General features: G+C 37.3%; 30 protein-coding genes, 2 long non-coding RNA genes and 1 pseudogene across 53 annotated transcripts; 16 read left to right on the top strand and 17 right to left on the bottom strand.

The window, feature by feature from the left end:
* The window catches only part of LOC135744774 (sterile alpha motif domain-containing protein 9-like), a 14,111-nt pseudogene extending 5,686 nt beyond the window's left edge, over window positions 1-8,425 (bottom strand).
* A 93-nt stretch (window positions 8,426-8,518) lies between these two features.
* On the top strand, window positions 8,519-9,979 carry LOC135744954 (uncharacterized). The gene is made up of 2 exons (XR_010530893.1): window positions 8,519-8,780; window positions 9,242-9,979. It is a non-coding gene; the product is annotated as an uncharacterized lncRNA (long non-coding RNA).
* A 1,610-nt stretch (window positions 9,980-11,589) lies between these two features.
* LOC135744787 (kynurenine--oxoglutarate transaminase 3) lies at window positions 11,590-19,103 on the bottom strand. 2 transcript variants are annotated; one of them, XM_065263123.1, is made up of 14 exons: window positions 18,932-19,103; window positions 18,365-18,447; window positions 18,189-18,253; window positions 17,965-18,109; window positions 17,699-17,848; window positions 17,516-17,602; window positions 17,297-17,422; window positions 17,102-17,222; window positions 16,936-17,012; window positions 14,982-15,071; window positions 14,705-14,891; window positions 14,502-14,575; window positions 14,334-14,420; window positions 11,590-14,169 (listed from the first exon to the last, which is right to left on the bottom strand). In XM_065263123.1, the coding sequence occupies exons 1-14, from the start codon at window positions 19,086-19,088 to the stop codon at window positions 14,113-14,115; spliced, it is 1,506 nt and encodes a 501-aa protein (XP_065119195.1). In that variant the 5' UTR covers window positions 19,089-19,103; the 3' UTR covers window positions 11,590-14,112. The 2 variants fall into 2 exon arrangements, with proteins under 2 accessions (XP_065119195.1, XP_065119196.1); XM_065263124.2 differs by having other exon boundaries at window positions 18,999-19,072.
* Window positions 19,104-19,108: 5 nt separating this feature from the next.
* LOC135744788 (uncharacterized) lies at window positions 19,109-21,601 on the top strand. 2 transcript variants are annotated; one of them, XM_065263125.2, is made up of 4 exons: window positions 19,109-19,777; window positions 19,868-19,998; window positions 20,199-20,280; window positions 20,390-21,601. In XM_065263125.2, exons 1-4 carry the CDS (start codon window positions 19,522-19,524, stop codon window positions 21,238-21,240), a joined length of 1,320 nt encoding a protein of 439 aa, XP_065119197.1. In that variant the 5' UTR covers window positions 19,109-19,521; the 3' UTR covers window positions 21,241-21,601. The 2 variants fall into 2 exon arrangements, with proteins under 2 accessions (XP_065119197.1, XP_065119198.1); XM_065263126.2 differs by having other exon boundaries at window positions 19,871-19,998; window positions 20,390-21,600.
* A 3,478-nt stretch (window positions 21,602-25,079) lies between these two features.
* LOC135744953 (uncharacterized) lies at window positions 25,080-27,878 on the top strand. Its single transcript, XM_065263333.2, has 4 exons — window positions 25,080-25,514; window positions 25,611-25,738; window positions 25,929-26,010; window positions 26,112-27,878. Exons 1-4 carry the CDS (start codon window positions 25,259-25,261, stop codon window positions 26,969-26,971), a joined length of 1,326 nt encoding a protein of 441 aa, XP_065119405.1. The 5' UTR covers window positions 25,080-25,258; the 3' UTR covers window positions 26,972-27,878.
* A 1,436-nt stretch (window positions 27,879-29,314) lies between these two features.
* LOC135775118 (uncharacterized) lies at window positions 29,315-49,212 on the bottom strand. Its single transcript, XM_065285170.2, has 8 exons — window positions 48,779-49,212; window positions 46,018-46,148; window positions 45,813-45,927; window positions 45,132-45,718; window positions 32,723-32,993; window positions 30,701-30,825; window positions 30,518-30,629; window positions 29,315-30,440 (listed from the first exon to the last, which is right to left on the bottom strand). The coding sequence occupies exons 1-8, from the start codon at window positions 49,044-49,046 to the stop codon at window positions 29,872-29,874; spliced, it is 2,178 nt and encodes a 725-aa protein (XP_065141242.2). The 5' UTR covers window positions 49,047-49,212; the 3' UTR covers window positions 29,315-29,871.
* Window positions 35,300-45,116, bottom strand: LOC135727372 (uncharacterized). Of its 3 annotated transcripts, XM_065245208.2 has the most exons (9): window positions 43,930-45,115; window positions 43,706-43,836; window positions 43,518-43,626; window positions 41,745-41,939; window positions 40,074-41,107; window positions 36,711-36,780; window positions 36,466-36,640; window positions 35,670-35,832; window positions 35,300-35,526 (listed from the first exon to the last, which is right to left on the bottom strand). In XM_065245208.2, exons 1-8 carry the CDS (start codon window positions 44,186-44,188, stop codon window positions 35,670-35,672), a joined length of 2,136 nt encoding a protein of 711 aa, XP_065101280.2. In that variant the 5' UTR covers window positions 44,189-45,115; the 3' UTR covers window positions 35,300-35,526. The 3 variants fall into 3 exon arrangements, with proteins under 3 accessions (XP_065101280.2, XP_073670141.1, XP_073670140.1); XM_073814040.1 differs by having other exon boundaries at window positions 35,654-35,832; window positions 43,706-45,116; XM_073814039.1 differs by having other exon boundaries at window positions 43,706-45,116.
* Window positions 49,213-49,635: 423 nt separating the features above from the next.
* Window positions 49,636-55,396, bottom strand: LOC135745011 (uncharacterized). The gene is made up of 4 exons (XM_065263385.2): window positions 54,974-55,396; window positions 53,765-53,895; window positions 52,035-52,134; window positions 49,636-51,930 (listed from the first exon to the last, which is right to left on the bottom strand). Exons 1-4 carry the CDS (start codon window positions 55,239-55,241, stop codon window positions 51,344-51,346), a joined length of 1,086 nt encoding a protein of 361 aa, XP_065119457.1. The 5' UTR covers window positions 55,242-55,396; the 3' UTR covers window positions 49,636-51,343.
* A 971-nt stretch (window positions 55,397-56,367) lies between these two features.
* On the bottom strand, window positions 56,368-65,555 carry LOC135745014 (uncharacterized). Its single transcript, XM_065263390.1, has 3 exons — window positions 65,134-65,555; window positions 58,042-58,212; window positions 56,368-57,929 (listed from the first exon to the last, which is right to left on the bottom strand). Exons 1-3 carry the CDS (start codon window positions 65,390-65,392, stop codon window positions 57,391-57,393), a joined length of 969 nt encoding a protein of 322 aa, XP_065119462.1. The 5' UTR covers window positions 65,393-65,555; the 3' UTR covers window positions 56,368-57,390.
* A 446-nt stretch (window positions 65,556-66,001) lies between these two features.
* Window positions 66,002-84,887, bottom strand: LOC135745013 (uncharacterized). Of its 2 annotated transcripts, none has more exons than XM_065263387.2 (5): window positions 84,860-84,887; window positions 84,442-84,770; window positions 67,743-67,870; window positions 67,532-67,646; window positions 66,002-67,445 (listed from the first exon to the last, which is right to left on the bottom strand). In XM_065263387.2, exons 2-5 carry the CDS (start codon window positions 84,701-84,703, stop codon window positions 66,937-66,939), a joined length of 1,014 nt encoding a protein of 337 aa, XP_065119459.1. In that variant the 5' UTR covers window positions 84,704-84,770; window positions 84,860-84,887; the 3' UTR covers window positions 66,002-66,936. The 2 variants fall into 2 exon arrangements, with proteins under 2 accessions (XP_065119459.1, XP_065119461.1); XM_065263389.2 differs by lacking the exon at window positions 84,860-84,887 and having other exon boundaries at window positions 66,004-66,403; window positions 67,026-67,445; window positions 84,442-84,845.
* Window positions 82,438-84,241, bottom strand: LOC135744975 (uncharacterized). The gene is made up of 3 exons (XR_010530903.1): window positions 84,121-84,241; window positions 83,565-83,701; window positions 82,438-83,299 (listed from the first exon to the last, which is right to left on the bottom strand). It is a non-coding gene; the product is annotated as an uncharacterized lncRNA (long non-coding RNA).
* Window positions 84,888-87,791: 2,904 nt separating the features above from the next.
* Window positions 87,792-94,185, bottom strand: LOC135744922 (uncharacterized). Its single transcript, XM_073814041.1, has 4 exons — window positions 93,681-94,185; window positions 89,070-89,197; window positions 88,859-88,973; window positions 87,792-88,780 (listed from the first exon to the last, which is right to left on the bottom strand). The coding sequence occupies exons 1-4, from the start codon at window positions 93,940-93,942 to the stop codon at window positions 88,347-88,349; spliced, it is 939 nt and encodes a 312-aa protein (XP_073670142.1). The 5' UTR covers window positions 93,943-94,185; the 3' UTR covers window positions 87,792-88,346.
* Window positions 94,186-98,734: 4,549 nt separating this feature from the next.
* LOC135744886 (uncharacterized) lies at window positions 98,735-103,060 on the bottom strand. The gene is made up of 4 exons (XM_065263268.2): window positions 102,632-103,060; window positions 101,619-101,740; window positions 101,099-101,213; window positions 98,735-100,798 (listed from the first exon to the last, which is right to left on the bottom strand). Exons 1-4 carry the CDS (start codon window positions 102,897-102,899, stop codon window positions 100,632-100,634), a joined length of 672 nt encoding a protein of 223 aa, XP_065119340.1. The 5' UTR covers window positions 102,900-103,060; the 3' UTR covers window positions 98,735-100,631.
* Window positions 103,061-104,898: 1,838 nt separating this feature from the next.
* LOC135744884 (uncharacterized) lies at window positions 104,899-106,483 on the bottom strand. Its single transcript, XM_065263264.2, has 3 exons — window positions 105,991-106,483; window positions 105,809-105,914; window positions 104,899-105,679 (listed from the first exon to the last, which is right to left on the bottom strand). The coding sequence occupies exons 1-3, from the start codon at window positions 106,288-106,290 to the stop codon at window positions 105,069-105,071; spliced, it is 1,017 nt and encodes a 338-aa protein (XP_065119336.1). The 5' UTR covers window positions 106,291-106,483; the 3' UTR covers window positions 104,899-105,068.
* On the top strand, window positions 106,141-112,242 carry pgls (6-phosphogluconolactonase). Of its 3 annotated transcripts, none has more exons than XM_065263266.2 (6): window positions 106,141-106,271; window positions 108,597-108,869; window positions 110,243-110,350; window positions 110,434-110,535; window positions 110,833-110,973; window positions 111,246-112,242. In XM_065263266.2, the coding sequence occupies exons 2-6, from the start codon at window positions 108,603-108,605 to the stop codon at window positions 111,390-111,392; spliced, it is 765 nt and encodes a 254-aa protein (XP_065119338.1). In that variant the 5' UTR covers window positions 106,141-106,271; window positions 108,597-108,602; the 3' UTR covers window positions 111,393-112,242. The 3 variants fall into 3 exon arrangements, with proteins under 3 accessions (XP_065119338.1, XP_065119337.1, XP_065119339.1); XM_065263265.2 differs by lacking the exon at window positions 106,141-106,271 and adding an exon at window positions 106,966-107,067 and having other exon boundaries at window positions 111,246-112,241; XM_065263267.2 differs by lacking the exon at window positions 106,141-106,271 and adding an exon at window positions 107,465-107,772.
* Window positions 112,243-112,987: 745 nt separating this feature from the next.
* colgalt1a (collagen beta(1-O)galactosyltransferase 1a) lies at window positions 112,988-125,887 on the top strand. Its single transcript, XM_065263232.2, has 12 exons — window positions 112,988-113,391; window positions 115,145-115,255; window positions 115,528-115,645; window positions 117,074-117,208; window positions 117,283-117,487; window positions 117,606-117,725; window positions 117,817-117,893; window positions 117,969-118,075; window positions 118,165-118,297; window positions 118,558-118,685; window positions 118,766-118,972; window positions 120,511-125,887. The coding sequence occupies exons 1-12, from the start codon at window positions 113,180-113,182 to the stop codon at window positions 120,776-120,778; spliced, it is 1,821 nt and encodes a 606-aa protein (XP_065119304.1). The 5' UTR covers window positions 112,988-113,179; the 3' UTR covers window positions 120,779-125,887.
* Window positions 125,888-128,349: 2,462 nt separating this feature from the next.
* gmip (GEM interacting protein) lies at window positions 128,350-157,454 on the top strand. Its single transcript, XM_065263182.2, has 21 exons — window positions 128,350-128,653; window positions 137,070-137,157; window positions 137,251-137,338; window positions 137,423-137,486; window positions 143,392-143,517; window positions 145,393-145,457; window positions 145,568-145,675; window positions 145,757-145,837; window positions 145,916-146,077; window positions 146,156-146,293; window positions 147,306-147,496; window positions 148,479-148,582; window positions 148,678-148,740; window positions 148,904-148,993; window positions 149,094-149,254; window positions 149,341-149,517; window positions 152,660-152,797; window positions 152,926-153,128; window positions 153,199-153,526; window positions 156,288-156,390; window positions 156,691-157,454. The coding sequence occupies exons 1-21, from the start codon at window positions 128,605-128,607 to the stop codon at window positions 157,206-157,208; spliced, it is 3,045 nt and encodes a 1,014-aa protein (XP_065119254.1). The 5' UTR covers window positions 128,350-128,604; the 3' UTR covers window positions 157,209-157,454.
* Window positions 157,455-157,606: 152 nt separating this feature from the next.
* LOC135728603 (coiled-coil-helix-coiled-coil-helix domain-containing protein 5) lies at window positions 157,607-188,830 on the bottom strand. Of its 4 annotated transcripts, none has more exons than XM_065246553.2 (5): window positions 188,699-188,830; window positions 188,174-188,314; window positions 187,884-188,035; window positions 187,654-187,725; window positions 157,607-158,162 (listed from the first exon to the last, which is right to left on the bottom strand). In XM_065246553.2, coding segments are annotated over exons 1-4 (321 nt in total). In that variant the 5' UTR covers window positions 188,701-188,830; the 3' UTR covers window positions 157,607-158,162; window positions 187,654-187,699. The 4 variants fall into 4 exon arrangements, 3 of the variants coding, with proteins under 3 accessions (XP_065102625.2, XP_073670139.1, XP_065102615.2); XR_012336375.1 differs by lacking the exon at window positions 157,607-158,162 and adding an exon at window positions 183,812-186,269 and having other exon boundaries at window positions 186,354-187,725; XM_073814038.1 differs by lacking the exon at window positions 157,607-158,162 and having other exon boundaries at window positions 183,812-187,725; window positions 187,872-188,035.
* lmx1al (LIM homeobox transcription factor 1, alpha-like) lies at window positions 159,591-183,667 on the top strand. The gene is made up of 9 exons (XM_065263220.2): window positions 159,591-159,883; window positions 161,617-161,702; window positions 162,039-162,222; window positions 177,023-177,255; window positions 179,616-179,779; window positions 179,864-179,941; window positions 181,300-181,417; window positions 181,498-181,653; window positions 181,759-183,667. Exons 1-9 carry the CDS (start codon window positions 159,840-159,842, stop codon window positions 181,914-181,916), a joined length of 1,221 nt encoding a protein of 406 aa, XP_065119292.1. The 5' UTR covers window positions 159,591-159,839; the 3' UTR covers window positions 181,917-183,667.
* Window positions 188,831-189,223: 393 nt separating the features above from the next.
* On the top strand, window positions 189,224-208,548 carry atp13a1 (ATPase 13A1). Its single transcript, XM_065263152.2, has 25 exons — window positions 189,224-189,700; window positions 190,349-190,438; window positions 193,438-193,701; window positions 193,993-194,148; window positions 195,785-195,854; window positions 196,411-196,517; window positions 196,588-196,717; window positions 197,322-197,377; window positions 197,458-197,584; window positions 199,119-199,256; window positions 199,338-199,458; window positions 199,541-199,698; window positions 199,779-199,954; window positions 201,926-202,036; window positions 202,116-202,241; window positions 202,355-202,463; window positions 202,545-202,738; window positions 203,003-203,099; window positions 203,860-204,044; window positions 204,157-204,271; window positions 204,362-204,558; window positions 204,636-204,778; window positions 204,859-204,970; window positions 207,061-207,204; window positions 207,999-208,548. The coding sequence occupies exons 1-25, from the start codon at window positions 189,380-189,382 to the stop codon at window positions 208,107-208,109; spliced, it is 3,558 nt and encodes a 1,185-aa protein (XP_065119224.1). The 5' UTR covers window positions 189,224-189,379; the 3' UTR covers window positions 208,110-208,548.
* Window positions 208,549-223,078: 14,530 nt separating this feature from the next.
* dsn1 (DSN1 component of MIS12 kinetochore complex) lies at window positions 223,079-228,203 on the top strand. Its single transcript, XM_065263231.2, has 11 exons — window positions 223,079-223,180; window positions 223,493-223,520; window positions 223,768-224,041; window positions 224,148-224,221; window positions 224,303-224,375; window positions 225,581-225,662; window positions 225,738-225,788; window positions 226,206-226,277; window positions 226,368-226,515; window positions 227,536-227,623; window positions 227,766-228,203. The coding sequence occupies exons 1-11, from the start codon at window positions 223,149-223,151 to the stop codon at window positions 227,852-227,854; spliced, it is 1,011 nt and encodes a 336-aa protein (XP_065119303.1). The 5' UTR covers window positions 223,079-223,148; the 3' UTR covers window positions 227,855-228,203.
* A 3,084-nt stretch (window positions 228,204-231,287) lies between these two features.
* pbx4 (pre-B-cell leukemia transcription factor 4) lies at window positions 231,288-283,773 on the top strand. 3 transcript variants are annotated; one of them, XM_065246676.2, is made up of 9 exons: window positions 231,288-232,564; window positions 236,536-236,637; window positions 240,486-240,559; window positions 260,351-260,595; window positions 266,449-266,639; window positions 266,922-267,057; window positions 271,232-271,280; window positions 279,699-279,785; window positions 281,132-283,773. In XM_065246676.2, the coding sequence occupies exons 1-8, from the start codon at window positions 232,380-232,382 to the stop codon at window positions 279,740-279,742; spliced, it is 1,026 nt and encodes a 341-aa protein (XP_065102748.1). In that variant the 5' UTR covers window positions 231,288-232,379; the 3' UTR covers window positions 279,743-279,785; window positions 281,132-283,773. The 3 variants fall into 3 exon arrangements, with proteins under 3 accessions (XP_065102748.1, XP_065102647.1, XP_065102671.1); XM_065246575.2 differs by having other exon boundaries at window positions 231,291-232,564; window positions 271,232-271,388; XM_065246599.2 differs by lacking the exon at window positions 236,536-236,637 and having other exon boundaries at window positions 231,292-232,564; window positions 271,232-271,388.
* Window positions 283,774-287,885: 4,112 nt separating this feature from the next.
* lpar2a (lysophosphatidic acid receptor 2a) lies at window positions 287,886-292,590 on the bottom strand. Its single transcript, XM_065246801.2, has 3 exons — window positions 292,418-292,590; window positions 291,110-292,028; window positions 287,886-288,314 (listed from the first exon to the last, which is right to left on the bottom strand). Exons 2-3 carry the CDS (start codon window positions 291,849-291,851, stop codon window positions 287,980-287,982), a joined length of 1,077 nt encoding a protein of 358 aa, XP_065102873.2. The 5' UTR covers window positions 291,852-292,028; window positions 292,418-292,590; the 3' UTR covers window positions 287,886-287,979.
* A 2,272-nt stretch (window positions 292,591-294,862) lies between these two features.
* Window positions 294,863-299,958, bottom strand: LOC135729323 (epoxide hydrolase 4). The gene is made up of 7 exons (XM_065246918.2): window positions 299,618-299,958; window positions 298,276-298,361; window positions 298,002-298,159; window positions 297,793-297,921; window positions 297,568-297,671; window positions 295,824-295,972; window positions 294,863-295,517 (listed from the first exon to the last, which is right to left on the bottom strand). The coding sequence occupies exons 1-7, from the start codon at window positions 299,858-299,860 to the stop codon at window positions 295,259-295,261; spliced, it is 1,128 nt and encodes a 375-aa protein (XP_065102990.2). The 5' UTR covers window positions 299,861-299,958; the 3' UTR covers window positions 294,863-295,258.
* A 1,924-nt stretch (window positions 299,959-301,882) lies between these two features.
* Window positions 301,883-372,940, top strand: brd4 (bromodomain containing 4). Of its 4 annotated transcripts, XM_073814037.1 has the most exons (21): window positions 301,883-301,988; window positions 320,221-320,366; window positions 331,550-331,664; window positions 358,401-358,770; window positions 362,256-362,393; window positions 362,501-362,636; window positions 362,755-363,101; window positions 363,187-363,552; window positions 363,638-363,766; window positions 365,295-365,516; window positions 365,633-365,844; window positions 365,969-366,345; window positions 366,487-366,597; window positions 366,683-367,066; window positions 367,205-367,960; window positions 368,132-368,226; window positions 368,301-368,457; window positions 368,933-369,069; window positions 369,171-369,379; window positions 370,225-370,483; window positions 370,564-372,940. In XM_073814037.1, the coding sequence occupies exons 4-21, from the start codon at window positions 358,531-358,533 to the stop codon at window positions 370,630-370,632; spliced, it is 4,344 nt and encodes a 1,447-aa protein (XP_073670138.1). In that variant the 5' UTR covers window positions 301,883-301,988; window positions 320,221-320,366; window positions 331,550-331,664; window positions 358,401-358,530; the 3' UTR covers window positions 370,633-372,940. The 4 variants fall into 4 exon arrangements, with proteins under 4 accessions (XP_073670138.1, XP_065103283.2, XP_065103204.2 ...); XM_065247211.2 differs by lacking the exon at window positions 331,550-331,664; XM_065247132.2 differs by lacking the exons at window positions 301,883-301,988; window positions 320,221-320,366; window positions 331,550-331,664 and adding an exon at window positions 334,137-334,777 and having other exon boundaries at window positions 368,933-369,063.
* Window positions 372,941-375,528: 2,588 nt separating this feature from the next.
* pet100 (PET100 cytochrome c oxidase chaperone) lies at window positions 375,529-377,061 on the top strand. The gene is made up of 4 exons (XM_065254967.2): window positions 375,529-375,640; window positions 375,878-375,964; window positions 376,322-376,354; window positions 376,645-377,061. The coding sequence occupies exons 1-4, from the start codon at window positions 375,614-375,616 to the stop codon at window positions 376,732-376,734; spliced, it is 237 nt and encodes a 78-aa protein (XP_065111039.1). The 5' UTR covers window positions 375,529-375,613; the 3' UTR covers window positions 376,735-377,061.
* A 2,488-nt stretch (window positions 377,062-379,549) lies between these two features.
* stxbp2 (syntaxin binding protein 2) lies at window positions 379,550-392,298 on the top strand. The gene is made up of 19 exons (XM_065263177.2): window positions 379,550-379,655; window positions 380,485-380,534; window positions 380,616-380,697; window positions 380,998-381,074; window positions 381,164-381,239; window positions 383,996-384,099; window positions 384,180-384,334; window positions 384,437-384,521; window positions 384,993-385,123; window positions 385,217-385,324; window positions 385,405-385,462; window positions 385,833-385,898; window positions 385,985-386,065; window positions 386,780-386,921; window positions 387,002-387,108; window positions 390,748-390,846; window positions 390,927-391,012; window positions 391,296-391,456; window positions 391,541-392,298. The coding sequence occupies exons 1-19, from the start codon at window positions 379,619-379,621 to the stop codon at window positions 391,612-391,614; spliced, it is 1,779 nt and encodes a 592-aa protein (XP_065119249.1). The 5' UTR covers window positions 379,550-379,618; the 3' UTR covers window positions 391,615-392,298.
* Window positions 392,299-394,523: 2,225 nt separating this feature from the next.
* On the top strand, window positions 394,524-399,478 carry LOC135744879 (uncharacterized). The gene is made up of 11 exons (XM_065263259.2): window positions 394,524-394,683; window positions 394,781-394,904; window positions 395,033-395,208; window positions 395,324-395,506; window positions 396,207-396,327; window positions 396,430-396,575; window positions 396,864-397,007; window positions 398,201-398,339; window positions 398,529-398,737; window positions 398,844-398,882; window positions 398,978-399,478. The coding sequence occupies exons 1-11, from the start codon at window positions 394,591-394,593 to the stop codon at window positions 399,338-399,340; spliced, it is 1,737 nt and encodes a 578-aa protein (XP_065119331.1). The 5' UTR covers window positions 394,524-394,590; the 3' UTR covers window positions 399,341-399,478.
* Window positions 399,479-400,148: 670 nt separating this feature from the next.
* xab2 (XPA binding protein 2) lies at window positions 400,149-409,823 on the top strand. The gene is made up of 19 exons (XM_065247435.2): window positions 400,149-400,299; window positions 400,801-400,949; window positions 401,030-401,153; window positions 401,234-401,431; window positions 401,516-401,650; window positions 404,661-404,825; window positions 404,916-405,060; window positions 405,143-405,294; window positions 405,373-405,492; window positions 405,579-405,710; window positions 405,790-405,921; window positions 406,011-406,124; window positions 406,637-406,799; window positions 407,355-407,545; window positions 407,669-407,791; window positions 407,879-408,050; window positions 409,058-409,184; window positions 409,342-409,448; window positions 409,522-409,823. Exons 1-19 carry the CDS (start codon window positions 400,264-400,266, stop codon window positions 409,581-409,583), a joined length of 2,547 nt encoding a protein of 848 aa, XP_065103507.1. The 5' UTR covers window positions 400,149-400,263; the 3' UTR covers window positions 409,584-409,823.
* A 1,027-nt stretch (window positions 409,824-410,850) lies between these two features.
* On the top strand, window positions 410,851-452,676 carry camsap3 (calmodulin regulated spectrin-associated protein family, member 3). Of its 6 annotated transcripts, none has more exons than XM_065263103.2 (18): window positions 410,851-411,336; window positions 425,085-425,350; window positions 437,714-437,854; window positions 440,152-440,238; window positions 440,425-440,457; window positions 444,646-444,784; window positions 444,870-445,009; window positions 445,312-445,405; window positions 446,711-446,747; window positions 446,904-446,959; window positions 447,125-447,197; window positions 447,278-449,294; window positions 449,379-449,500; window positions 449,682-449,950; window positions 450,034-450,133; window positions 450,216-450,328; window positions 450,484-450,602; window positions 450,740-452,676. In XM_065263103.2, exons 1-18 carry the CDS (start codon window positions 411,204-411,206, stop codon window positions 451,040-451,042), a joined length of 4,242 nt encoding a protein of 1,413 aa, XP_065119175.1. In that variant the 5' UTR covers window positions 410,851-411,203; the 3' UTR covers window positions 451,043-452,676. The 6 variants fall into 6 exon arrangements, with proteins under 6 accessions (XP_065119175.1, XP_065119178.1, XP_065119173.1 ...); XM_065263106.2 differs by having other exon boundaries at window positions 410,852-411,336; window positions 447,161-447,197; window positions 449,376-449,500; window positions 449,679-449,950; XM_065263101.2 differs by having other exon boundaries at window positions 410,852-411,336; window positions 449,679-449,950.
* Window positions 452,677-454,522: 1,846 nt separating this feature from the next.
* Window positions 454,523-463,378, bottom strand: nr5a5 (nuclear receptor subfamily 5, group A, member 5). The gene is made up of 7 exons (XM_065263145.2): window positions 462,624-463,378; window positions 460,238-460,353; window positions 460,021-460,162; window positions 458,449-459,170; window positions 458,259-458,378; window positions 458,011-458,158; window positions 454,523-456,252 (listed from the first exon to the last, which is right to left on the bottom strand). The coding sequence occupies exons 1-7, from the start codon at window positions 462,721-462,723 to the stop codon at window positions 456,005-456,007; spliced, it is 1,596 nt and encodes a 531-aa protein (XP_065119217.1). The 5' UTR covers window positions 462,724-463,378; the 3' UTR covers window positions 454,523-456,004.
* A 2,346-nt stretch (window positions 463,379-465,724) lies between these two features.
* On the bottom strand, window positions 465,725-471,607 carry soul5 (heme-binding protein soul5). 2 transcript variants are annotated; one of them, XM_065263144.2, is made up of 8 exons: window positions 471,510-471,607; window positions 471,291-471,350; window positions 469,476-469,560; window positions 469,214-469,334; window positions 467,563-467,702; window positions 466,613-466,776; window positions 466,410-466,520; window positions 465,725-466,321 (listed from the first exon to the last, which is right to left on the bottom strand). In XM_065263144.2, coding segments are annotated over exons 1-7 (651 nt in total). In that variant the 5' UTR covers window positions 471,512-471,607; the 3' UTR covers window positions 465,725-466,321; window positions 466,410-466,441. The 2 variants fall into 2 exon arrangements, with proteins under 2 accessions (XP_065119216.1, XP_073670137.1); XM_073814036.1 differs by having other exon boundaries at window positions 465,725-466,310.
* A 3,803-nt stretch (window positions 471,608-475,410) lies between these two features.
* shfl (shiftless antiviral inhibitor of ribosomal frameshifting) lies at window positions 475,411-490,377 on the bottom strand. Its single transcript, XM_065263262.1, has 10 exons — window positions 490,242-490,377; window positions 489,851-489,992; window positions 489,707-489,756; window positions 483,756-483,794; window positions 483,301-483,348; window positions 483,162-483,209; window positions 482,912-483,067; window positions 482,704-482,807; window positions 482,465-482,622; window positions 475,411-475,936 (listed from the first exon to the last, which is right to left on the bottom strand). Exons 1-10 carry the CDS (start codon window positions 490,266-490,268, stop codon window positions 475,725-475,727), a joined length of 984 nt encoding a protein of 327 aa, XP_065119334.1. The 5' UTR covers window positions 490,269-490,377; the 3' UTR covers window positions 475,411-475,724.
* Between the last annotated feature and the right edge of the window lie 6,298 nt (window positions 490,378-496,675).

The following is a 496,675-nucleotide window of genomic DNA, read 5'->3' as shown; positions in this document are numbered from 1 at the left end:
GATGTTCAACAGGAATGTAACCCTCAGTAAAACCATGATAAGGTTTACTTTTCAATACAATGTAAACACACACACACACACACACACACACACACACACTATATATATATATATATATATATATATATATATATATATATATATATATATATATATATATATATATATATATATTTCTATTGAAATATTTTCTATAAATTTCACAATTATAAGTTACCTTTTAAAAACCATAGTAGCCTAATCATGGTAAAGGTACTGTTTGGCCATCATAAAGTGAACACAGGGTTTGTGTTTGGTTGGCCAGCGAGAGGTTTACTTTTGTGCAGTAAAAAGCTCAAAAGAACAACTGCCTATCGTTGTCTGGACTCCTATTTGTGTTTTTGTAATCATTATAGTAGAAACACAACAAGGGACACGCGTGGTAAACTTATCAATGTTTGTTTACAGCCGCCGCCATTACCTCACGTGTTGATCATGAAAGCAGTGAATGTGTGCACATGCGAGTGATCCTGTGTTTAATAAACTTGCTGTGCGGAGATATGCGCTTAGACGCAACTAAATAAGGATTGTACTGTTTGCAATCGCGTATTTTATAAGAATACCAAAAAGCGCGTCAAGTTTCCTCACTCGCGTGTTTGTGTATGTGCGTTCCCGTCGCCTCAGCTGTTTGACGGAAGACAAAGAAAACACTCGCGTCTGGAGATACTGACACACATCCGCAAGTAAATAAGGATTTATATGTCGGACATCGATCCCGTCACACTGACGAAGCACACACACTCGCGTCTGTCTGGAGATTTAGGCGCGAGTAAACAAGTATGTGATGTGTGTAATCGCATCTTTTATAATGATACCACAAAGCGCTTCAAATATGAGGCATTGTGTGTTTGTGTGTGCGTTTGCACGTCGATCGAGTCACACTCGCGTCTGGAGATAACTTTAGTTACAGTCACGAGTAAACAAGTATATGTCATGTTTCCAGCACTCGGATTAAAACTCATTCACAGCAGTGAATGGCTGCAGAGACGGAATGGAATGTCCATTGACTGTGGGGTTGCCTAATGAATATGGATGATCTCTGCTCTTTTCTTCAATGGAGCGGGGCGTGGCTCATTATAGATAATGAAGCAACAGAAGAAAGACGGTACATCTCTCTCTTCTAATACAGTTAACAACGAATTACAATATTTGTTTTCGATTTCACTTACATCTTCCAAAAGCAGACATTCCAAGCATTATGTAGACATTTATCTTTTGTTTATATGACAAATATTCGATAAGTTAGAGTTAATTTTTCTGACGTGTTTCTGAAAGGACTTCACTGAGGGAGAGAGAACAAAACGCGCATCATGTTTATTTTCTTAATTTTGCGAAAAGCACAACATGCTGTTTTTATTGGGAGTGGACAGAAAAAAACAAGACAATTTAACGTTTTAAATGATGTATAAATCATTTCTGTATGTCAAAAATCAGCAGAGTTATCTAAGTCTCTTTGGGGAATGATCGAAAAATAAAGAGTTTGCGGCGCCCGCGCCGCAGCCGACCCCAGAGTGTTAACCAATCGCTCACCATCGACTCAGTCCATGTTTCAATTATAGTATCCTCTGGCTTTTCTGTAAGCAAGAAAATAGGTGAGAAATATTTATTACCAATTAGATCATTATTTAAAAATATTGTTAAGTACTTAAAAGAAACATTATACTTGCCCATTTTTTAATGGCTTCTAACAATCATAGAAGTTTATATTCTCCACCTGAAAAACAGAAATTACAATGTTTCAGTAAACGTCTTGCATACGTCTGTAACTTTTGTTCCCTGATGATACTTTGTGTCGATGACATGACAGTATGGGTTTGACCTTGGGAGACTAATTGCTCTGTTACTCTATGAAAAGGGCCAATGAGAATTGGCAAATTAAATTTGCATACCTTAACTCCTCCCCAGGGTTCTGTGTATAAAAGGAGGCCGGTAGGCACCATTTATTCAAATTTAGTGCTAAGCAGCGGAGATAAGTTCGACCGAGCAACATTAAGTTAGTGAAGTGGCAGGAGGGACAGAATGTAACAGAGATTGTCCCTTTCTGTCACTCACTCGACATTGTGTCAATGACGTCCCTCTAGAAAGTGCCACAGAAAATGAGTTAAGAACCTTCAGTAAGCGAAACCAGTACGCAAAGCATACCAGAGAGCTTGCCAAGGTTAAGAAGTCAAGCATACCAGAGGGATGTAAAAACCGGCCTCTACCAGGCATAGTAAGTGCTAGCCAGGCCCTGGAAAGTCTCAGAATAGACAGAAATAAAGTGGAAAATCTGAACAATCAGAGAGAGAAAAAACAAGAGGAGGAAGCTGAAAAGGGAGCCAAACTCAACACAAGGGCAAGAGTATATAAACCAGCTTAGGGGAAGACCCAAGGTTTGCAAAAAGGAAAACAGAGGGTTTTGAAATATTTCAAGGGTGGCTACATGAAAGAGGTAGCCAGGTGATGGGACCTAGAAAAGTTCAAAAAGAACAAGTTTTGCCAAAGTGGGAATTCAGCAGGGGAAAATGTGCCTTGAAGGATAAAAGGAGCACAGTCCAGGCCTGCAGACGTCAACCGAGTTAGGTGTCTGGAGCCAATACCACCCTGGGCAAACTGCATGAACCTCCAGGTTTTAAAACCTGGCAAAGGTGTTTGGTGTAGCCCAGCCGGCAGCTCTACAGATGTCTGATAAGGAGGCACCATTGGCCAGCCCCCAGGAAGAGGTAACATCAGTAGTACAAGGTGTGTGAGGAGGGAATGGCCATCTTGGCCTGGCAGCTGTTCTGACCTGCAGTCAGCTCAGGTTGACATGTGAAATGATATTATATGAATGAATGACGGACCTCTTAAAATCTACAAATCAGGCAATCGCTGTGAGAAAATGCCACCACATGACCTAACAGCGGCAACCTACTGCCTTTGCGGCTTTATCTAACAAATATGCAGCGCAAAGGAGAAGCAGAGAGAGAAATCACAGAAATATTTGCCAAGAAGGGAACAGGTCAGTCAAGTTACCAGTAAAAGCATGCAAATATATAGCTGATTAAGCCACCTGTGTATTTGTCTGTGGTATGGTAGTATACATTGTGTATTCCTAGTAAGTTTTTGAGGTTCACCTACAGCAGGGGTCTCCAACGTGGTGCCAACGCGGTGTGTCTCGTTTATGTCCCCACCCACCTTGTCTCCTCGTTAATAATTTATTATTGGTTAACTCCCTTCACCTGACCTTCCCTCGTTATCGTTTCCTATTTAAGGCCCCAGTGTGTTCTGTCCTGTGCTGAATCATTTTGTATTTTTGGTTGTTTGCCTCGTGTGACAACTCCCTCTGTAAACAAAAAAACTAGTTAGTCTTGTTACAGTGTAGTGTGTGTAGTGTAGCCAAGGTAGCCTGCTCAGCCCCAGCCAGGGCAGCCTGCTCAACCGGCTGCAGCTGCCTGTTAGTGATGGGCAGTCCGGCTCTTTCCATTGGTTCGGCTCTTTTGGCTCAAGCTCCGGCTCTACATTTTAGTGATGGCAGTCCGGCTCTTTTCATAGATTCGGCTCTTCTGGCTCGGCTCCCTTAGAAGAGCCGGCTCCCCTGCATGCATCTGAAGATTCGGCTCTGCTCGTTCGCTACAAAGAATCAGCTCTTAGAGCCGGTTGTTCGCGAACGACCCATCACTACTGCCTGTACATAATCAAGGGCTGGGCGATATATATCAAGAGATTCTAATGCGTGTTTCATCAGTAAAGCTGGTTCCTTGATTAGAAGTAAATCGCCATCAGCTGCTTATAGATGGAGCAGCATTTACTAGACAGAGCCATAGTTTGCTGACAATCGGGGCAATTTCGCATGAATTATCGAGGACTTATCGCCTGCGATAATTAATGCAATATGGCCCAGCTTGTCAGTGAACTGTGGCTCTGTGTAGTAATTGTAGAACAGGCTTTATTGATGAAACACGCATGAGAATCCCCTGATAACACTCGCCTAAAGGATTATTAGGAACACCAAACTTATACTGTGTTTGACCCCCTTTCGCCTTCAAAACTGCCTTAATTCTACGTGGCATTGATTCAACAAGGTGCTGAGAGCATTCTTTAGAAATGTTGTCCCATATTGATAGGATAGCATCTTGCAGTCGATGGAGATTTGTGGGATGCACATCCAGGGCACGAAGCTCCTGTTTCACCCATAGACTGTAAAAAAAGATGGACGACGCCTGTTCGCTCTCTTCCATTGGTGAAAAGTGAAGCCGCCAGTGTGCCGATATGGCGCTGACATCTTGGGTCTTGAGTCTGCGCAATAGCGATTTCGGGACCAGTCATGCGCAGTAGTGAGCCGGAAGGGAAGCCGCGAAGTCAAAACCCCGCCCTCGCTCTCGTAGAATGCGCATATCACACGATATCACAGCTGTCAATCATGACGTGACACCACCGTTTTTATATCATTAAATAAATAACTAAACACAAACCTATTTTAAAAACAAACATTTGAATTTACATCAGCGTGATAAAAACTACAGTAAATGACAGAAATCAGTTTCGGAAAAAAGATAATTGAAGTGTAATTAATTTTTTTAGTTGGTCTCAAGTCCCATTGAATAACATGGGGAGGCGGGGTTTATGACCTATACTGGGACCAGTCACTGGGGGGCGATCGAGAAATTTTGGCTTCACTTTTCAGGGCTTGTGCGGCACGCTTGGTTTCACCACACCCCAAAGATGCTCTATTGGGTTGAGATCTGGTGACTGTGGGGGCCATTTTAGTACAATGAACTCATTATCATGTTCAAGAAACCAATATGAAATGATTTGAGCTTTGTGACATGGCGCATTATCCTGCTGGAAGTAGTCATCAGAGCATGGGTACATGATGGTCATAAAGGGATGGACATGGTCAGAAACAATGCTCAGGTAGGCCGTGGCATTTAAACAATGCTCAATTGGCACTAAGGGGCCTAAAGTGTGCCAAGAAAACATCCCCCACACCATTACACCACCAGCCTCCACAGAGGTAACAAAGCATGATGGATACATGTTTTCATTCTGTTTACGCCAAACTGACTCTACCATCTGAATGTCTCAACAGAAATCGAGACTCATCAGACCAGGCAACATTTTTCCAGTCTTCAACTGTCCAATTTTGGTGAGCTCATGCAAATTTTTCTTCTTGTTGCCTCTTTTTCCTATTTGTAGTGGAGATAAGTGGTACCCGGTGGGGTCTTCTACTGTTGTAGCCCATCCGCCTCAAGGTTGTGCGTGTTGTGGCTTCACAAATGCTTTGCTGCATACCTCGGTTGTAATGAGTGGTTATTTTAGTCAAAGTTGCTCTTCTATCAGCTTGAATCAGTTGGCCCATTCTCCTCTGACTTCTAGCATCAACAAGGCATTTTCGCCCACAGGACTGCTGCGTACTGGATGTTTTTTCCTTTTCACACCATTCTTCGTAAACCCTAGAAATGGTTGTGCATGAAAATCCCAGTAACTGAGCAGATTGTGAAATACTCAGACCGGCCCGTCTGGCACCAACAACCATGCCACTCAAAATTGCTTAAATTCCCATTCTGACATTTAGTTTGGAATTCAGGAGATTGTCTTGACCAGGACCACACCCCTAAATGCACTGAAGCAACTGCCATGTGATTGGTTGTTTAGATAATAGTATTAATGAGAAATTGAACAGGTGTTCCTAATAATCCTTTAGGTGAGTGTATATCGCCCAGCCCTAACATTATCCCTTACTTATCAGGCCTGTTTTATTTGAGTGCTTTTTGGTGGGGCCAGTGATCATTTCTGCAGGGCAAGTAAAGATCTGAACCACCCTGACTGGGATCTAGGTGGAGATGTCTACTACACTAACAAGGACTTTGTGTTGTTTATAGAGTGTGTACATTGTTCACATACTATATATATATATATATATATATATATATATATATATATATATATATATATATATATATATATATATATATATATATATATATAATTCTTCTGTATGTATGTACATGAATTTACCTCCCGGAATTATGTGCAGGCAGTATTGCCGCTCCCTATATGTAGAGTATGCACTTTGCATAGGGCACCAACTCACAGGCAGACACCATCCCTGTTGCTCAAAAAAAGAAAAACTATTATTATGTATGCATATTAACAACACAACATTAATATATAAAAATAGTGTTACACAACATTTTGAAAATGTAAATGCAGTAAGCACATGCAACCCCCCATCCCGACATCTCTCGCACTCCCACCTCATGTTTGCACTTGACTGTAGATTATCATTGTTGTGTTTGTGTTAAAGCAGCGCTGTGCCGATCGAACCGTGTACCACAAGAGCGTAGCTTAGCATTATCCATTGAATCTGATTAGACCATTAGCATCCCACTCAAAAATAACCAAAGAGATTCACAATTTTTCCTATTTAAAACCTGACTCTTGACATTGTTTACTAAGACAGACGGAAAATTAAAAGTCACAATTTTCTAGGCTGATATGGCTAGAAACTATACTCTCATTCCGGCGTAATAATCAAAGATATTGCCGCCGTACCATGGCTGCAGCAGGCTAAATGATATTACGCGGTGCCTAAAAATAGTCCCCAGCTATTGAAAGTTATCAAAGGGACTATTTTTGGGCACAGCGGAATTATGCTAAGCTATTCTAAAAGTGGTACTGCCAGATCCGAGATCACCTAAATGGATTCCAAAACAGTAAAACTCAAATGTTTAACTCTAGGGGAGTTTGAAAATGAACCTATTTTCAAAAAAGTGGAGTGTCCTTTTTAGTAAAATATGTATAAATTTATGTCGTATAATTTAAATTATTAAATCATTTAATGTGCTCTGTTACGTTTTGAAGCACAATAACGATATTTGTGCTCGAGACATTTGTTTACATCTGCTATGTGGTGTATGTTAAAGGAACAGTATGTAGGATTGTGGCCAAAACTGGTATTGCAATCACAAAACGTGTGGCTAAAACTGGTACTGCAATCACACAGCTGGTGGCCAATATACCAAACGACAACATAAACATCAGTTGAGGGCTGCAACTCCACTTTTTAAATGACAATATCTTGGCCAGACCGCTGTTGTGAGTGATATAAGTATTTGAAATATAAATTATTTCTTAATGTCTAGTGACATTTCAGGGCCATTTAATGATTAATTGATATAAATTTCTTACATACTGTTCCTTTAAGGTCTGCCATTCTGTGTAAATTATTAATTGAAGTAACATCATCTGCTTAACTTAATTCTTAGGTGTTACTTCAATTAAACAACTTCATGAATAAGTAAATAAACAGTAGGGCCCATATCAAGTTGCGGCAGTGGCAGCTAGTGGTGGCACTTCCGGCAGCTGCCTTATTTTTCAGAGACAGGATAGCAGGCTGAGGTCTATCAGCAATACAGGTAGCCTACACGGAAGCAGACTTCATGCTGCACTTTATTCTGGTTTTTGCTGCATTACATCTCTAAAGTATTGCCCACCCTGTCAGAACCATGAAAAATACAGATTATCTTTAATAATATTTTTTACTTTTAATAATTCTTCAATAATTATCTTAATGTTACCCCAGATAAAACCAGTTTCCCTCCAAGACATCGCCTACATGCTAGTTGAATATTTTAAATTACTAGCATGGTAATATCTTGAAGGAAAACACTGTAGTTCGCATTATGAATTGTGAAAAACTTACAAATTTTACATCTAACACAAAACATTTACTGATCTGAAGTTAATGTAAACATACAAGATAAAGTTTATCTTCAATAAACACTTTTCAAACAAATTAAAAATAAAATATAGGATGCTTATTTCGACCTGCTGCGACGGTTTTTTTTTTTTTTTTTTTTGAGAAAAAAATCACAAATGTCAGCTCTGAAAAAGTTGCAAAAAACTACTTTGCATGCAGGATCTCTTTAGGATGGGCGTGATCGGTCTAAAAGCAATAAGATGTTTTTAGATAAAATATCCTCCTATTCTGCAGTGACATATTTTTAATACCAAATTCATACCACATTCCCCATTTTATTTCGAAATAAAAATACTCACTATTTGACTGTCTCCTCTTCTAATTAGTTTTCCATCACCGCCATGCTAAAAGACAAACATGTTCTGAAAAAAGGGGGGAAACACACATCAGAGCTAGTCACATATAATATAAATAACTGTTAGATTTAGTAACATCTCACCCCAATTACAAAATAAATGAAGATATTTTAGTCACAATTGTGAGCAGTTTCTAGAACGCACTTAAAGTGCTGCTGCTGCATGAAGACTTAACTTTCGTTTTCACGAAGATTAGTTTTTTTCAGGGCGTGACGCCAGGGGCGGTTCTAGGCCCTCTTCAAAAGCCCAAAATAAACGTCTGTTGCTAGAAGGGATACAGATATTGAAATCTCGCCATATGATCAATGTTTTTATCCTAATCCTACACACAGACCTAAGCCTAAACCAAAAACATCTCGCGAGATTTGGCCGTAGACGTGTCCCCTCTCAAAGATATGTATTCACCTTATTTTTCACGACAACAAGGGCGGCGCCATTTCGCTCATTTTGTCAACGTTCTTCCGGCCGCAGAGACGATGAGCAGCTGAGGCAGTGACTGAAGGCGACGTGTTAAGCTTAAAAAGCTCACTCGAGCGCCTTTATGTTTCTTTCTTACCAATTTTAAGCCAACTGAGGAACACCCTTATCCCAAGTAATGGTTCGACTACGATGTTCCGGTAACTTTAAACCACGCCTGGTGTTGAAAAGGTGGCCAGTTTCATGTAAGCTATCTTAGCTAACTTTGTGCTCGTTCGCCTAAAGTTAGATTTGTGATGTCCGTTCTACAAATACACTTAAGATCAGTAATGTTAGTTTATAAAATGCAACTATTTGAATGGTTTTAATTGTCCACCTATATTTTTATATTTACGATAGTACAACGAGATATTATAGTACATTGCATTCTTACAGTAGCCCACGTGATTCCTACAAGTTACTGAGATTTCAGATGCTAGAATGTCAGTTCATTTCTCATTCAGATATTGATAATGACATATTAAACAACGTTATTTAACACTGAAGTTAAAGGTTGTGTGTATAATGTTTCTGTCTCTTTTTAATGCATCTGTCTCTTACACACTGTTCTGTTTAAGTATGGGTGCCATTTATATATTAATTCTCATGATGCAAGTTTATTTTAAATACTAACATAAAAATGTTTATGGTTATATTGTTTTCACAGATGCATTGATGTTTAGTGATGCAGTGGACAACTGTGAGGATGATACAATCAACATGTTCCTAAACTGTGATGCAGAAACACAATGAGAGGATCAATCCGTCTCTGAACACAACTACACTTTAAAATCACAACTCAACCTGAAGCAACCTACATCTGATATGGGAAAACAATGGTGCGGTTTCCCGGACAGGGCTTATCCTGGTCCCAGGCTAAAATGCATATTTGAGCTACAATAATTTAAAAACACCTTTTACTGACATACCTCAACATATATTAGTGCCATTGTTTTGTCACAAGATGCGCACCAGTCTTGTTTTTTTGTAGGATTTGTTTGTAAAAACTAAAATGTCCTAATATAATTAAGGCCTAGTCCTGTAAACCCTGTCCGAGAAACTGCTTCAATGCTTCTGCTTCGTGTGTTGAGCTGGCACAAATGTACATATCTCTGCTGAGAAACAACCATCTTTGGTTCAGCTTTACACAGGGTTGATATTGCATGCATTACACAGTCGCCAAGCACTTTACCAGTACATACACCAACAGCTTCCAGATATACGCTTAGGATCAGCTCCTGATGACTCCGATAAAGCTGTGTCTTAATTTATTGCAGGGTGGTCTTGCTTTACCGGTTGTAAAGTTACATTAAACCTTCATATGTGATCAGATGTCATGCAGTGATATTAAACATTTACAGTGTGATCAGATGTTGTGCATTTATATTAAACATTTACAATGTGATCAGATGTTGTGCATTTCTATTAAATCTTTACAATGTGATCAGATGTTGTGCATTTCTATTAAATCTTTACAATGTGATCATGTTGTGCATTTATATTAAATCTTTACAATGTGATCATGTTGTGCATTTATATTAAATCTTTACAATGTGATCAGATGTTACCTGTCATGCAGTTATATTAAACATTTACTATGTGATCAGATGTAACCTGCCATGCAGTTATATAAACCTTTACAGTGTGATCAGTTATTATCTGTAAGGAATTTCTTAAACCATATGTGAGCTTTGTAGATTCCACTTAAAAGGATTTTAGTCTCATGATTTGAAGGAATAAGTGTTGGCAAGTTTGCAAATGAATTCTATCATGGTACCACATAAAAACGAAATAGTTATTGGACTGGCTAAGGTGCACATTTGCTATAAAAAAAGACGAAATCACTGTGTAAATATTGGTAGACATACTTTTAATAATTTTCAATGCTGCTCCATCAACTCCTGACAGGACGAGGTAATTAAATATGCCAGGTTACTTGTCGCGGCCGCTTCATATCGTCTAACCACGAGACGATTGATGGGACAATATAAGACTATCCGAGCGTCGTATGAAGTTTTAACCGTGCTCCTAATTTAAAACATTTACAGCAGTAGCGATATTTGTCATTTCACTAAAGTTATAGTGAACTACAAACAATCTTCTAACCACCGAATGCACTGTGCCATATTAGCAGCGGAAGTCGGTTGACAAAATGCGGAAGAGCGAAGAATTAAAAAGAGGCGTGGCGGAATAAGGTGAATATAAAGGCTAGATGGCTCAAGGCGGAGTCAGCTGTGTCGTCACTTGGCGGCCATCTTAGGTCAGTGCTGCCATAGTGCTGCTCCCTGCTGCTGTGGACGGAAGGTGAGTGACATACGCCAACTAAAATGCTCGTAACTTGCTGAATTCTTGACGGATTACAAACGGTTTGGTTTTTTACAAACGTAACGTGGCTATAATTCTGGATGCTTTAACATGTTTCATGAATTTTTTATTTATTTTTAGTATACGTATTCAGTGTCATAGGTACATCTTTGACGTTTATAACAAACCAATCCGTTTGAAAATCGGTAAAAAATTAAGCAAGTTATGGTCATTTAAAAGTACCTGCATCATTAAAACTCAATGCTACGAGTGAGCGAGCGCCCTGTCCTAAGATGGCCGCCAAAATGCGGACGTTCCACTCAATTGGCCATCAGCGCGGACGAGCCATCTAGCCTTTATATACATATCTATGTCCCCTCTAGCCAGAACAAGCCAACCTCGGACGGTACGCGTACAACAGCGCATGCGTGAAGAAATGTGGAGACGAGAACTCTCCACTATAAACAACATGTTTTTTTTCCCGTCTTTTAATGTATCTATTAAAAGAAAGCTAAGGAGCACACTGTGTTTGATTCATGTTCTTTGCTTTCTTGTTGTTTGTTCTAAACTTGCAATTTATTACAATTTATAATTATTATGTAACTATATATTATACTTTTAAAGCTTTAAGTTTTCATCATGACTATTCAACAGTTCATTATATAACATTGAAGGAGGTAAATCAATATGAATCAAATACAAAACTGCCAGTTCAGTATATCAAACTACTTTATTGTCCATTTATTACACTTTTAACACTAAAATAATTAACAACATTTAATGCAGGTAATGACTACAACAATTTAACATAACACTTAAAATAGCAAAAAAAAAAAGAAGTCAAACTCTTAAAATACTCAGGACTCAAAAACAACACCAACATTGCTCATTGTTCTGGAGATGGTCTTAATTCTGATCATTTAATCTTTGCTTTACAGTTTTATGAAGAACTGCCAAAGCATCCACAGCCAAGCTCATTAAATGTCTATGCATGTTTGCTTTGATTCATCGCTGTGCTGTATGTTAACTTGCACTGTAGTTTTCCATTTTATAAAAACAAAACTGGGAATAAATCACAAAGTGTTTACAAATGTTTCCAGTAACAGTTGTAAGGGACTCCTGTTTATAATCTTTATCGTTGTAATTTTAAAAGTCTGCCTATTTTCAGTAAAGATTATATGAAATATGATATTAACTTATGTGAAGAAATTCGTAATTAAAAGATTTGAAACAGGACTAGTCAAGTGTAATGTGTGGAAACAGTGAGCAGGTCATAATGATATTTCCTTATATGAAACACAATAGAAAAGAATGCCTTTTATTTAAAAGGTTTAAACTGATCAGTTTGCTCTTATAAAAGTGACAATCAACCAAAAGTATTTATGTCAAGAGTTTAAATGTATAAAGATGTATTTCAAGCATGCAATTATTTTCCCATATTATCATCCCACATGGGCAAACCTATGTGACCCACATAGTGAAACTCACATGGGACCCACATATATTGCCCATGTTAAGCCCATGACCAAATGGAACCCATGCTGCCTAGATAGTACCCACGTGGGGCCCACATATCAATATTGGCTGGGTTTTTTCGTGAATGGCCTGTAAATTACGCGAATCAGTGCTGCACTGATGGCCTAGTAGAGTAATCATTTGAACTGCGCAGCCATTTTAAAAAGTGATCAGGAGTTCGGGACCACCGATGACCAAATACAGGCACACACATTACAGCAAAATGACCTGCGACATAATTAATAGACCCAAATATACGCGCTGTTGCATATTCACAATACTGTAATCAGTGGTATATTGGTCCTACAGCTGATCTCGGTTGCACCAAGTACACTCGATCGTAAGAGTAGTTTGCACGTATGCTCTCAAGACTAATAGGCTTGTTTGAGATGAGCAAATTCTTTGTGGGTTCTCCTTATAAACATCTTTATGTAAATGCATTTATTGGTATTTCAGTTGCATCTCTTTAATCCGCGATCATGGATCACCGCTATGTGAAGGGAGGTTTGGCAGCCGGTTTGTAGTTAACATTGTATAAATTATAGTACACATTAACGTTAGCTAAGTGTAGTTTTTGATTCACTTTAGCTATGATTTAAACTAAGGTTATGTACTTGTTGTTTATTTTGTTTGTTATCAGAAATAAACTACTTTAAAACGACTTTATTGTTATTGATTCTTTGCAGAGTTTATTTGCCTTCAGTGAATTATTATTACAGTACCTTTTGTGCAAACAGCAAAGGCTTTCACTCAGCTAATGTGCAAGGCTGAGCCTTTTATGTATATATATATGTATATATATGTATATAAAATTATCCTTTCAGAAAAGGCTCAAAGTTCCCTGTCCTGAACCTAGGGCTGGGAGACATATCGGATAGGATTTTCATGCGCGTCTCATCAGTAAAGCCAGTTCCGTAATTAGTAGTAAATTGCCATCACCTGCTTTCAGATGGAGCGGCATTTACTACACAGAGCCACAGTTCACCAACAACCCAGGCAATATCACATTCATAATCGTCTGTGCCATCTGATATATATCGCAGTCCTACCTGAACCATATAGAAAATGACTACAATGAAGAGTAGAGAGCAGCAACATTTGGAGGGTCTGGATATATTTTTAGATGGAGGAATAATCTAAGATCACTTGCCATGAATTCTTCAACCTCATCATGCATTATAATCCAAGAATACATGAAAATTAAGGTAGTAAAGAGTATTGAAAGGGTGCCAATAATTGTGTCCAGTTTATGTTAGAGAAAATAATTCATTTCATAATGTTATTTCCCCCTCACTTTCAACCCAGACAGCAGACGACTCCGGGCCGGGTCTGCGACAAAGTCGGCTGCTCCAGTTCGGATCCGGCCCGCAGTCATCTGCTGTTTTACTTCTGAAAGGATTTTATTTATACAAGTAACATCCATGAATAAATGTAAGACAATTAGTGACAAAATACTAATGTCAAAATGCACAAAGAACCTAAAGACCGTAAAAGTTATACCTCAATTACAAACCCAAAATTCAAGACACCCACAGTATTGGTCACAGTAATAGGATGTATGAACACCAAATTTTAAACAAATTAATAAAAGTGTAAATCTGAACATACATGTTGCTTACAGTATTAAGGCAGGGTGAATCTGCACTGTATGTAATTATGCACACTTTTAAGTCAGTAAGCTTTAAATACTACATCACTGCATGATCAGGCATTCAGGAGTCAACCCTTGTTCCAGTTCTTTAAAATGGCTTCTGCTGCATCCAATGTGCTCTCTTGCTGTAATGATAAAAAAGACATATTTTTCATTGCAGGGCACTCTCAGAGACATTCACACTTGCACTCACACCCAATTTCAAACTCATGCTGACACAAAAAGATTCATTGGTTAAATCACCTTTATTATATTTCCTGTAAAAACCTGTAGTCAACTCATTCCTTACCTTGATAAAGCACAAACGAATGTACTTCTCAAACTGCTTTATTGACGCTTCCCCCACAAAGGCTGTCACAGGAATCGCAGCCAGTTTCTACAAAAATTAAATTTTTAAGGTAAAATGTCTAAAACCCTTTAACCACGATTTCCATAAAAAAGTATGTTTTTAGAGTACCTTCTCTTTGATCATCCATTTGACAAACTTGTAGTCATATGCTTCATCATCTCCTATATGTGACAAGTCCTTATCTATATTCAACAGGCAAGACAGACACATTTTAGCATGGGAATTATCATGTATCAGTTTGAGTGATCTCATCTGTAAAGGGTTCTGTAAATAATTTTATTAACATACACTACTTCACAGAAGCCACTTACTGAGTGCTGTGACATCCACAACCATAAAGTATCCTCCTTCAGGAACCACCGGAGTCATGCCTGCCTGTTTTAACATAGATGCCATTCGATCTCTTTTCCCTTCCAACTCTGATGCTAAAGAGGAAAAGTAGCAGTCCGGCTTACCCATCAGCTCACAATCCCGAAGAAGACCCTGACCAACCGCCTCCTGTTGGGCGATATACCCAATTATATCATAAGCGTGACAGGAGACGAGCAATATAGAATACAACCATGCAATGACACAGACAAAACTTGCCTGTAACGGGGTTGGACACGTATACAGAGTGCTTTGCATAACGGTCTGTAGGTGTTTGATCAAGTGTTCAGGTCCGATTGACCAACCCAGCTGAAAAAAATCATGTATCTCGATTAATCAAAGGAATCTGCTTTATATTTTACTTGAGTGTTATGGACTTCACCTAAAATAAAAATTGTCATGATGTTGTTATTTTCCATTGAACACAAAATATTTTTCCATAGCTATTTTCTATTCAATAACTGAAAGAAACACAAAAAAATCTACACAATTTTGTCGGTCAATCAAGCGGCAGTTTGCATGGGCTCTCCATAGAGAGGCAGCACAAGCCAGTAAATTTTTCGTCAGTTTCAAGCAACGATTATTTAAACTAAATGAATAAATTAAGATATGAACAAAAACTACACGTTTTGGGGACACACACACATGTTTATGCATGTTGAGCATCTGTTAAGCACCGTCATCACAAACACTTGGGAGCAGACGTGAATGAATTTGTGTCTCACAGTATTGCTTAAAGAGTAACTAAACCCTAAACCAACTTTTTTTAGTTAATGATCTGTAAGAATGATGCTTTATTAGTGCTGTTCATTGATTTTAGTAAGTTTTTTGACATTTGGATATAAAGTGTTTCAATACTACAATATATGGTGTAGAAACGTCTGAGTGCTGCCCTCTTCAGGTTGAACGGTGGCTACTGCAGTTGAATTTTCCTATTGGATGTTGGGTCCAAGAAATGACTCGTGACGTAAGCAGGTTCAAGCTCACCACGCCCTTGTTACGATCTCACCACACACTTAGTTCGTCCCCTCTATCTCCGTTGGGATCTGCCCACATTTCTTGCATTTTTCAAATATTGCAGTGGGTGGAGTCAGGCTCTGACCAGGGGTTTAGTTACTCTTTAAATTGGTTGATGCTGGACAGGGGTTTTCAAGCCGGGACACTGGCACTGCTAAACAGTAATTAAAAAATTATGTTTAAAAATAACTGTTGGAAATATTTTTCAAGATTAATCATTAGAGGGACATTCCACTTTTTTTAAAATATGCTCATTTTCCAGCTCCCCTAGAGTTAAACATTTGATTTTTACCGTTTTGGAATCCATTCAGTTGATCTCCGGGTCTGGCGCTAGCACTTTTAGCATATCTTAGCATAATCCATTGAATCTGATTAGACCATTAGCATCACCCTCAAAAATGACCAAAGAGTTTCGATTTTTTTCCTATTTAAAACGTGACTCTTCTGTAGTTACATCGTGTACTAAGACTGACCGAAAATTAAAAGTTGAGATTTTTAAGGCCGATATGGCTAGGAACTATGCTCTCATTCTGGCATAATAATCAAGGACTTTGCTGCTGTAACATGGCTGCAGCAGGTGTAGTGATATTACGCACTGCCCGAAAATAGTCCCCTTGGTTAGTTTCAATAGCAGGGGACTATTTTCAGGTGCTGCGTAATATCATTGCGCCTACTGCTACTTTAATTTTCTGTCGTTCTTAGTACACAATGTAACTAACAGAAGAGTCAAGTTTTAAATAGGAAAAATATAAAAACTCTATTTTTGAGAGCGATGCTAATAGTCTTATCAGATTCATTGGATTATGCTAAGCTATGCTAAAAGTGGTATGCTATGCAGACCTGGCGATCAGCTGAATGGATTCCAAAACGGTAAAAATCTAATGTTTGACGCTAGGGGAGCTGGAAAATGAGCATATTTTCCAAAAATGTGGAGTGTCCCTTTAAACCGGTAATCGTTACATCTCTACAAAAACTATCAATTGGGAATAAATTGCCTTGTTCAAAGGCACCACAATCAAAACCCCTGCAGTTGTTTTTGGACTAAAGCATATTTTCTCATTTGATTAAACTATTGTTTAGTGACATTAAAGAAGTTATTTCCTGTTATGCTGCAGATATAGAAAGATTTTTGAGGATAAAGTATAATGTTGAATACCTTCCATCCAGTCACACTGAATGTTTTCCCTGCACTGCCAATAGTGATCGTTCTGTCCCACATTCCAGGAAGAGTTGCTGTTCGGAGAAAAAAAACACAAAATTATCAGTAAACCTAAAATCTTTTTCCTGAAAATAAGATGCACTGCTGGAGATACATCACGTACCTATCTTAACATGCTCGTGGCCTTTATATATGAGCCACTCATATACCTCATCACTGAAGCACAGGGTGTCGTGTTTGATACATAGATCAGCAATAGCTTGCAACTCACTCTTACTGAATACCTATGAATTAAAACATTTTATTTTAGTATGTTTAAGTTACATTGAAAAACTACATTTATCAAAAGTGATATTACTTTTCCAATCGGGTTATTGGGCGTGTTGATGATGATGGCTTTGGTTTTAGAGTTGAATTTACTGGCAAGTTCTTCCTGGTCCAGAACCCAGTCTCCACTGCTTATACTGGACGTGGCTGTCGGTTTCTACAGAACGAGCCAATTAAGAGCGATGTTTATTGAAATATGGATATGACTTTGCTAATGAACATATCATACAAAAGTAAACCTATAACCTACCAATCGCAAAGGTATTAAAACTGGTTTAGCCCCTGCCATTTTTACCATGGGAACATAGCAATCAAAGAAAGGTTCGATAATAATAACCTGGATGGAAAAAGAGATATAATGTATGCAAGTTAAGACGTAAAGCAATCGCGTAGTGTACTAACTAAGGTATTACATGCAATTACTCTCTTTTACCTCATCGCCCTCCTCAACCAGAGCCTGCATAGTGCTAAATAAAGACCCGTATCCACCCACTGTCACCAGGATCTCTTTAAACGGGTCGAGCTGACGGTCATACACTTTTCCATATACTTTTGCCAGAGCTTTAACCAGTGTTGGGTGGCCCTGAAACAGATATTAAATGTTAGCACTCTCTCAACTAATTCAGAAGCGATTATGGATGCGCATTGTCTGTGAAGCAAAAAAAGACTTTATTTAGTCAGTGTGTGTATATGACATACAAAGCCACGTGTGTACTGGTTCAGCCTGTCTACCATTGCAGCCTGAGCGAGACCCTCTTTCACATAGGAAGGGGGAGGAATGTCTGGATAACCCTGACCAAGATTAACAATGGAAGGATCTGCTGCAACTGATGTGAAGGCCACCCTAAATAAAACAATGAGACTATGTTAAGATTGTTTCAATTTTTGTCAACGTGAAAAGTGGTACAAAGCCAGCAGCTTACCATACATTCTTGTCCAGACCTTCTATTCTTTTCGTGTTCTTGTGTTTCGTGGATGCCATCTTATACTAAAATGAAAAACAATAACCTAATGGTATGATAAAACAAAAAAGACGAATACAAGACTCAAAACTAATGTTATGCCTATATGAGGTCACGACCATCACGCTAGCACTTACATGACAGGAGGTGAAAGATTTCAATAAACCGGTTTGTAATATGCGAGGGGCAGATCTGCAGATACGAAACGTTGCATTCATGCCTGTAAAAAAGAAAAAAACATGAACATTTATAACAAAAACAATTACTTGTTCATTGCTCACTTTAAAACAGTGTGGTAAGTCTGTGACAGGTCTCAAAGTCGCTGCAGCTCATTGGTTGCAGTATTTTGTGTAAATGTATTTTGTGTTTTGAAGTAGCAGATTCTGCTTGACGCTAAAGGTCTTCTCGGGTCCAAAGAAATGTATCCGACGCGAAATGACCCGAATCACTTTATACCCGAACCCGACGTGCATAAATATTTTTTTAAAGAAAGACATGACCCGAGACAAATCCAAGAAAATTAGACCCGATGGACCCGTGAAGACCTCTACTTGACGCAGACAGCCCGCGCCTCCAAAACAAACCAATGAACGGTACAGTAAAAAAAAAACGACTGTCCTTAAAGTTTTGAGTTCTAGATGCAGATTGTAGTAAATAAAAATGAAATGAGGCCCGTTATAAGCCATATTAATATGATACTTTACGTTTAAAAGATTGGCAGCAAGTATTTTTCGGGAGAAAACAAAAGCTTTGCGAGACGAGTGTGCATACATGAATGTCTGAGTTCCACTCCACCAAAGAGCGTATAACCAAAGAAACTCTGCTTTTCTGGAAACGTTCACTAGGTGGCGCGGTCACCATGTTGGAGTGAAAATGCCAACTGGACGTCAGCACAGATACACAGAATGACAACGAAAGAGAAGTCAAAGTAAAATACAGGAACACAATGTTCGACTATTCACTGCAAAATCTATCAGTGTTAACGTACAAATCAGTACCGGAAACTATGTACTACGGTTTACGGGAATGCGGGAGTTGCTTTTCACTTCTTGTCAGTATACGTTCTTTGGCCGAGCTATTTTCTCACACTCCAATCCAATAGATGGCGGAAAATGCACTATTTACGTTTGGTTAAATTCATCGAAGAAGAAGTTATCTCCGACTTTTGGGTCCGGTGTTTATTTTTTATTGAAGTAAGGATCTGTAAACTTTTCCATCATGGTCGTAAGTTGTGCTGTATGAAGTACTTTTTTTAGTCGAAGCGAAGGCGTTTAAGTTGCATGCTAACTTAAAAATGTCTAAGTCTCTATCGTTTCGGTTTCAGTTGAGCTCCATAATGGAGATAATGACTAAAACAGCTATAGAAGAAATATGTAAAATTGTAGAAAGCGATTTCACGTTACTACGACAAGAACTCTCATTCGTCATGAGTGAAAACAGAGTCCTCAAAGACAAAATGCTTTACGCGGAAAATAAAGGAGAAAGCACGCGCATCACAAAAGAAGTAACAGCTTCCAAAACATATCAGTCGACTTGTGTTCAAACAGAAGGTGAATATTAACTCTAATAATAATAACCTGGTCGGATAATGTTTTACATGTGCACTGTAATTGTAATGTACTGAATGTGCATGCTTCTAGCAGAAGTGAAGCCTTCCGTCCATGGGATATTTGGGAAGGAATGGTGCACCAGTTTGTGGGATCAGAAGATCCAGTCAACAGAAGATGAGCTGACCGATGCTGTTGACACGTGTCCTGAGTCACAATATAAGGTTCCCATTAATTTTCTTCAATTAATGGTTCTTTAAAAAAAATTCACCATGAAACACAAAAGCCATCATAACCGTGAGGAACAAACCTGTGTATTCAAACTTGCAACCTTTTTATGTTAAAATGTATATCTAAAATCTCAGTTAATTGAAATGTAATTAACATAAGTAGCTTTTTATGTAAATTTGCCTAAATATTACAGCACATTGAACCAAACGGCTCCATCCATCCCCTGATTAAAGAGGAGAACAGATCTGAAGAGGACACATATCCAAACTATGAAGGTAAGATGTTATTTTGCATAGATCTGCAAGTAGTTATGGGGTGTAATGTAATGTAATTATGTAGGTTTTTGGTATTAAGAAATTGTTTTTCTTTTCAATACTTCAACAGGTAATGTATCAGAAGGACTTTTAAACTCTTCTGTGTGTGAACCTTCGGCAGACACCAAAAAATATAACCAGCCCTTTGAATCTGATGAAATCCAGGGAACAGCTTTTGATTCTTCAGATGTACACAGCATAAAAAACACAGTTATTGATAACACTGTCGAAAAGTTAATGGCACCCATCGAAGACCCGTTGATATTTGATGATCCCTGTTTACTCGACACATTTTCTGTGGAGCAAAATGTCCCATGTCCATCTGAGACCCAGAAAGATGAAACATTACAGGAACAAATTACATGTGCAGATACTGCAACCACTCCAGAAAATGATAAAGGCAGATTTAAACTACACAACCTGGAAAAAAAGACTGTGAAACCTAAATTAAGTTGCTATGAAGGAAAGATGTTTCTTCGCCCAAATGCCACTAAACACAAAGTTACAAAACACAAGCAGCAGCCTCCAGTTAAGCTTTCAAAGTCGCAACCAAATGAAAGGTATCATTGTGAGATTTGTGGGAGAGGATTCATTAGCAAAACTATCTTAAAAAATCACTCTGTGGTACACACAGGGGAAAGGCCCTATAAATGCAGTTTTTGTGGGAAAGGGTTCTCACAGGGAGGAAATTTACAAATTCATGAACGCGTTCACACAGGAGAAAGACCTTTTAAGTGTGACACCTGTGGAAAAAGTTTCACCAAGAAGTTCTGCCTACAGAATCATGAACGCATCCATAGCGGAGAAAGACCGTTTTCTTGTGACACCTGTGGAATGACCTTCACTCAGAAAACCACCCTGAAAAAACATTTAATCGTCCATAATAAAGCAACAAAGATGAAACAAAATAAATCTAAATAAATCTGTAGCAACACCTTTCTTTTTGTTATTTCCAATTTAAAATTCAGTTGCATATTGTTTTTAATTACAAGTATTTTAGTTTCTTATTCATTCACACTCAAGACAGAAAGCAACCATTGAGACAATATGTAAACATCATCTTTGTAAACATGGTCTTAAGTGTTAAAATTTACGAATGCAGTTTTATTTAGATTAAAACTACATTTGTTAGATACAACTGACCTAGTGGTCTTTATTGGTGGACACATAAAAACTTTTCACACACATTGATGTGTGCCTAGTTTTGTATTGTACTTTTATTTATTTTAATTTTATCTTTTGTGTTATTTGCATGACCATGGAGGCTTCTTGGAAAAATTATTTTTTAGTGGCAAATCAATGAGTGACATAAACTTAATTTTTTTGTTAAATTGACCTGTCAGTTTTATTAATACAGTTATACTAGACAACATTTACTTTAAAAAGTCCATGTGACACCTGAAGATTTATGAACCATTCCCATGCATCCCTTTATTCACATATTATCTGTCCTAAATTGTATTTAAAATTTAAATTTGTACGTCCCAACTTGTAGTATGTAAAAATGAGCATCCATAAAGTTCCCGGGTGTGTGGATCCAACACTCAAATGGCTGATATTACACCCGCCCAAATCTCACCGCAAGAGGGCAGAATTTTGTTGTGATACACTTAATTAACAAATTAAATAGATGATGCATCACTGAATCAGTATATTAAACTGAACTGTAAATATTAAACTAAAAATACTTAAATGCATAAGTGAGTTTTATTTTGAAGTTTGTGATCTGTCGTCCAGGCAACAGTTGTCACTTCTATTTCGCGTAAAGCCACGGTCACACTAGACTAGACTTTGAGCATGCGAGTATTAGTCAGACATTAGGCTTGTTTGAGATGCAGCTTGCCTCGCCTGAAATACAGGCGAGAACAGCCGGCTGCAGTGAGGGGAGGAGTGAAAAAAGTGCAGGCAAGCCGGACGCTTCTTAAATCTCGTTGTGGACTGCAAACGTCAGCAATGGAAGAGATCACGTTCGCGTGATACAAATTCGCAAGTCAGAGTTCACCAAACTTGAACTTTGCTACGGTGCGACCTGATGACTGCATCTAAAAGCTTAGTCAGCTGACTTGTTGCCTCGCTGCCTCATGAGGCAATGGCCGTTTCTCAATGTCAAGGAAGGATCCTCGAAAGCCAGAATAGAGGATGCTACGTCATCGACGTCCGTCGAAGGACTGTTCCAATGTCAAGGATCCTCGGAAATTCAGCCAAGGACTAAGTCCTTCATTCGAGAAATATCCCATATACAGAACAGGGTGCATATGTGTATCCTTCGCGCTCTTCGCGCGCTGAAATCACCCACAATCCTATGCGCGCAGCACCGAAAGCACACCTTTCATTGACTCAATGACGTGCACTTGCTAGCCTGGGGTGCGTTTCCCAAACAGCGACGTAACTCGTTGCTGAACGACCATAGTACGATGCATCGTTGGAGAAACGAACTACCTTGTCACGACTGTTTCCCAAAAGCATAGTAACTTTGTCGCACATTCGTCGTTTGAATGATCTTGGTTTAACAACATAGTTGATGATGTCATGTGGGAGGTGAAGTACTAATTCATCTGTGCAAATCGATTTAATGGCAGATTATTGGTGTAAATAACATATATTGCATCGGAAGACTGATTTTGTTATCGTGATTTAGTTATCTGTTGTTTATTTTCAAGAAATTTAATTCACGCGCAAGTTCCCTCTTACGTCACTCCTCCCAGGGTCTTAAAGCTCGTAGGTCTGTTCACATGCGCAGTTTTCAAATGCAGCGCTTTCATTCTGTTTACAAATTTAAATACGTAAAATACAATATTAATATATTTAGAATGATGGATATAGACTGTACTACATGTTTTTTTGCTTATTTTGTTCATAAGCATGATCAACGTAAGTCTACATATGATAATAACAAGGAACGATGCTTCTAACGACAGGTCAAGAGCTGTCGTTCCAACTACACAAGTTAGCGATGTAGTTTGCGAATGTTCGTTTGAACGATGGTTTCAGGAAACACCAAATCGTTTAACGATGTTAGTAACGATGGAACTTACGATGTTCGTTGGCTAACGATGCATTTGGGAAATGCACCCCTGTTCCATTTAACGTGTTCTCCGAATGCTTAAGAGGAGCCTCGCCCAGCCTCTGAAGGAAGTGACTTGTAAGGACTAGTCCTGCCAAGAAAGTATCCTTGACATTGAAAAACGGCCAGCGACTAGCAACATGTCTCCAGGTCACACATTCAGACAGACTTCATAGATAGCGTAACGGTTTTCTGTTTGAAATATAAACATCCTACTGAAAAGTCCAGCTAAGACCAGCATAAGCTGGTAGCTGGTTTAAGGTGGCAGTAGCTGGTTTAAGCTGGTCCTCCCAGCCTGGCAAAGCTGGTGGGTTAGCTGGCCTTCCAGCCTGACCAGCTAAGTCAAGCTAGACCAGCTTAAAAAGTGACCGAAACACAGCTAGACCAGCTTGCTACACCAGCAAATTCAGCTAAAACCAAGCTGGGAGACCAGCTAAAACCAGCTCACCAGCTTATGCTGGTCTTAGCTGGATTTTTAAGTAGGGCAGAGAGCGCCTTTGTGATAAGTTATCGCATAACTGAAAAAAAGTGTAAAAAGTGAAAATATAACTTCATTTCAAACTTGAGCAGGCTCGACCAATCACATTACCCGCGCACAGAATTGTAGGACAAGACGATGAAGGTATCTCAGAAGACGGGTAGTAAACCAAACATTGGATTCGGATGTGCCTTAAAGCCTTCCTGCCTTTGCTTTCGAATGCAGCCATTGTCACACGAGCCTACGTTTCCGGTCTGACGCATTCTCATGCGTGTGAATGGAAGTCAATGGGATGAAAAGTCTAGTGTGACCACATCTTTAGTAGGCCTATGTCTGTGCATACTCTAGTCTGCACACAAAAGTATCCATTTTCCCAACCCAAAAACAGTGCATACTATATTAGCGCAGTATATAAGTAGGTGAATTGGGACACAGCATTGAAGTGATGACACAAATTACTCATCGAATCACCGCTGGAACAGAGTCCCCGTTTAAAATGAACCGTTCGAAAGAATTAATTCACTTAAATCAATTAAACCGGAAGTTAAACACAAAATTGATTTATTTTATTGCAATATTAACAAATACAAAATACACTGACAGATAAACAGTCTTCCAAATGACATGGTTCAATAATTTACATAAGATATATAAGAAACCATCATAGGCTAAAAACCATTTGGAATTCAAATGGAAATAAAATTCAGATCCTAAGAAAGAAAGCAATAAAAGAACAAAAAAAAGGGGATGGTGGGCATTAAATAAGATTGCAAGCATATTAAAGATATCACAAATTTTAATAATTTTTATAGGTTTTTTATTATCAGAAATTAAATTGTATAAAGGGCACTCTAAAAAAATATTTGGTTGTTTTTAACCCAGGACTGGGTAACTATTAGGACAGAACACATTTCTGGGTTAAAATGACCCAAATAATGGATATTGTTTTAACCCAACTGCTGGGGTTATTGTTAATCAACCATGTTAAAACAACCCAGCAGTTTGGTTAAAACAACCCATTATTTGCGTCATTTTAACCCAGAAATGTGTTCTGTCCTATAGTTACCCAGCCCTGGGTTAAAAACAACCGAATATTTATGAAAGTTAATGCTTTGCCTCAGAAAAGCCGAGCCTTACTTTATTTCCGACATTTTCTTATTGCGCACCACACCAGTAGGTGGCAGAATGCGCCATTTAAGTTTGGTTTGCCAACCGCATTAAATAATACTAGAAAAAGAACGAGATGTTCTCTCCGACTTTTGGGTGTTTATAATTTTTTTAATAACAGGGGTCCGTGTTCTTTTGCATTATAGTCGTAAGCTTCACTATATGAAGTAATTTCTTAATGAGTATCCTATGTGTATTTTAGTCAAAGCCGTGTGCATGCTAACTTAAAAATGTCTAAGTCTCTATCGTTTCGGTTTCAGTTGAGCTCCATAATGGAGATAATGACTAAAACAGCAATAGAAGAAATATGTAAAATTGTAGAAAGCGATTTCACGTTACTACGACAAGAACTGTCATTCGTCATGAGTGAAAACAGAGTCCTCAAAGACAAAATGCTTTACGCGGAAAATAAAGGAGAAAGCACGCGCATCACAAAAGAAGAAACAGCTTCCAAAACATATCAGTCGACTTGTGTTCAAACAGAAGGTGAATATTAACTCTAATAATAATAACCTGGTCGGATAATGTTTTACATGTGCACTACTGTAAGTGTAACGTACTGAATGTGCATACTTCTAACAGGAGTGCAGCCCTCCGTCCATGGGATATTTGGGAAGGAATGGTGCACCAGTTTGTGGGATCAGAAGATCCAGTCAACAGAAGATGAGCTGCCCGATGCTGTTGACACGTGTCCTGAGTCACAATATAAGGTTCCCATTAATTTTCTTCAATTAATGGTTCTATAAATGTTTTTCCATGTGAAACACAAAAACCATCATAACCGTGAGGAACAAACCTGTGTATTTAAACTTGCAATCTTTTTATGTTAAAATGTATATCTAAAATCTTAGTTAATTGAAATGTAATTAGCTTTTATGTAAATTTGCCTAAATATTACAGGACATTGAACCATACGGCTCCATCCATCCCCTGATTAAAGAGGAGAACAGATCTGTAGAGGACACATATCCAAACTATGAAGGTAAGATGTTATTTTGCATAGATCTGCAAGTAGTTATGGGGTGTAATGTAATGTAACTTCTTGGTATTAAGAAATTGTTTTTCTTTTCAATATTTCCACAGGTAATGTATCAGAAGGACTCTTAAACTTTTCTGTGTGTGAACCTTCGGCAGACCCCAAAAAATATAACCAGCCCTTTGAATCTGATGAAATCCAGAGAACAGCTTTTGATTCTTCAGATGGACACAGCATAAAAAACACAGTTATTGATAACGCTGTCGAAAAGTTAATGGCACCCATCGAAGACCCTTTGATATTTGATGATCCCTGTTTACTCGACACATTTTCAGTGGAGCAAAATGTCCCATGTCCATCTGAGACCCAGAAAGATGAACCATTACAGGAACAAATTACATGTGCAGATACTGCAACCACTCCAGAAAATGATAAAGGCAGATTTAAACTACACAACCTGGAAAAAGAGACTGTGAAACCTAAATTAAGTTGCTATGAAAGAAAGATGTGTCTTCGGCCGAATGCCACTAAACACAAAGTAACAAAACACAAGCAGCAGCCTCCAGTTAAGCTTTCAAAGTCGCAACCAAATAAAATGTATCATTGTGAGATTTGTGGGAGAAGATTCACTTGCAAAGCTAACTTAAAAGTTCACTTTGTGGTACACACAGGGGAAAGGCCCCATAAATGCAGTTTTTGTGGAAAAGGATTCACACAGATAGGAGCTTTACACATTCATGAACGCATTCACACAGGAGAAAGACCTTTTAAGTGTGACACCTGTGGAAGATGTTTTACCCAGAAGTTCTGCCTACAGAATCATGAACGCATCCATAGCGGAGAAAGACCTTTTACTTGTGACACCTGTGGAATGACCTTCGCCCAGAAAGTCACCATGGACAAACATTTCATCGTCCATAACAAACCAACAAAAAAGAAACAAAGGAAATTAAAGAAAAATAAGTAAACTTATATCAACATTCTTTATTTACACGATTCAAAATTCACCTGTAGCTGTACGAAATACATTTTTTACAAGATTAACGGTAACAAAAGTCTCTGCGTGCATTTTTAAAGCATTTTGACTGTTTGGCTTTTGCCTGAAAATCCATACTTATAGAAAAGGGTTTCACGGTGCACATTTTAGGAAACAACAGCATTATCGTTTCCATGTAAAAAAAGCAAATTCGTGAAAATGCTTACGTCATGCGCTTGTGTTCAGTCTATAGGCATGTGCAAGCATAGACATTAAATACGTAGACGCCTCATGACGTCCAGCATCGCCGCCATATTGGATGGGTCTCCTTAATCTACGCTAGAACCAATCGGAGTCAATGGAGAGAAAGCAAATATGCCTGTATATTATGCTGCTTACGGTTGCAATAACCGGCGCAATATTGTTACCAAATCCCATGGGATTACTTTTCACAAGTAAGAGTGAATTTTTTTGTCAATTCACCATTTAGAATATTATGTCATAGTCACCAACGTTACTTAAATGTGAAAATCCGGTAAAAATTCGGGGGGTTATGATTATTGTTGCTGCGAATACACCTTTCTCAATAGAAATAAATACAGGGGGGCGCATTGGGGACCCATCCAAGATGACGCCACGCTGATGCGTCAATAGGTAGCATCAGTCTATAAAGCTGCATTCAGACTAGCTGTAGCAGAGCGATGCAATCTCATTGATTTCAATGGAAGCTTGGAGATAAGAGTGACAGTTACTGTTGGCGACTGGATGGGGCATGTCCAGTCGTGCAACAAAATAGCGAAATCTTTAACTTCAAGGTACATTCACAATATAAGTGACTTTGTCGCTCGTCTCTTTTGAAAGAGGTGTTTCTATATCTGGTTGTCATAAACAAATTAGTAACGTCCACTCCAGTAACTGACGAGATGCGGATGACGTGAACTCCACTGCTTTGTTCTCATTGGTAGTCGCTCTCGAAAGTCCCTCATAATTTGCATAAAGTTAAAAATGTCTCAACTTTGCCGCCCCATCAAGTTGCCAAAGTTCACTGTCGCTCGTGTCGCCAATAGTTGGCAAGCTTCCATTGAAATCAATGAGATCGTGTCGCTTAGCTACTGCTAGTCGCTGCTAGTCTGAATGCAGTTTCATGCAAATTATGAGAGACTTTCAGGAGCGACTACCAATGAGAACGAAGCAGTGGAGTTTACGTCATCCATCTCTTGACAGTTACTGGAGTGGACGTTACTCATTTGTTTATGACAACCAGATTTAGAAAACGCCTATTTTGAAAGAGACCAAACAAAGTCGCTTATAATGTGAATGTACCTTTAAAGCAACACTATGTAGTTTCCATGTAAAAATGACTTACAGCTCCCTCTTGTGGTTGAAAAGCGCAACAGTGCCTGGTATCAGACACTCTTCTGCAGGCAGGGGGAGGGGCGGGGCTGTGTTTCCTACCCTCCACCGCCACTTTCAGAGTGTGCTTGTAGCAGCTAGGAGGCTGATCAGGTTGCAGCAACAATACAATTTGTCCAGTTAAAAGTTGTTCTATCACTGAAATAATTTTAGAGGCATTATTTAAAGGGAAAAAAACATAGTGTTGTTTTAACATGCATATCTGATTGCTGCAGGTAATCTGCAACTGTTCAGCTGCGCACATGCGATTTATAGATTTCACTTTTCACATTTTCTAAGCGTAGATTCGTTTTATGAATCACATTTTGAGAAATGATCGTAAGATTAAATTTAAGAAGTTTTCCACCCAGCGTTTAATAAATAAGGCCCATTCCCAAACAAAATGTATACATCTTGATTGTATTTTTCACTCTGCATAATACATAATGTGCAATTTTTCATCCCCGCCGGTGTTGTAAATCTGTCTGACGCACTCCCCGCTAGCTTAGCTTAGCACAAAGACTGGAAGTAAATGGCTCCAGCTAGCATACTGCTCCCATTAAGTGACAAAATAACACAAACATTTTCCTATTTATATGTTGTTATTTGTATAGTCACACCGTGTACAAATAACAAGGTCATAAGAGACACAGCCATCTTTTAGCCGTATACATATTCTCAGAAGACGAAGCACTGCTACTTGGGTGGAGTGATTTGCTCGCAGCACCCAAGAAACCCAGTGGTGAGGAGCAGAGAGTTCGCTCCGCCCATGTAGCAGTGCTTCGCCTTACAATTAAAAGATGGCTGTGTCTCATATGACCTTATTATTTGTACACGATGTGACTACACAAATCACAACATATAAATAGGAAAATTTGGGCATTATATTGTCACTTATAGGGAGCAGTATGCTAGCTGGAGCCATTTACTTCCAGTCTTTGTGCTAAGCTAAACTAGCGGTGGGTGGGTGCGTGACGTGCGTCAGACAGAGTTACGGCATGCATGGGGATGAAAAGGTATGTATGGACTTATCTAACTCTGGGGGGTACGGTGAATATGCTAAATTTCCAAAATGTGCGCGTGTTCCTTTAAATTATTTGTAACCCGCATTACCACCTTGGGTGTGCATTATTTTCAATTAATTCAACGGCCCGTCATCAATTATTCCTTACATAAAACATCCAGTAACACAATAAAAACACAACAATACAGAAAGTGGAAAAACATTTAATTTTTGGCTATAGTTTCTACTCCAGTTTGTACAACACTTGTGCAGATGCTGTCTGCTGGGTTATATTTAGCTTATTTCATGTTCAGTAAAGGTTTAAAAACATCTTAAGATGTTCAAATGTGTGTTTAAATTAATAAAAACATTTAAATATATAGTTAATACCAGATGCTTCTGTATAAAACATTTCCTAAAGACAAAGATTCTTCTGAACCCACATAGTTTCAAGGGGCGGCATAATACACACTATGTCTTAAAAGTAAACTTGAATTCAGTAATCGGTCACATCAGCATGTACGAGTCTAGCACACTGGTGTGTATTAAAACCCTGTTTGTACGTGTAGCTTTTACCACATTCGACACAACTATAAGGCTTTTCTCCGGTGTGGCTTCGGAGGTGCACGTTAAGCGAGCTCTTTTGAGCAAAACCTTTTCCGCAGTCCATGCACGTGTACGGCCTCTCACCAGAATGAGTCCGCTGGTGTATTCTCAGATATGTTTTTTGGGCAAACCGTTTGCCGCAAACCGTACAAACGAAAGGTTTTTCTCCGGAGTGTGTCCGCATGTGTGCCTTTAGGTAGGTTAGTTTGTTGAAGGTTCTTCCGCAGAATACACAATCAAATCTTTTCTCTTCTGCAATACTTGTTTGGTTTGGGTTAGTGTCGAAAGGTGGCTGTGTTGTACAGTCTCCATGTGTAGTGAGTCTTGCGTTAGGCGTTTGTTTATCGGGTTGTCTCTGCTGTACGTTTGATTTCACTTGGTCATCTGTAGGTATTGTGTATGTGAAGAAATCTGCAGAACTCTGAGGCTCACATCTCTCATTGCTGTCCGCTGCAGGTCCTGTAAATGAAATGGCATAAATAACATGCGTGAATCAGAATATAATCAATACTAGCTGTTCTCAAACTCTCTCATACCTCTCAAAGTGTTTCCTCGCTCTTCTTCGGATTTACTTTTCCCTGAGCAATCTTCAAATGTTTCCTCCTTGATCAGGATCATGTCTGGGGCTTCATCCAGCAGATTTGCTGACTTTCAAAACATTAAAGTTACCTAGTAAGCTTTATTCTTTAATGAGTAACTTGCAATTTGTTAAAACCAACCTCTTCTGTGTTGACTATGGAGTCTAGATGTGAATTGTCATGTTGAATGATGTGTGATTCCTGTCTCCATGTATTCATAGACCATTCTTTACCAAAGACACTGTCTACTGGATGATGTCCAGTGTCTGTAAAACATGTATGCATTGGATATTATTAGAATCATAAATTCTGTTATCATTTACAAAATTATACATATATTAAACCCCTGGCAAGCTTTATTTTATCTTTTCTACTATTCTTTTCCAAATTACTATTATAGATTTAAATGAAAAACGTTTTTTAAAGCCAGATTAGCAACAAAGCTGTTTTCATGACAAAAACATAGTAGAACAAAAAATCAGAAATTGATTTTAATCTTATTGGCTGTGAAAATTATTTAAATGTAAATTTTTTAATACTGACAAGTGATGAGTTCCTATAACTTACAGAAACAAGTTAAAATTGCTTAACCCTCCTGTAATGTTCGAATTTTAGCAACACACTTTTAGTTAAATACAGTATATGCTAAATAACTTAAAATACAATTGTAGGGGGAAAAAATATATACCTAAATTGGTTATTTAATAGATTCATTTCTATGAAAACGTATCTTTAGTAGCACATAATTTTAGTCAGGGTTCCCACACCTTAGTTAACTTCAAAGTCAAGGACCTTTCAAGGACTTTCCAGGTCCAATACCCTCAAATTAAAGGACTAAATGTGGGGACACATTTCAAGTGAGAGCAAGGTTACATCGTGTTACCTTTTAAGATACATTGTTACAGTTCCTCTTTGAGGGAACTCGCACTGCGTCACTGCGGGGACACTTTTGGGACGCATCCAGGGGTAAGTGCGTCTGAATGTGTATATAAAATTCAACCAATGGTGAGGCTTAACGACAAAGACAGGGTGACGCGGGAGCCAGGAAGTATATCGCTATCTGAAATATTACAGGGACGCAGGAGGTATGGCAAGGGAGACGCAGCGTCTCGTTCCCTTTTTCAAGGAACAACAGTTATATACGTAACCCGAGACGTTTTCTTGTGTCAAACACAACTATACAAAAAAGCATTTTGGTATGAATCAACATTTGCATACAGATTACAGTTTAGCACGTGTGCTTAAAAAGTCTAGATTTTTTATGATATCATCCTACACAAAACAGGGAATAACATGGATTTTTTTCCAGAAAACTTCTTGCAAAAAATAGATTCAAGCACTTTCAATGACCTGTATCTATGTATGTATCTTTTCAAAAACTTCCCAGGGCCTTGAATTTTTTTCACCCAGATTCACAAAATTTTAAGGACGCGTGGGAACCCTGTTTAGTGTATATTTAGTAAAAAAAGAAAAGTAGTAAAGAAAATAATATATAACATGTATTTTTTGAGAAGATTTTTATCAGTTTTTCACATTAACAAACAGTCATTAGCATATTTTTCAGAGATGTCAAAGTGAAAAATTAATTTTCTTTAATTTCCCTTAAATCAAGCCAGTTAAGACCCCCGTGGTTATGTTTTGTCTCTATTTATTTAGCTAACACTTACTGCTTTCATCAAAATACACCGTGAACTGTTTTATAGTGCTCTACACTACACTATTAAGGGTTAATGTTCTGCTTAAGGGTACAATTTTGGCCGTTTCTCAATCCGAAGGATGCAGCCTTAGGAGGTCACATTTCTAACTGCATACGTTATCAAGACTTACAGCTTATAAAGTTGACTATTATTCTAAGTTAGTCATAAATTGTTATAATATGCTTATGACTTGTGAATATAATGCTCAGTTAACAGAAATAAACCAGACTTGATGACGTATGCACCCTGCATATGCGACCTCCGGAGGCTGCAGCCTTCGGATTGAGAAACGGCCAGACCGATCGCCTAGAGATATACAACACTTCTTCCTGAAAAGATCCCCGGCTACACAAAACACACGAATTATAATCGTACTGTATGAGCATTAAGCGTTCAGGAAGATACCTGCTTGCATCCTTCCTGCATTAGATCAATAAAGTGAAATATATAAAGTTTAATAAATCACCGGTCACTGCTGAATGGCTGAATGAAGCTCCTGTCCGGTTCATCTTTCCAGCGGTTTTCCGGGCGGATTGAAGTTCACTCTCCAAAAAACGACACTTCTGTAGCAGCGATTCATTTTCACGGGTACATCGCGTTATCTCTAATCGTAGAAACAAACTATTTTCCTCGACAAGCTTCCCTATTTCAACTACAGCGGATTTCGTCAACGTTTCCATTATGGATGTTAACTGTGTCTGAAAATCAACAGTGTTCATAACGTCCATCAACGGGAGCTTTTAACAATCCTGTGTATTAAACGCGCGTGTCCTCAATATAATCTCTATTGTAGGTATTTTAGTTTCCCACTGTGTGCAGTTTATTTATAAGGACTGAATCAGAGCATTATTTACTAGCATTTTGCACAAGAGGATCATGGGATAAAAAATTACCGTAAAGCACCGAATAGAAAGAATGCAGTGAAACGTTTAACTAAATCCCCATCAAAGCGGACAGGTTTAAAACGTCATTTTACATAAATGACCTAAAATATTATCGGAAAACATTTTGATGAATCCCAAAAACACGTAGCTTATGTAATGTACTGCCACAGTGCCTTCTGCATATGGTTTCTATGTTTGCTTTGGTGTTATAAATAGCTTTAATGTGTTTGTTGATTGCTACAGTGTTTGCAGGGTATTTCTAGGTGTTCTGAATTTTCAGGGATATTTCTGGGTGGTTGTTATGTGGTTGCTACGGTGTTCTGAATTTTCAGGGGCATTTCTGTGTGGTTGTTATGTGGTTGCTATGGTTTTCTGAATTTGCAGGGTATTTCTGGGTGGTTGTACTTTGGTTGCTATGGTGTTCTGAATTTGTAGGGGTATTTCTGGGTTGTTGCTATGGTGTTCTGAATTTGCATGAATATTTCTGGGTGGTTGTTATGTAGATGCTATGCTTTTCTGAATTTGCAGGTTTTTTCTGGGTGGCTTTTTCTTTGGTTGCTATGGTGTTCTGAATTTGCATGGATATTTCTGGGTGGTTGTTATGTAGATGCTATGATTTTCTGAATTTGCAGGGTTTTTCTGGGTGGCTGTACTGTGGTTGCTATGGTGTTCTTAATTTTTAGGGGTACTTCTGGGTGGTTGCTATGGTGTTCTGAATTTGCAGGGGTAATCCTGGGTGGTTGCTGTGGTGTTCTGAAATTGCAGGGGTAATCCTGAGTGGTTGCTATGGTGTTCTGAATTTGCAAGGGTATTTCTAGGTTGTTGCTATGGTGTTCTGAAGTTGCATGGATATTTCTGGGTTGTTATGTGGTTGCTAGGGTGTTCTGATTTTGCATGTTATTTCTCTGTGGTTGTACTTTGGTTGCTATGATGTTCTGAAGTTGCATGGATATTTCTGGGTCGTTGTTATGTGGTTGCTAGGGTGTTCTGATTTTGCATGGTATTTCTCTGTGGTTGTACTTTGGTTGCTATGATGTTCTGAAGTTGCATGGATATTTCTGGTTTGTTGTTATGTGGTTGTTAGGGTGTTCTGATTTTGCATGGTATTTCTACTGTGGTTGCTGTGGTTTTCTGAAGTTGCATGGATATTTCTGGGTCGTTGTTATGTGGTTGAAAGGGTGTTCTGATTTTGCATGGTATTTCTGTGTTGTTGTACTTTGGTTGCTATGGTGTTCTGAAGTTGCATGGATATTTCTGGGTCGTTGTTATGTGGTTGCTAGGGCGTTCTGATTCTGCATGGTATTTCTGTGTGGTTGTACTTTTGTTGCTATGATGTTCTGAATTTGCAGGGGTATTTCTGGGTGGTTGCTATGATGTTGCAAAGGTGTCCTGAATTTTCAGGGGCATTTCTGGGTGGTTGCTATGGTGTTGCAAGGGTGTTCTGAATTTTCAGGGGCATTTCTGGATGTGCTAAAAGCATGTGCTAGTGTATTCTGAATTTGTGGTTTCTGGGTGGTTGTTATGTGGTTGCTAAGGTCTTCTGAATTTTCAGAGGCATTTCTAGGTGGTTGCCATGGTGTTCTGATTTTGCAGGGGTATTTTTAGGTTGTTCCTATGGTGTTCTGAAGTTGCATGGGTATTTCTAGGTGGTTGTGTGGTTGCAACAGTGTTCTGAATTGGCAGGGGTATTTCTGGGTGGTTGCTAGGGTGTTCTAAATTTGCAGAGGCATTTCTGGGTGGTTGCTAGGGTATTGGAATTTGCAGGTGTATTTCTGGGTGGTTGTTATGTGGTTGCTAGGTGTTCTAAGCGGTTACAACCAGATTCTTGATTATAATACCCTTCTAATGTTGATTAAAACCAGGTTCTTGTCCCTAAATTGCTCCTTCCACCTAATTTGATCAACAAAAGTTCATGATTGTAACAAACCCCCTGTAAATATTTCATGCAACAAGGAAAGTGATATTGTAAATGTTTGCATATCAGCACGGTTGTGGTGTGGACTTGTATACATAGCCTTGTAGACTATGCTTACTGTTGGCTGCTCCAAGGACAAAATGTTAAATGCCCTTTCATTTACTTTGGATAAAAGCATGTGCTAAATGAATAAATGTCCCTGCCCTTCATCAGCACTGTAGAAACCAATATTAAAAACACTATATTTAACAGTTTATATACTTTCTTTATTGCTGCAAGGATGACTTGTTTGAACATATTTTAATAAATCATAGTAAAAGAGTAATACAAACATTCCAGCAACATTCCAGTAGAGCAGAACAAGGAAAACAAAGTAAAAAGTCAAGTTACCAAAGTAAAATAAAAATCACAGAAGTAATAGTTCACTGTGGTAGTAGCAGTAGTCCGTGCATGGCTAGGATGAAGAGAACACTGAAACAATAGAGAGAACAGAATATTTGATTATTAATTGTGTTATATGAAGACACATCTCACTCATATCTCCTTATAGTCCACTTTTAATTACATACAATAACATGGAACAAAGTCTTTTCCATACCAAATTTTTTACATACTTAATTCGACGTCTTCCACTCAAATTCGGAAAGTCTCTGCATAAATGTAGCCACACGAGGATGAAAATTTTGGGATTTTCTCTGGACGGCTGACCCGGTTTTTCGACTCGTGCCTGACTTAGATGTACACTTAGTGCCCTCTGTATTAATCCGTACGAAGAACCTAAAGAACAGCATTTTTATTTTTAGACAAAACATTTATTGTACAAAGCCTACTATTGCTTACACGGTGGCTTGTTATTATACTATCTTACTCAGGTTGCAAAAAAACTTAAAGCCCCTTTCAGACTGCCAGTGTCTAGCAAAGGCAGAGCGACATGTTTTCATTCATTTCAATGGAGGCTTGGAGACTTCCAAGCCTCCGTCCCAAATGGCACCCCAACCTCTCACAGTATTTATAGAGAATGGTTATTAATATTAACATAAGCATAACTGTTATAGACAATGTGTAGTTAAATTCAATATTAATAAATATTACAGTAAACCATTTTATATTTTAAAAATGTCAAAACGTATCTATTTTATCCAGCGCACTGACTAGTGGGGGATAAAAGCAAAGTGTCTAAAGAGTGGCGTATAACTTATCAAAAAGAAGTAAAAACGATAATAACATCTTAAAATGCATTAAAGTAAATGTAGTAGAGAGAGATCTGAGGAGGGTCTTTAGTGACTTTATATTTCCTACTGCAGTAATGAACTACAGACAGTGGCCAAATGCCCTAACAGTACTCTGTAAGGCAATAAAGAAATAACATTTTAAAAAAAACTATGCTTGTACATGAAAATAATAAGTCACCTCTGAATGAGCTCAAGGGTGGCGATGGCCGACTCTTCGTACTCTATATTGAAAACATAGAAGCACCCGAAGAACACAGCCAACGCTGCCGCGAAGTCAAGCTGGCTGTCTATTGAATGTGACACTCTGCCTTCAATGCTGATGAACCACTTGGATGAAGTCAGTAAGGAATTACCTAAAATATGAAGAGTGACTGTAAATATATAACCAAGCACAGAGTAAATGACACTTTAACAATCTCTCACCAAGCATGATGAGTCTTGGTGTTGCTGGTAAGGTCATTTCTTTTTCAATGGACATCTTGGTAGAAGTTGCCTTAAAAACAAACAATATCATGTAATAACAATAACAAGACGTTAATACTACAACATGCATGTGATGAAAACCCAGCTACTGTTTCTACAACAAATGTGAAGTGAATCTTTTCAAAAATCGCCAAAAAAACCCCAAACAAACAAAAAAAAAACAAATGGGAATTAGGTGCGTTTCCATCTAGTTGTTTGAGGGAATGACGGTGGTATTGGTAGCCTAGTAACCAAATAAAGTAAATAAAACAAGGCATGCTTATAAAATGTAGACAGGAATGCATAGTTACGATTGGGCAAGTTATAAATTAACTAGAAGTGCAGCTTTTAATTGCCAAACTGAATGCTGTGCAAAGAAGAAAGAATGCAGCATGTTTAAGGCTGGCAGTAGCAGCAAGGGTATTAAGACGAAGGTGAGCCCCACACATGGTAAAGACAACTTTAGGGGAAACAGCTAGACGTTCGGTCACGTGGGTTTAAAGGTCCCGTTCTTTCTGTGTTTTTGAAGCTATGATTGTGTTCATGTGTTCACTGTCCTCAAAACAGGCTGATGTCTTCCTTGTTCTATGAAGTCCCTCCTTCAGAAATACGTAATGAGTTCTGATTGTGTAGTTTGTTAAGTGTGTTGTGATTCGACAGCAGCTTAGCTTGCCGTTAGCTTAGCTGGCGACTGACGTATTCCTGTGGGAGGAATTAAGTCAAAAAACTCAGGGTTTCCCGCAGCATATTTCAGTTAAGGCAGCCCGCCTAAGCTTGGAAACCCTACCGCCTTAACTAGGTCGTCCAAAAAAAAAATTTGCTGCACAAAAGGCTGTCAAGTGCATCTCGGAGAATGGCGCGTACGCGCATCACACTGCGAGCGGGGACGTGCATCACACGGCCGAAATGAGAGAGATGTGGTCAAGACCGTCACTGTCTGGAGGATAACTAGCCAGTTGATAAAACATCTCGGAGAATAGCGCAGATGCGCTTCACACCGCGAGCGTGCACGCGCACCACACGGCCGAAATGAGATAAGACGTGGTCCGTCATGTCTGGAGGATAGTCAGTTGATAAAACACGTGTCTGTGAGAATTGTAAGTGGACTTATGTTTTGGGTTAATTTAAGCCAGCCTGTTATTGTATTAGTCTATAGTTTTTGGCAATTTAAATTAAAGTTAGCTGGTGATTTTGTTGTTTGAGCAACCTGCTAGCTAGGTTTCATGTGCCTGTTGATTAGATATAATTGTTGAGCGCTCTTGCTCACTTCATTCATGTGCATTATTTACATGCTACAGTTGTTACACTCCTTTAAGATAATGTAATTAATAGTGGGAAATAATCAGTGTTTACAATTTTTTGCGCTATCTATCATCGTTCGCCAGACGTTCTACAACATCTGCTTTAGTTTGTGTTTATTAACCCTTTAGTTTCATTTCATCACGCAGCTATTCCCGTTAGAGGTAAAAACATTTAATTCATTAATAATCTAGTATGTGTTCATTTTTTGTCATAGTTTCTTCCAAATTAAGTTTTATTTGAGTGTTTTAAAAATAAATATTTTATTTATTTATTTTATTAAATCATTTTAATTTTCCCTTTGATTGCCACGCCCTCGGCCCCTACCACCTTAAATAACAAATTTTCTGCGGGAAACCCTGAAACTGTTCTACTGACATCATTAAAGCAGGAAATAGAGGGCTGTAGTCCAAACCGGCCATTCGCTGTAGGCTTTGAAAGGCGAATTATGTTAAAAAAAATATATCGACTGACAGTGAACTTTGAGCTTTATTATTTTACAGGTATTATTTATGCTATTATATCAACATTGCACACTAACTAGGGTTTAAAAAATGCGATCAGAAAGAATGTGACCTTTAAAAGGTGACATAGAATGATTGAACGGGGTATTTATCCTTGTTCTGTGATGTGACATGTAGACAAAACATTTTTTGTTTGGGTCTGTAATGCCTTAGAAGCTTCCTAAAAACCTCTCTCAGATAGCTCTATTAGGGTGGGGGATTTTAAACAAGTGGTTTTGCACCTATTTGGCTCCCCCTACTGGCTTAACTTGCAATCTCATTACTGATTGGCTGACTTTGCTGCCACTCAAAAAATGTAGCCAATTATTTTAAAGTGGAGGGGCAGGGAGATGCCTGTGATGTCATAAGCATCAGTTTTCCAGATTGGGCCGTTTTCTGCCTGACATTTCTAAAAGAGGAATTTCTATGAGACTGAGATGTTTAGCATGTCTAGCACTTTTTGTATGTTCATGAATGCGGGTAGACTACCATTATTCAACAAAGACAAGGTAAAAATGTTTTTTCATTCTCTGTCCCCTTTAATGTTCGCTACGTCAGAATGTATTAACTCTTTCACCGCCAGCGTTTTTAAAAAAAGTTGCCAGCCAGCGCCAGCGTTTTTCATGATTTTCATCAAAGTTTAATGCCTTCCAGAAAATGTTCTTTTTTAAATAAATAAACATACAATATACCAAATGAAAGAACAGACCCTCTGCTTTCAAAAAAAAAAAACGTTTCATCCTACCTTTAGTGGTTCTTTTGCAATCAGCTTTTGAATATGGGTAGGTTTTTGCAAAAACTCCATATTTTGAGCAAAAAGCAAAAATATTTCCATATTTGTGACGGACTTTTCATAGAGATCCCATTCAGAGCGATCTTTAAAACAGACACGGACATGCAGCAGCTTGCCATAGGGCAATACTTCCGGTTTTAAAAAGTTGCGGAAGCCACCTGGTGGATAATAGCGGTATTGCGGAAAGACGGAAAATCTCGTCATTGGCGGGGAAGCGTTTTCTCTTAATTGACGAGATATCTCGTCAATGGCGGGGAAAGAGTTAAGCAAATGCGTTTCCATCTCCCATTATTCAACTTTTATGTTTTTCGCAAAAGCCACCTCAAGCGAGCGTAAAAACTTTTTTGTGAATTAAGAGATTAATATTCGAAATTTGATGTTTCCATCAGTCGATACTTCAAAATGCACATTAAATCCTGGCGATGGAAACATGGCTAATGTGGTTCGAACAACGCACGTGCAACAAAGTTACTATGTTTTCAGGAAACTGTCTAGTTAGTTATGCAACGATGCTTCGTACTATGGTAGTTAAGCAGAGCGTTATGTCGTTGTTCAGGAAACATACCCCTGATAGAGAAGTAAAAAATTATGCTATTTCTGGCCAAAGTGTCATTTTAAAACTGTTGAAACAATCCTTATGCATTCAGATATGCGATATTTAGCTTGCTGTCTACAATTTGAAGACCATCCCATAAATAGCACCCCACTCTTACAGCACATCATACTTACATCTGCTGAGATGAAAATAGATGTTTCCTTTTCCTTGAAGTACTTCATCATTAACAGAATGGCAGATATGGCAGTTTTGTTATTATCTGTCCCATCGCTGTCGCTATCGATTTCACTCAGGAGACTCTGGATCTCTTCGTTCCACCTCAGCCTCTGACTATTGAAGTAGTTCAAAATTCTCTTGGCTTTCGCATTAAGCGTTTCGCCGAAGCGACTTTTGATGTCAATCCCAGTAAGGGTTTTGAAGTGCCTGCAGAGTCCTCTTTCTGTGAACAGGAACGGCCAGCTAAGCTCGATTTCGCTAATGGACGGAGGGGGGCACGAGTTGATCATGTGTCGTTGGTACACGTACGTCTGCTGCATCAGGTCGTCTACGTTGGTCAGCTCGACAGCCCTCGGGCCCGCCGACTGGAAGATCTCGGCCGCAACCTTTCTCTTCATTTCAAGCGAGTTTGGAGTCTCTCCCTCCGGGATGGAGGAAGGTTGCCAGTTAACGCAACCGTAACTGTCCGCTTTACAGTTTCTGAATTTCTTCCCCACGTAACTTTCCTCATCCGCGCCTCTCTTTGTTGCCAGTCCTTTTCTGGGTCGACGAATCCGGTGTTCCATAATGTCTCTGTTCACATGTTCGACCCTAGTCTTCAGTTGTCTTTGTAAGCAACTGTAGCCGTTTCCGAGCTGTTCCCCTTCCTCAGTAATGTCTCCAAATGTCAGGGGATAGGTAGACACGATCCAGCGTGCCACTTCCCTGCATGCAGCTAGGTTTGGGTTTGGGCAAATTGCTTGCATGGCTGCCACAACGATTCTAACAAACTCCCGTCTTGCTCCAGGTCGAGCCCTTTGCCCAGTGGCCGTCGCCTGAGTGAGAGCCGGAGGCATGCGGTCCCACGGGATCTGAAATCTTTGGAGCCATTCAGAATTTGCAGGACAATAAGGGAAAAAGGGCTGTTCAGGAATGGATTCAATGGATGATAATGGAGTGAGCGTGATTTCAGTAGGAGTTTCATCTTGTTCATTGGATTCTTGGAAAAAATCTTGGAAAAAGTGAAATGGAGATAGAGTAATATATTAAAAATATTAATAATGTACATTCTTCAGATACTACGCTCACATTTATTTACAGTATCAATAAATCTGTTATAATTCATTTAGAAATATTATATTTCTTAAAATATTAAGGGAAACTACCATATTTTATTCTATTTAAATTAATTGACAAGTCAATTTATCGAAATAACATTTAAATTTGATTGAAATTATATTTTAAGACTTCTAAGACCTTTCACATGGGAGATTTTGGAAAATACATGAATAATGTATCCTGGTTTATTCACACTGCCAGTGATTATGACATCAGGACGTGTTATGTTATTGTAATCCCAACACCGAAATCTGTCCTGGGATCAATTAGCGTTCACTCTGACAATTTTATCGATATTTTCTGGATCGACAAGCTGTATAAAACTGGTTCTGGACACTTCTGGTGACAAAACTGTCCATCAAAACCATTGACGTAAAAAAAAGATAAAAACTACTAAGAAAATATTTTTTTTTCTTTAGGGTGAAACCGATCAGAATGGTCCAACACGCAAAGTTAAAAGTTGGCTACAAGGGGCACAATATTTGTTGTTTCTAGGATTTTCTTTTTTAGGTGTCACTATTGTGTCTTACCTTTTTGTTTTAATGTTTTGACTAGTTTTCGACATTGTATTGGTTCCAGGAAGTCCTTAAGATCTGTCACCTCCACAAAGGTAAGGTCATCTATCTTCTCCACACCCACCACATAAACAAGATGATTGACCACATTTTGAAGTTTTTTCAAATCCAATTCTGGGAGAATTTCTTTTACTTGCTTTTGGATCGCACCTGTATTGGATGAAAAAAGTGCACAGAGTAATGTTAGCACGAAACAGAGATGTCTGCCGTCTTAAATACTGAAAGTGCAATAACCAAATAGATGTCTGCATTAACATCATACTCCAATCATAAACAAAAATGAACAGAAGTGCAGTAAACATGAGATAAGAATTGGTGTTCCCTTCACAAATATACAGCCAGAGCTGTTAATAATCTTCTAACAGGTAGCAACATTGACCAAGATCAAGATGTGATGTGACGAGTCTATACTAAACTTGACTAATTCTAAACACTTTTTAACTTTCTCATTGCTAACGATTTATTCTGTTGTAAAGCTGCTGTAGAACTGTTTTTACCTAGGCATAGATGAATAATAAGAGCTCTGTACATGGTAATGACATATCGTGAGCTTCAAACACTTTTGTGCATGCAAAAGACTGCTGAAAAACATAACACTGACTGTGACGGTACAGGCAAGATGTATGCCCCCAACATTAAATTTATTACAATATTGTTACAATGCTAAAACAAAGTTGTGACTGCTGAGTTAGCGCTACATGCTATATGCTAACGTTTAAGATGAAGTTCTACTATCTCCGCTGTCATTTAAAAGCGAGCGGGAGTAATAAGAGTTTATATGGACGCAAACTAATATTATGTCGGAGTCTGTGCTTGTGTTGTAAGTAAACATGCTGCACAGTGTTTTGTACATGTATATGTTGGAGCTTCTCTGAATTTTCTGTGTAATTGATGAAATAGGATTGCGCAACTTTCACACGCTTGCAAAATGAAACTGCAGACGGAGATCAGACGCTTTAGTTTTATCAATGAAAGGCTAAAAATAGCCTAAAAAAGTTTCGGGTTCAATCCAAGGGAAGGCATCCTCAAAAAACTGAAAAAAAAATCTAGATTGAATGCACTATAGATTCAAGTCCCTGTGGATTAAAGTGCACCTATTCATTGCTAAAAAATCTTTATTTTGTGAATTTGATCAAATACAATGTGTTTGCTTGGTTTATGGTTCAAAAAACACATCATTTTCAACATACTGTCCATTTTTGTAGCTCCAGATTTCCCTGTCTCCCTGAAACGCATGGATTTGAAAAGATCTATGTCCCTGATTGGCCAACTAATCTTTACTGATTATTGTGACTGGCCTAAATAACGTTCCTTACCATGTTTGAAAGTTTCGCTCGCAATGCAGGAGTTAACTTACAGCCTGAGTGCAAAGCGAGAGGAATTATGATAATGTCCGTCTTGTCTACATCACCAATCCCAGGAAGTAAACTGTTGCATACAATCCGTGTGTTTGTTATAGTCCAAGAAAAAAGATTTATATTGGAGACGATAACTCGCATCATCGTTTAGTTTGGGGTTTATACATTTTGCAAATTGTTAACATGTACAAATACAAACCAAAGAAAATGTAAAATCGTGACTTGGACCATAGGTTTAGACACAGCATCTTGAAAAGTGGCACTCAACATCCAAAATCTTCCTAAAAATGTGCTTCTGTATGCACCTGCACTATTTAAACGGTTTTTGAATAATAAACCATTAATAAGACATATTGTAGGGCTCATATACCTCTTAATCTCTTATTTTGGTCTTCCTCTGTTTTATCTGAAGAGCACTTCTCAAACGCCTCCTCCTTAATCATGATCATGTCTGGTTCTTCTTCCAGCAAATTTACAGGCTGAAAAAGCAAACCAGAACAGATAAATAAAAATAAAAGTAAACAAATATTTCTGTACATCAGCAGCTGTGAGACCAACCTCTACTGTAACACCTGAAGAGCTCAGATTGGTGTCCTCATTTGGAGCAGCATTTGACTCCTCGTGTCTCCATAAGTTCAAGCACCAGTCCTTACCAAACACATTGTCAATTGCAGGACGATGTGCAGTGTCTGGAAAGCATGCATGCAGTGTATTAGTTATATAAAGCTTACAGTTACCAGTATCTAACCTCGTGGGGGTACAGATATCTACACATATACAACCTGTCGACCCGTGGCTCAATGAAGCTTCTGTCCGGTTTATCTTTCCAGCGGTTTTCCGGGCGGCTTGAAGTTCACTCTCCAACAAGCGACATTTCTGTTGCAAAGATTCATTTTCACGGGTACATCGCGTTATCTCTAATTTGAGGAAAGAGGAATTTTCTTCGAAAAGTTTGCCTATTTCAACTACAGCTGTTTTCGCCAGCGTTTCCATGATGGATGTTAACTGTGTCCGAAAATCAACAGCGTGCATGATCTCCATTATTGAGCCTTCAATAACGTTGCAGATAGTAAATATTCGTCACCAAACTCCTTGATCTGTTTATTTTATTCAGAACCATCAATGTAACTAATTGTATTTTAGTAGAAACAAAGCATAGCGTTTGACAAAAAAGATCATGGGGTGAACTACCGTAAACCGCGGTATACACGAGCGTCTGAAAAACAATTTTCGGCAGGCAAGAGACTGCACTACCTAAACCCTTAGCAACCAGAGGACCCCAAAAAATACTTTGCACAAAAACACTTATAAATATGTCATAACAATAATGAAAAAATACTTTTTTATTTTTTTATTGTTTTATGTGTGTGTACCACTAAAAATGCAAAACGAAGTATAAGTTAAAACTGTAAAATTGTATTCGAATAAACACTTAAGTTCGAAATACTAACAGTGTAAACATTTCTTTAAGAAACAAAACAAAAGGTGACAATATATAAACGGTTATTTATCCAGGTAAAACTATGCCTATACCCCCATCAAAAAAAGTATAATTTTTTAGTATCTATTTCTTGGTAATAATGACTATATTCATTGACTAATAAATAATTACGTATTTTTGTGTTTTGTATGTGTCCTCTTAATCTCATCATTTGCTTGTCATTTCTTTTCTTTTTCTAATTAAAACGATCACTTTCACTAACAGGCTATTTTACATGGTTAATCGTCTGAAAAAAGTGCTAACACAATGCAAAAACTAGGCGGACAGATGCTTTGGTCAACAACCAACCATATAATGTATACTGTATGATCACTTATTTAGTTTGGTCAGTGACTTTTTTTAAAGGTTTCCCTTTATGGGGCAGAATAACCACCACAATGGCCATCAGAATAACCCAACACTGCTGTTGTAACAGAAATGTTTCGACTTGGAAAAAAATAGATGTTCAATATTAAATAATTTACTTTCATATATTCTAGTTTAAGTATTGCACTGGTGTGTATTAAATCCACGTTTGTACACAAAGCTTTGACCACATTCGACACAACTATAAGGCTTTTCTCCAGTATGGCTTCGGAGATGCACAGTAAGAGAACAATTTTGGGAAAAACTCTTCCCACAGTCCATGCACGTGTACGGCCTCTCACCAGAATGAATCCGGTGGTGTACTCCTAGGTATGTTTTTTTAGCAAATCGTTTGCCACAAATTGTACAAGCAAAAGGTTTTTCTCCAGAGTGTGTCCGCAAATGTACTTTCAGGTTGCTTAAATGGTTGAACGTTTTTCCACAAAGTAGACATTTAATCTTTTTATCTTCTGAAGCACTTTTCTGGTTTTGTGTACTGCGGAATTTAACACTACTGGTAAAAGTTGAAACAAGCTCATCAGTTTTTAAATGTGGCTGCGTTGGACTGTTTTCATGTGTAGAAAGTCTTGCTTTAGGAATTTTTTTCTTTTTAGGGCGTCTCCGCTGTAGGTTTGATTGCACTTGGTCATACGTAGGTATTGTGTATGTGATAAAATCTGCTGAGGTCTCAGCCTCACATCTCTCATTGCTGCCCACTGCAGGTCCTGTTATGATATCAAAACACACACAGATCAAAAAAACATGAAACTGATGTAGAAATAATGAAAATAATACAATTGAGAATACAATTTCTCATACCTGTACTTCTCAAACTGTTGCTTTTATCTTCAGATTTATTTTTACTTGGGCAATCCTCAAACGTCTCATCCTTAATCAGGTTTTGATCTGGTTTGTTATCCAACAAATTTACTGTCTAAGAAACAAAAAATGTAAGAGGGATTAAGAGATTTTTAAGAAAAATTGAGAAACATCAACAGCAGTACTGTATCTTTTTAAGACCAACCTCTACTGTGTTAACTGAAGAGCTCAGATTTGTGTCTTCATTTTGACCAATGTTTGACTCCTCGTGTCTCCACAAGTCCATGCACCAGTCCTTACCAAACACATTGTCAATTGCAGGACGATGTCCAGTGTCTGTTAAAAAAACAAGTATTAGTTATGTAATAAAAACTGCAATTTTTACTTAAAACACCTGGAAATTAAAAATAAAGTAAGAATAAAATTAATATTATTATTAATTTAAAAAAGCTAAACTTAAATAATTAATCAAAAATCCTAAAGTGTTTTTTACTGTGACATTTTTATTTGGTAAATGGGAAAATTCTCAATCAATCAATCAATCAATCAATCAATCAATCAATTGATCTTTATTTTTATTCTCGTAGAAAATTATTTGAAACCTAAAGCTTGAGTTCCAACATCTGACTGGAAATGACACAAAAAGTGGAAAAAGACTGTAAGACATTGTGTCAAGATATTTTCATGAAAAATATTAGCTATTTTTTATTTTATTTTTTTATTTTGACAAAACGTCCCATATCTAAAATTATTTATACCTTATTCTCAGAAAGTGCAATTTTCAGCCACTGTTAACCTTTAGTAAACATTCCAATCAACTATAAATTCAGAACAGCTGATACACCTGTTTGCTAGTCAGTTTTGGTCAATTGCAAGTAATGGGTAAAACCAAAGAGCTTAAGCCCGGGAATACACTGCAGAATTTTTGCACTCCTATAAGATCTTTACCCTTATCACACTGTGGGACATGGATTGTTTAAACTTGGGTAAGACAAGCATGTAGACTGTACGATGATGACACGGAGGCTTCGACAGCTGCGTCACACGCTATCGCAACGTTACCAGCATGCACTATTACAAATACCGGTACGCACATTGTAGCACCAAACACACTGTGGGTAGATCATGCTGAATTTCTGACACTGTCAGAAAACTATCGTGGGCCGTCTTTGGACGCAAAACCGGCAGTCTTTGAACCTTTCTCACTGGACCACCGTGGAAGAGCCACGATCACAGAAATCGCGACGATTGTTTTACGATGGCAAACATTCGTCTGGGACAGCCAAAAACCTTTGGTTGCACATGGATGCTCACAAGAAAGGGTAAAAAGATATTTCCTAGGGGTGTGGTCCTGGTCAAGACAATCTCTTGAACTCCAAACTGAATGTCAGAATGGGAAAGAAAGGCGATTTAAGCAATTTTGAGCGTTTCATGGTTGTTGGTGCCAGACGGGCCGGTCTGAGTATTTCACAATCTGCTCAGTTACTGGGATTTTCAAGCACAACCATGTCTAGGTTTTACAAAGAATGTTGTGAAAAGAGAAAAACATCCAGTATGCGGCAGTCCTGTGGGCGAAAATACCTTGTTGCTAGAGGTCAGAGGAGAATGGGCCGACAGATTTAAGCTGATAGAAGAGCAACTTTGACTGAAATAACCACTCGTTACAACGGAGGTATGCAGCAAAGCATTTGTGAAGCCACAACACGCACAACCTTGAGGCGGATGGGCTACAACAGCAGAAGACCCCACCAGGTACCACTCATCTCCACTACAAATTGGAAAAAGAGGCTACAATTTGCACGAGCTCACCAAAATTGGACAGTTGAAGACTGAAAAAATGTTGCCTGGTCTGATGAGTCTCGATTTCTGTTGAGACATTCAGATGGTAGAATCAGAATTTGGTGTGAGAAGAAATAGATAATGGATCCTTGTTACCACTGTGCAGGCTGGTGTTGGTGGTGTAATGGTGTGGGTGATGTTTTCTTGGCACAGTTTAGGCCCCTTAGTGCCAATTGGGCATCGTTTAAATGCCACGGCCTACCTGAGCATTGTTTCTGACCATGTCCATCTCTTTATGACCACCATGTACCATCCTCTGTTGGCTACTTCCAGCAGGATAATGCACCATGTCACAAAGCTTGAAATACTTCATATTGGTTTCTTCAACAAGACAATGAGTTCACTGTACTAAAATGGCCCACACACAGTCACCAGATCTCAACCCAAAAGAGCATGTTTGGGGTGTGGTGGAACGGGAGCTTCGTGCCCTGGATGTGCATCCCACAAATCTACATCAACTGCAAGATGCTATCCTATCAATATGGGCAAACATTTCTAAAGAATGCTTTTAGCACCTTGTTGAATCAATGCCACGTAGAATTAAGGCAGTTCTGAAGGCGAAAGGTGGTCAAACACAGTATTAGTATGGTGTTCCTAGTAATCCTTTAGGTGAGTGTGTCTGTATAAAAATAAAAACCACTTGAAAGTTGTGATTATTGAAAAAGGGTATGAATAATTTTAGACATTTGTCAAAATGAAAATAAAAGAAATAGCTAATTTTTTTCATTAATATCTCTAACACAATGTCTACACTCTTTGCACACATTCTTGTGTGATTTATAGCTAGAAGATGCCTATTTGTCAAAATTATTATTAAATAATTAATATTTTGGCCTGGGTATGGTTGATTTTGAGCACAATTATATGCATAGATTTTCCTCACTATACCAGCTTGTTTTTAACATATAACCTGATGTATTTATAGTGTCATTATCAGTGCCTGAACTGTCACTAAAAACAGATGCGCGTGCAGAAAAGATGATTTGCCATAACGTTCACCAGTGATTGGCTTAATATTAGTTAACTTATATCTAAGTATGAAGTACCAGGAATGCTGGTGGAGTTGAAAAAGTCAAAAATCATCTTATTTTAAAGTGTGTGGGACATGTCCCAATGTTATAAATAACCTGTCGGTCCGTCGCTGACGCTGAATGAAGCTTCAGTCTCGTTCATTCTGCTGGCGTTTCTCCGGGCAGCCTGAAGTTCAGTCTCCAGAAACAGACATTTCTTTCTCAGTGAGTCGTTTTCGTTTGTACATCGCGATATCTCTAATCCCAACATAGAATAATTATCCTCAAAAAGTTTGCCTATTTCAACAACAGCTGCTTTCGCCAACACTTCCATTATGGAGGTTAACTGTGTGTGAAAATCAAAAGTGTTCATGATGTCCATCATTTACCGGAGCTCTTAATAACGTTAGAAATGCTCAAATTTGTTTCGCAGTCGTAATCTTTGAATAATGATGCTTTGCCTGGACTCGACAATAAGAAAACCTTTATGCACAAACCATTACGATATTGAGAGACAGACCACCAATGGAAAATATAAACAGGGTCCGAGAGAAAAGCATCATGGGAGGAATTACCGTAATGCACCGTATAGAAAGACCGATATACTCCCGCACATATCAATAGTGTCCAGCTGCATTGTCCACCGCAGCTTCAAATCAGACCTGCAGCCACTGAACGTAGTTACTACTTAACAGAGTAGCGCCACCTATGGTTTTAAAGTGTAATTAGCTTTTATTACACATAATCTATGTCATCCTTGTGTTATAATGATATATATTACATTAAAGTACAGCACAATAAGCGTTTTAAAGTATTGATCTTGTTAAAAATGTTGAAAAATAATGCTTGAAAAACTTATGGACACTTTATATAAAATATACTTTAATCACAAGACTCGAAAAGAACATTTACTTTAAAGATGCATTTTCTATTTAAATAAAAAAAGAATATGTTAATTTGAAAAGAAACAACCAAAAAAATACAACAAATAATTAAATTGAAATAAATCAATCAATCAATCAAACAATTCACTCAGGATGATTTCACTTAGGAACCTTCAACTGGAATGTTTAAAGTGTGATGATCAGTGTTTTCTTTAGTTGGGCGGTTTGACTAATTGCTTTTTAGTTGGTGGTCTTTGTAACAATATTTATTAAAAAAAACATTTGTTGAAAACAAAGGATGTTAAAACATCTAAATCTACAGCTTGTTTAAGTTGTCCTGCCTTAAATCAGCTTGCCCTGAAATATCTTAAAGAGCCCCTATGATGTTCTTATAAGGGAGTGTTATTTGGTGTATTTGGTGCAATGTGTTTACGGGGTTTATGGTAAAAAAAAAATCACATATTGTTGTTTCTCTATCTCTGAAACGCGCCGATTGGTACAAAGCTCATCGTTCTGAAAAGTGTGGTGCTCTAATTGGCCAGCTATCCAGTGCATTGTAATTGGTCGAATACCTCAAGCATGTGACGGAAATGTTACGCTTCTTACCATATTTGGAATATCAGCTCCCAAAGCAACACTGACAGGTGGTAATGTTGTTAATACCTTATATATTCGAGCCCGAAATCTGATCAAGAAAATGCAGATGACCAAGCTGATCGATCAACTTTGCCAGCACGGCTTGAAAAGAACGTAACAGATTTGTGATCGTAGAAACGACAAACAACAAGTGCTACTCTACACTGATCGCGTTTAAATCATGGTTTGAATATTCAATAGTTAATTCTTTAAAGGCTTAACAATTTGCAAACACACTCGAGACAGTATGACCTTGTTCACACTGTCAGTCCAAATCCGATGTTGGTGCATATCCGATTGGAATCCAATCACATTTAGAATGTGTGAACGGCCAAAAACCACATGAAATTCCTTTTTTTCCGTTTCAGGCTACAACCAAATTTATTTAAATAAACACTGAAGTGAAAAATACCAACACTGTAAACATTTCTTTAAGAAACAAAACTGTTTTAGGAAGACAATAGGTGACAATAAAACATAAGTGTAACATATCCAGGTAAAAATGCCCCATAGGTAACCTCCCAAAAATACTGTGTTATTGTTATTATACAGTAGTTAGATGTTGCTTGTTATCAATGAATATTAATTGACCGTAATGTAATGGAGTAACTAAATATTTCCCAAACCGTTTGAGGACCCCATTGACTTCCATAGTAGGAAAAAACGTTTCTGTTTTTAAAAGTTTATTGGGCAGGATAACCACCAGAATAACTCAACACTGCTGTTGTGTCAGAAACATTTTGACTTGAACGTTTTCAGACTCAAGGGGATCGCACACCGTTCTAAAAAAAAAAAAAAATCGAACACATTGTTTTCTATGAGTATACGCACACCGGCGCCACTAGGTGGCGCCTGTCCGCACCCAGCTGTGACTCAGGAAGTTGCTCAAATCCCTGTCGTGCCACACAGCGCCACTCATATAGTTTAACATTAAATAACATCCTATTTGTCCCAAATCATTAACGATTAACATTGGCTGCTAACGTATATTTTGCATTTTTAAGTATACGTTATCTGACGAAGCTTGCGCTATTTAATGTGCACTTCCGGTTTACAATACCTCCGAGTTGTCCTAGACGCGACTCGACGCGGCGCCACGCTGAGCTGCGCGGCCGGTGTGCGATCCCCTTAAGGCTAAAAATGGGCTTTTATATATTTTAGTTTAACTAATACACTGGTGTTTCTTAAAACTACGCTTGTCTGTGTAGCTTTTACCACATTTGACACAACTATGAGGTTTTTCTCCAGTGTGCCATCGGAGATGTGCATTAAGGGAACACTTCTGGGAAAATCTCTTGCCACAGTCCATGCACTTGTACGGCCTCTCACCAGAATGAGTTCGCTGGTGTACTGTCAGGTATGTTTTATGAGCAAATCTTTTGCCACAAACCATGCAGACAAAAGGTTTTTCTCCAGTGTGTATTCGCATGTGTAGTTTCAGGTAGGATTGTTTGTAGAAAGTTCTTCCACAGAGTACACAATCAGTCTTATCTTCTGAAGCACTTGTCTGGTTTTGTGTACTGCTGAATTTAACGCTACTGGTAAAAGTTGAAACAAGCTCATCAGTTTTCAAATCTGGCTGTGTTGGACTGTTTCCATGAGTAGTACGTCTTGCTTTAGGAGTTTTTTTCTTTTTAGGGCGTCTCCGCTGGACGTTTGATTTCACTTGGTCATATGTAGGCAGTGTGTATGTGATAAAATCTGCCGAACTCTCAGCCTCACATATCTCATTCCTGCCCACTGCAGGTCCTGTAATGTAATGACATAAAACACACACAGATAAGATAATAAAAATAAAATAAATGATGTAAAACCAATGAAAATAATACAAATGAGAATACAATTTCTCATACCTGTATTTTTCAAACTGTTGCTTTTATCTTCATGGCACTCCTCAAACGTCTCAACCTTAATCAGGATCCTGTCTGCTTCTTCATTCAACAAATTAACTGTCTAAGAAACAAAAGATGTAAGTGGTAAAAAAATAAGTTTTTAAGAGAACTTGAGGAACATCCACAGCAGTAGACAGCTTCATCGGACGCACACAATTTGTCGGAATCTGTTGTTATTGAATCTACCAGAATGTTAGTATGGACCATGAAAGCTGTTTGTTTATGTTGTCAGGGGGCGTGCACACCAAAGCTTTTACATCGGCGGATGTTTTCAATTGTTTCCATTGGAAGCGCTGTTTTTCAAAAAAGCCAGCAGCTGACATTTTTTCCCGCACTAAGGGGGCGTGCACACCAAAGCTTTTATGACCGCGGCCGGCACATGTTTTCATTTGTTTCCAATGGAAGCTCAACGTTTTTCAAAAAAGCAAGCAGCTAGCGGTTTTCTTCTGCGGTTAAAACCGGCGCTCTGCGGTTTTTCCGCACTCTGCGCTAAGGCCTAGAGTTGAAAAATATTCAACTTTAGGTGAAAAGCTCTGCTTGTCAATGTCAGTTCTTACACAGCCGTCCAGTCACAGTGGAGGAGGGGCGGGACATTACCACAGCAACCAACCGGCTCACAGCTGAAGTATCACTGCTACTTGAAGAAAGCTGATGCTCAGCTGAAAAAAAGCTGGCATTTGGAGTCCTCCAGGCGTTTTCAGCCACGTTTAAAAGTTTTGGTGTGCACAACCCCTTAAAGCTGGCTCTAGACTGATCGCCAGGAGTTGAAAAATATTTAACTTTGGGTAAAAAGCTCAGCTCAATGTCACACAAGGCCATCCAATTACAGTGGAGGAGGGACAGGACAAATATCACAACACCCAACCCCGGTGCATCCATAGACAGTAAAAGAAATGGACACAGCGACCCCGTTGGATTCAAAGGAGACAAGTGAAGCCAATTAGAAGCTCACACTTCCGGGGGGTCGAACGTACTGTGCAGACTCAAACTGAGCTTGGTGACGTAAGCAACCTGTCTGACAATTGTAAGTCTTCTAATAGCTGTGCCAAGAGAAATCTGAATCACCCGCCGAATCTTGCAGAAACGGCAAGCGTGAACAGGAGTACATTTTGTATTAAGTATATTTAGTATTCTGATTAATTACTTTGTCATTTTGTATAGTATTTATTTATTTTAAAGTTTAACACCAGTACTCCATATTCTACATGTGCTTCTCCCCCTGTCCATATGGTAATTTCTCTACTGTGCGACAGAGAGTCGCGTGGTAATGACGCAATCGTTAGCATAGTTTTACTAAAACTGCTTCTACTGGGCCATAATGTAAGATACAAGGTAATGGAGCCTTTTATACATTTTCGTGTTTCTTTAGAAATAATTGATGCACAAATTAAGTCTTTAAACGCCTCAGATGTAAAGTTATTCACTGTCAAAGTGACGCCAAAATGAATGGGAGTCAATGGAATGCTAAGAGCAGGTGGGGGTCCGCTAGCTAATGGCGGTGCCCAGCGCTGCTTCAATAAAATATGAAACCCTGCCCCCCTGGGCGCATCGTACAACGACTGATAAACAAAACAGAAGTATCACAGCACTCAGCTGAAAAAAACTGGCAGTCGGCAGAAAAAAGCTGGGCGTTTTCAGTCGCGTTTGGTGTGCACACCCCCTTACTGCTGAAGCTGCTATGTAAGACCAACCTCTACTGTGTTAAATGAAGAGCTCAGATTTGTGTCCTCATTTTGACCAATGTTTGACTCCTCGTGTCTCCACAAGTCCATGCACCAGTCCTTACCAAACACGTTGTCGATTGCAGGACGATGTCCAGTATCTGTTAAAAATACAAGCATTAATTGAGTAACACTACAACATGTACATAACACAAACACACACGCAAAACTCTGCTGATACCACAGATAAACAAACTATATCTATTTTTTCCATGACGCATTGACTTGAAAAGCTGAACAAGGCTTTGTTCTCCTTACTTCCAAAAACACACTTCTTTTTTTATGCCATTGTTAAGTCTTGATATAAAACAAAGTTGTCACATGCAGTGATGCCTGTGACTTCCTCTCAAAGGAACAATGCGTCCTCGACATTCTCACTCTTAAGTCCAATTTATGGTCGTGCCTAAGGTCTACGCTGTTGGTTATCTGTAGCCTCTGTGTAGCCTCTGCGTAGCCTGACGTGCACCTTGCCAAATTTTAAACAGCACATCAGTTCTACGCAGGCCGCAAGAGCTGTGATTGGTCCACTAGAACTCTTTCCATCAGGTAAAAAAACCTGCGTCATAGGTATTTCAGTTTGCGTTGTAGACGCAGAAGTATATATGAAAATGAATGCGTATCCTATGCCGTCGCAGCTACGCCGTAGGACGTACGCACAACTATAATGAGCCCTTTACTCTGATTGGCGTGTGGCCGTGCTCTTTCGGGGAAGTGCCCATAAAAGGAATATGGGGTCACTGATACGTAATGGGTACCCATGTTCAAAAAAAACTTCCCAAAACTTGTACGAAAAAGGAGGTGTGAGTTACTCTGTCACAAGCTCAACTGCTTTTTTTGACACTTTGCATTTGTTTAGCATGAGGATTACAACTCTTAAACTGTGTTAATAAGTCAAAATGCATGAAATAGCTTTAACTACCCCTTTAACAAAACGTAAATCTTTTATTTTAAAAACAGTAATAAGTCATGGCGCCAAAAATATCATCTTTTACATAAGCATGAGATTAACGTTACTCAATCGTACGTACGAGCGCAGCCTTGTGGGTTGAACCTAAAAACAGTTTAGCTCAAATAACCCTAACAACCCATTTGTGCATCTAAATTGGACAAAACTTCATTCTTAACAAACCACATATGGTTATAACACACACTGTGCATAATAATACAGAATGTAATAACCTGTCAGTACGTCGCTGACGCTGAATGAAGCTTCAGTCTCGTTCATCCTGCTGGTGTTTCTCCGGGCAGCCTGAAGTTCAGTCTCCAGAAACAGACATTTCTTTCTGAGAGAGTCGTTTTCGTTTGTACATCGTGATATCTCTAATCCCAAATAAGAATAGTTATCCTCGAAAACTTTGCCTATTTCAACAACAGCTGCTTTCGCCAACACTTCCATTATGGATGTTAGCTGTGTGTGAAAATCAAGAGTGTTCATGATGTCCATCATTTACCGGAGCTCATAGAAATGACCAGTTTCGTTTTGCAGTCGTAATCTTTTAATAAAGATCCTTTGCCTTTAGGCTACTCGACAACAATAAAAACCTTCAAACCATTCCGAGAGACAGACCACCAATGCAAACCATAAACAGCGAGCGTCCAACAGAAAAGCATCATGGGAGGAATTACCGTAAAGCACCGTATAGAAAGACCCATTGATATATATCTATGAGAAAGACCGACATAAAACACCCACAAACAAAGTCCCTGAACCGATCAATTGAACCAATTGCTTCGAAAATTCAGTTTGATTCAGTTTTTCGAAGCGTTCGAAACACCACACACGCTGGCGACACCAGCTGGTCAAAATTATGTAAAAGCAAATCTGTCCAAACATTTTACACTTTTTTTTTACACAAGATTTGTATTAAAATATATTTGTTTAAAATTATTTAACTTAATTAAGATATAATTTAAAGTGTATTATGTGTTTCTAGTTTTATTTAGGGCAAACAAATCATTAAAACTAACTCCTTAATTGACTCTACTGAAAAATCCAGCAAAGACCAGAATAAACTGGTAACTGGTTTTAACTGGTTTAAGGTGGCAGTAGCTGGTTTAGGTTGGTCCTCCCATCCTGCTAAAGCTGGTCAAGCTGGTGGGTCAGCTGGTCTTCCAGTCTGACCAGCTATATTTTAAAAAGTGACAAACACAGCTAGACTAGCTTAAAAAGTGACCAAAACACAGCTAGACCAGCTTGCTACACCACCAATACCAGCTAAAACCAGCTTATGTAGGTCTTAGCTAGATTTTTCAGTAGGGCTATGAACCACCCTTTAACCCTGCACAAAAAATCCTGAACACAGAACTGAGGGAAAACGTTTAAGGGTGTAACTCCACAATTCAGTACTATAGTTTACAATAAACTTCCAACATTAAAGGAATACTCCACTTTCTTTAAAAAATTCCAGATATTTACTCACCCCTATGTCATTCAAAATGTTTATGTCTTTCTTTTTCAAGAAGAAAGTTTAAAGTAAAAAAATTCAGGATTTATTTTTACATTTAATAAACTTTATTGGAGTTCAGCTGTTTACAGTTTAAAATAGCATTTTCAACAAAGCTTCAAAGGGCTCTAAACAATCTCGACCGAGGCACAAGGGTCTTATCTAGCAAAACGATTGTCATTTTCGGCAAGAAAAATAAAAAACTATGCACTTTTAAACCACAACTTCTCTTCTCACACCAGCCGTGCGATGTGCCAGCGCGACCTTACGTAATGCATAAGAACGTCGAAATTAAAAAGCAAAATACTGGAAACAAGAAGTGTGCATCTTTTTTTAAAAATGCATGTTTTTTTTAAATATGACCTATAACAAAAAGTAACAAAAACAAAATAAGATACAACATATATAATAATAATATTAATACTTTATAGGTAAAAATATATAAAAGGTAAAAATAGGGGTAAACGTTTGGCACGCATATTTACAATTTTAAAATCTGGTCCTAAAAGAAGAGTAGTTGAAGACTCCTGTTATACAGTATTGTTTTTGTTCGTACAGTAAAATGTGTCAACGATAGCGTGTATTTTAAGGTTTTAAACAGTGGTTAAACTAACATTTGATTCAGCAATAATAACACACACAATTTTGACGTTGCTATACTTATAAAAATCCATAGAATGTAAGTCTTCTTTACTTTATAACTTATTCAGATAAATAACACTGACCGTGTATGCTCTTTATGTCATAAAACTTTATTTACACCAGTGTCATAACAACAAAATGCAGCAAACATTTTCTATGAATCTCTTATCCTGCCTGCTTAAAACATAAACATTGCAAATAACAATAGAAGTAAACATTTATTTATGTACACATATTCAAAAAAATTATCTTGTGTGACTGATACGCTGTAAACCGGGTGAATTTAGATCAAGATTTTGAATGGAAAAAAATACCCCCTTGCCGGTTGAGAATACCAAGATGGCCGCTAGAACTCTGCAGTGACTTCACTTCTCGCTATTACGTTAAGCGTTCCATGCGCAATCCAGTCACTTATATAGAGCAGTAGTTGTCATACAGAATTTAGCTGCCTTCATTCAGCTATGTAAGAAAAAGACAACTTTTTTGTGATCCAAAATATTATTTATTAATTCAGTCATTCATTGAGTCATTTATTGATGGACTCATGCCACCATTTGCTTGGTCTATGCAGTCAGAATAAAGGTGATGACTTGCAGTAATGTCTTCCCTACATTTTGTGTGTTTCCTCTCCAGATGTTTTCTTAAATTTTTTCTGTGAATGGTAATTTGGCAATAAGGGCATTTTGTCTTGACAACAGCTTTTTTCCGTAGCTGCGTTCTCACACAGGGCATACTGGGACTTAAGGGTGGCATATCAAAAATGTTGCTTGATGTATTGGCGGTTGATGTAGTAGCAGTTGATGTAGTGGCAGTCAAGGGTGGCACATCAAAAACGGTGGTTGATGTAGCGGTGGTCGATGTAGTGGAGGTCAAGGGTGGCACATCAGGAATGATGGTTGATGTGGTGGTGGTAAAGGAAGCATTGCGGATCTTACATCCTTTGAGATGGGCCTCAAAGTTGTCACGTCGGTATACAATGGAAGAACAATACACACAATGGTAGTGTAATTTTGTCTTACAACTTAGACCACACCGGTGTATAGTATAATCTGAAGAAAAAAAACAGACAATTACTCTGTTACTTACATTTCTATATTTCATGTGATCAGAAAGATAATACACAGCACAACAAAGTTACACAAAATTCACAAATTACATTACCGTCATGAATGACTGCCCTTGAAAAGTGAAGCTGAAGATGAGACTGCAATTTACTTTTTTTTGAGGGTTTGTAAAACACAGTAGAACAGAATGGACAATGGTACAGGGAACAGCAGGATGTGCATTTTTCGAGTGTTGGAAATTCGCGACCTCTCTGAATTGAGGTAATTTCTGCAACAGAACAGTGAAAAAGATTTACATTAGATGGAGAATGTCACTGAACACTTAAACGTGAACATATGAGTTTCTTAATCTGTGATTTGTAAAATAGGATTTGTGCAGCTGCACTGGTGTAAAGGTGTAACTATTGTGTTTTATCTGCAGCATCCCCTACTCTTCAAGGGCCGTTTTTTAATCCGAAGGCTGCATCCTCCGGATGTCGCATTTGCAAGGTGCATACGTCATCAAGTCTGGTTTATTTAAGTTATTTTTTATTTAACTGAGCATTACATACGCAAGTTTTACGCATATTACAACAATTTACGATTAACTAAGAATAATAGTCAACTTTATGATTGTTAATATTTTGAAATAAGACGTATGCAGCATGCAAATGCGACTTCCGGAGGCTGCAGCCTTCGAATTGAGAAACGGTGTTGTGTGAAATTCTGTCCCCGTGAAAAACTGTCCCAATGGGCGGGGCATACATGCATATTCATAGGTTCGCTCCGCTTTGGAACCAGCGATTGGATTGCAAATTCTTGTGTGTGTTTCCAGCTCTTTTTTATATTTATATAAGGTAATAATGCCGAATGATCATATGCCTTGTTTAGATGCACAATTGTTTACATTCTTCACATAATAGGCTAAAATGCTTTGCATGTGCGTTTTGTAAGAACACTTTTTCATGGCTATACAATATCATTTTGCTATTTAGCCTACGTTTATAATGCTAAACAGCAAACTAAAGCACGGAACGAGCACGCATTTCTCCTCATTGTTTTTTGTTGTTGCGATAGTTCATCTCTTGTTTTGTAGTGTATTTTGCTGCATTATTTGCATGCACTGCAATAAATCATATATGTAGCTAACTGCATGTTCAAATAAAGATTATTATTATTATTATTATATTTATTTATTACATTTTTATAGAATGTTTCCTGTTGTGGTTTTGCCTCTTGCCAGTTTTTAACCCCAGTTGGAATTTATAGAGCCTTAACGAAAAAGCCTTGTAATAATTGAAAATGACATTTCTTGTTTATTCAGATTTGCAAAAACATATTTTCTTACTGTTAAAGTAAAGACAAGAAACTCACTCACGAAGGCCAGATTAATCACATATCATGATAAAGTTAGTTATCTTTATTGACAGACTCGAAGTCGCACACACACAATAAACAAACATCCATAAGATATAAAAGGCTCACACAACATACAAACATCCATAAACAACCACAATCAAACATAACATAAACTACACATAGCACGATGTGCTCACTGGTTAAAGCATACTCATATTTTCTTATACATCCCTTGTGAAAAATTAGCGTACTTAAGTGTATTGAAAGCATACTTTTTGTGTGCTTAAAATAATAAAAGTATACTTTTTGAGAAGTGCACTTGCTGATAATATAATATAATATAAATTAAAGACCACTTAAGCGTAATTAAATGGAATACACTTTAATGACACTATTTATTAACACACTTAAGTGCACTTTTTACAACTGCACTTTGTAAGAATATGTATTTAATTTTAACTTATATTAAGTTACACTTTCATCATAATATTTATAAACACACTTAAGTGCACTTTTAAAAATGTACTTTGTAGTAATATCTAATTAATTTGAACTTATAGTAAGTACACTTTCATTATAATATTTATAAACACACTTCAGTGCACTTTTAAAAATGCACTTTGTAATAATATCTAATTAATTTGAACTTATAGTAAGTACACTTTCATTATAATATTTATAAACACACTTCAGTGCACTTTTAAAAATGCACTTTGTAATAATATCTAATTAATTTCAACTTTTAGTAAGTACACTTTCATAATAATATTTCACTAACACACTTAAGGACACTTTTTAAAAATGCACTTTGTAATAATATCTAATTAATTTTAAATTATAGTAAGTACACTTTCATTATAATATTTATAAACACACTTAAGTGCACTTTTAAAAATGCACTTTGTAATAATATCTAATTAATTTCAACTTTTAGTAAGTACACTTTCATAATAATATTTCACTAACACACTTAAGGACACTTTTTAAAAATGCACTTTGTAATAATATCTAATTAATTTTAAATTATAGTAAGTACACTTTCAACATAATATTTATAAACACACTTAAGTGGACTTTTAAAAATGCACTTTTTAATACTGTCTAATTAAGCTTAACTTATAGTAAGTACACTTTCATCACAATATTTCTTAACATACCTAATTACACTTTTTAAAAATGCACTTTGTCTAATTTAGTTTTACTTAAATGTAACCCTGGTTAAATAATTAAATATTATTATTTTAAAAGTGTGCTTAAATATAATAGAGACTATTCATACATCTACATTTATTTTATAAATGAGGAAATACATGTGAATAATTCAATCTGAATTATAAATCTGAAATGAGTAAACCAATCGGAGTGTTTAATTGTAAGCTCCGCCCCTTTTTTGCTTTCGGATCGCGTCTCAGTTCAGAGGAGAGATGCAGAGCGACAGAGACACTCGATCTAACGCGAGAGTGTTTAATTTGATTAAATATGACTCTTAAGTTCATATAAACTGAAGAGATCAGAATTTAACTGGCATATATTCAATGATACAGCGTGATTGTGTGGATTGAGCACTTTTTGAGCTTTCATTTTGACCTGGTGAGTTTGTTATAATTACCAATGTTATAATTAGCCATAAAAACGAATGTCAACACTTTAAATGTCATATCATTTTATTTGTTTAATCCATACGAGACAAAATAGTGTTATATTGTGATGTTATATGGGTTGGATTGTTCATTGCAGTGTGATTATGTAAAACCACATGGTGCGTTGTGTTCACTGCTGTTCGCTGACGCCATTTTGGTTGCACGTGCCTGTGAAAGACAAAAAGAGAGAGAAACACGTGAATTGACAGGTATTTGTCTAAATTGTCATTTATTATGATGATGGCACTTATGTATGTATTTAATTTGTTTCCTGTATTATGTATAATTTTAATCATTATTGATACACAATATTGAATGTTATTTCCTTTCGTATGAACATTCCTTGAGCTGGATTTTCCTAATTGATGGCGAGCCTCCCATTTCGACCTGATTGGATCACGAATCTAGAGGAAAGGACAATTTTCTATTTTAAATATTTTTCTTCAGACAAGTAAGAGGATACATTTCAGAAACTGTTTCCTTATTTTGTTTGTTTACTTTATTGAACTGAAACATTTCAGAAGCACAATTCTGATAATTTAAGACTGATCAATACTCCAATTGATAAGAACTTTGAACTTGAATACTGATTTTAGTGTGTTACATATATAATTTGTACCATCTTTGTACATTGATTGTGACTGTGATTTCTGTAAATGAGAAGTAATTTAGAGCGTGCACCCATAGTATATATAGTTAATTGTATTTTCATTGTTGTTACTATTTTTTGTGATTAAGGAAAGAAATAGAAAGGTTTCTCAATACTCAAAGTAAAATAATGTATTAATCAACTTACCTTCTGTCTCTGCTTGTTGCTCACTATCACTGCTACCTCCTCCTTCGTACCGTGCACCCTTCTGATCTTATAATTATGCCTGGTCCATAAGTAAGTGAGTTAATACCCGCTACATAAAGAAAGTACACTTTCATGGCAATATTTCTAAACACATTTAATAAATTATCATTAGACTGATGTGACCTACCAAAGACTTGTTAATTTAAAGTTCATGCAGTTCTTTTTTAGTTGTCTGTTAAAATGTAAAAAAATTATAACTTTGAGTTTATTTTTTTCTAAGGGATGTAATTATTCAATATTGATAGTTGTTTGTTTGATTCCAATTTAACAATATTAAAATGAGTTTTTTTTTTGTTTGGACATATACAACTCATAATTAATTTATTAAATGTACTTTTGCAAAACAAAAAATCTGATTCATAATTTGACTACCAAACTGTTTTATTGTCAGTGTAAGCATTGTGGTTTTTGTTTGCTTGCAATGCATTAAACTGAAATGAATACATATTTAATTAACTAGATTTGTTTTTCAGTATTTTGAGAAGTACATAAATATATTTCACATACAATAGAAGTAGTTAAAGTACATACTGTAGAAAGATGCAATGAAATCACTTCACTGCACTGAAATCCCAGTTCAACTGATTGCATTTAATTTTATATATTGGAATTTATTTGGCAAACTTGTATTTGAAACATTACATTTAATGAGTAATTAAATGTACTGTTAATATACATTAACTTATTTTTAATTTCACATTAATTGCTTGACAGTAGATTGAACAGTGCACTTTAAGTATATTCTAAAAACACTAGAAGCAATTATGAAAGTAGATATAAAGTTGTAATAAAGTACCAATTAAGTTGTTCCAAAAAATCACTCTTAATGGCAACTTATTACATTTTATTTCAACTTAATATATGATATATGTGAAATTAATTACACTTAATGTGCATTCAGTGCGCCGAAAAGATTGCATTTAATTCACACTTAAGAGTATTGTTAACAGACATTAAATTGCATTTTAAATCACATTAATTTCATGTCATTATATTGTGTAGTGCACTTTAAGTATATTTTAAAAACACTAGAAGCAATTATGAAAGTAGATATAAAGTTGTAATAAAGTACCAATAAAGTTGTTCCAAAAAATCACTCTTAATGGCAACTTATTACATTTTATTTCAACTTAATATATGATATATGTTAAATTAATTACACTTAATGTGCATTCAGTGCGCCGAAAAGATTGCATTTAATTCACACTTAAGTGTATATACTTAAAGTGTATTATTTATGTAATAAGTACACTTTATAAAAGTACACTTAAGCACACTTTTTTTTCACAAGGGATTATACACATGTATGTGAACATTACCCTATTTACAGGATTTCTGTAAATAAAAATGGTCTAACATATTTGAAAAGCTATTTACCTAAATACAAGCCTTGCCTAATGCAAAATGTGGTTGTTTCCCTGTGTGCTAAGAGGCTAATTTGGACCAAGACAAAAAGGTAATTTTGATTTGAATCTAGGCCATAAAAAAGCTGTAGTCACTTGAAAACACACACAACACACATGAAGACTCAACTTTTCTCATTGTAATTATTGGACAAATACATTAAGAATTACATTCCATATGTAATATGTTCTTTGTTTATGCACATACACAAGATGTTACAAAATCAACATAAACGATTAAAGTAACACAGATGTACTATCCAACTTTTGTACATATAGGCTACTGCCAAAACTGGGTGATGCAACCACTCCTCCTGTCTGAGCTGTCACCATCGAGCGTCCTCTCTAGACAAATCTGTATGTATTGCAATCTGTATGTATTGTAATATGGGCCAGATAAAAATGTGGCATAATCTGCACGTAAATTGACCCACACAGAGTATTTACATGTGATGTTTAATGCCTTACACTTGGGGAAAGTGTTAAAAGTGAGGTAAGTTAGGTGATGCAACCCATTCATATTTATACATCTAAACATTGCACTTGTTTTTTTTTAATCAATTGCTTTCTATGTGTAAATCAATCCTCTGTTTAGATAGAAGGGTGAATAAAACGTATCAATGCATTATCTGGTAAGTCTGACATTACTTACTGAAAAATCCTTTCAGCCATTGAACCTCTGGAGGGGCAGTGCCATTTTAATGAAAAGGCTTTAAGAAATGCTGAATTCTTGAAATGGATATTTTATGTTAGCAATGAATAAGTGAAATAAACTCTTGTTACATGTATCTGTACTGCTGCTGGATCCAGGGGAGTATGATGTGCTGATTGGGTCAAATAATGAGAACAACCACTTGACACTCATGTTCAGTTTCTTTTCATTCTCATCTTCTCTTTATCACTCTGTTTAAAAATATGTCATTATCTCATTCGGGAAGAAAATTAAAATGTTGTTTTTATATTTTGGTCTCTCTTCCATTTTTGCCTTTTAGTAACACAGGAAAACCCTCATAAACATATTTAAGCTGGTCTGAACAATGTTGGTCTTGCAATTAGGTAAATAACCTTTAAAAATTTTTTAGGCCATTTTTATTTACAGGAATCCTGCTTTAATAGAGTAATCATGCATCATGTCGTTTGAATGATTGCAATGCTCTTTTCGTTAAGGCTCTATAAAGTCCAACTCAAAAAGGAAACAAAATAACACCAGAGAACATTTAAATTTTTTTATTTATAGATGCAGTTAGCCATATCCCTGCCGAAAAAAAACAATAGAAACCATTACAGAAATTATAAGGGTTTCCATTACAAAACCATTACAAACCATTAAACATTAAAACTTTAAAAACCATTACAGATTGCGTAATGGTCTCTATTGTTTGTTCAGCAGGGATTTGAGTTGTATTGCAGTGCATGCAATAAATGCAGCAAAATACACTACAAAACAAAACATTAACTATGGACAAGATACAACAAAAACAACGAGGAGAAATATGTGCTCGATTCGTGCTGTAGTGTTTAGCATTATAAATGTAGCAAAACCGATATTGTTTAGCCATGAAAAAGTGTTCTTACAAAACGCACATACAAAGCATAATGTAAACAATTGTACATATGAACAAGGCATATGATCATTCGGCGTTATTACCTTATATAAATATAAAAAAGAGCTGGAAAACACACAAGAATTTGCAATCCAATCGCTGGTTCCAAAGCGGAGCGAACCTATGAATATGCATGTATGCCCCGCCCATTGGGACAGTTTTTCACGGGGACAGAATTTCACACAACACCGGCCAAGGGTAGGAGATCAGCCTTTGCGGGGGTTGAACCTAAAACAGCGCTTACAACCAATTTGTGAAGAAAAAAATGTCAACAAGCCACGTGCATTATTTAATACACACACTTGCATTATAATACAGAACAATGTAAAGTTATAAAAATTAAATCACCTGTCGGTCCGTCGCTGACGCTGAATGAAGCTTCAGTCTCGTTCATCCTGCTGGCGTTTCCCCGGGCAGCCTGAAGTTCAGTCTCCAGAAACAAACATTTCTTTCTCAGAGAGTCGTTTTCGTTTGTACATCGCTTTATCTCTAATCCCAACAAAGAATAAGTCTCCTCGAAAAGTTTGCCTATTTCAACAACAGCTGTTTTGGCCAACACTTCCATAATGGATGTTAGCTGTGTGTGAAAATCAACAGTGTCCATCATTTACCGGAGCTCTTAATAACGTTAGCAATGCTCGAATTCGTTTCGCAGTCTTAATCTTTAACAAATATGTTTTGCCTGGACTCGATAACGAGAAAACCTCGGTTCAAATCATTACGATATTGAGACACACACCACCAATGCAAACCATAAACAGCGTCCGACCGAAAAGCATCATGGGAGGAATTACCGTAAAACACCTTATAGAATGACTGACCAGAAACATAAGCACACAAGGTAGTTTTTTATAATTTAATATTTTAAGTTTTAATTTAAGTTTATTACGCACTTAACAATACAAAGATGTTTAACTTTAAACAACACCGGCAGACTATTATTTGCTAAAGTCATGATGTTAAGCTATAAATGTTCCTACTTAATGAGAATTAAAAATTTTTTAAAAAAACGGAGTTATCTCGTTTTGAAACTCTTTATATATATAAAACACAAACTTAGATTTTGGTGGTTTTAATTGCCCTTGATTTTAATATAACATTTTAATATAAAATTGTAATGTTATATTAAAATGTTTTTATAGATACATGGTTTCTAAGAAAAATAGATTATTAAAATGCAAGATCTAGCTCTCATTTCAAAAAGTATTAATTCGTTTTTATTTATATAAAATAATAAGCCCACATTATGATTCAATCACAAAATATAAAAATATTTATTTTAAGAGAAGAAAAACAAAAGTATATTTATTCAGTGACAGGGAAATATTTGTAAAAAAAAGTTTGCAAGCACTCATCACTCATACCAGTAACATTCATGATGAGAATAGTACGTAAATATTACATAACTAGACCATCCTTGGTTATCTTGCAATGTTAGGAGATAGTAAAGGTGATGTGAATTAGTACTTCACTTTAACGTTAATGAAATTGCATGCCTGGGACATTACAGTTACGTTGCCAGTGAATAAGATCAAAAATGACAAATAACTTGTGTAACTGGTTCATCATGTGTTGGCTGGGAGGGATGTGTAGGTACAAATATCTTCAGACTTAGAACCTGTCAACCCAAAAGTATAAATGAGCGGAAAAAAAAAATACTATGATGTATACATGCTTTTTACTTAGTGATCGGATCACAGATATAATAATAATAACACTTAGAAATGTGCCATAACAATAATTTTAAAAATATATTTATTGAATTATTTTTAGTTACTTTTTTATTATATTTCTGATATATATTTGTGATATACAGGCTACTGTATAACTGTATAACTGTAACATTTTCTTCAAATAAAAACTTTAGTGAAAAATAACAACAGTGTAAACTTATATTTAAGAAACAAAACAAAATGTTTCTTATCCTGGTAGGCCTATAAAAAGCCTCATAGGTAGTCAACACTGCTGTTGTAACAGAAACATACTGACAGGAAGTTTTCAAACTAAAGCTAAAAATAGATGTTCATTATTAGATTATTTACTTTCATATTTTTTAGCACTGGTGTATATCAAAAGCCCATTTGTTTGTGTAACTTTTACCACATTTGACACAACTATAAGGATTTACTCTGGTATGGCTTTGGAGATGCTTTAGCTGGTATGGGTTTGGAGATGCTTAGTAAGATAAGACTTTTGGACAAAACTCTTCCCACAGACCATGCACGCATACGGCCTCTCACCCGTATGGATCCTGTGGTGTATTGGCAGGTATCTTTTTTTAGAAAATCGTTTGCCACAGATTGTACAGCCAAAACGCTTTGGTCCAGTGTGTGTCTTCATGTGTAAGTTCAGACATCTTCGAAGGTTAAAGGTTTTTCCACAGAATATACATTCAATCTTTTTAATTCCTGAAGCGCTTGTCTGGTTTTGTGTACTGCTGAATTTAGCGCTACTGGTAAAGGTTGAAACAACCTCATCAGTCATCAAATGAGGCTGTGTTGGACTGTTTCCATGTGTAGAAAGTCTTGTATTAGGAGTTGGTTTATCAGTTTGTCTCTGCGGTGCGTTTGATTGCACTTGGTCACATGTAGGTATTGTGTATGTGATCAAATCTGCTGAACTCTCAGCATCACATCTCTCATTGCTGCCCACTGCAGGTCCTGTAATGACATCACACACAAAGATCAGAAAAATATGAAAATTATGTAAAAATAATTAATACAATTGAGAATACAACTTCTCATACCTGTACTACTTAAACTGTTGCTTTTATCTTCAGTTTTATTTTGACTTGGGCAATCCTCAAACGTCTCAACCTTAATCAGGATCCCTTCTGCTTCTTCATTCAACAAATCAACTGTCTAAGAAACAAAAGATGAAAGAGATCAAAAATAAGGGACCTTAAGAGGTACTTTTTTTAAGAGAGCATCAACAGTGGTACTGTATGTAAGACCAACCTCTACTGTGTTAGCTGAAGAGCTCAGATTCGTCTCCTCATTTTGACAAATGTTTGACTCCTCGTCTCTCCACAAGTCCATGCACCACTTCTTACCAAACACATTGTCAATTGCAGGATGTCCTGTGTCTGTTAAAAATACAAGCATTAATTGGGGAACATTACCACATTTGTACCTTCCGCGATGCTCGCAGACTCTGAGCTTGCAGCTACAGTCCCGCACCCAGAGTCCCGCATTCTCAGACCCCATGTTTTTCAAACTTATGCCAAAACGTGAGTATCGTCAATTTTATTTAGCGAATCATACTCATTCGATTTCTTTATACTTCATTTCTACTTCTTTATAGCTCATTGATACACCAACATATGAATAGTTCATTTAATATTTGTAAAGATAGTTTGTAACAAAATTTGAGCCGTTAATGTATGTTTTTTCTAGTGCTGGGCAAAGATTAATCGCGAATAAATCGCATACAAAAAAGTGATTTTTGATAATATATGAGTGTGTGCAGTATGTAATTATTATGTATAAATAACTACATACACATTCATGTATGTATTTAAGAAACATTTACATGTTTATATATATATTAATTTATATTTGTATATATTCTATATTAAATATAAATAAAAAAAAATATATATGTATATATACATACAAATTCTGAAATGAATATATAAATGTGTGTGTGGTTAAATATACATAATAATTACACACATTACATACACATACATTGTGCAAAAAATGGCTTTTATTTTGTATGCGATTAATCGTGATTAATCTTTGCCCAGCACTAGTTTTTTCGTCTATTTCCATCACAATATTTTGATAGCTAACATTGGCCTTTAACCTTGGACATTTTGTAGACAAGCCATTTGTAAAAATTTTATTAAAATTAGTTGACATTAAAGTAGACCAATTAAATACATTGTGTGTTAATGTCAAAGAAAGTCATTAATTAATTAATCAGATTTACCGTTTGACATTTTTTTTTTAATTACTGGACCTTTTCTCCTAAAACTATAAATTGAATTAATAATGCTGGTATTTGGAGTGACAGATAATTGCCTAATAAATTGTGACGATTATGACGATTAGTTGCCTATTTTAGGGCTTTGACGTTTCATTCTCATAGATTTTTTGTTTGTTCATGAAATAATTTTCACACATTGTTGTGATTATTTAAATTAAATCTTTTGCCAGTAAATATTAATACACATAACACATATTTAAAAGTAATTCTTTAATGAATATATATTTTCAAAACAGAAAAAAATCCCTAAATTTGAAATTGCTCTTTTGGAAATGTATGTTTTACTTGGCAATTCACATTCCTTTGAAAGTTTTGGAGCATTTCTTTTAGGGCTGGACCAGAATTTTCGAATATTTGAATATTCGTTCCGTGGGTTGACATTCTATTTTCAGTTTTGAGATTCGAATATATATATATATATATATATATATATATATATATATATATATATATATTTATATATATATATATTTATATATTTATATATATATATATATATATATATATATATATATATATATATATATATATATATATATATATATATATATATATATATATATATGTGTGTGTGTGTATATATGTGTATATGTACAGTCTTGTTCAAAATAATAGCAGTACAATGTGACTAACCAGAACAATCAAGGTTTTTAGTATATTTTTTATTGCTACGTGGCAAACAAGTTACCAGTAGGTTCAGTAGATTCTCAAAAAACAAACAAGACCCAGCATTCGTGACATGCACGCTCTTAAGGCTGTGCAATTGGGCAATTAGTTGAAAGGGGTGTGTCCAAAAAAATAGCAGTGTCTACCTTTTGACTGTACAAACTCAAAACTATTTTGTACAAACATTTTTTTTCTGGGATTTAGCAATCCTGTGAATCACTAAACTAATATTTAGTTGTATGACCACAGTTTTTTAAAACTGCTTGACATCTGTGTGGCATGGAGTCAACCAACTTGTGGCACCTCTCAGCTGTTATTCCACTCCATGATTCTTTAACAATTCATTCACATTTCTTGGTTTTGCTTCAGAAACAGCATTTTTCATATCACCCCACAAGTTCTCGATTGGATTAAGGTCTGGAGATTGGGCTGGCCACTCCATAACATTAATTTTGTTGGTTTGGAACCAAGACTTTGCCCGTTTACTAGTGTGTTTTGGGTCATTGTCTTGTTGAAACAACCATTTCAAGGGTATGTCCTATTCAGCATTAGGGGTGGCACGGTTAACAAAACCCTCGGTTCGGTTCGTATCACGGTTCTATGGTCACGGTTCTCGGTTCAGTACGGTTCTTGTTGTTATTTTTTCTTGTTAATGTATTAATTATCTATAATTTAGGATACAGTATTAAAAAAAGTTATATCATGTAATCATGCACAAACTGAATTTGACTTTAAGCACATTATTGGGACCATCCCTGAGGAAAGCCAGATGAGGTTTTGATAGAGCAAGAGGGAAGACATTGATGATTTCAACATGCTTTTCATTTATTTGGCAAGAAAGAGAATGTGTATTGCCATCTAAATTAACTTTATGTGCATTTTTAGCACACAAAGATAACTTGCATTTATTAAAATGCCAACTTCAGTGTAGCTCTTAGGTTTATCACTGAGAGGCTGCTTTAATACTGAGAGTATATGTGGACGAGAGAGAAACATAACCTTTACACCTGTAATATTTACATCCGTCTCTTTTGTCCACTTCTGTCCTGAGTACTTTGAGGGCAATTTCTAAAATAAGATCGCGCAACTTTCACACGCTAGCAAAATGAAACTACGCGGAAATCAGCTGCTTTAATTTTATCAATGAAAGGCTAAAAATAGCACTGAATACGAAAAGACGTAAAACATTGTGTTCAGTACCTCAGATAAATGGTCGGAGAGAAGGCGGTCTCCTGTGGCTGTTCGAGCATATTCAACCCATAGACTGCAGTTCAATCTATTGTTTTATTTCCGCTGTCATCATGGGTAACATGAAATAAAAATATGTTTCCACACACCAAACTTATACGACGCTGGCGCATCCTCCAACTGCGGGCAGACTTCCTTTTCTCTCCCACTTGACATTTCTACACGCAACATAACCTGCAGTATTTATACTCCAAACCAGTCACCTCTTCTTTCGCGCGAAAGGGAAACACGCAATCTGAGGTCACATACAGGGCATGAGACTACATTGCGCATGCCATGAACCGTTGAACCGTGCGGTACACACGCGCTCCGAACCGAGACAAGCGAACCGAACGGTTCGGATTTTTTTCATGGACCGTGCCACCCCTATTCAGCATAGGGCAACATGACCTCTTCAAGTATTTTAACATATGCAAACTGATCCATGATCCCTGGTATGCGATAAATAGGCCCAACACCATCGTAGGAGAAACATGCCCATATCATGCTCCACGCATCACTGTCTTCACTGTGTACTGTGGCTTGAATTCAGAGTTTGGGGGTCGTCTTACAAACTGCCTGTGGCCCTTGGACCCAAAAAGAAAAATTTTACATCAGTCCACAAAATGTTCCTCCATTTCTCTTTAGGCCAGTTGATGTGTTCTTTTGCAAATTGTAACCTCTTCTGCACATGCCTTTTTTTTAACAGAGGGACTTTGCGGGGGATTCTTGAAAATAGATTAGCTTCACACAGACGTCTTCTAAATGTCACAGTACTTACAGGTAACTCCAGACTGTCTTTGATCATCCTGGAGGTGATCATTGGCTGAGCCTTTGCCATTCTGGTTATTCTTCTATCCATTTTGATGGTTGTCTTCCGTTTTCTTCCACGTCTCTCTGGTTTTGCTCTCCATTTTAAGGCATTGGAGATCATTTTAGCTGAACAGCCTATCATTTTTTGTACCTCTTTATAGGTTTTCCCCTCTCCAATCAAACTTTTTAATCAAAGTACGCTGTTCTTCTGAACAATGTCTTGAACGACCCATTTTCCTCAGCTTTCAAATGCATGTTCAACAAGTGTTGGCTTCATCCTTAAATAGGGGCCACCTGATTCACACCTGTTTCTTCACAAAATTGATGACCTCAGTGATTGAATGCCACACTGCTATTTTTTTGAACACACCCCTTTCAACTAATTGCCCAATTGCACAGCCTTAAGAGCGTGCATATCATGAATGCTGGGTCTCATTTGTTTTCTGAGAATCTACTGAACCTACTGGTAACTTGTTTGCCACGTAGCAATAAAAAAATATACTAAAAACCTTGATTATTCTGGTTAGTCACATTGTACTGCTATTATTTTGAACAAGACTCTGTGTGTGTGTGTGTGTGTGTGTGTGTGCGTGTGTGTGTGTGTGTGTGTGTGTGTGTGTGTATATATTACAGCGTTAATGCAGAGCTTTTGCCAGTCAGGAAGTGCGCTCCATGCTCCCGCTCTATAGGTGGCGCAGAGAAACCAACATCCATAGCCAACAGCCACCAAATGCCACCAGAAGTGATGGTAGAAACGAAGTTTTTCGAAGCTTTGAATCAATTGAACCAATTGCTTCGAAAATTGATTCAGTTTTTCGAAGCTGTTCGAAACCCACACACATTGGCGCCCCCTGCTGGTCAAAAAAGTGTATAAGCAGATGTGTCCAAACATTTTACACTTTTTTTACAAAATAATAGCAAGATTTTTATTAAAATGGTAAAAAAAAAATATTTAACTTAATTAAGACATAGTTAAAGGTGTATTATGTGTTTTTAGTTTTATTTAGGGCAAACAAATGAATAAAACTAACTACCCTTTTAATTATGCACATTTTTGTCATTAAATCTGTCTATAAACAAAAAGTAGACAACATGGCAGTGTTATTAGTCAGAAGGATGAATGTTTTATGAACTTTCATAATAAAACTGACCCGAGTTCACCTAAACTTATTAGACACTGGTCATGTGATCAATTCCCCCTAGTGGTGAACCATCGGATTTTCGAAACGTTCCGAAACAGTTATGACGTAATGAAGCCTCGTTTGCTAAAATCACGTGACTTTGGCCAGTTTGAAACAAGCTCCGAACCACTGATTCGAAAAAAAAAGATTCGTAAATGTTTCGAAGCCTCATGAAGCAGTGCTTCGAAAACGACCATCACTAGCCACCAGTGGAAGACATCGCCTCAAATGGAAAGCGCGCTTCCTGCATTGGCTAAATTCACGCTAATAGTGTTGTAAAAACTTTCAGTTTCTTGCAAAAACTGATGCATTTGCTTCACAAGTTAGGCTTGCCGGAATAGTTGGTGAAACGGTGATAACCAGTGCTTCAGCCTCTCACCTGTGTATCACTTGCCCACTGCGACACCGTCTTTCACCGTCGTTTTGATATTTTCGTGTAATTAAATAATTTAGTTTCGTTAGAGAGAGCAAACACTTACAACTGAATGTGTCTGTTGTCTGAATTCAGCGGAGCTAAACGCGCGTCACGTCACAGAGCAGCCGGTGTCAGATTTCATTTATTTCTGTTTGCAAGGCGAGCTGACTGACCAGATGATGACAGAAGCCGCGTGCGTACTCGTTTTTGTTATAATATACATATATGATGTTTAATATACCCTTTACGTTGTCAGTAATTAATGTGCTGCTAATTTCTAATATGGGAATGTTTGTTTGTTAGAAAAATGTTAGGCTACCTTATTAAAAGTATTGCTCTTGTTTTGATCGTGTTTTGTTTCACAGAGACCGCCTTCTCTCCGCCCATTTATCTAATCTGAGGTATTAAACACAAGTTTTACGTCTTTTCTGACTTCTGGCGTGAACATACGGTGAACAGCGCTATTTTTAGCCTTTCATTGATAAAACTAAAGCGGAGGATCTCCGTAGTTTCGTTTTGAAAGTGTGTGAAAGTTGCGCGATCCTATTTCATCAATTGCGCTGAAAATTCAAAGAAAGCTCTTACATACACACGTACAAAACTCTGTGCAGCATGTTTACTTGCTAAAAAAGCAGTGGACTCCGACATAATATTAGTTTGTGTTCATATAAACTCATAATTACTCCCGCTCGGGTTTGAATGACAGCAGAGAGACTCGCCCACCGTCTCACATACCACCCCCTCACAGTATTCAGGACAGATGCGGTCGAAAGTGGACAAAAGAGACGGATTTAAATACCAGGTGTAAACGTAATCCTGGCGATGAGGTCAAACAATCGCAATGAGACGATTATTGAATCATTGTGACAGCCCTAGCTGATATACTGACATGCACAGACATATACAGAGCCATTTTTAGGTTCTTCTATTAATTTAGACATGCAGTTTCTATGTTCCTTTAGACATTTCTAGCTTTTGTTCTACTATACAATTAGCTTTGTTCAGTTTAGGCAATTTCGCTGCAACACCAGAGATCGAATTTTTAGTTTTTAAATAATCAGACAAAATGTTGGAACGCAGGGCTCGAAATTTAATCTGTGCGACCTTAAAATATATTTGGGAGCATTTTTGCCACTGCCTATTTTGTTGTGGTGTGACTTGATTTAGATTGTGTATGCTGTGTGCTGTTCCAGGTTCAGCATTCTCTCCAACATTACATAACCAATTCACCTTTAAGTTCTTGAGTTTAATGAAGAGCGCAGATTGGCTAATATGAATGTCAATCATTCCTTGTTGCCGTGCTACGTTGGTACGCAAAGCGTGAAAATGTGAAAAAACGAACCGCGAGCATGAAGAGATTGAGAACTAGGCGACAACAGCCAATGTTACTACTGTATTAATTCATAACAACGGTCCGGATTTAAATGCAACCTCACCACCGGAAAATAAGGCTTAACGTTAAACCTTTCGGAAAGAGGCTTAAAGATTATGAGTGGCTCCGCTATGAAAATGACTCGATGTTACTGTGTTTACTGTAAATCCTGTGAAACGGAGGTTGCAGGTAAAACGGCGTTGGTGGCAGAATCCATACATTTAAGCGCGAGACCTTGCTTAAACATGGCAAAAGTGCCAAAAACACAAGAATTGTCGTGACAAATGTGTTCATTATTGATGGAGACACCGACCTGTCTATCAAATAGTGTTTGATGATGTATGTGCGCATCCTGCTTCAGGGACATCCGACAAACATCCTTGTATTCCATGTTGAGGTGGAACACGACAATGCTGATGGTATGTTGTTAAAAACATTGCCTATTTAGTTGAAATATCATCCTGGTAATGCAGTTATCAATACCAATATATATTAGCCTTCTATATTAGGGTCACTTTTGTAATGTCACCTTCAATCAGTGTTTTACGTGTTTGCTAGATTTTCTATTGTAATCATATTTGTGTTTCCTGTAATTGTTAAATTATTATTGCTGCTATATTATTTAAACAGCATTTGGGTATTATTTTAGTAATCTATGCAGCAAAAAGACCAAATTTCAAATCTTGGCCTTGGATGTGTAAAGCCCAGTTGTGGTGTTTAATTTTTTATAAAATAAATCTATTCACTTTATAATACATTGTAGTTGTGGTGCTTCATAATTTTTGGATGAGTGCGCCTAAATTTTTGCTGGTGCTCCTAACTCTTTAAAGTTGGGAGCACCAGTGCTACCAAATAAAAAAGTTAATTTTGAGCCCTGGAACGAAAACAGTAAAAACTGATATACGTACCAATAGGCTTGAGTATACCAGCTCTGCTCCATCCAAACTGAGTCCAGCAAAAGTTAAACTACTAGCTATGATCACAACGATGCTCGATGCCAAGCACACGCATGTGCTTTTTAACGTCATGCGAGACGAGGCTGGCTGGCTGCCAACGCAACGAAAAGACATCCGCAGTGGATCTGATCCGATGCAGAAAATGCAAATACGTTTAGGATACTGAAAGCAAAGACCCTCTTCAGGGAAGCCTGCAACATTAGCATAGCAACGCTGCTATATACAGAGAAGGAGACCAGAAGCCGTTTTTAATGAACAGATTAAAATGTAATCTTAAATTATGGCAAGAAACTGTCAAATGTAAACTGTAACTGACTGTCGTTACACCCTGAATGCCCGCAACATATATCACTGATCATCATTATTGACTGGCTGAGGCGCTGCGTGTTTTCTAATGGAAGGTTGCCATCTCCGTAATATAAGCATCTTTGCTGAAAGTACGTCTAAGCTGAGGTGACGACGAGAAAAGTGCCCTTTGTGTGCTTCTTGGATATAATTACAAACAGTGTATCAACGACTCGGAAAGCGAGGTAAACAACTTGATAAATAACACTTGATGATAATAAAACTGTTATTTTGACATGGACTTTCATGCGTCTGTTGCAGAGTACCAATGTGAGGCGGAGTTATACACTGTGTCTATTAGTCATTATATTTCATTACGAGATAAGTTTAAATTGATGATTTTATCAAAACAACAACTAGATTAACTTATTTTACAATCCCACTAGCATGTTATTTAGACAAAATAAAATCTTTTAATTCGCGTGAGGAAGCTGTCGTTTTTATGCACACTTTTATGTCATTGGCTATATGCCACTGCAGTGAAGGCTTATTGCACTATTACTGTTAACGATTATTCGATTGATTGATCGTTAATTTAAATGATCATCGAATATGGGAAATTGCATAAATTGGCATCCCTAATATATTAGGGATGGGCAATATAAACGATATGCAATATAAACGATAGAAAATTGGCATACGATAGAGATTTTAAATCTATTGCACTATCGCGATAATGCGTGTTAATGACACAATCTACCCGCGAACTTTAGAGCCACAAGATGCAGCCGAATAAACATGGATGAAAGCGTCAGCGAAACAGAGGAGCTTGTGAAAAAGACTGATGCAACATCTATTGTTTGGACTTAAGCCATAAGTTACATAAGTTAACTTAATATATATATATATATATATATATATATATATATATATATATATATATATATATATATATATATATATATATATATATATATATATATATATATACAGTATAGTCCCCACAAGCATTTAAAGTGTTTAGTGTTATAAAAATAATTAACTGTGTTTTTTAGCAGATAGATCTTGTCGGCTTTATCATTTTAAAAGTAGATCACCACACAAAAAAGTCTGGACACCCCTGCTGTAGAGTGTGTCAGGCAAAAGTTCCAGCTAAGAGAGGTAACAAGACTAATCTGGCCATAACGGTTTACTTTTACTTACTTTTTTAGCAGTTTGGCTTTTGTAAGGGTCTATATAACCTGTTCTGAAACGAGTCTATTGAAATCATTATATCGCAATACATATCGCTATCGCAAGAGGCTGCAATGTATAACGCAATATGGATTTTAGGCCATATCGCCCATCCCTATAATATATACACACCCGCTGTGAGGGCTGCGGGTTTGAGAAGCGCAGGCACGAGAAAGGAGGGGGAGAATGGAGCGCTTGTGACAACTGACAGAAACTGTACAGTCTAAAACAATAAAACTTTTTGACAGCAATAAACATGACAGACAGTCGCGTGACAAAAAACACACACGTAGGAAAAAACAACACGTTGATTGACACATCGTAAAACACACACAGTCCGGACACTCTCTGTCTAAGGGGCTGTTTACACTTGGTATTAAGATGTGTTTTCATCGATCGGATCACAAGTGGACGAGAGAGACACATTGCGTTTACACCTGGTATTTAAATCCGTCTCTTTAGTCCACATTCGACCGCATCTGTCCTGAATACTGTGAGGGGGTGGTCTGTGAGACGGTGGGCGAGTCTCTCTGCTGTCATTCAAACGCGAGCGGGAGTAATAATGAGTTAATATGGACGCAAACTTATATTATGTCGGAGCCCGCTGCTTGTTTAGCAAGTATACATGCTGCACAGTGTTTTGTACGTTTATTTGTTGGAGCTTTCTTTGAATTTTCAGCGCAATTGATGAAATAGGATCGCGCAACTTTCACGCTTTCAAAACGAAACTACGGAGAACACCCCGTAGTAGTTTTATCAATGAAAGGCTAAAAATAGCGCTGTTCACCGTATGTTCACGGCAGAAGTCAAAAAAGACGTAAAATTAGTGTTTAATACCTCAGATTAGATAAATGGGCGGAGAGAAGGCGGTCGCATGTGGCTGTTCGAACGCATTCAACCACATTGCGTTCCGCAACTCAAAAGCGATCCGATCGAAAGTGGTTTCGACTACCTCTGAATGTGGTTGAAAGTGGTCGAAAGTGGACGCGTTCAAAACGTTTTGAACACCGTTTACACCTGGCATTAACGTCGTCCACTTGTGATCCGATCGACGAAAACGCATGTTAATGCCAAGTGTAAACAGCCTCTAAAACGCCCATAAAATATACGACTGGCCTTAGGGTTGTACAGCTGGTCGGGTACCACCTGTCAAAACACCACCTGTCAAGGGGGTCATAAATCATTACTTTGACGAATGGTGTAACTACTGGTGTATGGTCATCCCTCGTATCTGATATCACTTGAACAGATGTCAACCTGTGCTGTGTTAAAGTTTATGTGTTAATAAAGTGTGTGGGGGGGGGGTAGTAATTATCACGTTGTAGGGACCAAAAGACCGTGCCATGGGGTTCGTGAAGCGGAACAGCCCAGCTCAGATGAGGAGCTATTCTTTAAACAATTTTAAACACTCTAAAAATGGCTGGGTTATTTTTTTTAACCCATAATGGGTAATTATTGGACAGAACACATACTGGGTTAAAAATTGACCCAATGCTGGGTTATTTTAACCCAACTGCTGGGTTATTATACCCCATAGTTGCATAACAACAACCCAACATTGGGTCATTTTAAACCATTTTTAAAATCCAACGACGCAGACGTGTGCTTGCCACCAAATTATTGCAAAACTGATCCCGAACGTGTAAACAACCTCAAGGAAAAAACAGCGTGAAAAGTATGGATAAATCTTGGGATAAGATGGTTCAGATGGCTGTTAATGCCGGCGAAGCGATCAATGTATTCATTATGATGGAAAGGACGTGTTGTAATCAGGGACATACGGACTACCGGCACTTCCAGGAACTTGACTGTAAAGTTCGTCACCGCCCCTTTTTGGGGGAAAACAAACTAGACTTCTCATAGACTTCCATACAAAATAGCGGAACAAAGCAACATTCGTACACTGCCGGCAGTCCACGTAAATAACTTATAAAATCACTCTGATTAAACATGTTGAGTAATTAGCTGTCCACCCTACCTGCCATAGAGCGCGAAAGATACATTAACATATTTAATTTGGTCAATATAAAAACATATCTCTTTCATTCTCCCAGCGTCAAATTTGTGTAACAACGCCATCCAGTGATTTCTGGAAATATCGCTAAGCCAGTTAGTTGTATGGCTGGACGGAGAAGTGCACTCAGTACTCTAAAGACATAATTGTAAATACGAAGTAACTTTCAAATACGAAGTAAAATCATTCACTGTCTTCCCTGTTGGCCAATGGGAAGACAGTGAATACACAAATGTGACTCTGTGAGAATGAAAGAGACATGTTTTTATATTGACCAAATTAAATGTGTTAAAGGCACACAAGGCAAGTCTGAGTATAATTTCTCTACTAGCTCCCCCTAGTGTCTGGGAGTAATTGCTTTCTATATCTGAGACTTTACAGACCGAAGGACACCGGGTCGGATACAGCGAACTTGCAAGTGGGGTATTCTTCCTACAGACGGTAGGGGCGGGCGAGAGAGTCTTCGTTCGTCATGTAATGAGTCATTTAACAAAATACCGACTTACGAAGATGATTTATTAACATAAAAATGCTGCCTTGTGTCCCTTTAATGTATCTTTCGCGGTCTATGGCAGGCAGGGTGGACAGATAATTACTCGACATGTTTAATCTGAGTGATTTCTTAAGTTATTTACGCGTGCCGGGTGTGTACGAACGTTGCTTTGTTCAGCTATTTTGTATGGAAGTCAATGGGAGGTCTAGTTTGTTTTCCCCCAAAAGTGGGCGTGAACCTGTGCAGAGACATTTTATGATGTTGCGCCGGTTGTGCGTATGTGTGAGGACAGGTCATAAAACCCTAAACCACAGCCACTCGAGACCCCATGCTGATCTGGAAGGAATGGGGGCTGTGGGGGAGAGAGGACACACACACACACACACACACACACACACACACACACAGCCATAAAAATGACAGGCCAAAAAAATCTCTGTACAACTTTAAACTCACACTAACCTCCAAAGTCCAAACTTTTTGATTGACACATTATAAAAATGACAAACGATTGCATGACAACTAACGGACACAAAAAAGAATGCCACGCTTTGATTGACACAGACGGCTAAAACGTCACTCAAAACTGTGACGCATGCAATTTTTGATTGATAGGTGTGGGGCCCGTTGACAGGGGGCCATAAATCATATTTTGTCAGGAAGTCACTATAAACTACTCTGACGTGGCAAAGCCTAGGATTGAGAAAAGGAGAAAAAGTCAGTTTAGAAATTAATAATAGATAAAATGTAAAATAATAATTTTGCAGTAGAATTATCCCCAAAAAATCCTTTCCAGTCATTTCAATCATATTTTGACAGAAAGCACCCTATAGACCAGTTCAAATGATGTAAACAACACTGGTCCAGAAACACTTCCTGTTACAGTTTGTGACAGTTATTTTTTTTTTATTTCACATGTATTATTATCTTTAAGATGTTTGTTTAACTTCAGTTAATTCAGGTTTATATGTTCTGTTGGTTTATTTTATCCCAACGTTTATCTAGTGTTAAAAAACGGAAGCAGGAAGTGCTTCTGGACCAGTGTTGTTTAAGTTACATACATCTTGTGAAATGGTCTATAATACTACTCCAGTGGATTCATGTTTTGGTGGGGCACTGCCGCGCCGATGCGCTAAACACAGTTAAAATCTATTAACTAATGTGACTAGTTTCAATATCCTGTGCATTATAACTAAGCAAAAATAACACCTTTTTAATAATAACCCAAGAATAATCCTAGTACACAAACTGAGGGTAAGAGCTCAGTAGGGGTGGCACGGTCCACAAAACCCTCGGTTCGGTTCGTATCACGGTTCTATGGTCACGGTTCACGGTTCAGTACGGTTCTTGTTGTTATTTTTTCATTTTTAACACTCCAGAAATGTTTTATCTTTTTAATGTATTAATTATCCATAATTTAGGATACAGTATTAAAAAAAAAAAGTTATATCATGTAATCATGCACAAACTGAATTTGACTAAGCACATTATTGGGACCATCCCTGAGGAAAGCCAGATGAGATTTTGATAGAGCAAGAGGGAAGACATTGATGATTTTAACATGCTTTTCATTTATTTGGCAAAAAAGAGAATGTGTATTCCCATCTACATGAACTTTATGTGCATTTTTAGCACACAAAGATAACTTGCATTTATTAAAATGCCAACTTCAGTGTAGCTCTTAAGTTTATCACTGAGAGGCTGCTTAAATACTGCAGAGAGTTTATGTGGACGAGAGAGAAACATAACCTTTGCACCTGTAATATTTAAATCTCTTAAAGTCTCTTTTGTCCACTTTTGACCACTTCTGTCCTGATTACTTTGAGGGGAAATTTCTGAAATAAGATCGCGCAACTTTCACACGCTAGCAAAATGAAACTACGCGGAAATCAGCCGCTTTAATTGTATCAATGACAGGCTAAAAATAGCGCTGAATACGAAAAGACGTAAAACTTTCAGTACCTCAGATTAGACAAATGGTCGTAGAGAAGGCGATCTCCTGTCGCTGGCGCATCCTCCAACTGCGGGCAGACTTCCTTTTCTCTCCCACTTGCCATTTCTACACGTAACATAACCTGCAGTACTTATACTCCAAACCAGTCACCTCTTCTTTCACGCGAAAGGGAAACACGCTATCTGAGGTCACATACAGGGCATGAGACTACATTGCGCATGCCATGAACCGTTGAACCGTGCGGTACACACGCGCTCCGAACCGAGACAAGCGAACCGAACGGTTCGGATTTTTTTCATGGACCGTGCCACCCCTAGAGCTCAGTCTTTGTGGGGGTTAGCTCACATAAACCACAGCCCATCTAACATTAAGTTAAATTTGCAAGAAGTCCTCGCTGCAGCCTGCAGCGCGATGACGTAGTGGATTAATCCAGTACGTAGTGGATGTTCAAACACGCATGCCCAGTAAATATAAATCCAAATCCAGTACGTACTACGTAGTGAATGCTGTAATACACTTGCTCGGTTGTGTGTATTTGAACACAAACATTAACACATTCGCCGTGATAATGCCGATAAACGTATTTGCTGTGGTCCTAGCTTAGTTAAGAAGTCATAAGCTTACGTGGATACCCACGTGCAAAATAATACCATGTTTTCGCGTGTTCAGTGCAGTTATTATCACATAATTCATCCCTAAAAGCTGATCGTATTGAATGAGTAGGCTACTGTAAACTCATATTACATTTTTAGCATTGTGTAATGTATTATCTTAACATGTGGCGTACCCAGCCGTTATTAAACAATCATCTTTAAACAAGATAAGGTATATTAGCAATGATATGCAACGTTTTAATTAATAATTTATTTGAGTGTTGTATTGGAGTTATTAAAAAAATTATATATATGTATATATATATATATATATATATATATATTTAAGTTATATACTGTTAAATCGAAACAAAAATAACTTGTCATTTATTTAAGTTGTTTATTTATTTAACTTTTACCCCACAGCTTATTCAATTCACTGATGATCGGTGACTGCAAATATCAAAACTCATCCTACTTAATGTAAACAACATCCTGTAAAAATATAACCTTGATATCTTTAATATTGAATCAGAATCTGCTTTATTGCCAAGGATGTTTATGTCACATTCAAGGAATTTCTCTTGGTGACATGTTACGGACATACATAGAATAACTAAGTAAAATTAAAGACAATAACACACTAGTCATATAAAAACAAAAATAATTTAAATAAGCAGTATGGTACAATAAGTATATGTATATATATTTTCTCCTCTTTTACAATTGTGTGTAGTGATGCATGTATGGATGTTCAGATGCTGTTATTGTACAGATAGATAATAGGTGATATTTACAGTTTAGAATAGTATTTACAGATGTACAGTATGTGGTGATTATAAACAATATACATTTATGACAGGTGTGGAAGTTATGGGTGCTTTAATTGTTTAGGTTTTAGCCTGAGGAACAAACTGTTGTTGTGTCTAGTATTTAGTGCTCTAGCACCAAAGGGCAAAAGTTCAAAGAAAGTGTTGTCTGGGTGTGTGGGGTTGACTGAGTAAAATCATGTCAAATATCAAAATCAATGTGAGATTAATGAAAATAACACTTTGATGCTCATTATATCATAATTACATTTCAAGACTTATCCTGTTTTTTCACAGGCAGGTTCACATATAACTGACTGCAGTCAGGTCAGGTAAAGCTTTTGTCACAGTTTGATCTTAAATAGTTTAAGGTCAGTGCCACGCCACCACTGCTTTACTGATGCAGAATAGATAAACAATTCGTCCCTGGGACACCCTTCCTCCAACTCGACCAGGTGGACAGTCTCTAAATAAATCTTTACACCATGGAGAATGTGTTCCAGTTGACAAAACCTATTTTAAGAAAGAGAAGTAAATATTAAAAATTAACTTAAATGTAAAGTCTAAATCTAGGGATACTTTATATGAATAAAAAAACACTGTTACTACAGTATAAGCATACACATCCATTTACATTTACACGTTTGGCAGATGCTTTTATCCAAAGTGACTTACAGTAACATGCTTTATTTAGTATGTGTGTTCCCTGATGATATTTGCTAGTAATGTAATGCTCTACCAATTGAGCTATGGGAAAATGTTTAAATTAATAACTCACTGTCAAGCCAGACAACATGAGCCTTTTCTCTGAAAGATGCTTCACTAACAACATGGTGAAAAAGCTGGCATGTCTGAGGAAAGCCACATCTCCATCTTCTTTAATGAGCAAGGGCATCTTGCCAAATCCAGTCAAATCTAAAAAAAAAATCTCATTAAGTTGACCTTTTCAAATAAAAATGCAAAGGATTGTTAACATACAAGTACTAAGTCTCTTTTATAAAAAATACAATCCAGATGTATTAATTTAAGATTAAGTGATGGTTACAGTATGTGCACCTTAAATTACTGGGCAAATGTCATTTTAAAAGGCATTCCTCTAGAACAATGCAATAGCAAAAAAATCATTAGTTAGCCTAGCAAAATCAGGTTAGTTTTACATTAGACCTGCAGTCTGTCCACGGTTGGCATATATGTTCTGAAGTAATGTTATAAGATTTAAATGAGAATCGCTGTGAGCATATTAAGTCAATCTTATACCGCTTCGGACACCTAACACTAACGTTACACAATACATGTTGAAACAACAAATCAGTAAATAAAGATTAATTACCTACCTTTATACAATCACTGTTGTTAAATAATCCATCGTTTTTCGGCAGATTCTTCTTGAAATACCAAAGCACGTGCGATTGTTAACCAACAACAACAACAACAACACACCACCGCGCATGCGCGTAACATTATATTCACTGCGCATGCGTGTTTGAACATCCACTACGTATTGGATTAATCCACCACGTCATCGCGCTGCAGGCTGCAGCGAGGGGTGTCTCTAAATTTGACACAATGTCTTCGTTCTCAACAAGCCACGTGCCTTTAATACACACACTTGCAATATAAAACAGAACAAAGTAAAGTTATATAAATTAAATAACCTGTCGGTCCGTCGCTGAATGAAGCTTCAGTCTCGTTCATCCTGCTGGTGTTTCTCCGTGCAGCCTGAAGTTCAGTCTCCAGAAACACACATTTCTTTCTCAGAGAGTCGTTTTCGTTTGTACATCGCTTTATCTCTAATCCCAACAGAGCGTAATGATCTTCGAAAAGTTTGCCTATTTCAACAACAGCTGCATTCGCCAACACTTCCATTATGGATGTTAGCTGTGTGTGAAAACCAACAGTGTTCATGATGTCCATCATTTACCGGAGCTCTTAGAAATGGTCAGATTCGTTTTGCAGTCGTAATCTTTTAATAAAGATGCTTTGCCTGTAATCGACAAAAAGAGAAAACCTATATGTTAAACCATTACGAGAGACAGACCACCAATGCATTGCAAACCATAAACAGCGACGTACGGTTCGAGGACAGAAAAGCAGCGTGTAGTGAATTACCGTAAAGCACCGTATAGACAGACCCACATAAACACTGCAACTCGCACGCGACTTTCTAACTTTTAAAGTTTATTATGCACCAAACACTACAAAGATGTTTAACATAAAGCGTAAACAATTTGGTTTGCTATGGGGGTCTGAAAAATTGCGATTTCCCTTATCAATTCTCATATCCCTAAGTTAGAAACAAAACATGTAGTAAAACCATGCATAACTGTGTAGATTAGATAAGCAAAGTGTATGCGCGTTGTGCACGCTATACATTATGGTCAAGCATGCGCCCTTAAAATAGCATAATGAACAACGCGCAAGGCGCCACTGACTTTAAACTTTTTTTTTCTGGTCAGTGGCGCAATTGTTTTTTGAAACTGCAAAATAGCATCAGGGATGGTTTGCGCCGGAACACGCCTCTTTTTTTGCGCTGAACCACCCAGGGAGCGCAAGTTCATTCCCTAGTTTGCCGACGTGCTTCTGTGACGGGAAAAACCCGCTGTGCGCCGGGGCAAAATACGAATGATACATGCGTCACGGACAAAGTCAATTGCGCTGGGTGCAAGATAGAGCCCTATATGTTTCAAGTCGGCCTCGCCATATTTTGATGTCATCTGCATGTTGGTCGCCGAACGTGAGACGTCAAAATTACGTTTAGTCGCATAACACCGGTCCATTTCCGAGCATGCAAGTGATTACTTGGTTTCATCAGAATGATAGACTGTTAAAAAAAAAAAGGACGACGCGACGTTGCTTCCTTCTATTGTAATGAATTGAATGCAAAATGTTCGTCCATGGGCGTTGCCATGTTAGGCAAAAACGTCAGTTTGGAGCCAGGACATGCACAGAAGGAATCGTTTGTGGAGCCGCGTTATCAAACCTCCGCCCAACTCATTTTTGTCGGTGTGAAATAACTCAGAAATAGAAAATTAATAGTTATATCTTCAATCTTCCCTCGAAGTTCCGAGAATCTGCTCAGAGAGGCTGTCAATCACAAATGTCAATCATAACGACACACCCCATTTCTATAGCATCAATTTACTAGCTAAATGAACCTTATCATAAAATTAACAATTGACCATATCAGCGTGATAACAACTAACTACCCTACAGGACCAAAACCATCTTTCAGAAAATTTTATTGGAAGGGTAATTTGGTTTTTTATTTTGACCCGAGTCCCCCTCGTTTGCATGAAGGGGTTTATGACTTGTAATGCAGCCAGCCACCAGGGGGCGATCAAAGAGCCAGCGGTATGGAGCGAATTTTGTGCCAGAATTATACAAAACAAATTCAACATTTTGCAAACAAACTCAATCTGCTTTGTAAAGGGAAAACTCCACTCGCAAACAAACAGAAAATGCTTTGCAAATAATAAAGGCAATTTGAGAGAAAATGCAGAGGTGTTACAAATATGTACTGTGATTTTCCCATGATTTGACCATGATTTTCTCACAAATGTGACCATGATTTTCTCACAAATGTGACCCCGAGTTTCTCACAAATGTAACCATGCAATCCAAAACAGCAGATGGTGCTGTTTCAACTTTTTCAGGCATTTTCAACTAGTCTCCCTGAAAAGCCCTGAGTTTTAACCTACATATCACCCCTGACAGTGCCAGCAACTGAATAAACACAAGGTAGTTTTTTATTATAATTTAACAACTTTAAAGTTTATTAGGCACTTAACAATACAAAGATGTTTAACTTTAAACAACTAAGTTTCCTATGAAAAAAAATTGATAAGTCAAATGCCGGCAGAATATTATTTGCTAGAGTCATGATATTAAGCTATAAATGTTCCTACTCAATGAGAATTAAAAAAAATGTTAAAAACGGAGTTATCTCATTTTGAAACTCTTTATATATATATACGACATACACACATATAAAAACTTAGATTTTGGTGGGCTTAATTGCCCTTGATTTTAATATAACATTATATATATAAAATTGTAATGTTATATTAAAATCAAGGGCAATTAAGCCCACCAAAATCTAAGTTTGTGTTTTTATAGATATTGACATGGTTTCTAAGAAAAATAGTTTATTAAAATGCAAGATTTAGCTCTCATTTGAAAAAGTATTAATTAGTTTACATATATATATATATATATACAATTAATAAGCCCACATCATGATTCAATCACAAAATATAAAAATATTTATTTTAAGAGAAGAAAAACAAAAGTATATTTATTCAGTGGAAGGGAAATATTTGTAAAAAAAAAAAGTTTGCAGGCACTCATCTCATCACTCATACCAGTAACATTCATGATGAGAATAGTACGTAATACATAACTAGACCATCCCTGGTTATCTTGCAATGTTAGGAGATAGTAAAGGTGATGTTGTGAATAAGTACTTCACTTTAATGTTAATGAAATTGCATGCCTGGGACATTACAGTTACGTGGCCAGTTAATAAGACCAAAAATGACAAATAACTTGTGTAACTGGTTCATCATGTGTTAGCTGGGATGTGTAGGTAGGTACAAATATCTTCAGACTTACATCCTGTCGACCCTTCACTCAATTGCTATGTTTACATGCACCTATTTTTTTGTCAATCTGACTGACTTTAATTGCAGATTGATTCAGATGTTCTTTGCATCTACATTCTGTATGTGAACCAAAGTTTTGCACAAGCACACAGCCAGGGTGGTCAAAGTTTGATTGGAGAAAGTTCTTCAGCTTTAGATATGTGCAATGAAAACATTTTTGAAACACTTTTTTGCTTTATAATGTTATGAAAGAACACATGAACCCTGCAGAATGTACAGCTTGTGGCCCATCCCATTAATAATGTGCATTGACAATGTTATGCTATTGCATGTTTTTGTGACAAGTATCGGGTGATATTTAAATTAGAGGTGAAGTAAACATGAGCTAAATAAAAAAAATGCTATGATGTATACATACTTTTTACTTAGTGATCGGATCACAGATATTATAATGATAACAATTAGTAATAATATACTTTTAAAAACATTTAGATATTATATTATTATTATTATTATTATAATAAACAGATATTATATTTGTGATATATATTTGTGATATACAGTCTACAACTGTAACATTTTCTTCAAATAAAAACTTAAGTGAAAAATAAAAACAGTGTAAACTTGTATTTAAGAAACAAAACAAAATGTTTCTTATCCGGGTAGGCCTATAAAAAGCCTCATAGTTAGTCAGCACTGCTGTTGTAATAGAAACATACTGACAGGAAGTTTTCAAACTAAAGCTACAAATAGATGTTCATTATTAGATGATTTACTTTCATATTTTTTAGCACTGGTGTATATCAAAATCCCATTTGTTTGTGTAACTTTACCACATTTGACACAACTATAAGGCTTTACTCTGGTATGGCTTTGGAGATGCTTTAGCTGGTATGGGTTTGGAGATGCTTAGTAAGATAAGACTTTTAGACAAAACTCTTCCCACTGTCCATGCACGTTTACGGCCTCTCATCCATATGGATCCGGTGGTGTTTTGACAGGGCTCTCTTTGTAGCAAATAGTTTGCCACAGATTGTACAGCCAAAACCTTTTTCAGTAGAGTGTGTCTTCATGTGTAAGTTCAGACATCTTCGAAGGTTAAAGGTTTTTCCACAGTGTATACATTCAATCTTTTTAATTCCTGAAGCGCTCGTCTGGTTTTGTGTACTGCTGAATTTAGCGCTACTGGTAAAGGTTGAAACAACCTCATCAGTCATCAAATGAGGCTGTGTTGGACTGTTTCCATGTGTAGAAAGTCTTGCATTAGGAGTTGGTTTATCGGTTTGTCTCTGCGGTGCGTTTGATTGCACTTGGTCACATGTAGGTATTGTGTATGTGATCAAATCTGCTGAACTCTCAGCATCACATCTCTCAATGCTGCCCACTGCAGGTCCTGTAATGACATCACACACAAAGATCAGAAAAATTATGTAAAAATAATTAATACAATTGAGAATACAACTTCTCATACCTGTACTACTTAAACTGTTGCTTTTATATTCAGTTTTATTTTGACTTGGCCAATCCTCAAACGTCTCAACCTTAATCAGGATCCCGTCTGCTTCTTCATTCAAGAAATCAACTGTCTAAGAAACAAAAGATGAAAGAGATCAAAAATAAGGGACCTTAAGAGGTACTTTTTTTAAGAGAGCATCAACAGTGGTACTGTATGTAAGACCAACCTCTACTGTGTTAGCTGAAGAGCTCAGATTCGTCTCCTCATTTTGACAAATGTTTGACTCCTCGTCTCTCCACAAGTCCATGCACCACTTCTTACCAAACACATTGTCAATTGCAGGAAGCCCTGTGTCTGTTAAAAATACAAACATTAATTGGGGAACATTACCACATTTGTACCTTCCGCGATGCTCGCAGACTCTGAGCTTGCAGCTACAGTCCCGCACCCAGAGTCCCGCATTCTCAGACCCCTTGTTTTTCGAGCTTATGCCAAAACGTGAGTATCGTCAATTTTATTTAGCGAATCATACTCATTCGATTTCTTTATACTTCATTTCTACTACTTTATAGCTCATCGATACACCAACATATGAATAGTTCATTTAATATTTGTAAAGATAGTTTGTAACAAAATTTGAGCCTTAGTGCTGGGCAAAGATTAATCGTGATTAATCGCATACAAAATAAAAATGATTTTTGGCATAATATATGAGTGTGTGCAGTAGGGGTGGGCGATAAACCGGTAGACAAAATTAACCGGTAGAAATTTGTCAACCGGTAGAGATTTTGGACTATCGTTTCTATCGAGGTTACGTGCCCACGTCACGCTCCTGTGCGTGTGGTCGCGAAAACGTAACGTTTGTACACGTATTTAAGCACTGCAGTTTTAAAACAAGTTATTTTAAGCCATTGAAACACAGACAACAGATCTGTATGCGTGCGTTCTTTCTGTGTGTCAGGAGCGGACAAGTCGCGCAACCGCTGCTCTTTCTGTCTGTGAGGAGCGCGCAAGTCGCGCGACCTCTGCTTATTAAGCTCGTGAGCATTTTTCCCGCTTTATTGGCCTTAAATACACATATGCGTCAAAATTCCCGTCTTTGCAAGCATCATCATAAACACGACCAGTAAGGTCTTAAGAGAAAGTAAACAGCTAAAAGAGAAAGCGCATGTGTAACAGTGTATTGGATCCGGACTTTGGTCTTAAAGGGGAAGTTACCTAATTTTGCTCCTGTCTGTCACTCGTGTTAATCAAACAGCATTGAGAAAAAAATCTCTCACTGCTCCTGATTAAATCACTTTTCTACCTTAAATAAAAATATATATAGGCCTATACATACATGCATAATTATTTATTATCATTCTTATTGACTGTGTATCTTCAGAGAGCTTGAGTTTTGTTTGTTTTTATCTTCTTTCTATGCTTGTATATGTTTTTTGTGAGAATTATGAAAATTTCTATGGTATTAAAGATTTAAACCTTATTAAAACATAAAAAACTCTACCGTGATACATATCGTTATCATGATATAAAATTAATCCTATCGTGATAGAAGATTTTGGTCATATCGCCCACCCCTAGTGTGCAGTGTGTAATTATTATGTATAAATAAATACATACACATTCATGTATGTATTTAAAAACATTTACATGTTTATATATATTTATTTCTATTTTTATATATTCTATATTAAATATAAATAAATAAAATTATATATAAATAAAAATTCTGAAATGAATATATAAATGTGTGGTTTACACACATTACATACACATATATTATGCAGAAAATGACCACTAGTTTTTTCATCTATTTTCCATGACAATATTTTGATAGCTAACGTTGACCTTTAACCTTGGACATTTTGTTGACAAGCCATTTGTAAAAATTTGATTAAAATTAGTTGACATTAAAGTAGACCAATTAAATACATTAAGGGGCGGTTTCCCGGACAGGGATTAGACTAGTCCTAGACTTAAACACTTTTAAGAGCTCTCCAAACTGAAAATAACTTGCACTGACACATCTTAAAATACATCAGTGCCCTTTGTTTTACCTCAAAATGCACACAGGTAATGTTTTTAGTAAGGCATGTTTGTTAAAACTAGTTATATTTCCTAATTAAACTAAGGCCTAGTCCTGGATTAAGCTAATCCTGGTCCGGGAAACCGCCCCTAAGTGTGCTAATATCAAAGAAAGTCATTAATTATTTAATCAGATTTTCTGGTTGACATTTTTTTTTTTATTACTGGACCTTTTCTCCTAAAACTTGAATTAATGATGCTGGTATTTGGAGTGACAGTTGATTGCCTAATAAATTGTGACGATTATGACGATTAGTTGCCTATTTTAGGGCTTTGACGTTTCATTCTCATACTGTAGATTTTTTGTTTGTTCATGAAATAACTTTCACACATTGTTGTGATTATTTAAATTAAATCTTTTGCCAGTAAATATTAATACACATAACACATATTTAAACGAAGGGATGCACGATATATCGCCCGACATATCGTTTTGGCCGATAACTGCTTATTATTAATATTATCGGTTATCGGTCTGATAGCAAAATTAGGCCGATAAATGAAAGCCGATAAATGATGGATTATTTCAGTTTGTTGAACCACTTCACTTGCTCATTGCTGGCCATGTGGAGTTTTGATTGGTGCTTTCTGTGACATAGCACAAAGATGACACGTGTTGCGGGCTCAAGAAGAGTATGCTAGTCTAGCGCAAAGACAAGATGTCCGCGGTCTGGGAGTTTTTCATTGTGAAATATATATATGTTATCGCCCCCCAAATATAAAGAGTTATCGGCTATCGGCCAAAATTTCCATATCGGGGCATCCCTATTTAAAAGTAATTCTTTAATGAATATATATTTTCAAAAATTGAAAAAAATCCCTAAATTTTAAATTGCTGTTTTGGAAATGTATGTTTTACTTGGCAATTCATATTCCTTTTAAAGTTTTGTAGCATTTCTTTAAATGCTGTTTTTCCATTGTATTAAATGGCTTTGCAATGTATCACATTACACTTTCAGTCAAGGAGCGCCATTAGATATTGTCTCGTTTATACAGGCGCTGCAGCTCCCCCTTGTGTTTTTTAGAGAGAAATGCTATCATTGCGGTGATCTGAAATCATCGCGATGAGGTCAAACAATCGCGATGAGACGATTATTTAATCATTGTGACAGCCCTAGCCAAGGCCGCCTTAATGCACGGGCTTACCTGGGCTGAAGCCCAGGGGCCTCCCAAGTTCACATTCATATTGTTTTGTAACTTAACGCTAACGTCAAATTTGTGTAACGCTATCCAGTGACTGGTGGAAAATCACAAAGGCTAGTTGTATGGCTGAACGGAAAAGTGCACTCAGTACTCTAAAGACATAATATATAAATACGAAGTAACTTTCAAATACGAAGTAAAATCATTCACTGTCTTCCCTGTTGGCCAATGGGAAGCGTTGTTACACAAATTTGACTCTGTGAGAATGAAAGAGACATGTTTTTATATTGGCCAAATTAAATGTGTTAATGTGTCTTTCGCGGTCTATGGCAGGCAGGGTGGACAGATAATTACTCGACATGTTTAATCAGAGTGATTTCTTAAGTTATTTACGCGTGCCGGGTGTTTACGAACGTTGCTTTTTTTCGCTATTTTGTATGGAAGTCAATGGGAGGTCTAGTTTGTTTTCCCCCAAAAGTGGGCGTGAACCTGTGCAGAGACATTTTATGATGTTGCGCCGGTTGTGCGTATGTGTGAGGACAGGTCATAAAACCCTAAACCACAGCCACTCGAGACCCCATGCTGATCTGGAAGGAATGGGGGCTGTGGGGGAGAGAGGACACACACACACACACACACACACACACACACACAGCCATAAAAATGACAGGCCAAAAAAATCTCTGTACAACTTTAAACTCACACTAACCTCCAAAGTCCAAACTTTTTGATTGACACATTATAAAAATGACAAACGATTGCATGACAACTAACGGACACAAAAAAGAATGCCACGCTTTGATTGACACAGACGGCTAAAACGTCACTCAAAACTGTGACGCATGCAATTTTTGATTGATAGGTGTGGGGCCCGTTGACAGGGGGCCATAAATCATATTTTGTCAGGAAGTCACTATAAACTACTCTGACGTGGCAAAGCCTAGGATTGAGAAAAGGAGAAAAAGTCAGTTTAGAAATTAATAATAGATAAAATGTAAAATAATAATTTCGCAGTAGAATTATCCCCAAAAAATCCTTTCCAGTCATTTCAATCATATTTTGACAGAAAGCACCCTATAGACCAGTTCAAATGATGTAAACAACACTGGTCCAGAAACACTTCCTGTTACAGTTTGTGACAGTTATTTTTTTTTATTTCACATGTATTATTATCTTTAAGATGTTTGTTTAACTTCAGTTAATTCAGGTTTATATGTTTTTATTTATTTATTTATTTAAACCTTTATTTAATATACTACTATAATACTACTCCAGTGGATTCATGTTTTGGTGGGGCACTGCCGCGCCGATGCGCTAAACACATTTAAAATCTATTCACTAATGTGACTAGTTTCAATATTCTGTGCATTATAACTAAGCAATGGCCACAAAAATAACACCTTTTAAATAATAACCCAATAATACTCCTAGTACACAAACTGAGGGTACGAGCTCAGATCTTTGTGGGGGTTAGCTCACATAAACCACAGCCCATCTAACATTAAGTTAAATTTGACACAATATCTTCGTTCTCAACAAGCCACGTGCCTTTAATACACACACTTGCAATATAAAACAGAACAATGTAAAGTTATATAAATTAAATCACCTGTCGGTCCGTCGCTGAATGAAGCTTTAGTCTCGTTCATCCTGCTGGTGTTTCTCCGGGCAGCCTGAAGTTCAGTCTCCAGAAACACACATTTCTTTCTCAGAGAGTCGTTTTCGTTTGTACATCGCTTTATCTCTAATCCCAACAGAGCGTAATGATCTTCGAAAAGTTTGCCTATTTCAACAACAGCTGCATTCGCCAACACTTCCATTATGGATGTTAGCTGTGTGTGAAAACCAACAGTGTTCATGATGTCCATCATTTACCGGAGCTCTTAGAAATGGTCAGATTCGTTTTGCAGCCGTAATCTTTTAATAAAGATGCTTTGCCTGTAATCGACAAAAAGAGAAAACCTATATGTTAAACCATTACGAGAGACAGACCACCAATGCAAACCATAAACAGCGACGTACGGTTCGAGGACAGAAAAGCAGCGTGTAGTGAATTACCGTAAAGCACCGTATAGACAGACCCACATAAACACGGCAACTCGCACGCGATTTTCTAACTTTTAAAGTTTATTATGCACCAAAGATGTTTAACATAAAGCGTAAACAATTTGGTTTGCTATGGGGGTCTGAAAAATTGCGATTTCCCTTACCAATTCCCATATCCCTAAGTTAAAAACAAAACATGTAGTAAACCATGCATAACCAGGTTTGAAAACCATGGTTTTCAAAAACCCTAGTTAAATCATGAACAGTTTTGCTAATAGTAATCAACACACACACACACACACGCACGCACGCACGCACGCGCACACACACACGCGCACACACACACACACACATAAAAACATACTACACTTTTACCACAAAAACATGGTTAGTTTTCGTTAGGGTCTTATACAATCTTAAAGTAAAGATATGTTCTGCTTTACATTGTTCAATGCGTATACTAATTTAAAAACATAAGAAAAATGTCTATCACCCTTATTAATTAACACACATGAAAAAAGACACAGTATTATACATTGGCGTAGCGTCTGGGCATGCATGGTATGCACATGGGCCCGGGCCAATATTTTAATTAAAAATTTTAATACATTTTTTTTTTCAATTTAATTTTTATTTGTGGCCGCAATAAATATATTTTTGTATGCATATCATGTGTAGTGATTTCTTATTTCTCCATAATGTCTAATTTCTCCGTCATTTCTTGTTTGCGTTTATAATTTTTTTGCACTCCGTGGCTGCCGTAGACTACTACGCCATAAATTTTTACATGACGCATTGCGGCGCCAAAAAAAAGAAAACACAGTGTGAGAGGTTACTATAGCAGCTATCTACATGAGCAGTAAGGATGGACAAATATAAACATAAAAGTGGGGCCTTAAAGAGAAAAGAGAAGGCTGAGAAGTTAGTCACGAGTCAAAAACTACCCAAAACATTTAGTTTTTCTTTATTTAAATCTACCCTTTAAAGTAAAAATGTTTGCCTTATTAAAAGTATATATTGTTAACAGACCTGCGCGCCACAGTTAACAGTGCCAACGGGCAAGGTTGGGGGGGTTTTGGCTTAAGGGGGCCCGTACATTTTTTTGCATATGGGCCCGCGACTGACTTGCTACGCCACTGCTATTATTGTATATAATTTACTATAGTAAACTGTGGTAAAATAATTATTCTGTATCAATATCCATGATATTTGTATTGATACATACAGGACTGTTGCACTATAGTTGTTGCACTATAACAACATTGCTTATGCTTAATATGTTGCACTTAACAAAAACTTTTACACTTAAATATATTAATATATAAATTGTCATTTTTGTGTGTTTTAATTTCAATTTTTACACCAGTGGGGCCCATTTTCATGGTCTTGCCTAGGACCCCATAAGACGATGGGCCGGCCCGACTAAGAGATAACATTTTCATGCCAATGACGCTTTCCTGATGAGTTTTTACGGTAATCTGTTAATCTGTAATTTTGCTATTATCACTAGATCACCCAATTTATAAAAAACTGAAGCAAAAACAATTTTTAACAAAATTCCTTTACAAAAATGCAATTATTTTAGCTTTTTGAACATTTTCCTGGAAGGCATTTTGTAAAACTTTTGTGAAAATTAAAAAAAGTGTCGGGCAACATAAAATAAAGGCTCGCGGGGAATGAGTTAAATATGGCATAGTATGTTTGGAGGACAAGCCAAAAGAGGTGTGTTTGACTTCATGTGGCATCACAAGAACGTCAAGCGCATGATATCAATACAGCGAGCGAGATTCGGGAGTCGACTACTCTATTTGTTTCGAATCGGCCTCGCCGTATTTTGATGTCATCTGCATGTTGGTCGCCGAACGTGAGACGTCAAAATTATGTTTAGTCGCATAAAATCAGTCCATTTCCTAGCATGCAAGTGATTACTTTGTTTCATCAGAACGATACACTGTTAAAAAAGATGAACGACAAGACGTTGCTTCCTTCTATTGTAATGAATTGAAGGCAAAATGTTCGTCCATGGGCACTGCCATGTTATGCAAAAACGTCAGTTTGGAATCAGGACATGCGCAGAAGGAATCGTTCGTGGAGCCGCGTTATCAAACCCCGCCCAACTCATTTTTGTCGGTGTGAAATAACACAGAAATAGAAAATTAATAGTTATATCTTCAATCTTCCCTCGAAGCTCGAGAATCCGCTCAGAGAAGCTGTCAATCACAAATGTCAATTAACGACACACCCCATTTCTATAGCATCAATTTACTAGCTAAATGAACCTCATCATAAAATTAACAATTGAACATATCAGCATGATAACAACTAACTACCCTACAGGACCAAAACCATCTTTCGGGAAAATTTTATTGGGTAATTTTTTTATTCTGACCCGAGTCCTGCTCGTTTGCATGAAGAGGGCGGGGTTTATGACTTGTAATGCAGCCAGCCACCAGGGGGAGATCAAAGAGCCAGCGGTATGGAGCGAATTTTGCGCCAGAAATATACAAACAAATCCAGCATTTTGCAAACAAACTCAATCTGCTTTGCAAAGGGAAAACTCCACTCGCAAACAAACAGAAAATGCTTTGCAAATAATAAAGGCAATTTAAGAGAAAATGCAGAGGTGTTACAAATATGTACTGTGTTTTGTAATTGTGACCATGATTTTCTCACAAATGTGACCCCGAGTTTCTCACAAATGTGACCATGCAATCCAAAACAGCAGATGGTGCTGTTTCAACTTTTTCAGGCATTTTCAACTAGTCTCCCTGAAAAGCCCTGAATTTTAACCTTCATATCACTCCTGACAGTGCCAGCAACTGAATAAAGACAAATTTAATTTGCCGGGCTCATTCTGTTAATCTCATTGGATTTATTGAAAGTGTTAATAATAATAAATGTTTGTTAATAGGAAAAAACTCTGTGTGTCAAGACATTGAATTCAACTTACAATGCAGGATAATAAATTAAACTCTTTGGAGCAAGAGTGTGGTAGGGACCGTTTTGTAATTCCTGTTGAATTATCATCTGAAACCTTTCTCAAAGAATTCACATCTACCCCCCAAGACAACTAGGGTGGATTCACTACAGTGGTTCAGTCTAGGAATGCTGAAATGATTGAGAAATGATCACAGCACGATGGTGTAAAACTGTTTATTTCTGGTCAATTATCACCCCTCTGCAACTTATACCAACGATGGAAATAAGCGCAGTAATAATAGCAAAATATTTGGGAGAGCATTGCTTGAATATATTAACACTAAATCAAAACTAAAACAACAGATTGGTAAATGAAAAGGTTTAATAACAGTACTGACTTAAAGTTGCAATTGAAATGGTTACACTATAATTGCATGAAATGGTAAATAATACGTAGCACAATTAACTGATTCCAATGTATGTTGAGATATTACCTTATAGTATAGAGAACAGAGAAAGAAAGAAAGTTTAGAAGAAAGAGATTCACATTTAAGAACTGGAATCTTGGCCTAAACCCAAGAACTCAGGTGAAGAAGCAAAGGGAAAAAGGTAAATGCCAAAAGCCAGGAGCTCATGAAAACCAAGACCTTCATTCTTTATCCCTTGACCATGTGACTAAACCTAACATGATACATTCAAACTGACCAAATCAGAAGATCATCTTTGTAAAGAATTCGAATGTCCATGTAGGGACGTAGCAGAATGCCCTTAAAGGTATATGAGCACAATTACATGAGCACATTATATGACAACCTTTAACGCCCACTGTCCTGGATAAACAGCTGTGACAAGAGTCTTTGATCACTATCAGCACAGGAATGCAAATGGTACAGGATGGAAAAGGGGGTTGTGACAAGTTGTGACAAAGTAATAAATTCCTATATGTTTAATCTTACACCAACATTGGCTGTCTGGACAGAGTGGCAGTTCAAGCAACAGTAACCAACCAACCAGGATCATAGTCACAGCACTCTGAAGATAAACTTCTACAAAATGTTAATCCTTTTAAAGTTGGTCTTAGCTTGTCAGGCAAGAAGGACCAGCATAAACCAGCTACTTTCACCCCAGCCAAGCTGGCAAAGCTTCCACCTAGTCAAGCTGGTTTTGGCTGGTGTGATCAGCTGGTCTTTCAGCCTGACCAGCTATAAAAGCAAAAATCCTTCTAAAACTAGCTTAAGCTCCAACCAGACTGGAACACCATCTTAAACCAGTCAACCAGCATATGCTGGTAATAGCTGTTATTTTTCTGCAGGGAATATAATACATTTTATTTATAATGCACTTTCTAGAACTCAAAGCACCATAATATAAGAGATTCTCAGGAACATACACATACAACAGTAAACAAGTTAGTAATAATCAATCAGCAATAGTAAGCTAATTTAAAAGGATAAGTTTTTAAGGATCACTTAAAACAGTCCAGTGATGGTGAGTTTCTTATCACCAAAAGAATCGAATTTCAGAGACAGAGAATGAGACGGTGTATAGGGATTGACGATTGCAAATGTATAGAATTCAAGTTGAACACAGAATTTGTTTACTATTAACAGACATTTATTAATATCAACACTTTCAATAAATCCAGTGAGATTAACAGAATGAAGCCCAGCAAATTAAATTTGTCTTTATTCAGTTGCTGGCACTGTCAGGGGTGATATGCAAGTAAAAATTCAGGGCTTTTCAGGGAGACTAGTTGAAAATGCCTGAAAAAGTTTAAAAAGCGCCATCTGCACATTTGTGAGAAAATCATGGTCACATCTACAAAACACAGTACATATTTGCAAAGCCTCTGCATTTTTTCTCAAATTGCTTTTATTATTTGCAAAGCAGATTGAGTTTGTTTGCAAAACGCTGGATTTGTTTGTATAATTCTGGCACAAAATTCGCTCCATACAGCGGCTTCACTTTTCAAGATGTATAAAGCACACCCGATCAGAACACAGAATCTTGTTCCTCAGTGTGTCAAGAGATCCCCCTAAAAGTTACACAATGCACCTTTAATTGTAAAAAAGTGCCAAACAAAGTGTACAACTGAAACATTTTATTCACTTAAACACTTACATAAAAACTAACAACAGTATAAACATTTCTTCAAGAAACAACTGTTTTCGGAAGACAAAAGGGAAAAATATTAAAATGATAATCCAGGTAAAAGATACCCCAGAGGTACCCACCCTACCCAAAAAAGTGGTATGGTTCATGTAGTTATATATTGCTTGTTATCAATGACTATTCCCTTTAATTTCATCACTTGCTTGTCATTTCTGTTTCATGTGTTACTTCATTAAATGATCAGCCAATCAGAGCGATCGCTTATTCTAATGCTCTCTGCCACCAATTGAATGTGGTTAATCCCCTGAAAGAAAGACAAACAATAATTGGGTTCCCTTCCCATCCACACGTGAAGCGAATCTTTTCAAAATTTGCAAAAAAAGAAACAAACAAATGCGAATTAAGTGCATTTCCATCAATTTGTTTAAGCGAATGATGGTGCAGTAACCAACAGTAAACAAAACAAGGCACGGATCAGGACTTGATGTAGTCACGATAGGGCAAGTTATTCATTTATTAGCAGTGCAGCTTGTAATTGCCAAACTGAATGCTGTGCACAGAAGAAGGAATGCAACATTTTTGATGCAGGCACTAGCAGCAAGGGCATTGCGATGATGTCAAGCACCATATATGGTAAAGACGATGACGGAGAAAAAGCTAGACGGTCAGTCATGTGGGTTTAATGTTCGTTTGTTCAGAATTAATTAGGCAAATGCATTTCCATCTCCCATTATTCGCGTTCTCTTTTTCACATAAATCAAAAACCACCTCAAGCGAGCGTAAATTAAGAGATTTTACTCAAAGTTTGGCGTTTCCGTCACTTGTTTTTGATGCAATAAAATGCGTATAAAATCACAGTGATGGAAACATGTCTTGCTAGTGCTTTGGTCAACAACTGAGCGTCATCTAGATGTGTCACACCCTAAGATGCATATAATGTACACTGTATGATCATGTATTTAGGTCCATCAGTAACTTTTCTGAAAGGTTTCTCTTTTATGGTTTATGGGACAGAATAACCATCAGAATATTTGTAACAGAAACATTTTTAGACTAAAGTGAAAAATAGATGTTTAACTAATGCACTGGTGTGTATTAAAACCATGTTTGTATGTGTAGCTTTTACCACATTCGACACAACTATAAGGCTTTTCTCCGGTGTGGCTTCGGAGATGCACAGTAAGAGAACACTTTTGGGAAAAACTCTTCCCACAGTCCATGCACGTGTACGGCCTCTCACCAGAATGAGTTCGCTGGTGTATTGTCAGGTAGGTTTTTTGGGCAAACCGTTTGCCACAAATTGTACAGCCAAAAGGTTTTTCTCCAGTGTGTGTCCGCATGTGTACCTTTAGATAGCTTAAATAGCTAAAAGCTTTTCCACAGAGTACGCATTCAATCTTTTTATCTTCTGAAGCACTTGTTTGGTTTTGCATACTGCTGAATTTAACGCTACTTGTAAAAGTTGAAACAAGCTCATCAGTTTTCAGATGTGGCTGTGTTGGACTGTTTCCATTTGTAGAAAGTCTAGCATTAAGAGTTTGTATTTCTGCTGTAGGTTTGATTTCACTTGGTCACATGTAGGTATTGTGTATGTGATAAAATCTGCTGAACTCTCAGCATCAAATCTCTCATTGCTGCCCACTGAAGGTCCTGTAATGACATAAATAACACACATAAATCAGAGATAATGAAGATAATATGAGGAGCTCCGATGCAAAAGCCTCTAAACGCCACCTCCGATAATATATAATACATGATATAAACCAAATTCTCTCGGCCTTTATTATACGTTTATCAAATACGTTTGCTTTAAATCTGCTTAATCCTAGGCCTCGGGTCATTCAGAAATACGTTTTTATATACTTTTTAAATAACACCCTGAGCCCCCATAAATATTTAAACCTAAAATCACCCCTGGATAATACAGAGATAATACAATAGTTTTCATACCTGTATTTCTCAAACTGTTGCTTTTATCTTCAGTTTTATTTTTACTTGGGCAATCCTCAAATGTCTCATCTTTAATCAGGATCGTGTCTGGTTCTTCATCCAACAAATCAACTGTCTAAGAAACAAAAAAAAAAATAAAGTACTTGAAGAGTTGTGGTCAGCCAAAGAGTTTCTTTTAATACCCGACACTGATACCGATATTGAAAAGGCAATGTGGCCGATTGGCCAATATGAGGAAAAATATAACACAAATGTAATTGAGTGACAAAGAGAACATTGCTGAAACTAAATAAACATTTATTGTGTATAATATGTATAAATATATCAAATAAGTACTTGAAAAAACAGTCTGTCAGACACTTGCCTTACATCTGAGTGTCTGAGTCGTTAGAAAAAACTATTCTAAGGAACAGAAAGATTTTTTGGCCAATGCCACAAATTGGAAAATCTCAGATATCGAAAATCCCAGATACCGATATCAAGACAATAAACAGCAGTACTGTATATAATATTAACCAACCTCGACTGAAGAGCTCAGATTTGTGTCCTCATTTTGACCGATGTTTGACTCCTCGTGTCTCCACAGGTTCATGCACCAGTCCTTACCAAACACATTGTCAATTGCAGGACGATGTCCAGTATCTGTTAAAAATACAAGCATTAGTTATTTAACACTACCACATGTACAAGGTTCTTTTGCAGGAAATGGACATTTTTACCTAAAATAAAATTTAACAGAAATAGGAAAAAAAGGGAAAAAAAATACAGCCTTAAAAAGTACTAACTATTAAAATAAAAGGCATAACAGTGTTTTAGATATTATATAGGAATTTTTTAAAAATTATATTCTTTGTAAGATATTTTTTATATTTATATTGTAATTGAATTATTTTAAATAAAATATACATTTATAATAAAATATAACAGTCACAAAAAAAGTAAAAGCTTTAATTTTAAAAGAATTTTGGAAATATTTTAAGTATTTAAATTTTTGGTCATTATACAAACTGTACAAATATTTCCTAACTTCCATAGCTCTAGAATCTAAAATATGCAACCATATTTTTTGCACTAACTAGAAGTAAACAGGAAATTATCTGTAATGATTGGTAATAAACATATTTATGCCAACAACTATTTATTGCACCAAGGCCATCGGTCTCAAATGTAAGTCTAGACAGAGCCCTGCATATGATTCATGTGCCACAACTCCCATATATCCCAGTGTAATTTCCATGGAAAGTTTCCCTAATTTTATCCTGTGCATTATTATAGTAATAAGTCATGTGGACAAAACATCAACGAGAAGCCTGCCTGTACACTTCTTAATATAAACACAAGCTGGGATTGGTCAAGGGTACGAGCTCAGTTGTGGGGGTTGAACCTTAAAACAGCTTAGAGCTCAAATAACCGTAAATTCGTGCATCATATTTAGTCTAAATTTGATCAAATTTCTTAATTCAACAAGCTACGTGTATATAACACACAACCCGTGCATTATAATACAGAACAATGTAAAATTATATAAATAACCTGTCAGTTCGTCGCGGGCGCTGAATGAAGCTTCAGTCTCGTTCATCCTGCTGGCGTTTCTCCGGGCAGCCTGAAGTTCAGTCTCCAGAAACCGACATTTCTTTCTCAGAGAGTCGTTTTCTTTTGTACATCGCGATATCTCTAATCCCAACAACGAATAATTCTCATCGAAAAGTTTGCCTATTTCAACAACAGCTGCTTTCGCCATCACTTCCATTATGGATGTTAACTGTGTGTGAAAATCAAGAGTGTTCATGATGTCCATCATTTACCGGAGCTCTTAGTAAAATGGTCAGATTTTTCGCAGTCGTAATCTTTTAATAAAGATGCTTTGCCTGTACTCGACAAAAAGAGAAAACCTTTATGCTCAAACCATTACGATATTTAGATACAGACCACCAATGCAAACCATAAACAGCGTCTGACAGAAAAGCATCATGGGAGGAATTACCGTAAAGCGCCGTATAGAAAGACCGACATAATGCAAATCCCCACATAACGCCTCTCAGTTTCGTCTTATCTTACAGCAGTGTATTTATAATATATATATAAAGACATTTAATAATAAGACAATTAAGAGTTGTATTAAGACATTTAGTTGACCCAAAAATGAACATTCTGTCATCATTTACATACTCTTATGTTGTTACAAACCTGTATTTCTTGGTTCTTCTGAATGGTTAACAAAGAGGAAGATTAGGAATGTATGAAACCAAACCGCTCAGAGACCCAATTGACTTCCATTGACTAGCATTCTTTTCCTACTATGGAAGTCAATTGGGGCCTCTGATCGGTTTGGTTTCAAACATTCCTCAAAATATCTTCCTTGTTTTTTATACAGGCTTGTAAACTATCCCGTTAAGTAGTTTTTACAAACAAACCTTACAAAAAACAATTCTGGTATGTATCTTGAGACAAAACAATGACACTGATATATGTAAAGATGTGTCAGTGCAAGGTGTTTTTTTTAATTAAGGAAGCGCAAACTCGCATTTTAGTCTGGGACTAGCACAAGTCCTGCCCAGGAAATCGCCTTATAGGGGTGGTCTTAGTCCCAGACTAAAATGCATGTTTGAGCTGCCTTAAGTTTAAAACAACTTGCACTGACACACATATATCAGTGTTATTGTTTTGTCTCAAAATGCACATCAGTAATGTTTTTGTTTTTTTTGTAAGGTTTCTTTGTAAAAACTACCTAAATGTCCTAATATAACTAAGGACTAGTCCTGGATTAAACTGCCTGGGTAGGACAGGGTTTATCCTAGTCCCAGACTAAAATGCATTTTTGAGCAACATGTTTTGAAACTGCCCCTATAAACATATTTAACATAAAGCATAAAACAACTGAGTTTGCTATAGGGGTTCAGGGACATCATGGACAAAATTGTAATTTCCCTGTGAAATTTGAAATGGGAAAAATTAAATAACATGAGTTGCAAAACCATGTCTGTTTTTTACTTTGTCACAGATATTACAGCAAATATTACCAGGCTCTTCATCAGACCATGTGTGCTCAAAACGTCACTTTGATGCCATGCATTAGTTTTTAATAATAAATATTTTTGGAGCTTTGGTGTTGCCGACTTTGCATTACTACACTACTACGTTTTTTGTTGAACACCCAATTTAGATTGATGTGCGTGCTTTTGCCTGTTTTCCTAATATTACCAGAGTGGAAAAACAATCTTTCATGTTTCATGAAAAAATAGCAATGTACATAACTGTTACCCTACCTTGTTAACAGTTTGATGGTAACATAATAAATTTTGGACGACACTTTTTACAGAACCGGCAATATAATCACCTGTGTGTTTAAGTAAAACATATATGCATCTTTCTTAATATTCCTTTGGAAAACTGATAAAGCTCCAAAAACCAAATACACTGAGAAGCATCTCTATACTTGCATTGTGGAAAATATAAATACGTGTAGACTGTTGTGCATTGTAAAAAATACAAGTCTAATAATAAACAAAACTGTATATGGTATTTTCTTCACATATACAGTATATTTTTAGAGAATAGATTTAAAATAATATTTTCAATGACTGTATGAGTATGACTTTTGGTTAATCGTTAACCTCCTAAGACCCGAGCTTTGGTTTGTCTTTTTTCAGATTTTTTAAAGATAATTAAGATAAGTTGGAAACCACTGATGAGTTCATTTGTTAAACACTGTAGAAAAATGGGAGCTAATATTGAGATTTGTAGATGCTCTGCAGCCAACTGGGCTTTGTTGTCTTGGTCAATAAAGTATGATTTTTGGCACCTGGAAGTCCTAAAAAATATTTATTTTTTAAAGAGAGAAACAAACAGTTTGCATGTAATGCAGAGTATGATGCACCGTATTGGCAGATCCAATATTCACATGATATCTCTGAACATAAAAAGTGCACAAATGTTAAAGGCCATCATATTTTTTATGCATTGCCATTGATCAGCCATTGCAAGACTGACAAGACAGGTGTTTATTAAGGTTACATTTTTTCGTGAAGCCTTTGCCGCAGTTTGTACAGCTGAATGGTTTTTCTCCAGTGTGACTTCGCAGATGCATATCCAGAGTACATTTCTGAATGAAGCCCTTTCCACAGAGCAGACAGCGATACGGTTTCTCTCCAGTGTGTGTGCGCTGATGGGTGTACAGGTGTCCTTTCTGCGTGTACCTCTTACCGCAAAGCGTGCACCTGTAGGGCTTCTCACCCGTGTGACTCCTCTGATGTACCTCGAGTTGACTGAAACACCTGAACCTCTTTGAACAGTAGGTGCAAACAAAACGCTTGTCCACTGAAAAAGCATCACTGTGCGTTCTTATGGACTTTGGCACGGTCAAACTCTGTGGTCGGCCAAATGGAGAATGGTCTGGTTCCGATGCACGCTTTTGAGATGATAACCGCAATACCTGGTTTATTGTCATTTTTTGAGGCGAAATGTCTCTTTTTGATTGGAGTGAGATTGATTTTGCTGTTTCATGTTCTTGGCTTCCTTTGTCAACAACAGGAACCTCATCTACAGCATCCTTGATGGGCAATAGATTTACATCTGGGGTTCCTGATATTAAGTGAAAGTGGGGGTTATGTCTGAGAATATATATTTATGTTCAGTTTAGTTATATTGTACGTATCTCAGAAAAATCATTCATTGCTCAATCGTATATATAATATATTTGGTATAACTCACCCTCTTCACTGTTGTCCCATTCTTTGATTTCCACATCATGTACCTCCTTCTTTATCATATTAACGGGCTGGTTTATCTCACTTTCCATTGATACTCTGTATTCACCCTGTCAATGACACAAAAATATCATTTTCAGCAGCTCACAGGCATGTTTGCCCATTGAGATAATGAAGAGAACTTACCTGATTTCTTTGATTTATTTTAGGGGTGCAATTTATTGATTCGCTAACTGTCTGTCCGTTTGTCCTCGTGTCATCGTTTATCTCTCTGTGCCTGTGTGGAAGTGCAGTCCATTGCTGGAGCTCCATCAACTTTAATCTCTTCCTCAAATCGGCGATTTCACTGCGACTGCGCGTCACCTCCGACTGCCAAACTTCACACTCTATGTCGACAAGTTTGCTTATCTCCAATACCGCTGTTTTCATCAGGGTTTCCATGACGGAGGCTAACTGAGTCTGAAAGGGTGAGAGAGTAGACACCATCTCCTACTATTTCAACTAGCTGTCAAATGAGAACTCAAACTTTTCACAGATACACGTAGTTATCTGTTATCCTGAAAAAAACCCCCAATACTACTAATATTTGTTTAACGCTAACGTAAGACGGATGTATACTAATGTTTACTATAATGTGCATACTACTAACACATTCAGGTTTGTTTTCTACTATTGCTTCTGTGTGCGCAGATAATGATTGGGTTATGAATACAAAGCTCACTGGCGCCATCTATTGAAATGGAGCGATTTTAGTAAAAATATAATTTTTTTATTTAAAAAAAACGTAAATGTTAAACAAAAATATTGATTTAATTTATTTATACCATATAGGTGCATATCATTATATGTGTATATTTTTATTTAACAAATGTATATTTATTATATATATATATATATATATATATATATATATATATATATATATATATATATATATATATATATATATATATATATATATATATATATATATATATATATATATATATATATATATTTCCTTTTTTTCATATTAAAATATGATTGCGATTTTCTTCCCATATGACTACGAAATTTACCAAATATTTAGTAACACACAAATGATTTAAAGAAAATAAGCTTAAACGTTTAGGGAAAATATCTCTTAAGTAGTTACGTACTACGTTACCCATAATGCACCACATTCCATTCGCTACGATGATTGGATGAAGTCTGATCGCATGAGAAACACTTGAGGGTGGAAGTGAATGCAAACTCACGCACTACATTTTGAAACATTTGATGGTGAGCTATAGATTTGCTGTGTTTTTTTTAAGCTGGCATGATTTGTGTATTTTGATCGACATTGTTTATTGGTAGCCCGACTTTGTAGTTCTCTAATACTACGGTTTATATTGTGATCAGTGCTTCATTCATTTGATTTCATTATCCCTGAACAGTGTCCAAGTTCTGCACATTAAACAGGAATTTATTCACACAATTTCTTATTTTATAAGGACAATTAACCGATGCTGAACGTTTCTGTATAAGAAATCACATATTTGCTCTTATTTGTTGAAGTTTTGCAGTGTCAGTGTATGACTTCACTTTAGCATTCTCATGCTTACTATGCAACAGTTATTGAGAATGAGGAGATGTCGTCACGACACAGTGCCCCACCCCCAGAGACCGCGTTATCCTCCCCTTTCCACCATTTTGGGTGGTAACCCGCCAAACTCGTTCATTGTTTGTATTGGTAGTAGAGGAGGTTGTCGCGCTATTTTAGAATGCCTGGAAAACACTGCTGTGTAAAAAAAATGCTCCAGTGTCTCCCACGATTGTCGTGGAAAGTCTAGGAACCATTTGTTACTGTTTTTTCGTTTCCCTAAATGGAAAAAGTTTCAAGGAGTAAGGAGAGCATGTCTCCGATGTGACAAGAAGACGTCGGATTTCTTGGGTGGCTGCAGTTAGAAGGACATTACTTTTGACCGCATCTCCGAGTCGATGAGAGTGTGTTAAAATTCATTAACATACAAAATAATATTCACCTTATGTTCAATAAACATGCATTGACACTATTTTTGTACTCTTTTACAAAGACATACAATGTACATCACTGCATGTAATACATTAATACTATATATATAGGCACTATTTCATTTGAACTTAACTGAGCTGGATGATACATCACTGTTTGATCCACAGAAGCAAACTTTGTTATTTTCCTGTTATTACTGTTAAGCTGCTTTGATACAATCTTGATTGTAAAAAGCACTATATAAATAAAAGTGACTTGACTAAAGGTGAAGCAACTTACCTTTGCCAGTACAATGTTTTTTTTCACAAGGCTTGTAACGTTAGATGACCAAGTTGTGCACCCAGCCGCAGCAGAATGTTTTGTAGCTTTCCAATGACTTCAGGCTTTTAAATTCTTGCATAGTGTAATAAATGATGCCGAAAACCAAGTAATTAACAGCTGCAGGCACCTCGTATGGATCGACGTTTTTAATATCCGCAAGCTTCTCTAAATACCTCTGTTTGGCATTGGTTGTAAGTTTCTCCCTGTAAGGACCCTTTTGCCGCATTCTTCTCCATTTCTGCTCAATTTTACTCGAAATTTATATTACAATTTCTGCCCTTTCCCGCTCTGTCTTTGAATTGCTCATACACTGTTGCTCCTGGCAACCGTTAGCGTGCCCTCCCAAAATGGTGGACGGGCTCAATTTGTCACGTGACAGCAAGCTACCGTGACGCATGTCCTCATTCTCAATAGCATTGGTTGCCTGAATCTGAAGTGACTGTCATAATCAAAGTCTTCATCTTTTGTGTTTCAGTGAGTGATGTCTGGACGAAGAGTAGTGGTTTTCTCCTCTGCAGAAGAGCTTGGGATGACTCTGGCCCAGCTGGTGTCCTCTCGAGCAGAGAAAGCTCTCAGCACAGGTGCAAGTTGCTTCTCTCTGGGCCTTTCTGGAGGGAGTCTGGTGAACATACTTGGTAAAGACTTACCTGCTGTTCCAAACCTAGACTGCAGCAAATGGCTCATAGGGTTCTGTGATGAGAGACTTGTGCCATTCAATGATGCTGAGAGCACTTACGGTTTATACAAGGTAGGAAAGAGCGCTCACAAACATGAAACAAAATTCTCCTATAATTTTGTCATCCTCATGCCATTCCAGATTTATGTAACTTAATTTCTTCAGCTGAACAGAGAAATATTTTTATATAAGAATGTTGTCGTTTTGTCTTCTTAATTGGAAGTCAACAAGGTGAAGCTCAAAAAAAGCACAAACATCTATCATTAAAGTAATCCAAATTACTCCAGTGGAGACAAATTGCTTCACTGTTTTCCTATGGATAAAAGCGACTGCCTAAATGTAAATGTCTTCTGAAGCAAAATTATATGTTTGTAAGGAAAAACTATAGATTGTTAGAGCTTATTTAGTGAGAATTAATTAAATTAAAGGTCACCTAATATGGGAAATTCACTTGTATATGTTGTTTGAACATAATTGTGTGTTGCCTGTGAGTGTACATAACTACCCTGTAATGATAAAAATCTGCCCACTTTTTAAAAACCTTTTCACGGTACAAGTTTTTGGCATTTTCTGAGCAAACTGACATCACTTTGCACAGGCCCCACCCACAACTGTCCAAAGACCACAGTTAGGTCATAATTTCTATTTAAAAACCTCTTTACATAATTCACTACTCAGTCCTTCCAGAAAAAAGTTTTTTAGTGATTGTTGCGGGAAAAAATCCTTGATCTTGCGGCACGCTTTCTTAAAAAATTGCAATGGAATATGCTGGATATTTATGCAATTATATGCGATGAAATTGCGGGAACTTGCAACAACTATTTGCAGCTTTTGCATGATGTTCACGTCACTTGATAACGTTCAAATGGCAACAGGGTACATGGCTGCGCTTGTGTGAAGAAAATGCAACATTTTTCAACTTTCTGCTAAGATATATGTGATTTTTTGCTACGAAAATTGCGGGGATTATGAAATCATGCAAGCCCCACATATTTTGCGCACGAAAAATATGCAAATTATGCTGCAAAAGAGCGGGGTATTTGAAAAATGCGGCCCCCACATAAATATGTGGACTTTGGCTGATTATGCGTTGAATCATGCGATTGCATAATCACGTTTTTCTGGAGGGACTGATTACCGCACGTACATTATGAACAATGTTGTAAGGTGATTGTCTTATTAAAAATGTTGTATGTTTTTTGTATAGCAAACGGGGAGAAAAGAAAAAGCTCATTTGCATTTAAATAGACAAACACAAAAAACTTTCACCAAAAATTGGCTTTTTCAAGATAGTATACAGCAATAAATCATCTATAGATTATATGGACCTGACACTTCACAGGAACATGGGTTCACCTGCAACAAAAATAACATCTTGTAAAATGTCCATATTAGTTATTCCATATAACAAATTGATTACTCTGATTGTTTTTTGTCTCTTATAGAATCACTTATTTAGTAAAATCAACATTCCAGAAAGTAGGATTTTGGCAATAGATCCCTCTTTACCTGTGGAAGAATGTGCAAATGATTATGCTGGCAAACTACGTAAGGTGAGATTTCCTTTAGAAATAAAACCTCAGATGCTCTGTTCTGCATTTTGACTATAATCCTGACTGGATTTTTGTTCTTGTAGGCCTTTAGCACAGATCAAATTCCAGTTTTTGACATGCTGTTGCTGGGCATGGGACCAGATGGACACACCTGCTCTCTTTTTCCAGACCATCCTTTATTACAGGTTTCAAACAATCTTATAATAATGTGGCTTTAGAGTTGACTATCGGGAGATTAGTGTAATAATAACACATTTGTTTTATGATATCACTGGTATAAAATACTTCTTTTAGCACTTAAGAGTCAAATATTGCGAATTTCACTTATTATGTAAATGCCCACTAAAACTATTTCTTTGATATGTTTCAATTATATTTTTAGTTTTTATTGGTTTCTGAAAAGACAACAGACATTAGAAAGAAGTCCTTACGTACTTACCTTAGTTAGTATTACACAGTGCTACTGTATCATTTTTGAATAGGAAACCCAGAGGACTGTGGCGCCCATCAGTGATTCTCCTAAACCACCCCCTCAGCGTGTTACCTTGACGTTGCCAGTGGTCAATGCTGCTCGATGTGTTGTTTTTGTTTCAACTGGGGGCAGCAAAGCTCCAGTGCTGAAGGTAAGGGAGTTGTCCAAGCACATTTTAGGTGAGAAGGTTCCGCTTCATACCACCTATGGGAGTGTGTGGATTATATAATGCAAAAGAATGTTTATATATTGTAATCATGGTGGGATAATCTGGATCATCAGGTCATTTCAGTAAAAGCCAGACCAAATTCTTACATTTATTTTTGACCATGCTTATTTACAATGTTGAATGTTATGTTTTACCTAAAATAAAAATGTTAACTGTTTTTAAGTTTTGTAATTCTTGTATTATTTTAACTGTAGCAAGTATTTGAGGGTGGTGAAGGCCCTGCACTTCCAGCAGCACTTGTCACACCTACACATGGGGAGCTTTTCTGGTTATTAGATGAGCCAGCTGCTTCCTCCCTCACTTCTCAGGTGGAGAGGCCAGGACCTGGGGCTAAACTCTAAATTCAGAAGACCAAACTTGTAGGAACACTGTAAAGTATTCAGATGAAGTCCTTAAGAGCTCTTGTATCTTGAAAAAAATTTAGCTGTAGTTTTTACCAAAATACCATAATTACTACAGTTGTCACTACTATAAATCCATTCATTAATAAATACTGAATTTTTCAAATAATTTAAGATTTCGGTATATTTTGTGTCATTTAGACCTGTCATTTAGACCTCATAGTAAAGTTTTATGATAAAGATTGATATCCATTTTGCAATGTTTTATTTTGATTTTGATTTTGTGTTTAGTGCATTGTGTGATGCAGTAATTGTGAGTGAAAGAAATTAAATATACAGTACCTCCAGCCAATAACTTTTAACATTCCTGGATTGAATGCACACAAAAATTGTAAAACCTATAGGTCACCCTTACAAAAAATCCTGCAGGAATCCTGTAGGATTTTGGTTCTATGTGCAGGATCCTGCAGGACAGAACAAAAATCCTGCAGGACAGGGCACATTCTGAAAGAGTCGTGCATGGTTCCTGTAGGAGTCGTGTATGGTTCCTGTAGTATTCCTGCATGGTTCCTGTAGTATTCCTGCATGGTTCCTGAAGGAGTCCTCCATGGTTCCTGAAGGATTCCTGTAGGAGTCCTGCATGTTTCGTGTATAGGAGTCCTACAGGAAAATTATCACAAATCCTGTGGGATCCAGTAGGAATGTGCAGGTGTGTAGGTCCTGCAGGATTTTTTTGTAAGGGAATTAACTATCGCAAAAAGTAATGTTTGGTACAAATGGAAAATGTGGAAATATTAAATTATATTTAAATAAATATACAATTGGCCATTTATTTAGGTGAATTTTTTTAAGTGTGATATTAATGGGTCTTTAAAATAAATATTAAATACAAATGTATATTTGTCTTTACAAAAACTTTGTAAATATTTAAATAAATGAAGACTTAAGAACTTAAAAATACAAAGGAGTTCAAAATAGTATTTTTTCCTTTAAAAATATTTTGAAACTCACAAATTAACTTAAGGTTATTAAAGATTAAATGTTATTTATTAAAATAGTAAATAATAATGTTAATAAAATGTATTATAACTGAAATTGATTACAAATTCCTTAAAATTATTAACATATATATATATATATATATATTAGGGCTGTCAAAAGATTAATCGTGATTAATCACATCTAAAATAAAAGTTTGTGTTTACATAACATATGTGTGTGTAGTGTGTATAATTAATATTTATATATAAAAACACACACAGTCATGTATATATTTAAGAAAAATTGGTTATATTTATATATAAAATATTTATATTTCTATATAATATAAATTATATAAATGTTTATACAGTTTATAAATGCAAATATTTCTTAAATATACACATGAATGTGTGTGTATTTATATATACATAATAATTATACACATTACACACACATATGTTATGTAAACACAAACTTTTATTTTAGATGTGATTAATCACGATTAATCTTTTGACAGCCCTAATATATATATAGTACAGTAAATGTTTAGATACATAAAAAATGTACTTGAGTACAAAAAAATACTTGGCTTCTTTACACCTCTTCACGCAGCGGTCACTCCCCTTTAAAGGTCTGCGTAACTTCCCCTTTAATGCCATCAGTACGGGTTGATTTCGGTCGGCAGAATGAATTCAACTAAAGTTACCGCTTTTTAACTTTCTGCCAACTCACATTAAAAGGCGTAACTTCGTCTTGTAGATGTACGCGTGCTTATCGCTGATGTTTTAAAGTGTTTGTGTACAGTAATGTTGTGGTTAGTGTGCTGCTTGTTGTCGGGTGTGATGAACACTGGACCAGCTGAAGGATATTTCCATGAGGAGCGCTGGAGCCCGGAGTCTGCTGAACTCGCTCCCCGAATAATGATCTCGCTCATCTGCCGTAACGCTCAGCACTCGCTGCCTCATGTACTGGGTGCTATCGAGCGTCTAAATTATCCAAAAGATCGTATTGCCCTCTGGTGAGTGTCCTACAGGGCTTATATATCTACCTGTGATCCTTATATTAACACCCTAACGTTATTAACGCATCATAAGTTACTTCTTTATGATACGTAACACTGCTTATCTCTGTTCTTTTCCTCATATGCATAGTTTACCACCGTTTTTTTACTATAGCTGAATTATCTGGTATTTGTATTAAAACCACTGTAACCACAAATTTACCATAGTTTTACCACGATAATGGAAGTAAAAATATGGTGATGCAAATATCAGCCAAAAGCTGATAATGATTAATGCACTTATAGCAAAACCTTGGTTAAACTACTGTAGTAAAACATTGATTAATATTTGTAAGGGTCTTTCCAGATTGTCTTTGCTTTTGAATGATAACCATTTAGGTGAATTTACCATGATTTTATTATAGTAAAACTCCAGTAACTTCACTTTGATGAATGTTTGTATTACTATAGTTTAAAAACAGATATAATCAGTACAGTAATGTTACTTTAGTGAAAGTATGGAAAATTTGTGGTTACTGTGGTTTTTGCACAAACATAGTTAAACTATGTTAGTATGTTTACTGTACTAAAATCCTGATTAATATTTGTAAGGGAGAAGATTGTATTTTGCAACAGTTAAGAAAATAAACTCCTATAAAGTGATTCATGAAAGAACATCTGTATACCAGCATCACTGGAGGAGCAAACTGAGAGAGGGGTGGGGTTTGGGCTTCTCCGTCCTCATTGCCAGCTCACATTTGTATCTTTGTCTTATACAAGGATTAAACATTTCCTCTAAAGCTGTCATTGTTATGAGAACTCTCTTGTGAAGGTGTCAGTTACCAAGATCACTTTGATGCTTTGTTGAAAGTCTTGCCCTAGAAATGGCACCAGATCATACCAACCCAAAGGGAAATGTAATGCGTATAAGAATAGATAAGGAGAACAAAGAAATATATGGGTGATTAACATAAATCATTGGTTTATAAAATCATGTCCCCAAGTTTTTTCTATGGATTTTGTTATGGATTGCCATGGATCACAGCATAACTTCAACCTTTTTATTTGTATAGCACATTTCAACACAATTTCAATTGCCTCACAATTTTAAACCCAATACAAAGTTTAAACAAATAGCATTTGACAGCTAAGCAAAATTAATTAAAAAAAGAGAAAAGACAGACAAAAGAAAAAAAGAAGGTTATGTATTTATATAAATTCAAGATTCTATCTCTAAGCAAGGTCTATTCTTTACAAAAGTTTGTGTGAAAAGATAGGGTTTTAACTGAGACTTGAAACCTTCGAAAGATGAAGCCTGCCGAATATATAAAGGGAGGCTGTTCAACAATTTTGGGGCGACAACCATAAATCTATCGCCCTTAGATTTTTTTGTGGAGGGCGGAACTGCCAGCAATTATTTGTGTACTGATCTCAATGTCCTGACTGGGGTATACTTCTCTAGATTGGTGATATAACTTGGGGACATGTTGTAAAGTGCTTAAAAAACCTTCAATAAAATATATGATGTAAAACAAAATAGATAAAACACGTAGACACGCCGCTAAGGCCCACCCCCGGGCCAGTGCGTGTTAAGAAGTTTACATTTACGCTTTTATTTTAAAACCTACTGTGCATTTAAGTCCCTGGTAATCAATCTCATGATCTTTACCAATTGGGCTACAAGAAGCATCATTTGTATAAGACCTAGTAGTACTACTGTATCTTAATATATGCATTACAGCGATATTTTCTATTTTTTTTTCATTCGCAGGGTGGCAACTGATCACAGTATTGACAACACTACATATATGCTGCGAGACTGGCTTATCAATGTACAGAAGCTATACCATAATGTGGAGTGGAGGCCGAAGGAGGAACCAAGGTTTGCAGTGTTTCTTCATATCGAAATGGGTGATTTTTGTGTTTTTCTTTATTACTAGAAGGCCCAGACCTAAACTATGGATTTTTTTAAAGTTTTAAGTTGATGAAGCATTAAGTGTTAATAAACAAACACACAAGGAGTGGAAAAGTGGATGATGATCTGTTCTAGTTCTGTGGAAGTCTGGAGTTTTCTGCATAATCCTGCATGTGCAGATTCATAGTAGGCCTGATAAGTTATTAAATTTAAGCATTGGATTTTTGTTCTGTATTTAGAGCATATTTTGATGAGCAAGGACCCAAGGATTGGACGAATGAGCGGTACGCCTACGTAATGAGACTGCGTCAAGCAGCGCTCGAATCTGCACGAGAAATGTGGGCAGACTATCTCATGGTGAGGATGCTGCACACACTAATTGTTTTAATAGCTGTTTCCCAATTCGATAGCTAGATCCTACAGAGGATTTATAGGAGCGTCACCTGCTGTTTCCACCCACCGCACCTGTCAGCTTGACACAGCACAGCAGAGTCGTTTCTAACTTGTTAAAATATATGGAACCAGAAAAAATTACGACACATATGATAGAAATTATGACATGTTGATGTGGATTAACCAAAATATCCAACCTCAAAACTCAACCTATACAGTATTGCAGAAATAGCATTAATACTGTCAATCGATTAAAATATTTAATCTAGATTAATCGCATGATTGTCATAAGTTAACTGATGATTAATCACAACTTAATCGCACATTTTTAACTGTTCTTCTATATTTACCTTAATTTAACACTTTTCAAGTTTTTAATACTCTTATCAACATGGACATGGACATGGATGCTTTATGCAAATGTATTTTTATTATTAGCGAAAGAGTCAGCTAATTTAATTTTGAGAAAAATACAGGTAAAGATTTTTTTAAGGTTCAAAAACAAAATCACTGCATCCATACCTTAAAATCACTGGTAAAACTAATAGATTTGGTACACAGAAAGTCAAAAACAACATCCGTATTTGTTCAACTTTTATTATTTGGTTGCCACTGAGACACAGACAGTTTTAAGATCTACTATAATACAAGGATCGAATATAATGTTACAAACCATATATTTTTCCCCAATAGTTAATCAAACATTTACTTACAACATAACATTTTATATCTGCGTGAATTCTTGTCAAAACTGATATTTTTAAAACACTAATTCAGTCTATATGTGGATATATCGTGGTCGCGTGGCTCTTAAGAACTATTTTAACATCCTGCACTTTATTTTCAAATCCCTGCACGTTTAAAAACCGAAATCAAAATCTCAGACGCGCAAAGTTTGTAACTTAGTTAAGCATTAAGGACGGTTGTTACACCTTTCAACAAACATACAAATAAAGATAATTTTAGACATTTAATGACTATTTCCAACAACGGGCTAGGCCAAGGGTCAAACAGAAGTTGCGCGTTGCATTAATTAATCGCGTTAATAAAATAAGTGTCGTTAAAATGAATTCACGTTAATGCGTTAATAACGCGTTACTTTTGACAGCTGTAATTAATACAAAACATAATTTATAATACTGAAAAACAGTAACAAGGAAGTTGTTCTGCAAAATACCCACAATTATTTAACTAAAATGTTATAGGCGTGCAATGAATCTTGGGATATCCTTGCCTGTGATGGATTAATTAGTTTCTATGCTTTGCGACTCGAGTAAGTGATGCAGCCTTCGGAAGACACAGCCTTTGAATTGGGACGCAGCTTTGTTTATAATGTCACGGCAGAAGATTGAAATCATGCCATAATTTATGTTCCTATATAAAAATTTTCAGATGATTGACTGTGACAATCTCCTGACCAATCGTGATGTCTTATGGAAGTTAATAAAGGAGAACAAGACAATTGTGGCTCCGATGCTGGAGTCTCGTGCGGCCTATTCCAACTTTTGGTGTGGAATGACATCCCAGGTACTTACTATAAGATTGGATTTGGGTCATAAAAGCGTCTTGGGAAATATAAGTTTATCTTTAAACTTCTCTAGGGCTACTATAAACGAACACCCGCATACATTCCCATACGCAAACAAGTGAGAAGGGGCTGTTTTGCCGTTCCCATGGTGCACTCGACGTTCCTGGTGGATCTACGGAAAGAAGCCTCCAGACTGCTGGCTTTTCACCCACCGCATCCAGACTACACGTGGGCCTTCGATGACATCATAATCTTCGCCTTTTCAGCCCGTATGGCAGGTGTGTGCCACGACTGACACCCACAGTGCCATTTTTTTCTTAACGTGGTGGTGTTATATTTAATTTCACCGTATTTAAATATTTCACATACTTTTATTTGCTTTCTTTGTTTCTGCAGATGTCCAGATGTTTGTTTGTAATAAGGAGACATTCGGATTTCTCCCAGTCCCTCTTCGCATCCACAGCACGTTGCAGGATGAGGCAGACAGCTTTATTCATACTGTACTAGAGGTCAATGGTAATACTGATACAGATTCTTGATTTTGAATATTGAAGTGTCTGTTTATGGTTTCATGCAATGTTATAATGACTCCTTCATTCATTTACAGTACGAAATCCCCCAGTTGAACCTTCTAGACACCTTCCCAAACCTGTGAAGACGCCTGACAAAATGGGATTTGATGAGGTAACTTGGAGATCGATTCATTTTTTAAGGGACTTTCTCAAAAAGGCGTGCGTCTCAATCAATCATGCATTGTAGGTATTTATGATCAACCTGAAGCAACGAGCTGATCGACGCGAGCGCATGCTGAGGGCACTGCGAGAGCAAGACATTACCTGCAAGATTATTGCCGCTGTTGATGGCAAGTAAGTTCTCATTTGTTTCCTTCGCACAATAAATGAATCTTTACAGAACTATACTAAAGGTATAGTCATAATCTTCCTGTTTTTTCCAGAGCATTGAATGTCAGTGACATCCATGCAATGGGAATCCACATGCTGCCCGGCTATAGTGACCCCTATCATGGAAGACCGCTGACAAGAGGAGAGATGGGCTGTTTCCTTTCCCACTACAACATCTGGAAAGAGGTCTGTCTGGCACCAATCCAAAATAGCTCCAAAACCCATCGAGAAATGTTTTGCCTTCGCAGCTGTCGTACAAATTCCTAAACAAAATGGATCTGCTTGGAATTCTTATGTTAACAGCTGCATAAAAACATGGGAGACTTTACTGAACTCAGTACAATACATTCTGATATAAGCTCACATTGTAATTCTTTAGAAAGCATAATTTGGTTTGTGTGTGAAGAAGGAAAAGACTCTCAAGCTTTGATGTATATGTGAAACAGATTGTAGACAGAGGTTTGAAGACCTCATTGGTCCTTGAAGATGATTTGCGCTTTGAGATCTTCTTCAAACGCCGCCTGCAGAATCTGATGCACGAGGTTGAGAGTAAAGGTCTGGATTGGGATCTCATGTGAGTTGATCTTTCTCACTGTTTGCGTATTAATAGAAGGTTAGTTAATCGATTTAAAGATTTTGTTAAATATGTTTTAGTTATATTGGGAGGAAGAGGATGCAGGTGGACCATCCTGAGAAAGCAGTACCAAAAATTCGCAACCTAGTGGAGGCGGACTACTCCTACTGGACCCTGGCTTACATGATGTCTTTACAGGGAGCCAGAAAACTCCTCAAAGCAGAACCACTCAGCAAAATGTTACCTGTGGATGAGTTTCTGCCTGTTATGTTTAATAAGCATCCTGTGTAAGTCCTTCAAATGTACACAATATATTTGAATTACTTTATTAATAGTTGTAGTAGTAATATTCAAGTAGTTAAGGATTTAAAAAAACAACGACTTTGAAATCTTCCCCATTTGTTTTTTTACCACAGGCAAGACTTAAAATGTTGCTGACAATTTTTTTTTTCAAACAATTTCATAAAGCCACCCCCTCCCCGCTTCGCCCCTGTGTAAATGGGATTTTTTGACTGAGGGAAGTCACAACACTAGGCGGCCATCTTTGCAGGGCCTCCGGGCATTTATTTTTAGTCATGCAAGACTAAAGGGTGATTCACGTATTGTGTCTTTTGCGCACTCAAGTTTGTTATTTCAAATGTAGGGGTGCGGTATGCACGCTCATAATGCAAGTGACGCGGTTGTGACACGCACGCGGTGCAACACATTATTTTTTCCAGGCGCTTCCGCATGGCATCGAGTTAAAAACATTTGAACTTTTCAGAATGCCGCAAGTGCACCGCAGGTCATGTCACAAGAACCTACTCGCTTTTAGGCGTGATATGTGAACGGCCCTTAAGGAGATGTGTATACCAAGGCATTTACGCCTGCGGCTGTCATATGTTTTCAGTTGTTTCCAATGGAAGCGCCGTGTTTTTCAAAAGCACTTGCGGTTGGTGGGTTTTTTCAGCTTTTTCTTGAAACATTTTTAACTGTGGGTGAAACGCTCAGCTCGTCAGTGTCACTTTAACTTAGCCGTCCAATCACAGTGGAGTAGGCGCAGGAGAAATACTTAAGCAAACTTAAAGGGGACAGAGAATGAAAAACCATTTTTACCTTGTCTTTGTTGAATAATTCTAGTCTACCCGCATTCACGACCATACAAAAAGTGCTAAACAGCTCAGTCTCATAGAAATTCCTCTTTTAGAAATGTCAGCCAGAAAACGGCCCAATCTGAAAAACTGATGCTTATGACATCACAGGCATCTCACTGCCCCTCCACTTTAAAATAATTGGCTACATTTTTTGAGGTGGCAGCAAAGTCAGCCAATCAGGAATGATATTGCAAGTTAAGCCAGTAGGGGGAGCCAAATAAGTGCAAAATCCCCCACCCTAATAGAGCTATCTGAGAGAGGTTTTTAGGAAGCTTCCAAGGCATTACAGACCCAAACAAGAAAAATTGTGTCTACATGTCACATCACAGAACAAGGATAAATACCCTGTTCAATCATTCTATGACACCTTTAAGCAAAAACACCTTTTTCAAGGTCGTTTTAGCTTTTGTGCATGTGCACAGGTTGCCATGCACCTCACGTGACTGTACAGACCCCCTCCCTTGGGTAATCATCAGTCCTTATTAATTGATGATTGGTTCTTTTAACTGGTAGGCGGGACTTTTGTTGCCAGATATTGAGCGTTGAATTGTCCCCTAATTATAGTAATAGCAATGCATAATCTTGTTATTTCCAATATCTCTGCTGAAGCTGAGATGCAACCACCTAGAAACCATTCAGATTTCTTTTATTTATTTTTTGCCTTGTCTAATATTTTATCTCATTCTTCTCAGATCGGATTACATGGAGCATTTCGAGACAAGGGATCTAAAAGCATTTTCAGCTGAGCCTTTGCTGGTGTTTCCTACACACTACACGGGTGAACCTGGGTACATCAGTGATACAGAAACATCCACGGTGTGGGACAATGACAAGGTGCGTACAGATTGGGACAGGAAGCGGTCGGGTAAGACTAAAGAACAGGCTGAGATCAGCACAAAGGCACAAAACACGAATGTGCTCCACTCTCCGCTGGACAGAACGGCTCGAGATGAGCTATGAGAGACAGACCGATTGACCCATGACATTACTGAGATTGTATCAGTTTTTCTTCATCCTCTCTATCTGTGGACATTGTCAAACGTGTTTCCTGTAAGTGTGCTGTTTGACTGATCAGAAGAAGGCTTGAAAATGTTTCTTATTTGTTTGTTTCTCTTAACAGTTTTGTTTTTAAGCTTGAATCTTTAGATAAACCGACTACCTATTACCGGCTGCCTCACCCGTTCACCATTGTGTCCCGGGACCCTTTGGAATTCAAAGCAGAGAATCAAGTGTGGGTTCAGGTTAAGGGCCATTCACATGTTGACGATAACCATAACTTTAAAGTGATACCCCATCCGCATATAAAAATTTTGCCATAATTTACTCTCTCTCAAGCAATCCGAGATACACGTCTATCATCTTTCAGACAAACACATTTGTAGATATTTTATTAAATGTTCTTGCTTTTCCAAGCCTTATTATGGAAGAAAACAAGGATCAGGGAACAATTTCTGACTTTTAAGTCCAAAAAAGTGCATTCATTCTTCACTCCCTACGCAACTTACTCATGGCAACCAACGTTCATTACGCTAAAACTGTCTCCAGAATTGCTTGAGTCCAAGATGGCGTTGTTACCAGAAACTAGTTTATACCAGTTTATAAAGTTTGAAATATATATAAGTTTCTTACAAAATCGCGTTGATTACCAACAGAAGACCTTTATTTACACCTTGGAGCCTTGTGGATTACTTCTTTGAAGGATGAATGCACTTTTTTGGGTTTTAAAGTCAGAAGCTGTGTCCTGATCCCTGTTTTTTAAATCGTAGAAAAGCAAGGACATTTACTTAAACAACTCCAAATGTGTTCGTCTGAAAGATGATGGACATGTGTATCTCAGATTGTCTGAGGGTGAGTAAATCATGGGGTAATTTTGATATTTGGCTGGACTATCCCTTTACCGGTACTTGCTAATCACTCACAAGCTGCAGTACTCACGCTAATTATTTATTGGCATTACCTAATATTGTAGTTTTTCTGTAGTAAAATTGTTTATACATCATTATACATGTAAATATGCTGCTCTTGTTGCAATTACAGTGGCTATAAAGAGCATGCAACTTTGCGCATCTATAAATAGTGAATCATCTTATCTACTGGCATAGTCGATAGAATAAAAACATTACGTAGTGCAACTACAGCAGCGTTGGATACCTGAGGTAATTTTATGTTATGGCCTTCAGTAAAGAACTTCTCAACAGTGTCGTCTGCCATTTCAAATACTCTTGCACTTTAAATTCAAATAGAGAGCTGTCAATGGTTTATCGTTCATCATATGGAAAAAATCATACCAAAAGTGAGCCAAACTATATCGTTTATTGTGTCTTTATCGTTATAGTTGTGCTATTTCAACGCTATCTCATGGCAATTCGTATGTGTTTTACAAGGTGGCTAATTCGTACGATCACATTCGTACAGTTTTGTCAGTGGGGTTAGGAGTGGAGTTTCATTATTGTTTTATTTTATATTGTGAACCCGTGCTGGCAAAATGAGTCAGAATGCACTCGGTCTAATTTTGAGCTATAGGTGAAAGAAAGTATAAATATCGAAATTAAGGTTTTTATAAAAATAAGTACATTAAAGATGCAATTTGCCGCTGGATGGCGCCAGATTAAATCAATAACAATGCCGTAGATTAATGATGCTCTGAAGCAGCGTGGACTGATGGGATTTGTTGTCTTTAACTCAAACGCTGATGGCCATCAATCAGACGGGAACGAGAAATCATGTTACACATGAAGTAAAGTAATCAAGTTTTATAAATGTGTTTTTTTTCATTATGTAAGGTTTCAGGTAATGTTAGTCATATATGTTACATTATTAGTCCAATACGATGGTTTGTTAACACAGCACAGAATTAAGTGTTCAGATGAACAAACTTACCATAAAAAAGCGAGTGGCCCGACAGACGCGATTACTTCTGCATTTGTCCACGACACTGTTGTCATGTGGTTTTTACGTCAGTAAAGGCGGTAACAAAGGGTAACGTAGATATTAACATCATTTACAGGCGACTGCACTGCCCCGTGTCACTGTTTAGGGCAGCAATTTTCTCATAATTTATAAGTAGTTGAAAACATATAGATATTGTTAGTAATCAGCTGGACAAAATATGTAACACCGGACTAGTGGTTTTTGGATATTTTACTACAAATATCTTATAAATTGTACCTTTAAGTGAATGTTTGGTTAACTCAGGGTTCCCGCACTCAGGGTTCCCACGGGGTCTTAAAAAGTCTAAAATTCAGAATGTTAAATTTAAGGCCTTAAAAAGTCTTAAAAACGCCCAGATTTTTATCCTAGGTCTTAAATTTAATTTACCCAAGTCTTAAATTTCTTACCTCCGTTCATTCCCGAAAAGCATTGTCCGCAGAAAATAAAATAGTCATTTAAAACGCTAAAGAACTAATCAGTGGCGGAAACTGGGTCTCTAAAAAAAGAAACCGGTGTCCGCACTTTGTCATAATCCACGCAAATCGGCCATTAGCTATATTACAGGTATTGTTGTCTGACTGTATACTGTGGGCTGAGCAAGAAACAAACCTTAAACTTAGTTTTGTGTAAGCAAAAATCTTTTCTGGGTTAATTTACCAACTAGCCCGTGGCTTATCTGAGTATTGGCCAGGGTCTGAAACATAGAGGACCCAGAAGCGGAAAAAAATCATCTTTATTGAAAATCAACCTAAACAGTCGGGCTGTCGAGTCACGAGCCACCAACAGCGAGTCAACTTTAGTGTTACACAGTTTTCACTTTGGAGGATTTTGTTTACCTCACTGCTCAAAGCGCGTTTACTTCTTTGACTTTAATATTGCTCTCTGCTGCAATGCACTCGAACCTAACGCGCTTCCCCTTCAGCTCTCAACAAACAGCAGCGATTGGCGGACGGAAAGCAAGAAAGTACCGTAATAAACCATATATTGCCAAAAAGCGCAATTGTCTTCTTTTAGGAACAATTCAAACTTTTTCATAGCGCAAATGCTTCAGGAGTTACAGTTAAATGAATAGGGGTAGAATCAGAGCGTTTCTTAATCTGAAGGCTGTATCCGGAGGTCGAATAGGAAGGCTGCTGCATACATTATCAAGCCTGGTTTATAAGTTAAGTTAACTGAGCATTACATTCGCAAGTCAAAAGAAGCATATTACATTAATTTACGATTAACAAAAAATAATAATCATTATTTTTAAAGTTAATTTTAATGTTAATATTCTGAAATTAGACCTAGAAATGCGACCACTGGCTATAGCCTTCAGATTGAGAAACGATGTTCGTGGATAACGTTAGCAACACATAATAAAGCACGAACAGCCTTTTAATGGTCAATTTCGTTTCCTTAATGCAGTTAAACATGCATAAACATTATGGGGTGGTTTCCTGGACAGCTTAAGCCAGGATTAGGCCTTATAGTTTAAGTGATCTCTTATTAGTGGATTTTATTTGTCAAAAAACATTGTTGATAGAATTTTATAAAAAAATACTACTTGCACACATTAGTGTGATATATAAATATTGTAAATCATTGCATTTCTTGATTATTAATTAAGAAAAATCATCTCTTTGCCTCTAACTCAATGTATTTCAATGGCTCACTGTGAGCTTCCAGGAACTAACTGAAGTCTCCATGAATCACCTGACGGCCGAGCTTTTCGGACTTTAATTGTCAGTCTCTTCCTAAATGGCAATGGATAGAATTTGTCGGCGCAAACACTCGTGGTCTAATAGGGTTAAGCATAATGTATTTCTGTGTATTTTGAGTATTTGTTTTAATAGTGTGTTTATTTAATATTTTTCTATAACTGAATCAATAAAAATAGAACGTTTTGAGAATTTCTGAGATCATTCGAATGCTTCTAGTAATGTGTCGTGTTGGTCTTAAATTTTACTCATAATGGTATTAAAAGGTCTTAAAAAGGTCTTAAATTTAACTTGCTGAAACCTGCAAGAACCCTGTAACTGTTGAGGAAAAATATCTGATGTGTAACATTATATTAGATCTGCATTACAGTAGATCTTACAGCTTTCTGTCTCAACGTCAATCAAACAATAAAAGAAAGAAAAAGTTGAACAATTATTTTTCCTATAGCTTTGGTTTTGACTTTGTCTCTGCTAAATCTATTAGTTTTACCAGTGATTTTAAAGTATGGATGCGTGATTTTGTTTCTAAACCTTCAAAAATCTTAACATACATTTTTTCAAAAATTCTAACAGGTCATTTTTGTCAGATTCCAACAAATCATACATCGTTTCAAAGTTTTTTAATAGATAATGTCATTTTTTTAAAAAATTTGCTCATTCCAAATCAATTTGCCAGCACAGGTCACGTATATTTTTGTACCATTCACTTCATACGAATTAGCCAACTCGTAAAATATGTACGAATTCCCTTGAGATCAGGCTGGCTAATCTCTTTCATTTTTTCAAACTATATTTCAATAGTTATCACCCATAGTGTGAACGGCCCTTTACAGCAGAGTCGGGTTACATAAGCAGGACTAGAACTGAATGTTTCAGGTGTATGTTTTCATTTTGAAATCATATTACACATCTCTGATGTGACCATTCGAAGAAAAAGCACACGCATATCCGTGTATTATTTTTACATCAGATGATAAAGATCTTGGGTGGAGCTGAATCTTTATCGACAGAGCTACGAGTTAAAGATATTAAAGTAAAAGAATCGAGCTTGCATCTAAGCATTTAGTCAGCGGGTGGGCATTATGCAAATGTGTTATATGTTCAATGTAAATTCAGAAACGTATAATAGGTGCTCTTTAATGTTCACATTCCACAGTCGAGTTTTATAGTGCTTTTATTCACAAAATGCACAAGTGATATATTTTTTTCAGTAAGTGCATTAGATAGGAATCATATCTATCAGTTGACTAACATGAATGCCCTTCAAAGCTCTTTTTTTTGTGTTTAATGAAAGACTCATGAAGTATTTAGGCTTTTTTATACAATTACTCCCATTTGGAAAAGTTTCAGACTGTCACTTTCTTTCAGCAGTGCACGCCTTACTATGTGGTTTTACTGTCATATCATCAAGACGACAATAAAAGGTCTACACACATTCCTCACAGAGATATTACAGATTTTTGTTTTTCTCTACTTTGCTTTTTTGACACAGGACAGTGATGGGTTTAGAAATGTACTTTGAATTCAGTTTTATAGCTTGTTTTGTTCGGACTGGACACACTGTCATACTGTATACATACTGGAAGTAAAACTAAAACTCTATTTCGTCAACTGTGCCTTAAATATATAAAGAATACGCAAAACGCATTTCACTGAAAAGAATATGATTGCAATATAAATGGCATGACATTACATTTATGCATTTGTCACTTTTATCGAGCGTATACAACAACGTCACTTTTCCACGTGACCATAACAAAATGGCTGGTTTTCATATAGCGGCTGCTGCGAAAACGGCAGTAAAACTGACTATTATCAGCTTAAATTGAATTAAGTTGGCCTTAAAAGTGACCCTAACAACTTGCCAAACAACCAATAGTCTGTGGACATTGCCAGACATTGCTTTTCCTGACACATAGGTTTGTCTTGCTTAACACTATTAAACCATCCCACCTTTGTAGAACACAAGGCTCATCATAATGGATGTTTTTTTTATTGAAGACTCACTGACAAAACTTTGCAATTACACAGAATAAGAATATTCATTGGTGGTTTTTTTTATCGCAAAATTGTACATATGGCTATACTGCTACTGATTTACTTCTTCTTTGAGTGTTTTTTGCAGTCTGAAAAAAAGACCCCTCCAAATTTTTGTTGAATCTGTTAGCACAATCATCACACAACTAGGGCTACTTTTCCCATTTTAAACACGTTTTCCACATTATGCTAATGCTGTCGCTCAGACTTTTTGGGCATAACCGCAGTCACATTCACCGATGGTGACGTCACGTGCGTACCCTCTATACAAAGCAACTTACAAAGCATTCAAACTATACATTTTTTCATTATGTGTGATCTTCTCTGAGGATCGAACCGCTGTTAGCACAAAACGCCAGTGTTATTGATTTGTCTCAAGATACACATCTTTTCCTAAGGCATGTTTATAAAAACATCTTTATTTAACTAAGGCTTAGTCCTGGCTTTAACTAAGCCTTGTCTGTGAAACCAAGTCTGTAAGACTTTAAGTGAACTCAAACATTTTGGCTTTGATATCAACATCCTGCATCTCACTTCCAGGTTTAATTATATCGGGTCTGCATGACCACAAGGCAAAAAGGATGTTGCTGACGCAAGGCAACAAGCCATTATCCTGATTTAGTCATCTGACTTCTTCTTTCACAGGAGCTATCAGTTTAGTGGTGGGTATATGTAAAGCATCAGATAGCTAAAAATATATGCCTGCTGTCCTGCCTAACCCATAGACTTACATTGAAAGATAGACCACAATATCAGACACCTTTTTAAATGTATTCTCCACCCAAAAACCACCAACAACAACTCTGCAACTGCACCTTAAAGGGGCCATGGCATGAAAATCTGACTTTTTTCATGTTTAAGTGCTATAATTGGGTCCGCAGATCTTCTGTCAACCTAGAAAATGTGATCAACCCAGTAACTTAGTTTTGGTAAACCATTCGCTGCAAGCACATGAAAAAAATAGGTCGTTGAAATTTGGCTCTCCTTATGATGTCATAAGGAGCTCTTATTATAAAGTATATAGTATTGACCCCCTCAATATTTTTCTTACTCAGGGTGGATGCCATATTTAATTTTATTTGCATAAAATACAGAATATTTTATGCATAATTGGTTGCATAAGTTGTGTACCTTGCACTTTTAGAAAATAAAGTACAAAAGCTGTCACTGAGACGCTACCCCTTTAAAAAGTACACCTTTGTACCTAAAGAGGGTGTATATTGGTACTTCAAAGGTGCATATGTGTACCTAAATGGAACATATTAAAACCTTTTTAAAGGGTACTATCCCAGTGACAGCTTTTGTACCTTATTTTTTATATTCCATGGGTTGTACAATAATGAAACGAGGACATTTGTACCCTGACATTTAGCACGAACGTCAGATTCATTTATGTGGAAGTGAGATGTTTGTTCGTGAGAGAGCTTGAGTCAGCCATCAGTGAGTTGTGTCAGGTCAGGCCTTGATGTATTTCCTGTCTCAAACTCTTATCGGCCAGTAGGTGGCACCACAATAAGTTAAATGTCATTGGCTGAATGCAACAGCTAAGATTTCAGCAACATTTATCAATTGTTCAAGAGCGTTTATTGCATAAAAATTCATATTAGGGGCGCTGTTATCCGCTGAATGTGAAATATACTCTAGGGCCACGTGAAACGGGCATCTTTTAAAATGAGAGAAATTATAGTCTCAAAACAAAAATAAAGTTGTTGCAATGCTCTTATGATTTTAAGATCATTATAATTGAGATTAAGTTCTCACTCTCACTAGCTAAAAATTGCAAAAATACGATAGTGGCAAATTGCGAGCAATCTTTCAGGGTTTTAGCAGAAGTTGTGGGTGTTAGGTGTGCCTGAGAGTGATAGTGAGACACACTTCCTCCTCATATGATCGTGAAAGAGCATTGGCCAAGCAGCGCTTTAGAGGAAGAGAAGTTGGTGCTGCGAGAGAAGAGTTATCGAACACCACAGCGTCTTCATGTCCACGTTTGACGAGAGGTGAGGGCTGACCCGGTTGCGCTGGGCCTCGGGCAAGAATCACCTTTATTAGTGGGTTGGATGGAGTGACTGCTGGATCGACAAGCTCCTTGTGTGCCGCTGGTTCTTGACAGGGGACTAAATGGAGGAGAGACTGGAGACTGCACAGTTGAGGCCACAAAAATCTCAGGGTGAGTTACAACAAACACTGAGAGAAACTTTTCCAGATTTGCATATAATTTGGCAATCATTGGTTTTTATGCTGTTTGTGTAATTCTGTAGGATTTGTTCCTGTTCTTTGTGTGTTTGTGTAGCATGCCAATAGTCTCAAGATGAGATGATCGCAGCACTTCCTGTCTTACTCATTTAACCTTTGCACAAAAAAATTGCAACTGAAAGAAATTTCCTTTGTGCTGCAATTTGACAAATGTACAAATCCAGTATATCTGAAGGTGTCTTTACATGTGTCAAACAATAACACAAATGGTCATTTAAAATATTGAGGACTGCAGTGTTTGCTATTATTTTTGCACTGTCATTATATTAATTTTTTTTTAAACATATCATGCATGTGTCGTAGGGCCCTCACCACCTTTATTGTTTTAGGAAAGCAATTTATTTAATACATTTTTCGCTCTCTTTATTAAAATACAAAGAGAAAAGACAGGAAATGTGCACACAATTTTCAGAACAAAATGGCATCTTCAGGTAAAAGTCAGTATTTAGTTTGACCTCACTTGGCACTAAACACATTTTGAACTCTTTTGAGAAGACTGAAGTCATTAGATAAGAATTAGAAATAATGATACGTTTAAAAGAAACAACAGTAGCTTTGTCAAGCCAACATAATTAGTATGTCATTTCATTTAGGTTAAGGATAGTTCGCACGTTCCTGCCATATTGCTCAAGTGTAAGGGGAGAACTGTAAATAAATTGCTGTAGTTATGCAGCTGTTTGCCATACTGTAAAAACAAATCCGTAGAAATTACAGTCTTATTGCAGCTGGGTTGCCGGTAACTTACCGTAGATTCAAATTTATGTTATTTATTTATTTATTGCAACATTTTGTTCAAAGTTAAATGAACATTAAACATTTACAAGTCTTTGTCTTTACAGAGTAAAACTAAAAAAACAGCATCAAGCAAAACATTCTGGGAAACCAAATCTGAAGCAAAATTCTGGTTCCCAGAATGCTTTGCATGAGGCTGTTATTGTATAGTTTTATTCTGTAAAGATAAAGACTTGTTAATATTTAAAATGAATTTAACTTTGAACAAACTCTTGCCAGTAAATAACATAAATTTAAATCTACGGTAAGTTACCGGCAACCCAGCTGCAATAACACTGTAATTTCTATGGATTTTTTTACAGTGCAGTAACTTACTGTAGATTAAAATTTTTGTTATTTACTGGCAATAGTTTGAAGATTAACTTTAAACATGAATGAATGCTTTGCATGAAGCTTTTATTTTAGTTTTATGTTGTAAAAATAAAGATTGAATGTTTAACATTTTAATTAAACTTTGAACAAACCGTTGCCAGAAAATACATACATTTAAACCTACAGTAAGTTACTGGCAAACAGCTGCTAGTAATACGGTAATTTCTACAGACATTTTTAACAGTATTTGCCTTTTTAATACTCAACTTTATTTATAGAGCACTTTCAACATCACAAGTGGGACCAAAGTGCTGTACAGAGAAGGATAAAAGAGAACATTTTAGTAATGTTTTGAATTTTAAAGGGTCCATATTTCGTCGCTAAAAAGCACATACATTTCTTTATTTGGTGTAATACAATGTGTTTGCGTCAAAAAACTCATTATTTTCCACATATCGTAAAACATTTTTAGTACCTCTTTAGCACTGCCCATCTGCAAGAGGTCGTTAAGTTCATCGTTCTAAGAAAGCATGGTGTGAATCTATTGGCCAGCTATCCAATGCGTTGTGATTGGCCAAATAACCTTATTTACGTAAACAGAAATGTGACGCTCCTTACCATGTTTGAAAGATGAGCTCCCAAAGCAACAGTGAAAGCCAGGAGATAATATTGTCTTTAATACGAGCCTGAATCTGACCCAGAAAACACAGATGATTAAGCTGATCGATCAACTTTATCAGCGCGATGTGAGTAGAACTTAAAGGAACAGTATGTAGGATTGTGGTCAAAACTGGTACTGCAATCACACAACTGGTGGCCAGTACACAAAATGACAACATAAACATCAGTTGAGGGCTGCAACTCAAGTATTTGAAATGAAAATGATTTCTTAATGTCTATATCAGGGCAATTTTATGATTAATTGATATACATTTCTTACATACTGTTCCTTTAACAGATTGGTAAGGATACTAAAACATAAAACCATGTCTGCATTTGTGATCGTAGAAACGACAAACAAGCTTTACTCTACACAGCACAAAACATCGTGTTGGAATCGTCTGTTGGAAATTCATTAAATATGAGAACGCAGGCACGTCACAGCTCCAAACTCGCGTTTGAATCGTCAGTAGAAATTTATTAAATAGGAAAACGCAGGCACGTCACAGCTGAAAAGTCGTGTTTGAATCGTCAGTAGAAATTGTATTAAATATGAAAACGCAGGCGTAGGGGTGGGCGATAAACCGGTAGACAAAATTAACCGGTAGAAATTTGTCAACCGGTAGAGATTTTGGACTATCGTTTCTATCGAGGTTACGTGCCCACGTCACGCTCCTGTGCGTGTGGTCGCGAAAACGTAACGTTTGTACACGTATTTAAGCACTGCAGTTTTAAAACAAGTTATTTTAAGCCATTGAAACACAGACAACAGATCTGTATGCGTGCGTTCTTTCTGTGCGTCAGGAGCGGACAAGTCGCGCAACCGCTGCTCTTTCTGTCTGTGAGGAGCGCGCAAGTCGCGCGACCTCTGCTTATTAAGCTCGTGAGCATTTTTCCCGCTTTATTGGCCTTAAATACACATATGCGTCAAAATTCCCGTCTTTGCAAGCATCATCATAAACACGACCAGTAAGGTCTTAAGAGAAAGTAAACAGCTAAAAGAGAAAGCGCATGTGTAACAGTGTATTGGATCCGGACTTTGGTCTTAAAGGGGAAGTTACCTAATTTTGCTCCTGTCTGTCACTCGTGTTAATCAAACAGCATTGAGAAAAAAATCTCTCACTGCTCCTGATTAAATCACTTTTCTACCTTAAATAAAAATATATATAGGCCTATACATACATGCATAATTATTTATTATCATTCTTATTGACTGTGTATCTTCAGAGAGCTTGAGTTTTGTTTGTTTTTATCTTCTTTCTATGCTTGTATATGTTTTTTGTGAGAATTATGAACATTTCTATGGTATTAAAGATTTAAACCTTATTAAAACATAAAAAACTCTACCGTGATACATATCGTTATCATGATATAAAATTAATCCTATCGTGATAGAAGATTTTGGTCATATCGCCCACCCCTACGCAGGCGTGTTACAGCTGAAAAGTCGCGTTTGAATCGTCAGTAGGAAATTTTTTAAATATGAAAACACAGGTGCGTCACAGTTCAAAACTCACATTTGAATCGTCAGAAATTCATTACATTTGAGAACATCGGCTGAACCAGAGTTTAGTTGCAAAGTTGGAATTGCTCCACTTTTTAGATGAAGCCTTTGTGTACATCCAGCCTTGTAACTCCTCCGTTGCCTTTCAGGAACATTTTCTTTTCATAAATATATAAACACACAAATATATCAAATGAAAGAACAGACCCTCTGCTTTTATACAAACAAACAAAATGGGGAAAAAAAACATTTTATCCTATCTATATATTTTTTCTATTTATAAACTCTTAAATATGGGTATTTTTTTTTCAAAAATACAAAATGGAATAATTGCATTTTTGTGAAGGAATTTTGTAAGAGATCAGATTCAGAACGATTATCAAAACATACACGCAGTGTAAAATTATTAAATAATTTTTTGCTTAAATTTTTTTATAAATTGGGTAAATTTATAATATTTTGGAAATATCCATCTAGTTGATAATCGCGGTATTACAGATAACCCTGAAAACTCATCAGGAACACGTTTTTCATGCAAATGTTTTACTCCATTGGAAGACCAAACAAAGTAGTAGCCTTTCGCAATGAAACACACAGCGTCTGCACGACGTGGAGGAAACAATAGCGTCTGGGCTTGCAGGGTATGCACGTGCAAATGGGCCCGGGCCAGTAGGGGGCCCAGCCCTAGGCCCGCCCCAGTTTTTAATAAATAATTTTTTTCAATTTAATTTTTATTTGTGGCCGCAATAAATATATTTTTGTATGCATATCATGTGTAGTGATATCTTATTTCTCCATAAAGTCTAATTTCTCCGTCATTTCTTGTTTGCGTTTATTATTTTTTTGCACTCCGCGGCCGCCGTAGACTACTACGCCATAATTTTTTTACAAACACAGTGTGAGAGGTTACTATAGCGGCTATCTACATGAACATTAAGGATGGACAAATATAAACATAAAAGTGGGGCCTTAAAGAGAAAAGAGAAGGCGGAGAAGTTAGTCACGAGTCAAAAACTACCCAAAACATTTAGTTTTTATTTATTTAAATCTACCCTTTAAAGTAAAAAAGTAAAGTAAAAATATTTGACTACCTTACTAAAAGTATATGTTGTTAACAGACCTGCGCACCACAGTTGGGGGGGGGGCTTTGGCTTAAGGGGGCCCGTAATTTTTTTTGCATATGGGCCCGCGACTGACTTGTTACGCCACTGATAATACTACAGCGCGATTGAAACTTATACCCTCTATCTGTGCTTGTACATAAGGGCTGTGTTATGAAAATGTTCAAACCAGTATGACGTCTAACTGCATGGGCATGTTGAACGAGTCGTTTTAGGTAGGCGTGGATGAGGCTTCACTTTTAAAAAGATCTTTCTATTTGAAAATTTTTAATTTTTGCAACTTTACAGATCTTTTATGTGCACAGACATCATTTAACACTCTAAAAACAAAGCAAAACATGAAATTGGGTCATATCACTCCTTTAATAACGAGACTGGCACAGTGCTGTATATGCATACGTGGTTTAATTCTCTAAAATGTTTTAAATAAAAATGGCAATACTGTAAATACATGCAACCAAAGATGTAACTTGATTAATATACTTTATGAATGCCGTTTTGCTTCTCATTTAAACCGTATTACAAAATCAAGTCATTCAACAGTATCGTTTTGCAGTAAGTATTGTTAGGGCATTTAAAACATCCTACATAACAACTAACAGCAGGTCAGTCAGTTCTTGAGATATGAGTTTGAGTTCTGCAGGAAATTTTCAGAAAGTGAAATTGAGAAATCTGCCTGCGTCTCCTGTGTCATTCACACAGTCATGACCGCTTCTTTTAATCATAAACAGGTCCGCATTGTCCCTGTAGCAGAGCATGTTACAAAACCGATACAGGATGCGGTTGACCTAAATGAAGCATGTGTCACACAGAAAAAGAGAAAGAGGGAGACCGACATTGGCACGTTTTTTGTAAAGTGCCACTTTGTGCATTCAGAACTGAATGTAAAACAGTACATATTTGGATAATTTACTGCACCTGACACATATGGGGCTTCATACAAGACATGCTATAACAACTGAATGCTATTATTAGGTCATACATCTAAAATTGCATTAATTTTCCCTTTCTAGTATTTTTGCATAATTATGCTTGTGCATGCTAATAAAATTCCTCTTGTTGTTTGTTTGTTTGTTTGTTTCCTTCACGTACTGTGGCATTAATCATGTGACTTCCTGTTCTGATATCAAATGCACATGGTGTTATTAGTTGTTTTGACACTTTTTTTAGTGTATGACTATGCCCTGCCCCTATGAAGATTAAGATGGAAACCACAAAACACTACGATTATTGGTAATACTATAAAGTCAAAAGTTACAATATGGGATTTCTCTTTCAGACAGTGTAAAAAGCATTTAGACTATATCTGTCATTTTGTTCAACTTTTTTAAGAGTCAAGGGTTCGAACCAATATAAAAAATTAGCTGTAGTTATGCAGCGGTTTTCCACTACCTTACTGTAGATTTAAATGTATGTGATGGCAACAGTTTGTTCAAAGTTAAATGAACATGAAACATTAACAAGAATTTATCTTTACAGAATAAAACCACAAAATAACAGCCTTATGCAAAGCATTCTGGAAACCAGAAATTCTCATCAAATTTTTTTCTGTTTTTTTTTTTTCTTCAGATTTTGGTTCCCAGAATGCTTTGCATGAGACTGTTATTTTAGTTTTATTCTGTTAAGATAAAGACTTGTTAATGTTTAATGTTCATTTAACCCTTGTGCATTGTTCAAATTGACTACCCTTTCGTGTTGTTCGTGGATGAGAAAACATCCACTAAATTAAACAGTTGTAGAAATGTATCAGATTTATTGTAATTATTATTATTTTTTGCATAAATCTGTTAATCCACCTCAGTACTGATCAGAACTACCAAATCTTTATAAAAACTCCATGATTTTAACTCTTTAATTACCAAGTTAATAAGTGATGTCACTGATTTGTAGGAAAAAAACACATAAAGCGGTTACTATATATGCATAACGTTAGCGGGATTTTATAAAATAAAACACAAATAAGCTGAAATTATATTAGTACAAATATTACTCTTCCGCCAAACAAAGTAGTTCCTCAGAATGTGACTGAAACAGAGTGCAGTTCCCAAGCATCAAAGACGCAGCAAAGACACAATGAAAATATGATTTAAGACTGTGGTGTTTACTTTTATAAATCAACATTCATCTAAATTATACATTAACATTTATATTGTGCAACTGTTGAAGTGATGATCAAATATGCTTGGAAGCATGCTGAACTCTTTCCCCATCAGCGTTTTTTTTTAAGTTGCCCCCCAGTTTTAGTTTAATGCCTTACAAAAAAAATTTCTTTTTTAAATAAACATAAAATATCAATTGAAAGAACAGACCATCCGTTTTCAAACAACAACAAAAAAACGTTTTATAAAAAGCCATTTTATCATGGCTTAGTACGCGTTTCAACCAATCAGAATGAAGAACCAGAATTGCCCGTTTTATAACATGCATTTTTGATTGTTGGTGGTTTTTACTTTTTCAAAGAGGTAAAATTAGTCATTTTTACTGTTGATCACCATGTGGCGCACACAAACCCACAAGAAATTAAGCTCTGTTTTTGCACAGGCCTACTAAAGGGTTAATGGTGCCACATGGTGATCAACAGTAAAAATTCCACATTTTACTTCTTTGCAAAAGGAAAAACCACCAACAATCAAGAATGCATGATTGATAATAAGGTGTCATGGCTCTGCATTCAGAAAATGTGGTTATAATGGAAGTCAATGGTGCAAAAAAGCCACTAACAATAAATGAGGGAGAAACAAAAATCTGATGCTGCACACAAACTAAAAATGCATCAAAGCCAATGTTTTTACTAATCTTTGACATGCCCTAGACTGTGAAAAAGGTAAAAACTGCAACTGAACTGGGCAATTAAAGAGTTAAAATCATGGAATTTTTGTAAATATTTGGTAGTTTTGAAAAGTACTTAAGTTGATTAACAGATTTATGCCAAAAATTTGAAAAAATATTTATTAGATAAATTTTTAGAGCCGTTTAATTTAGTGGATGCTTTTATCAGCGAACAACACAAAAGGGTAGTAAATTTGCCCATGGTGTATTGTTGAGTTTGTAAAAATAATTCAAAGCATTTTCTCAAAATATTTGTCAATATAAGATTTGTCACCAAAAATCATTCCATTTGCTGAAACACAGAGAAAGTTGTGGCCAAATTAAGACAAAAAAAAAAATCGTAGTGGATGAAAACATCCGTAAGTGTTAACTTTGATCAAATTGTTGCCTGTAAATAACATACATTTAAATCTACAGTAAGATACTGGCAAACAGCTGGCAGTAGTACTTTAATTTATACAGATTTTTTATTTATTTAATTTTTATACAGTGTCGCTTTTTTATTGTTGCATTGTTTTAAAACCGCTTTACATTACAGTAATAAAGAAAATAGGGAAATTGTTTACACTGTAAAAAAATTGCTGTAATTATGCAGCTGGTTGCCAGTAACTTACTGTAAAAGATAAAGACTGAAAATGTTTTATGTTAATTTAACTTTGAATAAACTGTTGTCCGTAAATAACATAAATGTAAAATCGACAGTAAGTTACTGGCAGCTAGTTGCCAGTAATGCTGTAATTTCTACAGATTTTTTTAACAGTTACGTATAGAATATAATACATGGTAGTGTTGTTAATATTATTGTCCACATAAAAAAGATTGTCTACTAAAGACTTTGGGTTGAAACAACCTGCATTATAGGTCGCATTACAGCCCTATGGGTTGGGTTCGTCTCTTTTTGACTCAATGCTGGGTGGTGTAGAGTATTTGACTGATATTTTTATGAACCAATTTATTGTTAAATCATTTAGTCATCTAACCAAAGTCATTTTAAAAGGCACATGCATGTTGCTTATTAGTATCATGTTATAGTATTGTAACATAAACAGTTTATAAAAATTGATCTGAACTAAATTCAAAATCAAATGCTTTTCAATCACCTCTCGTTTCAGATGGCTGTGCCCGATCTTCAGAAACAAAGCGCTACAGTGAGATAATACGTGATTTTGACGCCAGCGTGAACATGTCACTAGCATGCTCGTATGTCAACTCGGTCACTCTGAAAATATTTTAATCAGCTGTTGTTGTTATGAAAGCCATTTTAATATCATTGCATGTGTTTTTATTCATAAGGACTGTGGATGAGCTCGACCCGGACTCTTTGTCTTTAACAGACATCTCCGCAGATACCACGCTGAATGCAGACCTGGATGATATTACAGTAAGAAATAATTTGATGAATTATATTTCTCATCGTTCTTGATACCGTTTATGGTGTAAAATGTAAAAACTGTGTTTTTCCCAGGGTGAAGATGAGTGCACCGTAAAGATTTGCCGTGAAGACGAAGAGAAGAATGAAGGGACAAATGGTAACTGTCTACAAGAAACTTGTCTATGTGTATGGCTGTGCACGCCGGCCACTAATAGATGAAAAATGGGTCATGGGGTAATAAGTGAAAAAAATGAAAATAGCATCAGTGAGGTTCATAATGGTGGAGATTTAAAGAGGTCATGGTGCATCTCATACTTTTACAATTGATGCTAGTCAATCAGAATGCCTGTTATATTTGGATATACTGTAGATGATGTGAGATAAACAGATGAAAAAAACAAAAATGAGTGAACCATAATACCACGACATTAAATCTCTCCTCTTCAACCTGCACTGTTTCTGTGTTATTAACCACATGGACTAATTGCTTCTAACTAACAAGATTAACGCTGGACAGGAGGGCAGATTAAACTCGCGGACACCTGCTGTTTGTCCCAGTGCTCTGTCTCTTAGATATCTCAAAAAAGAGATATGTTAGAAATACTGAAGGTGCTTGTATTTCAAATTGTTTTGGGTATAGACGGTTTCAGCAGGAACAACGTAAACCAGCGCCTTTTGTGGTCAACACGTGACTTCCGGTAAACTCCGCTAAGAATAAATAACAACAATGTCCTTTTAAAGTAGTTTATTTATACACTGTCAAAAATAAAGGTACAAAAGCTGTCACTGGGGCAGTACCCTTTAAAAAGGTCCTAATATGTACCATTAAATGCGCTTTTTAGGTACCAGTTTGGGATCTCTGAAATACCAATGTGTACCTTTGAAGTACTAATATGTACTCTTTGGGTACAAATTTGTACCGTTTTGAAAGGGTACTGTCGCAGTGACAGCTTTTGTACCTTTATTTCTGAAAGTGTATAACAAGTAAAATAAACAACACGTAGATAACCTAGATAACCATAACATTTCTTATTTTGACAAGGTAAAAAAACTGAAACCGGAAGTAAAAATCTGACCAGACGCGTAATCACGTCACCCCATGTGCGTCCGATGAAACCGTCTATAGAGAGAGATGAATAAACCGAGAAAGCAATTTTCAAATTTTAATCTTTAATAAAAATACGAGAAACTTAAACAGAGTTGTCGAAAAATATGTGATCTTTTTTCTTAAAAAAAAAAAAAGGTGATCTATACTATGGTGATCATCTTATGTGCTGTGTCTGTCTGTCATCTGTCTGAACTGTTTACTTGCTGTGATTAAGGATTAAACTAACACTCAAAGTTCAACTAAAGCATCCTCACAGTTACCTTTTTAACTATCACTTGCTATTAAAACACACCGCATTTATTTCCTCTGATTTCCTTAAAGGAATATTCCATTTTCTTAAAAGAAAAATCCAGATAATTTACTCACCACCATGTCATCCAAAATGTTGATGTCTTTCTTTGTTCAGTCGAGAAGAAATTATGTTTTTTGAGGAAAACATTGCAGGATTTTTCTCATTGTAATGGACTTTAATAGAGCCCAACATTTAATACTTAACTCAACACTTAACAGTTTTTTTCAACGGAGTTTCAAAGGACTATAAACGATCCCAAACGAGGCACAATGGTCTTATCTAGCAAAACGATTGTCATTTTTGACAAGAGAAATAAAAAATATGCACTTTTAAACCACAACTTCTTGTCTAGGTCTGGTCCAGCGTGACCTAACGTAAATGCGTAGTGACGTAGGGAGGTCACGTGTTACATATATAAAACACACATTTGTGGACCACTGTAAACAATAAACTGACATAAAGACATTAATTAGTATCAGTTGACATACAACAACGTAGGAACGGTCCTCTTTCAAGATGCTTGTAAACACGGGCGGAGTTTCGCGTTCGTCCTCTGTCACCTCTTGACGTCACGATCTATTACGTGAGGTCACGCTGGCGCATCACGACCGGATCTAGACGAGAAGTTGTGGTTTAAAAGTGTATATTTGTTATTTTTATTGTCAAAAATGACAATCGTTTCACTAGATAAGACCCTTATGCCTCGTTTGGGATCATTTAGAGTCTTTTGAAACTCCGTTGAAAAAAACTGTTAAGTGTTGAGTTAAGTATTAAATGTTGGGCTCTATTAAAGTCCATTAAAATGAGAAAAATACTGCAATGTTTTCCTCAAAAAACATAATTTCTTCTCGACTGAACAAAGGAAGACATCAATATTTTGGATGACATGGTGGTGAGTAAATTATCTGGATTTTTTTTTAGAAAATTGACTATTCCTTTAAGTATCGTCACTTTATTTGTATGGCATTTATAATCTCCCTTCTTAGCCCTGTTTTTAAGCCTCACTCTGTGCAGTCTGGGTATAATTCACCAAATGGACTGATTAAAGACACACATGTCATAAGTTTACTGAAGAAGTCAGGATTTTTTCTAAGAATGGTCAGGATTATATTCCAGCAAACAATTTATTGTTCCCAAACAAAATTGAAACCAAAATGTACCAAACGTCCTAATATGTACCATTTAGGTAGATATGTGGTAACACTTTACAATAAGGTCTCATTTGTTAACATTAGTTAATGTATTGTCTAACATGAACTAAGGATATAACTAACTGTGTTGGTTAATATTTGTTAACGTTAGTTCATGGTTTGTTTATGTTAGTTCACAGTGCATTAACTAATGTTAACATGATTTGAATAATGTATTAGTAAATGTTTCAATTAACATTAACAAAGAAAAAAAAATGCTTTATAACTTCTTTAACTCTGTGGACCCTGTACCGGGTCCAGAATTATCTTATTTTGACTTAATATAAAATATTCCTTTAATTTTTAATGGTCTGTCATGGACCCAGTACCACATATGAGATACTGTTTGAAAGCTTAGACTCTCTACTTTCTGCAGATATGCATCACTTTGACATATCTTTTTCTGTAAGAAAGTAATTTACAATTAATTTACACCATCACCCCCCCGATATTTTTTAATATCTTTTAATATTCATATATTTCATGTTTTTCAAGTATGACAAACATGGGCAAGTCTTATATCAAATGAAAGCTCTCAGTCTCAGGAATAAGTCTGCAGTGTTATTTTTGTCCTATTATCATCACCTATCTAACAATCATCGAATGAATAATGAGGTAAAAAATTGTCTTTTGTAAACATATGGGAAACTTGAGTGTGGACTGCCTCAGATAGCACATATAGCCACAAATGATACACCATCTTTTCTTTTAGGTCCTACTCTAAACAATGAGTCCATTCACAGCATTTTCTTTGGTTGTGTGCATAATTAATCCCTTGCTATTTATTATATGTGCAAAACAAAAAATTAATATTTATATGAAAAATGTATTTTCGCACACTTCAGTAAAATGAGAATAACTTTTGAATGCGACATGCTAAAGAGTTCATTCTTTTTTTGGGTGTTTACTGTCTGCTGCTGGTAACAACCAGAACTGTCTGCAGTCTGCTAGATCACCCAGAACCAGAGTTATACACTATCAAAGATAGGATTTACAACATAAAAAAAGAAAATTTGGTGTTTTAGCATATGAAAAACCACATAAATAACACTATTTGTCACAAACAGCAGCTTTTTATGTAACTTCAAAGGGATTTTTGCAAAATGATATAAATATATTGCATTTATTCCACTGTATGTGGTTATGGGAGCACTTCAAATGTTTTTAGGCAGAAATTGTATACAAAAAGCGTATTAGTCCTAATGTCCCAGTAAATAACTTTTGCATTTATTATGATAGAGAAAAAAATCATTTTTCCTCTGTAAGCTGGCAATTGCTGGAATCAAACAAAACTGTCTGGAGGTTTCGTTACCACTCAGGGCCAGAGTTATACACTTTTAAATACAGACTTTAGAAAAAAAAACATCAAAAAGCGCCTATTTATTTTTGTGCTTATTAGAGAACTGACAACACATACAACCATGTTTAGCACTTTTAACAGTGTTTTATGTAATTTCAAAGGGTTTCCTGTAAAATGATACCAAACTTTTGTATGTGCACCTCTGCATGTGGGTATGGGAAGCTTTTGAAATTGGGTAGGCCAAATCCAGGCGAAAATCCCCAAAATAGCCTCAGAGTGTAAGAAGATAAGTGCAGTTCATTATTAGTTCATCTTAACTACTGTAGTAAACTAATGTTAACTAATGAACCTTATTGTAAAGTGTTACCAGATATGTATACATTTGGTACCATAAGTACCTCTGCTTTCCAATCCTGGTCCTCACAGAGAGTTTTAGATGTAACTTTATTTAACACACCTGATTTAACTCATCAGCCTCCTTCCCGAATGGTTAACATGTCTCCCTAACAAGCTGATGAGTTAAATAAGGAGACATCTAAAACATTTTGGGAGGGGGTATTCGAGGACCAGAATTGGGAAACACTGATCTACTCTTTAGGTGTAAAAGAGTATGGGTAGCGCCGTGGTGATGTCTAGGGACCATTTTTTCATCTATCTCATGCAAGGAAATGTTAAAATCAGAAGAAAATTATTTAAAGTTACATTTTGCAATAGACTATTTTAAGATTGGTTGCATTATGGAATGTAGCTTAATCCCCCTCACCAAAAAAATTATTTTTCCCATAAATGTAATTTTGAACAAAAATCGTATTACTGTATTCAATAATAATTTTTTTTTTTACTATAATTATTTATTTGATGAGATTCAGATATTGTGTGTACAATGGTGTTAAGAAAATCAATAAAAGTGACATTCGTGTAGTCATGAGGTCAGCTGAGTTTATCCACACCGCTATACACGGGCAATATACGGCCCGGGGCCAGATCCGGCCCGCATAGTGCTTCAATCCGGCCCCCGTAATGCGCTCGCAATTCTGATAAAACTGTCATGGTTGGTTGTCAATACAAAATAAAATATAACATAAAATAAAAAAGAAATAATAATAATAAATCATCTTCTCATGTCTTGTGTGTTCGTATGGTGTGTGTGTGTTATAATTGTTTGCACGTTGGCATATTGCTGTAGTATTAATGACAGTTGAACAATAGGAAATAATTCCTTGAAGGTAAATCCAGTTATTGTAATGTTAGAGTAGCCTAGGTCAGACAGGCCTAACAAAAATAAATATCAGGCCTTGAAATAGGCTGACAAAGTCAAAGTAACTGTAGATTAACCATATACATATTTGCATTGAATTAATTTTTACAATTTAATCATGTAACTTGCGATTTTCCCAAGTGTGGCCCCCGCTTACTTTGCCAAAGTAACTGTGGCCCTCCCCTGCTTTATGTATTATCAGATTTAATCATACATTTGTATATTGACTATAGTATAGTATATGCATTTAAGATAATATAGTGTTTAAATGAGCAATATAATGAGTAATACATCAGATGGGGTTTTCCCTCTCAGGATCCTCTAAATTAATGTATGTATCCTCCCCAAGAACACACACGGGGAATAGAAGTGCCGGACAACCTGAAAGAATGATACAGAAAATGCTTGTGTGAGTTGGGATTGAATCATATATTGAAAAGGGAGGAGTCAGTTGGAGGGAGGGTGAAGCGTCTCATCCTCTGTGATCCACACACAGTCACTGCTAACCCCTTAAGCCTTACGGGCACTATTGAACAGCTCCTTAAACTGCGTGGATATTAAATTACCAATCTGGAATATCATAACAGGATTCCCTTTGACCACCTGATGGACACACAAGATGCCCTGATGGACTCGTTTCTGTCACCTTTACAAAATGCAGTGAAGTTTTTCCACATTTAATGATTTTCTTTCACCTGTCGGAAATACGGAGTCCGTATTGTAATGGAAATTTGGGCATTTGCTGACTTAGTTTTTTCCATTTGTTCACGCTCTTTAACCTTTACATCCTTTGAGGATAGAGGAGATTTATTAAGTGTGTTTTGGATGGAGGATGAGGCATCTCTCAGCCCTGGGTTTAGTTCAGACAGATGAAGGAATGTAAAGTCAGACGATGCTCATGTATTCACTCTCAGCCCAGGACCCGGATCTTACCCTGTGCCGCTGCGAGGGTGGCGTGGAGCTCGCCCTACAGTACGCCAAAATGTGGTGCCGCTATGCTAAAGACCTGCTGACCTGGATGGACAAAAGAATCAGCCTGGGTGAGTGCTTATGTGTTTCATTGAAGAACTCAATGCAAGTGTATCTTGTATATGGCCTGAGGTCGGTATTTGGCACGAAAGTATTTTATGAAAGTATAAATCGGGGATTATCATTATCAAATTTTTTACAGAGGTGGCGTTTAGTGGCTTTTGCATCTGATCAAAAAAAGTCTTCTCGAGTCTTTTCATTGAGATCTGCTTTAGGTTCAGGTTGGGTTTGTTTTAAAGTATTTATAAATGTTTTCTGCCTGGAGAAGTCAAGAGAGCTCTTCTTGAAAACAGCGGTCTAATATTAGATGTGTGAGAGAATGAATTGTGCTCAACAGCACCTTTAATAGGATAAAGTAACCTTTTACATGAGATCCCTCAAAACTCCCCCTTGTGGAAGGCTACTGCTATCACAAGATTTGACATTAAAGTATTTGGAAGACACTTTTATCCAAAACAAATATTTTATCAGCATGTGTGTTTCATGGATTCAAACCTATGACGTTTGCATTTATAACACAACGCTCTAATAGTTGATCTACTACCGGAACAGGTAAAGGGATAGTTTACCCAAAAATGAAAATTATCATCATTTACACACCCTCATGTTTTTTTTGTTTTTATGTTGATAAAAAAAGGGTTGATGGGAAGCACACAGTTGAGGGTACTAGGGCTGGGTTTCGACTCAAATTTTAAGGATCGATTCGATTCCGATTCTCAAGATCTTGAATCGATTATCATTATTCGATCCGATCTGATCCGATCTTTGAGTGTTTTTGAAAAAGCATTTTTTTCCAGCTGTTACCTGAATTACAAAACTGTTATGCAACATATTGATACTATTTGCATACTATTTGTAGTGTTTATTATTAGTTATTAATTATTAGTTATTATTAGTATTATTTATTATTAGTGTTTGCTCTCTCTAACGAAACTAAATTATTAAATTACAAGATAATATCAAAACGACGGTGAAAGACGGTGTCGGGGTGAGCAAGTGATGTAACCGCGGCAAGCCTAATTCAATGACGCGGCAAGTTTAAGTTATTCATTAATAAATCGATCCTCCGAGTTACGGATCGATCTTTAGAAAATAATATGAAAATCGATTCCGAATCGGTAAATCGATTTTTTTCAACACAGCCCTAGATGGTACCCATTGACTTCCATAATGTTTGGTTTTTTTTACCACTATGGAAGTCAATGTGTACTGTCAACTGTGTAGTCACCATCCTTTATCAAAATATTTTCTTTTTTGTTAACATAATTAAGAATCACATAACTAATACAGGTTAAGAACAACATGAGGGTATGTAAATGATGACACAGTTTTGGGTGAACCATTCCTTTAAAGGTGCAGTGTGTAGATTTTAGCGGCATCTAGTGGTGAGGTTGCGCCCCTCCCTTTCGAAGCACATAGAGAAGCTACGGTAGCCATCACAGGACAAACATGTCATCGTCTGAGACATCGTAGTGACAAACACACACTGCAAAGCAGGTTGTCCATTTAGAGCTACTGTAGAAACATGAAGGTGACTTCCATGTAAGGAAACCCACGATGTATGTAGATAAAAACGGCTCATTCTAAGGCAATAACAACAATCCAGTTCATTATGTAAGGCCTTTATACACCACTGATAATATAGTTAAGTATATTGCATTGCTTTCAAAATATTGTTTTTTAAAATGTACACACTGCACCTTTAAATGCAGTTACATTAACACTCAATGAAAACTATACTGCAGTGCTGAACTTGTACCCAATATTGAGATAAATAAAGGAGTTAGCATAAAAATGAAGACAGCATGCATACATCATCAATATCAAGCATACATTTAATAATTCGGATGCTATATAACTCTGAAAATGTTATTGCTTGTTTACAGAGCAGGAGTTTGCAAAGAGTATTATGAAAACAGCTGATGCAGCCAAGTCTTGCATTGCTCAACAGGTAAAAATGCATGTGTGTTCTGCATATATGATACAACTGTTTTTCTCTGTTGCAATAAGCAATGTGTTGTTTGGAGATTACTAATGCATTTCTCTGGACTCGCTCCAAAGGATATAATGCCTTTGCAGCACATCTACATCCTCGCTATGGAGCACGATCTTAAAAACAGCCAGACGACCAAACAAACAACTGAACTCGTGCAGCAGCGATGCTATCAGGTACTTCATACATCCGACCAGCATTTAAAACAAGTGAAAGAGTTATAAAACATGACTAACGAGGAACGTTCCCTTCGGCAGGCTCTCTCGGCCAAAAAGAACGAAATCGACAAATGGCGGCGGGAATTTAAAGAGCAGTGGGGTAAAGAACAGAAGAGAATGGTCAGTTTTTGGGCTTATTAATATGTGCATTTATGGTGGCCAACACTTTTAGTAATGTGATGATGTGCCGTGCATTAGAACGATGCAGTGTCTGCGCTAAAGAGGGCACGGCAGCAGTACAGACAGCGCTGCGAGGAACTGGAGAAGGCCAAAGCCATGACGGCCAAAGCTGAAGAGGAAACGGGAGGTAACAAGACCCTGGACAAGAGGAGGAAGTCCAGAGACGATGCCCAATCCAAGGTCGAGCACTTAATTCTACATCCATTTCAATATTGCATTACAATGTGATATTTATCTCTCTGCTTTGGTCCTGTTTAGGTCGTAGAGGCTGAGATGCTGTACAGGCAGTGTGTGTGTGAGGCTAACAGCCATCAAGAAGAGCTGGAAAGAGTCAAACAGCGAATCATCGTCCACATTCGAAAGCTCATCTGTCAAGGAGACACGGTGTTAAAAGAGGTTGGTTCATGCATGCCATTAAAATTACAAGAACATCAAGTACTTCTGTTAAGTCAATACAGAAAACATACACATGAAAGATGATCAAAATGATGAAAAACTATAGTAGTATTTACTATAGTAAACTATAGTAATATTTTGCACCAACCATTAGCCATCATCGACCCAGTATGCACTATGCACGAGACATAATGGCGCCCTCCACAGTTTAAAATGAGCATTACATGTGGTTGGTATTTCAGTAGTAGAAGGAAAGAATAAAAATATTTACACTCCAAATCTTAATGCCCATTTCCAGTTTGTTGCCTGAATCCGATTTTTATGACGACATGCTTACATTAGCTTATAAAAGCGACTTGTATTCGATATCAGTGTTTACACTAAACACTTGGCAAAACAATTCAAGATACTGACCCAGAATAGCTTAAACCACAGAGGAAGTAAAACGTTGCGATATGCAATGGACACAAACAAACTTATTATAGAAGATTATAAAACCTTATTTCTGTAACAAGACATAAAACTTCAACATTACTCTACTACGCGGAGCCGTCGTCTTCCATTGAGCTGCTAAGAAGAGTCATGTGATCGCTGGTGGTGTTTACCTGAGTTGACGTCATTTACCAGTGTCGCATTTTCAATGACACACGTCATGTCTTGCACAACGACCGCATACCTACTTTAATAACAGGTGTTCGGCGGCTTTTTACATTAAAAAAAAGCTCACGCTCACTGATCCCCCTATATTTTTGAAAATCCTAGCCATGGTTGGACCTGCCGAATGGGTTGAGCACTTTTATATACTGTGTTGAGCAGAGAGGCTGGACAAAAATCAGAGGCATTGGACCTTTAAAAATAAACTAATAAAATGACAAATTAAAAAAAATAAATTAAAACTACAATGTACTGAAACATAAGACTTTCTGCACCTATTCCACAGAATTGATTTATAGATGTTTTTACAGTTATTATTATACATTCATCCATTGTCTCTTCTTTTTTTCTCTCACAGGCAACAGTAAATATGTTTTACTTCCAGCGGCAACAGACCGAGTCAGTTCCTGTGGATTACCAGAACTTGGAATTGACCTGCAGGCCTTGTGAGCCTGGGGAGCCCTACCTCCTTTATATTACAGGCAAATGTCTACCTGGCCAGCCTCTCCAGAACTTTATATTTCAGGAGTTCATTCCCCCGGGCAAGAGGTGAGGAAAACAAGACTGCTCCAAAGATTTTATTTCGTAATTATGGAGACCGCAAAATGATTACGGTGCAAACTGTGATAGTCAGATAGGATACTTAAAACAATGGTGCCAACGCAAGCCAGTCTTTTAAGATATATTAAGAAATAATATATAAACATATTAGGCTGAAATAATTAAAAAGTATGCGTACACTTACACTAATATACATATATGTGACCCTGGACCAGTTTTCTAATTGAGGGTGGGCCGGGAGGGTTTCGAACCTCCTATTAGCATTGAGGGACCCCCTAAAAGGCTCAAACATATACAATTGTGGGGTACCCTGGTTTTATTAAAATTAAATAGTACATAAAATAAAAATGTTCTTAATTTTGCAATAAACAAATACAAAAGATTTCTGTCTGAAATAAATGTGAACTCTCAAGTGGGCCTTACGCTGTTTTATGAAGTAGTTGACAGATTGTTCAATTTAGATTTAGTATTGGGTTAGGGGCTTTAAATTATTCTCAAACTGTTATTTTACACTTATTTGAGGGGTAAAAAATGCTTATTTTGTACATTTCCTACTGTAAATATATCAAAACTTTATTTTTGTGAGTAAATGCGGCAAAATTGACCAGAAACTCGCCTACCTACATTCACTCATTCCTACCTGTTCTTTAGGGATTTCCAAACTTTGGATGTAAAATCTTACAATTTCCCCATTCAATCCACAAGGTTCAGCATTAAGCCAGTAGAGAGTGCTAAAAAAAGTTTTATTAGTAATATGTGTTGCTAAGGACTTTATTTGGACTTCAGAGACGATTTTTTTAATATTTAGATTTTTTGCACCCTCAGATTTCACATTTTCAAATTGCTGTATCTTGGACAAATATTGTCATATGCTAACAAACCATACATCAATGAAAAGCTTCTTTATAAATCTCAATAAATCTGTAAATATCTTCAATGGAACATCTGTTTATTCCTTTGATTTCCACAGATCCCCACCATCATGTAAGCGTAAACCAAGCAATGCTCCAAGTTTCCAAGATTCATATGCCCTACCAGACGAATTGAAACACAGCAGCAGTTTAGTAGAAGGAAGTATGTCTGTTTTTTAGCAAAAATACCTAAAACAGTTGTTGTTAATGTGTTAGTCGAAACTAGAGAATCTGATCATGTGATCTGTTAATGCACAGGACGTCCCGGTCACAGTGACAGTGACAGCAGAGGAGGAAGTTCGGAATCTCTGTATAGTCCAGGTGAGAGAAACACGTGTGCTGGATTTCTAATGTCTCAGATTTGTGTCATGAAGCATCACACGCTACTAGTCATCTCAAAATGTCAACTATGTTTGATTTTATCAAACATCCCATCTAGATACAGTATATAAATTACTGATATGTCCGCATTGCTTTCTTAAAGCTCATGGGAACCGTAAGCTACCCAAAGCCTCCTCCACGGGAACCATGTCTTCGGATGACCTCGATGAGAAAGATGCTTTACAAGAAGCAGGTATGAGACACTTTTCCTTCAATAATCGCTCCAAAACAGATTATCTTTTCATTTTCTACGATCAGTTTTTTTATGGCTGTAAATGTTCACGTGCGTGTAGACAGCGAGGAAGCTTTACCTGACAGCAACGGAACGTTGTGTAAACCACGAACGGCATCACGTGCCGCTTTGACTCACAGACTGAGAAAAATGAAGAGCAAGATGATCAAGTGCAAGCAATGTGACAACTACATCCTGGTGAATGGGATCGAGTGTGAGGAGGTGAGCGTTGGATAAATGAAAGGTTGTAGTTTCAAACTCATGATTTAAAGGTTAAAGCAGACTGACGGTTGCTCCTTTCCTGTCAGTGTGGCCTTGCGGTCCACAGGAAGTGCCTGGAGGTTTGCCAGATAGAGTGTGAGCACAAGAGAGGCTTTATCTTCGGTATGGACTTCAACCTGCTGCCCAGAGAGAGCCCAGATGCTGTGCCCTTCGTTGTCCTTCGTTGCACTGAAGAGATTGAGAGCCGGGCTCTCGGAGTCCAGGTATGAAACATGGATCTTTTATTAAATATTACAAACAGAACAAAAAGCTTTGCTAAGACGTGCTTGCTAAGCCACATATTACTATCGCGATCAGACTGATGAAATGCTTCTGAAACGCTACGCGGCTGGTGTAAACGCAAGCATTGACAAGCGTGGCCAACATTAGCTCCGGCAGCTGCGTCACAGCCGTAATGGGGTGTACACACCAAACGCAAATTCTTTATGTTGCGCAAGTAGAATCAATGCAAAGACGCGAATTGATGTGAACTCACACTGGGCGTTGCGAATGATATTAATTGGGCGGCATGATTGCTGTGACAACATGCACTATTATCTTAAACGCATGTTCGCACAATTTGAAAATATTTAACTCAAACAAAAAATTAGCATTACATGAAGTTAAATCCCTCAATTAATCTAGAGTGAGGAACGCAATGCTTTGCGTTTGGTGTGTTCACGGCATTATGAGGAATACAGACCAAACGCAAATTCAACGATTTGCCCGAGTAGAGTATAAGTCAATGCAAAAACGTGAATAGAGGCAAACTCACACTGGGCATTGCGAATGACATTAATTGGGCGGCACGATTTCCGTGACAACATGCACTATTATCTTAAACACGTGTTTGCACAATTTGAAAATATTTAACTCAAACAAAAAATTTGCATTACATGAAGTTAAATCCCACAATCTAGAGTGAGGAACGCAATGCTTTGCGTTTGGTGTGTTCACGGCATTATGAGGAATACAGACCAAACGCAAATTCAACGATTTGCGCAAGTAGATTATAAGTCAATGCAAAAACGTGAATAGACGCAAACTCACACTGGGCGTTGCGAATGACATTAATTGGGCGGCACGATTGCCGTGCCAACATGCACTATTATCTTAAACGCGTGTTCGCACAATTTGAAAATATTTAACTCAAACAAAAAATTAGCATTACATGAAGTTAAATCCCGCAATTAATCTAGAGTGAGGAACGCAATGCTTTGCGTTTGGTGTGCTCACGGCATAATGAGGAATACAGACCAAACGCAAATTCAACGAATTTGCGCGAGTAGATTATAAGTCAATGCAAAAACGTGAATAGACGCAAATTCACACTGGGTGTTGCGAATGACAATAATTGGGTGGCACAATTGCCGTGACAACATGAACTATTCGCCTTAAACGCGTCTTTGCGCAAGTTGAAAATATTCAACTCAAACGAAAAATTGGCATGACATGAAGTTAACCTGATAAGGAACACTGTGCCGTACACGGCACACCCCCTCCCTTGCACGTGAGGCTGCATTACGTCATTGTAACTTTGAAGCATTAAATCTTCAAAATATACGGTCATGCGGCACATCGTTGTAAAGCTTAGACTTTCGGGATTCCAATAAGCGCACACAGAAAGCATAATATGATTTTTAGCAGTCATAAAACTGTAATCTAGTTGTTAGTTACCTGAACCGGGCGGCGCCGATTTAGGATATTTACTTACCTTCAAAATCTTTCCTTTATCCGCTTCGGTAAAATTGTCCAAAACAAATTGTTCATAAATCCCCAAAAGTCCAAGGAAATGGAATATCCAAGCCTTTTAATCCAAAACGATTTGTTCATCTCACAATCTTGAAGTTTCTGACCGAATTACGATATAAATAGTGTATACAATAAGTTCACTAACAGACATTCGTTCGAATCTCACTTTTCATTCACGATTTATAATGAATATATTCGGATGTCATGTTTATTGTGCAACGTCTGAGGAACAAATGCGCCCCCTTGTGGATTTTCAGCCGTTCCATAAGAGGCTACATCCCGCAAGTAATCTAGAGTGAGGAACACACTATGCTTCGCTTTTGGTGTGTTCGCAGCATAATGGGGCGTTTACACCAAGCGCGAATTCAACGATTTATGCAATTAGATTACGTACAAAGTCAATGCAAAGACGCAAACTTTGATTTGGGTGGGCGATTGCAGCAAAAATGCACAAGTAAAATTTTTTGCACAAGTAAAAAATATTCAACTCAATAAAAATTTGCATGACACGAAGTTTAATCACGCTAGTTATCGTGTGAGGACAAGCGTGCTGCACAAGCCCTGAAAAGTGAAGCCAAAACATCTCGATCGCCTCCCCCAACTGGTCCTAGTATAGGTCATAAACCCCGCCTCCCCCATGTTATTCAATGGGGCTTGAGACCAACTAAACAATTTAATTACACTTCAATCATCTTTTTTTCCAAAGCTGGTTTCTGTCATTTACTGTAGTTTTTATTACACTGATGTGAATTCAAGTGTTTGTTTTTAAAATAAGTTTGTTTTTAGTTAGTTATTTAATGCTATAAAAACGGTGGTTTGACGTCATGATTGACAACTGTGAGATGTGCATTCTGCGAGGATGGGGCCTTGATTTTGCATCTTTACTTCCTGCTCACTACTGTGCAGGACTGGTCCCGAAATAGCTACTGCGCAGACTCAAGACCCGAGATATCAGGACACTGGCTGCTTCACTTTTCACAAATGGAAGATAGCAAACGGGTGTCGTTTAATAGGGCATACACACCTAACGCAAATTCACCGATTTGGGCATAGATTACATACAAAGTCAGTGCAAAAACGCGAAAAGATGTAAACTCACGCAGGGCAATGCGAATGACGCAAATTGGGTGGCGTGCTATTTTCTCCTTAAACGCGTATTCGCGTTGAAATTTCAACTCAAGCCAAAAATTTGTAGCATAATGCCCACAGACGCATGCAGTAATGCTGCGTACACACTAAACGTGAAGCAACGCGTTCCTTGCTCTAGATTAATCGCAGAATTTAACTTTTTGCTTGAGTTCAATATTTTTAACTTGCGTGGAGACGTGTTTGAAGTGAATAGCGTGTGGGGTCACCTATTTGCATCATTCGCAACATCCCCCAGGAGTTTGCGTCTATTCACATCTTTGCATTGACTAAGTAATCTACTTGCGCAAATCGTGTTTGGTGTGTATGCCCCAAAAATAATCTGTAACAGTCCAGAACATCTTAGTAACCAAGCAAGACTCTGGAAACTCCTGGCAATACCTTTCCATGTTCATGAATTTGGCACCAAGCAAAGCAAAACTTCAGAAAGTGTCTAGTTGTGTTTAATCTCTTGTTGTTTTCTCTCAGGGCGTGTACAGAATCAGTGGCTCCAAACCTCGGATACTTAAATTATGTCAGGCCTTTGAGATCCAGAAAGACCAAGTTGACCTTAGTGACCTCTCACCCCATGACATCACTTCTGTTCTCAAGCATTTTTTCAAGGAGGTAAAACGAGATAATTGTTTTTTTTACAATTGATCCAAAATGTAATAGACAGATGTGCTTTTATTAATAGTACAATATCGTAATTAAAAATCCTCAGAGTGACAACAAACCATTTTTCATTTTATCAGCTTCCAGAGCCGTTACTCACCTTTGACCTTTACAATGACTTCATCGGCGTGGGTAAAGAGATTCAGAGACTTAGTGAAAAGGACAATGCCGCCGAGACTGTTGGGATTGTGGATAGTATTGTTTTCAAACTCAAGGAACTTACAGGACGGTTACCACTGTGCAACTACATCACAGTGCAACATATGATGGCCCACTTGAACAGGTACTGTGTGAAGTCAACCTTATACATCATGTACTAAATTAGCTCCTACTTATCCACATTTCCTCTTTAGAGTTGCTGAACAATACGAAGATAACAAAATGTCCCCTGGAAACCTGGGCATCGTGTTCGGTCCCACTCTCTTGCGCCCCCTGGTGTCGGGGGACGTGTCCATGATTGCACTTTTGGAGACCAGCTACCAGGCGCTTCTCGTGGAGTTCATGATCTCCCACTATGAGGAGGTCTTTGGTCCAATGGTGAGATCCAGCACACCCCCTCCACCCGCTCCCACGGCACCTCTTCCAGAAACCCCATCGAAAGCATTGTGTCCCCTTTCCCCTGCCGAAAGTTCCTCTCAGGACCCCGGAGCATCGTCTAAAGAACGTCCACGGTCACTGGAGGTAGGCATTGTGATCTCAAGTACCTCCATGCTGCCAAATGTTAGCTCTTTAAGCTGGCTGTTGTCATGACGACGGTACAAATAAGACCTATGGTGTTCATCTTGATCGGCTTGAGCTTTTCTTGCGCTGCTTGCGTGCTTTAATTGTCCTATCATGCCCATGGATAAGCCTGTAAGGATTAAATGCTTATTCTGTGAAGATTACCATGCTTGCTTGTGTGCATGTGCTTTTAAGAGTCTCACCCCTGGGATGTATTTAGGCCAGCGCTGGGCTTCTCTCCAGGTTATTTACTTGGTTAAAATGTGAGACTGAATTTACTTTAATCAGAAAGGACAGTGAAAAGTGACTGGAGACTTTTTTTAGAAGTGGAGATTTTTATGCATGTACTTAGAGGGTTTTGCTGCAAAAAATGGCTAAAGCAATATTTGTAAAAAATAAGACATTTCAATTACTGTCTAATAACCCTTTTGTTGCAATTAAAGGAAAATAACTGAATATAAACATAAGAGCATGATAAAAAGTGCTCATTTACAAGAAAACATGTCAGATGCACTTATTCGCAGAAAATCATAGCAGTGCAAATCATAATAATTGTTACCAACAATGGCTAGAAGTGTTCATATAAATCCTTACTGTGGGTTCACAGCAGTCACAAGTTCAACGTATTGTGCGAGTAGATTACATACAAAGTCAATTCAAAGACACAATCAGACACACATCCTCACGTGGGGCGATGCAAATGACGCGATATGGCGACGCGTTTGCCGCAAAAACATGCGCGATTCGCCTCAAACGCGTCTTCCCCATAGACTGTAAAAAAATATGGATGTAGTGTCCGTGACGTCACCTATTGGTTTGCGAATATCGTTTTTGAAGCTTAAAGTAGGCGTTGCCTGCCGTCGCCATCTTGGCCGCGCGTCACCGCGAATCACTTTAGGAAAAAACGAAAATGGGTAAAGAGGCGGGACATGGGTGAAGCTGAGGTGAAACCATGCCCGCCTATCGCGAGTCTAGTGACAGCAGTGGCTGTTCACCCGTCACTCAAGCGGCCACGCCCTTAACTCTTTCGCCGCCATTGACGAGATATTTCGTCAATTAAGAGAAAACGCTTCCCTGCCAATGACGAGATTTTCCGTCTTTCCGCAATACCGCTATTATCTTCAGCAACTTTTTAAACCCGGAAGTATTGCCCTATGGCAAGCGGCTGCATGTCCGTGTCTGTTTTAAAGATCGCTCTGAATGGGATCTCTATGAAAAGTCCGTCACAAAAATTGAATTATCTCTGCTTTTTGCTCAAAATGTGGTGTTTCTGCAGAAACCTACCCATATTCAAAAGCAGATTACAAAAGAACTGTTGAAGGTAGGATGAAACGTTTTTGTTTTTTTTTTTGAAAGCAGAGGGTCTGTTCTTTCATTTGGTATATTGTATGTTTATATATTTAAAGAAGAACATTTTCTGGAAGGCATTAAACTTTGGTGATAATCATGAAAAACGCTGGCGCTGGCTGGCAACTTTTTTTTAAAATGCTGGTGGTGAAAGAGTTAATTATGCAGAAGTTTAAGGCTTAATATAATTTAAACGAATGAGTTACAAAAAATTCACCCCCTCACAGTTGTCATGAAGGGCAAAATTAGCTATTCAGACCATAAACACTTTTTGTACCAGGCTGTAAACACTCTACTGTAAAGTTGGGCATTTTTGACATGGGAGTCTATGGGAATTGACTCCCTTTTGGAGCCAGCCTCTAGTGGCCAGTCGATGAATTGCAGTTTAAGTAACTTCTGTTTGGGTTCATTAGAGCGATCGGAAGGTTGCCCCTCGGTCTTCCCCCAAGCTGAAAATATTCAACTCAAGCGAAAAATTCACATGACGAAGTTAAATCCTGCAAGTAATCTAGAGCGAGTAACGCGATGCCACGCGTTTGGTGTGTACGTAGCATTATGCGAGCAATGAGGCGTTTAGCACGGCGCAATAGACACTAATTGACGCGCAAATGACGAGAATTGAGCGTTGCTGCGGGAAACGCGCGAGTTGAAAAATCTTAACTTTGGCGGAAAATCACGCCATGTTAACCAATCAGGAGCTTGCTCTAGTAGGGACGTGATTACAGGAAGCGAGCGGAGTCGCAAAAGCCCCTCCCATAATGCGAATTTCCGCATGAATCTCTTGAATGACTAGAATTTCACACGCGGCTGTCACGCGCGAATGAAGCGAGTAAACTCAAAATGTTCAAGCGTCCAATTACGTGCGAATAGCGCGTCTTTGCCTCCTCTACCGCATTTGGTGTAAATCCAGCATTACCTCTTAACTGCCGCATGGCGAGCTTCGTGTTGTGTTTGTCCACAATCCGTATTTTGTTGCTTTCACTTCTGTGGCAAACGCTGACAGTCGCGCAGTTGCTCGCGACCAGCACAAAATGGCGACTTCCATGTAAGGGGACCCGTGGTGAACGTAGGTAAAACGCCTCATTCTAAGGTTATAAAAACAATACAGTTTATTATGTGCGGTCTTTATACACCACGATAATATAGTTATGTATATTATATTGCATTTCTGTTCTAACTAAAAGTTACACAATGCACCTTTAATGTCTATAGTGGTTATGTTCCTGTGATATAACCCTTACATAATAAATCTAAATTCATTGACGCTTATTTACAATATAATACTATTAAAATATATAACTTACTAAATTCTCATTACCTCTGTCGTATTGGCTCTCTAGTCATCTTATATTCAGAAATTTTATCATTTTAACAGAATCGCACTATCAAGAGAGATTCAAGCGAGGGTTATATTTCTGACAAATCATCATCCAATGAGGCAATGGACCAGCTGAGCCCAGAAGCCAATGACAGAGCAGGTAGGCGGGCTTTGATAGACATTGATCTCTTGTTAAGTACACTTCAATAACTGCACAGTCTGCTTGCGCAAACGTTTTGCTCTGGTTTTTTTTTTGGCACTGGCAAGCAACCAATCACAATTTTCCTTAAAAAAATTGCAAAGCTTTTTCATCAAGATTTTTATGCATTGCTGAAATTAATCACACTTTGAATATTTATTTTAGGTAAAATCAGAATAATACATTTTTAACAATACATGAAGTTTTTTTGTTTAAAAATGAAATATTTTTGTGAATTAATCAATGCCTATTTTTTTCTAGTCCTGGCTTTGAGGGCTACAGCATCTCCTCATGGGCATTCGGAGCTGGTTACAGAAACTCAGTTGCAAACCCAATCGAGGGCTTACTTCAGCAGGCAGCCGGTAAAATACCACAGACAGGGCTCTTCAGGAGCACAAATATTTAAAACAGGATCTCAATCGATGGATGAGGAGAACCCTGGAAGCAGGGAAGGACTTTTATCAGAAAGCGCCGACAGCAGCTGTTGCTCGTCACCTGAGATCACCATGAAACCTAATTCTTTTCTGCACGGTACAGACCCGCACTGCCTTCAGTTAAAGACCCCTCAGAGTCAGACTGTACATTCGGATGAGGTGGACCAAGTAGACAAACGAAATACCAACCAATCCAACAACAACTTATTGGGCAGAGACCGGCAGCTCTTGATCCGATCTCTAAGGAGGCGTCCCACAGAGCAGAGAGGCGCTCAGAAGGTCCTGTCTGGACTGAAGCTCAGACGCAGTGATTCGGGAAAGGGCGAGCAACTCCAGTTTGTTTGACAGTCACGGAAGTGGAACTAAAACATTTTGCTGACAGCGTGCTTTAATTTACTGAAAGTATTTGTTTTTTCTGGATATTTTTAGCTTTTCTGCTTTGTGGGGCATCTCAGACAGTTAACACTGTGGAAATGTAAGACACAGATTTTACTGTGTTGGTACACAGCCCAGAAATCTTCCTTAGCCGGCTTGTATGGTTGTTTGAACGTGACTCTTTTGAGATAAATACGGAAAATATAACAACACAAACAGTCTTTATTAATTTCTTTGTATTTATACTGATAAATCTTTTAATTCCACTCGCTGTATATCTTGCAACACAACCAATGGGTAATGTTACAGGTTACACTACCAGTCAAAAGTTTAGGGTCATTTGACTGAAATGTGTTTCATGATCTTTAAAAATCTTTTCATCCGAAGGTATATTAAATGCTTGAGAAGTGTTTAATTAGATTTTTTTATAAAAATGTTTTTTTTTAAAGCATGTGCAATGTACAAATAATAATAAAACGACAAAGTGACCATAAACTTTTGAACGGTAGTGTGTTCACAGTGGCCTCCTTTTCAAAATATGTGTTCAGGGTGTTGTGTGTGGCTCGTCGTGTCAAAATATGTGCATCGCGTGTCATGTCAAAATATGTGCCTGGTGCATACGCGTCAAAAATGATCATGATAAAAGAGATTAGATTAAGCTAGTATCTAGCAAATGCGAGCGTCTCTTTTATCATAAACCGTTATGAAGCATCTGTATCAGGCACATATTTTGACATGACGCGTAATGCACATGGGTTCACGTGATGCATGCAATACACATTTTGACATGACGATCCACACACATGATGATGTTTTGATGAGTTTCACATTCGTGCCTCCTTGAAAAAGAAGTCACGAGCAGCCACTGGGGGATCAAACCAATAACCTTGTGGTTGCCAGCACCATCCTTTATCAGCTGAGCTCCTGAAACACAAATAACAAATAATACATTTATTGTAGGGCTTTTAAAACCTTATAAAATACTTTTGTTAACATTTTACAATAAGGTTGTATTGTTAAAGGGGTCATATTATGCATTTTTGTTAAAGATGTAAAATAAGTGGTTGGTGGTCTTTGGTGGTCACAGAGTGCGTAAGTGAAGTTTTATCTCAAAATACCCCATAGATAATTAATTATAGCCTGAGAAATTTTTGGAGTTGTCCTTTAAAATGCAAATAAGCGAGTAAAATGCAAACACTGATCACAATGATGTTGGTTTGTTGCAATTGAAACTTAACTGTGCTGTCAATTATCTTTTCTCTTTTTCTTTCTCTTTGCACTAAATGGCAGTGCTGTGGTTGGATAGTGGCCTTGCTACCTACCACACAAAAATAGGCGAAATCTGTTACTGGGTTGATCTTTTTCATATTTTCTGGGTTGACAGAAGCATTGGGGACACAATTATAGCACTTAAAACATGAAAAAGTCAGATTTTCACCCGTTGACCACTTTAACATTAGTTGCCTACATATTAATGCACAATGAACTTACATGAGCGATTGTATTGGCATTAACCAACATTAACAAAAATTTTAAAATGGTTAAAAACTATATTGCTTATTTCAGTTTACTGTATGTTAGCTAATGCATTTAGTAATGTTCACAAATACAACCTTATTGTAAAGTGTTACCATAATTGTATTTCTTTATTCTGTATGAAATATATTGTTTCTGACTTAAATCTGCCTTTAGCAATTTCGATAAAAAAATCTTTAGAGCCATCGGACCAAATAGAGACCATTAAACTGATACCACTATTCGTATCAATCCGTCTATTATTGCATTTCTATCAATATGACGTAACACACTGCTATCACTGTTTGGCCACTAGATGGCAGAAGTGATGCACACGGACCTGTATTGAATTTAGTCTCTTTTTGGTTTTAGAAGAGAGTTACATGGTCGTATTAATCACATAAAAAATGATTATAATTTTGATTTCGCTATTTTTTTGTCACGAGACAAAGCAAGAATCATCCAACTATACATCTAGATAGGTTAGGCTGTCTATGTAAATTGATATATATTTCGCAAAACATAATGTTATTTAAAAAAAAAAAAAACATTTAGCCACATGCATATCATCTCAAGTCTGAACTGTCGGTAGTCCTACCATAAAGTGACAATAAATCCACAACTTACTTTGTTTTTAACGTATAAAAGGCCAATATTAGGCAATTTATAAAAAATGTTGTCAATTATTTTTTTTTCTTATTATTTATTAAATGTTTATTTGTAGTTCAAGGAAACATGATTACGATTAACTATAAAAAAAATCAACTGTTTCTCCAAAACATGAAGAGAGAGAGTGTGTATGTGCAAACAGTAAGAGAGAGAGAGAGAGAAAGAGAGAGAGACGTTGCTTTGATACAATAGGCTACATCTACTTTGTAAGTGCTCGTCTTTTTCTTCTCCCTCCCTCATCTTCTCGTCATCTCTAGCAGTCATTGTGTGCGCGAGCCTTCACTCCATCATCACAGCGGCTGAAGATCAGCGCTCAGTCCCGCTATGCGCCTGCGCCACTACCTGATTTCTGGAATATAACACTAAAGTTTAGGTTTTGGAAGATTTCTGCCCGTTTTCTTTTTTAAAGGTATTTTGATGTTACCAACAGAAATCTCAGGAGGAGTGTGTTTTAGCACAAGGTAAGTGCGAGGATGAGAAAGTCGCATCACCTGCTCTTATCCAATACATACAGGTCTACTCTGTAAATATGCGGACATTATCTCTCTTTTTTTTTTGCTTGACATTTAGTAGCTACTTTAACGAACACTTTCATATAGGCTATAACGTTTATATAGACATGCATAGCCTATATTTTGACTGTACAGGAGTTAATGAACCAATTGAGCTTGCGATCATATATAAGACTGTCTGTTAAGAATTCAGACTAATATTTTTTACTTACAAAAGCATACATATATTTCGGAAAAATTAAGGGGTGTTGTTTTTATTTTTAATTAAATGCTGAATGCGGATAGTCTCTAATTTCGTTGAATTAAGAAATGTTTCTCCCATCTTAACCATATGATCATTTTATTGAAAACAAATGCTGTAGCCTAGTAAAATATTAAACATTTGTAAGTTAGCAGAAACTAAACAGAGAGCGATAACGTGTTAATATAAATATTAAATAGGCTATAAAAAGCGTGTGAATATAAACGTTTTGTATGTATTTACACTTATGTTTAAAAACCAAAATAAAATAATTTTAATTCATAAACAAAAAAAATCAGTTGTACCAGTAGCCTATGTGGTAAAGCTGCATTTATGCATTATCATGAATATTAGGCTATTATTTTTATGCTTATGACCTAAATATTTGTTTTCCTAAACTTTGGAGCTTGCGCATTATTATGACAAGACCAACATCTCAAATTAATTAATGTTTTTAAATATAATGATTAAGAAATAGATTAGGTATGCAGCATGCAAAAAACTAAATGCGACATTACATTTTCAGTCAAGCTGAAAGTTTTTAATAGCCTAACCTAAAGTAAACTTAACAAAAAGGACATGTTATTATGATTATTATTATTAAAATATATAAAAAACAAACAATAACTCTGTTACAATGAAGTATTTTGAAATCAATTTAAGATAATAATACTTATACATCATAACTTAGAATAAATTTTCTTTTAATACATTAGTTAGTCAAATATAAATATAGGCTATTTTAATGTTATTCTGAAACAAAGCACTGATCATGCGTGTTACCTTATATATGGCTTTTTGTTTCACATTTTTATTTTATCAAACCTTAATTTTTTTTCAAAGATGGTCCTAAAAAAATATTTTGGAAAAAATAGCCCACAATAATTTGCTTTGAATCTTGATAGACTCTATTTCTGTTTTTAATTCCACGACTGGGATTTTTTGTAATTTACTAAATTATTATAATTTTAATAGCTATATAAAACGTGAGTCTACAGAAGGTTAAAGAAAGCCGCACACTTTGTTACGGACAACTGCATACTGTGTGTGATGAACACAAGCTTTAAAAGAGATAAACTTTGAGCGCAACATTCAAAACTATTTAAACACATTAAAATAATGTAAAATAGGTATGACTAATTTATTAAAATGACAAAACTGTGCTGCTAGAGAGAGAGAAACAGAAAGAAGAACACGGAGAAACGGGCCGCATTGGATTTGGCTTTTGCCCCGCTGGCCCGTGGATAGACTTGAATACTCATAAGTGATGTTTAAAATCATTTTAAATAGTTTCATGACATTATGTGTTTATTTAAATTATATAAAAACAATAGCAATGTGTGCACACATTAAAATGAATGCTTGCGTTTCATATGCGCGCGCACAGATTTATTTATCTGATGAGTTTCTGTAAATGTATCTCTGTTGGTTTTTTATTCAGTCAGCACTCCAAAGAAAGAAGAAACGGAATGAAAACAGAGGAAAATCCATCATGTCTTCAGCAGGCTCCATCTGCCACACCTTACGGTATAAAACCTTAAAACATACTGAAGAGCAAACTCTCTTAAAAAATAAAAGTCCCTTTACCTGAAGGTCAAGCTGAAAAAACCTTTAACATCCACTAAACCTTTCCGTTGCATAAAATATTCAATAACTATTTTTATTTATTTATTCAATTAATGCACGGCAAAGCTGACATGTAAAAATAAATTTTTATTGTTTTTAATATAAATATGTAGGCCTAATAATAAACAAAAAAATATTTGTTGTTTTATAAGTGTATTTAATAATTGAATTTAAATCCCTCGTTGAGCATTTCACATTGCTCCTCAGCTGACACCTGCTCTTGTTTTGTCCCATCAGAGCACGTGGGAGGAGGAGAAGTGTGCGCAGGGTGCGAGTCTCCGATTGCAGACCGCTTCCTCCTGCGCGTGAATGAACTGTCGTGGCACGAGACGTGCGTCAAGTGCGCGGTGTGTCGCAGCGCGCTGAGCGGAACCTGCTACAGTCGCGACCGTCTGCTTTACTGCAAACACGATTACGAGAAGTAAGACAGATTCATGTGCGTCCTGTGCCTCTACATGCATGAACACTGAATCAAATATATCTAAACATCTAGAGAAAATACACATCAGTTTTATATAAATGCTCTTTGATTCTCTTAACCATTTTAGAATTGGCCTAATACATTTCCTTTTTTTATTTTTTATTTAGAGGAATAGTTCACCAAAAGTTATATAGTTATGTTTATTCTGGATCTGTTCTGATTTTTCTTCTATGATTTTTCTTCACTATATGTTCATTTTCATTTATTGGAAAAGCATCCTGTCCAATATCTGCTATTGTCAAGAAAATCATACAGGTCTGGAGAAAGTTAATAAATCAGGACATAATATGAGACCCTGTCTGTGAAATCCAGGCTCATATAATCTAATTTTGATATTAGGAGCATCAGAGTTTGAGTTCACATTGATTTTCTTAGACATGACCTTAGGCAATATTAAAGAAATCAAGGTTATATTTTCACAGAATGTGTAGAAAACATTAAATCACAAAATGTTCACAGGCATAGAACTTTTATTTTTTTGGATTAACTACCTCTTAATTGTGATGATTTTAGAGTATAATTGATGAATTGGACCATGCATAAGGAGCTCTTATGTGCAGGCATTGCTGTTTGTACGCTAGTAAATCCCTGGGTCAGTTCAGTTGTGGTCAGAGGGAGATTCCAGGCAACCATAATTCCCCTGTGATATCATAGGGTGTGTAGACAGTTGAAGGACGCTTTTGAGGGCTGATATTGCACTGTTGTGAGAAGTGTTAGACACTGTCGAGCAGTGTGGACACTCCTACTGTAGATCTGGAAAGGAGACCGCAGTAATACAGAATAAAATGGAGAGAGAAGCATTTTTTTACTTTAATTTTAAGAAAATAATTGTATTTATGATTTTAAACCAATAAATCTTTTGAAAATTATATAATCCAGTGGTCTTTAACTGGGGCCCAATAATCATTGTGTGATTTCCAAAAAAAACTCCAAATATGAGGTTAACAATAACCTAATATCCTGGCATTGAATAGTTGCCGTATATTTGAAGCCCATCCATCATCAAGGACTCCAGTGGGTCAAGTCTTTCAAAGTGAAACAAATTTTAAGCTTGATAAGACTTCAGTGTACTAAGGTTTGCTAAGGGATCGTTCACCCAAAAATGACAATAAGAAGTTGCATTTTAATGTAAACAGCACTGTAAGTTCTGGATGATCCACAATGGCACCACACCAGCTCCACGTTGGTATGTACAGTAAGACGATCATTGGCTCGTGCGGATCTCGTGACTGCATGTTTCGTCTAGACATACGTGATGACTAGTCACGAGAACCAATGATCATTTTACGTACGGACGTGGAGCCGTCGTGCTGCCATTTTAGATCATACAGAACTCAGTGTTGTTTACATTTACAGTAAATACAACTTATTTTCATTTTTGGGTCAACTATTCCTTCAAATTTAGCAAATGAATACACTTAAACTTAATACACTGAAGTTTTACATTATAATGCATTAATTAGCATTACAAAGTAATGCACACTAAATTATGACTCTATACATCAGAAATATTTTTATAGCTTTGTAATGTAAGCTTTATGAAGTTAATGTGGTATACTGTACAGGCAACTGCAAATACCACCAGAAATATCAAACTGTTAATTTGTATCAATTTTCAGTTTTGCATGTAACAATGATGTCATAAGGCTAAAAGTGATCAACCGATACAAAAAATCATTTTATCTAAAAGGATACTGCTCACTATTCAAAAGCATGTTGCTTTGGTATTTTTGTTATATACGTTACCCTGGACCACAAAGCCAGTTATAAGGGTACATTTTTAGAAACAGATTTATACATCACCTGAAAGCATAATAAATAAACTTGGATGTATAGTTTGTAAAGATAGGACAATATTTAGCCAAGATACAACTATTTGAAAATCTGGAATCTAATGGTACAAAAAAAACTAATATTGAGAAAATCACCTTTAAAGTTGTCCAAATTAAGTCCTTGGCAACACATATTACTGATGATAAATACAGTTTTGATATATTTACGGTAGAAAATTTACTAAATATATTCATGAAACATGACCTTAATATCATAATGATTTTGACCATAAGAAAATCGATAATTTTGACTCCTACAATGTATTTTGGCTATTACTACAAATATGCCAGTGCTACTTATTTTTGTGTGGTCCAGGGTCACATATATTAATTTAAGTACGTTCTTTATCCCCTGACATTTCTTATTTTAATTTAGGTCCATCATATATAAGTTTTCCTTTTTTTTTTTTTGCAAAAGTTTTATTATTGGTAGTACTGCGTCTGCACTATGGTATGTTCTGTATTTGTGGAGGAGACCTGGCACAGTCTTGCGCTGGTGACCTTGAGTGAATCAGCAACAATGTCTCCTTGTGTCTTTCGCTGTATATCTATCAGCACCCACCACTTCTGCCCTCTTACCCCTCCTCAATATACTGTACACCAGGTGTGTGCGCTATTCTTGTGGTGTGTCTGCAAAAACTGTAGTTTTTTATTACATTGAGAAAATCCTGTGTGTGATGACATTAACTTATTCTGTCAAAAACGATGGAATTAATTTGACTACATTCAATCATGAAAACTAATTTTTAAGGTTCATTCATTCGGTCTGTGTGAAACTCCATTTTAAAAATTTGAGGTTATCTCTTATATTATAAAATGTTGGTGTTACTGTACATACCAGAATGAAGCGCGGTAGTTGGCAGAGAAGGGTTGAAAAGTAATTTTTGGGGATTATAAAGAACAAACTTCTTTTAAAATAAAGAAGAATGATAGTGCATATATTGTATACCAAATAACAAGGTATGTGCATTAGAAAAGTAAATACATATCTTTTTCTTAACACTGCATTCCTCAGTGCGTGTTGTCCTTAAATATCCATAAAAAATAGTCAAATACTAGCCATCGTCTTTGTCACTACACAGCCAGTAGATAACCATGCTGGTGAAACCAGTCCCAGACCAATAAAAGCTCTCAGCCCCAGGGTACGGTGCCTGGATCCCTGGCAGAAAATTAGACAACTGAGGGTCTCAGCGGCCCATCAGCCCCCTCCTTTACCCCAAGACTCGACTTCCCCAAGACGACACTGAGAAGTGGATATTTAAGATGCCCCATGTTTAATAGATCACTCTGTGGGAAGCATAACCACATGAAATCCTCGATGTAAATGTATGCACTAAAAAGAAAAACAATAAATGATATCTCTTTAATATATATCCTTTGTTTCCTCTAGAAAACAGTGAGTTATATTGTACAATTTAGTACGACTTTTCTATTTTTATATCTCAAAAGGAATTTCATGAGAAACGTCCGAGACGAATTTTTAATGAAACATGAGAATTGGATTAAGTCTCATGAGCAATATAAGAGCAACAAAAATGTTCACCTTTCATTTGTTCTCTCTCTCGCTCCTCGCGAATCTCTCTCTTCTCTACCTCGTCCATCACTGTCTGATTTCTAATAATATTTCTGTTCTAAACTTCATTTCCTACTTGTTGAGATTTATAGCCGCGGTGACACCAATCAGTTTATCTCTCCATTTATCCCACATTTTCACTTAATCATGTGTCTGTGTGTTTGTGGGAGAGGGAGGGGGGCGTTGATTGGGAATGCTGCTAATTATGTTCCTAGACATGACTACAAGCTGTGTTGTGCTTAGAGAGTTGTTGTACTGTCAAAGAGAAATATGACACATGGGCTTTGCTGTGGGATGTTGCCGTACCTCGGATTTGCTACTGAGTCAATAAACTGAAATTGAGCTATATTGAAGTAGCTAAATGGCCAGTCGCACAAAGAAAACATCTCCACCCAAACAACTTACAAATTCTTATTGTGGAACACAAATGGAGATTTTTTTAAAATAAAGTGCTAGAAAAGGTTCTTAATAGCGATGCTATAGAAGATGCATTTTTGGTTCTTCAAAAGACATTCTTGAAAGAACCATTAGTCAAATGGTCCCAAGCTGTCACTGGGGCAATACCCTTTCAAAAGGTCCTAATATGTACCATTTAGGTACAAATATGTAAACATTTGGTATGAGGCACTAATATGAACTCTATAGGTGCAAAGCTAATACTTTAAAAAAGGGCACAGCCCCAGTGACACCTAGGGACCATTTTTTCTGACAAATGCGTACCTTTGGATCATCTAGAGAGCATTTTCACTACAAAGTGTGTTTAAAACAGAAAGATTCTGTGGATGTTAAAGGTTTTTTATGGAACCATTTAGCTAAAAAAAAAATGTCTAAAGCTTAAAAACCTTTCTTTTTAAGAGTGATGGTATCAGACTCAGTCCTTATTTGTTTCATTGTACTGTACAGTATGTAAAGAATATGCGTACACATCAAAATGTCTTTCTGTTTTTCATGAAGGTGTACCTATTCCCATTGTAAATATAGCCAACATAATGGAAAAACATTCATTTTTAGTGAGTTAACCCGTTATTATTATTTCTCAAAACCTAAACCATTTCTGCAATGGACCTCAGTTATTCTTTACATTGTGTGGCTTGTTGTGAAGATGGCTGCGTATACTTTTCAAAGCTTATCGGACTTAGAAATTTCACTTGATGGATGATATAATGGGTAAAACAAATCTCTGTTGTAGACTAAGTCTGTGATGCCATAAAACAAAGGTTCGTAAACTGGGGGGGTGGGTCCCCCTTAAGGGGCGTAAGAGCCCAATGGGGATTCATTTAAAATACATTAATTCATCATAAAGTCTCTGCAATTAAACCTCAAATAAGGCAAGTGACCAACAGCGAAAAGTATGATTTAATTTGTTTTGTTTAATTCAAATTCTAAGTTGGAAATTATTTCATGTTATGAGTTTTCTTTGGGGGGGGGCAAAGGGATGCACCCTACACAAGGTGAGGAAACTTTCAAAGATTACTTTTTATACCCTGCTGAAAAAACCAGCATACCAGCATATGTTGTGTTTTGGTGCAGGTATGCTGGTGACCCATGCTGGTTTGATGCTGTTTTTTCAGCAGGGTAGTCTGAGGGGCGGTTTCCCGGACAGGGAAATCCACACCAGCTGCGTTTGAGGCGTCAAAATCGCGTCTAACGCGCCTAGTTTTCCGCTTGAACAGTTTGAATGCGGAAAAAGCAAGCATTTGACGCATGTAAGAGGCAAAATCCGCTTCTTGTGGGAGGGGCAAGTCCTATGCGGTTGTCTGTTTGCAGGATGACTGATGTTGATTGTGCATTTATCGTGAGAGTTATCGGTTTGTATTTGGTCACCTTACTATAGGGGGAAAATAAACGGCGCGGGTCGATAAACGTCACGTGACTCAAAAGTGAAATGTGTACAATTTACCAGGTTGCCCAATGTCCTCACTGACACTCTTCCAACCGAGGTCCTTTTTATTCCTGTCTTTATAGAAATAAGAATTTATGTCGTATAGCTCCGGGTGACTGCTCACGGACAATATCAAGCCTTCATGTTGAATGAGTGACTCCGGCGGGGCTGCCACCACTGCAGCAAGCAGGCTCCTGATTGGTTAACGTGGTGCGAAAATCCGCCCAAGTTCAAATTTTTCAACTCGGGCATCAGCCGCAAATTTGCGTCAAACGCAAAATGCACAAAATGAACCATTCGTGCGTGCCGCGCCAGTTGCTCAATTCGCGCGGAATTGCGTCTGCCGCGCCATGCTAAACGCCTCATTCGCGGCGTGAGACCTCCAGACGCATGTCAACGCGTCTTCACATTAACTTAACAACTAGGGGTTAAGTGTCTTGCTCAGGGACACAATGGTGTGTCACAGTGGATTCGAACCCGGGTCTCTCACACCAAAGGTGTGTATTATACATTGCACCATCACCACCCCAATATCTTAAAATAAATCAGTGCCCTTTGTTTTGCCTCAAAATGTACACAGGTAATGTTTTTAGAAAGGCATGTTCGTTAAAACTTGTTATATTTCCTAATTAAACTAAGGCCTAGTCTTGTCTGGGAAACCACTCCTGTATCCTTCAAAAATAAGTTGCTTCACGTTGCACAATTTTTGGTTAATGTTTCCATAAAGAACCTTTAAAGTCACCATGAACAACACATCCTCACCCCATGTCGTCAATATTTGACGACACTTGACCATTCGTCAATATGTGACGGGGAGGGTATACCTTTCGCGTCATTTTTTGACGAACTGGGGACTTCAATACTATTACGTCCGTTGCATTCTCTTTCCTATTTTCTTACCATTTTCGCGTCGGTTTAGGGTTAGATTACGCAAAATTAAACAGTGTACGCGAAATTAAACAGTGTACGCGAAATTAAACAGTTGTCACCTGGCGTTGGGGTTAGAAACAGTTGTCACCTGGCGTTGGGGTTAGAGTTAGGTTTGGGTAGGGATGTCATTATGTAAATCTAACCCTAAACCGACGCGAAAATGGTAAGAAAATAGGAAAGAGAATGCAACGGACGTAATAGTATTGAAGTCCCCAGTTCGTCAAAAAATGACGCGAAAGGTATACCCTCCCCGTCACATATTGACGAATGGTCAAGTGTCGTCAAATATTGACGACATGGGGTGAGGATGGGTTGCCATGAAACAGAAGTAGCGATTGTCTTTTTTCCCCCGTGGTGACGTATATCTGGGTGAAACGGCTTATGAAATAAACATTTTTAGGGTTGGACTTGAATTCATCTGCGAACTTTTCCCGGACCCCGTCCACTTACCATACCATATGATTGGAATTAAAGAGAGATCGTTTCGAGGAGGGGAGGAGATTTGCATTTTGATGAAAGATTATACAATATCATAATCGTTTGTAAAAAATACCACAATATTTTGAAAAATTTACATTTTTAATTTCTATTTCATTGCGACTTCCACTGTGTAGATTTTTAGCACCAACTAGTGGTGAGATTGTAAATTGCAGCCAACAGCTCGCTCCACAGCTCACCCCTCCATTTCGAAACGCATAGAAAAGCTATGGTAGCCGCCACGGGACAAACTTGTGATCGATGTAGTGACGAAATGCGCGCTCTATAGAGCAGTTTGTACATTTAATGCTCCTGTAGAAACATGATAGCGACTTCCATGTGGTGACCCGCGTTGTATGTAGATTTAAATGGCTCATTCTATGGTAATAAAAACTATACAGTTCATTATTTATACACCACTGATATTATAGTTATGTATATTATTTTGCATTTCTCTCAAGAGATCCTTTTAAAATGTACACACTGCACCTTTAACTCTTAAAGAACTTTTCTGTTTCACAAAAGGCTCTTTTTTAGTGCTAAAGGGTACTTTAGATAAGGAAATATTTATTTGACTGAATAGTTCTTCTATGACATCGTTGTAAGGAACCTTTTAAGCACCTTTAATAGTGTAGAACCCTTTTCTATTATAAAGAACCTTTTGAAGTTTCCGTGGATGCTAAAGGTTCTTGGAACCATACAGCTTGACTAAAAACTTTTGGAAACCTTTATTTTTAAAAGTATAGAGGATCTCTTGAGATGCATGACTGCGCTTTCACACACTTACTGGCTTCCTTTCCAATGGCAGTGCATGTTTGGTATTACTAACAAGTTGAGAAATGTAAAGTCAAGTTTTAGATGATGTGTTTATTTTTATGTGTTTAGCACAGTCTGTGATTTTGTTTAGAGGTTGCTTCAGCTGGGAACATAAATAGATTGCGGTGCTTCATGCCAGGAACCTCATTAGATATTCGGTTAGATTCACCGCTCCTGGATAACGTGTTTTGTGGCCACATGGTTTTGAGCCTCCGTAGCAGACGTCCAGAGAAATAGGGAAGGAATGGGATGAAGAGAGCGAAGGAGAGCTCAGTGGATGTCAGGGGGTCGTGGAGGTGACAAACAGAGGTGCACAGAGGAAGAGGAGAGATGAGCTCGAGGTGTCTCCTCCTGCGATATTGCCACTGTTTTTGCATAATGTGTGATGAGTCTCCATCATCTCGCCTCCCGCACAACAATTTCATTACAGACGGCTAATAAATGTTTCATGGCAGAACAAGCTGCTCGCCTTGGCTTTATTAAATCTGAGATAATAAAAGAAGAACGACAAAAAATGAGAGTGGGGGGGGGAGATAGGAATAATGCCATAGATATTCTCAAACAGGACCGCCGTATCTTCTGTTTCTGGGGCAACGAATCCCCCGCTCTCCCCCTTCACGTGCTCTTTTTTCGCTGTGCCACGGAGAGACAGGAAATGAGAATCTGGCTGACAGGATATTGCGTTCTGGTGGCCTGGGGATTAGCCGTTTTATCCAAACACACACATACACGCACTCACTCTCACCTCGCACAACTCAACGCATCGATTTTGTCGGTCCGTACACAACTGAGTATCTCGCAGAAAACACAGTTTGGTTATAATGTATGAACGGGTCATGTTGTCATTGACTATGTGACAGTAAGTAAGTTGTGATGTTAAACGTGAATCCGTACTGCATATTCACTGTGTCATCTTTTGAGGACTGCTGCATGTGAGCTGTTGTTTTGTTTTATCATATCATGAAGCCAGTCATGGGATATTTCATCTTAATTGTCAGAATCCATAGTTTTAAATTGAATAAAAACTACTAGCAATAGAAGCAAAAAAGAGGCAAAATAAAAAACGTACAGAGATAAAGAAAGCTGGAAAAATACACACCCTTAAAATAAAAGTATAAAGCGTTCTTCACAGCAATGTCACACAACTATTTTTGGTTCCTCACTTTTTTGGGCTTCAAAATCCATCGACTCGGATGGCTTGAGGGATAATTTTCATTTTTCGCTGTCTTTTTTATCTTTTAAAAAACTAATGACTTAAAAATTTCTCCATTGTGAAAATCCAAAACAGAAAGACTATTTTTTGATCTCAGAATATTTGTTCCATACACTGTCAGCAAATATGTACTCCATATGGGGCGATACCCTGTCAAAAAGTATCTTGCACCTAAAGAGTTACGATATATTCAAACAGAAAGCATTAACGCTTGACAGAAGCCTTGTCTGAAGCGTGGCCAACAGCCAATCACAGTGGCCGCAACACATGCTCCGGTCTTGCATAAACGTAATTGGCTGGCTCGCACTAGGTTATTTGCATGAGGTGATCTTATTGGCTGACGCATGCGTTGGCGCTTTAAAAGTTGAGAAATTTTAAACTTCTGCAGTGATGTGACGTTAACGGATCCACAATTCAGTACGGCAACGCATGACATCACCCATTAAAAGTGAATGGGAAGGGTCAATGCTTACGCCCGGTAACTCAGAGGTACATATTGATACCACAGACAGCAGGGCTCCAGACTGTCACCAAATGGTGGCATTTTGCCACCAAAATTTGAGAGTGTGCCACTGAATTTTACATGCAGTCGCACATGTGCGACCAGTATATTTTACCTTTTTTTTTTTATGTGACACAGAATTTGAAACAGCACATTGTACTTTCTGCATCTATCATCAAAGTATTTATTAGTTATACAGTGGAAATTTGTAGAAATGTGATTATTTGATTAGCATGTTGATTTACAGTGTGTGCCCCTAAATTTTTTGGTTGCGCCCCTAAAATTTTCAGTTGGGGGCCAATGTGCTCCTAGTGAAAAAAGTTAGTCTGGAGCCCTGGACGGCCTCAAAAATACATATCAGCATCAAATCTATACATATCTGTACCTTATGGTCCACATTAGTACCATTTTAAAGGGTAATGCCCCAGTGACCGGTACATATTTGGGGTGGTACCTTCATTTTGGTACCTTTTTGGATTCAATAATATACCCTTTTGTGGACCTATTATGTAACTTTAGGGACAATTTTGTACCAGTAACATTTTAAGGGTACAAAGATACACAAATGATCTTTAAGGTGGATTAAAGTACCCAAAAAGGTACAACATTGGATTGTTTAATGCTGGTTGACCAATATGTTTTTTTACGGCCAATGCAGATATTAAGAAAGCTGTTTTGTCGAAATAACACAAATATTATTACAGTAAATAAGAGACAAAAAACATATGTTATGCATAACATTTATTACGGAGGAGTCTCTAACATCATCACCTGGTGGCCATCTTACCACAGACAGCCCAGCCCGCTCACTCGTAGCGTTGTGTTTAATGGTGCAGGGACTTTTAAATGACCATATCTTGCTTAATTTTCTACCAATTTTCAAACGGTTTGGTTTCTTACAAACGTGTGGCTATAATTCTGGATGCTTTAACATGTTTCATGATTTTTTTGTATTTTTTTAGTATGCAGTGTCATAGGTACATCTTTGACGTTTATAACAAACCAAACCATTTGAAAATCGGTAAAAAATTAAGGAAGTTATGGTCATTTAAAAGTACCTGCAACATTCAAACTCAATGCTACGAGTGAGCGAGCGCCCTGTGGTAAGATGGCCGCCAAAATGCGGACGTTCCACTTAATTGGCCAGCAGCGCGGGCGTGACATCTAGCTTTTATACATATCTATGTGTGACACAACATAACGTCATGTTAAAAGTGAATAATGATTGGTCATTTTACTGTCTGTCAGACTTTGGCTTTACACTGAGTGACACTGAGTGTCTTTTATTACAAACATCAAATTTAAGTAATAAAAAAAATTTACTGGCCGTTTGAAAAGATTTATCGGCAGAATCAATTTCAGATATCGGCTGATATATCGGCATTTACAATATATTGTCCAATCACTAATGTTTAATATAACTGTTAAAGTACAAAACTCACTGTAATAAATTAGCTGTAGTTATACAGCTGTTTGCCAGTAACTTACTGTAGATTTAAATGTATGTTATTTACTGGCAACCATTTGTTCAAGGTTAAATGAACATTTAACATTAACAAGTCTTTGTCTTTACAGAATAAAAGTATAAAATAACAGCCTCATGCAAAGCATTCTGGGAACCAAAAATCCTCATCAACCTTTTTCAGTTTTTTTCCTTTAGGTATTGGTTCCGGTCATGAGGGTGTTTTTTAGTTTTATTCTGTAAAGACTTGTTAATGTTTATTGTTCATTTAACTTTGAACAAACGGTTGCCAGTAAAAAACATAAATAACATTTTACAGTAAGTTACTGGCAAACAGCTGCCAGTAATACTGTAATTTCTACAGAAAGTTTTAACAGTAGAGTACCAATAATGCCACAAAAAAGGTACAGTTTTGTACCTTTATTTCTGACAGTGTACTAAAAAAAAACTTTGTAATAACTTACCATATTGATACATTAACATGATCATTACGTGAAAACCAATAAAAGTCGCAATGTTCAGACACCAGAGAGAGGTAAAAATCCCATTACTGTAAGTTTCAAAGACTCCTGGATGAATAATTATATCAGTGTAATGACACTGTCTGTTGCTTCATTAGCATAGATCCAAACACCCGTGATCAATGCTTAGTTTCAATGCAATAAAACATAATTAGAAAATGAAAGTTTGTATCCAGCCAATAATAATTAGCCGAATAGCTTTGTGTATAACTGTAATACATGTGTGTTGATTCAAGGGCTGCCATAATGTGTGTCAGTACATTAGCTGCTCACCTGTGCTTTCTCTTACGCGGATGAGTGGTCTGATGTACATTTTTATCAGCTACCTGTTGGTTTTCTCATATTTCATGGTCGTGAATATTGGCGTGCGTGCGTGTCGGGGAGGGAGGGCGGTGGGAGCGGGTTGTGGGGAATGCTGGGAGATTTTAATAACGCAGAAGCAGTGCAGTGAGATTTAATAAAAGAAGATGATGTGATTACGAATCCCTGGCTCTGAGCCACCTTTCCTCACAGCAATATCCGCTCTCTCGCTTTCTCTCTCTCTCTCTCTCTCTCTCCTTCACACACACCCGTGCAATTATATGTACATGTATGATTTACATACTGGTTCCCAATATATACAAAAATGCACCAGAGGCTCTGATAAACAGTGTAAGTATGATAGGAAGTGTTTGATTGTGTAAAACGATGTGTTCGTGCATGGGTTTGGCACCCACGTCAGGATTTTTTCTGTAGATTTATGTCAAACTTTATTGAATATTAATATCATCAGCGGTTTGCACATACATACTGCCTGGTTTCCCTCTGTACTCGTAATTACTTTTGTCCAAGCTAGATTCACAGTGTCTGAGATTATATTCGCAGTTAACCTTTAGTAACTCTGGCCCTCAGATCTGTGTTAAAATGTGAAAATCGGTTATTTTTCATGCACCCATTTACAACTTTTTCAGATTTTTTTCTGTGAGAGTTTATACAATAAAGAAAAGAATTTGTACATTTAAGCATTCGGATGAAGTTAAAAGTACAGTCCCATTTTTACGCATACGTTGGGCTACATAGTATATTCTTCTGTACGCATATATGCGTCCTACACGTACAAAGTTTGCCCACCGTCAGTTTTTTTTAACTACTTTGTATGAGCAGGTCGCGCATGCATTTACAATAAAATGTAGTTTGTAGCCCAGGGGATGCAATGCATTTTGTCGCAATGCGTATGTGTCAAACGTCTGCGTTCAAATAAACTATTTGTGCGTTTGACCATGCACGTACGTTCACGTAAAAAAACACCGGGCTTTACAGTGACTTACATTGATTTGATGTATACAATATTATCAGTACGTTTGTTTCCAACTTGATCCTACAGAAATTCGTACTAATTTTATGATTCGAATGAATTTGTACAAAATGAATTATACAAAAACATACTAGAAAAAAAACACGATAAGGATATCCCACCCTTATGCCCGCCCTTAAACTCAGCGTCACCAGGTGAAAGCAAATCAAAAACGTATGAATTTGGTCTTACGAATGAGTCACCTCGTAAAATACGTACAAATTGCAATGAGAATTTTTGATGTTTCCTGGTATTAAACCCAAAGGCTTTTGCGCTGCTAATGCATTGCTCTACCAAGTGAGCCTCAGGACAAATTATATATTGCATAAAGAAACTGAAGCCTGTTCTTAAACCCACAAAGATTTTTGCATTATTTTATTTTATGGCAATAAAGCTCCTCCCATCATCCATACATTTCACTGATAATTCCCAAGATTAATTCTTAATGATGAATTACATTTAAAATAAGAATGATTGACTGTATAGTTGTCATATCAATAATGTTACAACACAAAAATTCAATGTCCTTAAAAACAGCAATTGATTTCTTATTTCTTTTAATTTTAGCGTAAAATATGACCTGGATGAGTTTCTCTCCTGCTGTTGCTTTAAGGATTTGGCTCAGGGATTTTTGGTGTTGATGTTCTTGGATCAGTGTTTAGTAGGTGGTGATTTGGGTAATTTGGCGTTTTTGGCAAACGGATTGAGAGAGATTAACCGTAGCAGCTGCGTTTCGGACAGGATCATCACATCGGTGCAGATTAGAGAGACTATAATGTGGACCTGGCCGTCTCTCACTTCAGCAGATTTCTGATATGACACCTTCATATCGTGCAGTCAGGGTTGTTTAACACACACACACACACACACACAATATGGACACAACACAACTCCTGCCATCCAACCCTAACTTTGTGAACGTTTCTGTTATTTATCTATCATATTTAATTGGCTCCTCTGAAGAAATCAGTTTTATATCTTTTTATAGTGACAGCATCCTTCTTTCTTTGCTGGTCTGTATTTTTTTATAGTCTTCTGTTTGATAAGGCAAACATTATTAATATTACTGATACAAAAGTTTTATCCAAAGCAACTGACAGGTCATTTAAGTACATTTTATCAATACGATAAATGGGATCAAACCCATGACCTTTGCTTCTAACGTAATGGTCTACCAACTGAGCTCCAAGAAAACTATTAACCCTTAAGTATTAAACTTTGCCCTGCACTGTTTGTGCCATTGACTTGAGGTTTGTCAACCTTATCCCACAAGCCTAACTACAGGTCAAAGCCATATCTAGAGTATAAAAGAAAGGGCGCGTCCTATTGATATGGGGCGGTAGGCAACCACCCTAAATATTTGGGAGTGAGTTTCGCACCATTTTTCGTCCAGTTCACTAAAGCTTTCACATTTATTTCCTGTGCATGTTGCTTTGGGTTAATGAAATGTGCACAAGGATTAGACTCTCATAAACACCATATGAGCGTCTACAGGTACATCTGTGGCTACCTGTCAATATTGATGAGAGTACACGTGCACGGCCGTATACGTTCTGGCGAATGTGTGTGTGTGCGCGCGAGTACGGCGTGTTTATTTGAGTGTGTGAAAAAGAAAGGCGAGAGATTAACCCCATGCTACCCTCAATCCCTGGTTATGAGTTTACAGCGTCTGTCTGGGCATCGCACTGTTTAAACAACAATCTAATTAATCCTGTCTTTATTAGTTTCACTGAGCTGGGGAGGGACACTGGGAGGGAGGACAGGGAATTCTGGCAGAAAATATCCAGCGGGTAGGAGGGAAGAGAAGAGGAAAATGAGGAGTTTGATGGGGATTTAAGGGTGATGCTTGATGGGCAATCTAAACGGTAAAGACGTAACAAATGACCTTAATGCATTTGCTCACGTCTGCCAATTCACTTTACTTTGTAGCAGTTGATCATTTAAGGAAATCTTTGGTATGTTTGAGGTTTCCTTTGTTTGCATCTGGTGAGCAATGCGCTAATAACACCAAGGTTATAGGTTCGATTCCTTATGCTGATGATAAAAAATGCAACTTGCCAAATGTAAATACTATGAAATCGTATACATCACACTTCAGTTGCGCTTGTGTGACATCTTTTGTGTTGTCAAATATTGCCACCCAGTGTTACACACGAAACATTGCATAAAAACACTATCATGTCTATTTGTTTCTCTCAGGTTGTTTGTGAGGAAATGCAGCGCGTGTCTACAGGCGATCAGCCGTTCGGAGCTCATCATGCGTGTGCTGGGACAGGTGTATCACCTGGGCTGTTTCAGCTGCTGTGAGTGTGAACGTCGGCTACAGAGAGGTGATGAGTTTGTGTTGAAGGAGGGACAGCTGCTTTGCCGGGGAGACTATGAGAAAGAGAGAGAGATGCTGGCTGCCATCAGCCCGGCCCCTACTGAGTCAGGTACAAGTGAACACTGGATTAATGTCCTATATGTAAGTCAAAACACAATAATGGCTTAAAAGCACATGCCAGCTAACAGAGAAAAGTTCCCCAAAATGTTATGTTAACATAAAGTGTCCAGTTTTTTTATGTTATAAGAACATTTCTTAGTTGTCTGAACGTTAAAAAAAATTAACATTGCCATGTTTTAATGATCACATAATGTTTAAAACATTGTTTTTTATTGACTTTTTGCTTGTTATGTAAATGATAGAGAAACATTGCAGTTTATTATTTTAAAACTGTAATAAAACATTATTTCTGAATGTTCTGTAAAATTATTGCTAGAGAAAACACAATTCACTTATAAGGCTTAGATGTTGATGTTTTGTTTCATTTAAAGGGGTCATGATGTGAAAATCTAACTTTATCCATAGCTATAATTGGGTCCCCAGTGCTTCTATAATCTAGATACTAAACGTGAAAAGAACCACCCAGTAACTTAGTTTTGATAAGCCATTTTTTGCAAACGTGAAACATTTGGTGGTTCAGATTTTGCCTGTTTTGTGAGGTAGGTAGCAATGCTAATTACAATAATACCGCCCCCCTTAATCTGCACTATCCAACCACGGCACTGCAATTTAGTGTAGAGAGAAAGAAAGAGAGAAATAAAGAATTGAAAGTACAATTTCAACAAACCACCATCATTGCAATCAGTGTTTGCATTTCTTCAGCTCATTTGCATTTTAAAGGGCACATTTTTGCACAATGGGAATTTTAACATGCTTTAATAAATTATCTTTGGGTATTTTAAGCTAAAACTTCACATAAGCATTATGGGGACACCAAAGACTTATTTTACAAAAAACTCTCATAATATGACCCCTTTATAGTCACCATTATGGTGATCAGTGTGTGTTTCAGTTTGACTCTTGACCCTTGACTTTTATAGCTTACTAGATTTTCCAAGGCTATAACTTTGAGTGTAAAATCAGGTTTGTTATGGCAAAAAAGCTGGTAATTAAGTATATAGGTTGTGGTTAGTATCTGATGGCAGTACCCAACATCTAGTGATTTGAGTTATTAATTAATTGCTTACTCACTCATCGAAAGTATTTTCCATCAATAATGTGATACTACAGTATAGTACAATTTGTTAATATTGGGGATTTTGAAACACTATGCACATAAAAAATTAACTACTGTGTTATTTAGTCATACAAACTTCAAGAATCAGAGTATGAATCTAATAACAATGGTGACAAATAAATGAAAAACGTCATGCTGCAATGCATGCTGGGTATCAACAAATTACAAATCTCACCCAGGACTTCCAGCACGCACTGTGGCATGGATAAATAATAACTTTTTAAAATTTTCTTTGTCACCATTGTTGAGATTCTTTCTCTGATTCTTGATGTTTGTGCGTTCCAAGTACATGGCGGTTAATTTTTGTTAATTAATTAGATGATGATCTTTACCATTATGTGCCAACCACCACAGAATTGCACTATTAACTTTACATTACCATAACAAATGTGCTTTATACATACAAAGTTAATGCAACCAGGGAAAAGCTAGCAACAAAATGTCAAGAGTCAAACTAAATTAAACACTGATCACCATAATGGTGTCTTTAATTAACTTTAGTAAATTGTTTTCTACAGCAATATTTTTTTACAAAACATTCAAAAATAATGTTTTATAACAGTTTTAAAATAATAAAATGCATTTCTCTATCATTTACATAGCAAGCAAAAAAGTTGATAGAAGTTGTTTTAAACATTGTGTGAACATTAAAACCTAATAATTTGAAAATGATGATGAACTAATGTTCTTAAAAAATTAAAAACTGGACACTTTAAATGTTGGCTTAACGTTTTTGGGAACGTTGGAACAATCAAGGAACATTCTTAAAACGTTTCTTTGTTAGCTGGGATTCCTGCCCTTTTTGTTGAATTTTATATTTATGTAAATGTATTTAATTAAATCTAGGTCCTCATTGCTTTGGTTGAGGAAACAAGGAATGGCCCATTTAGATGCACCACCACTGTGAAAACAACTTTACTGTATGTTCTTTTGGAAAAGCTGCAAATGTCTAATTTGTCCATGTTACAAACACGTGACAAAACACTTGGTCTATCATTGCTCTTTTGATAATGGTGTTAAACTTGTGAATGTGAAGAATAAATATGACAATTCTTCAAAAATGTTAAAAAGTTACGTTTCCAGATAGTACCGGTGTACTCCAACTCGTAAAAACAGGTCTTTAAGAAAATCTTAAATTTCACGGTCGTATTTATGACTGTGGTGCCGTTCATCTCCAAAATGTGTTATATAGCCAATTTGATCATGTCCTAATGCTCATCTTTCTCATGCAGTAAAGAGTGAGGATGAAGATGGTGGTGGCATCTCTGCCGGGGGAAAAGCTGGGGATGATGGGAAAGAGCACAAGAGATCAAAGAGACCACGTACCATCCTGACCACACAACAGCGTCGCGCCTTCAAAGCCTCATTTGAGGTGTCTTCCAAACCCTGCCGAAAGGTTAGTGGTTATAGGCCATTTGTGTATGTAACGTGTGCGTTAAAGACACACAAACAGCCCATGCATGTTGTCTATGCATTGTAGGTGAGAGAAACCCTTGCAGCTGAGACCGGACTGACAGTGAGAGTCGTGCAGGTGTGGTTCCAGAATCAAAGAGCAAAGGTAGACTGTCATCCTCTCTTAATTAATTCGTTTTAACAATGAATCATCTCTTATTTATCTCCAGTCTGAATATCTCAATATCATGCTTTAGCATCATAATTTATGTTTTAGTTGAAAAAAACCAACAACGCTACTTCGCGGCAATGTGGTCGTACAAATTAATACGAATTAGCCACCTCGTAAAATACGTACGACTAGCCTAGAAATCTAGACGCACCCTAGCGGCCGCAAAATATATTTGCTGCCAGGGTTTAGTCTAGGCACTCACAATACACTTAACCGGTCCAAAAACCAAAATTTGGTCAGGCCAATCACATCGTGTGTAGCGTCTGTGGGGCGGGCTTAACATGATGACGACAGAGCTGCAACGGTTCCTACTTGAAAACAGAGAATGGCTGCTGCTGCTGGCGAACAGCTATCTTTTGAAGCGGCTTTGGCCGCGACTCTGGAGGACTTAGACTTATGTTTCTCTTTGAGAGAAGAGAAAATAAACCCTACTGAAGTCCTTTTTAAGCAAGAAAGATGTGTTTGGAGTTTTGCCGACTGGTTACGGTAACTACGTCACCTTCTTCGTTGCTCTGATCCGTCATAGCGCTATCCTATTGCGTGCAGAGGCATTTTGAGGGACAACCTTATATCCCGCCCCTTGCATTGAGCCGTTTGTGTGAAGAGTTGCCAGACCTTACATCTTGATGTAGGTCTGGCTAACCAGGCTAACGTACGACCACATTTTTGTACAATTTGCCTTTGCCCCTGTGACGTTGGGGTTAGCGGTGGGGTTTCAGTATTGTTTTTTTTTTATGAAAATCTTTCGTTTTGCATGATTGACTTTGTACGAATTCATACGAATTTGCCAACTTGTAAAATATGTACGAATCCTCGTGAGATAAAGCTGAAAAAACGTTACCTTCTTACAAGCAAATAACGAAACTCCAAAAAAAACACAAACATCCATCAATAAACACGCATATGAGGACTAGTCACGAGACACATGGGAACCAATGAGATTGGACGTTAACGATTTGTTTATATTTCGATATTTCAATTTAACGCTAAACTGCATTCTCTCACAAATGTATTGTTTCGCTTCAGAAAACATATATTAAGCCAATAAAGTCATTTGGAGTACTGTAATGATCCCTATAGAACTTTAATGTTTTCAGCAATTTGATACGACAGTGACCCAAAGTCTTTTCAGTGTGATTTTGTGATATAAGACTCAACCCAAGAGACAATAACCGATGCAGACGAGCTGTGGATTTAGTTTAAATGCCGACCAATGATTTTAATACAAGAATATGCAACTGTCCAACATGCCAGGTAGACCTGACATCATCGAGTGTTTGTTGTGTGCTCAGATGAAAAAGATCGCTCGCAGACAGCAGCAGCAACAGCAGCAGCAGGAACAGGAGCAGATGGGCGGAGGCAGGAGGGGGCCGAGCAGAGGGGGGCGCCAGAGTAACGATGACAGCGAGGGTAAGACGCGTCCGAATCGACCGGACAACTGTGTGAAGTGGTTTGACTGAAGGTGTGAACCCTATGCCGTCTCTCCACAGATGGCTCCAGCAGTCACGGTCTGGATGGACTGCTCTCGTATTCCTCTCTGCCACGCCAGCAACTGTTGGCTTTGGATCCGAACATATATGCGAGCGAGCAGTTCAGACACGGGCTCACACCGCCACAGCTCGGCCCGGAGCAGATGCACTCTTATGGTAAGCCACAAGTCTTACTATAGTTGTTTCATTGTTTAGTGAGTGCTTAGTCGGCATTTTGCGGCATCATGTTTGTTTTTTTAACCGAATTTACTTCAATTTTAGACTCAGAGACGGTGTTTCACGACTTGGACAGCGATGGAAGCCTCAGTCATCTCGGTGACTGTCTCCTGACGACTGCCGAAGCTGGAGTTCTGGCGGGGCGAATAGGAAATCCCATCGACCGCCTCTACTCAATGCAAAACTCGTACTTTACCTCGTGACCCCTCGAGTAACCGGGTTTCACGCACCAAATAGCAACAAACAAATCGAGTCCCGCTAGAGTACACTGGACACAACTGGATCACACAAACACAATAACCCTATCTTAGCCACCCCCCCAAAAAAAAATTAGCGGAGAAGTGCACAAAACCTTTGAAATTATGCAGGGTCGAGCTATTTAGGATACATTACACAAACATGCGAACATCTTTTTTAACAATAGGGTGTGACAACTAATCGAATATTCAATGTCGTAAGTCGATAATATTCGAGAATGAAAATAATGTCATTATCGATTAGTTTGGTCTGTGACGTCATTTGCGTGGTTATAAAGTCAGAAGCATCTGCTCCAAACAAAGATAAAGTCACTTGAATTAAACTTTTATTAACAAACTTTGCCCCCTAGCTTCGTCCTGTCAATCATCGCGCTGTCTCACATCGTCATCAGGGCTCCAGACTGCCCCCAAATGGTGGCATTTTGCCCCCAAAATTTGAGAGTGTGCCACTGAATTTACCATCCAGTTGCACATGTGCGACCAGTAAATTTGACCTTTTTTTTCCAAAAGTGCACAATAAAATGTGACACTGAATTTGAGACAGCACGTTGTAATCTATCATCAAGTATTTATTAGTAATACAGTGGAAATTAGTAGAAATGTGAATATTTGGTTAGCATGTTAATTTACAGTGTGTGCCCCTAAATTTTCTGTTTGCGCCCCTAAGATTTTCAGTTGGGGGCCACTGTGCTCCTAGTGAAAAAGTTAGTCTGGAGCCCTGGTCATGTAATGCTTTATAAACAAGCTTGCACTGTATGGTGCAGACGTGCATCTGCGCAGCTCACGTTGTTTTGATTATTATTGACTATTATCGAATATTCAGTGAGTTATCTCAGCCCTATTTAACAGTCATATAGTACGCACATGGCAAAAGTTTTGGTGTTACCTCACCCTTACAACCAAGGATATCACACTGACAAGTAAATTCCACATAACATAATGCCTTTCACGAATTGCCTTTGCATTTGCTTTACAAGTACATCTTGCATAGGAATCGGCTCCAAGTACAAACCAAAACGTCTGCCATGAGATGTGCATCAATATTTCGTGTAAAGTTCACAAGTTTATCACGAGAAAATATGTTGACAGTTTATGAAGAAATGCACTGGATGTATCTGGCGTGCACTTATTTATCAATTGAGGCAAACACGCGTGACTGAGGAATATTGTACATTTATTTACGGACTCATTTTAACTATTGGCACTTTCTCAGACACATATTGAAGTATGTAATAGAAATGAAATATTCAGTTCTTTTAGCAAGCCGTATTGACTGTGCATTATATATTTCAAAGACAATACAAAACAAAAGACACATAATCTAAAGCAGAGTAGATTTGAGAGAGTCTTGTTAGGGTTCACAGAACACAGAAGGAACAAACATCACATTCATTGACATTGACTCAGTAGTCAACAGCACATAACACGGGAAATTTCAGCAGCTAAGATATGGTTATATACTAGATTAACTATTAAACTATTGCAGCTTGTTTTGTGGTTACTCAATGTAATACTAATGTCATATACAGTAACAATACTACAAGTGAGATAAAAGTTTTGTTGAATAAAGACTAATGTTTTAATTTAACATTAAGATTAATGATTAGATCTCAGGTAAGTTTAAATAATATCAAACTGTATAATATCTGGGAACAGGGTATAGAGTAAAAATATGAAATGTTAAAAGCAGCAAAGCCCCTGTATTAATTTTTACGGCACACTTTAAAAAAAAATCCTGGGTTATTTTATACCCAGTGTTGGATTAGTGAGGGGAAAACTCAGCTGTTTTGATTAAATTAACCCCATTTTTTTATTTTGACCCAACAATTAATTAAAACAACGAGTGTAGTGTCTCTTCAAATTGATTCGAATAAAGAGGTTCAGGTTTTTGGCACCGTTCATGATGTTGTTTAAGATTGTTAGGCATCAGGTTTAATGTAGGATGTACACTAGACACGTCACTTTTGCTCTCTTTTTTTAACAGAATGAATCAAAGAGAGGTCTGAGGTGAGGAAAAATCAGGGTTATTGATGTTACAGGGTTACTTAGCCTTACCGCAACAGGGTAGATAAAATATCTTGGTAACACTTTACACTATGGATGTATTTGTGAACATGCATTGGCTAATATGAACTAACAATAAGCAATATAGTTTTAGTATTTATTAATATGAGTTAATTCCAGTGTAGCTGTTCATGTGCATTACCTAATGTTAACCATTTTGATATAAAAAATGTATTTGTAAATGCCATGAACTGAGATTAATAAATGAGGTAAAAGTATTGTTATTTCATCTCAGCTAATGCATGAACTAATGTTGTTAACAAATACAACCTTACTATCTCTTTAGTACTAGCAAGGAAATAGCACAAAGTATTAACAGTACCCCTTAAATTTTAGAGGACGTGTACACTTGTTAAAGTGTTTGTGCTTTATTGTAATATATTAAATGTATATGTCACCTGACTGTTGTTGCAATTACCACTATTGTTATAAGTGTAGTTACAGACATTGAATCTTTTTAATTGGTTATTGTTGACTATTTTTATTGGCAGAAGTCCAGCATTGGAATATTTATGTTGCGGCATGAGAAAATGTATATGTGATATGTATTATTTATACTGAAGATACTAAACAATGTACAGTACACGTACAACACGGACGCTTAAAATCCTTACGAACTGAAATGTAGTTGTTTTTAGTACTGAACATGACTTGCTGGTAAATCATGTGTGCAGCTGACTACTCATGTATTCATTAACTATTTTGTGATACTGGATTATTTCATAGTGATTTTGAGTGTGGTAATGATATTTCTTTAAGGGACTGCATCGATGACAGCTGTTGATGGATAGATGAATGATATATCTTACAGCACACTGTAATCTTTTTTTTTCTCTCAGTGAATGTGTTTTAAGTGTATGGTGTTCTGGGTTTTTCAATATAACTTGTCATTTAAAACATCGACACAAACCTGGCTATTTGATTTATGGCTGACGCATGCTACTCTGGCGGGTATATGCTCATAACTCCGGTAAAAGAATTACATTTATTCTCATAAATTTCAGTGTGACCACTTCTCTAGTTTTGATAAATGAAAGATCTCTTCAGCTCGGTGGTCAAAGGCTCAAACCTCCCTCTGTGTCCTCCCTCTCGTTTTACCAGCGGTCAAAGAAATTTTAATCTAATGCCTCCCTACACAGTCTTTTGTTCCTGGACCCAGGGAACCAGGGCACATGTGAGGGGGAGATATTGCATGCCTGCATTCTTTGGTTTAATATAATACAGTGACGCCAAGGTAAGGAGGTGAGGTCTAAAGAGAAAAATACTTTACATTCCAACATTGCTCAGGATATGCTCCTATATCATTCAGTGGTAGAGGTCATGGGTTCGAATATTAGGGGACACACATACAGTACTGATAAAAATGTATACTGCAATGCAAATCGCATTGTATAAAAGCATTGGCCAAATCCCTAAATATATGTTGTTTGACCTTATGAGAATAGATAAGAGTATTCTGACACTTCAAACAGACACCAATGCATTATATTATAACGAAAAGTACAGTAAAATGGATTATCCATGAAGCAACATATTTTAGTTCATGGTGATGCTATTTTACAAAGAAAAGATAGATATTGTTGAAACTATGGTTCTGTATGTGATTTAGCCAGTACAAAATAACACTGCACACATTTAGTACAAAATCCTAAAAATGTTTAGCTATACATACATAAATATAGAGACTATAATGGATTTAAATGATTATTTGCTAATGTTAAACGAGGCCTCCTACTGATATCTAATTTTTTCTCACCCATAATGAACAATTTCACATTGTAAATGGTTACTCCAGACATTATAACCTCATCAAACCTCTTCTTTATACACTATAAAAAGTAAAAGTTGGATCAACTTAAAAACTTTTTTTCAACTTAAGTGAAAAAATTCGTTTGAAAATGTTTAAATGTTTTAGGTGCTACCAATTGAAGTATTTTTTTTAAGTGTTTCAATTTTTTTAGGTCTTACTATTTAAGTTTTTTTACCTTCTATTTTCCTGCCAAAGTAAGAAGATTTAAGTTTATAAACTTATTTGTTTTAGGTTTTACTAATTTAAGTAGTTTTTTTCACCTTTAATTTTCTCTTAAAGTGAGAAGATTTAAGTTTATAAACTTAATGTTTTTAGGTTTTACTAATTAACATAGTTTTTCACCTTTGATTTGCTCCTAAAGTGAGAAGATTTAAGTTTATAAACTTATTTGTTTTAGGTTTTACTAATTGAAGTAGTTTTTTCACCTTCAATTTTACCCTCAAAGAAAGAAGATTTAAGTTTATAAACTTATTTGTTTTAGGTTTTACTAATTGAAGTAGTTTTTTCACCTTTAATTTTCTCTTATAGTGAGAAGATTTAAGTTTATAAACTTAATGTTTTTAGTTTTTACTAATTAACATAGTTTTTCACCTTTGATTTGCTCCTAAAGTGAGAAGATTTAAGTTTATAAACTTATTTGTTTTAGGTTTTACTAATTGAAGTAGTTTTTTCACCTTCAATTTTACCCTCAAAGAAAGAAGATTTAAGTTTATAAACTTATTTGTTTTAGGTTTTAAATTGAACAAGTTTTTTTCACGTTAAATTTTTCCTTAAAGTGAAATGATTTAAGTTTATGAACTTATTTTTAATTAAGAAGTTTTTACAGGGGACATTTCACAAGACTTTTTTTAAGATGTAAAATAAATCTTTGGAGTCCCCAGAGTAAGTAAGTGAAGTTTCAGCTTAAAATACTAGTGTAGATAATGTAACATGTTCAAATTGCCACTTTGTAGGTATGAGCAAAAATGTGCCGTTTTTTGGGTGTGTCCTTTAAAATGTAAATGAGTTGATCTCTGCACTAAATGGCATTGCTGTGGTTGGTAAGTGCAGATTTTTATCCCCTTCTGACATCACACAGGGAGCCAAATTTTAATTACCTATTTTTTCTCATGCTTGTGAAGAATGGTTTACCAAAACTAAGTTACTTGGTTGATCTTTTTCGCATTTTCTAGTTTGATACAAGCACTGGGGACACAATTATAGCACTTAAACATGGAGTCAGATTTTCATGATAAGTCCCCTTTAAGCAGCTTTGACTTATCCAGTTAGACTTTTTTATTGGAAATACATTTGTATTGGTATCTCAAAGAGAAATGATCTAAGAAATGCTTTCTTAGTGACATATTGGTGTAAACTGTAAAAATAAATTCAACCTACTATTTTAAGTTTTGACTAGTGATGAGTTGACATACGTTGAAATTGTTTAACTTAATTGTTAAGTTAAAGTAACATAAAAACTATGATGTCATTTTTACAGTGTAGGATACAGATTCAAAAGTGAAAAAATAAAGTCCTACTCTTTGGTAAAATGTTGCAATAGAAAACATCTTCAGAAGGACAGAGAGCTAAAAATAGAAATGAGCACATTTTATTGCATCTTCATAGGTTTAATGTCATTGCAACTTTTTTTTTAAATGATTTATTTCATAAATAGTTGGAAAAGTTCAAAGTAAGAACTTTGAAACGGCTTCAAACTATGTGTGCAAACAATTGAGTTCTGTTTGTCCTTGTTTCTTTGTGTCGCAATTCTTCAAAAATAATAATAATTTCCATAACCCATTTCCCTCCTGTATTAAAGTATAAAAACACCTGTGTTTTGTCTTCATTAGATGAAACAGTGACAAAAGGCTGGCATCTACGTGGGCTGAGGCGCAATGTTTGCTGTTGAAAAAAAAATTGTGTTTATAAATCTTTGAATTCATGCTTGCACTCAGTCAAAAAAATCATATTTATTAGAATTCAAGCTGTTGTTCATGTTTATTTGTATATATTATATAAAAAAATCCCAGTATGTTTAACACACTGACTTCATTGCTCACCTATTCCTGAAAGGTCCACGGTCTCTGCACAGGCCAAGAAGCGGGTGACATGAGGTTGGCATGTTTCAGCCGAGCTCTGGTTTTCTCGCAGACAGCGTTCAAATGTTGAAAACTCATTAGCACAATCTGTTCGTATTTTTCTTATTACTGGACTGCATTGAGATGGAGGAAAAGGAGGAATTCAATCACATCATATATTAACTCTCATATATTATGATGTAGAAATAAATTGCAATCATTTATAAGATTTCCTGTTTTCTACAGACTTTAAACATCAGATCAGGACATACTGTGATGAAGTACACTGTGCAACCTTCAGTTTCAGGTCTTGACACTTCTCTTGCCATGACGTTGGATTGGAGGCAACGCACGAGCCATATTCCTCCAGCTCCTTCTGACAGTATTTAGTTGTGATGTTCATTGCCGCCTGCCTATAATGCAGCATATATGCAATAAATGCAATGTTATACCCTGCTTAAAATGCAAATACTTTTTATAAATAATAGTTTACACTTTTTTATGTAAACTGTTTAATACAAAGGTTATACTATAAAATACGTTGAAGGCAGGGGTTAATGGAAAGCAAAACATTTAAAAACATCTCAGCAAATTAAGTTTTAGTGTAGTTTACTTAAAATGTACTTGTGGAATTCATTGCGTTTAGCCATGTTTGATTAAACAATGCTAAATTTGCTATTATTAAAACAACTGTAATATTGTCGCCGTGGTACGTGGTACAACACTGATGTAATATAAGTTAACAATATACACAAGCACATATTAACATACAGATGTTAACAACCAGCATTACTCACATTTTGGACAGCTATGGTTTTCACTAGCTTCTCTTGAAGGTTACTGCTTAGTGCATCAAGCACATGGGGAAACGGAGCGTCCGCACTCCCGCCGGCGTGATTTGATTGGGCAAAATTTCCACTAACGGTAACCTTATTGGTTCTTTCACGGGTAGCGTCAGAAGGTAGGCGGGGCTTCTGTACTGTACAATTTATTTTATTATTAAAAATCATTCGTTTTAAAAAGCACACCAGTATTTCAAACGGTGAAATAAATTACTTTTTATCATCTTTTTATTTAACAGCACGTTTGTGTTAAAAATAACGATTTTTTTTAAAGTTTTTATTTCATAAACAAAGAAAAGTAAAGCGCTTTATTACATACATGAGTGCGCATATATCCTGCAATAAGAAATCAAGTTATATTTAAAACTGAATATTAACGTATATAAATAATAGTATGTTATAAATAATGTATAAAAATATTATTTAAAAAATAAATACGCCGGGCAATGACATGTACCGGAAGTTACGTCACAACCCTACGTGATTGCGTATGCGGAACCTGTCGTATGTCTGAAATTTTCAGAAATCTGTACAGTGGGCAGACAACGGCACGGTGCGAAGCTGCCTTTATACCATCTGCGCCTGCAAGGAGGAGGTGGAGAGTAGGAGTCACACCGGAAAAAGGCTCGCTACAGAATGGATGAAAGTAAAAAAGAGGGAAATACGGCAGCAGACGGCGTTAATGGGCCGGGGGGAGCGCAGACGCGAGCTCACACGGATGAGCTCGTACGGTCAGTCTCACTGCACAGCCGCAGGCCACTCGTACTGCACGGTACCGTGTTTCCGTTCCTGTTCCTTTACCCGGGCTGTTTGTATATGTGGTTTGGAGTTTACGGTGCTTCCGAGTACGTCGAGGCCGGCCTACTAGCACTCGCCGCTATCGGGATCGCGCACGTCCTGACAGTACTTTCAGGCTACTGGTCAGTGCACGCGCACTGCCTGCTCACCTGTTCTAAGGTAATAAACAACATTAATGTGCTTTAGAAATCTCTCAACAGTGATTTGATAAACATTTACGTGGATTTCTTTCATTGGGTTGGCAAAATCAAAAGTTGAAAGTCAAACATATGGCTGTGACATCACAGCTCTGCTGAAGTAATCATCACATAAATTCTTAATTGTTATAATAGGATGTACTTATTGGTTGTAATGGAAACTAATAGTCTGTACTGGTAATGTGTTGGCTTCTTTTTGTGGGATGTTATTTAGTGGACGGGAATCAAGAGAACCGGAAGTGGTAGAGCAAAAGTTTGTTGGTTCAATCCCAGGGAACACGCTTATTAATAATATGTATAACTTTAATGCACTGTATGTTGCATTCGTGTTTGGATAAAAGCATACACAATGTCAAATAAAGCCAAATGCATACTGTATGTGACCCTGCCTGTGAAATCCCATCTAAAGTCATTTGTTGTGATTTCCTGTTTTCTTCATAAAATCATCCTACATAATGTAAAGAACATTCTGTGCAAATATAACCTTGATATCTTTAATATTGTCTGAGTAAGATCATGAGTAAAGATTAAAATCAAAGAATGAAATGAAACCTAGCTCTAGTCTATATCTCACAATAATGTTATTATTGTACACTTATATTTTGAACAGGAGTCTGATCCAAGCAAGGCTTCTTTTGCAAAGGTCATACCGACACCGAACAACGGTTCAGCCGAATTAGTGCCTCTTCTAAGGGATAAGGTGAGATCTTTATTCTAGGTGTTTAAGTTGAACAACTGGATGCACTTTAACATTACTGATTTTTACAATTAGAGTTTCAAAATTATAGAAAGTTATTTAAAAGTCTCAATGTCAAACTGGCTGAATTAAAATAGCGCACTGCCCCTTTAAATGACCACTTTCTGGCGCTTTAGCATCATTGACAGTAGGGCTGCATAATGATTAATCGCTACTAATCGTTTGCAGAATAAAAGTTTTTGTTTACATCATATATGTGTGTGAACTGTGTATATTAATTATGTTTATATAAATACACACACATACACAGTGTTTCCCATACATAGGCTCTACTTGGGCGCTGCGCCCAGGTAAATTGCGACCCGCCCAAGTAAAAAAAATCACTTTACGAATTTCCGTATTTCTGAACTCGACTGGATGACCCGTGTTTTTGAGAGAGAGAGAGAGAGAGAGAGAGAGAGAGAGAGCGCGAGAGAGAGGTGGGGGTCGGGTGACCGTGAAGATGATGCACGCGTCATAAACTCATCATCCAGCGCGGCAAACTGGATCAACTGCAGCAGCACATACGGAGCAGCCAGGGAACACACTGCGACCAAAATGGTCGCATATGCTTATGTGCATATGTGTTTATAGCATCTAAGTTGGCTTCATTTTGCGTGCAAGCACGTTGTGTCTCTCCGGTTGAGTGTCCGTTCACGTGCTCTCTGTTTCTCAATGAATTGGGCGCGACGCGAAGCAACCTCAGTGTCACATTGTATCCTTTCATGTTTCTGAACTTGAGCAGAGTTTTACCATTAGAGGTCTTTCTTCACTGAGGACGCGGGACCCGTACGGTTCCGGGTTTATATTTAAATGGTCAGATGGGTCCGGGTCGGTCCTAGTTCATTACTTCGGGTCCCAAGTCTGAATAATATTGTGTGTAAAACCCGAGTCGATCGGAGAACGGCCGTGAGCGCTACCGCGCTAAAGCTCGAGTGCTGTTTTAGCGTGCCTCCGGTTTCTATGGCGATAGCAACTGGCTCTTGTCACGACCACGCGCCGCTTCATTTTCTTTATCCCATTTTTTATTAGTCTTACTATTAATAGACAATATCTTTACTAAAATCTAAACAGTTTGCACAGAGATTGTAGCAAAAAACAGTGCTAATACTGAATGAGCAAAGCTCTAGCTGACTCAGGATATAAAGAACGCAAAGCTGTAATGTAAAGTCTGTCATCGGGACAGCACAGCAAGTAGACTTTTAAATCTGAAATAATTAGTGGATTAAGCTTTTAATCGGCAAAAGAGAAATAGAAAGCAGTAAAAGTGCCTATCTAATATAAATTATTACCATTATAACATCAGTCACATTTATAATCTATAGACCTGCACTGTCTATATAGGCTATAGTATACATAGTATTGTATATAATTGAGTTTGATAAAAGGGGTCATCAAATTGCTTCATATATCAGTGCAAAAACATCAAGTTTTTTCGTGGTGCTTTGACAAACAGTGTCAGCTTTGTTTATGGCAAAAAAAGTTTGGGGTGGTTAGATTAATGAACTATAATGTGAAATTAATATGAATGTTTTATAAATCAAAGTATTGTGTTGTGTCACACATTATTAGTTCTTTGTTACATGTATAGTAGACCATTTTTTGTCGGTGGATAATAATGATTGCCCTTTTCACCAGCTACCACCACAAGTAAATTTCAGATCTGTGGGAAACACTGCACATACATGTAAATATTTAAGAAATTTTTACCTGTGTATATACATTTTTATATTTAGTTAATATAAATACTTAATATGTAAATATATTTTTCTCTTAAAATTCTACATACATGTGTGTGTGTATCTATATATAAATAATTATTATACACCGTACATACACATATATGTAAACAAAAACTTTTATTCTGCAAATGATTAGTCACGATTAATCATTATGCAGCCCTAATTGACAGGACAGGTTGCAACGTCAATCTCTCTCTTGGCTGTTTAAAGCCTCCTGCGATGTCTTTTTACTCCAATTTAGGTGTTTTCAGTACACCGATTGTGATACTCACAACCGGCACAACGTCATAAATGTCTCTGAACAGATTCACACCCACTTTTAGGGAAAAACAAACCGCCAGTATCTGATCGAGGAAGTGGACTAACCTTATAACATGCTAAAGAGTTGTCGTGTGGTTTACTCTTAACAGCACAGACGGGCTTAACATTATTGAACATTATTATCTCATTAATAATGTATTGCATAACATCTCAAGCTTGATTAGACACTAGCAACCTTAAAAATACAGTTTAAGTTATGTAAGCTTCTCACAACTCCAATATTTTACAACTTATTATGAACATCATGTTAGTTTAGATCGATCACTGCTGGGATGTCTAGTACGTTCGTTATCAACTAGCCCAGGCTACCTGCCATTATCATCCATATCTTGCTGTTACGGAAAATCATGAATTACATATGATGCTATCGAAAGCTAAGCCAGGCGTGTTATATGGCTGGAAAAAGAAGTGCACTCAGTACTCTAAATATAAAGATAAAATGTATACATTTAAAGATGTTTACTTTCAAATACGAAGTAAAAACATTTACTGGCTTCCCTGTTGACTCGGTCAGGTACAAGTAAATGTCATGATAAGACACATCTGGGTACTAGGGTTGTTACACCAATTTGACACTGGGAGAATGAAGGCACATGTTTTTAAATTTACCAAATTACGTTTGTGGATGTATCTATTGCAGGCAGGGTGGACATATAATTACTTGATATGTTTAATCTGAGTGATCTCTTAAGTTATTCACACCAGCCAGCTTAGGTTAACCCCCATTAACCTAAATTACAAGTGTGAAACGCTCCTTAACCTAGGGTGAAAAGCAAGGTTTAGAAAGAAGATAACCTGGGGTTAAGAGCAGGGTGAAAAGCCTAAACGAGAACTGGAAAAGTAATGGAATTGTGGTGTAAGTCTCCAGATGAAAGATCTAAATGAAGATTTTTTGTGCAGGATGAGGATGGAGAAGAAATGCTGTGTTTCGAGTTCCAAAAGATCCGGTATGTGTATGACGGCAAGGAAACGAGGCGCTTTTTGCAGGTGGCGTTTCCAATTAATCAACCCATGAGTTATTTCCAAAACTGGAAAGGCTATCAGGAGGAGTTTCAGTTACGTGCTGCAGAGAAGCGTTATGGGACGAACCGTGCAGAGATGGTGGTGCCGGACTTCCTGGAGCTCTTTAAGGAAAGAGCCACGGCACCCTTCTTTGTTTTCCAGGTTTGTGAATTGAGAATGATGTGTTATTTCTCATATTTATTAGGCTTTTCCTGGTTTACAGTTTAAACAACTTAATTATGCAAATTAATTCAACCTACTTTTTAAAGTTTTGATAAGCTGACATAACGTAACAAATAAAATTAAACGATATGTGTTGATGTTATATCATTTATCAGATTAATAGCTTGTGCATTAGAAATTGGTATTATTAATGCATGATCTTTCCATAGTGTTTTATAATCATGAGAAATTGCCTTGGTTTGTATTACAGTGTATTTTGTTTCCTTGCAGGTGTTTTGTGTGGGTCTGTGGTGTTTGGATGAATACTGGTATTACAGTGTTTTTACACTATTCATGCTGGTGGCATTTGAAGCTTCTCTGGTGCAGCAACAGATGAGGAACATGTCAGAGATCCGCAGGATGGGAAACAAACCTTACATGATCCAGGTCATTGCTTTATTTTGTTGCAACACCTGTAAAAAATAAGGGTGCCAGAAAGTGTTTTGCAGAGGCCAGTGGTTCTCAAACTGGGGGCTCTTGAGATTGTGCCGTGGGGGCACAGTTTTATAAGATTTTATAAAATACATTAATTTATCATGAATTCTGTGTAATTAAAGGATAATTCGGCCAAAAATTATGATAAACCCATAATTTATTCACCATGATTTTTCTGGAAAATGTCCGACCTATTTTTATAATATATGAATATGGGGTCCACCTCCTTCAAGCCCAAAGATTGTGCATCCATCCTTTACTAAAGTAATCCAAACGGCTCCATTAGGATAATCAAAGGCCTTCCAAGGGTAATCCATACGAGTGTGTTATAGAAATGTTCATATTTAAAACTTTATTTATGGCTGAACTATGCCTTTAAACCTCAGAAAAATAAGGCTACTAACCAACAGCACTGCATTGTATGTTTTACAATGTTTTATGTCATACGTTTTCTTTGGGGGGCCACACAGCGCACAAGTGGGGGCCACCGTACACATGGGGAGCCACTGGTCGAAAAAGTTTGAGAACCACTGTCGTAGAGAAACTATTTTATGGTTCTTAAAAGAACTACTATTTCTATTAAAGGAATATTCCATTTTCTTAAAAGTAAAAATCCAGATAATTTACTCACCACCATGTCATCCAAAATGTTGATGTCTTTCTTTGTTCAGTCGAGAAGAAATTATGTTTTTTGAGGAAAACATTGCAGGATTTTTCTCATTTTAATGGACTTTAATAGAGCCCAACACTTAACACTTAACTCAACACTTAACAGTTTTTTTCAACAGAGTTTCAAAGGACTATAAACGATCCCAAACGAGGCATAAGGGTCTTATCTAGTGCAACGATTGTCATTTTTGACAATAAAAATAACAAATATACACTTTTAAAGCACAACTTCTCGTCTAGATCCGGTCCAGCACGACCTAACGTAAATGCGTAGTGACGTAGGGAGGTCACGTGTTACATATATAAAACGCACATTTGCGGACCATTGTAAACAGTTGACATACAACAATGTAGGAACGGTCCTCTTTCAACACACTTGTAAACACTGGGGCGGAGTTTCGCGTTCGTCTTCTGTGACCTCTTGATGTCATGATGTATTGCGTGGGGTCACGCTGGCGCATCACGACCGGAATTAAACGAGAAGTTGTGGTTTAAAAGTGTATTTTTTTTTTTATTGTCAAAAATGACAATCGTTTTGCTAGATAAGACCCTTATGCCACGTTCGGGATCGTTTATAGTCTTTTGAAACTCCGTTGAAAAAAACTGTTACGTGTTGAGTTAAGTGTTAAGTGTTGGGCTCTATTAAAGTCCATTAAAATTAGAAAAATCCTGCAATGTTTTCCTCAAAAAACATAATTTCTTCTCGACTGAACAAAGAAAGACATCAACATTTTGGATGACATGGTGGTGAGTAAATTATCTGGATTTTTCTTTTAAGAAAATGGACTAATCCTTTAATATTACATTTTGTTTATTGAACTATTATGACAAAGGAGTATTTAAAAACCCTTATATTTAAAAGTGTAATGGTCAGATGCATTAGTTTGAGTGAGAATTATGTAAGATTTTATCTTAACAGGTCTATCGAAACCGAAAATGGAGACCTATTTCTAGTGATGAACTGGTGCCTGGAGACATAATCTCAGTTGGTGAGTTATATGTGTTATAAAGATATAATATAAGTTTTATATCGCTATAAAGTATTATGTAGTCCAACTGGTAGAGCAGTGTTTCTCAATCCAATGAGTCAAATCAGGTGTTTTATATAGGGAGACATCTAAAACATCCTGGGAGCGGTGCCATGTAGGACAGGTTTGGGAAACACTGTAGTAGAGCATTGTGTTGCAAAAGGGTGTGAATTGGTGTAATGCACTGTAAGTCACTTTGGATAAAAGCATCTGCCAAATGCATAAATGGTAATATAATACCATAAAGCCTCATAAAGTATGTGGGCGTGTATGCTAAATGAGATAACAAATTGCCCATAGCTTTGAAATTGCTCTGATGTCAGCAAAGAAGTTATCTAGCCACTAAAATGCTAAGGATAAACAATGCAATACAATACTTGCACTTGTTTTGTAAAATTAAAATCAGAATCACTCATTTACTGTTTTTCCTGACAGGAACATTTTGGCTTTTTGTGGTGATATCGAAAGTGTCCACTGTACCTTTTCTATTTGTAAGTCTTCTTATCATTTCTCGCAGGACGTTCTCCCCAGGATAACCTGGTGCCTTGTGATGTTCTGCTGCTGAGAGGACGGTGTATAGTGGATGAGGCCATGCTCACAGGAGAGTCAGTGCCTCAGATGAAGGTGAGTCCACAGCATCATCACCAGATCTCCACAACATCCACTCTATGTAACGACTGTGTCGTGTTTGTAGGAGCCTGTGGAGGACCTGGACCCTGATAGGATTCTGGACCTGCAAGCTGATTCCCGCCTGCATGTTATCTCGGGTGGAACCAAAGTAGTTCAGCACAGCCCACCTCTCCGAGCTACTGCAGGGCTTAAACGTTAGTATTCAAAAAATGTGCATGCATCCAAAAAATCTTCATTAAGTGCTTGAACCACAAGATGAGTCAAAGCTTAAATACAAAGGACAGGCATACTGCAGTTTTTAGCTCTTTTAAAAAAAATGTATTAAAGGGATAGTTCACCCAAAAATTATTTTGTTATCCTCATGTTGTTGTAAACCTGTATGAATTTCTTTTTACTGATGAACACAAAAATCGAAATTTTAATAAATGATGTAAGAACACTGCTGATTGTAACCAATGACTTCCATAGTAGGAAAAACAATTACTGTGGAATTCATTGTTTACAATCAAATCAGCTGTGTGCTTACCATCATTTATTAAAATATTTTCTGGATAAGAAAATGCTGACAGAATTTTCATTTTTGGGTGAACTATTCATTTAATGTAATGCAAGTAATTTATATTACAATGTTTCGACCATCAAATGGTCTTTTTAAGGTAAAGTCAACACATTTGGACTTTAACCATTAGTATTATTAATTTGTTGATTACTGTTGCATTGACTTAAATATCAGATATGCACCACCTGTGGTTTAATATATGAATTTAATAAAATGGCAATGATCTTTTCTCTCAACAGCTGTAGACAACGGTTGTGTAGCTTATGTTTTACGGACAGGATTCTACACTTCTCAGGTGAGGCGTTCGATACGGTGCTTTCACTTGAATGTTGTATTTTGTAATTCAGAAATAGTTTGAACTTGTTGATGTTTCAGGGTAAATTATTGAGAACGATTCTATTTGGAGTGAAGCGGGTGACGGCGAACAACTTGGAGACGTTCATATTTATCCTCTTCCTATTGGTTTTTGCCATTGCTGCCGCTCTGTATGTTTGGGTAGAGGGTGAGTCCATTTGAAAATGCTTCCGTTTTGCATTTTGTTTGCATTTGATTATTTTATTTTCCTATAAACTTCCTACTATTTTGTCATATAATTTTGCATATTTACATCCAAATGCATAATGTAGTTTACAGCTCAAAGTTGGATAAAAAACCCAGAATGTAAATCTAAATTTAGTTTTACAATTAGAAAAAAATTAAGCATAACGCTTTATTGTGTAACTTTTTAGAAGGATCTCTTGACTGAAATGCAATATAGTATACATAAGTATATTATCAGTGGTGTATAAAGTAGTGATGGGAGAAACTAAGCTTTTCGAATCTTCAAATCAATTGAACCATTTGCTTTAAAAATGTATTCAGTTTTTTGAAGCGTTGAAACACCACACACGCTAGAGACAACTGCTGGTCAAAATAGTGACAGATCTGTCAAAACAGTTTACCCTCTTTTTTTTTTTTTACAAAATAATAGCAAGATTTTTATTAAAATATGTTTAAAAATAATTTAGTATAATTTAGGGCAAACAAAGCATTAAAACTAACTCCTCTTTTAATTATGCACATTTTTGTCATTAAATCTGTCTATAAACAAAAAGTAGACAAAATGGTAGTGTTATTAGTTAGAAGGATGAATGTTTTATGAACCTGCATAATAAAACTGACCCGAGTTCCCTTAACAATATTAGACACTGGACATTTGTGATCAACTCCCCCTAGTGGTGATCCATCGTATTTTCGAAATGTTTCAAAACAGTTATGAAGTAATAAAACCTCGTTTGCTAAAATCACGTTACTTGGCCAGTTTGAAACACGCTCCGAACCAATTGATTCAAAACAAAAGATTCGTAAAAGTTTCGAATCCTCATGAAGCAGTGCTTACAAAGTGAACTGTATTGTTTTTATAACCTAAGAATAAGCCGTTTTTATCAACACACACCGCGGGTCCTCTTACATGGAAGTCGTAATTTTGCGGCGTCATGTTTTCTAAACGGTTCTGTTCTGGCCATCGTAGCTTCAATATGCGTTTTCAAAAGGTAGGGGTGAGATGTGAACTGTGCCATTGGTTGCAATTCACAATTTCACCTCTAGATGCCACTAAAATTCTAGTTCTACAACTAAAGCTAGGGCCACACCAAAACATTTTTTATATCTTATTAGTGAGAGACCAAAAACATGACAAAAAATCTGTTCCTATAATGTGTGGTTTGCCGCTATGTGGTCATCACACCACACATCGTTAAATTCCCTTTACATAAGTTCACAAACAATGCGAGGCTCGACGGAGACCACAGGAAATCTTGCGATGTCTCTCATGGTCAAACTTGACTACACGTAAACAAAGACACACACACATTCAGCCCGATTCTCTTATGATGTGTGCCATGCTTTATTTATTTTTATTCTTTATAATTTAACCTGATTCTTTCCATGAATGAAGACATAGAAGCTGTTAAAAAAGGAACCAAACTTTTGAATAAACCGTTCATACGTTTCTACAGCATATTAGATCAGTTTATACATTTCCGTCTTTCTTTTAGGCACAAAGGACGCGAGCAGGAACAAATATAAGTTGTTTCTGGAGTGTACTCTGATCCTGACCTCAGTAGTGCCACCTGAATTACCCATCGAGCTTTCATTAGCTGTTAACACATCTCTTATAGCTCTGGCCAAACTCTGTGAGTTAAAGATTTTTATTTACATTTTCATCTCATTTATTTCCCTCCTTGCACTTATTCACTGACGTTCTTCTTCTACAGATGTGTTTTGCACCGAACCTTTCAGGATTCCATTCGCGGGGAAGGTGGAGATCTGCTGCTTTGACAAAACCGGCACCCTAACAAGTGACAGCTTGGTAGTTCGAGGTGTAGCGGGGCTCAGGTATACGCAGTATAATTTATTGTAGGACGAAATGTAAAATTGCTTTGTAATTCTCATACGCTCCTCTTTTTCCAAATCGTAGAGAAGGTAAAGAGGTCACACCAGTGTCAGAGATCCCAGTTGAAACGCATCGGGTGGTGGCCACGTGTCATTCTCTGGTAACGCTGGATGACGGACAGCTGGTGGGTGATCCGCTGGAGAAGGCTATGCTCACCGCAGCAGACTGGGCACTCACTAAAGGTCTCGATTCATAAAAAAATGGATTATAGACAAATCCCTGTAGGGCATCCCTGTAGTTTTATGGTTATCCTTCTGTTTAGATGAGAAGGTGTTTTCTCGCAACATAAAGACTCCAGGGCTGAAGATCCATCAGAGGTTTCACTTTGCCAGCGCTCTGAAGAGGATGTCCGTGTTGGCGTCGTTTGAGCGCCTGGGCTCTACGGAGCTCTGCTATATCTCCACTGTTAAAGGCGCTCCAGAGACACTGAGGGACATGGTGAGAATTTGATCTATTACTGTTATAAAAGTTTATCTTCATAATGCAGTAAGTGTTAGTTTAGCTAGGATGTATGCTTACCCACTTTTGTCCCATGGTTGATATTTACTTGTTGAAGTACAGTGCCAAGTGCTTAAAGAGATACTCCAGTCAAATATTAAAATTGCCCCATGATTTACTCGCACTTAAGCAATCGGTGATACACATATCCATAATCTTTCAGACGAACACATTTAGTGTTATATTATGCTGGGTACACAACAAAAAGATAATTTTGGGCCGCTGATTTCCCGTCTTCCGAAAATCCTAGCTATGTCCCGATTATCTTGATGGTTCTACAGATTATCTTATCAGATTTTCCCTTGGTGTGAGGTGTGTAAAGAGTGTCCGAACCTGATCAGAGGAACGTCGGAGCCACCTGATCGCGAATCGTAAATATTAAATGTGTTTTAATATTTACGATCAGAAATCCTGATGTGTGGGGGGAACCCAGAGAAAAAACGTGTGCACGCTCTTAAGATTATTACATGAAACAAAACAATATCCAATCAGAGAGCAAGATGATGGAAGACGGAAGCAGTCACGGCGTAACACAAAGTGAAGTTGATGCAAAGTGATCTTGCACAGACCATGTTCCTGCTGTCTCCATGGGTATCATTCATGAAACACGAGCATAACGAATTTTTGTGTAAATCGTTCATAAAGTCCTTTTGGCGTACATTTTCGGATTCATGAAAATGTGCGTATTTTCCAAATGTTAGTTGGTACGAAAGAAATCTACACCTGCTCCCAGCCACGCGTAAATGGTGCGTTTAACATCCGAACGTTTTGCTCATCAAGAAGGCTGTATTTTAATTCACCATAATCATGTACATATTACACAGCATTTTGTAAAAAATATTATACAGTAATTATATACATTTTTTCTTTTAACTTAAGCTCCAGTAATAGCATCTGCAAACGGAACACTTTAATCAAATACATTATTGATTTCAATAGGGCTGGGCAAATTGTTTCCTATAAAATGGCCAAAATCAGGCATAACACATTTACGATGGCTAATATATAGATTTGGCAGAGTGCTGCGCAAAAGGCGTATTTTCAGAGACGCGCAGACTTACTTGCCAAGAATGAAGACTGGTTGATGACTTGTTTCAGGCTACCCAGACCAGTTCTTTTGTGAAAAGTTAAATCTGCTCAAATGTAAACTGCTTGTGTATTTTCTCAAAAAAAAAAATTTTGAATTAACTTCTGATAATAAAACTTCAATTTCTGCATCTGATAAATTTTTCTTTTTCATTTGCTTTTAAGAAGACATGTTGAAATCCTTTGTTTGGTGTCATAATATGATGCCCATATATAGTTTTCAGTCGGATTTAATGGGCAGTATTTATGGTAATTATGAATAAGCATGCACGCGCGTCCCATGTACGATTGATAGGAATTCATTAACACATACACACATTTAGCTATCAAATCTGACGTTTACGAAGTATATATTACATTGCATAGTGACTCTCGTGAGTCCAAGATGGCACCATTACTGGAAGCTAGTTATTATAGTTTATAAAGTTTATATTTTTCTTACGAAGTCGAATTGATTACCAACAAATTTTTTACTAACCCCTTTGAGCCGTGTGGATTACTTCTGTGAAGGATGGATGCACTTTTTTTCAAGTCAAGGGGGTCGCACATTAGACAAGAAGCGCCGCGTCGCGCCATGAATCTAAAAACATAACACATTATTTTCTATGAATGTACGCACACTGATGGCGTGTGTCCGCTGTGACTCTGGACGCTGCTCAAATCCCTGTCGCGCCACAGAATGCTATGAGTGAGCAAGCTGACTGTGACAAGATGGCCGCCAGACTTTATTATGAATATCTATGGCCAGGACTGTCCTTTCATTGTGTCTATAGATATAAAAATAGCAATGAATATTTTTATTCACAAAACATTATTGTGTTTTAGTTCTCAGAGTGTCCACCCAGTTATGATGAGGTGCACAGAGAGATGTCACGGGAGGGTGCGAGAGTTCTCGCGCTGGGATACAAAGAGATGGGACACCTGAGCCATCAGCAGGTACTCACCGTTGATCAATGAATGACATCAGAATGGCCGGTGTTTTGGAAGGTGTAATAATAAAAGTCTTTGTGTGCAGGTGAGAGAGGTGAGCCGTGATATGCTGGAATGTCACCTACGATTTGTAGGATTCATGGTTGTCTCCTGTCCACTCAAGACTGACAGCAAAGCTGTTATCAGAGAGATACAAGAGGCCTCGCATCATGTAATTACACTAACTTTATCAAATATAATATGTGACCCTCTCTATGAAAGCCCAGCTAAGGCTACTTGTTTATGTCATGAGAGATGGATGTTAACATCTGTCTCTATCCACAGGTTGTGATGATAACAGGTGACAACCCTTTAACTGCGTGTCATGTGGCCAGAGAGCTGCATTTTATCCAGAGAGAGCACACGCTGATACTACAACAGGCCCCCGGTGAAGGTGTGTGACGAGACGTTTGGAGATCTGTCTACTTGAACAGCTTTGGCCTTTTATTAAATGGCTGTTTTGTTTGTTACGCAGGCGATTGGCAGTGGGAATCTATAGACGGTTCTGTGCACCTCCCTCTACCTCATGCATCAGTCTCGGATCTGATCAGGCGCTATGACCTCTGTGTAACGGGTGAAGGGCTGACCAAATTGTCCTACGATCCACGATTGCTGAACGCCCTGCTTCCCCATGTGCAGGTCTTTGCTCGAGTTAGCCCCAAACAAAAGGTTAGTTTCACTTATGATTATGAGAAAGCTAAGAGAACAATTTTAAATCAATACTTTTACTAGCTGTATAATAGTCATGTCAGGGTCCTGTTGGCAATCATTTGGATGGAAATTATCCGCTTTGCATTTTGGCCGCACATTATTTTCAAATAATTTAACGGCCCCTCGTCAATTATTCTGTACTTATAAATGCTTTTAATTTTGGTACTCCACATACTTTGAGGCTTGTTGTAACCCTGTATAACTGTGTTGATGTCTTTGCAGGAATTCGTCATAACTAGTCTAAAGGGACTGGGTTTTGTTACACTAATGTGTGGGGATGGAACGAATGATGTTGGTGCACTTAAACATGCCCACATAGGTAAGACATGGTGTATTATGTTAAAGCTGTTTCTGGGTATCTGATGTTAATCTGGAGTACCTATAGAGTAGTATTACATCCTTCATATCTCCGAAGAGTCTTTAGTTTTATCAGATTTATAAAAGACAGATTAGCTTTATTAATAACAAAATGAAAAAATTCGGAAGGAGGAGTTACTAGTTGAAGGAAGAACGAGTCACGCAACACAACACTGACTTATGATTTGTGTCGTTTTTATAATATGCACTTAAAAGCTGATTTCCAACATAACAGAGAAGTTTGTCTTACCGCATGCAACTCATGACCCGGTTGGGACTTTCCATGAAGTCCAGCGTTAAACAAACACACGCAAAACTCCGGATAAACAAACTATATCCATTGTTTCCGTAAGACTGGCTTTCTTCTCCTTACATTCCAAAACACACTTCTTCTTTCATCCCATTGTTGAGTCTTAATGTAAAACAAAGCTGCCTGTGACTTGGCGTCCTTGGTTCTTGCTCTCCCGCTGATTGACGGGAAGTGTCCATAAAAAAAGTGATGCGTATGGCTTACCCCTGAAAATATGAATATTTGGTTGGAGTATACCTTAAAATTGTATTATTATTGACTACAGGGGATCTCACCAATATTTAAAAGATTTTTTGACTTTTATATTAGATTTCTCGACTCGCTCTGGGTCCTGTTTTTTTTGTAAATTGTATATCTGTACTGTAAAAACAATCAATGTGCTCGAATCCTAATCCAGATTTGTGTTTATCAGGTGTGGCCCTACTGGCTAACGCCCCAGAGCGTATACCAGAGAGGAAGAAGAGAAATAAAGACAAAGAGATTTCCTCTGTAGATCCCAGACCTCCTCCTCCAGTCACAAGTTCAGGGAAACTCACTTCACGTGGAGCCAGACAGAGAATAATTGCACAGAGAGAGGAACAGCTCGCTGCACAAAAGGTGTTTCATCACTTATATTTATTTATTTACCTTTAACATTTGATGGGTGATCTCCTGGTATCTGTGTCCATGGACGTGATTAATCTTTTTCTTTTTTAATCCCACGCTGTAGGAGCGGATCAGTCAAGTGCTACGAGAATTAGAAGAAGATCAGATGCAAGTTGTCAAACTGGGCGACGCGTCCATCGCTGCTCCGTTCACATCTAAGCTGTCCTCTATTCAGTGCAGTAAGTCAAACTCCTTGGGCTTTACCCTCTCTTGACTTAATTTCCCAGATGAAAGTGGATTTATCCAAATGTGCACTGTCTTGTTTTCAGTCTGTCACGTGATAAAACAGGGCCGCTGCACTTTGGTGACCACCCTGCAGATGTTTAAGATCCTAGCGTTGAACGCTCTGGTGCTCGCCTACAGTCAGTCTGTGCTTTACCTGGAGGGGGTGAAATTCAGCGACTTTCAGGCGACACTTCAGGGCTTGCTGCTGGCAGGCTGCTTTCTGTTCATCTCGAGGTCAAAGGTGAGATGAGAGCTGATAAGCTGACTGGGATTTATGATATCTTCGCTTTAGTAATTATTGCGTTTTTTGTTTCCCAGCCTTTGAAGACCTTGTCGAAAGAGCGGCCTTTACCCAACATCTTTAACCTGTACACTGTCCTGACAGTGCTGCTGCAGTTTGCAGTCCACTTCTGCAGTCTAGTGTATCTGTATAAAGGGGCACAAAGCAGAAGCCCACCCAGGTATGAGTGGATCAGTTTTGCATCTAGTGCAATTGTTTCTTTGGAAGGGCGTGCCAAAATTTCTTCTTCTTCTTCTACAGGGCAGAGCAGTTTGCAGACTTGTACAAAGAATTCGAACCAAGTCTCATAAACAGTACTGTATACATCATGTCAATGGCAATGCAGATGGCTACATTTGCCATTAACTATAAGGTACTTCAATTATTTTCATAGTATGATAGTAATCATAATTATGTTTAGGATGTTTAAAAAATATTTGCAGCATGTTTTAAACACTAAAAGAATCATTTAGTCAAAAATGATAATATTGTCACTGCTTCGGTGCGTCCGAAATGGTTTTTTATGATTTGTTTAACAATCACAGACTTAAATAATTACATAATGAGGAATACATTTTTTGGTTCCTAAATTTGGTTTTGTTTCTATTTTATTGTATTCACTTTTTTGTGTCACCTCAGCTCGTGTTGCCCTACGAGCACATTTTAAAATGTAGCCAGTAGTAGTAAGTCATGTGGGTAACTTTCGCCTGCTGTTATCCAAATACTAAAAAATCGGACTTACTACTCACCTGTTTAGTATGAAAGTAGGCAATTTCGGACTGAGCGGTTGTGTTGTTCCAAACCCATAATATTTTAATATTTAGTAAAACAACGACTGTATGCTCATGCACCAGTGCCCCCTCCTGTCAGGGCTGTCACATCCTTTAAACTCTCTTTCCCTTTAAGCCCGGGATACAATGCATGATTTTTGTCATCCTATAAGATCATTACCTTATCACAGTGTGCGACATGGATCATTTAAACTTGGGTACGACAAGCATGTAGACTGTACGATCATGACACCTTGACCGAAATCCTTGAATTGGAGACTTTGACGACTGCGACACACCTTAGCACAAGTTCACCAATCGGTACACAGGTCCTGGCAGCAAACACACTGTGCGTTGATCATGCTGAATTCCTGACACTATCATAAAAACCATCATAGGCTATCTTTGGACGCAAAACCAGGAAAACGGCCATCTTTACATCTTCTCACTGTGCGACATAGAACCACCGCAGATATCATCACGATTGTTTAACAATAGTAATTGGGACGGCCAAAAATCGTGCAGGCTTTAGACGCACTTACAAAAATAAAGAACATAAAATTTTAACAAAATGAATTTTAAATGCACAAATTTATAAGAATTACATAATTAGTAAGTGGGTGATTCTCACGAAAACTTGGTTTTAAAAAATGTCAAGCATGAAAATGTAAAAATTGCTTAAATTTACTTTTTTCCCCACCAGACATTGAAAAACAAAGTCTGGAGTAAATGGGAACATTAATTTAAACACTTTTACTTATCATTTAACACTTTTTGTAACATAATTAAAAAAATTAGTCCTAAAAAATCTCATTACCGCAACAGTCAGAAAACATCAACACTGACATATTTTCAAAATGACATGAAAAACCTGAAAGAACATAATTTGGAGATTCTGCACATGCATTTAAAATCAAAGTATTATGCTTCTATTAATTAAATTAACATTTAATAAGCATCTGTTGCGGTAATGATAATCAAAATGTCGTGTAAGCATTCTGACAAGACAATATTTCAAATTAACTGTAAAAAACTGATCTTACCTGGTAGCCATCTTGAAGTAACTGGTCCATGTGCTTGGTCACTCAAAATCAAACTTTATTAAAATTCTGTATGTGTGCTTAAACTGTTCTCAAAAAGTGTGGCGGAGGATGATTTCTGTCATCTAAAGTAGTCTAGCAAAACATCCATTTATTTTTTTCTAAATATTTTTGTGTTAATTTGATTAAATTACAACATAACGCATTTTTCAAACACAAACGGACACATTGCGGTAATGAGAATTTCAGCAGAAAATTAGATAAAATTGACAAATTATAAATTCTTATGTTGAAATCACACATTGTGCAAGGTAGAACACAGTATTGTGTTAATTCTGATGCTTTTTAATATTACTATATTACACATTTTATAGCTAAAATCATTAGTGCCGTGGTGTTTCAATGGTTTCGTGAGAATCACCCAAGTATGGCCCCTACAAAGAGATAGTCAGTATGTTGACATGCCAGTATGTTGTTTTGAGTCCTCTTAAGTCTTCTTGATTCAATAGCTTTGTACAAAAGCTTCATGTTATATGAATTTATTATTTTTAGTTATTTACTGAAACAATTTATTGCATCTAAACTTAGTTTCTGGCTGAACTCTTCTTTTAAAAATGTCTAATTAAGTTATTTCAACAAACCATTTTCCTCAGGGCCATCCCTTCATGGAGTCTCTCAGAGAAAATCGGCCCCTGCTATGGAGCATCGGTTTATCAGGGCTTGCCATAGTTGGGCTGTTGTCGGGATCATCACCTGAATTCAATGAGCAGTTTGCCTTAGTGGACATTCCAACTGAGGTATTATATTCAGCACACTATCCAACACTTACAAATCTTGACACCAGTATGTTAGGAAATACTACAACATCATATAATAGTTCTCCTTAGAGAGCAAAGAACATGTATACATGCATATTTTAAAAATCCACCAGATATAGGCAGTGTCTGAAATAGGCCCCTATGCCTATTCACTATTCCCTACATTAGTCCACTACTATATTTCACTTGAATATGAGCGAGTGAGTGATTTCACCAAGCGCTGGAAGCCCTGCAGGCACTATTGTGGGAGTTCACTTGGCCCGCTCCTCACGGTACCTTCACATGGGACAGAAGCGTTAACACTTGACGGAAGGCTTGTCTGAAGTGTGCCCAACAGCCAATCACAGTGGCTCCTACACATGTTCCGGTCTTCCATAAATGTAATTGACTGGCTTTGCCTAAGTTATTTGCATAAGGCAATCTGATTGGCTCACCAACCGTCACCCATTAAAAGTAATTGGGAAGCGTTAACGCTTACGCCCCGTGTGAATGTACCGTCACAGTGAGACTAGCGGCTGAGTTGTACACTCATTTTTTTGGTGCATTATGGAATTGAATAAGTGCACTGGCTATTGTCCACTATAATTTTGGAAACCACTACAAAATGGTGGGCTATTTATATAGGGAGGCTATTTTGGACACGGACATAGTATGCCATCAACTGTTTAAATTAGTTATTATGCTAAATAAATGCCTCTAATCACTAGTGTACAAAAATGGCTTGTTACACTTAATTTGTTGTATTTTTATATTCTTTCTCTTTTCCTTTACAGTTTAAGTTAATAATAGCCAAGGTCTTGGTTTTGGATTTTGTCGCCGCCCTGCTGGTGGACAGAGTTCTGCAGTTCCTGCTAGGTAAAGGAACCCTGAGGTTGCCTAAGTGAACTTTTATGGCTGACAGTCACCGAAGCAGCTTCTGCCCCTAGTGACCAGACTGTGAACAGGATTTACAGGACTACGGTACTTGACCGGTGGCAATTCTGCGAGATCCAAAAGGAGAGGCGTGAAACTCATTACTATAACACAGCCCAGTGTTTCCATTTCTCCCTTGTCTCTCTCTGTCTTTGCTCTGACTTAAATCTTTTAGCTACATTTTCTTTCTTCTGACATCTTCCTACTCACATCCCCTCCGATCTAAAGGCCAAGAAAACTACAGTATTGTGTTGAAGGAGAGAGTGTGTTTTTAGTGCGGTTGAAGCGCGCAGCTGTGGATGGGGCATTCTGAAGACAAACTGAAGACAAGTGTTTGTTTTTTTGTTATGTTTTCATTTTGTAAAAAGACAGATCTGTGAAAAAACTTATAAATGACTAAAAAATGCTGTTGATGTGTTTTTATTTAGCTGCATAGCTTTTTTGGTGTCAATAAGTGTTTTTTAAACATGATATTACCATACATACTTCAGTATGTCTATACTGTATCAAACTACAACAGTATTACCATCTAATAACATAATTGAACCATGGTTCTGCTACAGACATTTGTTTACCTTTTAATGGCTCTAGTTAGTGATAAGCTTATATTTTAGAGGAAACAAAATGCATAATTTGAAAGTGGTCACTTGAAGCCTTAAAAATCATACATTATGATGCAAATAATATCGATATGATATACTACACTACAACATACACTGTAACATACTGTGAACGGTGTCATATACAGTGTGGAGTTCAAAAAGTAACCTGATAAACCACTGTTATTAGTAGTAGTAATATTACTGCATTGAAAATTATTTACTTACAGATGTAGTAGTGTAATACAAAACCCAATGTAAAAGTTAAGCATGAAGGTGCAAAAATCATGGTAGGCTATGGGGATGTTTTTCATACTACCATGTTGGGCCTATTTATCGGGAACATGGATCAGTTTGAATACATCAGAATGCTTGAAGAGAATATGTTTCCCTTTGCAAAAGAAGAAATGCCCCTAAAATGAGTGTTTCAACAAGACGACAACAACCCCAAACACACAAGCAAGAGGACAAAATCTTGGTTCCAGACGAAAAGAATTGAGGTTATGGAGTGGCCAGCTTACAACCCCACTGAAAACTTGGGGTGGGGTGACATTAAAAATGCAGTTTCTGAAGCAAAACCTAAAAATTTACAGGAACTGTGGGCTGAAATACCTGTTTTTATCGATTTGACACAGATGTGCAGCAGTTATCAACAACAATGGTTATGCAACTAAATATTAGTAATTCAATCATTTAAAGTGAGGTTAAATCTTAAAGGGGACAGAAAATGAAAACCATTTTTACCTTGTCTTTGTTGAATAATGGTAGTCTACCCGCATTCAAGAACATACAAAAAGTGTTAGACATGCTAAACATCTCAGTCTCATAGAAATTCCTCTTTTAGAAATGTCAGCCAGAAAACGGCCCAATCTGAAAAACTGATGCTTATGACATCACAGGCATCTCACTGCCCCTCCACTTTAAAATAATTGCCTACATTTTTTTTGAGTGGCAGCAAAGTCAGCCAATCAGTAATGAGATTGCAGGTTGAGCCAGTAGGGGGAGCCAAATAGGTGCAAAACCACCTGTTTAAAATCCCCCACCCTATAGAGCTATCTGAGAGAGGTTTTTAGGAAGCTTCTTAGGCATTACAGACCCAAACAAAAACTTTTTTGTCTACATGTCACATCACAGAACAAGGATAAATACGTTCAATCATTCTATGTCACCTTTAAGAATTTTTTTCAGTTTTAAGTGTTTACAAAGAAAAATGTTGACACTACTATTTTTTTTTAAATACAGACCAAGACAACTTAATACATTTTGTTTAAGTTTTGATTTGGAATTAAATGTGTAATGTTTTCAATAAATTTAAAATAAGGAAATAAACTCTATTTATAACATTTTTGCACTTTATTCACTTTTATTAGTACAGTGCTATTTTTAAACACCACTGCATAACATAACACTTGTTGATGCTAAAGTCTTGCTGTTCAAAGCATCTGGGTGAAGTAAAGCACAATAAAACCCATTGTCACAGAAGATGGACAGACTGAAGCCTACAGTTTGACAGCCAATGCCAAACACTTCAGTGTGCATGTGAAAATAAACCTTCAAATAAAACCTATCACATAATACAATAATATACAAGAGCCTATGTGTGAGATATTGAATGATGAAATCGTAATCAGTGTAGTTATTAAAGACTGAACTGCAGTATATTTTCTAAGATTTGACAGTGTTTTTGTTGCACATCATATGTAATTGTAAAACAAAACTGGGTATTTTTCTAGCTTTTTGGACTACATTTAAAAATCTATAACGTTACAGCTGTAGTGTCTCATGACTTGATCAGAGTAACAAAATAATTATCAACAAAATAATTTGTATTTAATGTGATATATATAAAAGAGCCATAGAGCTCAATTTACTCAGCCCTTGTAAATGTCACAGCATATAGCGTACATATTACGTCATACGCGAGGCGCTTGACGCTGTAATGTTTCATTTGGTTTCTAAGGGCAACGGTGAGAGTTGAAGAGAGAAAATCAGCGTACAAACGACAGGTAAAATCCAAACTTTTATACTTTTTATTGAACTGAGCATAACAGAAACTGTGTTTAAAATTGAGGAAACATCACGGCTGTCGTGCTTAGATTTCTTTATCGTGAGTTATGTTTATCTCACCTAATCTGCTAACTGTCAAGCGGTTTGTCGTCTTTTCATCAATTAGCCTATGCAGTTGTCATGGCGCATTTCTCCACTTGTTAATGATGGCCTTGGCCAGATGTTTACAGTATGGATCATGACTTTAGAAATGTATTGAAGAAAATTTACTTCAGTAACTTTTTAATTGCCAATCTTTATTCGGAGCAGATCGGAATGAGACAATTGCCCTATATTATATGTCGTGTGAATTTAATGAGGCACACACAGTTGGCTTTCACCTTTTATTAATGTTTTAAATCTGGATTTTGTTGGCTGCGTTTTCACATTGTTGGTGGAATAAGATCTTGCACGATTCATCTCAGTTGGCTCTTTATGTCAAAAAACTTGCGTCCCTTTGTGATAGTAATTTTTTTAGTAAGGCATGTTTGTTAAAACTAGTATTATTACCTAATTAAACTAAGTCCTGCCTTAAGCTAATCCCTGTCCGGGAAACCACCCCCTAGTTTTTTTACAATTTAAATTGGAGTATCTTAATGTAATAGAATGTGTAAAGCTAAAAATACTATAGATTGTTGTAAAGCCTTGAAACGTTATCCTTTTTAAATACTTTTGTACTTATTTTGTAGTTGAAGATATGTATTTGTTCTTAATACCCCTTTGTATATAGCTTTTACAATTATTGTCTGTTTGAATATATTGACATTTTTGCTGTTTTTGTTCATTTGTATGTGAATTGTCACTAAATAAAGCATTAAAAAGAGAACTTTTGAGAATTAAGGTTTGTTTTTAATTTAGTCCTTCCCTGAACAAGTTATTTTACATAAGATATGTTTACATAAAACCTGCAGCAAAAAAATAATAACAGATTTTCTAACAAAAATAGCCCAGTTCAAATGTTTATCTGATACTAAAACTGTACAATGTTACCTGGACAATCAATGACCATTTTTATGTTTTTTGAAAGTTGTTCAAAGGTTTCTTGTTTGTCCTGAGAGCCGTTAAATCCTCCAAGTCCTGCAGAATATTTGCTTTTCCACAACTTCTGCATATTTGACCCCTGTCCAGCAATAACTCTATGATGTTGAGATTCATCTTTTTACATTGAGGAGAATCAGGAGACCCATACACAACTATAAAAAATCCAACCTCAAATTTGTTATTCCAACAAAGTTAAGTAAATTAAACAAATATTTTTTTTGTTGAAAGGGGGTTGATTTATTATTGTGTGTTTACTGAAAGAAATAAGCATAATCATCCAGCTAACAAATATTATTTGATATTATTTATAAATATTATTTATACAAATGGTCTGAATGGTTTCCAACATGTTCACTTCTTTGGTTAATATTTATAAAAAAATATGTTTTAAGGTTTGCTGGCTTTATTTAGGGCCCAAGCACACCGGGGTGTGAGGACCTTATTGTTCTTCAGGGAGTTATTATTATAATGTTGTTATGTTGTTAATGTTAGTTATTTGTTGTATTTAGAGTTATTTGAAAAGAATGATGTTTGTTCATTGTTACCATGATTGAGAACTGTGTGCTCAGTGTAGAGGGCGACGCAATGGGTTAGTGTGCATCATTGTTGCCTTAAAGCTAAAAGGTCTTTAGTTCAAGCAAGGGCTAAGTCAGACAAAGAATTTGTTCAGGAGATCTTTCTGTGTGAAGTTTGCATCTCTGTGACATTGTGGGTTCACTCCCACAGTCCAAAACATGCAGGTTAGCGGAATTGGATTAACTCAATTGCATGTGTGTGGATAACTTTATGGATAGAGGCTGGAATGGTGTTCATACAGTTGTAATCTTACTTGAGAGGACTTACTTGAGAAGTCACTACTTGAGTAAACTCAGAAATTTGCTTTTTGCCTAATAAGTTTAAGTTGGCATTACTAAGTGAATTGAGTTAGTTGAACTACATCACCCAAGAGTCATTTGTTTATTATTTGTTTGATACACATTAATATTTATGCTGTTACAACTTGTGATGTTAACGCAATTTTAAGTCGCGTGGACTTTGGTCCTTGTTAGTTGAGTTAACTCAATAATGTGCTGCGATAAGTTGCCTTAAAATTTTAAGTCTACTCAACTATTTTTTAAAGTGAATAGATACAAACATTCAGTGATGCTCAGGTGGGTGTAAATTAATATTTACCCTGTCCATACACCTGACTTTTAAATGTATGGTATTGACTTCCTGTTCGTCACTGAATGTTTGTATTTGTAATAGTTGTGTAGGAGTCTCTTGATTGTCCTCGATGTGAAAAGATGAATCTCAACATCATACAGTCACTGGTGCAAAGGGTTCAAATATGCAGAATTTGCTGAAAAGCAAAGACAACTATCGCAAAACATAACAATTGATTGTCCAGGTAACATTGGGCAGTTTTAAGAATCAGTAAACTTTTTAATTGGGTTATTAATAGAAATTCTGTTTTTATTTTGTGTTGTAAACTTTATGTGAACATTTTGCATGTGAAATAACTTGTTCAGGATTAAAGTAAAACCTCAATTTTTACAATTTATTTTTTTATTCTAAAATTGTAAGCATTTTAACATTATTTATACACATACATTTACATGTATATAAATAATGGTGCATGTGATATAATTTATAGTTAGGTAAGGAGCAATGAGCATCATTTATTCATTTTGTTTAATTTGCAAATGAAATTGAAGTGATTGTCGATAAAAAAACTTTAGATTTAGGTCCAGACTAAACTGAACTATTCCAGCACTTATCATACTGGAAAATTCAATTAATGTTTATTTGAAGCCTTGTAACTGAGGCCTGCTGCAGTATTTTGCATCACCACAACGCTTCACGGTAGACTTTATCTCTTCTCCTACAGAAACTGTCTGTCATTTTTCTGGGTTAATCAGGACCACTTACGTGATCAAATGGATAAATGAATGACAGCTGTTAATTATCGTGAAGTTTTCTAGCTAAAAATTGCACATGAATGCCTTCTGATGTCCTTTTCACCTTTTCAGTGCCTGCTCACGTCATGCCGGCCAATCCAGACCCTGTTCAGTGCCTGGCAAGCCACAGCCTGCTCAGTGCCTGCCATGACAGAGCCTGCTCCGCGCCCGCCATGTCAGAGCTTGCTCCGTGCCTGCCAAGCCTGAGCCTGCTCAGTGCCTGACAAGCCAAAGCCTGCTCCGTGCCTGCCATGCCAGAACCTGTTCAGTGCCTGCCAAGCCAGAGCCTGCTCAGTTACTGCCATGCCAGAGCCAGGGCCTGCTCAGTGCTTGCTAAGCCAGAGTCTGCTCAGTGCCTACCAGGCCAGAACCATCTCAGTGCATACCAAGCCAGAGCCTTCCCAGTGCCTGCCAAGCCAGAGCCTGCTCAGTGCCTGCCAAGCCAGAGCCTGCTCAGTGCATGCCAAGCCAGAGTCTGCTCACTGTCTGCAAAGCCAGGGCCTGTGCCTGCCAGAGCCTGTCCAGTGGCTGCTTTGCCAAGCCAGAGCCTGCTCACGTCATGCCTGCCAAACCAGAGCCTGCGCACGTCATGCCTGCAAACCAGAGCCTGCTCACATCATGCCTCCCAAGCCAGAGCCTGCTCACATCATGCCTGGCAAGCCACAGCCTGCTCAGTGCCTGCCAAGCCAGAGCCTACTTACTAAAGGTAAAAAAAGGTGCAAGGTAAGTGAAGGTAAAAAAAAGGTGTGAGGTAAGAATTGCACATTAATGACTTCTGATGTCCTTTTCACTTTTTCAGTGCCTGCTCACGTCATGCCTGCCAAGCCAGAGCCTGCTCGGTGTCGGCCAATCCAGACCCTGTTCAGTGCCTGGCAAGCCACAGCCTGCTCAGTGCCTGCCATGACAGAGCCTGCTCTGCGCCCGCCATGTCAGAGCTTGCTCCGTGCCTGCCAAGCCTGAGCCTGCTCAGTGCCTGACAAGCCAAAGCCTGCTCCGTGCCTGCCATGCCAGAACCTGTTCAGTGCCTGCCAAGCCAGAGCCTGCTCAGTTACTGCCATGCCAGAGCCAGGGCCTGCTCAGTGCTTGCTAAGCCAGAGTCTGCTCAGTGCCTACCAGGCCAGAACCATCTCAGTGCATACCAAGCCAGAGCCTTCCCAGTGCCTGCCAAGCCAGAGCCTGCTCAGTGCCTGCCAAGCCAGAGCCTGCTCAGTGCATGCCAAGCCAGAGTCTGCTCACTGTCTGCAAAGCCAGGGCCTGTGCCTGCCAGAGCCTGTCCAGTGGCTGCTTTGCCAAGCCAGAGCCTGCTCACGTCATGCCTGCCAAACCAGAGCCTGCGCACGTCATGCCTGCAAACCAGAGCCTGCTCACATCATGCCTCCCAAGCCAGAGCCTGCTCACATCATGCCTGGCAAGCCACAGCCTGCTCAGTGCCTGCCAAGACAGAGCCTGCTCCACGCCCGCCATGTCAGAGCTTGCTCCGTGCCTGCCAAGCCATGTTCACCTCATGCCTCCCAAGCCAGAGCCTACTTACTAAGGTAAAAAAGGTGTAAGGTAAGTGAAGGTAAAAAAGGTGCAAGGTAAGTGAAGGTAAAAAAGGGTGCAAGGTAAGTGAAGGTAAAAAAAAGGTGCGAGGTAAGTGAAGGTAAAAAAAAGGTGCGAGGTAAGTGAAGGTAAAAACAAAAAGGTGCGAGGTAAGTGAAGGTAAAAAACTAAGAAAAAGGTGCAAGGTAAGTGTAGGTAAAAAACAAAAAAAGGTGCGAGGTAAGTGAAGGTAAAAAAGGTGCAAGGTAAGTGAAGGTAAAAAACTAAGATAAAGGTGCGAGGTAAGTGAAGGTAAAAACAAAAAGGTGCGAGGTAAGTGAAAGTATAAAACCAAACCAAACAAAAAGGTGCGAGGTAAGGGAAGGAAACAAAACAAACAAAAAGGTGCAAGGTAAGTGTAGGTAAAAAACAAAAAATGGTGCGAGGTAAGTGAAGGTAAAAAAGGGTGCAAGGTAAGTGAAGGTAAAAAAAGGTGTGAGGTAAGTGAAGGTAAAAAAGGTGTGAGGTAAGTGAAGGGTAAAAAACAAACAAAAAAAGGTGCAAGGTAAGTGAAGGTAAAAAAGGGTGCGAGGTAAGTGAGGGTAAAAAAAGGGTGCAAGGGAAGTGAAGGTAACAAAAAAAAGGTGAGAGGTAAGTGAAGGGTAAAAAAACAAAAAAAGGTGCAAGGTAAGTGAAGGTAAAAAAAGTGCAAGGTAAGTGAAGGTAACAAAATGAACAAAAATAAAACAAACAAAAAGGGTGTGAGGTAAGTGAAGGTAAAAAAGGGTGCGAGGTAAGTGAAGGTAAAAAAGGTGCGAGGTAAGTGAAGGTAAAAAAGGTGTGAGGTAAGTGAAGGGTAAAAAACAAACAAAAAAAGGTGCAAGGTAAGTGAAGGTAAAAAAGGGTGGGAGGTAAGTGAAGGTAAAAAAAGGGTGCAAGGTAAGTGAAGGTAAAAAAAGGTGCGAGGTAAGTGAAGGTAAAAAAGGTGCAAGGTAAGTGAAGGTAACAAAACAAACAAAAACAAAACAAAAAAAAAAGATGCGAGGTAAGTGAAGGTAACAAAATAAACAAAAAGGTGCAAGGTAAGTGAAGGTAAAAACAAAAAGGTGTGAGGTAAGTGAAGGTAACAAAACAAACAAAAACAAAACAAACAAAAAAGGTGGAAGGTAAGTGAAGGTAACAAAACAAACAAAAAAAGGTGCGAGGTAAGTTAAGGTAAAAAAACAAACAAAAAAGGTGCGAGGTAAGTGAAGATAACAAAACAAACAAAAAGGTGCAAGGTAAGTGAAGGTAACAAAACAAACAAAAAGGTGCAAGGTAAGTGAAGGTAACAAAACAAACAAAAAGGTGCAAGGTAAGTGAAGGTAACAAAACAAACAAAAACAAAACAAACAAAAAGGTGCGGGGTAAGTGAAGGTAACAAAACAAACAAAAAGGTGCAAGGTAAGTGAAGGAAACAAAACAAACAAAAAGGTGCGAGGTAAGTAAAGGTAACAAAACAAACAAAAAGGTGCGAGGTAAGTGAAGGTAACAAAACAAACAAAAACAAAACAAACAAAAAGGTGCGAGGTAAGTGAAGGTAACAAAACAAAACAAAACAAACAAAAAGGTGCAAGGTAAGTGAAGGTAACAAAACAAACAAAAAGGTGCAAGGTAAGTGAAGGTAACAAAACAAACAAAAAGGTGCAAGGTAAGTGAAGGTAACAAAACAAACAAAAAGGTGCAAGGTAAGTGAAGGTAACAAAACAAACAAAAACAAAACAAACAAAAAGGTGTGAGGTAAGTGAAGGTAACAAAACAAACAAAAACAAAACAAACAAAAAAGTGCGAGGTAAATGAAGGTAACAAAACAAACAAAAAGGTGCAAGGTAAGTGAAGGTAACAAAACAAACAAAAAGGTGCGAGGTAAGTGAAGGTAACAAAACAAACAAAAACAAAACAAACAAAAACAAAACAAACAAAAAAGGTGCGAGGTAAGTGAGGGTAACAAAAAAAACAAAAACAAAACAAACAAAAAAAGGTGCGAGGACAAAAAAACTAACAAAAAAGGTGCGAGGTAAGTGAAGGTAACAAAACAAACAAAAAGATGCAAGGTAAGTGAAGGTAACAAAACAAACAAAAAGGTGCAAGGTAAGTGAAGGTAACAAAACAAACAAAAACAAAACAAACAAAAAGGTGCGAGGTAAGTGAAGGTAACAAAACAAACAAAAAGGTGCAAGGTAAGTGAAGGTAACAAAACAAACAAAAAAGTGCAAGGTAAGTGAAGGTAACAAAACAAACAAAAACAAAACAAACAAAAAGGTGCGAGGTAAGTGAAGGTAACAAAACAAACAAAAAGGTGCGAGGTAAGTGAAGGTAACAAAACAAACAAAAAGGTGCGAGGTAAGTGAAGGTAACAAAACAAACAAAAAAAGGTGCGAGGTAAGTGAAGGTAACAAAACAAACAAAAACAAAACAAACAAAAAGGTGCGAGGTAAGTGAAGGTAACAAAACAAACAAAAACAAAACAAATAAAAAGGTGCGAATTAAGTGAAGGTAACAAAACAAACAAAAAGGTGCAAGGTAAGTGAAGGTAACAAAACAAACAAAAACAAAACAAACAAAAAGGTGCGAGGTAAGTGAAGGTAACAAAACAAACAAAAACAAAACAAACAAAAAGGTGCGAATTAAGTGAAGGTAACAAAACAAAAAAAGGTGCAAGGTAAGTGAAGGTAACAAAACAAACAAAAAGGTGCGAGGTAAGTGAAGGTAAAAACAAACAAAAACAAAACAAACAAAAAGGTTCGAGGTAAGTGAAGGTAACAAAACAAACAAAAAAAGGTGCAAGGTAAGTGAAGGTAACAAAACAAACTAAAAGGTGCGAGGTAAGTGAAGGTAAAAAAACAAACAAAAAGGTGCAAGGTAAGTGAAGGTAACAAAAAAAAGGTGTGAGGTAAGTGAAGGTAACAAAACAAACAAAAAAAGGTGCGAGGTAAGTGAAGGTAACAAAAAAAGGTGTGAGGTAAGTGAAGGTAACAAAACAAGCAAAAAAAGGTGCGAGGTAAGTGAAGGTAACAAAACAAGCAAAAAAAGGTGCGAGGTAAGTGAAGGTAACAAAACAAACAAAAAAAGGTGCGAGGTAAGTGAAGGTAACAAAAAAAAGGTGTGAGGTAAGTGAAGGTAACAAAACAAGCAAAAAAAGGTGCGAGGTAAGTGAAGGTAACAAAACAAACAAAAAAAGGTGCGAGGTAAGTGAAGGTAACAAAACAAACAAAAAAAGGTGCGAGGTAAGTGAAGGTAACAAAACAAACAAAAAAAGGTGCGAGGTAAGTGAAGGTAACAAAACAAACAAAAAGGTGCGAGGTAAGTGAAGGTAACAAAACAAACAAAAAGGTGCGAGGTAAGTGAAGGTAACAAAACAAACAAAAAGGTGCAAGGTAAGTGAAGGTAACAAAACAAACAAAAAGGTGCAAGGTAAGTGAAGGTAACAAAACAAACAAAAACAAAACAAACAAAAAGGTGCGAGGTAAGTGAAGGTAACAAAACAAACAAAAACAAAACAAACAAACAAAGGTGCGAGGTAAGTGAAGGTAACAAAACAAACAAAAACAAAACAAACAAAAAGGTGCAAGGTAAGTGAAGGTAACAAAACAAACAAAAACAAAACAAACAAAAAGGTGCGAGGTAAGTGAAGGTAACAAAACTAACAAAAAAAGGTGTGAGGTAAGTAAAGGTAACAAAACAAACAAAAACAAACCAAACAAAAAGGTGTGAGGTAAGTGAAGTTAAAAAAATTTGCGAGGTAAGTGGAAAAGGTAAGTGTAGATAAAACAGGTAAAAGGTAAGTGGTTGGTAAAAAAATTAAGTAAAAAAGGTAAGTGGAAAAAGTGTAAGTGAAAAAAGGGTAAATGAAAAAGGGTTAGTGAAACAAGGTAAGTGAACGTAAAAAAGGTAAAAGATAAGTGAAAAAAAGGTAAGTGGTAAAAGGTAAGTGAAGGAAATAAAGGTAAAAGGTAAAAGAGGCTCTTGGTTGGCAGGCATGACATGAGCAGGCTCTTGTTTGGTAAAAAAAGGTAAGTGAAAAAAGGTAAGTGAAAAAGGGTAAGTGAAAAAAGGTAAGTGAAAAAAGGTAAGTGAAGGTAAAAAGGTAAAAGGTAAGTGAAAAAAGGTAAGGGAAAAAGGGTAAGTGAAAAAAGGTAAGTGAAGGTAAAAAGGTAAAAGGTAAGTGAAAAAAGGTAAGTGGAAAAAATTACCTGCTTATGTCATGCCTGCCAACCAAGTGAAAAACAGGTAAGTGGAAAAAGTGCCTGCAAACCAAGAGCCTGCTCACGTCATGCCTGTCAACCACGAGCCTGCTCACGTCATGCCTGCCAACCAAGATCCTGCCCACGTCATGCTTGCCAACCAAGAGCCTGCCCACGTCATGCTTGCCAATCAAGTGGAAAAAGGTAAGTGGAAAAAGGTGCCTGCCAAGCCAGAGCCTGCTCAAAACAGGTAAGTGAAAAACAGGTAAGTGGAAAAAGTGCCTGCCAACCCAGAGCCTGCTCAAAACAGGTAAGTGAAAAACAGGTAAGTGGATAAAGTGCCTGCCAACCCAGAGCATGCTCATGTCATGCCTGCCAACCAAGAGCCTGTTCACGTCATGCCTGCAAACCAAGATCCTGCTCACGTCATGCCTGCAAACCAAGATCCTGCCCACGTCATGCTTGCCAACCAAGAGCCTGCCCACGCCATGCTTGCCAATCAAGTGGAAAAAGGTAAGTGGAAAAAGGTGCCTGCCAAGCCAGAGCCTGCTCAAAACAGGTAAGTGAAAAACAGGTAAGTAGAAAAAGTGCCTGCCAACCCAGAGCATGCTCATGTCATGTCTGCCAACCAAGAGCCTGTTCACTTCATGCCTGCCAACCAAGAGCCTGTTCACGTCATGCCTGCCAACCACGAGCCTGTTCACTTCATGCCTGCCAACCAAGAGCCTGCTCACCTCATGCCTGCAAACCAAGAGCCTGCTCACATCATGCCTGCCAAACAAGAGCCTGCACACCTCATGCCTGCCAACCAAGAGCATGCTTAGGTCATGCCTGCCAACCAAGACCAAGAGCATGCTCACCTCATGCTTGCCAACCAAGAGCCTGCTCACGTCATGCCTGCCAACCAAGGGCCTGCCAACGTTATGCCTGCCAACCAAGAGCCTGCCCACGTCATGCCTGCCAACCAAGAGCCTGCACACGTCATGCCTGCCAACCAAGAGCCTGCACACGTCATGCCTGCCAACCAAGACCAAGAGCGTGCTAACCTCATGCCTGCCAACCAAGAGCCTGCTCACGTCATGCCTGCCAACCAAGAGCCTGCACACCTCATGCCTGCCAACCAAGAGCCTGCTTAGGTCATGCCTGCCAACCAAGACCAAGAGCGTGCTCACCTCATGCCTGCCAACCAAGAGCCTGCACACCTCATGCCTGCCAACCAAGAGCCTGCTTAGGTCATGCCTGCCAACCAAGAGCCTGTTCACGCCATGCCTGCCAACCAAGAGCCTGCTCACCTCATGCCTGCAAACCAAGAGCCTGCTCACGTCATGCCTGCCAACCACAAACCTGCTCACGGCATGCCTGCCAACCAAGACCAAGAGCATGCTCACGTCATGCTTGCCAACCAAGAGCCTGCCCACGTCATGCCTGCCAACCAAGACCCTGCCCACGTCATGCCTGTCAACCAAGAGCCTGTTCACGTCATGCCTGCCAACCAAGAGCCTGCTCATGTCATGCCTGCCAACCAAGAGCCTGCACACCTCATGCCTGCCAACCAAGAGCCTGCACATGTCATGCCTGCCAACCAAGAGCCTGCCCACGTCATGCCTGCCAACCAAGACCCTGCCCACGTCATGCCTGCCAACCAAGACCAAGAGCGTGCTAACCTCATGCCTGCCAACCAAGAGCCTGCCCACGTCATGCCTGCCAACCAAGACCCTGACCACGTCATGCCTGTCAACCAAGAGCCTGCACATGTCATGCCTGCCAACCAAGACCAAGAGCGTGCTAACCTCATGCCTGCCAACCAAGAGTGACGGGTCTTCAATGCGCAAATATAAAAGCACAGAGACATACCAGTATCTTTACAATGGGAACGTCAGTCAAGTGTTTGTACATGGATTTCACCAAGACTTCGCGTTTTTAATTTTTCAGGGGCTGAATTAAAATGTCACAACTGTCCCTCTGCTGTGAGGTTTTTTAAACGAAATTTTTTAATGGACTTGTTTATGGCGACACGTCAAGCTTCTCATGGTCCGACACAGTCAGCAGTATCTTTCTCATTCAACACGTTGTAAGTTATTTGAACAAACCCTAATAAACATATTAAACTACTCCACGTATTGAGTATTGTTTTCGTTTTATGAAAATACTATTACATCGCTTACGCAGGTGGAGACATGAGCTTGTGAAATTCTTTGCTTACTTTTTAAATAATTTGCTTTTTTATTTAAAACATAACAAAAGTAAACGCAAACACATTGCAAACTATTATAAACATTAACGAAGCAGATTATGTCGTATATATTCTGTACCAGTGGCGGCTGGTGACTTCTTTTTTTGAAGCGCACGATGCGAAGTTCGTCACAACATGTATGTAGCTTGTCATGTGTGTGGTTCGTCATTTCAAAATATGTGTTCTGCGCTTTGAGAGATTGTGTGTGCATCACGTGTCATGCCAAAATAAGTGCCTGCTGCCTTGAACTTGAAAAGAGAAGCTCACATTTGCCAGATACTCGCATAATCTCATGCGTAATCAGAGTTTACTGTTAAGGGAGTTTCTTGCATGTATTTAGGGAATGTGAGCATCTCTTTTATCATAAACGGTGTGCAGCAGGCACTTATTTTGACAAAACACGTGATGCACACATGATCTCTCCACACGCAGGACATATATTTTGGAAAAGGGAACCACACACGTGACAATCCGAACACTTATTTTGAATTAGCGCATCCTCGGAAGAGCAGTCACGATTCTGTACTGTAATCTCATTTTTTAAATAATATATAGTAGCAGAATAAATAAATCAGCTTAATCAGCATATTTTTATCAGCATAATATTAGTTGTTTTTAAACAATTATTGTATTTATTGTTTACTGGTAGTTTCTTTAAAAGGTTTTACTGGATGGATTTGTAAATACAGATCATGAGTGCATGTGCGCCACATACACATTCAGCTCTTGTGCATGGGGTTAAAATAAATATTTTGTAGAGATTTACTGCGTTTGTATTAGCTATGGCAACCCCTAACTGCACAAATAATGTCGGTCTTCCTGATTTTATAAACAGCCAGTCAAAACGGCACACTTGTGTCCTTCGCAATAGACTACCATATGGCTCACTGGAAGTCATAAGCCGGTGAAAGCTCAAAGATGGCGGCCCCCGCATTTACCTCAAGAAACAGGTGGATACTGTCACCTCATTGCCAGTGACAATTAAGGGTCTTATTACAAAACCTACTTGAATGCTTGAGTGTTAAATCAATCAAACACCTGTTTTATTGCTTTTGTTAATAGACATCTGCTGTTTTCTTAAAGCTGACTTTTAATTTACTTACAAGAAAGACATTTAGCAATTCTCCAAATTTGCTTGGATTTATAGTTGACATGTAAGATTAGGTTTGTAGCCACATGGGTAAAGATGCAGAAATATAATTGCATATTTGTATAAATGTAGTTTGTGTTTCTGTCAAAATACAATTATAGTGAAAAACTGAGGCCTTGTAGTGATAAACTTAATATTTACAAAAAAAAAAACGAGAATCTAATCAAATCTAAAATGACTGCAGTTCCCATAATCCATCGTTGTAGAGTCGCGCGTGGGCGGGGCAGAGGGAAGACGGCGCGCGGGCTTTGAAAGAAAATGGCGGAGCTACAGAATGAAGGGCTCGAGCGGTAAGATTTTGGGCGATTTCATTACGAGACTATATTTTAAATGCATCTCGTTGACATATTTTTAACCTAACAATTTTCCACGAAGGCCTGTTTTATTAAGAGGCTGCTTTTAGATATGTCCAAAGCTGTTAATACTGTCAAGCAGCCCAACACAATTGTCAAATCCACACATAACTATCATTTAAGTTAAAATAAACAGTTTATCTGAGAATACAAACAAGGTTATGTTATCTTGCTCATTGTACTGTCAGTGTTATTTAATGTTATACGATAATACCCACCGTACATGATTTTTTTAAATCATTTTTACAGGTGTGATGACAGCAACACTCCCACTATGGTAAATCAGTTTTTTTAATTTTGTTTTTAAAATCATAGTTATAACTGATAGTGTCATTATCGGTGTATATTTAAAGCGATATTTTAAAACGTTATTATATATACAAAACCTACTATGGCAGCATCCAACTGTACTGCATGCTTATGAGAAGGATTTTGTTAATATCTGTCACGTGCACGAAAACTCTTTTGCATAAGTGCATAATATTGGATGGTGTTATGTTCTCTATTTTATCCGTCTGATGAAGGTCTCAGAGGCTTCTCATGGGATCAAACGACCACATGATAGTAACCACATCTCAGGTCCTCCTCAGAAGTCCCCTTGCACATCTCCGGCTCCTTCAGGAATGCAGAATTTAGGAGAAGAGCAACAGTCAGACGATCCAAAGACGAGCTGTGTGGAGGACGGTATGATTGTGAATTTACCTGCTCCAGAATCAAATCATCGCTCGCGGAGGAAATCCTGGAGGAGATCATCCAGAGGCAGACGGTCTCTCCCAGCCTTCCAGAGTACATCACAGCGTGAGTGCCAAGTCATGGACACAAAAGTGGAATTCACTTTTTATTTCCATTTTAGCCATGGGGTGATTTTCATATTTGCTTGTTTTTTTTTATTTGCATGTTTTAGCCCTGTGTGAATCTATCAGTCTGTCTTTATCTGATAATGAGAGGCTTACCGTGCTAATGAAAGCTGCTATGCAGGTAACTATAACTTCTGACGTGAAAGAAATCTGCTTTCTTGCTTCTCTCCATTTACAATTTAACTCTCCTGTTTGTACATAGAAAACGGTTAAAAGGGCCAAAAACAGTCTATACACGATTCCTGGTGTTGATACAGAGATACTTCAGACTCAGAGTAAGCTCTTTTTTTAATTTACGTAAAATGCTGAATTGTTACTAGTCCAAAGTCATAATTTTTACTGCTTTTTATAATACTATACAATACATTTTTTACAGAAAATAATATTTTGTTATGGTTAGGTATGAGATTTTGGCAATATGATAACCTTATGCAAACTATCACAGTCTCATTGTGTTGCGGTATTGCCATTGCAACACTAAAATGCATTGTTATCAAATGTCTGCGTATACAAACAACAACTTTTCAACTGGACATAATACATTTTATTTTTTAGGGAAATACAACAGGTATGCGAGGTAAAAATAAAGCCTTTAAGTTATAATATTCCTTCAAAAATATATCTTTTTGTAATATATATTAAATATAAACATCAAATCATTTACTTGACTTCTTGTATTAATAAATTTGGTGTAAACACAGCTCATACCTTTAAAATGGTATCACAGTAAAATCCATGAAGAAGTACCAAATTAAAATAATATAAGTATAATCATTTAAAAAAAAAAAAACGTTTGGATACCAAATGCAATTGCTAGGGTTGCGTTTGCAGAATAAAAGTTTTTGTTTACATAATATATTTGAGTGTATTGTGTATAATAATTATGTATAAATACAAACGCACACATGCATGTATATATTTAAGAAATACTTGCATGTGTATAGACGGTTTCATCGTACGCACGTGATACACGTCTGGATCCGAACCTTACTTCCGGTTTCGTTTTTTAATGGAAAATAACAAATGTTTTGGTTTCCTAGGTAATCTATGTGTTGTTGTTTTGCTTGTTATATAAATAAACTACGTTTAAAGAACTTTGTTGTTATTTATTCTTAGCGGAGTTTACCGGAAGTTACGTGCGGACCGCGACAGCCGCTTGTTTAGGTTGTTACTGCTGAAACCGTCTATGTAAAATTTTATATTTATATATGATTTATATTATATATAAATATAATTATTACATTTTTTTTATTATACATCCATGTTTATGTATTTATTTATACATAATTATTATACACAGTACACCCACATATATTATGTAAACAAAAACTTTTATTCTGCAAACAATTAGTAGCGACTAATCGTTAGCAGCCCTATCGTAGTCACCCACGTTTTCAAATACATTTAACTCTTAAATTCCTGTCTAAAGTTTAACATGTAGTGGAATTTTGTTGATTTATTTCATGGTAATCTTTTGCAGTTGAATCCTTGCATGAAAAGTGGGACACTGTGGCTGAAGAGATCAGTAATGAAACTCAGACTTCACTCCCAAGTGTTGACAGGTAAAAAACAACTTATTTTTTCATTGTATTAATTAAACTGATTCAAATACACTTACATTTGTCTGTTTTTATTAGTGACCCGGTTGTTAAAGAGATCAGTGAACGCATTCAGAAGGACATAAACAGGTAATCCTTTGCCTGGATTTATCTAAGTAAGACATTACAATTTAGGGCTGCATAACGATTAATCGCAACTAATTGTTTGCAGAATAAAAGTTGATCTTTACATCTTATACGTGTGTGTATTGTGCATAATAATTATGCATGATTGGTGTATATATTTAAGAAATATTTAAATTTTTATTTATAAATATGAATACTTAATATATACATATTTCTTTCTTAAAATTATATATGCATGTGTGTTTATATATTTTATATACATTATTTTTTTACACACTATATGATAAAAACAAAAACTTTTATTCTGCAAACGATTAGTTGCAATTAATTGTTATGCAGCCCTATTACAATTTCACACTAACTTCTGTTTTTATTATTACACTCTATGTCTGTTAATAAACATTTTATATCTTTTTTTAGGTTACAAGCTGAAAGTTTATCCTGGGAGTCACTTTTAAACAAACACCGGACCAAAGCTGAAGAACTAGACAAGTGAGCACCATTAGCCTTTTCTCTGACTGAAAATCTTTTTTTTTTAACACATGGTGGATAGGTTACGTGTATGTCTCTGTCCCATTGCAGATGTGTGGAGCGTGGAGAGGAGAAAGGAGTGCCGCTGGACCAGTCCTGCCTTGCAAAGTCCTCACAGAGTCAAATCATTCAGAGTAAACCAGACTACAAGGCAGTGTTGATCAGACAACAAAACCTGCTCAGAAACATGGAGTTAGTGGTAAGGTTTCATTAAATATCACTCACAGTGCCTAGTTCTCTGATTTACATTAAAATATAAACACCTGGTTGCACAGACAAGGCTTAAAGCTAGTCCTAGACTAAAACACATCTTTGAGCTGTCTCAAGTTAAAATAACTTGAACTGACAGTTGTGCCATCGATTTGTCTTAACATACACACCAGTAACATCTTTTACTAAGGCATGTTTATAAAAGATGCTTAAACACCCTTATTTAACAAAGGCCTAGTCCTAGCGTTAACTAAGCCTTGTCTGTGAAACCAGGTCACAACAGCATATTGTTTTTTGTCTGATTGCTGAATTGCAATATGGTAAAATGACAATAACATCAATTCATGTCTTGTCCATCACAGTCACATGGCATAGTTAAAGGGACACTCCACATTTTTTGAAAATGTGCACATTTGATTTTTACAGTTTTGGAATCATTACAGCTGATCTCCGGGTCTGGCGCCACCACTTTTAGCATAGCTTAGCATAATCCATTGAATTTGATTAGACCGTTAGCAGTGGCTCAAAAATAACTAAAAAAAATTTTTCTATTTAAAACTTGACTCGCAATGATATTACGCAGTGCCTGAAAATAATCCCCTGCTATTGAAAGTTACCAAGGGGACTATTTTCGGCTGCTGCGTAATATCATTGCGCCTCCTACAGCCATGGTACGGCAGCAAAGTCCTTGATCATTACGCCATAATAAGAGTATAGTTCCTAGCATTATCTGCCTAGAAAATCGCAACTTTTAATTTTCTTAGTACAAGATGTAACTACAGAGGAGTCTACAGAAGTTTTAAATAGGAAAAATATCGAAACTCTTTGATTATTTTTTAGCTCGATGCTAATGGTCTAATCAGATTCAATGGATTATGCTAAGCTATGGTAAAAGTGCTAGCGCCAGAGATTGGCTAAATGAATTCCAAAACAGTAATATTGTAGTGGTTTTAATATTATGCTAAGTCTTACTTACTTACTTACTTACTTTCATCTCCTGTCTTCGCAGATGGACTCCAAGTGTTGTATAACGAGGGAGCTCCTGTCTTTCCATGAAAACTCTCACCTGCTACTAAAGGAGACTAGTGCAAGAATGGGTGAGAAACTTTAGCCTTTACATCAACAAATTGAATAAATAATGAATTATGGGGCCACAAAAACATAGTACTGTGTACGGTCAGATGTTAATACTGTTGTGCTCATAGTCATTTCATTAAAGCTCATCTGTTTTTCCCACAGCTTCCAGGGCCGGACTTCAAAATCCCTCTTTTTCTCCAATTAGAAAGCTGATTAAAGGACCCGTGTCTAGTGTGCAACACTATTTTTAAAACAACTATTTTTTTCAATGCATTAATTCTCTATACATTCTGTAACATTTATCATTTTCCCTGATGGACTTTTATTGGTCTGTAAAATATCAATGTATTTTTTTTTCTGCAACAAAAGTTATAATTAAAAATGAGCTTTTAGCAGTTGTATATGTGCATACTTTTTAGCTGATGTATGTGAAGAAAAGTAATGGGAGTAGTATTGTTTTTACATATAATGGATGATGGCCACTAGATGGCAGTCTAGTTATTCACCAGCTTCCTTACCTGTGTACTTGTAACTTTTGTATAGTGTGTGTTTTGTCAAATTTAAAGTGCTTTATAAATATAATTAAAAGTTTGCACTTCATACAGAGTAGTTTCATTATTTGTTTGCAGGGGTGGGTGGGGGGGGGGGGCAAAAATGATTCGGTTTTGAGCTCCTAAGTGCTTTTAAATGTTTCTTAACAGTGACAATAGATAATATTCAGTGATTTGTATTTTATTTTTTACCTAGACGGGTGAATAATTGTTTAAATAAACGCGAATTGTTTCCAAGACAAATATTAAGCAAGTATTTTTGTTTTAAGTCATGCTTATTAGCTTAAAGAAAAGACACAGGCCTTTGAGTGCCTTTATTATGTTTATTCCTACGCGTCCTGTGACCATTCACATGGGCTTGACCCCTTCCCCCACACTTCCATCTCTTGTTCTCTAATGCAGAGCTGCTGAGCAAGATGAAAGCTCGGAGGATTTTCCCAATGATTTCTCCACTTCAGTGTTCAATTCACATCCTCTCTGTTTATATCATATTTCCATGCCCTCAAGACTAAACATGTCCTACTCTGAACTCTCATGCCAATAATATTCGAGTCGGTTAGAACAAAGCAATTCACTTTGAACGGTCGGTCCACTGTGATCATAAAGATTGAAGGCAGACGTTTTGAGATTCTCAGATAGCGCGTTCGCCTGCCATCAGGAAACTATTTGGATCTCGTAAGCAGTTTTGGTTGTTTCCATACAAAATGAGGTCATTTTTCTGTTTTGCGGGAGGTTGATGAGACCTGGCTTGTATTTAGTGTTTTCTGTTAATGTTGGGATGGAGGTGGTGTAGCGGGAGAGTGGGGTTAAGCGTTAGAAGCACTGGGGGTGGCACAGCAAGAGAGATCGATTCTTATTTAGATGAAAATGAGGCTATGCGCTTGTGGGCTGAGGGTGCATCTGCCTCAAACTGATTTAAAACGAGAGAAGGAAAAAACTATTCTCGTGGCGGCAACTACTTTTAAATTGAACGTCAATTGACAAAGATTAATCTATGCACGTGATACGGTAGATGTCTGCCTAGGTGTGGAGTTTTATCTTATGAGAAAAACCTTATCGCTGGACATATTAAATTATGCTCTGCTTTTTTCATTATGTGTCAGGATGCTGGAAATCTTCAAGTATGTGTTTTCATATATTTTAACCTGTTTATATTGTTTTGATCTGTGCAATAAACAGAAACGATCCTTATTAAATACATGGAAATAATTCACTTGTGCCCCATTTTGTTTAAATATAAAAAGGTATGAATTTCTTTTTGTTCAGATTAATCAATGGGCCATCATTTAGGAAGTGAAAGATATAGATTTTCAATTATCCAAAATCTAGTGTGAAAGCAATGCTGTGATAATGAGTTCAGGTTACGGTTTGTTCTCTAATATTCTCATTCTCGCTTCAGATTGATTAGTGTTGGATTGTAGCTGAGAGATGTGCTACGCGTCAGCATAAACCAGCACCGGTTTTGTCCTATTCCTCTTTGCACACACACATCATCAAACTCCCATTGAAATGCTCCAGGCTGCATCTCTGCTCGCCATGTATCCCAGCAGCCATTTGTCTGTCTATTCTTTCTGAGCGATGAACTACCAAAAAATGTCCACGTTTGCGAAAAACATGGGGAACACTTATTTTTAATCTGCACTGTCTGTACAGAAGACAGATTGATTCAAATAAGTAACAATATTATTAACCACTTATAAATATACAGTAAATGCATGCACTACAGATGGTAAAAAATGCTTGCATTATGAGATAAATAAGTCATAACTTAAAATTGGTTGATTTATCAGGTAAAACTTCAGTATATGATACATTTTCCAAACTTTTTGACTAATCTGCACAAAAACAAGGTTCTGTGATAGGTAGCTATATTTCTCTATATTTATCCCCATGTCACTACGGCCTATATACATAATGTTGGTAATATGTTTTGCCTTGTCTGAAGAAAAATCTGTATACCCTTAGATCCATATATCTAAACTTAAACATTGCATTCGCTGAAAATGTATTCATTGCTTGTTGGTAATCAAGATTTTTTTGTATTGTGTCAGTGTCCAGAATCTGTTACTGGGACACATCTGTGTACGTTGTGATCTTTAAATATTTTTTTTGGAAAGTTTAGCGTTTTTCTCGTCAAAAGAATGACATTATCTTTGATGACATTTTTAAATGGCAATTTAAAACCTAAAGCCAAATCCAAACCAGCTTATACGTTCAACTCCATTCTTCATATACATGTTAATGGCCAGGCCTAAAGCAAATAAACATAGATGCAAATGATCTAGTTAAGTCAAGTTAATATGTTAATTTAGTCAATTATGCATTGCATACAACCTTGGTGGCTTTGTTTGAAAGAACTTAAAGTTTAAGAAAGCATATAGGCAACATGATTGAATATAACATAAAAAGGGGTGGTTTTCCGGATAGGGATTTTTCTAGGCCTTAGTTTAATTAGGAAATAACTAGTTTTAACAAACTTGCCTTACTTAAAAACATTACTGGCGTGCATTTTGAGGAAAAACAAAGGGTACTGATGTATTTTAGGATGTGCCAATGCATGTTGTTTTCAGTTTGGACAGCTCCATACGCTTTAGTCTAGGACTAGTCTAATCTCTGTACGAAAAACCACCCCAAAATGTATGATTAGCATCTTCTCGTTATGTTATTTGTAAAATAGTGTAATATTTTGTGTCATGTTTTAAACAGAAATAGTCCCAGAGCATCTATTTACCTAGACATAAATTGGTAAAATAAATATACATACATATTTGTCAATAAAGATGCTTAATATAAATGTTAATACAAGTTTGGTGGTATTCCCTTCTTAACTTTCAGTTTGTATCTTTTATATTTAAATGTATATAATTGGAGTAAAACAGATGTTTTAATTTAGCTATAGTAGTATACTGTTTCCACATGTGTTTAAATAACAAGTATTGGTTGTACTTGTGGTTACCTAAAGGTCTCACAAACATAACAGTAAAGCAAACGACCTGCATGAAAAACCAAAGCTGCACAACCACTTATTTTTAAATCTAAACATTGGAAACAGTTCAGTCTGCGCGCGTTCACTGTCGCCCCCAGAGGCTTTCTCTAGTAGCGGCTCTTGTGTGCGCGCTGATGACGTATGCGCTCGAAGGTAGTAGCGTGAATACGCGCGGTGGTGCGCTCGTTCTCGTTCAGAGGGGGAGAGAAAGAGCCACCGAGGAGGGCAGAAAGAAACACAAGAGAAAGGGGCAAGTCTTTCTACGACAGCACCACGGCTTGGGAAGAAACCAACTGTCTCGAGTTGGCTGGGATGGAGCTGAGCGTTTCCATTCTGAGCCGTGAACGTCTTTTCGCGCCGTCCGCGTAAAACTCATAAATCGCGCCCGGGGACATTTAGCGCAAGGCCGGGGGCAGTTTGCTGTCGGTCCCGAGGGTTCGTGGAGCCGTGTGAATCTGTTGCTAGCATCGCTCAAATGCTAGTTAGCCCCGCTGCTAAGCTGCTAGCCTAGACTGCGAGTCAATTGTGTCGGAGATTTCTTACTTGCATATAAAAACTGTTACGTTAATTCCCTCCTCTTGAAATTCATTTTCCCGGGTGAGTTTTCATTTTTCCTAACTGAGGAGAGGTTAATAAACCAGCTGTAGTTTTTTTTATTTCGATTTATTTTCAGCAGAGACTTTTTTTTTCTCTATTAGCTCGTTAGCCGCTCTGCTTGGTTTAGTCCAGCTTGTTAGTAGTGTCGCTCCTCATACTGAGATTTCTACTGTAATAGCTGTCATCGCCAACAGCACTCTTCTGCCGTGCGTTTCTTATTTTTTAAGTGTTTTATCTTTATGTGTTTATTAAAGATTTTACGAGTTGTTTAGAAAGGAGATAGTTTGAGATGCCGCGCGTGGGATACTTGATGTTTCCAGGGACGCTTTTATTTGCATGTTAGATTGAGTGCTACTGTTCAGCGCTTTTAGTTGGTTAAAAATATTACATTTAGCAGGAATTGCATGACGTCCGATCTCTTTTTGTTGCACTGACCCATGCACTATCCTTAGGACCATTTCACGTGGGTAAATTTCACATTTCAGACCTGTTTACATCATTTTCACATAGGCGTTCGTTAGGCTCCACGTTTCTATTCACGCTGGTGGTCGTACATGATCACGAAGGTAGATCGCTGCACGATCGCGAAACGTCTTCATTGGTTTGCGGTTGGAAAACGGCAAGATTTGGCTTAAAAGTACTATGGATGAACAGACCCGAATGCTGGCTAGCATGGGCGGACTCGCCGGACTCTCTCAAGCCGACGTGGGTGACCCCGATTCGGTTCGGAAGCAGCAGTCCCTCGGTCAGCCGCAGCAAGACATTGGGGATATTCTCCAGCAGATAATGGCCATCACCGACGAGAGCCTCGACGAAGCCCAGGCGAGGTAAGACCTGTGTGAAAGAAGTATAGTTAAAACATGGGCGTGCTTTGCTTTCCATGAAATCAGACCTTGCTGAAAAATAGAGACTTTATTTGTTTCACTGGGAAATTTGTAGTGCATCCGCATTCAGACACAATCCGGCTACATACACAATGTGTATATAAACAGCACGCGCCTGCACAGTATACACGCGCGATTTTGTAGCTTGAATATGAATTGCAGCAAAATCGCATGTGGTGATCAAATAAATACGTTTTTCTCTTAACATTTACGCAGATATCGTATTGAACAACGCATTAGGAAAAAACACGGTTATGGGCACTGAATAAGTACATTTTGGTTTAAAGGTAAACAGACCATTTAGTCATTTTATCCTGCTCTCGTTTCCAAGCCAACAAAATCAATAAGTATGCATCAGGTATAAAATGAAAAGTATAATGGCCAAAAAATAATATAATTTCCAAACACTTCTGCTTGGATAAGTAGGGTCGCTTCATGTTTTCATAAAGGCTTTAGAGGTCAACCAATGTGTTTGTTATCAGGATCCCCATAGGCTCTGTGAAGCCATTTGCTTTTAAGTGAGCGTCTGCCAGATTGAGGGCCGCGAGATAAATGAATTGGATTAATCTGCTACCTCGTCATTAGCATAGATAATTAGCGCGCGCCTAATTAAGTCATCGCGGTGTCAGACTCAAACTCCAGACGCAACATCCATATCCCGCTTTTCCTCCGGTCCGGTCAGCGTATTTCTATTATTGACCGTGCTGTAATCGATCCCTCCGCGATCGGATGGATCGCGCGCTGTGACCTGTGATCTGTTGAAAGGTCACCCCACGCGGCGGTTCGCGGACAAAAGATGCCTTTTAATGAGGGATCGTGTGCGTCTATGGCCTGTGATGTGTCATTAGCTTGTGATTTTCCACCAAGCCATTTGACCACCTGGTTCTCTTAATTAATTCACTTCTCTTTTACCCCCCTCTCCTCTCCTCCTCCTCCCTGGTGTTCATCCTTTTCATTGTGTGTTGGGCGCAATCAATTCTCCTATAATGTGCGCGCGAGTGCAGCTGTCCGCAAATTGAGTTTCTATTAATGAGATGGAGGGGTCGCTACACGGGCAACTTATAAATGCTTTTTACATAGGGGCGTCTATATTGCAATATTGCTCTTGTTTGATTTGGGTGATCATGTAGTTGTTTTATTACTTTTAGAGAAAAATGGATGGTGGTGATCAATCTGTTTGCAGAGGGTCTTGCTGTATGTGTTTGGATTTGGGCTTTGAGAGTAAACAAAACAGTCATGAATGAAGTAGTACACCCAAATTCTGTCATCACTTATTTGCCCTCATGCTGCTATCAGCTTGTATGGCAAGCTTTAAATACAAATGGAGGTATTTTGCATGTCATTTGTACAAATTAGTGACTAAATCGCCTTTTAAAAGCTTTGTAAAAATATGGTAAAATGAATGTCGTTTCTTGCAGATCTTTAAAGCAAATCTAGTTTGCACTTCCTCATAGTTAAACTTTTTTGCACCTCTATTGGTTGAGACACATGACATCAAATGCCATTTAGCATCACCAGACTCTGTGCAACACGTTTCAAGTGTCAAATTTGAATATGTGTGAGTGCAAATTAGATTTGACAGGTTAATAGTATAAGAGTAAATAATGAGGGAATTTTTGGGTAAGCTATATTTAAGCATGATGCAAGGTAGTAGGGATGCACCAATACAAAATTGCTGCGCTGAGACATCTACCGATACTGACAGATACACTCTTAACCCGAATTAGTTGACTTTACACTAGAAAATTCGATGGAAACCCGCTGCACTAAATCATTTTAGTTTTTACACAGGGTGAAACTAAACAGGTTAACATAGAACCTTAGTGGGTGTAGCAGACAAATCAAGTTTGCATTAGTAGTCTTTACTAAAAAGCAGTAGTTCACATTATATATATTTTTTAAATATGTTTTATAAAATTACTAAGTTGAACAAAAATAGTGCATTTAACTTAACATTTCTAGTTTAGTAAACTTATTTTTAAGTAGATTTTTGCGCTGTCCAACATTTCCAGAAAAAAATATTTTCAATTTTTAATTTTTTCTATTCATTTATATAACTTTTGGTGTTATAATTGTATTATAACACAAAATTCATGCCTGAATAAAAGGCAATCATTGAATAAACTTAATTCTTCACAGAAATGCATACTAAAACTGCATTGTTGACATGCACATGCTCAGTACTGTAGAGAGAAATGCAATAAAATGTGCTGAACAGAGTTCATGTAAGTAAACATTGATCTCCAGAACAGTGACATGACCACAGAATTATAATTTACAACAAAACAAAATCAATACTATAAGAGCTTAAACCTCTATAACATTTTATTAACACTATTAAGTTCTTATCAGTTTTTATTTTGTGATAAAGCATAAATAATCAAAATAGTCAGGCGAAAAGGCTTATGGGTGTTCCTCACAACATGTACTGATAATTTTAAGTTTGTTTTACTTGAATGTTTTTTCATGAATTGTGTTCCCTTAAAAATGTAAGGAACTAAAACATTTAAGTATAGGTTCAAAACACAAAATATTAAATCATGTTTACTTAATTGTTTAAGTAAAGACAATAGAGTTAACAGTGTACCAATAGTGTTGCTTTTTACTACTTTTGTCAAATTTTTGAAATCCTAGTAGTGCAATGGGTACAAACTACACCTCTGTTGTCATTTCACCCAATTCAAAATAATCTTATACAGTATGAGTTCTGATGCATTTTCTCCGCCTTTTGTTTTTAAATAATCAGCCGATGTCCAGTTTTTTTTTGTTGCAAATACCGATTATAGGTTGAAATATCGGTGCATCCCTAAGACATTGGATTTTAGTCACTTCTCTTTCACTGATATTCTGCAGCCATTCACGAGAGTCTAAGTTCAGTCTTGTCTTCTTCAGTTTTGAAGCAGAAATGCCCTTCGGTACTTCCGCGCAGACCTGAAATAGTTCAGATGCCTGAGAGAGATATGCCTTATTAGTTTAAGTGTGGGATGCTTTTAGGGCAAATATGCATTATTATTTTGTTAAGCCTGGGATGGTTTTAGGGCAAAGGAGGTGGTTTCATACACACATTTATTACATTTATGATTATTGCCTAGTGTGGTCAGCATTCAAAGCCCTTAATGTATAGGGACTTTTTCTATCGAGTACTATAAACAGATGTCATTTATTTAATAGTAATGAATTATGCACTGTTGTGGTGTCTCATTAAATGGATTCGTGTCTTATCATAATGCATCTTTAATTAATTAGTGTAATGTGTCCCAAACCTGCATTATTTGCAGAGTGGAGGCGCACGTTTCACTTGGTAAAGAGAGATGGAGCGCATCGTGGACCTGTCTGAATTGCTTTTTATTGTGTGTTCAATAAAAGAAATGCAGGAGACTTTCATTTAGATAAGATATACTGATATAGGCATTGGTTAGTTTAGTTGACTCTTACTAGATTAGATTACATCCAATACTGATAAGCGTTTATATCACTTAAACACTATCTGTCATATGCAAATGATGATCTTCATTCAGTATGCCCGTGTTTAGTATTTGCAGACGTGAGATGAGATTTGTCTGCTAAACATCAAATAAATCAGCTTGTACCCACCTGAAATACCAAGTTTGAGTCCCACCAAAATATTTATGCTTGCTATTATATAAGGGACTAAAAGGCAGGACTTTGTTCCAACATCTCAAGTATTTTCCGGCAAAATCAGACTTGTTCTGATTTCGGCATCGCATGCATGCTTACTCATATACCACACTGTTTGATTTTTTTCACACTTGATCTGCATTTATACTGTGGGGGTCTCTGGTCCCAGTGTAACGGGTTGTATGGGTTAGGATGTCATTGGGACGGAGGAGGCAGATGCCAGCGCTCTCTGTGCTATCTGCCCTAAGCCTCTCACCCTGTTGCCCTGTGTCCAGATGCTGGCCAGAGGATGCACCGGCGCAGTGGACCCCACAGAGGGAGGGGGAGCTGGGGGGGAGCACAGCAGGGTGTGCCCTGCCGCTCAACTTCCAGCACAGGTCAGTACAGGAGCGCATGAGCACCCCCCTTCTCTTCTCTCCCTGATCATCCCCTTCATGCAAATGACAGAGAAAAATGCACTCACATACTGTACAAAAAAAAAACAAGCAGTATAATCATTTGAGCACTCTGAGGTGTTTTAGCGGTGGGCTTAAAATAATTTTGAATTTGTCACACAGAATTGAAATATTCATACAGTTTTCAGCTCTAAGCCTCACGTAACCCTCAGCATTTACAAATCACTAGAAGTTTCAGTCACATCATGATCATCCATCCATAGCTGTACGTATGGTTTTCTGTTTGTATTGTCAGTTGTTGTTATGCAATGTTTCTGTATTTGTCAGGTCCAATCTGCTTGAATTGCTAGCGTTTATTGCAGACGTTCAGAGGACACAAAATACTAGAAAAATACAACTGTGCTTGCCATATCAAACTTCCTATACCTGAAATATTTAACCATAAACAGCCAACTATGAGAGGAAATTGGAAATTAGGTAATGCTAACTAATCGACAGTTGTTGCATTGCTCAAGCTAGCAACCCGTTTCCGACAAACTGCTTAACAAGTTACGTTATATGTCATCAGCTCAAAGCCTCATCCAAGGATCTTATTCGGGAGATTTTCCCACATCTTTTTCTTTTCGCCCTCCGAGCAACAGGGAAATATCCTAATTTTGTTTGGTATCATCCATATATAGCAGCAAGTGTGGTGTTGAACAGTTTATTACTTAAAAAGGTTAGTTCGGAGTGGACTAGTGTAGCATGGTTTTTGTTGGGGTGCTTTATTTATGATATGCATGACGTTGTTTAGACAATATTGAAATGTTAAAATCCAAATAACATTAAATTCAAGCTTGCCACTTGATGGGTTATTGGACGTGTCTGATCACATAACCGCACTCCACTTAGTCTGAGGAATACTAGATAATCACTAGTGTAGTGTACTTAAAGGGATAGTTCACCCAAAAATGAAATTTCTGTCATTATTTACTCATGTTCCTCATGTTTACTCATCCTCACCTGTATGAATTTCTTTTTTTCTGATTAACACAAAAGAAGATATTTAGAGAAATGATGGTAAACACACAGAATATAGTTTCCATTGACGTCCATAGTAGAAAAAAATATTTTGGAAGTGTTGTGATAAATGATAAAGAAAATATTTTGATAAATGATGGAAAGCACACAGTTGATGGTACCCATTAAATTCCATCATATTTTTATTCCTACTATGGAAATAGGGATGCATAATGATTAATCGCGATTAATCTTTAGCAGAATAAAAGTTTTTGTTTACATCATATATGTGTGTGAACTGTGTATAATAATTATGTATATATAAATATGCACACATGTATGTATAATTTTAAGAAAAATATATATTTATATATTAAGTATTTATATTAGGGTTGCAACGGTATACCGGTTTGGTGGTATACCTTGATATTAACTTTTACGATTATCATACCGTAAAGATTTGCTTATACACGGTTTTGGCAAAAAATAAAGCAGATCTCACCTGCGCTACTACGCACATGCAACTTCATTTGGCGTAACTGCTAGACTCCACTCATTTATGTACAGCAGATAAAATGTCAGAGACTACAAATTCTAACCTCTATCCCCCACCAGAAAAAAAGTTAAAATCTACAATATGGGAATACTTTGGGTATACGAAAAACGAACGCGGGGTTGTCCTTGAAGATATCCAGTTTGCAAGAAATGTGGACGAAGAGTTGCTGCAAAAACAGGCACTAAATCCCATTTAAGTGATTTATATTACAGATCAATTTAAGTTGATTATACTTAGGCCATATAATAAAAACTATACATTTCACTCATTATATGACATTGTGAACAAATGAATATATCCAGAGCAATTCTGAGAGAATTTAATGAGATTTTTATCATTTTATTTAAAAGAATCAAAAAAGATAAAGAATCAAACTTTACTTTTTTCGAAAGTGTATTTTTCCCCAAAAAAAGTAAAAAAAAAAAACTATATGTTCAAACCAAAACCCCTATCTGTTTTTTATTAATTTAAGCGTCTTTGTAGCTAATGATGATGATAATAATAATAATAATAATAAGCGTTTAATACCGTGAAACTGCTAGTTTCTGAGATGATATCATACCGTGGAAATCTCATACCGTTACAACCCTAATTTATATTTATATATAATATAAATTATACATTAATATACAAATGTATATATGCATGTAAACATTTCTTAAATATATACATGCATGTGTGTGCATTTATCTATACAAATTTATTATACACAGTTCACACACATATATGATGTAAACAAAAACTTTTATTCTGCTATAGATTAATCGCGATTAATCGTTATGCATCCCTATATGGAAGTCAATAGACACTATATGCTGTGTGTTTACAATCATTTCTCAAAATATCTTCTTTATTTGTTTTGTTTCAGAAAAAATTCATACAGGTTTAAAACAACATGAGAATGAGTAAATGATGACAGAATTTTCATTTTTGGGTGAACTATCCCTTTCATGGCTATAATATAGTAAGCGCTTACCAATCAATCAATCAACAGAAATACTAATGCAAAGAAACCGCTCTGCATACATTGAAGTGTATGTATGTCACATGATGTGGCTTTTTGTATCATTTCTGTATGCTCAGCTGGCATGTTAATCCTAGCTATACACCCAACTAGTAGTGAGTAGTACTCCACGATTATTGGCGTTTGTTAGGGGTTAACAATGCTCCTGGAAAGCATGCTTCATCCGCCCTCTAATACAGTAGCGCTGAAATCTGGCGGCGTGTAGATAAGCTTCTTTCGCATCAGAGCCCACTGAGCCTGGAAATAAAGTTTGCTGATGGGAGACTGCCCTGAAATGATCGATGAACAGATTTAGCACATATGATTCTTGCTTTGAGAAGAATGTTTCCTCTGTGAGACGCTTGTTTTGATATTCTCCAGACCTGCTCAATAAATTAAGCACGTTCGGGGTGTAAAAAGGGCCGGATAATACCATTAAAGGGTGGAATGCTTTTCCCCGAAGACAAATGAAGACCATGTGTCAGTTACTCATTTAGCCAGAATGATCTGGGGCTGCCGCTGTATCTTCTCCATCTACAGACGCGCGGGGCTTTTTCAGAGACATGACTTTAAAGTCTTTGCATGTCCATTACATCTTGTGTGATTGATTTCTGAGTGGATGTTTGTACTTGTGATTGTAATCACATTGAGAGGTGAACGTTGAATGCCGCTGGCATCTTAAGAGTAGGTATAATAACTCTGGTTTGTTTGAAAGCAAACTATGATGTATATGCTATCAGTTTTGTAGTTCAGATTGGTACAGGTTTAATAAAATGCCTTTAAAAATATTTTACGTTGTAGAATAAAGTGTTAGTTTCCGATACGTGTGTATTATTTTTTTAATGCACAGTGGCCACTACGATGCCAAAATATATTTGACCCTATGTGTCAATATTGAGATTAGGATCATCAAAATTTGATTCCAGTTATTGATTTTACATTGATTTCATTCTTTGACATGACCTTACTTATTTTCACAGAATTATATTTACATTAAGTAGGATGATTTTTATGTAGAAAACAAAAAAAAAAGACTGTAGCTGGGTTTTCACTGATTGGGTCACATATATACAAAGAAATTGTAAAATTAAATCTTATTAAAAATATCAATAATACGATGTTCAAGCTAAACTTGAACTGACCCAACCAAGTAGGGAAGTACCACGTAACCATTGTCAATTGAGACTCATGTATCAAAAATCTGCATTAGCCAGTACTATTTGAAATAACCTGTTAACCAAGCCTTGTTAACATATTCTTTATCTCGTGCAGGAAACATGCCCTGAACTGTCACAGGATGAAGCCGGCTCTCTTCAGCGTGCTATGCGAGATTAAAGAAAAAACAGGTAAGTCGTTGACTTAATCTGCCAACCCAATACTCTGCAGCTCGGGTTTGGTTCTTGCATGCTTCGAGTACATCTTTTTCATTACTTTGTATTGATTCTGGATTGACCATATGCAGAGACAGGTGTTTAATAATCATCAGACTCAATGCGTTGTGTCCCAGCCCTCTTTTAGCATCGGTAGTGTTCCTCTGGGGTGTCCATATGTCCTTTTGTGTCCCCGCTGCAATCATTAGGTGTCAAGGCAATAGATTTATTGTTTATGTTGTGCGCAATCTCCCTAGAATTTATTTTGAGCGTTGGTAAAGCAACAAGTGTATGTGTATTATTCGTACCCTTGCTATATTTTTCGCATTTCTCATTGTGAACCCCATCCCAATCCGAAACCGGTGACAGCTCCTGCATTTTAACTCGCAGTGGTCAGTTTTCTGGCAGATCGGCAGCTTTCTCCCCTCAAACGAGAGGCTGACAAACGATTAAATATTTATGGAGGTGTTGGCGTTGTCTTTGTGCCATGCTTTCTCTCGTTTCTTTCCTGTCATATCCCGCTACTCGAAATCCGTCTCGGGTTCCGTAACAAGCATGCTCATGTGGAATTACAGTGCAAAAATGATGTGCAGCGGTCTGTTTGTGGCAATCTGTCAATAACCCGGTCTTACTTTGCTATAATTGGATGCAAGTAAAGGGTAGGTTGGAGGAATGGGTGTCGGGGGCTGTCCCTGTTGCCAAGGCAACCTGCTGTCTTATTTACCTAATGTCATTCACTTTGATTTTCACATTTAGCCTGCCAGTAGAGAGAGAGAGAGAGAGGCCTGGAAGAAATGCAGCACTAAATGGAAGCTGTGTATGTGCGGACAGGCAAAGTTAATGGTCAGAATTTTTCCATACATCACCCGGGTTATCGCCCCAACTCGATCTAGAATCAGTGTTTTACCGTCAACACATCAGTGTAAATGAGCTGATTTACTCGATGACAAGAGAAGGCCATTACCGTCTGATCAGGGACGCGGTTGCGCTGTTAAACCTGTTTATTGCCAGCGGTGTATTAAAATGTTCGTAAATGCATTTCTTGCACCAAGGCTAATCAAATTAGTCTTGCTAGTATTTAATGGTCAGTAATATTTCAGCATTCATGTAAAAAAATGTTTTACTTTAATTGGTGTAAGCAGACTTGAGTGTTGTCATGTGCGCTCCACCTTTCCTGCTCCACCTTCCCTGCTCCATATACCTGCACTGCAACTCCAAGACTCTGCCGCCTTCATCTCCTGCCTGAGGAATGTGAATTAAAGCAGGCAGCCTCCTCTACTGCACACGATTGTACTCCTGATCAGCAGTCTTTACATCTGTTTTCCACAGTCTCTATCTGTCTGCCTCCGTCTCTCGTTCTCCTACATGGGTACGGTGGGGATAAAAGCGAGCTGGAGCTCAGGCCTTTCCCTGCCGCTGCAGTCTTGTCCTCTCCTCCCTCCCTCTCTCCTGATGCCTTGCTTCCATTCTTGAAAGCGAAGTCTTGCTCTGAACTCGGGGCTTTGATATGGTAATGGAGGTGGAGGGGAGGGTTAGGGAAGCGTGGGGGAGGGGCATTGAATTCCTCGGAGTGCTGCTGCAGTTCGGAAGATTGTTTTTTTATTGTTAAGGAAATGTTCTGCTCAAATGTAACCCCCCCTCCACACTCAACGCATATCCCCATCTGTTTAACATAAACTTCTTGTGCGTGAAATGTAAGATTTGTTAATTAATCTCCTTAGAAACAAATTAAGAGAAAGATGAGCTTTCGGAGCCAATTGTGCCTACGGTATTGGCCCTCCCCCATCTACTTAAAATGGTTGAAGCAAGTTGATTCTCACCCTCCTCGCCGCCCTGACTTTTGTTCGGGCTGACCGGCTCATCTCTGAGGTCACGTGCTTTTGTAGTTTGTTTTTACCGATTTTTGTAATGTAAATGAATCACAGCCGATATGAATATGGGTAGTCGTCGAATAACATTCACGTTGTTTATTTCACCATCAAGCTTTTATGGGTGTAGTAACATGTGGCTAGTCAGCGTTCCTATTTTAATTCAATGGCAGTTTACTTAAGTGGTCGTGTTGTGTGACAAGTACATTATTTCATGTAGTGTGCCAATTAATACGATCATACAAACTATGAAAGTGAATTTAGTAATTAGACTAAATGGGTGATTTTTTATGATGGGTGTCCAGCATAAAATTTTTTTTAAAAGCCCTTGAAGCCAATTTTTTTACAAGATTAAGGTCTGAACTTACTATAACCATTATTTTTAGAGGATTTAAAAATATTTCCTATAGAATTATTTACATTTTTTTAGATTATCATTATCAAAAATTTTCATTACCGCAACATGATATTACATTAAATATATGCATTTACAAACTCATGTTTCGGTAATGAGAACTAAAAAGTTCTCCAGGTACTATGACAAACAAAATGTTAACTTTTATCTGGAGAGAAAAAATAAGAACTGCTTACCTGGTAGCCATCTTGAGTGTCACAGTCAATTATGTCCCTTCCAAGATTTTTTTTTTTAAATGTTAGGTACCTTGAGGTCTTTAAACAATAATTGAAAATTGTTGCGGAGGATGAGAAAATTGGTCTTGGACACATTTATATTCCTTAATATTGTCTCTACATTTACCAATAATCACCAAATACCATCTTTATAGTATAACATGCACTGGAGCTTTTTATTTTATAGATTTTAATAAAAATATTTTCATTGCAAAGAACCCAAATCCAGTCATGGACACATTGCGGTAATGAAAATTTTCCCCTTAAATATGGAAAAACAACAAAATTGGTTTGTATGATGTCATGTGAAATCATGTGCAAAATAGTACATGAAGAGATGTTTGTAACTGTATGCTTCTTATTTTGATAACAATATACTTTTTTATGAAAATGTTTCATCATAACTAGGGCTGCATAACGATTAATCGTGATTAATCGTTTGCAGAATAAAAGTTTTTGTTTACATCATACATGTGTGTGTACTGTGTATAATAATTATGTATAAATAAATATACACACATGCATGTATAATTTTAAGAAAAAAATTATTTATAGATTAAATATTTATATATAATATAAATTATTTATAAATATAAAAATTTATATACACATGTAAATACGCCTTAAATATCTACATGTATGTGTATTTATTTATGCATAATTATTATACACAGTACACACATATATGATGTAAACAAAAACTTTTATTCTGCAAACGATTAATCGCGATTAATCGTTATGCAGCCCTAATCATAACACCTCAAAAGTCTAATTTCGCGAGAATCACCCAAATTCTGATAGTTTTAGATGAAATATAGCATATAGAAGTGCTCTTTTTAATGACCCGTCAACTACCTATATACACCTCCTGTATCCTACATTTACCTGTGCAGTTCACATAAAACCAAATTTGTCGTTCTGTTCAGCTAGCATACAAATCTAGCGCATATTCAAAACCCTTCAGCCTCTTTTCACTTTACTCCTTTAAAAAAATCATTTTATTTCAAAATGTATAGCCTAAAATGTTAGCTTTGACTTTACTGTCAATTCTCTTGCTAATAGCTTATTATGATAAAGTCGTCTGATGTTTGTGGAGTATTTACCTACCACAAGAGCCGGCGTTATACTGCTATTGCATTTTTACATAGACAGTGAAAATATCAAACAAGTAATAATGATTTATCAGGACCAAGAATACTTTCTCTTCAAAAAACTTTTGTTCTTTGTGAAATACATCCTGAAGTGGCATCATGGTTACCATTTTCAAAAATGTCTTCAACCTTCTAGTATTTGTTTTGAATAGACTTTAAAAGGACAAAATGTCCAGTACCTGTCTAGAGCATTGGGAAGGTATGATATAAGCCTGATTTATTAGCGTCTTGGACTACATTTTAGTAGACTGCCGGTTTCCAGGAATTATCATTTTTTCTAGACTTTTATAGTACTTCTGTAATCTGTCATTACCAGCAAGTCGACACTTATTATTAGTAAAAAACATTTTAAACTGCTTTGAAGATCCAACTGGCCTCTGTTCAAACCTTTAACTTTCATGCTGTATTAAAAATTATATGAGAAAACTTTTATAACCGTGTAGGTATTATACACAGTAATGTAATAAAGTGTTTGTATGTCAGTTGAAGATCCCGATATTGGTTACTTATCCCAATAGTTTAAATAACTTTCAATTGGAGCATTAAAAATAGATATTTTGCAGATATTGGACACTTCAATCATTAACATACGTATTTTAAATTAAATATAATGTTTTATTTGGACAACAAGCATGAGCCAGCATTGGCCCAAATCCTTGTTTAACCAACCTGGATGAACTGACTGACTTCAGTTTTGTGGCCAAAGACCTAATTAAGGCTTTATAATGTCATTCATTTTTGAAAGACCCTCATTTGAACCCTCCTGTAAAATTTTATGATTTGTTAGAAAATCTCTCGACTTTTTTACGAGGTCGAGCCTGCGGGACCGTGAGTAAAAAAAACCAGTGGACTGTGAAGACTTTTTACAACTTAAATAAACTGCATTACACATAAACGCAGAACGGTATCGTACGTACGTATGTACGTGCGGGCGCTGACGTCATTTTCACTTCAGAATCGACTTCAGAAATGATCACATGAGCGCAGCCAAATTCATAAAACCAGCTTCCCAAACATCATAATTTCACATTGGCCCCATTTTATTCAGCATTTCTTGTGTGGTGCTCTGTCACTCAATCTGTTTTCTCTCCTCTGTTCCACGAGTGAGAAAGATAGAGTGTAAAGGGGGGAGAGAGAGAGAGAGACAGCGATAGAGAGAGATTGATGAGGCAGTAAGAGCAGCAGTAATTACTCTGTGTCCATTCCCCACGCCGGATTGGCAGACGGCTAATATCACACAGACCCCTGGCCCTGACAGGCGCCCCCCTTCCCCCATCACAAGGTCCAGAATGGTGGATGGAGAGGGGGAAGCGTCACCCCAAAACCTCGGCTTCATCCTAATGCTGTGTGGGCCGAGCGTCTTTCCTCTCATTAGGTTATTCCTCAAGGAATTAGGCCCGTTCTCTGGACTCGAAAAAAAACAAAATTGGATGATGCACTTTTGAATTCAGGGAAACATTCAAACCGTACAGGCCTTTGAGTTGATAGGTCAAGTGCTTCCGATGCTGTTTTAGTCTTGATTTACTGGAAAAGGGAAATTTAAAGATTTCGCAAAATCATAATTAACCCACATAACTATCCATGGTCCTACTGCGCAAGTACTTTGGTGCGATACTCTGTAGATGTTATTTGTAATCGTTTGATAGTTTTTATCTGATCTGTCAAGATAAAATAACTTCCTGAATCTGTAAAGACTTTTACGAAGTTATCAAGGCTATAATGCAGTTAATTATTTACATAAGTTATAAACGCTGATTGTTTATTTATGTGATAGTGGCATTTAAAATTATAATCCTGAAAATAGTATACAAATTTATAAAACTAACATTTGAGAACTATAAATTTCATTACATTTTTAATAAAAATAATTGATTTAAATAAAAAAGTATAATAGCAATTGTGGACAACCTTAGCTTGCATTTATTATTATTAGCTTATTTAATTGATTTAGCTTAATTTTTTTATTTCTTTGGGGCATTCATAGCAGTTGCACCCTTTGACTCTCTGGTTGCACCACCTGACCTCTGCAATAGATTTACATTTAACAGACATCTACTTGGGTGCTGGTATAAGCGTTTGCCTGTGATATCAAATTCATAAATTTACTTTTTAAATACAATTAAAATGTGTTTGATTAAATAGCATTTTTTTTTTAGTTGTACCACCTGACACAAAAGGTGAACCAGTCTACAAATTACATTAAGTAGCTAATTTTTAAGTATTTGAGAGAAATCTTCAAACTTTTCATTAATCCATAAAGAGCATGTTTACTGTTTATTACACTTTTTAATAAAAGGCCCATGATTGCGGTTGCACTACCTTGACATTTGAGAACATCCAAATTGTTGGACAAAAGTTTTTTTTTATTATTATTCTAACATCCCAACTACTACTAATATTTGTGAAAATTGTTTATAGGAAAGGTTTGGAACATTTTTTATATTTTAAACATAATGTACATTTTTACCAGTTGTCTCAAACTGATCATTTGTATGGACAGTTGCCCCGCCAGCTATTTTATAAGTTTGAAATACCGAAAGCAAAAAAGGGGATTTTTTTATACTAAATGTATTTTAACTAAATAGGTTTTATAGAATAAAGTCAGACATCATAAATCCATTAAGTTATTTTATAGTAAATAATGCACATAAGTCTACATGCATGTCAATAGTCCCTTTCACACATACAGTCTTTACTGGTAATTTACTGGTAAATTGCAGTTAACAGGTCATGTGTGAACCGAACCTTTCCGGTAAATCAGTGCTGCCAATTTACCAGTAATATTACCAGTTATTTACCGCTATGTGTGAACAAAAAAATATAGATTACCAGCATTTAGAACGGACAACGTCAGACCACGCTGACAGCTTCGGGCCAATCATAACGTTTTATTACAGATGACGCGTTTACCGCCGCACTGTTAACGGACGTTTCCCCACACACACGCTGCTTAAAAGTCAAGCACACCTTAAGTTTACGTCCACATTTCTTCACCAAAGTTGTTTAAAAAAAGCTTGCCATCTACTTGCCGAATTGCCGTCGTCCTTAGCACACCCTCTGTGAAGCATAATGTGTAAACAGTACTATTGTTTAAGACGCAGTTTCGGTTTTACATCGGCTAATGCAATGTTTTTTGGTTAAGAGCAACTTCGCGACGTCAGCGTTTACCACAGATGTAAAAACAACAAAATACAGACCTTGGATATAACCGACGTGGATTGTTTATAAATACAACACTGAGCTTGCTGCGCACCACAGTTAACTTCCGCTTTTTCAATGAATTTATCTGTATTTTGATACGGATGTGTGAATGATGTCTTACTGGTAAGAAGACGGAACGTCACTGCGTGTGTAAAACAGCACTTTTTTGTATTTACTGGTAAATTAATTCTGGAAAAATTAATGCTAAATTACCAGAATTACTGTGTGAAAGAGGCTAATCCCTCTTATGCATTTTGCAGACCACTTGTAGTGTACGATTACTAATGCCTACTTACTTAACGGAATAGTCAACCTTTTGGCATATTAAACTATGTTATTACCACAACCTAGACGAATTAATACATACCTATCTTTTTTCAATGCGTGCACTGTACAGAGTGTTGTGAATGTGTTAGCATTTAGCCTAGCCCCATTCATTCCTATGGTACCAAAAAAAAGTTTTATTTTGTGGCACCATACTTACTGGTATAACTCCTCATGTAACAGTCTTTAAATAGGGAAAACATGGAAGTGTTTGGTGGCTTCCCTGTTTGGTACCATAGTAATGAATGGGGCTAGGCTAAATGCTAACACATTCACGACACGCTGTACAGTGCACACATTGAAAAAAAATAGATATGTATTAATTTGTCTAAGTTGAGGTAATAACATAGTTTAATATGACAAAAGGGTAAACTATTCCTCTAAAGTATACTTTAAACCTAACAATGCACATTTATGCAAGTCAAGTATACTTAAGAAGCTGTGCGGACGCGTGTGCGCACGAGATGGAGCGGCAAAGTCAAGTATACCCGGCACTACACAGGTCATTTGACTGACACGTAAAATAATTGCCAACCACCATTCATTTTGTTTTGTAGCATCATTGTGATTGAAAAATTAGCTCGGCTAGCAGCGAAATCTCATTTAACAGCTTCAGAGCAGACATGCAGGGGCGCGTAATGTTTAAAGTGCTCCTGCACTTTCACTCTTTTACTCTCTTCTTAATAGTTTCCCGTCACTGTCGTCTAATGATGAAAAGGCAAATAGCAATAACGCTTCTATTATATACCATCTGCACACCAGCGAATATCTCAACAAAAAATGTGAATGTTTGAAAAGATTTAATTCCAGAAGCATGCAGAAGTCTACCGATTAGATTTTCCCCTAAAGTGCGTGCCGTTGTATCAGCCTGAAGCAAACCTGTGTGACGTGCAGCAGCTCTGAGACTAAAAGCAGCAGATCCGGTCCATGTAAACTGCTTTGGCTGAAAAATGCCAGAGTGACTTTTAAATTCAAATCCAAGTGGGCTATATTCAGCACTTTAATGATGATGTGTTCACTCATACAATGCATCTCAAATTCATTCATTCTTTGAGAAACTGCTGTCAGTCCACACACACACACACACACACCATCTGCTGTTTTTATTTTTTTATTTAACTATAATGTTGACTACTAAATGTGAATGGTGAGGGGAAGCTGCTATTTACTATATAAATATAAATCTGTTGTTTGGAGAATTTTACGCATTTTATGTAGAATCGAATAAATATTAGTTTTTTTTTTTAAATAATCTATGATGTCATATAAATACCTAGCATCATCACACCCTTCTTTTTAGATATCAACCATGTTAAAAATGATGCATCCTTCCTCTTATAAATGAGTGGTCTGTGGTGAAACTAATTAAGTCGCTGTATTAACAGCAAATTCATTTTCGTTTTGTACACACTTCACATAACCTAATAGAAATCCTGTTATACAATTGTTATTTTGATAAATAACCAAACTGCACGGAGCGAGATTATACACACGGGAGCGACAATTGTATTTATCGGCGCTGTGCGTCAAAATCATGCAAAATGAGGGTATCATGGAGATGTCTCTTATTGTCCCGGTCTTGGGACCAGTGTTTGAAAGAAGCCCATGTTTCTTTAATTAAAGATATGTAAATGTGGCCTCAGCTGGATTACATTAGCTGACGTGGTTTTGGTAAGGGTGGAAGAAGCGAGTTAGAGCCCAACACCTAATCCAGAATAATTAAGGATTAATTACAATTGATGGGAGCCGCTCGTCCCAGTGAGGAAGTCTCTGTGACTAATCTGGAGTGCTGGAGAGAGAGGGGATTTGTGCAGGGGTGATCTGTCGAGTTTGCTCCTCACTTTAAGCTTGTCTTCAGGCAGAGAGTTTCAGGTTTCAGTGCATGCCATTTGGATTGAGGCATTAGCCTTTTGTTAATCTAGAATAATCTGTTTGTCTCACGCAAAGGTGTCAATACCGCCTCACTCGCCGATGTGGGTTAAGATGGACACACTGATAGCTAGCGGTGCTGCTCATACTATTGTCCGTAACGCAAACAGTTCTGGATGAGTTGCGCACCAAAGGTCAGCAGAGATTTAAACAAACCCCCAACCTTAAGTACTCATCCTTGGTATGTATAAGTTGAAATGAAGTGATGCATGGAAAATGATTTTGAAATTCGCATTTGAAGTGGCTAGGGTCATGTTCCTCCCCAAGCCACATACACAAGAACGGCGTAGAGAGTAATATCTAGATATGTAGTCGAAATGCTCAGACACATTTTCAGATCTGGCTCACATCACCGCTAAACATATTGCTAAAGAAACTGTATTTTGTTAGCATGAAATATGCTAACATTTTCAGCTGTTTAAATCTGGCAGATAAAAGATGGTCCAGGAACACGACGTGCTGTTCACCTGTACACACATTACGTCACAGTGTCTCTCTCTCTCTCTCTCTGAGCTACAATGGGTTAAGGTTAGTTTACACTCCCTCTCAGTGCAGTCATCCGCCACTCTCCCCGGCCCTGTTTGCTTCTGTCATATTTCTCGTTCGCTTGTTATAAATGGGAGCCGCTCCTCTGATCTATTGCTTAATTGCCACCTAATTTGCATAACAGTGCAAATTAACGACCTCTCAAATGAGCGTTCATTTTTCACAAGGTCTTTAGGAGCTCCTTAAGAGGCGGTGCTAATTAGCACAGGAGGCAGCTGCGCTGATGAGCCGGGGAGCGGGCGAGAGGGGGGCGTGCCGGTATCGCCACGGCAACGGCCTTCTTCCTCCTCATCATCATCATCTTCCTCTTCTTTTGTCCTTTCCCGGTCCTTCGTTTCGCCCGTGCGCTCTCACCTGCATCATCGTGTTTGACCGGTCGCAACGCGCTGAGTGAAGCCTGTTGTACTGGCACTCTGCACTAACAAATGCTTGTTGAGTTAATTAAGAGCTGATAAATGACACGTTAGACCGGACGGCGTGTTTGCCTAAGGTGGGAGCGCTATTCACACCCTAATCCGATACGATACTGTTGACACTGACCAATGGCCACTCCCTGCGGGGAGCGGAAAGGTGCGCGAGTGCTTGGGCGAGCCACCAGGTGCACGCCGCACGTCTCTCTAGTAAACATGCCCACAGACGCTGCTTAACTTGAGCGGCTTACTGTTGGAAACCACTGGTGGATTTGTAGTAAAACAAGACCCAAATGGTGGCACGTTTACAGCTATTTAAAATCAATGTATCATCCAACTCTGCTCTCTCTACATGTTTGCCAGTTTCCCATTAGACTTTTAATTTCCCTAACCTCATTTTGTTAAGTTACTTAAGGTATTTTGAATATTGTCATGGGTGACATTAGGCATTAACCCCTGCTGTTTGTTGGTAAGCCTGTTGTTTAACACTTGCTTCATGCTGGTTTTCCAGTACGGAAATTTCATATCATGATTATAGTGACCATAGTTATCACGGCTATCAATATTATCATGGTTTTGTTAAAATGAGATGAAAATGTTCAAAAAGAAATATCACAATTTAATATTTCATGTCCCTGAAATTATTTCTGTGGTAAAAAAAATTAATCTGTCTATTAAGTTGACTGTGAATGAATACAATACTTTATCCCTTAAATGCCTTCTTGTGCAAAAAACTATATTGCATGTGCACGCCTGCGTCAAACTGATTCTGGCTGGACAGGATTTACCGCGAGTTTTCAAAATCACGGTAATCAAAAACGGTTGTAATGATAATTCAATTTCAAACGATAATACTAACCTGCAGGACATTTTATTATGGTTAATCGTGAAACCGGTAATCGTCCCATCCCTATAAAAAGCGTAGTTTCAAGTCTTCTCAAGAACTTCAATCGAGTTGCGATTTTATGGTTCATTTCGGTTCTGCATTTTCTCTTAAAATGCAAATTAAATTAAGAATATGCTTGCATTTTAAGATGGATATAATGTATATTTATATTTTGAAGGACTTTTTGCTAGTAAATTATTTATATAATTTATTTATAAAAAGTGAACAAAATATAAATATATTGGGTACAAGACCTATTAAATTCTCAAAAAGCTTGTTTTCTTTTAAAAATTTCTGTAGAAACAAAGAAAAATGAAGAAGCGCAGATTTGCATCGTAGAAGTTAAAATGGCAACATCCTTTGAATTACTTAATTGCAATGTTGCGATGAAAGAAATTAGGGATGGGACGATTACCGGTTTCACGATTAACCAATATAAAATGTCCTGACGGTTATTATCGTTTAAAATTGTATTATTTAAAAATTTAGTTATTATTACAACCAAGTTTGATTACCATGATTTTGTAAACTTGCGGTAAATCCTGCACTGAAAAAAAAATTTGCTGTAATTATGCAGCTGGTTGTCAGTAACTTACTGTAGAATATAAAGACTGAAAATGTTTCATGTTCAAGAAACTGTTGCCAGTAAATAACATAAATGTAAAATCTACAGTAAGTTACTGGCAGCTTGTTGCCAGTAATACCCAGAAATACTGTAATTTTTACAGACATTTTTTACAGTGTGTCCAGCCAGATTCAGCTTGATGCAGGCGCCCACATGCAACATCGTTTTTGCACAAGAAGCATTTAAGGGATAATGTATTGTATTCATTCACAGAAAACTTATTAGACAAATTTATTTATTTTTTACCACAGAAATAATTTCAGGGACATTAATCATTAAATTAAATTGTGATTTTCAAAAATAAAACGTTTAAAAATGTTTTCAGTGTGTGTATCAGTTCTTTTTGAACATTTCCATCTCATTTTCACAAAACCATGATAATATTGATAACCGTGATAACTTTGGTCACTATAATCATGATATATGAAATTTTCATTCCGTCCCATCCTTAGGGTTTATATAAAACAAATAAATTAATAAAAATAATTTTGTGAAGCAAACTGAAATGTATAATGAGACCAACCAACTAAACCACGAAAGAAATCACAGAATTGACAAAATGTTGGGGTGGGGCCACAAAAAATGTCGTCACTTCCAGAAGAATGATGTTATTTAACGAACTGGCTTTTATTAGTTGGTGGGATATTACAAAAGTCGAACGAAATATAAATATAAAAGTATACATTTATAAAAGTTGAACAAAATATAAATATATTAGGTACACATGACCTATTAAATCATTCTCAAGAAAGCTTGTTTTCTTTAAAACATTTCTGTAGAAAAAAAGAAGCGCAGTTTTGCATCGTAAAAGTTAAAATGGCGACATCCGTTTAAATTCACCCCCCATGTGAATTACTTAATTGCAATGTTGCGATGAAAGAAATCTAACTGCTAAGATTTCAATCTTTAATCTCCTAATATTTCATTCAGCATATTAGGACATTGGGATGTGGAAATGTTGTGCATAGTAGCAATGACCCTCATATTTCAATTTGACTCCTAATGGCATCGCAGTTGAAAGATAAATTCGCCTTATTTACATCCCACTTGGCTCTCAGGTTAGCGTGTTTGTTTGCTTTCATGTGGGCGTGCTTTTCAGCACGAATAAATCCCTCCCCCGTCGCAATCGCCATCCTCCTTTTGATTTATTGGCCGTTGCGGTCAAAGCGTTGTCATTTCCTAAGTATCGCCCTACACGCGTTCGCAGCCCACCGTGACGACGATCAGATCTTCCTTCGTTTCTCAGTCGTTCTCTTTCCTTCTCCCTGCCCCCTCCGTTTCTTCATCTTTTCGCTTTTCCATCTCCTCCCTGCTATTTTATCTCCTCCTGTGACTCCCTTTTGCTTTTCCCCCACAATTCTCCTCTCCCCTTTTCTCTCCTTACCTTCTCTTCCCCCCTTCTGTTCCCTCGCTCTCTCCCAGTGAAAGGCTGAGAATACCCAAGGGAGCTGATGCAATTAAAATGCTAATCCTGTCTGTCTACAGAGAGAGGTGGGGGGGGCTGACAGCATGAGGGATTGCGGCTCACATGGAGAACTCGACTGAAATGGAGAACAGAGGATGGGGGGAGGTGGCTGGGGGCACGGAGAGAGAGAGAGAAAAGGAGGCGGGGTATGGCGGGAGAGCGCGGCCGGATTGGGGGGGGTTGAAGGAAACAGAGAATGCGTTAAGAGGTAAAGAGAGAAAGACTGTCGAGGCCCGATCAGAGGCTGTGAACGCAGACGTGATGGACTGTTTCTTCAGTAATGCACTGAAAATGGCAGCATTAATATAGTGCTACCAGCAGTGAACACAATACCTTTGTCTGCGCTTAACACATCACCTGCGCCGTACCTGAACGCCGCGTTCCGCACGGCAGAAACGCGAGTGATTATGTATGCAGTCGAACCCAGCTGGGTACTCTGAATATTTCATAGGCTGACTCGCCAGCTCGGTCTGCCAGCGGCGATGAGGCTCGGACGTGCGTCAGGTTTTCCGTTAGGTCTTTCGCATTTCCTGCATAAACGTTTGCGCAAATTCGTCGCAAATGAGGGAATTCCTCCGTGCGTGCGGCTGCGTAAACATCAAGTGTGTGTGTGGGGGGGGGAAGCGTGCAATCGCACCGATCATTCATAAATTTAATGGAAGGATATTAGTGCAACTTGGACAGATGCACCACATTAAAATGTACATTATCTCATTAGCATGGCAGTGTGTTTGTATTAATGAAGTGTGCTAATTGAAAGATTTAACAGCCTGGCTTTATTAATCTTCTTAAAGCCTCGCAAACATTTAGACACGTCTGTGTTGTCTGAGGCGAATACGGTCAGTATTTAAAAGAAGCTTGAACCGATTCAGAACAGTTTACCGCAGCGCTATTATAAAGCCTATTCGAGCGTAGCAAAATTGGCGCTTTATTTATGGATACATTATTATGGGTTTTAAAACCAAGGGCGGCGATAAATTGCAACATAAAGGGGTATTGGTAATTTAAAGGAGTCCGTGACAACTAATGGCAAATGTTGTGGGTTATTTGTGTAGGTTATTTGTGTAATTATCAGTAATCACGGCTTAATTGAGATAATTAGGGTAAAGAAAAGGCTGTGTGCTTAAGGGAATCAGCTGGAGGCAAGGCTTGTAATGGATATTGTGGGTGATACTCTTTGGGGAGGTGGTAAATTTCACTCTATTGATTGTGGGGTTGTGGTCATAAAAACAGTGACCCTCCCCTCACCCGTCAGGCTAAACTAACTATATACACTAAACTTGGGACAGAGCCTGGAAATGGTCTGGCTCGGACCAGGAGCATATTAGGTGCAAATGCACGCAGAAACACAACAACAGGGGGTTTCAAACTTTTTGTTAGCCAAACCTCCTTGACCTTAATTATTTACTTGAAGAGCATCATAGTTAATTTATTTTTCATCCATTTTACAGTTTTCAGCAGTATTTTACTTTGTTATTGTTATTATTGCCTGTTATTGGACCTTTATTATTCAATTTTCTTTTATTGGCTTATAAAACGTATCTGTCTGTTTTGCAAGTTTTGTGTAATTATCACATGACATTCAGATTAAACAAATTAAATATATAATTTTAGTGTTTTAATTAGATTTTACTTTTAAATAATTTTTTTAGATTGGGGCTCCTCGATTATGACACGAATCATAATTGCAGATTATTCACATTGATATTGTAATTGCGATTATTATTGGCGACATTTTCAAATGTTTTATAACTTTCTGTGAAGCAGCTTGCATGGTAAATTGGACACATCCAAAACTAAATAATATAATGTAAATTATGTTTATACAAATAAATAGTCGGGAGTTAAGTTGTTGGGTAAGAATCCAAAACAAATGGCTAACTTATTTAAAAAAAAATTTTTATATCTCGTTCACCACCAGTGTTGGGGGTAACGCAATACAAGTAAAGCTCGATTTATAGTCGTGCGTAAGTTCGCCGTAGGCTATCCGTAGCCTGTGCGTAGCTCTACGTAGCCTGACATGCACCTCGCAAAAATTTTAACATCACGTCAGTACTATGCGGACCGCAAGCGCTGTGATCGGTCCACCAGAACCCCTCCTGTCAGGTAAATAAACTGTGTCATAAGTATTTCCGTTTGCGACGGTGAGCAAAGAATGGCCAAGTTAAAGAGTGATTTAACTCAAACTGCAACAAAAGTCGCTGTTTATTTACCTCCATCATTGCTGGTCTTCTCAAATCATACACAACAAGCTGCTGTTTCTTCTTCGTTTGTGGGTAAACTTGCCAAGCTTCTTCTTCTTTTAAGGTCGTGTCGCACTGCTACTGTAGTTACACACGTAGATACTGCCTACCAGCGGTCTACGCGCATGTTTGCACATCGACGCGGACGACGACAGAAAAGTATAAATGAAAACCGACGCGGAACCTACGCCATCGCGGCTACGCCGTAGGACCTGGTACGCACAACTATAACGAGCCCTTTACGTGCATTATGTAATAATATTACTTTTCTGAAGAAACGAGTAAGTAACGCGTTAACAAGTTACTTTTTTAATTCAATAAAAAAATTATGTACTGTATTAAACTAAACATATTCACATTATGCACTTTAAGCATAAAATAATTAAAACGTAACTTTCTCCAACACTGTTCCCTACTGTATTTGGTGCCCAAACATATTGCCGAAACACACAAAAATAAGCACAAATGGATAGTTGTAATTGAGGCTTTTGGCGATTTATGTAATTTTTTCACCTGTAATTGTAATCTCAATTAGTTTTTCGATTATTGAGCAGCCCTAATTTACATGTTATGATTTTATTGCAATTCCCCCACGAAACACCAGGGTTTCACAAACCACAGTATGATAAATCCCGGCTTAATATGTTATAAAGATGCGGCTCTGTTTTATATACCTAACCTGTGGAGGGAACAAACATAAGCACTCAAACAACAGCGCTTTGTTTATATAATGCTTCTTTTTTTTAAAGTGCCATTAAACCAGATGCGTTACTCTTTAAGTAGCTAGCTATAAACATGTCAACTTTTCACCAAGATCATCTTCAATATAGTTAACCAGAAAGCGAAAACCGTCTAAAGACACTTTAATGCTCGCTCTCTCCGCAATGCTGAACAAATTACCTTCAGACACATTTTAAGATGCGAGATGGGCGAAATCGAACTCGCCTAGCTAGAAGCCTTTGCATTCACATGTTTGTGTAAATTAAGTTTTGGCCCCCGGGAGTTTTGTGGTGCGACCTCACAACACATTTTGCTCGCACTTAAGGTGTCGCTCCGTGAACTCTACAGGAATACGCTCATCGCAGTAGCATGCACTCCGAGACGGATTTAATGTACTTTGGAGAGAAAAAACAGTCGTCTTTTTTTGTTTGACTTCGGGGAGTTTTGCTGGCTAAAAAGCGGGAGAGGTAAAGAGAGGGCTGGTGAATCGGGGTCATTAGTTCAGGCGGCTGGGTCTGCTGCATTCCTGAGCTTGGAGAGGGGGAGAACCAAAAAATGGAATGTAACTCAAAGAGAAAGAAAGAGAGGGAGGACCTGAGCCGAGGGACCCTGAAGGGGCAAGAGAGAACAAGAAAAAAGGCCGCTTGCCAAGGGAAAGAAAAGTTTTCGACGAGAAAAAAAAAACGAGGGGAGGGAAAGAAAGAGGGAGAGTTGGAAACAAATTTTTGAGCTGTTTTTGGGGGAGGGTAAGAGCTGAAGTCATTAAATGTGTTATCAGTTAAAGGGCGGACGGGAGAAAAGCTTTGATTTTATTTGAGATGGTACAGCCAGAAGATCCACTTTCATACAAAACTCCTCAGAAAATGTTGTTTTATGTGCACTACTTTGCGGTTTATGTTTCTCACTCTTTCAAATAATCATAAACTGGATGAACGAGTGCGCTATTAAAGTCACCATCACCGTACGCGTGTAGGAATGTTGTAGATCTGCTCTTGTAGTTTCTCCAGCGTCTATTGTGTAAGCGAAACACAAAAGCTCTTAAACTGAGCCACGCATTTCTTTACATTATCTTTCATACACTTTGCCCTTAGTCGCTGCTCAGGCCCCTTTGTGCATATGTATGGCAGCTTGGAGCATGCGCTCGTATAGGTTTGTGAGCGATGGGTCTGTGGCGGCGAGCTGACAGAGGTCTTGCTTTAATTCAGTGCTGGAGAGGTGTGTACTTGTGGCCGCTTGTGCTTGTAGTGACAGCACATGCTCTCTTTTTATTGGACCACTGCTTTGTGCATGTCGAACATGAGGTACGTTGCTGCCATCTGCTGGTTGAATGGGGAATTGCATGTCTAATTTAAAAATAACACCCGGTTTCTGCTGTATGTGAAATGACATCTTAACAATGTGTAACAAAGCTTTTTTATCTAACCACATTGAAAGTGAAAATATTGGATTTGTAATTCAGTTAGGTGAACATAGCTTTAGATTGTACTGTGGAAGGAGTTACCCATACAGCACAAGAAAATATGAGGACCTCAGATGCTAAAGCCACTATATACATATACATAGAGAAAGAGAGAGAGAGAGAGAGAGAGAGACAGACAGAAGACACAGACAAACAGAGAGAGAGAGAGAGATATAGATACGTATAGATGTAGATATATACATGCTTATGATGGAGATGTATGGATGCGTATTGATGTAGATATATAGATGCGCATAGATGTAGATTAGGGCTGGGCCAAAAATAGATTTTTCGATTAATCGTTTTTTTTTTTCGTGGTCGATTCAAAATCTATTCTCAAAGGCCACGAATAATAAAAAAAAAAAATGAAATAATCTGATCCTGTTTGATCAAGGAATGCGACTGTTCTGACTTTTTTCAGCATACATTTTTCATCTTGCATCAAAATTGCATTGTATTTAACATAATTGTATGCATTTGAAAATTAGAGATGGGTTCTTTTTAATGTACTTAAAATAAAAGATTTTAATATACAGGTTTGTGGCTCTTCATTTCTTTTTATTAATTACCCACTTGTAAACTTATGTTCACTTTTCTTTTTTATAAATATATTATTTGCTTTAAATCTATATTCATTGAGTCGAATTGAGCATAAAAATCGATCCGAGAATCGGGATTGAAAGGAGAATCGATTTGTTAGCTTGTGAATCGAAATTGAATCAATCTTGAACATCTGAATCGATACCCAGCCCTAATGTAGATATATATGCGTATTGATGTGGCTATATAGATACACGTAGTTGTAGATATATAGATGCGCATAGATGTAGTTATATAGATGAGCATAAATGTAGATCTATAGATGCATAGATGTAGATATATAGATGCGCATAGATGAAGATATATAGATGCGCATTGATGTGGCTATATAGATACACGTAGTTGTAGATATATAGATGCGCATAGATGTAGTTATATAGATGCACATAGATGTAGTTATATAGATGCGCATAGATGCAGATATATAGATGCGCATAGATGTAGATATATAGATGCACATAAATGTAGATATATATGCGTATAGAGGTAGATATATATATATATGCATAGATGTAGATATATAGATGCATAGATGTAGATATATAGATGCATAGATGTAGATACATAGATGCGCATAGATGAAGATAAATAGATGCGTATTGATGTGGCTATATAGATACACGTAGTTGTAGATATATAGATGCTCATAAATGCAGATATATAGATGCGCATAGATGTAGATGTATAGATGCACATAAATGTAGATATATATGCGTATAGAGGTAGATATATATAGATGCATAGATGTAGATATATAGATGCATAGATGTAGATATATAGATGCATAGATGTAGATACATAGATGCGCATAGATGAAGATATATAGATGCGTATTGATGTGGCTATATAGATACACGTAGTTGTAGATATATAGATGCGCATAGATGCAGATATATAGATGCGCATAAATGTAGATATATAGATGTGCATAGATGTAGTTATATAGATGCGCATAGATGCAGATATATAGATGCGCATAGATGCAGATATATAGATGCGCATAGATGTAGATATAAATATGTGCATAGATGTAGTTGTATAGATGCCATAGATGTAGATGTATAGATGCTCATAAATGTAGATAAATATGCGCATAGATGTAGATATATAGATGCATAAATGTATGGGTATAGATGTAGATATATAGATGCATAGATGTAGATATATAGATGCACATAGATGTAGATATATAGATGTATAAATGTATATATATATATGCATATAGATGTAGATATATAGATGCATATATGTAGATATATAGAAGCACATAGATGTAGATATATAGATGCATATTGATGTGGCTATATAGAAACACGTAGTTGTAGATATATAGATGCGCATAGATGTAGTTATATAGATGCACATAGATGTAGTTGTATAGATGCGCATAGATGTAGATGTATAGATGCTCATAAATGTAGATATATATGCATATAGATGTAGGTATATAGATGCATAAATGTAGATATATATGCGTATAGATGTAGATATATAGATGCACATAGATGTAGATATATAGATGCGTATTTATGTGGCTATATAGATACGCATAGTTGTAGATATATAGATGCACATAGATGTAGATATATAGATGCACATAGATGTAGATATATAGATTTAGATAGCAACTAAAGCTTCATGTTATATAAAGTAGCTCAATAAAGTAAAAATTTTCCACCTGTTACCAGTTTGTATTTCTGTATTTCACAGTGCTGAGCATCAGAGGCGTACAGGAGGAAGACCCTCCAGATCCCCAGATCATGCGTCTGGACAACATGTTGCTGGCCGAGGGTGTGTCAGGGCCCGAGAAGGGTGGTGGCTCTGCGGCAGCAGCAGCGGCTGCAGCGGCGGCCGGAGGATCACCCAACGACGGCAGCATCGAGCACTCCGACTACAGAGCCAAACTCGCACAGATTCGTCAGATCTACCACTCCGAACTGGAGAAATACGAACAGGTGAGAATAAGAAACTTGTGCACTTTGTGTATTAGTCACACTGGGGGTTTACATGTGAGATATTGAAAGTTGGACTTGTTTGAATCAGGGTTATTATTGTAAATGAAAACTTATTACGACAATTGAAACTATAGTGAAAAAAATTTCGTTAACTGAAATAAAATAAAAACGAAAAATAAAAACGACTGATCATTAATGACCAGTAGGTGGAAGACTAATGTCTATTAGAACTCCTGACTAGAGTTGCATCATAAATATATAAATGTAATTCACCAACAAATAATGAATGTAACATTTTTGACGTGAAAAATAAAGTGGCAGTGCCAAGGAAAATATAACATATCACATAAAAGCAATTCAGACATAAATTCAGCCTAACATGAACAGTGCAAAAGGGACATTGTTCACCTTAACCAATAAAATATGCATATATTAATCATTAAAATTAAAAATTAAAAATAAATAAAACTGAATACATATCAACTTTAACATTGAAGTTCCGGGTAGAGCTGCACGATTAATTGATAAAAGATTGTGATCTCGATTCGACCCCCCCCCCAAACAATCTTAATCCAGCATTTCTACGATTCAGGTAATTATATTTCCAAGGAGGAAAAATGCAGATATCTACATGTCACATCAGGTATTGCGTAAGCCAGTTGTGCTCATGCTTGTGTTCGCTTCACTGGTACAGCGGATGCTTTCCCGAGAAGCTAGACAGAAATAAACAGAAACTAAAGAGAATAAGTGAGGCACAGGTACGTCTGACAAAAACCCTGACGTTGTTTTAGTACCAAAAAGAAGATCTTATTCCGGATCTTATCCTTTCCGAAAGGGTTTTGAGCACAGGAGGAAACATTGCCTGCATCCAAATAACCACACTTGTGGTCTTTGCACTTGACTACTTACATGACGTATTTCCTGTATATGGCCCAAGTGTGGGCGTGAAGATCCCAAGCATGCATGTACATTTATTCACCTGATAGGACACACTTCCCAAATGTAAAAATGTCAATCCAGGTGACAGCAGTTTGCACCAAAACATATTTAGGCTATATTTTAAAGTTTTTCTTTTAAATTCAAATAACACATAATCATCATAAATGAACATTTGCTGAACTTAAAGATTATTATCTACACTTATCTGACACTTTCAGAAGCAGAATTCATTGCACCTCTAAAAGAATCTTCATTTTGTTGCAGATATTTACAAAATACATGCTGGCACCAATAAAATGTGCAACACACTACCAACATAATGTAATATCTATTTATTTACTTAAAATTAAAAGTTTCTGCAACATCATCTCTTGAGGTTTGGGCAAAAGTTTCACGATTTACATGCAGAACATGATTCATGATGTGATACGCTTAACCGCTTTGAAGCGGTATTCGAGATTGTGTGGGTTACGGGCACTACACTTTGACAGTTTAAAGATATGGGTTATTGGTTAAACAATCTTGTGTTGCGTACACTCGCTCTCGAGTGGCCAAGACCGCAAGTGTGGGTATTTGGACACAACCGTAGTCTCTTGTCGCCATTCTGCCCCAAGCCGCAAAATGTTAATAGGCTAGTATTTCTAGCTAAGAATCTCTTTGAAGGTGTTTATTGTAGCATAATATATTTAAATTAGGGCCGGGACTCGATTAAAAAAATTAATCTAATTAATTAGAGGCTTTGTAATTAATTAATCTAAATTAATCGCATTTTAATCGCATATAAATATTTGACCTGAGAACATTAAGAAGTACTTTTTTACATGGATTTTAGTATACACTCTTAGAAAGGATGTGTTAATTTTATACACATCATTGTGCTGTAAGCTTTTAACACATTATGTGTAATTTTAACACATTATGAGTCATTTTGTCTTGATTTTGTGTTCAAGTATAACAAAATGTGTTGTTTCAATAATAACACAGAGATGGGTGGATTCCAGGACGACGCAGTTAGTGTGTTGTCCCAGAATCAACACTAATGTGTTGTTTTTAACACATTCGTTCTTAGAGTGTACCATGAATAATGACTGAATACATAAGCTTAAGCAACAAAATATTGTTTATTGAGCCCTATTCGGACAGGATTAGTTTTACAGGGGTAGATGGCGTAATGTAATTTTACCACAGGACGTCGGTAATATTAATGGTCAATTCGGACGGGATTAGAAATCTCTGTAAAACATTCAGAAGTGGGAGGGGTAAGGGGCTGTGTACACCAAAACTTTTAAACGCGTCTGAAAACGCCTTGAGGACGCCGAATGCCAGCTGTTTTTCAGCTGAGTGCCAGCTTTCATCAGCTGAGCGCTTTGATAGCTGTGATACTTTAGCTGCGAGCCGGTTGGTTGCTGTGGTAATGTCCCGCCCCTGCTCCACTGTGATTGGGCGGCCGTGTGAGAACTGACATTGACGAGCGGAGCTTTTCTCCCAAAGTTGAATCTCTTTCAACTCTAGACTCTCAGCGCCGAGCGCGTGAAAACCGCCGAGCGCCGGTTTTCAGCGCGGAAAAAACCCGCTCGCTGCTGGCTTATTTGAAAAACGCCGAGCTTCCATTGGAAACAATTGAAAACATGCGCCGGCCGCGGGCGTAAAAGTTTTGGTGTACACAACCCCTAACTCGTTGGCGCAGCGCGTCACCTCTCGTCTTCACGTGCACGTTACCTTGCTTCCAGATATCAGATGTGCAAACAACATGACACAGACAAGGAAAACGCGAAACACTGTGTTTAATTTCAGTTTGGGGAGAACGTCAGTTTCATAAACAGTTCCATGCCTCTGAGAAGTAAATTTGACTTTTTTTTTTAAAGTTTGTGTCGTGTTTTATTCAGAAACTGACTTGTAACTGACTTGTTTCTCCGTCTAGAACGCAAGTAAATGCTTCTTTAAGCGCTTTTATATTTAAAAGAAACCCGCAAATTAAAAGGAAATGACGCGATTTACGTGTATATTTACAGCTGGTCTATTCGCACTGGATTTGTATTACCTGAGGTAATTTCTCCGGACCTTTTTACAGAAGGTAAAAGACGCCGTAATCTTTACTGACATTGTCCGTAATGATTACTGACATGGAGCATTCGGACTGGACTAAAATCACCGAGAAGCTCTGATAAAAACTTGCTTTACCCCACATCCCTATGTAAAACTAATCCCGTCCGAATAGGTCGTTGTGCCGGAGTCGGGCTAATGTCCACGCTAGCGGCTGTATGTTTTGCATTGAGATGCTCGATGTGCTGCGGTGATATGTGAATTCCTTGTTGCATAGCTTACACACAACCATGCTTTTATCGACGCTTACATCCGTTCGTTTTTTATAAAAAAAATTCCCATCCACGGGGCCAACCAAAGCGATCTCATCAGCCTCTTGGTTCATGTTCACTATGGTTTGTTGTGAAGTCATGAACGCTAGTTGGTGCTCCAGTATAATCGGTCCGCCGAAACTCATGAGAAATGTTCCGCGGTGCAAAAATAAGTGCGATTAAAATGCGTTAAAAATGTTTAACGCGTTATTTTTGTGTAATTAATTAATCTTAATTAACGCGTTAAAGTCCCGGCCCTAATTTAAATGTTTTCTTTTTAAATGTTTAATGGTAATTTTTTATTTATTTACGTATTACATTATTTTTTGCTTAAGCCAGGAGTATTATTTGTTATACCACAGGCCTGTTGAATCGTTTATTCTGATTGGCTGAGAAATGTACCATGGGTGTTGATTATTTTTCTGTAAACCGCACACCTTAACCTTTTAAATGTCTTAAAAATAGACACCAGAACAATGTTTTTGGTAACTGTGGTATAAGAGAAATAATTGACTCCTTTGAATTATTTGAAAATTATTCAATGTTTATTTTAAATAAACATTACTTTCGAATAATTCAACGGCCTGTCGTCAATTATTCCTTACTTATTTTATTGCCATCTTGTTTGTTAATCTAATGTTCAGGGGTTGTAAATCTTTAAAGAAAGCTCTTGAGAATTGAGCGAGTGTCGTAATCTTTATTTTAAGCAAATGAGTCGTGTTTTTCATTTTATACAGAATCGTGCAGCTCTAGTTCCGTTTAAAAAACAAGTTTAGTTAGAATAATCTTTTAATATTTAATAAACCGTGTTTACGCTGAAGAAATACCTAACAAGACTAGCTTTTGTAATATCTGCGCACATATTCGGAAGTTAGTTAGGAACTACGCACTACCCAAAGGATTTCTGTGCATGCGGGCACATGCCTATCAGTGTGACAATAACTTATTATTTCATAACTTCTTATATAAAAACATGTCCCGCTCTTTATTTACTGTTTCAACATACTGTCCAGATGCCATACTGCTCATTCGGGCATCTCGCAGCTTGTATTAAACAAAAGATGTAAACGCAGCTGTATTAAGCACAATATAAGGCCTTGCGTTCTATTGATGTGTAAAGACTTACTGTAAAAGTTCAAATACTTATCCTGCCGTCTCATCATTTTGAGGTCAGAGAGCCCCAGGATGTTTTCTTTTGAGATGTTCATGCAGAGATGTTGTGCTGCTGTGGTATGCCATTTCAGTTTTACACCGTGTGCAGAGCACCATTTTATTTGGTCTTTGCTTAAAGTATTCCCACACTTTTGATAGCGTTCTGGCTGTTTAGTAAAGTACAAATAATAATATTATGTTAGTCCAGGGATGTCTTCTGGTACAAAAACGGACACTTGTGAACAGACAAGTGTGTCAAGATAACAATAAGTTTGTACAAGTAGGATGAGCTTATTGGTTGGTGTGGTATTGGTTCGCCCTTCCTTCAATGTGATTGGACGGCTAAAAGAAATTACCTAGTGCAGCATTTTTTCCCACAGTTAAACATTTTTAAACTCTTTAGGGGACACAAAACTCACCAATAACAACCTTTTAAGTACATGGTGCGCTTTTGTATGGTGATAATAAATAGAAGCACAGAGCTTCACTGCTGTTCATGCCAGGACTAAATTACAAACAAACCTTATTTAAAAAAATCCTCATATTTTCAACATTTCCTGATTTGGCAAGATGTATGTCAACTTTTGGCCACCACATCCATGATGATGTTACGCTATAGACTAAAACGAAATAAAAACTAAAAGTAATGACTTTTGAAAAATAGCAATGAATTCAAAACATTTTATGCTCACCTAAAAAGAACTAAATATAAACTGAAAAAAAAATTACAAAACTAAATAAAAATAAAAACTTATATATTTTATAAAAACCTTGGTTTGAATATATATATATATAAATAAATAAATAAATACATAAATAAATATAAATATATATATTAAAACCAAGGTTTTTATAAAATATATAAGTTTTTATTTTTATTTATTTTTATAATTTTTTTTATAATTTATAATTTATATATATATATATATATATATATATTATATATATATAATTTTTTATTTATTTATCTATCTATCTATCTATCTATCTATATATATATATATATATATATATATATATATATATATATATATATATATATATATATATATATAAATAAATATAAATATATATATATTAAAACCAAGGTTTTTATAAAATATATAAGTTTTTATTTTTATTTAGTTTTATAATTTTTTTATAATTTATATATTTATATATATTTATTTATTTATATATATTTATTTATATATATTTATTTATTTATATATATTTATTTATTTATTTATTTATTTATTTATATTTATTTATATATATATATATATATATATATATATATATATATATATATATATATATATATATATATATATATATATATATATATATTTAGTACAAATATAATATGTATATATATATAATATGCACCTCTGTATGTATTGATCCTCTGATATGTTATGTAATGCAGGCCTGCAGTGAGTTCACCAATCACGTGATGAACCTCCTGAGGGAGCAGTCCCGCACACGGCCCATCTCACCCAAAGAGATCGAGCGCATGGTGGCCATAATCCACCGCAAGTTTAGCTCCATCCAGATGCAGCTGAAGCAGAGCACCTGTGAGGCCGTCATGATCCTTCGATCCCGTTTCCTTGATGCCAGGTGGGTCATGTGCAGTCCTATTAACATGTTAATGATTGAATGTACTGGACTATTATTAAAAAACAAAAAAAAATGTGTGATGATTATTTTGAAGATTGGAAGTTTTAGTTCTGCTTTTCGTATCTTGGCACGAAGCGTTCAACACATTAGCTTTATATGCCTTAAAAATGTACTGGAAAACCAAAGTAAAACTAAAATAATAACTACCGTACATTTGAAACTGTAATGTGCTTGGTTATACATCTTATTGTGCTAAACTTTTTCCCCACCTACTGTTTTCAGACGTAAGAGACGCAACTTCAATAAGCAAGCAACAGAGGTGCTGAATGAATATTTCTACTCTCACCTGTCCAACCCGTACCCCAGCGAGGAAGCCAAGGAAGAATTGGCCAAGAAGTGTGGGATCACTGTCTCTCAGGTGAGATCTCGCAAAGCTTCATTTGTGAAGATGAGTGTTTTATGTACTGCAGAAATATCCTGGGGCTTTTCTACAACTTTCACACTCATCCTGGAAAACCTGGAATTTAGTAATTCAGTTTTCCAGTTATGTTTAGGATAAAGTACAAAAAATAAATAAAGCCAACTACATACGCGAATGGTGTGACTAAAGAAATCTATGCACCGATATATTTCTGTGCTGATACCAATAGTTTAGCTTACAAACTGCAACTCAAACGTTGTCATTGTTACCCAATTCAAAAGAATCTCACAGTACGAGTTGTAATATAGGACCCCATCAAATCTAAATTTGCCTTTGGGCATTTAGTCCGTGTCTGTTTTGTCAGCTATATCCTAGTGACAGCAAAACTTTGACAAAGCAATGGCACAACTATTTTGTGAAATACTGGCTATTTATATTACAGACGTTTATGAAAGGCCAGTGTTGATATGTCTCACCGAACTTCCTGTTTTAATAAGAAACACTTTAACACCGGAAAGAAGAACTGTGCTCATAACTAAAGGTCATGGGAGTGACTTATTGTATTATTGCTATTATAAATAAAATCTAAAAAACATTTTGCAGATAGGATTGTGCTTTTCCTGTTTATCTCGCTGTAGTGCAATTTACACAAAAAGTCATATGCATTGTATCTGTGTGTGTACTCGCATTGAACTGACCAATGTTCGCATTCAGTTAATCACCTGTAAATCAAATTTGTCATGAATATTTGACCAGAAAGTTAAACTTGACAGCTGTAATTAGGCCAAAGTTTACACTGCAAACATTAAGGCACAGATCTGATTTTCTGCGCTGATCTGATTTTTTGTTTGACTGTTCACTTTATGTGGCTAAAATCTGACAGGTGTGTAAACTAGGGATGCTTAACGATTAATCGTGATTAATCGTTAGCAGAATAAACGTTTTTGTTTACATCATATATGTGTGTGAACTGTGTATAATAACTTTGTATAAATAAATGTACACACATGCATGTATATGTTTTAGAAATGTTTACATGTGTATATACATTTGTATATTTATGTATAATTTATATTATATGTAAATATAAATACCTAATATATAAAAAAAATTCTTAAAATTATACATGAATGTGTTCATATATATATATATATATATATATATACATACACACACACACACACACACACACACACACACACACACACACACACACACACACACACACACACACACACACACACACACACACATATTTATTATACACAGTTTACACACATATGTGATGTAAACAAAAACTTTTATTCTGCTAACGACTAATCGCGATTAATTGTTTAGCATCCCTAGTGTGAACCCTTCGTGGTCCTGAACTGCATCGCATTTTTCTATTTATCAGGGTTTTTATTCGTGGTTGATTCAAAATCGATTCTCACAGGCCACGAATAAAAATTTTTTTTTTCAATTTTAATTTCGGCAATCATTGAACGTAAGATTAACGTTAATCTAATTACTAGTCTTTTCCACAAGATGTCACCCTTTTTTTGCCTTGAACGATGTTATTCATTCTGTCATTCATTCATTCCTTCAGTCTATATTATAATATATTATAATATTCGATATAATCTATATGCATTGAGTAAGATCGAATTATGTAAAAGTCGTATGAATTCCGATATGACCTGACTTTGCATTGCATAACATCTGACCTGGATCTGATTTCGAACCACATGTAGAAGTGACCACAATCAAAAAGATCAGATTCCTCGTGGTTTGTGCTGTTCACACGGTCATACAAAGAGACAGACATGGGTTACATATGAGCAGAAAATCAGACTTTGATGGCAGTGTGAACGTAGTTTTTGATATTTGATCGGTGGGGCATTGAGTTGTCTGCACAAATGTTATGGATTTGATTCTTGGGAAGAAAATATCTTGCAGTGTTATGGAAGTTTTTTCTGCTAATTTTAAATAAATGAATTAAATTATAACAATGACATTAAAATGATATTTCATTATACAAAACTTGCAAAATTGAAAATGACAATGCATTGTCCCTGTCAAAATTGAAATATAAAATTTCATGACAATGTGGTGGGAAGACAGCCAATATTAAAAGGTAAACATGAAAAAGATTTTTATTTATGCTCTCACAATAAAAGTGACACAAATCAAATTAAAATGAAATGTTCAGGTTTCATTTTGTTCTCTTTTATTTTATAGTTTTCATTTTCAAAGCTAACTTGTATGTAAATTCTATGTTAATTAGTGGGTGGAGTTTCCTGGCTCGCATAACTAATGTTGCCAACTTGCTAGATTTACAGACCCTTACTTTTTTAATACAAAAAATCCCCTAGCAATAAATCAAGCAACCGAAACTTTTCACACTTGTACATATTCTGTCATCTGTGGTGGCCCACACGTGTGAGGTCAGGCCTGTTTCACACATACGTTTGCAGAGGTGCATATTTTTGATGTGCATGTTAAGAGGTTGAAGCATTTATACTGCATACAAATGCGGTCTGTGCAGTCCGTTGAAGGAGTATTTGTAGTTAAACTATGGTAATAAAAATGCACGGCTTAAAGTTTCCCAGCACTTTGTCGGACCTTTGGTGTGCGGCGTTGGCTGCGAATTAAAAAAACAGTTGAGTTCATGCATTCGCCTACAAATAGTATAAGAGAAACTCATCTTTCACTCTCAGCAAAACTAACAAACTAGCCAGTCAGAAGTAGAATGGGGCGGGTCTTTAAAAAATGTCGTTGAGATCTAGCTGCAGATGCTGAGAGGTCACGTAGCAAGTGAACGTAGTCACTAGGATGATACGTTTATGTAGCCTAGGGAAGACGACCTAATTAATAAAGGGCTTAAATCAGTGTCGCTGGGCATGGATAGCAGGAATATAAACATGTTTTGACCAATGGTGAATCTTATTTATCAAGTTGTGTATGTGGCTTGTGTGCCTTATTATTTACTTTAGGGGATATAGTAAATGATGAAAAAAAAAAGTTTGTGCCATATTTTAGTGAGTAACCTTTCTTTATATTGCGGTTTCAAATAGCCCATCATAATCTGTAATTTGAGCCCGTCAGGTGCTACTGGCAATGGCAGATACATTACTAGTTTGTTTCAACAATGTTTTTAAAGGAAAACACCACCATTTTTTATATTTTACTATGTTCTTACCTCAACTTAGACGAATTTATACATACCTATCTTTTTTTCAATGCGTGCACTTCATCTTTGTACAGCACGTCGTGAATGTGTTAGCATTTAGCCTAGCCCCATTTATTCCTAAGGATCCAAACAGGAATGAATTTAAAAGCCACCAAACACTTCCATGTTTTCCCTATTTAAAGACTGTTACATGAGTAGTTACACAAGTAAGTATGGTGGCACAAAATAAAACTTTTGTTACAAAAACACTAAACAGTATGTTATTATGTTTTTTGTGGAAGGCGTCAATCAGTTTTAAATCTGACACACGGAAGCCGCAGATCAAAAGTGTAAAAACACAACCGGCACGTGGCAGATTCATAAAATGTATGCACTGTACACCGAGTATGTGTGAAACAGGCCTGAGGTGTGAATAATTTGCGCTTACTTGCGTAAAACGAAACGGTATGTTTACAGATGTGATGCTACTTCATCAAAGGTCATCCGCTAGATTTGTAGGTGCCGTTTTGTAAAAAAAAGTTAGTTAATCTAACAACAAAGTTGGCAAAAATGCCTCAGACACTAACTTAGTTAAGTGAGCAAGTACACTTCACCCACTAATTTACATATAGATAGGAAAACATAAAATGAAACCAGAAAATTAGATTTTTAATTTGCTTTTGTTTTTTTACTATTATTGTATGAGCGTTAATAAAAACTATTTTCGTTTTTTTTCTCTTTTCACGTTTGCCTTTTAAATTTTATATTTATCAATTTAATAAACTTGAAATCATCAATTGCATTTTCTTTTTCAATTTCACAGTGTATTGTCACTGTGAAAACGTTTTCAATTTTTGGAATTTCCCCGTTTTAATTTTTGAATTGATTTAAAATTGGCAGAAAAAAACTCAATAAAGTGTAAGGTCCTTTGGATAAAGGCATCCTCAAAATGGATAAATGTATGTGTATAGTAAGTCCATACGTTAAGATAATGTTCTGATCAAAGTGGTTTCACCGCAGGTCTCGAATTGGTTCGGCAACAAGAGAATTCGGTACAAGAAGAACATTGGTAAGTTCCAGGAGGAAGCAAACCTGTACGCCGTAAAAACAGCCGTGGACGCTGCCAATGTGTCAGCACAGGCCAGCCAGGCGAACTCTCCAGCAACACCCAACTCAGGTAAAGTGCACAGCAGCAGATAAAGAAACGACACAACACCAAGAGCACAGCACATACTAAAACCAACCCCCCCCCCCCCCCTTCTGTCTACATGCATTTTATTTGCCTTCCTACATTATGTGTTTTAGCCACTATCCGTTGTTGTTGTTGCTTTTGTCTGTCCATGATCTCGATCTTCATCAGGATCTGTCAGTCATGCAAAGAATGGTCGTTTGGTATGTAAACGACGTAGTTACAGGAAATTTTAAAGACCGTAAAGTCATAATGATTGTGTAACTAGGTAACAGCTGTTTTGTCAACACATGCAGGACTAGACCCGTCATAATGCTCGTGTTTCCGTAAGGGCTGGGTGTTGTGACTGCGTATATTGCAGCTATGCAGTATACACTACGATTGATAGATATTCTGTATGTTGCGCTATGTAAGAGCGCCGAAGAAACATGAAATTGCGTGAAAATACAGAGCAGGACGTGTCAACAACAAGCCAGGATGAAGAGGAATTTGTTATTATAGGGTGTAGGCAAGAACAATGCAGGTGTAGTTGTTTACAGTCGCTAAGCAACATTTTAACGTGACGCATTATAATAGGATATAATGTATATGTAGTCATAGGTGTGCGTATATTAGCGTGATTATAACGCCCTTAAATGTGTCTCATCCATTGCAGTCGGGCCGAGTCTTTTCACTGCTAAAATTACTTTCTTACTCTGTATTTTTGTCTTGTTTTCAGTACAAATGTCTAAAATAATTTAAATCAAGATGTATTTTCTTGATGAGCAAAATGATCTAAGAAAATAAGTCTAGTTTTTAAGAATAAAGTCTAGTTTTCAAAAATAGATTTTTAAGTGAATTTGTGCTTAAAACAAGCAAAAAAAATCTGCCAATGGGGTAAGCAAATTTGAAGGGTTTTTCTTGAATTAAGTGTTTAAGAAAAAAGTATAGGATTTTTTTCTTACCCCATTGTCAGATGTTTTTGCTTGTTTTAAGCACAAATTCACTTGAATGTCATGTTTTTTTAAAACTACATATATTGTCTTAGGTCATTTTGCTCATCAAGAAAATACATTTTTAGATATTTCTACTGAAAACAAGACAGAAATACTAAGAAAGAAAGTCATTTCCCAAAAATTACTTTCTTGGTTAGTATTTTTGTCTTGTTTTAAGCACAAATATCTAAAAATTCTCAAGTCAAGATGCATTTTCTTGATAGGCAAAATAACCAAAGAAAATAAGTTTAGTTTTAAGACAAAAAAGATAAAATTTAAGTGAATTTGTGGTTAAAAAAGGTGCCAATGGGGTAAGCAAAAAATCTTTAACTTTTTTCTTAAACACTTAATTCAAGAAAAATTTGCTTACCTCATCAGCTGATGTTTTTGCTTGTTTTAAGCACAAATTCATGGAAGTGTCATGTTTCTTTAAAAACAAGATTTATTTTCTTAGGTCATCAAGAAAATAAAATTTTAGATACTTCTACTGAAAACAAGACAAAAATACTAAGAAAGAAAGTCATTTGCAAAAAATGACTTTTTAGTTAGTATTTTTGTCTTGTTTTAAGCACAAATATCTAAAAATTCTCAAGTCAAGATGCATTTTCTTGATGAGCAAAATAACCTAAGAAAATAAGTCTAGTTTTAAGACAAATAATATAAAATTTAAGTGAATTTTTGGTTTAAAAAAAGCAAAAAAAAAATCACACTTAATTCAAGAAAAAATTGCTTACCCCATTGGCAGATTTCTTGCTTGTTTTGCCCACAAATTCACTTAAATTTGAAACATTTTGCCTAAAAACTAAAAATTTTCTACAGTCATTTTGCTCATCAAAAAATGATTTTTAAGAAAAAAAATTCTTAGTATTTTTGTTTTGTTTTCAGTAGAAATATCTAAAAATTCTTAAATCAAGATGCTTTTTCTTGATGAGCAAAACGACCCAAGAAAATAAGTCTAGTTTGTAGACCAAAAATATCAAATTTAATAGATTTTGTGCATAAAACAAGCAAAAAAAAATGCAAATGGTGTAAGCAAAAACTTTCTTGACATTTTGTTGAATTTAGTGTTTAAGAAAAAACTTTAAGATTTTTTTGCGTACCCCATTGGCAGATTTTTTTTGGGTTGTTTTATCCCAAAAGGCATCTTGACTTGAGAATTATTAGATATTTGTGCTTAAAACAAGACAAAAATACTAACTAAGACTTAAAGTCATTTTTTGCAAATGACTGACTTTCTTAGTATTTCTGTCTTTTTTTTTCAGTAGAAATATCTAAAAATTTATTTTCTTGATGAGCAAAATTACCTTAGAAAATAAATCTAGTTTGAAAAAAAAAACATGACATTTAAGTGAATTTGTGCTTAAAATAAGGAAAAACATCTGCCAATGGGTTAAGAAAAAAATCCTATTCTTTTTTCTTAAACACTTAATTCAAGAAAAACCCTTTAAATTTGCTTACCCCATTGGCAGATTTTTTGCTTGTTTAAAGCACAAATTCACTTAAAAATCTATTTTTGGTCTTAAAAACTAGACTTATTTTCTTAGGTCATTTTGCTCATCAAGAAAAACCGTCTTGATTAAAGAATTATTTAATATTTGTACTTAAAACAAGACAAAAATACTAATTAAAGGCGGAGTCCACGATGTTTGAAAAACGGTTTGGAAAAGGAGACGGGCCGACTACCAAAACACACTTATAGCCAATCAAATCAAATCAAATGCCGGGTTGCGTATGTGTGGGGCGGGTCTATCAACGGAATGTCCAGATTCTATTGGGGTAGGGGCGTGTTTGTTTAGGCGATTTCAAATATCAACACTGGCTTTCAAACATCGTGGACTCCGCCTTTAAGAGAGTAATTTTTTGCAGTGTGTTGTTTTAAAGAATCTGTTTCAGGTACATCTGATTATGCACGGCTACCATTTGTAAAAAAAAATAAAAATAAATGCACCTTTTACACCTTTTTGTTTTGTAGCTAATAAGTTTCAAAGAGAAGGAGAACATAATCATAGGAGATGAAGCACCTTTCATTTGTTCGGTATTTATTTCGCCGGATTATCCAAAAATAGGCCTTGCTACATGGTTGTTTAATATCTAAACAATTTTCCTGAAATAATTATGTAGTGTTGTATACATTACTGTGATGACAGTATAACTCATGCATTTAGGTCACACCACCCGCGCCCACCCCGAGCCACGTGAACATTTACTTTTTCTATTCTGTTCTTGCATGATTTTATCCCCTGTGTGATAACCCGCATCCTTTTGATAACTAACACAGCGTAACCTTTTCCCAAAAGAGCGAGCTTTATTCACCATCGGCTTTGACGCTTTGTTGTCTGTTCGTCACATTCACGAGTGCCAATGTAACACTCAACACCCCAAACACATGGTTAGTGTAGTAAAACCTCTATTTGCTAAGGAGGCAGAATTGAGAAGGTAGGTGACTGAACTTGGTATTGTCATTTTCAACCATGACCTCCTGCCATCTCCACGTATCCTGTTCGTCTTCCTGCGGACAGCTTAAGAACAATACGTGACGTCATTCAGAGGAAACCGTAGATTTACCACGTAACCAGTGTTGTTAGGTGCACCCTTGATTCTTGTTTCCTTTCTTCTTCTTCTCGGGTTTCTTTTTCTTTTTGTCTCCTCCATTCAACGGAAATAGCTGAGCAGATTAAACCACTGTCTTGGATTTCGGAATGTGGCTTGTCCTGATTTTCACGCCCCGCTCATAATATGCACTGCACTAGAGTTTTAACACGCACCAAACCTGACCCTGGCAAAGCTGATGGGCTGCGTATATTGCCTGCAGGGTCCTCGGGGTCGTACGCCCTGTCTCACGTAGGAGATGCCTACGTCGGCCTGCGCTCTCTCAACGGGGACGGCATCGGTGTCGCTCACGCTGTGCAACAGCAGCAGGTAGGGCAGGTAGCCCCTCCCCTTTGAGTAGTCCTCCCAATGCACCGAGATTCGCCTCCCCAACCCATGACCCGTCTTGACTTCTCCCCACCTCACCTTTGACCCGAGCTTTGAACCTGTAGTCTTATCAGCCATATTCACTGCAGGATTTCCATTTAATTTCTTCATGAGTCATCCGAGTCACATCCTTGGTCAGTCCTTTCGTCCTCTTCCTGTTAGTTTAACTCTTTTCTTTGGTATCCTTTTCCCTAAGACTCCAATGTTGTGGTGTAATAGAGAGGGTTTACTCTGTCAACCATTTCTGATTCACATCGAAATCTGACACAGATTGGTTGCTGTCATGTAAACGGTGTTAAAAAGTTAAGTGTGCTATAAATAGAGGTTAACTGGTTCCACTTAACAATGAAGTATTTGTTAACATTGGCTTACTGCATTAGTTAACACACACTAATAATGAACAAAACTTTTACAGCATTTAGTAATTAAGTAAATGTTCATTTAAACATTTGCTAATAAATTTTGAACAAGTTATCTGTTAACATAGGAATGCATAACAATTAATCGCGATTAATCTATAGCAGAAAAAAAGTTTTTGTTTACATAATATATGTGTGTGTGTGAACTGTGTTTAATAACTTTGTATAGATAAATGCACACACATGCATGTATATATATTTAAGAAATGTTTACATGTGTTTATACATTTGTATATTTATGTATAATTTATATTATATATAAATATAAATACTTTATATATAACAAATTTTTTTCTTAAAATAATACATGCATGTGTGCGCATAAATATATAATACACACATATATGATGTAAACAAAAAACTTTTATTTTACTATAAATTAATTGCAATTAATCGTTATGCATCCCTAGTTGCACATTATACCATGGTTCTGTTGAATGCTGTATTTTGATTGGTTGAGAAATGTTCCATTGGTGTTGATTATTTTTCTGTAAACCGAATAACCTAACTTGTAAAATATCTTAAAAATGCGATGTTTTTGGTAACCGTGGTATAAGCACTGAACTTGATTTGAAAATAATGCAAACCCATGGTATAACTCCACATTACCACCTTGGGTGTGCATTATTTTCTTATAATTCAACGGGCCGTCGTCAGTTATTCCTTACATAAACTAACATGAACAGAGAAATCTATGGGGCAGTTTCCCGTACAGGGTTTAGATTAATCCAGGATTAGGCATTCGTTATATTAGGACTTTTAAGTTGTTTTTACAAACAAACCTTACAAAAAACATTACTGGCGTGCATCTTGAGACAAAAACAACAACACTTGGATATGTTAAGATATGTCGGTGCAAGCCGATTTTGTTTAGGACAACTCAAAAAAGCGTTTTAGGCTTTGTCCACACGAAGCCGGTGCATTCCCTAACCAATCATTTTTTTTCTCGTTCTAAAAAAATAACACGTAAACACGGCGTCGTCTCAAGAAATATCTGCGCACAAACGAATATTTTTATATACAAACATAGAAGCAATAGATTTTGCTGTAATAAAGCTAGTAGGCTTAGTAGCTTCTGTAACACGAACACAATCATGTAGTCCGCCATTATTGTTGTTGCTGTTACGTGTGATGCTGCCGACACGTGATGTGATAACGTTTTCGCTTCACAAAATATACGGATAGGCTGTACACACGAAACCACAAGGATGTCGATTTCAGATTTATCCACTTTAGGACCAGGTTTCAAAAAATTGCGGTTCCAGTCTCCCAAAATGCCGGGTCCGTGTGGACGAAACACTAATACGATAAAAAATGCATACGTATACAGTGATTCGCGTCTCCGTGTGGTCAGCCCCTTAGTCTTGGTCTAGACTTGAGACCTGTCTGGAAAAACGCCCCCTTATTGCTTATAGACAATTCATATTAGTTAATGCATTTACTAATGTTAATAAACACAACCTTATTGTAAAGTGTTACCAGTTAACTCTTAAGGTTAAAGCTACACAAATCACATTCATTACGTGTCGAAACACATGTGAACACTACATTTGTTGTGTAAATGCTAATCGGTCCTTATACATCTTAGACGGCATAAACAGCCACCTACCTGTCAGTCAAAATTCACAGAGTTTTTTTTGATATATTTGATTGTTCATTTATTTACATAAGGCTTCTTAGAGGAAGTATCTGATATCTGATCTCATATCCAGTTTACCTTTTTAGTGGTCTGCTCTAAAACCATCACTTGTCACTCATCTACAGGGTTCAACAGTGCGAGCATTTCACTCGCATTTGCAAAGAAATGCATGCGAATTGAAAAATGTATTTAGGAGCTCATGTGTGAATACGTGCCGTGGTGAGACGAGCGGTTTCAGATGCAAAATGTCAACGATCACATACTGAAACACATGTTTTATAAAGGTGTTTAGACTGTTGATACAGTTTAAAATATGAATTATTACAGTTATTAAAAGAATACAAAAAGAAAATTAAATAGATTCAATTTTTGTTTGTAACTGTCTCTTTGTAATTATTTATTAAGATTTTTATGAATCACGGCAGAAAGACTTCATCATTCGAGTGATATGGGTTACAGATATCTATTATTACATGGGTTTATTGTGCTAAAATAATGACAGTATTACAGCAACACCTTTAATTCAATTCAAATGGATTTCTATAGAGCTTTGCACAATTTTGCATCATTGCCAAGCCGCTTTATAGTAAACACGTATCGTCATATCCTTAGTCTGTGTTTTATAGTGATCCGAAAGAGATGCATTGTTCAACTTCACCTTGTGACCGTCTAGACAGTGATCTGTGTATCAGTTTACATGCAACAGATACTCATGAAAGCACAACATAGACCGGTTTTGACTAATTTTCATTAAAGGTCATGTTCTTTTGATCCCAGTGTGTAATGTTGCTATACTAGCAACAAATAATAGCTGTAAAATGACAAAGCTCAAAGTTCACTGTCAGGCGATATATTTTCTTTAACATAATTCACGTTTCAAAACCTACAGCGAATGGCCGGTTTGGACTACAGTCCTCTACTTCCCGCTTTAATGACGTCAGTAGAACAGTTTTTTGACTAAACTCCGCCCACAGGAATACGTCAGTCGCCAGCTAAGCGTACGGCAAGCTAAGCTGCTGTCGAATCACAACACACTAGGAAGACATCAGACCGTAAAGATAAGTAAATTGTGTGAAAAATACCGCGTTGTAAGAGATGTTCAAACTGAAAACAACTTGCTTAAACATTTCTTAAAATAAGTGCCTTTTTTGCCTTAAAATGCACACAAGTAATGTTTTTAGTAAGGCATGTTTGTTATATTTCCTAATTAAACTAAGGTCTAGTCCTGGCTTAAGCTAATCCCTGTCCGGGAAACTTCCCCAAGTCTTAATTAAATGTAAATATTGATCAAAAACGCGTCAAAATTCTGAATCTGTTTATTAAGCCTTGCCATGTAAATTTGGGTTTATGGATGCACCGAAAGGAAAAAATCTTGGCTTTTTTTGGCAGAATTTTCCTAATTATTTTGCACATTTTTTCACCATTTGCATAATAACATTTTCAGAATGTCCTATTTACTATTTTTATAAAAAACAAAATTACAATTATTTTTTTTTACATCCAAACATACATTATAGGCCCTATAATTTTTACACCTGGTCACTTGATGTGTTTCTCTCAACCGATATCTATCTGACTAGTTAAACTGTTCAGTTTACATTCGGCCACATAAACGCATTTTGGCAAAAACGTGCCTTAAAAAACTTGCAACAGAATTGTTGCGACGCTTTATGCAACAAGCACTTACGCTGGACAGCGGACGTCCGTCGGCTTACTCAATCCAACACAAGCTGCAGTGGTGAGGAAAGTGATACAGCGCAATGATTGACAAGACCGGAAATGATTGACAAGAGGAAAAATTGCTTAACAAAACGCTGCAGTCTAACACAATTTTTTTTTCGAATAAATGTTTACTTCTTTACTTTTTAAATTAACGTTTTTATTTTTTTGTTACACGATACCGCCACTCTTCATTGATCCTCTTCTCATCTTTGACATGAAATAAAGCGCTATTTGATTGCATCATTATAAACCTCATTATACGATAAAATGTATACTTGTTTGGAATTTTTTTTTGCTTTTTTCGTATCCAGTGCATCCCCAGGGTAAACACAGCCTTAGATGGATTTAGTGTTAAACATTGTAGAGAAAAATGTGTCTGGTCCTGCCCCTAGGATCTGTGGCGGTTAACCCATAGATGAACTCCTTGATAAAAGAACTAAATCATTTTATTCTTGTGTTTTTTACAACCTAAATATAGAGCGTGTCATTAAATGTACGTATTCAAAGACTTGTCAAGAAACCACGATTGAGGTTATGCTGCTAAATTATGGGTTTATGTGTGCCATAGGTGGATATCCTGCACCGTGCTACACACCTGATGGCAGGCTATGAAGATCTGTCAGGAAGTCCCCTTTACACCCCACACCGTCTAGACGTAAGTACTAAAAGTTAAAAATGATGAGATTTTTTTTATTCAAACCGGAAACTCTTGCAGGCAGCAGGTTTTGCCCTTACGAGTGGTCTCTGCACCTACACAAAAGCGAGGTTTGGTTTCCAGCGATCATGCATGCATGAAGCTTTGAAGTTTTAGTTCTGTCGCATTTGAGTGGGAATCTTAACAAGATTGCACTTAATTTATTGTTAACGTGTATGAGTCACTCTGTGAATACCCAGCTAAAGTACTTTTCGTGATTTCCTGTTTTCTAAATAAAATCATTCTACGTACTGTACAGGGTTCCCATGGGTCCTTGAAAGTTTCTGAATTTGGGGGGATTCAAGGCCATGGGAAGTTTTTGAAAAGATACATACATAGATACAGGTCATTGAAAGAATGTAGTGTAGGATAATATCATAACAATTCTAGACTTTTTAAGCGTTCGCTTTAAATGTTTATATCTTCTGTATGCAAATGTTGATTCATACCAAAATGCTTTTTTGCATAGTTATGTTTGACACATGAAAACGTCTCGGATTACCTATTTAACTCTTGTTTCCCGAGAAGGGAACGAGACGCTGCTTCTCCCATGCCATACTTCTTGCGTCCCTGTAACGCCGTCTTTGGCAATATTTCAGATAGCGATATACTTCCTGTCTCCCGCATCACCCTGTCTTTGTCGTTAAGCTTCACTATTGGTTGAATTTGATATACACATTCAGACGCACTTACCCCTGGAGGCGTCCCCAAAGTGTCACAGCAGTGACGCAGCACGAGTTCCCTCAAAAGGGAACTGTAACAATGTATCTTAAAGGTAACACGATGTAACCTTGCTCTCATTTAAAATGTGTCCCCACATTTAGTCCTTGAATTGGAGGGTATTAGACCTGAAAAGTCCTTGAAAGGTCCTTGAATTTGAAGTTAACTCTTCCACCGCCATTGACAAGTTAACTCGTCAATTAAGAGAAAACGCATCCCTGCCAACGATGAGTATTTCCGGCTTTCCGCAACTCATAAAACCCAGTAGTATCACCCTAGGGCAAGCAGCTGCATGTCCGTGTATGTTTTAAAGATCGCTCTGAATGGGATCTCTAACAAAAGTCCTTCACAAAAATGGAATTATCTCAGCTTTTTGCTCAAAATTTGGTGTTTTTGTTTTGGTTGAAAGCTGAGTGTCTGTTCTTTCATTTAATATATTGTATGTTTATATATTTAAAGAAGAACATTTTCTGAAAGGCATTCATTTTTTGTGAAAATCATGAAAAATGCTAGCAGCAAAAGGGTTAAAAAGCCTTTATTCATATTCCCAAGTTTCTCATACTGTCACTTTTTTACTCTCTCCACAGGCTAACAACAGCTGGCAAGACAACACCAACCCGTCCTCCATCACTTCTCCACCAGGACCACCTGGCAGCATCCATTCAGACACCTCCAGCTAATACAGCTCTCACGCTACTCCGCACACATTTACTGACAGACAGAGCATCCCATTATCCAGACTCCGCCCCCTTTCCTGCGCCCTTCAAACTGGCAGATGTCAAAGGTCTTCCATAGTCCTCCGTTCCGATTTCTCCACGGTGCTCCTCCAAGGTTCTCGCACCGAACCGGACTGTTTGGATGGATGCACGCACGCATACACGCGTTCCTCTCGGGCAGAACCTTTCGTAAGGGACGTGGAATGTAAGACACGTCCTCGTCTGCAGGGTGGACCGTAACTTTCCTGTTCTGACCTGTCCTGAAGATTCCACACCTTCTCCCTCTTTGCTTGTACCAAAGTGCTGTCAACGGTTGTCACACCTTCCTCTCGACGATGAACAACCTCAGACAACTGCCGTGCAGATCTATTCTTTAGTTTGCATTTTTAATATGCTTCATTCCCCGTTCAGTAAGGAAAGTGATGCGTTAATGACTCCGTCGTGCTTCTGCAAGCATTCGCTCTCTCACGGAGGAAGCTGTCCGTCATTGTGTTAAGCACAAATCCTATCAGTAACACTTTCACCTGACGGTTGAATCTGTGAAAAGGTACGCCGCGGACGTTTAACCGTTCCATTAGCCGAGTTTGGTGCGAAAAAAGCGGATGAATGGAAATATAAGACATGTTGACCTTTTTTGTTAGTTTAGGTATTTGTATTTTGTTTTGCGAAGAATGCACCAGCCAAAAGACTTAAGAGACGCATTAGGAAATGGGTCGGACAGATAGGTGGAGTATTAGTTCGGATGGGGGTTATTAGAAATATTTTTAAAGGGAAAGAAAATATTCCACTGTCTTCCATGCATGTAGGGGTGTTGACATGTTTTAGCCTTTCCATTTTGTTTTTTTCTTTTTTAAATACAAAAAATACTATTAAAGAGAGAGGGTGTAAGTAACAGACCAAATAAATAAACAAACAAACAACTATGTGTATAAAAATATACCCACAATGCATACTGCCCGATCCAGCGCTGAGGCCTGGCGTTTCTCTACGATTTTTTTTTAGTGTCGTTTTTAGGTAACACTCGACACATTGTCCACATCGCCCGAGAATTTTTTTGAGGAGGCAATACGAGCAACCCAGACTAACGCGTATTATCGCGATGTTACACAGAAAAGTTTTTGTTTTTATTTTTTGTCGTATGGCCTCATGTTACTATGTTGTTGTGTGTGTATGGGTGTCTGTTTTTAACGGGGTCGGGTTGTCTCGTAACACACTTTTGCTGTGCTTTTAAACTGATTGTATTGTACGTGCAATTGAAAGCACCTGTTCCTTGGTAAAAGCATGCTGTCCTTTTCGTTGCCTACAATTTCACAAAAAACAAAGGAACTCTTAGTTTTTGCGTAATCGGTAGCCGAGCGACAAGGGCTTTTCTCCTTTCAAATTGAACCAAAAATGAGCACTGGACGTGTTGGGATTTGAAACAGACGGACTGACGCTAATACTGAGGAACATTTGAATAAATTTCTATTTAGTTTTGAGTCAAACAAGTTATTTGTATTCGGGACTTGTTTTTATGTGTTTTATTTCCCGCCACGATTATTTTTCCCAATTTTACCGTTAGTCGTAAAAGCGGAAGGACGTTTTGATATATGAATGGAAATTCTATATATTAAACAAAGGACTAAATTGAAACGTAAATTGGGGTTTTGTTTATATGTACACAGAAAAACAAACTCTGAGGAGCTTTTCAAGGCATCGCCATCATCGTGTCCTCTATAGATTACTGTTAGTTATAAACATTTCTCCAACTAATGCTATTACTACACCAAAATGTCTTTGTTTTGTTTTTCTATCAGTCATCTATGGATGTCACTGTACAGATTGTGGAATGTTTCAGTGTATTTTCTCTTTGTTTTTCTTTATATATATTGTTTTGTTTTTTTTATCGCTGGGGTGTTGGATTTACTCACGAGCAAGAGTAATATTATTTGTTAGTCTTTGTAATAATATTCATTTTAGCCTTTCAGTTACATTTTATTTCCGAGTCTCAGATTGTTATTCGTTTATTTCGCGTGTGTGTGTTTTTTGTCCGAACTGGTAACGTTTGTTTACGGTGCTGTGAAAATTCACACTACTACTCCTACTACTACAATTTGATGATTATAAACTGATGGGTGCAGTAAAGATATCAAACACTACATATCAGATTATAGTAATGGTCCGATTTGTGCGTTTGGCTATTTAAAGTTCCTCAAGTTATTAGGTGGATTCCACAGCACTAACTCAAATGATATCAGTGATTTATTTTTATCGATTTTTATCATTATTTTACTAGAATTGTAGTACACGCTTCCTTCTGTATTTACCATTCTCTCCCTATTCTCTACCTCTCCTCTCTCCATTTCATTTGTATATAAACCCCACCATTTTCAGACTTGGTAGTCTGTATAAACTCCTTTTATACCTCAACTTTAGAACTGTTCTAGTGAGAGAGAAAAAAAGAAATATGAGAAAATTGTAGTGTTCCTTATTAGAAAAACAAAAACTAATAAAATAATCTAGTGTGCTTTTGAGCCTGTCGTTTTTTCTTTCTTTCCTCGCGTTCATTAAGCGGCTGTTTGCATGTTACTAAGTATAAAATGATCTTATTACAGCCGTTACGAATGAGTCTGCCTTTGAGTGTTCGCTAAACTAGCCAATTGTCGCGCCCCTGCCTGAATATTTATGCAGCATAAGGATTATAATATGAGCATCATAATATATCAGACCTTTTTCTTCTCGTCTTAAATTGACTGTGTGCTTTGTAACCATTTGGGCCGTTAAAATGAAAAAAGTCCACAGTCGGCAAGAAGTAAAATTAGGAACACGGCGCTGAACTACATACAAGTAATATTGGGTTGGCCTTTTCTATTTAAAAAAAAAAAAATTCAGCTAGTTTTCTTATTTAGTGTGTTCCTGTAGTATAGTTTACTTGGTAGAGCATTGTGTTAGCAACGCAAAGGTCATGGGATCAATCCCAGGATCACACAACCTAAATGTATAGATTGAATGAATGCATTGCAAGTTGTTTGGGATAAAAGCATCTACAAAAGGTATTCAATGTACGTCTATGGTGTTACTCTCTCCTGACTTTATGGAAAAAAATTGCTTTATAGCAAATTTCTCAACATGGGGTGCAATTTAAAGGGATAGTTCACCCAAAATGAAAATTCTGTCTATTTACCAAGTGATTTGTTTATTCGAGGTCATTCGATGCGAACTTCATCACAACATGTATGTAGCCTATCATGTGTGTGGTTCCTTATTTCAAAATATGTGTTCTGCGCATCCAGAGATCATGTGTGCATCATGTGTCTTGGCAAAATAAGTGCCTGCTGCAGACGCATCTAAAGGGTTTATGATAAAACAGACGCTTGCGTTTGCCAGAGACTCGCGTAGATCAGAGTTTACTGTTAAGGAAGTGTCTTGCATGTATTTTGTGAACGTGAGCGTCTCTTTTATCGCTTTTGTGCACTTAATTTGACAAAACGCGTGATGCACGGTTCACATGACGCAACAAACACATATTTTGAAAACGCAAGCAACACACTGAACACATATTTTGAATTTGCGCCCCTCGGATGAGCAGTCACGACCTGCCACTGCAATTTACTCACCCTCGAATTGTAACAAACCTGTACAAATATGTTTAACGTAGATATTTGTAATCAAGCAGAAAACGGGAGCATCATTGACTATCATATTAGGAAAGAAAAATACTATGGAAGTTAATGGTGCCCCAAAATGATTTGGTTAGAAATATTGCTTAAAATCTCTTCAGCAAAGCAAAGATATTTTTACAGGTTTGTAACAAATTCAGGATGAGTGAATGATGACAGAATTATAATTTTTGGGTGAACTATCACGTTAAATTAACAATCATGGTCACTGCAAAACAATAGATGGCTAACTTATATTTTAAAACTTCTACTCATATAGGCATAGTATTAAGGTTTCAACGTTTTTCATCAATAATGTTTTTGACCTTGACCAAGTAAAATGCACAAAGTTCAGGGTTAGCATAAATGATATTGTTTAAAAACTATTTTTAAGGGATAGTTCACATAAAAATTTAAAAAGTTATAAATTACTTTGTTCTGTCGAACACAGGAATATATTTTAAAGAATGTTTATACCCAAACAGATCAGGGGCACCATTCACTTCCATAGTATTATTTCTTTCTTTTGGAAGTCAATGGTGCCCCAGACCTTCTTTGTTAAAAACATTCTTGAAATATCTTCCTCTGTGTTCAGCTGAACAAACTAGTGTACACAGGTGTGTTACAACTTGATGGTGAGTGAATGATGACAGAATTATAATTTTTGGATGAACTATCACTTTAAATTAACATTCATGGGCACTGCACAGACACGAGATGGGTTACTTACTTATATGTTAAAACTTCTACTCATATTAGCATAGTAATAATGTTGTAATGTTTTTATCACTAATGTTTTTGACCTTGACCACGTAAAATGCACAAAGTTCAGGGTTAGCATAAATGATATTGTTTAAAAACAATTTTAAAGGGATAGTTCACATAAAAATTTTAAAAGTTATAAATTACTTTGTTCTGTCGAACACAGGAATATATTTTAAAGAATGTTTATAACCAAACAGATCAGGGGCACAATTCACTTCCATCGTATTATTTTTTTCCTACTATGGCAGTGAATGGTGCCCCAGAGAAACTTTGTTTAAAACATTCCTCAAATACCTTCTTCTGTGTTCAGCTGAACAAAGTAATGTACACAGGTGTGTTACGACTTAAGGGTGAGTAGATAGTGACAGAATTATAATTTTTGGGTGAACTATCACTTTAAATTAAAATTCATGGCCACTGCACAATCAATAGATTGCTAACTTAAAAATATTTTAAAACTTCTACTCATATTAGCATAGTTATTAGGTTGTAATGGCTTTCATCACTAATTTTTGACCTTGACCAAGTAAAATGCACAAAGTTCAGGGTTAGCATAAATTATATTGTTTAAAAAGTATTTTAAAGCGATAGTTCACACAAAAAATAAAAAAAAATTACATTTCTTTGATCTGTCGAACACAGGAATATATTTTAAAGAATGTTTATAACCAAACAGATCAGGGGCACCATTCACTTCCATAGTATTATTTTTTCCTACTTTGGAAGTCAATGGTGCCCCAGACCTTCTTTGTTAAAAACATTCTTGAAATATCTTCCTCTGTGTTTAGCTAAACAAAGTAATGTACACAGGTGTTTTACAACTTGATGGTGAGTGAATGATGACAGAATTATAATTTTTGGGTGAACTATCACTTTAAATTAACATTCATGGTCACTGCACAATCAATAGATGGCTAACTTAAAAATATTTTAAAACTTCTACTCATATTAGCATAGTAATAAGGTTGTAATGTCTTTCATCACTAATGTTTTTAACTTTGACAAATTAAAATGCACAAAAGATCGGTTCAAGGTCGGTGTAACCCATATTGTTTAACAACTATTTTAAAGGGATAGTTTACGCCAAAAATTTTAATTGTATAAATTAATTTGTTCTGCCGCATATATACACAGGAATGTATTTTAAAGAATGTTTATAACCAAACAGATCAGGGACACCATTCACTTCGTATTATTTTTTTCTACTATGGAAGTCAATGGTGCCCCAGACCATCTTTGTTAAAAACATTCTTTAAATATCTTCCTCTGTGTTCAGCTGAACATTCAAGGCCACTGCACAACCAATAGATGGCTAACTTAAAAATTATTTAAAACTTCTACTCATATTAGCATAGTAATAAGGCTGTAATGTTTGATACCTTGCACACAGGATTGGTTCAGGGTTAGCATAAACTATACTGTTCAAAAACTATTTTAAAAGGGATAGTTCACACAAAAATGTAAAATTTTATAAATTCTACCGAACACAGAGGAATATGTTTTAAAGAATGTTTATAACCAAACAGATCAGGGGCACCATAGTATTATTTTTTCTTCTATGGAAGTCAATGGTGCCCCAGACCTTCTTTGTTAAAAACATTCTTTAAATATCTTCCTCTGTGTTCAGCTGAACATTCAAGGCCACTGCACAACCAATAGATGGCTAACTTAAAAATTATTTAAAACTTCTACTCATATTAGCATAGTAATAAGGCTGTAATGTTTGATACCTTGCACACAGGATTGGTTCAGGGTTAGCATAAACTATATTGTTCAAAAACTATTTTAAAAGGGATAGTTCACACAAAAATGTAAAATTTTATAAATTCTACCGAACACAGAGGAATATGTTTTAAAGAATGTTTATAACCAAACAGATCAGGGGCACCATAGTATTATTTTTTCTTCTATGGAAGTCAATGGTGCCCCAGACCTTCTTTGTTAAAAACATTCTTCAAATAAGTAATTTATACGGGTGATCTGTTACAACTTAAGGATGAGTAAATGATGAGTAAACTATCCCTTTAAGTTTGCACTTTATTCTCTCTCTCTCTTACTCCCAACTAAATAAATTGGTTCAACATGGTCAGTTTTTGTTCCTAAAGCTTGTGGTTTGGAAAAACAAAGACTTCCTGTATGCCCTGAAATAGCCGTGCCCAGTAACAAACAGACACAAAAGACCTCTTAATGGGTCTATTGTCAAAGAAAAACATGCAACAAACAAGCTATCAAAAATGAAGTATTTACTCTTTGTACACGCTGTGATCATTTAACCGATCAGATACAAAGTAAAGTATTTACACAGAAATGCTCTCCCTATTGAGAAAATAGGGTTTGTGAAGTAACAAGTTCTGAACACGGAGAGTTATTGCCGTTTTTCTCCGGGGGTGCCCCTGTTTTTACAGACTCAAAGCGGATGCTTGAAGGCCTCTCACGCTGGGGCATTCCTCTCCAAGGGAAGCACAGAATGCGTTTGTAGGTGGTCCTCATGTCCGTGTCCCGAAACGAATAGATGATGGGGTTCACCAAAGAGTTGCACTCCGCCAAAACCAGGCAGTACTTTTCATATTTAAGTACCTCGCATTTACTACAATTCAGACCATCCAGTAACAAAATCACCAAACCTGGCGTCCAACAGATCACAAAGGCCCCTAAAGAGAAGCAAAAAAATGGTTCATGAGAGCCGTTCAGTGTAAGACTTGTTTGCATTGCACAAACCACAGTGGCATGCAAAGCGTTCTTATCATCATCATTTTCTAACAAAGTACAGTAAGGTGTTAAAAATAGGCTTAACTTTAAAATCTACTTTACAAGTCATGTTTTGTAAAACATAGTATTGTGCAGAACAACAACATGTGACCCTGTCTGTGACATTTAAGCTAGTCAATCTGATTTTGAGATTTTGATTTCAATTATGCATTTTAATCTTACTTAGTCAATATTAAAGTTATCAACGTTTCACACAATGATCTTTATGTTATGTAGATTGATTTTATGTAGAAAACAAGAAACCATTATAAAAAGACTTTAATGGAGTTTTCACAGACTTGGTGTAATTCTACACCTTTACACAATATGGAGTACAGTATAACAAACAACTACGCACACTAAATGTAAAGATGCATAGTTCAAGCGTGACTATAGCTGCGTCCAGTCGGTGTAAATAACACGTATAATTTACATAGTTTTGCTTTTACACAAACACTGACAGTAGCACTTAAGGTTTTACAGTTTTGTTGCAAGTGATGTTTGCTTTGTGTTTCATGATTTAAAGATAACGCAAAGCTATATACTCAAACCTAAAACCTCAGGGTAAATAAATAACTGCTTCTGACTTGAGGCACAAGACATAAGATAAGGTGTTAGATCAAGCATGCCTCAAACTGGTTTGGTGAGCTTAACTGTACTTAAAAATGACTCTATTGTTGTTTTAAACCAGTGTGAGTTTATTCTGTTGAATGCAAAAGAAAACATTTTGGAAAAGCCTTGCTTAAAGGGATAGTTCACCCAAAAATGAAAAGAATGTCACTCTCATGTCGTTCCAAACCTTCGTTCATCTTTGGTTTAATCACAGTTTAAGATGTTATAGATTTAGCCCGAGAGCTTGTTGACCCTTCATTGAAAATCTATGTACGGTATACTGTCCATGTCCAGAAAAGTAATAAAACAACATCAAAGTAGTCCATGTGACATCAGGGGGTCAGTTAGAATTTGTTGAAGCATCGAAAATACATTTTGGTACAAAAATTACGACTTTATTCAGCATTGTCTTCTTTTCCGCACCTTTTGTAAAGCGCATGCGCGAGACTAAAGTCACGTGACACGGAAGACGTGTTATCCTCAGACACTTTTTTTCCAGACTTACAGCGTGTGTCAAAGCCTGGGCGCACAAAAACAAAAAAAACAGCTGGGGCGCACCAGATAACACGTCATGCACTGCAGTCACGTGACTTTAGAGAAGACAATGCTGAATAAAGTCCTAATTTTTTTGCTTCAACACATTCTTACTGATCATTGATGTTACATGGATTATTTTGATGAGGTTTTTATTACCTTTCTGGACATGGACAGTATACCATACATAGATTTTCAATGAAGGGTCAACAAGCTCTCGGACTAAATCTAAAACATCTTAAACTGTGTTCCGAAGAAGAACGGAGGTCTTATGCTGCGTTTACACCAGCTGCAGTAGAGGCGGCAAGCATGGGTGATTTACATGTTAAATCAATGCAAAGACGCGATTACATGCGGATTATTATCCTGCATCGCAGTGGGGATGGTGCGGAACGCGGGGAAGGGGTGCCACCACGGGAAAACGCGCAAGTTGAAAAATCTGAGCTTCTGCGGATTTCCCCGCTGCGCTAACCAATCATGACCTTGCTGTAGTAGTGACGTGATTACAGGACGCGAATTTCCGCGTGAATTTCTCGAATGCCTACAGTTTCACGCGTGAATGAACCAAGTGAACTCAAATGTTCAAGCGTCCAATTACGCGCGAATAGCTCGTTTTTGCCGTCACTACTGTGGCTGGTGTAAACGCAACATTACGAGTTTGGAATGACATTAATGACATTATTTTCAATTTTGGGTGAACTATCTCTTTAAAGCTCATTGGCCCAGGGACGTCAGCTGATAACTTCTTAATTCTAAAACTCCACTACCTATAGTACCTTACTTGTCATTGACATTTATATTTTGAATAGATTTCTTTACACTTTTGTATTGCTGCTGAATTATTTGCACTGTGAGGCATTTATAACTAGCCTTTTCCAGGAATGAACAGTTCACTTTCATTGATTCTCCTTATAAACATCTTCATTTTAATGCATTTATTGTTATTTCAGTTGCATCTATTTCATCCGCGATCAAATACTCGAACTTGAATCTCAAAAAGCCACTGCTGATGTTTGTGGTCGACTAGACTGCAAGATTGATGAAGTGGTCGACTTTAATGCTCTTTTTTCACTCCTACGTTCACTGTAGTCGCCTACTCTCGTCTAAATTTTAGACATCTCAAACAAGCCTTTTATTTGATGTGATGATGTCAGTTTAACTGAAACAGTGGAAATGAGAAGACCCTCCCCCTTTTTATAAATAACCAATAGTGTTTAATTTATGACACAATTCAGCAATGACGTACTGTAACAAAACGACGGCGGGACGGTTTAGCATCCAAAGAGCATTTGATTGGACAATACATTTGATTAGAATTGAATTCTAGATTTTTTTTAGCGCAAGTGCCAAACTGTAGGTTTTGGATGCTTACATCTTCTGTATGAGAATTTTGTCAGTGTTTTAGATCATACCAGTATACATTTATTCTTTAAGTCTAACACATTTATACTTAAGAGAAAAAAAAAGTTTCATTTTAATTTAAGTGCACAGTAAAAATAAGAACAGAGCAGCAAACAAAACAGGACGTCTCCATAACACGTCAAGGTCTTACCCAAAATCATGGACATGGTCTTCATAAGGCTGATAACAGTCTGATTGTGCACAGGCTGATCGGTATGAGGTGACATCATTTGGCTCTTGCGACGCACGTAGATGAAGATGCGAGTGTACACGGCCACCATGATGAAGAAGGCCACCAGGTTGAGCACGGCCCAGGACACCAGGAAGCTGCGAGAGTACAGGGGCGCAACCGTGCAGCAGGTGCTCAGATCGCAAACGCAGTTCCAGCCCATAGTGGGCACCAGGCCTATGATGATGGCCATCAACCAGATGATCACGATCAGCATCACCACACGCCACTTGGTCATGGTGCTGTGGAGCTGCATGGTAAAGATGGTCTGATGGCGCTCCACGGCCACGGCCAGGAGGTTGACCACCGAGGCGGTCAGGCTCATGTTAATCAAAGCTCCACGGATAAACCACTCGTTCACCGTCAGATTGATGGTCCATGGACCGGTGTGGAACACCAGGTAGAGATAAGAGATGCCTGCAAAGAGGTCAGCGGCCGCCATGTTTCCCAGTAAGTAATAGATGGGATAGTGGAAATGCCGGTTGATGATTATGGCGGTTATAACCAACATGTTAGCCAGAACAATTAAGATACAAATCGGGACGCCGAGTCCGACCACCACGAAGTCTTGTGGACGCCAGTTTGTGGTAATGGGCTTCCCAATTTTATTGTAAAAGAAGGAGACCGGCTGATTGTACGCCTCGCAGGAATTATTATATAACATTATAGGAGGGTTTGTGTAGATCAGATGAAATGTTTAAGTTAGTTGTTGCCAGTTAGGCCAGTTTTTCCTGATGTTGTTATTCTGATGCGAGCAGCCTCCATTTGAAATGGAGCTTGTACATATCAAACAATGTAGAAATGTAATGCTCTCAAGGCGTGTCTCTTTTGGCTCTCCAGTCTTAAAACAAGAAGAAATAAGATAAGTGAAGAAGTTAATCTTTAACAAGGGTGTAAATGATGGGAACAAGATATGGTACTAGAAAAAACATGTCCTCCCTAAACCTCCATCATAAGTAGATTATAGAAATCGTAAAAGGTAGTTAACATAAAAATTAAGTAGTGATAAAAAAATCACTATTTATAGCCGTCTCGCAAATAGAGAAACGTGCTCTCAGCAGACAGGGAAATGAAACTGTTGCATGTAGTGAATGAAGTCCAAATTCAACAATCCGGATCACTTTATTCTCTAGACCAAAGTTTGACTCGAATGATTGTCAGAAAAGCGACATTATTAACTTTCTTCTGAAACAACACTTAAGTAAGAACGTCAAAATCTAAAACACTCACCGATGCGTGGCGTTGAAAGCAAGCAAAGAAAACAAACTCGGAGTTGAGTAGCCTATGTGGGGTTGTTTTGGCACGCAGTAGTTTGCCGGAAATGCTCATCTGGCGGAGTTTACGGATCGATTCTTGACTTGAAGTGCGAGAGTTCGAGAGTTCTGCGATCGCTGATCCCGCCTCCCTGAAGCTGACTGGCTGAAATCAGAGGATGAGGGGCCAATCGTCGCGCGGCAGAGGTGTGCTGATATCACGTTTGAATGATGGTAAAAGGTTTAGATGTTTTGATTTCTCATAATCTGTGATTTAGATTGTAAAACGAAAGTAAATAATAACGAAAGTGTCTCAACAGTGTCACGAACATTTAACCATAGTTTTGCTACAGTTTAAAACATTTAGTTTTAAACATTTCTGCGAAAACAACAACAAACAAACAATAGAAACCATAACAGAAATTCTTTTGTATTTAATAATGGGAATTTGGTTGGTTTTTTTTCTGGTCTCTATGTATTAAAACCATATAACAATACACCTAAAACATGGTTATGACAAAAAAAAACATGTTTTGTGCCAAAAATATATTTTAAATATATGCTTAATACATTTTGTAGAAAGTAAATCTTTATTAAATATATTTTTGAATTTGAAAATATATTTTGTTTAAACCTTCATATATTGACATATATTTCAAAATGTATTTCGGGGGCAACAAATACATTTCAAATTTTAAAACCCATACAAAAAAAAACATTCCTGGCCAAAATATATGTTTGTATAACAAAAAGTTTGTATAAAATGTATAAAGTATTAGTATAAAATGCATAAATATGTATAAAATATACAATTTTAAGTATATTTTTGCAGTTGAAAATATATTTAATTTTAAAGTGCACCTATTTCATTCCTAATAAACAACGTTATTTTGTGTATTTGCTATAAACAATGTGTTCGCGTGGTTTATGTTTAAAAATCAAATTATTTTCCACATACCGTACATTTTCGTAGCTCCAGATTTTACCTCTCTTCCTGAAATGCACAGATTTGAAAATCTCTGTGTCCCTGATTGGCAGTGGCGTCCCCAAGGGGTCCCCCCATAAAAGTCACTGTCCCCCCAGTGGCCCCCCCAAACAGAATGAGATTTAATTTTTTTATGAGATGAGATTTTTATATTTAATTAATAGTAGTAATATGTATTCATTCAAATGTACATTAAAAGCACTATGTAAAAAAATAAAATACATTTGTATAATGTGTTGAATAGAATACGATCTTAACCCCTCCCCTCTTCTTTACCCGCGAAGCCGCGATATTGCGCAGCCGCACGACCATCCATGTGACGTCCATGTTTACAGGTTTGTAACATAGAAAGTTTTTCTTTCAATGTAACGTGAATATACATGCTTTAAAATATATCTATTTTTAAAAAATATTTCAAAATATTCAAAAAATTGCCAAAAATAAATTTTGTTAACATGTTATAAAATACATTTCAGTACATATATCTTTTGTATATTTTGAAAAACATCTAAAATTATATATTTGAAAATATATTTTTTGCCATATGGGATCTATAATTATAATATATATTATAATAAATATCGGAAATATCCGTGTAACCATATTGAACTAACTGTTTTATAAACTGTTACCGTAGCACTGTATGTACTAAAGTATATACTTATTAATCTTCAAAAACATTGTAGTATGGCATTTTATTAAACACTAAATAATATTGTGTATATAGTATTACATTATTGAAGAAGCTCTGTTTAAGGATTTTTTCTTTCTTTTACCTTAAATATATTTATTTTTTTACAATTTTATTTTCTTGTTGGCTGGACACAGCCCTATTCACAAAGATGTTGGCTTCCAGTGAGGTACAAGATGGAACGGATGATTATTCATGAGTTTACCAGACAATGTCAATTCTTTAATGTGTGTTCTTCCTCTGTGGGAGAAAAAATGGTTAACAACTAAAATGACAAAAAGTAGGCCACTTCTGTGCTACAGTGTAATCTCATTCTGCTAAAGTCATATAATACTTTTATACACTCTCAGAAAAGATAACGGTATAAAAGTTGCCATTGGGGCGGTACCCTTTCAAAAGTACACCTTTGTACCTCAAGGGGACATGTTGCTACTTCAAATGTACACATTTGTGACTTTTTTTCTTTTTTTGAGAATGACACAAATATTAATTTTCACAAAGTCTGCTACTTAAGTGTTTTTAGATCTTTTTGTCAGATGTTACTATGGTATACTAAAATATAATACATTTCATAAGGCTTTTATTGAAAATTACATATGTTTATGTTGACCCTTCTTTTTCAATTCCCTTCTTTAATTCGCCCTGGCATGCTGTCAATCAACTTTTTGGCGACATCCTGACTGATGGCAGCACATTCTTGCATAATCAATGCTTGAATTTTCAGAATGTGTGGATAAACACATAAATCAAATCAAACATTATTTTTATGTTATACAATTTCCAGGCACATTATAAAGTGAAACACACCAGTACTAGGATATTTTGGGTTAGTCATATTGAGTTTTTAGTTGAATTGAATGCATATACAACACATATTTTGCCTAATTGAAGATTACATAAAGGGCAAAAACTTTGTATCCCAAATCTGAACGCACCTTCAAGCATTAACTGACCTACAAAATTGCACCAATATGATACAGTGCACTAAACAGATGTTAAACCAAACTTTTATAAACTTACTAAAAGACAAATAACACATAAAGCAAGTAGGCTAGTTGTTTTTTCAAGAGGCAATTTGCCTAACAACCTTACAGAAGGCTGTAGTGACTCAAATGATTTATGTCTCATTTTATTGCTCCTATTCACAAGGCAGCTAGAAGCTTGGCATGATTGTGTTTTATAATATCTTCGTCCAGAACAAATTCCCAGATGAGTTTGTTGACTATCTCAGGTTGATCCTGCTGAACCCAGTGGCTGCACTCGGGAATAGTGTGAATGATGACGGGACCCCGGGCGTAAGGTCTGGTTGCACCGGACATTCCCTCTACCAGTATATTATCAGCTTCACCCCAAATTAACATGCAGGGCACACCAACATCCTGATGCTTGTACAGAGTGTTACTGCAGAAACAGGAGTACACAGTAACCACTCACAGCAATACAAAACGTAGTGTACATGCCAGTGCAGTCATTTTTGACTTTGTGGGGAAGTTTCTTTGGTCCTCATCGAGGAAAACAGCTTAAAATCCAACTAAATTATGTTTCTTTATAAATGTAAAAATGCTGAAAGTTTTCTGTGGTGGTTGGGTTAGGGAAGGGGAATTGAATATTCAGTAGGCCTATACAAGTCCCCATATAAAACAGAAACCAGTGCATGTGTGTGATTATTCAAAGCCATATAGAAGTGAAAGTGCTAAGAGTTTAAACCTCAGAAGGGAGCGAAAATAGTTTAGAGGAGCTGTGAGTCCTCCAGGTTGAGACAGGCGGTATAAGTAACCCTCCAGCTGGGCTTCGGTCAATCTCCTCTCTTTGTTTCTGATGCCCACATTTTTGCCACAGAGCAGACTTCGCACTAACTAGACACATAAATAAATATTGAAAATATGGGTTGCAAATAATTTCTGAATTAGGGCTGCATAACGATTAATCGCGACTAATCGTTTGCAGAATAAAAGTTTTTGTTTACATTATATAAGTGTGTGTACTGTGTACAATAATTATCTATATATAAATACACACACATGCATGTATATAATTAAGAAATATTTACATGTTTATATAAATTTTTATATTTATATATAATTAATATTATATATAAATATAAATACCTTACACATAAATATATATTTTTCTTAAAGTTATACATAAATGTGTGTGTATTTATATTTACATAATTATTATACACAGTACACACACTTATATAATGTAAACAAAAACTTTTATTCTGCAAACGATTAGTCGCGATTAATCGTTATGCAGCCCTATTCTGAATTAACTTTATAAACATGAAAATCAAAAGACAGAAAGCTAAATTTAACGAAACACAGCTGACACCAATATCCCATATGGCAAGGCAAAAAAAAAAGATATTTGTAAATACATTTTCAAATATATTTGGCCAAAACGTATATTTGCTAAAATATATTTTGGAATATGTTTACAAAATATATTTTTCACCAATATTTTTTGGCCATTTTTTTATATTTTGAACTGTATTTTAAAAATAAATGTATTTTAAAACATTTAAAATATATATTTAGCCGTCCATATATTTCAAATCAAGGAAAATAGTCACGTCCCATTGGAAGAAAAAGTTTTAAAAAGTAAAAGGTTTGAACAGGTTAAAATTTAATATATTTTTAACTTCAAAAATATATTTTAATTTGTATTTAGCATATATTTCAAATATATTTTGGCCAAGAATAAAAGAATTGTACAATTTTAAATGTATTTGCTTGCCATTGAAATACATTTTGAAATATATGTTGATATATGAAAGTTAAAACAAAATTTAAATTCAAAAATATTTTTAATTGGGCTTCACTTTCTACAAAATGTATTTAGCATATATTTTTTTTGCGATATGGGATTACACAAACAAAATATGTACAATAGTCTCTTACAATGCATCAACAGTTTAATGTTTCTCCTCACAAATCCAACCTAAACTTATTTACTCTTTAGGCTAAGTCTGGCAAACCATCCTAGGCTGGTTTAGGTTCCTCTTAAAGGTGCAGTGTGTAATTTTTTTAAATGATCTCTTGACAGAAATGCAAAATAATATACAAAACTATATTATCAGGGGTGTGTAAAGACCTTTCATAATGAACCTTTACGTTTTTATTACCTTTAGAATGAGATGTTTTTATCCACATACACAGAGGGTCCCCATGGAAGTCGTATTTTGTGCCGCCATGTTTCTACAGAAGCCCTTAACGGACAAACTTTTTTTACAAAGTTGTCTCCGATGATGACATGTTTTTCCGGTGGTGGCTACTGTAGCTTTTCTATGCATTTCAAAAGCGGGGGGTGAACAGTGAACTGAGCCGTTGGTTGCAATTCACAACCTCACCACTAGATGCCACTAAAATTTACACACTGCACCTTTAAGTTAACAGATTATATTATCTTAAAGCATGTCTGAGGAAAACAAAAACAAAGATCACACAACCTTAAAGTCTTCAAGGGACAGAGCAATCTCAGGTAGCAGAGGCAACTGGAAGAAGCATGCAAGTCCAGAACGCAACAGCTGAGAGGGTCTTCTTAAAACTGCATCTGGATTGGACCGAAAATGATATATTTTATTGCTTACATATGTACGGTTCAGTTTAGGGAAGTATTTATAAACCAGAACTGAAATTTGAGCAGTGAAATCGAAGCAGAAACACACTCTTACCCAGCCACGAGGCAGGGTGAGGGGCATTCATGACTATAAGAAGTTGTACCATGTCAGGCCGGTCCAGGGCAAAATGCCATGCCAGCATCCCACCCCAGTCGTGGCCCACCAATACACAACTTGTGTGACCTACAATTCAAAAACAATTTAATAGTGTTCTGTTGTATATAATGGATAGAAAAATAGATCACACTGTATATTGTAAGTACCCAATTCGTCAATAGTGTTTCTGATGTCGTATAAGAGCTTTTCCAATGAATATTCCTCCAGCTGGAGTGGTGCGTCTGAATCTCCACAGCCACGCAGATCTAGCGCCACCGTGTGGTAATGACTGCAAAATTCCTGTAACTGGTAACGCCACGAGTACCTGCAGATAATAGTTACCTCGTTGATCAAATAAACTTTATTAAAGAGGAAGTTAGTCCATATTATATGTAAAAAAATCTAGACAACTGTTCACTGCAACATAGATGAGGATGTCACCAATTTTCTGGGAACCCATGAAGAAACAGCATTAGTGGCTTCCTGTGGTCTCCTTTGCTTACATAATGAAACCTCAAGCCTGAACTCTAAAGGGGAAAGAAAATAGTCGTCATGAGAAAATTTTTGTGACCCATACGGCACAAAAAAAAAGAATATTTTTATATATATATTTTAAAATATACAAAAATGGCCAAAAAAATATTTGCTAAATATGTTTACAAATAGTTTTTTTCCACAGATATATTTTTAAATATATTTTAAAAATAAATACATTTTAAAGCATTAAAAAATATATTTATATCCAAGGAAATATATTCACGTCGCATTAGAAGAAAAACTTTGTTTATCTTACATAGACCTGTAAACATAACAAGTTTGAAAAGGTTAAAATTAAATATATTTTCAACTTCAAAAATATACTTGTATTTTATTAGCATATTTAAAATATCTTTTGGCAAAGAATACAGTTTGTAAAATTAAAAATGTATTTGCTTGTTTTTGAGTTATATTTTTAAATATATGTTGATACATGAAGGTAAAACAAATATTGTATATTTCCAAATGCTTTACTTCCTACAATATATGCAGTATGGGAAGAGTAGAAAATCCAAAATAATACGTGATAAGTGATTCAATCCATGTATAATTATCCACATACCTTTAATAGGCTAAAAATAAAACAATAATTAAACACAATACACTCTTAGAAAGGATGTGCTAATTTTTTACACGTCTTTGTGTGTTAAGCTTTTACCACATTATGTGTAATTTTAACACATTATGTGTCATTTTGTGTTAAAATACAACATTAAAAGTAACACAAAATGTGTTGTTTCAACAATAACACAGAGATGTGTGGATTCCGGGACAACGCATGCAATGTGTTATCCCAGAATTAACACTAATGTGTTGTTTTAACACACCCGTTTTAAGAGTGTAAAAAGAAATAAAATATATTCTACGATAGATATATCTCTTCTACATTTGCAGTTTAGATAAAGAAAAACTGCATAGTAAAAAATTACTGAACCACTAACTACCAGCGAACTTAAATCCATATCAGATGTGGAAAAGATTTAGGCTATTTATAACTACTTTAGCAAATCTCCTTTGACAATGACTCCCTATACAAGTATATTTGACAAGGGAAAGGCTGTGGGTTATGTTTTAAAACACAGGAGGCGCAAGAACACAACATATGAGTAGTCATCATTTAACCTTTCACCTACCTTTCTACTTGAACACAAAAACACACTAGCACATATATATTAATTTAGTAACTGTGCTAAATATGTTTGAAGACATTACACATCATTTGAATAGTATTATAAATGGCTCTCACCCTGCCCCTAAAATATGCATGTTCACCCAGTGCAGGGTCTTGAAGGCATTCTGGAGGTTTCTTGCGGACGGTCCATTGGAAAGTACCGTATGGATTTGTAAATCCAGTCCAGACGATTCGAATCAATACAAAACAAGCTGTGATTCCAGCTGTGCCATACACAAGAATGTAATACACCAAAGAGAGAATCCATAAACTGAGACGTGTTGGTAAAAGAAGCAACAGCCATAAAGAACTAGTCATTATGGTAATGGTAAAAAATAATTAGAGAGACCTATGACGCAGGCTCATTGTAGCAAATGCTCTCAGCCTTCTGAGAAGTTCACCTTTCAAAATAAACCTCATGTGACCGCAATGAAACACAGGCAATATAAGCTATTTTTATACCACTGATAAACTAGTATTGAGTTTCCAAAATGCAATTAACCACTAGTGTGAATTAAAAGGGATAGTTGACCCAAATATGAAAATCCTGCAATCATTTACTCACTCTTGTGTTGTTACAAAATGTTTTGAGGAATGTTTGTCAACAAACAGTTTGTAAGCCTCATTCACTTCCATAGTAGGACAAAAGAATACTAAGGAAGAGCTGCCTTAACCTCCTGAGACCTGGGATTTGGTTTGTCTTTTTTTCAGATTTCTTCCAGCTATTTTGGGGTTAGGAAAAACCAATAAATATAATAACCAAATATTTTTCTTAGAACATAAAAACAGTGCATTTGTCCATGTTTGTGTACAATAGGTTCCAGTTACACAGAATTAAGTATTATGGTCCAAACATAAAAAAAATTGGATCAGGTCTTAGGAGGTTAATTTAAAGACATCTTATTCCCTGACATTTTAAAGTTTTTTACGAAAGTGTGTGGATGTGAAAATGTTAAATAAATATTTTTATAGCAGTTTAAAATGATTGCAATAAATATAAATAATGCAATATAAGTATATATTTTATACATAACATTATCACAAATTTTTTTTGTGTTGGTTTGCTGTGAGTTTGCTGCATACTCTTGTCACAAATTAATAAAATACAATCACTGCATTATTATTAATGTTAAAAGGTTTTTAAATATGAAAACTACTTTCCAACGATATATAGTTTGTCGTGATAGATTAACATTTACATGCAAAATATTAAAGTAAACTCAGGTGTCCCCCCAAGAGTTAACCTAAACCCTGTCTGGATACCGCCCCATTAATAATGAAATTATATAACAATTTTTACATGTCTGGGAGATCTCCCCACTTTTAGTTAGGTATTTTATCATTTATGATTGATTATGTTTTATATTTATTTCTAACTTGCTATTGGTTTTAAAAACGTTAAATCTGTTTTTATTTCTAACTTTATTTCCAAACATATCTAATAGGTGTATTTAGTATCATAGCAGAAACACAAAAAAATTATTATTCTCAAAAGCATTTTATTTATGGGACACAGAATTAAATAAGAAACATGTGCAGTCTATAAAGAAAAAGTTCATCAGCCACTTTTAAAAACGTCTCCACAATCCCGCCACAAGGCGTCGCAATGTAGACGTTTGAAAGTCTAACACCGCTTATGAAAATTAACCTTGGCTTTTTTATTGTAAAAATGTACAACTAACCTTGGCGTATTGATTACCGTTGGCAAGTAAAACCATACTTTTACTACAAAAAAAAAAAAACATGGTTAGCCTACTGTAGCAAAATCATGGTCAATTTGTGGTCACCAAGGTTTACCCATATTATTTTTGGCTTTATTTGTAGTTAAAGGTTACTTTTCGTAAGTGACTAGCTGTTATTGCGTCGTAAATTAAATGCATATTTAAAATATATATACCCTGCTGTAACTTGTCATCCATTCTAATTTTATATAGTTTTTGCTTTTTTCTACTGTATAGCAAAAATTAGGATCTTCGTAAAGTTTGCAGTTTTTATGTGATTTGTACTTTTTTGACACAAAGTTTTATTTTGACAACTCATAGGCGTCGCCTAATTTGTTATCCATTGAGTTTTCCCATGATTCAATGCACTGAAAAATCTAATAACGGGATTCAGACTGTAAACAGTTCAAACACAAACAGGGTACGTATATATTTAAATATGACACGTTATCTCTGGCTTCTTGTTTTAATGGACATCTGATTTATTTAATCCTATGTCTTGTTTTACTCCAAAGGGTGTCGTTTTAATGACACTGATCTAACACCAAACGCAGGAGATCAGAGAAGAGCGGCTTTAAGTGATCTTTCACACGTGTGACAGCAGCGCTCGCGGTCCTCACGTCCTGTGCGTCCTCCACGCGCATGACGTCATCGACGTCTCGAGCTGTTTGTTCTGGATTGTGGGAGAGAAAGAGCCCGCGCGCCTTCACAACAAAATACAGGAGGTAAATAAACAAGCGGCTTTTGCATTTATTTCAAGGGTTTATATAACATGAACTCTCTCCGCACGCGCCGTGTCGTTTCTCGTAGCGGTCATGCGCGCCAAACAGCGCTGAAACGATTGTCTGCTGCGCGCTGTGATAGCGGCCTGTGTGCTAACGCTAACTGCTTCGAAAGAGAAACTCGTTCACAATAACGGGTCAGTTTGACACCGTTTAAACCTTGAACTCTTTTTTTAGGTGTGGTTGAGCGCCTATTTAGTCCTTAGACATCGCATGGGCGTCAAAAAAATAAGGTAATGTGGGACAGTCGTGTTTCAGCCAGGTTGTTTATTAGCTTTAGGCCATTTGGTGGGCAATGCTAGCACAGCATCCCTGCCTCTGCGCAGCTTGACGGCCGCGCTGCGAGAAAATCTCGCGTTCCGCTGTGCGGGAATGCTAGCGAATTTGACGTAAAATTCTACGGGAATGCGCGCACACTTGTGCACGGTCAGATTAATCAAGTCGTTTGCATGTGAAACGATTCGCGCTCGTTTCGAGCGTCTGACATTGACAGATGCGTATTGTTCGCTGGCTTTAGTTTCTGGGTGAGTGTCTGTGTGTTTTGATAATGCACATGCGCTCCAATACGCCGGACGAGCCCGTGTCACACACAAGTGTTAGCATTAATAGCGGATCTGAGGAAATATGCACCCATTTCACTTATTTAACAGCCATTATTATTTCCTGTCCTTTTATATTTGTGTGATAAACGTTTTAGTTGTTTATAAACCCATGGAAGGCGAGTGAAACGCAATGACCGTCCGTGTTTAAGGGACTTTGAGAAGAAGGACTCGTCTGAGCTGCCCGCAGTCGCCATTTTGTGTTGCTCCCCGAGGATAGATGAACCCAAAACGTGTTCATTTAAATCACGATTAACAGCATTAGTGTCGATATGCATGCCTTAGTTTAATCTGTCTGTTATGATTAAAATCGTTATTTTGTACAGTGGTGTGTATTTTGTTGAAGGTTGCCAAATTGGTGGAGCGCTTGACAGTGGCGTTAGCCTAGCGGGTTTGCTTTGCACTGAGATTTTACACAAATCTCATATAACGTTATATATTCTGGTTTTTCATAACATATACACATTTGTCATGTTAATACATGCTAGTCATTGTAAACCGTTCACCATCCACTCAAACTTGTGCAAGTCTTTGCTGTAGGTTTGCTATATAAAATCATCGATCTGTGATTGACAGCTGTTGAATGTCAGCTTTTCTAGCCTAAGGTGATGTGTGCTGAACCCCCAAACTATAAAATAATATCTTTTGTGACAGTGAGTATAACTGCTTAGGTGTTTCCTGTCTGGTCATTTGTCAAGTTATTTTTAAATTCTTTTCCCCACTTTTTGTACTTTAAATGGTGTTTTTTTTTATGTGCAAGTGTGGCGTAGTTATATTATATCCTGTTCTTATACTATATACCACCGGGCTGTTGAATGCTTTATTCTGATTTGTTAAGAAATGTTCTCTGGGTATGCATTATTTTTCGATATACGCACAGCTGACCTTTCAAATGTTTTAAAATAACCACCAGAGCAATGTCTGTGTTATAAGTGGATCATTTGAAAATAATGCACACCCGCGGTTTAACGGCATTGCCACCTTGGGTGTGCATTATTTTCGAATAATTCAACGACCCGTCGTCAATTATTCTTAGATATCCTGTTTCTTGAGTCTTGACGCATTCATACATCATCCATATGACTCTAGGAAGTCTTCTAAAGTGAAACAATGTATTTTTGAGAGAAAATTATGAGTATCTTGTGCTTATTTAGAGAGCTTTAAGTTGTTTAACTGTAAACAAACTTGTGAGTTGTGTGTGAGATTTAAAAATTGTGGCACGCATGCTCCTTGCCGGTAGGCCTGGGGCGGTAACCGAATTACCGCCGTACCGCGGTCACGTGACCCATGCCGCGGGTCTGAGCCCCTCACCGTCATAACCACAAAAAAATAAAAAATAAATAACACTTGAAACATTGGCTTGCACTTGTGTGTATATGTGGGGATGTTATACACGCAGCTTGTTAACAACCGCAGCTTGTTAACTGAACATTCCCTGTTAACTGATATGATTTTTAATATTAAATTGTCATTGAGTAGAAATACAGGTGACGTTGTCTATGACTCAGTAAAAGCAATACAAACATTTTATTTAATTTGAACGTGCAAACAGCCGCAACAGATCAACAACAGAATCAGGTTTCATACATTATTAAATTGTCACGCAACATAAAGAGCACGTGATCAGTCCGAGGATTAATATCCAAAGAGGTTAGATTGTCTCTTTTTCATCTAGCCTACCACAGTGGCCATTTCTAAAGCAGGACACATTTCAAAAAGTTTTGCTTTTGCGTCTTCTTTTTCCGTTTGTGGAAAAAAAGACAGATGTTTATGGTAGGACAGACGCGGACTGCCCGGGCGCGTGCGAGACAGACGCGGACTGGCCGGGCGCGCGCGAAACAGACGGGGAGACAGAGACGGACCGCGTCATCTTGCGCACACACACGCGTCTCCGTGCAGCTTCAAACTATACTCAAGCACGGACACATATGCAGTACAAGTGATTTCTCATTCAAATTCTGGTTACTTTACCAGACCGTCAGGGCAGCAATAATTTGCGTCATTTACAGGCCATTCATAAATTGAGGATAGAAAAGTGGCGAAATGTCTGTAGGCACGTGTAGACACGCACAATGCGTTAACTTTTTTTTTAACTGATAATATTAATTGTTCAAGTTGTTGAACGTTGAAAATGAAGAAATGTGGGAGGAAATAATATTCACTTTACATGTTCCTTAAGTAATTTGCACATGTTTTGTATTAAAGATAAATAAATCATGCATGTTATTTAACTGGTTGTCTTGCCAATAAACCGCAAAACCGCGGGAATTTGTTGATTACCGACCGCGGTAAGAAAAAATCAAAACCGGCCCAGCCCTACTTGCCGGTAAATAAAGCTGGAAGTAGAGGTCATTGTTAACGCGTAGGCATAGCGCTTGCTTAGGCGTTGGACGCATGCCATACCTCTCCTGGCCTACAGGGGTTTGTAAGGAACTGTTAAGTTGTTCTTAAAGCATAAATTTATAGTCGTGCGTAAGCTCTACGCTGTAGGTTATCTGTAGCCTGACGTGCACCTCGTGCAAAATTTTTAACAGCGCGTCAGTTCTATGCAGACCGCAAGCGCTGTGATTGGTTCACTAGAACCCCTCCTGTCAGATAAAAAAACCCCTGCTTTACAGGTATTTCCGTTTGCGACGGTAGGACTTACGCACAACTATAACGAGCCCTTAAAGGGGCTGACGCCACTAATAAACAATAATGTAAACATCTTTGTATTCTTTCATTGCATAGTATAAATTAGGGTACTTCCTGATCTCTTCGCATATCGATGTGGCTCGCACATGTTACAGGTCTGTTTCACCCCCCCAGGGCAGGGTTGCCTCCTAGTGAATAAAATAAATACTACAAGAAAATTAGAAGCGCACCTGTGGGCAGGGTCCGAAATTAACACCCGCCAAGCGCCAAATGCGGGTAGATTGTCTGTTTGGCGACTAAATTAAAAAGGCTACCCGCCACACTGGCGGGTGATTTTCATACCAAAATATTAATGCAGTATAATGTGTTTGCCAGTAACTAATCTGGGGACGAGGTGAGCTAGCCACAGAACGTCTCTACGCTCCAAGTCTCACACTAGAGACGGTCTGTTGCTAGCTAGTACTGCAGGTAACTTGCGGTCTGCAGCTATCTGCTGCATATTAGCTGATATGTGGCGTCATTTACCGGGAGTGAGCCAACCTTTGAATTGAAAACTCACAGACGAAAAGAGGGATGAGTTAAATAAAACAAAGTTTTGTGAGAAATGGAGGGCTGGAAATAATAAAGTTTCAAGAGGCTGGCTACAATATGATTCTGACACTGTTGTGATGAGTTGTTTGGTGTGTCACCAGTATGCTAAAGATAAAAACAGAAACCACTAATTTGTCATCGGAAAAAAAAACGATGAAACTTGAGAACATTTGTGACCATGAATACAGCAAATTAAATGAATGTACATGTGACAATAAAGGCTGTTTATTATTCTGCCCGGTAAAAAATATGCTTGGCTGGTAGATTTTTTCATCTACCAGTCCTCGTGGCAGGTAAGCCAAAAAGTTAATTTCGGACCCTGCCTGTGGGTACAGAGTACATAGTATACATGCATACTATTCTGATGAAATAATTTTGTAATTTCTTGTTTGCGTAAAAAGTGAACCATACATGACTATAGACAATCACTAAATAAACTTAAAATACTAATCGTTTTCTCTCGCAAGCACATCATTTTGCTGTAGAAGCCATGCTGGAGTCAAATAGATGGATGCCTCCAAAACCTGGTCACTCTTCAATGACATTATTTAATAAAACTATGAGTTCGGTTGAGGAAAAAAGCGTTATACAAGGAGCTGGGTATTGTTTAAAAATCTTTGATTCCAATAGCAATACCGATATCTTCACTTCGATACAGGTTCCTGGGCTATACTTTTTTTTAATATAAATTTTATGAAATCCATTTTAATAAAAATACTAGGGCTGGGATAAACGATTATTTTTTTTAACGATTAATCTAGTGATTTCTTTTTTCAATGCATCGATTAATCTAACGGTTTATTTTATCAGTTCGATTCGATTCTCGATTATCTCCCCATTAATTAACTAATAGCAATTTATACATGTTGATTTACATATCTGAATGTGAACATTTCAATATGTTTATTGCCCTTAAAATTTCAAAATAAAAAGACTATACAAGTGCAAAATAATGCATTCTAAGTCAGAGGTAGCATTCAATAAAGCGTTTGCAGCGCATACTGTGCAGTTTAGTAACTGTGCATTCAGACCGCCACCGCCGAGAGCGTCAATAAAAGCTCTGGCTGCCCTGACAACGACGTTAAAAAAAAGTTGTAGTGGACTCTCTGACGCGCGAATGCATTCTCTGAACTCCTCTCAGGCGGAGGTTTCCGCATTCCGATTGGTTGCCGGTGAACATTTCCGCCTTCCGATTGGTTGCCGCCGAACTGCGTCATATCTCATTACCATAAAGTTGAGCTGATATCAACTCTCCTCGACGCTCACGCTGTACATGACGCGCCGCGCCGGAGCTCGCCGCCGGCTCTCATTGAAAATGAATGACTTCCGGCCACTTTGACGCTCTCGCCGGTGGCGATCTGAATGCACAGTAACGGTATAAAAATCTCAAGTTCACATTACTTTATTTTACATGCATTTACCTCTTCAATGTGCCTTTTGATGGTCAGTGTAATTTTTATAACTTGATTTGTTAAATCCACATTGTTTTCGTGCTGTTCTAGTCCATGTAATGACAGATATAAACACAATTAGACTCAAGAAGCACATTCATTATTAAATCTCTTTCTCTTAAGTTTATTTAGATGAACTCATTTACTGCTGGACAGAGAGTGAATGAAAGCGCACTTTTCTGGCAACAGTGTGTTTTTACATATTTCGTTGCTTTCTGTTAAATTTCTCAAAGTCATGACTGTTTAAAACACACTTGGCATCACATTCATGATTTTATGGTAAAATGACACTCTTTCGCATCAATCCACGAGCATTTAAACCATAAACAAAGCACTTTCACTTTAATTGAGCGTGTGCAGCGCAGCAGAAACTATCGCAACACTGCTGCAACAGTGCCGCGAGCTTGCACTGCTCATGCGGCGGGGTGCATGCTTGTTAACATGGGCGCTGAAAAAAAACATACGCTGTTTACGCACGCACTGCTCACACTTGCTGTGAAACCGACGTGGACTGGAGCCACTCGCGTTGCTACTACTCTAAGGCGCCGCCTTTTTGGGTCTGACGAATCGACGCGGATATTTTGCTTCGACGCGTTGACCCAGCCCTAAAAATACATTACACATGACCTCAAATAAACTTTGGTTGTATTTTTTCTGATTAATTTATTTTTGCTTTATTTTGCCGCCTACTTTGTTCTTTATGAGAAGCCATTGCATCACAGAGGAATCACAGGGTACCTCACGATACGATGCGATACATGGCTCGCGGTAACTGTTATCTCATGGCACCCTGAGTTTGCGGCGATAGGTGTATTGCTTGCCAATCCTATAATACATCGCGATATCTGCCTATGGTAACAAAATGTTCAGGAAAATCTTAATTGCAACTATATTGGCTATACATACAGTTATCCTTTACACATTTCTTGTCTTCTATTCTTTATTCTCATCTGGAATGTTGGTGTTAATTTATTATCTCCCACTCTCCCTTTCTCTCTCTCACCTATGCAATGTCCAATGACCCCACACCTTGTTGTGGTTGAACCTGTGTTTGACTTCAACATTACTGAGCGCATAATGAAAATGAATAGATGGGTCATGCAAATGAGCGGTAAAAACACGGTCGCACGTTCTGTTTTTTGTGAGCTCGAGATCTACTCGTCTTTCAAAATTAAATAACAACTAGAAACATTCCAAATGTGCAGGGTGCACATGCACGAGTCTCATTTGGATGGAGCCCTGAGGTAAATTAACAACATATTAGCAACATGTGTAAGATTTCAAGTACATTTCAATAAATAAATAGCTTTTGTTTGTAAACTGACACATTTAACAACATAAAAATGTGTTTAATGAACCTGATACATTCCTAATTTTAACAGCCCATCAATGGTATAAAAGCATTTGAACTTAGACTTGGCTGAGGCATCTCTTATTTTACCCACATCCCCCTTCCTACCCTAATCTCTTTTAGACTAGTTAACGTTTGTTCACATTTCCCTCATTCCCATCATTCATGTGTTAAGTGCCACCCCGAGGAGCCATGAAGTAATGACACTGAGAAATCTATTTAGAGCTTGTTTGTTTATTTATTATATCAATATTTGAGGCAAAATCTCGTATTGCACAGAGACAGACAATGTATTGTCCCACCCGTAATTGCCACTGGTATGAATGAAAGGGAATGTTACCTGATACAGTATAGAAAGCATTTCGTTCCTCCGATAAGAGTTTTGAGTATGTAATGGGTTTAATCGATTAACTACTACTTTACTAGTAGTACAGCTAACACACACAGCCTCTGTGTTGTTGACATACAACCTCTGTACCTTTTATACCCTTGTTGCATCACTGTGTACAAAGCTCTCAGGCAGCATAAAGTTCACAGAGATAGCATGCAAGAGGTCAGGGTAGAGACATGGGTTGAAGTGTTGGGTTTTAATTAATAGTGTTTCTATAGCTTAATTGGTAGAGCATTGCATTAGCAGCAGAGAACGTTGTAGGTTTGATCCCCATGGAACACACATACTGATAAAATGTATAGCTTGATTTCACGAAGGCCCTTTGAAGCGTCTGCCTAATTTATAAATGTGTTAGCGTGTTATGCATGTGATTATGTTTGGTTTTATTAAAGTAGACTGTTGTACATTAAATGTAGTGCTGTGTTGCAACTTTACGAGTCTAATTGCGAACTGTTGTTGGGTGCTTGTTTTCCCCCTCTCCACACAATTTTGTGCTCTTCTCTGGAGTTGAGTTACCATGGCAACTCCATCATTGGCCTTATTTCGGATGTAACCTCTAAAGGGAGGAGACAATAGTAAAAGAACAAGAGTCCAGATAAAGATTCTGAGATATTTCTTGGTTTACCTTCAGATTTAAGTGTTGGTTCTGATATATGTCGGACTGTCGTATAGAGTTATTGCACTTTACATAAAAAATGGCTAGTTATCATGTAACTGGCTATTTTTTACGTCTATATGTTGGTGGACGTTTTTCGTTATAACAAACAAGTCTGGTATAAGAGTAAAGCACCAGTGTATTAGCTAGACTGATTTAAAGGGGCAGTGTGTAATTTTTAGAAGGATATCTTGACAGAAATGCAAAATAATATACAAAACTATATTATCAGGGGTGTATGAAGACCTTTCTATAATGAACCATTATGTTTTTATTACCTTTTGTTTTATCTATATACACTAGGGTCCCCTTACTTGGAAGTAGGGCTGGACGATATGGCCAGATTGTTTATCGACGTTGTACTTCTAAATTTCGGTCGATACGGTATAAATCCAATAACGGTATGAATGTTAAAAAAGCCTTGGGATAAACTGCAAAGAATGCCCAAAAGACAAACTTCTAAACAAATGAATTTACCAAGTCTATGAAGCCGCCTCCTATAAAACTACATATTATTTACAAAAATAAAAATGGTATAAATAAATTGATTTTCATTGTTTTATTTGTATTTAGCCTTCATACAAAATTAAATGTAAAGTCACTGTCAAATAATCAGACTTTAGGGCTTACCTTTAATATTAATAAGGTTCATCTGAATGTCAGTCAGTGATAAATACTGTAATGCAGTATCAAACTAATGTATCGTTGTAATAACAAATTTTTCTGTCACTGTATTAACTTTCATAGTTCCATAATTTTAATGAATTTACTATTATAATAATATGTGGAAAATATTATTAAATAGCCTAAGTGAAAGTTAACCTAAAACTTTTGAATGGTAGTAGGCTATTTAATGATACATAAGATAGTTGGACAGAAACATTTATATCAAAGCTCTATTTGTAATTGCATAACAAGCTACTTAATCATATATTAGATACAAGCATACTACATCATATACATAACGAGACCAATAGCTGCCTACATACTCGTTTCTTTTCCCATTTTTTTAACACGTTAACCTGATTTTTCTCATCTGTAGTTCAGTTTGTCTTGCATTACATCTCCTGTTCTCCCTCCCTATATGGTGTCGCCATTGGAAGCTGTGACTTGACGCAAACTAACCCCGCACCTCCTTCTTGTATTCTGAGTGACAGCTCTTCTCTGGGTGAACCCTAGATTCATTGATCGCATAATAACAATGATATGATTTGACGCGAAGCACAAATGAGCGATTTAAATGCGTTCAGGCATTACGTTTTCCGGAATGTGCGGCTCGTATTGCTTAGCTGCAAAAGACGCCACGCGCTCTGAAGGAAGAAGCGCATTGACCGGCATTTGACACGTGTTTTTAGACGTGACATGCGAACGGCCATGGGACACTATAATGTGTTTAAAAGCCATATCACCGTTATTGAGAAAATATATACCGCGACATATATCGATATTGAATTATTGTCCAGCCCTACGTGGAAGTCGCCATTTTGTGCCGCCGTGTTTCTACAGAACTTTCTTAACTAGGCCTGTCGCGATAAACGATAAATCGATAATCGCACGGTAAATAAAATGAGCTCGATCATTTTTTTCGGCCGCAATTAGGGGTGGGCGGAATGACCAAAAATCTATTTCACGGAATGAGTCATTTTATTTCACGGAACGGAATATTTCACGGTATACATGTTTTGCAGTTTATATAGTTTTTTGATGATAAAAATGTACAGAAATACACCACTCACTATAACTTTAAACTAAATGCTCACCACAGTTTTAAAATATGAGCAATTTAAAGTTAATAATGTTAAAGTGAAAATGCCCAGAAGATAACAACAGATAAGTCTTGATTAGACAGAAGCTTGTTTTGAGTTATTAATTTTATAGACTATTGAAAGTGTAGTATGGCTTCATTGTATTTTGTATTTATGCAAACATTACATTAAACATATATGCAATATGTAAAATGAACAGGTATAAATATATGCAAAAACCTACAGACAGGATTAATACCTGTATATGAGAAAGGAAGCTCTGAATATTATAAATATGACAGATGCTATGATGTGATGATCATAAAGTTTGTTTAAAGGTCTTGACGCCCTTAACATTTGCATCTCTTTCTCGTCTCTCCGATCAAATATGTTTGTATAAGCATATGGCGCATGGAACTACAGCAGCGCACGTGTCACTGATATAAACGCGAATTTTGTCTTAGCTTGCCTAAAGTTCAGAAAACTTTACAACTATTAGCATTATGTGCGAGAAGAACTCTTTATTTGGCCTCGCAGCTCCTTGCGCTTGCCTAGAGAGACCTCTGCACGTGAGAGACCGGCCGGCTGCTGCATGAGGAGAGAGAGAGAGCGCGCGCGCGGGAGAGAGAGAGCGAGCGAGAGCGAGCAAGACAAGAGTCTCGCTGCGTGACCCGCGGTGGATTCACTGGCACTTATTATAAAAAATACACAAATTACTCGTTCATTTTTTATAAGTGAACTATTTTACATGTTTCTCCGTCACACTCAGTCTAACATGCTGGAGGCAGAGTTAGCCACGCCCACTTATTTGCATTCCGCGGAATAGACGGAATAGAAAAATCTGTTACGTCTGACATTTTATTCCGCGGTAACGGAATATACCGTCATACCGCCCAGCCCTAGCCGCAATAATTCACATTTGCATGCTTGTTTGTTTTCCTTGTCTCTCTCTCTCTCTACCAAAGAGACTGGATGATTGCTCCGTGCAACGAGTGACAAGAAGTGAACCCTCGTCAGTAGGGCTGTCAACGAATATTCTAAATTCGAATATATATTCGAATAGTAAAAAAAAAACGAATTTCGAATATGAAAATTAATATTCTAATAATTTATTTTTTTTTTTTAAAGCCCGCGGTAGTAGAGGCGTGGCTGTCTGCTTTGTAAGTGGGCGCACTAATGCGCCTGGTTCAGGAACAGGTCACAGTAGTCACACTGCCTGTCACTGTTAAAAGTTGACGCGTCTTGCATGGAAGATGGCAGAAATTGAAAGTAATTTACGGGACTGACAATCGCATATACAACCGCATTTACTCCCGCAAATTGCAGTGACAACCGCGTTTACAGAAACTTTGCATAGTGTGTAGCCTACATAACCGAAATGAACAACTAGTTAATAAAGTGTTTAAACGTGCATCATGGACATAACAGGTCTCTCTTCTGAAGAAATAAATTATTACAAGGGGGAAAAGTCTTCTGTATGCGCGGTACAAAGAATGACAGAGGCACAAGCGTTTGCTGACTAGTGTTGCCAGATCTTGCACTAAAAAAACAGCGAACAAGAAAAATCCAATAATAAACCAAAATAAATCCAAACGCTTTACCTCAAAGATCAAAATATTGGGACAGGCACCTTCACATTTTAACAACACCAAAAACTTGATCGCTTCATGAGCCAAAAGCCATAAACGGTTAAGCGCTAAAATGGTATGTGAGTACAAAAAAGACGAGGACCTGGCAACACTGCAAGAGTGCGCGCAGCCTCACAAATGCGTACAATACACAATGACACGACGGAGGTTTATTGCAAAACATAATGCTGTTAAATTATTTTCATCAAAGCTGTGAGTGATAAGCATGTGAGACGGCAGACCGTTGCTATGGTTATCTCCGTGTCAATCATCATATTTTCACATTTAAATGCGGTTGTCACTCCTGAAAGTTTGCAGTGTGTACAAGACCACAATTGTGGAACTCCAGCTAAACAGTCACGTCTTAACACTTACTTTGCATCGCCCGCCACAAGCTATTTGTCTGCAACACAACAAGAGGTCATAACGGAGAAATGAATTTCGTTCATTTGTAAGGACATGAGACCGATCAGTGTCGTGGATGGAGCAGGCATCAGGGAGTTTTGTCAAGCAATGTAACCGAGGTACCATATCATTTTGATGTCTCTTAATTTACTTGTTTTGTGTATGTATTGTAATATACGTTGTCAAATATGTTTAAACTTAAATAGACTACCTATAGAAGTAGTTATGTCTCTTTATATTAATTTGTCCTGTTATTGAAGTAATGCGTCGTTAACGTCGTTGAAAAAATGGGCAACCAGATATTCGAATAGTTCGAATATTCGTGGGTTTTTTAGGGAGAATATTCGAAAGTCATTTTTGAGCAATTTTGACAGCCCTACTCGTCAGTCATTTGTCAGTCGCATGATCTGTGTGGGGAGGGGGGACTCCTGGCGTAGCCTATCACAGTAGGAGTACTGAGGAGGATGAGCGCCGCGTGAGAAGTGTAGCAGGAGAAAACACTAGTTGAGACGAGAGTTGGAGAAAAAGATGGATTTACTAGAGGCTGTTTACACTTGTCATTAACATGCGTTTTCATCGATCGGATCACAATGTTTTACGTCTTTTCTGACTTTTCTGACACAAGGTGAACAGTGCTATTTTTAGCCTTTCATTGATAAACTAAAGCGGGTGATCTCCGCAGTTTCATTTTGCAAGCGTGTGAAAGTTGCGCAATCTTATTTCATCAATTGCACTGAAAATTCTGAGAAAGCTCTAACATATACATGTAGAAAATACTGTGCAGTGTGTTTACTTGCTAAACAAGCTGTGGACAAAATATTAGTTTGCGTCCATATAAACTCATAATTACTCCCGCTGGCGTTTAAATGACAGTGGAGAGACTCGCCCACCGTCTCACAAGACCACCCCCTCACAGTATTCAGGACAGAAGCGGTCGAAAGTGGACAAAAGAGACGGATTTAAATACCAGGTGTAAACGTAATGTGTCTATCTCGTCCACTTGTGATCTGATCAAAAACACATCTTAATACCAAGTGTAAACAGCCAAGTTTCAAAACCAAACGCTACAGCTGCAGTGTGGGAGTACTTTGGATTTAAACCTAATGACCGAGCTGAACCACTAAACCTGAACGAGCCGTTATGTCGCATTTGTGGTAAAAACGTAGCACTTAAAAGTGGCAACACGACAAACATGCATATGCACCTAAAACGCAATCATACTGTTATTTTGTTCATTTCTTGTGGATATTTAAAATGTCTTCCAGTTCCAGTATTACTTATTGTTTAGAAATAAGTTTATAGATCTTTGAAAAGGTGTATCTGCATTATTATAATGGTCCCGGAGCATCAATGTTATCGTCTATCGCGATAAATGCCGAGGCAATTTATCGTCTAGCAAAATTTGTTATCGTGACAGGCCTACTCTTAACAGACAAACTTTTTTCTAAGTTGTCTCTGATAATGAAATGTTTTTCCGGTGGCGGCTTTGTTTTATTGTTGTTGGGTTTTCATAATATTCATAGTTATGAACCACAAACTAAGCATCCATTTAAAAGTAAGGGAGAAATCCAGATCTTGTTTATCCCTGTTACAATTGCTTGTATATCACTGTCATATCATCTGGCTTAGAAACCCTTTTAGAGCCTCTCTATGCGTTTCAAAAGTGAGGAGTGAGCAGTGGACTGAGCCGTTGGTTGCAATTTGCAACCTTACCACTAGATGCCGCTTAAATTTACACCCTGCACCTTTAAGTCATTTTGGATGATATTTGTGCAATTTTGGCTTATTTACGGAGGGGTTAGCTTGTCCTTGCATCAGTATCAGTTACGGATGTTAACAATTAATCAATTGTCGTTAAGAATTAAATCGATAAAACTTGACGATGGTCGATAAAGCAAGGTCATGCACGTGTTAACAGTGCCTGCGCAAAACACATGGAGCAGGAGAAACAAAATTGAAGCGAGTGCGCAGAAGTTAAACTAGACATGATAACAACTATGCTCAATGCCAAACACACTCCTGGTCATTTTAATGTCATGCGAGATGAGACTGGCTGCCAGTGCTACGAAATGGCATCAGCACTGTATCTGATAGGGTCTGATACAAAAAATGCAAATTAGGGCTGCACAATAAATCGCATGCGATTGTCACACGCATCTCGTCAATAAAGCCGGTTCCTTGATTGGTAGTAAATTGCCATCACCTGCTTTCAGACGGAGCGGCATTAACTACACAGAACCGTAGTTACCTGAAAAGCTAGGCAATATTGCATTCATAATTGCAGGCGATTTCGTTTGCGATTATGAATGCGATATTTCCCAGCTTTCCCAGAAAAAAGCCACATTCTAGCGTGACTAGCTTAGTTAAATGCATGTTGAGTTGTGGAGTCCAGCACAGGACAACGGGAGTCATGTGACGACAGCAAAGTAGCGTGATGATTGACCAGACGATGACAGATTCAAAAGATTGCATGTTAATAAAGGTTTAATTTCTTCCTTTAATATAAATAAGTTTGTCTTTGTTTTATTGTTGTTGGGTTTTCACAATATTCATAGTTATAAACCACAAACTAAGGATCCATTTAAAAGTAAGGGGGAAATCCAGATCTTGTTTATCCCTGTTGCAATTGCTTGTATATCACTGTCATATCATCTGGCTTAGAAACCCTTTTAGAGCCTACGTCATGGCACTAGCTAGAGGCAAAACAAAAGGAAAACTGAAGGCGGCCAATACAAATCAGCATAGAGTTGGATACACAAGGAACGCAAATGTCATCTTGCTGTGTTAGTACAGACTCCAATTTGAAATGTATCGCATACCTGCTGCCACTGCCAGGTAAAACAACGACGACAGCTGTGGTTAAGCGCAATAAAATTGAGTGGATTGGACAGAAACGATCATCATAAATACTTGTGTTTGCAGCTCACACTTCATGTTATTTTGCACATAGTTATAGGCATCTAATGATTTATACTCCCTGATATGTGTAGATGTCAGGCCACTTAATGGATGTGACAGGACTACCTGCAGTTAAGTGAGCATGTGCTGGTCAGCCAATCTAGTTCTGTCCATTAAAATGAACACTTTCAAATTGCATTCATGGTCCTGGACAGTGTCATACAGTCAGATTAAATCAGATTTTGTCCTGTCATTTTTTTTAAACGGGTAACACTTTTAAAATAAGGTTGTGTTTGGTAGGGCTGTCACTTTTGAGAAAAATCAAATTCGAACGGATTTCGAATATCATACAATGTATCCGAATATATTCGAATATCTAGCCCCCCCCCACGCGCATCAAAAACCCACCGTAATGGAGATTCAATCACAAAATTATTAACAGTGACAGTCATACACAGGGTTGTCCGGATGACTTTTTTTACTTAATGTTTGAAACAGCAGGTTATCAACTTATGAATAACAAACTTATTCAGAACAGTAACAAACAATAACATGACAACTTAAACAGCAGCATGAGTAAGGCATATAGCCAAGCCCAAACGGAATTCGCGCCCGCAGATTTCGGCAAAAAACTCCGCGGAATTCCGCGGATTTAATGCCCGTCATTGACAAGCACACATATTACGCGCTTGAGCGTGTTTGTGAGGAGAAATCTCATTGACAACAAGCACCCATACATAGCCTATCCCGCGGGTTTGTGAGCCGTCATTGACAAGTACATTAACCCTGCGCGTGCTGTTTCCTTGCCCGTTTTTAATGATAGAGAGCACACAAACCCTTTGATACTTGAGATGAAATTTAATTTACCGCTGAGTAAAGCAGCTCTCACTTGACTCTGTCGTCTATGTGACGCGCGACAGTCAGCACATGATCATTTCAAATCCGTTTACAAGACAAATGTTGTTGTTTAATATAAAGTTTACATTGCGTGGTAAAAATGATGAAATTATCTTCATACATGCTAATTTCATAATGCGAACGTATTAACACAAGCTTTTTATTCTGCTATAATATTTAACACTATAAACAATATGTCATTTTATATACAAACTATAATTCTATCTTGACATGCACATGAGGTTCATTTTGGTCCAATTTGATTCCCTCTCTTGCGCACAGTTGCCGTCGTCGGTCTCACTCTCAGCCTCCTTCCCATTACGAGGTGTTACTGTGAAAAATGCGCTAAACATGTCATTTTAAAAACCGGATGGTTTATTTAAAGTTCGAATACGGATATTTCACGTCATGTTCGAATGCATATTCGAATATCGAATAAAAAGTGACAGCCCTAGTGTTTGGTAACATTAGTTCTCTAATTTAGGGACGACTTTAGCTACATTAAGTGAAAAATCTAATTCAATAGATTAGGTTTTTATCTGATTAATCGGAAAAAAATAATTGTCCGATTAATCGATTATGAAAGTAATCATTAGTAGCAGCCCTAATTTAAAATTACACACAAGTTCCAATTAAATGATGCGCTGCTGCTGTGAGCATTTTTTTAAATGTTTCTCTAGCATCGGAGATCACAAGCATTGACTTTAATAAAAAAAACAATAATCTTCTCACCCCCATGTCATCCAAGATGTTTATGTCTTTCTTTGTTCAGTCGAGAAAAAATTACGGATGCGGCGAAAGGAAAAGTCTTGGCCGAATAAACTGAAAAACTCAGCCGAAGTACATTTTTAGAATGTCATTTTACTATATTTATTTCACATTATTTAACAATGAATTTTTTTACATTCCAGCAGTCATTATAGGGTCACTTCTCTGACCAGATAGTTAAAGATAGACATAAACTGTTCCATTTACATTCGACCACATAAATGAGAGTAAACGGATATTAATCCGATCTTCTATTCCCGCACAAAATGCAAATAACTCATTCATTATTATGCCTTAAGTAACTGCAACGACGCTTATATAGCACTGTACTGTATGTTAAGCAGCGGATGCGCGCCTGCATGCACTGTCAAGCATAAGCATAGGGAGAGAGAGAGAGCGGCACGACTGACAGGAAATGACAGAGGAAAAAGCGCTCAACAAAGTGGTATAACAAAAAGCTAATTTTTTATATTGGTTTTTTTTCTCGTTTAATATAAACGTGTTTGTCATTTACCCAGGATTGTCACTGTGTCTTTCTCATATGCTGCATGGTGTTCAGGATGTCTTGATTTTAAATGATAAATGAAACTTTCAAAGGCATTTTTTTCAAGGGATAGTTTGGCTAAAAAATTATAATAAACCCATGATTTACTCGCCCTCAAGCTGTCCTGATGCATATATCCATGATGGACGACTTGGGGGTAAGGGAATTATGGGTTTATTATAATTTTTTGCTGAACCATCCCTTTTAAATGCTTTTACCAACATGTTTGCTGCATTTGCACACCTCACACTGCATGTTTTTTAAAGACCTCCATTTCTCTGGACTTTTTACTTATTCCAACGAACACCGAAAAGGAGTTTTTTATTATTTTCGGCATAATAATAATGGTTGCCAAAAATTTGGTGCATCCCTAGAAGAAATACATTTATATAAAAATACAAATAATATATGTTTGTTTTTTTTTGGTTTTTTTTTAGGAAAATATTCCAGGATTTTTCTCAATTTAATAGACTTAATTGGTCCTCAATAGTTTACAGTTTAAAATTGCAGTTTCAATGCACCTTCAATGGCCTCCTAAATCCCAAACGACGATGAGGGTCTTATCTAACAAAACGATAAATGAAAAATAAAAAAATCAGCACTTTTAAACCACAACTTTTCGCCTTGTACATCACGTAATGCGTCGTCACGTCAAAACGTCACGCGTTACATTATTTAAAACACACACTTGCGGACTATTTTAAACAATAAACTGAAACGAAGACATTAATTAGTATCATTCTCATACAACAATGTCGGAACGGTCGCCTTTCTTCACACTTGTAAACACTGTGGCGGTAGTTTCGCATACGTCATGCATGACCTTTCGACGTGATGATGTAATACGTAAGGTCACACTGGCGCATCACATGGCTAGTGCAAGACGAAAAGTTGTGGTCACATGGGCATGCAGGATTACGTAGGTTAGGAGAGTTTTTGCGATTTCTCGCAATGTGCATACATCGAACGCAAATGAGTCAAATACGCTCGCGAATGTGTAAAATGGCGAATTATGCTCAGGCTTTTATGTGGAAGGTGCTGACGTCAATGAAGCTCTTTTTCAGTTAGTTGATATAAGCAGAAAAGAGGCTAACTGCCATGCTGTGTCTTTCCTGTAGTTTTTATTAAAATGATTGTTTAGCATAAAAATGTAGCATTACTGTTTTGCATACAATAACTTGACATTACTAAGATAAATGAAAACTTTTTAGTATTTTTATTTACATCCAATTTTTTTGCTTTGATAAAAGTGTGATTATTTTAATGGTTTGTTGTTTTTCCAACTCTGATTTATTAAATTAATGAAATTAAAAGGCTGATATAAATACAATTATGCAAACATTAAAAAAAATTTTTCTTAGGTCAGTTTCGGTTTTCGGCCAAGTGCGTCCAGAATTTTTTGTTTTAATCCCAGAAATGTTATTTTGATGCATCTCTAGTAATCACAGAATGCTTGCTATGACAATAGATTCATATTTATGTTTAAAAGCGCATCGGAAAACTATAAGCCAGTTTCATCATCAATATCAGTGACTAAGAGTTTGAAGTTGCGATCGCGTGCATGCTGTTTAAAAAAGTGCAGACTTGACACTTACTTTTTTTGTTTGTCTCTTTGCAGTAGTGGCCCTCTTACTTTGTGATCAACGCAGATTGATTTCAAGCTGGTGACTTGTCTGGACCGCGTCAAGGCAGCTCTTCTGCTGAGTGCTACTGGAGAAGATGTGCACACTCAGATAAGAGACTCTTCACGCGAGAGACAAAAATGTGAGTCAATAACCAGATAGCGCCTTTCATTCAATCCTGTCATAATTCCTGCAGTGTAACCATATGCTTTGATTGCATTTTTATTGTATGTCCTTGTCAGATAACAGTTAATCTCGTTTAAAAAGAAAAATACTTTTTTAATGCTTTTGTAGCTTAAATATCTCTACCTCACAACATGTTAGCCTACTTTATTTTGAATGGGAGTAATTGGCCTTGATTTATGCATCTAGTAAAAAGACTAAAGCAGTATTCAGAATGTGAGTTTAAGGTTGTAAACATTCGCAATTGTCTATAGAGAGTATAAGCACTGAGATGTTTGGTTGGGTTGCACCAACAAGGATTAGTCTTAAAACTGGTTTAAATCAGGGCTTATTTAATAACTCTGTTGCACCAAACTATAAATCTTGTTTTAAAATAAACAAGGTTACAATTAAACTGACATTTTGATCCAGGTTTAAATTTGACAGTAAACCTAGATTATCTTTAATCCTGTTGCTCCATTACTTTAAACTTTTAAATCTCAGTGGGGGATTTACTTTAAACTTGCATTTGAGGAGGTTTAAATAAAAAATTCCGCAATTCAATGTGTGGCTAAATGATCAGAAATTGACCTCATGAGCATGGTGGCGCTATTCAAAGATGCGTTTATTATAATGTCTCAACAGACCGATGTTTTGTTGGCTTAGAAGTCTGGGAAACCCTACACATTCTACAGTATATACAAAGACATATTTTTTAAATACACAGGATTCGAGGCCGATATAATTTAATTAATTATAATTATAGATATAATTCATTTTAATTCATTACTGTTGTATGTAGGTAGTGATTTATAATACAAATATTACATTTCCTTTGCCTGCATGAACTGTTTATTTCCTTTTTGAATGACTTAACATGGTTGCGGTTTAATTAAACTGCCAAATTCATTATGGTGGACAAAATAAATTGCAGGTTATATTACACATTAAAGTTTTAATCTAATATTTGTTAAGGGGTCAGTGACAAAAACGGTTTGGCAAGATGAGAAATTCAAAAATCTTTTTAAAAATCTTGTTTTAAAAGCATGCATCAGATTGATTTCAATGCACATAGTGTATTAATGTTGATTTTATGCAATAAAAAAAATTCATTTGCACAATTTTTATGAAAGTTAACACCTGAAAATGTCAAATGGTGTAACCGCCAATTGCGCCAAAAATTTGAAATATTAAATATTTATCCACCTTGATTGTATGTAAGTGTAATCATCAAAACAAAACAACTATTTTTAAATGATTTTATTCGTTATTTCTCAATGTAAATTTTAATGCGTTTTTTGTAATATTTGTCCTGACATATGCTAAAAACAACGGTTTTCTAAATAATCTTTGACAAATGATGTAAAATGTATGTTAAAAAAAATGAATATAATGAATTATGAATATATTTATATTTAAAAAAAGTATTAGATACACCAAATTGACATTTTTGCAATTATTCCCCAAACATTCTTTCAAAATGAAATAAATCCAGAAATTTTAGACTTGGTCCTCAAATAAGAGAATGTATGCAATTAATCTGCAAATGTATTTGAAATTTTAACCCTTTTACATTTAATTGAACCATACAAACACAAAATAATTAACGTCACGTCATTGACCCTAATTTGTGTTTAAATGTAAGTGGTGCAACGTAACTTGAACTGAAATTAAACCGAGATCAACAAACTCCTGTTTAGCTCTAAACTCTGCTTAACTTAATCCTTGTTGGTGCAACCCACCCTAAAATGTTTTTAAAGGCTGTTTCCCTTTAAGGCTTTCATGCAAATTGCCTCATTGTATATGAAATGAGAAACAGCACCTTGCCTTTGGCTCCTGTTTGTTTTGTTTTGTTGTCTCTTCATAAAAACTACTTTACATTATTACAGGGTCAAAAACAGGCCACGCTGAAATTGGCCACAAAGATTTAACAGCAGACTAAAATGACCGGTGACCTTGATTAAAAAAGTAAAAATGAAAAAAAAATGCTTATTTTTAGCGTTGCCATTGGCAGGGCAACACAGGGAATGTCAAAAGAAGAATATTACAGTTTTTTCCACATTAAATGGGGTTAGGACGTGTGTGTGTGCGTGTGTGCGTGTGTGTGTGTGTTAACGATCTGCAAAGTTTTAAATCCCAAAGTCTATGATGATGAGACTCTTCATCTCTAAATGAAATCTCTTTTCTTTGATATACAATGAACCCGAGTATTTTAAGCAACAGTTTATTTTGCGTCTTAAGTCGGCATGGTCTTGATGAACATTATCATACTTCGGCACGCTTTAACTCGCAGCCTGTAAGTATCTGCTGTAATTCTCTTCACTGTCCGTACAATTTATATCACTTTAAAGCTTGCTGCGAGAGATTACACATTTTTTACGTGAGGATAGTAATGACTGACATGAAGATTTTGCACAACAAATCCATGACAAATCAGTACGGATTGCTTCCTTTACCGCGGCTTTGCGCGATCACGAAAGTGAAAGTAAAACTCGAGCGCGCGCTCAAATGCAATTTAAATACCCAATGCCTGAATTTCATACACCACAGTTACCCATCTAAATCTGTGAGAGAATGCATATGCATTTAAATATATTTTTCCTCCCTATAAGTCAACATAGCCCGACGGACAGGGCGGGGATGCATTTTGAGAGCCCGTCTGCAAAGCACAATAGCCCCGGGATGTCTGGCTAGCGATTTTGCGAGCCCTGAATATTTGAATTTACTAGTGACTATTCAAACATGAGTTTTGAGCAGTGCAGAGTAGCGCTTGTTGTTTATTGTTTCTATGATCACAAATGCGGACCTGGTTTTATGTTTTATTATCCTTACCTTACCAATCTCTTACGTTCATCTCAAGCTGTGCCGGAAGAGTTGATCCATTAGCTTGGTCATCTGCATTTTATTGATCAGATTCAAGCTCGTATTGATAAGAGAGTAAAGACTATATTAACTCCTATAAGTATTGTTTTCGAAGATTGAGGTATTCAGCCAATCACAACGCACTGGATAGCTGGCCAATCAGAGCACACCGCACTTTTCAGAACAATGAGTTTTGTACAAACAATGCATTTCAGAAAGGCGGGGCGTACATCAGCAACAATAATGTACGATACGTGGGAAATAATGTTTTTAAACCATAAACCACGTGTGAACATTGCATTAACCCAAATACACAATCACATTCTTTTTAGCTACGTTATAGGGGCTCTTTAAGTTGTGATAAACAATTACAACTAGTCCAAAAAATGTGCCTCTTGAAACGTTGCGCACATCAGGTTCATAATTCACATGCTTAGTAGATAAGGAGTTTAGCTGTGTTGAAACTAAACAGCTACTGTATACAGAGCATTTACAAACACCTTTGTGTTTACATCTGTATTAAAATCTTTTGATCCCTTTACCTTTGTTTTGGTCACTGCAGCCTGTTTGTCTTGCTTTTCCCTATAATTACCTGTAGTGCACAGGCAAGGATATGTAAATATTAGTACAGTAAATAAAAACTAGTACAAAGTGCAAGTAGTAGTTGCACTTCAAACTATTGTTTTATCCAGGGATTCAAGTTAATACCCAAATCGAAATTTATACTGCAAGTGAAAGCACACCACTATTGCACTACTCGCAAGGTGTTTCAGTTTCTAAATTGTTGACTTTATAACACAGGACGTCATTCATTTCATTACTCTGACGGCAGTTAAATCTTTTTTTTTTATATGGGTGCGTATAGATGTTTAGAAAAGCCAGATATTTGTTATCTGTAATACTTTAATGAAGGGTGGGAATACCTGCACTACTTGGAAATTAATTTCACTTTATTGCTGCAGTATTCAAACCGCACGTCTTTTTCCATTTTTGGATTAAAGGGATAGTTCGGCCAAAAATGATATTAAACCCATGATTTACTCACCCCCAAGCTGTCCGAGTTGCATATGTCCATCGTTTTTCAGACAAACACATTTTCTGATATTTTAGAAAATGTTTTAGATCTTTCAGTTGATTAAATGTAATGTTACGGGGTCCACGACCTTCAAGTCCAAAAAAAGTGCGTCCATCCTTCACAAATTAAATCCAGACGGCTCCAGGATGATAAAAAAGGTCTTCTGAGGGTAATCCGCGCTGTGTTGTTGTAGAAATATCCATATTTAAAACTTTATTAACGAAAATAAATACCTTCCGGTAGCGCCGCCATCTTAGTCGCGTCCGCATTCAGGATGAGAGCTTACGCAGCCTACGGAGGCTACTCTGCTGCTGCTCTGTGCCCCCGCCCTCCGAATTTGTCATACGTCACTAAGAAAAGTGCGTACACTACGCTAATACTCTCTCCTGAATACAGAGGAGTCTAAGATGGCGGCGCTACCGGAAGGTAGTTATTTACGTTAATAAAGTTTTAAATATGGATATTTCTACAACAACACAGCACGGATTACCCTCAGAAGACCTTTGTTTATCATCCTGGAGCCATTTGGATTTATTTTGTGAAGGATTGATGCACTTTTTTTGGACTTGAAGGTCGTGGACCCCGTTACATTACATTTAATCAACTGAAAGATCTAAAACATTTTCTAAAATATCCGAAAATGTGTTTGTCTGAAAAACGATGGGCATATGCAACTCGGACAGCTTGGGGGTGAGTAAATCATGGGTTTAATATTATTTTTGGCCGAACTATCCCTTTAAGATCACAAAGCACGCCTGCAAAACAAAATTATTAATTTATCATGCAAAACTTGCCCTCTCTGGCTTATGTTTGCATGAGTGCCATTTAATCTTAAACAATGGGAGATCTCCTTCTCCTTGTACCTCCTTTGAAGATGATCTATTTCTGTCTACAGCTGAGCGAATGTAAGACTTGCTACGACGGGTGTGTGTCGGGTAGCAGCCATACGACAGCAGGCAGAAAGAGGTCAAGGTGTCTGCTGCCGCTCTTGTGTGTTTTCGTATTGCTACTGTGTCACCGTAGGGCACGTAGCCACAAAAGACAGATGGGAGGGTTTCTGTCCTGTATGCCACAGGAGGTTTACGTTAGGAGCAGATGGGGAAAGACGAGAGAGCTTTTTTTGTGTCCACTCTTCGTTTCACTGAATGGGGCACATGAAAGACTTGCTTTGTTGTGTTTTTTTGTCTATCCTGTACTTTTTGTCATAGGCTCACCTGCTCTTTACAGCCCTCCCTGGTGCAAGACATTTCACGCACACACATATATATATATACAGTGCAGATTACCCTTCCCGGTTCTCTCCAGCCAGGTCCCTGTTGGCTTCTCAAACGTTCAGATGATTAATGGGCTGGGAAGTCTGAAGGCGCTCACTGCCGCCTTTTCCTCCTCCATTCCTCCCATCCCCCTGTTTCTCCTCACCCCCCTTTTATCTCATCCACATCTACTTTTGAATTCAGGAGCGCACGCACACAGAAACGGCCACCAAATGCTGGTGAGGGTTGTCTTCCCCTCTCTGAGTTGTGCATTGTCACTCAGGGGGCAGCTGCTGTATTGTCTCAGACGGTGCTGGGAAAGGCACGCGCTATCTGGGTGGAGGGATTGCCACTGTTTGGCCATGCACAGGCTCTCTGCTGCAGAGGACTTACCGACAGAATGTGAAATTGGAGGACGCACACACAGTGCTTACAGATCTCACACCCTTAAAAATATTTGGCCAGTTATGGTAGGGTAGTAAAAGTAAGTGCAGATGGCCAGGAGTGGGATGGAGGTTTACCTGGAATGTGAAGGGTTGAGGTCAGAGGTTAAGGTTCCTGTCCCCTCTGGCGGTCAGGAAGTATGCAGTGTGTGTCACGGTAGATTAAATTGTGCAAGGTGTGTGTGGAGAGGGGTAGGGTGTAGGCTATGAATAATTTAAACATGTCAGAATGAAAACTAGGCTTTCTAACCTTTAAGTGATGCCTGCACAATCCTAGGTAGTTGTGGTTTATTTTCCAAGGCATTGATAAGCAGTGGCTTAGGGTGGTTGAGGTATTACGTCCGATGTGCAAGCAAGGTGCAGAAATAATTGCATGACACGGTTTAACACTTTGAGTTAAACCCCTAAACCAAAGTGTGCCTTGCCTTTAGAAGATATGGGTAGTGGAAGCCATGGCATAGTTGTTAAATACTTGCGCTTTAATATTGGGACATGCGGTGAATGACAGGTTCACATTATGTTGGCCGTTTTCGATTGCTTCCTCTTTAGTATATTAATAGCTGTTTAACTGGCAAAAGATCAAAAAGGACTGGGGTGAAACAATGTTACTTGAGTGCATGTTTTGTGTTATGTCTTCGCTAGTGATGCCACAATGTGAATTTATTGAGAGTTTGATTGTTATTTAAATAAACATGATGTCTGCGGTCGGAAACAAGTAGGCTATTTACTCTAATGCACCTGACACTAAAACTTGGTCAATCTTTTTAACAAACAGTTTGTATACTCTGTCAATAAATATAAATACAAGTAAGGGGTGATATATAGGCAGCAGGTTATTATTGCAAAAAATAAGCTGCCACAGTGTGATCCGGTTGTATCAAACTTAAGGGCTTATATCGCGACCTGCTGCCTGCACATTATCCCTCTTATTACACGCCTATTTACCTCATAAGTAAGGTAAGGAACATTAAATATTGATTTAAAATATTTTATTTGCTCATTTTTAATGAATACAAAGAGGAAAACATGTTTACTTTCGGGTTAAAGATAAGATATATATATATATTCTGCCTGTGGCCGTTTGTCTGTATGTATTATTATGCAATGTTACCATCGCATCGAGACACATTTTAAGGGTCGCAAGCATTAACTTCTTAGCAATATGATAAGGTTTCTCCTACCTTATTGTTTGTAGTGAACACTGTTGCCTATGTTATGTGTTATGTCAGGCGCCCTTTAATCATGAGGCCAAACGAAAACTCAATTATTTAACATTTTGGAAGCAGATATTTACTTGGGTAAAACATGACGAATGAAACGATGCAATGTTTTTCACAGTATGCTTTTCCTGAAAAATGACGGCAAACAAGTCGGGAGCCTTTTTTGTTGGAATAAGCAACTACTGTAAACAAAACCTTGAAGCTCATGAGAAAAGCTGACAACACATAGCGTGCACGGTGTCTAAAAGGGTTGCCGATAACCTTTCATCTGGTCCACTGAACTTAATGGCAAGACAGTATTAATGAAGGGAATTTTAAGCGGATCAAGAGACATATTAACACGGCATATTAATAACACTATTTTATTAATATTGGTTCGATATCTTCCTAACAACAAGATTACTTTCATGTAAGTTCTCTATTTCTGTGAACAGTTACCTGAAACTATTGACCCTGATGAGAGTATTGGGAAATTTCAGAATTATAGTTTACAATTAAAATCGTCAATTGTCTTAACAAATTATAAATTAAGGGGCGGTTTCCCGGACAGGACCTAAGCCTAGTCCCAGACTAACTTAAATGTAAGTGTTGTCTTGACTGAAAACAACTTGCTCCGTCATACCTTAAAATATATCAGTGCGAGTGTTGTGTCTGAAGATGCACACCAGTAATGTTTATTTATAAATTATGCTTTTAAAAATGACTTAAATATCCTAATTTAACTAAGGTCTAGTCCCGTTTTAAACTAATCCCTGCAGGGCTCCAGACTGCCACCAAATGGGGGGCATTTTGCCACCAAAATTTGAGAGTGTGCCACTGAATTTTACATCCAGTTGCACATGTGCGACCAGTAAATTTGACCCTTTTTTTTTGTGATGTGACACTGAATTTGAAAACAGCACATTGTACTTTCTGCATCTATCATTAAAGTATTTATTAGTAGTACAGTGTAAATTAGTAGAAATGTGAATATTTGGTTAGCATGTTGATTTACAGTGTGTGCCCCTAAATTTTCTGGTTGCGCCCCTAAAATTTTTAGTTGGGGGCCACTGTGCTCCTAGTGAAAAAAGTTAGTCTGGAGCCCTGCCCTGTCCGGGAAACCACCCCTAAATGTTTATGTACAATTATTATTTTAAATATGTGACAGTGAAAAATTTTTTTGGTGGGGCCAGTGAAAATTTTTGCAGGGCAAATAAAAACCTGAACTCGACTAAGCCAGTATAAAAAAATCTTTGCATTGAGCCCTGTAAATGCTAATAAAATTAAATCAAACCATATGTTTAAAGGGGCCATGGCATGAAAATCCGACTTTTTCCATGTTTAAGTGCTATGATTGGGTCACCAGTGCCTCTGTCAACCTAGAAAATGTAAAAAAAGATCAACCCAGTAACTTAGTTTTGATAAACCATTCTCTGCAAGCACATGAAAAAATAGGTCGTTTAATGTGGCTCTCCTTATGATGTCATAAAGAGCTCTTATTATAATACCACCACCCCTTAATCTGCACTATCCAACCATGGCACAGCCATTTAATGCTGTGAGAGCATTAAAGAGAGCCAATGAGAGAAAATAATTCACAGCACAATTGAGTTTCAATTTCAACAAACCACCATCATTGTGATTAGTGTTTGCTTTTATTTAGCTCATTTGCATTTTAAAGGACACACCCAAAACGGCACATTTCTGGACACACCTACAAAGTGGCAATTTTAACATGCTATAATAAGTTATTTATATGTTTTTTTGAGCTAAAACTTCACATATGTGCTCTACGGACACCAAAGATTTATTTGACATCTTAAAGTCTTGTGACATGGCCCCTTTAAAATATAACCATTTTAGGCTAGGTCAGTGGTTCTCAAACTTTTTTTTAAATTTATTTTATTCAGTATTGTGGGACTATATGACAGCTCTAGATGTTGTCTTTTTAAGGTAGTAAGCAAATACAACTCATTATTAAGGGCTCATTATAGTTGTGCGTAGGTCCTACATTGTAGCCGTGACGGCATAGTTTATGTGTCAGTTGGAAGTGATGGGAAGTAAATAAACAGCGACTTATGTTGCATTTTGAGTTAAATCACTCCTCAACTTGGTCCATCTTTGTTTTCACGATTGCAAACGGAAATACCAATGATGTAGTTTTTTGGCGTCCTGTTAAAAATTTGCCAAGGTGCACATCAGGCTACGCAGAACTACGCTCGGGCTACGAATAACCTACAGCGTAAATCTTACCCACGACTATAAGATGGGCTTTAGTGTTAACAGCTGAGGGAACAAGATGTTGTATATACCATAGGTAGCCTATTATTAAAAACCATGGGTAATCTTCTCGTGGGTAGAGAGGACCTCATCTTGGAAACCTGTTATCAACTACTCTTCCAAAGGCATGTTTAGATGAGTTATCAAAGAGATGATTTGATTTGCTGCTTCTGGAAATACGTGTCTGGGAGATTCCGTTGTTCACCCATGCTTTTATTTTTAAAGTTTTAAAGTGCTGAACGTTGTTTTACCTCATGACCTATATTACAATATTCTTAAAGATAGTTTTGGCTGAGGACGGGTGTTCAAGTGGTTAAACAAATTTTCAGTGAACTGTTAAAAATAGCCATGTTTGTCACGTTGCTAAATTGTAGCTTCTAGACTCTTGTGGTTTTGTAAGCGTAAGCATTTCAGTCGGGATTAATTGGGAAATTGGGTAGTTGCGACACCCCCAGTCTCAGCGGAAGGTTAGATGAATTTACAGAAACCCTCCCATCACATCTGTTCATCTACATTGAATCTGGTGTGGTGACCTCATCTGTTTAGAGATCTGTCACTCTCAAACGACTCAACACCCCTCTTTTGTGCTCACCCAGAATACATGATAATTGCTTGTTAGCTTCTAATGTAAATCCCCTCTCCCTTTTGGGGTGACATGATCCTTTACAAGAGTCCTCTAATGAGGCAGAATTAAATCTATATGGACTTAATTTTAACGTGAATCAAAGCGATGCCATGAGGGACAGGAGTACACTCTGTACAGATTTGATGTCTTGGCATGGTGTTGTCTTAGGCTTTTGTATAATTTTCCACTGAAAATTAAAATTTGTGGGTCTCTTCAGTGTCTTGTTTATTTTGGCATTTGGTTTTTACGCTACACACGCCTCTGCCAATAGCATCAGTCAGGCCTTTGGCTCTCAAACCACTGCGGTGGCCGCTGTGGCTCTTCCACTAACCCTCTCCCAGCATTTTCCCATTTGGTTTGTACAGACTGTCAGTCTGTGTGGCTGCAGTGGAACAGGGTGGTCCTGAACTATAAATGAGAGAGAGAGAGATAGAGGGAGGTAAAGGTGGCAGAGAGAGAGGGAGAGAGACGGAAATTAGCCTGAGTCATGATGATGATGATGATAATGATGAGGTATGTGTGTGGACAGATGGTGTGTTGATTAGGGAGGAGACTGCGTGTCTTGAGGGGGTATGAGAGGTTGTGCGTCTCTCACGCAAATAAAGGTTATTTACATTTATACATTTATTTGCACTCATCTCATTACAAACCCATATGCATTTCTCGTGCACATGAAATGGTGAATATTTGGTTTCGAGAATTCATTGCAATGGTGGTTTATCATGCCGTATCTAAACACTTAGTCACCATGAAACGGAAATGGAAGATGTCTACTTTCCATATTGTGATTTCTATCGGTGTGAAATGGCTTTTAAAAAGAGAAAACATTTAGGGCGGGACTTATATGATTGCATCGTTGAAAGTTGGCTCGTGTTGCTAATTGCTGATCGTTGTGAACTTTTCACAGGCAGACACGTGTCTACGATAGTCCCGCCTTCTGGACATTCCTCGTGATGGGAAGTAAATAGAGGTCATTTTGTGGAGGGGAGATGGTTAGCATTTTTGTTTAAAGATTACGAGGGCACATGAATTTAATAATAAATAAGCGCACAGATGTCATTTATAAAAAGCACTAGCAATATTCCATAAACCTTTGAATTTCAATTTCGTGGTGACTTTAATAAGATGTCCTTGAGTGACAGCACAAAAGTGCCATGCTGTTTGCTGAACATTTAAATCATTTGAATCCCTTTCTAAGCAAGGATGATTTAAAAACATCCTGATATTGAAAAAAAAATTACGCTTTCTCTGAGGCTGCCATTGTTCGTTCAGAATAGTGCTCCTCAGGTGAATGTGAGCTTTTTTTTTAAATAAGTAAGGCTGTATGATGTTTAAGACAAATAAATTAAGTGTAATAACTTGCTAATAATTTCAATATGCAATGCGTTAATATTCTTTAAGTTTGTAAAATTTTTGTGTTTTTCAGTGTGGACCTGCAAAACTTAATTAAAGTCAATTGTAGAATTTGGCGGCCTAAACCTTAGCACAGTGGTCTCCAACATGGTGCCCGTGGGCACCTGATTGCCCACCTGATTGAGTCTGTGAGTTGCCCGCCAAATCTCATTCTATTAATAGCCTCAATTTTAATATTTATTTATTACATTTTTTTTATATTAGCTTAGCTTCTTTTGTTTATATTATTATTTTAAACAATAAAAACATATCAACAAATAAAATAAAACAGTTCAGAGTAGACTAGATCAAAAGGTAGCCCTCCAGCTATCCATTGTTGTAGCCCTTGCTCACAAAAAGGTAGGAGACCCCTGCCTTAGCATATAGCATTAACTAGCATATAATGCTAACTCATCAGTCACAACTTTGTTTTTAGCATTGTACAGGGTTCCCACGGGTCCTTGAAATCCTTGAAAGATGTTGAATCTGGGAGAAAAAATTCAAGGCCCTGGGAAGTTTTTGAAAATATACATACATAGATACAGGTCATTGAAAGTGCTGGAATCTATTTTATGCAAGAAGATTTCTGGAAAAAAATCCTTATTATTTCCTGTGTAGTTGAGAATAATATCAAAAATTCTAGACTTTTTAAGCACATGTGCTAAACTATTCGCTTTAAATGCTTATATCTTCTGTATGCGAATGTTGATTCATACCAAAATGCTTTTTTGCAAAATTATGTTTGACACGTGAAAACGTCTCGGGTTGCGTATGTAACTGTTGTTCCCTGAGAAGGGAACGAGACGCTGCGTCTCCGTTGCCATACTTCCTGGGTCCCTGTAACGCTGTCTTTGGCAATATTTCAGATAGCGATATACTTCCTGACTCCCACGTCACCCTGTCTTTGTCGTTAAGCCTCACCATTGGTTGAATTTGATAAACACATTCAGACGCACTTACCCTTGGAGGCGTCCCCAAAGTGTCACCGCAGTGACGCATGGCGAGTTCCCTCAAAAGGGAACTGTAACAATGTATCTTTAAAGGTAACACAATGTAACCTTGCTCTCACTTGATATGTGTCCCCACATTTAGTCCTTGAATTTGAGGGTATTGGATCTGGAAAGTCATTGAAAGGTCCTTGAATTTGAAGTTAAATAAGGTGTGCGATGCATGATTGTAACAACATTGTACTTAATTTGTGTAATTTAATGTTGGAGTGTAAATCTCGACTGTAACGTCACATTCTATGTTGAGATTGGCCGTTTTCCAGAGGAAGAGTGTTTTACATTAGGAGAAGGAAACAAATGTTTCACATTCTTTCTAAGAAACGAAAGCATCATTCTCTTTCTCTCTTTCTCCAGTCTATCTGCATCAACATAAAACCTTTCAAAGTATTAATATCATCTAGTTATTGCAAAACATTGGGCTATGCACATTTAAGATATTTTGATATACAACTAGGGCTGGGCAAAAAAAAATCAAAGAGCAGAATCGATTTTTTTTTTCATATTTATTTCCGCAAACATTGACCGGAGGAAAGGAAGCATTTTAGATTTCGCAAGCAAGACGTGTTGTGGCTTTTAATTTCTTTTTATTAATTACCCACTTGTAAACTGCTGTTTACAGTTCTTTTTTATTAATATAGTATGTGTATTAAATCTATATTCATTGAGTTGAATCGAGAATCAAGTATAAAAACCTACCTGAGAACCGGAATCGAAAATTTAATCGAGAATCGGAATCGAATCGATTTGATAGCTTGTGAATCGAAATCGAATCGATCTGGAACATCTGAATCGATACCCAGCCCTATATACAACCGTACAAAATATTTTGTATCCGCTATATCCGCATTCCTAATGAAAAGGCAAAAGTGTATACAAGTATTGTGGAAATACGGGGAATACGGTTTTGTTAAAGACAACTTCAGAGGTACTTTATAAGAGTTGTATAAAAGGTTTTTGTCGTTTTTATTTTGCACTTATAAGAAATACAAAACACGATTCAAGTTTGTGATTTGCGCACCTTTATGCTCCCTCTGAGAATATTTAGAAATCCCCCTAGCTGAATGGGCTTTGACAAAAACTACATCCTGTCCCACATTAGATATTACATCCACTTCCCCAATTCTGTCCTCCAGTTCACCCTTCTGTGAGTTCACTCTTTCCATCTACTCCTCACTTGTAAACCCCCGATCCAAACACTATTAGTGATATTTGGCTCAGAGTGCATTTCCTGTCGGTTGGCTGAGGAGCCCGAGCGTGGCGTGTTTTTTGTGTTGGCGCAGTCTAGACGTGTGAATGTGTGCGGAGAGCCAGCAGATAAGGCGGCTCTTAATGTAGTGGGGGAGGCACGAAGGAGATCGGCCTGAAAAGAGTGAGTGGGGGAGGGCGAAACGAATGGAGGAAGGGGGTGGGGAGTTAAAGGTGTGTGTATGTTGTAGCTAGAGAGAGAGGGAAGGAGAGAGAGAGGCAAGCCGGAAGACAGAGCGAGGGAGGGTGGAGAGTGCTCACGCTATTGATGGGGAAAGAGAAGGGAGGGGTTAAAGTACGAGCAGGCGCTGGAGAGAGCCGAGGGAGGGGTGTGTGGGTAGTGCCTGTTCTCAATGAGGAAGCGCCAGAGAGCCATTTTCACTGTTGAGTAAGAGCACGCCGCTCTCAGCGCGACACACCGAGAGAAAGAAAGTGCGCATTCTGGATTTTACTGAGACGCCTTCGCTGGTTTTTGCTCTCCCCCACTTTCTGGGGGCCCGCTGGAGGCAGTTTGTGTGAGCAAAGCCTTGGGTGGACACACAATGGGGCGAAGTGCCTGTGGCAACTGGGCCGTTGTGCTGCCGAGGGGGGGAGGGGGTAGAGAGCCGACCGGCGCACAGAGCTAACAGATCCAGCCAGTGTCAGGCCTCTCTATCTCTCTCACACACACACACACATTCACGAAAGACTCCGATACGAGGCTTCTCAGGAACTAAAAACCTCTTTCTCTCAGGAATATGGTGGACTAACTATGGATTAACATGTATTTGGCGCAGTGGATTTTGGGAAACGTACGGAGATTTGAGAGCGAGAAGTGGCTGCGTTTTGGGATCGAGTGAGAAACTTTTCTTGTCTTTCCGAGTTCCCTTTCTGTTTTGGTTTTGCTTTTGTGCCGAAAGGACCTCCTAAATGGATTACAAAATGCATTCCAAGTCCAATGATTTGCTGGATTTTCAGACACTGGATGCCCTTTTGGAAAAAATTGCACATTGCTCCGTCCCAGTTAAAAGGTAAAACTGATAAGCTTTCTGTTTAAGTGGCGCTTTTAAACATTACACAACTACATATCACTGTTGTTTACTTATGTTTACATTCTTTTTGAGTTTAATACTAACATTACCATGATCAAATCAGATAGCTAGCACATACATCTTATGTATGAAGCTTTTAGTTTCATTTACTGTTAAATGTTTAACAGTCTTATGTTATGGCTTTCGTATTTCAGATATAATGCATTTCCTTTTCTAGACGTTTTCCTAAAACTGCCTCAAAACTGTGTTTTTAAGGGCGGCATTGTTAGCAAGAAAGCTAAAAGCTTCGAATAGGCAGCCTCCCGGTGGGAGAGAGGGGGTGTGTGAGTAAGCAGAAGGAGGGGGTGGGGTTATTCCGAGGAAGAGGGGGGTGGTGTATTTGTTGTGGCAGAAGAAGAGGCTTCACCCGGCACTGATTTTGTCAATTTTAGTGAATGTTTGTATGAAATTCACTGGCAAGTTATGGCTAAACCTTATTTTTCATTTACCTTTACAACACAATTTTTTTGTGATGTAAATTGGTGCCGAAAGAAGTTAATAACCATTTCCTTGTACTCAATGCTTTTAGTGGATGGCAAAAAGGGAAGCAAAACCAACAGGATCTGTACTTTTTTCCTTTTGTGTAGTTTTTCCCTATCTGCACCACTACAGACCTTAAACTATATCATTTAGTGCATCACGATTAGTCGCGACTAATCATTTGCAGAATAAAAGTTTTTGTTTACATAATATATGTGGGTGTACTGTGTATAATAATTACTTATAAATAAATACATAAAAAGAAAAAATATATTTATATAATAAATATTTATATATATATATATATATATATATATATATATATATATATATATATATATATATATATATATATATATATATATATATATATATATATATATATATATATATATATATATATATATATATATATATAAAACTTTATATACAAATGCAAATATTTCTTAGATATATACATGCATGTGTGTGTTTGTATTTATAAATAATTAATATACACCGTACACCCACATATATTATGTAAACCAAAACTTTTAATCTGCAAACGATTAGTTGCGACTAATCGTGAGGCAGCACTAATATCATTCAAAAATATGAACCATTACAGAGTTCCTGTCATCTTGCTCTTGTTTTTTAGATGTGCACTAAGATTTTATTCAACTTACTTGATATACGGACTTGCATGGGACTACTTTTGTTTTTTATTAAATGGGACATATCACAAAAATACTTTTTCCACGTTTAATAGCTATAAGTGGGTCCCCAAGTGCTTGCTTCAACCTGGAAAATGTGAAAAGGATCAACCCAGCAACTTAGTTTCGGTAAATCATTCACTGCAAGAATGTGAATTAATAGGTCATTGAAATTTGGCTCTCCTTGTGATGTCAGAAGGGGATAAAACCCCCATCAAACCATTTGCATTTTAAAGGACACACCCAAAAACAGCACACTTACAAAGTGGCATTTTAACATGTAAATGATCTGTATGGTATTTTGAGCTGGAACTTTACATATGTACTCTGGGGACACCAAAGATGTATTTGACATCTTAAAAAAGTCTTGTGAAATGTCTCCTTTAATTGAAATGCCAACCCTCTGAATATTCAGACATCTTAGCATAACAAAACTCCTGCTCCACAAACAGCTGAAGGCAAACCCAGTGGAACATTCCCACATCCGAGAGTGACTAACGTGTGTCGGTCCCGGTTTGAAGTATGTCCCTCTGGATTTGCGTCATGTTCGGCATGTGGAACAGTTGCAGACGGAGAGCTGCCGCAGTGGAAAAGTTCTTGGGGTCGCATTGCACACATGCTTGCCGTGTGCCGCGCTGCTAGTGGGCTCCTGGCTCCGCTCTCTAACAGACGTTTGTATGTCCCCTTTCGGAGTCGTTTTAGGTCACTGATCAAAGCACTAGCACAAAACGACAAGCCGCAGCACGTGTTCACGCACCTCTGATTTGATGATGTTTGTAAAGCTTAGGTCCCTCCGCATGGAGAGGAATTTGTAACCTGCGAACACAACTGTTAACTTAGGAAGGTTTTACTTCTTGATGGCAGCTGAGAAGCCTGAAGGAGTGTGAAAGAGGAGAGAGAGGGTGGGACCCTTGTTCTGCGCAGCTGATTCAGTACAGTTCATTTATTATTTATGCATATGCTTTCAAGCAAACGACCTGCCGTCCCGCTTCTGCCCCGAGAGTTTTCTGGCTTGAGAAACTCCCTGTAAACATGAATGATTAATTGTTTACTTTCATCAGATATGCAGCCATTTTGTTTGCTATTGGTTTTTGCACCCTGCCTTTAATGTGTCACGTTTGGGCTTGGCTTGCCTGTTCAACCAGATTTCCTTGTATGTGTTCAGGTTCCCAGTAGCCACAGATACTTCCTCCCTTAAACACATTCCAAGGCCGTACGTAATGATATACGTCAGGTTCAGAGGTCAAGACTTATTCCAGAGGCTGTTTGTTTTAAGAAATTGTGGCGGCAGGAAGTTTAAATTCTGGGATAGACCTCACTAAAGATAATGTCCTGGCTGTACTTCAGTAGTAAGGCAACCAACCTGTTTGTTTGGGGTTTTTTATATATAGTTGAATGAAAACGAAGAGACCTGTTGTACTTGTGTAATGGAATGAGGTTCAGCCGAAAGATTGTTGTTCTCAATTGCTTAATGTTCAACAAAGGACATATGAAGAATCTGTTTTTATGTTCCTATTATGATTTAAATATTGGGTTAGGCCATGTTGATGTTGCTTTTCTGGAGCATAGTTTATTCCTGCAGTAAGTATTTGTAAATTGGCCAGCTGTCTTGCTTGCACTTGCCAGCTGCTGCATTTCAGGAAATCAGTGAGGCTCATTTAATGTAACAAATTAAGTCCAAGAGTCTTTCATTGTAAGTTTTGTGAATTTGTCTTCATCCCATTCCATAGGAAAACAGCTATTGTTAAATTTAGCATTGACTGTGATACAAATTTGGTAATAGCTTGGTACCAATTACTTTGGACATCTCTGAAATGATGAATTGGCTACTTTGTCAAGTGCTTTTTTGTCACGTAATTGGTTTTTTGACATTTGACTTGGTTATTGTAAAGCCTGAAGTATAGTCCTGGTTTTATGCAATTTACAGCCAGATTTTTGTAACCGTGCATACTTGGCGAGTACAGGATTATCTATGTAGTATGTAGGCAAGGAGATGCATTGAAATTTTTCACAGTACGCCTGGGACGAATGTTTATTTATGCGTATGAATCAAATAAACTATACTTTGCATTCGACCGTGCCCGTAAGCTTAGTATACGTAAAAAACAAGCGAAGTCCAACATCTCATCTTGGATATAAAAACTTAAAGATATCAAATGAAATGAAAACAGCAGCTCTCATGTTTACCAAATGAGACAACGTTAAAGGATTAGTCCATTTTCTTAAAAGAAAAATCCAGATAATTTACTCACCACCATGTCATCCAAAATGTTGATGTCTTTCTTTGTTCAGTCGAGAAGAAATTATGTTTTTTGAGGAAAACATTGCAGGATTTTTCTAATTTTAATGGACTTTAATAGAGCCAAACATTTAATACTTAACTCAACAATTAACAGTTTTTTTCAACGGAGTTTCAAAGAACTATAAACGATCCCAAACGAGGCATAAGGGTCTTATCTAGCAAAACGATTGTCATTTTTGACAATAAAAACAGCAAATATACACTTTTGAACCACAACTTCTCGTCATGTAGATCTGGTCGTGATGCGCCAGCTGACCCCACGCAATACGTCATGACGTCAAGAGGTTACAGAGGACGAACGCGAAACTCCGCCCCAGTGTTTACAAGCGTCTTGAAAGAGGACCGTTCCTACGTTGTTGTATGTCAACTGATACTAATTAATGTTTTGTGTCAGTTTATTGTTTAAAACGCAAATGTGCGTTTTATATATGTAACACGTGACCTCCCTACGTCACTACGCATTTACGTTAGGTCGCGCTGGACTTGACCTAGACGAAAAGTTGTGGTTTAAAAGTACATATTTGTTATTTTTCTTGTCAAAAATGACAATCGTTTTGCTAGATAAGACCCTTATGCCTCGTTTGAAACTCCGTTGAAAAAAACTGTTAAGTGTTGAGTTAAGTATTAAATGTTGGGCTCTATTAAAGTCCATTAAAATGAGAAAAATCCTGGAATGTTTTCCTCAAAAAACATAATTTCTTCTTGACTGAACAAAGAAAGACATCAACATTTTGGATGACATGGTGGTAAGTAAATTGTCTGGAAAATGGAATATTCCTTTAAGTCATGTATTGTTTACACTGCTGCAAGTCATATTAAGAACAAGGTAAATGCTTAGTTATGCAAGTTATTTAAAATGTTTCAATTGCATTATCATAGGAATACCACCCAGCAAGAAGTTGTAATTTGCATCAAATGTAATTTGCATCTAAGAACATAATTTATATTATAGTTATTCACCTTAATATGCTCCGGGCTAAAACTCTTCATTACGTCTGGATGTGGTATCACATGACTCAAGCTGATGCAAATGCATGATGTAACCTATTCATGTAAATTGTAAAAATAAATAAGAAGATGCAGTGTGTTCAGTTGGTCAAGGAGCCTGAAAATTATTCTTGCTGTCGAGCCCTGAACTGAACAGAGAATCACAATTTAAAGTTGAAGCGTGCAGTGATGAAAGAACATGTATACATAAATCTATACATTTTTAAAGTTAAATTTAATTCATTGTACAGCTCTAATACAAACATGGCTTAGCTGGGTAAGTGGTTGCATATAAAAATTCTCCAGGCAGGTTTAATCACAGTACTTTACTATTATATTACAACCTTTTGACATGCATGCTCACTCTTTAGTGATGGGAATGTATGATCGTATATACTGTATGCAATTTGAACTATCAACCAGTAATAATCCAGCTGTACACAGATCTATTGTGCAATAAAACCAATTGCCACCAAGCTAGGGGTGGGCGATATGACCAAAATCTTCTATCACGATAGGATTCATTTTATATCATGATAACGATATGTATCACGGTAGAGTTTTTTATGTTTTAATAAGGTTTAAATCTTTAATACCATAGAAATGTTCATAATTCTCACAAAAAACATATACAAGCATAGAAAGAAGATAAAAACAAACAAAACTCAAGCTCTCTGAAGATACACAGTCAATAAGAATGATAATAAATAATTATGCATGTATGTATAGGCCTATATATATTTTTATTTAAGGTAGAAAAGTGATTTAATCAGGAGCAGTGAGAGATTTTTTTCTCAATGCTGTTTGATTAACACGAGTGACAGACAGGAGCAAAATTAGGTAACTTCCCCTTTAAGACCAAAGTCCGGATCCAATACACTGTTACACATGCGCTTTCTCTTTTAGCTGTTTACTTTCTCTTAAGACCTTACTGGTCGTGTTTATGATGATGCTTGCAAAGACGGGAATTTTGACGCATATGTGTATTTAAGGCCAATAAAGCGGGAAAAATGCTCACAAGCTTAATAAGCAGAGGTCGCGCGACTTGCGCGCTCCTCACAGACAGAAAGAGCAGCGGTTGCGCGACTTGTCCGCTCCTGACACACAGAAAGAACGCACGCATACAGATCTGTTGTCTGTGTTTCAATGGCTTAAAATAACTTGTTTTAAAACTGCAGTGCTTAAATACGTGTACAAACGTTACGTTTTCGCGACCACACGCACAGGAGCGTGACGTGGGCACGTAACCTCGATAGAAACGATAGTCCAAAATCTCTACCGGTTGACAAATTTCTACCGGTTAATTTTGTCTACCGGTTTATCGCCCACCCCTACACCAAGCTGAAACTATAGCTTATTACTTCATAATAGGGTTGATTTATATTTGAAGTGTTGTGCCTCTTGTCTAAACATGGAGTTACCTTTAAGTTTCCAAAGCTTATCTTATTTAATAGGTTTCAACTGATGTGCGGTCATACAGTCAGTTAACTATGCATTTATCAATCTTTTACAATGTGGCTTCATGTTTCTGTATAAAGTGCTTTTTATCTGGTAATGGCGGTATTAAAGAGCACCTATAGTCCGAGTCACGTTTTTAGATTACCTTTGGTGTGTAAGTGTGTATTAGTACATGTTAACAATATGCAAAAGGTACAAACCCCAAAGTAAGCGATGACGCGAGTTATCCTCTCCAACGTAAATCTCTTTTCTTGGACTACAACAAACACACGGATTGTAGGCAACATGATGTAGATAAGACTGACATTATCATAATTCCTCCCGCCTAGGACTCAGCCTGTAAGTTAACTCCTATTAGCATTGCATTGTGAGCGAATCCTTCAAACATGGTAAAGAGCGTCACATTTCTGGCTAACGTCAGAGGTATTCAGACCAATCACGACATACAGATTAGCTGGCCAATCAGAGACACAGAGCTTTTCAAATGCGTGCGTTTCAGGAAGAGAGTTAAATCTGGAGCTACAAAAATGTACGTATGTGGAAAATAATTTGTTTTTAACCATAAACCACGCAAAAACATTGTATTATACCCAATACACAAAATAACATTGTGTTTTAGCAATGAAATATGCTTTTTAAAGAAAAATTAACCCCCAACAGTAAAAATAAAAATCAGTAGATGAAGTGGACTTTTACATGGAAATATATTTTTTGTTTTTACGTACTGTGAAATACCATTATCATGATTATATCTTAAAGCAATGGTTTCATGATCTTCTCCAATTTAATTATATCCTTTCAACTGGTTCAACCGGTTATCAATCATTATTTGTCCTTCCAATAAATCAAAATTCTTTGTTGTCATTTAAGTTTCCTGTTACTATTCTATAAGATTTGCCACTTCTCATTCCCACTTACCTCTCATGATACCAGTCATCATGAGCATTTCACATCATTTGACATTTGCACTCATATGCTTTCAACACTTGTGTAACAGTTTACTCACATTTAGACCCATAACTCCAGATTGATCTTTGGTGGATTGCTCAAGAGTTTTACTATTTACTGCTTTCCCGCACAGACGAATATCTGTGCCTGATTTTACTTCAGTATCTGACTCATAGGCACTCTGAGGATGAGTAACCGCTTTTAATGGCTTCTGTAGTTTAGAAATGTGCCTCCTTACCAAAATCCTCAGCTGGATGACATCACTGGCATGCATTACATCCTTACCATTGTGATTGTGCTTAATGCGTTTTAGCATTGGCTGACCTCATTCTTACCTTTTGCTCCTCAGGGGCTGTTTACATCTGGTATTAAGATGCATTTTGTTTGGATCACAAGTGAACGACGCTAAAGATGGGTGTAAATGGTGGTCAAAATGTTTTGAGCTCGTCCACTTTCGACCACATTCAGAGGTAGTCGAAAAAATTCAATCGGATTGGTTATGTAGTATAAACATGTGGATGTGTTCGAATAGCAACATGAGAATTCCTTCTCTCCACCTGTTTATATAATGTGAGGTACTGAGCACAATGGGTCTCATTCACTAAGTATGTGTACGCACATATTTGTTCGTGAAATATGCGTTCGGACGCATGATTCAACAAAAACGTTCATACTAAATTTAAAATGTATGCAAAAACGTAAAAACAACTTGGATTACAAGTACGCAATAATCATGAACAAGGAAAAAGAACCCTATAATATATATCTGTGTTATATATTTTATATATTTTTTCCTTGTTTATGATTATTGCGTATGTGTGGTCTAAGTTGTTTTTAAGTTTTTTTTGCATACATTTTAATAAAATTTTGTATGAAAGTTTTTGTTGAATAATGCTTTCGAACGCATATTTCACGAACAAATACGTGCGAACACATGCTGAATGAGACCCAATGCTTTACATCTTTTCTGACTTCTAGAGCGAACACACAGTGTACAACACTCTCTTTAGGCTTTTATTGATACAACTAAAACGGCTGATCTCCTCGTCTTACATAAGTTTCATTTTGCGAGCTTGTGAAAGTTGTGCGATCTTATTTCATTATTTGCTCGGAAATATCAGAGAAAGCTCTAATATATTCATGTACAAAACACTTTTCAGCATGTTTACCTACCATTAGGGATGCACCGATACTGGTATCGGGTATCAGCCTCGATACCACATTTTCTAAAGTACTCGTATGTGTTAAAAGTCCCCCGATACCTGGAATCGATACTACAGTCTGAGAAATGTCTGTGTTTGAGCGGCTTGTAAGGGGTTAATGCCTCTTGTGTTGTCCAAAGAGGCAGAGTTTACAACAAACTGGAAAACTAGTCCTTTGTTTTTTTGTTAAATTATATGACTAAAGCTGTTACCTGTAAATTTAAATCATGTTTTTTATTAAGTACACCGTATCGGTATCGGCAAGTACTGAAATGCAAGTACTCGTACTCCAAAAAAGTGGTATCGGTGCATCCCTACCTACAATAGAAGCCGCAAACTGTGACATAATATTAGTTTGTGTCCATTTAAACCTGTCATTTCTGTCGAAGCTGATGGTGTATTGGGCAGTGCTCCGACATGTGGTGCTTTTGCACCTTCGTCAACCCAAGTTCAATTCCCGGCTCGTGGTCATTTGCCGATCCCATACCCCTCTCTCCTCCCTGTGCTTTCCTGTCCTCTCCTACTCACTGTCAAATAAAACCAAAAATGGCTAAATAAATAAACCTGTCATTTCTCCCACTTGCGTTTAAATGAAAGCAGAAGGACTCGACCACAGCCTCCACAGACCACCCCTTAAAGTATTCAGGACAGAAGTGGTCGAAATTGAACAAAAGAGACAGTTTTAGGGTGTTTTCACCATATAGTTCATTTTAAAAGAACCAAATCCAGTTCATCTAATGTGAACAAGAAAAGGAACTAGGCAAATGTGACCACAGTCCTTTTGGTGTTCACAATATAGTGGACTCAAAAGAGGACCCAGTTCTTTTTTTTGGTCCTCTTCGGAACTGAAGTGATCTCAGACCCTTTCTTGTACACATCGCAACTTCATAAAAACTCAGACCCCAGCTTTCTGTGGAGCAGTTTATTTTGAAACAGTGTCAAAACCACACGCAAAGTGGACCGGGACCTCATTGATTTCACACATTAAAAAGAAATCGAACAACAAAAGAACCCAAAAGCAAACCGTACTCCAGGATGTGGTCCGAGTTCGGTTCGCTTCTGGGTACTTTTAGGGGGGTCTGCTCTGAGAGCGTTTGGAAGGCTCAAATGAACTAGGTATGAAAACACCCTTAAATACCAGGTGTAAACGTGAATGTCTTTCTCGTTTACACCTGGTATTTAAATCCGTCTCTTTTGTCCACTTTCGACCGCTTCTGTCCTGAATACTGTAAGGGGGTGGTCTGTCGAGACGGTGGGCGTGTCTCTCAGCTGTCATTTAAACATGAGTGTGAGTAATGACGAGTTAATATGGATACGAACTAATATTATGTCAGAGTCCACTGCTTGTGTAGTAAGTAAGCATGCTACACAATGTTTTGTACGTGTATATGTTAGAGCTTTCTCTGAATTTTCAGCGCAATTGATGAAATAAGATCGCACAACTTTTGCACACTTTCAAAATTAAATTGCGGAGATCAGCCGCTTTAGTTTTATCAATGAAAGGCTAAAAATAACGCTGCACAGTGTGTTCGTGCCAGAAGTCAGAAAAGACGTAAAACATTGTGTTTAGTACCTCAGATTAGATTAATTGGCGGAGAGAAGGCGGTCGCGTGTGGCTGTTCGAACACATTCAACCACATGTGCGTTTACACTACAAAAGCAATCCAACTGAAAGGGGTTTCGAATACCTCCTGAATGTAGTCGAAAGTGGACAAGCTCAAAACGTTTCAAAGGTATACACTGTGCGATTTTAAATAGTCTTTTAGGATTGTTGCTTGCCACACTGTGCGATTAAGATCGTAATTAAAGGAATATTCCATTTTCTTAAAAGAAAAATCCAGATAATTTACTCACCACAATGTCATCCAAAATGTTGATGTCTTTCTTAGTTCAGTCGAGATGAAATTATGTTTTTTGAGGAAAACATTGCAGGATTTTTCTCATTTTAATGGACTCTAATAGAGCCCAACATTTAATACTTAACTCAACACTTAACAGTTTTTTTCAACGGAGTTTCAAAGGACTCTAAACGATCCCAAACGAGACATAAGGGTCTTATCTAGCAAAACGATTGTCATTTTTGACAAGAAAAATAACAAATATACACTTTTAAAGCACAACTTTTCGTTTAGGTCCGGTCCAGCGCGACCTAACGTAAATGCGTAGTGACGTAGGGAGGTCACGTGTTATATATATAAAACGCACATTTGCGGACCATTGTAAACAATAAACTGACACAAAGACATTAATTAGTATCAGTTGACATACAACAACGTAGGAACGGTCCTCTTTCACAACATTTGTAAACACTGGGGCGGAGTTTCGCGTTTGTCCTCTGTGACCTCTTGACGTGATGACGTATTGCGTCGGGTCACGCTAGCTCATGACGACCGGATCTAAACGAGAAGTTGTGCTTTAAAAGTGTATATTTGTTATTTTTATTGTCAAAAATGACAATCGTTTCGCTAGATAAGACCCTTATGCCTCGTTTGGGATCGTTTAGAGTCCTTTGAAACTCCGTTGAAAAAAACTGTTAAGTGTTGAGTTAAGTGTTAAGTGGTGGTGTCCATTAAAGTCCATTAAAATGAGAAAAATTCTGCAATGTTTTCCTCAAAAAACATAATTTCTTCTCGACTGATCAAAGAAAGACATCAACATTTTGGATGACATGGTGGTGAGTAAATTATCTGGATTTTTCTTTTAAGAGTCCATGTCACACTATATGATCTCAGTTTCCATCAATGTCAGACTGTACGAGTTTAAAGACTTTTAAAAATCGGACGCACGCAAACAAACACATCCGCAGTTTTACATCATCGATTGACGACGGCTGGGAAAACACACGCTGAAGTGAAGGCTACCAAACCGAAATAACATCTACTGTTAATTTTAATCATGACTTGTCTCGAGCACAAAAAGAAGAAAAAACGAAGGAGAAGAGTACCTGGCATTTGAATTTCCAGCGCGATTTCTCTCCAGGCTGCTTCATTTTTATCCTATCATGGTACAGTGGCAATGATATGTTGTACAATTCTTTATTGTTTCCATAACTCCACAAGTTTCTCCTCCTGCTGTACAGTCTACCTATTTTTTTTTTACATTTATCTGCGTTGATTTGTTATTGTCGCCGCACTAACTGTGTCATCGGGTTCTGTGCTTCTATTGGTTATGTATCTGCCGGTTGTCGTAGGGAGATGTCCCACAGCAGGATTGTATCTCAAAATTTTGATCGCAACGGTCATTAATCGGCTGTCTGTGAACATGTCAAACTAGCAATCAAAGAAGGCAGATTTTTGCCTGGGATTCCAGAAATCGTTTAGGATTTCAAAATTTGTCCCAGACAGCGAAATCCTAGCTGAAATCTCAGTGTGCACCGGGCTTTAGTTGTTATTGGAACACACCCCCTACAAATAAATTGGTTTGTGACATGACATTGGTATTTAAATGTACTCTTTCAAATGGTAAACAAACACATTTCTGGCACGTAGTACAGCTTTCCCAGCCTGTCACGTAATGATGTCATCTAAATGTTTACTTGACTATAAAAGAAGTATGTCATTTAAATGAATTCTAGTAACACTAATCAAGTGACTTCACCCCCACAGGAAGTGTTTAACTTTAAAATAAAATGGAAATTCCAGAGTCAGTCTTTGTTTTGTGTTAGTGGTCCTCAAACTTTCCATGCCAGGTATCACCATCAATCAAATCAAAGCATTACCATAGTCGAAAAGTTCCAGTCGACAAAATAGCCTTTTCCCCAGCATCAAGCTAATGGACATTTGGATATGGATATTAATGTTGAAGTCTTTAACATGACTTTCCAGTAGATATTTTAGCAGATTTTGTCTGTAGTTTTGACCCACAGCCTTCCATTGACTGATCCTTTATTTTTTTAAGTAGTCTGAATAAAAGCTGCATCTAACAAACATTGTTTGTCACCCTTAAACATTTTGCAACTCGAATACTTTGATTATATTTTGCTATTAAAATTATCTATATCTAGAAAAAGTATAGATGCATTGTCACACTGAATTCAATGTCAGGGTAGACTGCTTTTAAACTCTCTTTCCCAAAATCTTGCATGTAGATGCTCTATCTTTAGGAAGAAAAATGTTTTTGCAGTCTTCGCTTTACGTGGTCTATGCCGGAGTATTAAAGATGTTTAAATGTATGCTGCAATCATATTCAGACAATAGAAATATAAAGTCACCAAGTATGTGAAAACCAAGCTACTGTTTTTTAAATAAAATCATCCTACATAATGTAAAAATATAACCTTGATATCTTTAATATTGACTGAATAAGATTGAAATTAAAGCGAAATCAATTGAAATCAAACTTTGATGCTCCTGATCTCATAATTGGATGCACAGAGATGTCTAGAAAACCTGGAGCACCATATGTACCACTGTATAAAACAGTGGCTTATATTAAAAACTGAAACCCCCGAGTAGTACCCCTGTACTAAAATCTTTCCTAAACAGCTGGATAGCAACTGTTCAGTTCTTAATGAAGCGGTTGGTTTGTTATGAGTAAAAATCCCACTGTGTTTGAATGAATTACTTGGCTGTTGATCTTTATAAGCCCACTGAATTAATTCACTGTTTACCACACAGATTTGGCGGTTATTGGCCATCTGTGTGCGTACTTAACCAGTTGGAGTAAACTACATGACCCCATGTAGCGCTTTCCAGCATGAGTCTGTCACCTTAAGTGCAATCTCTTCCTGTATGTCTGATGCCTGTACATCCTCTCTTTGTGATAACATGCAGTGCAGTCACAACAGTTTTGTTTACATTTGTTGTACGAGACAGTTGGCATGTTTTCTGTCTCATATTGGTGTTTGTTTACAATCTTCATGCCCCAACTTCAAGATGTGATGGTTTGTTAAAAGGCAAATATAAGAAACCTTTTGGGCTGCAGACGAAGCCTGTGGCTTGATGTCCATTACCTCAAAAGATAACACGGGCTGCGTACATGCCGCAAGGGTTTGGGAGTGGCAGCTTCATCTAAAAGCAGAAGTGAATCCTTAACAATTTGGTTAATTTTTGTGTACAGCATACAGGAGTCACTCCTCAACTTGTAAGGGTTGATGTACAACCATAGTAAGGATGGCAAATTATGTTAACGAGTTGTGGGTGGGTTAGACTTAACATTGGTTTTAGCAGGGAATATATATCAAATGGATATGCATTGAATCTGGCCGTTATTAAACAGTTGCTAAAAACAGAGCACCAAGCTGCTGATTTTAACCAGTGTGCTCTGTAATGGAAAGGCCCTTAGATAAATTTAAGTCAATTTGACTGTAAAATGCAGTTGTCGTTGTTCTGTACACACAGAGTTGTGTTACTACTAGGGTAAGCACTCAGAAGAGAAAAGGTAATTGTACTGGGTGTTAAAATGCAGTTTTAAAAGTATAACCATCAAGTACGAGACTAAAGGGCTCGTTATAGTTGTGCGTAGGTCCTATCGCGTAGTCGTGACGGTGTAGGATCTGCGTTGGTTTTCATTTATACTTTGGGTCGTCGTCCGCGTCGATGTGCAAACGCGCGCAGACCGCCAGTAGGCAGTATCCACGCGTGTAACCGCAGTAGCAGCACGGCCATCAAAGAAGAAGCTTGGCAAGTTAACCCACAAACGAAGAAACAGCTACTTTTTTTGCAGTTTGAGTTAAATCACTCCTCAACTTGGCCATTCTTTTTTTTTTCACCGTCGCAAACGGAAATACCTATGACGCAGTTTTTTTACCTGACGGGAGTGGTTCTGGTGGACCAATCACAGCGCTTGCGGTCTGCGTAGAACTGACGCGATGTTGAAAATTTAGCGAGGTGAACGTCAGGCTACGCAGAGCTACGCACAGACTACGGATAGCCTACGCCGTAGCTACGACGTAGAACTTACGCCCGACTATAAATTGGGCTTAACATGATGGCTGGCAAATTGTGTCCATTTAAGTAACATCCAATCTAAAAGCATGTTGAGCCAGGGAACCTGCACATTTTAGCCGAAAAAACTTTTGGGCATCATAGCTGTGTCCCAATTCTCTAAAGAAATGTCCTCCGAAGGCTGCGTTCCTAGACCGATTGACTCACAGCAGTGTGACCAAATGCTAGGAAGGCCATCCCAATTCGAAGGCTTCATAAAAATTTTGTCTTTTTCTTGAGCCATGAAGAATGAAATTCATGGTTTCTTCACTGTCAAAGCTATCCCGAGATTTATTGCGCACCTGTAAGTAACGGCTAAAAATAAAACCTATGAAGTGTAGTTAATTTTTTTGCACGTGTGCGAAGTAAAATTTTTGTGATCAGAAGTCGGATTTTTAAAACCATGTGTACATTGTACTTGTAGATTGTGCATTGGTGTACAGAAGTATGTAGGGCACAAGAGGTCTTGCATGCGTTGAACGTCAAATCAACTCGCAATGCTGTGAGTTTGACTGTGCGCGTACACTTGCGACATGTTCTCTTGTAAATGAGCTTTTTTATTAGACTCTCAAAGCGTCCTTAACACAAGCCGTTCCTGCATATATGATGTTAATCTGGAGTCCCTATAGAGTAGTATTACATCTTTCATATCTCCAAAGAGTTTAGTTTTATCAGATTTATAAAAGACAGATCAGCTTTACTGATTCCATATGATAACGTACGAAAACATTCAGGAGGAGTTACGAGCTGCGGGAGGAGCTAAAGTCAACACTTTATAAAATGTGACTAGATAACTTATGATTCACTACATGTTCATGTCGTTTTTTTATAATGTGCACTTTAAGTTTTACTTACCGCATGCAACTCATGACCCAGTTGGGACTTTTCAGTGAAATCCAGCATTAACAAACGCAAAACTCTGCTGCTACCCCATATAAACAAACTATATCCATTATTTCCATAATGCTGGGTTTCTTCTCCTTACATCCAAAAACACACTTCTTCTTTTGTGCCATTGTCGAGTCTTAATATAAAACAAAGCTGTCACGTGAAGTGATGCCTGTAAGCTTCCTCGGCTCTTGCTCTCCCGCCAATTTACGCGTGGCCGTGGTTTTTTAGGGGAAGTGCCCATAGAAAGAACACGTATAGCGTACCCCTGAAATGTCAGCTGGACCTGTGATCGAAAAAAACTTTCCATAACTTGGACGAACCTTGGTGAAATGCATTTGGCACAGAAATACTCTGTAACACGTCCAACTGCTTTTTTGACACTTGGCATTTGTTTAGCATGAAAAAAACAATAAGACAGAGTGCATAAAAAACCATTGAACCCCCCACACTTTAATGGATTCTTCCAACAAACCTGTGTTTCTGAGTGGCATGAGGCCGGGATTAAGCGTACTGGAAGCAAAAGTATTTAATGAACATATAAAAGGTGCCGAGAGCATTCGGTTAAAGGTGCTCTAAGCGAATTGAAGCGTTTTAGACCATAAAACATTTTTTGTTACATACCGGAAACATCTCCTCACTATCTGCTTGCTGCCTGTCCGCTGATCAAACTGTAAAAAAACGCTATCTCTGTAGACAGCCCAGGCTTCACAAACGGCAATATCAACAAATGGCCAAACCTAGCCAGCACAAAACAAAACAAAGTATTCCAGCCAATAAACGGCAAGAAGGATTTGGGGGTGGGGGTTGGGCGCGTTCATGAAAGCACGGAAGGGAGGGGGAGGGGGAGGAGTTAGCTACGCTCTGTCTGTTTGAAAACAGTTCAAACATCAACAGGAAGTGACGTCGCACATTATTCGCTTAGAGCGCCTTTAATATCATTCTCATTTTTAACAGAGGTGACATTTAGAGGCTTTTGCATCTGAGCTCCTCAATGAAGTCAGAAACGTCTCTGTGGTGTCCCACTGACAGGCACGGCAGGTGGGAACAACAGGAAAGGAGACTTTCTCATTTAATTTTGCTTCGTAGACTTTTGAGGCTGCGACCTAAGTGTTCATTTTTATAAACCGAAGGAAAAAGTCAAAATTATTGATAGCATGTCACAAGATTGCTGATTAAACCCTAAGCATTCACTGAAACTGTAAATAGGTCAACTTTGTTTATCTTGTGTTATTCTAGCACAGTTCCAGGTTGATATTTAGGGAGGCCCTACATTTTTCCATGGAGCAGCTTATGAGCAAGCATTTACTGGTAATACAAAGTTTGGCATTCTTTCCCTAGTAGTCATCCAGGCCGATTGTAAGTTCTGTCTGTCTGCGTGTTGTCTGAGATCATGGTAATACAGCTAGCGGTCATGTGATCTACCCACCGCTTCTCTCGTCACTGAGAGTGAGTCATCAAGAATTTGGTTAGTTAGTCAGAGACAGACAACTGTTTTGTGTTTACAGCCACATTTAATCATGGTAAAATTTTTGTTGATTCCCTCCACGGCTCTCAGGGTATTTTTAGGTTTGCGCTTTTTTGTGTGTATTTGTGGCCTTGGGCTGAAGATTAGTCTTGTGATCTTTGTTTGCATGGTGCATTGTGTCCATTACAGTTAAGCTTCTCTTCAGGAACTCAACTGCAGCGTCCTGAGGTCTCCAGAGATCTACAGCAAGAAGGATGCCATCGGCCCAGACCCTCATCGCATGATCTGTAGGCTGTGCCAGAAGCAAAAGAAATATTTGTCCTTAAGCGTTGGCGCTTTCACAATGAACACTTTCTTTTACACAGACGGTCATAAATCATTCCCAGGATTCACTGCAGATTGGATCATTAGCTTGTAAAGCAGTTTCTGATTTGAGGCACTGAAGTGGATTGCATCAAAATGCTGAGTAGCGTTCTCTGAGAGATTTATGTTCACTATTGTAGACCTGAAAATAGTCAATTTACTTGAAAACCGAGAGTCGTATTGAGCAACACAGAATTTGTAAGTTGCTTTGATGTGAAAGAGTTTGTGAAGTTAAATGCAATTGTGCTTTTTTTGCAACATGTTTCTTTTCAAATACCCTTAAGCTATTTGTGTGCGCCAGCATCTTTGTGCAAAAGCTTCTTTATTATAAAGCTTTTATAGGCTTTCGAGTAAAGTTTACTGTTTATTCCAAAGATTCACGATATTGAAGTTTTGCCAGTATGCTGATGATTTTTAACTCGTTTTAGCTGATGCTGATATAAGCCAGCAAAAACTGTAACTTGTTTCTTTTTAGAGTTTGAGATTTTTTAAAGAATATTCAAATGAAAAGAAAACATTGCACAATCTTTGTATATATTTCCATTAAAATCACAGACATTTGCTTAAAACATTAATAGTGTGACCTAAAATAACTTTTTGTGTTTTTGACATAACCTTGTGTGTATTTGAAAGTTTAAGCACAATATGAAAAGAGGATCCCGGTGCAGCAGACGCTGCTGAAGATAAAAATAATGATATAAAACACTTCCACTACACGAGAAAAACAAACGTGTGAGCTGACGTGCATAACCAACATGTCTTTATATATCGGCAAATTATATCGCTGTGATTTTCCATATCTGGCCAATGACGATATATAATGCATAAGCCATCATCGTCCATTAACAGGGCTGTCAAATGACTGAAAAATAAAAAAATATAAAAAAATGATAAAATTCGAATTATAAAGACCTACTTAATGTTGGAAAAAATACTCATAAGCCCACAAGACGGCGCAGCACAACAGCTCAATAATATAAACAAATCAAGCGCCGCATATTTTTTTGTTAAACGAGTTTTATTTAAATAAATTCCAGTATTTATGCACCTGTAAATGTACAAAACGATTGCAATACAGAAAGCAATTCTTATTTTGGGCATTTCAATAATATATTAGTAGATAAATTAACGTGTATTTATAATGTATGAAAACGAATGAATTATTATTTAGGCTAAATTAAAGGATTAGACCATTTTCTTAAAAGAAAAATCCAGATAATTTACTCACCACCATGTCATCCAAAATGTTGATGTCTTTCTTTGTTCAGTCGAGAAGAAATTATGTTTTTTGAGGAAAACATTGCAGGATTTTTCTCATTTTAATGGACTTTAATAGAGCCCAACATTTAATACTTAACTCAACACTTAACAGTTTTTTTTCAACAGAGTTTCAAAGGACTATAAACGATCCCAAATGAGGCATAAGGGTCTTATCTAGCGAAACGAATGTCAAAAATAACAAATATATACTTTTAAACCACAACTTCTCGTCATGTAGATCCGGTCGTGATGCGCCAGCTGACCCCACGCAATACGTCATGACGTCAAGAGGTCACAGAGGACGAACACGAAACTCCGCCCCAGTGTTTACAAGCGTCTTGAAAGAGGACCGTTCCTACGTTGTTGTATGTCAACTGATACTAATTAATGTCTTTGTGTCAGTTTATTGTTTACAATGGTCCGCAAATGTGCGTTTTATATATGTAACACGTGACCTCCCTACATCACTACGCATTTACGTTAGGTCGCGCTGGACCAGACCTACACGAAAAGTTGTGGTTTAAAAGTACATATTTTTTATTTTTCTTGTCAAAAATGACAATCGTTTTGCTAGATAAGACCCTTATGCCTCGTTTGGGGTTGTTTATAGTCCTTTGAAACTCCAATGAAAAAAACTGTTAAGTGTTGAGTTAAGTATTAAATGTTGGGCTCTATTAAAGTTCATTAAAATGAGAAAAATCCTGCAATGTTTTCCTCAAAAAACATAATTTCTTCTGGACTGAACAAAGAAAGACATCAACATTTTGGATGACATGGTGGTGAGTAAATTATCTGGATTTTTTCTTTTAAGGAAATGGAATATTCCTTTAAGTTTGCGAGATTATTTGTAGTCGCCTAGATTTTATCATCATTTCATTAAAAGCTTAAATACTATCCACAACAATTTAAATTATATCCTGTGTGTTCCTTAGTCTAAAATATGTAGAAATATATATGAGTAAAAAAGTACAGAACGAAAACATTTAGCTTACACGGAGCGAACGAAAAGCCGTTAACAAAGCAGACTCTCCGTAATAACGTATAGATGTGCTGAAAAAGTCAAGTCTGCAGATGATAATCATGTTTATAATGTTTCACGCAGATATTGTTGATGATAAACTTGCATATCTAAATGCCCAGGAAATGTGAAAGTCAAGAGTTCAGTCAGTTAACTCTCTCATCCACGGTGGTGCGGACTCTGTAGATAAACAAAGATAAAACCTGTATTGTTATTATTTAAAGCGGTTTTAATGTTGGTAAGCAATCAGCTGTATTGTGGCGCTTTGTATTTGTGTCAATCAGTTAGATATTAAAATTATTTTAAACTTTAAAACTGCATTTAGAGGCAGATGACGCTAATTTTGTCATCTCAGTTTCACATTGCGGTTCAATTCCCGTTGATGCTCCAAAAACCAAAGCAGCGCCACACGGCACTTTTTAAAATGTATTTGTGTAAGATCCTCTCCGACTCGGAATGCACGCTGTCTTTTTCTGCATTTTTTCAAATAAATACCGTAATCCAGGCATGCTCCACGTAGTTGGCTGAGCCGCATACGCTATGAATAACAATCTGCATCAGCTGTGTCATCATTATGTTGCTGGCACATGTAAAATTCGAATGCACCGTTTTTGTTCGAATATGCATTTATTTCAAATTCGACAAACATTCGAAATTTGTGCAACTAAAATTGTGCATCACGAGTTTATTCATTTGATAGATCATTTTATCCCAAGTTAAATTGATTCATTCCAGCGATTAATTTTTATATCAGTTTGTGTGCTGCCTGGGAATTAAGCACGTGACATTGACAATGCATACAGAGTTTACCATGTGACCAGGAGTACTCACTTTCCTGCCGTACTGTAGATCAATCGATTGTTTGTCTTGCTTAAATTTCAGTCACAGGCCTTATTCGTGAAACCGGAGCAGGATATTCTGTATACATACTTTGTAAAGCTTTTCTTTGATTTTAATCCAGCACTGTAAGGAAGAATGATCTTACAAATTCCGTATTATTAAAGAAATGGCATAATTTCAAAATAAAATTAAGGTTAGCCTTGGCTATGATATGGACCTGTCACCGCAAAAAAACTTTTGACTGCAGCATTTATAAATGTGTTGTTTTTATGATAGACATGGCGTGTGTACATTTAACAGCCTGCAGAGCTTAATGACACTAATTTAGCTGCAGAGAGGAACACTTGGATATCTTTTCTTTTCTTAAGTAAGCCTGGCCTCACTGTTCTTCCTTATGTTTTATAAAAAACTTGACAGTAATCAGAGACTTTGCCAAATGAGTCACTACAGTATTTATGTGGCTTTATGCTGCAGTATGTCTACACGCTTTATCAGATGTCATAACACTCATGCTTCCTTCCAAGACAAAGATGGCCAGTTCACAGAGAAGTTTGATATTTTTGTTGTTTAGTCGGTTTAAAATTGCAGTATTAAGGCCCGGTCACAACAAGAGCTTATAAAGATAACTATGAATTATTGATTGGCAGTCAGTGTTTTATCGTTCATCAGCTTAAACAACCAGTGGTAGAGCATTTTGTGAGTAACGTAAAAGGTCATGGTACATTCTGATAAAAATAGATGCTCCGATCGATTGGCCGCAGATCGGTATCGGCCGACAACGGCATTAAATGACTCAAAAAATGTGCCGATCTCATGAACCATTCTTTTTGTTTACTTCTCTCATCATAGTGCTCATTTTTAAGTAATGCAAGCATTTATACAACCTGTTGCTCATGTGTAACGTGAAGATTTGGATTTCTCTTTTGTGTGAAGAAATGTTTGTTGTGCTTATTTATTTTATTCTCTATTAAAACAATAATATACCTTATTACTGCAAGTAATATAACAAATACAACATCTATGGTATTAGGGATGGGCACGAGTACTCGAACGTGACATCGGTGATCTATCACGAAAACGATGATCATGTGGATTTTTTTGTGTGTGTGGTTATGGCGGCATTTGGATTTCTGGGTAGCATTACAAGCACCTGTGGTAGCAAAAACTGGGTGCGTGTTTGGCATTGTGTTGAGCTACGCAAATCGGCGTATGACATCACATAAGTAACGTTACCATGCAAGATTAATAAAATCCGCTCAACCCGCCGATCCACGTAATGCTGTGAAGCCGAACACAACTGAGACACTGGTTTAAAAGGATGCCGTGATTTTGGGATTCACTTTGGTTGGACAGAAATAAAGTCAGTCAGGTGCAAAATATACAGCGCCGTTTACAAATTCCCTTATTTTTAAACATCAAATGTCAAGAGATACCAGAGAGCAATACGAGCATATCTTGACTGAGAACAGGTGAGAGGATGACACCACACAGCTAATCGCTAAAATGATAGCAAAAGCTGCTTAAAGTTACGAAGCTTGTGCTTTGGCTGGACGTGTTTCAAAGCGCCGTTATTGTGCACATCCAAAACAGGAGTTAAACTTTCTCTCCAGTACTTGACTAGTCTTGCATTTTTTGCAGATATATGCATCTTGTATAATACATTTATGTTGTATATAAGGCTTAATATTATGTAGAGTGCATCAGTTTGTGTTTATTAACCCCTTAGTTTCACTTCTTCACGCAGCTTTTCCTGTTAGAGGTTTCTGTTAAAATTATATAATTTATTACTATGGATTAATCGAAAAAAAAAAGACATAAATGCAAATCCCTGTCTGGTATTACTTTATCTAGAAAATATGTTAACAGTTACAGTCATAAAAGAGCTTGCGTATCAGCTTGAAGAATCTGTATCGGGCATTGGTATCGGCCGATCACGAAGACAAAACAAATTAGTACTCGGTATCGGCTGCAAAATAATGGTCGCTTTGAATAATCTCTGTGATATCGCTCCATCATCGTTATACTTTTGGTGTAAACTCTGATAAAATTACAGCGATTTTTTTTTTACTTTTTTACTCTGTAGATTGGTGTCCTATATGCGCTGCAATGTTTTTTATCTATTTGAATTGTATAAATATATATTATTTTGTGTATATATACTGTATATATTTTAATTATAATTAATTACAATAATTATACTTTCAAATGTCTGGGAAAAGAAAGCATCACAACAACTTCTGAACATGAGAAAACATGTTTTACTGTTTCATAAAACAAATCAGACATTTTAACAATATAAACAAACAAACAAAAGTTAATAAAATAAAAATTACTGCTATCATGCACCGTTGCACACATAAACATCACAATTAACATCTGTGTGCCAGATACTATATTATTTGCATCGACCTAAAACTATGACCAGGTGTAACTTTTTTTATTAAATTATTATTCAAATGTATATTGCTCATGTATTGCAAACATTACGAAATGCATTACACGATATGCGCACTTACTCTATGCAGTCATACTGTAAATGCATCTCTGTTCCCCGCAGTGCTGTGTTTTATTGGATCCTCTTGAAGCAGTTGTTAGGGAGGTTTAATGCACTAGAGAGCAGAATGAGGTGACATGAGGTTTCATTAGCAGGAAGTGTTGGTCCGGGGATTGCCGGATTACTGAGCCAGTTGTGGTGCTGTTATTATTAGAGAGAGGAAGACTTTTGGGTCATTCACTGGTATCAATTACCAGGCTGACCTTTAACATGCGGTAGTCGAAAAACAACTGGCTGAGGAGGAACGTTGATTGTGGAGGATGGTTAAGTCTGCCGAGCCGTATTTTTATTAATTACTCTGTGATTGGGCTGTGATGTGGTTGTGGGGTCACCTGGTCATGTTGTGTTGATGTGCTGGTGGCCCGTGGCTGTGCTTCTCATCTTGACCCTGCTTTAAAAGCCCAACCAATTATCAGGTCTGCTTGCCGTTCATTTCTCAGCCCACGTACGTTCGAGACTTGTTTATGCATATTTTTGAATAATGGAAACCATGTGATGCAAATATTAATACATTTACACCTTTATGTGTTTGCCCTGAAGTTCCCACTGTCAGTGTTTATGATACCATTGTGAATTATAGTTATTAATAAATTAAATTAAAACAGCGACCTCTGTAACCTCAGTTTTTCAAATCAAGAATTTACATTATCATTCAGAAATCACGTTTTTAGTAAAATGATTTTTGCAGAATATGTAGAATATGCAGAACATGTTTTCTTTAGGCAGTTATCACCTTCTACTTGAATGGCCATTGAAAAAGCTATAATGTCATTCACCCATGACTTATAAAACGGTATTGGTAACATGCTCCTAATAAGCAACATATGTAATTATTTCTGCAAGTTATAGGTTAACCTATGGATTATAGATTTATACCGATGCAGATACTTCGAACATCCCTAGTTTCCTGTCTACATATGTACGTACTGCTGTAAAAACCAGTGTCCCCGTAGATAAACCAGTCCTAATAAAGATGTCAATGATTAGGAGCGGGTGGTAAATTACCTAAGCAATTACTAAAGCAAGCATGTATTATTTAGATAGCGTCATTTTTGGAGGATGTGTGTCGGTAGTTGGGTATAATTGAGATGATAGTAATGATTACAGTGATGGATGTCATCCAGATGCCATGGATGTAAATTAGAAGGATAATCACTCTCTGATTTGCTTCCTTTACAGAGACACCAGCGAGGAGTGCAATGGAATTAGTGGTGCTCTCCCTGTGGAGCCCACGCCCGGCTCGAGACTGAACGAGTGGTGTCCTGCCGCACCCCCTCTTGTCCCTCTGCCCGCGCTCCACCCCACCAGTATGGGGGACGGCCTGGACGCAGTGCAGATGTCGGGGAGCAGCAGCAGTCAGGGGCAGGCGTTGTCCCAAGCCTCTGGGTTAGCCAACCCTCCTGCCCCAGAAATTGTCGACCCTACCCGTCCCAAGCGCCTGACCAACCAGCTGCAGTTTCTGCAAAAGGCGGTGCTGAAGAGCCTTTGGAAGCACCACTTCGCTTGGCCTTTTCATTCTCCTGTTGACGCTGTTAAACTGAATCTGCCTGTAAGTGATCGAATTGTCTGTTTATACCTCTGTTGTATTTGGGATATCTTTCGGTGAGACTGCTGCAAAAATCTTAGCCCATTTTAACCGAAATTGTGCTGGTGCAAATATCTGTTGGGTATTATGCTGGGTGCTCCAGAGTTATTGTGTTTGTTTATGAGTCTTTACTACAAGCTGTTGGACTTTGAGTCATTTTTTTATAGCAATTCACACACAATATTTCTTTAAAAATGAAATTGTAGTGGTTAGAGTCGCAGTGCACCACAGCATGCATTTAAGATTTTAAGGGATTGTGTATATTAGGGGTGTCATCGACTAAGGATTTACATATTCGAATCAGAATTGTTGAATATTTCCATAGTCGACCGATAGTCGAATCATCTATATGTGTGTGCATGGGTTGGGAGGGGGGGCAGACCAGGTACAAATTGGTAACTTTTATTTTCTTTCACAAGCAGCACACATAAACAACTTTCTGATAAAGTGACCAAAACTGTCTTTCAAGTGATAAACGAAGACAAACGATGACGATGCATTTATATATATATATATTTTTTTTAAGGGTAAATGTAAGGCAACATTTGTTTAAATTATTCCTCATAACATTTTAAAGCCACGATCTACAGAACATCACACAAAATAACATTTTGATAAATAAACCTAAAAAATAACAAATGTGATCCTGCCTTGGAAACCCCGGCTACATTTCAGCGATTTTATTTAATTTGGAGATTTAGCGCATCAAAGCAGTCATGACAAAAAAAAGGATAAATGAGAAATGACATATAATTTGTGATTGTTACTGTAAATAATAAAAACTAAGCTTTATATACAATTCATTAAACGTTAATTTATAACAAGAAAAACACTGAAAGTAATGATTTTATAGACACTACGCGTTATTATTTATAGCTCAGAAATACCTGCTTGCTTGCTTTGACTTTGATCATCTCTGTATTCACTTTAGATACAGAAACACCTGATGATATCATTTATTTCAGGAATCTCTTTGCTATCATTTGAAAGTGAACAACGACCATAATATTAAATCACAAGAAAGTCAGTCGTGTCAGGCATAAATATAGTTTCAGTGCAGATATTTTTCGTTTCATCACCGAAATTTAAAGAAACGGCTTACCTGTTTTGTAGTTTAACTTTTGACAAGATAACCACTCTGTTTTAAATAAATTTTAAAAACTTATACCCGTCAAAAAACATCCGTTTTTGAATGTTTAGTTTGATGAACTTCTAAATATGAGACGCAGAGCACCTAGCACGTTCGGCTAAATTGCATGCACAAGCATGGCCAGCACGCAATAGCGCAACATTGATACAACGAAAAGCAATCCAAAATGTACATACTTAAATTAGATCAGAATTTACATTTATAATAAATAAAAATGTTTAATAAAATAAGGTCATAAGTAACAAAGTGCAAATGTGCAAAATGCCTCAAGTGCACGGAAACAAAATACAAGCCAAATTGTTTAATCAGATAACCCAGAGTGATTTATAAATAAAATGAAATAATGAAATTATTAAAAGAACGAAACTATAGCCAGAATTGCCAGCTTTGTATGTAGAAACAAAGAGGCAATGGTTTATTAACATAGAAACCTCTTATGGACGTGTAGCCCGGTCAAGGGGGTTGTTGGATTTATTAACGCATTTTAAAAATATTTATTGAAAGCTGCTACTTCACATATTATTTGCAGCATTATAATAATATGCTGTATATTAATATATTGGGAGAAAGCTGTTATATGTGAAATTAAACAATGTGTGCACCCATATACGGCTAAAATTGTATGATCCTCATTTCATAACACATCTGGGACGATTCGACTGTGAGATTGGTAGTCGAATCAGGCTTCTCCTATCGATGCATCGAATCTTCGATTATTCAGGGTTAGGGGTGGGCAAAAAAATCGATTCTTAGATGAATCGCGATTCGGACGTGGGCCGATTCTGAATCGATTCACAAATGTCAAGAATCGATTCTTAAATGTTAGTTTACAAAATAACGTCACGTTATCAGAACCAAAAGGCGGAACTCAACTGGGGGAGCGGTGATGCACACGGACAACTTAAGAGAGCGCGCCCTGCAAGAGCGCATAGCCGAGCTTACAAGAGCAGAAGAGAAAGAACACTTTAAATGCTTGTAGGACTATACTGCATATATCTCTACATTGAATTTAGGGCTGTCACCATTACTCTATTATTTTTGAGGAGTTTTAAAAAAAAATCCTTGAGTACATGTCGAGTACTCCTTAAAATAGCGGAGATGCGGTTTAGTGAAACTAACAGTATTAGAAGCATACAAATCAGCGCTACGCTGCCTCTCTCTCCCTCTCGTTTGCTCGCTCACACACACCGTGCGTGTGAATCAGGAACTGCGTGAGGCAAGAATGCGCATCCATGTGAATTTTGGAAGTTAAAGACGACTGAGCTGCAGTGGCATGGCAAAACACATTTGAGAAGAAAGGCGCAGCAACTCAAAAAGACCTGCATGTTTCACAATTACTCCAAAAGACCATAATGACAATTTTGCGCGTGGAGCAGCAGTTGTGCGATCTACCGGCATTGCCTTTGCGATCGACGTATTGTACACCCCTGCCCTAAACCATCCGCAGACTGTTTAGATATAACATGAATATACTTCTGTAAAAATATGCACATAGTTTGTTATTCAGTCGCTGGGTGCGCTGCATTATATAAATACAGTAATACTGCCAATCACTGGGTATAATGATGATGATTAGACGCTTAACGTTCGTGGAAGTTAATGCCGGTTAACATATAGAATTAATATGTCACGTTAAATTAATATTTTTACTGGTTTTAATGTCTTACAACAGAAACAGGACATGTATGTATATAAGAATGACATTATTTATCCCTAGTTGCATTAAAGTACAGTATATGACAGTTCAGAGACTAGCAAAAGCGCAAACATTAACCTGGCTTTGAAAGCAAATGCGACGTAATGACGTCACAGATATGCAAATTAGTACGTCAAGAATCGATTCTGAATCGAATCGGGACCCTAAGAATCGATTCTGAATCGATTCATGAGGGTCCAAGCGATTCCCACCCCTATTCAGGGTCACCCCTAGTGTATAGCAGGGTAAATTATAATATAGTGGTATAACTTCCTGACTTATGTTCTGCATGGTGCTGTGTGAAGGCGGACAAGCCATTTATGGGATATAGATTGTCTAAAACATTCTGGGAGAGGGACATGACAGACAAGGCCAAAGCCATCATTGGGGATTGTAAATCAAAGTATTTGCGGAATGTGCACATTTTTCTGGCCCTAGTTGAAACTTGGTGGAAACGTCTACGATTGGCACAGCACACTGTTGACTTGAGTACTTCGTTGCTAGAAAGTTGCGGTTGCCTTAAGACAATGAATGTTGTGGGTTCTTTGTTTTAAGCATTTTAGTGAATTGTTATGCTGATATTTTGCACCATTTCTTCCCTAGGACTATTATAAGATAATCAAAAATCCTATGGACATGGGAACAATCAAGAGGCGACTAGAGAACAATTACTACATAAATGCCCAAGAATGTATTCAAGACTTCAACACCATGTTTACTAACTGCTATATTTATAATAAGGTATTGGTTCACTTTGCATGACAAAAACATTTTATGTGACATCAGTCGCTTTGGAAAGAAGTGGTGTAATTGGGCAGGAAGGTAATGGTGTGTGTCGCCCTCTGCAGCCTGGGGATGACATAGTCTTAATGGCAGAAGCACTGGAGAAGGTGTTCCTTCACAAGATTTCGGAGATGCCCCAGCAAGAGATAGAAATCAAGACTACGGGAAACAAAGGTCGTGGCCGGGGCAGGAGGGAGCAAGGTATAAAACTCATGCTTTTTTCTACTTGAGTGCTATAATTGAAACTGACACCAATCAGAATTCGACAGTAGATGTTTATATGTCTCACAATAACTTAATATTTCTACCACTCCTTTAGATGTAAGCCTGAGGATAGGGGCTACCATGGAGTCTTCGCCTTCCCCCCATACACGTGGCCTTTCCAGTCTCACACCTGGGCAACAACCCAGACCACCGCCACAAGGGCCGCCTATTTTACCTCCCCAGCCCGCCATGCAAGCCTTGCCCCCTCGGGTGCCTCCTTCGCTCCCTCCCCATGCGCCGCAATTAGGGCCACCTTATTCTTTGGGACCCACTGACTGCAACCCACCACCCACCATCATGACGGCTGTGCCTCCACTTCCCTCCCAGACCTCTTTGCCGCCCATGCACATGCAGCAGAGCACCGGTTCCATTCTACCAAGCCCAATCCCAATGGCTCCGAAAGTAAGTCAGCACATGAAAAGTAACATTTTGAATTGTTTCTTGTAATCCCCTTTATTTCTTACACTGCTTCTTGTTTTATTTGCAGCAGAGAAAGAGTCAGAAAAGAAAAGCGGATACCACGACACCTACTGCGAACGACCAGCTGAGCGAGTCTTCACCTGCTGAGTCAAAGTCGGGAAAAACTCTGCCACGCCGGGAAAGTGCACGACCTCCAAAACTACCCAAAAAAGAGGCACCGGACTCCCAGCACCACTGGACGCTCGCCACTGGGACCCATAGCCCAAAGCAACAAGAGCAGTTACGCTACTGCTTGGGCCTCGTGAAGGACATGTTCTCTAAGAAGCATGCAGGATATGCTTGGCCTTTTTACAAGCCAGTGGATGTGGCCGCTTTAGGGCTGCACGATTACCATGACATCATCAAACATCCAATGGATCTCAGCACCATCAAGGTTAAAATGCAGCTCGATATCGAAGTGTGATTCACTGTGTCAGTCTCTACCTTCCATGTTCATTCTTTGGTTTCTTCTGTTACAGGATAAGTTGGAAAACAGGCAGTACAGAGATGCTCAAGAGTTTGCAGCAGATGTACGGTTAATGTTCTCCAATTGCTACAAATACAACCCTCCAGACCATGAAGTAGTGGCGATGGCACGCAAACTGCAGGTACATAAGGATGTCAACACTTGCAGAGGATTCTGCGTGTTAAGCTCAGAGTATAGTCTGTTTTTACGTGTACGCGCACAGTCGAACGCACACGCTTGCAAAGTATAGTTTATTTGACTCCTACATGTAGAGATGTTCGGCGCATACGCATTGCACCATAAAATTAACGGAGGGTATCAATAATCCGGCGCTGCGCAAACAGTACGCAAGCACTGTTTTAATGACGAAAATTGCGTCATGCGCTCTGTACACGGACCCTTGCGTACATGTTAAAAATTGCCTTTTAGGACGTTTAGGACTTGCTTACTTTTGAAATAGTCATACAGATGTTATTGAGTTAACTACAGGCTTCCCATGGGACATGTTATTTTTGGATAATTATGAAATTTTAAAAGGTTTTTTCCAGTCATTGAAAGTCAGGGAATTTTATACTTTTTTTTGTCCAAGATATGGAATATAAAGGTTTTTGTTTGTTGCTTAAATTTTAATTTCCATTTATCAAATGGTGCTTTTCCATCGCATAGTACCACATGGTTTTGTTTGGTTTGGGTCAGGTCGGGTCAGCTCACCTCACTTTGGCTTGGTTAGCTTTTCCAACAAGATTAGTAACACTTTGGAGTGGGAGGGATTTTAGGCGGGCCATTATATTTGCGCTGTCTACTGCTGTGACATCATACAAGGGAGAGCGTCATTGTACATTCCCATACATTAATTTATTTATTTCTCAGTCAACCACAAAATTAAAATTGACCGCCACAAATAGATGTTTGCACATCGTGTTTATCACTACCTCTGTCTCACATGACAGTTTTTGTTCAAACACCCGTGGGGTCGGTCTGAGCCTCATTTAAGTTGCATTTAAGCATATATGCGAATGTGCGTGTCGCGAATGTGCCGCCACAAACTGAAAGTCTGGGAAAAAACTGTTATGGTGTTCCTGATTCTCAACTTGTGATGTTTTTCATCGCTAAAAGGGAGTTTGGGAACTTATAGCAGAGCACAGATAACAACATGTTTGCTCGAGACGGCGCAAGCTAGAATGAAGGTAAAGCTAATATTTTACATTATAGCGATGACGCTGGTAGTGACGATTCTCTCAGACCAATCAGTGATCTACGGTGTTTTCGCGTCACATTTTGGTATCAGGTCAGTTCGCTTGGAACCCTGAACGAGGTGGTACTAAAAAAGTATTTATGTACTACGTACTGCACCTAGTGGAAAAGCTCACAAAAGTAAGCTGACCCAAACCGTGAGGTATTATGCAATGGAAAAGCCCCAAAAATGTTATCCGCTTGTTAGGAAAAAACTTTTCCGGGTCCAAACCTCCGCTAATTTCAAGTGAGACTACAATTTAAAAAGCTGTTTATTGGCACTGTTTATTTATTTCATACATCCTGGACATTGTTCATGGATATTCAGCTTTTTAGTCAGGGAAAAGAGTGACTAAGAGTGGGAACCCTGCAACTAGTTAACGCAGCCTAGGAAATTTTCAAGCGAGTTGATGGCAAGTTTCTCATCTTTTTTTAAGGATGTGTTTGAGATGCGTTTTGCTAAAATGCCTGACGAGCCAGAGGAAATGATGGCAAACGCTCCTGCGCCAGCGCTCCACCCGGCTCCGGTCAAAACCCAGCCGCCCACGGGCCCAGCCTCATCCTCGGACACCTCCAGCGACTCCTCGTCTGAATCTGAATCGTCCACTGATGACTCTGAGGAGGAGAGAGCTCAGAGGCTGGCCGAACTTCAGGAGCAGGTGAGAAACAAAGTAAAAATTTGAAATGTTAAGTGTATAACACATATATGCATATTGAACTGTCCAATGAGGGACTATATCAATTCTTTATTTGATTTTGTTGTTTTCTTGCTTAGCTGAAAGCGGTTCATGAGCAGCTGGCTGCCTTGTCCCAGCCTCAGACCAGCAAACCAAAGAAGAAAGAAAAGGAAAAGAAAGAGAAGAAGAAAGACAAGCACAAAAAGAAAGCAGCACTGGAGGACATCCTGGAGCCACCTCCTGCCCTCAAGGCTCAGGGAAAGCCCAAGAACAAGACTGATGCTCTGCCCAAGAAGCCCAAAAAGCTTAGGTAGGCATTTACAAAAATACCTTTAATATATAGAAGAAGAAGTAAGCAGTGTTTAATTTGAAAAAGTTGTAAGCAATAGTGTGTATTGGTTAAACACCAAGATTCAATTTATTTTTCCCTACAGCAAAAAAGAGGGAGGTAAGGGTAACCGCTCCATGGCTCCCTTGGGCACGGCCCCACCCACCCTGCAGCCGGTGACAGGCCTTGACTCTGAGGAGGATCTGGGTCTGGCTGGAGGGCAAGCAATGGCAGGCATGGCCACTGCAGAGAAATGTAAGCCGATGTCATATGAAGAAAAGAGACAGCTGAGTCTGGACATAAACAAGCTGCCTGGAGATAAACTGGGGCGCGTGGTCCACATCATCCAATCCCGCGAGCCCTCGCTCAAAAACTCCAACCCGGACGAAATCGAGATTGACTTTGAGACGCTGAAGCCCTCCACGCTACGAGAGCTGGAGAGATACGTGTCGTCGTGTCTTCGCAAGAAGAAAAAGCCTGCAGGTGGGGTGCATATATGGATATATCATTTGAATATAAAACCTACTTTAATATCCGTTGTCCTGTGTATACCTACTTTCAATTCGCCAAGATATACAAGTTTTTCAGCATGTATTCAGACTGTATTTTCTCCCTGTAATTCAGTTCCAGAGAAGTCCATGGACGCAATGAGTTCGGCAAAGACGAAAGGCTCGTCATCAGAGTCGGGCAGCAGCAGTGAGTCCAGCACTTCAGAAAGTGAAGACTCTGAGATGGGTGAGCCAGATACAGAAGCAGACACATTTTTAAATCACTTGCGGTGTTACTTGATCCGTAAAACAACATTTTTCTTTCAACTCAGGGATGGCTTCCAAGATGAAGAAAAAAGGCAGAGGCGAAGGAAAGAGAGCTCATCACCAGGCAATGGCTCCAGGCATGCAGGTTCCTCATCAACCCCAGACGCCTGTGCTGCAGCCCACCATTCAGCTCAAGCAGCAGCAGCAACAACATCCCTCTCCAGCCACTTTCATGGCTCCTCCTGTTACAGCGCTGGAACCTTCGCAACTGCTGGAAGCCCCTTTTGACCCCCTTTCCCACTTTAGTCAGCCCCTCATGCACCTTTCCTCTCATGCTAATGACTCGTCCTCCCCTGCACCACCCCACCTCAACGCTCACCCTCCAGGAGGCCCTGTGTCACCTGAGACGCACCCGTTCCTAAACCAGCACCCCATTCTTCCTTCCCCAGGTAAGTGGAAGTATACATCACTTGGTTTTAATGGCATTTCTTAACTAGGGTACTGTACAAAGTGAACAGTACCGAGTCGTGCTATCCGAGAAGCAATTTGCTACCTCTTATTCATCTGGCTTTTTCCTTTGTCCACAGCCCTACACAACGCAATGCCCCAGCAGCCTTCACGGCCCAGTAATAGGGCAGCTCCGCTACCTCCTAAACCTCCGCAACAAAGCACGCCCCAGCAGCAGCAGCAACCCCAGCAGACGCTGCCACAGCAGCTCCAACAGAACCAACAGCCTGCTGCTGCTCCTCCCCAGCACCACCTTCCTCCTCACCTCCTACACCCTTCTCAGCACCGTCAGCGACCCCTCTCCCCTCCCACGCTCACTCCCCAAGGCCTGATCTCCTCTCAGCCTCCACAGATGCTCCTAGAGGACGACGAGGAGACCGTTCCCTCCATGTCCCTGCCGATGTACCTGCAACACCTTCAGCCGAACCGCCTGCAGCAGCAGCAACAACAACAACAACAAACGGCCTCGTTATTGCAGTCGCTGCAGAGCAGGCAGCCGTCGTTGCTGCAGTCAGTGCAGGTTCAGTCGCAGATGGGGACGCAAAGCTCCCTACCTCCACCGCAGCTCCCCGTTCAGACTCAGCCCCAACAGGCGGCATCGCATCAACCCTCCCCGCAGCTCTCGCAGCATCAGGCGAGACACGTGCAGCACTCGCAGCAGCTGGGATTTTCTCAAGGCCCAATGCAGGCCACACAAACTCAACCCAGTCAACACAAAGTCCCAATGCCTCCCAACAAAGCACAGCAGATCATCCAGCAGCAGCAACAACAGGCGCAGCAGCAGACGCAGCATCACTCTCCACGTCAACACGTCAAGTCTGACCCGTATAACTCGGGTAATGCTTCGGCACACCAGTGTTTGAAATGATTCCGCTTTTTTGACTTTGTTTTGGTTTTGATCTAATTTATATTGAGAAACTTTTGTTTTTATTGTAGCTTCCTCATCAGTATCGTAAGGATTTCAAACATAACTGTGCTTTATTTTAATATTATCTTTATTTCTACAGCACACATGCGTGATAACCCCTCCCCACTCATGATGCATTCCCCTCAAATCCCTCAGTATGCCACTTTCCAGCAGTCCCCCCCTCAGGGCAAAAAGGTAAGCATTGTTAAGTCCGGTTACCTGCTTTGGCACACGACGTCCGTAATAGCTGACACTTTTGTTTGCTTCAGGAATCACAGCGAGGTCCTTCAGCTCTTGTCGGTATTAAAGAGGAAAAGCTGCCCCCGTCGTCTGTGATGCGCAGTGAGCCATTTAGTCCAGCCATGAGACAAGACTCTCATAAACACCCTGAGACCAAACCGACAATGCCGGGCCACAGCCAACAGAGTAAGTTTGACATTTGATTTTGGCAATATGACTTTTTCTATATTTGAGTGCTATAATTTGGTCCCCAGTGCTTCTGTCAACCTAGAAAATGTGAAAAAGATCAACCCAGTAACTTAGTTTTGGTAAACCATTTTCTGCAAGCTTGTGAAAAAATAGGTAATTTCACATTTGGCTCCCCTTGTGATGTCAGAAGGGGATAACACCACCCCTTAATCTGCACTATTTAGTGCAGCGATCAGCTCATTTGCATTTTAAAGGACGCACCCAAAAACGGCACATTTTTGCTAACACCTACAAAGTGACAATTTTAACATGCTATAATAAATGATCTATATGGTGTTTTGAGCTTAAACGTCACATATGTACTCTGGGGACACCAACGATTAATTTGACATCTTAACAGAGTCTTGTGAAAGTAAAGTTTTGTCTTAATATATATTAAATATATATTATATATATGTTCATCTGATTAAAGGAGCCGATATGAAACCACTTGAAAGTTCCCGACCTGTCATACGCTCATCTGAACAGAGCGGCCCACCACCTTCAATGCAGGACAAAGACAAATTCAGACAGGAACCCAAGACACCCGTGGCCCCTAAAAAGGTACAGGTGGGTGCATGGGACATTCTCATCGATGCAACTTGACCTGATTGTGGCAGTTTACCTTGTTATGATGTACCAACTCCTAACCTCACCTAATTCCGTCCTAGGATGTGAAACTAAAGAATATGGGTTCCTGGGCGAGCCTGGCACAGAAATCCACCTCCGCACCCTCGTCCGGACTAAAGTCGTCCAGTGACAGCTTCGAGCAGTTCAGGCGCGCGGCCCGGGAAAAGGAAGAGCGAGAGAAAGCCCTGAAGGCCCAGGCCGAGCAAGCTGAGAAAGACAGGCAGCGCAGAGAACAAGAGAACAAGATGCGGTAAGAGACATTGGGAAAGGGAACGAGTTATCAATGGCTATGTTCACATGCACAACATTTTGTCAATCTGACTGAATTTAATCTGATAGCAGGCTATGACAATACAGTTTACATGCACCATAAACATTGCAATCTGATTAAAATGTTGGTTTACATGTACATTCTATAGACTGTTTCATCAGACACCGATGCGGTGACGCAATTGCGCGTTTGGTCGGAACTTTAATTCCGGTTTCTGTTTGTTTAACGATCTGACTAGTTGCTAAACTGAACTCTTGAACAAATACTTCGTCGAAAATAACAAATGTTTTGGTTTCCTAGGTAATCTACGTGTTGTTTATTTTGCTTGTTATATAAATAAACTACTTAAATGCTGTGTTCAGACCAGCTGTGGTAGAGGCGTCAAGCGCAAGTGATTTCAATGTTAAGTCAATGTAAAGACGCGTTGACGCGAGTCTGGAGGTCTGTGTTGCCATTGCCTTGCTATTGAATGTTTCTGTGACGAGAATAAATATGAGGTAAATATAAGACGTGAACTTAAGCAAACTTCTTCTGGCTATGTGCACAAGGTATTTTTGCAACCGATTGAGTAAATACAACAATTCATGCGTTTACATGCATACTTTTCTCCTGATTATCAGATCACAGATCGGAGTACACCACCCCTTTCAAAAAAGCAAAATTTGTATCCGATCGACCTCAATCGTTTGCATGAATGCTTTTCAGTACGATTGACCCATCAATCCGATTACAAACGATTATTTGGTTGCATGTAAACAAAAAAAAAACAGACTTATTTTAACAAAAGTAGTGAGTGTTTTTAAAGATTTTGATTTTATATAAAGGGGGCGAGATGATGAGGAGTCCATGGAATCTGCGAGAAGATCCCAGGAGGAGCCCCGAAGGCGGTCGGAGCAACAACAGGTTCAGCCTCCTCAGCAGCAGCACCAAACGCAGTCTCAACCCCAGAACCCGGCCCAGCCGCCCTCGGCCCCACAACCTTCCCAAGCGCCGCCACAGTCCCCTGCCTCTTCCCAGAGTGCACTTGACCAGCAGAGGGAGCTCGCACGTCGCCGGGAGCAGGAGAGGAGGAGGAGAGAGGCGGTAAGTTGAAATTATATACAAAGATATAAACAAAAATAAATCTGGTCGGTCATTGACGTTTGTTTTCTTGACCTTTCCAGATGGCAGCTACTATCGACATGAATTTCCAAAGTGATTTGATGGCTATCTTTGAGGAGAACTTGTTCTGAAGTGCAAGAGGAAGCGAGAGACTGCAAAAAAAAACCAACAACGACCAGATCACGGATTCCTCTACACGGACAGAACGGACTTGTAAAGCAGTAAGGGAAAGAGACCCCGTCTGACCACAAGAAACACTGAAGAGGCTGAAATAGCAATGCATAAGCTGAGGCCCTGCGAGGGAGGCTGTAGCTCTTCTTTTGCCTTAGCAGAAAGAGAGAGGGACCCTCAGACTGGGACGCCATCGCCTCTCCGGCATTCCTCCTGGATTTGGCATTGTGACCATGGCAGGAAAGAGAGGACTTGTGTGACTCTAATTCAGAAAATGGGAGCAATGGACAATGCTACGATTAGCGGAGGAATAACCTAAATGACAACATTTAAATGTACTGATTATCTGTAGTACGGCATCCATCGACTGCCAGACGTCTGAGGGGGATTTGTTTTTCTCGTTTCGTTTCCCTTCCATCGTTTTGATTTCGCCATATATGTCCTTTCCCCCCTTACACGGCAGGATGGGATCGGGGGCACTTAAGATCTTCCTCAGGAGAAGAGGGGAAGTGTACAGCTCGCCTTACACCGCTGACTTGTAACCGTGACAACACAAATAAAATTCACCAGGGGCTGTGATAAATGACTAACTGTGGTGTGTTTCACACTGTTATCATGTGCAGATTTTTCATTATGTAGGATCTACTGTAAAAAGGTATTTTCTTAATTACTGTTTTGGTTGATTTGGTTTTCTTTTTTTTTTTTTTATATTTTTAACTCTCTCTTACCAACACCTCACCCCCCCCCCCTCTCTGATGTCTATGCCAAACATACGCATATCCTTTTACGCTGATAGCAAAGACCCGAAACGCTTCACTTAACGTCTTTTCTTAATATATAAATATATTTTCTTGTTCTCCCCACTCGTCATTAAAAGTTTAGGTAGTCTTGTAGAAAATAAACCCTAATATATGCATTATTCTGACATTAAGTGTTAATCGAGGCGAGAAACGGAGATATACTTTTCATTATTCATCGTAAAAGGAATCCTGTGGCAGGCCGGAGCGCTTATCTATAAGAGTCGGTTTCTGTTTAGTTTGAGTATAATTTAAAGAATACAGTAACTATTTTAAGTGTATTATACATACATACATACATATAGAAGGAAAACTCGCAACTCTGTGCAAACTGGTACACGTTCATGCTGTCGCATTTTACAATGTCATGCTAGCGCCGGGCAAAATTTGGGCGCGACGGAGCTCTCAGCTGGTCACTGCATGACTCCTCCTCCTTTCTTTTCACGAATTGTTTCACTGCAACTGCACAGAGCGAACTCTGTATGCTGTACTAGATATAATTACAAAAAAGTTTGCAAAAAAAAATCAAATAATCGAAACCGTTCTGATTTATCATTGTTCTTGTTCGATTCTAGTGGATGTGTTCTAATTCTGTTATTTGACTCAAGCAAGGGTGGCGAGGACACGGTTTGAGACCTCGGCAGGTCCTCTGAGTTTTCTCTTATAGTGTTTTCTCCAGTGCCTGTATTGTATTGCGATTCTAGTTGGCATTTATTACGTTCTGGGAGGGCGAGGGAGGGCCGCGGTTCGATCCGGGTGGGAAATTTGGGATTTGGGGGAGAGCTTGTGTTTAAAAGACGAAAAAGGAAAGGCAACTTTTATATTTGACCCATTTACAATATTCACAATATTCAGGTTTTAGCTGGACTTCTTGAGTATACGGCGAACAGCCATGTTTTCGTTTTCTCAAAACCGCTACGAGGATTCATTCAACGGGCCACATGGTCAGTGTGTGTGTCTGGATGCATCGTCATATGTCAGTATGGTTATCGGTATATATGGAAGGGGAGGTCGGTCTAACCTGGAAGTTACAATCCCAATAACACTTCATTTAAACGATATGCTTTGCGAACTTTTTTTTTTCTTTGGTCATGAAGTCCACTTATATAAATATCTAATTTTTTCTTTGGTTAATTTGGTCTGTAAAAGTTAAAAGAGAAACACTTCATTCCTTCGAGCCTTTAAGTGTATTTTTTTCGTGGTAACAGTTGGACATTATGTGCCATAGATTTGGATTGTCCGGAGAATGTGCTGACCTGCAGCTCAGCAGAGAGTTTGCTTTATTCAGGTATTTTGTTCTTTTGTTTTGTTTTTTCTTTTTGGGTTTGTTTAACATTTTCCTCGATTACTGTTTGGTATGTGCGTGGGCTATCGAGGTCAATGGTTCAATCTGTTATGATCATGAAATAAACTCATCTCTTTTATAGAAAATTAAATGAAACAAAAAAAAATGAGCTGTCTCCTCTTTTATAATTTATACTCAAATTCAGCATTGTGTTTTATCAGATTTGTTTTGTTTAATATCAGACTGCTGTTTGCCTATTAAAACTGAATTATTTGCTTAAAAAAATTAGGCTTTTACAAACCATATATTTATTGCTTTGGGATTGTCTATATTGTTTAATGCCACTTTACCAAGAGGTCAAAACAAAAGGATGTTTGTCATAAAGATGTCCTGGTAAAATTTTATATGTAACAAATTCAGCAAATTTAATTTGTGTTTTATTTATTAATCCTTTATTTAAACCATCGAGGCAGTCACTTCTCCCAGGGAGACCTGGTTAAGGCCATAGCACATAAAGTTTTACACAAAAACAAGGACAAACTGTACTCAAAGTATTTTGACTGAAAAAAAATCATGAAAACACATGACAAATTTCAATACTTTTAAAAATACAGACACTTTTATCCATTACAAATAAGAAAGCTTTTCAAAGCTTTAAGATCAATCGCCCCGCTGACCACCACTACCACAAATAACACAATAAAATGATTGTATACCCCTTACGTAAATTAACACTGGTTTTATTATAGTAAAAGTGTAGCAGCCTTGGTTTTTGGTGTATTGTGAAACATTTGTGAAACCATAATTTGTCTTACAAAAGCCGTGGTTAAACTGTGGTTACTGCTTACTGTAGTGAAACCAGAGGTGTGAAGTAGTGATTTTTTTACTCCCTACTACTCGAGTATCTGTGCTTTTTCCAGTTCTTTGGCAACTTTTATTACTTTTACCTTTAAAGTCGCCATGAAACGGAAGTATCAATTGCCTAATTTTCCTCGTGGTGACTTGTATCCGAGTAAAACCGGCCCTGAAATGAAATAAGGCAGGGCTGGATTTGAATTTGTCCATTGAGATCTAATTGGATCATTTGAAGTTGGGTGGTGTTGCTAATTGCTAATCGCAGCCACATTCTCCCGGACCCCACCCACCTACATTATGACTGGAAGTAAAGAGAGATCGTTTTAAGGAGGGGAGGAGATTTGCATTTTTGATTAAAGATTATGAGGGCACATGAATTTTTTAAAATTAATGAAGCTCACAGATAAATCATTTGTAAAAAATACCACAATATTACAAAACAAATTACAGTTTTTTATTTTACTTTTCATTGCGACTTTAATATTTATTAAAATAAAAAATGTAGTACTTTCTTTAAGGAACGCAATGACTTTTTGGGACTTTAGCTTATTCACCGTATCCCTCATAGTTAGATAAGTCCATACGTACCTTTTTCAACTTTTAAACTCTGTCTGACGCATCCACCGCTAGCTTAGCACAAAGACTGGAAGTAAATGGCTCCAGCTAGCATACTGCTCCCAATAAGTGACAAAATAACACCAGTTTTCCTATTTATATGTTGTGATTTGTATAGTCACACCGTGTACAGATAACAAGGTCATATGAGAGACAGCCATCTTTTAACCGTATACATACTGGGAATTTTATTCTCAGAAGGTAAAGCACTGCGACTTGGGCGGACTGATTAGCGCAGCACTTGCGCAAACTCTATGCTCTTCACTACGGGGCTTCTCAGGTGCTGTGAGCAAATTACTCCACCCAAGTAGCAGTGTTTTCTTCTGAGAATATAGTTCCCAGTAATATGCTAGCTGGAACCATTTACTTCCAGTCTTTGTGCTAAGCTAGGCTAGCGGTGGGTGCGTCAGACAGAGTTACAGCACACACGTAGATAAAAAGGTATGTATGGACTAATCTAACTCCGGGGGATACGGTGAATAAGCTAAAATCACAAAAGTCGGCATGTTCCTTTAATAATACTTCAGTAAAACTTTTATTTACCTTAAGTACTTTTTTAATGTAATTGTGTGAAATGTAATGGGGTAAAAAGTATGGGTGTATGCTTTAATGTAGTAAAGTAAAAAAACTGATATGTACAGATACTTGAAAATGTACTTGATTAAAGGAAAAAATACTTGAGTACTTTACACCTCTGAGCAAAACTATGGTTAGTGAATGTAATCACGGTTTAACTATATTAGGCATGGTTTTTGATTTAGGAAAACTGGGTCATTTCATAAGGGCTGTTAATGAAAATCTAATTCAGAACGAAGCATAATTTAAAACGGATACAATTTGAAATATACACATTTTTATTTATTTTTAAGGGTCACAAAGTTAACCCTGGAGAGTTGTACCATTATTCATAATTTTTTTTTTACCATTATTCATAATGTGACGTAATGTTGCTTCATGCTTACATCATGCTGAGATATCGGTGTCTGGTTAACGATTTCACTCGGTTTCATAAGCAACAAAAACATTGAGCAAATCGCCTTTAAAGCTGTCCAAATTAAGTCCTTAGCAGCTGCATCCACTCACAAAAATAAAGTCTTGATATATTTATGGTAGAAAATGTACCAAATAATGGAACATGATCTTTACATAATATTCTAATAATTGTTGGCATAAAAGAAAAATCGATAATTTTAACACATACAATGTATTTTGGCTTTTGCTACTGGGTTTGTTGTCCAGGATCACATATTTATATTTTTCACTTAAAATGTCCCCATTATTTGTCGTCTGAACGCAGCAGTGAATGCTCGTGAGTGCGGACTTTAATTTTGACATCCAAACCGGAAGTGCTTCAATGCGTGCTGCGACGAGACTGTCAAGCTGTAGGACATGGGGGTTAAAATAGAGGTTTTCAGGGTGAGTAAGATGTAATTAACAATTTTAAAGGCCAGTAGGTCTAAATAAACTTTATTTAAACAGAGTAAATTGATTTTTTTTGGAATGTCAAACGTATGAAACTAGCTAAAAAGACAGCATGGCTACGAAGCTTTCTGCCCTGCTAAACATTTAGCAATTCTTGTATTTACATATCAGTAAATAACTATCCGAATATTTTCTTTCCTATTAATTTACATGTCATGTTTAATTACACAGATGATGGTTTATCTGTCATTTCCAGTGACGATGTTTTGGATATCAAATCAAGCCGAATATTTTGAGGAATACATCGTCAAAAGAAAGGTAAACACTTTAATATTAACCTATTTGATGTCGTTACATTTTTGATCAAGTTGTTACATGTTGGCATATTGAACAGTTCCATAGTTTATATATACATAACAAACATATATATTACATACTATAAACAGCTACATTACAGTGAACACAATACTTCTACAACATTTATTAATCTTAGTTCATGTTGAAAATTTACTAAAGCTTATTTGAGGTCAGATATATTAACTTATACTAACAATTAATAATATTTTTTTAATAGCATTTAGAAATCTTTGTTAATGTATTTTAACTTAATTATAAGTATTAACGTTAAAGAATAGAACCATAAGTGTAAGCAATATGTGTTCATATATTTTTCAGAGAGAAATCTTCCCTCCTGATGAGAAAATGCATGTAAGTATTCAATCTTTAATTCGATACTTAAGTTGTGATTTAACTTCAATGGTGGTTTCATTGACTAGTTAAGACCAAACAGGCCTACCTTTGTATGGGTAGATACTTCTTTGGTTTGCAGCATACATACAACATATACTCAGATCAATCAAACACTAGTTACACTGGTTACTATTTTTGAGATAGTCAGGAGTCAAGAAGAGACTAAATGAAAGTTTATTCTTTTAAGGAGATGCAATGATAGATTTTCTGTACATATTCACGTTGTGTCATTTCTTTTTCTGAAACAGAGACAAAAACTTGAGGACTTTAAGGAGCGCATGAGGAACAGGAAGGAGCAGAAGATGCTGAAACAGATGGGAATAGAGAATGAGGAATGATTACAAAACTACGTTATCATTTTTTTCTGTCATAATGCTACTTTGACATCAAGACTTATTGTGTAACATTAACGCACTGTCGTGTGTGTTTGTCATCAAACCATTTATTTAAAACCTTGAGTATATTGTTTTGAGATATCCTTTCATTTAAGGAACAGATTGGAAAAATGTATATATTTGTAAATATATGAGTTTTCACACAATTATACACATGGTTTGATGTTTTTGTAACTTTCGGAATTACTGTAAGTTATTCACTGTTTGTTTGATTTATTTACAAATTCCAAATAAATTCAAGGGTATTCTTTTTAAAACTCTTGTTAAATTGTTTGATTTTGTTATTTTTTTTAAGTTGCATGTATTTTTACTTGTACGTCTTATGTTTGTTCCTGTAGTTGAGTTAGTAAAGCATTGTGTTAGCAGTGCAGAGGTAATGGGGTTTGAGCCCCTTTTTTAGATAAATGTATACATAAAATATACTGGAAGTCGTTTTGGATATAAAGCGTCTGCCAAATTCATTGAAAAGAAGTTATTGAAAAGAAATGTAATTTTATTCAAATTAAATGACTGAAAATATTATCTTGTTTAAAATGTATTGTTACAAAAGTTAAATTAAGCTTTTTAGCATTTTCTCATAACTGTAAATGATCTGCTCATAATTAGATTAAACTGTGTGATGTCATTAAATATTTGAAAACCTAAATATGTACAAAATATAGAAACAAAATATATATATATTAGAAACAAAATTATAATGCAACAAGGCTATTTGCAGCTCTACTACAAGCTTAAGCACTCCTGAGAAGACATTAATAGGTGGTGGACAACTTTTGGGTTTTAAATTTTAGGTAAAATATAATATCCTCCATCCCAAAGTAGGCTTTGTTGACTTGTACCTGTCCCAGTTTGCAAGTTTTGGTTACTCTGTGTAGCACTGCCTCCTGGAGGAGTATACGTGCACTGGCAACAACTTGGACTTAATTAATAAATGAGTGAAAAAGATTTTAAGATAAGCTGATTTTGATTCAGCTTACCATGATAAATTATGTCATCAAGAAAAAACTACATAAATTAATTTTTAAGTACATTTAACAAAATTTAAACAAGTAAAACTGCTTTAAGAAGACACTTTGTTTCAAAGATTAAAGGTTGCTGGGTATATTAATCCCTGATTTTTTTTAAGGATTTAATAAATAATCTGTTTTAAATGTTTGTGAGTTGGTTTGTATATATTTTTTTTTTCATATGTTTCTAAACATTACAATACACCAAACATTACAAAAATTCATTGCTTGACCTCAAAAGATATTTTTATAACTGAATATATTAGGTTTTGACAGATGATGCTCGTTTTGAAGCTTAAAATGCGGCACTATCCAATGCTATTATTATTTTATATTATATTGTTATATTATTTAATATAACTAACACTGGGTTTGGCTAAAAGAAGAAAGTCAAACACCTAGGATAGCTTAAATGTAAAATATGGGCTGATTTTCATTTTAGATTGAACTATTCTAGCTGTCTTTATCTGAATAGACACATTAAATACAAATCAAGATGCAATGCAGCAGCTGAAAGGACAGTCCCCTGTTGTGCAATCCTGGGTTATGTGCTTAATGTAACTTCCCCTGGAGTGCAAAATGTAGTCTTAAGAAGAAACTTGTTACATTCTGGGTCATCTTTTCCTGAGATTAAATCCACACACTTTGTATTTGAATTTTAACCTTAACAGAATCTGCCACATTTGTTATAAGTTAATAGTTATGCTTCAGATGAGTCCAGATTAAAATTTAAAATCAAATCTAGATAAGAAAACAAAACTTTATATATTTTTATAATATTGTAATCCATAATTAAAAATGAAAACCTGTTAAAAAATATTTCTAAACAATTAAAGCTCATTAATATGCTTCAACAGATAATTAAAAAAAATATATTTAAGTAATGCCCACCCTGGTCATTTTAAGTGACCACCATACTCATAGATATGTATAAAGGCTAGATGGCTTACCGCCGAGTCCCTAACGGCATCACCTGGCGGCCATCTTACAACAGGGCGCTCGCTCACTTGTAGCATTGAGTTTAATGGTGCAGGTACTTTTAAATGACCATAACTGGCTCTATTTTCATCCGATTTTCAAACGGTTTGGTTTTTTACAAACGTTATTAACGTGGCTATAATTCTGGATGCTTTAACATGTTTCAGGAATTTTTTATTTATTTTTAGTATAGGTATTCAGTGTCATAGGTACATCTTTGACGTTTATAACAAACCAATCCGTTTGAAAATCTGTAAAAAATTAAGGAAGTTATGGTCATTTAAAAGTACCTGCATCATTAAAACTCAATGCTACGAGTGAGCGAGCGCCCTGTCCTAAGATGGCCGCCAAAATGCGGACGTTCCACTCAATTGGCCAGCAGCGCGGACGAGCCATCTAGCCTTTATACATATCTATGACCATACTCCTATTCATAATTTGTTTCTTATTAAAACCCTAAACATAATTTATACCATAATATTTGTAGTTAAATATTAAATATGTATCTAGTTGATTCCTGCATGTCTAGTAGTCATACATTTATAGTTTGCTTTATAGAAACCATATTTTATGTCTCTATCTAAGCATAGCAATAAAACCCTAGCCAGGATCTTACTGGTGGTAACTATGGTTTTACTACAAACACATAGCTTATGTGCAAGAAATATGCTTATATATTGTTTTTACAAAACTTTTTAAATTGGTATAAAGTGAAGACTTTTATATTGTTAAAGACTTTTACTTTGAAATGTTTTCTTCCGTCCGTCAGGGTGTGGATTACATGCGATCATTTCTTCCTTCCCACAGGCCTGCTGGTGATCTGTCAACACGGAAGTGTCAAGATGGCCCCGAGTGGACTAAAAGCGGTGGTAAACGAGAGTAAGGGACCTGCAATCTTAAAATGTGCACTTTAACACCTTCACTATGTAGAAATCAACCGATTGCTGCGATATTTTGTTGTGTTACGGCATTTAAATATATCACTGTAACAACAGGTGTACAGTAAGTGATCGTTACGTCATGTCGGACCGTACTTCCGTATGAAGGAATTCACGCACTATAACTAAAACTGTATTAGCACAACTTCGTCAAAGTTTAACAACTGTACACAAAGCTTTTTCTGTTTAGTAATGTCATTTGTTTAAATCTAGAGGTTAAGATGCTTATGTTTAAGTACTGCATGAATGATTACGTGCGCGTGTGTTAGTTGTAATCTTGTGATCAAGCTCACGGTGGACATAAAAACACGTAGGAAATGTTTAACTAAACACATTAAATTCTTGTGACAATGCCACCACAACACAAATAGATAAAGTGTACAGTTACAGCTCATTTTATCCCAATTTTGTCATCATCAGTTGGATTTTTACTCTTTCTTGCTTTCTCAAAATGTATCAAAATGCTCTTCCTCTTTTAATTGCTTCCGAATTTTAAAGCATTAACTTTTTTTTCTTAAAAAATTAAAACATAAAAAACTAATTTATGTTTTATTCACGTGATTATTTTGAATGCATTTGTGTTTTCCAACAATTAAAATACATGTTATTATTATCATCCCCCCAGTTTTTTTTTAAACATATATTACCCGGGATAGTCATTCATGAGCAAAATCTTACTAATGCAATGTAAACTAGCTTTAACATTCTATTCTTTTATTTTATTTTATTTATTAATCTCTACAATTGACAATATTGTTTTTCCTGTGTAGAAATCCTCAATGGTGTGATCAAGAGCATTAAGAAAGATGGTGAATGGAAGGTAAATATTAGTGCAGTGCATCATCATTTAATTTTATTAAAGGCTCAGATATCTCTGTATTCATTTGTTTTGCTTATTTAGGTGCTCATTGTCGATCACATCAGTATGCGGATTCTGTCCTCATGCTGTAAAATGTCCGACATCATGGCTGAAGGGGTAACAAGTAAGTATATATTTTTATTTGTTATAACATTGGATACTATTGAGTATTAACAGTCTGAGAGCTGTGATGTTGTTTGTCCACCAGCTTACAGTAGAAGAGTTTTATATATCTTTCCGGCCATAATAATAAGGCCAATGTGAGAATAAAGTGTGAACGCGTGTGTGGGTTTTTAACCGGGGTGTAACTGCAAGTTTTCCGCTCATGTTTTTATTGTGCGATGTGTTTGCTCCTCTGCTGTGGCTGACCCTTCAAGTGCTTAAAAAATCTTTCATATCTCATATCTTTCATTTTTCATTACAGTTGTGGAGGACATTAGCAAGCGCAGGGAGCCGATACCTAGTCTGGAGGCTATTTACTTCATCTCACCAGTGCCAAAGGTTAGAAATATAATATGATATATTATAATAAAATGTAATGTAATGTAATATATTTATATTCTTAAAACTTTATCTTTCTTTATTTACAGTCAGTTCATTCACTAATCAATGATTTTAAAGACACAGCCTTCACTTATAAAGGAGCACATATCTTCTTTACCGACAGTAAGACAGCTAATTTTACTTTTTGCTATTTTTGGTTTCATACTTTACATTTGGTTACATAATAATCAAAAATGGGGTTGTGCCGCTACATAATTTCTGTGCAGATACCGATTTTCAATTACTTAGAAGAATTTACTGCTACCAATTGATACCGATAGTTTGCTTTTAACTCCTTGAAATCCTTGTAGTGCGGGCTGCATAACGATTAATCGCAGCTAATTGTTTTCGTTTAAATCATATAGGTGAGTGTACCGTGTATAATAATTATGTGTATATAAAAACACATAAAAAAACAACCCGTGGTATAGTACACTGCAAAAAAAAAAAGTAGTATTTTTGTCCTGTTTTCAGTACAAAAATCTAAAAATTCTTAAATTAAGATGCATTTTCTTGATTAGCAAAATGAGAAAATTAGGGATGCATCGATACCGATACTGGTATCGGGTATCGGCCTCGATACCACATTTTCTAAAGTACTCGTACTCGTTAAAAGTCCCCCGACACCAGGAATCGATACCACGGTCTGAGAAATGTCTATGTTTGAGCGGCGTGTAAGGGGTTAATGCCTCTTGTGTTGTCCAAAGAGGCAGAGTTTACAACAAACTTGAAAACTAGTCCCTTGTTTTTTTGTTAAATTATATGACTAAAGCTGTTACCTGTAAATTTAAATCATGTTTTTTTATTAAGTACTCGGTATCGGCAAGTACTGAAATGCAAGTACTCGTACTCGTATTCCAAAAAAGTGGTATCGGTGCATCCCTAGAGAAAATCTAGTCTAGTTTTTAGACAAAAAATATGCAATTGGTAACACTTTACAATAAGGTTCATTAATAAACATTAGTTAACTATATTAGTTAACATGAACTAATAATTAACTGCACTTACACAGCATTTATTAATCTTTATTAATGTTAATTTCAACAATTACAAATACTTTATTAAAAAAATGTTAATGTTAGTTAATGCACTGTGAGCTAACATGAAAACAATTAAAAGCTTAAATTCTATTAACTAACATAAACAAAGATGAATAAATACTGGAACAAGTTTATTTCTCATAGTTTGTTCATCTTAGTTAATACATTAAGTAATGTTAACTAATGAACCTTATTGTAAAGTGTTACCATACAATTAAGTGAATGTGTAACATTTTTCTTGAATTAAGTGTTTAAGAAAAAAGTAAACTTATTTCAAGATTTGTTTTCTCACCCCATTTGCAGATATTTTTGCTTGTTTTAAGCACACATTCTCTTAAATTGTATATTTTTTGTCTAAAAACTAGACTTATTTTCTTAGGTCATTTTGCTCATCAAGAAAAAGCATCTTAATTTAAGAATTTTTAGATATTTCTACTGAAAACAACACAAAAATACTGAGTAAGAAAGTAATTTTTGCAGTGTATATTTTATATTATATATTATAAATATAAGTAATTAATATATAATATATTATACATATATATACATGTATGTGTGTGTGTATTTATTTATAAATAATTATTATACACCGTACACACACATATATGATGTAAACAAAAAAACATTTAGTTGCGGATTTATCGTTACTAGGATTACATGACATCATGTTTGATGCAAGGAGTTTAAAGCAAACTACTGGCCGATATATCAGTGCATCCCTAATTGTTCCTTAATCCTAGAGTTTTGTAAAATCCATTATGTTGTTTTTTTCTCATAATACACTTTTACAAAATTAAATATTTTAAACATTGATATTTTTATGTTCAGCTAAGACCCCTTAATTATGTGGATATCAATATTTCTACATTTAGGGGCAGTTTCCCAAGCATGGATTAGATTAATCCAGGACTAATTATATTAGGACATTTAAGTAGTTTTTATAAACTTACCGTACCTAAAAAACATTACTGATGTGCATTTTGAGACAAAACAATATGTTAAGATTTGTCAATGCAAGATGTTTTTTTATTTTTATTAAGGAGACTCAAACATGCATTTTAGTCTGGGGCTAGGATAGTCTTAGTCTGGGACGTGGATAAAACCTGCCCCTTAAGGGGATCGCACACCGGCCGCGCAGCTCAGCGTCGCGTCGAGTCGCGTCTAGGACAACTCGGAGGTATTGTAAACCAGAAGTGCACATTAAATAGCGCGAGCTTCGTCAGATAGCGTCTACTTCGAAATGCAAAATATACATTAGCAGCCATTGTTAATCGTTAATGATTTGGGACAAATATGATGTTTTTTAATGTTAAACTATGTGTGTGGCGTGACAGGGATTTGAGCAACTTCCTGAGTCACAGCTGGGCGGCGCGGACAGGCGCCACCTGGCGGCGCCGGTGTGCGTATACTCATAGAAAACAATTTGTTCGATTTTTTTTTTAGAACGGCACGGCCGGTGTGCGATCCCCTTTAGACTTTGTCATTTAGATTTTTCCTGTCACATCCATAACATACATATACTTAAAAAAAAAAAAAAACATATTTTGCCTGTCAGTTCCCCAGGTTGGGTGTTTGGGTCATATGCACATCCAGTTAAAATATTGTAAGACATGTGTTTTTTCTGAGCTGTCATTCATTATGGATTTAAATGTCACATCAATGATGTTCGAATTGTTTTAGAATGCTCAAAACGTCAATAAATGTAAGTTTGGGAATTCTTTTTTTATATCACAAAAACAGATGAATTCAAATGCGTCCTCACTTTCGACGGATATTGTACATGTTTTGGGTTGATGTGCGTGTATCGTGTTGTGTAATCTGTGTTCACTGTACCCTCAGCTTGTCCGGATGGGCTTTTCGCTGAGCTCGGCAGGTCAAGAGTCGCCAAGGCCATCAAAACCCTAAAGGAAGTGAATGTGGCTTTCATTCCATACGAGTCTCAGGTACATAGACTCTCTCATGGTTTGATAAACGACACTCGCCCAGCTCGGCCCATACAACAACAGTTGCGTTTGCGTTGCAGGTGTTTTCTCTGGACATCCCTGCTTCCTTCCACACCATCTACAGCCCGGCTCACACTGACTTGGATGCAAAAACAAGGATGATGGAGGCCATGGCCGAGCAGATCGCCACACTTTGTGACACCCTGAAAGAATACCCAGCCATCCGCTATCGCCAGTACGGCCCACACCTTCTTGCGCCTATTTCCTTTTATATTGTAGTGAAAGATTCCTGGTATAAGGTGATTAGTTTAAAGTGTACCACGTGTGTGTCTTTTAGGGGCCCGAAGGAGAATTTTACCCTGGCAGAGATGGTGATGGATCGCCTGAATGCACATAAGGCAGATAATCCCAGCATGGGGGAGGTGAGATGTTGGATATTTCAGTCGTAGTTTCACTCAAAGCTGTATTTCCTGTATTCCTGTTGCTCAAATGGTAAAAGTAATGGGTTCGACTCATAAAATGTATTGCTTGAATACATTGCTATTCGCGTCTGCAAATGTGTTAAACACAGAAGAGATGTCACACATTTTCTTCACACCTTTCTATTTCTTCTTTTTAAAGTGACACTTGTGACTCCCGTGCCATTTCTTACACTGTCTTCTGGACTTTTCTATCTCTATCTTTTTCCTGTCTTTCAGCTGATAGTTTCAGGTGAGTGTTAAAATGCAAATCTTGGCCCTCGTTCATGAAACCCAAGCACAGAAGCAGTGTTGTGAAAATATTAGCTTTAAAGGTGCAGTGTGTAAATGTTAGGAGGATCTGTTGACACGACATGCAATATAATTATAACCACACGGTTGTAAATGTAAATCCTCTGTGTGTTTGATTGACAGGGCACAGATAAAGCTCGCTCCCAGCTGTTAATAGTGGATCGTGGATATGATCCCGTTTCTCCGATTCTGCACGAGCTGACCTTTCAGGCTATGGTTTACGATCTGCTAGACGTCCAGCAGGACATTTACAAGTGTGTGGTTGTCAGCTTGTCCATCGATCTTCTTAAGCATTCACTGAAATTTATTTTCGTGAGTTGATCTTATGAGTGTCATATTGCTGATAGGTATCAGACGACAGGAATCGGTGAAGCCCGGGAGAAGGAGGTGTTGCTGGACGAGGATGATGAGCTGTGGGTGCAGCTGCGGCACATGCACATCGCAGACGTCACAAAGTAAGAGCAGCTCATTGATTGGTTATGTGCGTCGCACCTGCTGTCGTGTTTCTGTGCTGACGGTTTGTGTTTTGTTGCAGGAAAGTGACGGAGCTGCTGCACACTTTTTGCGAGAGTAAGAGGATGACCACAGACAAGGTACAGAAGCGTGTTATCTCTCTGTGTGCATTGTAATGTCGTGACCTGCATGATGAAGCAGTTTATTACGTGACTTTAAATTAATAAAAGGACATGAAATATTCATTTTAGTTGATTTTTATGTAATTATGTGAGATGAAAGTAATTGCAATGAGAAACATTTCAAGAAAAGTTGACTTTTGGAAGGGGGTTTAATGGTATTTCATGCATTCTGTTCTAGAATAAATTTTTATGAATTTTCATGCATTTTTACTTTATAATCTCTAGTCAAAACAAAGTCGCATACATCATAGTTTTACCCTACATTCCTGCAAAATGAATATTATATTTCCAAACTGTACTAACGTGTCATTATTATCCCATTCCTCAGGCTAACATCAAAGATCTCTCACAAATGCTGAAGAAGATGCCACAGTACCAGAAAGAGCTCAGCCTGGTATGAGTTCTCAAAAATTATCACTTTTACTTTAAAGTCTTAAAGTCATGCAAACTCAACTGTGTACCGTGTTGTGTTTATGACAGTACTCCACTCATCTGAACCTGGCTGATGCTTGCTTGAAGAGGTTCAAACACCAACTGGACAAACTATGTGAGGTGGAGCAGGTCAGTACACCACACATTACATATAGAAGAGACAGTTTATGGGTTGCTTTTTAGATGGTCTTTTACAAATAGTTAAATTATCTATTTACTTATTGCTATTTTTCAACGTATTAAGGGACCTATGATGTGTGACAGTGAAATAATGAACAGGAAGTCATTGCATAATCTGTGAAAGTACCAACTACACGGCTGTACACATTACATTTACTTCTCTGTTTATATTTGGCAGATGGGCACATGGTTTTAACTGTCCATTTAATGTATGACTCTGTGTATGGAGGTATTACAGCTGGCTGTTTAATGACATCTGCGTTCTTTACGTTCAGTTTACATAACACATGACAGCCTGCTAATGGATAATCTCATTTAACTCTTATTTTACGTATTTATAAGTAAAACCTCAGTTGTTTTATGTAATTGTTATGTACATTTTTACCTCAATGTCGTTTTTTTACTGATGGCTCTGGACATCTGGCTGTAATATGCAATGGTATGAATGTGTTAAAAAGTACATGCAGGAATAATATTTATAAAGGAATTAGCAATATCCTGTTTAAAAGTTATTGATGGAGCACAATATCTCACTAACATCATCTTCCCTAAGGTATTTAATGTCCTAAAACGTCTATACCTGATTTGGAGAAATGTGATGCTTGCGAATCCCTCTCTTCAGACCCATGCTGTTCTCATAGGTGGATGTGTTTGTTTCTCTAGGATTTGGCCATGGGATCAGATGCTGAGGGGGAGACACTCAAAGACGCCATGAAGAGTATCGTCCCCGTTCTGCTCAACGCTGAGATCCAACCCTATGACAAAATCCGCATTATTTTGCTTTACATTTTCCATAAAAAGAAGGGTAAATAAACTTGATGACGTTATTGTTGAAGACTGATGTATTACATGGATTGTCAAGCATGATTTTATCTTCACACACAGGCATCGGTGAAGAGAATCTAACCAAACTCATCCAGCACGCAAACGTACAACAGGACAGTAACATCATCACAAACCTGCAACATCTGGGCTGTCCCATTATTTCTGGGGTAAGATGACATCCCCTGATTTCCTAATGTGGCCACAAAAGTGTGCAATGTTTACTTCAAATGCCCCCTCAGGTTAGATTAAACCATCAATATATCGTCACCTTCCTAAACTAAAAAGTCTAAAAAAAATAAAAAGTTCCTAACATTTTTTCAGGTTTCTCAGAAAACACAAATAAATGGAACTAACTTTAGAGGTTAAAGGAATATTCCATTTTCTTAAAAGAAAAATCCAGATAATTTACTCACCACCATGTCATCCAAAATGTTGATGTCTTTCTTTGTTCAGTCGAGATGAAATTATGTTTTTTGAGGAAAACATTGCAGGATTTTTCTCATTTTAATGGACTTTAATAGAGCCCAACATTTAATACTTAACTCAACACTTAACAGTTTGTTTCAACGGAGTTTCAAAGGACTCTAAACGATCCCAAACGAGGCATAAGGGTCTTATCTAGCGAAACGATTTTCATTTTTGACAAGAAAAGTAAAAAATATGCTCTTTTAAACCACAACTTTTCGTCTAGGTCCGGTCCAGCGTGACCTAACGTAAATGCGTAGTGACGTAGGGAGGTCACGTGTTACATATATAAAACGCACATTTGCGGACCATTGTAAACAATAAACTGACACAAAGACATTAATTAGTATCAGTTGACATACAACAACGTCGGAACGGTTCTCTTTCAACACACTTGTAAACACTGGGGCGGAGTTTTGCGTTCGTCCTCTGTGACCTCTTGACGTCATGACGTATTGCGTGGGGTCAGCTGGAGTATCACGACCGGATCTACATGACGAGAAGTTGTGGTTTAAAAGTGCATATTTTTTATTTTTCTTGTCAATAATGACAATCGTTTCGCAAGATAAGACCCTTATGCATCGTTTGGGATCGTTTATAGTCTTTTGAAACTCCGTTGAAAAAAACTGTTAAGTGTTGAGTTAAGTGTTAAGTGTTGGGCTCTATTAAAGTCCATTAAAATGAGAAAAATCCTGCAATGTTTTCCTCAAAAAACATAATTTCTTCTCGACTGAACAAAGAAAGACATCAACATTTTGGATGACATGGAGGTGAGTAAATTATCTGGATTTTTCTTTTAAGAAAATTGACTTTAAGTAGATTTGTGTATGATGCAGCTGCCATTTAGAAAAGCTTGTAAAATTGCCTAAGTCTCAATGACTTAGGCAAAAAAAACAGCCTATGTCATGATCTCGACTTTATACTACAGGGGTAGAATAGCATGATCTGTTCAAATGAGGATGTGGCCGATTTTACCAGATGTGGCCAGTATCATGAGAAGAGGACTTTTTTGTCAAAAAATGACTTGGGCAATTAGTTTAGGAAGGTGACGATATGATGTATGTATGTTTAAAACGACAAACCCCACTTAACTTTAAAGTTAGTTATTTAAAAAAATAGGCAAAAATCTGGGAATATGGCTTTAATTTATATATCATTACTTTGTAGTCATTGTCCTGGGCCGTGTCTTTATAAACGTATTTATTATTATATAATATAAGTATATACGCCAAACACATCAATTCAATAAGCACAGACATTTTTTATGCATCTTTAATACAATATTTGAATAAATATTAGTTGGTCTGTGACGGCACATGTCTGCTTCATACAGCACAAACTGTGCGCTTATAATTAAAGTCAGCAGGCGCATGCCCTTTATACAACGTGAGCTGCCAGAGTTGCCAGGTGCTCTGCCTTTTTGCGGAGTTTAGTTTAGTTTAGTTTTTGGTGTTTGGGGTCTGATAGACCTTACACGTTTAGAGAGCGATTGCATAAGGAAAATAATTTTTTTTATATGGAAAACTATATGGGGCAGTTTCCCGGACAGGGTTTAGGCTAATCCAGGACTAGGACTTATTAATATTAGGTCATCTAAGAAGTTTTTACAAACATACCTTAAAAAAAACAATACAGGTGTGCATCTTGAGACAAACAGTGTCACCAATATATGTTACATTATATTCAAGACGACATGATTTTTAAATTAAAGCATCTCAAAAATGCATTTTTAAGCCCTGTCCGAGAAACCGCCTCAACATCATTTTTTTATTTACTTTTCAACTATACATTTATGCAGTGTTTTTGTGGAAATTGGAAAGTTTTTTTACCTATTTACTGCACAATTTCAATTAATTTTTCTTGATGCTTCAACTTCTCCTCACAACTTTGATATATATTTTGTGAATATATATTTAAACATTCTGAAATACATAAAAAAATGTAAAAAAAAAAATTTGTGTGTGTATGAGATTATAAATAGAAATTTTCAGATTTATAATGGATTTACTTTTATTTTTTTTACAAACAAAATGAAAAAAAAATGTCCCATTCATTCAAAACTTTTTTTCATTTTCCCATTCATTTTCAATGTGGGATCATTTTGACCACAAACACCTTAATTGGTAACATTTTTTTATAAACCTTTAAAACAACCAAATCAAGCCCAGTTTTTTGCATGTATAGATAGATTATTTTGGAAGAGTTTAATGCTACCGAGCCCCCAAAAGTGAAATTGAAGTAAAAAAAATCTAAAGTTTAGTTTCATGTGCTCACGCGAAACCTTCATGTGCAGCATTTTTTTTTTAAGTTTAGTTTTAGAAAGTTTCACGTGCACACGCGATAGTTTCATGTGAGCACGCAAAACTAAACACGGTATTTTCACGTGAGCACGCGAAACTAAACTTTATTTCATTTTTGCTCCATGTCCATTTAAGGGCTCCGTATCATGCCCCTGTGATAAAGGTAACACTTTTAAAAAATGAAGTCCAGTGGGGTCCCCTGGGACCGCAAACACTGATTAAGGGTTAAAGGTTGATGTTTTTCTACGGGTTAGAGATAGAAGAATTTGGTTCATAAGTTATTGGTATTTGTGCTGCGAATAGTCATGCTTTTGGACTAATTTTAAATGGCTATTGGGCTGATTTTGTTACGTGGATCTGGCAACACTGACAGAACAATGACGGAAGCAAACGCGCAAATGAACCCTGGTTAATAAAGGTTTCATTTCGTTCTTTAATATAAGTGAGTTTGTATTTGTTTAATTGTTGTTGGGTTTTCATAAAAAATAGTAATAAGCCACAAACTAAGCTTCTGTTTTAAAGTAAGGGGGAATCCATGTTTTAGTACTTTAACAACGCATGTAAATCACTTTCATATTATAATGTCTTATTTATTTTATTAATAACAAATAATGTTAATTTTCATCAAGGTCTGAAGTTGAAGATTAAAATGAGCTTATAAATCTGTGGCTAAATTCCCTCACCAGCACATCTCTGACAACTCAATTTGTTTGTTTATGTTGTGACATTTAAAGAGGTTTTACTATTTAAAATGTATTTAAGGCTTAAAATATCAAAATAAAAAATATACTCTGTAGTAGTGTATGGCTTTTGCACTTTTTGACAATTCTACACATGAATAACCTAATTTAGTGCCTTGTTTAGCAGAGTAATATTTATGTTTTTATCCGATAAGCCGAAAAAAAAATAATCGCCAGATAAATCGATAATAAAAAATAATCATTAGTTGCAGCCCTAGCATCTCCAGAGATCCACGTTTTTGGATTCAAGGCGAGCCTGAAGATCGGTATGTTAACATGTGACCTATTCTCTGTCTTTTAGGGTACTAATGCCTGTAAGTCATTGCCTGATAAGAAAGAACGTCCGGAGTCCACTTATCAGCTCTCTCGGTGGACACCAACCCTTAAAGATGTGATGGAGGTCAGGAAACTCCTTCTAGGTTTGTTGTCATACTGGAATACAATGATTGTTTTCTCATTTACATCCTCTTTGCTGTGCAGAATGTGATTGATGACAAGTGCGACAGGAAGCAGTTTCCATTTCTGTCTGACCCCGCCCCCATCACCACCACGCAGACTGCAGTCAGGTACCTGCACAGCATGACAGATTATGTTTAAAGAGGGATGACCAGATAGCCATTTGAATAGATTTATTACACACATTTGTATTCTTAGTAACACAAGAAGAGAGTGAGAGGCCAAAACTGAATTAAATGGCTTTGCTATTTACATTTTATTATTAAATATATCAAGGATCTAGGAAGGTTTTTATTTCAATTGTATAAATATAAGAACATCTCATTCAACTTTTTGCCTACAGCCATATGCTTACAGTGTTGTGTAACAGTGTAAATGTTGTTGGTACCCCAGCAGTGCGAGGTTTGGACACTGGCACAAAAACAAAACTGCCACAGAGTACCGCAGCGGTCCTCGCCTCATCATCTTTGTGATCGGCGGAGTGACCCATTCTGAGATGCGTTGTGCTTATGAAGTCACCCGAGCCACTGATGGCAAATGGGAGGTTCTGATTGGTGAGATGAGATCTCTGCTTTGAATATGTATGTATCACAAATACCCTAGCAAACACTTATCGCTATGTTTTTTTTTTTCTGTAGGCTCGTCTCACATTCTGACCCCATCTGATTTCCTGAATGATCTGAAGAAGTTGGACCAGCCAGCATCATCTTAGCAGTCACATCTCTGAAGCCGATGTGTCAAAGTTTGGATTGTATGAAATAACCTGTAAAAAAGACTTATCTGCTGTCTTTTAAAGTAGTTATTTTAATGGTCTGTGAGTTAACTGGTGGTATATGTATGTACATATACATATTAATGTTGTTATTACACATATTTAATATAAAAGAAAATATAAGTGAAAATTCTGTTGCCAGATCCTCATAATTTTGCATATATGTGGATAAAATCTTGCCTGTATAATGATCAGTTCTGTTAAGATCTGAATATGTGAAGACTTCTATAGACGTCCACACTGAAACAAATGATGCTGGATCACACTGGATTTTGAGTCACACTGTATCGACTGCTTTTGTCTATTAATAGAGGTTTTATCTCACAACTGCCTTTATCTGTAGTGTCCACAGGGCTTTATAACTTTAGAAAAAAGAAGCAAAGATTTCTATTTGTTGTTTGGTTCTTGTGTTTATGAAGGCGTGAAATGTTTAAACTCTGTTATAGCTGTATTTGTGTTTGTCATGCTCTAAACTTGTGCACTTTTCTCTTATTGTTACGTTTAATGTCACAGATTGGGTGAATTTGGTTCTTTGGGCCTTTTGTCTGTATGCTCTAAATAAACTTTGTATAAATGTTATGTCATCATATATGTCTTAAATAAAAAATTTAGATATTAAAGCAACCTGTAAAGAATGAAGTCAGTTCCTCTCAGGTCTCAGGTTCGCTCTAAAAAAAATGCTGGGTTATTTTTAACATGCTACTTTCTTGTCACAATGTTCTCATGATCACATATTTAAATAATTTCAGTTAAAAAAAATACTTTATTTTTATGATAAGTAAACATGTACATGTGACAATCACCATAGGTTTATTTTGCAATAAAGGCTATATGCATTATTCCTCATTTTCAAATCACTTTTTTTTAATATTTCACTTGAAACAATGTGCACGAACTTATAATAGATGTAAAATAAAAGTCTGTGTAATAAACTGATATATATATTTCTATGGATATGTTTATGTTTGTAAATATGAGTTTGCCACGCCACTGAAAAATGTGTTACTAACCACCCAGCCAAATTTGAATGGTAAAAACCGTTAAGTAAATAAAATAAGTTATCAAAATCTGTGGAAAATAAGCAACAATCTCTGCTCTGGGGGGCGCGTCCGCCGTCGGCTCTGAAACCACGCCCACTCGCGAGAACTCCACCGTCCGTCTTTCACCTATCAAATAACGCTACAACTTCAACAATTTCTAGAAATGTACAAAAAGTACGGATTTCACATGTAAGTGCACTTTTGTTCGCATAAACATCAAATAAATAATATTAACCATGGCACGTTTGGGGTCGGTTTCAGCGACAGTAACAACAAAACAAACGGCATTCGTGGACACGTAACTTCCGGTAAACTCCGCAATTAATCAATAACAACAAAGTCCTTTTAGAGTGGTTTATTTCTGATAACAAGTAAAATAAATAAAAAGTAGATTTCCTTAGTTCAAATCATAGCTAAGCGTATCAAAACTACACTTAGCTAATGTGTAGGAGCCGATGAAACCGTCTATACAAATCAGCAAGTCATCTGTCTGCTATGTTGTGATAAATATGGTGTACTTTATGATCCAAGGAAAATTAAAGAGTAACTAAACCCTAAACCAACTTTTTTTAGTTAATGATCTGTAAGAATGATGCTTTATTAGTGCTGTTCATTGATTTTAGTAATTTTTTGACATTTGGATATAAAGTGTTTCAATACTACAATATATGGTGTAAGAACGTCTGATTGCTGCCCTCTTCAGGTTGAACGGTGGCTTCTGCAGTTGAATTTTCCCATTGGATGTTAGGTCCAAAAAAATGACTCGTGACGTAAGCAGGTTCAAGCTCACCGCGCCCTTGTTACGATCTCACCACACACTTGATACGAGCTTATGCTGCATTCCATGCAGGTTTTTAAACCCGTGAGTTACGACTTCAAAACCACGACTCACGACCTTATGCGTTCCAGGCAGCCTGTAACTCGTGTTTTTACATCCTCCTACCGGTGAAAGTGCACTGGAACGGCAGTCAAACCCATGACTTCCCACCATTAACTCGTACTAGATCGATGTACTCCCAGTTCAGAGTCGTGAGTCGTGGTTTTGAAGTCGTGAGTTACGGGTTACAGGTTGCCTGGAACGCAGCATTAGTTCGTCCCCTCTATCTTCGTTGGGATCTGCTCACTTTTCTTGCATTTTTCAAATATTGCCAGTGGGTGGTGGAGTCAGGCTCTGACCAGGGGTTTAGTTACTCTTTAATGATGCTGTAAATACTAACCATTTAACCGATAATCCATACGTCTCTACTCGCTATCGTAGGGCCATTTAAGCCCCGCCCAAATAATCCTGAAAAAAGAGATGCGTCTTTATAAAGTGTTTCAGCAATACATTTCTAACATTTATTATGTGTTTAGAAACAATTCCCTCAAATGACTTTTTAATATAAAAATATTGAATGCTTTATGGGCCAGTGGATAAGTCTGCCTTTATCTGAATCCTTTATCTTATCCAGCCCTTGAATAAAGCCGTAGATATATATTATTATCCCTCTCTAAATGTAAATATCCCATGACTCATCTCCATGTGTGTGATTCTGGTCCTGAACATAATTTCCCCATATAGAGGCTTTGAGTCATATGAAGAAATCCACTAATGGCTTCTGTAAAGTTAAACACAGGCTGCTGGTGTCAGGTGATCTCTGTTGAGAGTTCAAATGATTGAGGTCTCTCTTGATAAAGCATCATTATTTTACAGGAGAGAGGATTAACAGGTTTTTATCTAGGATTATAGTACTGGCCTCTGGCTAGGTTTTCTAATGGGTGTGGGTTTATAGTTAAAGCTTAAGCACCCTTCTGAAAGCCCTCAGATCAACGCTGGATCATGGGAAGTTCGTAGATGGTAGTGTTTTCACACGGCAGGTCTTGCTGATGATTTGTTATGAAGAAACTTGCACAGATTTTTAATGAAAGGAATATCCAAATGAAGATTGCAGAGTTGGAGACAACTACTGGACTGAAAAAGATGCAAGAGGTATTTTACACTTATTCATTTTCATCTTTCTGCTAGCTTGATTCTCATAATGTGCATTAACATTTGAAATGACTTTAACCAAATGGTTGCATGGCAGGAGTTTTCACCTGAACAGGATCATTTGATCAGCATTGTAAGTAATGGACAGCGTGGGAGAATCGAGGAACAGCGCTGTTCATTGGGTCCAAGAACATCTCCACAAGCTCCGGTCTATAGCCCAGGTCACACAAATAAATCCTCTTTATTATGATGCATGAATTGTTGACAAAAATGTAAACATATAATAAAAAAGCGTTTGCACTACTTTACTCGTTTTTATTATTTGTCACTTTGGATGTTACAACACCAGATCCTGATGAGATTTATAAGCTTCTGCTCAACAGTCAGAGCCACCGATTAGACGAGCAACGGGTGATGCTTAATTCATCACCAGGGATGGAGGCATTCACCATGAGAGAGCCAAAAGAGGCAAATGCATTGAAAATAAGCTTTGATCAGATCTGCAACATGGTCAGCCGCACTCATGTAAGTATTTCTTTTCAATCGGTTATGACATTCGGTCTTCAAACTTTTAGAGAATATATTTCATTGATATATCGGACGGTGTAAAAATGCTGCAAACTTTCCACTTGTCATTCAGAGTTTCAGGAGACGGACCCCTCCAAAAAAATTTCGGACCCCTGAGTCACCAGGCTCTATGAAAAGGGCAAGCTTCAGTTTCACCAAACCAACTCAACATTGTGATGACTCTTTTAACAAGCTGCCATCTAGATCAACCTCTTTCAGCCCAGACAAAGACAGAACAGATTATGAATGTTTTCAAGTGAGTACTATGAGTATTTTATTCACAGTGGCCACATAACGTATTTGGACTCAAATGTCTAATTTCTCCTAATTGAATTATATATTAAACCAAATGGCATCTGCAAACATAAGATATGAGATATTTTTACAGAGCAAACTTCAATTACTATTTGTAAGTGTGGTTGAAGTGTTTAAAGGGGACATATCATGCTATAATTGGGTCCCCAGTGCTTCTATCAACCGAAAAAATGTGAAAAAGATCAACCCAGTAACTTAGTTTTGGTAAACCATTCTCTGCAAGCATGTGAAAAAATAGGTCATTGAAATCTGGCTCCCCTTGTGATGTCAGAAGGGGATAATACCGCCCCTTAATCTGCACTATTTAACCACAGCGCTACCATTTAGTGCAGAGATCAGCTCATTTGCATTTAAGAGGACAAGCCAAAAACTGCAAATTTTTGCTCACACCTACAAAGTGGAATTTTAACATGCTATAATAAATTATTTATATGGTATTTTGAGCTAAAACTTTACATACGTACTCTGGGGACACCAAAGATTTATTTGACATCTTAAAAAAGTCTTGTGGAATGTCCCCTTAAATACTTTTCAGGGCTACTGTACAGTACAGTTACTACTCTATCTGCCACAAAACACATTGTGTACAGATCAATTGTCATTACTAATTTACTAAAGTATACTTTTTTGTAATCCTCAAGGGTGAACAGGACAAACTCTTTTGTCTAGTTAGTGAAGCTCAGCGTGGACGTATTGAGGATCAACGCTGCTCCATCAACCCCTTATCACATTCAACCAGCCATATAGATAACATACAGTCAGGTTAGCCTTAACAAAATTCTTCATTATAAATAATACGTATTTTTTCAGACCAAAACTGTCAGTCTAGTTTCCTTTACTAATATGTCCTTAACCTCCACACAGATAAACATGCTGACCAGTTTTTTACACTTATTGCCAACACCCAGAATCGACGGTTAAATGACCAACGGGCAACACTTCCAGCGACGACATCTGATATAACTGGTCAGGAATCTGATCAACTCTTCAACATCATCTCCAGACTACAAGTGTGTCATGTACTGATATGTGGACTTTATCGTTTAAAGTGATCATATTATACAGTTTTTATAAATTATAGATTTAAAAGGAAAGGATTATGTCAAATGTGTTTTCATTTTCATACATGTGACTTTTTGATACACAGTGCAGGAATACAGGCTTATTTTAAGATCATAATCATCATTTAGTAGTGCTCTCCTCTTACCATAATTGATATGTGCACAGAAATAGAAACCTGGACAGTTTTATTAATTTTGTGATAACACTTTGTGCACTCTTGTTTATTTTCCCTTTAGCAGGGCTTACGGATTGATGATCAACGCTGCTTCGCTCCCCAAATCCAACTGGGCTCTCCTACCCCCCCGAGAAAGTTTCAATCACGACCTCTATCTGAATCAGAGTCAACCAGGAGATCAACATCTTTCAGTTCAGTTTCTGAGGTGGGCAACCTGTACTAAACTCATTCACCTTTCCACTTACTGATTCTGATAATAATCCTTAACTCTTTCCCCGCCATTGATGAGTTATCTCGTCAATTAAGAGAAAACATTTGCATAAAAAAACGGGTTCCTGGTGAATTTTTATGTGAATCTGTAATACTTACCAATTTATAAAAAAAAACTGAAGCCAAAACGTTATTTACTCATCTTAAACTATGTTTATGTTTTTAAATAATTGTTCTGAATCTGATCTCTAACAAAATTCTTTCACAAAAATGCAATTATTTCAGCTTTTTGCTAAAAAATTTTTTTTAAAAGAAAAATACCCATATTTAAGAGTTTATAAGCAGAGAAAAAATATAGATAGTATGAAATGTTTTTTCCCCGTTTTGTTTGTTTGTTTATTGTTTGTTTGAAAGCAGAGGGTCTGTTCTTTTATTTTATATATTTGCATGTTTATATATTTTAGAAGAAACGTTTGGAAGGCAATTTTGAAACTTAATTTTTTTAAAAAAATGCTGGCGGGAAATGAGTTAATACCTGAATTCAGATTATTATTAGTCCTATTTTTATGTTAGTGATCTTGTTGTGCAAATTCATAGTACTAATAAAGACTAAATACAGACTAATAAATGTTGTATATTTATAATAGCCTAATGCTGTAACTAATGTTAATAATTGAACTGTAAAATGTTTTTTTTATTTTGTGTTACATTTACATTTAAAAGTGGATTTATTACCACTATAAGCAGAAGTAGTATTCTGTAGCTGTCAGATTAATTTGCATAATATTTATAAATCAATTAAGCTTGGATGTTACTGAATGACTAGCTCACATTAAGTCAATTTTGAATAATAATAATAATTATTTAAAAAAAAAATGAGCCATGAATGATCCATGAAAGCACAAATTTACACTGCACTGTCAGAAAAAAATGGTCCCTAGCTGTCACTGGGATGGTACCCTTTCATAAAGTACACAATTGCACCTAAGTAGTTCATATTAGTACCTCAGAGGTAATATTTTGTACTTAAATGTTTCATACTGGACCTTTTTAAAGGGTACTGCTGCAGAAACAGAACATTTATTGGGAGCATGGAAAATGGATGTGTTGGTAATGAAATCATCCATATACATCTTAAATATTATTACATAGGTTGTTTGACACATTCATTTACTTTTTTCTGAACAGGATCACGGTTCTGATCATGACCAGTTTTTCTCCCTGATCCATCATGCACAGCAAAGACGAATGGATGACCAGCGATGCTCGTTTGAACCCAGCAAACATAGTTCCTTCATTCCAATAAGTCCAAACACTACACCCATAGGTAACTGGAGTTTTATTATCTAACAGTGTTGCCCCCTTGTGATTGCTAGTAATAAAAATACATGTTTAATTCTTTCAGTAATATATCTTTTTTTTTCAATTCAGCCATAATTAATTTGTTCATGCTGTCATGCGTATTACTATAAAACAAAACTACTATAATCTATAATACATCTCAACTCACTGCCAGGGTTCAAGCCTTTCAGCACTGGGAATCAAAGAGAGCGAAATCCACAGATCATCCTGACCCCCGCATCACCTGCTACACCCAAAAAACCTGATTCCAGACCCGCATCACCCATCCTGATGCTTTGTGACTCTGAACCTCTTCCCAGATCTGCCTCATTTTGCCCTGTGTTGGAGAAAGAGAGGTTATTGAATGATGACATGCCCATGCAGGTGAGGTTTGAAATTTATGTATATATATATATATATATATATATATATATATATATATATATTTTTAGATAAAGGGTTAATACTTAGTTATCTTCATGTTTTACAGATAACATTTCAAATTTCCATGCGCCTCCCTCCACACGAAGTAGGTTCACAAAATCATCAGCTATAAACTGTCTAAAATGTCTAAAAATTCATATGAATAATTGTGAGTGTAATTGTTCGGTTTCATTCATACAGTCGTGTCAATCTCCCGAAGTATTTCTCACAATCGGACAACCAGGGGAAACTATTGTACTTCCTCTCAGTTTCAAACCTGGCAGACCTGTCTCCCTTAACGTGAACCCACATAAAAAGCATCACTCCAGGTCCACATCTCCTCACGGGTCGCCTGCAAGACAAGAACGTGGAAGACCGTCACCTCTAAATCCAGAAAATCCAGGACCATTCAACCCACACGAGGACTACTTCTCTCTGATCCAGAGATGTCACAGTACTCAGCTACAACAGAACAATGAACAGAAAAGAGCAGAGATGAACAGAGAGGCCAAGAACGAAAAAGGAAAAAATAGTGGTAGGAAAGAGAAAAAAAGAAGGAAATAAAGAAAAGAAAAAATCAGATGCATGTTTAACTTATTTATCTCAGTTAATGCTGGCTTTATATTAGCTATGGATAAATATCTATGCTTTTACAGAATTTACTTTTTCTGTACTGTGCTTCATGCCTCGGGTAATGGGTAAACAGATTAAACAAATTTGAGTTTATTTTTGTGTTAAAGTATAAAAAGACTTATATAAATGACAACTATATATCATATATATATATATATATATATATAAAACTATATATCGTATAGTTTTTAGACAGTGGCCGTTTCTCAATTCGAAGGCTGCAGCCTCCGGAGGTCGCATTTCCAGGCTGCATACGTCATCAAGACTGTCTTAATTCATAATATTAACAATTATAAAGATGACTGTCAATATTAGTTAACCGTAAATTGTTATGATTTGCGAATGTAATGCTCAATTAACTTAAATAAACCAGGCTTGATGACGGATGCAGCCTGCATATGCGACCTTTAGAGGCTGCAGCCTTCGGATTGAGAAACGGCCAACTTCTGTGTGATGGATGATCAGGATTTAAGGCCTGTGCTGTGTTTTGTTTGCCAGTCTTTTGTGAACAATAAATTATTAACTTAACTTCTATTTGTGTGGCATTACCTTTTTGTACTTAAATGTCTGTTTTGTTGCCTAAAAAACAACGACATTATCCATGTTATCTGGAATGCTATTTCGAAAGATGTGCTCTCGCGGCACTGTGATGTCACACACCGATCGGTCTGCGCAGCTCACGCCTATTCTACATGCCGTCAGAGGAAGGCACCAGCCAATAGGAATCGAGTACATTCAGAAGAGGCGGGGTTTTCGTACTCTTCGTTTCCAGCACGTTGTGGGAAGTGTTTTGTTTTGTCAAGTGTTATTTCGTTTCTCACATTATTATTCGGATATTTCTGTGACGAGTGAAAATGCCAACCCCTGGCGGAAAAGCAAACGTTATATTCGTATGTATTTAAGCTTTCATAAAACCGCTTTATGACATTGAAGACAGTCTGTTATTTAGCTAGCTGTGAATGCTAACTGAGTGAGAGTTTAGGATTTCTATAGAAAACCATATTATAAAATACATTAAAGTTATTTATTAGTTTAACATTTGTAATTATTACCTGTAAAAATATCTGTTGTGTCTTTAATTTGGTTAATACATGATTTAATAACGGACATGATGTGTAACAGCAGTCGTTAGCTAATATGCTAACAGTTTGAAGTTACGGTGTCCATTGTCATTATTACATTATAATTGCGTTTGGCAGACTCTGTTATCCAAAGTGAATTCAATCTACAAACAAGTCTTTTCAGTTTGTGTGTTGTGTTTTCTGGGAATCGAACCTACGACCCTTGCGTTGCTGCTAGCACAATGCTATCCTTACTTGCTTCGCTTTGAGCTTGTGTTTACGTCTACGTCTGCCCACATATCCAAACAATGAATCTTGTGTCTTTTCCAGGAAGATGATGATTTGCCATATGAAGAAGAGATCATCAGGAATCCGTATTCAGTCAAGTGCTGGATACGGTACCTTGAACACAAGCAGAATGCTCCCAAATCTGTGCTCAATATGATCTATGAAAGAGCTTTAAAAGAGCTACCTGGCAGGTATACACATGCACGCGATTGTCTTTAATGCATTACCTTTGAGATTGCTGGATCTTGACTTTCTAATAAATGTTCCCCAGTTATAAGTTATGGTACAACTACCTAAGAGAGAGAAGGAAACAGGTGAAAGGCAAGTGTGTCACAGATCCAGCCTATGAGGAGGTGAACAACTGCCATGAGAGAGCTCTGGTGTTTATGCACAAGGTAAAGTTAAAATATATATTACAGTGACGCAACTGTGCCGTTTCAAAACTTTATATAACTTTTCTTCACTGTCTTCTCAGATGCCGAGGATTTGGATCGATTATTGTCAGTTCATGGTGTCTCAGTCGAAAATTACACGGAGCAGACGGACGTTTGATAGGGCATTAAGAGCACTTCCCGTTACCCAGCATACTCGGATTTGGCCCCTGTACCTTCGCTTTTCCCGTAACTTACCTCTGCCAGAAACAGCTATTCGTGTTTACAGACGTTACCTAAAGGTAATGTTATGTGTAAACCACATATACACTTTTGCTTGGTTCTATTTATTAATTTTTTTTATATGTACTTTGTACTCTGTTTAGTTATCTCCCGAGAATGCAGAAGAATACATCGATTTCTTGCGTTCAGCCGGGCGTCTGGATGAAGCCGCACTACGCCTGGCAGCCATTGTCAATGATGAAAACTTTGTTTCTAAAGAGGGGAAGTCAAATTATCAGGTAAGCGGGTTTTGCACTTTATTCAGTGAGTTTTTTTACGTGTCCACTAATATATTTGCTGTAATTATGATTATTTAATGTGCCATACATCATGTCATATGAAGTTTGGTTGTGATTCAGTTTAGATATTTTGGTATGATTTATTGAATTTAAAAGTCTTTGATGTGACTTTATATGTGACCCTGGACCACAAAACCATACTAATAGTCATAAATAAGCTTTCTATTGATGTATGGTTTGTTTAAGGCTGCAAAATAATTCAGTATCATTATATTTTGTGGTGTGTATATATATTTTTTCCAATTACAATGATATGGTTTCTAAACGCATATGGGTGATTCTCACGAAAACTTGGTTTTAAAAATGTCAGGCATGAAAATGTAAAAATTGCTTAAATTTACTTTTTTCCCACCAGACATTGAAAAACAAAGTCTGGAGTAAATGGGAACATTAATTTAAACACTTTTACTTATCATTTAACACTTTTTGTAACATAATTAAAAAAATTAGTCCTTAAAAATCTCATTACCGCAACAATCAACAAAACATCAACACTGACATATTTTCAAAATGACATGACAAACCTGAAAGAACATAATTTGGAGATTCTGCACATGCATTCAAATCAAAGTATTATGCTTCTATTAATTAAATTAACATTTAATAAGCATCTGTTGCGGTGATGATAATCAAAATATCGTGTAAGCATTCTGACAAGACAATATTTCAAATTAACTGTAAAAAAATGATCTTACCTGGTAGCCATCTTGAAGTAACTGGTCCATGTGCTTGGTCACTCAAAATCAAACTTTATTAAAATTCTGTATGTGTGCTTAAACTGTTCTCAAAAAGTGTTGCGGAGGATGAGAACATCAGGCATGGACACATCATTTTCCAAATTTTTCTTCATTATTATTATACATGAATATTCAGTAAATATTTTTTCTGTCATCTAAAGTAGTCTAGCAAAACATCCATTTTTTTTTCTAAATATTTTTGTGTTAATTTGATTAAATTACAACATAACGCATGTTCAAACACAGCCGGACACATTGCGGTAATGAGAATTTCAGCAGAAAATGAGATAAAATTGACAAATTATAAATTCTTATGTTGAAATCACACATTGTGCAAGGTAGAACACAGTATTGTGTTAATTCTGATGCTTTTTAATATTACTAATAGGGCTGGGCAAAAAAAAAAATCGAATTTTCGATTAATCGTTTTATTATACGTGGTCGATTCAGAATCGATTCTCAAAGAGCAGAATCAATTTTTTCCCCCATATTTTTTCCTGCAAACAATGAACGTAAGATTAACGTTAATCAAATTACTAGTCTTCTTCACTAGATGTCATCCTCTTTTTTGCCTTGCACAATGTTACCAAGGAGCCTGTCATTCTTTCATTCAGTGCTTAAAATGGCGGTTTTAGGTGCTTCATCGACGTTGATGCCCCCTTAACATAAAAGTAAGAGGTATGGAAGCATCCCGAGAACCGGAATCGAAAAATGAATCGAGAATCGGAATTGAATCGATTTGATAGCTTGTGAATCGAAATTGAATCGATCTGGAACATCTGAATCGATACCCAGCCCTAATTACTATATTACACATTTTATAGCTAAAATCATTAGTGCCGTGGTGTTTCAATGGTTTCGTGAGAATCACCCATATACGATATTTCATATACATTACTGTGTCCCGTGGCAGTTGAGATGTCACACCTAATAACGTGTGTTAAACATGGTTCAATGCGCTTCTTTTTTCCAGAGCGCTGTCCAATGGCTTTTATGTAGCTTAGCAACCATGCTTAGGTCATGACATTAAAACTACCAAGTGTCATGTGAATATGCCTAACTATGGCGAAGATACACCCTCAATCCAGTTTTTTTATGTCAAATTAGTTGACGAATTATATGGAAGTAATGTGACTGAAGGAATCCATTAGTTTGAGACCCCTGCATTACAGCATTTATCACTGACTGACCTTATTAAAGGGATAGTTCACCCAAAAATTCTTCCAAATATCTTCCTTTGTTTTCATTAAAACTAATAAATGTATACAGGTTTTAACAACATTCGTTCATTTGTATAGACATTCGATGTGGGCATTCTTTGCAGTCCCAAGGCTTTTTTAACATTCATAACATTATCATTTTTATACTGTACTGACCAAAATTTAGAAGTATACCGGCAATAGAAATTTTGTCCATATCATCTAGCCCTAGGTTTGTTGGGATAGGACAATATTTGGCCGAGGTAAAACTATTTGAAAGTTTGTAATCTGAGGGTGCAAAAAAGATAATAATAATTGAAATATTGCGAAAAATTACCTTTAAAGTTGCCCAAATGAAGTCCTTAGCAACACATATTACTAATTATAAATACATTTTGATATATTTACAATAGAAAATTTACAAATTTATTTTCTTTACATTATATCCTAATGATTTTGGCATAAAAATGTAGAATTTTGACCCATACAAAGAATTATTGGCTATTGCTACAAATATACCCATGCTATTTATGACTAGTTTTATGGTCCCGTGTCAGATATATATATATATATATATAGTATTGTGGAAAGTCTTAGGCTACCACCAGCTTTGTTGTTTTAGCAAAAATGTTAATGACCATCCACATCGATTTTCGGGTCTCTTGAACTCTTTTGAGGAGACTGAAGTCATGAAGTCATTAGATTAGAAGTTAGGCTTTTATTTAGGTTTAAGAGAGCCTGCAGGTTCTCTCACTAAACATTTCACACTTTAGCTTATAATATTATTCAGACTTTTTGTACTGCATACACATTTCCTGTAATAAAGACACTGAGAAATATTTATACATGGTTGCTAAACCACTACAAAAACAACAAATCTGTTGAAGTCTAGGACTTTTGCACAGTACTATATGTATTCATTTTGATTCATGCATAATAGCATCGTATGCAAGTCGCATAAAGTGTCGTCTTTAAAATATAACCTGAATTCTTTCAATTGTAATTGTGTTGCAGCTCTGGCACGAACTCTGTGACCTCATCTCACAAAACCCAGACAAGGTGACATCACTAAACGTGGGAGCCATTATTCGAGGAGGTCTCACTCGCTTTACAGACCAGCTTGGAAAACTCTGGTGTTCCCTGGCTGATTATTACATCCGCAGCGGACACTTTGAGAAAGTAAGCATGCAGGAAAAACATCATCTGTTGCTTCTACGAATGTGCCACAAACAAAAACCTTTTTTGTCATTTATTTATTTGTTTATCAAGGCGCGTGATGTATATGAGGAAGCCATCCTGACCGTAGTCACCGTGCGAGACTTCACCCAGGTGTTCGACAGCTATGCGCAGTTTGAGGAGAGCATGATCGCCGCCAAGATGGAGAACACATCTGAATCGGGACAGGATGAAGATGGTGAATGTTTGTTTATGAGAATCTCTTACAGCAGATGAGCCATGGTGTCGGTCTAACAAAATCTCTGATATCTCCCGTGCAGAAGACATCGACTTAGAGTTACGCTTGGCACGATTCGAGCAGCTGATAATTCGCCGACCGCTCTTGCTGAACAGCGTCTTGCTGCGGCAGAACCCGCACAATGTTCACGAGTGGCACAAAAGAGTTAAACTTTACGACGGCCAACCACGACAGGTCAGTATGCTGTTTGGATTTTCGGTCTTTCTCTACTTCACTGATGTTTATGCTTACACGGTTTGATGCTATCTGTAGATCATCAACACGTACACAGAGGCCGTGCAGACGGTAGACCCAATGAAGGCCACAGGAAAACCTCACTCACTTTGGGTTTCCTTTGCCAGATTCTATGAGGAAAATGAGCAACTGGATGATGTATGAATTCCTTTAAATTTTCACTATTTGCTGTACTTAATTTGCAAAAGCACTATTGTAGACTCACATGCCACTTTAACTCGAAGGCTCGGACTATCTTTGAGAAGGCCACCAAGGTGAATTACAAACAGGTGGATGATCTTGCAGCAGTGTGGTGCGAGTACGGAGAGATGGAGCTGAGACACGAGAACTACGATCAGGCTCTACGCATACTAAGGGTGAGAGAAATTGTGAAATTGTCACCGGTGTTTTAATGTAGATGGAAATTTGAAATTTTACAGATGGTTTTCTTCACAGAAAGCAACAGCTATTCCAGCAAGGAAAGCGGAGTATTTCGATTCATCCGAACCGGTGCAGAATCGAGTGTACAAATCACTTAAAGTATGGTCCATGCTTGCAGACTTAGAAGAAAGTCTTGGCACATTCCAGGTATGCAATAACATTCAGAAAGTCATGATGTGTTGTATGTAGATTTAAGATTGCTGCTCGAATATCAATGGATATGTAACTTTTTTCAGTCTACGAAGGCAGTGTATGATCGCATCATTGATCTCAGGATTGCCACACCTCAGATCATCATCAACTATGCCATGTTCCTCGAGGAACACAACTACTTTGAGGACAGCTTTAAAGTAAGCGCACATCTTGAAACATAACTTTGTGGACATATAATGAAAATCTGACTTTTTCATGTTTAAGTGCTATAATTGGGTCCCCAGTGCTTCTATCAACCTAAAAAATGTGAAAAAGATCAACCCAGTAACTGCAAGCATGTGAAACAATAGGTCATTGATATTTGGTTCCCCTTGTGATGTCAGAAGGGGATAACACCGCCCCTTAATCTGCACTATCCAACCACAGCACTGCCATTTAGTGCAGAGATCAGCTTATTTGCATTTAAAGGACACACCCAAAAACTGAAAATTTTTGCTCACACCTACAAAGTGGCAATTTTAACATGTTATAATAAATTATCTATATGGTACCTTGAGCTAAAACTTCACATTTGCACTCTGGGGACACCAAAGATTTATTTGACATCTTAAAATAAGTATTGTGAAATGTCCCCTTTAAGTTTTATCCTTTTGTTTTGTTCTTTGATCTTGAATTACATTTAGAAGTAATTTTTTTTGTGATTTTATAGGCGTATGAGCGTGGCATTGCCCTCTTTAAGTGGCCCAATGTCCATGATATCTGGAACACGTACCTCACCAAATTCATGGATCGCTATGGAGGCAAGAAGCTGGAGAGAGCGCGAGATCTTTTCGAGCAAGCACTGGATGGGTGTCCTCCTAAATACGCCAAAAGTAATTTCCCCAAAAAAACATTACATTTAAACTTATTGAATTTTTTTTCCCTTAAAAATATTTAGAAAGTTATGATTACTTCACCAGCTCTATTTAAAGGAATAGTCTACCCTTTTGCCATATTAAACTATGTTATTACCTCAACCTAGATTAATTTATACAAACCTATCTTTTTTCAATGCGAGCACTGTACAGCGCGTCGTGAATGTGTTAGCATTTAGCCTAGCCCCATTCATTCCTATGGTACCAAAAAAAAGTTTTATTTTGTGGCACCATACTTACTAGTATAACTCCTCATGTAACAGTCTTTAAATAGGGAAAACACGAAAGTGTTTGGTGGCTTCCCTGTTTGGTACCATAGGAATGAATGAGTCTAGGCTAAATGCTAACACATTCACAACGCGCTGTACAGTGCTCGCATTGAAAAAAGATAGATATGTATTAATTCGTCTAAGTTGAGGTAATAACATAGTTTAATATGGCAAAAGGGTAGACTACTTTTACATAACGGTGCTTTGTGCTCGGATTATGATTTTTATTTGTGGGATCTCACAGCGATATACCTGCTGTATGCCAAGCTGGAGGAAGAGTATGGTCTGGCGCGACATGCCATGGCTGTGTACGAGAGAGCCACTTCTGCTGTTGAACCAGAGGAACGCCATCAAATGTTCAACATCTACATCAAACAGGCAGCAGAGATTTATGGAGTCACACACACAAGAGCCATCTACCAGAAAGCCATTGAGGTAAACTTTCCAGTCCTTCTGTCATTGCCTTCTGTTATAAGACTTATAAATCTAAATCTGTTAGATTGTTACAAGGCTGGATAACCTCTGCTTCTGTTTTGTTTTACTTTTCTTCTCGCTCAGGTCCTACCAGATGAGCACGCCAGGGACATGTGTCTGCGTTTTGCTGATATGGAAAGCAAACTTGGAGAGATTGACCGAGCAAGAGCCATCTATTCCTACTGCTCGCAAATCTGTGATCCAAGGGTAACGCTTAACATTCTGTTTAAAGTATTGCTTGTTGCTTCAGTTATACTTCTGAGTTTTGACAAACTTGTCTCCTGTCCCGATCAGATGACCGCTCTTTTCTGGCAAACCTGGAAGGAGTTTGAGATTCGTCACGGGAACGAGGACACAATCCGTGAGATGCTGCGGATTAAACGCAGTGTGCAGGCCACCTACAACACACAGGTCAACTTCATGTCATCTCAGATGCTAAAGGCCACCACCAATGCCGGTGGAACAAGTATGTTTCATTTATTAATACCTTACTTTGTTGATATATAATAGTGTTGAATTAAAGGTATGGTTTAAATTTTTTAATCTCCCTTATATTGTTATAAATGAGCTGTATTGAACACAATTTTTTTTTATCAATGATAGTAAGCATACAGTTGATGGTACCTATTGGCTAGTATAGATTAGTTGCGACTAATCGGTTGCAGAATAAAAGTCAATGTTTACATAATATATGTGGGTGTACTGTCTATAATAACTATGTATAAATAAATACATACACATGGATGATATAATTTATAGAAAATATATTTATTTATATAATTAATATTTATATTTATATATTATAGAAATTATATATAATTATAAAATTGTATATACACATGTAAATATTGCATAAATATATACATGCATCTGTGTGTTTGCATTTATTTATAATTATTATACACAGTACACCCACATATATTATGTAAACAAAAACTAATCCTACTATTGACTTTTATAGTATTTATAGACCATTTCAAAAGATGTAAACACTACTGGTCCAGAAACACTTCCTGTTTCAGTTTGTGACTGTTTTTATATTATTTCACATATATCATTATCTTTAAGACGTTTGTTTAAGTTTTTGATTCAGTTCTATATGTTCTGTTGGTTGTATTTTATACCAACGTTTATCTAGTGTTAAAAAACTGAAACAGGAAGTGCTTCTGGACCAGCGTTGTTTACATCTTTTGAAATGGTCTATACTAGTATATATAGTTTTTTTTGTCCTACTATGGAAGTCTATGGGTACCGTCAACTGTGTGCTTACCATCATTTAAATATTAAAATATCTTTTTGTGTGTTTGACAGAATAAAGAATCTCATACAGGTTTTTTATAACAACATGAAGTTGAGTAAATGATGACAATTTTCATTTTTGGGTGAACTATCCCTTTAGGCCAAAATTGAAGCCAAAAATAGCATAAACTTTTCCCTGTGTGTGTATACTCTTTAATTGTACGTGTGTTGTAGTATCAGATCTTGCTCCAGGGCAGAGCGGAGTAGATGACATGAGGTTGTTGGAGCAGAAGGCCCAGCAGCTAGCTGCAGAAGCGGAGCAGGACAAACCCAAACCTAAAGACAAGATCCTTTTCGTCAGGTCTGTACTGTGCCCTAGTTCGAGGCGGGCCACCACATGAATCAAAGCATGTCTGAGTGGATCATAAAGGATTATTTAAAAGATGCCGCCCTTTTCATGTGGCATTTCTATTGTAATATTCGCTTGAGCATCATTGACCTTTGTTTGGTTTGTATAGGAGTGACACATCTCGCAGCGAACTCGCCGAACTGGCCAAACAAGCTAATCCAGATGAGATTGACATTGACGATGATGATGAGGATGCAGACGATGGAGAACCAGATGGTTAGTTTTTGTAAACTTTGGTACTTTGAACTAAGATTGAGTGGTGTGATTAAATGAGTTTGTCTCATTGCAGAGGTCCAGCTAGAACAGAAGTCCGTTCCTACCGCTGTATTTGGAGGACTAAAGGATGATTGAATCGGTCACAAAACTCAACACTTACAGATGGTCATAATGGATTACAATGAGGAAAAGAAGAAGGATAACCTGCACATCGATTAAACATACATGTTTGATGTTGTTTAAAGGCTTTACAGTACCAGCTCAGACCACTGGGTGGCAGTCTTCTCAGCATTTGTGCTTTTATTTTTCTGTCTTTCATAAGTTAAAACTGATATTTTTCCAGTCTAAAGTACAATAAAAACTGTGACAAACAGATCTGCATGTTTGTTTGTTATGCGTAATGTCCATGAAAGCACTGCCCATAATTGCAAGGACACTTGGGTGGAGCTGAAACAGTGAGAGCTGTAATGACACTGTTCAGAGTTTTGTATGCGCACACATCTGAAGCTGTGGTTTCAGGAATCCACCAGTAAAAAAACAAAGCATATTTCATCAATAAATACTGCAAACATTTCCTTGTACCTTAAATCAACATGTTGGCTTACTTGAAAGTTTGTTCTGGATTTTGATGTATTCTTTATTTACTTAAAAGTAATGTTTTATTCATTAAAAATAAGAACAATTTAATTATTTTAAGGAAAGGGTTGTTTACTGTACACTTTTAGTGCTTTTAAATGAAAACCAAAGAAAAGAGAAAAACAAACTTGCGCCTGCAAAATTAGAGTTAATCTTCTTAAAAAGTTACAGCAGTGGTCCCTTTAACACCATGTGACTCAGGCTTTGAATTCAGTTCTCTGTTTACTGGTCCATTTGAACCATTTTGAAAGGAAGTGTTGAGTTAAATACATACATTATTTTGATCATTGAAAGAATTTTATATAATACTCATACGGTAGCATGTTTAAGACATGTTTTGGCTTAAATTCTAATGTATGAAGTTCAAAGCAAGTGGCAAAAAAACAGACACAATAATAGGGTTTAACATTTATCACATTTTTTTTTACATTATACATTATAACATTAAATACATATTTATACATTACCTTATACATAGGTTTATATAGCCACTACATGAAATTATAATAGAAAACATGCCGTTTCATATTAAAAATGTAGATACGATACAATGCTTTCAGTTTAGTATTGTAATGCAATGTCAATTAATGGCATTATGGTCGTTCATTGTGACTAATATTTTGATGTGGCACCTCCTGGGCAAGTTTTACCTGTCCTGCACCTGTTTCAACTGCGCCTCCCTACCTGCTGCTCGCGTTCACATACTTAGCCCCGCCCATTTGCTTCAACGTCGTGAGCTGATTGGAAGTAGGGCGGAATGATTGACAGGAGTATGGAGTACCTGGAAATCAGTAGCTTACGGAGCGAATCAGCTAGGGCGATGTGGACTCTGAAACGGGGTCAAAATAGTGAAACATCCCGGTGAATGTTGTCGCTCCTATTGAGCTTAAAAAGATCCGTTTACATCCGCCAACAGTACTGGATATCTATAAAGAAGACCTACAAGGGAATAATTTGTGAATTACTTTATTTTTCTCCGGAACGCTAGCCGATATATTGGCCTTTCACGGTTCTAATGCTGCGGTCGCGTGAAAGGAAAAGATGACTGTTTGATTGTGTTTCATTTCTCACCGCATCGCCTTCCTCTCAATATCCTGGCCCGTCTGTTTTGGACCTGCTATGGTGGACTCGAATGCGATGAGGAAGACTTTTGTGGTTCCGGACATAAAGCCATTGGATCAGTATGATGTGACCAGAGCCAGAATCTGCGCCAGCGTCGGGTGGCTGCTGGCAAAATCCTACGGCAATGCAGGTATATAGTGGGGGTGTCTCAGAAACTGTCGTGGTGCCTAGATAGACGGCATTTCAGGGCGCGTGATGAGTCAGCTGAATGTTTGAGGGGACCATAATCTATGGTGCCCCCAAAATGCGCAAAGATACCCACACGCGATACCTCCAAATGCTGACTAGGTGGGCAGGTGATGAGGTTTTAAGACGCAGCCCGCATCTTGTTTTATTCTCGCGTCATGTGCTGCTTATTTCTCTATGTGTGTGTGTGTGTTGTGTACAACATTTGCGCTTTGTTCAGTAGTGACTGCGGGGGTAAAGCATGTGTGAAGGTGAACAAGGTGTAAACTCAGCGTTTTTTACACACAAAGACCATACGAGAGAGCAAACGCTGGCCATTTTCGCCCAGTCACATGTACTGGAAATGTGTGCATGTTTATGTATGTATGCGTCTTTCCCGGATCATTTTGTAGCAAATTGCTTCCTCATGCTTTTCATCCAATTCAAAGCGTACTCATTGCAGATTTATTTAATAAAACATTCAAAAGACATAACGTTATACTGAATTACACAGCCTGAATAAAATAGGAAATTATTAAAAAAATATAAAGGCCCGTGAAACAATCATTTTACACGAGGACTTAATCATTAGCACATGCTTAATCCTTACTGAAGACATATTGTTGTCCAGGAATTGTGGTATAATGTAAAAAAAAAAAACTTAATTTTGACCTAAATATAAACATGTATGTATGTATGTATGTATGTATGTATGTATGTATGCGTAATATAAATGATCGAAGCGCGTGTGTCAGTGACGCGTGCACACACCCACTCTCCCACTACCTCGAGTCTTTTTGTTAATACACCCATACTTAACTTTCAAAATAAACGTGACTGAAGGCACAAAGTTAAAAAATTATATGAAAATGCTTGGTTTATTTAGGGATTTAATTAGGAAAAAACGATAATGACACGATTTAACCCCTTCAGACCCTGCGTCCACTGGAATTGACATCACACGTTTAGTGGTTCAAACCAAATCAAAATAAGGCACAATGATTAAACACCTGAAAATCAGGTCTGAAGGGGTTAATAGGAGTTTTTCTGCTGAAATACTGACAGTCAGTCGTATATTGATGACTCATACTGCACTCACTCAGTTTGTCCAATAACATTTCTGAAGAACGAGAATGCCCCGCCCCCAATATTATTGCATCTCAATATTGAGGAGCACGGTCAGGATTGTTTTCACAGTTTATAGTCTTTCTAGTTAGTCAAAAGAGTCAGATCTGTGTGTTGTGTAGATGTGCATGGTGGTCAACATCAGATTATCTGCCGATTTCGTCTTTTCGGGGTGCAGTATAAAGCATATATTGTGTGTGTGTGTTTGTTTGTGTGTGCTTGGATTGTTTTTAAAAGCCCCATTGTGTTCACCTAATGAGGCACCGTTAATTCAGATTGTAAGTCTGCATTCCTGTACTTGCTGTGATGCTTTCAAATTTGTTGAACAAGAGCACAAAAATCAGACCTATTATATAGCTCCCAAAGCTGAAATTGCTTGGCAATTAAAAGATATGTAAGGTATTCATGATTTGTTTTGGCAAGAAGGATGTAATAGTCATCAATGTTTAATTTTTAACCACAAACAAAAGTTTTTAAAAAGCTAAATCATTTATACAGCACAGCTTTCGAGTTTCTGATAAGATTCCTTCACATTGTCATAAATCTAGTTTCACTTGCTATCTATCATTATCATAAATACGTTCCCAGTTTCCCTGCCCATCCCTAGATATGTAAACAGCTTAAACTACACAATCTTTTGAACTGCCCCAACAGAATTTCGTTTTGTTCAGTAAATTGCAGATTAACAGGCCAACGTTAGGATCTGCATTGGGTGTGATAAACTCTAATGAATTTAATTCCCCCGCTTGTTGTGTAATTAGTTACTAAAGTCCAAAAAGTGGCACGTCTGTGTTTGTATTCGCTCCATGCATCGATAGCAGATCTGCTCGACCACAAAGTCACACAGGCCGACTGGCACACACAGACAGAAAGAAATCAAACGGGATTATAGAGGCCTGCATGGAGAGAAGTGACAGTGATGGCTGTATTTCAACATTGCGTCTGACTTCAGGCCTCTGATCCAAAATGGTACTTTGTTTCTGCTTAATGTCTGGTCGGAGTGCTCCAGTGTGACATTTGTGCTCATATCAGAGCCCTGGTTGTGTGATTTGCCCTTGCGATGAACTTGTGACTTCAAGGCTTGCTGTGCTGGTAATTGCCACCTAGCTTATTTAATATTGCATTGCATTAGTAGTACGAAGGGAGCACACATAGTGAAAAATAGAAATTGGTAGTTACTTTGGATTAAAGTGTACCGGAATGCATAAATGTAAATTTATTATCAGCAAGGCTTTCTTTGTGTGTGTTTTGTGTTTTTTTTGGCTCATAATCCGCATAGTCCTTTCGGATAAAGTCTATCCTTGGAGCTTTGTCCCAGTTAAAAGAGTGATAAGTTCAAGCACAGCCTGAATAGGCCAGCGTTGCTTATAATTGGGACATATTTTGAATCTCTAACCGTGAACACTAAATTTTGGTGCATATTTTGTCCTGCAGACGGGAGTGACACCCAAATCCTGCGGCTGGTTGAGAAGAGACTTTCAGATTTACGATGAATAGACAGGGAAATTGCACAGATCTTTTCCTCCTGAGGAAACCACTCAAAATACTCTAAATTGGTCAAAAAATTGTCTGTAGCTGTCACTGAGGAGGTACCCTTTCAAAAAGTACACCTAAACTGGTATGCTAAAAATTGGTATAGTGTTCCTGGTTCTCATCCTGAGGATGTTTTTCATCGCTAAAAGGGAGTTTGGGAACTTATAGCAGAGCACAGATGACAACATGTTTGACTGCGCAAGCTAGCACTAAGGTAAAGCTAATCTTTTACATGTTAGCGATGGCGCTGGTAGTGACGATTCTCTCAGACCAATCAGTGATCTACAGTGTTTTTGCGTCACGTTTGGTATCAGGTCGGATCGCTTGGAACCCCAACCGAGGTGGTAGGTAAAAAGTATCAGGTACTGCACCCAATGGAAAAGCTCCCAAAAGTAAGCTGACCCGACCCAAACTAAACCAAACCGTGGGGGGACTATGCAATGGAAAAGCGACATTAGTTCCTACAGTAGGGACAAAACACGCTCTAACAGTTTGTCCGTTTAGGGCTACTGTAGAAACATGACGGTGACCTTCATGTAAGGAGACCCGTGGCTTATTCTAATAAAATAATAAAAATAATACAGTTTATTATGTAAGGGTTTATACACCACTGATAATATAGTTATGTAGATTATATTGCATTTACGTCAAAGTTCCTTTTAAAAGTTTCGCAATGCACCTTTAAAAGAGTTTTGAATGCACATACTTTGTAAACTCCAGGCAAGAGTTGTTCTCGAGCCTGTATTCTTGTAGGCCATTGACGCTGACAAAACTTTTTACGTACATCAGCAAAAAAACAAACATGACTCGAGTCGTATCTTTAAAACTCAGAACTCAAACTCCATCCACAAATGGAAAATTTGTCCTCTTATCTGCTTCTGCACTGTTATTGATAACCATAAGACAGACTTTAACTGATAAACGCGGATGTTTAAGGACAGTCAGTGCTGTTATGACGTGTTGGTCCTGTAAGACCGTATCATGCATTAGTCACATTGAAATCATTTATTGGTCACCACCATGACTCAACAGGTGAGGCATTGATGAATGGATGAAGTTGTCGCTTGTTTGATTAATTACCTGTTCCTTTAAATCCGCCCTAAATGAAAGAAAGGATTAAAATGGTTTTGCGGTGTTATGCTTTTTGTTAAAGATTAGACACTAAGAGCCTCTTGAGGTTACTTTCATGTCTGCTTATTCAGCTGCATTCAGGATGAAGAACAGTGTGTACAGTTTGCGTGCGTGTCTGCGTACAGGTGCCGCTGGTCAAAACATAAGCAGAGACTTCAAAATGATTGTTTAATTTAAAAGGATTTAGGGAAAAATAAGACCTGAAAGCATCAGATCATCTGGTAAACAGATTATGCATAGGAAAAAGAGATAGTCTGTTTATGAATTATGATCATTATTGTAATTTGTCAGGGTGTATTGTGTGACTTATTGTAAGACGTCACTAAACACAATGTATGTTTTTGTTTGTTTGTCTTAACTAAAGACGCTTCTGTGTACCTTTATGCAAGCATCTCAGTCCAGATTATCCTCCTGTGTAATGTAAAGAATGTAGATCCTCTATTCTGCATACATGAGAAAGAAAAGCATGTTGTGTGTTTTGAAATATATATAGAGACGTGGACTGTAGTGATTAAGTACATTTGTTCTCAACCTTTTGCAATGATAGTTTAAAAACATTCAGTGGACCACCTTTCCCAATATGATGGTATAAACCATCAACAAACAACAGTGAAAATGTACAAAGGCATCAAAAAACGAAGGCATATTGCATTGGTACTGTTGTGTTGTGTTTTATATGGAGAGGTGGTTGGGTTTAGGGTACATAGATTCTCCAAAATATATTTAGGACGCGCTCAAAATATTCCTCAGCCGTAGGAATGAATGGGGCTCGGCTAAATGCTAACACATTCAAGAAGCGCTGTACAAAGATTAAAAGTGCACGCATTGAAAAAAGATAGGTATGTATTAATTCAAGTTGAGGTAAAAACATAGTAAAATATTGAAAAACTGTGGTGTTTCCCTAAAACATAAACGTACTTCATAATAAGTTGCTTGCACAAATGACCTATTGGGGTTGTTATTTTTGAAGGACATTCTCAAAAACACAGATACTTAAAAATGTACTTAAGGTCCCATTCTTTCTGTGTTTTTGAAGCTTTGATTGTATTTAGACTGAAAAAATAATTTTTTAAGGTAAGTGGTTGCAATCAATTTATTTAAGCTACATTTAAACAAAAAAGATTAGTAAAGTAAAATAAAATAAAAAACTTTTGTTCAAATGTAGCTTAAATAGATTGATTGCAAGCACTTACCTTAAACAATTTAGTAAATTGAATGAATAATTTTTTTCAGTGTACAGTGCGCCATATAAAATGTGTTCATGTTTCACGTGTAAAAATGCGCTGTTTTTCACACAACATACTTATCTGTATACCGCTGCTTTTATTGTCCTAAAAACTGCTGATGTCTTCCTTGTTTTATGAAGTCCCTCCTTCAGAAATACGTATCTAGTTCTGATTGTGTAGTTTGTTTAGTGTGTTGTGATTCGATAGCAGTTTAGCTTGCAGTTACCTTAGCTGGCAACTGACGTATTCCTGTCGGCGGAGTTTAGTCAAAAAACTGTCGTCATTAAAGCAGGAAGTAGAGGGATGTAGGTCAAACCGGACATTCGCTGTATAAACTCAAAAAAAAAAATGAAGTGTTGGGTTTAATTAAAAATATTATGTCAACAGGTTCTACTCAAGTAATCTCAACAAACAATAATTTAGTTCATTTTACAAAAGAAGTTTAAGTAAACTCAACAAACCTTAGTAGAGTCAACAAATAAAAATTGAGTTAATTGTACATAAAAAATGTAAATAATGATGACAAATATTTTGAATAATGCTATTTTATAAACTCCACCTCCTTTAATTAGGATTTAATAAGTCCATAACACTGAATCATATAGACCTTTTTTTTATATAGTTTATCAAACATAGCACAAACATATTGGAAATGCGATGTCAAGTTCATTGACTCATACTTGGCCACTTATTACTCGCATACCTGGTGCTACACTTTTGCAAGAGAGTGCCAGAACAACAATTACTCATAACACAATGCAAAATCCTCAGCCAATGAGATGCAAGTCTGTATTGGTTTTATTAATCTGTTACTTTTATGCAACAATGTTATGTTGGCGAAACAAATAAGTTTTAAGCAAAGCTGACAAGACACACTTTTTTGTTGAATGAATTAAATTAAATTAAGTTCACATTGTTACATTGACTTTAAGTTATCACAACATGAAAGAATTAAGTACAATTGGCAAAAGTGAAATTTTTTTTGAGAGTAGGCTTTGAAAGGGGAATTCTGTTAAAGAAAATATATCGCCTGCCAGTGAACTTTGAGCTTTATCATTTTACAGGTATTATTTATGCTATTATAGCAACATTACACACTAACTAGGGTTTAAAAATAGGATCAGGAAGAATGTGACCTTAAAAAGAAGTAAAAATACCTCACTACTATCTACCTAAATTGATTAAAGCTACTATGTGTTTATGTTTTACTTAATGACTTTCCACCTGTTTTTTGTTTTGTCTTCCCCTTCCTTTGTTTAGTCAAACAGTAGTCCCAAACTCTGGCTAGAAGTTAACATTTTACCAGACCAAACCAGTAAAGCAATGTTTTGAATTCACAGTTAAACTATTTTTAATTAGGTTTTTATCAATCACAGTGTTGATTATGTTTATCTTTTATATAATTAGTAGATTATCATAAACCACAGAGGCCAGCAGATCACAGTGTGATGGACATTATGCTCATGTTGTTCTAGCTGCCGGCATTCAATTAACACACAAGAAGATTTTAATGCTTAATGTTCCCATGACAACCTGAAGTCGACTGCCAAGTCTCTCCTTAAGGAGGTATTTTGTAGAAATGGGCGTTATGTTGAAAACGTAAAACGGTGGGTCATATGACATGGATTGTAATGTTATAATCCTCTGTTTGCTTCACTGTGTTTTGAGACCGACTGTATGTGTAAAGATCAGCTGATCCGTCAGTCGCTCAGGGTGTGGAGACGCTACATCCTATTTGCTGATGCCTTTTGGAGATGTCTATGCAAAACAACTTGAGTCGAACTGAGTAACATTTTGTGTGATTGTCTGGGTTTGTACATTGATTTTGCCTTTCTGTTTAATACTGCCAGTAAGCAATATCTCCTGAATCTCTTAACCTTTCACCTCTCTAATGATTGAAATTGACATGAGGGTGTGTGAGAGAGAGAGCGAGAGAGCGAGAACTTAAAAAAAGAGTCATGCTATGGGTAATGTTTACACTTGGAGGTTGTGTTTGCTGTCATAATACTGTCTTTACAGGACATGGACTGCTTGTGTCAACTGACACACTCCTTATGAAAGCATTTACCTCGGACTTCGCATGTGCTGTTGTAAAGTAACTATCATAAATATTTCAGTAGATTGACTTTAGCTTGGTTCTTTTCATGACACAAAGTAATTTTTCATAGCAATTCACAAACTGTGTCCTGACCTGGTGTGACGTGACAGTTTTACAATGTGAAGTTATTTGTTTGCCCAATGAACGCATAAATGTTGTGCAACTTTGTATAATCATCCACTCAGAAAATATTTGATGTGTGGATAAACATTCAATAGAAATCGAATTGACTTGCCGCTTGTCATGGTTGTTGCTAGGACTGAAACATTTAGGAGCTAGTCCAGTTTTTTCTCTGAAGTTTGTTTTATTTGAGTGAATTGGTTACTTTGGATGGTTACTATTTCACTTAGTGGTAGCTTGGCTGCAGTTTAACTACAGAATGTGAGCGGCTTTTGTGCGTTACAGTTTCAAAGTCCTTAACTGGTGTGTATCCTGCGCTCGGCCCATTAATTCTGTCCTAGTTTAATGTGGCCCTCTCTATTTTCAGGTATTACTGTCTTCTATCTTTTCTCTGAAGGTGCAGTACAGAGCGGTCATTCATTGACTGCCAGTGCTACAGGGAAATAAAGCCTTTATCGACCGCCCTCATCTCACATCGCTGTGCCTTTTGCATCCTGCTTTGCATTCTGGGTTTGAAATGTGTGAATCAGTTAATGGGCAATATGTCGGTGCACTTATTGAAGTTTTTTTAAAAGTCACATAACACACGCTGTTTCTGGTCATCTCATGTTCATCTTGAGTACATGTAGAGTAGGATTACATCTAGTGATGCACCGATATATCGGCCGCCGATATTTATCGGCCGATTTTTGATACATTTGAAACCATCGGCATATCGGCAATAGCATGAGAAAGGCAGATACCGATTGTTTATTAATTAACTGCATAAAGAAATCCATTATATGTAAAAAATGAGTTAATGTTGTTAATAAAATAAATGCTGAATAGCAAAAACCACCTTTGAAGGTTGTCATGCTATCTTATTATATTTGTTTTAGCTTAATTTGAGCCTCTCTTATTATGTTGGTTGGTTGAATGTTAATTAGATCCAATCCATGTTCAGTAAAAATAATTTGATGCAGAAATAAACTAGCTAATAGACCAGCTGTATAGTATTGTATTCCAATGTTTTATATCGGTATCGGCATCGGTATCGGGCAGAAGAAGTCTGTTTAAATCGGTATCGGACCAAAAAAATCGGTGCATCCCTAATTACATCCTTCATATATCCAAAGAGTCTTTAGTTTTATAAGATTTATAAAAGACAGATCAGCTGTACTGATTCATTCCGAATAAACACACGAGCTCCTGGAAGTGTACCGCGGGCGTAGCGAGTCAAGAGCAAGCAACACACACAAAATATTATCTCTGTGTAAATAATGATTCACTACATGTTCATGTCGTTTACATTATGTGCACTTACGCACCGATTGCCAATAAAACACATCTGATGCAGTTTTACTTACTGTCGGCGACTCGTGATCTGGTTGGCACCGCCCCATTTCAACGAAATCCAAAGTTAAACAAGCACACACGCACAACTCTGCTGCTTCCCAGGATAAACAAACTATATCTATTGTTTCCATAAGGCTGGGCTCATTGGAAAACTGAACAAGCTTACATTTACCTCACAAACAACAACGCACTTCTTTGGTGACATTGATTTTGTGTCAGCTCTTGGCTGGTGTGTGCGTGCGCTATTCCGGTTGAAGTGCCCATAAAAGGACTTCCACTGTACTCTCTGCGCTGAAATTGCCCATAAAAGAAATAAAGCAAGATTGTGATGTATTAATCATTCATGTTTGTAAAAAACTTTCCGAAACTGGTTTCGAACCCTGAGGTAGTTCATCTGGCACAGAAATACTCCATCACACTTAATTTTTTTGACACTTCACCCATGTTTAGCATGAGGTAACCAACTCTTGAAAAATGTTATATATTTTATATTATAATATTTAATATACATTATTAGGGATATAATGGTATTATACATACTAACCATAGCCCAAAAATAAATTAAATAAATAAATTAATGAAACGCATTGTAATCGCTGCTGACTTTGCTTAATTGATGGAATATCTTTATTTGAATAATATTATTTTGGCAAAAGCCACCTGTAACCAAATTCAACTTTATTGTGGCTAGAAGTGGGTTACTCATAGCCGGACTATATCAGGTGTAAAGTTAACATAGACAGTGAAATGGCGGCTATTGGTTGCTGGGTTGCCTAAATATGAAGAGTTTGGTTCCAAAATGTGATAAACGCCATTTAAAAAAAAAATTACCGCAAAAAATCAGTATTGTATCTGGTATTAAAAAGTAAATTCTTCATTTGACACAAAATCCAATATCTGCCGTGTTATTCTGTCATCTTTTCTCCCTTTTTTTCCAAACTGCGACAAATGCCCTCCTTCTCTGCAGAATGCAATAAATCCGCTCAACCAATCACAGCGCACCATTCCACACATTGTAAACAATATTGGCGACGCTTTGAATACACACAGAATCCTAGTTTTACTTTGTACTTTGTACTTCGTGATCAACAAACAAACTAAAACAAAATAGTAATTTTGATGCCATTTTTAAACCTGTGATGGTTTTTTGTGGCGGGGAAAAAACGTAAGCCATCAAATCGAATAATTTACACAAGAGGCTCTCGGGTGAGGGGAAAAAGTCCTCAAGCTTCTGTCATGCTAACACATATTATGAAAAACTTTCCATTATTTTACTCGAAGTGAACGAAAATCGAGCAGGACCAAAATATTTTACAGCTGATCGCTGTCAAAAAAGTTCAGCGACGACGTCCCAAGTATAACCGCAGCAATGACAGTGTTCTTAATATGACAAAGTAAGTGTTTTGATTATGCCATTAATGTTTATTTTTATCGGTGTAAACCACTAGTCAACAAAACATAGTCAAAATGGATTTAACGCATATACACTTACATATAATTTGTAGTGTAAATGGGTTTTGCGAGTGTTTGATGTGTGGATAACTGATGACATAATGATGATATTACAGATATTACAGAACCAGGCCAGATCAGATACAACTGACATTATATAAACATCTACACGGGTATTGACATTTTTAGTTGGTGCCATCAGGATATTTTTGTCCTGAAACTTGTCCTCTGTTGTGTCCTAGAACAGGTCACGCAACTTCTGGCTGCTCGCTTAACATGGATGTGTTAGGAAAGTGCCAGTCTTACTATGAAGTCACAATTAGTGTGAATGCGGCAGAACCAGTTTGCTGTGGGTGTGTGTGGGGTGTACGTTTCAAGTCTGTGATTCACAAGCTGAATGTGTGTGTGTTTGGTGCATGTTTACAGAAACTCGCACCAACCCAGGAGCTGTCTTTCTTTGTCTATCCTTTCACAGGTGAAGACATTCGCATCCAAATTTTCAACGTGACAAAGCGTGATTGTATAACACAATAGTTCAGTGTAAATAGTTTTATGTGTCATCTGTATCTCCAGTGGATGTGGTTCAGGTTACATTTGTAGCTGGCGTTTATCGTTTTACTAGGGTTTCTCTTTGTTTGTGTGGGAGAAATTGAAAAAAGAGAGAGAGAGAGACAGGTTGGATCTCTGCACAACGGTGCTTTTATTGTCCCGTACATCAAACAAAACCAGATCTCAGACAGCTGGCTTTGATTGGTTCCTCAGCCCCCTCTCTTTTGAAGCCGTCAGGTGTGCGTGGCTTTTTGAGACTGGGTTCTGTGTGCCAGTTTGTGCTCAGCTGTGGTGCACCCTGGGGTAAGTGATGTCACTGTTGCCCCGAGAGCCGATTATCAGAGAGGTGCTTAGTGGAAAGCAAAGGGACAATTAGAAGACATTGGAACGAGAGCGTTCTCACAATCACACACAGACAAACACACATTTGTATGCGTGTATGGTTTGTTAAATCCCTGCTTTGCTCTTTCAGGCAGATGATTTGGGCCTAGGGCGACAGAGGAGCTGGTTTTCCCAATTGTTAGTCTCTTTTCCATTGATTTTATGTAACTACAATAACATCTTCACAGATTTCTAATTAAGATGCCTGTGTGTGTTTATGAGTGCATTTATATGCGCAGTGCAATGATAAACAACTAAAATTAGGTCATTATAAAAACCTGACAATGCAGAAAAAATGTTTACTAGGATGGGTTTTTCTTTGGTGCTCGACTCTTGGCTTGAATAAAGTCTCAGATGCTTTGAGTTTATATGATTAAATTTCACTGCCCAAGAAACATAGCATACCCATTTGCTAAATGTACAAGAAATAGTTCACCCAAATATGAAAATGTTCTCATAGCTTCCTTACCTTCATGATTTTCCACAGATGTATGACTGTTTTATTTTGAACACAAACAAATAATTGTATTTTATATTTATATTAAAGGGATGGTTTACTCAAAAATAAACATTTTATTATAAATCACTTACCCCTTGTTGTTCCAAATCCGTAAGTCCTTGGAAGACATTTTTTATTTTTGATGAAAAATTGGAGGCTGGTGACTCTCCTGTACTAGACTGCTATTCAACTTGTTGTTGCCAGCATGTGTTTTTCATTTTTTTTAATGCAAACATTGTAAATACAGCCTGTATAAATGCACAAATTAGTATTCTGTCTGTATGTTGACAACTGCTTCAGGAGGTCATGGTGCATACGTCGTAGTCTGCTTATGTACACGCACCGAATCAACAAAGGACGAGATGGAATGGTCGAATAAAGTTGTTACTTTTTTTGTCTTGTCGCTTCATAATGTTATGACTGAACCAGTGATGGCAGGTGGACTTTTTTGCCAATGTGTTACTTTTCTGGACTTGAAGTGTGTCGGTTGAAAAGCAGTCTACGGGACAGTCACAAGCTTTCAGTTTTTCATCAAAATAGTCTGCTCTTGAACGCTCACTAAATCAACCGAGGAGGAGAATAAATTGTCGAATAAACTCGTTAGTTTTGTTTTCTTGGCACACAAAAATGTTTTTGTCGCTTCATAATATTCTGACTGAACAAGTGATGGCACTTGGACGTTTTTGGCAATGACTTTAATTCTTTTCTGGGCTTGAATAGTGTCAATTGAATAGCAGTCTACGGGACAGTCACAAGCCTCCTGGTTTTATATTAAAATATCTAAAAATCTGTTACGAAAACGATTGAAGGACTTATAGACGGTTTCATTGGACGCACGTGATACACGTCTGGATCTGAACCTTACTTCCGGTTTCGTTTTTTTAATGGTCTGACTAGTTACTAAACTGATCTCTTGAATGAATGCCACGATGAAAATAACAAATGTTTTGGTTTTCTAGGTAATCTATGTGTTGTTTTTTTGCTTGTTATATAAATAAACTACGTTTAAAGAACTTTGTAGTTATTTATTCTTAGCGGAGTTTACCGGAACTTACGTGCGGACCGCAACAGCCGCTTGTTTATGTTGTTGCTGCTGAAACCGTCTATAGGTTCAGAAAGATACAAGGTAATAATAATTTTTTCTTTTTGGATGAACTATCCCTTTAACATGCCATCAACTTATCTTCTTAGGGTGCACACACTATCGCAACCAAACCGCGCTCGGGCGCGTTTGACCCCAAAAGCCTGGTTCGTTTGACTAGCGCACGGGCGCGTTTGGTAATCGCACCCTTGTCGGCTTGCAGAGGTGGGCTGGAGCGTGGTTCACTTGGGCTATATTGTAGGGTGAGCGCAATCGTGCCTGAGAGCGATTCAAAAGAAGAGACGTCTATTGCGCAACCACTCACCTTCATCTTCGTAAAAACCTTCTGATGCGCGCAGCAGGGTTACGTGACTGTCTGAGCTGCACACGTGACAGATCAACTAAGCAATATGATGGCATGTGAGAGGGCTGTGTGTCATCGTGCACCAAACAACTCCGAATAATTAAGCGTTCCAGTGTTATGAGAGCGCTTTACTTCCTGCTTCATTCAAAACAATCGCATCCTAATGACGAAAGCACGCCCAGGCTCGGATCGATAAAAGTACAGTGTGAGTGCGTACATCTGGGGGAGTAGGGAGAGGGGGCAACCGTGCTGGGGCATGGTTCGGTTTGGATAGTATGAGTGCAACCTTAGATGGGGTCAATATGTTGAAGCTCCAAATAGCACATCCATCCATCGTTATATAAATATATTTCATTTCATCATTCATGTAAGCAATAAGGAGCAAGATACTGTGCTGTTTCGTAGAATAAGACACGGTTAGTAGTTGTTAGGCTTGATGCGAAGCATAGTGCCTCCTAACCTCATCAGTTGTTACTTATCCATAGTACGGTTACCACACAATACAAATATTAAAGCAGAAAATGTTTATCAACGGTTCATAAAGTTAAATCCTTCCATCCGCTGGAGTCCCTGATCGACTGTGAACAACAGCTGCATGTTTCACATGTGTTTACGTTGCTGATGGTGCTGCTCAGTGATACAAAGAATCGTTGGGTGCAGCAGTCATAGCTGTGTTATATCATAAATAAAACACTGCTATTAACCAATCAGAATCAAGGACTGGAACTACTAAAATGCTGTAAAGAATACATATAATGTGTTTTAAAGTTTGCTTGTTTTTTACTCTGAACTCATTTTGTTTCTCTCTCTCTCCTGTAGAAAATGTTCCAGTGGAGCTGCGAGATCCTTTCTACTGTGACCAGTATGAGCAGGAGCACCTGAAGCCTCCTGTCACGCGCCTGCTGCAATCCCCTGAACTCTACTGTCGCACTTATGGCCTTCTGCTGGGCGGAAGCCCGGGGGCCGAGGGGCCACCCAAAGACATGACAGCCCTCCTACAGCTCCTGAGCAAAAAAGGCTTGTCACCCAAAGACCAGAACGTCCCTGTGACAGAGACAGATCTCCAAAAGAAGCCCATCAAAATGGTATGATGTAAAGTACAGGATGTGCTGTGTATGCAAATTCCTTTTACATTAAACAATTAGATTTGGTTGTTTAACACATTGGTAGTGTCTTAAAATTCTAAGAGTTAACTTGTTGTTATCTATTTAATTGAAACTGAGTCTCACGAGTGTTTTGAAATGCTTTTCATAGACAGAAACTTTAACTGTGTTAATGGCTTTCCTCATGTGAACCATCTGAGAGACTCGACTATCGATCGTAGTTGATTCTTGTTGATACTTTTTTGTTTAAGACACTTTTGACGAGTTTGCATTATCATGTAATCAATAGGAAATGAGATAAAGCATATTTGGCGTGCTGTGTGAGGGGAGGGCTCCGACCCCAGAGTATTCCCCCCTCTTTAACTGGGATAAATGATCTAGCTAAGAGTGAGGTTATGGGGTGGAGGAGGGATGCTGTAAAAACAGGACAGAGGTGAGGGATGGCTATATATAAACACCTCTTCACGCTGATTGGTTGGATTACATAACCATACTTTTCCCAAACTGGAAATTTGTGTTGCAAATGTAAAAATTTTTCTGTCCACAAAGGACACGTATGATCCTGTCTCATATTTTGGACAAAAATAAGCATCTTCAGGGTGTTTTGGCCTTCCATATACATGACAACTGCATTTCTGGGGCCTGTAAATACAGACTTAAATATTGAAAACATTTTTTTACAAACGATAATTTCCATGTAAATTTTTAAAACTATGAATGCGTATTACACATTCAGACATCGTTTGACATAGGGCTGCAACGAATATTTGATCATGAAAATATTGTTCAACAAACGTCATTATTTATTAGTTTGGTCTGTGGCACCACATGCATTTTATTTCTCTGAGCAGTGCAGTGGGGTTGTTTGCTGGAGGTGAAGGGGGTTCTGTGAAAGGGTGAGTGCTTGCTTATCCTTCAATTTTGGGGATTACAGCACATAAATCAAATTCCCTCTCCAGCTGCTCTAGGGGAAAAGTAGATCCAGCTGTAAGGAACAAGACTGTTGTTAAAACTCTGCATGCAAACATACGGAGAGACACAATGGAGAGAGTGACCTATCCAATCTTTATTTCTTTAAAAGTCAATAAACATGGCGTTATCTCAAGAAATATCTACGTAACCACTGAAACCCAAACTCAAATCGATGTAGTATACATGCCAGACCAATATGTTGCACTGTAATTCTGCCACAGAAATACATTAAAAACGAGAAGACAACTTTGAGCATGTGTATAAAGCGGTTACTAGACTAGAGGGGATACAGCTATGGCCAAGCCCTCTCGCGTAAAGTGAAGCCCACAAACCCCCATGCGAGGAAAGCACGCAATGTGCATGTTAATGTGAAACTATAATAATAATAATAATAATAAATAATAATGGCCTATCATTTTTTGTCTTTAAAATTTTTTTTTAAAAATCGAGAATCGAATCGATTAATATCGAAAATGTCATCGAATTGAGGATTTGGAGAATCGTGACACCCCTACTACCTACACAAGCATGTAGTCTGCCATTGTTGTCGTTGTTGCTGTTACGTGACGAAGTGGGGTCTGACTAGGGTAGAGATGTGGGGTGATGATGTCATCGGATCATAAATTATATGGATTGGCTGTACACACGAAACGGCAAGGGTGTCATGTTCAGATTTATCCACTCTAGGACCTGCCAAAACGCCCGGTGCATCTGGATGAAACACCAATACGCGCTTTTTTACGTGTATAGCTAAATGTGTCTCCATGTGAACAAGCTCAAAGAGTGACAGGGTCGAGAGATTACGGCTAAAGACAATAACCAGACAAAAGAAAACAGACCCTATACTGATAGCACTCTCTTCACTGCCGGACAGAGTCGTTTCTCACAGCAGGCGATGGCCTAATGGACACAGGAGCATTTGTTTATTCCTGGGCTCTGATCTTTTCACATTAGCCTCTGAGATGGATTTCCACTCACAAGATTTAACCAATTCCAACTAAGACATTAATCAGAGTAATAGATCAAATCTGTGTTCCCATTAAATTTGACTTAAACAGTTTATGACCTTCACCTGATAAAATATCACAGTTGAATTGCGTTTGAATGACCTCACACATCAGATTATTCAGCATAATCATGTAAGATGGCTCATGTAAACGTACTCGATGTTCATTCGGTTTTATCGGTTCTCTGTACGTCTCGCGTTATCTGTTATTTTTGCGGAGCCATTACCATTGCCTTTTTGTAAAACTAGATTTTTTTTATTATTAAATATGTTATATATGTATAGCTCTTAGCTGTTTTATATTGATATTAATTAAGTGGTTTGATTTAGATTTTTGCAACGTCCATTATTGTTTAAAAAAAAGTTGTGTCTGCCATACTGCATCATTCATTGCTATTTTCCGCATTGACCCAATTCCTACTCTGTCCCACCCCCATACACCCGGTTTAAATACACCCTCTGGATTTGTTTCTGTACTGCCTCTCAAACAGAGATGTTTGGCACATCCTCTGAGGATCTGTTGTTAGCGGGATTTGTTCTGGGCTTGACCGCGTCTGTCTGCATATCTCCTGCTGGTGTGTAGTTGTGCGTTGTGCTGGTGAGCTCTGGGTTCGTCTGGTGCTGTCTGCCTGTGCATGTGCTGATCCCAGTCCCGGCCATAGACATTATATACGTAGATGCCTCATAGACTGACGCTGCCTATTGGAGCTGATGTATCAGCGTGGCAGCCATCTTGGATGGGTCCCCAATGGTGTATTCCCAACTAAGTAACATTAGTTACGATGACATAATATTATTAATGGTAAAAAAAAACAATTATTGTTAAATCCTACCTGCGATCTGGTGCCGGTTATTGCAACCGTAAGCTGGACAAAATACGGTCATAGTTGCTCATTCTCCGTTGACTCCGATTGACTCTGGTGCTAGCGTAGAGAGAAGAGACCCAACCAATATGGCGGTGATGCTGGATTACGTTCCAGCACGTTATGAGGCGTCTGCGTATATAATGTCTATGGTCCCGACTGTGGGGGTGACCGAATGGGTGGTTGTCTGCTGTGACAGCATGAGGAAAGTGGGTCATGATGTTCACAGGATTGAGGCACAACAACATGTGGCATGAACACTAAACAACCCCGTGCCAGCTGAAGTCTGTGTTATCATTACATTTATGCATTCTGCAGATATCCAAATTGACTGTAATATGCATTAAGGTATGCATGTTAACAGTTTGTGTGGCCCTGGGATTGAACCCATGAGATTTAGGCTGCCAATGCAATGCTATACTAATTGAGACACAGCTAATGGAGGCTAATATGCTGGATGCATCCAGTAGTAAGGACACAATTTTTGCCAAAAATTAATTTTATTTTCATTTTTCTGCAGCTGAATTGGTAGAGCATTGCATTAGCAAAGCAATGGTCATGGGTTTGATCCCAAGGGAACATGCATAATGATATAAACATACATGTATAGATTTAATGCACTGTAGGTTGCTTTGGATGCATGTGTCTGCTAAATTATAAATGTAAATACTGTATGGCATGGTACACAGTATGTGTGTATGGGAAGCATTCAGTGTATATTAAAGTTAAAATGCTCTCTGACATCATCACTGTACCATGTTACTGCCACGGTATTTTTTTGTAAAGGTAGCATCCAGGTTATTTGGAAAATATAATCTGCTCTGAATACAGTAACATCTGCAGACAGTGGTCTGACCGTTCTGGTTTGCTGTCTATGACGGGTCTGATGAATGTGGAGCAGAGCCCAGCCCCCATAGAGGATAAAGATCTGTGAAGATTAATGATAATCTGTGATCCAGACTCAACGTCACCATCCAGATGTATACTAGGCTATGCTTACATGACAACAATGTAGTAAAAAACTGAAAAGTGAAAAGCGAATATTTCACATGCACATGACATAGCTGTCGTAGTTTACACAGAGACAATAAGGCAACGTTATCAAAATAGACTCCAATGGACTAATCTGTGTCTTTGGAGGTGAAACTAAAACCAAAACAAATGCACATTCAAATATATTCAAATGCATAATATATATAAGAAATTTAAATATAGCGGCACATCGATAACTTCTTGATTGTCTTGTGACTAGTTGTCATATATTTTGGCATGAGACAGGATCTAAATAATGCTGCGTACATACTAGGGTTGTGCCGATAGATGGGAGTATTGTGTATCGACGATCGTCAGACATATCGCCAATAGTGGGCTTTCATGACGATAGTTGGCGATTTAGTTATCATCATCATCCTAGTTTCACATTAACATGTGCATAGCGTGCTTTTCCTCGTATGAGAGGGTTTTTGAGCTTCACTTTGCGTGAGAGAGCTTGTAACACACGCGGATTCCTTCTCGCACGCATCTGGACTTAATGTGGGCATCTTGGACTCTTGCTCAGACCTAAATGCGCGCGGCATGGACTCTTAGCACCTGAATCTGTAATGTGCATGATTTGGACTCTTCCTCGCACATGAGCTTGTAATATGCACTGCTTTGACATTTACTTGCACTAGAGAAGTTGTTAGGTACGCAGAGGGTTAAAACCAGCGAGTGTGTTGTTCCCGCTCCCTGGCACGCAGTAAATTGTGGTCATGACAGTGTTGCGCTTGCTTAATTTCTGTCCACCAATCAAGTGACTTGCCATAAAATAGTAAAAAATAAATGAGTAAACAATTGTCCCGCCCCCTGATACTATCGGGGATCTCACAGGCTGACGATAGGATGATCTCAAAATGAGGCATATCGCCCAACACTAGTACCCACTCTAGATTTTTCGCAGGATTTAACTTCGTGTCGTGCAAATTTTTAGCTTGAGTTGAATATTTTCAACTTCTGCAAAGATGCATTTGATGCGAACAACTCATGTTTTCGTGGCAATCGCGCTGCCCAATTTGCGTCATTTGTGAGTTACTGTGGGTTTACACCAGACGTAGGGCTGAACGATACATCGAATTTTAATCGTCATCGCGATATGAACTCACGCGATGAACACATCGCAAACAGACAGCCTTGACGCGATGAATGAAGGAAAAATGGTTAGCGCATAAACGTTTGACCTATCACGTTTAGTCCTGAAGACATGCCCTGCGTCCCAAACCGCATACTTTCATACTATATAGTAGGCGAAAAGCACTACTTCTCGTACTCTTTGCATACTATATAGTATGGAGGGAAGAAGGCAGTTTGGGGCGCACGAATGGTTTGCGCATTCATACTATTAGGCCAATCAGGGGAACCCCCAAGTCAGCTACGGTCAGATTGATTTGTGAGGTGTCAGTTGCGACGCTGTGCCTGTTAGCAAAAACGATGGCGGAGAAAGGAGAGAAGAGAGAGGAAAATGTGTTGTCAGACAAAGACCTTGTGGTGAAAAGGAACAGCACTTCAGCTATATCATGGAATTATTTTGGATTTAGGAGAGATGACGCCTCAAACACAGGTACTGTGGAAGCGGTGATTCACATATTGCGTCTATGGCGCGCTCAAGTTCATTATGTCAAACGTAGGCGCGCAGTATGTGTGCTCTGGAAGCGCCGCGGTCACGACTCGCACGCGTTGCGACGCGCTCATTATTCCAGGTTTTTTAAAAACATTTTAACTTTTCAGAATGACACAGTTGCAGCGTGCATATCATGTAACAATAACCTACGTGTCTAGTGTTTTCCACGCGTTTTTAGGCGCGACATGTGAATGGCCCCTAAAACATGAAAAATATAAAATATTTATCGCAACTCACATCGTCATCGCACCATTAAACAATGTCACCGCACATTCCAACTTTTCATCACATCGTGCAGCCCTAACCAGACGCGAGTTCAGCGATCTACGCGAGTAGATTACATACAAATTCAATGCAAAGACGCGATCAGACGCGTCCTCTCCTGGGGTGATGCGAATGGCGCTATTCGCCTCAAACCGAATGATGCTTCGGCCAAGTTGAAAATATTTGAAAAATTAGCATGACACGAAGTTTAATCCTGTTTGGTGTGTACGTAGTATTAGCGTCAATTTGCGTCTATTCACGTCTATTCACGCAAATTCACACTTATTCGCGTCTATTCGCATCTTTACATTGGCTTTGTATTTAATCTACTCGCACAAATTGTTGAATTCGCATTTGGTGTGTATGCCCCATTACAGTTTTTGCGTAATTCCCAGATTTCTGGATGTTGTAGCACTATATGATGAGCTGCGTCTTGTAAACTTCATTAACACCGGGTTGTTTTATTTTGTTTTTATATTAAGAATTTATCAATGTTCACTGTCTGAATAAATTAATTTACTAAAATGATTGATGCTTCTGGAGGTTATGTGAAAGAGAGAGACATTTTGTTGATGTGGCTGACTTTGGTTTTAAGCTCACATGCCCAATATAACCTAATGTATAAACAACACTGTAGTGTTTTTGTTTTGTCTCACAGCGCTACTTGTAAAAAGTAAATAGGACCAGCTAAAGTATTTCATACACAACCAATTGTTGTCATACCGCCAAAAATATAATTAATGTATTAATATTGCTACTTAAGCTACTGCTTGTGTGAAGTGCATACAACATGATTACATAAAATGTCAAGTACAAGAAGTTAAAGGCAGGGTGCATGATTTTGGAAAAATACTTTTGAAAAGGGAGTCAGGCCGAGTACCAAAACACACTTGTGCCAATAACCTGTAAGGGGATTCTATTGGGGTAGGGGCGTGTTTGTTTAGGTGATTTCAAAATCAACATTGGCTTTCAGAGATCACACACCCCACCTTTAAGATCATTGGCATATTGTATATTACCCCTTGCTGTGCCTCTGCTTTTTTAATGTATTGCACTGGGGGTTTCGCTTAACATTCATTTCCCACACAATTTTAACCACATTGAACTTTGTTGGGGTATTCGGGGGTTTACACATGATTGCACGGGGTTTTTTTTTAAGGACCATTGATCATCTACCGCTCTCTTGTGTTACCTCAGGTTTTCCAGCCACTGTAAGTGCTTAGCTGTGTGGTGAGGTGCATTGTGGGTCAGTGCAGGTTGTTATGGTAATTTGGCAAGCCGGTGTGCTCTGCATTTCAGTGTAGGTCTTCGATCCCCCCTCATTAGGGAAACTTGTGATTCAGATTAGTGAGTCCTGGAACGTCGGGACAGGAAATCCAATCCTCCCCCCTCCTCTCAGTTTCATTCCTCTCTTTTGTCATGAATTGCTTTCAGTGTCTCCTTACAATAAATACTGTACTGGGGAATTTATTCTGACCATTGTTATACAATCCCATTGCCAAAAAGCGTAGGTTTGGGGCGGTAACAAATACAATAAAATTGTCGTTTTCGAGTAAACTATTCCTTTAAGACCTAGTCAATATTGGAAACGTGTAGTTTTGCACACCTCTTATCTTTCCTCTTTATTTCAGGATCAGATCTACACAGTCCATTTACAGCTCAAAGGGCATTGTGACATATCAATTTCCCATTAAATCCAACATTGTCTACTTCGCTGTAAACCAAAACATCTGTTTTCAAACCTACGCACAGAAATCACCCACTGTGCTGGCTTATCCTCACAAATCGGCCCCTCGCTGAGCCCCACGTTTAGAGCCTGCAGTATAAATGCGGTCTGACAGAGCTGCTCCTCCCATAATGCTTTGCAGAGGTCATGCTCGGAAACCCACCGTCGTTTAAGTGTGTCACTGAATTCAACAGGAAAAAAAAACACGCTACCGAAGGGATGTTAGCTGCATGTATCGCGTGTTAAGGGGACAGGCACTGGTTAGGACATATAAGACTTAACTGTGTGAGTTATAAGGGCGAGTCGCATCGAGGAATGTTTTCCTCTGACCTGTGTTCACTGTTCGAGAGTTAATGATTATTGCATGCTGAACGTGGCAAAGTCGGTCATGACGTGCAGGTTAGGCGATGCATGTGTGCAAAACAGCGGTAGATAGCACGACAGGGGACACGTGAAAGACAACGTACACTATTGATTTCTTTCTCAAGCAAAATGTCCCAAGAAAGTGTCTGGCGTAGCTCCAGCTGATAGTGAATGATTGGCTTTGGCAGATTTTCTTTCAGTCATAAACCAAGCAAAGGCTTTTAGTTTTGTCCTTGGAAAATGTTCTGTAAGATTTACTGTAAATAAACTCACACACCCGGTTTTGTCTGCGCAACGAACGCCCCTCCTGGCTCCCACTTAAACTACTCAAAATATCTTTATGTATTTTTCACACATTCAGTCGATACATTATGTCATGAGACTGATGTACCAATATTGCCTAAACGGTTTTGACCCTACATGTAAAAACCCATCTTAAGTCTTTTTTGCTATATGTTTGATGCTCCTAATCTCATAATAAGATTATGAGACTTAAACCTGGATTTCACATAAGTTCATTATAAATGCTTAACCTTCAGATACGTAAAAAAATTTCAACCCTGCCCTAGTGACCTCGTATTGCCATTGTACTCGAGTGAGTTTCACCATTGACCACAGCACAGTCCACAGAAGTGTCAGCGGTTTGGGCAGCAGGTAGCAAACGGGCTGTGGTTGAATTGCAGTGAATAGTTGATGGCTTTACTCTTATGGCTGCTGCTCAGGAGTTTTTCTTAACTGAGCTGTTGGGTTGTTTTTAATGGGCTCGGGTGTGAGTGGACGGTAATGGCCCGTGAGGATGGTTATTAGCTGTAATTGTCTCTGTCCACTGCTGGTTATTGTTTCGGTTACAGCATTTAGGATGGTCAGATTTAACATGGCGAAGCTCCAGAAAGCACATACATCCATCATTGAAGAAATCCAAATGAAAACAGGTGACATCAGCATGTGTCGTAGTCTGCTCGTGAACATGCACTTAACTCTTTCACCGCCATTGACGAGATATCTCGTCAATTAAGAGAAAACGCTTCCTCGCCAATGACGAGATTTTCCGTCTTTCCGCAATACCGCTATTATCCACCAGGTGGCGCCCTTCCGCAACTTTTTAAACCCGGAAGTATTGCCCTATGGCAAGCGGCTGCATGTCTGTGTTTGTTTTAAAGATCGCTCTGAATGGGATCTCTATGAAAAGTCCGTCATAAAAATGGAATTATCTCAGCTTTTTGCTCAAAATATGGTGTTTTTGCAAAAACCTACCCATATTCAAAAGCTGATTACAAAAGAACCACTGAAGGTAGGATGAAACGTTTTTTTTTTTTAAAGCAGAGGGTCTGTTCTTTCATTTGGTATATTGTATGTTAATATATTTAAAGAAGAACATTTTCTGGAAGGCATTAAACTTTTGTGAAAATCATGAAAAACGCTGGCGCTGGCTGGCACCTTTTTTTTTAAAACGCTGGCGGTGAAAGAGTTAAGGACCAAGGAGGAGAACAAATTGTTTTTTCACTTTGCGCACAAAAGTGTTCTTGTCGCTTCATAATACTATATTGAACTACTGATGGAACATGGACCTTTTTGGCGATGCCTTTCATTCTTTTCTGGAGAAAATAATTCTGAAACTTACTAAAGTCAATGGGAAAGACAGAAGCCTTACGATTTTCATTAAAATATCTAAAAATGTCTATTGAAGACAATCGGAGCACTGGGTGGTTTAGAATGAGACATGGGTAAGTGATTTTATGATAAAAATTGTGATTTTGGGGTTAACTATCCCTTTAAGGCTTAAAGGCACAATATGTAGGATTTTCACTGCTAGAGGTCGCTAATTCACAATAGCACAATAACAAATGCAAAGCTTAAAGGGACACTCCATTTTTTTGTGAAAACAGGCTAATTTTCCGGCTCCCCTAGAGTTAAACATTTGATTTTTACAGTTTTGGAATCCATTCAGCCGATCTCCGGGTCTGGTGGTACCACTTTTAGGATAGCTTAGCATAATCCATTGAATCTGATTAGACCATTAGCATCGCACTTAAAAATGACCAAATAGTTTCGATATTTTTCCTATTTAAAACTTGACTCTTCTGTAGTTACATTGTGTACTAAGACCTTAAAAGTTGTGATTTTTTTTAGGCAGATATGGCTAGGAACTGTACTCTCATTCTGGCGTAATAACCAAGGACTTTGCTGCCGTACCAGCACAATGATATTACGCAGTGCCTGAAAATATTCCCTGGTAGTGATAGTTACCAAGGGCACTACTTTCGGGCCTAGAAAATCATAACTTTTAATTTTCCGTCGGCCTTCGTACACAATGTAACTACAGAAGAGTCAAGTTTTAAAGAGGAAAAAAATTAAAACTCTTTGGTTATTTTTGAGCGTGATGCTAATGGGCTAATCAGATTCAATAGATTGTGCTAAGCTATGCTAAAGTGGTAACACCAGACCCAAAGATCAGCTGAATGGATTCCAAAACGGTAAAAATCAAATGTTTAATTCTGTAGGGGCTGGAAAATGAACATATTTTCAAAATAAGTGGAGTGTCCCTTTAATGATGTTAGGAAGGAAAGTGGAGCGATGGTAGATGTTGTTTTTACCATTCAGAGATGTATGGAATTCACTAATCATGTTCACGAATGAATTATTTTTTATTACCTGTACGTTTTATCACATTATTTATGCCATCGTAAGGAATTAGCTGCAAGGCACAACAACTGCGTGTGAGATTCTGTATAACCCACCACCTCTGCATTTGTCCACCCGTGTTGTCATAGTTTCTTCAACCGAAAAGTATAGCGCAGCTATTAAGTCACTGAAAGGGCCAAAATTACAAGGGAGACAAGGGATGAGCCGTTATTAAAAATAGGAATTAATGGAATGGATGTACAAATCCTTGTAAACATTTGGGATAATGCAAGTAGTACACAACTCTATGATGTCTATGAATATATCACATTGTGCATGTGGTTTTTGGGTATTTTATTACGAAACTCTTACATATTGTGGCTTTAATATTGTACAATTTAGGACATTTTAATACTAAAAACAAAGTTGTTTCAGAAAGTTTAATAAATACAAATAGACAGGATGGATCAAAGTTAGAACAACCTCTCTCATACAACAGTGACGCGAGTCGCGACTATAAAAAATCTAACTTGAAACTATGCTTTACTGCTTGTCTCTTATGTTATGTAAGTGAATGTAAGTTATTAGAATGCTAGCACTGCTGGCTAGTGTGATGTCTAACTATGAAACAAAACAAACTCCTTAGCAAAATATCATGGAAATGGGGCTGCTGTCAAGTTCAATAAAATAAACAATTACAAGGTTTCGTATAAACATTGTGTTGGGTAGAATTGTGTAGTCTTCACTGATTTCGTGTTTTCTGCCCTCTGTCATAAAAAGCTGATACTGATTGCTCCTCTTGTGTGCATTCCAATTCCTGATTGGCTCACAGATAGAACCTCGTGGTGACTAGTTGTCTTACATGGGTTTTGTCACGTGACACGCAAGAAGAACAAACAAGAAAGAATTCATACATTTGGGATTTAGTTAATTATGATAGACTTTCATAAACTTTTTGAAGTAATTATACGAAACCAAATAAACACATTTCAAACAAAAGATGGTATTGACATTACTATTAATGACATCATAACCATACGAATACCTCGCCAACAAAGGCATTTCGACCAAGTGCTCTTCATTGAACATTCACATGAGTACCCATGTGAGCTTTAAAAGCACCTGCTTGTCACAAGGGTACCAAATGAAAATTGTACTCTCTACTGATACAGCAGAAGGATTGATTTTGGGAATTGTTTTATTAGTATCGAGAGAGAGAGAGAGAGAGAAAAGCAATCTTGCTGTTGCACTTAAAGAGATCGAGAAAACGTATAGGAAGTCAGAATTGAATATTGATGCAGAATTGATTGCACAATTATTTATTGTTGCATTATGCTGCAAAACACAATACATATGTACATAAATCTGGTTTAGTGTTTGTCTTTGATGTACATTATTTACTGTCACCTCCATTGTCTTGCGCCATTTTTAAAAAGTAACAAGCACTAAAAGCTCTCTTTCATGTATCTAAGCATTTATCCTAACTCGCCATAATCATATTTATGAGTGACTGAACATTTTATCATGCGCTTGATTTCAGTTTCTGTGGCGTCATGCCATGTAGCCCCGCCCATTGTGAAATATCATTGGTCCAGAATCACGTACATTTAACAAAAATCTTCCTAATGGATTTTATTGGCTCGTCACATAGCAATTTTATTTTCTGTTGGACATACAAATCACTTGGCATTTCCGTCTTATTTTTCACCAGAGACTATTTCCGCATTTCTGAAGGTCCTGACTATCTAGGGCTGCTCTAAATGTCACTAGACTGCATTATTACATTAAACACACACACAGGATGTTTCTACTAATGACAGCTGGGTTTTCTCTGTGCCCTGACGGCCATGTTTGTTTCCTCTGATTGGTGCAGAGCGCCCACTTGGAGTTGATGGATGCTTTAATGGCCGTGGCTGCCATGGAGACGGTGAGTGCAGTCAAGGCGAGCGGCGGATCCGAGCTGCTCCGTACAGATGCCAGTTGGGACAGCGCCCTGCTGTGTTGGGTTAACGCGGTGAGTCCGCAATCTCTTAAAACAAACCACAACCACACAGTTCCTCACACAAGCTGAAATAACTCTCATAGACTAATGTAAAAACGTATACAGTATATACAATGCTTGAAGTAATAAGTTGAACACTGTTTTATTTTCTTGTGCTTATATGGGACCATGCACCACAAAAACATATATGGGAGATGGAGCGGCATTTACTACACAGAGCCGTAGTTCACAGAGAAGCTAGGCAAAATCGTGTTCAAATTTGTGGAAAATCGACTCCGATAATCTGGTGCATTCCTTCGCGGCCCCCCAAAGAAAATGTATGACAAAAAACTGTTCTAAAATTTAACATTTTAATAAAACAAAACATATTAAGTTATACGAAGTAGTGCTGTTGGTTAGTAGCCTTATTTTTTTAGGTTTAATTACACAGAATTCATGATAAATTAATATATTTTATAAAATGTCATAAAACTCACGGCCCCCAGTTTGAGAACCACTGATATATGCGTTACTGCCTAGCTTCTCTGTGAATTACGGCTCTGTGTAGTAAATGCCGCTCCATCTGAAAGCAGCTGATGGCGATTTACTTCTAATCAAAGAACCGGATTTACTAATGAAACATGCACGATTTTTTGCACAGCCCAATAAGAATTATATATTATCTGAATAAATATGCTTTCTATTGATGTGTGGTTTGTTAGGATATGACAAAATTTGGCTGAGGTACAACTATTTGAAAACCTGTAATCTGGTGCAAAATAATCAAAGCTTTGAGAAAATCGCCCCCTTACAAATGAAGTCCTTAGCAACACATATTACTTATGATAAATTTTGATATATGTACTTTAGGAAATGTACTAAATATCTTCATGTTACATGATCTTTACTTTAAATCCTAGTATTTTTGGGCATAAAAAAAGTGATAATTTGTCCCATAAAATATATTTTTGGCTATTGCTACATGCAACTTAAAGGGATAGTTCGGCCAAAAATGATATTAAACCCATGATTTACTCACCCCTAAGCCGTCCGATATGCATATGTCCATCATTTTTTGGCCGAACTATCCCTTTAAAACTGGTTTTGTGGTTTATATAATATTCAATATACATTACTATAAAATATGTGACCCTGGACCACAAAACCAGTCATAAATCGCATGTAGCAATAGCCAAAAATATATGTGTGTGTGTGTGTGTGTGTGTGTGTGTGTTTATTTATTTTACCCTATATATATATATATAAAAAGCCAAATGTATACCCTTATATATATTATATTATATTATATTATATTATATTAGGTATATAAACATTAAAAGTTATGATGTTTTAGTAGTGGAAAAAGTTATGTTACGTTATGATGCAAGACAAACTTTTTTATTTTTGCGATAAGGAGCACTGATAAAGTGTGCATAAGTCCATTAATGTGTATTCAAAAATATAATAGGGGCCATTTCTGTATCTCATAAAAGCTTTAAGTAAAAGAGAGGTGCACCAATATATTGCCCACTAGCTAATTCACTATTCAAAATTTGTCTGAGATCTAACTATTTAAAAATCTAGAATCGGAGAATGCAAAAATCTAAATATTGAAAAAATCGCTTTTAAAGATGTCTAATGAAGTCATTAGCAACACACATATTAATAATGATTATTGCAGTTTTGATAAATTTATGGTAGGAGATTTACAAAATATCTTCATGAAACACGACCTTTACTTAAAGACGGAGTGCATGATCTCTGAAAGCCAATGTTGATATTTGAAATCACCTAAACAAACACGCCCCTACCCCAATAGAATCTAGACCTTCTTTTAATAGACCCACCCCACACATACGCAACCCAAGCAATGATGTTGGTTAGTAGACACACCGTTTACTGCTGATTTGCTGAAGTGTGTTTAGGTAGTCGGCACGACCCCCTTTATCAAAATCGTGCACTCCGCCTTTAGTATCCAAATTATTTTTTGCATAAAAAAGTTTATCATTTTGACCCATACAATGTATTGTTTGCTATTGCTCCAAATATACCCGTGCTACTTATGAATGGATTTGTGGTCCAAGGTCACAGTTTGTTTTAGTTCTCACAAAAACTATTGGAAGCTGTATGGTAAGCTAAAATAGGTTTGAAACAATTGGTTGAATTATTCCTTTAAAATTGTTTACTGACTTGACCACAAAATAAAATATAATTTCTTATAGGACCTCTACAAAGTGCACTGTAGGCATCATCCTTAAATTAAAGTTTATTTGCACTTTATGAATTTATATCATATATAGCATATATATGTTTTTGTCTTTGTCGTGCAGCTGAATCAGAAATTGAAAGAGCAATATGAAGGATCACAGACTGATGGATCTCAGCTTAGTAATGAACCACAGCCCGTTCAGCCATCGGTAAGAGACACATTCACAGGTTTCATGTTTGATTGAACTTCACTTTAAATAGAAAGGCACTGCTTTAGGAGACCTATTTTCTTCTGTAGGTCAACTTTGCTGTCCTATATACTGTATCTATCCCAGTCTCTCTTTTCACTTCCCCTCCTCCCTTTCCTTTTTCTCATCTTCTGTCACTTTTGACAGTGTCCAACTCGCTGGTACTGGAAACTTGTTCCTGTAAGTCTCTCTTTCATCTTCCATTCCATCCTCCTTTCCTCCATTTTCCTATCTTGAACTCATCTTGAACTCTCCACTTTCGCCCCCTGCTGATCAGTCAACCTGTTGGGGCCCTGTCCCAAATGGCACACTTCATGTGGACTTTCGGATTCTTGGCTTTAAATTCCACGTACTCGCTTAGTCTACGAGTCCGTAGGGTGTCCCATCTGTCATTTTTACGCTCCGAAGTGTGCTCATCAGTTTGAGCTTTGCACCCTTGATGCGGTCTCCGGCGAAGCCTCCACTGCTTCACGCACTTTACCAACCCAGACGCCTTGCGAAAGAGCAGTCAGACAAATCAGACGACGGAAGGGAGTAGTAGTTCACACTGATGGTCAATTTATCTTCCTATTTCCAGCGTGATGCTCAATTCTGTCCCAAAATACGACTCCGGTGCGCCTTTGTGGACTCGCATCAAGGGTCCCTAAAGTCTGCACTACATGATGTCATCAAAGTGTGGACTTTGAGGAAGTCCATAAATCATGGGTGTGCCATTTGGGACTCAACCCAACTCATACGGGCTAGCATGCACTTCTCTTATCATGGCATGCGAGTAAGTTTAGTTTTGCCCTTTTCAGCACACCTGCCTGCAAGTTTTATGTAATCCTAAATTGTAGGGAATTTTTGGAAATATTTCAAATTGGAAACTTAGCGGTTATTTATTGTAATTATTCGGAAATTCATATAAACTATATCATATACAAAGATAAATAAACATTTTGGGGGTGTGGCCTAAATGACCCTTTAGTAAGCTGTGTGGATGTAACTAAGGAATGTGCAGGGTGGAAATTTAACTGAAGTTGCATTAAATCTTGTTGTTTTAAACAAAATAAAGTTGCAAGATTTTTTTTAACTACATTTAAGTTTCCTGGTATAGGCAACTCTGCAAGTTTTTCAAATTCCAAGTTTAATCCCATTAATTCCTGTTAATTCCTATGGAAAGTTTCTAGCATAAATTTTGCAACCAAGTCAATATTGAAGATATCAAGTTTATATTTGCACTAAATGTTCATTAAGTTGATTAATTTATGTGAAAAACGGTAAATCACAAAAAAATGACTTTTACTGGGTTTTTACAGATAGGGTCATATTTTCCTTGGAAGGAATAAAAATGCATTTACACCACTGATCTATATAAATGACTGGATTGCGCATAGAACGCTTAACGTAACAGCGTAAGTTGAAGCCAGTGCAAAGTTCGAGCGGCCATCTTGGTATACCCAACCGGAAGAGGGCCATCATTGACTTCCATTCAAATTCATGATCTAAATTTACCCGCTTTACAGCGCATCAGTCACACAAGATTAATTTTTAGGATATGTGTACGTAAATTAATAGTTAATTCTGGTGTTATTTGCAATGTTTATGTTTTAATCGGGCAGGATAATGGATTTATTAAAACCTTTAAGGTGAGTGTGTCTGCTGCATTCTGTTAATAACACAGTTATAAATAAAGTTTTTTTGGCATTCAGCTACACGGTCAGCGTTATTTCTCTAAATAAGTTTAGGTAACTTGTAAAGATAACATAATTGCAAAATTATTGCATGCACATATGGTACAAAGCATGGTTATTATTTATTTAGATTTCAGAAGGAGCACGTTTATTGTCATTAATACTAAATATGCTGCGGTCTGTCCGCTGATCTGATACTGTAATAAAGATGAATGTATAATAACTGATTAAAACGCAAAATGTACAACGTTCAGTAAATAACTTTGTACATGCTGAGGACGTTTGCGTTGTAATAATGTACACGGAGACTTCAGATATAAAAACAGAGACTTGTTAAGTGATGTTTTTCATTAACGTCCATTGATTTTAATAGAATGTTTGGGTATACCAACATGGCAGCGCGGTGGCTTCACAATTATGACGTCATGCGCAATCCAGTCATTTATATAGATCAGTGATTTACTCATTAATTTTGTGTTAATTTTCAAACTATTAGGATACCACACCACAGTTGAGCAATGCAACCCAACAAAAAACTAAACAAGAAAGCTGCTTGCAGTGCATTACATTATAAAACATTTAAAAATGCCATGAACCTCTTTAGAGAGATCGGAGATGACTTATTAAAGGAATATTCCATTTCCTTAAAAGAAAAATCCAGATAATTTACTCATCACCATGTCATCCAAAATGTTGATGTCTTTCTTTGTTCAGTCCAGAAGAAATTATGTTTTTTGAGGAAAACATTGCAGGATTTTTCTCATTTTAATGGACTTTAATAGAGCCCAACATTTAACACTTAACACTTAACAGTTTTTTTCAACGGAGTTTCAAAGGACTATAAACGATCCCAAACGAGGCATAAGGGTCTTATCTAGCAAAACGATTGTCATTTTTGACAAGAAAAATAAAAAATATACACTTTTAAACCACAACTTTTCGTCTAGGTCTGATCCAGCGCAACCTAACGTAAATCAGTAGTGACGTAGGGAGGTCACGTGTTACATATATATTAAACGCACATTTGCGGACCATTGTAAACAATAAACTGACACAAAGACATTAATTAGTATCAGTTGACATACAACAACGTAGGAACGGTCCTCTTTCAACACACTTGTAAACACTGGGGCGGAGTTTCGCGTTCATCCTCTGTGACCTCTTGACGTCATGACGAATTGCGTGGGGTCACGCTGGCGCATCACAACCGGATTTAAACGAGAAGTTGTGGTTTAAAAGTGTATATTTGTTATTTTTATTGTCAAAAATGAAAATCGTTTTGCTAGATAAGACCCTTATGCCTCGTTAGGGATCGTTTAGAGTCCTTTGAAACTCCGTTGAAAAAAAAACGTTAAGTGTTGAGTTAAGTGTTAAATGTTGGGCTCTATTAAAGTCCATTAAAATTAGAAAAATCCTGCAATGTTTTCCTCGAAAAACATAATTTCTTCTCGACTGAACAAAGAAAGACATCAACATTTTGAATGACATGGTGGTGAGTAAATTATCTTACAGAATCAGAAAGATAACAATGCTTTGCTCCAGAAAACACAAAAAGCAGCGTCTGACATTCTGGCATTGAAAAATCAACAAATTTGCATTACAAAAATATAAACCAAAATAAAATGGCATGATATGGAAATGTGAGGTTAGGATAAAGGGAAAGCATTGTTTATTGCGGTTGGATGAATATAGTCGGTCTTTGTGTCATTAATGTGCATGCGGTTAGTAAGTGCATGTCGGATATCAAGTAGAAAAGGTCTCTATTGATGTATCAGGTGTTGGCCGGTGTGTTCATCACGCTGCATGGACCGTTAACGTTTTAAGTCTCTTGAGTCTGCTCTGGCCCAATTCTTCCTAACAATGTCCTTGCTGTTCTTCGGCTTATCTCACCCACTTTTACTGGATTCTGGTTTCATGTGTGTTTATGTTCTTGCTCTCAAAATGGGTGCACAAATTTTGGGGGTGTAATATTTCTTGATTTGGTTAATGTGAGATGCTCACTGGCCTATGCATTGCTTTCTGATGAAGGTATTAAAGCAGTACGCATGCAAGCATGCATCACGGCCGTATTGTTTGCTCTTTAAGTATGAACAGGCCATGACCCCTGACCCTTATTTGGCAGACACATTTATCTATAACTTAACTTAACTTAAAATGCATTCAAGGTATAAAGTTTAATGAGTATGTGTGTTCCCAGAGAATCAAACCTATGACCTTTTGGACTGCTAACTAAATGCTCAAAACCCAACTGAGACCAAAACCCAACCTAAAATTTTAAATCATGTCATCATTTTCTCATCTTCATGTTGTTGTAAACCTGTATGAATTTCTTTTTTTCTGATAAACACAAAAGAAGATATTTTAATAAATGATGGTAAGCACACAGCTGATTGTAACCATTGGACCTCCATTGTAGGAAAACAAATACGATTGGGTACCATTAACTGTGTGCTTACCATCATTTATCAAAATATCTTCTTCATCATTTATCACAATACTTCCACTTTTATCTTTAAATGTGTCCATTGTTTGTTTCTACTTGTACAGTTTTAGCCATTTAGCATGTGTGTCTTGAATATGGGCATGCTTTTCATCCTTAGTTTTTGCATGTGTTTCCTCCACTGGATCAGCTGTTTAACAGGAATAGCAAATATATACATGCACTGAAGTCAAACCCAGTGTTTCTCTTGTTCAGATCCGGTACAGGAAGGACAGGATGCAGTCTAAGCTGAAACCTTGTTTTCCTGTGGTGAATGAAGTGAAGGATCTGTCCAGTGGATGTGCTGTTGCTGCTGTTATCCACCATTATTGTCCTGGACTGCTGCGATTAGAGGGTACATCTCTTCATATGCTTTCATTTGCAATGTACGTTATATTGTCGAATAAGCAAATGATTTACATTTGATTTCTCCTTTATAGATGTCTGTATGAAGGAGTCAATGTCTGCAGCTGACAGCCTGTATAACTTACAGTTGATACGGGAGTTCTGTGATAGCTGTCTGAAGAACTGCTGCCCTCTAGTGTTGGAGGATTTACTCTACAGCCCACCAGAATTAAAGGTATTGCAACGTAAATATGTCATCTTAAAGCATGGATGTCTGCGTAGGGTGCTAGGAACTGTTAGTAGTAAGTATAATAAAAACTTAAACAGATGAAAAAACAGAAACATTACATGTCTACATGCAGCATCTGAAGACCATGTGGACTGATACCTTCATGTAGGATTTATGTAATGTGATGGACTAGCTTTGACATTTAATATAGATTTAAATGACCTTATGCCTTTGGCAGACACTTTTATTCAAAGCAACTTCTTCATTCTACAAGTAGAAGTATTATATCTCTATTTATGCTTTTCTAGATGAACATACTGAGCTTTCTGGCAGAGCTTTTGTATTGGTTTGAAGTCTCAAAGCCTGAGTTTGTTCAGCCCCTGCAGGATTCGGAGCTGACTGGTAAGTTGTTTGTATGTACCCCATTGGCAGATTTTTTTTTTGCTTGTTTTAAGCACAGTTTCACTTAAATTTTATTTAGACTTATTTTCTTAGGTTATATTGCTCATCGAGACAATACATCTTGATTTAAGAATCATTTTAGATATTTGTAGGGAGAGCGGGGCACAACCTAACGCTTTTTATTAAAAAAAATTTAAGTTTGATTTAATTATATTTTTACACAAGCAACACACACATTTGAAGTTTGTTTCTATTGCTTACCATCCTTGGACAATTACACCAAACGTGACAGAAGTGCAAACGTTACAACTTACCCCATAGGTGGGGTTAATTGTAACAGGCAGGGGGTTAGTTGTAACACTTGCTATAAATTAAGTTTGCAGACAAATATTTCAATACTATTTTGTCTATATACTTGAAGTGGATATCGTTTATATATCTGTCTATAATAGACAGGTATCCACACTGTATTCATTCATCCAGCCCTTTTCTAACAATAGTTCAATTATAAATAGATACAAATGTCGAAATATGTGAGACAAAGCAGCACAATTGACAAAACATTTTTTTTATATGTGACCCAGTCTGTAATAACCATACTACAGTTTCAAAATCAAATTCTGAGATAATGAGCATCAAAGTCTGATTTAAGCCATTTATTTCATTATGATTTCAATCTTTGACGTGACCTTATTCAATCAATATTAAAGATATGAACAAAAATAAATTTGACACATGATTTTTGATAAGACAGGCACATTTATTATGTTGCCAGCCATTAATCATTTGTGTGTAGCCTATTTAAAACGACGGAAAGATTTACGCTAACATTAGCAGGTTTCATATTGTAAGTGCTGAAGGGTTAGTTGTAACACAGTGTTACAATTAACCCCCACTGGGTCAAAATATTTTCAAGCCCACCAAAAAAGTTGCTAAGAGCTGCAGACAAATTTCAAAACAATGCTATGTTTTAGTGAACAAGACACTCATTAAGATGACATAGCATTGGATTTGGTATCTTACACACCCAACTTAGAAACCGAAAAAAAAACGTATGATGAAAAAATTTACTTTAACACACTCGTTCATCAATAACTCTCTGGAAAAACTTTATACATTTACACAAATTTGCGGGAGATCATCTTTTGGCAGGGTGAAATCAATACGGAAAAAACAAATCGCTCAACCCTGTGCAAAAATGTAAACAGTCCATGTAACAACTAACCCTGCATTAGTTTTTGCCCCGCACCCCTACTTTTTCACAGTACGGTATACAAATAGATAATACCTTTTTTTATTATGCAGAAAAATCTGGAAGGACTGATAATGGGACTTGTAAAAGGTACAACAGGACTTCAAATCCATCTTTTTTTAAGTTACTTTTTCAATATTTGATGCAAGAAACTATAAGAGTACATGCTTTGAAACTTACATTCCTGCTTAAAGTTTTATGAATAAACATAATTTAACTTTTAGTGCATGATTTCTCCCGTTTCAGTGGTTCTCCCTCCATCTTTAAAAAGCCCTTCCTGCCCATCTCTTCTCCTGCGACAGGTGAGCGTTAAAACCATGAGTCATAAACTTTCATTATGTGTCTGTGGTTCCCACTCTCGTGTTGTATATGTACGCATGCTCTTTGTACTCCGTGAAAGAATCATGTGGTTTGTATTTGCATGTTGTGTGTGTCATCCATTCACGTGTGTGTTTGTGTATAATCAGGATCTCTGACTCAGTCTACCTCAATGTCTCATGTAGAGGCAGCTGGACGGACGTGGAGTAAGAACCAGCTCAGGTGAGATCCCTTAAAATATGATATTTTATTTCTTAACATTTTCTGGAGCTATTAACCTGTCTTTCTTGTCTTCCTCTCAGTCGTCCACTATCCTCTGGGGTGTCCTTTAGTATTCCTTTTGGTCTGGATAGTGATGTTGACATAGTGATGGGAAACCCTGTCATAACTCGCTCGGTCAGCTCTGACAATCTCAACCCTGCTGGTCAGTCCATGACTCGAGTCCCCTACACCCCTCCAGAGGACCTAAGCCACTTGTTGAGTAAGTCTCCTGGCCCAAACGGCCCACACAGAGCATCCTGGACCACACAGACTCGCCCGATGCTGGCTGAGGAGAACGGCATTGAGGGGAGTGAGGCTGGTGAGCTACCCACTATCGAAGAGGCACTGCAGATCATCCACAATGAGGAAAAGTTGGAACCCCGTCTTCACCCCGATGGGGCATCTGATGGTGATGGTTTCTACTTGCATTCACCAGATGACCAGCACAATGGTGATCCAGCACCTCTTAGCTCATCAGCCCCACCCCGATCAGGAATGCTCTTCCACCGATCTTCCGGAGTGCCGTCAGAGCCCAGCCGCACGAGACGCACCTCAGAAGGCTCCAGAGATGACGACTCTGTGTTGAGAGATGGAAGCGTGGATTCGGACGCCTCGGAAGACCTTCCAAAAACCCACTCTACCCCAGCCACGCCCGCATCTGGTTCTCGCGAAACTCGACCTCGTGGAGAAGAGACGCCGGACAGCGGAGTGAAGATGACTAGCTTTGCCGAACGCAAAAAGAAAGTTGTTCCAGAGCAAGTACGGCCCAGTGAGCCACAAGGCCCGCAAATGACTACCTGGGCCAAGAAATCAGAGGAGAGCCCCAGTAAGAGTCCAGCGCTCAGCACCGAAATGTCTGAGCTAGGGGCGAGACTGGAGGAGAAAAGGAGGGCCATTGAAGCTCAGAAGAAGCGCATAGAAGCCATTTTTGCCAAACACCGGCAACGGCTGGGAAAAAGTGCCTTCCTGCAGTTGAAAAAGGAACAAGAGAATGGGGTGGAAGGACTTGAAGGGGAGGCTGGGACCTCTTCTGTAGAGGATGACCTTAGCCGATTGGCGTTGGATGAAAGACTGGCGCGTTTAGAGAGCGAAGAGCTGCAAGAAGAGCAACAAGGGGGAAGACTAAAAAAGCGTTCATCAATGGAGGATGAAGGAAACATCAAGCCCTCTTCGCAAAAGGACAATCCAGCAGAGAATGATAAATCTGGAGTAGACGTACCTGGAGGGCACCAGGCACCGCTGGGTGATTACAACAACGCTGTGTCAAAACTCAGCGCTGCTCTCAATTCTCTACAGAGCGATATGCAGCGTCTTTCAGAGCAACAGAATCAGATGATGAGGAAGAAAGAAGCTTCCAGCAACCAGGCTTGGGACATCCCACCAAGCTCCAAACCCTCAACAGCCACACCTCCTCGTCTGTCAAGAGAGTCCAATCGTGCCGTACCATCTACCTCCACTTCCCCTTTCCCATCTCGCAAGAATGGAAATCACACCGTGCCACCCAAATCACCAGGGTCCCACCGCAGGGCGCAGTCTGTACCTCCGAAGAGCCCCAAAATGCACCACAACTCCCGACCTGCAGAAGTTAAAGCGCCTTCTTCTTCAAGATTCATTTCTGCTCCTCGGGACGTGGACACCATCCCTCACTTACGAAGAGCATCTCCATGGAAAAATCAGACCTCATCCTCTTTCAACATAGGGACACCCAGTGAATCCCGTTCGGGGTCATCCCTAGGCAGACCTGAGGACTTTTCAGATGCTGGCTCTAGTGATGACCATACCATCTTCAGCATGGACCTGGAGGGTGGATCTTCACAGATTTTGCCCAGTAGGGGGCGCCAAGGTGGCAGCAGCTCAGGAGCTCCCTCCGAGTGCTCGTTTGAGAGCGACGTTCCTGCAGCGGGTTTGAATGGCAAACGCGGCAGTCTTATCGAGATCTCGCTGTCCTCTCTAAAAGCCTTCGAGGGCGATGAGGGTGATCACAACCAGGACTTCTCTGACTCCATGAGCGACCATACGGAACCAGAAATGAGGGGTGGAGTTGGATTCTTCTTCAAGGTTAGGAAAGAATTTTAAAGGTTAAACTTTAAAGTAAAAGGTATGTGTAGCATGCGTTTAACTGTCTGAAACTGGATGTAGCAGGATGAAGCTCGACCTGAAGATGAGATGGCTCAGAGAAGAGCTGCGTTACTTGAGAAACAACAGAAGAGAGCAGAGGAGATGAAGAGACGGAAACAAGAGCAAGAAAAAGAGAGGGAGGCAAGGTGAGAGCAGATGAAAGTGGAATTTTGATGTTTAGGGATTTAAAAAAAGTATGTAATGTGCTAAAGATATGATTCCTCAAATAATAAAGATAAATGTTAGAAGAAAGGACTTGAGACAAGCCTAGTAAATTAAACATCATTCAGTTTTGTAATTCTCATCAATGTTGTTCACCAACAGCAGGCCTTCATCAGTGGAGGATAGACCCCAGACTCCTTGCACACCTCCGCCACCTCGCACCCCTCCACCAGAGGGCACACCTCAAAGGGCACACCGCGGAGATTTCACCCGTCTGGAATACGAGCGTCGCCATCAGCTTAAAATTATGGAGGATCTTGATAAAGTCCTCCGTCAGAAACCCACTACCGTCAGAGGCGTGAAAAAGCAAAGGCCCAAAACGGTGTTCAGAGACGACTCCGGCCTTTCCCGAAGCCCTGCCAAAGGGTCCATAGGTAATTCATTGGGAACATACTGTCATTTCATTTTCATACATTGTGTTGAAGCTCAATATCACATGTAGACTCTTGTCTCGTAGGTACTAGACTTAATAGAGTTTACTCCCATTCAACAACCAACCTGTCCTCCATGGCCAGTGACAGTGGGACGCTAACTGTCAGGAAATCGAAATCTCCAAGGTAGATTATTTCAATCTGATCTAAATATAGTCTGCTGATAACTTCTGCGACCTCATATCCAAGCTCTCACTCTTGTTTACAGTCGTTCGCATTCACCGTCCCGACTGGCGTCTCCAGGTCGTCTTGCATCACAAAATGGAGACTGGGAAAATGGCTCTACTATTTCATCTCCAGCTTCTATTCCAGAATACACTGGTATACAAAAATACAGCATAAATTGAATTGTTGGTCGCATACTGGATCTTCGTTTATATAACGGACTGGTCACATTTTCTTGAAGTTTTCTTAAAGTTGCTATGGTTAGGCTGTGCAGTTGAAATTTTACTTTAAAGCACCTGCTTTTGTTTCAGGGCCTAAACTCTACAAGGAGCCAAGTTTCAAGTCCAACAAGTTCATTATCCATAATGCCGTCTCGCGCTGTTGTTTGGCAGGCAAGGTCAACGAACCCCAAAAAAACAAGATTGTAGAGGTGAGCGACCTGTGAGTCATCCGTAGTGATCTCACTCCATGACTCACTGCACACACACATTTGCATGATGCATTTGAATGCATGACGTAATGGTCTCACATACTGATCATTTGAATTTATTTTCGTCCTGCACAAAGGAAATGGAGAAAAGCACTGCAAACCATTTCCTCATTCTGTTCCGGGACGCCAGCTGTCAGTTCCGGGCGGTTTACACCATGAACCCCGAGACGGAGGAGATGGTCCGGCTAGTAGGGATCGGCCCGCGCGTCATCAGTCTTGATATAGTGGAATCCATCTACAAGTACAGCTCTGACCGCAAACAGTTTACGGCCATCCCGTCCAAAACCATGTCCATGAGCGTGGATGCCTTCACCATTCCCAACCACCTGTGGGAGCGCAAGCGCCCGGGTACCCCCAAAAAGCTCGGGACTCCAAAGTAAAACCCGATGGGATGGCTAACTATGCCCGAGCTGGCCGGATTACCCCAGGTTTCTCAGCAGAACAGAGCGTGGCGTGACAGGAGAAAGTGTGGGAAGGAAAAAATAGTTAAATCCGAAAAAAAATCAACTGCCCCCAAGAGTTTGTTGACTGTGCACTTTCTTCAGGTTATCTAAGTGATGTCAGTTGCTGAACCAGGGCCAGATTGATTTTCTGATTGTATTAAAACTGTCCTTGGCTAAATAAATCATTGAGTCTACAAGTATGATAAATACCCCCCCTCCCTCAAGCGCCAAAGGAAAACTCTCTTCTTCGGAAATCCTCATGTTCTCCTTACATTCTTTACTCTTTATACTGAATCCTTTAACTGCTGATAAATCCGATCTTCAGTGCTCTCTAATGAATGTAGGGAATAAACCGACACAGGCCGCCTTAATGTTTATGTCATCGGTGAGACCGAATGTTAAAAGTGTATTACAGGCGGGTGCATAGTAAGAAAGATTTTGAGTTTGTCTCGCTCTTTTATACAACCGTCCCATTCACCGGCCTGCCTAAAGTCATCCGTAGACGTCTGGATGTGTCTGACTCGAGCTTTAGGACCTCAGGAGAGCATGTTAAAGACTCGATTATTATTTGCTTTAATCATGGATTTAAAAGCAAGCAAATAAAAGAATAAAATAAGCCAGAACATGCTGTTGATTTCCTTTAACTATACTGGAAATTGAGGAAGTCTTTATACTCTCTTTAGCTGTAACTGGAAAACATAATGATTTAAGAAAACAGTACTGTATATTTGAATGCTGTTTATCGCTGATTATTTTCATTTTTGACAATGATTTGTATATTGTGGAGATTTGTAAGCATTGAATAAGCTACCCTGCTGGTGTGTACGAGTGAATGAAGAGAGTTAAGACGTATGGCGAAAAACAATAAACACTAATCGGATATCATTTATTTACCCGGAGTGAACAAGTGTTTGTGTCTGGTGAATGACATATATATCAGTGATATAAAACAAATCTGTTTCTGTGACTCCATAAAGAATCAGCTACAAACTGTCTAACTTGGCCTTATCACTTTTTTTGGATAACTTGTATGAAATGGGCATTTGGTCTGTTTTTCTTCATCATAGCACTAAACAACTGATTTCGTCAGGCCACTTTTTCTTGTCTTTGGACAAGATGATCTACTAGATGAAGTACTTCACAGATGTACATATTTTTGTAAAAATCATTTTTGAAATGTGAGCGAGGTGTATTTGTGTGTACGTTGCACGTTTGTGTGAAGTGTAACTGGATTCTGTGCAATGTTAGGTCACCTAAGGTGTATTTATTGGGTAAGGATGAACTAAAATTCTGTTCTGTTTTTAGATTTTATTATTTATGTTCTGGCTAATGTGGTGATTCACTCGTTCATTTCACCGAGCACATTGATGTTTTGCTTTTCCTTTCCATGTTCATGTTTTTTTCTTCATAATTATTCGATTATGAATCACTCCCACTGGATTAGAAAAAATAAAATAATTTTTAAATAATCTCATTTCTCTTCATTGTCATTAAGTTATATGATTTATACACTGATTAAGAATTTGTTGGCATTTTTATATCAATTGTATTAAATTTTCCATGTCCATGTACTTTGTGTTTTTGTTCAGATTCATTTTTGAACTTTTAGAGAAATTCTACAAAGAACACTTAAAGGAGCCATGGCACAAGACTTTTTTAAGATGTCAAATAAATCTTTGGTGTCCGCAGAGCACATATGTGAAGTTTTAGCTCAAACTACCATATAAATGATTGATTATAGCATGTTAAAATTGCCAAATGAGCGGATGAAAATGCAAATGAGCGGATGAAGTGCAAACACTGATCACAATGATGGTGGTTTGTTGCAATTGAAACTCAATTGTGCTGTAAATTATTTTCTCTCTCTCTGTATTTTTCTCTGCACTAAATGGCAGTTCTGTGGTTGGATAGTGCAGATTAAGGGGTGGTGGTATTATAATAAGAGCCCCTTATGACATCACAAGGAGAGAATGGTTTACCAAAACTAAGTTACTGGGTTGATCTTTTTCACATTTTCTAGGTTGATAGAAGCCCAATTATAGCACTTAAACATGGAAAAGTCAGATTTTCATGCCATGGCCCCTTTAAAATTAAATGTGACTACAAGGTTTTTCACAGTAATGCCATAGAAGAACCATTTTGGTTCCACAAAGAACCATTCCGTCAAAGGTCCTTTGTGGAACCAAAGGTTCGGTCAAAGAAATGTTTCTATCATACATTTTATAATTAAAAGAAACATTTTACACTACAAAGAACATTTGTAAGGTTCTTTAGATGTTAAAGGTTCTTCATTGAATCATATAGCCAACATTTTATTTTATGGCATTGTGAAACACCTTTAATTTTAAAAGTGAGCATGCATGTGTCATATTTCACCCCAAAAGTAAAAAATATATATTTCTCATAAAGAAAAAAGTAAATTAAGCATTAAGCATGTTTTTAGGGTCATTAAAGTATTAAGCAGAAAATGAAGTACATGCATGACCCTTAACCTCAAATTATTTTTATGTGAAAAAACGTCATCATTTATTACAGGCTTGGCTCCAGATATGAGATGAACGGTGGGCCGTCGGATGGGGGGGGGGTTCTTTAATGCTTTAATCTCACTTCATATATCATATATTTCACATATTTAAGACAATTGTTAGGGTTGTTTGTTATTGTTGTGTTTGTGTGTACATATTTTGGAACTATATACATCATATATATATATATATATATAAATGGTTAACATGTTTATCTTTACATTCTTTTTGCATTTGTAATATTTTTTTGACCCCTTAACAGATTTTTTATCTAGATTTGATAAAAAGCGGCAGTTCTTTTAAAATAACTATTTACATCAACTTGTTACAAACTGAAAATGTTAATTTGATCTAAAATGCTGATTTTCTTCAGAATTATTTTCACGTCTGTTAATGTAGTATAACATTACAGATTTTTGCCAAAAGATTGACTGTTATGAGGTGTGGGGCCAGGGTGGGCTTATGCCTCTGATTGGGTGGGCCAGGCCCACTTTGGGCCCCCCCGTGGAGCCGGGCCTGATTTATTCTCATTTCAGTCATGCATCTGTATATTTCAGTTGCACTTAAAGTTTTTCTTGGTTGCTTAAACCATTCTTGAAACTATGCCTCATATTCTCAAAACAGTAGACACAAATATATAACGTCTCACACATTTCTCCAACATCCTATTTTCAGGTGAAAATGAAGCTCTACACTTAAAACCATTCACTCTTACTGAAAAACCAAACTTTTCCCTCATACATCACACACAAGCTCTTAAAAACACACACACTACAACATAGTGTTACACACTGGTGCAATAAATTCAAAACAATACAAAACTGGTAAATTGCTTGTGGTCCTCCCCCTCAAAAACCTTTTCATACAGTATGACCAAAAAAGACACAATCAATGTATTCATTAGCACATTTTTATTCATTCATGTGCTACACAACACTGTAAAAACTGTAAAAAACAAACTGTTGCTAAACTCTTTAAGGCCTAGTCCTGGATTAAACTGCCCAGTTTAATTAATATAGTTTGAACAAACATGCCTTATTAAAAACATTACTTGTGTGCATTTTGAGGCAAAACAAAGGACACTGATGTATTTTAAGATATGTCAGTGCAAGTTGTTTCAGTTTGGACAGCTCTTAAAAATGTTTTAGTCTAGGACTATTCTAATCCCTATAGTCCGGGAACTGCCCCTTTGGGTCTCTCTCAAGTCTTTCCCATATGCCAAAAATATATTTTTAAATATCTTTTGGAATATGTTCATAAAAACACTTTTATCAGATATACGTTGGCCATTTTGAAATATATTTTAAAAAGAAATACATTTTTAAGCATTAAAAATATATTTAGCCCTCATATTTCAATCCAAGGAAATATATTCACATCGCACTGGAAGACAAACTTTGTTTATCTTATGAACCTATAAACATAACAGGTTTGAAAAAGGTAAAATTAAATATATTTTCAACCTCAAACATATAATTTATAAAATTTACTTGTATTAGGCATATATTTAAAATATTTTTTGCCAAATGGAATATAACATTTGAAATGTATTTGCCTGTCCTTGAAATACATTTTAAAATATATGTTGGTTAAAATAAACCCTACTGAAAAATCCATGTAAGGCCAACATAAACTGGTAAGATGGTTTTAACTAGTCTACCAGCTTGGTTTTAGCTGGATTTGCTGGTGAAGCAAGCTGGTCTAGCTGTGTTTTGGTCACTTTTTAAGCTGGTCTAGTTGGACTTAGCTGGTCAGGCTGGAAGACCCACCATCTTTACCAGCTTTGCCAGGGAGGACCAGCTTAAACCAGCTACTGCCACCTTGAACCAGTTAAAACCAGCTACCAGCTTATGCTGGTCTTAGCTGGATTGTTCAGTATGGAATATATTAAGAATCTATCAAAAATAATTAATCTTTACTTTTTTACAAAATGTATTTAGCATTTATTTAAAACATGTTTTTGGCCAAATAAATGTATTTTTTGCCACATTATTATTGTTGTAAAAGTGTAGTAACCATGGTTTTTGGTGTATTGATTACTATCAGCAAAACTATTTTACTAAACTGTTTTATCAAAACCATGGTTATTTTGTGGTTACCATGGTTTTATTAAAGTAACCATGTTTTATTTGTTTGTTTTAACTGGTATAAAACCATGGTTCATTTCGTAATTCCATAAAGCATCTACCCTTATTATTGCCGTTAGAAAGATACCGGAAATGGTTATTTTGGCATATACATACAACCACTGATGACAATTAGTTTCTCGATTTGTTCAAAGCTCGAAATGCTGACGTTTAAATATTTATTTTGTGCCACAAATCCATATTTAATACTCGGAGGTCAAATAGATTAAGAGTTATCAAAAACAGTCCTATGTCTGCTTAGCATGCAGCATTTCAGTGAGGAGTGAGTTGCAGGGTAAATCTCCCAGCAGGTGGCGCTGATACAGATATTCCTCAACCTGCAGGCTGATGCTGCGAACCTCGGGCAGACGGAGCAGCAGCTGGCCAAACTTGTCCGAGTGACCCGGATGGGTCTGCATGGTGTGGTCCATCAGAGCTCGGTTTACACGCTCTTGAGTCTGTTCAACCTGTCTGCGATCCTGTACTGATTTGACATCTGCAACACACAGTTAGGATTCTTTAAACTGTGAATGGAAAAGTTCACCCTTTCTTCAGTTGGACGAATTTTTTTATTAAAATGCCTTAACTTTTTATATTGCTAAACATAATGAAGCTATATCATTACTCAAGTAATCCAACCCATACGCCAAAAAAATATTTTTGGGCCAAAAATATGTTTTAAATATATGCTAAAACATTTTATAGAAAGTAAAGCTTAATTAAATACAATTAAATATTTTTAATTTTTAAAAAATATATTTAGTTTTAACATTCATATATTAACATATATTTCAAAATGAATTTCAGGGGCAACACATAAGTTTGTAATTATACGGCAAAATTTGTAATGGCAAAATTTGTAATGGTTTTCCTGGCAAAAATATTTGTGTAAAAAAGTTTGAATAGCAAAAAGTTTATATAAAATGTATAAAGTATAAAATGTGTAAGTGTGTATAAAAGATAAAATTATATTTTTGCAGTTTTGCAGTACAATCTTTATGTTTACAGGTTTGTAACATAGAGAGTTTTTCTTCAAATGTGATGTGAATATAAATGCTTTGACATATATTTAAAAAATTTAAACAAATGGCCAAAAAATATATTGGTGAAAATTCATTTTTGTAAACATCTTTTAAAATAAATTTCAGAATATATAGGCTCTATATTTTTGGCCATTTTTTGTATATTTTTTAAATATATTTAAAATTATATTTGAAAATATTTTTTTTTGGGAAATGACTCGAGTGGGTTAATAATTGAAACAATATGCTTGTATGAGAAAACAATTAATATTTTAAGATTATTTGGTCACTCATATGTCACATATTCAAGCCCATGCGGTAAAAAAATTATTTGGCCAAAAATATGTTTTAAATAAAGCTAAATACAAAATATTAAAAATATATTTAGTTTTAACATTAACATATAATTTAAAATGTATTTTGTAGTTTGTATAAAATATATGAAGTATGTATAAGTATCTTTAAAGTATAAAATTATAAGTATATTTGAATATATATTTAAATTTGATTTATTCAAACCTGATATGTTTAAAATGTTTCATCCAATGCAACTTGAATATAAATGCTTTAAAATATATATTTATTTTTAAAATGTATTTCAAAATGGCCAAAAAATATTTGTGAAAAATAAATGTTTGTACACATATTTCAAAATATATTTCAGTACATTTATTTATTTTTTTGTCATTTTTTTGTATATTTTGAAATCAATTAAAAATTATATTTGAAAATATTTTTTACTGTATCATTGGAGTCACATTGGAGTTTAAAAAATCTAATGTTTAGCTTCATGTGCTCACATGAAACTTTCGTGTGCTCATGCGAAACCTTCATGTGCACCTTTAGTTTTGCGTGCTCACGTGAAACTTTCGCACGCGCACGTGAAACTTTTGCGTGTGCACGCGATAGTTTCATGTGAGCATGCGAAACTAAACGCGATAGTTTCACGTGTGCACGTGAAATTAAACTTTATTTAATTTTTGCTCCATGTCTCCTTAGGGGCTCCATAGAAACCTCATGATCAGCATGTTAAGTTCAAATATAATGACACGTCAATAACGTCGAATAACATTCGTTCTTGCGTGTCTTATCATGAAACACATATAAAATAGCTTGTTCGTGTTGAACTGAAGATACGCATTCATATACATCAGGGCTGGCAATTAAGTAAAACAATTTCAAATTGTCATAATTGAAAGCACAATAAAAATGGTTTCTGAGTAAAGGCACACCTGGGTTGAAGAGAACCAGATATTTAAGGCACACAAACTCCTCCCTGTCCAGCTGAAGTGATTTAAGCTTGAAGACAAGGTCCTGGGCTCTGGACACCAAACTACCGAGAGAAACTCCAGCCTGACTGAGAATGATCGATACCTCAATCTGGCACATTTGAAAGATAGTAAAGAAATAAGCCACCTGAACGCGCAGTAAACCTGAATTTGTTTTAAGAAGTGTTATGTAGTAAACAAAGTGCTCTTACTTGTTGTCCAGTAATCAAATAGATGCGACCATCTCTACCATAAGCCACCTGTCGGCACAGATGATCCAGAACCAGCAGTTCACTCCAACAGCTCTGCAGAAGCACCATTTGGTCCTCCACCTAGAAGAGATCAGTTAGTTATGCAAGCATTGCCATACAAAAAATCCATAAAAGCACGAAACTCTTCTACCTTAAGTTCTTTAAACAGTGTGCTGTTGCGAGCCCACTCCACCAGCGCAAACAAAGTCTGGTCGGCCATTTTGCACATGATGCTGAAGGTGTTGAGGCGGTCGTGTTTTCCTCTATAGGCTTGCTCTCTTTGAAGGCTCGCCAACACCCGCGTGCAGAGCTGCTTCTCATCCGGCTCCGATTCTAGGAGCTGGCTTAAAAAGCACAAGCTAGGGTTAGGGGTCATGGTGGTCAAGCTATGTGCTGTAGGGGTTGAACATGGAGTTGAGGCTGGCGTGAGCGTGGTGACGGGTGTGGAGACAACGGTAGGGGAGATCGGTGCAGGGGGCGACACGGAAGCAGGGCTGTAGTTGAGCGAGAGATCCCTTTTTCCGTGGTATCCGTGAAAGCCTGGATAGTACAGTGTGTGAAACGACAGAGATGGGTCAGACGGTGTCCGGTCTCGGGGTACGGTGCAGTCCAACAACATTGGAAACTCTGATTGGGAGATGCTGTGAGGAAAGGGCGGAGGCGAGTAGTAATGGTCAGGGGCAAGAACATCAGGGGAAGCGTTTGAGACATGAAAATCATGATGTAAGGATGGTTGTGGTCCTTCATGTTTGATCCTGTAGGGGGCGGTGTTCGCTGTGTGATAGACTCCTCTCTGCTGTTTCAGTTGTCTGTCTCGTCGATATAGTGGCCCGAACTTATTTCGTCCACCTCTCATGCGGTCTGCACGTACAGCTGTGGGGAGGGATTTTACAAATTAGTTAATGACACTGATTGTACAGCTTTCAGAAAGTTTAAGATGTTTTTAATTTCTTGCATGCTCTTGTGGGTCATCATAAATTGCGATTGCAGTGATTTATAGTATTATAGATAAGTGGGAAAGGGGTTTGAAATATCAAGGACAGCTCCATACCTTCATATCTTTGAGACAGTAATTTTTACTGTACTTTTATCTTTGACGGAAGCAACTTTGTGGGGAGAGCATTATAGTCGAATCTCATTCGTTCTTGTGTGTCTCATGACAAAAACTCAACTAGTCACAAGACACGCTCGAACCAATGAGATTTGATATGATAAACATGCCACCATATGTTTAAGATTATCCCTGTGATATTGTTGTTGCCATGGACACAGGCGGTATGTCAATGGCCCTGTCCCAAATGGCACACTCCGGACTTGTGGACTTCCTTTAGAGTCCATACTTTGATGACATCATGTAGTTCAGACCTTAGGGACCCTTGACGGAAGTCCACAAGGGCGCACCGGAGTCGTATTTTGGGACAGACTCAAGCAATGCACTAGAAATAGGAAGAGAAGTTGCCCATCAGGGTGAACTCCTCCCATCCGTCATCTGATTGCTCTTTCGCAAGGACTTCTGGGTTGGTAAAGTGCGTGAAGCCTGCAGCAGTGCGGGCTTTGCCGAAGATTGCATCAAGAGTGCAAATGGGGCGCTGATGATCAGAGCGTAAAAATGACAGATGGGACACCCTACGGACTCGTAGACTAAGCGAGCATGCGCAATTTAAGGCCACGAAATCCACATGAATTGTGCCATTTGGGACAGGCCGTATGTGTGTTTGTTTACCTTCTCTTTTCATGCCCACAGCTAAACATTTCTGAAAGCGGCAATAAGGGCATCGTTTCCTCTGGGCCGGGTCCATTGGACAGCTCTGTCTCTCTGCGCACATATAGCGCTTGTTGTTCTGCACTGAGCGCTTGAAAAAACCCTGATGAGAGTGTTTGCATGTGTTTAATATTTATAAATGATCAAGGTGTGTAGGTAATCAGTTGACATAGCTTACCTTACAGCTCTCACATGTGAGTAGGCCATAGTGATACCCTGACACTCGGTCACCACACACCGGACAACCGTCATCCTGAGCTGCCCTACCATCAGGGTCCGGCTTAAAGTCCTGAGCTGTGGTATATAAAATTTATAAGTCATGGAAGTGTGGATGGTAGAGTTTTAGTTTAAAGAATTTAGTAAACACTCCCTTATGAAAATTAACCCTGGTTTTACTACAGTTCAAACGAAAAAAAAAAATTTTTTGACCACCATGGTTTAAAAAAAACATGGTTGGTGAAGTAAAACCATGGTTTTGCTAATTGTAATCAACACACCAAAAACCATAGCAACACTTTTACCAAAAAAAGGAAACATTTTCATAAGCATCGCTCCAGCTCTGCTCCAGGTTTACTATTTCTGTGGTTACACTTTTACAAAAAAAAGTTACTTTTTCATAAGGGCCGCTCCAGTTCTGCTCTGGGTTTACTATTTCCGTGGTTACACTTTTACAAAAAAAGTAAATTTTTCATAAGGGCCACTCCAGCTCTGCTCCGGGTTTGCCATTTCCGTGGTTACACTTTTACAAAAAAGGTAAATTTTTCATAAGGGCCGCTCCAGCTCTGCTCCGGGTTAACTATTTCCGTGGTTACACTTTTACAAAAAAGGTAAATTTTTCATAAGGGCCGCTCCAGCTCTGCTCCGGGTTTACTATTTCCGTGGTTACACTTTTACAAAAAATGTAAATTTTTCATAAGGGCCGCTCCAGCTCTGCTCCGGGTTTACTATTTCCGTGGTTACACTTTTATAAAAAATTTAAATTTTTCATAAGGGCCGCTCCAGCTCTGCTCCGGGTTTACTATTTCCATGGTTACACTTTTACAAAAGAGGTAAATTTTTCATAAGGGCCGCTCCAACTCTGCTCTGGGTTTACTATTTCCGTGGTTACACTTTTACAAAGAAGGTAAATTTTTCAAAAGGGCCGCTCCAGCTCTGCTCCAGGTTTACTATTTCCATGGTTACACTTTTACAAAAAAGGTAAATTTTTCATAAGGGCCGCTCCAGCTCTGCTCCAGGTTTACTATTTTCATGGTAACACTTCTACAAAAGGTAAATTTTTCATAAGGGTCGCTCCAGTTCTGCTCCGGGTTTACTATTTCCATGGTTACACTTTTACAAAAAGGTGAATTTTTTATAAGGGCCACCCCAGCTCTGCTCCGGGTTTATTATTTCCTGCTTCTCGCTTCATCCTCGCTTCATGTTCGCTCCATGAAAAAGGTCTCCGCCTAATAAGCACTCCATTATAAATTTCCTTTTTTTTGTGCAGAAGATGCATTCAGTGTAAAATAAATATGCAATGAACACTAGCTAATATTAGCCCAAGCCATATTTTCCAATAGAAATGTTATGCTTTTTTCCCTTCCCAACTGTTAGATGAGATTTACTCCCATGGTTGCGTTACTGGCTGTTGACATGAGTTGTTAACTATTGGGTTTTTTTTAAAGTGCTCTCAGAGTGAGAAATACCTGCTCCTACCTCCAGACAAAATCATACCGCTCCACTCCAAGCTCTACTCCTGCTCCGCTCCACTCCACTCACATACTTTGATTTCTCTTTAAATTAATTTGCATCTTTATGGGTGTTTCACACGGTTGGCGGCAAGCGACGAAAACGCCATGCGGCTACAGCTTTTCTCGTATAGTGGAAGCATTTTGTGCAGCATTTAGTGCAAATATGTTTATCTTCAATGGCGTCTGCCATGAAAAGCTGTGTCCGCAAAAGGAACATGATTTTGGGTGCATGAGCAAGGCGTGTTTTCCAACTCCGCTTTAGCATTGTAACCGCCCCCGTTTTGCCACTTTCCGCACGTCTACTATTGAAAATGAACTATACACCCACGTTTGCCGCGTAGTGTGTGAACCGCCCATTAGGAAACCTAGCATCAAAACTTGGTGATGCAGGGTTGTTTAGCAGGGTTATAATAATGAACAACAGCTTTATTGCACTTCTAATCTGATGTATCTGTAGGGCAGTCTATTATTTCTCAAATAGACCTAGTTTCTTATCACAAAGGCTGATTAAGCGATGAGATATACAGCTTACACAATCCTGAAGTAAAGTTTTTTTTTAGTAGTCTTACAGTACATTCAATATCAGAATTTCTAGACCAGTTGATCTTTTGACTGACAGGTATCGCCATTTTTTAAAAACTATTTAGATCTTTAGTGTTTATAGTAAAAGCTTTTGAATCATATCATATAAGGTTATTTTCTTTCTCTCTCTCAAAAAATAACAACGAATCTGATCGGTAGGTTTTGGATAGGGAATCAGACTAAACATCTCATAATAAAATATAATATTTATGCCAAAGTGTGATAACTAGAGTCATCTAAGGATCTACTCACATGTTGACGGTCCCTCTTGGGTCAATACGTCCAGATTGTAATCGGTGGATTGGAGAACAGTGGGCTGGGGGAGATCCAGGAGATAGTTTGAGATGTTCATTGTCCATAGGAGAGGGGCTGTACGGGTCAGCGTAAGATGTCATTCATAACCGCTGAGCCCTCTCAGGACCGAGATGAAAACAGACACGGCTGTCCCAGACACGGTGCCGTGTGAAGGCCCTCTGTCGGACTTTGCTCCACACTGGGGGTAATAAACCTGAGTCTGTCACACCTTCCCAACTTGCATAAAGACTTTATTCATGAGCACAAATCTCAACAGGCAGATAAACAGATGCCTAAAAACAAAAACATCATGGGTGTCCATATATAAAATAGACAGTTTTTATTATTACACCATAATGATTTGTCTTTAACATCATGCAGTGTCGCTCCAAAGCTAATATGAAATTTCCAAAGGGTAGTCCACCTGTAGTATTCATGCTCAAGTGGTGCATAACATTTTAAATTCTTTATGAGATGGGTTAAACACATTTAAATGATAAAAAGTCAATGCTTCAAGTTTAAGTTTTGGTAACTGATGCATGTTTTATCATTGAGTGACATACAGCACCTTTGACATTAGTAATAAAACTATTAGACTAGTTATGATTAATTAAGGGAGCATGTGCGAGATGTGTGATCTGACGTCAAAGACTATAAAACAGTTCAAGGGTGACAGAATATCATGAGTAATGAAGAAACCACATACTGTATGCTGTCCAACTGAACCTTCTGAAGCGTCTGTCAACCAGATTAAAGGCTATGAGGATCTTTATGTAATATAAATGACATTTGGTTAATTATTATTTTAAACTTGTATCACTAATTGTATTATCTAAATTATTTTATTTATATATGTGACCCAGGACCATAAAACCAGCCTTAAGCAGCGTGGGTTTATTTGTAGGAATAGATAACAATACATTGTATGTGTCAAAATTAAATAAAAAAATTAATTACAAAAACCATTAGGAAAGATGTTCATTGAAGAAATTTTGTACATTTCCTTCCGTTAATATATATATATATATATATATATATATATATATATATATATATATATATATATATATATATATATATATATATATATACACACACACACACACACACACACACACACACACACACACACACACACACACACACACACACACACACACACACACACACACACACACATGACAACAGGGTCACTCCAGCGATCCTTCTCAAAAGACTTTAGGGTTGAAATGTACTGTATAATAATAGTTGAATAAATAAATATATAGGATAAATGCATTAATCATTAATAATATGTGTTGTGAAAGACTTCATTTAGACCACTTAAAAGGCGATTTTCTATTTCGGCGATTTGAATATTTTGATTTTTTTACACCCTCAGATTGCAGATTTTCAAATAGTTGTATCTCAGCCAATTATTGTCCTATCCTAAAAAACATACATTGGTGGAAAGATTATGTATAAATATCAATAAAAAAATGACCCTTTTGTGGACCACATATTCACATCTGCTTTAAATTGTAAAGTCTTAAACTGCTGCTGTGAGAAATATATATAAAATGTAAGGCTGTAATCCTTATCTGCAGAAAGAGATTAGGTTAACACAAAAATGTAGTTTCATGAAAATAATAAATGCAAGTCTATTGAGGCAGTGGAATAAAAGTGTCAAGGGGATAATTATTTTATAACAGCGCCACCAGCTGGCAGTATTAATACACACACGCTATAGCACAGCCACCAGGTGCTGCTTTAATAACAAACATGTGGTTCTCAATCTCCATTTCCATTTTTCATTGAAGTTTGTTGTAGTAACTAAGCCATTTAATGGTTTTAATCATTAGACTGATTTTTAACATTAATGAGACTTTGGGACCAGTGGCGACTCGTGACTGCTCTTCCGAGGGGCGCTAATTCAAAATAAGTGCGTTGCTCTTGTTTTCAAAATATGTGTTTGTTGCGTCATGTGAACCATGTGCATCACGTGTTTTGTCAAAATAAGTGCCTGCTGCACACTCGTCAAAAATGTTTATGATAAAAGAGACGCTCAGGTTAACAAAATACACGCAAGACACTCCCTTAAGAGTAAACTCTGATTACGCATGAGATTATGTGAGTATCTGGCAAACGTGAGCGTCTCTTTTATCATAAACCCTTTAGACGCATCTGCAGCAGGCACTTATTTTGACAAGACACGTGATGCACACAGATTCATTCCACACACCTAACACATATTTTGAAATGACGAGCCACACACATGACGGGCTACATACATGTTATGATAAACTTCACATCGAGCGCCCTCGAAAAAATAAGTCATCGTCTGCCACTGTTTTGGACACATATTCATAGACACAGGTTTTAATGGCAACCCTTTGATGTCATGTATTGTAATGTAAGCAAAATGGGGGCCCTTTGAGTAAAAATATTTTTTATTAAAACTATGACATGTTTGAAATTTAACATTCACATCCGTTCAAAAATTTTAATGCATGGTTGTGCAGTTGACTATTAGGGCTGTCAACTTGTCAAGGCATTTTAAAGCAACACTATGTAGTTTTCATGTCAAAATGTGCCTGGTATCAGACACTCTTCTGCAGGCAGGGGGAAGGGCGGGGCTGTGTTTCCTACCCTCCACCGCCACTTTCAGAGTGTGCTTGTAGCAGCTAGGAGGCTGCTCAGGTTGCAGCAACAGTACAATTTGTCCAGTTAAAAGTTGTTCTATCACTGAAATAATTTTAGAGACATTATTTAAAGGTAAAAAAAACTACATAGTGTTGCTTTAAATCAGTTATTTAAGAAAGGAATAATTGACGACATGCCGTTGAATTATTAATAAATAGAGTGCACACCCATGTGCATCATTTTCAAATAATCCAAAGGGCTAGAAATATTCCAATATAGCTAAGACATTGCTCTGGTGGTTATTTTAAGACTTTTGACAGGTCACGTGTGCATTTATCAAAAAATAATGCATACACGTGGAACATTTCTCAACCTATCAGAATAAAGCATTCAACAGCCGGTTGTATAATTATAAATAATAAACATTTACATCCAGCTTTGCAGGAAATACATTTTATTAATAGGAACATAAGATTAAACAGAAATGTTAGGGTTTTCCTTGATTTGCCTAGCAAGTTATGTAGTAGCAAAACAAAATGTTTATTATTTATAGGTGGTATTTTGATCGGTTGCAATGCATCAATCTTGAAATCATGGTTTTGTATACCCTGCTAAGAGCTGGTTTAATGTAGCAGTATGTAAACAAAAAACTTAAATGCATTGATATTTTAATATTTTAAAACAAAAATAGTGACCAGTGGAACAATACATACAAGTGAGCACAAGTGAAAATCCCTTTATTGTGGTATACTTTAGAAAGCTATAGGCCTTCATTTTTTAAAGACCTATTAAAGATCTTTTCTACAATAAGAACAAAATATGGAATAAAAACAAGGGCATAGTGAGATATGACAAGCACAAGGATCCATGTTTTTCATTATTAATTTGTATGCGTTTTATTTTATTCACAGTCTAGTATATTAAAAACAAATGCTAATTTTTTTGGAGTTAACAAAAGCGAATAGTTCAAACAAGCTGTTTATCTTAAAACAGTAGGATAGGTTTGATGTTTTCTGTGTGGCTCTGAAACAGAACTACAAATAAATATTCAGTTAGAAATATATTCTGTAATAAATCAAACTTCTCTGTATTTCTGATAAACAATTTTAAACTGTTATTTACCTTTGAAAGGGCTTGAAAATGAGTCACTTTAACTACTCAGTTTTAGGGCAGACTGGCTCACCCTTAACAATATACCATTCCTCATTGTGTCTGTTCAAAATCTTCATTGGGCTGAAAACGAAAACAACACAGACACAAAAACACAAAATAAGTGGACAAACATGTGCATGAATATAATATATTCATCTAAAAGATAAGCTCACCTGTTATAGCCAACGTCATAATGATACTCTGTCTCATATGATGCCTGTACATTGTCCAGTGATGTCTTTAGTTGCTGAGCCTTTATTTTGCTTACGACTGACATCATCCAGCCCCCATAGCTCTTGACGTATACATTCATATCAGGGGTGTCTGTGAAATATACCTGTAAATGACAAAAACACAACAACACTTAAAGGATACATCGACTATAAACACATGCACGGCGTTATAGATTAGCACAGGGATTGGCTATGAATGTGAAATTAAAATTGCGAAAATAATAAATAATGCGAAACATAATGGCGGTCTCCGAAGTTTAAAATGAGTATTACATGCCCAGATTTATATTTATTGTGTTTCTATCACTGGATTTTTGTAATAGAAGGCATATATAAAGTATTAAAGCATAAAAGTCTTTAACTCTTTCACCGCCAGCATTTTTAAAAAAAGTTGCCAGCCAGCGCCAGCGTTTTTCATGATTTTCACCAAAGTTTAATGCCTTCCAGAAAATGTTCTTCTTTAAATATATAAACATACAATATACCAAATGAAAGAACAGACCCTCTGCTTTCAAACAAAAAAAAACCGTTTCATCCTACCTTTAGTGGTTCTTTTGCAATCAGCTTTTGAATATGGGTAGGTTTTTGCAAAAACACCATATTTTGAGCAAAAAGTAGAGATAATTCCATTTTTGTGACGGACTTTTCATAGAGATCCCATTCAGAGCGATCTTTAAAACAGACACGGACATGCAGCAGTTTGCCATAGGGCAATACTTCCGGTTTTAAAAAGTTGCGGAAGGGCGCCACCTGGTGGATAATAGCGTTATTGCGGAAAGACGGAAAATCTCGTCATTGGCGGGGAAGCGTTTTCTCTTAATTGACGAGATATCTCGTCAATGGCGGGGAAAGAGTTAAATAACAAGCATACTGATGATAATGAGACTTACAGAAGGATCAGTAGGCTTTGGTGGGTTGGCCTGGAAGTCAGATGGAAGCAGGAAGTTGAGAACGTAGACTGATGAATCCCAAATACTGTCATCTTCTTTCACTTTAATGAGAACTGGGGTGGTCATATCAATCTTAGCACCTAGGAAAATACGGTAAGTGTACAACATTTACATTTATGCATTTGGAAGACATTTCTATCTAAAGCAACTAAACTCTTTTATGACATAGATGAATTATCTAGTCAATTAAGAGAAAATATTTGCATTTAATTAACGTGTTCCTGATGTGGTTTTATGTTAATCTGTAATACCGTGATTATCCACTAGATGGTGCACTTTCCCAATTTATGAAAAAACTGAAGCCAAAATGTTATTTACTAATTTTAAACTCTGTGTATGTTTTGATAATCGTTCTGAATCTGATCTCTAACAAAATTCCTTCACAACAATGCAATTCTTACAGCTTTTTGCTAAAAAAATATTTTTAAAGAAAAAAAAAGACTTTATGAGTAGAGAAAAAATATTGATAGGATGAAACATTTTTTCCCTTTTTGTTTGTTTGTTTGAAAGCAGATGGTCTGTTATTTCATTTGATATTTTGTATGTTTATATATTTTTAGAAGAAAATTTTCCTGGAATGCCTTTTGTGAAACTTGTGAAAATCACAAAAAATGCTTGCTAACTCTACTGTGCCACTGAGGTATAAAAAGAGTCTAAATATGTCAATATCTGATCGAATATCACTGAATCTATCCAGATTGTGTTTGGCTCCAAAAACCACAAAGAGAGGGAGAAGATATTTTGCTTAAAGGTCCACTGTGTAGATTTTAGTGACACCTAGTGGTGAGATTGTGAATTGCATCTAATGGCTCAGTCCACAGCTCACCCCTCCCTTACGAAGCGCTAAGTTACAGTAACTGCCACAGGACAAACACGTCATCGTCCGAGACAACGTAGTGACAAAATGGCGCTCTTGTTTAGGGCTACTGTAAAAAACATGATGGCGACTTCCCTCTTAGGTGACCCACGATGTATGTAGATAAAACAGCTCTTTCTAAGGTAATAAAAACAATCCAGTTCATTATGTAAGGTCTGCATACACCACTTATAGTATAGTTACGTATATTATATTGCATTTCTGTCATTATATCCTTCTAAAAAGTTACAAAATGCACCTTTTTAGAGTTCACATAAATGTACAAAAATCCTCAAGCTTTTTTATTTGTATAAATGTCTTTATTCTGCTGAACACAAAGGAAGATATTTTGAGAAATGTTAATAACCAAGTAGATCTGGGGCACCATTTACTTCCATAGTATTACTTTTTCTGCTTTGTTACAAAAATTCCGCAAACTATCTTCCTTTGTGTTCAGCATAATAAAGAAATGTACCGGTATACAGGTTTAAATAATGTGAGGGAATAATGATCAGAATTAAATCTTTGGGTGATCTAACTCTTTAAGGAACACGAAACAGTTTTTTGGATCTTTTTATGCTTTTTTGTGATATTATTTTAGAATAACAATTAATGCATATGTTTGCTTACCCATTATCAATACTGTAAGGCTATTATAGCAATAATAATAATAATTATTATTATTATAAGGTAAAAGTGACCTGGCCATATTTTAATGGGATTTATAAAACTCACCAGCCTCATTTTCTCCAGTGATGTATTTGTAGAGTTTCTTGAAAGCTCTTGAAATTGCCAGTTCCATAAAATGGGATTGTTCCTCTGTTGACACCCATTTAGCAGCATCATAGTGACGCACCTGTATGAAAAGATAATGTACAGTAATTATAAACATACATGTTGATATGTTTCTTTCATGTGTTAAATCTTACATCATGTATCATGCATTCAACTGTTTCACTTTCTTATCTATACTCCCATGTGCTGTCTAGTATCTCACCTCATAACCGTCTCCCTCACAAACCAAGTCAAACAGCAAACATTCCTTGGTCTCTGTGCAGTAACTGGATTCACTTTTTGAGTCTCTGAGATGTGCAAATACAAAATATAAAAGATGACAAGAACACTATAATGCACATACAACGTAAACAACTACTCATGTAGCAGTCTTTAAATAGGAAAAACATGGAAGTGTTTGGTGGCTTCTAAATTCATCCCTGTTTGGATCCTAAGGAATGAATGGGGCTAGGCTAAATGCTAACACATTGACGACACGCTGTACAAAGATTAAGTGCACGCATTGAAAAAAGGCAGGGATGTATTAATTTATCTAGGTTTAGGTAAGAACATAGAAAAATATTGAAAAAAGGTTGTGTTTTCCTTTAAGGTTCTTTAGAGAACCATGTCTTTCTTCCTTTTTTATAGTCTGATGAACTGTAATTTACTATAAAAAACCTTTATGCAGAGAGGTTCTGTGGCTGTTGATGGTTCCTTATGAAATTAAATGGTTTAAAATGGTCCCTAGATGGTATTGGGCGTTACCCTTTCAAAAAAGTATACCTTTGTACCTAAAGAGTTAATAATAGTACCTCAAAGGTTCACATTAGAACCAAATGTATACAAATCTGTAAATACATGGTACATATCAGCAGGGGCGTCATGCACCAATTTTAAGGGGGCACAGTGTGCACAGCTCACAGAAATGTGTGCATACACAGACATCAAACGAAATATTATAGAGCTTTCAGTCTTTTCCATGGCACTTACATTTCTAACCATCTGAACACCCCTGCTTTCAAGCAAAAACCTCCAAAATAAAAGTGTTGAATTACTTTCATATCAAATACTATTCAATCAGAATAATGACATATTGGCATCATATTTGCATCTGAAACGGCATGTTTATTTATTAAAGTTTTAATAAATGACTTCGTCATTTATACTTTTTTTAATTGTGCCATTAATGCATTTGGCACAACAACTGCATTATCCTATGAAATTAATGCAATTTTAAATCCATAAAGTATATAAACAATGAAAATGACATAAGCTATAGCCACGTGATTGATTTTAATGTTCAATAATGATTTAAAAAATATGTTTAGATAAAATTATTAGAGGAAACGAATTTTGCATTAAATTTTACCTCATGAGCATGTGTGATTCCGCGCCCCCGTGAACTCTGGCGAACTTTGGCGTTGTACCAAGATGAATCTAGAAATCTACTAATATAACGTCGAGACTGTCACATTTTAAACCATACATTTTCTAGACAGAGGAGGTTAACTGCACATTACCGTACTGGGGTTTGGAAATGTTGTGAGCGTTTAATTCCTCAGATAGCAAAATGCAGCAGCAACAACAAAGCTCGTGAGCACGCTCAGACACCGATGACGTCTGCGGCTGCGTCCGCTGACTGCAGCGACTGCCGCCCAAATAAAGTAATGTAACACAATCAAAAAACTATCAAAATGGCAAAAATCTCCGAAAAGTGACAAGGATGCAAGCACATAATAAATCATTTTGTGGATATTAAACTGAATAAAAGTCAAATAACAGATTAATGGACGCTTTTTTGATTTTGAGGTTTCATGGCTCAAAAAAACAGAGGGGGCAGTTTGAATGGGCATGACCCCTTTGATCAGGATCTTTTCAAAGTGTACAGCCCATGTGACAGCTATTCACCATTTTTGACCATTTTTAAAACAAATAAAATTAAGGAAACTTAATTTTTAGGAGTGTAGTAGTATCACCAATTTAGCTAGGTGACTCAATGATTTTTCTTAAAAAAAAAATAAGCAAAACATTTACTTACCCAATTCTTCCCTCTACAGTCAATCCTAGAAGCAAAACGATCACTCCCGTCAGGCAAATCCTTTACAACATATATAAGAAATGAAAATATATATTATAGCTTGAACACTTCGCTGATATATTCATGCATTTCAAGCTTTTGCTACACAACTTCAAACACTCAGCTTTCTTTATCAGATATGTACACTGTTTTAAAAGCAAAGAATACTGAAAGACTTACATGTTGAATGTTGGTCAGGCTGTTTGCTGAGGAAACTTGTGCACGTGTGCTTGCTGCTGCTTGCTTTTATGCATATTTTGTTATAAAACATGTTTCCACCCTACCAGACACGCCCACAACCCTTTGCTCATGTAAGCATGTTAAGTAATCGTGTTTTTACCGTCTCCTCCACTAGGGGTAGTATTTCATCTCTTTTATCGATATCGTCGTGGTTAAAAGTCGTGTTGCATTGATTTTGATGTGCCATGTGCAACAATGTTTTTTTTCTCTCAAATATACAATCCACTACACTTTAAAAAATAAATGATGCCATTAATAAATATTTTGGCCTGTATGGTTTCATCATAAACAACCTTAACACTTCACCTTTCTGTTTCCAAAAAAGGTAGTACTTCTTTTTAATAATGCAAGAACGGACTTTTATATTTTCAAAAGGGTTTTTACAAGAAAAAAAACTGTTTTATAGGGTAGATAGTAGAGATGCACCGATATATCAATTAGTGGATAAAAGAGTCATAAAATATCCTCTTCAAATCAAAAGAGAACAGGAAAGGGCATTTAATTTGAACTCTGTGTATAGAAAATATAAAGAAACATCACTTGTTTAATATTAGTTGATATATAAATGAATAACATTCAGAAAATTGTATCTTTAAAATTTGGTTAATATAACCACAAAACTATTCGTATTGTCTGATATCAGTCTGAATAATCGTCTGGAAAACTGTATTATTTGTGCATCTCTGTCTGTTAGTGAAATATAAGTAGCCTATAGATAGAAAATAAACATAAATGACCCTTGATCACCGACTGACCACTGTTTTATATTTGATTACAGCAAGGCTTATATAGTCAATATTGTGTAACTTCATAGAAACTGCTAAGAGCAGCACATTACTCAGGAATTAATTCCCAGCCTAGCTTGGGAGAAATTACTTTTCCTAAAGAATATAGGAAAGATATACTCAATATTGTCTTACTTCACAAGCAAACATTATGGTATTTTGTCATCAAGAATAAATCTATCATGACTTTGATGTTTCAAAACAAAACTTTTATGGACATTTTTTTGGCTTCACACTGTGAGAACATCAGGTTTGTTGTTGGAAACAAAATCCTCTTTAGCACTTTTCTTTTTACAACCATCCAAGTTTTTTTTTGGTCACATTTGGTTTTATCATGCAAAGGTTTAGGTTTTATAAGCATGTTTATTCTCTTGTTTGGTATCTTTTGTATGTGATATCTTTTGTATTTAACTTGTTTGGTTGTGTAAGTGCTGGGCGTAGCTGTGTGTCATTATTTATGAATTCCACAGACAACAATAAACCAAAAGAGTTAACAGTTATGTGTCATACTAAAAGCATTATTACTTACTAAAGGAGAAGATGTGCAAAGTGATATCATGGAAATAATATCACAATATCTACTTTCTTTGATCATGTTCTGTTTGTTATTCCGACAACATTACAATCCTCTTGAGTATAAGGTTAAACACATTGTCTTTGGCCAATGTACCCCTACACATAAATTCTATTAACAAATCAATAGATTTTCAAGATATGTATGGAAGAAATGTTAAAACTTATATTATACTGATTATTTGTTACATAAGGCTCACATCACATCTGTTTTATTTATAAGCAGTTTATAAGGTGTGGCATTTCCTTGGAAATAGCCTGTTATTCAACAGTTAAATATTGTGAAGTGATTTTAAAGAAATGTAGACAAAAGAGTTTTTTAAGTTTTGCCATGGGAATGTAATATAAACTAAACTTCACTGAAGTTGGATCTGTCTGTTCTTCGCTTTGGTTTGCTGTGTGTTATTGTGTAATTTGATGATGGGTTTCAAGTCCTGCCCTTTGATTCCTTAGAAAACAAACAATAGCAACACTAGAATCAATTGTATACGGGGAAAATGTAATGATTTAATAAGAAATGTACACTGAAAAAAATGATTCATTCAATTTACTCAATTTTTTTAAGGTAAGTGGTTGCAATCAATTTATTTAAGCTACATTTGAACAAAAAAATATTAGTAAAATAAAATAAAAAACTTTTGTTTAAATGTAGCTTAAATAAATTGATAGCTACCACATACCTTTTGAGTAAATTGAATGAATCATTTTTTTTCAGTGTACCCATCCTGCAGGGGGCGCAGTAAACTCTAACCATCTTAGTTTTTTTTTAGACAAGGGGTGGGTAAACCTGGTCCTGGAGGGCCACTGTCCTGCAGAGTTTAGTTCCAACCCTAATTAAACAAATTAAAGGCTGTGTCCGAAAGCGGCGAGGCCGTTTCTCAATCCGAAGGTCGCATTTGTACGCTGCATACGTTATCAAGGCTGTCTTATTTCAGATTATTAATAATTATAAAGTTGACTTTTAATCTTAGTTAATCGTAAATTGCTGTAATATGCTTATGACTTATAATGTAATGCTCAGTTAACTTCAATAAACCAGACTTGATGACGTATGCAGCTTGCATGTGTGACCTCCGAAGGCTGCAGCCTTCGGATTGGGAAATGGCATACAATGGCTCCTTCAGAGGCGGCATTCCGAAGGCATCAAGGCACGTCCGAATACAATGTTTGGTCTCCTGAGATACTTTTATTGTTTTGTCCTGCAATTCTATGCATGGGCGTGCATGGGGGAATGTGATTGGTCGAGGCTGGTCGAGTTCGAAGAAATAAAATGGCAGCCAAGAAAGCGGCAAGAGCATAAATTAAGTTTTATTTTCACTTTTACACGTTTTGATTGCATTTCTGGTGCAATTTAGTATTGCAGTTTTCAAATATAGATTTAATTATCACAAAAACGCTCTTTGTTTTTTTATTTTAAACTGAATACCATTACACTGCCTATGAAGGCTGTCTGAATGCGTCTCCCAGAGGAAGGGGCATTTTCCAGCTCCCTTAGAGATAAACATTTGATTTTTACCGTTTTGGAATCCATTCAGCCGATCTCTGGGTCTGGCGGTTCCACATTTAGCATAGCTTAGCACAATCCATTGAATCTGATTAGACCATTAGCATTGCGGTAAAAAATAACCAAAGAGTTTTGGTATTTTTCCTATTTAAAACTTGACTCTTCTGTAGTTACATCTTGTACTAAGACCGACAGAAAATTAAAAGTTGTGATTTTTTTAGGCAGATATGTCTAATAACTATACTCTCATTTTGCCGTAATAATTAAGGACTTTGCTGCCGTAACATGGCTGCAGCAGGGGCAATGATATTACGCAGCAGCCAAAAATAGTCCCCTTAGTAACTTTCAATAGCACGGGACTATTTTCGGGCACTGCGTAATATCATTGCTATGGATTGTGCTAGCTATGCTAAAAGTGGTCGCACCAGACCTGGAGATCGGCTGAATGGATTCCAAAATGGTAAAAATCAAATGTTTATCTCTAGCGGAGCTGGAAAAGAGCCTATTTTCAAAAAATGTGTAGTGTCCCTTTAATGCCGTCTAAGTCATTGCCTCATGAGGTAGGAAGGCAACAGGTCAACTGTCAAAAGCCCTCTGTCGTCTTCTTCGTTGGATAACTCATCTCCTGGTGGATCATGAGATAGCCAGTGTCCATCGAATGAACAATTCGGGATCTTTAGGAAGTAGTAGGTCATCCGGTACTGTTTTTCAAATACTGTAAATTCGGACATACTACTCGCGTCGTCTACTGCTTTTTGCCTACTATATAGTATGGAAGTAGGCATTTCAAATGCACTGAAAGTCTTCAGGATTACTTGGAAATGAAATGCAGGTGTGTTTGATTAGGGTTAAAACTTAACTCTGCAGGACAGTGGCCGTCCAGGACCCAGGATTCCCCACCCCTGCTTTAAACTGAAACTGATAAATAACTAATGTGCATATAATAATTTTGCAATTTGGTATCAAAATGACTTACAAATGAGGAACATAAGCACTTTATTATAGAACGGCCAACAATATTTGCAGTAACACAATGCCAAGTCACAAGTAAGCTTGCACAGAAGCAAGTGCAGTGAAAGATGAAGTATAAAAAAGTTATACTTTAAGTGAATTTAAACTGCTGAATTGTATTTTTGATATTTTGAAGTGCATTGATGAGTGAAATCAAGTAGTGTAGCTACAACCGTTTGCATTCACATACTTGTGTAAAGTATGTTTCAGCCTGGGCTTGTTTCACTCAAAGCAATGCTGTCACTTAGATAAAAGTGGTAGTTTCTGATACTCTCTGCTGTCTCAGCCGCTGATGTCCGAGTCTTCATCAGACTCCTCTTCAATGTCTTCCATGATGAGCTCATTAATGCTCTCCAGCAGACTGCCTTGACTCAGGCAGGTGTTTACAGTCGATCCGCTGCTAATGTGAATAGGGCTGGGGTACACCACACGGGGCTTTCTGTTCTTCTGTCTGCTACGAGGGTGGACACATTCAGTACCGGGTACATGTGGCTCTGGGTAGGACAGAAATGCCAGGTTACTAGTTAGGTTTGTACTGTACAGTCTTCCTCACATGTGATTAAAAAATGTAAATGTGATTACCCAGCTAAAAGTAATTTTTTGTGATTTGATGTTTTCTATTAAATTTAAAAACCATTCTGTGTAAAAATAATCTTGATATCTTTATCTTTAATGCTCCTTATCTCAAAAATAGATTGAGACGTTAGCCTGGATTTCATAGACGGAGTCATAAATGTTTAACTTAAAACTTTGAAGTGTGTCATTTCTGCAATACTTAATGGTATGTCACATTTTGGTAACACTTTACTTGAAGGGGTGTTCATAAGACTGACATGACACATTCATAATGTACAAGAACATGAAGGTGATTTAATGCACGTTTATGACAACTGCCATTAAGTGTCATTTGTTCAATTATGTCATTTTTTAATGTAAAGAAGACATTGTTTGAGATGTCTTTGTCATGTCAACTTGACATTACCAAGACAACATAACTGACCTTTTTACCACTGAAACAAATTGAATTTGTCATTAAAATATCATTAAGTGTTAATACTCTGTCAAATAGTTTTATAACAATGTCATGAATATTTTTCTTGACCTCAGCTACAGTGGTACAAATATAATTTGTCATTTAAATGTCATTAAGTGTTAATACTCTGTCAAATAGTTTTACAACAGCGTCATAAATATTTTTCAGTTCAAAATGTTTTTTATATTTTAGTTTCCTCCAGGCTTTAGATAAATAAAATCAATCATCCAATAATAATAATAATAATAATAATAATAATAATAACTAGATAGGTACATTTCCTGAAGAAAATGTGAAGTGGTGCTTGCCGTGGCAAATTTCGAGGGACAATTTATGATTATACTCCAAGCCAAAAGTAAAACGGTCCACCCCAGTGTCTCTATGATGTTCTGATGCGGAGATATAAGGCTTTGTTTACTCTGTTGCCAGGGTACTGTATTTGGTTGCTAGGGAGAAAATTGGCATCCACCAGTGATAACACTCCAAGTCACGAGTAAAACGGTCCAACCACCGTGTCTCTACGATTTTCTGATGTGGAGATATAATGATTTGTTTATTCGGTTGCTAGGGTGCTCATATTTGGTTGCTAGGGGCGTGGCTTAATACCTCTTGGCATCCACTACTGATTTCCCTCTGAGTCACGAGTAAAACGGTCCAACCCCCGTGTCTCTACGATTTTCTGATGCGGAGATATAAGGCTTTGTTTATTCGGTTGCTAGGGTGCTCATATTTGGTTGCTAGGGGCGTGGCTTAATACCTCTTGGCATCCACTAATGATTACCCTCTGAGTCACGAGTAAAACGGTCCAACCCCCGTGTCTCTACGATTTTCTGATGCAGAGATATAACGATTTGTTTATTCCGTTGCTAGGGTGCTCATATTTGGTTGCTATGGGCGTGGCTTAATACAACTTGGCATCCACTAGTGATTACCCTCTGAGTCATGAGTAAAACGGTCCAACCCCCGTGTCTCTACGATTTTCTGATGCGGAGATATAAGGCTTTGTTTATTCGGTTGCTAGGGTGCTCATATTTGGTTGCTAGGGGCGTGGCTTAATACCTCTTGGCATCCACTAATGATTACCCTCTGAGTCACGAGTAAAACGGTCCAACCCCCGTGTCTCTACGATTTTCTGATGCGGAGATATAACGATTTGTTTATTCCGTTGCTAGGGTGCTCATATTTGGTTGCTAGGGGCGTGGCTTGGGAGTGGCCAATGATGTGGCAAGTGATTACACTCCGAGTCACAAGTAAAACGGTCCAACCCCCGTGTCGCTACGATGTTCTGATGCCGAGATATAACTGTTTGAATTTTATGTTGCTAGGGTGCTCAAAAGTGGTTGCTAGGGGCGTGGCTTAGTAACTCTGCAAGGGTCCTGAGAGGCTGATTGGATGCCTGAGTAAAATGAGCCCACCCCCATGTCTCTGTGACACTGTGGTGCAAAGATATCCCTCTGGGCATTTTGTAATGGCAGTCTATGGGATAGGTTGCTAGGGTGCCCAAAATGGTTGCTAGGGTAACATTACAACCCCATTGCGGGGTACGTCCTGACAGAGTCTAGCACCCTCTTCAAATTTAGTAACCCACATGCTTCTACGAAATCCTCGCTCGGACCTGTGACCCGTCAAAGTTTTTGCAATGTTAAGTCTATGGGATTTTCCCCCATTGACTTTTCATTGGGCATTTTTGGGCACCTCTTACACCCCAGGGGTACAACTTACACCCCATTGTGATGTATGTTCTTACAGAGTCTACCACCCTCTTCAAATGTTGTAACCCACATGTTTCTACAAAATCCTCGAGCGGAGCTATGACTTGTCAAAGTTTGGCGTAATGTTAAGTCAATGGGATTTTTTGGGTGGTTTTTTGCCCCCCTTTCGGAAATTCTGCACCCGACCGCTTATAAAAGTCATAGCCACCATCTCCTCAAAAAACCGGTCGATTTGAGCCCTCTTTCATGGGACTACGGCAAACCGTGCGGGACGAGTTACGCGCCGAAAAAGTGTGCAGACATAAGAATAATAATAATAACTAGATAGGTACATTTCCTGAAGAAAATGTGAGTGGTGCTTGCCGTGGCAAATTTCGGGGGACAATATATGATTATACTCCAAGCCAAAAGTAAAACAATTCAACCCACATGTCTCTACGATATTCTGATGCGAAGATATAAGGCTTTGTTTATTCGGTTGCTAGGGTACTGTATTTGGTTGCTAGGGAGAAAATTGGCATCCACTAGTGATTACACTCCGAGTCACGAGTCAAACGGTCAAACCCCCGTGTCTCTGCGATGTTCTGATGTGGAGATAAAAGGCTGTGTTTACTCTGTTGCTAGGGTACTGTATTTGGTTGCTAGGGAGAAAATTGGCATCCACTAGTGATTACACTCCGAGTCACGAGTCAAACGGTCCAACCCCCGTGTCTCTACGATGTTCTGATGCGGAGATATAAGGCTTTGTTTACTCTGTTGCTAGGGTACTGTATTTGGTTGCTAAGGAAAAAAATGGCATCCACTAGTGATTACACTCTCAGTCATGAGTCAAACGGTCCAACCCCCGTGTCTCTACGATGTTCTGATGCGGAGATATAAGGCTTTGTTTACTCTGTTGCTACGGTACTGTATTTGGTTGCTAGGGAAAAAAATGGCATCCACTAGTGATTACCCTCCGAGTCACGAGTCAAACGGTCCAAACCCCGTGTCTCTACGATGTTCTGATGCGGAGATATAAGGCTTTGTTTACTCTGTTGCTACGGTACTGTATTTGGTTGCTAGGGAAAAAAATGGCATCCACTAGTGATTACCCTCCGAGTCACGAGTCAAACGGTCCAAACCCCGTGTCTCTACGATGTTCTGATGCGGAGATATAAGGCTTTGTGTACTCTGTTGCTAGGGTACTGTATTTGGTTGCTAGGGAAAAAAATGGCATCCACTAGTGATTACCCTCCGAGTCATGAGTCAAACGGTCCAACCCCCGTGTCTCTACGATGTTCTGATGCGGAGATATAAGGCTTTGTTTACTCTGTTGCTAGGGTACTGTATTTGGTTGCTAGGGAAAAAAATTGCATCCACTAGTGATTACCCTCCGAGTCATGAGTCAAACGGTCCAACCCCCGTGTCTCTACGATGTTCTGATGCGGAGATATAATGCTTTGTTTACTCTGTTGCTAGGGTACTGTATTTGGTTGCTAGGGAAAAAAATGGCATCCACTAGTGATTACCCTCCGAGTCATGAGTCAAACGGTCCAACCCCCATGTCTCTACGATGTTCTGATGTGGAGATATAAGGCTTTGTTTACTCTGTTGCTAGGGTACTGTATTTGGTTGCTAGGGGCGTGGCTTGGGAGTGGCCAATGATGTGCCCAGTGATTACACTCCGAGTCACAAGTAAAACGGTCCAACCCCCGTGTCTCTACGATGTTCTGATGCGGAGATATAAGGCTTTGTTTACTCTGTTGCTAGGGTACTGTATTTGGTTGCTAGGGGCGTGGCTTGGGAGTGGCCAATTATGTGCCCAGTGATTACACTCCGAGTCACAAGTAAAACGGTCCAACCCCCGTGTCTCTACGATGTTCTGATGCGGAGATATAAGGCTTTGTTTACTCTGTTGCTAGGGTACTGTATTTGGTTGCTAGGGGCGTGGCTTGGGAGTGGCCAATGATGTGCCCAGTGATTACACTCCGAGTCACAAGTAAAACGGTCCAACCCCCGTGTCTCTACGATGTTCTGATGCGGAGATATAAGGCTTTGTTTACTCTGTTGCTAGGGTACTGTATTTGGTTGCTAGGGGCGTGGCTTGGGAGTGGCCAATGATGTGCCCAGTGATTACACTCCGAGTCACAAGTAAAACGGTCCAACCCCCGTGTCTCTACGATGTTCTGATGCGGAGATATAAGGCTTTGTTTACTCTGTTGCTAGGGTACTGTATTTGGTTGCTAGGGGCGTGGCTTGGGAGTGGCCAATGATGTGCCCAGTGATTACACTCCGAGTCACATGTAAAACGGTCCAAACCCCGTGTCTCTACGATGTTCTGATGCGGAGATATAAGGCTTTGTTTATTCGGTTGCTAGGGTGCACAAATTTGGTTGCTAGGGGCGTGGCTTGGGAGTGGCCAATGATGTGCCCAATTGTTACACCCCTAGTCACAAGTAAAACGGTCCAACCCCCGTGTCTCTACGATGTTCTGATGCCGAGATATAACTGTTTGTATTTTATGTTGCTAGGGTGCTCAAAAGTGGTTGCTAGGGGCGTGGCTTAGTAAGTCTGTAAGGATCCTGAGAGACTGATTGGATGCCTGAGTAAAATGAGCCCACCCCCATGTCTCTATGACACTGTGGTGCAAAGATATCCATCCGGGCATTTTATAATGGCAGTCTATGGTATAGGTTGCTAGGGTGCCCAAAATGGTTGCTATGGTAACCTTACACCCCATTGTGGGGGACGTCCTGACAGAGTCTAGCACCCTCTTCAAATTTAGTAACCCACATGTTTCTATGAAATCCTGGCTCGGACCTATGACCCGTCAAAATTTTTGCAATGGTAAGTCTATGGGATTTTGCCCCATTGACTTTTCATTGGGGCACTTTTGGGCACCTCTTACACCCCAGGGGTACAACTTACACCCCATTGTGATCCATGTTCTTACAGAGCCTACCACCCTCTTCAAATGTTGTAACCCACATGTTTCTACAAAATCCTCGAGCGGAGCTATGACTCGTCAAAGTTTGGCGCAATGTTAAGTCAATGGGATTTTTTGGGTGGTTTTTCGCCCCCCTTTCGGAAATCCTGCACCCGATCGCTTATAAAAGTCATAGCACACCTCTCCTCAATAAGCCGGTCGATTTGAGCCCTAATTTATGGGTCTACGACAAACCGTGTGGGACGAGTTACGCGCCGAAAAAGTGTGCAGACATAAGAATAATAAGATATAATAATAATAAGTATGAGCAATAATAATAGTGATGCCTTGCATAAATGCAAGCACCACTAATAATATCCCTGAGCAATAATAATAGTGATGCTTTGCATAAATGCAAGCACCACTAATTAAAATTGATACAATTATATTTTTTTGGAGACAAATTAACCTAAAATTAATTGAAAATAGTACAATAATGGGTTAAGCCATGCAGTGTTGGGTCCATATTGCTGCAAAACAGTTAATTACATTAAATTAATTAGTTTAATTAAATGTTTTGTTAGCTTTACTCTATTTTAGAAACTTCTGTGTGAGGAAGAACACGTTCTGTTAGTTTTCAGTTGTTTTGTGCACATACATAAACTTAAGTATAAAGTTTGAACATTTAGCATTTTGTTAAGGTATTTAAAATTATTTGAAATAGTATTAACACCTGACATTTTAATGAACTTGTACCACTGTAGTTGAGGTCAAGAAAAATATTCATGATGCTTATATCAAACTATTTGACATAGTATTAACACTTAATGACATTTAAATGGCAGTTTAACGTAATGTTAACCCATAAAGCTTAGTAGTTTCTTAAGTTTGATAATTATTCTGTTATGTCATGTTTATGAAAGATTTATGACAAGTTATGTCGTATTGTTTTATGTCAAGTTGTCAAATCTTTGGATTAAAAATGACATAATTGAACGAATAACACTTAATGACAGTTGTCATAAACGTGCATAAAATCTTCTTCATGTTCATAGCATGTGTCATGTCATGATTATGAAGGTGTCATGTCAGTCTTATGAACACCCCTTCAAGTCTTACCCACATTTTTTTCACTACTCTAACTCAGGTTTCCCTGCACATCCCCTATCTGTGATTGGTCAGACAAACAGATAGTCCCACACCAAATTCATGCCATTGGTTGAGCACATGTTGCTTTGGGATGATCAGACAAACCGAGCAGTGTACTCTATGCCAATATTTATATAATAAGATAAGACAAATCAGCTCTACAATCACTATACACAAGGCATAAACCAGTGCCCTCTAGTGGTCATTGTGAACATTACATTACCCATTCTGTTATAACAGTCTTCAGCTAGACAGCTGTGTGGATTTTTTCTTCCGAGTCCAGGCACCATCGTTCTTTTTCTTGGTGGCATAATCCTTCTTGGATTTATAGCTGAACGACAGCCATAACAGGGTGAAAGTCCGCTCATATGACCGAAACCCCTTGTAGAAAAATAAAATGTTTATTTCTAAATCTTAATATAACATTAATAACACTGTATATACATAACGTTAACATCTCACATGAAGGAACGAGCACAGTTCAGACAGTGAAACTCTGCGAAACCCCACATTCTTTCGGGCGGTACCGGGTCATACTTCTTTTTGCATCGTCGACAGCGAGACACCTAAAACAGGACAAAGTATAAACTTTAAGCATGAAACAAGTATAGTTTATAGTAGTATGCCAGAGCTGTGACTGGGGTTCGAGTGATGTGCTCCATTGTCTTACTCTTTTCCTCTCTGGGACACGTCGCCACCAGTCCCTGTCACATGACTGACAGGCGAACTGATGTACGACGGAAGGGATCTGGTTATTCTGTGCCTGGTCAAACATACGTTTGTTCTCCTCTGTTAACGGCAGAACCTGTAGACGCTCCCCAATTTCCTGCAAGCATGTCCATGCATGTTAATCCACTCTCTTTATGGAAACTTAAAGGAGGTATTCAGTGCTGTAAGTTGAACGTATGGCTTAAACTAACCACTACATCTTGATCTTCTTTTGGATTTTTCTTTGCTTTATCTTTGGGCTGGGGGAAGAGGAGATACAATCAAATTACAGTGTAAAATTATGTTTTTTTCTCCGTAAAGGCACGTCCAAATACAGAAGCACCACCTTACCTTTGCTGATGAACTGGTAGCACTGGATCCAGATGCGGAGTTCTCTGCCTATAACATTTTTAAACCTTGGCTTATTACTATTATACAATAAAAAACTTTATTTAACTCATAAGTTTACATACCCCTGATCAGTGTCATTTGGGTAGTTTCTGTTGTCATTATGATTTAAAAAGGGTAAACAGAGTTGACTGATAAGAAATAGCTTTAGGCAAACACTAACCATGAGTGAAAAAAGTGTTTGTGTTTCATCATTCATATACTCTGAGAAAGAAGAAAGACTAAATTCTGCCAGGGTGTGTAAACTTATGAGCACAAATGTATATAATATATGACAGGTCTTTAACCTTTTTTAGGCCAAGGACCCCTTAATGGATAGAGGAAAAGGAATCTTGAGTACATCTATGAAATAAGACTGGATTACAGTATTAGCCTAAAATATAATATTGAAATGTTACCTTTTGTCGTTCATCAGCTTTAAGTTTCATAACCACGTTCTATAAAAATATAAAAAAAGCGTTAAAGGGGAAATTTTTCCATGTTTACGTGCTATAATTGGGTCCCCGTGTTATAAGAAGTTACATTTGGTGTAATTTGAGCTAAAACATCAAATACATACTCCAAAGATTTATTTTACATCTTAATAAGTCTCATAATATGTCCCCCTTTAATGGGCAACACAGTCTTACTGTACACAGAGTTGCCTTTAGAAGTATTTTACATGTGACAACTAATATGTATTACATTTTTTATAAACTAACTTTACATGAACACTTATGGCAGATATATAGATATGGCTTTTATCCAAGTGACTTACAATGCATTACATGGTACACTGTCAAAAAAGGGCACAAAAGCTGTCACTGGGACAGTACCCTTTAAAAAGGACATTTGGAGTAGTAATATATGCACTCTTTGGGTACACTGTAAAAAGTAATATGTTGAGTTTACTTAGAAAACATGTGGAAATTGAAACGGCTTTGCAGAGTTAACTTCTGTATACACAGAAATTACATGAAAACTTGAGTAAAGGTAACTCAGTATGATACATTCTTACAGATTTAATTTAAGGTTAGTACAGACAACTCAAAATAAACAGTTACTATAACATGTCTGCTAGTTCAAATTACTAAAAAAAAGGTGTGAAAACTACACTGAAAAAAAAAGATTCATTAAATTTACTAAATTTTTTTAAGGTACTGTAAGTGGTTGCAATCAATTTATTTAAGCTACATTTAAACAAAAGTTTTTTGTTTTGTTTGGCCTTTCTAATTTTTTTGTTTAAATGTAGCTTAAATAAATTGATTGCGACCACTTACCTTAAAAAGTAAAGTAAATTGAGTAAATTGAATGAATCATTTTTTTCAGTGTAGGGTCTCCCAAAAACTGGAATACTAAAGTTCATTTAATTCAGTGCTCGTGTAGACTGTACTTAAACTTTTCAGTTCACTTAAGTTGGTATTTATTTAATATCACTTCATTATACTTCATGATTGACTTTCTGTCAATCGTTGATTAAGCATCTCTATAAAATGCACATCATAATTTATAAGTATCAAGTGTTAATGCACTGATGACATGCACATTATTATTGTGAAAAGAAACATGAGGGGCCCTATTTTAACGATCTGAAACGCAAGTGCGAAGCGCAACGCGCAAGTGAGTTTGTGGGCGGATCTTGGGCGCTGTTGCTATTTTCCCGGCGTGAGAAATAACTCTTGCGCCGGGCGCAAATCAATAAGGGGTTGGTCTGAAGTAGGTTCATTATTCATAGGTGTGGTTTGGGCGTAACGTGAAGTAGGTTCATTATTCATAGGTGTGGTTTGGGCGTAACGTCAAATAAACCAATCAGAACGCTATTCAACATTCCCTTTAAACGCAAGGGCGCAAGTTCCATGGCGGGTTGCTATTATTATGACGGATTTACCAGGCGCACGCCAGGAGCGGTTTACAACCGAGGAGACCCACGTTCTTGTAAGAGCAGTCAAAGACACAGAAGTTGTTTTGTATGGGGATGGGAGAAACCCGCCCAAATCAGCATAGGTTAAACAGGCGTGAGTGGAAATAGCCACAATTGTCTTATCAGCTGGCATCCCCATCGTTGCGCCAAGCGCTACAATGATGTCAGGAGACGGGGGAATCCCAAGCTTGCCAGCATTAATCGGGCACGCTGTGTAACGGGAGGTGGATCTGCCTTAGGACCTGACGCCAGCAGAGGACATCGCTGTGTCCACCCTCACCGCTGAAAGGGTTTGGGGGCTTTGAAATCGGACCCAAGAAACGCAAGCAAGGTCCAACCCCAAAGTACACTTACAAATCAAGTTCATATCCATTAAGGTTTCTTATGAAAACATTTTAATTATTATTTACATAAAATAAACGTAATACAGCCAAACAACAAACTTATGAAAATATTTTAATCGTCATTTGCATGAGAATTTTTTAACGCAGCCACACAAAATAAATAAAAACTATCACCACAATGCTCACCACAACGATTTCCCTTATCTCATGTGTTAATATTTTTTATTGTAACAATTTATGATTTGCAAAAATAACTGTTGCATCTGTGTAGATTAGATAAGCAAAGTGTGTGCGCGTTGTGCACGCTATACATTATGGTCAAGCATGCGCAACGCGCAACTGACTTTAAACTTTTTTTTCTGGTCAGTGGCGCAATTGTTTTTAGAAACTGCAAAATAGCATCAGGGATGGTTTGCGCTGGAACACGCCTCTTTTTTTGTGCTGAACCGCCCAGGGAACACAAGTTCATTCCCTAGTTTGCCGACGTGCGTCTGTGGAAGGAAAAAGCCACTGTGCACCGGTAGAAAATACGAATGATAAATACGTCACTGACAAAGTCAATTGCGCTGGGTGCAAGATAGGGCCCAATGTGTTGATTTGGGTCCATGTACACCAAAGCAAATGATCACCTAAATGGTGACTTCACAGAAAACACATTTTTACTACAAAAAAATACATAAATAATACTAAGAGATTAAACCTAGCTCCAAAACATCCTATTAACAACTATTTAAGTGCCCCATCAGTTCTTATTCTTTAATCAAACATTAATCATTTAAATATTCAAGCGCAAGGGATTATGGGTATTCCTCATAATACTTTGTACTCATAATTTTGAGTTCATAGCAAATCCCCTTTGTTAAATTAACGCTGCTTGGTGTTTATATAATCCACACCCAGATGGGTGTTAAAAACACTGAATCAATGTTGAAGTTAATGAGATAATGAAGTGATTGAGTCATTAGTTTAACTTCTAAAGAACTGCTGTAAATCTGGTTAATAAAGTAAGTCACCATTGTGCCGATTAGTGTTTCCTTTAGTTAGAAACTTGGGTCTTGAAGTTTAGTGTAAGTTTTGTTCTGTTTATTGTGATAGAGTGTTTTTAAACACATCTGTTAGAGTAGAGGACAATGGGAGAAATGTCTTAAACCATAAAAAGTATAAACTATAAAAAGAAATAAAAAGTCTTAAACTGTTGTTTATTATTATGAGGATGTAAGTATTGTGATTCAATGAGCTCATACAAAAAATAAAAAATCACAAAATGAATATAACTATATACATTTATGTCATGTCCACCCTGTGAAGTCCAACAGCGCTGTAAAAATCCAACTAGCCTTACATTGTCAGAAATAAAGGTACAAAACTGTACCTTTTCTGTCACTGGGGCTGTACCCTTTCAAAAAGTACAGCTTTGCACCTAAGGATTTCATTTAAGTACCTCAAAAAATGCATATTAGTATCTCAAAGGTACATATTGGTACTAAATGTTTACATATCTGTACCTAACAGTCCATACAATTACCTTTTTAAAGAGTGCTGCCCCACTGACAGCTAGGGTACATATTTTGAATTTTTTCTAACAATGTAGGTCCTTAAGGTACAGTAATCTTCCCAAAATTTTATTCTGTTTTGTATTCCTGTAAAGGCACCAAACTGAAAGTTAGGGTACAACCCCTAGTGACAGGAAAGGTATAGTTTTGTACCTTTATTTCTGACAGTGTAAGAATTAAATATTTTTTACACAAATCAAATCTATGTAAATCAGACACAATAAGACATCAATAATAAGCATATAAAACACAACCATGGTGACAATCAACAACAAAGCTGCATGCCGCAATGCATGATGGGTACCAGGATTGTATAAAACTCATTTATAACTCCCATCATGCACTATAACTTGACAAACTTGTGCAACTTTTTTACCATTTACTGTCACCATTGTTGAGATTTGTATCAGAAGTCATGATGTCTCTCTTAAGCAAAAAAACAACAACACTAAAGTATTAAAGCAGTTTCATTCAGAACAGTGTCATATGCATAGATCATTATTTTTATATGCTTAATTTTCTTTGTTTATAATCAAACGTTTTAATATAAAACGTACAAACATTTATATTTATTTAAATTCTGAAAGGTTTTTCCTCTACATCACGCAACGAACAAGTGGTCTTATTAAAAAACTGTTGTAATTGCTAAAAGAGGAAACTTGGTTCAGTGAAAGTCAAGGGACAAATGCCTAACTAAAGGAAACATTAATCACAATAATGGTGACTTCAAATAAACCCATAACAAACACAAACTGGAGATTTAATGTGATACATTTTGTGGTAAATGTCTATTTGACTTGTGATTGCATCATGTCTGTAAACAGAAAGAAGATTTGTCTAAATCACGTGGATGCTGGAATAGTTGAGCACTTGTATTTTTTTCTGAAAGCAGCGTAGAAGTTAAACTTATCCCTTTAGAAAATAACTCAAGTTATTTTAGTTTATCATTTTACTAAATCATTTAGTTTTCAAACAGAGATGATTAAAAAGAGGCAAACACGATAGATTGCAGCTTATGGATTCATACACCCAACAGTGTTTATTTGTTCACACTTTTGCTGTACTCATCTATTGCATTTAATACTTTCTCCAGAAAAAGAGTCATCAAAATAAAAATGTATAGACAGGAAAATTAAAAAAATTTAGTTGATTTGACACGAAATTAACCAGCAGGTGTTCACCATTAATATCTTAATCATCACTTTATTATCTGAATAACTTCAACACTGATGTGTGTGTGCTATCTCTTTGCACTATTTGAACAGTGGAACAATCATTTAGTAAAACACAATCATTGCTCTATAGTACTGCTTACTAAAGTTGCTTAGTTTAAATATTGCATTCACCTAAAAGTTCATACAGCACAGCATTATCAAGTAATATCAACAATTCTGTCCAAATTAGTTCTACCTACAAGCTTTTTTCAAGTAGATTCAGATATTACTTTTTACGGTGTAGTGGCGTCGGCTGTGATGGCACTGGCCTTAGGATGTGTCTCACCAATGTGACACACGCTCACACTCCAAGTCCCCCTGAGGCGCATGCTCATTCACCTGACTACAGTAAAGTACCCATTGACTCTCCTGAACTCTGCCCAGCGCCCGCTGTCGCTACTGAACTCTGCCCAGCGCCCGCTGCCACTCCTGAACTCTGCACACCACCCCTTGGCTCACCTGAACACACTCCCCTGTACACCCCCCCCAAGCTTCCCCCCAAAAAGAGCCCACAGTGGCCATCTAACTCTCCCACTCCACTGTCTCCTGGGTTGCGGCCTGTGGTCATTTTGCTTCCTGCTCTGCCTTCCCCTCCGTGGCTCTGTTATAAACTGACACCGCCATGGCTCCCTGCGCATGCTGCATCTCCCTAACTCCCTAACTAGGCTTCCTGTCCTGTCTATTGTCCCAGCCTGCAGGACACCCACACCCCCTCGCAGAAGTTACTCTGTTGTCGTACTCTGTTCTGGAAGGGGGGTACTGTCAGAATCCCAGTCTGTCTGCCTGCTTGGTCTTCCTTTTGTTTTCTCCCATCATCTCCCTATGGACTCCAGTTCCCAGAATCCCTCACTCTCCTGCACCTGTTCCTCATCTTGTCATCATCGTCACCTGCCAACCATTACCCTTATCAACTTCCTTATATAAGTTTTCCTTTTTTATGTCGACTGTGGTGTGTTGCGCCTGTGTTTATAGTAAATAAATGTTCTTTGTATCCGATTCTTCCGATTCCCTCGTCTCCACCCAGCATGCAGCGTGACAGACAGCTTTGTGTTTACGTTTTAAACTTTATCTGTATTCCCTGAGGATCCAACCCATTTCTGTTTGTGCTGCTAACATAGTACTCTTAAACACTTTAAAGACATATATTTACTTTGTAATTAAACCCCACCAAACTTCTTTCCTTTATTTGTGCAATATCTTGTGCTGGTTTTAATACATTTTAAATGATGTTTGTCATGTATATTAAAGTCTCTAAATACTTTTTGGGAGCACTACCTGGGCCACACAAACAAGTAGCTACAAGTTATTTAAATGCATTTGCATACAGCTGCACCTTACCTTAACTACAATGTCATTTTTCAGCGTGTGTCTGTCCTCATCATCCAGTTCTGCATAAAAATATAAGCATATGAATTGCAAACACAAAAATATTTTACACGTGCAAAATACATGAATAAGAGTAGCTTTGCGTTTGCACTTTACCCCTGTCAATATTGGCCATTAGCGCGAGCCATTTTGCCACCATTTGATGATTGTTCCCATATCTTCTCATGAGTAAAACAGCTTTATCGATGTCAATCCATCCATGAAACTTCTCTCTCAGTCGCCTTACGCTTTTCTCCAACTAAGTGAGGACAAATGCATTTACGATTGTGTAAATCTGATATAAAATTGTAATAACGGCTATTGCACTATAAGACAAACAAATGCACTTGTTCAAATCTTGCATTTTTATTTAACACATATTAACAAGCCATATGTTGAGGAAGTTGTACTGTATTGTTCTACTTCCTTTATTACCATGTCTATCATATTACCTTACAATAAAATAACAGACAATTTTATTGCTTTTAAGCGAATAATAAGTGCATACCTCTACTTCTTCTTGTACTAGATTCATCTCAAAGTCTTATTTTGATGTTTTTATAGTATTGCTGACAACGATAGACGCTTAGTGTGGCACCGTTTCCTTTACAGCTTCAGTCTGTTATTGCGATTGCTACTTTCAGTTTGATCAACAATACCCTAACATTACCCCTAGAGGTCACTATAGTACCACTGTACACCCAGTAGATATAAAAGGCCTTCGACCCGATTACATTTCACAACAGGTCGAAGACTACATAGAATCAAGTGGTTTTTTCAAGGTTAAAAAAACTTTTATCATGACCATAATCAAAGAGTTAATGGTGTTGAAATAGCATCATGGTGCGCATGACTTCAAATCCCAGGGTTCTCTCGTTCACACACGCGTGAACTCTGAAACATGACCTGTGTAACCTGAGGCAAAAGACTAAAAATAAGTTCATCGATATGAGAGGAGCATTCAAACAGGTGCAATGAAAGCGACCATCACTTCATTTTAATTTTTAATTGTTAAAGGTATAGAGATTAATAAAATATGAGCTGTAAGTTAGATGCGAAATTGTATCAGACAGCGCTTGGTAGAAACCTGAGGCGCACTCTAGGGTTGCCACCCATATCTGATAAAAAAACCCTGGACATATCGATGACCCGACCAATTGGTTTGCTCACAAGCCCCCTAACCGCCCCCCCCCCCATAGCATAATATTTCTATAGACCTATGCAGTTATTGGCAACACTTTACAATTCTTATTTGTTAACATTAGATGTATTATTAACTAACATGAACTAACTGTAATTTGTTACTGTATTTGTTAACATCACTTAATAAAAATACAGCTATTCATGGTTTATTCATGTTAATTCACAGTTCATTTACTTATGTTAACAAGATTTAAATAATGTATCATTAACATTAAACATTAACAAAGATTTTTAAAAAATTGCTTGTTCATGTTAACAAATGTAGTAAACTAATGTTAACTAATGACCCTTATTAACTCTTATAAGACAAGGCTACACTTTCGTGTAGTCTGACTCTGGCGTAAAATGTGTCTTATATTTTCGTTTTTGGGGCGCTCCTGTTTTAGATAATTCGGTTCTGGAGAAGAGATAAAGCCCGCCCACACTGACAATTGATTGGTTGATTTACCGAAACAGACCAATCAGGATGCTCTCTGTTTTACATACGCTTAATAAGGCACGCACACAGACAGACGCAAGGCCTCCCTCTCTGCCGTGCGCGCGCTAAAATACATATTCACATAGCTTTTCGAAAACCGGGACGTTCAGTGTCCATTGAGAGTTGATACATTTCCCGCGACAGGTTATTAAAAAGAAGTACAATCCAGGTAAAACCTTTTTTTAAAGTCTATGGGTAAAACCGGGACGGGTGGCAACCGGTGGCAACCCTAGCGCACTCCCGTCATGAGAAAATCAGATTATGATTTAATCTTTTGATCAAAATACCTACAGTTGCTTTACATGTTCTTCTTGTTTCATGTTTTTCTAGTTAACTACACGAGACACTTTACTTTATAGACGTTCGGGAGAAGTTTTTTTATGAATGCAATTTGCTAAATAAAAAGTTTCCACCAGGGAATGTTTCCCTTACGAAAATTAACCGTGGTTTTATTGTAGTAAAAGTGTAATAACCATGTTTTTTTTGGTGTATTGATTACTATCAGCAAAACAATCGTTTTACCACTATGGTTTTTGAAAACCATGGTTGTCAAAACCATGGTGATTTTGTGTTTACCATGATTCCACTATAGTAACCATGGTTTTTTGGTTTTAACTGTAGTAAAACCATGGTTAATTTTCGTAAATGTTATTACTTTTAGTTCCTGGGGACATTGCTTTATGGTTAAAAACTCCCTAAAATTAACATTTCCTTGTTAGTTCCAAAAATAAACACACAGGAAGCAAATACTAATATTAGGGGTACATTGTGTGTTTGCTGGGTTATAGTTGTATATTAAATTTATAAATGTGGGAAATGAACACAAAAGTGTTACCAAGAGGTTTGCTGGGTTATAGTTGTATTTTAAATTTATAAATGTGGGAAATGAACACAAACGTGTTACCAAGAGAAGAAACAGGGATTAACTTGGTTAATTATAATGAAGATTGCTTATTGTTGTTATTGTGATTTTAAACAGGAGAGGACTGTAAATGATAGTGATTGAAAATGCTACTGTTGGTTCTGCCATGAGGGACCTGGATGAAGAGATGCTCTGGAGAGGACAACTGGAGAGATGCTGCTGGATGTCACCAGTGAGGACTCCATCAGAGATGTGTGAGTAGCTTGTCAGATCGATGAGTGGATGTTTTAGGTAAATCAGAGACTTTAATAAAATATTTACTTCATGACGTAAATACACCCTTCTTTCCATAAGCAGTAAAAGTCATGCTGCTGTTTGCCAGTACCTTACTGTAGATTTATATTTATGTTATTTACTGGCAACAGTTTGTTCAAAGTTAATTGAACATTAAATATTGATAAGTCTTTGTCTTTGCTTAAGGCTGTTATTTTATTTATACTGTAAAGATACAGTAATAAATGCAATATTTATTAATAACTTTGATAGGATGACTTAAGTTATATCCATGTTTAAGAGGAAAGTATATGAAGAGGCAGAGAAGTTAGACTTGTGAGATGAGGATAGCTTGAATATTCCACCTATTTTCCGTATTTACACAAGGTCTTTTGTACAACTGGCCAGACACCTGATGATGAAGTATAGGTGAAAATATAGATTTGCAGGTGGTCAAAAGTGCAACTGAATGACATTTAAATGTCATTAAGCTGATTGTGTAAAAAATGGCTAGGCAAGACATCTAAATGAATACAATAACGCAAATGTACAATATGCAAAAACTGAATGACTTTAATGCTTTAAAAAAATATGCATAATTAAAGATAGCAGAGACTTTTGAGTGAAACTTTAAAAAAACATAATGTGAAATGTTGGTTATATAATTTTAACTTTTGAAATATATTTTGACATAATTTTAATTGATTTTACAAACTTAAAGATGCGAAAGAATGCATTGAAATAATAGGTTAAATAGTTTTTGATATTTATGTAGAAGGTATGTAACTTTATTAAGTGCAAAATTTTAAAAATTTTAAATAAAAAGGTCCTTTTACAAACCTAGGATTTGTCTTTTGAATGAAATGGTCTATTGCCCTATTTGAAAGGGTCATGAATAATAATGTTGATAATAATTAGCATGTAGCACTAATTTAGCAGGCACAACTTTGTTTTTAGAAATGTAACAACTTTTTAATTAATTTAATGTGTAATTTAATGTTGGGGTGTGTAATTGCGTCACTTCATAATGTTCCCATGGCAACAGGGGACATGGCTGCGCTCATGTGAAGTAAATGCAACATTTCTCAACTCTCTGCTAAGATATAAGTGACTTTTTGCTACGAAAATTCTAAATTTTGTGCGTGGAAATCTGCAATATATGTGGCGAAAGTGCGCAATATTTGAAAAAATTCGCCCCCCCCCGCATAAATATGCGGACTTTGGCTGATTATGCATTGAATCATGTGATCGCATGATCATTTTTCTCGAGGGACTGATAATATGTCATTAACATGTACAGAGCCGAGGTAAATACAGTTTTTATTCTATGGCATTCTATGGCACCTTTAAAGCCTGATCAAATAACATAATGTGTAGTGCAGTATTTAACAAATTATCGCATATTGCATTTTTCATCTATATGGTGCACGCATAGTGTAAAAGAAGGCTCCATTTTGTTATCAAACCAGTCAATTATACAGGCCACTGACAGACATAAGGCATGCAAACCCTAAAGGCCCATTAGTTACATTTTATAAAATGATCTTCCAGTATGATTGTTTGTTCAGTGATAGTCTACAAACTATGCTTATGCTGTAGAGGGGAACGGGTCAACAAACTCTGTCAAGCCTATAAGCATAAAGGATCCTTATGGAGGAAAACTTCCTCCTTCCCACAGCTATAGTATTTCAGTGACAATTTCATACATGAGTGGTTAGGTTGAATGCATTTACACGTTTTGTGTATGTTTTGTCTCCGCATTTGAACCTTGACCCAAAATGAAAGTGATTACATTACTTTGTGTGTATAGAAAATGTACGCATATGTTTCTTTTGTGGAACACAAGAATAAAAAAAAGTGAAAATGTGCCCATCACTTTTCCAAACATGGTTTGCTTTGTGTAAATGAAAGAAATAATGTCACCAGGGTTTTGAATAACAAAGTTGAATAAAATTTATTTTTAGCTCATTAATCCTTTAAGCTTATTTGTGAAAAACATTTTTAAATAAATTAAAATGTCATACAGGAAATATGTAAACACAATTTTGAGAACTAAATCTTCTTCTTTGGAATCTTCTTCTTATTCTTCAGAATTTGTGTGATCTCTCTTGGCACTAAAACATCTTGAACTTTTTTTGAAGAGACTGAAGTCCTGAAGTCTTTTAAAAAAATCTTGTAGTTTCATGCTATTGCTCAAGTGAAAAGTGAGTGTACCCTAAATTCTTGACACTTCAGCCTGTACATTTTTAATACTAAATTCAAATTTCCTGTATTTTCTGGTTGTATATAAAGAGACTGAGATATAATTATATATAATCACTATAACAACAAATCTAATGGTGGCATGGTGGCCCAAGACTTTTTCACAGTACTGTACATTAAAATCGTTTTAAATCTGTAAGATTTCTCTTTTGGTTTCTGAGACTATGATGTTTCTAGTTCCCAGGACTGAAACCTTATTGCTGTTCCTGGAGGTTATTGTCATTTTATTTTAAACAAAAAATTTGCAAGCAGGCTCTTATTTGTAATGTTTGTTATTTATTATACAGTACTGTGCAAAGGTCTTAGTCTTGTGTTGTTTTTCCATAGGGATCATATATAATTATTTTCTGGTTCTTTATTAGAATACATCCAGAAAAAACAGGAATATAGTATTTAAAACGGTATAAAATGTAAACTGATGTGTCAAGTTTTCAGGGTAAACTCCCCTTCCACTTGAGCAATAAATTAAATAAAATTAAATCCAAATTTCCAGAGGTGGGGGACTCGAGTCACATTGACTCGAGTCTGACTCAAGTCACAATTTTCAGGACTTGTGACTTGCTTGATTAAAGTATGAAAATGACTTGACTTGACTTTGACTTGAGAACAAGTTACTTGAGACTTGACTTGACTTGAAGGGGAAGACTCGAAAACGACTTGAACTTATGAATAATAAACAAACAGCAATAAAATTCATTAAAATAAAAAATATTATTGTGACGTCAGCACCACTAATCAGCGTCTGTGCCTTTTTTATTATCTTTTTGTAATAAAAACATTTGTTTATTTCTTAAATGTATGTATAGATAAGAGGCAGAAACCAATCTGTTTTAAAGAGACAGTAACCTCGATTAACCTACTCAAGTCTGTGTCATTAAAGGGATAGTTCACCCAAAATGAAAATTCTGTCATCATTTACTCACCCTCATGTTGTTACAAACCTGTTAAAATGTAATTGTTGCGAGGAACACAAAGGAAGATATTTTGAGAAATGTTTGTAACCAAACTGTTTGTGGACCCCATTCACTTACATAGTAGGAAAAAAGAATAACATGGAAGTAAATGGGGTTTGGTTACAAACATTTCTTAAAATATCTTCCTTTGTGTTCATCAGAACAATGAAATTTATGAGGGTTTGTAACAACATGAGGGTGAGTAAATGATGACAGAGCTTTTATTTTTGGGTAAACTATGTTAATCAAACAAAATCAAATCAGTTCTGTAGCTCTAAAAAAAAGAAATGAATAAAGATAATAAATAAACACAGTGTTATTATTTATTTGATTTGATTGCTTTGCCTAATGCTAATTTTAGACCTATCGAAAAAATGTACCCCTATTTATTTTAGTACAGTGACTTACTTGAAACTTATCAGGACTCGACTTGTCTTGCTTAGGGTGAACCCTTGACTTTACTTGCTTGATTTATCTGAACTGTGACTTGACTCGGACTTGATGGTTTAAGACTTGAGACTTGCTTGCTAATTTCTTATTTTAGAGAAATTATTCTGTTTACTTCATTCTGCTAAAAACGCTTAAGATGTGTTTAGTGCCAAGAGACGTCACACTAAACACAGACGATGCCTTAAGAAGATTTAATCCTGAACATTACATTTTTTTGTACATATTTCCTGTTTGTATCTTAATAAAATACATTGAAGAATAAATATGGTTGACATTAAAGAGATAGTTCACTTTAAAATGAAAATTCTGTCATAATTTATTCATCCTCATGTTGTTCTAAACCTGTATGAATTTCTTTTTTCTGATGAACACAAAAGAAGATATTTTGAGAAATGGGAGCAGAATCTGAATGACGTTTTTCACGTTTTCTAGGTTGATAGAAGCACTGAGGACCAAATTTT

Source organism: Paramisgurnus dabryanus, chromosome 3 (assembly GCF_030506205.2).
Source record: "Paramisgurnus dabryanus chromosome 3, PD_genome_1.1, whole genome shotgun sequence".
Taxonomy (NCBI): Eukaryota; Metazoa; Chordata; class Actinopteri; order Cypriniformes; family Cobitidae; genus Paramisgurnus; species Paramisgurnus dabryanus.
Note: the sequence above shows the minus strand (reverse complement) of the source record. Positions and strands in the feature narration are given on the sequence as shown.

Coding starts and splice junctions, on each gene's coding strand:
- LOC135744787 (XM_065263123.1), bottom strand. CDS start 19,088: ATGGTGACCGCGCCACCTAGTGAACGTTTCCAGAAAAGCAGAGTTTCT. Junction 18,110..18,188: donor GGTCTGGACAAGAATGTATG/GTAAGCTGCTGG, acceptor TGTTTTATTTAG/GGTGGCCTTCACATCAGTTG. Junction 17,603..17,698: donor TGGTTGAGGAGGGCGATGAG/GTAAAAGAGAGT, acceptor TTTTCCATCCAG/GTTATTATTATCGAACCTTT.
- LOC135744788 (XM_065263125.2), top strand. CDS start 19,522: ATGTCTAAGTCTCTATCGTTTCGGTTTCAGTTGAGCTCCATAATGGAG. Junction 19,778..19,867: donor GACTTGTGTTCAAACAGAAG/GTGAATATTAAC, acceptor GCATGCTTCTAG/CAGAAGTGAAGCCTTCCGTC. Junction 20,281..20,389: donor CACATATCCAAACTATGAAG/GTAAGATGTTAT, acceptor ATACTTCAACAG/GTAATGTATCAGAAGGACTT.
- LOC135744953 (XM_065263333.2), top strand. CDS start 25,259: ATGTCTAAGTCTCTATCGTTTCGGTTTCAGTTGAGCTCCATAATGGAG. Junction 25,739..25,928: donor GTCCTGAGTCACAATATAAG/GTTCCCATTAAT, acceptor TAAATATTACAG/GACATTGAACCATACGGCTC. Junction 26,011..26,111: donor CACATATCCAAACTATGAAG/GTAAGATGTTAT, acceptor ATATTTCCACAG/GTAATGTATCAGAAGGACTC.
- LOC135727372 (XM_073814040.1), bottom strand. CDS start 44,188: ATGGAGATCATGCACGCTGTTGATTTTCGGACACAGTTAACATCCATC. Junction 43,627..43,705: donor CTTCAGGTGTTACAGTAGAG/GTTGGTCTCACA, acceptor TTGCTTTTTCAG/CCTGTAAATTTGCTGGAAGA. Junction 36,781..40,073: donor CTATTTTCATCTCAGCAGAT/GTAAGTATGATG, acceptor TTTGTTTTTAAG/GCAACTTCTACCAAGATGTC.
- LOC135775118 (XM_065285170.2), bottom strand. CDS start 49,046: ATGATGGACATCATGAACACTTTTGATTTTCACACACAGTTAACCTCC. Junction 45,928..46,017: donor CTTCAGTTAACACAGTAGAG/GTTGGTCTTAAA, acceptor TTTGTTTCTTAG/ACAGTAAATTTGTTGGATAA. Junction 30,441..30,517: donor GCGAGGAAACACTTTGAGAG/GTATGAGAGAGT, acceptor TTTCATTTACAG/GACCTGCAGCGGACAGCAAT.
- LOC135745011 (XM_065263385.2), bottom strand. CDS start 55,241: ATGATGGACATCATGAACACTCTTGATTTTCACACACAGCTAACATCC. Junction 52,135..53,764: donor CTTCATTTAACACAGTAGAG/GTTGGTCTTACA, acceptor TTTGTTTCTTAG/ACAGTTAATTTGTTGAATGA. Junction 51,931..52,034: donor CAACAGTTTGAAAAATACAG/GTATGAGAAATT, acceptor ATTACATTACAG/GACCTGCAGTGGGCAGGAAT.
- LOC135745014 (XM_065263390.1), bottom strand. CDS start 65,392: ATGATGGACACTGTTGATTTTCACACACAGCTAACATCCATTATGGAA. Junction 58,213..65,133: donor CGTCAGCGACGGACCGACAG/GTGATTTAATTT, acceptor GTTCTGTTGCAG/AAATTACCTCAATTCAGAGA. Junction 57,930..58,041: donor AAGGGCAGTCATTCATGACG/GTAATGTAATTT, acceptor TTTTTTCTTCAG/ATTATACTATACACCGGTGT.
- LOC135745013 (XM_065263387.2), bottom strand. CDS start 84,703: ATGATGGACATCATGAACACTGTTGGTTTTCACACACAGCTAACATCC. Junction 67,647..67,742: donor CTTCAGCTAACACAGTAGAG/GTTGGTCTTACA, acceptor TTTGTTTCTTAG/ACAGTTGATTTGTTGAATGA. Junction 67,446..67,531: donor CAACAGTTTAAGTAGTACAG/GTATGAGAAGTT, acceptor ATGTCATTACAG/GACCTGCAGTGGGCAGCAAT.
- LOC135744922 (XM_073814041.1), bottom strand. CDS start 93,942: ATGATGGACATCATGAACACTGTTGGTTTTCACACACAGCTAACATCC. Junction 89,198..93,680: donor ATTCAGCGACGGACCGACAG/GTGATTTAATTT, acceptor TATTTTTAACAG/ACACAGGGCTTCCTGCAATT. Junction 88,974..89,069: donor CTTCAGCTAACACAGTAGAG/GTTGGTCTTACA, acceptor TTTGTTTCTTAG/ACAGTTGATTTCTTGAATGA.
- LOC135744886 (XM_065263268.2), bottom strand. CDS start 102,899: ATGATGGACATCATGAACACTCTTGATTTTCACACACAGTTAACATCC. Junction 101,741..102,631: donor CGCCCGCGACGAACTGACAG/GTTATTTATATA, acceptor TATTTTTAACAG/ATACTGGACATCGTCCTGCA. Junction 100,799..101,098: donor CAACAGTTTGAGAAATACAG/GTATGAAAACTA, acceptor ATGTCATTACAG/GACCTTCAGTGGGCAGCAAT.
- LOC135744884 (XM_065263264.2), bottom strand. CDS start 106,290: ATGGTGTCTACTCTCTCACCCTTTCAGACTCAGTTAGCCTCCGTCATG. Junction 105,915..105,990: donor AAATAAATCAAAGAAATCAG/GTAAGTTCTCTT, acceptor TGTCATTGACAG/GGTGAATACAGAGTATCAAT. Junction 105,680..105,808: donor ATGGGACAACAGTGAAGAGG/GTGAGTTATACC, acceptor ACTTAATATCAG/GAACCCCAGATGTAAATCTA.
- pgls (XM_065263266.2), top strand. CDS start 108,603: ATGTCTGGACGAAGAGTAGTGGTTTTCTCCTCTGCAGAAGAGCTTGGG. Junction 110,351..110,433: donor ATGCTGGCAAACTACGTAAG/GTGAGATTTCCT, acceptor TTGTTCTTGTAG/GCCTTTAGCACAGATCAAAT. Junction 110,536..110,832: donor CAGACCATCCTTTATTACAG/GTTTCAAACAAT, acceptor ATTTTTGAATAG/GAAACCCAGAGGACTGTGGC.
- colgalt1a (XM_065263232.2), top strand. CDS start 113,180: ATGTTGTGGTTAGTGTGCTGCTTGTTGTCGGGTGTGATGAACACTGGA. Junction 118,686..118,765: donor GGTCTGGATTGGGATCTCAT/GTGAGTTGATCT, acceptor AATATGTTTTAG/TTATATTGGGAGGAAGAGGA. Junction 118,973..120,510: donor ATGTTTAATAAGCATCCTGT/GTAAGTCCTTCA, acceptor CATTCTTCTCAG/ATCGGATTACATGGAGCATT.
- gmip (XM_065263182.2), top strand. CDS start 128,605: ATGGAGGAGAGACTGGAGACTGCACAGTTGAGGCCACAAAAATCTCAG. Junction 148,741..148,903: donor GGAATCTCTGTATAGTCCAG/GTGAGAGAAACA, acceptor GCTTTCTTAAAG/CTCATGGGAACCGTAAGCTA. Junction 156,391..156,690: donor AGAAGCCAATGACAGAGCAG/GTAGGCGGGCTT, acceptor ATTTTTTTCTAG/TCCTGGCTTTGAGGGCTACA.
- lmx1al (XM_065263220.2), top strand. CDS start 159,840: ATGTTACCAACAGAAATCTCAGGAGGAGTGTGTTTTAGCACAAG. Junction 181,418..181,497: donor GAGTAACGATGACAGCGAGG/GTAAGACGCGTC, acceptor GTCTCTCCACAG/ATGGCTCCAGCAGTCACGGT. Junction 181,654..181,758: donor GGAGCAGATGCACTCTTATG/GTAAGCCACAAG, acceptor CTTCAATTTTAG/ACTCAGAGACGGTGTTTCAC.
- LOC135728603 (XM_065246553.2), bottom strand. Junction 188,036..188,173: donor GCACAGTGTACTTCATCACA/GTATGTCCTGAT, acceptor ATCTCAATGCAG/TCCAGTAATAAGAAAAATAC. Junction 187,726..187,883: donor CGTGGACCTTTCAGGAATAG/GTGAGCAATGAA, acceptor TTTTTTCAACAG/CAAACATTGCGCCTCAGCCC.
- atp13a1 (XM_065263152.2), top strand. CDS start 189,380: ATGGATGAAAGTAAAAAAGAGGGAAATACGGCAGCAGACGGCGTTAAT. Junction 196,718..197,321: donor AGCTACTGCAGGGCTTAAAC/GTTAGTATTCAA, acceptor TTCTCTCAACAG/CTGTAGACAACGGTTGTGTA. Junction 203,100..203,859: donor ACTTAAACATGCCCACATAG/GTAAGACATGGT, acceptor TGTGTTTATCAG/GTGTGGCCCTACTGGCTAAC.
- dsn1 (XM_065263231.2), top strand. CDS start 223,149: ATGGCGGAGCTACAGAATGAAGGGCTCGAGCG. Junction 224,222..224,302: donor TAATGAAAGCTGCTATGCAG/GTAACTATAACT, acceptor GTTTGTACATAG/AAAACGGTTAAAAGGGCCAA. Junction 226,516..227,535: donor TCAGAAACATGGAGTTAGTG/GTAAGGTTTCAT, acceptor CTGTCTTCGCAG/ATGGACTCCAAGTGTTGTAT.
- pbx4 (XM_065246575.2), top strand. CDS start 232,380: ATGGATGAACAGACCCGAATGCTGGCTAGCATGGGCGGACTCGCCGGA. Junction 232,565..236,535: donor CTCGACGAAGCCCAGGCGAG/GTAAGACCTGTG, acceptor CCCTGTGTCCAG/ATGCTGGCCAGAGGATGCAC. Junction 240,560..260,350: donor CGAGATTAAAGAAAAAACAG/GTAAGTCGTTGA, acceptor TGTATTTCACAG/TGCTGAGCATCAGAGGCGTA.
- lpar2a (XM_065246801.2), bottom strand. CDS start 291,851: ATGTTATATAATAATTCCTGCGAGGCGTACAATCAGCCGGTCTCCTTC. Junction 288,315..291,109: donor GACCATGTCCATGATTTTGG/GTAAGACCTTGA, acceptor GCTTCTCTTTAG/GGGCCTTTGTGATCTGTTGG.
- LOC135729323 (XM_065246918.2), bottom strand. CDS start 299,860: ATGACTAGTTCTTTATGGCTGTTGCTTCTTTTACCAACACGTCTCAGT. Junction 298,160..298,275: donor CATGGGTTCCCAGAAAATTG/GTGACATCCTCA, acceptor TATTATCTGCAG/GTACTCGTGGCGTTACCAGT. Junction 297,922..298,001: donor AAACACTATTGACGAATTGG/GTACTTACAATA, acceptor TTTGAATTGTAG/GTCACACAAGTTGTGTATTG.
- brd4 (XM_065247047.2), top strand. CDS start 334,677: ATGGATTACAAAATGCATTCCAAGTCCAATGATTTGCTGGATTTTCAG. Junction 334,778..358,400: donor TGCTCCGTCCCAGTTAAAAG/GTAAAACTGATA, acceptor CTTCCTTTACAG/AGACACCAGCGAGGAGTGCA. Junction 365,517..365,632: donor TGGCCGAACTTCAGGAGCAG/GTGAGAAACAAA, acceptor TTTCTTGCTTAG/CTGAAAGCGGTTCATGAGCA.
- pet100 (XM_065254967.2), top strand. CDS start 375,614: ATGGGGGTTAAAATAGAGGTTTTCAGG. Junction 375,641..375,877: donor TTAAAATAGAGGTTTTCAGG/GTGAGTAAGATG, acceptor TTAATTACACAG/ATGATGGTTTATCTGTCATT. Junction 375,965..376,321: donor AATACATCGTCAAAAGAAAG/GTAAACACTTTA, acceptor TATATTTTTCAG/AGAGAAATCTTCCCTCCTGA.
- stxbp2 (XM_065263177.2), top strand. CDS start 379,619: ATGGCCCCGAGTGGACTAAAAGCGGTGGTAAACGAGA. Junction 385,325..385,404: donor CACATCGCAGACGTCACAAA/GTAAGAGCAGCT, acceptor GTTTTGTTGCAG/GAAAGTGACGGAGCTGCTGC. Junction 391,013..391,295: donor ACCACGCAGACTGCAGTCAG/GTACCTGCACAG, acceptor TTGGTACCCCAG/CAGTGCGAGGTTTGGACACT.
- LOC135744879 (XM_065263259.2), top strand. CDS start 394,591: ATGAAGAAACTTGCACAGATTTTTAATGAAAGGAATATCCAAATGAAG. Junction 394,905..395,032: donor AGCTCCGGTCTATAGCCCAG/GTCACACAAATA, acceptor TTACAACACCAG/ATCCTGATGAGATTTATAAG. Junction 396,328..396,429: donor TATAGATAACATACAGTCAG/GTTAGCCTTAAC, acceptor ACCTCCACACAG/ATAAACATGCTGACCAGTTT.
- xab2 (XM_065247435.2), top strand. CDS start 400,264: ATGCCAACCCCTGGCGGAAAAGCAAACGTTATATTC. Junction 406,800..407,354: donor TCCTCCTAAATACGCCAAAA/GTAATTTCCCCA, acceptor GGGATCTCACAG/CGATATACCTGCTGTATGCC. Junction 409,449..409,521: donor AGACGATGGAGAACCAGATG/GTTAGTTTTTGT, acceptor GTCTCATTGCAG/AGGTCCAGCTAGAACAGAAG.
- camsap3 (XM_065263100.2), top strand. CDS start 411,204: ATGGTGGACTCGAATGCGATGAGGAAGACTTTTGTGGTTCCGGACATA. Junction 444,785..444,869: donor TGGACTGCTGCGATTAGAGG/GTACATCTCTTC, acceptor TCTCCTTTATAG/ATGTCTGTATGAAGGAGTCA. Junction 446,960..447,124: donor CATCTCTTCTCCTGCGACAG/GTGAGCGTTAAA, acceptor GTGTATAATCAG/GATCTCTGACTCAGTCTACC.
- nr5a5 (XM_065263145.2), bottom strand. CDS start 462,723: ATGAACATCTCAAACTATCTCCTGGATCTCCCCCAGCCCACTGTTCTC. Junction 460,354..462,623: donor CCAAGAGGGACCGTCAACAT/GTGAGTAGATCC, acceptor TATATACCACAG/CTCAGGACTTTAAGCCGGAC. Junction 459,171..460,020: donor TGTGGGCATGAAAAGAGAAG/GTAAACAAACAC, acceptor CCCTCCCCACAG/CTGTACGTGCAGACCGCATG.
- soul5 (XM_065263144.2), bottom strand. Junction 469,335..469,475: donor GTGAGGGAGACGGTTATGAG/GTGAGATACTAG, acceptor CTTTTCATACAG/GTGCGTCACTATGATGCTGC. Junction 466,777..467,562: donor CAAAGCCTACTGATCCTTCT/GTAAGTCTCATT, acceptor TGTCATTTACAG/GTATATTTCACAGACACCCC.
- shfl (XM_065263262.1), bottom strand. CDS start 490,268: ATGAATCTAGTACAAGAAGAAGTAGAG. Junction 483,795..489,706: donor AAAATGACATTGTAGTTAAG/GTAAGGTGCAGC, acceptor ATATTTTTATAG/AACGTGGTTATGAAACTTAA. Junction 475,937..482,464: donor AGACTGTTATAACAGAATGG/GTAATGTAATGT, acceptor TGTCCTACCCAG/AGCCACATGTACCCGGTACT.